Raw genomic sequence first — 528,761 nt, 5'->3', positions numbered from 1 at the left:
AAGCTGAGAGGCTTTGACGTGCAGGTGAAAGGGATTTACTCAGTGCTTAAAGGCAAAGTTGAAAAGCTTGAGTTGAGTATTGAAGAAAGAAAACAAGGACTGCAAGCTAAAGAGGAAAAGATGGCCAAAATGATGCAAAGGGAAGACTCCTGGTGGAGAGAGGTGGGAGGAAGAGAAAGCTGTAAGAGAGGAAGGCCTCAAGGCTGTTTTGCCTACCGTAGAGAACTGACAGGAGACACTAGCAGTGGTGGCAAAAGGCAGACCTCCTGGCCATCACTGGGGCTGGACCTGTGCTGGCAGAACAGGCGTTCACCCCCTCCATAGATTGGTGAGCAAGCCCGTGCTGAGGGCCTCGGATAGGCTCAGGAGCAAGCTTCATCTGCAAGGCCGGCAAGTCATGGGGAAGGGAAAGTCAGAAGCTGGATTGGGTGATGGAAAACTCGGCACTATGAGTCAGTCAGAAGTCGAAAACCAACTGCGCAGCTGAGCGTGCACTATGAGGAGATCCAGACTGGACTCGGCCTTTTCCTCAAGTCACCCGCAGCCCAACTCACACGTGGTTATGCTCACGTGAACTCCGTAGTATTAGTATGGGAATTATTATCCAGGGACTCCTTGTTACTACTCACTGAACTCCTGCTTGGGTTTTGGCTAACACAGAGTTGACACTAGGGCCTGATACAGCACCATTAGGTCAAAGCTAGGGCTACACGCAGGCAGAACATGATGGACGGGAAGGGGTAGAGGTCATTATGCAGCTGCTATCACCTGCAGCTTGCTGTGTCCTGCAGCCACAATCCTGGCGTATTGATTGTATGACAGTTTCTTCAGAATCCGCTAACTTATGGAAAAAGTGTAGATCAAACATCCAAGCTGTAAGTTATAAATACATGAGCTTACCCAAAAATCTTTTGGGGTAGATCTAAGAGCAGCCAGACTGCTGAGGCTTTTGTGCTGACAGGTGTGATACAGGGGACACCCAAAAGGTGATGGAGGAGGAACAATGAGCACTCTCACTGTCAACTAGGTAACTGTTCTGCTTATTGCTGTGTGAGTTGTGAGTTATGAATTAGAGAATTGCAAGTTTGAAACATCACAAATTACGTGATGAACCAGTGAATTGGCATGTTAGACTAGATTGTACAAAGTCTGAAGTGTCTGTTTTCTTTCCTAGTATGCTCATAAATTAAAGTTTAAATTACATTGTCCTGTAAATTTGAGCAATCCAAATGCCTCATGACACCTAATTGAAGAAGTGGGAAACAATGAGTCTAGTTAAAACTGTAGGAGAAATAAGTGGTGTTGCAGATGCAAGTATTTTGCTTATGCTACAGGAGCAGCCTGGTTGGGCATAAATGCAACGTAGGCTCTCCATTTGGTAGCTTTGATGGCTTTTTCTTTTGTGACTTTTAACAGCTTTGTTAGATTTTAGCATCTATTACCTGCTTTGCAAGGAGATCCCCTGGTGTGCTAGCAAAAGATATAATGAAACATCTTATACTTATTTTGAATCTCATTCTCCCACTGATCTCCTTTGACATTATGTATCTCTGCTACTGGGAGAAACAGGAAGAACTTCAATCTATAACATGTGAACTATAATTTCATAGATTCCTGTACTGTGTTTCCTCCAAATCACATATTTTTCAGATCTAGAAGTCATAGCTCAGCCACAGAAACTCTTCCATGCTTGTTTCTCTCCTTTAAACACCTCCCAATATTATGTCACTGCAAGTATCATCTAAAGCCAATACAGCTGTTTTAAGCATCTGTATTTTGAAAGGACACTGCTAATGAGTGAATGGCCTACCTGTGCAGGGCAAATGTTGGTCTCTTGGGACCCAGATTCATTAGGTTAAACCTGGACTCAGCTGCGGCTTGAAACAGATTCAAAACCTATCCTGTTTACAAGTTCTGTACAGTAAAGGTTGAACACTTTTTGTGCTTTTGCATGCATTGTTACATGAAATCCTCTATCTGTCCTACAACCACCACTGTGACTGCCCTTGAAAAGACTATGGATCATCTTTCTACAACAGTTTACTGATAATAAGTAGGGCATTAACATTTGAAAACCAACTAATTTTTTCATCACTATGTAGATTCATAGGGTTCTGAGGTGCTCTTTAATGTTATCTGCATGCTGCTCTTCTTCAAAGTACATCTGTCTCAGAGTCTCAGTGGTTATGCGGTGCTCTTCATGTTGTTTTATCTGACTACAAAATTCCTCTGTTTGAAAATAGCCTGCAAAATAATAGTGGAATTCTGCTGTGAACTTCAGACAACTGTACAGAAAAAACCTCACATAGTAAGGAGTAGATCTAATGAGCCGTAGCTCAATTTTAATATTCTTTAGCTATATTTGCATTAGTCAGTTTTACAGGAGCAGATCTGTAGAGTAAAGCAGCTGGTGTTGAGTACCCAATAGCTACACTATATTTTGGAGGGTTTATAGTAGACTTGTCCATCTCTGGTCTGAATGGCTATGAGCACTTCGAGAGCCTTTGATGCACTCTTCAATTCCCCCTCAGACAAAACTGAGCCGAAAAAATGTGTACTCTGAGATCTGTGACATGAACTAAAACAGTGTAAGCTGTTGTTTCATAAACATGTTCCTAGTCAGAAGATGTGAGGGATGGTCAAGATCTCAGCATCTGTGACAGCTGCATGGCAAAGATCTGCTTGGGCAATGCAATCTGAGAGCACTGAAACATTCAGTTTTTCCCTGTGTAGGTGTAATGGTACAAAAGTACTCACACCACTACTGTGGTGTGCACTCCTATAGGAGGCACAAGTAGGCTGTCCACTGTAAGCCATAGTCAAAGTGCACCTCAAGAAGTATGAATACTTAATAGTCTAGCTTTAAGGAAAAGCTTATCTAGTCTCCAGCAGGTCTGTTTTCGTATCAGCAGGAATTGCTGGTGCTCTATATAGAGTGGCACACTGATCCCATGTGATCCCCAGAAGTATTTTTATGCTAATATAGCTGTATCCATGCCTGTACCAAGATACATGCTTTGGGAACTCGTCTTCTTTTAACCAAATGCAGTGTTCTTCACTAGTGATGCACACAGGCTCCAAATGCCCTTTGCAGCTGTAAAAGTTTGCCCTGCTGTTTGCTTAAAAGTTTTTTGGGTTTATTGTCCTTTATAAAACAAACAACTTGAGCTAATTTAGGGACTGTTATAAAGATGATGTTCCAAAGCCTTTGCTGCCTAAACATTTTAATTTGTATGAAGACATTTTCCCTACTAAGTTAAGCTTTGCACAGGGTCATTATAAACCCCATTGCAACATGCTGATGAATTATTTTCTGCATTGCAACTGGTTAAGTTAGGTAGCCACAGTTTTTGCAATATAAAACAATACTTTGTGCTCCAATCAGCTAGTTCTGGAAGAGCTTTTAAGTAATAAAACCTATTCCCAAAGCTCTGTTGACCTCATCAGCATTACTGGTGCCTAAGAAAAAAAATACCTTTGCATTCAGAGACACTGAGCATCAGGGAAGTGTCATCATCAAATTGCAAACTAACTTGCATTGGTTACAACTGAAGGTGAGAGGTTTGGTGAATGGGAAAGGCCCTCATTTTGAGGAAAAGGGGGAAAAGAAGCAGATTTCAGACTGGGGTGTGTCAGAAATATAAGAAAGTAAAATCTTAAGTGTCTTATTGCTGTCTTTCTAAGGAAGCTGTGTAACATCAGGAGGTTTTTGTAAGACTTTAGTTTTTCTGGGAAATGGCATTTATTTTGTTCAGCTTTTTGTTATATGAACTTCAAAAGCCACACTGATCAAATGGACCAGATCATGACACTGCATTCATCTTTGCAGTTCTTCAGCTCCTTACTACTGCAGACAAAGATGCCAGCTGCTTCTCTTTCCATCATCATGTTTTTCACAGCTTCCTCCATCTATGGTTTGCCACTTTAGTGTGGCCCTCAGGCCACTCCAGTATTATGCAGCTGGTGCCATGTTTACCATGGAGCACAGTAGGTTGAGGGCGTCCTGTGTGATAGTGCACCTACCTACAACGCCTCACATGTTTTACAGCTATTGTTAGAGAAGCATGGCCTCAATGCTTCTTAGAAGATCTTTCTCAGTGCCTTTTTATTAGGGATCCATTTCTGACTGTCACCATATGCTAATCTATATTCCCAAACAGATCATTCCATGATCAGCCAATTTTTAAAGTTTCAGAAAACAGTTAGTTGTTGACATGTCTGTTTCTTATACCTGGCAGTTTGGCTGTTACAACCTTTAGGGCACAATGTTGAGAATCTCTACATATGATTTTCATGTATTAGACATTGATTGCCAGAGAACAAATACAACAACTAGGGAAAATAGTGAGGGAGAGGGGCAGGAGGGGCTGTATCTAGAATAACACAGATATGCCAGCAGACAAAGTGGTCATGGCGCTTTCTTTCTGACATCTGTAATTCCTGTCACCAAGTAGATCTTTTTTCCTTTACGTCACCGCTCAAAGAAACAGCGGCTAAATGTCTCTCTTCCTGGAACAGGAAAGGGACTTATGGCTTACACCCCTGCTTGTGTAACAAGAACATCTCTGTTACCTTCCGTGCTGTTCAGTCCATCCTTTCATCAAAATGCTGTAGTGAGTGCTTCAACATTACACGTTTCAACTGGGGAATGATGAAAAACTCTTTCTCTCCAGTCTTTTGAAAATCCCTGGCAAGTTATCCACCCTGGCATTATCGTTCTCCTTGGTCAAAGCTGGGGCTCCTAGTACTCAGGAGAGTTGCTAGGCAGCTGCCAGGACAAAAAGTCTGATATCAGGAATTTACTGGATTCATATTTCTGGATATTGGTGTGGGGACTAGCTTCAATGGCTCTACAGTCATTGGAGGTACCCAGATTCCTCTAGAGAGGTATTTCCCTCTCCTGGGAAGGGCTGGTTGGGATCATTGCAGCCAGAAGTGAGTAGCATGTTAGAGCAGTGTGAATTTATTCTATCACATCTTCTGTATTGAACACAGAAGGGATATTACTCAAGCTCTGAGCAAAAACTGCCAGGAGAGATCATTCTGGCTTTTAGAGCAAGAACAGCACCATAAAATTAATAAGAAGCAAAAGTAGCAGTACCAATGGTATCACATCTCAATGGGCCAATCTAGACTGAAAAGTAAGCGGGAGTTATTATTCTTCTTTTCTCTATGTAACTGCCTTTCCTTGAAAAGAAAAATTTTACATAGCTTTTCTTTACCTGGTTCTCATGATTCTTATTAGGTCTTTGTTTGGGAACTCCTGAATCAGATTGTGTAATTTCTGCTTCTGATTTTTTTCTGGGTTTTCTGCTTCTGATCTGGTTTTGCCACCATGTCAAAGAAACTGATGAGAACCTGACTTGTGCCTGCTGATCAGGGTGTCACTCCACAGTTTACTCAGTGGGTTCATTTGTCAAATAAGGTGCTGCTTGATCAGACCTTGAACAATTATGCAGTTATGAAAAGCAGCATTTAATGGTATCGGAAGAAAGAATGAACAAAGACTTCATAGAATAAAAATGAGTATGGGGATGAAAAGTGTTACATTTCACTTATCTGCTTTGGTGGCACTGCGCTCTGCGGTGTTGTGCCCACCTGTATATCTCCTACTGTCCCAAAGGTTCTGATGCTATGAACATTCGACAGAAGCACAGTTAACAGTATTTTTCCAACCTGGACTGCAAGCTTGAAAATAAAATAATACACATGGGGAAACACCAAATAATTAATAGGTAACAGTGTTTTTCCTCTTCCTTTTTATTTTCCATACTTCATTAATTTTGATGTATATTGTTGATGTCTGGCTGGGTTCCAGTAGATCTATTTACTATTGCAATCCATCCTAATAGGTTCCTGGTAAAGGACATGGGCAATGAAGTCCACTCCAGGAACAGCACTAGTCTTCCTAGTGTACACCAGAAAAGATAAATGGTAACACAAAGAGGAGCTGGTAAATTTTCTTCAGAAGTCTGGCTGTTGCTTCTCTTGTTGTCACATATATTGACTTCAGGGGATCTCCAAAAATTAACCAGAAAATCAAGGGGAATAGTGGGAATAAAATCAGAGAAACTGAACAGGAACCATAGCTCCATACTGTAGGAATTAACAAAACTCACTCCTGAAGCCAGAGAAAGGGGGAAACATTTCTGATGATCGGTCATTTGCCAAGGGGGCAATGATGCCAACCAGACAGAGCTGGAAGGTGATTCAAGATAAATAAGCTCTGCAGTTGACTTTTGGGCATCCTTGTGCAAGTCTGCTCTCTATTTTATGTCCTGGTTTTACAACAGGAAAGGGTTCATACTTCTTGCAAGCACTGATTGGAGTCAAGGACCAATGCTGAGCCACAGACTCCAGAAAGTGATCCTCAGAATGACCACTGCTGTCTTTACTTTTACAAAAACTTCACACTTGCAGGGAAACAAAAAAATGGGAAGAAATCATAAGAATAAACAAACTTTTATAGTATAGGGTAATTCTTACTCAGCTTCAAATGAAAAACCACGTGACGATCAGAAAGTTATATATTGGGGTTTTTTTCCCAAAGACTGAACATGAACTGTGGATTTTTTAAAAAAATTAGAAACATGGTATTACTACTCCAGATTGTTATAAATCCTATATGTAACACAGAAGTAGATAGAGGAATTAAAGTTATTCCACGTGTAACAGCTTCAGCAACAAATGTCCCAGATGGTTGCTTTTGGTGAGGGCTGATTTGAGGTAAGGTACAGGGCTGTTTTTTAAGATACTGAGTAAAAAGTTCTTGGCTCCTGCTGTCTTCAGTGAAAGCACATGGTCCCTCCCAGGAAGAGATGTGTCTTACCAGAACACATACAAAAGCATTGATAATGTGCCAACTTCTAAAAGAATCAATATTAGCTATGTTTCGTTGTGTTGTAAAGACGGGTTAAAGTAATACCAAAAGCAGCTGTTGTGTCGGAGTTGGACTGGCTTACATCACGTCTTGGTTTGGCTTTGTGCTCTTTATTGACTAAGAGGTTTTTTGATTGCGATGAGATCTACTTTTAATTAGCCCAGTTTGGATGCTTGTACCCTGAGTTTTTGATACTTTTAATTTGATACTAGTGCAAATACTGAACATGCCATAGCTGTGTCATCTTTGACTTAGAAATTTCTCTTGAGAAGTACATCAATTGAGAATTTTTGTGTGACAAGTGCAGTAAAACAACATCCCCATCCTCCAGCCAGGTTTTCTCGTTTTATCAGAGACCAACATTTTTTCTACTGCATCAGCCTTGAAAATGCTTTTCACCTGTTTCCTCTCTCAAATTTGTAAGTCATTTTAAGTGTATCATTACACTGAAGGCTGGTCTAGAGTCACTCAGAGTGATATGGAGCAGCACAGTAATACAATTTTTGGCACCTTAGAAGAACATCCAGTCGTGTTTTGATGCCTATCATTCAAAATTAACTCTATCTCCGTAAAAGCTTGTTTCATTCTATTGCTACAATCTTGATGGTTTTCTATTGCCTTTGAGTCAGTCACTTCAGCTGATATTGATTCTAAAGCATTACCAATTGTTTTACCTTTAAACTAACCCACTGATTTTTTAAATATTAGCACGTATACAGGCTGCTGATGTGAAAATGAATCAACTTTGTGGTAAAGTACATTATACATCCTGTAGCTTGAATGTTAGCCTGGTCCCCTGGAGGTTTGACAGGAAGGTTTGTAATACCTTTGAGGTCTGAGCCTCGGTCTGTTTGACTCAGTAGCCTTGAGTACATGACTGAGTTCCCAAACTGAGTACATTTCTGAGTTTCCCAACTCAGAAATCAGGCACTGAGATGTAAAGGTGAGAGCACCAGCAGCCCAAGGTTCAATGCTTCTCACTTGCTGTTTCTCCATCGCCAAAACTCTTTCCCTGCCTTTGTTTTATCTTAGAAAGTCTTTCAAGTCATTCCAGTTAAATGCTTGTACCATGTATCCATGGTCCATGCTTAGACCTTGGCACATCAACCAGAGTGCCCTCAGGGTCTCCACACACAAGCATTACACACATACACATGCACGCTCCTATTCAGGCATCTTTGAAGCACTCAGACGTGAAAGTGTAAAGGGCTATTCAAGAGCTACTGTTAAGAAATAATCTAATTTAGCACATGGCAATAATCAGGCTATGTGCTCATAAAAGCAGTAACAGGATCTGACCTCCTACTACAGCGTTACTTTTTTTCTGGTAACTCCAGTCTATACCATGACCTTTGCTGATCATTCTTCCTCTTTCTCTGCAGTGCACTTGCTGCAGAAGTCCCTGCCCAATCTCTCCATGTGGCCCCAAGGGTATGCTTAAACACCCCTTGCATGAGAATTATCATCTGGGATGGAACCCTTTGGGTTTGGTTCTCATTTGCTGAATTCCCTCTGCTAGTGAATGTAATATGCAGAATTCTTGCCTGTGTTTTAAAGACCTGCTTACATCTTAAAAATAACTTCTTAGAAAACAATTCTCCTTTACCTTCTCCCCTAAGCCAGACAACTCACTCATGTCTTGAGTTATATATATCTTTTTTCCTCATGCTTTCCTAATAATGGCAGTGGTATTTTTTTGGGAAAAGCTTCTTGCTTGTCAAGAATTCCTCCTCTCCTGCAGCTAATTTCCTCACTGGGATCACAATTCTCTGCAATATCTTCATTGATTTCTTCTGGAACTGTTAATAAAACTTAGTTCTTTATACATAAGGATCTGTAAATGTAAACTGTCAGGATTTTAGAAAGTGACTAGCAATTTTTGCAAGTTCAAACTGAGATGCTGCAAGAAAGCTTATTTTTCCTCTGCCTTCTGAAACTAGGTTTTGCCTTCTAAAGTGGTTCAGGTTGGATGCCCATAATGAAGCAACCAGAAAAATGGATGCCTGCTACCCAGTAACCAACTCTTGCTATGTAGCCTATGAGCCCGAGCGTGGAGCTTCATGTCCAGCACAGCACACTGGAAAAACCCACAGCTGTCTCTACCAAGGCTGTGCCTCCAGTCCCCTCTGCTGCTTACACAATTGCTGTATGAGTCTTTCCGAGGCTACCACCCCAACCTGCCCCCCCCACACACATACACCTTCTCATCCTCCCATACAAAGCCTTCAACACTTAACTTTCAGCTGGTGAACCTGCTAGCAAGGTTCCCAAACAGATGGCAAGTCTCGCGCATAAGACAAATTTCTATTTCTAGCCCCATTTTGCAGAACACAAGAGCTCTGGAAGAGACTTGCTCACAGCCTTGCAGTGAAATCATCAAGCTGCAATGAACAGACAGATGCTCGGACCTCCCCAAGCACCTTCCTCCAGTCTTAAGGCCAAGATGGGACTCACCTTCTTCACAAGAACTCTTCTGCTCTTTGAACCACTGCTGCCAAGCCACCCCAGGAGCTCAGGCCTTCAGGTGAGCCAGTGGTCATGCCTTTAAAAACCAAGTGGCCACAGACCATGAGAGATTAATATTCAGGTTGTGTCTGACTGTAAGCCATGGGTTTCATAATCCTGCATTAGACTGCAAACATGCAGCATAAAGGAATAAAGAGCGACCAGAGAGTACGAGTACGCGTGGTCCTAAGTGGAGAGCTGGTGAAGAGTAGATTTTTTTGGATTTTCTTCTGTTTTAATGTCACTGTCTGACACACTGAAAGGGTCTTACTGTGAGGAACAGTGGTCTCCTTCCCTTTCAGAAGGGGAAAGTTTGTGGACACTGTTCAGCGAAGTGGCAGCTTCATGATGTCTCCAGTGCCTGGAAAGTTGTTTTGCTTGTGAAGTTGAGCAGGTGATGGTCAGCTTTGACAGCCAGGTTGGAAACCAGTGAGAGGAGGTCCTTGCTCCAAGGTATCACTAAGAAGTGGATATCCTTAGCCTCTCTGTACAGCCCAAATGGAGTGAGAGAAAGGGAAATGCCACACCAGAGCCGGGAGAGACTGTCCTACAGAACAATTGAGACAACTTCCAATTCTTCAGGCAGAGAACATGGTAATGTCAATTTGGAAAGGAGGGTAGATTCAGAGCTGCAGGTGCAAGAATCTGTTGAGAGAGCTTAGAACTGAGCTGTTAGAGATCTCCTGGGTAGGCAAGAAACACACACTGTTGACTGCTTTGGCCGCCACAGGTGAATGGGTCTATTGGTTAGACAATCTGAGTGTGGCAACTGTTCCTCTGTGTGCAAAAGCAACACACCTGTATTATGGTGGTTTAGAAGCAGGTGTCTCGTGGGAGTGGATCCTTCACAAACGAGTTTTTCGTAGGCTGTTTTAATAAATCAAGAAAGAAAGCATATTCTGACCAGCAATTCCTTGTTATTATTTCAGCTAACTGCGAACTCTGCTACTATTTTGGCTCAGCCACCTGCTCACAAAGCTTAGTTTGTTGCTAAGTGTCAAAATACCCTAAATCAGAACTGATGTCTCAGCTAGCAACCAAGCAGCAGTAACACTAATGAGTCTGCAACATGATTTACATGCAGGATCTCAGTGCCTGCTACTATAAGAAGAGGAGCTATCGAGACTAGTAGGTCTGTATGAGCTTAGACATAAAAATCTATCACAATTGAGGTCACTTTCTGAAAAAAACCCATATTGAAACATATTCAGGGGATTTAGAACATTTTAGTATCATATATCCCCTTCCTGAATTACTGAAACTTTAAATTTATGCTATATAAGAAGCCTTAAGTGAATATTTTTCAGACATGATACAGAAATAGGTTTTGGATATTATAGGGCTTTTTGTTTTTCTGGGTTTGACTAGAAATCAGTATTTTTATGTAGGACAAATAAAAGCTCCATATAATTTTGAAGTACTTGACTCTAGAAGCATTACGGTCAGCAGGTCAGAATTTAGCTATCAGGATGTTTGGATTATGGCAGCATGCTACTTTGTTCCTACTTTCGTTGCTCTGGTTGACTCTGGGTATCCTCTAGTCAACAACAGTTAGTTGCAAAGCTCATTAACATTGCTGGAAAATGTTCATATGTGCAAGAGATGAGGCTCCAAACATCCGAATATTCATCAGCAGTGACTCAGAGACCAGAAGACATTAACTCATAACAACACAAACCGTGATACTGATGCTCCCAAACACAACTTGAAGTCTGGGATGGCTGGGGGAATTCATTACATAAAATAGCTATGGTGGGCCACAGCTGCTGACAGTTGAGCAGTGGGACCAGCAGGGAGCATGGGACATCTGCAGACCCTCACCTGGGGTTCCTTTTCCTGGTGACAGTTGATAAATGCACAGGAAACGTTGGCATTCAGTTTTGACCTTCACTCTTTGAAAGCACACAGGGAAAACTGAGGGGGAAAAAAGTGGATAATAATCTCTTTCCCTTTCTTTGCCTTGTTAAACCAGCAGGCTTGGCCCAGCAGGCTGCCAAACAGTACAGGCCTACTTTTCTTCTTCTCTCTCTGCCCCAGTGGGAACCATCAATACCTCAAACTGTGCCATGGTGGGAGACCTGCCTGGCAAGTCAGCTGCTTGGCAGCTAGGAGGTTACAGGCATTTCCAACCAAGAGGCCCAGTTCAGAGAGGCTGGCAGAGCTGCCGGAGACTGGCAGGATCAGGGCAGAAGGGTCAGAGGGTCTCAGTTTGGGAAGGAGGAATAACAGATCAGAGCAGAGGAGAGTAATTTGCAGCACCCAGAATTAGCTTACTGGTACTTTAAGCAGAGGTAAAACTAGATCTGATAGGCACACTTGATGCTTCAGTTTTAAAACTACGTCTGGTTCAGTAAAGCATGAGAGCACCTGATAATGTGTACATATGAAGTAATCACAGACATGCCAACAGATGAAGCATGTTCATTCTGGATACTCTGCACTGCAGAAACACACATAAGTACCTTTTTGGCATGATGCACAGGAAGATAGCTTTATATATAGCCATCAGTGAAATAAAGAATATTATTAATGCCAACTATCTTATCCATAAAAAACCTTACTCTAAGAACAGGAAACTAAATAAAATACATATACTGTCTTCTTTCTCCATCACCACACGATATACAATACAAAGATATTTAAAACACCTATAATTGGGTAGAGTCTAGCCTTAAAGTGTTCAGAAAGGACATAATTACAATAATCAATGCAATAAGGTGAGATGAGACCTTGTATTATTACTAGACCTACACCTTGATTCAAAACGTTCTTCCCTAAAACAGTGCCCTGAAATTTAAGGTGTTTTGCTTTCCGAGGCTATGGTTGAGAAGATATGAAGTAGCATTTCCTCCATGATTGCTCCATTTCAGATGATGAAGTCTGACCCTGTCAGACCCACTCACAGTCTCACATGTTCTGATGAGGAGCTGGAGAAGTGCATGGACTTATTCACTGGACCACCATTCCCTCATAACAAAGTCAGTGCTATCTACATCCATTAGATAGAGTTTTAAACACTACACAGAAAAACAACTGCCTAAAATTTTCATGAACTGAGGTATTGGTCCTTGAGACATAAATGGAAAGAGAATCAGAAGTGCACTAACGACAATGAGTCATGGGTTTAAAGGGATATTGCCAGGTAAATATTTCTTTTGAACCTTCCTCATTCTATTTCCAGTACAACAACTTGTCTTGTTGCACCTGTAAAAATCTGCAGGGCTAGACCCCTGCTTGGCAAACGCCAACTAAGCACCCCAAGCCACCATTCCCTGTTTCACTCTTTTAAACAGGCAGGAGAGCCTCATTGTTGCTCTCCATCAGGCCCTGACCCAGTCAGATCGGTGAGCCATAGTGAGTCACCAGTAACCTGGTGTAACAGGACAGTGTTCAAGCTCTGAGGAATGAGGGAGGTGAGGCATTCATTGCACAAACCTAAATGGTCACACCAGGACTGAGACCACAACGCTGTCTTTCACGTAAAGGATATTGCAGCACAGGTGTTCAGGTTTTCTGGCTGGGCATACCATAAATCTGGTTTCAGCGGTGGCAGAAGGGCAACCACCTATCAGGAGTTTCTCCAGAGATCAGAGAACATGTAGACATTATGGCCCATAAGGGTCCATTTTAAGGAAGGGCTTCTACACTGCAGCGTGAGGTGGCCCTGCAAACACTCTCCTCATGGCTTCAGCTTGTAGCAAAACAAGGAATACTTCAATAAGGGTCTGAGAGAGTGAATTAGATGTAAAGCTACCTAGGATTCCAGAAATGTCTGTATGAAGATATATACAGGTATTCCTGCAATTGTCTAATCAGCTACCCACCAATGATGGAGGTTGTATGAAGTAGCCAAACTGCCCGGTTTCCTGCTCACTCTTATGATGGACCATCTACATGAAAGGAACCAAACCTACATTTGGAAGTGTTGGCTGGGGAGACGTATCTTTGGATGTCTCAGTCAGTCAACAGTAAGAATCTTCTAAAGATGAGGTGATGTGAGATCCCCTAGCCCCAGAGCAATGAGAGTACCAACAAGATAGTTGCAGCTAACATTTTCTTTGTGCCCTGCAACTGCTGGAGGGACCTTCCTACCATTACAAGTGCACAGATCTTTTGAAATATCTCATGGCATCCATACAGGCCTTAATAATGAACAAATTTCATTATTTTGGAGTTCTGTGATAATTCAAGGGAAAATATTTTGTCACACCCTTTGCACAAGTCCCAGCACCACTGTATTCTTCAAAACCTTGTGTTTGTCTGTGTGAATGTCCAGCCGTGTCCAGTTCAATAAACGATTCATTGAACAGCATCACCTGTGTGCCAAGCACCACCGACATTGTGTAGCACAGAAGCCTGAGTGCTGTTGGATCATCAGTCATGATCAAGGGACCCTGAGGCACTCTAGAGCAGTCAGGCTGTAGCTGTCAGGGAAACATGAGATTTACAAGGCTGCTACTTGGGTTAAGCTGTGAAGACTCTGCTACAATTTGCACAGGTCTCCAGATGATACTTAGAAGATGACAGTAAGTAGAAAAGCACATTATCTAGGGCTGCTGGACAGGCCTTAAAATCTAGGAGGTATATGAGAGAGGAATTTGTATTCTGTTATACTGGTGCTTGGCTAGTCCTTCCCCTTACCACATTCAACCTTGACCAAGCCAAAAGCTCAGTTAAGAGCTGATACAACATACTTGGTTGAGATAGAAGGTCACATCACATTTCATTGATTGGATGATTCAAGCAGATTCTGTCCCTCTTAACATGGACTTTCATGTGTCAGGAAAATATGTCCAGATCGTGGCAAACTGCCATATGTGTCCTCCAAGATGACACTGGAGAATTTTTTGAGGGAAGCTGGTCATCACAGCTTAGAGGTACATCTCTTGCTTCAGACAATGAAGAGTCCAAAAGAGAAGTAACATCTTTTCTCATAGAGAGAGAATTTCAGTGAGAGAGGCTGGCAAATCCAGCCAGGTTGGTGGAGCAGGGACAGAATAGTCTTCCATGTGAAAAGAGAGGTGATAAAGAAAGGAAAACTATAAGAAAGGATGGAGTTGGAAATGATAGAAAGAGAAAGAGGCGTCTCAAGGGCAGGCAGTAGCGTAGGTGTTACTAGTCATGGTACAGAGTGATATAGAAGGTTATAGAGACAGAGGACTCTGCTGATGTATGCAAAGATAACATGTGCTTCTTGACCAATGTGGGGATCACAGTGATGTAGGTTTTCCGGCTCACTACTGACTTGGCACAGTTTGGGTGAAGGACCTGGATGTCCTCAGGCAGACTACTGGCCTCATCCAACCTGGCATCAAGTTTATCTCCAAGGTAGACAGCACTGAGATACCCCAAGGACACCTTGTACATGACCAGTATGGCCAAGGTGTGCAAATAAATTTCCTACACCCATCAGTGTTGTCCCACTGGGTGATGGAGTGGTGATCACCACTGGAGAGAATAGCATGCCCCACTGATGGTCCAAGCATAGATGGAGTATGTCATATCTACTGCATGCTATTGTGGCTACTCAAGACATCTTTAACAGCCACAACATGTGACTTGGGCAGTCAGTGTACAGTTCTGCAGATCTCTGCAAAATTCACCATGCCTCGAACCCAGAAGAGGGCATGAATACACACACTTACTTCCCAAAGTACAGACCACAAGAACCTCTGAAGGCAACCTTTCACATCCCGATAGCAGTGGGCCACTGCAGATGCTTCTGCAGATGCAGGGTGCTCTAGCATGTAGTAACAAAGGTATAGATTCCTCCATATTCTATCTCCAGTGGGTGACCAGTGACAGTGATCCACAGATGCCTAAGGATTGTATACGACCAGGGCAAATGTATATAATATTTTCTACTGATATCTCTCCAGGATTCAACTGCTTTTTGCCATGGCCTTTCTGAGCTTGAGGCTTCTATGTATGTTTAACAACCTCCAACAGTTATCAAATGCTTACCTCAATTTTTAATGAATTCATATAAACCATCTAAGGAGCTTCAGTTTCCTTTGGTAAAGAGTCCTCCAGGTCCAGTCACTGCTGCATTAAGAACTGCCCCTACTACTTCGTTTGACTCTGGCTACCACCTGTTTCTTTGGTGCCCCCTCACATCTCTCAGCTGCGGTCTGCATGACGGATGTGTAAATCTGTCAAGACACAGTGGGTGTCAGCCATCTAATGCCAGGCAGGCACCATCCAGATGCCGTGTCCTAATGCAGTGGTAGCAGTGGGTGTGCTGAGGGGCAGCACCCAGGCTCAGTACTAGAGGGATCTAGCATCTCTATTATCAACAGCTAGTCGATGGAGGTGATTGTCCCACTCTACTCTGCACTGGGGCAGCCTCACCTCAAGTCCTGTGTGCAGTTTTGGGGGCCACAATGTAAGAAAGATACTAAGCTATTACAGGGTGTCCAAAAGAAGGCTATAAAGATGATAAAGGGTCTTTAGGGGAAGCCAGATGAAGAGTGGCTGAGGACACTTAATCTGTTCAGCCTGGAGAAGAGGGGACTGAGGGGAGACTCATTGTAGTCTACAGCTTCCTCACAAGGGGAGGCAGAGGGGCAGGCACTGATTTTTGTTCTCTGGTGACCAGTGACAGGAACCAAGGGAATGGCATGAAGTTTTGTCAGGGGAGGTTTAGGGTGGATGTTAAGTAAACCTTCCTCACCTTAGGTGGCTGGGCACTGGAACAGGGAAAGTAGTCACAGCACCAAACCTGTTTTGAGTTCAAGAAGTGTTTGGACAACACTCTCAGGCATATGGTGTGATTCTTGGGGCTGTTCTGAGCAGGGCTAAGAATTGGACTTCGATGAACCTTATGGATTCCTTCCAACTCCAGATATTCCATGATTTTGATTCTATGATCTTTCCAGAGGTGGTGCAGCATAGGGCAGATGCCTCCTCAGCAGGTGTATCTTGTGATGTGCAGTGTGGATGCACTTGGGACAGACAGCTCGTGAGGGGTGAGGACACTGACAAAGTGGTGTCAGTGAGCAGCCCCGTGTAGAACAGTGCCAAGATGGTTATGCTGAGCCCATAGTCATTTAGTTCACTATTCCCTGCCTGTCAACAGTCATATATTATCTTTCATCCTCTATTGAAACAGCTGGTTCCTGGGCTTAGGACCTCCTTCCATGAAATGTATTTCGTTCAATGTCCAGCACTGCCATGTTGTGGTCCTTGACTTTTTGCTGGAAGATGAGTGGAGTTGCGAGGCTCGACCACTGAATGGGAATTCAGCATAGATTAAGGGTAGGGGGAAAGGGGGAAGCGTTTGAAAATGTTGATGTCACAGCCCTCCCTTCTTCTCTTTTCACTCTAGCTCTCTAAAAAAACATTAATCTAAAAATAATATAATAAAGAAGCCTTCCACATTGACTTGTGAAACAATCTTTGCTCAAGAGCTGCAAGATATCATCAGCTTGTGGAGCCTGTCAGCAGGTCAGCTCTGTGACAGAAGTTTATTAACAGGGCTGACAAGGTTGTGCCAGTCTGTCTGTGCCAGCAGCAAATCACAAGATTTCTAATTCAAAGCCTCTTATTAACAACAGTCCCTGTTCCTTGTTTTTATTTGTAGGACTGATTGAGGGCACTGTAAGTCTGTAAGTGAGCAGTCCAAGGACTTGTGTTGGAGTCTGGGGGTCAGTCTCGGAGGGGAACAGCTTTATAAGTATGTGCGCTGCCCGTGATTCCCTTCGTTTGCTGAGATAGAAGCTCTGAAAAAAGGAGCATGCGAGGTAATACACAAGAGAAGAAGGTTACCCATGAGTTACCAGTATTCTTAAGCTCTCTTGCCTATAGAGAATGGCACTCTTGGAAATACACAGCTGTCATGCAGACCTTATCAGATGAAAGGCAGTTTGCCTGGAAAAAAAATTGCTTTATTTACTGAATTCTGATGCTTTGTACCAGATGACTCATTGTCACACTTCTTTCCCCTCTTCTCACTGAACTGGAATCATGTAGCAAGTTACTTTCATCCATTGTGGCTTGCTGATAAGATGAAAGGACTAATTTTAAACTTTTAAACTAGAGTTTTCCTATCCTATCAGAGATTGGGATCATTAAATTTTTCTCTCTGGTCAGCTGGTTGGCATTTGGAGCCATTTAGTATTAGTGACCCCAGACCTAAAATTTAAATATTTTGTAGAGTTCTTTGCATTGGTTCTGGGACCCTCAAGGTGGGGGGATGAAGGTCATTTGAAGTCACCAGCTCTGTTTGTTGGATTTTAGCCAAGGACATTTGCATAAATATCCTCTTTGGGTATGGTATTTAAAAATCACTCAAATTACAGTTTTCCCCATTGTTTCCTAGAGTCTGATCTAGCTCTCTATGAAGCTGGCAAGAGAATTATTTGATTTGAATTAGAATGGGATAAAGACTCAGAATACAATGGACCAGCTATTCATTTTGCATGAAGTCGAGACTACAACTGGCTTCAATAAAGATGTGCCAATTTACAGCATGTGAGGAACTGACAATACACTGTTCCTTAACAGCTAAAAAAATGCACTAACTTTACAATCACAGGTTGATGTTACGATTTGGGTGTCAAAACATTTTGATTTGAGCCATTTGAGGCAACAGGTGGAGTGAATAATGAAAACCAAGTAAATAGTTTTCCTTAATAGAAGTTCCACCTCTATTATTCTTTCATGTAAACTGTCAAAATCCCAAATTTTTGCATATGAGACATTTTGGTGTGTGCTAAGTTGAAAGCAATGCAATCTAGTACAGACCTTCTAGTAGAGCACATCCCCCAGCTTTTAGACCAGAAGCAGCAATATAAGTATATTTGGCAGATTGTGAAAGCTAGGCAGACAAATAGACCAAGCCCTTAATTACATGTCCTGGAGAATTTCTAGATCCTGTTAAATTGCTTTATTCTATTTTTACTAAATGAGAAAAAGGTCCACATGTGGGAGGCTCAATTTGTAGAGGAATAAGAGAAGATTAAGACAGGAGCATTATTTTATTACATATATCTGTTTTCCTTATAAAAAAGTAATTAGTTAAATTAATCACTTTAATCGTACAGACTCATTATACTAGCTTTTGATCATGTTAAATAATGACACAACACTTATGAGGTAAAATTCACCTAAGAAAAGTCATCACGGTGTCCATTTGGGCTCAAAGGGGTGGCTGCAGCTGGTGCAGAGCAGGATTTTATGTGGATAGAATTAGGATAAAGAAAATTGATTTTAACCAACCATAAGGACCACACCAACCAAGAAATTATCACACTCCTTAAGGGAACAGAAGTGCAGTCACCCCCCACGGGAAGAGAATTATACTTTGTTTCTCAATGAAGCTGATTTTCAGCAAGATTCAGTAATTAAACTGCTTGCTTTAACAGTCAGGATATTTGCAGTCAAATGAATGTTTCTTCCTGCTCAATTGATAGGAAGGCACATTTGCATTCAGTGCTTGCCTAAATCACAGCCGCATCAGGCAGGTTTTTACTTAGAGACCAAAGACTGGAGATGAATCTGAGCACTCAATAGAAGCTAGAGGTCAAACCTCACCACCTGCACTAGTGCTGAACTTCAGTGCCTGTTCCTCCAATCTCCACAGTGAGCCCTACTTGTCACTAACTATTCTCATCAACTGAAGGGAAATTTTGAGATAGAAATGGCAACTCCTTCAAAGTTATGTGTTTCACAGGCAGCTTATCTGTATTAAGTTCCCGGGTAGATGGAGCTCGTTAGCCCTGTAAGGCCATCCATCTAAGAGAAGGTCACTCTAAACAAACCTACGTCCTGAGGACCTCACTGCCACCGTCCAAGCTTGCTCGGCCCCGGCAGATGAACCTTAGGATTAAAGGGTGGGCTCAGCTCAGCGCACGCTGTGTCTCACCTGAAAAAAATCCACTGCGCAGGCTCGAAGGGCAAAGACCCTTCCCAAATCTTCGTTCGCGAAGACTGGCCATACATCTGTATTAAGTTGCGCTGGTATATGTTGAAGAAAACATTTGCCTTGGGCTCTGAGCCAATTTAATTGCAGTTATTAGTGCCTGGACAAGCTGTCACAGGGAATGTGCCACTCTCACAGGGAATGAGCCACTGTCACATGAGAGTTGTGTGTCACCAGCATGTTATGAGGAGTTACACAGAATGAGGGGTTGGAGGCATTTGAGATTGCTTAGGATTCACCCTGAATTTACAGCATTTTGCTAGTGATCCAAAGGCAATTTCTGTGATGATCCTTTCCTCCAGGTTTTAGGAATTAAAAACAGAGCTGGTCATTTGCACTGGCCTCTCACCCCCCACCCCCCCCATCATCATCAAATCTGTGAGCTGTCACCCACTGGTTTCTTCTGGAATACAAAGAAGTTGGTCCCAAAGGGGACACTGAGTGCAATGCCAAACACTGTCTGGGGCTGGCTAGCAGCCCTGGCCACTACCTGCAGCACCCCAAGCTCCTGGTGCCAAACAGAGCCTCTGGTTCAAGCCCTTCCTGCACTGCACAGCAGAGCTGATCATCCCACTGCTAACCACAAAGCAGGTGTGACAAGCTGGAAGCAGAGGTGGGAGGAGAGGTGCAATAGCAAAGGCTGGGAAAAGAAGGGAATCTGAGGAGAGAGAAAGAGAAGAGGAAGGAGCCAATTATTACGGCATTTCGGTGGATTGGTAAGGAGGAGAATAACTGTGTCTGTGAAGAATTACATTTGCTCACTCCTTTCTAAATCAAGACTTGTAAACTATAGTGAAGAAAATAATTGGGGAAAACAAGATGCAGGTGCAAAGCAGGAGGTAATGCATGGCTGGTAATGAGGAAGAGGATTTTTCTTCATCACACAGAGGAAATACCAGGGTAACAAGGGAAGCAGATGCTACTTTCTGGCGGCTTGAGTGAAAGGTAATGTCAGGGAAGTCAGGAGGGGACAAGACTTGCCACTTTTTGTTTTTTTAGTCCCCACAATGGTCCTTTTTATCAGATTACAAGATTATTTGAACTGGAGAAAAGAGTGAAAATGGATGTCTTGCTGCTTATATGTGAAAGAGAGCAGGGCAGCAGCCAAGTGGAGCAACTCTAATGGATCCCAACTGGAGACAGAAACACACCAGTGGGAAGAGAAATGCCAAATGTTCTCCCACAGCTTGTGTACAAGCAAAATTCCTCCTCACCTTCTCAAGATCCCCTGAAAATTTGAAGCACTGGAAAACTATTTTCTGTAAGATAAACAAGGAGACTAGTTCCTAAATGGAAATCTTCATGGAAACAGACTATGGACAGGTGCTTAAGGGATTGTTTTCTTTAGAACTCCAAATTTACTGTAAGATTATATGAAGGAATTTTAAGTTGGATGTTACCAAAAGAAGGCTGTTCTGCAGCCCCTGAGGGAACAGAGGATTAGATATTAGCCAAGCTGCTGCTGCAAAGCACCACTGTGATGCCTGCTGGACCCATGGCTAGAAGAGCCACCAGCTCTTGACAGCGACAGCTAATTTGTAGTTGCAAATTCAGACTGATGTTGTCATGGTGGTCAAGCTGCATGAGCTTCCACACAGACTCAAGGCAGCTGCACACACAGAGGTGGCAATTACTTTTGTATGCAAGTCATCCAAAGCTTTTTTTGTGGCAAAACTTATGATGGAAAGCTTACTGTGGAGCTGCCTGTGTTCTCTCTCTGGGATACTTGTGATACTGCTGTGTTCAAGGGCAAACTCACTAATCTCCCAATCACCATAACCCACAAGGGTGATGGCTGAGACCTCAACTTTAGGAAAGAGCAGCACGCACTGGTTGGACACAAATCAGATGAATCCTCAGGCCATGGAGGACTGACATCACCTGCAGACATCAGGATTACCTGGCGAAAAGAAGAGCAATGTAATTGAAAAGGGGTGGCTGTGGAGGCATAACTCATCTTACAATGCAGTGTCTTTGCATCTAGTCTGGGCCTTAATGCATACCTGTGTCTAGCACTGTCCTCAGTGGAGCTCTTGGTGCATGGGTACACTCTTGCGAGGAAGCCAGTTCTGAAAGTAATCAAAGTTAAATCAAGTCTGATACTTGACAAGGTTAAAAAACAAAACAAAAACCACAAAACCACAAACAAACAACCCCCCACAAACCAAACCAACCAACCAAAAAAAAAAAAAAAAACAAAACGAAACAGAGGAGACAAAATGAGAAAATGCACCCACGTAAAGTGTTCTTTTAAAGACACCGTAGATCAGACAATACACTACTAGGCTTGCCAACATCAAGGCTTGACATGAGTCATAAACTTTGACTGTATGGATTGATTACATTAACAGGATGAAGCCACAATACTTCTTAGAGGAGCATTTTTTATTTCAAGGCCAACTGAAAGGTACAGTGTGGCCTTCTCCAAGAAGTAAATATCACCACCCTGACTGCATCTTCCAGCAGTCATCAAGACATTACTACAACAGGTTGGCAACACCACCTGCAGCAGCAGCAGCTAGAATATGACTCAATGATTCCTACAGTCACTCTCTCCCTCCTACATAATTTTCATTCACTGCCTTATTTCTCTTCTTCTATGTGTTGCTTTTTGTGCTTATTAGCTAATAACCAGCTAAGTCAAAGTCACCTTTTATCATATGTGATCCAAAAAACATCCTAAAAGTAATACCTGTAGCAGTGAAACATAGTTAGAAGCTTGCCAGTTCCTGAAGCAGCTGCAATGAATCTGTGTTTTTCCAGACAGGTTGCTAGGAAAAAAAACAGTGCGGAAGCCAGTAATCTTTGAGATGGGATTTGGTCTGGCTTTTTCACTTTGTATGTGGTTTGCATGTTGTCTCTTTAAACGATCAAGCAGAATGAATAGCCACTCCCATAGGTCAAGAAGGATTCCCAACTCTTCCTCTATCACAAAGTAGGACAGTGTAAGACCAACCCTACATTCACCAACAATAAAATAACATTTAAATTTTCCCCTCTAATTGGTAAGGGAGAAGAAAAAAAAGATGTTCATACAATAAAATTTACTGCCTTATATATCAAGAGCTTTAGCCGCTTGCCTCTCCCTTTTTGTGTCTTCAATAAGAAACTGAATAGTTCTTTAATGATGGCTGTTACTACAAAAACAAACCAACAATCATTTGCTATAAACTCCTGATTTAAAGCTGATTGCTTAATCTTGCAGCAGTAAACCCAAGCCTTTACATGAGATGTAAGCCTGATTCTTTCTTTAGCCCAGGACACTCCTTTATCATCAAAATATGCATCAAAGGGCAAAATTTAGCCTGGAGTAGTTCTTTTTTTATGATCTTCCACGCAAATATTACTTTTCTATCTCCTGAGGCTACCAGATATCCTGAAGAAATTAGGGACAACGATAGAGCAATTCTCAACTCAAGCGATTAAATCAGCTTGATGGAAACCCAGGATCAATTAAGAGCATTTCCTTCCTAACTCTCTGAGCTCCTGGTGGGCTCAGCTCTGGGACAGGAATGAGCCACTACCCACATCCTTAATCACAACTCCTGAGAGATGGCGTGTGTGTTGTCTGCTGCATTGTATAGGGTATGTCTCCCAGTTACAAAAGCCCAGACTAGTTTTCTCCTAAGTTTATCAGACTAATTCAAATCACACTAATTCAGATCTCACTCCAAAGAAAAAAAGAGTGCACCCATGTGTGCCATGACTTTACACTATTTTCTTCCCTTTAAGAAAAAACAGTATGTTAACAATTCAGCTGCTGCAAATTTCACTTAGTGTCTGAAATAACCAGAATGTATTTCAAAATAAATTCTTTACTTCTGCCGTAACTTTCCCCAGACCTGAAGAATAATGAACAGTTTTATGTCCCCCACCAGCTCCGTGTGTCCTCAGTGGAATTCTTCATTCCAGCTTTCCAAGTTCAGTCACTTTCTCAAGATATAATTTCAAGCTAATAAGACTAATAGTTCTGTGCCTAGCAGTCCTCCACAGTCAAGGACCTGGAACAGGATACACAGGAGAGATGTCTGTTTTGGGTTTGTTGGGGGAGCAGATTTTGCCTCTTGTGACAAGTGTCATCATAGAATTTTCTTAAGTTAGTGAAACTGCTCCAGGAATTTATTACACTGCTGACTTCTAAGTCTGTGCATCGACAGAATCTGCACCCTTATACACTTTGTGGAGCTCATTACATTAATTGTTTGACCTTTCCCATAATGAAGTGAACATTCTGCTGCTCTCACTACTGTCCTTTCTGTATGACGCTTCCAGATCTATGGTGGGAAAACAGATTCTCTTGGGCTAACAACTGGCTGACAGGTCAGGTAAAAAGGTTTCTGGTAGATGGGGTAACATCAGGCTGGCAACCATTCACTAGAGGGGTTCTGCAGCACTCCATTTAGGGCAAGTGTTCCTTAATGTTTTCATAAATAACTTGCATATATAACTTCAAAGTATAATAAGTTTGCTGATGATACTAAGCTGGGAGGAGTGTTGACTCTCTTGAAGGCAGAGAGGTCCCCTCATGAAGACCTCGACAAATTAGAGGGCTGAGCAATCACCAACCATATGAAGTTCAACAAGGGAAAGTGTCAGATTCTACATCTGGGATGGGGGCAACCCTGGATGTTTGTACAGACTGGGGAATGAGATGCTGGAAAGCAGTGCCATGGAAAGAGGACTGGGAGTCCTGGTCAATGGCAAGTGTAATATGAGTCAGCAGTGCCCTGGCAGCCAGGAGGGCTAACCTTGTCCTGGGGGGAATCAGGAAAACACTGCCAACTGGTCAAGGGAGGGGATTGTCCCACTCTGCTCTGCACTTGTGAGGCTTTACTAGTTTTGAGCACCACAATATAAGATATAAAGCTACTAGGGAGTGTCTAAAGGAGGGCAATGAAGATGGTGAAGGGCCTTGAGGGGAAGCCTTATGAGGAGTGGCTGAGGTCACTTGGACCTGTTCAGCCTGGAGAAGAGGAGACTGAGGGGAGACCTCATTGCAGTCTACAACTTACTCACAAGGAGAAGCAGAGGAGCAGGCACTGATCTCTTCTCTCTGGTGACCAGTGACAGGACCCAAGGAAACAGCATGAAGCTACTTCAGTGGAGGTTTAGGGTGGATGTTAAGAAAAGATTCTTCACCAGAGGATGGTTGGGCACTGAAACAGGCTCACCAGGGAAGTGGTCACAGCACCAACCTGACAGATTTCAAGAAGTGTTTGGACAATACTCTCAGGCACATGGTGTGACTCTTGGGGCTGGTCCTGTGCAGAGTCAGGAGTTGGACTCTGGTGATCCTTGTGAGTCCCTTCTAACTCAGGATCATAGATTCATATCATTGAATGGATTGGGTTGGAAGGGACCTTAAAGATAACACAATTTCAACCCACTTGCCATGAGCAGGGACACCTTCCACTAGACCAAGTTGCTCAAGGCCCTATCCAACATGGGCTTGAACACTTCCAGGTATGGGGCAGCCATAACTTCTCCAGGCAACTTGTTCCAGTGCCTCACCACCCTCACAATGAAAAAAATTCTTCCTAATATCTAATCTAAACCTACTCTCTTTCAGTTTGAAGTCATTCTCCCTCGTCCTGTCACCTTGTAAAAAGTCCCTCTCCAGCTCTCTTGCAGGCTCCCTTTCTGTACTGGAATAATGCTTTAAGGTCTCCCCAGAGCCCTCTCTTCTCCATGCTGAACAACTCCAACTCTCTCAGCCTGCCTGCATAGGAGAGATGTTTCAGCCCCCTGATCGTCTTCCCAGCCCTCCTCTGGTCTCACTCCAGGAGGTCCATGTCTTTATGTTGGGGGCCCCAGACCTGGATGCAGTACTTCAAGTGGGGTCTCACAAGAGTGGAGTAGAGGGGCAGAATCACCTGCTCTGGCCTGCTGTCCACACTGCTTTTGATATAGCCCAGAATGCAGTTGGCTTTCTGGCTGCAAGTATGCATTGCTGGGTCATGTCAAGCTTTTTATCCACCAACACTTCCAAGTCTATCCCCTAAGAGTTGCTCTGAATCTATTCTCCGCTCATTCTCTTTGTGCTTGGGATTGCCCCAACCCCAGTGCAGGACCTTGCTCCCTGGATATTCCATGATTAAATGATTCTATGAGCTATCAGGGGAGCTTTTAATCAAATGTAGTCTGTCGTAGGTTTCTGTGACTAGGGGGGCTACAGGGGTGGCTTCTGTTAGAAGCTGCTAGAAGCTTCCCCTGTCTGGTGAAACCAATGCCAACCAGCTTCAGGATGGACTTCCTGCAACTGGCCAAGGCCAAGCCAATTAGGCGTAATAGTAATGCCTCTGTGGTAACATATTTAAGAAGAGAAGGTATTGCACAGAAAGAATTCCAGCCAGAGAATAGTGGAGTGAGAACATGGGAACAACAAAGTAGACACCAAGGTCAGTGCAGAAGGAGGAACAGGAGATGCTCCAGGCGCCGGAGCTGAGCCCCTGCAGCCTGTGGTGAGGACTATGGTGGAGCAGCTGTGCCCCTGCAGCCCATGGAGGACTATCAGGGTGCAGGGATCCACCTGCAGCCCATGGAGAAGCCCATACTGGAGCAGGTGGATGCAAGAAGGAGGCTGTGACCCCATGGGAGGCCCAAGATGGAGCAGAGTCCTGCTGGGGACCTGCAGCCCATGGAGACAGGAGCCCACGCTGAAACAGGTTTTTCCCAGGTAGGACTTTTGGGGGACCCATGCCAGTACAGCTCATTCATGAGGGACTGCACCTCATGGAGGAGTGACTCACGGAACAGCAGTTTGTGAAGAACTGTTGCCCATGGGATGGACTCACGCTGGAGAGGTCCTCAAGGACTGTCTCCTGTGGGAGGGGACCCCATGGGAGCAAGGAAAGGACTCCTCTCCCTGAGCAGGGGCAGAAACAACAACTGACTGTAATCCCCATTCCCTATTCCCCTGCACCACTGGAGGGTAGAGGAGGGAGAACATGGAAAGAAGGAGAGGTGGGAGGAAGGTGTTTTTAAGATTACTTTAGTTCTCACTCTTTTGCTCTGACCCTGTTAGTAATAAATTCAATTAATAACCCCTCTTTGAGTTTGTTTTGCCCATGATGGTGATCAGTAAGTGAACCTCTCCCAACTCTTATCTCAAGTCATGAATCCTTCACTGTTTTTTTCTCTCCTCTGTCCAGTTGCAGAGGGGCGTGAGAGAGAGGCTGTAGTGAGTACCTGGCGTCCAGCCAGGGTCAGCCCACTTCATAGTCCAATATGGAGAGAGACACCACGTGGATGCCTGTTAATGGCAGCAGATGCCCTGTTTGGTTCCAGTCAACTCACATGTGAAAGGACATGAGGGACCTCTGACAGGTGTTGCTCAGGCAGCTGCTACCGTAAGGAAGCATAGTACAGTGAGTGAAACTGAAGATGATTCCTTAAAAAACCTGTAAAGGTTAAAAAACAATCAATAAATCATAAGTATAGTCAGAATTTTCAACCCTACCAATTTAAATAACATTGCTGTGATTGATGTGAGATTAGAACCTCTTGGCCTGAAAGTAACACTGGATTTAGCTATCTTGAAGAGAGATAGCTGAAACAACCTGGACCATCACCCAAAACAGAGGCTGCACATCGTGGCCAGTGAAAAGTCACATGGTGTGACTGGCAATGCTTTATAAAGTGAATTGTGATGAAGTACATGTCTGTGAACACAAGCAGCAAGAAAATAGGAGGAAAGGAAGAGAATGTCATAAATATTGGAAGAAAAGCACAAGAGAGAAAGGGGCATAAGTAAACAAAACCCACTATTTTAAAGTAAATTTCTGGGTGGGAAAAAAAACCCAAACAAACAACACAGAGAAGAAAACCAGAAATATTATTTCTTGATGGTGGATTCTTACTGTACAAGGGAAAACAAGACATATTCCCACAATGGATCACATGAAAGAAAGAACCAGCTCCATCTACTATTCTTCCAACAGTCTGAAACTGGGGATGAAGAAAGTAAAAGAAAGAACCAGGATAATATCCAGGGAGATCTGTTCTTTAAGCCCAGGAGCTGCAAAGCCAAGAAATACAAGGTTAAATGTAGGCCAGCTGTAGAGCTGGAGGGGTCCCCAGTGAGCAGAACATGGGCTAGGATTTGAAAAATCTGATAGCACTTCAGATTTATCTTCCACTTCACAGTACTGCATTTTAGTCTCACTGATGTGAAATAGAAATCTTTCCTACCTACCAAAACAAGCAGTAAGAGAGAAAGTTATTTAGCTCTCCGGAGATGCTGGTGTGGTTTGCTGCCAGTAAGACAACTGAACACCAAGAAGGAAAGGCCAGCTTGGTTTTCATTTTGTCTGGGATTTCTCTGCTTGAATAGAGCTGGCAAAGCTCCTACAACTTACAGCTCTTGAGCCCAAATATGTTTTCAATGCCAGACTTGAGTCACACCAAAGCTGGTGGGAGTGTGGTCACCAGAGCAGATACTGAGAGGAAACAAGCCATAAGGTGATGCTGGTGCTAATAGTGCCCAGCTGCCTGCAACCCAGCATTGTGCCTGCATCGAAAGCTTCTAGCAATAGGTATGCTAATCAATAAAATTTACAACTGAATTATTTGGAAAAGTAATAGATAAACTATATACCTTACTGCATAAAATATATAATTTAATTCTACTTTTTAACTAGGAAGTCCAGCATGAAGATTATTTTGACTGTCCAAAGGAGCTGGGCAAGTCAACTCCCCTTCTCAACCATGTCCCAGAAGCACAAAGACACATCTAATGTTCCTAACAAGATTGAGGGGAGAGAGAGTTTCCTTAGTCATCCACAGAGAGGAGACAATGACATTTCCTCTGTTGTCTCTTCACAGAGTGGGAGGGAGGGGCTGGCTGCATCTGATTTGGGGCCTCCTGACAATCATGACAAACAGCCCTTGCTGGCTGTCATCATCTCATCAGCAGCAACACTGAAACCACCAGCATCTCCCCTGTGCCTCTCATCTGGCACAGTCCCTCACTGGACACACACCACCAAGGCTCCCAGCCATTGGAGGCCACCTGTACCCCCACATTTAGCAACAGCAGCCATACAAGCACATCTAGCAACCTGTTTAACTAGCATTAAACTGCAGAAATTAGCAAGAGAAAGAAAACATATGGATTTTCTGGAAGGTTTTTGGGAGCACCACATATCTGGTACAATCAGGGCCAGAAGATTCCTAAAAAAAATGGATGACAACTTTATGAAACAGGTCTTAAGGGAGCCAACTTGAAAAGATGCCCTCCTTGATCTGCTGCTTGTCAACAGAGTGCCTCTCCTGAGTGGAGACTGGGGGTTGTCTTGGCCACGGTGACCATAAAGGGATAAAGTTTAAAATCTCTGTTGACAGGAAGAAAAGTGCCAGCAAAACCTCAACTCTGGACATGAGGAGAGCAGACTTTAGGCTGCTCAGGGAATTAGTAAGTAAGGTCCCCTGGGTGCTGCAGTCCATCAGTGCTGGCCACTTTTCAAACACCACCTCCCAAGGCACAGGCTCAGGCAATTCCCAAATGTTGGAACTCAAGCAGGTGAGGCAGAAGGTTGGCTTGGCTGAGCAGGGATCTTCTCTTGGAAATAAGGTAAAAAAGGAAGTTGTATGCCCAACGCAAGCAAGGTCAAGTGACATGGGAAGAATTCAGAGATGCTGCTTGCACTGTAGGGAGAAAATTCATGCAGCCAAAGCTCAACTGGAGTTGAAGCTGCCAGAAACGTGGGGGACAATAAAAAGAGTTTTTTCAAATACATTAATGGCAATAGGCAGTATAGAAATATCATCTCATTCCAGGATGAGGATGGTCACCTCACAAACAGGGACAGAGATAAGGCAGAGATGTTTAATGCTTTCTTTGCCTCTGTCTTCAGCACAGATGACGGACTAAGGGGATCTCAGTGCCCTGAGCTGGAGGACCATGACTGCAGGAATTATCAGTGGACCCTGAAATTGTGTGGGGTCTGCTGCTTCAGCTGGATCCCTACAAATTTATGGGGCCTGATGGAATTCATCCCAAAATTCTCAAAGAGCTGGCTGATGTAACTTCAAAACCTCTCTTGATGATTTTTGACCTGTCTTGGGAATCCAGGTGATTGGAAGCTGGAGAACATTGTCCTGATTTTCAAGAAGGGCAAGAAGGAGGACCCCAGAAACTACAGCCTGTCAGTCTTGCTTCAGTGCCTGGTAAAGTTATGGAGAAGATTTTTCTGGGAAGTACTGAAAAACAATGAAAGACAACACTGTCATCAGTCACAGCCAGCATGGCTTCATGAGAGGAAAGTCCTGCTTATCAAACCTAATTTCCTTTTATGACAAGGTAAGGTAACTAGATGATCAAGAGGCAGTTGATGTAATCTGTTAGGATTTCAGTAAAGCGTTCGATACTGTCCCTACAGGGCTCCATCATGAGCCCTGTGCTCTTCAACATCTTCATAAATTACTTGGATGCAGGGTTAGAAAGGATATAAGCACGTCTGACACAAAACTGGGAGGAGCTGTTGACTCTCTCAAAGGCAGGGAGGCCCTGCAGAGAGACCTCAACAAATCAGAGGGCTGAGCAATCACCAACCGTATAAAGTTCAACAAGGGAAAGTGCCAGATTCTGCACCTGGGATGGGGCAACCCTGGATGTACAAACAGACTGGGGAATGAGATGCTGGAGAGCAGTACCACAGAAAGGGACCTGGGGCTCCTGGTCAGTGAAAGCGTAATATGAGTGAGCAGTGCCCTGGCAGCCAGGAGGGCCAACCATGTCTGGGGAGGCATCAGGCAAAGCATCACCAGCCAGTCAAGGGAGGGGATTGTCCAGCTCTGCTCTGCACTGGGGTGGCCTCACCTTGAATATTGTGGTGGTTTTGGGTACCACAATATAAGAAAGATATTAAGCTATTGGGGGGTGTCCAAAGGAGGGCAATGAAGATGGTGAGGGGCCTTGAGGGGAAGCCGTATGAGGAGCTGCTGAGGTCACTTGGTCTGTTCAGCCTGGAGAAGAGGAGACTGAGAGGAGACTTCATTGCAGTCTACAAATTCTGTGTGAGGGGAAGCAAAGGGGTGGGCACTGATCTCTTCTCTCTGGTGACCAGTGACAGAACCTGAGGGAATGGCCTGAAGTTGTGCCAGGGAAGGTTTAGGTTGGATATTAGAAAAAGGTTCTCTACCCAGAGGGTGGTTGGGCACTGGAACAGGCTCCCCAGGGAAGTGGTCACAGCACCAACCTGCCAGAGTCCAAGCAGCTTTTGAATGATATTCTCAGGCATGTGGTGTGACTCTTGGGGATAGTTCTGTGCAGGGCTAAGAGTTGGACTCGATAATCCTTATGGGTTCCTTTCAACTTGCCATGTTCTCTGATTCTGATTTAAGCTGCTTGCCCAGTTTTCTCTAATTTTCCTAAGTTTGTCTTTTCATTCACAAATTTCTAGTATAGACAGAAGAGGGTTTCCCGTTCTGTTTTTCTTGTAAAAGCACAGCACTTTGGTAAGTAGGCAGTCTTTTTCTTTAAATAAGAGCATAGGTTGTTGCTGATGTGAAGCAGATTAAAAGCAGAGGGATGAGTTAAAACAATTGCACTGTAGAATTCTTCAAATTAAACAATGTCCTTGTCAAAATATTTATAGGAGAATAATTTTTCTGAGAAGAAAGTTAAATAATCACATTATATGCTTCCATGCCTTGAGTTTTGAGATAGGGCGTTTTAAAATAAAATAAAATAAAATAAAAAAAAAACCAAATCAAAACACCACCTTAAAATCCTGTACCAACAAGAAACCCCAGTCTCATTTTTCTAAGATTCCTTGTCAAATTAACCACAGACTTTATACACGCAAAAATTCTGCTCTGGCTAGAGAAAATATTTGAAAATTTGCAAGTAGAAAGCAGCTTTTTTTTTTCAGAAAGTCAGAAAAAGGAGGCTTAGCATGTAAAGCTAGGTGTAATCTTCACAATGGAATCACTGGAATATTCTTAACATATGAAATATTTTAGGTTTTAAACTCTACACCTTGTAGTCTCACTCTATTGGATTTATAGAGTATCAGACTGCTAGGCTTCCTATTGTTTTTCCTGATACTTTTTTTCTGCTTCAAGACCTTCTATTGGAAAATGGCAGAATCCAAACCCAGATGTAGTAGTTGAACACCTGCCTCACTTTTGAGATGAATGGTGTTTCATCCTCTAATGCACTCAGTGCCAACTGGTGTAAGACACTCTCCAGGTGCTCACACCCAACCTCCAATCTCTCAGCAGCTTCATCATGGGGACAAAAGGGCATTAGGTGTGGGAATGGGCTGGTGGGCCTGCAATAGCCTTTACCTGCTGGCATGAAGGTCTTGCTGGCAAAAGGTATGCCCAGCCACAACCACTGCTACAAGCTGTGGCAAATGATTCTGCTTTCGTTTGCACAGAGAGAAGCACAGTCCCACCCAGTTCTTCCCAACACTTTGTATTGCCTTGGGGCTTCTGGTCTTGGCTGCCTTCTTCAACCTACTCATCTGGTTAGAGAATTCCCTTTATCAGGAGGGCAGAAATACCACCTGTTACCTTACAATGTGAAAACCAGTTTCTTGTTACTTTAGTGGAAGCTTGGAGGTGGTGAAATCCATGGCCTTCTCTGCCGAGGTTGAAGCTGAGTTTTCAGAGTGTGGATGCTTAGCAGGAGAAGGAGAGGTCTGTTGAAGACTTGCCCAAGAGGTTCATAGGTATGCAAACCCAAAATATCACCATTTCCTTGAGTATCATTTCTTAGGCTGTTCAGTGTAGCCCCTCCTTTCGGTAACAGCAATTCTTGCTTGCATTTTTTCCCAATAGACAGAGTGCTTGCATGCCAGTAACTTCATTATATGTATTGTATTGCAACACAACACACCGCTTCAGTTCTTGTACAATGTTCAGCACATTCATGAATTATATCAACTCTAGAAGAGCCTGATCCTGCTCTTATTGAAGTCAATGACAGGACTTTTCCATAAAACCCGATACACACTCACTGCCTTTTTAATCACTCCTCTGAAAGCAATGAAAATATCAAGTGGCAGGAGTCAGACAAGAGGAAGGTGTTGTGCTGACTCTGCAGCAGCCAGTTCTTGAGATCAGCCCCAGCATTAAAGCGAAATGCAGCCGGAATTGACAGTGTGGTGGGATTTGTCCTCCCCTCCCATTTCCAACATAAGATCTAATTGATCTGCTGTCCACTACCTGCTACTGGGAATACATGTTCATTAAGGGTAGAACTGATCTCACTGTGATATATGGCATGTCCTGCTCTACCTAGTGCTGTGCACCTAAATTTCCCTTAACCGTTCTTCCCTCCCCTGCTCAGCCTGGTAATCTCGGCTGAAGAACTCCCCTCAAGAACAAAACAACCTGTGAATTGCAGGCAACCCAATTATGATACCAGAGCAGGAATTTGCTAGTGAATTTCCCAGATACTTTAATTAATTTTCTTTGGGTTTTTTTTAACTTTTTGGGGAAATCAGTGGGAGAGACACTGGAAAATTTGCACGCACCTCATACACTTCTAAGTAAAAGTAAACCCCTGGATATGTTCACTGTTATGTTTAACAGTTTGTGTAACAAATCACTAGCTGTTGGAACATGTAATTATATGTTAACATGCCTAATAGGGCAAAAAATAACATCGACTCAATAATTGGAGTATAGAATGCTTTACTTCCTTGTTTCCCTGTAGATTAAAGACAGCTTATGCACCTTTATCTTTCTAAGTTAAAAAAGTGAAATAAAGTGATCTTTTAAGAGCCCTTCAGCAGCTTGGCTCTTGTGTCATTCTAGTTCTTCCAACAATCAGATAGTCTCTTGAACAACATTATTTCCTGGTCAGGGGGCTATAGAGCAAGCTACAGTTTCTCACATAACCTGCTTCCTTGGGATCCTGAAACTCATACTGCACCAGCAATGCTTTTCCCTGATGACAATTCAAAGCCTAGAGAGTTTTGGTTTTTTACCCTATTTAAAAATAAATACATGTTAGTTATAGGACAAAAGTAAAAAAAATCTCCATTCTACTGTGCTGTGCAGTTCTGCTGCTTGGCATGGGCAGAGGGTTCAATGCACTGTTGCTGTGAGCAATGGGGAGGGCTGAAAAGGAAAAATCAATGCCATTTCTTGTTCAATTAAGTTCATTGTGATTCAGAACCACCTCCTCACACTGCAGAGCCTGCAAGAGATCAGTTGCTGCAATCACTACCTTTTAACAGCTTGCTTTCTCCGTCTGGACTGCACAAGGCCACTCACTGGCTGGGCATCACACTTTGCTCTGAGAAAAAGAAAAAAATGGGGGAAAAAATAACATCCCTATGGGACCCTCTGAATACATTGTCATGAATCATGGGGTCTTCAGGGGACATGTCACAGAGGGTAGTTCCCTCATGAGTCATTTTATTTAGATGTCAGAATTACACTGTCTTTTAACCTTCAGCAAAAAGTTTGCTCCCTTGCTGCCTTGACGAGAAATATCTGCAATACATATCTTGCTGTTCGGTCTTGCTCAGGTTAAGCAGTGTGTTGGTCTGTCTCAAAGACTTTTGGAAGTGAATAGAAAGATTTCTGGGGACTCTGCTGGACTACAGATAGGATCAGCCCAGGAATCATGGGTTAGTAATCACAGATATCAAGAGGTCATGACAAAGGATTTTTAGGGGCCCTTCCACCCTGTTCCCCACTTCCACTATTCTAAGATAACTGTAAAAAAAGTATGTCTTTGCAGTAGAATGGGGTAATCTGGAGAGTTCCTAATCCCAAGGCTCAGCCTGCTGAAGATACCAAGTTGTATCTTCATGGTGCAGCATGCCCCCTCAATGCCACCATGTGCACCAGCACCCCACAGGCCTGCTCAGCACCTCGAGAAAGAGGAGACCAGGATGCCTGTGAGCATGTCTCACTCTAGTGATAGGACAGACAAACTACAGCAGCCTGCCGCTTCCCAGTCTGCCTCTAATGGCTACTGCCTATTCCCCAGCTGGAGGGGGCTTGTCCAAGGCCCTTGGGTTCAGTCCCCAAATTACTAGGGTCTAGCAGATCAAACAGTTCATACAAAACCCAAAGATGAGAATGATCACGGATGGCACAGGCAAAGAACAACATGAGAAAGAGAAGTAACTCCTTAATGTTAGTAGGCCAAAGGCCTTCGATGCTCACCAAGGTGGTTTTAGATCCTGGATGCATGTAAGCTAATGGCAATGGCTGATGTGCTGTATGAAATGTCTTAGTTCACAACTATCACATCCCTTTTCAGGCTTTTTTTATTGCACTGCTAGATCATGCTCAGGAGCAAGACAAATCCTCAAGGAGGCTGCTGGCTGTTTGGTTGCTCCAAGTACTTATGAACAGCCACCGTGGAACTGCTCTTGACTTTTCCAGCTGCAATCACCTGCATGGCAGCTGACGCATAAAAGTTATATTTGAGTTAATTGTGCCAGTTGTGGCACGCACAAAACAAACGTGGCCCAAATGCGGGCTCTGAAGAAAGATGGGTTTTAATGAATGTATACTTCTCTGCTCAAGTCATGATTTTTTGAAACCAGTTCCAGTTCACATCAGGAAGAAGCTTTTCTACTCAGACTCATCGGATTTATCTCTGACCTTTGCCTGTTTTCAGTGTCATAATATGTTCTAAAGCTAATAATGGAGAAGGAGGGGGATGAAGAAGTTGCATGTCCCTCAGCATCTTTGCAAATCAGACTGCAGATGCATGTACAGATTCATCCTGCATTTCCTTGTCACAGAGTCCTTTTCACCTTTGTACACATTCTTCCTCTCATATTTCATTCTTCCTAGGCAAGCGAGATCTCGTTTGAAGTTCTTGCAATGCCCGTGTGAGTGGCAGAACATCTGTCCTGGCAATGTTCTCATCAGCCCCACAATTAATTAACATATTGGTTTCCTGCTCCCTAAATCCTCAAGTTCCCCTGAAACTTTGGTTTTCATGACTAAGGACTGATGAAGAAAAATTTGAAATGTAGAAGCAGTATCTTCCTATGACAGCTGGAAATCTGATATGGCTTGTTCTTTAAATATATATTTATGCTTTTTTTTCTAGAACAAATCATATTGACTGTTATAAAGAAAACTCAGAGTGGTATTTCAGTTATTGAAGTCCTACTGTAACTGAAGGTTAATAGCTGCTGTGGCAGTAGATACTCTATAAATCAATGGCAGAAACACGTGAATCAGAATATCACCCCACTGAGGTACATCCCATCTCACTGTGGTCAATAGAAATTGTGCTGCCAATGTCCATGGAAGCAGGAAATGTTCACAAGTCAGCAACTTTTAATACTAGTTATTGATACATATCGAGGATATAGGGTTTATGCATCCAGTTTGTGTTCTGACAACTGCACTGTTACTCTGGTATCAAAGCTTAGTTCTGAACCAAGATCCAGAACTTGGTTACTGGCATTTGCAATCAGAGAAGCCTAAATTATCATAATGCCATGGGAGTGCATTCAAGGTTATTATCGTGCACTCAGGATGACAAGTATCCTGGCCAAGGTATCTATTAAGGATGTCAGAGAGTGATCAACAGCTCTGGCATAATACATACAGCTCATCACAAGCCTTCCAATTCCTTACGGGGTGTGGATTTCACCACAATTAATCAAACACCAGAACAACCTCCACAAGGATGTGGTGGAGTCCCCAGCACTGGAGGTTTCCAAGACATGACTGGACAGAGTGCTAGATAATCTCATCTAGATTCCCTTTTCTATGTAAGGTTGGACCAGATGATCTCTGGAGCTCCCTTCCAACATGTGTTGTCCTATGGTTCTGTGTTCTATGAAAATAGTAATTCTGAATGCCAGGAAATCCACCAATACAAGCCTTTTCACAGCTGTTTTCCAAGTCTATATACTTCTCTCAAGCCTACGATGAAAACTGTACAACACTTCCCATCAAAGCTAAAAAAACCCCTAAGACTGGCCTTAGGCTTCTGCTTCTTGAAGGAAAATTTCAGTGGTAAGGATGCCAAGGACTCATACTGCTTTCTTCTGAGACTGCTTTACTGAAACCACACTAGTCTTTTGAAACATCCACAGGCACCTTAAGCAAATCATGTGTTGCAAACATAATTGTAGTGGGTGTGAACTCCATCTGGCTAGAGCAGCACAGGCTCACATACCCACCTCAGCCCACCCGGGCTCGGTAGCAATGCCAGTGCCACAATCCAGTATAAAGGGGTCATGCTCATAAGATGCAGCTTTGGGTGAACACACAGGCACCTTCCTAAAAATAAATCCCTGAGGAATGCAGTTAAATGCAAACACTACTCTTTTTATAATAGACATTGCTTTCCTTACTGGATTGGCTGGCACAAGCTGATCATGGTCAAGTGATGTCTTGGTTTTTGAAGACTGCTTTTTAAAAAAAAAAGTACTGAAGAATGAACAGAGATACTGAGTTTTTCAGATGAACCTAGAGAAGTCTGGTGTTCTGGTCTTTCCCTTTGAAAGTCCCAGAAGCTGAGTCTGAAGATTTCATTATTCTAATACTTTTCTAAGTTAATATCAGATCATTTTTTCTGTGTCAAATACCTTAGCCAGCATTTTCTTTTTTTTTTTTTAAAGATTCAGTATCAAGCAATAATGTCCCTTTTACATCCACGCAGCTACACACTTTTCTCTTTCATGATTTTGTATTTGGAACCAGAGCACCAGTTTTTATTTTAAAAATTCATTTTCACAGACATCAAATGACAATGATTTTCATGGTCAAAGTTGAAGTGCCATTTAAGCCCTAATTTCTAGACAGATGTGGGACAAATTCTGGTCTTGGATGCATAACCTTAATTTTTTCTGCTTAGCTAAAGTCAGACACATCCAGCCAGTAACAAAACCAGATGTCTAATGATCTAGACCACCCAAAAAAAGCTTTAGAGGTCTGGCTGTTATCGAAAGGTATTTCTTTAATCCTACCTGTCACATTTTCAGTGTGTTCTCATATTTTTTCTGCTTAAATATAATCTTGGAGGATCATACTTTGAATAGCTACTCATTTATCAGCTCGGTTTTATATTTGCATGTATTTTTCCGACTGGCCACCTTCCTCTGGGGAAGGTAGCAGCTGAAGACCGGGAACCACAGCACAAACAAGGAAAGCCACCTCTGCGGGACTGTAAAAAGCTGGCACTCTGTCCCTCCTTCCCGGGCGACCTCTGCGACAGGAGGGTACAGAGACACAAGTCACTGGCTCCAGTTTCCTATCAGCTTCACCAGGGCCGGGTCTCCAGCTGACGGTGAGGGAGAGAAAAAGCAAACGGTCACCTCCTGGTAGAGGCGGTGTTGCTGCAGGATGAGCTAAGAGTGAATACATTTCTCAACACCCATGGGAGGGACTTTTAAATATCACCGTGATCACTGGACCCTCCCCTCCAACCTGAGCCGATGCTTAGAATAAATCAGTCTCTGACTGACAGCACTAAAGATTTCGGTTTTATCCCAATTACTAGCCTGTAAACATGAAGGAAGAAGCCCATGGTGTGAGCTGTTTGAAGAGATATTTTGCATTATTAAAAAAAAAAAAAAGGATGAAGGGGAAAATAATTGCTGAGATGCAGACAGCTTCGCCAGGGAAAGCAGCTCTCTGTTACCTTAAGCCGGCTGCCTCTTTTGAGGTTCAGCCATGACAGTCAGCCAGCCGAAAGCTAGATGAGAAAACACATCCTCTAAACGCGGTGGGTCCCCTTGTGGTAGATGATTTCGATGGAACTGAGCTGGATTTAAATCAGCTGCCCAGCACACTGCTCTGTGCCCGCCAGCAATAGCACAGGGCTGCCTACCCGAAAATTCACCCAGCCCCTTGGGCACACGGCGCAGCCCACACCGCACTCGTCGCTATCTCTGACAGAGCTATATCTGGCCAGCAGCCGTGGGCTCTGTCCGTCTGCCTCCGCCGCGGCAGAAATCACACACAGCCACGGGACGGCACGGCTGCCAACCCTAACAAGCGGAGCATGAGGCTGCTGCCAGGATGGAGCCCTTTTTCTTAAAAGCAAGGGCAAAATCGTGCTGATGAGCAAATTTTCCTAACAGGGACTGAGCAGGACACCGGTCAGACACTCCTCTCCTTAAATACAGACAGATGTCTCTTAGAGATGGGCTGATATTCAAGTGCCTTCTAAAACCTGACTCCTTCTAATACCACGTTGGTGAAAAAATAAAGAAAAAAATAAATTAAAAAAAGGGATATTTTGATAAACAGCTGTCCCCACTTCATTCTGCTCCCCAGGTCCCAGTAGAGCTGAGAGTGCTGCTATTTGAGATGGGCTGAAACCGCTGGCTTTTGTTCAGAATCTATAGTGCAATGGGCCCCTTCCTGGGGCAGGGAAGGTGGTAGGGCTGGAGCCAGGCTTGAATTTCAGACAGAGCTGGACTGTCCCAATAGTCAAGAACATTTAGAGGAATTTGGCCAGGCCCTTTTCTGCTCTGTAATTGATGCCTCTAGCTGTGAGATGTCTTGTTGTTGCTTGGCCAGAAATCCCTCCGAAATGCCCATTCGTATGAGATTTGTGGCCAGATTGCCAGGGGCTCTAGTCATTTCAGCAGTGATGGACATATCAAAAGCCAGATATTAAACTCTTCCTGATTGTACATTGGAAACTGCCCCAAAGTTCATTTCAAAGCAGATTTGCAGAGTGTAATGTTCAACACAAGTCTCTTGGAGCCAGTCCAATCTTTAACCTGAAGTCATAGCTTGTCTGCCCTCAGAAAAAAAAAGGAGCAGACAAAATGTAGCAGATACAAATGTACAAATAATCCAATACAGTTATCAATTGGGCAGAGGATTGAAATGAGAAATTCCTCTTGCTGCAACCTCCACAACCTGGTACTCCTGCAAAGGTGCCTTGTCTGTCTTAACAGCAAATGCAGCCACAAATGGTCAAGCTGCCAAGAACTGGTAAGTCCAGCGTTTATATCTATGTACCTCAACCCACACTCCTTTCACCCTCTTCCTTTTTTATGCTGATAATGCACCAATTATGAGACATGAAAGATCTTTTGGGCTATCTAACCCATCCCTCCTGGGAAAAGGACAGGGCTCCACATTTTGATATCTGCTTCAGTCTCTCTGTTATGTTACAAAATCACCCATCACCAGAGCAGCAAAGAGCTGGGTAAAAGCGGTTTGCCTTAGCTCCAGCTTAAACTCAAAACTTTTCTTCCTTTGAAAGAGAATTTTGTGCACAGTGCAAAGCTTAGCCTTAGCCTCCTTGCCACTGCCAATATCTTCAGGAGTGCGTAAAAGACAACCCTACTCTGGGCTGCAGCTTTATGGTGAAGTGAATGGAAGGGCAAGCTGCCAGGGGACACAGCCCCACACCCTGTGCCTTGCACTTCATTCACTACCATACGCCCAGGTGCTGAGCTGGCTCTGGGAGCTGGCTGAAAATGAACCTTTTTTATTTTTTAATTCCTCAGGTTAGTATTCAGCCAGCTCTGTCCTCTAATTCATTTCTCTGTCCATAGTGGAGATCTATAAATAGGAAGGAAAGGTGGAACAAAAAGAAATAATGGGAAGGTGCAGAGGAGACAAGCCACCTTTTTTCATCTGTGGGCCCAAGCTGATGGCCAGTGTAATTACCCAACATTATCCCTGCTTTTGAGTTGGAGAAACAATGTTTGGAATTTCAGGGTGGCTTTTGAGAGGATGCACTTGCAGGCTGCCACTGCACACATTAGGTAGACCTAAAGAGGCAGTGGTATTCACCAGCACTATTTTGTGAATGGAGCTCTCAGCAAGGAAGCTTTTCCTCTTGCCCTCCAGTTTCCCTCTTTTCAGTTGCACTGTCATTTAACTCCAGCAATCCCTGTCCTTGCCTCGTGGGCCTCAGGCATTTGCAGCCTATGAGGACCATGGGGACCTAGCCTTGCAGTTGCTATCTCTCTGTCATTCAGGTCTGAGTATTGACATATGTGGTTTGTAAAAGAGAGGGACCAACCAGCAGCCCAGCTGGTCCAGGGCCCTGTAGCACTGTCGACACTGTGGGACTGCAGAGAAGGGGGGATCCAGGACTGGGAGGAGTGGAGGCCAACAGTAGTTCTCGGTCCAACCAGCCCTACATGGCTCCTGGAGATGCTACAGATGGCTGGTGAAGGTCAGTGCTGAGCCGGGGGCAAAAACTCCGCAGTGGAAGAGCCACAGGAGAAGGCTGTAGGATGGGGTTTTGTCTGATTAAGTAGTACTGGGAGAAGTAGCACTGCCAGCACCTTGAAGTCCCTCTAATGCTGATGGAGGGGATGGCCTCGAGAAGGGTCCTGTGCGGGTGCCAGGCTGACTAAGAAACCCCAGCACAAGCCTTGTCCCCGGCAGAGCTCATTGGAGCCTTGGCCAGCCCCCTACCCTTCACCCAGCCCCACACACCTCTAGCCTGTCCCCGGAGGATAGGGTGCGATGGCTGTGTGCGATCGTTCCAGCTGCAGACCAGCCCTACCACGACTCCCCAGGGCTGCCCCACGCGTGACCCCTTTCCCCACGCCACCCTCTGCGGTGCCACAGCCGGGCTGCTGCCGCCGGCATTGAGCACCGGCGGTAAGGCCGGGAGAGACGGGCCTCCCCCCTCCGCACCCCCCAGACCTCAGCCTGGGGGTGACGTCATGGTGGGGGAGGGGTGGGCAGGGGGAGGGGACCCCCGCACCTTCCTTTCCCCCTCCGAGCTGCGCAGCGCGGGGGCCGGGCCGGCCAGCCCCGACGAGGCGGCCCCGGGGGCGGAGGGGGTTCTGCCGTGCTATCCCCACCCCCGGGGGGGTGGCTCCTCCGTCTGCGTGTGCGTGTCTATGTGTGTGCCTGTGTGTGTGTGTGTGTGTGTGTGCGTGCGTGTGTCCCCCCTCCCGACCCCGCATCTCTCCCGCCCCAGGGGGACGGTCCCGGCTACCGCCCCCGTCTTCACCACACGGGGCAGGAGGAACGCGGGGAGGGGAATTTCTCGGCGATTAATGGGGCGGGGGGACACGGGGAGAGCGGGTAAATCCAGCCTGTGATGCCTATAAATGGCGTTTCTCTTCCAAGGTGCACATTTATATTTAAAAAAAAAAAAAAAAAAAAAAGAAAAAAAAGGAGGAAGGGGGGAAAAAACCCGGCCGGTGTCATCCCCCCACGTCAGGGCCGGTGGTGGGCGTGAGGCTGTACTTCCTCCGCCCCCTCCTAATGGAGCGAACCATTCCCAGCCAGCCTTCCTCGCCCTCTCCCGCTGCCTCCCTCTTCCTCTCCTTCTCCTCTTGTCTCCCCCCCTTGTCTGCAAAGTCCTCCGCTGCTCGGAACTTGTTGGCAATGTCTATTTTTCAGCTTTCCCCCACGTTCTCCAAAGTAACTATTTAAAGATCTGCAGCCGCAAATGGTTTTACTAAATGTAGGATGGGACTTAAGTTGAACGGCAGTTATATTTCTCTGATCCTTGCTGTACAGATAGGTAAGTGGACTGCCAAATTCCGTGTCAAGTTGTGCGCACCCAAGCCCGGCTGATGCATGCAGGAGCGGAATGTCGGGATAACCTGCGCGGAGGGCCGCGGTGCGGGGCGGCGGCGGCGGGACCCCCGCTCCGCGTTCTCCGCTGCCCGCGTTCTCTTCGCGGTGGCAGCCTCGCCGTTCGGCACGCTGTCAAGGCAGGGGAGTCCGCAGGAACCGATTTCTGATTCCTCTGAAATCACTTTTGTTGTTCGTTTTCCTGAATCGGTGCATGCTCACTCATACTTTGTTTTTTATTCCCCCCTACTCCTCATTTTTTTCCCTCCTGTTCTCTCCGTCCCCACGAACGGTTGTATTTGTATTTGTATCATGGTTTTCGGATATCCCCTGCATTCCTTTCCACATACAATTTGGTAACTCCTCGAGAGACAGAAAAATAAGAACCGGCATAAAATGACTTGCGAGAGATATAGGTGGAAAGTTTTTTTGCAGAAAATCAGGGGGACAAGTGAAGGGCTCCCTTTAGCACCTTGAAGCTCTTCCCATTTGCAGAGCAACCTAAAATCAAACAAAACCCGTCACTAACTTTAGGGAAAAAAAAATCCTTCGAAATGCAGGGATTAAACAAATAAAAAATATTTTAAAAAATTGCAGAGTCCCAATACCCAATCGTTAATTTTGTGCTCGGAGAAGCACTGTCAAAAACCGAACGGGTCCAAAAAATTTCTATATATGCTGTTACTTAAAATAGAACAGATTTCCTTCCATGCCGGTATGTGTTTTTGTGTGCTCGTTGCTGGTTTTGTTTAATATCTTGGGGTTTTCGATGGTTGCTTTTGTTGGTTTGCTCTCGGGTTCGTTTTACACAACATTTCTTTGCTGAAATTTTTTTGAGTTACGGACATTAAATAATATCTAAGTTAATAACTACTTTGGTCCTATACAGGAAGATTTTAAAGATTATATATGAATATGTATATATATATATTATATGTGAATATATATATGAATATCCCGAACATGATCCAAAAATGGGATTTAAGGAAAGGGGGATTAAAGCGTATCTTTTATTACCTAGACTGTGAGATGTGAAGAGCCCTTTGAAAATATTTGCAAAGGAATTCTGATACAATTAAAAAAAAAATGCTCGGCATTGCTATTTAGAGATCCTTTTGCTCGGTCACTCTCCTCTCCATAAAACCTCTGCAGCATTTTGTGGGTACCAAAGAAAGAAGAGGAGGGAAAAAAAGGGAGAAGGGGGGAAGAGAATTAAAAAGAGAGGCAAAATCCCTTGAACATTTCCTCAAGTAGAAAAGGAAAAAAAATTTGCAATGAAATGTTGACCTCTGGGAAATGTGGTTAAATGATGCAAACCCCTCCATTCGTGTTGCCATTCTATTTTAAATGAGGCTGAACTCTTCAGAAGGCCATTTTTTGTACTGTCAGAGAAAGAAGGGGGAAGGCTTTATTTGGATGTTATTCTTGATTTCAGCTCTTGCATTTTTTGTTCATTCGTTTGGAAAAGGAGGATGATTTTCTTTCTTATGTGTTTATTTGGTTCAAATGAGAAAGGATTTTATTGACGGTGAAATTTCAAAAGGCAGCTAGAGTCACTGGGAAACGCCGTTCCCGGGCTGGAGTGAGCATGAGCAGTCATTCGGAAAGTTACCCCAAAATACTGCTGCACACCGCGGGGATGGTGGCGGTGCAGTGGCTTTGCGGTGCCCTGGGAGGGGACAGCTTTGAAGCTCGTGCAGGGCTTTTCTCCTCTCTGCTCCTCCTTCAGTATTTCGAGTAACCTTCTCCCTCCCTCCTCTCCACACACACACCCCCTCCCCGAAATCAGCTTCTGGTTGTCGGTGTGGGGTTTGCAAAGGGTCGCTCGCCTTTGCCCCGACCCCGGTAGCGGCTCGTCTGAAATGGATGTTCGGTTCGTTCCCAAAACGTCTATGCACTGGGGCTTATTAAAAAAAAAAAAAGAAAAAAAAAAAAAGAAAAAAAAAAAGAACATATATTTATTTATTTATTTAAGGAAAGAGGATTGGAACTGTCCGAAATCCCTAATATTCTGAGAGGTGACCGGGCTGGGGGGATGGGAGGGAGCGGGGACTGAGTCTCAGTGGAAGGGACAGGAGGGATGGACCAGTTGCAGGATGGGGGACCGGCTTTTGGGAGGGGGCTCAGTCCGTCACGGAGGGCTCCTGCGGTCCTTCTGCATTGCACATTGCTGCACACTCTTATCTCGGAATGGGGGCGGGGGTGTGGAAGGTCGTGGCCACGGCAAGACACAAACGACCTAGTTCAAGAGAAATCTCACTGTCTTTTAACCAGACAGGAGCCTTGTCTATCCGCTTTTGCTTTTTTAAAAAAATTTATTTATGGTGTTTAGGGCGTCTTTGGACCGGGGGTATCCTGTGCGGAGGGAGCGGCGTGGGCAGACAGGGCCAGGCTGCCCCTCGGGAGCGAGGGATGCTCGGCTCGCTACTGGTCCCAAACCTGACCCTCTCCCACACCCACCCTGGCCCGGGGCAAGGCTTCGAACCCCATATTTTCAGCGCAGCCCGACACGTTCTGGGAGAAATTCGCGGCAACTTCCCCTCCCCTTTCCCGCTGTAGCTGCCGGAGCGGGATGGCGCGCGTTTTATAGGACATGGTTTTACCCTCGGGATGGTCCTCGGTTCTTCTCTATTTGTTTGCCTGGCTTTTTTTTCCTATCGTAGCCAATGTCTGGAGCCTGCTGGAGGTTTGATATGACGACTGGTGCTGGTGTGTGTGTGTGTAGGGGGAGTGGCCACCAAGTCATGTTGGCGATGAATCAAACAGCAAGAGGGGGATTTGGGTTGAAACAGACTCTTTTGGAGTCAGCCATTTAGCTTATGGCTGGTACTCGGCAAAGAAACACACACACACCCCCGTCACAGCCATGCCCTGGGGACACGGCGCTGGGGGAGACCCCCACCCCAATACCCGACGGTGTGGGCGGCAGGGCGTTCCTCCGCAAAGGAGGGGGCAGCCCCCTCCCGCCCCCGCTGGCCGCAGCGACATCCCCCAGGCCTAGGGACACCACGGCGTCCCCAGCTCCTGTCACGGGCAGGAGAGCTGTTGTGGGCCAGCCCCCTCGCCGTTCCCGGGTAGCCCAGCCTGCTGGGCTGCTGCGGGTGTGTGCGCGATGCTGTGCGCGGCACAGACCGGGACGTGGGTCCAGCGTCCCGTCCCGTCCCGTCCCGTACCCCCACGGGGCACACCCCCACATGGAGTCTTCTCACGCACTCCATAACTCATTTTTTTTCACCGTTTGCAGGCGGTTGTTCTTGTGTTGATTACTGTTGTATTGAACCGCGCGCCCTTTCCTAGAGCCATCCCCAGGGATGCCCGGGGCAGCGGGTTTGGGGGAGCAGGGCTCACCCGGGCCCAGTCCCGCACAGGCATGGCCGGGCTGACGCCCCTGCAGGTGCCTGCGTGACTTCGTGGTCCCTTTTTTGCGTGTCTCTGTCGCGGCTCTTTCTAGTGATATTTTTTAATTTTTTTTTTCCCCGCTGCACCTTGCACGGTATTTGCCCTGCGACCTGGGCGATGGGGAGCGTGTGCTTGCGCCTGCTGCTTCAAGGCATAATTTTCTAACAAAGGATCAAGTACGGTGAGAAGCAGGCAGCGCATCTTCACCTCCCCTCTTCCTCACCATTCAAATTTAAAAAAAAAAAAAAAGGGGGGGGAGAAATTTAAAAATTACTGAATTCAACACTGCTAAGCCATGGGCACCGAACCCCTCCATACTGAAAAAGCAAAGGGCGAAAAGCCCCTGGTTCACCTCCTCGATTGCCCAATGGCGACCCTGGCTCGGTCCCACCGCCCCTCTCCTGCCCCAGGTCGCGCCTTTAGCAATGCAATAGGGGGCGGGGAGGGAGAGCGGAATAAAGGGGGGGAAGAGGCGAGTGGGGGGTGGCGGGGCGGAGGGCTGGGGCGGACGGGGGGCCGGCGGTGCTGACCTGTGCCACTGCCCCCCCAGCGTACCTGGTGCAGGCGGTGAGAGCGGCGGGGCGGTGCGATGCGGTCTTTAGGGGCTTCTCGGACTGTTTGCTGCGGCTGGGCGATAACATGGCCAACTACCCGCAGGACCTGGACGACAAGAGAAATCTCCAAACGATCTGCGCGTAGGTCTTTCCTCTCTTCTTCGGGGCCGCGGGGGGAGAATGGGACTAGGGGGTCACCCTGGGCTGGGCAAGGGGGGCGAGGCTGGGTGGTGGGGGGAGTGAGGGAAGGAACAGAAGTAACGCGGGGTTTATGCTTTGGGGCTGGATTCTGTGGCCCAGGGTCCCCCCAAGCGCACTGCCATGGGGACAGGCCGGGCTTGGGGAATAGTGAAGTCTGGAGGGAATTTTTACGATGTCTTTTTTATTTTTTGCCTCCGTGATTCTGGGGTGGTTTGTTTGGGGCTTCCCCCTCCTCCCCTCCTTCGTGTATTTTTTCCTTCCCCTGCTTTGCACTGGGGTGCTGACGTTAGGTGCATGAGGAGCGTTATCCCTTTCCTTATTGCTGCCCTCGGGACACACACTCACTAGCAGGCTCCAGGGTTCGTTCCCCCGAGTGCGGAAGGCAGAGGCAGGCCTGGGGGAGGCAGCCTACTCTGGCTGGGGACAGCCGGCGCTGGGGAGGCGATTCCTCGGAAAGCAAAACGTAATTAAAAAGGGCCCAGCCATGATATGAATCACCCAGCGGCAGAGGGGTGCCGTCCCAGCGGCGCCTCTCCTCTGCCACCTCCGTGGCCGCGGGAAAGCCCATTTCCCTCCCGGTTTCGCGTCGCTCCCTGCACACAGGGCAACAGGAGGAAGAGGCAAGATAAAGGGGAATAATAATAATAATAATAACAACAATAATAATAACAATAATAAAACTACTAATAATATAGTGATGATGATGAAAACAACAACACAAATAATAAAGGGAGAAAAAGAGCTCGCCTTGCAAAATTGGCAGGAGCTCCTTCCCAATTCCTCTCCGAAGCTGGAGGAACTAGGACAGCTGTAGGAGCCCTTACATTTGGGATAATTCTCCCCAGAGCTCGGGGCAACAGTGGGACGGAAACCTAGGACAGCTGCCGGGGGCCTTGGAGCCACCAGCTTCAGTCTTGCCCGCCGCTCTGCGGGTCTGCAGGGAGGTAGAAACAGGAATTTTCGATATGTCTGGGAGGGAAACCAAAAAAAAAAAAAAAAAAATAAAAATCAACCAACCAACCAAAAAAGAAAAACCAAAAAAAAAAAGAGGCTGCAGCACAGGGCACAGAGTATTCTCCCATATCCCCGTTGCCGTTCTCCAGCAAAAACTCCTCCTGTCAAAAAAACAACGAACAAAAAAAGAGCAAAAATTCATATCTAGAAACGAGATAATGTCCTTAGAGAGAAATACGTTTAAAATTTTTTTTTCTGATTTTACTGCACAAAAATAAAAAAAAAACCGAAAGACATGAAATGGGAAGAAAAAGGAAAGGAAAGGAAAGGAAAGGAAAGGAAAGGAAAGGAAAGGAAAGGAAAGGAAAGGAAAGGAAAGGAAAGGAAAGGAAAGGAAAGGAAAGGAAAGGAAAGGAAAGGAAAGGAAAGGAAAGGAAAGGAAAGGAAAGGAAAGGAAAGGAAAGGAAAGGAAAGGAAAGGAAAGGAAAGGAAAGGAAAGGAAAGGAAAGGAAAGGAAAGGAAAGGAAAGGAAAGGAGGAAAGGAAAAAAGGAAAAAGAAAAAAAGGAAAAAAGGAAAGTGAGAAGAGACTCTGTAACATTTCTCCCTTCCTACCTAGAGATTTCTGAGTCAAACACTAACGCTGGCACTTCACTGTAAATGCTGGGCTGCGGTTTACCTTGTGTCCTACATCAGAAATAAATACCCAGAGGCAACAGCGTCCTCATATGATGTCCTTTTGCCCTGCAGTGCCAGACCAGAGGTGGTCCTGACCTGTAAAAAGTACCTATTTTCCAAGAAAGGTCCTTTTCCCGACCACGTCCCACCACCCCTTTGCCTTCACCCCGTGCCGGGATGTGTATTGAAAGAAGATGGTGAAAGATTTAATTTTCCTTTGGGAGATGCAATTACAGCAGAAATACTGCAGGAGAGGCACACTCTCAGGCTCTGGCTTCTCAGTATCTCATTATTTATTACAAATGTAGCAAACATTGGGAGTCTACAACCAGCTTAGAGTGCTCATAAATTAGAGGCTGTAGGACTACTTTGGGGGGGAAAAAAAGGAAAAGAAAGAAAATCGAGATTCAGATTTGCAGACGTCTACCTTGAAGCATGGGGGAAATAGGAGGCAGAGGGTAGATTCGGGGTGATTTTCGATAATACAAACGTGGAGAGGAAAGGTCCTTCCTCCCCCTCCTCAGGTAGGGCCATGGGACAGGTCCTGTCCTGGCGACAAAAACCGGTCCAGTTCCCGTGAAGAAGGGAATTGAAAGGAAAAGGGAAAACGTGAGGGAATTGCTGGAAAATATCCTGAGGAAAGAGAATCCCTTCTCTGTCTGTAAAGCCTTGGCCGTGCATGAGGGATCCCTCCCGCCGCCCTGCTGCGAGTCGGTGCGAGGCACCCAGGAGGGACCAAGAGAAGAAGATGCTCCTTTTCTCCTTCTCCTATTCCTTCTTCTTCTCATTCTCCTCCTCTCTTCCTGCCCCTGCAGTAAGGGCTCGCTCCCGCCCCGGGAGATCCCTCCGGAGGGTTTCTAACGCCGCATTGGGACCCTCCAGGATACCGCCTCCCGCCTGGGAAAAGCAGTGCCTTTCCCTCCCCCGCCTGCCCGCTCCCACCGGTGACGAAAAACCCTCGAGACGAGCCGGTGGGCTTCTAAGCTAGCTTCTGCCAGCCGAGGGGTCCATGTCCTCTCCCCACTTCAGTCAAAGACCCCTCCGCCAGGGACCCAGCAAAGCAAGTCTTGCACCACCCCGCTCGGGCTGGTGCCGAAGGCGGGGTTGGGGAGGGGGGAACACCCGAAACCACAGTCAGCGGCTCCTCCCCGCCGGGCGCCAGCCTCCCTTCAAGGCATGCCCCGCTCAGCTCAGCCGTCGGGAGGTGGGGGCGGCGGCTCGAGGGGGCGGCCCTCTCCCCGGGAAGGTGGGCACGTTCCTGTTCTGATGCCGGCTGCTCTCCCCTCCTGCAGGTACTGGGATGATTTCCACGCCTGCACCCTCACAGCGCTCACTGACTGCCAGGAAGGAGCGACAGACCTCTGGGAGAAACTGAGACGGGAATCCAAAAACCTCGATTTCCAAGGCAGCTTATTTGAACTGTGCGGAGGCGGCAGCGGCGCGGCACCGTCCCTCCTCCCGCCGGCCTTGCCCCTGCTCCTGGCGGCTCTGTGGGCCGCCCTAGTGACCTGGCTGCCTTTCTAGGGGGGCGAGCACACTCACACCCACACCTTCTCCATGTGCTGGATCTATAGAGGAAGTGTCCATCCGTTGCTTTGGGGACGTTGTGCTTTTCTGTGGTTGATGATGATGATGATGGTGGTGGTGGTGGCTGATGATGGTGAAACACCCATGTAGGACTGTGGAAGCGTTCTCCCTTTACTTTTTTGTGTTTTATTTGCCAAATGTTACCAAACAGGCAGCGGCGCGCAGCCCAAATCGGACCTCAGCTTTACTAACGCTTCGAATCAAAAATAGAAAAAAAAAATAAAGAAACAAACTCGAGCCCTCGTTGCGCAAAAGCAATCTCAGGAACGGCTCTGGGCCACCTACTGCTAAGGCTGTAACCGGCCGGGTACCTCCCGGCGAGCCACGGGCTCCGCTAAAAATGTGGCAGTGTGCGAGGCGAGAACAAAAACCGCAGACAGAAAAAGGCACTGGCGATAAATCCAAGGTAGATGTCCACGTGTGAAGCATATGGTGAATAATTCACAATCTCTCATCTTTCCTCCACAGTCGCTTGTTTTTTTTTGGTCATTCCACTGCAAAAAAATTTTAAAAAATAAATAAAAAAGAACATTTTTCCTCAAGGGGAAAAGAGCGAGAGAGGGAGAGAAAGAGAGGGAAACGAACAGTTAAGAAAGGAAGGAAGGAAGGAGCAAGCAAAAGAAAGACGTGTCTAAATGCCCAGAGGAGTGAAGGGATGCTGCTAACATCTCTGAGAGTTTACCTTTACTTGCTGTTCGAAGGCATCTTTCCGAATTCACTGCCTTTAATTTTTTCCTCCTCTTTGTTTTAGATGTTACACATACCAGTAAAATACCTGAATATCCAACCGTAGAGATCACAAAAAGGGGGCTTAAATGTAAACCTAAAGGAAAAAAAAAAACAAAACCACAAACAAAACAACAACAGCGAAATGATTTTGAAAAAAAAAAAAGAGCCTTGATTTTAAAAGAGATGAAATATGTAATTTAAACAAAAGTTTATTATAAAGTCAATTCAGCAAAAAAAAACCAAACAAAAAAAGATTTGCTACAAAGTATAGACAGAAGTATAAAATAAAAATTATTGTTTGAAATGAGGGTGTCGTCCTTTTTATAAAATATGCCTAGAATATCTTGGAAAGGACAGGGCTTTTAAGGCAAGGAAGTCTAAATCCTGAACTCATCCCTTGTCGAACATGGCAATTCCAGTTCAAACAAGGACAGGGTGGCTGAGTCGCTTAGTCGGAGCCTTTCTGCTTTTTTTTTTCTTTCTTTTCTTTTCTTTCTTTTTTTCCCCCTTCATTTCTCTCTTAAAAATACGCTATAAATCCTCCCAGCCTCCCACCCTGCTCCTCCTCTCGAAGCCGCGAACCGCAGCACCCTCGTTTCCCAGCCGCCCGGGACTGGCGAAGGGAGCCCCCCGCAGAGGAGGGGGCGGGTGGCGCGGCTCTCCCGCGGGCGCGGAGCCGTGCGGAGCCCCGACGGAGGGAAGGCAGCAACCACCATTAAGGAGGAGGCTGCCGAGCCGGAGCCGGGGCGCAGAGGAGCCCTTTCATAATTAATAAGGCAGCTCAGCCGAAGAAGCAAGGGGAAGGGGGGGACGGGGTATTGATTTCGCAGCAGAAGCTGCTCTAACCTCGGCTATTTATAGGCGCCCGATGCCTTTATGAAGAAATGCACATCAAAGAGTAAACACGTCCTTTTTACTTATAAAGCAAGAGCCCAGCTGGCGACCGGGGGTGGGTGGGTGGGCAAGTGGGTGATGGGGAGGTAGGGGCCACGAGTTGGTGCGAGGTGATTTATTCCAGTGGGGAGCCGCTCCCTGTGCAATAGCTCTCTTTACCAATGTGTAGGGTGGCAGGGTCTCTCCTTCACCCCCTCTCCCCTCCCTTCCCAAGGTCCACAATGTAATGTGTAAGCAATAGCAAATGTAACAGTTCATAAATCAAACAGTGGGTCGCAAGCCAATCTGCATTTCCCAAACGAATTGAATCCCAGCAACGAATGTGTTCAGGAACTGGAGCCAGGCGCCTTTACCACTGGAAGCAATGTTGATTTTTTAATGATAAAATACATTATGCGTGTGTTAGGGGGGCTTTGCAGAGCTCAGCCTCGCTTCGTCAGACATAGGTCTGCTGGAATTTCGTTTTCTTTTGGCCTCCCTCTAGACTCAGTCCCCACCACCACCAAAGTAAAAGGAAAACCCTGGAGAGCAGAGCTTTGTTTAAATGGTTTGGGTTATTTTCCCTCCCCACAGAGGATATAGACCTAAATTGATTTTTCTGTGCACATCTCTGTATTCACGAGGTCAGGCGCTGCTGTTATGGTTTCCTGTAGCACGAAATGACAGATGCCAAGGAGAGACGGAAGAGAGAGCCCTTGCTGGGGTACGGGGAGCTCCGCAGCCTGTTGGCTACGCCGGCCGGGCTCCGGGGACCCTTGCTGGCGGCAGCCCCGCTCCGCCCCGGGGTGCCCGGGCGCAGGTCCCGCCCGCTGCCGGCATTCCCGACGCCGCCCCCGCTTTCCCGGCTGCTGGACGGTGCCCGTCGGTCGGAGAAAGGTGGAAGGGAGCCTCCCAGCTTTCCCTCTCACCCCTCAGAAGAAAGCTGAAACGCCATAATAAGGGGGCGATTTCCAGCTCATTAGAGGACTCGAGTTATCTTCGCGTGAGGTTCAATTACTAATGGATAATTTCTCTGTAATTAGCACATCCCCCAATTAGCCCTCCATCGAGGAGGATAATAAACGGTGGCAAGCCGGGGAAAAACAGGGTAGGGGGTTGAGAAGGAGCCCTGTGGTCTTGCCCGGGCCCCTTCCCTCCCCTCCTGCCTCCCCCTGGACTCTCCTGTCTGGGGCCTCTAGTTGTCGGGTGCCACCGGGCCTCCCGGGCTAGCCTAGCAGCACCCCGGGATTTCCCGCACAGGCGGCAGGAAGTGGTACCAAACCCCGGTCCCGCCGGCTCAGCTCCTCCTGGGCAACCGGCAAGCGAGGCTCTCCCCGAACACTAGCAATCAACAAACTCCCCCTCACCTTCCCCCGTTCATTTTATAAGAGCCCCTCAATGCGCGAGACATTGGTTGTTCCCTTTCCTGCCCCTTTCAGGGGTTATTTCTGAAGCCCGCGAGCAATAGTCGATTTTATTTTATTTTTTTTTTTGACCCCAGGGGTGGTTGCTCTGCCTTGCCTTGTTGTGTGGCCAAGGAAACATAAGCCATCCGCCAAGTCCCAGAAAGGGACTGAGTGTACTGGATTTGCCTCCTGCCGCCTTGCACCTGTAGGGTTTGTAAGGGCTGCGGGGGAAGGCTGGGGTGTCGCTTGCCAGGCTGGTCCCACTGCCCCAGGCAGCAGCTGCTGTAGCAAGAGCTGGAAGAGGTTCAAACTTCTGAACATCCCTTCTTAACTCCTGGGCAAACGTGAGCTGGTGAACTGGAGAGGGGAAAAAATGCAACAGAAAAGCATTTAAATGTTGACAGAGACCACAGTAAAATTATCCCCTACTTAAAAAAAAAAAAAAAAAAGCACACATACACACAAAAGCATAAATGCAGATCAACAGGGGAAAAACCCATAGTCGGAACAAAAAAACCAAGCCAGTGCATTTCTAGCTGGCTGGATAATCGGGAAGCCTTGCAGCCATTGCGGCTCTGCCTGCCCTAATTCCTGTCCCCAGCTCCGACTGAGCAACCGCAGCCCCGCAGTCCCCGGAGGGCCGCGGGGAGTTGGCTCCTTCCCCGGCAGCGCTGAATGCACCCGTGCTTGGCAGGCGGCTGCTCACCTCCTGCCTCCCCCTTTTAGCAGCCTGGCTTAGCCCTGGAGGCAGGGTTGCGCCTCGCCCCTGCCTGGGCTGCCCTCCACCACGGCGAGACCGTGCCAGCACTGGGCTGAGGTGGTGGTGGTCGATTCTTTTTGCTTTATAGGGGGGGGAAAAAAGTCCTTTCCCATCTGTTCAAAGGCTGTAACAGGGAGATGGAGCAGGCCTGTGCTGGAAGAAAAAGCTTGAGCACAAATATACAGAACTGAGGAAAACCTATATATGAATGGTAGTGAAGGCAGACTGGTTGGTGCTTACAGAGGGAGCAGGGGGAGGTATGGTATAAAAGTAAGCTGCAGTACTCACTTCACAGGACTTTCTGGTGGCTATGTCTACGTTTCAGAAGCAACAGCCAGATACTGTTGGTCCCTGGCTCATGTGCACAGTCTAGAGATGAATGGATCGGTGACTCTTCCAGCCCACTTCCTCTTCAGGACCCTTTTTAAATCTGTGCGGTTGCTGTCCTGCCCAGTGAAACCCAATAGATTCTGTGAAGGGCTGACAACCTAAGGAGAAAGAGTCCAGTTCAGCCTTCCTATTCATCAGGGCTGATTCATTAATGATTAGTGCCATTAGGTGTACTACAGCAGTGCCTGAGGGCCCCAATTAAAGGAAAGCGAGCTTGTTAAATCCAGAAAGTCAGATTCTCCCTCTGTTACTCCTGCCTGATGCAGAGGTAGTCTCCAGGGTGGGCAGCAAGAATAACCCCGGCTTTCTAGGTATGCAGCCTCTGTGCCTTTCCCCCTCACTCCTCCCACTTTTCCCTCTCCTTCACCTTAGCTGCAGATCCTGCCTACAGGGTGCTGCAGAGCGAGGCTAGTGCAGGAGTTGGCTAGCAGGACTCGCAGGAGGAGGTGGCAAATCAGGTTAGTTTTCTGAGCCACTTCATTTTTCATCACGAGTGGGTTTGGGTGGGTTTTTTTGGTTTATTGGTTTTTTTGGTAGGTTTTTTTTTGGCAGGGTTGGGGGCAGGCAAAGTGATAAGGACTGCAGAGGAGTCTGTTACAAAATCAGATACGATTTTAGCTGTCTGAAAGAGTTCCTTTAGGCTACAGGCAGCTGATGATCAATGGTGCTGTCGGCAAATGTGCTTCCAGCTGGCTGCTGCCTCTCTTGAGGGACAGTTTCAACCCAAGGCTCATTGCAATTTTGATACCACAAGGGGCTTTCATTTACTTTGGGCTAAGGATCTTCTACTGCCCAGTTCCACCAGTGAGAAGAAAAGCTGGAGGTGATGTGGGAGAGTGACAACAGCACTGTTATTGGTGAGTTATTGGTTGTTCCTTTCCCCTCAGATTCCCATGGTGGGTCTGTGTAAAAGATTTCGCTCAAAGCCCCATACTCCTGAACTGTGGGTTTGCAAACAGATGGGCAGATTGTGCTAGCATAGGCTTTGCCTTTCAGGAGGTACTGAAAAAATAGGTTTAAATGCTTTAAATTATCAGAAACCCAACCTGTGGCCTGTGCCCTAGCTTTTTAGGCTTTATTGTTTGTTTTATTTTGTTTGTTTTATTTTGTTTGTTTGCTTATCTCCAAAGCTGATATAGAAGAAAGACTGAAACAGCCTCCCGAAGGTCAAGGTGAGACTGACCATCATCTGAGTACTGATATTCACCAGCAGCAATAAGTCCTTGTTCCCAGGTGCTGGAAGTCTCTTCAGCTAGAAAAACAACATTACTGCAGGGGCAAACAACTAGTCCTGACCTTTACACAGCCATTCTTTGGGAAAAAGTATTGCCTGAAGTCAATATGCATTCTGCCTAGGTAAGGATTTTATATGCTCAGTTTTACCTGAAACAGGAATGTTATTCAAATATGAACTCCAGGTTCGTGCTACCAAAATACAAAGTGCTTGCCCATGCATCATGCTTTGCACCTTCAGGTTTCTTGGCTATGATATCAATTTATTAAGGACTGTGAAAAACTTACTAAATCTCTCAAGCATCAAAGATCAAATCTACAGGGCACCTTTTTTGCTGTGAAGCAACCTCAAGAGTGGATGGGCAGCGCATCCTTCAATACCACTTTAATACCACTGGGTTTTTTTAACACTATGGAAACTACTGGATATTCAAATTGATGGAGGGAACAAAAAAACCAAACCTCAGTCAACCAAACTAAAAAAAAAAAGAGACATAAGAAAGCATAAGAAAGAAGCAACCACTTATATTGACAGGAGTTGTTTCAAACAGGTTTATCCCACCTTAAACCGTCTATTTTGCTGCAGGTACTGTCAGTAAGTTTCCTTTAGGTACGTGGTATAATTCTGCCAGATGCACCTCTTCAAGAGTCAAATCATGTGTCTAGTATAGCGTCTCTCTTTGTCAGAACTTCTAATAGTAGTATCTTAAGTACAAGAAATTTTGCAGTACATTGCCAGTTTGGTATTTACGCTTCTTTTAATGCATTGTGTTTTCACTGGATAGCGTAGGAGGTTTTTTCCATTCCTGTGCTCCCTTGGGGCACTTTCAATTTTCCAGTCCCCTGGCACAAGCTGCCTTTTGCAAAGGAACAATTCCTGTAAAGCCATTGCCTCATTTTGTTTCCCATATTCTAAGAAATCCTTAAATTATGTTGTCAAATAAAAAATCCAGAACATATTTCGTTGGCATGGAACATTGGTCACATTAGTTTTGCAACGCCTCATTGAAGGACCCAATATGTCAGAAAATTGTCCTAAGCTTTGTTTTTCATTGAGGCTTAATAGGTGCCCTTGTCCCTTTTACTAGACCTGTGATGCAAGATTTGGCTTTATTCTGTTGGTAAGACATTTCATTTGATCTCTTTCACCTTTACTTCTAGTGTCTATTGAATGGGAGTAGCACTTTGAGACATTTGATGGGTGAAAAATGCTACATGAGGAGGTAGGCATTACTAATTAGAACAATCATTTTATCTTTTAGCTTTCGTCAGAAGAAAAATGCCTGAACTGAAGTGACAACAACAAATAATAGGTAAAGGATGCTCCCCTGTGGCTTCATAGATCTGCTGTGTAACAGAAAACATTCAGCCCTGGGTGCCCAAGAGTTGTGGTTCACATCTCCCTCTGAAGAAGCCTCATCTTAAAGGATGGTGTAGCATACCACCCTAATGCAGATGCTGCTTTGCAGGTATTTCTGGCTGTGAGTTTCAGGCTGCACTCTTGGCTAGGCTGTTGAGGACAAGTTGCAATACCTGCCCTTCTTGAAGAGATCCCGGTCCATTTTCAGCCATGTCTCTCACTTCTTGCAAGCTCCTTGTTTTACTGTGCATCAAAGGTTCATTTAATTATCTTCCCTCTCTTTTCTTTAGGTGTTGGTGATTTGCACTCTCTCCACCTAAATCAGATATCTGGCACATCAATACTTAGAAGGCTTAGGAGAAGAAGAAAACATCAATATTTCACTGAACACACAAAGTTGCACAACTCCCCACAACTCCCAGTCTCCATTTTAATGTCCACCGTGATTAGTTTGTTTTGGTCTTTTTCTGTCAGATGACTGATTTCAGTTTCTCTTTGAATCCCATCTGTGTGAATAGCTTGTTTTTCTCCCTAGCAAGTGTTAACAAGGAACTGCAAGGATTTTGTTCGGGCTCACCAGTCAGGCAACCCTGAGGTGGCTGACTTCTAGGAAAAGCCACAGCAGGAACAAACGAGAGCCAGCCTACGCACCAGATACAGCTTTTGCTGGTCTTTAGTTTATGTTCCAACTCGTGCTCGTGTTAAACGAATCGCCGTTAGCAACTGCAATACAGACAAACGCAAGGAAGAACAAGCTGGACGCTTTATCACGGAGCTGCGCTTGGAAGTGATGGCCCATTGTAACACAGACTCACCCACCACAGTGGAGCTGTTCCAGCTAACGGCAATTTAGGACTTGCTGCGCTCACTTTAGCCCATGCTCTGAAGTTCCCGATCTCATCCTTTATGTGAACTAGATCATGCAAATGGGGACACCGGAGTCACAGGGAAGTTGAGTAGAGTTCCGCATGAGCACTGGCGTGAGAAGGAGCAGCAATTAGCTCTAAACTCACTCTGCCGGCCTGTCGTTTCCGAGCTCTGCCCCTGCTGCTCTGTAACTGGAAGACTTTCGCTCTAGAAGATGGGGAGAAGAACATTTTGCTCATGCTCATATTAATCAAGTCGTCTTATGAGCTACTGAATCTGTGAAATTGTATCTCCCGTGGAGTTCAGTGGTAATGACTGTCTCTGATGTGGACTCTCTGGTGCCTAATAATACAGTTTTGTTTCTGCAGTGGATGCACTCCTAGCATTTTTTCTCCTCTGTCTGCCTACTTCCACAGCCCTTGTAGGCAGTTTAAACCTTTGAAACTTCTATCCCCTGTCAAGTTTGATCAAACTCAGCTCACGAGCTCAAAAAATTATTTAGGAGGGACCAACTGGCACTTGCACAAGACAGTGTGATCTCATAAGCTTCCTTTCCTTGGGAAACTAGGCTACCAACCTAGCAACGGGGGGAAAAAAATGCCATCCTGCTAGCAAAAAGGACCTAAACACTTGGAGGAAAGAGGAGAGATGGGAGAGGAAAGCGAAGCTGTTTTGAAGGGAAAAAAATAACTGCCTTGTGGTTGCAGAGCTCTCATACACTTAAAGGGACAACCTTGGAGACACACGCTGGAGAAAATGTTCTCCAGGAGATGATAAGTTCTCTCGTGAAAATTGGTAAGGGAGAGAAATCACCTGGACTCATCTTACCACCAGGCATGCTAAATGGATATCTATATGGCAAGAATTGTCCCCAGTGGTACCTGTTTCTCTCTGTGGACTAGAGGAAGCCACAGATACAACTAGCATGCAACTCATGTGCCTGCAGTATCTAAAACAAGGTGGATCCTACCCCAAAGGGAATGGTCTTCTTACCACTCTGTCCTTCAGACCAAAGTTTTCCATGGTGCTGCTGCAGGTTTTGTTACTTCATGTACTAGGTTCGTATGTTAGAAAAGCTGTTGTATGTCTTAATAGCTGCAGATGCATGCATGGTTTTACTGGGCATTTATTAGCACTTATCCTCTTTGCACTAAAACCTTTCTTGTCCTTGTACCTTATGGAATAAAATTCTTTAAGTGAGCTTTAATGATTCTATGATTCTACTTCTTCACAAATTAGGAGCTGTTATCCTGCTTTTATTTGCTATCACATAATACTTGAGGCTGTCAAAAGTATTATAGTGCATACTCATATAAATTGATATTTAATTTCAGTAATTATAACGTCACTAATTGTATTTTTGCACCTGCAATTACTGACATTCAGCTCTTTAGATCTACTTTGTTCTTTCTAGATTTAGGCATTCCTTACTCTTTAATCTTCTCTGCCTACAGTAAATTGTATGCACAATAAAACTTGGAAATAAAAGCTCAGACCTTCCCATCAATTGCTGTGTGCCAAATGCATGGGATAGTTTAAAACTATGTGTGTACCTAGAGTGCAGGATACACTCAAAATGCCATTGCCTATTTATATGTCTTTTTTATGAGGCTTAGAGTGGGTTGTGTTATCCAAATATTGCACAGTGCTTAACTACTTGTACTGGCCTATTGCTAAAGGTTTTCCAACTTTTAGGGGGCTTTTTTTGCTTGTAGCCTTTCACTTAAAATTACTCCAGGGCTGCTCTGGTAGCCTCTTGCACCTGGTTTCTTGATACTCTTTTCCTCATGGCCTTGCACTGGTACATTTGTTATGTTGTATTCCCTGGGAAAGGGTTTGCTTCCTATACCTCAGCCATCCTCTTGTCCTCTTCTCCTCTTTCTCATTGCATTGCTGTTGAGTTATATATAATTCATAGTCTACACTGAAGTTCCCACACAGTCTCCACTTGGTGCCTTCATACCAAGAACTGCATATTAGAACAAATATTACATATAATGAGTAAATAATAGTAATTTTAGTATCGGATAAGCAATACCTAATTACAGACAAGTACAAGGCTTATCAGCCAATTAACGTGCAACATTTGCACTTAATTAAGCATAATCCAGTCAGTGCTGGTGTTGTCATCAGACAAAGATCACTGAAAGGCAATTTGAGCAGGCTTTAATGAAGGGTGTAATTTTACTAGGGGGTGGTTGTCGGTACAACTGTGATCCCTTGTTGCACTGGAGCAGACACCCAGGAGAGGATGGTCACCTGAGGCTCGTCTTGGTTGGCTACAGTTTTCCTTTTAACCTTGAACTTGATGTATGACATCAGCTACGAAACCCATGAATAAAGTATGTGCTTTGTGTCTTTCAACCTGCCTCAACTTTCTTTGTGTTAAAGCACAAAGTAAAAAAACTCATTTGGGCCATGGAATTCCTGCTCTGTCCCAGCAGAGTTTGAGGACAGTGATCTCTCTTCTTAAAGATGCCGTTGGTCTCTAGGTTATAGTCCACACGGAAACTTGTTTTGATTCAATTTCATTAATAGAAAACCTTTAGTGGGCAGTGCATCTCTATTATTATTGCCACATGTCAATATTATTGCCATCCATTATTTCACTTTAGGAGTGGCTTTTATTATTCTAGCTTTGAAAACTGTCCCCAACTGTCTTAAATTAAACCAACATAAATTTAATTTAACCTGAAGGGGATGACTAGTCCCAGACAGTTGCCATGTTTCTCTGCTGCTAGCAGTACGTGGTGCTTTGAGATTTCGCGTCCTATGACAGAGCCATGGCTGCATCCAGGATGGAGTGTCCATGTGGTAAGGAGGATTGACTTCACTAAGTTTTACTGTTTGAGCTCATCTGTAAAAGCAAGCCCTTTGACTGAGTGACCCAATTCACTGCTTGCTACAAATGTATGTACTTTATAGACCACATCATAACAGTGGGGCCTGAGCTGGGTGCCCAGGGGGTGATGAGGTACTATGACAGTGGACAGGTATCATGCAAACTGCTGCTTGTACAGTTTGTTGCATAAAGCTTTGTGTTACAGCTTCTTTGGAGCAAAGACCTAGAGGTCTGCAGAGATGCTCTCTAGAAAAAAAATAGCCTAAGACTGCAACGAAAGTTAATTTGCACTGAAGTGACTGGAGAACTCAACCTTAACAACAAGGTGAGTAACCTAAAAAAGAACCTACAGCCTTTAAATCAGTCATATCTGAACAAAAAAATTCAATCTTCTTACATCAAGACACTCTTTGCCCAAATATCCCAAGCAGTGTCTCCACAACAGGAGACAGGTAGCCATGAGAAACGTGGCTTATATCTAGTGATTTAAAAATCACCAACGAGGGCAATTCCATACCTCCTCAGCCTTTGTTGCTGCACTTTCTTCTTCACTGTTAAAGATATCTTTCTCCTAAGCTCAAACTTAATTTTCCAGCTTGAGAAATGACTATGAACAGGTTGGCTAAACGCCTTTCAGGAATGACACAGACCACGTGTGGACATCATGTGGACCTCTCCAACCCTTTTTTGCGGCTTTCTAGAATTCCAATGTGATAAATGAACAGCCTCAGGAAACACTTCCTCTTTTAAAACATTTTCTTTTTGCAGCATATGTTCTTTTGATTAAATAAACAACATTATTTGGTCATCAATCATTACCATGTTTTCTGACCAGCTTTTCTGAAGTCTCACTAGGGCAAAGACTTGCTAACAAATACATGAGGTTACTGTTGCCTCTTTCAGCTCCTGGCCTGGGCAGAAGGAAAGCCCTCTCAATTAAATCCACCATGTCCTCAACTGGTTACCCTCCTCTACCATGGCCTTTTTGCAGCACCTTTTCTCCGCAGCTTTGTAAACTATATTCCCCTCACCAACCATGACTGTAGTCAGCTGAGACCTCCAAATGTCAAATCCAGTAATAGGGGTAGTGTTTCCTAGCACCTCATCCTGGAGACCTGATGGACTCCCAGCAAAAGGAGTAGATCATAAGGCAGCGGAGCTTTAGTATTTTTACACTGTGACAAGGAAACTTTGTATCTTAGGTTACTTATGGAAGCTGCTTCAGAGGATGAAGGTGTAGGAGGAAACATAGTCAAGAGAAAAAAGCTTACCTTGAATATTTCCATTCAGTGTACAGGAAAGCTGCTTGGTGACATGCAGAGGTCTGCCCCAACTTTCTGTGTAAATAACACTTGGCTTTATCATGTGGACTTAGCAACTTTTCTGGAGGAGCTGGGGTCAAAATTGACCTGCATGTACTCTGCATTTGGCAGTGAGAAAAAACCTCCTTGGGGGCTGTGGAGCTCTGAGAGCTTTAAAAATGTATTTAAAGGTCAGACAGCAGCTTTGGCTACTCATTTTAACTTTTTTCCTCTGTCATGTTCCTAAAATGAGCTTAGACTCTGAAGGCACCTGTTAAAGAGTATAGTGTGAACAAAATCTTCTATGATCATAAAAGTGAAGTTTCAGGTCTTGTATTTTTGGAGAAATATAGCTCTGGAAGAGAAATTTAGGGGAAAAGAATACACTGACTGCAGCTGAGGCTGTTGTATTTGGTAATGGAGATGATCATGTGGAACCTGCCTGAGTAATATGGAGAATATGCCCCATGTATTATTTTCCAGGTCAGTGAAGCTCCAAATACAAAATGAAACCATCAGGAAGTTTCCTTGAGTCTATGCCACTGATGGCAACTCTGAGTGACTCTGGACTTGATTTTCGGAAGTTCCAGATCATCTCAGTTCCCGGTGTAATCAAGTGGAACTGTGGCTGCTGATCTTCAAGCTTAAGCACAGCTTGAGTTATAGACTTCAAGACTCTAATGAAATATTTTGTTCTTAACCTGCTGTGCAGATATGGGTTAGCTGTAGCTTTGGGTACCCTGTCTTAACTGCTGCAGGACTGGATTGATGGGAAGGTTGTTTCTGAAAGAAAACAAAAGTGAATGGTTATGTAGAAAAGTGTGGAAAAAGGCCATTTTTGGTGTGTTTTTGCTGTATGTCACCACTTTTACCTGTCCTCCCTGAAAGGCAGCCTTGTTGTATGCACTTTTATTGCCTGAAGTTAGTTTTTGTTCACAGACTTAGCCAGACTCCCTTAGGTAATGCTTATTCACTTGTATCACAGGCAAATTCTGACACAGCTCATCAGCAGGAGGAGGGGCTTGTCCTAAATCTCCTGTAAGATCAGCTGACGGAGCAGTGTTAGATAATGCAAGTCCCCAGGTAACATGCAGGGCTGCAGATTATTCCTCAAGAAGTTTCTCTTTATATTATCCCTGCCCTTCTCACTCCACATACCAAAACTGTTGTGCCAACCTGCCTCCAGAGGCCCCCTTCTGTGCTCTCTCTTGCATGCTCAGGTCACCAGGACAGGCTGAACCCAGGTGACAGATGCAGTGGGGTGTTGTGTGAGCTGCAGGGCAGGAGCCCTGTAACTCACACAGTTACCTTCAGCCAGCTGCCCCCTGAAATCAGCTTCGGTGCTGGATCTCGCCCCAGACTACACAGGAAAGAGAGACTCACCAGTGCTGTGGGGTAGGAGCTGGCAACATGGGCAATCCCAGATCCGTGCCCAGCTGACACAGGCCTGGGTGGGACAAGCCTTTGTGTCCCTGGCAAGCACAGAGCCCAACCTGACATTGCCTTCTGGAAGCACCTACTTTTCTCTCACCATCGACCAGGAAGTCTCTATAATCATCTCTGTAGATACCTGTGATGGCCTAGGAACAAAGTGGCCAGAGATGGCCTGCAAGCATGAATAGTTCCCACAGATGCTTTAATCTTGTCAAGAGGAGGGTGTTTTTCCAGTCCTGCATATAAATTGAGACCAGAGACCTAATTACCTCACAACTTTCCTTACAATGATACTAGTTATTTATTTTTAAGTATTTGGGGTTAGGCCAAGGGCATGAAAAAATAGAGAGGAAAGCCAAATCTTGAGCTTTTGTGGCTTTTTTTTTTTTTTCCCCAGGACTACCTTGCTGAAGGATGCCTGAGGAATGCCTAGAGCCCTTGGCTGCAGGAAGGGGGCAAGAAGAGGTGAACTACTTTGCCCATCGAGTATGAGGTTATGCAATGATAGATCCTCACAGATGACTTGTCAAGTGCCTCTGCTGAGCAGGGACAAGTACAGAATAAGGGCAGCATCACTCAATAAAATTTGCAAAACTGAAAGACGAGAAGAGAGCATTTGCAACCCACTAAATGTCCCTTCATAGCTTTTTTGCCTGACAACTTGTCCAAGCAGCAATAACATCACCTGTCACAGGTTCTTGTGGACAAGTCTCATCTAGCTCTGGGCTTTCATTTGCAGCTGGAACATTTTGTCAGATGTCTTTTAATTTACTTGGCTGCTCAACAGGCAAACACAACAGACTATATTCTTACCCATCCTTTAGCAAAGCAGATAGCTCAACTAATATTAATGTTTTAAGGTAACTGCTGCTTCCTTATTGCAAACCATGGTACAGACTTCAACATGTACAGTATTAATTGAAATTATCCATAGGAGATTTAGCAGCTTTTGCCTGAAACGCTCTCCTCTACCACTGGCAAGGGCAGCCAGGGCCCTCGGGGAGAGGTGCAAGTGAGTGTGGCTGATTCACCTACGTCACGCCTCCATGTTGTTTCTAAACATCTATTCCTGATTAATACCCTGTGTGGATGCTGTTTCTGCAAAATCAGAGTGCATTGTTCCTGCTTAATTCAGCCTTCGAGCTGCTTTTAAGAAGCAGCAATGGCACTTTATATTTGCATCTTACTTTAATCAGTGCTAACTTGCAAGTCCTGGAATACATGATCTGTTATCTTACAGGAGCAAGAGCAGTGTAATGAATATGCTGAGTGACCTAAGGGAGGATCTTCTATCCAGCTATCTCGTGGAGGGGATCTGAAATTAATTTTGCCTTGGAGATTTTTGGGAAAGAAATGGCGTTGTTTTCTTCACTTGATCAGTAAAAAAAAAAGGAAAACAAAGAAAATCAAACCAGCGTTTTGCATTGTTCTTGCAGAATAAGCTGGGGAAAATAACTTTTCACTCTCATATAGATTGCCACCTACAGATGTTGCTTACTGCAGAGGGCTCCCTGTTTTCATGGCATCCATATCAATGGCAGGAGCACTCATGGACAGCAGACATCCCTCAGATGTAGGACGAGGAATAATGTCAGGTTACCCGGGCTCTCATCAGTCACACTGAAGATGGGCAGTTACACATTCACTTAGTGAAGTAAATTGTCCTGGGCCAAATCTCTCATTTGTCCAGTGACAGACAAGCACCCAGACGAAACCAGCATTTCTGAGAAGAGAAAAGGAGCTGTTCCTTATCAAGTGTATATGTGTGTGACTTGGCACCCTGAGAATACCTATGAAAGCCAGGCTTCCTGGGCCCTTTCCCTTCTAAGTAAGCCACACTGCTTATCCTTGTACCTTCATAGCCATCAGAAAGCATCACCTAGTGTTTGTCTTACGTTTTTTTCTCCACAGAGATAGGACAGAGAAGCCAGTGATATTCCTGTGAGAGCTGTAGAGTATTTTAGAGGTGAGATCCTTTGTGCAGATGGAAAAAAACCATGGGTTGTGTGGGCTGGGGAAGGTCTGCTTTTCTTCAGAGCACAAGAGCAGGGTGAACAATACAAAACCACTGGCATTTTGCACAGTGTGTTTTGCTTTGTTCAAAAAAGGAGATGGGAAACCTCATGGTAGTCGAGATGAATTATTTTCCTCTCTTGCTACTTTTGAGCCATGAGTGTCCATTTCTATGGTTGGACTGGTTTCTGAGAGCTGATTCACATCTACACTATTTTCTGATCCATGTGGCAACTCTCCATGGCAAAGTCCATGCTCCTATACAGCTAATGTCCATATGTCCTTCTGCTATTGTGGCTGGGAGCTTCTTCCTCCTATCCCAAAAAGCCCTTGCGCTGCAGTATATTTCTCTTCTAGATATCTCTGTACTGTTGATATAGTGTGAAAACTTGAATAGAGAGTTCTATTCCTTGTGCTCAGAGTGAGACTCAGTGTCCTAACTCATTGATGAATGCACTTAAAATCATCCTGCCAGTCTGCAAGGTGAGTTTGGAAGGCCCTGTGAAGGAAAGGGCCTTGATTTGTGCTCAGTCTGCAAATCCCAAACCCTGGTGTATGAAAGGACTCTGGCCCAGAGAGCTCAGGAGCAAACCATAGGCTCAGTAATATGGGTCAAGCTACAATAAATGAGTTGATCGTTGACCTTGTCTCATTTTTCTGTTTGTGAATTACCCAAGAAAGCACTTGCTGTTTGCAAAGGGTAGGTCAACCAGTTCCAAATAAAATTTGTGCTTCTTAGCTTTGCTCTTTTTAATGCCTAGAAGGAAGAAACAGAGCCATGGGAATAATAAAACAGCATGACCACAAACACCATATAAAGCTCTAGTGAGGAATCATGGCAAAAGACATAGCAAAGGTCAGATTCTACTGCACTTTTTTATTCTAAAATGGGATTTTGTGTTTGTGTGTTTTTAAATGACCTTTGTTTTTGTAATGATCCCTCTTAAAAATAATCCCTGAGTGCACAGTTGTCCCAGAAGCTCTGCCACCATTTACTCTTGCATGCCAGAAAACCAAAGGAAGTGGGCACTGTAAAACAGGAATGGTGGGCATGATGGGAAATGGGATGGTGAGTGCAGACAGGGGTAACAACAACAGCATCACACATTGCCAGATCCTGACATCCATTTGCATACCTCATGTGTGCTGAGTGCACAGGACCTTTGGGCTGGTGACATCCAACTTTGCAGGTGTGATGTCACTACCTTGATTTACATCACAGCATTGTATAACAAACAGTTTTTCAGCTCAACAAGGAGATGGACATGCAGAGCAAAGGGTGGAAATGGATTTGGTACTGTCAGTGGTACTGTCATATGGGACATCTCAACAAGCACAGCTTTAACCACAGGGACTTTGTTTACAAATGAGCCCAGAGCTCCATCCCTAGATACTCTTTGATGGGATATGCAATCTTTTTCTTTTTCCAAATACTATTTCCTCCCACACATGCATACACACCATAGAAATGCTGACAGGACTTCTATGTCATCTACATCCACATAATTTGGGCTGCACTGTTAGAATCAACAATTCAGAGAGGGTACCACAAACTGGAAATGTTTCCCTAGCAGAACAACGAGGAAATTTATGATGTCAAAAACAACTCACTAACCTTTTTTTTAATGAAATATCCTGGATCCACATATGATATCTATAATCTAGCAAAAGTCAGCTCTCTGCCACATGTCAAAATTTAGTTTGGTTGTTCTTAGCTAGTTGGCGTGAAGTGAATTAATACTGGTTATTTAATAGTATGACGATGAAATGTGGGTTACTCCACACTTGACTCTGTGTCCTAGATAGTAACGCATGAATTTTTTAATAGGATCCACTTTCCTTATATTCAAAATCAGTCATGAGAGTGATAAATGAGGCTAATAATAAACAAACCTTGCAAAGGCCTTTGGGATCTCATAGAAACAAGGTTCAGATGGCTGCACAGTGATGGAGATTCCCCACAGCTCACGTAGAGGAATGGCTGCCAAGTGTTAGCAGTCACACAGTGGCAGTTCCCAGAGGGCATTTCTTCACAATGGCAAAACAACCTCAGCCAAGGGAAAGGTATGTAACATCCAGGTTAGGAAGTTCCATGGCTTCTCATTGTTTTATATGAATATGTTTTCTCATGAGAAGAATTACACTGCACATGCCTGATTTTCATAATTTCCCTCCCCACGACACTTCAATCATCCCTAGTTGAAGACAGACTACTGGGATTATTAGCCAGATCAGCTGCTGCAGCTACAACTATCAAATGAAATAAAGGAGGCAGAGGAGCAGTCTCCTTGTTTTTAAGGTAATTAGTGATGGAGAAGATTTATGGTCACTGTGCTTATCGACTATTTAATTTATTGAGCAAATAGCCCTGTGACAGAAACAAATGTAAGCTGAGTAGAAGTATTCCAGTGAAAGATCAGGCTGGAAAATGTCTTTCAAAGAGTAACTGGCAAATGTTCCATGGGGACACAAGACTTTATCTTGCAAACATATTGTTCATCACTTACTTTTCTAGTAGCTAATGGCATCCTGCATGTCATATAATCCTGAGTTTGATCAGGCAACCATGGGCTACTGGAGACTCTCGATAAGGTTTTAAGGCTTTAATGCATGCAAAAGACTAAACTTTCTCCTCAGAAGTGACTAGGCATCTCAGAGGGCAAAACTACAGAGTCCTAATCATTATAGATGCAGAGAAAATAAGGATCTAGGACTATTATGGATCATTAATAATTATCAAGATGTCTTATAAAATATAGGTGCAAAGACATCTCATTCCTCAGTCTACAGAGCTGCAATGCAACATCACTCTATTTCAGATTTAGGGGAGGGAATGACAGGCCACCGGCTCCAGCCCTTCAGGCTGTGGTCTGGCATGGTATGACAGATGGAAACAGAGGGCAGATGTCTCCTCTCATGGCATTTCCCATGTCCCTTCCTACCAGCCCCAAAGGCTAAGATGGAGGGAGCATCACTGGAAGCTTGCTCAGCAGCTGGTGCCTACTTGTGAGGAAAAAATGACATTTTGAAGCCAGGCATTTGGCAGGCTGGGATTTAAAAACACGAGGGGTCATTGCAGGAAGTTCACAGGCACATATACAATGTGGAAAAGATGTCACAAGATTATCGATTAGGCTAGGTCATTAGCCAAGGGTGACATGTATTTTGGTGGATGATTGCCAAGTGGAATGACCAGCTGTGTCAAATCAAATTAAACTGGCCATCAGTACACTTGTCAGCTAAAAATAAAATAAAAAAAAAAAATCAAGGAAGAAAGACTTTATTTTCTGAACTGTCAGTTCACTTCTGCGGCCCTGAAAACCTGGGCTCACCACCAAATAGATGGGGAACATACACTTAACTTGCAGCATTCAGGTCAACTCTATGAGAAAAAAAGGCATTACTCTCAATGCAAAATATCCTACCTTATTAACAGAAAAACCCCAAACCAAAACAAAAAAGCTAAGCATTATTTTAGCAAAAGAAAAATCTGTTTCTGAGGTGTTTCTAATTTTCTTTAACAAAGATGAAGAACATAGTTTTACATCTATCCTTAATTAATAAAAAACCATCTCCCACCTGCCCCTTCTTTGACTGGAGTTATTTCAACCATCTCTACCTGAAAATATCTTTTTCTGTGGGGAATGAAACTGGAGGATGAGATGTGCCAACCTAGTCCCTGTGCCCCGTGCCAGCCTAGTCCCTCAAGCCTCGTAATGTTGTTTATTGGTTTGGTTAAGAAGAGGTGCTATGGAAAGGGAAAGACTGCATAGTTTGTTTTTCTGCCTGAAAGACAGGATTTTCCTATTATCTCTTGGCCTGAGTAGCTGTGTATGGTGGTCTCTTGTCTCATGCAGTGAGGACTCCCCATCCTAATTCAGTCTGCTGAAATCACCGCCTTTTCCTTGAGTGCTACAATTAAAGCAGCTGAATGAGTTTGCATATGTCAGGCAAATTTCCTTCAGTGATATTTAAACTAATGTGGTTTATCTCACAGTTGCTGTGGATTAATGCACAGGATCAACTCCTGCTGTTCACCTTAAGCCTGGTAATAGGCATTAAGTTGTTCCCACATGATGCTTTGTCTGAACCCTCAAGCCCCAAGGAAGCAGCCCCAGCTGCTGCACTGAAGCCAGTGTGTTGCCTATCTTGTCTGATACTACCTGGTTAAGAGTGGCCAGGTTGGACACCTCTGGAAAAAAACAAACATTAGCTATGACACAGACTGCTTTTCCTACAGATCACATCCTATTCTACTGAAATTTAAATCCTGAAACTTATGATTATCTTCTTTTTAGTCTTCTTTCATTTTTCAGGATTAAATTTTCTCAGTCCAGGCATCCTTTTCCATCCTGGAAATGTCTTCCTGGTTAATATCTCTAACCAAAGGAAGATATATATATATATATGTATATGACACCACTGAGAAATGTGGGCTATCTGATCTTGGCCACCAGCTGTTTGGGTGCTTTTTGGGCACTGCTGGCTTTCCACAGGCTTTCCAGGGGTTTACTGAAGTCTCAAATTAGACCTTAGATGAAAGTAGTAAAAAAAAAAAAGGGGATCAACAGGTCTGAATGGAAACTCTGCCGACCTAGGTCACACTGAACCCCTGATATTCTCTCTGAGTGAGTACATTTATTGACTCCTTCAATTCTCTTGGCTTTGAAGGTCTATCATTTTGGTGGCCTGTGTGGGAAACTGATGTTCTGATAACACAGATCCCACCAATGGAATGAACAGGGATGAACTCACTGTCACAAATCAAATCCTTAATAGCAACCAGCTTCTTAGATCTGTAAGTATTTGCTTTAGGGCTAAAACATTTCACACTTGGTGTAAACCCACATGTAGTTAGAAAAGTTTAGGCAGTATTTCCACAAATATCCAGTGGCAGTGTTAGATTTGTGCCAGCTCTGAGGATGAAAGCCTCTCCTCTGCAGAAGAGCAGTGCAACAGCAGCATGCTTTTTAACCTAGGAGGATTTAGGGAGTGTGAGAATTACAACAGTAATTCTCTGAAACAGTGCAGAAATATACTTCTGGAAGAGTACAGTGAAACATATTTTCACATAATGTCCATGAATATTTGCTGAAATTGGATTTTGAATTGACTACCACAAAGAGTCAGATAAGACACCTAGCTCTTTGTGCCTATCTCATCCAGTCAGACAAACACAAATGTATAATTGAACTAGTGTTGGTTCATGCAGTTTGAACTACAAATATATGTAAATGCTTGCAAAGCAATCAACAGAAAAATACTGCTGGGTTAGATGGGGGAGTTTCATTTACAATAAGCTATTCATATGACAAATGATTAATTCAGAATTAGTCTACACCATCCAATCATGAAGTGTGGGGGCTTTCTACGGAGTCAAAAAAGAAGAGAAAGGGAATAATCCTCATTACACTTATGGCAAGAAGACTGTGAATGATGACGCAGTCAAAAACTTTACATGTTTCTGTACAGTAAAAACTAGTCTCACCTTTTCCCCCTGCTCTTTCACAATTTAAAATTCACTTGCTTTTAAAAGTTCAAGCCTGTCATATAGTTAATCCTCACTGAGAGCTAGTGTAGATGACATGTTTGAAAATAATTGGTCATAGGAATAAGAAAGTTATCAGTGCTGAAATTCACTGTCTTCTTTTAGAGAAAACATTCTCTAGAAGACATTCCCTACAAGACAGGAAATTCGTTTACTTATTCTACTCTTGCGAGTGGATTTAGTAAAACACAACTCAAAACAGCTCAGTTATAATTTGACTTGAAAATGAGCTTTATTTTTATTGCCAGCTTTTATTATCTACCACTATTCAAGCTTTCTACTGTCTTAGTAACACAGGATCACTGGTGAAAATCTGTGTCAATTGACCACTCTTGCTGCCACCTCAGCATTACTAGTCAAATTTCTCTAAATTAGAAGAATGATAAGATTGAATATTCAAGCACTCAAAAGTTTGAAAAGTTGAGGAAAAATTATAAACTATAACTTTATCTTAAAATACAGGTTTAATTTATGTGATGGCATGTGATATTTTCAAAAAAAGTGTTGCCCGTATATACCATTATTCAATATTTGTTTGACAGAAAATAAAATACACAGTACACATGACAAAACACCCAACAGAAGATTATTTAATTTTCTTCTCAGTGTTTCTAACACACTCTTGCTTTAGGAACTCAAGGAGCCAACTCTGACCCCAGCTGAGGGGAAGGGATGAAATCTCCGCTTTCTCCTTATGGCCTTGGTTCTTCTGTGTAAAGTTAGTGGGTCTGTGGATCTGGGTGAGGGAACTGCTGCATTCTGGGGCCTTTTTCTGTTACCTGTATAAGTTTCCTGAGAGAGAAGATGTGCAGGATGATATATATGGCACAGGAAATGAAAAATATCTGCTGGAGAGTAAAAAAGTGTTCCTAGATGTTACAGTTCTCTGGCCAGTCCTCTGTCTTTTAAGCACCATCTATATCTTGATTCAGCTCTATATGTAAGTAAATGCTTTACTCTCTCGGTGTTTTCTTCCCTTTCTACACTGCTTTTGTAATGTTGTCAAAAAAAGCAGTCAAGCTTTGGGGATATTGGGAAAACAGGGTAACACAGGCACAGATGCATCTGCTGCCACTATCCCTGTGAAGCTTTTACAGCTCAGACAATTATCACAAGTTTGGCTGTTGCCAAAGCTTCTCTATTCAAGATTTACAGTATTTCAAATGAGAAATACATCCAAAACCCCATAATATCCTCCAGGATATAGGCACACAAGGATCAAAGATCAGTGACTTATAGGTAGCCATGAAAGCAAACCTTTCCAGAGATGCTGCTATGCAGAACAGCACATAAACCCAGTTGAAACATCTGACACATATAAAAGTTTGCAGGAAAGAGTCCCAGGCGTTGATAGAAATGCTACAGCCAAATCCCTTCTCTGAACATCTATTCATAAAAGTTGGTCCCCAGCTGCATGAATCATTGCCCCAGGAAGTGAAAAATGCATTGCAGAGATTTGATCTGAGTAGGCTGTTGCTCAGTCTCTCGGTTTCATTCAGTGCTGTTAAAAATGCCCTACTGCATCCTGAAGGTAGTGGATGAAAGAAAACCTGTGCCTATCATTTCCACATTAGTTCTTTATGAGTTTGAAACACACATAGAGATTTTTCTGAGTTTATGTGTATATGGGCATAAATATATAGATCTGAGATTAGCTTGGGTGGTTAGAGTACAGTGCTAATAATGTGGGTTTGATCCCTGTAGGGCCCATTCACTTAAAAGTCAGACTGGATGATCCTTGTGGGTCCCTTTCAACTCAGAATATTCTGTGATTCTGTGATCTTTGTATGCATATTTCTACGTATACACACACATAGACCTATGTAGTATGCATTACAGACATGGGTCAAGTTTGTTATAAAAATTATAAGCAACAATTAAAGAGGGTCATGAGACACTGGAACAGATTGCCCAGAAAAGCTGTGTATGCTCCATCCCTAGGAACTGTTGAAGGCCAGGTTGGATGGGACTTTGAGCAACCTGGTCTAGCAAGGAAGGTGTCCTTGCTCACGGAAGGGGAATTGAAACTAGATGATCTTTAAGGTCCCTTCCAAACCCAACCATCCTATGACTCTATGATATGACTCTATGAACTATGGGACTCTCTATGAGTATGAGTAATGCCAAGTAAATGTCAGCAATGACAGTGCTGACACATTGATGAAAATAAAGGTTTCTGTCACTGAACTGGACTTTCAAGTATCTACCTGACTGTCTAGTTGTCTATCTAAATATACACAAATTAAATAGGTCAACAAGTTTCTTGCAAACCCTAATAGTTTTGACATGGCAAGCATGCACCAGACAAATGCCTGTCAGGATAGTTCCTGATGGAAACTATATGTTTTGTAGTCAGTGTGTGAGAACACAATGCAATGGATTAGAAAGTGTACTACGTGCATCCTGTATATGTGTATCCAATGTAAGTATTACACAAAACTTATAATGTTAGGATTCTTCTTGCTAGACAGCTAGACCTCATGGGTAATTTTTTGTCTAGCAATACAGCATGGTTCAACAGTTTTGATGCTTGCTACTCTGACATCTCTGATGGTGAGCTGAGTGTCTAGCTAGACAGGTCAGAAGAAGAGATAGACCTTAGAAAAAAAGCCAGACACAGCCCTGCTCCCTGCAGGTGGGTGTTTTTAGGCCAGTGCTCTAGTCCATATACTAGTTATTCTGCTGCTCCTTACTTCAGAGATGCAGGTTATGGAGATGGGGAGAGGGACAGAAGGATTTCACCTCCTGTTCTTTTGGGTTTGTTATCTCTGTTACTCACTGAATTCCCCTAGAGGATAGCTAATGGTGATCTTCTCCTGCAAACAAAGTATACATTGCAAGATGTATACTGCGCCTCAAAGTCCATCAGGATAGGCTTTACTCCTCAGACAACAGATCTCCTACCATGGCACCTCAGGACAGCCCTTCCAACCATTTTCACTACCTCAAGATATTTTGCCTTTCTACCAGAGCAGCCACAATATTTGTAGTTGGTGAAAGACAGTGTAAAGAGCTGCTGACACCTGCAGATGGCTACATAAGTTATGGCACAGAGCAAATTAATCAGAGAGAGATGCACAGCAGATTTTATTTTCCCATCTGTGAGATGCATATTGGGCTCCACATTTCTGTAGAAGAAAACGTTAGAACTATTCGCTGTCTCTGGAAAATTGCTGAATGACAGTGTGGGGAATAGGGTGTTTCTCATTGACAGGGCTGTCTACTAAATAAGAACTAGCTCCAGTCAGTGTTACCTGGGCTAAACAAGAGTAGACTAGTTGACTATGTATGTGTTCACATCTCCATGGTGAGATACAGCTCCCAGGCCCTGTTGCAGGGAAAAAAGAAGGGGTTCTCCACTCCAGTTGTACACTTATACCCTTCCACCTTCAGCCCAGCACTTGAGCCTCCCCAGTCCTGAGGCCGCTGTGCAGCTGAATATCTCACACCTGAGAGATGTGCAGCCATTGTGGACACCTTATGCTAACCCGGTAAAAATCAGGAGTTCCTCAAAGTAACTGTGGTGCTTCAGTTCCTTACCACTCAACTATCTTGCCAGCACGACTGCAATGTGCTCGAGCTGCTCTTCAAGGGCTTCATTTCTCAGAACTGCAGAGAAGAGAGTGCAAAGACTTTGTTGTCCCAAAGTACGTGAACTCATCTTCCGCAAGTGAGTCCTCTGAAAAGAACCAGACCATGTTACCTCAGATCCTCAGATTAAATTACCACTTTGCAGAAGCCCTGATAACTTCAGTCATCTCTTGAGAAGCAGCACGTACACATGTGAGCACACACATACACACCAGCCATTCTGCATAGGATTGTGTGTCCACATGCATATGTACATAGAGCTAGTGCATACATCTACACATTGGCACACTATGAATAGCTGCATCTACATGTCATCTCATACTTAAATGAGCAGTTTTTAGTATGCAGACGTAGGTGTGGGTAGTATGTGTGTCTCCCTCCCACGGGCATTTGTAACTATGTGTCTCTCTTTGCACGCATGCACAGCCCGTATCTGCATAAAAAGGCTAGAAGTTGGCATCAGCAGCATTCTGCTCTTCCTGAAGGAAGAGCTGATGTGTGTAATAGCTCCAACAGAAGCAGGAGTGGGCAGCTCGTCCCAGCAGCACACTGCAGTTTCCTAGGTAACTGAACTTGAAATAAGGTGATGTCTGGAGCTCGGTTTTATCAAATCAATTTGCTGAAGGTGCATACATTGGGGGGAAAAAACCCTCATGTAGGATCCTACTCACTGTAAAAGCCAACAATATACCACTTATTTATTTTGGTAGTTGAGGAGTTTGTTGCCTTTTAATGATCGGCAATGACATTTTCCCATTGAAGCCATCTGTGCGGGTAGGGATGTGTAGAAAATATGACTGTGCATGTTATGCATTATTTACACAAGGCCACAGCTATGTGCTTTGCAGACAAATGAAGAAAAGACAGATCCTTGCCCTGAGGAGGCTGTATGATGAGCACAGGTCCCATCTTGCCTGTTTCTGGTACCTCACTTTACCGATATAAGCAGCCCAAGTACAGCAGTCAGACTGACACAGGGTAAGTTTCCTCTTCTGTCGTAGAGTTCCCAAACGATGGTGGGCCACATGGTTGGGGCTGCAGAAATACTTGTGTGCTTACCTAGAGTGTCTGGGTGAATCTGAGATTTGTGGGAGGGAGAGCAATATCTGTAGGAAAACGAGACGTAGCTTCTCTGGGTATACCTCTGCCCAGAAAACTAAAATGAGATGAGGGCATGTGCCTAGAATCCAGAGCACATTTGCCTCCACTGTTGAATTACATCCATCATGATCTTGGCTTGTGCCAGGTAGCACTCAGTCAAGCAATTCTTAAGCACTGCCTGGTCATGGCATGGGTCAAACAACAAAGGAAATGATACAGAGTGTGTCACTTTAGTATGTCCTCCTACACTATCCCCCAGAAGAATTTCTCCTTGTCCTCAGTCCTCTCACACTAGTCCTCAAATCATTCTGAACTCAGCATGATCCAGTTAAAAAGCCCCTGACTAGCAGGAGCTGATTTCTGCCATTTTTTGACTAGACGAGACAGCTACACTTGTCATGGCAGGATCATGGAAGCAAACGACATGGCTATTCCTGTGGCAGCCTAAGAGTGATGGTGTTGAGCAAGAGTGGTGGAGTCTCTCACTACCTGCTTTTAGGCTGTGGGAAATGGATGTGAGGCTTCCACAAGCCTATTGGCCAAGTAAGGACAAAATAACACAGCTAAACATTGTTTACAAGCAAGTGTTCAGCCAGACTGACTTATCCACTCGAAGTCTGATGCTAAACTGTCCTGGCTCTGTGAGGGAAGGATTGCCACCATGCCCCTTAGCAAACTTGGTCCAAGACCAGAGATCCTGCCCATCTGGATTCAAGCACCCCTCTTTGTAATCCTTGTGAGGAATGAGAGGCTCTACATCATGGGTGTGGATGCAGAGGATGCTGAACACATCCCACCATTTCCTCAACCAAGGGTCTTCCACAGAAACTGCATTAAACAAAGCAGTAGTAGGCTGGAACCGCATCTGTCCAGCAATCCACTGTGTCACAAGCTGGGAACAACCTCCTTTCCATACCCAGCATGTACCTGGGGTGAACAGCATGACTTTTCCTGGGTGAACACTGGAAGAGTTTACCCTTTCCCTTGCCCTTGCCTTTTCCCTTGCCCTTGCCCTTCCTCTCCTCTCTCCCTCTCCCTCTCCCTCTCCCTCTCCCTCTCCCTCCCCTCCTTCCTCTTTCTTTCCCTCTATCTCCCTCTCCCTTTTCCCTTTCCCTTTTCCCTTTATCTTTCTCTTTTCTCTTATTTTTATTTCCCCCAAAAACTAAATTTCACAATGAGAATTGACATATCCCATCAGCTATGGTCTAAAACATCTTTGTGCAAGTGAATGTCTTGACATCGTTTGTTGCAGGACCTGGGGCATTGAGTTTCTGGCAGTGCTTCCAGTGCAGATACGCTTTACCCTTCAGGCAATAACCTACCAATATAGCTAGCCAGTAAAGAGCAGGGCAGCCCAACACTCTTTAGTGTGGTCAGTCAGCAGCCTTGCACAGAGCAATCTGTGCTCCCCTGAAAGCATCCTTTGCTTGCTGGCTGGGTGCTGAGAGCAGCAATAGACACTACATCGACTGCCTGTACAGCACAGGTAGCAAACAGCAAGAAGGTAGTGACCTGTTCCAGGAAAGACAATATGACTCGATCCCCACCTCATCCTGAGACCATTTAAGTGCTACTGAGGGAGGAGGAAAAAAACCTTGTAGCCTTGTAGAAGGTATGAGTCTGAGGTGACCATGGTCAGGTAAGGAGAGGACCTATTTTGTGAGGATGCCCCACAGAGCAGTTGTGAGGATGGCAGTTTGTCCAACAGCCTCCAACTCTCCACCCCAACCCAAGCTAGCTGCTGATCCCATGCTGCTTGTACCTGATCAGAAGGTGCCAGAGACTACTAGTCTCCAGAGGTGGCATCTCACTTCTCTGCTGGGATGGGATTGATCTGACATGGCCAGCCATGCTTCTGGAAGCTCCAGCCCAAAGGAGGCAGCTGTTCCCTTCCACCTGGGCCTGGGGAAACAGCAAAAGCACCAAAGCATCATCTTCTACAGGCTGCAAAAGCAGAAGCAGTATTCACTTAACCAGAAACTACTAACTTGGGGGTGAAGCCTGCAGACCCCAGTTTTCAGAGCTTGAGGATGTCTTGGTGCATCAAGCATAGGGCAGGACAGAGGAGACTGGTGGATGTGCAACAGGCATGTGGCCTCCCCAGTGGACACAGTTCATGCTACGGCCTGTGCCTACTAAATTTTGGTCCCATTTAGGGTTGATGCTGTAAGCCACCGCAGCCCACATGATGCTTCTGGCCTTGGGGGCACCAGACAGCTCTGGGAATGTTTGTTACTATTATTAATACAGACATGGTGTCTGTGCCCATCTGCAGCCCTTTCCTTCTCTCACCAGGGTGTTGTGAGGACATGTACCTTAAAAGACTGAGTCAAATGGGGCATCAGAGTAATGGAGATCATAACAGCACTGGTTATAACAGCAGAAGATGATGACACATCAGTGCCCATCATTCCATCATGGTTTTTTTAGTCTGATGTTTCTAATAGCCGTGACAGACCTGTGTCTAGGACAAAGGCCCCCAAGGAGGCTGGTACAGCAGGTCCAGGAATGCTTTGTGCTGTTGCTGCTGCTGCATTCAAAGGGGCACACACAGGATTTCAGTAATCTGAACATCCCTCTTTGCCTTGAATACACTCTGCATTGAGTTTCTGCCTTTTTCTTAGTGTGTTTGGCAGTGGTTTGCGGTGCAGAGCAGTGCTGCATTTTGGGCTTTGGCAGCTGCAGGACAAAGAAACCACCAGAACACCGCAAAGCATGGCCTACCCCATATCCCCTGCCCTATGTGCCCCACAACTGCCTGGCAAAGCAGTTCCCACATGCTGTCAGGCAAATTGCTGGCATGCTCTGATATGGAATTCCTGGGTGCTCTGGGGTTCTTGACCATCAAATCTGCAGGTTCTGTATCCCTACAGATATTAAGGACAGATGGCCTCAGAGCTTTCCTTAGTTTGCAGTATTCTCCGAATCTACTCAGCACCCCAGCGTGTTAGTCTTTAAAACACAGGACACTATCTGAATTTATCCTGTGGCAAAGCAGGCTGGAGCAGCTTAGCAATCTGCAGTACCCATTAGCAGAGATGCTATGTGATTTCCAAGGAGGAATCCATGTTCCAACAGCTTCTTCCAGACTAAATTTATCTCCACAATACTTGATTGTAAAACTGCAGCAATTAGCAGATGGCTTAGGATCAAATCTGAGACCTGATGTGACCGCAGTCAAATGTGAAGAAAAACTTCATCTTCCAATTTCGTCCTGTGTCATCTTAATGAAAGTGAGGATTTGGTTTTGCTTTTAACTGATGTCTAAACCAGAAAAGGAGGGATCTATTTTTATTAAGCAAGATACGTAGAAGCATTATCAGCAAAAATATTGCCTGCAGTGTAGAGATGTTACATTTCATTTCAGGCAAATGCTGTTAGGGCTGCCTGGGATGTGACAAAACATCTGACTGATTGTTCTCCAAGTGCTGCTCTGTAGCCCTTGGAAAATCAACACATTAAGTTTTCACTATAGGCAAGCAATTAGGCATAGAACCATTCAAATGAAATAAAAATCAAATCTAGAGAGAAAACTGCAGAACATTTGCTTGTCATTTTACCTCAGAAAGTTTCATTACTGCTGTGTTTGGCACCAGCAAGACCAGCCCTGAGACAGTGCATCTGGAGATGGGGTTCACAGGGGAAGGCTCACAGATTGCTGAGTGTTTGTTAATGTGGGATATTCTGTGCATCCACCTAGCCCAACCCTGTACATGTACACATCCTGTGGTACATCACAGGGTCCCCATACCCTTCCCATCTTCCTTGGGGAGCAGATGAAGATGCTTTCTCCCCAGTTAGTTCACCTGGGCTTTTCTGGTGCAGAAGCAGAGAATAGTGAGTGGTGGCAGGGGCAGACTGTGTGCACCTCCATGCAAAACCAGGTCACAGCCCAGGCACTCACCCAGAATCAGGAGTTAGAGAGAACTCAGGGGCATCCTGGTTAACCCATGGCTTTAGGGATCGAGTGAGTTAACATAATAAATGAAAACTCTATGCAAAGCCTTTAGTGATGCTCAGAGTCTCATGCCCAGAAGATAGAGTTAAGAAAACAGCATGCCCCTCTAGCCAACACACTAACATGAAATAAATCAGACTTGTTACAAGCCATACAAATAAGACAAATAAGAACGAGTAATGTATATTTAATAGAGAAGGAACAACTTACCAGGGCAGCGGTGGATTCTCCTATTCCATTCTCCATCTAAGATAAAGTTGGTCTGTTTCTCTTGAAAGATGTGCTCTAGTTCAATAACAGCTCTTGCTTTGAAGTAGGAATTCAGTTCAGTGAAGTCCTGAAGTCTGTGCTATGGGTGAAATCTTACTGAATTGCCATAACGGTCTCTTCAGTCCATAAAAAGTGGGTGGATCACTATGTTGTTCTTTCCTTTTCATCCAGTCTCATATTTCACATTTATTGCTTTTCAAGTCATTTTATGGCACTCATATGAAATATCCGAGTACCTCAAAAGCTATGAATCACTTCTGATTCAGAGTCCCTTAAGAAAATCTGCCATCCCTTTCTGTCACATGCACCCCAACTTGTACCAAAACTTTGGGTCAGAGCTAAGAAAACCTCATCCTGTGCCATCTGCTCCTGCAGCACAACCCAACCTGTATGCCTCCAAACCAACATATCTAACTTTGTGTTTCCCCTTCTAAAAAGAAATTGCATAACATAGTGGACAATGTTTCTATCCACATTTTTTTGTTGGGCAGTGTCTCCTCCTGCCTCTTTTCACAACCTGTTGGCCTGATCTGTGGCTACCCAGATGCCCATTTACCTCATATAGGAGTCAGAGAGGGGAGGTAGCTCTGCACTTTCTTTACTTATCTTATTCCTGGACCTGGACAAATTTTTAAAGGAATAAGAGAGTGAGGACTGGGCAGTTCTGTGAAACATGCAGCTCAAGGGAAGCTATTGCAAAGAAAGCAGAGAACTAGCTATGTGGAGCCATCTTCAGTAGGCTGGTGCAGAAACCATGCCATATTCACAGTCCAGGAAAGCCATTAAGTCTGAAGAAGGACCCCCTATCTTGCAAGCCTGAGGAGGATGTAAATGACACGCATGAAGGTGTGGACTGAAGTCTACTGGACTTCCACTGAAGTAAAGATGTGTTTGCCTTCATCAGATTCAGCTGCACCCTTGTGCTCCATGTTTGTTTATATCCACCTTATCAGCTGCAGCGGTGCTCTGAGAGAGTTTTTCTATTTATAGACACCAGCAGTACATCCCTTGACTGCAGGGTAATCTGAACATCCAGCTTCTCCTGCTGATGACAGTCGCTCTTCTATCTGGGCCACAGACACAGGCACTCCTGCATCCATGAGAGGGGAAAAAAGAAAAGAATTTTATTCCCAAGCCCCAGTCTCTATCGTTCTCCACAGAAGGATTGTCATAATGGTTATTTCTATGTTCCTCTCTTCTAAACTCATGTGATTATATTTGATCTGGCAAACAAACAATGATGGTTTATATGCTAAAATGCACTAGTAGCTAATACTTAGCGAAGTTAAGATGCTTAAAGTGTATGGGAATAGTTCATGTCTGAACAAAAAAAATAAATCTCCTGTAGACCAAGGAGTCTGAGCTTAAACTCCTGACATCCAACTCATGGCAATGTGGGCTGAGGTAATTCCCACCTCAGGGTGTACATCTGCACTAAACTAAAACTGTCCTTCCATTTCTTTATCCCTCTCCCTCTTCATGAGCAGTCCCTGTGAGCATTCAGCCAATCAGGTTCCATTTTAGCTCATTCTGAGGGAGAAATACACACAGTTGATGCTTCTGAAAATGTTCTTAAGGATCAAAGAAAAAAAGTCTGGAGATAATCTTACTGTATCATCTATTCCAGCTACCATATCCTCACAAAAACTATCCCAGTGCTTCACTGTCAAAAAACATTGGAAAGCTCTTTTATTTTGCCTAATATTAATGTCTCTTGCTGCAATTTGACTTCTTGTCCTACCAACTACAGAGCTGACAAATAGTTATATGAAGAACAACTGGTAAAGTTCAGGCTAAAGAAGTGGTCAATGAGATGAACAGAAAACTGGCTGAACTGCCAGGCTGAAAGGATTGTAGTCAGTGGAATAAAGTACAACTGGAGGCCACTGAGCAGCAGTGAGCCCCAGGGGCTGATGCAAGGGCCTGTACTGCTTAACATCTTCATTAATCACCTCAACACTGGGACTGAGTGTACCTTCAGCAAGTCTCCAGATGACACAAAACTTAAGGAAGCAGCTGATGCACCAGATGGTTGTGGAGCCCTTCAGAGGGACTGCAAGAGGCTGGAGGAATGGGCTGATGGGAATCTCACAAAATTCAACTAAAGGAAGAGCAAAATCCTGACCCTGGGAAGTAATGCTCCCATGCCCCAGTAGATGCCGGGGAATAACTGGATGGAAAGCAGCTTTGTAGAAAAGGACATGAGGTTTCTGGTGGACACCAAGTTGATCTTGGGTTAGCCAAGTGACTTCGTATAAAAGAATGGCAATAGCAAAAGGTCAAGGGAGGTGATCCTTCACCTCTTCTCAGACCTGGTGAGGCATATCTGGAGTGCTCTGTCCGTGCCTGGGCTTCCAGTAAAAAAGAGATATGTGCATCCTGGAGCGAGTGCAGTGATGAGCCACAAAGATGATTAAGAGATGGGAGCATCTGACATATGAGGACAGGCTGAGAGAACTGGATCTGTTCAACCTGGAGAAGGAAAAGCTCAGAAGGATCTTCTCCATGTGTATAAAAACCTGATGGGAGGAATATAGAAGACAGAGCCAGACTCTTCTCTGTCATACCCTCGTTCTTCTCAGTGACAGGACAAGAAGAAATGTGAACAGAACGAGATACATGAAATTCCATTTAAATATAGGAACAAAACCTTTCTTAGGGTGATTGAACACTGGCACAGGTTTTCCTGAGAGGTTGTGGTTTCTTTGTCTTTGGAGATATTCAAAATGCAAAAGTAATGGCCCTGAGCAACCTTCTTTAGCTGACCCTACTCATAAGAGGTTCTTAAATTAGATGATCTCCAGAGGTCCCTGACAATCTCATGAATTCTGTGGTTCTGTGACTGTATTTCCTTCCTCTCTCACAGTAGCTTCTTACAGTCTTGAAGGTGATTATCATATATCTCACTCAATTCAAGTTAGTTCAGTATTTCTTCAGAAGAGTTAGCTCATGGACTCCTGGATCTTCTTCAATCAGTCTATGCTCTGCTCAAAGTGCAGTGTCCAACACAGGATGCAGCACAGTAGCTGAACCTGAATGACAACATTGAGTTAACAGGTTACAGGGAGAATCATGTGAGAAGACAGACCTTAAAGAGAGAAAAGACCAACAAGCAGACAACAGCTGCTACCTACCCACTGAGTGCCAGCAGATACTCAGTTAAAAAATTTCTCTTCTAGGTGTTATAGATGAGATATCTTTAGAAATTTTCCAGAACTTTATGTTACACCTGTTTGGGAAAGAATATGTTTGGTTTGGCTTCTCCCCATTTATATTAAATTCTTAAATTGTTGCTTTTTAAAAAACAAGGGATTGAGCATCAGCCTTGGCTTTCCATATCCATTTTGTGCCACTCACTCCCCTGAACCCCCAGTAGGAGTTGGCAGCCTTGCCATCTCACCTGAGACCCAACTCCCCTCATGTGCCCAGCAGAGGACTAGCTTTTCAGAGGGCAGACGATGCTGGTGACCTCACCTGTGCTGTGCCTGCAAGCTTGGCAAGAGGTAGACTCTTCCCAGTACTCCAGAAGCCAGGACAGGAGTCAAGAACCAGGAGCAAGGGCAGCCAAAGCAATCAACTTCAATGTGCTGTATTATAAAATAAATGAGCATGTGCCAAAGTAGGAAAGCTCACAACAAGGGATTGTCTTGAACTGGCTTGTTTATGATTTCATTCCTCACCCTTGCTTTCTCCCTCATATCTGTTGCCAAATGCAGGTATATAGCCCATTTCAAAATAGGGTAGAAACCAAGGGAATAAAAATTCTTAAAGTCAGACAAATATGAATTCCTCTCTCATAAAGACAACCACCATCTTAGTACCCTGTCAACTGACAGCTGTCATCCTTGCAGAGCAGGCACCAGATGGGTAAAGGAGGGAAGAAGTTGTGCTTTTCCTTGGCTAATAGTTGTATTCTGAAAACCTAAGGAGGGTGTTTTGAGCTGCTTGATGGTTTCTGCCTGCTATATTACTTAAGGAAAGACAGTGAACATCACAAGAAATGCTTCAAAATGAATTTATACACTGGGAGAAGGCAAGAAAAGTGTGCTACAAGTAGAAAATAACAGTAATCGGTGACCCTCAAACACCTTAAGGTGTTTATGTGAATAAATCTGTACATTTCAGTATAGTCCCAAATTCTACTGCCCTATTTATCTCAGGGAAGGTTTTCAGACATTCTAACCTGCTTGAGCAATATCCGTACAAACCAAATAGGCCATTTCCTGAACCAAGCTGCAGCAAAGTCACTCTTTTTTGGGGGGGTGGAATTTTTGTTTATTTTTGGTTTTAGTGGTGGTGGTGTTGTGGGGCTTTTAGTTGGTTGGTATTTTGTTGTGGGTTTCCACTCCCCTTCCCCCATCCAGCTCCCACCCATGAATAGACGAAATCAGATATCTTATTGTTTGGAAATGATTTAACAATATGTTTGCAAAATTAGGAAGGGTGAAACCCTAACTGAAGTCTGATATGTCTGCTCTGATATTGCATGTATCTTTGTTTCTTTGTTTCTTGGTTGGTTTTAACTGCAATTTTTTCCTTTTATTCTGAATATAAATATCTGGATGTAGTACCAATGTGTACTTGTATAATACAAGACTGTAAGATCTAAACATAATGTGAATGTAGGAATCCACTAAAAAATGTGTCATTATTTTGAGTGAAACACAATAACAAAATCAGACTTTAAACCCTGTCCTCTTGTCCAAAATATGAAATGAAGAAGTCAATTTAAAAGCTTTTTTCCCCTCCATTCCTGATCTTGCAGGCATATTAGTGAGCAAGGAGGTATCTGCTAATCGTTCATTAGAAGGGTTCTTAGTTCTTCATCTGCCTGTTTGGAGACAGTGACAGTTGTTCAAGAGATAGTGGGGAGATAGTGGGTTGGCTGCACTCACTGCTGCGGATCTGAGGTGCTAGTGGAGACCTCTTGAGGTCTGTCCTGCAGAGCAGACCAGCAGTCATGTCAACCTCACTCTTTGACATGTAAACTGACTTAAGGACCTTTCTTCACATTCTGGTTCAAGTTTCCTTTGCACTTCACTAAGAAGAAGATCACAGGGACCAACAAGGATTATCACACTGCTATGCCTACAGCATAAGACAGGACCACCTTCTTGGCTTCTTCTCTAGGTGAAGCGATATCTGTAGAGGTGTAGATAACACCCCTAGTCGACATCCCGAGTCTTCACCTTCCCTAAGAGCACTGGTGATACTGCACCTTTTTTTTTTTTTTTATCTACTAAACATTCCCAGTTTTATTGAGATCTGAACTCTTGAGATATGATGATAAATGTTAAGTCTGTCCTCCTTGATTTCCTTCCATTCTAACAAATTGCAGGCTTGGTACTCCTGAATTAGGATATCTATTTCCAGAATAGCAACAGCGGATTTCAATCTCTAATGTATTTAATGAGAAATTATAAATTAATAGGCCTTCTTCATAGAAGATCTATGCTAAATCCGTATGGGATCCTTAAGAATTGTGCAGTCAAAATAACTGACTGTCTGTACAGCTGTAATAAACACAATTTAATCTACGAATATCAGGAGGGTCTAAAACATAAAAAAAACCCCACAAAAATTAAATGGCAAAAGGGTTCAATTTGTCCTTGGCAGACCTGGTTATGCCAAATTTAATTAAAGAGTTCTATTTGTGTCAATAAATTATCATCCAAGGTAAAATAAAAGTCATTCAATTTGTTACAAACTCAACTTTATTTAGATGCACAATTAGTGGGTTTATCCTATTGCAAAATAATTCAGCTAAGAAATCAATGTTAGCACCGAGTACAACTGAGTTTACAAATAGTCTTCTGACACTAACTGGCTACAGCTACAGACAGAATGTTTTATATAGATGGTATACTTCTCTTTCTCATACACACACAGAGACAAACAGATATCTCTGTAACCGTTTTCTGAAAGTCATTAGCTCAATGCTACTGTAATACTACTAAAACTAATAAGTGTTTTCTTACAGAAATTGATGAAGGCAGCTTCAGGAATGAGACAAATAAAAAAAATAAATAAAACATTTATAATCTTGTCTGTCTGCATTTTCTTAAAGGCTATGCCTTAGTCCTATCTTTGTTTCGTACCATTTTCCAGTAAAATATGGGTGAAATCAGATCAAGGAAACAGTACCAAGAGCAAGCCTAATGGACTCTTACAAGTAAGCTCTCTCCCATCACGTTGCTGCAGCAAGGATGGAAAACATTTCCAATGCTGCCAACTACGCCAAGATGCCCGCTAACCTGTTGGTAGAAGCCTAGTTGTGGGGGATGGGCAAGATGTGCTCATGCATATTTTATCTAGGAGGCCTTGATAAGCCCACCAAAAAGTGAATTGGAGCCTAGAAAATTGTAATTACTGGGAAAATGTCACATCACCTAACCTGAAATACCCAGTAGGTAATTAAGGCAGTAGCTGCCTAATGTGTCTGCACTGGCAAATTGGGTCACTCCTTGTTTTACCCAGCTCCACTGATTACACATCCTGTATGCCTGTTAGCTCCCTTTGGGAGTGAACATCCAGGAGGAAACTCAGGCTCCTTGAGGTAACAGCATCTCCCAGAGTCTGCAAAGAGAGGGCACTTGGAAAGCAAAAAATCTCACTGCTTCCAAAAGACACACTCCTTCAATTCTATCTCAGCAGGCTTTGCTCACCAAATCTTTCTTTTCAGAGACAGGGAATAGCATGCCCTTCCTGTTAAAAAACCAAAATGAAACAACAAACCCCCACTTCTCTAAAGGCTGGAGGAAAAGCTGTGTAACTAATATACGCATTTTGAACAGAGAAAACACCACGCATATCACAGAATCACAGAATATGCTGAGTTGGAAGGGACCCACAAGGATCACTGAGTCCAACTCTTAGCCCTGCACAGGATCAGCCCCAAGAGTTACAACATGTGCCTGAGAGTATCATCTATCATCCAAATGCTGCTTGAACTCTAGCAGGTTGGTGCTGTGACTACTTCCCTGGGGAGCCTGTTCCAGTGCTCAACCACCCTCTGGGTGGGGAACCTCCTTCTAATATCCAACCTAAACCTCCCCTAACACAACTTCAGGCCATTCCTCAGGTTCTGCCACTGCTCACTACAGAGAAGAGATCAGTGCCTGCCCATTTGCTTCCCCTCACACAGAATTTGTAGACTGCAATGAAGTCTCCCCTCAGTCTCCTCTTCTCCAGGTTGAACAGACGACGTGAACTCAGCAACTCCTCACACAATTTCCCCTCAAGGCCCTTCACCATCCTCTTTGCCCTCCTTTGGACACTCTCTAATAGCTCAATATCTTTCTTATATTGTGGTACCCAAAACTGCCACAACATTGTGTCCTCAACAGTGCAGAGCAGAGCGGGACAATCCCCTCCCTCGACCATTTGGCGATGCTTTGCCTGATGTCTCCCCAGACATAGTTGGCCCTCCTGACTGCCAGGGCACTGCTGACTCATATTACACTTGCCATTGACTAGGACCCTCAGGTAGATCCCTTTCCATGGTACTGCTTTCCAGCATCTCATTCCCCAATCCATATGTACATCCTGGGTTGCCCCATTCCAGATGGAGAATCCAGTACTTCCTTTTGTTGAAATGCATCTGGCTGGTGATTGCCCAGTCCTCTAATTTGTCAACGTCTCTCTCCAGGACCATCCTGGTTTTAAGGGAGTCAACAGCTCCTCCCAGTTTTGTGTCGTCTGCAAGTGTACTTAGTGTCCTTTCCAGTCCCATGCCCAAGTAATTTATGAAGATGTTGAAGAGCACGGGGCCCATGATGGAGCCCTGTGGAACCCAACTAGTGACAAGTAACCAGTCTAATGTTACCCCACTCAATATCACCCTCTGTGCTCGACCAATGAGCCAATTGCTCACCCACCACATGATGTGTTTATCCAGCTGTGCCTTACATTTTATCCAGAAGGATCCTGTGAGAGACAGTATCGAAAGCTTTATAGAAATCCAGCAGATTGCATCAACAGGCTTCCCTTGTCTTTCATGAATTTTTCAATACTTCCCAGAATGATCTTTTCCATAATTTTACCAGGCACTGAAGTGAAACTGAAGGCCTGTAGTTTCCAGCGTTCTCCTTCTTGCCTGTCTTGAAAATCAGGAAAACTTTTGCCAGCTTTCAATCACCTGGGACGTCTCCAGATTCCCAAGATTGCTCAAAAATCACTGAGAGAGATTGCACAATGATAACAGTCAACTATTTGAAGATTCTGGGATGAATTCCATCAGGTTCCATAGATTTGCAGGGATCCAGCTGAAGCAGAAGATTGCACACAATTTCAGGGTCCACTCGGAGTTGATAATTCCTGTAGTCATGGTCCTTGAGACTAGGGCCTCATCATCTGTGTGGAAAACAGAGGCAAAGAAAGCGTAAAACACCTATGCCTTCTCTCTGGCCCTGTTTCCAAGGTGGCCATCCCCATCTAATAATGGGGCGACAACATTTCAATACTGCCTCCTGCTAATAACATATTTGAAAAAAATCATTTCTTGCACCACGCATTCTGGAAAATTCAGTTCCAGTCGACCTTTAGCCACACAAATTTTCTCCCTGTAGCAGTAAGCAGCATATCTGGATTCTTCTCATGTCATTAGGTTAAAACTTCCTAAGACTGGAAAAGGAGGATCACACAAGGAATGATGTACTGTTCCACCACATAATAACACAGAGGAAAAGACTTCCTAGAAGTGGGAAGGTCAGGGACAACCTTGGCTTTGGACATCAGGAGACTGAGGAGTTCAGGACTAGGGGAAGAAGAAGCAAGGCAGCATGTGAAATTAGAATTGTAGAGCTGAGGAGAGCTGCTCGAGCTTCTTCAGGGATCTTCTTCCTTCTTGCCTGAAATCCTTTTTTCCCCTCACTCACTGCTCGAAGCCCACCGCCTGATTTGCTGCACACCCTGTCTCCTAAAACACTGCACCGGTGGGTCTTTCTCCAGGGGCCGAGCTCCTTGTTTCCCTTCGTCCTTCTCCTAACGCCAGGGAATGGGAAACACCCTTGTTCTTATTGTTGAGCTCTTGCTGCCCAGCCTCACTTTCGGCAACACTTTCACCCGTTTTCAGTCTGGTTCTGTCACTACTTCTTTTACTCCCCAGCTTTTCTCCAGAACAGCCAATTGACATCCACGGAATCACTACGCCCAGAACTGCCAGGAGAGCTCCACAAGTTCAGAAGTTCAAGTGGGCAGAACCTCTCTTGGACATACCCTTCCCTGCTTGGAACGTCTGATTCCACGTGAGGAGCCAGATGCTGAGCAGTCCCGAAAGCCCTCGTTTTCTAGACAAGAGCTCAACTCCAACAGATCACAGCACAGACCTAAAGCGCCTTTGACCCTGAGCGGACAGAACCCTGTTCTTCTTGTCCACACTTCTCTTCCCATGGAATGGAGAGCAGAAAAAAACCTCTCCAGGGGAGGGCCAGAACTGACAGGTTTACGGCAGAGGCGCAGAAATTGCCCTGTCCTTGCCTCCAGGATGGAGGCTATGCTTGCTCCGGGATCCTTCCATCGGGGAGCTTTCGTCGGATTGTTTGCTTTTAGGTCAATTTATATCGCTTTCAGCAATGTCAGCTTCCAGTGGTGAGAAGTCGTGACAGTAGTCCCCAGAATCGGGTGATGCCCCTTGGTAACAAGACTTTGTCTTTAAGTGGCAAATGTTTTTATTCACCTCCTGGCTTCTGCAGAAGTCTCCTGTTTTTCAAGACTCCTAGACTCCTAGACCAGTTTGTGTTGGAAGGAAGGGACCTTAAAGCTCATCTGCTTCCAACCACCCCTCTGCCACGGGCAGGGACACCTTCCGCTAGAGCAGCTTGCTCCAAGCCGCGTCCAACCTGGCCCTGAACACTTCCGGGCATGGGGCAGCCACAGCTTCTCTGGACAACCTGTGCCAGGGCCCCACCACTCTCACAGGGAAGGCTTTCTTTCCCATATGCCATCTAACCCTGCCCTCTGCCAGCGCAAAGCCATTGCCCCTTGGTCTGTCACTCCAGTCCCTTGTAAATAGTCTCTCTTAGCCAAAAGCTTCTCGGTCCTCCCTGTTGTGTTGCAAAATTTGCAAGTCGATGTTGTGCCAGGTGGCACCAGTCAAGCCCTGAGCCAGGTGCAGGACCTTGCACTTGAGGTCTGAGGTCATTGCGGCTGTTGAGCCTGGAGAAGAGGAGACTGAGTCAGATCTCATCGGGGGCTGCAGCTTCCTCCCAAGGGGCAGCGGCCATTTCTGCTCTGTGGGACCAGGGACACAGAGCCATTCCGAGGGAATGGCCGGAGCTGTGTCAGCGGAGGCTTAGGTTGGACATTAGGAAAAGGTGTTTCCCCCGGAGGGTGGTCGGGCACTGGAACAGGTTGCCCAGGGCAGTGGTCACGGCCCCAAGGCTGCCAGAGCTCAAGGAGCGTTTGGACAACGCTCTCAGGCACGTGGTGGGATGGCTGTGCTGTCCTGCACAGGGCCAGGAGTTGGACTGGGTGACCCTTGTGGGTCCCTTCCAAGGCAGGATGTTATGTGATTCGAGCTCTTTGGTTAACCCTTCCTCTCCCCATGAAGAGCTGGCAAAGCTGTTGGGGATGGGGCAGAAGAAGGGAAGCCCAGCATTGCTGCTGTCTCTATGACACAATGGGAGGCCCAACATTCCATCCCTGGAGATGCTCCAAGAGGAGCATCCAGACCTGTGTCCAGTCAACAGAAGCGACCGGCCACCGAGCCTGACTGACCATGGCCCTGTCAGCTCTGTGGCGCCGCTCTGTGAGCTGGAGATCAGCCCTAACCCGGCTCGTGCAGCTCTTCCGCTCCCCCCAAACCTCCGGCACCAAAGGTGAGGACAGACCCTGACCCCGAAAGCCCCGCGGTGCACGGTGGGGACATTCACAGCCCTTCCTCCCCTGCACCTCGCCCTCCTCCTCCTCCTCAGTCCTCTCAGCGCCTGACACCCCCAGCTCGGGATGTGACTTCCAGGGTTTGCTCTTTCTCACAGGCTCAGCCAACCTGCCTCCACCAGCCCCACTGGCAAGCAGCCCTGGTGTTGCTCTTCCATCAAACACTGCCCGGGGGGGGCCCCAGGGCAGTGGGAAGCCCCTGGCTGGGGCAGACCAAAGTGCCCCCCAGGGTCAACTGCAACCCTACGGCCATCAGGGGAGTGCAGTGGCCCCGGTCCCACCAGCGCGGCACAACCAGCGCAGCCCTGACGGCTCAGTCAATCCCTCCGGGACAGCCCTGGGCAGTGGCAGCCCCCCAGACAGGAGCACCCCCATGGATGTGGACGCCACCCCAGCACTTAACATCAGCCTGGCCAGTGACGTCCCCATGGAGGAGGACGCCCCCCGAGGCTGCGACCTCTCGCTGGCCACCGACGTCTCCATGGAGGAGGACACCGCCCGCGGCTGCGACCTCTCGCTGGCCACCGACGTCTCCATGGAGGAGGACACCCCCCGAGGCTGCGACCTCTCGCTGGCCAGCGACGTCACCATGGAGGAGGACACCCCCCGAGGCTGCGACCTCTCGCTGGCCAGTGATGTCGCCATGGAGGAGGACACCTCCCCGCCCAGGCACACCACTGCCAGCCACTCAGCCGCACTCCAGGTCCAAGCCATCAGGGACCCCGTGGTGACTCCAGCCAGCCGCACTCTGCTGCGTGGGAAGGTCCTGCCGAAGGGGACTCAGGGGCTCTTGGGTTGCTCCCCGGGGGCTGCAGGGACCAGCCGGGATCATGGCAGCAGCGTCCCCGTGCCCACGGACCGTGGGGGCACCAGTGGCACCAGCGGCACCAGCCCCCAGCACAAGATCCCCTCGCTCTGCCCGCCCAAGAAGATGCCCCAAAATGCCTGCAGTGTCCCCAAGCCTTCCAAAGCCGTCCTGAGCACGGGGCGCTGCAACGCCATCGGCACGAAGCCCCAGGACTCACAGCAGCGTGTGGGGACAGACCTGCCACCACCGCAGAGCAGCGTGTCCCCACACGACACCAAGCTGGAAAGGCGGGGGACAAAGAGGAAGGGGGGCTCTGAGCCAGGCGTGGCCAGCAAGATCAAGGCCACCGCAGCTGGGGCTGGGGCAGAAAGATTGGCTTAGGCCGCTTAAAGGGATAGATCGTTTGGGGATCTATCCCAGTTTGAGGGATAGGTCGTTTGGGGACCTATCCCAGGTTGAGGCATAGATCGTTTGGGGATCTATGCCAGTGGGAGGGATAGATCGTTTGGGGATCTATCCCAGTGGGAGGGAGGGAGGGAGGGAGGGAGGAAGGGTGTTTATGTCACGAAGATGTAGGCAAGATGCAGAGATAGATGTAGACGTAGATATAGTTAACAGTTTTCTTCTGGTTATGGAATAAAAGATTTTATTCCAACACCTGCCTGTGTCTGCATGGAATGGGGAGGGAGTGCAGGGTGGCACCAGCAAATGCCACCAAGCAGATCCACCAAGGCCCAAAGGGCACCAAGGGCATCCAAAGGGCACCCCGGGCCTGAGTCACTGCCAGAGGTGCAGGCACTCACGCAGGCTCACTCCCCTGTCCCCTTCGCCTGGGCAAGCAGCCCTTTGGCGTGGGAGCCAGGACACATGGGTCCCGTGCAGGACTCACGCAGACGGCCCCACGCCCAAAGCAGCCCTGAGCACAGCCTGGGCACCATCCTCCCGCTCTGGGGCTTTGGAAGGCTGCTCCCAGTGACCCCACCATGTCCCCAGTCGCCCCACCGCAGCCCTGGACAGGGTTCCTCCGGGCTGCCCTGGGGCTGCATTGGACGGGGTCGATAAGGGAGAGGGAAGAACGCGCTGGCAACCACATCCAGGGCCTCACAGGAGCCCAGGGAGATGACATCCGTAGATCTCTGGGAGGTGACACTCGGAATGTCTCGACCTCTGTCTTGGGGTGGATGGCGAGCCACTCAGGAGATGATGGGTCAGGATCAAAGGGCGCGCAGGCTGGGAATGGGTACACTGCTGTGGGCGTTTGCTCCAGGCCTCCTGAGCAGGAGCAAGATGTGGAGGACACCTCTACAGGCAGCTTGAAGCAGCCCCCAAGTCACAGGCCCTGGTTCTCGTGGAGAACTTCAACTACCCTGACGGCAGCTGGAGAAGCAACACAGCCAAGCACCAACAGTCCAGCAGGTTCCCGGAAAGCGCTGACGACAACTTCCTGGCCCAGGGGGCTGGAGCCTCTGACAAGCAAAAGGAATGCCGTGCTGCTCCACCTCTTACTAACACACAGCAAAGACCTTGCTGGAGATGGCAAGGTCCGGGACAACCGGGGCTGTAGAGACCATGGGACTGTGGTCGTCTGAAATTCCAGCCAGTGGGAAACACATAAATAGCCAGCAGATAGAGGAGCCGACGAAAAAAAATAAACTTTTATTGCAGTAAAAGGGAGACTTCACTGGACAAACCGCAGTGAGGTCGCTCAGCTCAGTGGAGGTCGCAGCCCCCTTTTAGCCCCTTTGCCTGGAGCACTGCTCCCTGCCCGTTTCTCCACTGCCTGAGATACTCTGGGGTTACAGGCTTCCCGACACGCCTACTCTGTGCCCCCCATTACGTCCCGATGAGGTGGCTCGGAAGGCCACTGACATTTTTCAAAATGGAGGCCGTTTCAAAAGGGAGGACGTGGCCACCTGAGACCTTCTGTGCTGCCGACTGGGCCCCCTGTCTCCGGGCAAACGGCACCTCTTGGGAACCGACAACTGAACAACCAGTGACTTCTCGCTTCTCACTGCAAACCGTGACTGCACTACAGCCTTTGCCAGAACACCTTCCTATTGTTAAGAGTGGGGCTCGGGATGGCGGGAGGAGGAAGCAAGGCAGCCTGTAAGACTAGAACCGTGGAGCTGAGGAGAGCTGCCTTGAGCCTCTTCAGGGATCTTCTTCCTTCTTGCCTGAAATCCTTTTTTCCCCTCACTCACTGCTCGAAGCCCACCGCCTGATTTGCTGCACACCCTGTCTCCTAAAACACTGCACCGGTGGGTCTTTCTCCAGGGGCCGAGCTCCTTGTTTCCCTTCGTCCTTCTCCTAACGCCAGGGAATGGGAAACACCCTTGTTCTTATTGTTGAGCTCTTGCTGCCCAGCCTCACTTTCGGCAACACTTTCACCCGTTTTCAGTCTGGTTCTGTCACTACTTCTTTTACTCCCCAGCTTTTCTCCAGAACAGCCAATTGACATCCACGGAATCACTACGCCCAGAACTGCCAGGAGAGCTCCACAAGTTCAGAAGTTCAAGTGGGCAGAACCTCTCTCGGACATACCCTTCCCTGCTTGGAACGTCTGATTCCACGTGAGGAGCCAGATGCTGAGCAGTCCCGAAAGCCCTCGTTTTCTAGACAAGAGCTCAACTCCAACAGATCACAGCACAGACCTAAAGCGCCTTTGACCCTGAGCGGACAGAACCCTGTTCTTCTTGTCCACACTTCTCTTCCCATGGAATGGAGAGCAGAAAAAAACCTCTCCAGGGGAGGGCCAGAACTGACAGGTTTACGGCAGAGGCGCAGAAATTGCCCTGTCCTTGCCTCCAGGATGGAGGCTATGCTTGCTCCGGGATCCTTCCATCGGGGAGCTTTCGTCGGATTGTTTGCTTTTAGGTCAATTTATATCGCTTTCAGCAATGTCAGCTTCCAGTGGTGAGAAGTCGTGACAGTAGTCCCCAGAATCGGGTGATGCCCCTTGGTAACAAGACTTTGTCTTTAAGTGGCAAATGTTTTTATTCACCTCCTGGCTTCTGCAGAAGTCTCCTGTTTTTCAAGACTCCTAGACTCCTAGACCAGTTTGTGTTGGAAGGAAGGGACCTTAAAGCTCATCTGCTTCCAACCACCCCTCTGCCACGGGCAGGGACACCTTCCGCTAGAGCAGCTTGCTCCAAGCCGCGTCCAACCTGGCCCTGAACACTTCCGGGCATGGGGCAGCCACAGCTTCTCTGGACAACCTGTGCCAGGGCCCCACCACTCTCACAGGGAAGGCTTTCTTTCCCATATGCCATCTAACCCTGCCCTCTGCCAGCGCAAAGCCATTGCCCCTTGGTCTGTCACTCCAGTCCCTTGTAAATAGTCTCTCTTAGCCAAAAGCTTCTCGGTCCTCCCTGTTGTGTTGCAAAATTTGCAAGTCGATGTTGTGCCAGGTGGCACCAGTCAAGCCCTGAGCCAGGTGCAGGACCTTGCACTTGAGGTCTGAGGTCATTGCGGCTGTTGAGCCTGGAGAAGAGGAGACTGAGTCAGATCTCATCGGGGGCTGCAGCTTCCTCCCAAGGGGCAGCGGCCATTTCTGCTCTGTGGGACCAGGGACACAGAGCCATTCCGAGGGAATGGCCGGAGCTGTGTCAGCGGAGGCTTAGGTTGGACATTAGGAAAAGGTGTTTCCCCCGGAGGGTGGTCGGGCACTGGAACAGGTTGCCCAGGGCAGTGGTCACGGCCCCAAGGCTGCCAGAGCTCAAGGAGCGTTTGGACAACGCTCTCAGGCACGTGGTGGGATGGCTGTGCTGTCCTGCACAGGGCCAGGAGTTGGACTGGGTGACCCTTGTGGGTCCCTTCCAAGGCAGGATGTTATGTGATTCGAGCTCTTTGGTTAACCCTTCCTCTCCCCATGAAGAGCTGGCAAAGCTGTTGGGGATGGGGCAGAAGAAGGGAAGGCCCAGCATTGCTGCTGTCTCTATGACACAATGGGAGGCCCAACATTCCATCCCTGGAGATGCTCCAAGAGGAGCATCCAGACCTGTGTCCAGTCAACAGAAGCGACCGGCCACCGAGCCTGACTGACCATGGCCCTGTCAGCTCTGTGGCGCCGCTCTGTGAGCTGGAGATCAGCCCTAACCCGGCTCGTGCAGCTCTTCCGCTCCCCCCAAACCTCCGGCACCAAAGGTGAGGACAGACCCTGACCCCGAAAGCCCCGCGGTGCACGGTGGGGACATTCACAGCCCTTCCTCCCCTGCACCTCGCCCTCCTCCTCCTCCTCAGTCCTCTCAGCGCCTGACACCCCCAGCTCGGGATGTGACTTCCAGGGTTTGCTCTTTCTCACAGGCTCAGCCAACCTGCCTCCACCAGCCCCACTGGCAAGCAGCCCTGGTGTTGCTCTTCCATCAAACACTGCCCGGGGGGGGCCCCAGGGCAGTGGGAAGCCCCTGGCTGGGGCAGACCAAAGTGCCCCCCAGGGTCAACTGCAACCCTACGGCCATCAGGGGAGTGCAGTGGCCCCGGTCCCACCAGCGCGGCACAACCAGCGCAGCCCTGACGGCTCAGTCAATCCCTCCGGGACAGCCCTGGGCAGTGGCAGCCCCCCAGACAGGAGCACCCCCATGGATGTGGACGCCACCCCAGCACTTAACATCAGCCTGGCCAGTGACGTCCCCATGGAGGAGGACGCCCCCCGAGGCTGCGACCTCTCGCTGGCCACCGACGTCCCCATGGAGGAGGACACCGCCCGCGGCTGCGACCTCTCGCTGGCCACCGACGTCTCCATGGAGGAGGACACCCCCCGAGGCTGCGACCTCTCGCTGGCCAGCGACGTCGCCATGGAGGAGGACACCCCCCGAGGCTGCGACCTCTCGCTGGCCAGTGATGTCGCCATGGAGGAGGACACCTCCCCGCCCAGGCACACCACTGCCAGCCACTCAGCCGCACTCCAGGTCCAAGCCATCAGGGACCCCGTGGTGACTCCAGCCAGCCGCACTCTGCTGCGTGGGAAGGTCCTGCCGAAGGGGACTCAGGGGCTCTTGGGTTGCTCCCCGGGGGCTGCAGGGACCAGCCGGGATCATGGCAGCAGCGTCCCCGTGCCCACGGACCGTGGGGGCACCAGTGGCACCAGCGGCACCAGCCCCCAGCACAAGATCCCCTCGCTCTGCCCGCCCAAGAAGATGCCCCAAAATGCCTGCAGTGTCCCCAAGCCTTCCAAAGCCGTCCTGAGCACGGGGCGCTGCAACGCCATCGGCACGAAGCCCCAGGACTCACAGCAGCGTGTGGGGACAGACCTGCCACCACCGCAGAGCAGCGTGTCCCCACACGACACCAAGCTGGAAAGGCGGGGGACAAAGAGGAAGGGGGGCTCTGAGCCAGGCGTGGCCAGCAAGATCAAGGCCACCGCAGCTGGGGCTGGGGCAGAAAGATTGGCTTAGGCCGCTTAAAGGGATAGATCGTTTGGGGATCTATCCCAGTTTGAGGGATAGGTCGTTTGGGGACCTATCCCAGGTTGAGGCATAGATCGTTTGGGGATCTATGCCAGTGGGAGGGATAGATCGTTTGGGGATCTATCCCAGTGGGAGGGAGGGAGGGAGGGAGGGAGGAAGGGTGTTTATGTCACGAAGATGTAGGCAAGATGCAGAGATAGATGTAGACGTAGATATAGTTAACAGTTTTCTTCTGGTTATGGAATAAAAGATTTTATTCCAACACCTGCCTGTGTCTGCATGGAATGGGGAGGGAGTGCAGGGTGGCACCAGCAAATGCCACCAAGCAGATCCACCAAGGCCCAAAGGGCACCAAGGGCATCCAAAGGGCACCCCGGGCCTGAGTCACTGCCAGAGGTGCAGGCACTCACGCAGGCTCACTCCCCTGTCCCCTTCGCCTGGGCAAGCAGCCCTTTGGCGTGGGAGCCAGGACACATGGGTCCCGTGCAGGACTCACGCAGACGGCCCCACGCCCAAAGCAGCCCTGAGCACAGCCTGGGCACCATCCTCCCGCTCTGGGGCTTTGGAAGGCTGCTCCCAGTGACCCCACCATGTCCCCAGTCGCCCCACCGCAGCCCTGGACAGGGTTCCTCCGGGCTGCCCTGGGGCTGCATTGGACGGGGTCGATAAGGGAGAGGGAAGAACGCGCTGGCAACCACATCCAGGGCCTCACAGGAGCCCAGGGAGATGACATCCGTAGATCTCTGGGAGGTGACACTCGGAATGTCTCGACCTCTGTCTTGGGGTGGATGGCGAGCCACTCAGGAGATGATGGGTCAGGATCAAAGGGCGCGCAGGCTGGGAATGGGTACACTGCTGTGGGCGTTTGCTCCAGGCCTCCTGAGCAGGAGCAAGATGTGGAGGACACCTCTACAGGCAGCTTGAAGCAGCCCCCAAGTCACAGGCCCTGGTTCTCGTGGAGAACTTCAACTACCCTGACGGCAGCTGGAGAAGCAACACAGCCAAGCACCAACAGTCCAGCAGGTTCCCGGAAAGCGCTGACGACAACTTCCTGGCCCAGGGGGCTGGAGCCTCTGACAAGCAAAAGGAATGCCGTGCTGCTCCACCTCTTACTAACACACAGCAAAGACCTTGCTGGAGATGGCAAGGTCCGGGACAACCGGGGCTGTAGAGACCATGGGACTGTGGTCGTCTGAAATTCCAGCCAGTGGGAAACACATAAATAGCCAGCAGATAGAGGAGCCGACGAAAAAAAATAAACTTTTATTGCAGTAAAAGGGAGACTTCACTGGACAAACCGCAGTGAGGTCGCTCAGCTCAGTGGAGGTCGCAGCCCCCTTTTAGCCCCTTTGCCTGGAGCACTGCTCCCTGCCCGTTTCTCCACTGCCTGAGATACTCTGGGGTTACAGGCTTCCCGACACGCCTACTCTGTGCCCCCCATTACGTCCCGATGAGGTGGCTCGGAAGGCCACTGACATTTTTCAAAATGGAGGCCGTTTCAAAAGGGAGGACGTGGCCACCTGAGACCTTCTGTGCTGCCGACTGGGCCCCCTGTCTCCGGGCAAACGGCACCTCTTGGGAACCGACAACTGAACAACCAGTGACTTCTCGCTTCTCACTGCAAACCGTGACTGCACTACAGCCTTTGCCAGAACACCTTCCTATTGTTAAGAGTGGGGCTCGGGATGGCGGGAGGAGGAAGCAAGGCAGCCTGTAAGACTAGAACCGTGGAGCTGAGGAGAGCTGCCTTGAGCCTCTTCAGGGATCTTCTTCCTTCTTGCCTGAAATCCTTTTTTCCCCTCACTCACTGCTCGAAGCCCACCGCCTGATTTGCTGCACACCCTGTCTCCTAAAACACTGCACCGGTGGGTCTTTCTCCAGGGGCCGAGCTCCTTGTTTCCCTTCGTCCTTCTCCTAACGCCAGGGAATGGGAAACACCCTTGTTCTTATTGTTGAGCTCTTGCTGCCCAGCCTCACTTTCGGCAACACTTTCACCCGTTTTCAGTCTGGTTCTGTCACTACTTCTTTTACTCCCCAGCTTTTCTCCAGAACAGCCAATTGACATCCACGGAATCACTACGCCCAGAACTGCCAGGAGAGCTCCACAAGTTCAGAAGTTCAAGTGGGCAGAACCTCTCTCGGACATACCCTTCCCTGCTTGGAACGTCTGATTCCACGTGAGGAGCCAGATGCTGAGCAGTCCCGAAAGCCCTCGTTTTCTAGACAAGAGCTCAACTCCAACAGATCACAGCACAGACCTAAAGCGCCTTTGACCCTGAGCGGACAGAACCCTGTTCTTCTTGTCCACACTTCTCTTCCCATGGAATGGAGAGCAGAAAAAAACCTCTCCAGGGGAGGGCCAGAACTGACAGGTTTACGGCAGAGGCGCAGAAATTGCCCTGTCCTTGCCTCCAGGATGGAGGCTATGCTTGCTCCGGGATCCTTCCATCGGGGAGCTTTCGTCGGATTGTTTGCTTTTAGGTCAATTTATATCGCTTTCAGCAATGTCAGCTTCCAGTGGTGAGAAGTCGTGACAGTAGTCCCCAGAATCGGGTGATGCCCCTTGGTAACAAGACTTTGTCTTTAAGTGGCAAATGTTTTTATTCACCTCCTGGCTTCTGCAGAAGTCTCCTGTTTTTCAAGACTCCTAGACTCCTAGACCAGTTTGTGTTGGAAGGAAGGGACCTTAAAGCTCATCTGCTTCCAACCACCCCTCTGCCACGGGCAGGGACACCTTCCGCTAGAGCAGCTTGCTCCAAGCCGCGTCCAACCTGGCCCTGAACACTTCCGGGCATGGGGCAGCCACAGCTTCTCTGGACAACCTGTGCCAGGGCCCCACCACTCTCACAGGGAAGGCTTTCTTTCCCATATGCCATCTAACCCTGCCCTCTGCCAGCGCAAAGCCATTGCCCCTTGGTCTGTCACTCCAGTCCCTTGTAAATAGTCTCTCTTAGCCAAAAGCTTCTCGGTCCTCCCTGTTGTGTTGCAAAATTTGCAAGTCGATGTTGTGCCAGGTGGCACCAGTCAAGCCCTGAGCCAGGTGCAGGACCTTGCACTTGAGGTCTGAGGTCATTGCGGCTGTTGAGCCTGGAGAAGAGGAGACTGAGTCAGATCTCATCGGGGGCTGCAGCTTCCTCCCAAGGGGCAGCGGCCATTTCTGCTCTGTGGGACCAGGGACACAGAGCCATTCCGAGGGAATGGCCGGAGCTGTGTCAGCGGAGGCTTAGGTTGGACATTAGGAAAAGGTGTTTCCCCCGGAGGGTGGTCGGGCACTGGAACAGGTTGCCCAGGGCAGTGGTCACGGCCCCAAGGCTGCCAGAGCTCAAGGAGCGTTTGGACAACGCTCTCAGGCACGTGGTGGGATGGCTGTGCTGTCCTGCACAGGGCCAGGAGTTGGACTGGGTGACCCTTGTGGGTCCCTTCCAAGGCAGGATGTTATGTGATTCGAGCTCTTTGGTTAACCCTTCCTCTCCCCATGAAGAGCTGGCAAAGCTGTTGGGGATGGGGCAGAAGAAGGGAAGGCCCAGCATTGCTGCTGTCTCTATGACACAATGGGAGGCCCAACATTCCATCCCTGGAGATGCTCCAAGAGGAGCATCCAGACCTGTGTCCAGTCAACAGAAGCGACCGGCCACCGAGCCTGACTGACCATGGCCCTGTCAGCTCTGTGGCGCCGCTCTGTGAGCTGGAGATCAGCCCTAACCCGGCTCGTGCAGCTCTTCCGCTCCCCCCAAACCTCCGGCACCAAAGGTGAGGACAGACCCTGACCCCGAAAGCCCCGCGGTGCACGGTGGGGACATTCACAGCCCTTCCTCCCCTGCACCTCGCCCTCCTCCTCCTCCTCAGTCCTCTCAGCGCCTGACACCCCCAGCTCGGGATGTGACTTCCAGGGTTTGCTCTTTCTCACAGGCTCAGCCAACCTGCCTCCACCAGCCCCACTGGCAAGCAGCCCTGGTGTTGCTCTTCCATCAAACACTGCCCGGGGGGGGCCCCAGGGCAGTGGGAAGCCCCTGGCTGGGGCAGACCAAAGTGCCCCCCAGGGTCAACTGCAACCCTACGGCCATCAGGGGAGTGCAGTGGCCCCGGTCCCACCAGCGCGGCACAACCAGCGCAGCCCTGACGGCTCAGTCAATCCCTCCGGGACAGCCCTGGGCAGTGGCAGCCCCCCAGACAGGAGCACCCCCATGGATGTGGACGCCACCCCAGCACTTAACATCAGCCTGGCCAGTGACGTCCCCATGGAGGAGGACGCCCCCCGAGGCTGCGACCTCTCGCTGGCCACCGACGTCCCCATGGAGGAGGACACCGCCCGCGGCTGCGACCTCTCGCTGGCCACCGACGTCTCCATGGAGGAGGACACCCCCCGAGGCTGCGACCTCTCGCTGGCCAGCGACGTCGCCATGGAGGAGGACACCCCCCGAGGCTGCGACCTCTCGCTGGCCAGTGATGTCGCCATGGAGGAGGACACCTCCCCGCCCAGGCACACCACTGCCAGCCACTCAGCCGCACTCCAGGTCCAAGCCATCAGGGACCCCGTGGTGACTCCAGCCAGCCGCACTCTGCTGCGTGGGAAGGTCCTGCCGAAGGGGACTCAGGGGCTCTTGGGTTGCTCCCCGGGGGCTGCAGGGACCAGCCGGGATCATGGCAGCAGCGTCCCCGTGCCCACGGACCGTGGGGGCACCAGTGGCACCAGCGGCACCAGCCCCCAGCACAAGATCCCCTCGCTCTGCCCGCCCAAGAAGATGCCCCAAAATGCCTGCAGTGTCCCCAAGCCTTCCAAAGCCGTCCTGAGCACGGGGCGCTGCAACGCCATCGGCACGAAGCCCCAGGACTCACAGCAGCGTGTGGGGACAGACCTGCCACCACCGCAGAGCAGCGTGTCCCCACACGACACCAAGCTGGAAAGGCGGGGGACAAAGAGGAAGGGGGGCTCTGAGCCAGGCGTGGCCAGCAAGATCAAGGCCACCGCAGCTGGGGCTGGGGCAGAAAGATTGGCTTAGGCCGCTTAAAGGGATAGATCGTTTGGGGATCTATCCCAGTTTGAGGGATAGGTCGTTTGGGGACCTATCCCAGGTTGAGGCATAGATCGTTTGGGGATCTATGCCAGTGGGAGGGATAGATCGTTTGGGGATCTATCCCAGTGGGAGGGAGGGAGGGAGGGAGGGAGGAAGGGTGTTTATGTCACGAAGATGTAGGCAAGATGCAGAGATAGATGTAGACGTAGATATAGTTAACAGTTTTCTTCTGGTTATGGAATAAAAGATTTTATTCCAACACCTGCCTGTGTCTGCATGGAATGGGGAGGGAGTGCAGGGTGGCACCAGCAAATGCCACCAAGCAGATCCACCAAGGCCCAAAGGGCACCAAGGGCATCCAAAGGGCACCCCGGGCCTGAGTCACTGCCAGAGGTGCAGGCACTCACGCAGGCTCACTCCCCTGTCCCCTTCGCCTGGGCAAGCAGCCCTTTGGCGTGGGAGCCAGGACACATGGGTCCCGTGCAGGACTCACGCAGACGGCCCCACGCCCAAAGCAGCCCTGAGCACAGCCTGGGCACCATCCTCCCGCTCTGGGGCTTTGGAAGGCTGCTCCCAGTGACCCCACCATGTCCCCAGTCGCCCCACCGCAGCCCTGGACAGGGTTCCTCCGGGCTGCCCTGGGGCTGCATTGGACGGGGTCGATAAGGGAGAGGGAAGAACGCGCTGGCAACCACATCCAGGGCCTCACAGGAGCCCAGGGAGATGACATCCGTAGATCTCTGGGAGGTGACACTCGGAATGTCTCGACCTCTGTCTTGGGGTGGATGGCGAGCCACTCAGGAGATGATGGGTCAGGATCAAAGGGCGCGCAGGCTGGGAATGGGTACACTGCTGTGGGTGTTTGCTCCAGGCCTCCTGAGCAGGAGCAAGATGTGGAGGACACCTCTACAGGCAGCTTGAAGCAGCCCCCAAGTCACAGGCCCTGGTTCTCGTGGAGAACTTCAAAGCCTTCTCGGTCCTCCCTGTTGTGTTGCAAAATTTGCAAGTCGATGTTGTGCCAGGTGGCACCAGTCAAGCCCTGAGCCAGGTGCAGGACCTTGCACTTGAGGTCTGAGGTCATTACGGCTGTTGAGCCTGGAGAAGAGGAGACTGAGTCAGATCTCATCGGGGGCTGCAGCTTCCTCCCAAGGGGCAGCGGCCATTTCTGCTCTGTGGGACCAGGGACACAGAGCCATTCTGAGGGAATGGTCGGAGCTGTGTCAGCGGAGGCTTAGGTTGGACATTAGGAAAAGGTGCTTCCCCCGGAGGGTGGTCGGGCACTGGAACAGGTTGCCCAGGGCAGTGGTCACAGCCCCAAGGCTGCCAGAGCTCAAGGAGCATTTGGACAACGCTCTCAGGCATCTTTGGTATCTTTGGTATTTCTGACATTTTTGAAGAGATGTTGTCTTTGAAAACTAAGGTAGCGTTATCCATGAAAATATTCATGATCCTGAGTATTGGTTTAAAAAGAAAAGAGTAGGAACTTACTACATCATTTCTGCTTAAAATATCTGGTTTTCTGCCCTAGAACATAAATCAACATTCAGGAAAATACAGAACATTTACTAAGGTTTACATTTAACCAAACTTTGGGTAATAGGTCGCTCCAGTCTGTTAGACCTTACACAGCTTTCTCAAATGCTGCTGGGCAGGAAAGGTCAGTGCAAGAATCCAGCAGTGGTGTGGTTGAAGTTAGAACCTTTTATCTCTTAATCTCCATAGGGAAATGTTGCTTTTATATGTAGAGAAGTTATGTGTCTCTCATATTCAGTTTCTTTTAAAATCCTTTCAAAAGGACATTGGCATCTAAGACTAGAGTCAGTCTGGAGGAGGTTTTTTGTTCACAAATGCAAGGAGTACAGATATATTTTTATTTCTCTTTAAACCCTGATTACCAGGAAGCGGAAGTGTTTCTCAAATACCTTGGTTCCAGTGCCCTGAGGTATTTAATGGAAAGAGAAAATTATGAAGGTCGTGTATTAATATTTCATTGAACACCAGTCAAAAATAGTTGCCTGGCAAATGTTTTATGCCTTCTCACCTGCACAGAATTGCCATTGCCCTCCATTAAGGACCTTATTCCAATTAGTTTCTTCCAATGAATGGGGGAAGGGAAGTATGTCGTGTGTGCAGTGCTGGAATAGGGAATGAGATTTTTGCAACCTTTCATTTAAAAAGAAATCCTCAGGGGCCTATGAATGGCAGGTTGTACTAGTGATCACTCAGAGGTGTTCAGACCTAATGGCACGATGACACCAAAGCTAACCTTTCTTCACCAACCTCCTTTGTGTCAAGGACTGACATTGCTGATTTCAGAAAGAAATTATTGCTTCTCCTCTTGCATTACTCTGTTGAGGAAAATGCTGGTTGGAAATCACTTTTTTGCTGTTTTGATTGAATGCATCAGGACTCTGGATATTTCTTCTTTCTTTAAAGGCATGCATTAGAATGCTGGGTATCTGGAGCTCACTATGGAAAATATTCTAGTTGGGTTGAACTGCCTGCCAGGAAAGACTGATGGTTTGCTTCAGTAAAGAAAATTAAACTAAAATAAGATCTGAAGCTCTGGTCACAGCCTGAGTTGAGGTGTATTTGTGTTTCTAAAGGATTTCTAAAGAAACTTCATTTAATACTAAAACCAAAAGAAAAAATTTTGTATTTGTGCTTATTTTTTTCTGATGCTGACTGAAGTCAGTACAAATGATATCTACAAAATGACAGTCAAAGATTTTTGTCTTAAAAGAAAGTTGGAAAAAATACTAGCTCTCTCCAAAACAATTGTTCTTTTTAGCCTGTTGGGCTAATTTTGCAGACATGAGAACTGCAGCTAACCACACTAAAATCAGACTGCTTGATGCTACCTCAGACACATGTTGAGTCCTTGAAACCATAAAGGTGGGCTCTTACACAGCTAGCAGTGTTCTCAAGAAGAGTCAAGAACCTATGTGAAAATCATACATTTTTCTGTATCTGAGTTGCAGGAGTTTGACCAAGGTTTGCTCCACTCAGCCCTTTTGTAACACTCTCTGCGTACCTTCCCCTGTCCTTGCAGTCTTGCTCATGTTCTTGCAACCTTTCAGTACCTTCCAGGAGTTCATCAGTTTGCAGCGACTCCATTTTCTCTGTCCATCTTGTCCACATGCACTACCAAACAGCTTTTCCTCCTGTGAGTATCCCTGGGTTGAGATCCCTGGAAAAATACTTGTTTCTGCAACAATAACTTCTAGGGTTCACCTGCACCATAAAGGGACAGAGGACAGATAGAAGCTACCTTTACATGACTCCTCAGAAGACTGGGACATAGAGAAAAGATGTGCTACAAAGAGATACATTTTCATAAGGATGTCCCCAAAATTACCACATTCTGTGTTATGAATCTTTGCAACTGGATAGTCCCTACCATCTATAAATTTTAAACAAGCAGTACTTGAGATGAGGAGTGCACACAGAGGACATTTTGCCTTAACATTGTCCCCCAAGTTTTCTACAAAATATACATGAGCAATAATACATTCAACAGGGCACAAGAGTATTAGCACAAGGGTTTGGACAAGAAATGGAAATCTTCTCTCACTTGAAACTCAAAAAACATACATAGATCAAAAAAATAAATCAGAAAAGTATGTGTATTTACCCCAGAAAGCATTAACATCAGAACTGATTGTATTATTATTTAAGAAAACACATTAGTAATTGGGTAGAAGAGAGAAAAAAGGGACAGCTCAAATATCTTCAACACTAGTAAATGAGGGAGGTAGCAAGGGATACATCCATCTAACTGTTACAAAAATAGAAATGTTGAAAGAGTCTATAAAATCTTACTTTTTATTGTTGTTCTAAGCTCATTTTCAGTAGTCTCCCCATTACCTGTTCTACACAGAGAATTATTCTGCATTTTTTATGATTTTTTTCCCATGTTAGTTTGCGTCATATATTTTTATTAAACCAATTGCCAAGTAATTTGCATCATATTACTTAATTAAAGGGAAATTGTTTTGCTGAGGAGTCTGTTGGAGGATGAATGGAATCAATCAACTTCAATCAATCAGCCTTTTCATAAAGTCATAGTCCTTGGGAAACAAAAATGCAATGCTATTATACTGCCCAGAAAATATGACACTGTGGTATATCTTAAATGTTTATGACAAGTCCACTATACTAGGTAGGAACAATCTTTTTTATAACTCAGGCAAAAATATAAAAAATTAAAGGGCCTATTTTAACAAGGGTTGGAATGCTAATAGGTGGTCATTAATTATCCACAGATGATTAAGGGAAAAATGAGGCAGAAGAAAAATTTTCCATGCCATCACTTCCACTGGGAACACCAGGATTTCAAACACTAGTAGGAGTCAAAAGAGTGTATTGGTGAAATAAAAAGATATTTTACCTATTTTCCTGCACTAACATGTCAACTTTTCCATAATTATTGCAGTACAGCAGTCATGCTGTAAAACTGATAATTATACTTCTACAGTTCTTGATATTTTACTAGTACTAGGTATAATTTGTTTCTGTGGCACCATGCCATGCTAGGCCCTTGTATATAAATGCATAGAGTGCTGCAGTCCTAATGTGCTCTAAGATACCCTGATGACAATTGCTTCCAGAAGATGTATCATGCCTAATATTGCTAATTTACAAAGTGATAGGATAGCAGTTCTAATTCTGTTTTGGACAGGAAGCTCCTAAAATCTTCACATATTTCTCCCTTGCTTCTCCAAAATTCCTGTGTCCTCCTCTCTGCCTTTCTCTATCATGTACCCTGTAACAAAATCCTTGAAAGACCATTCCTTCTTACATTCAGAAACACTAGAGGGGGGGAAGGGTGTTTCTCTGTTATGTGCTTTCAGCTTCTACTCTGCAAGCTGAAGAGAGAAAACAGTTTAGATGTCTAGTTTGGCTGTTGGAAATGAAACTCACTATAAATAGCAAAATAATATGGCTCTCTGTTCTGGAGGCAATGGAAAATGACACCACACATGGCTAAAGGAAGCCATCGTTCAAACTTTGGTGTGGGCAGGGGTTCGTGTCCACGCAAGCAACAACAATGGCTGTTGGACCTGGCACTGGGACACTGAATCAGGAACAGCCTTTTTCATCATCCTTCACACCACAGTTTTCACTCAGTGGTTTCGCTTTTCCTGTAAAACCTCCCCTGTATGTTGCTTTTCTTCTTTTTTTTTTCCTTTCTTTTTCATCTTCACCCACCTTCAAGGTATTTATTTGCTGGGGTAGTGAGAACACTTGCTTAGTGTCATAGAAAACAAGATTTTTTTTTTGTCTAATGACAAATAGCAATTGGTCTTCATCACGCAGGCAGTAAAAAGAAAGAAAGGAAAAGTGAGTGAAGCCTCAGTAGTTGCTAATATCTCATAACCATTTTTTTACTCTGATAAGTTAGCTTCAACAGCACTTGACTAAAACAGCCTGCAATCTGATATTGTAGCTTCAGCCTGGTTCTTTGAGTAAGCACTAATAGCAGAGCAAAGTAAAGGTTACACTGAAATCAGACACTCCTAAATTAATCTCAACTGTGTATTGATAGAAACAGTAATGTGAAGTTTCCAGTTTGCTTGATGACATTAACTGTTTAGGGTTTTATTTCTGAAAAGGAGACATTCCTGACTTTCTGTCGTTTGTATTTCAGTACATTTTTTTCTTTTTGATTTTGCAAACAAAAAATGGGAGGACTCAGGATTTTTCCTTGCCACAACTAAACATCTTGATTTCAGTATCTTGATCAGTTCTGGACACATTTTTTTAATGTTTATTAGTCATAAAGCAGAGGTTACGTTTATCACAATCGCTATAGGCAGTATATAAAATCCATACTAATTATATTTGCCTGCTTTCCCTGAGCAGGAAAAGAAATGAGTAAATTAGCTTCCCAGATTATCTGTTTTTCTCCTTGCATGGAACTCCACTTTTTGGCACAGGATGGGTTAAGAGAAACTCCAGGACAGTCTGTAGTGTCAGCCTGTGTAATTTTTTTTTTTTAGAGGTTTTTGAGTACTGGTACACATGCTTTGTGCTCTGGCAGGCAAGAGAATAGCAACAATAGTTTTGCAACCAGCCCAGCAAAGGGTTGCCTTTTAAAATCCTGAAGTTTCTCACCCAACTAAATGCCGGAGACAACAGTAATTTGAAATTATTAGGTCATGACCTAAAATGGCAGAAATGCTATTTCTTACGACCAGAGAATTTAGGCACAACCAATGAAAAGACCAGACTGTGAGTTTTAGAAAACAAAGAGAAGAAAATAACTTTTCTCATGGGATAAGGTTCACCCATGAATCTCATTGTTATTAGCAGCAGCAGGGTAAGTGCATTGAGACTGGGACTAGACAAACTCACATGAAAATTGGTCTGTGAGTGGCTGCAGGCATAACGAGAAGGGAATAAGACTATCATGTGCTGGTCGATGGAGTCAGCCTTGGGCACCCTGGAATGAGACACCGTGTATGCAGTATTTCATGGTGGCAATCGCTCGCCACTCTGTTGTGAGAGAGACATATACAGAATATAGAAAGCCAGGTAGATGCTGTAAATGTTGTTAGCTCTGAGTTTCTGGGTTTCCCAGCTTGGGAGAATTGCTTTGAGCTGACCCGTGCCTGTAGATTACACTCTTCAAACCAATGCCTCAGCTGGGAAGGGTAGTCACTTCCCCAATTGACTTGCCAGGTGCTGTCTGACAAGATATATAGGGTGGTGAAATGTTCTCTCTTAAACCCTTATAATGATCCTGCAGCAATGCCAGATTCCACATTTTTGATGAGTGTGGTCTTCCTGGTGATGGATGAATTCAGAGGGAAAGCAAAGGCTTTTCCCCTCTGGGGAAATATCTGACTGAGATGTTGGAACACACCATGAGACACTGAACCCAGAGCTAGTCTGCCCTAATCTAATACTGCACTGAGTCAGGGGCAGCAGCTCCTCCCTGCTCCCACAGCAAGTGTGCCTATTTTTAATGTCTCATTTTCTTTCCAACAGGTGTTTAGGCAGGGAAAAGGAGAAGAAAGAAAGGGGAGAAAAGGAGGAAAAACCCCCAGTACTGAGGGACTTTAGAGTCACTTGTCTGAAAGGGGGAAAATGTCATTGAGGATGTCAGGTCACTTGCAGGCAGAGAAACAGCATAGGGAAGCATCTATCCAATGCTTCCAGTCACAACAGGCAATGTTGAGGAGATTTTAATTTGGTTATAGGTGAGAGAGGAGGAGATGAAGACAGGAAGGACTCTTGCATCACTCAGGGAAAGAAACTGCAGCAGGAAAAATGCAGCAGAAAGTGCATTATTTGGGACTTTCCCAAATTTCACCTCCAGGCGTGGAAATTCCTTCCCCTTACTATTACTATGCCAGAATTTTTCTAAAGGGTTTGAGTTCCCCCGATCTTTTAAACTGCACAGGATAGGCAAGGCATAGATTTGGACACCTCTCTTAAGCCTGAAAAGCTGTGTGAAGAAAATTTTGAAGAGTCAGATTTTGGGACAGCTACAATAATTTCCTACTGTCAGTAAGTGCTGGGAAGATGTGTGTTAGTGGGCCAGCAGTTGTTTAGATATTAGGTCCTGTGAAACTCGCATAAAACAGGCTGTGGTGTCTCCAGCCTTGGAGATACTCAAAAGCTATCAGGACATGGTCCTGGGCAACCAGCTCCAGGTGTCCCTGTGTGGACCAGATGGCTTGCAGACATCCCTTCCCACCTCAACCATTATGTTTTTGTGAAATGTTCTGTGAGAAAACTGAGGCTCTGGGTAGAGCAGAGTGTCCAGAAGCAGTATGAGCAGGGCTGCATCCCTATAGGACAGAAGTGAAAGCCCAGAGCTATGGTTATATGGGGGCTGGAAGAAGGACACCAAAAGAGAATGGAAGCTGGAAAAGGCAACCTCTGCTGGGAAATGCTTAGTCTGTGGGAGGGCTGGGATGTTGTTTATAGGGCTTAAACTAGGGTGAGGGCCAATGTAAAGGAAAAACAAAAGCCTCCAGCCCCGCTGGACATGTGTCAGTGGGGCTGAAAGAAAATGCAAGCTAAATGAAGAAACTGAAAGCTAACTGCAGAATCTATCTCTGAGAAATATTGAGTATCTGGACAGTGGGGACCCTGTCTTAAAGGTAAGTTGGTCACTAGGATTGAGAAGTCAATGCTTAGGGTTGAGGGAGACAAGGAAAATCTCAGAGCTACCTTTGGTGCGGTGCTGGACAGGGACTGTCACAGCAACGTGAGGGTGGCAAAAATGCTCATCCACAAGGACCTTTTCATTGTTGAGAGGTTGAGTTGCCTACTTGGAGACCCAGAATAGAGTCAGCATACTGGTTGGGGGGTTGAAAGAAATGAAAAATTTACTCTGAGTGGGGCTGGAAAATTATGCTCTGAGTAAAACAGAGGGCTGATGCTAGATGCCTATTGTCATTGTGGTTTACCACTAATATTTTTGCTGTATGCACAAAGTCCTGGTCAATACAATCTTGCTTGAGATTTCTTACTGAAAATACAGAATACTCCTGCTTCTACTCTCCAGGCAAAACTCACCTTCTCAGCCACCTGCTGCTGCAGGGAGGGGTGTGTCATGGTGACGCTGGGACCATTCAATCTTCCTAGAGTCTGCATTAGGCTCTCAGCTGCTCTGTTTGATATACAGAATAAAAAGAAAACAACATAAAGGAATGAAAACACTTTAAAATATCCCCTTAGGGCAGCGGTAGAGCATTTATGCAATAATGTCTTAAGTCAGAATAAAACATTGAAATCTATATTAGGGGTGGGAACTGGAGGCTCAAACCATGTTTTTCTCTCATTTTGTACAGTGGCTGCTGTACATGTCATGTGCCTGGGGGAACACAGGTCCCTGACATGCCTAAACAGGTAGGTCTCAGCATCAAGGGACTGAAACATCAGTGCCCTGCAGGTGAAAGATAATTTTGAAGAGATTTTACAGATTTATAGGCCAAAATTTTAAAGTGTGAATCCCTCTATTAAGAACCCGAATTTAAATTGGGTGCTGCTATACCCTGCAAATGCTTGCACACAAAAGTAGCTTTAGGCTCAGCAAACTCAGCAGGAGTGCCCTGGAGGGCCTGTGACCAGATGATTCACAGAATATTCTGAGTTGGAAGGGACCACAAAGATTATCAAGTCCAGCTTTTAAGTGAATGGCCCATACAGGGATCAAACTCACAACCTTGGAGGTATTAGCACCATGCTCTAACCAGCTGAGCTCATCTCAGACTCTTGCAGCAGCGATGTGGTGGCACCAGATGTTCCTGGCCTTCAGATGTTTGTTATCACTCCAAGGACTCTCTGATGCTGTGCAACAGTGGCTGTGGCATGGGAGATTGTAGGTCTGGGTGTTTTCTTGTAATGCAGATCGTTTCAGTGACCGGGTTTCCAGTCTGGCTGGAGAGAAGTGCTGGGACACTGGGAACTGCAGGACACACACCAGCAGGAAGGAAATATCCTGAACTGCTTTTCCTGCCAGGAAAATCTATCATGTCACTACCACCTGAGCTCTCACCAATTCCATTGCAGGCTTTTGTGCCTTACCTTACCTTCTTCTGCTCTTTGGATGCCATCCAGCAACAAGGGACATTACAGTGACTTATTCTGGAATTTAATCCTAATGACTCCTAAACCACCCAGATGGGTCAAATCCACATGTAGTATTAATATTTAGTACAGATTAGCTCGATACTTGTCACACCGACTGAGCTATAATGTACTGTCAGGTACCTGTACCTCACTAACCCTTGGAATGGAAACAAGAGTGATGACTAGGCAGAGAACTGCATTTCTGTGGGAGAAGCTATATCTTTACTGCTCCACCCTGTACTGCAGAGGGGCTGCATTTGTCTATCCCTGCTCCCAGCCACAACAGTGATATACTGTTCTTATCTCAGCTAACAACACTCAGCTGGGAAGCTCCTTCTTATCTGAGATGACCTTTGTCAAAGTTGGCTCCAGATTAGGATTTTCCTAAGTGTTTAAATCACAGGAGAGCAAATATCTGAGTAGTGTTTAATAGAACCAGCAGTCCTTTGTGGGCTGTTTCCGAGTCTCACCCTCTCCCTTATATTTCCTCCATATCCCTTGCATTGGATCCAGAGACTCTGCAATTGCATGAGGGAAAACACCACTGGAAAATTAATCTTGCCAAGGGCACAGGGGGGTGTTTGCAATCACTCCATCTCATTACTGGTTGTATCATGGTTCAATCAATGCAAGGAAGCTGATAGAAAAGCAGCAGTGAGCCAAGGGGGAAGGAGAAGAACACAGCTGTCCCTTCCACAGCAGTTAGCAACTTGGTCAGATTAGGTATGCCACCAGAGATCCTAATTCACCTAAAAGTTTCTGCTATTCCTCCACATCCACTGAAGTTTTGTGCACCTGGTCTTCAAAGGAGAAGGGACAGTTGGCCTGTGCTAGCAGGACAGCCAAGACTGGGGAGACTTCTTGGCCTCCCAGATGTGAAGAAAATGTGTGGCTGAGATTCTCTCTGATGGGTTGGGGGTTGAATGCACTGGGCTGGAACCAGGGCTCCCACCAGGGCTAAGCCTGGAGCTGCTGGTTAAGTTGCACCAGTGAGGGGAGATAAGGAGCACAGAGACCAAGTGGGTTTCCCCAGAATTGCTCCAGGGATACAGCATAGCCCTGGGTCATCCACCTTTTCAATTTATCTGGGGCCAAGCAACAGGAAGGGAATACATGTAAAGTGGATTATCTGAAATGGTGAGGCCATTCCATGCAGAATATCCCATCAAAAGCAGCTTCAGGAGAATATAAGGCAATTTAATTTTCCACTGCGCTACTAGAGTGTTAACCTCTAAGTTAATACTTAGAGTACATTTGAGGTACAAAAGTACATCTGAGGTGACAAAATAGGAAGTTTCTTGAGAGACAGAACTTTCTCAGAGCCCTAAAGACAGAATCAAAATGACTGACATTTTCTCATACTCTCTATCATGCATTTGACAAAAGCAGCATAATGCAATCCCCTTTACTTGGTATCAGGAGAGAAGGAATAGCCTGTATAATAAGAAGATAAAGAAAAATTGAAGGATTTGCAAGGGACATTGGTGGATCCTGAAAACCAGAAGGTGTTCATTATCAGTGCATCACGGTGCTCTTGAGACACGTGCCTTCGAAGGGGGCCCATTATGAACGCTGTTGGGAATGATGAAATTCAGAGCTCTAACTCACCTGATTTAAAAATACCTTTGCAAGGGTTTGGGGAGGTCATGTGTTTTACTGCATTTTCATTTGCACGAAGAGACCAATGAAGCTACAAATCAACAGTTGCACAGTTGATTAAGTAATGTCGAGTAGTTGTGTGTCCTGATATGCTTAGCTGGTGTTTGTAGCTGCCTCAGCCATCACAGCTCCAAAGTCACAGAAAATTCACATCTCCTCTACTTGACTGTGTGAATTCACCTGAAGGAACATTGCAATGACTGCAAAAGTCTCTTTCAGGCATGAGCAGATGCTCTCACTCTGTCTTTGTGGATGGATCATGTTATCTAAAGATACTTCTTGCAAGCCAATTTTGTCCCTTGTATGATACTGCCTGAACGAAACTGTGAGAACCCCTATTCCAACATGAATTAGCCACCTGCTTGCTTTCCAAGGAAAATTCTAACATACCTTATCACTAACTACTTCATACTATCCTAAATTAAATGAAATAAAAATAAAATTATTCATCCAGGCTGCACACTTGTACAGATGAACCAAAAATATCAGATTAAGAAATTTTCCCTACAGGAACAAAGTTATTTTCATTTGATGTCTAAGGAAATCCTATTGGACTCAGTTCCTAAACCTGTCCTAACTGAGGTCAGTGGGGACTTTTCTGTGTCATTTAAAGAGCCTTTAATTACTCTTCCATTCCATAGGACTTCCCTGAAAGCATAAGGAGGTTAATTATTTCCTCACTAGTATCTGCTTCTTCTTATTATTAATTATTTAGCGATTAATTATAAGGCATTGCTTCTCAGGGATGTGTGTGAGCTATAATAGGCACTGATATAGACAGCCTCTCCCCTGAGGAGTTTCCAATCTTTTTTTTTATTTGTATGACCAACAAGATGTAGATTCATTTACACAATAGCTTGACCAAAACAAATGGAAAAGACAGACATCTGTCTAAGGCTGAGGGACCAGAGGTTTATGAGATGGGTAACATAAGTGCTTTTTACCTCCAAGTGGCATGCTCACACCTCAGAGACCAGGAGCAACTACAAATATTCATCCTCAGATAGCTGTTCTCTGAGAAATACACACCTGGCACTTGTTCACAAAGTCTGCCTCCCTAGGTGGCTGCCCTAAGGGGAATGCCCATACAGTACAAGGGGGATTGAACATAGGGATAAAAAACCAGCCATCTACAGACTGAGACCAAAAGATGCTAGTGGGAAAAATTGCTGTCCATCCAACATCCCTGCTACCGTTCTGGATGTGAGCTCTGGCTGCTGAAAAGCTGTTAAAAATATACCTCGTTCTGAGGAGATATAACAGGAATAGTGCCCAACTATTCCTCAGCTCCTGCCAGTCTGTGCTGCAGTCACATGGGGATCTACCGAGCACGTGGCTCTGCTCCACCGCCTACAAACGCCTCTCCAGTGCCTCCACCCTGATAAATGCAGAGGGTAAGTAGTGTTCCCGCTATCAGGCCACACCCTGAGTTACAGGGAAGAGGCATCCCAAGGGCTGTTCTTCTGCTTCTCAAACTGGGGGGAGTTCAGATGTATCAGAGCAAGACAGTATGCAGCAGGCTGTCAGACTTGACACTAGCTAGGGATTTCACTGTTTAAATCCTAACTTCAGATTCAATCTGTGCAGCAACAGGCTGAGAATGAAGCAGCAGGCAGTTTTCTCCAGTATTTCCAAAGTCCAGGTACCCAGCTGTTACACCCACTTGCTGGTCTTCCCTACTTTTTCTTCTGTGCAGCAGACAAGCAATTGAAAACAGCATCACAGCTTAAAAGCTTCTGTGTAAAAACAAATCTGCTCTTCTACACAATTAGGAATTCGCTAAATCAAAGTCACACCATCATGAGTCTGGTGCCCTTTTAGAGGGTCTAGAGATAGTGCTCCCTGGTTCAGCGCCTCTGTGAAGCAGACTTTTCCTTGGCATCACGATGTATGCTAAGCAGCAAGCAGCCTTCTGTGCAAACGCGAGGCTGCCCTACTTTCTGCAAATGACTGCCCCTCAACCATCCTCACCAGACAGTCTGATTATCTCTCTCATATTGCAACACAGATGTTCAAAACTTGTCGTCTGCACCAAGAAAACCAGCCAAGTATTCCAGCTGTATAATAGCTTTTTATTGTTGATTGAAGAGTCTCAGTACAAATTACTTTCCGCTATATCCCTGGAAATCACACAAACATCACACAAGGCAGAGAGTGATGCATTTAGAACCACCTCTGCAAAGTGCCACAGCAATGTTTTAACAAGGGTTGTGCTACTCCAAATGCTTAGCAGCTCCCATTTGCCAGAGCTCCTTCTCCTGAGAACATACATGAGAGATGCTGTTGAGGCATCATTGCCAGGCACATTTTTGGATTTCAAGGATCCTGCTCTGCTGTTTGGGAATCCATGACAAAAGACAAGTTATCTTGTGATGACTTGAGGCCTTTAATTCTAAAATCAGCAATGCTGAGTACAAAGAGATCGGTGGGAAAACAGAAAAACCTGGAAAAACAACAATGGAAGAAATTAATGTCTTTGTGAGAGGTAGGGGTTGATTAGTTCCTTCCAGGATAAGAAGCAGGGGACACTAAGCAAAGCTGGTAGGTTCAAAACAAACACATGGGAATAGTTTTCACCATGTACATAAAGAGGCTGTGGAAGTCCTTAACACAGGATGCTGTGCATATTAATATTTATATGCCTCAGAAAGAACTGGATGGCTACTTGGAAGCAAAATCTGTTGGGGACTGTTAAATACACAGATAATACATCTGACCTAGGAAATCTCTGACCTGCAATTTTTTGCAGCCTGGGGTTGCACCCCTGTATGTTTTTCCTGTTCATCCACTATTTTCACATTATCCTCTGTTGGCCACTGTCAGGAATGGGATATCCTAAAAGGTAATAGTTGTAATAGTTTTTGTTCTTAATGTGGATAAATCTAGTGAACATTAAAAAAAAAAAAAAAAAAAAAAAACCCAAAACCAAACAAACACACACCCCCAAAAAACCCCCATGAAACAAAACAAGACAAACAAAACAAACAAATAAACCAACAAACCCCACCAAAAAAAACAAACCAAGCAAAAAACCACTCTCAGTTCATTGAAGTCTACAGTACTTACAATGATGATAGGATCCAAAGTGCATTTCTTCTTACAAATTATAGATACCAAGAAATAAAGTACAGTTGCTGGGGCTGGCTCTGATGCTGTTTGCTGAACTCCTGGCAGATCACATTACCAACAATGTGATTATGTCCATCACCAGGGACTGAAGAGTTTGCTTTGCAGTTCTGCTCTGTGAAAGGGATACCTGTGGAAATACAGGAGTTTGCCCAGAAACATCAGCAGTGCAACTGCTCCCAACTTTTCTCAAAAATCCCCTTGGGATCTGAGCACTTCCTAGGAATATGCCAGACGGCTGCTTGGGCACATCAAAGATATTTTGCTAATGATGTTTTATATAGTTCACAAGGATTGTGCAAAATGTGTTGCTGCCCAATTTTTTTGTTGGCAGGCCAAGCTGGGATGGAGGAAACCAAGATCTGTTCCACTTCTCTCTTCTTCAGTAGCTTTACCACCACTAAAAGCTGAAGGCTTATTTCTCTGGCCAGGTTGAGACAAGAGTATGCACTGTTACCCGGTGTACTAACGATTAAGACCTTGTGTGTCCTACCACCTAGCCTATTTGAGCAAGCCAAACCTCATATTTTTACTGCAAAATTTTAGACTTATTTTCCAAGGAAACTAGGTTTGCTGCTAAGCTGTTGTCAGGTTGTAAGAGTAGGAAAGATTCAGAAAACCTGAAGTTCCTATATAATTAATAGATAAAAGTCATTGAGTAATGAAAACAAGCATTATTGATCACCTCACTGTGGGAATAACTGCAGTGCCAATACAGCCCATTCTAGACAGCGGAGTTCTATCTCTAGACAGGTCCTTAGGAAACTACATCTCTTTGCTTCTGCTGCTTATGGACATACTTTTTAAGACCTAAAGATAGTGCACTTCACCACCTGCAATCCAAAGGATTGCAGGCCTTGATTAATATTCCCCACTGTTTGTATGATGAAATGAGAAAGTAGCAGCAAGGCTAAATCAGGAAACAAGTGCAGAGAGGGGTTCTCACTGCTGTAAAGAAGGCAGAAAACGATTTTGCCCTGAAAAGCATAATAACATCTTAAGTGAAATACTGGAGGGGCATCTTATAAGAAAGGAGTCTGACAGAGTGGGACTGACTGAAAAAGCCCATTTCACCAGGGCAGAGTAGGACAACTGGGATAAGACAATTAACGATTAACTGTACTATTTCCATTGAAAGTCTAGAGTAACCTGAGTTACACGTGGTGTTGCTGAGACATGTACATGTTGTATATGACCTTGTCTACTTTTTGACAGTTTATCTGGGGCATGACATGCACCAGAGACTCTGATGCTTTGGCTCTGATATGGATCATGACATAAGACCTCCTCTCTAGCCCTCTGTCAGTGCTTACCTCTGCAAGTCCTGCATGTCTGCCTTTCCAGCCTGCGGGTCCCCATTCAGCTGCAAGCTGGCACACATAGTTGCCTGGTCACTTGTGGATGACAGAAGAAATGGGGCTTTCATCACCTACAGTGCTATTTCTTACCCCTCTCTCTGTGGAATGGATGTCTGGCAAAATAAAAAGAGGTCATCAGTCATGTGAAGCCTGCAAGAAGAAAATTGCTTGAGAATGCCAACATTTAGCTCATGGATTTGCACCTTCTCAGGCAGGAGGACTCACTGTAACCACCCTGGGGAGGTATGGCTTCTTGGTGGCACACATCAATGCAGCAGTGTTATCCTCCCCCAGCTGCAAACAAAGAGGTATCCCTCTTCTGTTCCTATAGGATGCTTGGTACAAGTATGGCATAATCTTTATTCCCCATTTCTGTGGCTTCAGTCAAAATCAGTCCTCTCAGATTTTCTAATGTCCATGCCCTAAAATAAATTCTGGTTTATCTGCAGTTTAAAAAAAAACAACCAAAAAACCAAAGGTAATTCAACTAATAGGTTTGGTGTTACATGCTTCATTCCTGAGAGACTCAGAATTTTTTCACCAATAAAATTTCTTCTTCCTCAGGCCAGTAGTACTGGGATAAAGACTCAACAAAACCGTTCAGCAATCACACACCAGCTATAATATCCTCTCCATTCAAAAGGTACAGTCTTCCCCTTGTTTTAACTCCCTCATGGATATAAAAGATAAACTTCCCCATGATGAAATTAGACACATGCTGGCTGCACCATGGTTAGTTTTATACTGGATTAACCCTTTGAACAGGGATGGTCAAATTCTAATTACGTTGGTGGAAGACCTAGAATATCCTGAGTTGGAAGGGAGCCACAAGGATCATCGAAATCCAACTCCTAGCATGCACAGGACCACCCTAGGAGTCCCACCATATGCCTGAGAGCATTGTCCAAATGCTTCTTGAATTCTGGCAGGCTTGCTGCCATGACCACTTCCTGAGGAGCCTGTTCCAGTGCCCAACCACCCTCTGGGGAAAGAACCTTCTCCTAATATCCAACCTAAACCTCCCCTGGCTCAGCTTCGTGCCATGAACTAAAGTCTTTCACCCTGTATACTTCAATGCAGCCAAATTTGAGCACCTTTACCTCCTCATTTATGCAGTGTGGTGCAATCCTGAGACTACTTCACTAGCATCCTTTGGAGCCAGCCACAGCCTCAAGCCTCAATTGATGACTTGCCTCTCAGGTGAGCTAGTTTGGACTTGGCTGCCATAAACAACAATTTTTAATTCCTGAGGTACCTGAAAGTGTTTTTCCCCTCACTTTGCTGACTCTGGGGGTTTTGTTGACTGTGCAAGAAGTCCCTAGCAATTCTAGGGACACCATGTATTTATGGCTGGATGTCTCAATGATTAAGTCGTCCAGGTGTGAGAGAGGAAAATGAAGCTGAAACTTAAAAGAATTCCTGGGCAGACACAACAGATGGATGGAAGGAGAAAAGAGTACATCCAGGGCCATTTACCCGAGGGAACAGAATTGATAATCAGGGCTGAATTAATGGAAAAAATACTCTGTACGTCAGCCAGTTGAGTTTTTGAAAAGGTGTTGCTGTCAGAGGAAAACAGAGGACTTCAGGTGCAGGTGAACCTATTTGCACAGAATTCATGAGTCCTAAAGCGCAGTCAAGCTTAAAAGGGGTGTCATGAAGCCACTAGAGAGTCTTCTCAAACAAAAATCCATCTTTCTGCTTTCCCCGGGTCCATGGGTTTCTGGGCACACATTTATTACCTTTCACTGACAAATATTTTCTCCCAAACTCCTGTCACATTTGTAATTGCAATCCTCTCCTGATTTCAGTGTTTAGTCCACATCCCCTGTCTGCTTCATGAAAAACTTTATTTACATGGTCCCTGGAAGTACCTCTTTTATGATCAAATCAGACCCTTTGCACAGAAGCTGGTGTGCAGCTACCTCTGTGTAGCTGCATTTGTAGTCCCAGGCTTTGACTGGTTGGCATAAAGTCATTTGTAAAAGGACAATAACAAGCATGATGAATTCTAATGCTCTGTGTGTCATGGTACTTAGGTATCTCATAGATAAGTCCATCACCAATATTTCACAAAGCTGCAGCAACTCAACTCTCTTTAAAAAAAAATAACCTCACAAAACCAACACTTTATCATAATATTCGTGGACAGGTACAAAAAAAATCAATGGCTGAGGATCTACATCTATCACACCTCGCAGAAAACCCTCTGCTAATGTTGGGTCAAGGGAAGCTGCTCTAATTGCCTGGTTTCCTATGTCAGCTCGTATTCACCTGACACCACTCACTGGCATTAAAATAGATTTTCAGCCCCTTGCTTCATGCATCATATAAAGCACAGAAAATAAATCAGCTCTTTTAGAGATAGTGTTCATGACAATGAAGCTGCTGCCACAGAGAGGTTCCCTCATTAGCTGTGTCTCTTGCACTCATTGCATTTCAAATCCTTCAGGGATCATCAAAATCCCTGAAGGACCAAGGCACCCTGAGAGTTACACAGGACCTGGTAACACACCCCGATATCACTGACACCCCGATATTCATTCATTCATTCCATTTCAGCCCAGGAGAGTAGCATGTCCTACTTCTGAAGTATTGAGGTTTTGAACTGTCGTAACTTTGCCAACATGTGTTCACCACAGGAAAGTCATTGAGCAACACAGAAACCCAACACTTAAACAAAGCTTCTATAATCATTGTTACAACTAAAGCTTAATAGTAAGGTAATCATGGAACAGATCCTCCTAGAAGCTATGCTAAGGCACTTGGAGGACAGGGAGGTGATTTGAGACAGCCAGCACAGCTTCACCAAGGGCAAATCCTGCCTCACCAACCTCATGGCTTTCTGTGATGGGGTGACTACATCAATGGACAAAGGAAAGCCTACAGATGTCATTTATCTGGATTTCTGTAAAGCCTTGGACACAGTCCCCCACAACATCCTTCTCTCTAAATTGGAGAGAGATGGATTCGATGGATGGACTGTTAGGATGATAAGAAATTAGTAAGACAGCTGCATCCAGAGGGGAGTGCTTAGCAGCTCAGAGTCCCAATGGACATCAGTAACAAATTTTGTCCCTCAGGGGTCCATACTGGGACCAGTGTTATCACTGACACAGACAGTGGAATTGAGTGCACCCTCAGCAAGTTTGCAAATGACACCAAGCAGAGTGGTGTGGTTGACACATGTGAGGATGCCATCCAGAGGGATCTGAACAAGCTTGAGAAGTGGGTGCGTGGGAATCTTATGCAGTTTAACGAGACCAAGTGCAAGGTGCTGCACCTGATTCAGGGCAACCCCCTGTATCAACACAGGATGGAGGATGAACAGGTGGAGAGCAGTTCTGCCGAGGAGTTGGGGGTGCTGGTGGATGAGGGGCTGGACATGACCCAGCAATGTGCACTTGCAGCCCAGAAAGCCAAACATATCCTGGGCTGCATCAAAAGCAGTGTGGCCAGCATGTCTAGGGAGGGGATTCTGCACCTCTACTCTGCACTGATGAGACCCCACCTGAAATGCTGCATCCAGGTCTGGAGTCCTCAGCACAGGAAGGCCATGGACCTGTTGGAGCGAGTCCAGAGGAGCAGCTTGAAGTCCACTTGCAGATCAGGGACTTCTTGAACCTGAGGCAAAGCCTTTGTATGCAATAACTCTCAATGGATATATCTTCTATGAGCATGTTTCATGATCTCTTGATCCTACAGAAATTTCCAGCACCTCTGCCTGGGGCAAGGATTTCCCACAGCTTGATTATGTGTGGTTTTTTTAGTCTGCCATGTGCTAGCTTATGTGAACTGTCTGCAGGATTAAGGAAGGAGTGAGGAACTGTCTGAAGTGGTTGCAACTCTCCACTCCATTCAGGCTCCAACAAGCTTCCACCTCCTTTCAGTCTCAGAGGTTGAAGACCATCAGTCTATTTATTTGCTCCTGTTGAGGAAGCTGGTTCATATCTCTGATCATCCTTGTCACTTGTTCTCAGGGTCTGGAGCCAGGACATGTCCTCTGGGAAGGAAAATGAGCTAGGACACAATCTGGATAAAGGGCTGCTTCACAAACTGTCAGAGAATAGCTCACATTAGAGGCAAAACCAGAACAAAGACCATGGCAAACACAGCCTTCATCCTCCGAGATGGACGCCGGGGAAAAATCCACATCTGAATTTGAAAGGAAGTGCTGGAGACTGATGGAGGAGAATTAAAAAGTGCATTAGGACTCTCAAACATGTCACCACAAGTGCTCCATTGACAAGTGCTGTCATGCTCAGCTCAAACAATGCTTCAGGGAAGCCAGGGCAACACTTCTGAGCGCAGGCATGAGAGCCCTGTTGAGATCCCTCTGTTTAATACATTACAATGAACAGTTAATGACAGAGCACTCGCAATAAATGGCAATACCCACTTCACTGTGAAGCGTCCCACAGAGCAGAGGGAATCCATTGTCTGCCCGACAATCTCACCTGGCTCCCTGCTTTGTTCGTCCTGCGGGGAGAGACACCTCGTGCTGCAGAAGGTGCTGCTGGAAGACAGCACTCATTTCAATAGTCACGTAAAGGAAATTCCTCATGAAATATCTCATGTGCCTATTGAAAAGCAGCAAGGCTCTAACCTCAGGTGGTTTCAATCCTGCAATCTGAAAACTAATTTTAACCAAAAAAGATTTTTTTTTTTCCTCACAGAAAATCTACTTCTGTCTCGAGGCTCTGTCTGCTTAATAAATAGCTCTTTACAGAAAATGCTTAATATCTCAGCACATACTCTGGGTAAAGACTGTTTTAGCAGTGGATTGAGGGTATAATGTAGTAGCAGCACCAAAATCTGCTGCCCCACAATACAGTTGGTCTGGCTAATCTGTGCCTGATAGATACACAATTAAGCAGGAGCAACTATTACTAGTGCATACAAAAGGGAGAAGGGATTGAAATTCCAAAACTTCCTCAACTGATAAGATATCCACAAAAATATGTGTCCAGAGCTAATGGTATCTCAAGTCATTAAAGTCCCTTGCCATTTTTTAAGCCCCTTGGTGCTGCAGCTCACAGCTCCACCGTTGGTGAATCACAAGATCATTTCTTGCCCACTTTTGTGTTAAGTCTTCCAGGTTATTTAAATCACCATCAGACACATCTCACAAATCTTTGTGCTGGTGTATTAAGAGCACTCATAGCCTTCTAATGGACTGCAGCTGCTGGTTTAAGGTCTAGCTAGCTACAAGCAGCTGCTGGTATGGGGGGGCTACAGCCCTTAGCACACCCACGTCTGCAATGTAATAGCCCAAAGGTCTTGGCTTTTCCAGCTGATTTGCTAGTAATTACAGGTGTGTCACGTGATACTCCTCCAGCCACAGGACACTGAATAGGTCATTCTCACTCATTTTACCTCATCTGCATCTGACAGTCAAGAGTGATAGGTAGGTAAGGCTTTGGCTGTCTTGGCAGAACCCTAACCAGGAGAAAAACTGGCAGCAGCAGTACAAAGCTATGAGCAGCTTTAGGGGCAACATCATCCACCACAGAGATCTGCCTTTTCTTCTCTTTCTTTTTTTGCTGCTCAGCCTTGATTTCACTTCTGTCACTATGAATTTTCCTAGGCAGGAAAACTCCTCCACAGCTTCTCTTTGTCTTGTAGCAGTGTGTCAACTAATTATAAGTGCAGAGAGCTGAACCGAGTCCTTGTTCAGCTGGGCCTTGAGTTAGAGAGTTGCCTAGAATTGCCTGGAGTCAATCCTGAAGCTGCTGTAGTGAAACTTTGAAGGATGGCACCACAGGGCTTTGTAAGTGTCCCTGAGTTATGTGATGCTCCTTGCCCATGAATCAGAGGATCATAAAGGACATTGCTCCAAAGTACCCAGATGATGACTTGTAGCCTCTCTCACTTAGCAGGCTATGCTCCAGGTGTCAGGGCCTCCCATCACTCATCCAGGCATCCTTGTCCCAGCAAATGTGAATTGGCCCAGCCTGACTGCTGAGTATCAAATTAAGTTCATGCTCTTTAAGAAAAGCCTGATGTCACTCATCTAAATGTTTGTTTAGCAATGCAGAGTCCTCTCAGCTTAGCAAGTGTTTCTCCCTCTGTAATGTGCATCCAGACCCACACGCACACATTCCACCTGGCAGCTGTGGGGAGCAGCAAAAGTGCAAGAGGGCCAAGGATTAGCCGAGGGAAAAACAAACTGGCTTTCCTTCCCTCCTTCCCTGATGGTCAAAGTCACCTTATGTATTGTAACTTTACAATATTTTCTGATAGAGGGGTACAGTGTTCTCTGCCATATCGGGTCTGGTTGTCATTTGTAGAGCCAAACTAAATCCTGTGCCTTGGCTCCATCCTCACTTTGCATTCAAAGGTCAGGACTCACCTGCTTCTGGAAGAAGGAAAGAAGTGAATTTCCAGAGGCAGAACTGCAGCCTTAGCTTTATACCTGCTCCCACAGGAGTTGATATAAAATTATTCCAGGTTTGCTGAAAGAGGGCACAGAGTGTCTGGTTAGCTTGGGGCTGTGGAGGGAGGGTGTCACAGCTGCACTGCTCATTTAGAAGCAGGGGAGACCAGCACCTCTGCCCTCCTCCCACCCACTGGCACTGCCTGCATATTGATCAGATTTGCAATCAAGTGGATGTAAACTGCTGGTGTAAATCCCCCTTCAGCCTAGTGAGAATAAATCCTTCTCTCCTCCCCTCCTCTTTCACAGCCAGGAATGATATTAAGACTGTGGGACCAAGGATTTCCAGATTTCAAACATTAGAGTATTTTAGTTGCATTTCAGGGTAACTCAGAACAGAGCAAATGAAACATTGCAGGCAGAGAAAATAGCTGCTCTGAAAAACATCTATAATTTTCAGGGATTCCTTTTATTGTTGACTGCAAATATTTCTGCCCTTGACTAACTGCTCTCTGTTCCTCCATGTGTCTTAGCAGTCCCTGCAGCAAACAAACAGAATAGCACTAGAAAGAATAAACAGCCAAAGCATGGACATAAAATCCCCCAGCTATTGAAGGGGGCTTTTCCTCCCACTGGTTTAGTACAAACTGGGCTCCTGCTGCAGGCTCGGGCAGGGCTGGCCACCTGCATGGGCTGAATTGCAACAAGGACATGGAATTTGGGGGAGAAATGCCACCAATGCAGTTTAGGGCTTCCCACTCCAGAATTCCTCCCTTGTGGCTTTCACGCCTCTGAGGGAAGCCCCTGCTCAGTCTGACTGATGATATTCATTATTTATGGAGTGACGCAAACATGCCTAGTGAAAGGATTTTTTTTTTTTCCCTAGCACCTTAGGGGCTGTCAGAAGCAGAAACAACCAGAAACTAATCCCCCTTCTGGTTTCCCTCCCTCCTCCTACTCACTGGGCAGGTGCAGGCACAGCTCCTTCACTTGCTAAGCCTCATATCCTGCTTTTCCTAGTGCTGTTCGGACGTTGCTTTCTCAAGCTTGGTGACAGGCTTCTCACTTCAACAGGATAAAATGTCCATAAATACCAGTCTGTGCTCTTTCTAAATGTTTGTATTATAGACATTTGACATTTATTTTAGACTGACCCCAAGGTTTGGTGCAAATCTTTGTAGCACAGTAGCTTTCAAATCCATCCTCTTTGAGACAACAAGGATGGCTTTTGACACAGGTTGGCTCATGGGTTAATCCTTGTGTAGATGGGGTAATTTATACTGTAGCTGGCAGCAGCTGGATAAAGCAAATCCAGAGGGCCAGGCAAGGCTTACCTCATCTGGCTGATGCATCTTAGGAACACAGTTTGTCTTTTCCACACAAAGTTGTACAAATCTGCTAATGATGCCTTCCATCCCAAAGAAGACAAAGTTTACGTGGCCACCAGAATACTCCTGCCAACACCCTGACGACCCTAGGTATGTGACAATTAATGAACTAAAGTTTACACACACATGCACACACACATGTGCACACTCTCAAGACTGCCAATCAATAACCATTTAGAAGAGAAAAAGGGGACATTGCAGCTCAGCCTCTTGCCACTATGGGCCCATAGACATCACCAAATACTCAGAGGTGTGGGTAGTACCCTCTAGTTAGCAACAGGAATTATTTGTGGCACAATTTCCTTTACCCTAAAATTAGCCCTGTGACTAATGATTTTCACGCAGCACTCAAGGTCCTCCCCATCCTCTGTTCCAAATGACATGGATCTGAATGCTGGTGCTGGGTTTCTCTGAAGTCCATCCATGACCTTTACCAACAGTCATCCTTCTGCAATGCACCTGAATGCTACGGGGGATGCCCTGCCATCCCCACATGCCAGGGCAGCTTTAATATATCTGACCTGTCTCTGGCAGACATTGTATTTGAGGAATATTATCATATTTCCCATGCCCACAGCTACTTCTTGCCTTTTCCACATCAAACATAGTTATCAAAACCTTATCTGTCAAGTTTCTGAAACTGTTACACCAATAGGACCTGCTCTTCTTTCCCATACCTGACAGGCTTGTCCTTCCTCATGCTGTTTGTAAGTGAGTGAGTGTAGTTTGAGCTATTTATTGGATGCCTCTAGCCTTGGAGCCAAGGAGAGGAAAGCTCACATCCATATTGGTCCTCTGGGGCAGCTCTCATCACAGTGAAAACAGAGCCCTTGCTGTCCCTGCCGGCTTCCCACAGCCATTCATCGCCTGGATTACGTTACTCTGTTGTTTATTGCTCACAGTGTTCACATCATTCTCACAGTGCTGTGCTTTGGTTTGTGGGGTTTTTTTGGTGGTTTTTGTTTGTTTGTTTGTTTGTTTTGGTTATTTTTGTTGGTTTTGTTGGTTTGTTTGTTTTGTTTGTTTGTTTTTTAAAAAAAGGAGTACAGGCTACTAAATGGCACAGAGGATTCCCAGCTCCTGTTTTGAGCCACATCTAGGCAGGTGATTTCTGCAAGCAGAAATGAATGGCAATCAGAAATCAGGATAGCAATAAGGTATCCAAGCAAAGAGGAGCTGAGAGCTCTGAACTGCAAGGAAGGGAAAACAGGAATGTTTGCAGTAATAAATAACAAATTAATTTCTCTCCATATTCTGCAACATCAACATGAAGAAAATCAGGCAAAATTCTTTCTCTATAAGCCAATGTTTAACACAGTGCACAGTCTATTGAATTCTATTCATATAAAACATGTTTATAGATGCATGAGTGAATGCACACATATGTGCATGTACATACACCCACACATAAGAAATTATGTCCTTCCTGGCACCTCCTATTAGGTGGTGATACAGAAATCCTATTGCGATAACTTGCTGTTTGACTTGCTGTTCATCCAGTCACATTTGCACACAACTAGATGAACAGGGCCTACTTCTGGCTTGTTTCATCATGTAAGAGTGGGAAATGTGTAACAGAAAATATGGCATCTAGCTACTTGCTAGAGAGCACTTGCACTGCAAGTTTCCAGTCATTTTCCCTTCCTACCTTTGCCACGCCTTCCCTCCTAGAAGAGCTGAGTATCAGGAGTTTGTTGCACGCTGTGGAAGAAGGTCCTGAAGCTGAAGCTAAGAGATTTGGCTTGTGTTCTTCCCTCTGCTACTGATAACCTGTATCACCTTAGGCCAGGCATTTAATGGATCTGAAGCATTCTTTGCCCACCTGGAAAGGAGCTACAGTAAGATCATCTGTAGAGCCCTTTGATAACAATTGATGAAATGTGCTGCAAATCCTAAATTAAGAAGCTAAAAATATACGAAATGTCTGACTGACCCAGGGCAATGGTCAACCCAGAGGACAGCTCTGCCTGTTGCAGCAACAGTAGCAAATGCTGCCTAGTGAGAGCCAGCTCGTCAGTCTGTGGCCCATTATCCCCATTCCTCACTAGCATCTACAATCATCAGACCAGATGGGTTGGAGTACACTCCTCTGCGTATTCCATTTATTTATAGATACATTGTTCACAAATGTCTGCCACATGAAGAATTGTCAGAGTTGTTTTAACGGGACACCTTGACAGGGACCTGAGACATGTTTCAGCCAATATCCTTCTTCCTTGTCATGGTCTATACCTTGCTTTCCTCATGTGCACTGCACCAGGTAGAGGTGAGGGCAGGAAAAACCCTTGTCTGTGCTGATGAAAAGTGGAAATCTCAAAGAGGGTCATGGGTTTAAGAAACCAAGTAAGTAGTAATTAAAAATAAGTGGGCAGAGGTAGTACAGTCCCCTGCCCCATCTGGAAATGCAGCGGTGGATTTAGTATGCCAATATTGACTTTTTAATTAATCACTGCTTCTAAAATGCTTTGTGGGTGAAAGCCTAACACAGTCAAAATTATTAATAATAATACTTCTAGTAGCATTTCGCTTTTTATAATTACATTATTATGCATTAATATTATATAAGAATATTAATAATTACAATAGTATGCCCCTTAATATGGAAAGGGGCATCTTTAACTCCTTCTAGAATAAAAAGACCAGTACTGCTTATTAAAGACTTTGCCTATATTTTAGCCAATAGTCACTTTATAATTTTACTATTAAATTAATTGCCTAGTCACAGGCTAGGACAGTCTTAATTAAGAATAACAACAGAAAAAGAAATACAATGCACTCCAGTAAATAGAACCAGCCCCCTCTTTCTTCCCCCCTCCCCCAAATGGTGCAAAATACATAGGGGACCCTGTTGTCATAGTAACTGGCATTACAGCTTGCTTTCGATAATTAATGGAGGGCTTTGCTATTACAGTATTCTTGAAATTTCACTTTCCCCTGTGCTGCACTGCAGAATGCAGTATCATTTCCCCATTCATAAATATTTCATTACCACAGTCTGCTGTGTTTCATCATCACTGATAACACTCAGCCTAATCCACCCATTGCTGAATTCATGTCGCCCTGTCGGTAGAGCAACTTTCATTTCCTCCTTCCACTTCTGCAGTCTTCATTTTTCTTATTCAGTGTTCTCCTGCTGCAAAACTGTCATTGTAGGCTAAGTACAGAGACATTTATTTTTCTTACTCTGAAAAATAAACGAGTGGTAAAAGCTGTGCCCAAGTAAATAGCATGCAGGCACACGCACGCGCAATGTTTGTATCACAGATATAATTTGTATGTATCACTAAAGGGAGATATTTAGGTCAGCAATGGAGAGCAGAATTGTAATGTGGTACTGTAGCAGGAAACTCAGAGTCTGATTCAGCAAAATACAGGGGTGCCTTTAGACACAGGCATTGTCCCTCTGATGACAGCTGTAAGGAACAGAAGTGATGTTCTCATCCACAGGACCCGTTGGGGCTTAATATGTTTGGTAATTGACATACCAGCAGAAAATACCCAAAGCCAGTGGAGCAAACAGCTGTGGTGATACAAATGGCAAGAAGGAAGCAATAGAAAAATAGTTTAATTTTTTGCCTTAGTATCAAAACTCTCAAACAAATAAACTCCGACATGCTTATATACATCGTTTTTACTCATATCTGTGCACAGAGCGCTTGAGTTTCCTTGTTGAGCTTCACATGACTTATTTTTCTTCTCTTTTTAAATACTTTTCTCTTTTATGTTGCTGTCCCTTTGAAACAAGCTGGTAGTGAAAGACTGAGAGACCTGAAAGAGTGCTAGCCTCTGTTGCCAATTGCAAGGTGTCTCTCCTGCAACTTATCTCCTGTGATAGACTTGCCTTAAATCACCTTTCCAGAGGAGACTAGGGAGGCCAAAGGGAAGGTAAATGCCATGTGTAACCTGTTAGACAGACCACTGCACAAAATCTGGCTTGTTTCCTAATAAGTATCACAGATAGGATGTAGTTTTCCTCTGGGAGGGGTTAAATCCTGGATAAGGAATCATGGTGTAAATGAGCATTAGTGGAGACCATGGCATGCAACTCTTGACAGACACTATATAAATGTATAAATGTATATATAAATGTATGAGGAAAATTTGTTTCATCCATTCTGCATGTGGCAGAAATAGCTAGGTAAAAAATTGCACAGCCGATGCAATAAATAGCAGTTATTTGCCTATGCCATGCAATCTGCAAGACCTGCTAGGATGTCATTTATGTTGACACATTTAAAGAGAGAAGCTCTGCAAATCCATTTTCTTCCAAGCATCATTAAAAAAACCCTACATTTTTTCATGTATTTCCAATTCAGACTTGGCAGTTTCATGTAGTGAGAAGGGAACACTGGAAGAGGATTGAGGTATTCTTGGGTATTATGTAGCCCTTTGCAAAATCAAATCAAATTTAAAAAAAAAAGAAAAAGAAAAATCAAATCTGATTTTCAAAATTCTATTTCTTACCAGGAACCACAAAAATCTTCTCTTCTGACCATCAACCAGGAATATACAGAATAGGGGAATCCACAGCAGGCCAGGGATTTTTTTGCTCTCTGCATGGGACATGACTGATGAACAAACTTAATTACTAAATGAGCTGACGGAGTCTTTAACTCTAGCATGCTGCAGTGGAGAGTCTCACTGAGTTGGACAAACACCAGTCAAAGCCAAGAGGGCCTGTGCCAATACTTAGAAGGGAAGTTTAGAGTATCAGTTAAATACAGGACAAAGACCCAACTTACCTTCAGTCTGCTGTGTGAATCTCCAAGTGTATGTTAAGCGATCATCCCTGGAAAGGGAGAGTGTGAGCACATTTACCTGGGCTCAAGCTTTTGCTCATGTAATCCAGGCAGATGACACCGACCTTTTCTGAGCACATGATGGCCTCATATCCCCAGAGACACCCAAAGCTCAGCCCTTCTGAGCTGAGTGTCAGTGCTTTCGCCAGCAGCCTGGGGGAATGGCACAAGTTTAAACTCAGCTGGAAGCCACCTGTCTTCATCCTGCTGCGTAAAACTGCTGTGCAGCCTGTACAACCAAAAGGAATCACCTTGTGGGGCATCCTACTCCTGAGCAAGAGCAGTCAGCTGGTGATTTTCAACAATGGTTCTTGCAGGCTGGACATGAGGGGTGGGAAACCCTCCAGCTTGCAAAGCATTTCAGGAGTGAAATGCTCAGTGAAGCTGCAGCCAGGTTCCCTAACAATCCCAAAGGTAAAGGGGTGCTGTCTGAAAGCCATTCCTGCGAGGAAAGGTGAGCCCTGGTTCCCCATGCAATCACCCTGCTGCCTCCCTTGGCATTACTGGCATACAAATAGTTGTGTTTGGCCTTCATCCATCCAAGAGCTGACAACATGTAGCTCTTCAACTCCACAGTTCACAGGGGCTTTTTTCCTTGTTTTGTTCAGGTTTAGAAAAAGAAAAAAGGAGACAGATGAGTTATATGCAAGATATATCTCCCTGCTCTGAGAATTTGTTGGTGGTGACATGTGAAGAGAAATTACTCTTGACAATAAAGGCTATGATATCTTTTCCCTACTATTTCGGACAGAAAGATGTGCTTGAGCGCGTGGGTGTAAGAGAGAAAGCAGGAGAGTAAGTGCCTCTGTGGGCTTATATGCAATTGACATTTTATCTTGTTTTTCTTGTAAGTTTCCCCATGCTTTCCCTAACTTTTAAAGAGGCTTCATAGGCCCCATCTTCTTCCTCTCATCTTCAGAAATTCAGTCATATTTTCACCAGCAAGTGTGGCCCACAAGGCACTTTTCATCATTTGCTTTATAAAATCTATGCTCCCTACCCTGCAACCATGTCCATTTGTATGATGCTTCATCAGCAGGAAAGTTCTTGCCAGTTTTTCCTTCAAACTCTAAATTAGAAGCAGCAGAGAGCAAGGAAGTTCATGTCACTTAACATGTCACCCTCTAACCCCTTGGTCCTTTCCCCATTTCCAAAGTGACCTTTCTGACACCTTCTAGTTTGCCTTGAAACTGTTTTTAGTGTTTGCCTCCCACCAGCTCTCTCTCTGCCAGCAGATCATTCAGTGCACTCTTCCAGGCAACATCTTGGTCACACAGCTGCAGGCCACCAAGGAAAAGTCTTCATGTGCTCATCAGGATGTGGTACCAAATGACTGCTTCATCCCCACAGCTGTTGTTGCTGTCTGGAGAACCTGCTCCTGGCGACCAACTGCAGATGAGCTGAAAACCAGCAGAAATCACACAAGAATGGGGCCCATGTGCAAGATGCGGACCTGGCACCATGGGACAGGGAAGTCATACCTGATGGCATGGCAAAAACACCCAGCTGCAGCAAACTGCTGGGATGTGGAGGTTTCTCAGAGCCCCTCCAGCACTGAGCATGCATTGTGCTAGGCACATGGACTCTAGGCAGTGGGATTCCCACTTTATCATGCTAGGAGTGTTTATCACAAAAGGGCCATGACAAAAGATAATCACACACCACCTTCCCCGAGAGGAGCGGCTAAATTACCTGGACTCTTCAACAGTCAGTCTTTAGGCAGCAATTCATCATGTTTAGCTGGTTCTAGCATGAAGTTTCCTTGGTTACTGCTGCATGTTTCAGCAGGCCTTTGGCAGCCAAGGCACCGCTGTTCTCAGTCCTTTGTTTGGTGTCGAGGAACCTGATTGTGGCTCTGCACGGCCAAGTTGGCTCTCCCCTTACTGCCTGTTTGTAACGCCCTGGCTGAATAAAGATGAGAAAACCTTTAATGCACACAACACAGCAGATATCAGGGTACTGCCCCACTCACCTTGCCAAGCTTAGAGAAACATGGGCAATGTGAATGGATCCCTCTGGAATGATATCAGCTCTCTCTAGTCCTCTCCTAAAGGACTTCCTCCCATTGTGGCAGGTGCTTGCAGCAAAACTCACCGTGAGTGTTTGGGACCAGGTTCCCACAGGGCTTGGCAACAACAGAGTCCACTGCAGGGTACAGACAAATGCCTTTCTCCATCTGAAGAGCCTGAACAATGAGGGCATCCTTCCCTGGTGTCTGCTCTAGGCTCTGGTATGACTGGTGCCTCTGGGGCTGGCTGAAGGAAGAGTCCCTGTGCTAGGAATGTAGCTGACCCAGGGATTAAAGCAACACATGGCAGCAGCATGTATGTAATGATGGGTAGAAAGCGGGTCAGGAAATGGTATTCACCAGCTTTTGACACCAAGCCCTTGCAGATGGGCTTGAGAGATGCAGATTCCTCTCCCACCCACCCTATCACCAAAAAACCAAGGGAAAGCTACCCTGCAGTTCTCTCTCCATTGTGGTTTTCCATCTTTTGGCCCGTATTTGTTCATTGTAGGTGAGCTGGAGAAGAGGAAATCCCAGAGTTCAGCAATGTCTCCTGAAGCCCAGATGCAGAGAACCAGAGATATTTCAAAGTGCAGCCTTTATGCTGTAAGTTATCCTTAACAGAATATATCACTCTCCTCTTTCCTTGCTGCTCTAAGCTGTTCTGTTGCCATGGTGACCAGGGAAGTTCAGGAACGGTTTCGGAGTAGCCCTTCTCACTGTACCACATCAGATACTGTGGATGGTCCCTGTACACCTGGGATGTGCCGCAATGTAAACACAAACATCATCTCGTTAAAGATCCACGCTAATAAAGCGGACTGTGCAGTGTTACCTCTAGAAGTCTCAAAACATGTAGCAGAGGAAAACTGGCATCACCATTCCCATTTTACAGACTGGCAAACTGAGGGGATGTGACTTCTTCCATGTCCCCCTGGTCAGTGCCACTGCGGGAAATAAAAAACAGAGCTTCCAACTCCCTTTTCAGTCAAGCACACAATTTATTTTGGTACTTAAACCTTTCTGGCCAGTCAAGATCTGTCCTGTGCCTGGATTTTGGAATTACATCCCTCCTTTACCTAATAGGAATTTAGTATTTAAGTGGGAAGCAATGTTCTCGGACTCATTCATGCCATGGTTTTGCTGCTTGATCCCAGATGAGGTCACTTTTCATCCTTTTCCAGCCTCCTCATACCAGCACCCAACAAGCAAACAGAGGGAAGGGATCTACCACCTCTTGCCAGAGACCATCCTTTTCCTACAGCAAGACAGTATATCCAGACTGAGTGTTGTATCAGGTAACAGCATCTGATGAACCACCCACAGCTTGAGAGATTTTCTCTTATGTTATTAAGAAAAGTAGGATTGGTAAGATGCCTAAATGAAAAAGGAATATAATTCACATTCATAAAAAAAAGAAATCTAGAAATGTACATCCTACTAAAAGGATGTACGTTTTTATTTATCTAAATACTAATCTACAGTCTATGTCTTGGGACTAGTTGAAAGTTATTAGTCAGAAGAGTTACACATAAGAAAGTCCAGAAAAAAAAAATTGAGCCATTTCAGAGGAACCTTGCAATTTTGGCAGCTCACATGATGGACGAATTTTGTCAGCTGCCATAACACTATGAACCTGAAAGCTCTGTGAAACCCAGATCATGAAGGTTTACAGTGGCTTTCAAGCTAACTTCTCACCAATATATAAAGAACATAAAGAAGTAGCAATTCTTCTAAAATCTCCAAATGCCTTATCAATTTAAATAAATTTTAAAAAAGACTGCCATATCACTTGGTTTTATATAAATATTCTTTTGGCTCTGATATTTTGGAAGCAGGACAGTGGCAGGATTTTGTCTCAGGTCTGAATTCATGGGCTTTTTCTGGTGAATAAAGTAGAACTCTAGCTCAAACCAACTCCTATGAATAATATAAAAATTCAAAGGAAAATTTTGACTGATTTTTGCGTGACTAGCTAAGACCCAATAGGACTAAATCTGTAGTGACTATTGAATAAAAATCTTGAGTATTGGTAAATCTGTCTGAAAACTAGAGGTAGTCAAACCATACAGTACCTCAGCTACTCAGTTGTCAATGGCACTTTATACAGGAATATTTTCCACCTTCATTAACGAACGGATAGCATTTGGTTAATTGTGCAACTAAAAAATATTACATTCGACATAGTCTTGTAGATAGTAAAAATGAGAACAAACAATTTTAATGCCATATGAGTCAATCCCACTGTGAGCATGTGGCTCCAGAAGGATGACAAGTTCAACACTCAAGTTCTCACCTCGCTCATTTCCTTCCTCTTTCAACTGTGTCTCTTCAAGGCTGTTGTCTAAGAAAGTCTAATTTCATGGGTGATAAACAATACAGAACATCTGTATTTGACCACTTTCTCTTTCTTTTAGACTTGTGACTGTTATTTAAAAAAAAATGATAACCAACACATTTTACCAGTTAATAATATATATAATAACATATATCCAGCTTTTCCAAACTGCCTGTTCTGGTTCCATACAGAGACCTTACTTATTTCATATTTTCATACTTTTCTCTTCCAGTAGGGCTCCTAGGGCTCCCTTGTTGTGTTTGCTAAAAGAAAGGAGAGTGCCTTTGTCCTCCAGGAATTCAGAGTCTGGAAGTCAGGACTCACAAAGGGGAGATAAAAACTACACGAGACAGCCCTTGCATATAGCAGCCACACTTGGGCATCAGGCCCAGGTATTATGACAAAAGCAAGATATTATGACATGAAACAAACTATTATGGCCAACAGTCCAGAAAATTCGGCATCTGCAAGAAACCTTTCTTGAAAAACCTGCAAGAGGCAAGAGTCTGAGGGTGACGTGGGAACCAGTGATGTCATGACCAGCAAGAGTGATATCGTGCCCATCCTTGATGCCAGTCCAATGTGTCTCAGCTCATGCTAGTTCAGCAGACTTCTACCTGTCCATCCAGAAGCAACCAAGGAAGCCAGGTCACTATTGCCATATCTTGCTGCTTTAAAAGCAAAGACACGGAAAAGGGCAGTTGCAAAAGAAACTGCTGCCTAGATAATTCATCAATTAATGAAATCCTGTCAAACCATGACAATTCTTTTATAGTTTCAATTACAGAAGTTATACTCCATCTTAAAGTGTTGCCTGGTGTTGCTGTTCACCATTAAAACAGGTTGTTTCAGTGCAGTGGTTGCTGCATTTCAGTGTCAGCTACACCAATACCCCATTACATCAGTCACATGTGCAGAGCCCCAGTATGAAATGTGTTCTTGGATACTTCGCCACTACCAGGACTCTGTAAAAATAAATCATTACTATAATCATTAGCAATTTAACTTTTTGCTTTCTCATTTGCAATATTATTTTCAAATAGTGCCATTGGCCTAAGGAACTCCCAGTCTGGCACTTTCCATAGCTACTGAAAAAACTACAGTTATTTTCTTAGTTCTTGTTGTTAAATCGTTTTGCTCAGTTTTATCTTCCTCTTACCCTCCAAGCTCAAAACCAGTCAAAACTCATTACACAGAATATCATATCATAGGAGCCAGAAACGGAAAGGACCTATTAAATCACCACTTTGTCCTCCTGCCAATTTACACTTGCTGTCTAGATTACCTTTCCTAATGCTTTGTCCAGTTTGGCTTTAAAGAAGACAAAGCAGCTGGGCTCCTGCCCTTTCCCTTGGGAAACTGTTTCACAGCAAAATACATCTCATTGTCAGGAAATTTTACCTTACATTCAGCCTGACTGTCACACTATTAGCCCTTGTTATATCCCTGCGTGTCACACTAAAAATTCTTCTCTCACGCTCGGGAGAGTGGGAGGGTGTTCGTGCTCATCAGAGCGCTACATGTCTCACAAACCACACATTTGTTAGTCATTCCTGAGCTAAGCTCTGCATCATCTTATATTTGAACTCATCTACCTGTACTTCCACCTCTCCTGATCAACTTTGTGACTCTCCTCCAAAGATTTTTCAGATTTGTCAGTCCTTCTCTGGTTACTGAGGGCCTGGTGTTGATTGTACCAGTTATTTTGGGATGTGGGACACCAGGCGAAGCTAGATGGCAGGTTCAAACCAATCCAAAGCACACTCTCTTTTTAACACAGCTTAGTTAAACTGAGCTTCTTGCCACGGGATGTGAACGACAGAAGTTTGCATGGGTACAAAGAGAAACAGAATTGGTTAATGCAAGAAAAATAATGCATTAAGAGCTCCTGCATACATAATCTTACATGTAAGAGCCTGCACTACCAATTTATCCTTATCATATTGAGACAAGAAGGACAAAATTCTATTTCATAACTTGATGAAATGCTTATCAGACTTTCACAAGAGGAAGTGTGTTTCAGTCACCACCACATGAGTCTTAGCTCTCATGGCACCCTATAAAGATGCACCTGAGTTAAGCTGCCCCGATGCAAGCACTGGGTTCAGTACAGGGAAGGACCAGAGGAAGTAGAAGCTCTGCTGTTCTCTGCACTGTCATGTCTGGAGTGATGCCCTGCAGGACTAAGCCTTACCACTAAGCATTTCATCCCCCTCTTTACAGCAGATCCAAGGTGCCCAAGAGCTCCTGATGGGGAAAATTAAATCTTCTGGCAGACTAGGCACACTAAAGCCCCAAGTAGAAACTGCATAGCTCCTGACGTAATTTCAGAACACCCACCAGACTGAGATCCTTGCAGAAGACACATACACAGAGGACCAAGGTCCTGTGAATGTGTTGCCAGTTGCTCCCTTAGCCTCGCTCAATAAGTGCTTTGAAAAGCAGAGGGTGGGGAGGAGTGAGGAAAATTAGATGCCTTGCCTCAGTTTCCTTCTTTCATCCTTTGTCTCTCAGTCACCGTAACACTTCCAGTTTGATTTTGCAATTCAGGTGAAGAAAGCCTTCAGTGTAATTTATTAAATGCCACTGCAGTGCAGAGAAACAGAGTAGGGAAGTGGGGCCTAATCTTGTCCAATACTGCAAGGATCAGGAAAAGCACCAAGGTCCTCTTTTCCTTCATTCCTGAGGGCCCACACAACCTACAGAATAGGACTCTGGATCAGGGGGGACTCTGGGACACCTGGATTCAGGACTTAATCTGTGGCATAAGGCAAACACCTCAGCCTCTCCACTCATCAGTTCATTTGTCTGATAAAGGTGTATCATTTGATCTTCATTGGAAGAATGTTTCAAGATCCTTAAGATCTTGTGGGAAAGCTCAGGGTTATTTTCACCATTAAGACAAAAATCTCACAATTATGATCAATCTTGTGCCTATTTAGGTCTGCCACTAAGAGGAAGAGTTTCATAATAAGCTTATTATTACCCATTTACAGGCTGTGCTTTTCCAGAGAGCTTTCTGGTTGGGGTCCCACACATCATGCTCTGGATTTACTAAAATTAACTTGAAGGCCATGTAGGAAAGGCCACTGGGATCATCATGACCTATGATAGACCTCGCAATCTTTGAGGATTGCACATAACCCTTTAACTTTAGTTTTTCCATATCAGGAAGACTGCAAGGAGGCTCTTAGTTTGGCTCAATGTCAGCCTGGACTGTAGAAGTGGTTTCCAGGTGGAGATGGCCATGCATGATGCCATCTGCATCTACATCAGACAAATTGCCTCTTCCCTAGCAGTATGTAACAGTTGCTATGTGAATGCAGGGCCAGCTGTCCATGTGGATCATCTCACGTCTACTCACCAGTGGGAGGTGCACTGCTCTTCCTGTTAATCATGTCTCCATTAAAACATCAGTGCTAAGAGAAGCACTCCTCCAGCTGATTTCCTTCAGCCCAGAAAACGTGGCAGCAATCAATAGACCCTGTAAGTTAAGAGCCCTTTTCCCATTTGTTGTCCCATCCTATTCAGAACCTTTTCCTCTTGGCAGGTAATAAGGTACCTTTCAAGGATGTAACTGATAAATCTTACAGTGGCTCTCCTGAAAGACACTAAAACCAAGGTCAGAATTTCTCCTCCCTGTCCCTACCATGTGTTGTCATCCTTGGCCTTTGTAGTGGTTTGGATTTTGTTTTCCCCCAGAGGCTAAGAAAAGTGGTAGACCCCAAGGGGTGGAAACCCCTGGAAGTTTTGAAGTTCTGTCCAATAGGCGCTCCTGCAAAAATGTAAACATATCACAACTAGACCGGAAGAGAAGGGTTGTAGTTTTTGGTAAGGAGAAATAGCCATGTTGTAGAGCCATGAGGAAGGGGCTCTGAGCCCCTCGGGGCCTTTGGCCCCCCCCAGCCCCGGGCTGGGGGAGCTGCAGGGACCTGAAACAGCATAAAGCTGGGCTAGGTGCCTGTAGTTATGCCGGGAGATGTTTTCTCTCCATCGTGGGCAGGAGTAGCGGCAGACGCAGCGTCCGGAGACTCTGGCTAAGAGCCAGGACAGATAAGAACTGAACCGGAGAAGCAGCAGAAGCTAGCAGCAGAGCTACAGAGTTCTTGGGGGTAAGAACTGATTCCAGACCACCCAAAACTCTCTTAAGACCCTTCTTGGAGAAGAGGGACATGGAGTCCTATTTTGGAGAGCAGTTTTGGACATGCAGCACCAGAGAGAGAGAGGAGCTGAGAAGCTCGGTCGTCCTGAGAGCTGAGCCAGGACGGTGTGGGAGGTTGGCCTTGGGAGCCCTCCCTTGCTGCAAGCTGCAAAGAAGCTCGCAGCCTGAGACAGGGCACAGAGGCCCTGCAAGGAGCTTGAATCTCCTGGAGATACCAGACTGTCATGAAGACCCCCTGCGTCTTTGTGATATGACCGTGGTGAAACAACCTTGTCTGGGGTTACGAAGCCCACGGAAGACCCCTTTGCCTGCATCAAGGGGCCGAGGGAGCTTGGATACCTCCCTCGTGAGTGCTGGCAGAGATCCAGCAACAGCTGCATGCATGAGAGAGAGATAGACTGCTACTCTGAAGAAGCTGCTGCCCTGAGAGACTGGAAGGGATCTGTCCTTCTTTCCCTCCTGGACTTTTATTTGGAGGGGAGAAGAGATCTGATCCATTGTAAATACTATATGTCATGGTAGAGATAGTTGTAATTGTGTGTATAATGTATTATGATATTTATTTGTACAGTCATTGTAATATAATCCCTTTCCCCCATTCTGAGTCTGGTGTGTTTTGTCTGGAAAAACCCATCTCACATTGGGTTGAGATGTGGGAGGGGGCTTAGACTAGGGAATTAGGATTTTGGGGCTATCTCAAACCATGACAGCCTTAAATTGGATCTCCTTCCAGGTGTCACGGGCAGCCTGCTCTACTATCTAGGCAGAAATGTGTTCACAGACACACTGGTTCCTGCTCAGCTTGACAAACGCTTGCCTATGCACAGGAGCCCTCCAGAAGTCTGTGTTGCTCCTGCAGAACAAGCTCTGAGCTGCAATGACATGGAAATGTTACCACTGCCTGCTCTCTAGTAAAGATCAAAACTTACTTCTGTGCCTAATTTTTAAGAGGCTAGATTTTTGTCATTACGGCAGGACTTTTAAGTAATTCAAATTTCTTTTATAAAGTTGGCCTTTCTATTAAGTCACCTTTCTTCTCTCAAGGTGGAAAAAGACCTGCATTGTTACCAGCAGCAGGTGTTGCAGAGGAGCCTAAAACAAATGCCAGAAAGTCTTTCAGGCTGGAAAAAACATCTCAAGTGAGATAGGGAGTTGGCTGCCCAAAATTTGATGGCTCTTTGAAGGGAAAGTGCTCAGAAGACTGTTGGCTCTATGACAGCAGGAGGCACCAGAAAGTATTGAATTTTTCTTGGAAAAAGGTGATTTCTGTGTATCAGAGCAAAGCAGCAGGAAAGAAAAGTCTCTAATCAGACAGAATATAGGGAATAACAACTGTGCTTTTGTATCCACAGCACAGAAGCAAGACTCACATCAACCACTCCAACCAATTTCATATGTGTGTTACATACAAATAACATAATTTGGTAAGGTGCTGAAAATCTCCTTACCAATGCTGGGCTGCCCTCCTTGACATAAGGGAAGACCAGGAATATCAGAAAATCATATAATTCTTAACCAAATTCAAACTTTTAAGTTTCTGGCAAGTGGAAAGGAATGAAAAGTGATGCAGACTATAACACCCCAGCTTGTAAACACACACAGAAGGCTGCTGTTATTAGTTATCTAAAATACATTTGTAAACATTTTCTGGAAGTACATGCAAGGGACCATGCTGGACATCAGGTTATTACCAATATGCTGTCTCCCCTGTCTGAAATTTCAGTTAGGATACACTTATTTATGCTGACAGCCTTCATTGCAACCCTGCTATTTCCCTCTCTCCTCTTCTTAAGGAAGCAAGGGTGTGTGCAACAGTGATGAGTGCTCACACTCCTACTGTTAGTGACCGTCGCTGACTTTTGAATCCAAACACATCCACCCTGGACTTCAAGTGGAGAGTCTCTGAGGCAAGACGTTCTGGCAGACTTTGGGAAAAACAGCGGTTGAGAGGAGACACCCAAGCATTAAGGCATCTGCACAGGGATCATCAATCTGGTTTTCTTGGCCCCTTGGCCAGCCAGCATGAAAGCCTTCCAAGCAAGCTTCTGACAAGGCACTGAGTGGGGCATTTTGGTGGAAAGAGGAGAAGAGCTCAAGCCTGGGGTCATGGGAGGGACATTAACTAGAATTTAGAAGATTTCAGACCAAAGGAAGTGCATCAGGGGAGGGCCCAAGAAGGTAGGCTTATGTGTACTGGCTCCATCAGCGTTGCTGTGTAAGGCGTAACGTGTGGTCAGAGTCCCCAGTGCCCAGGCAAGGGCTTCCTGATGGACACTGGGCAGCGATCTCTGGAAAGCTGTTCGGTGATCCCAGATGACACCATTCCTCCTGAAATCACCACCAAGATGCTGAACACCCAACAAAAGGGGCCTTGGTGTGGGTACAAGATTAGACTGTTGACTTGAGTTAAGCCTTTATCAATCCCTGCCCTCATGATGTGGAAGACACAAACCAACCTCCAGACCCACACTTCCAGTCCCACATGTTTTATTCAATTCCTATACTGAGATCTGTCAATAACGATCCTGTAAATGATTATGAGTTTCTCTGACACCAGTGAGTAAAGATTTGGCATGAGAATCAATAATTTCTTAAATTAATTATCAGTTACAACAATAACTGATGACCAAAAAGCCTGCTATTTACTATATGCCTATGCAAAGGTAGGCAGCCAAAATCACATCTGTGCCTCTCTGTGGCATGGTGGTAGGGAGGATAATTCAGAGCTTTGAGTCGAGGATGACAGAGCCTTGCTTCTCAGCTACCCTGTGGTTTCTCCCTAAACCTGCTCCCCTGTCCCAGAATGACACTGGTGTCACCACAGCCACTGAGTGCCAGGTTACAAAATGTTTCAAGTAACTAAACATTTGGGACTTTCAAACCTGCACAGACATTGACAAAATCCCACAAGCAGTTAATTGTACCTGTTGGGGGTCTAATAATTTTTTAATCCTGACCCTTGGTATCCATGTGCCTCACATCTGTAGATGGAGATGGGAATACCTATTTACATGCACACAGTGATTCTGCAGACAAATGGCTGCACAAGCACCGCATCACGAGATGCATCTAATTGATGCTTAGCTGCAGCAAATACCAACACAGCGCTTCTAGCTGTATCATACAGTGATATGAGGGAAGCTGCAGACACTAAAATAAAAAGAGAACAATCTTCTGCCCATTTAAGTGGCAGCTGCTCTGGATGACTGCAGTGCTGCCCAGCAAATTACTCAGCAGACAGAGGCACAATTCCCTGGACCGCATGTTAATCACCTGCATCCAGAGGCTGAGCACAGAGAGACCCTGCAGTAATGCGGTGTGGGAGCACAGGCTGTAGGCTGTGGTATAATAAATCTCCCTGCCTGCAGCCTGACTCTGTTTCCTCACCAAAGTTACACCAAATTTCAAAGCAAGAACTGTACGAGAAGGTAAGAAAAATGGAAATGGGAAAACCAGGTCATGTCAGTAGTCCAAGTATAATAGGTAGACTAAAATAGACTCTACTTAGTTAACAGTGAACATAAATAGAATAACAGAGGCCATATGAGAAAGGCACAAAAGCACAAAAACTGCCAAACATTTGAGTGCGTCAGATGTTAATGATGATCAAAGCTTATACAACAGATTCTGGAGAAGTCAGTGCCTTTACCCAGTTCTGTGTTGAACTGCACTAACATTTAAAAGCAGGTAGTAAGTACCAAAGACTGGTTTCTTGTCCCCTACAAATTTGTTCGAGGTCCTCACAAGACTGCCTCACCAAAACATAGCACTGTTTTGGTGGCCCTTCAGAGGCAATGCTCACAAATCTTAAAATTCGATCAGGATGAGTGTAATTAGTCAATATGGCCTGTTCTACACAGAAAGCAAATCTGTTTTACGGAAACAGTCTTCTCTGAGCAAAGATGCACAGCAGGCAGCAGCTGAAGAGAGCTCTGAGCTTCAAAAATATGGCTGCTTATTTCAGAGCTGAAGTACAAACTCATTTCCTCTCCCAGATGGTAACTATCTCTCTGATGGAGATAGTTCAGTGATACCAACTAGCAGGCCTCAAATACCCAGCACAACCATTTTATGTGCTCACACTGAATTTGACAGAATGTCCTTGTGTCTATGTTGTTTGGGGGGGTGGAGGCAAGACAGTATGCTTTCTGAGCTTGCTTTAACTAATGAGCACCAGCCAATCTTCAGTCAACCCACAGTGAAGACAAAGTTTTTTAGTTTTACCCAAATATGAACTCAATAAGATGGTCATAATTCTGCTTTTCAGGGCAAGACTCCCTCTGTTTACTTCAATGAACCACCAAAGAGTACTCCCATACCTGTGCGTTTACCTGGGACAGTTGAAATGCACTGTAGACAAAAATTACCAAACACACAAAAAACCCACAATTTATTTTTCCTCCATTTTTTTTAAAAAAAGCTACTCGCTACATGAAAGTATTCAAGGGCTGAGACCAATTTGTTCATACTTGGGAACTCAATACAGGTGCACAGAGTAAGCAGATAGTAAATTCAGTGCTGTAGTATGGCTACCAGCTGCAGAAGGGACAGCAGTAACATCCTCAATGGAAGGGAAACGATGGCCACCAGTGATTTACTAACATAGTTTGGATTCTCGGTACAAAACTGATTTCAGATTTGTGCAACTGTTTGATTGTGCCTGGCAATACTATGGCAGAGGTCACTGCAGTCTCAAGGGTAAAGACACAGAGCTATTTACTGCCTATCTAGATCACAACACATTTCCATTGCAGCACCTTTAACAAGAATATCAAAATCAGGTAAGACTTAAGTGCACCATAAATCTGCTGCCAGTTCACTGGGAAGATCCCAAACTGCATGTTAAAGCTAAATCTTTAGTCTTTGAGGAATCATGGTTAGCTTGAAAACCAATGGCAACTACAAACAAAACCAGCGCCCAGAACATTTAAACCATACATACTGTTCAGTCACACAAATCCCCAGCTAGTATTCCTGGGGATGTGTAGCTTCTTTTGCTACAATTGACTTTTTTCTCTTTTATTAAAGGATGCTGATATAAAACCCAGAGGCACACGAAAATAAACACAGGCAGCTGATAAAAACAAGCAGCAGTGCATTGTGCCTGTCACTACACTAGTCAGTCAGCATGCACAGTAATTACTCGAATGCTGCTCCCCTTAATATTCCCATATGGTATGGTTTCACTTTGATATTGAGGAACTCATCCACCTTTTTTAGACTTGTAGCCCATCCAACGTTGAGGAACGTTCATGAAACAGATTTTAGGGTAGCAGAGACTAGCAAGGGATCTTATCTTGTTAGTTACATTGTTCTTGGTCTTCAAGGTAGTTCACCTACCTTTGTGCTAAATATGTCCTGAGAAAAGCCAAGTGACAGCAGAGGGTTGCCTTTTCTTTGACAAGGGTTGGTCAGTGACTGTACCAAGGACTTCCTCAGTCAAGTTCTCCACACTCCCACCAAGGATCAGTCTAGTCTCCAAGACGCTGTTAGCATCCTATGTCACTGATCAGCGGTAAAATAAATAACGGCTATTACAACCTTAAGACTCTTATGGGCTCTCTGTTGGTATCCACAAGGGATCATATGGTTTGATAGTTTACTACTATCCATAGCGAATTTCCCCAGTAAAATTAAGGTCAGGTTTTAAAGGGAAAAACATATTTTCCAAAGGACAGCAGTATGAATGCAACTCTGATGCCTTTTGATCTGAGGTCTGCTTTGCTAGTTGTGGTGTATCTTTGTCAGAACAATAGGTCTTTAGAGTAGATTAATCCAAGAATATATGTGACAAAGTTTTACCTAAGTGTTTATATTATGCTCACAGCCAGCCCTTATGATTTTACAGGCGTTCATGTGATTGAATTGTGCTTGCTCCTGAAGAAGCTGTTTGGTTTTTAAAATGGAATAGTTCACATTTTTGTCTGAAAGTTGCTGCTATGAAAACACCTACTCTGGAAGATGATTCCATGGTGTTAGGTCAGCTTCAGGGAAAGCTTTGCATTTCCCCCTTATCCTATTAGCCCGTGAGATTAATCTTTCAGGTTCCAAAGAATAACATTACTCGACCAAGACCTGGCTGTTGCAGGGAGCCCATGCTCAATGGAGTGCAGGCACATAGAATCATAGAATTGTTTAGGTTGGAAAAGAGATATCAAATCAAACACAGTGGATGTTAGTGACTGGAGACTGGCTGATCGAAGAAAATCCAAATTGCCTTGCAAAGCCATACATGGGAGCCAGTGGCTGCAGTGACAAAGACTCATTGTCCAGTTTTCTCCTTGCTTTCCCCAGATTTTTATGCTCTCAAAACTAGTTGATCAGAATGAAAGAAGAACGGAAGGATTTAGGGAGCAGAAAAGGGAAACTTCAATAAATAATAAATAATAAATTAAAAGGGAAATCTTGTCGTCTACTTCACCCCAGATAATGTCTTGTTTTCCCAAGAGACTTAGTTCTTTCATACAGCAGGCAGGTTATGGTACTTTCTCCATAAGCAATTCCATCAGTTAAGATCCACATAATCTGCTGCCCCATGTGGCAGCATTGATTAGGCCCTGTCTTGGAACAATTACTGCTCAGTGCAATTCAGGGAAGTGTTCTTCCTCTTCAGTGGTCCTCACTGAGAATCCTGAAAAGGCAAAGGATGAAGGAGACAGAGAAACATCAAATGGGCTAGGCTTTATTTAAGGACCTTAGTAGATGATGGTTTAAAAATAACCAAGTAGGTTTTTCTGATGCCTAAATGGAACCCATTCTTTTTGCCTTGTAGAAAGTCTAGCATATTGTTTTCATAATCAAGTTATTTGGATAACAAAACAACGATTTAGATTAGGATTTGTTTACACAGCTAAATATGTTGAGTAATGAAATTAAAATAAGCTCTGTGCTTCTGTCACATCTGCAATAGTGACTGGCTTCTTATGGTTGAGTACAAGCCTGCTGCACAGATGTTTCTTGATAAGGTATAAATCTGTGTTAGATGTTGTTTATTGCAGCATTTTTATTGCCTTCTTCCCTGAAGGAGGGAATGTTGCCTGCACAAGGCAACCAGATGTGACCTGCAAGACTGTATGAAATACCATTACAAGCAAAAACAGGTCCCATATTCCATATCAGCATCTGCAATGGCTCATCAAGTATTTATCAGATCATTTGAACACTTCTACAGGCCCTAGCATCATATCATCACCAGAATTTACTTATTATAACCTGCAATGAAAAAGGTAAGCATCCTGTAAAGCGACTGGTGCCTCAAATAGCAGGAGATCCCATTTTAGTTTGGTTTCCTGCCTTAAAGGTCAAATTCCTGAGCAGACACTGCTGCTAGAAAGTAAGATACTGTGATAGATCAAGGCAGCTGCTTTTCAGGGCATTGCAGGGAAGAATTTCTCTTTTCTGCCGTCCTGCCCCAGGTGATATCAATCCTTTGATGGTGACAGGGGAAGAGACTTGTCTTGTACTGGTGCCTATGTGAGAAGTACGACAAGGGAGTTTCTTCCCTGGGGAAGGTGGCACAGCTTGGAGCAACTCACTGAGTGGCTCTGCTCCTGTGGGAGCAAGAGGATCTAACAGGAAAAACTTGCCAATGACCCCAGCATTTGAAGACAGCCAAGTCTGGCCCCGGAGCCACAGTGGGTCCTTCTCTGTAGCTGATGAAAGTAACATCCATGGGCTCTGAAAGTAAAGAGAGCCAAACTTTTCAAGATGTACTTCTTGGAAAGTTTCTTGAAGGAAAATCTGACATTTCTTATTTAAAAAAAAAGAGGGGGGAGCAGGCAGCAGAATGGGTTATTCTTCCCTGAGATAATCTATGTCTCTGATTTGCTTCACTTGTTACACAGACAGAAGATCCTGTCAACACAGAAATAATGCCAAGTATTTACGGTTTAATGGAACCCAGGGACCAATTAACAACATAGAAAACCACCGGGCAGTGTATTTCTTATCGTAACAGGAGGGAAATCTTACATTACTGCTGTTCCCCCATTTCTTAAAATAAAGCACCAGCACTTCGTCAATGATTTCTCAGTAGTAATGTTTATTACCCGCTAGTTTTACCACTGCTCATTTATCAATCGCTTTCCATGTTCTACATTCAGTCACAAAACCCCTCTCTTGCAAACTAAAACCCCGAAAAGAGAAGAAAAAAAAGAAAGGAAGGAAAGAAAAAAAGCAACTGTCATTAGGGCTTCAGACCAGCAGTGCTAGAACCTGCCCTCAACCCCAAGTTCTCGAACTGCTGACTCTTCAATAGCTTGATGGATGCGATGCACCTCGTCCTGCGTCAAAGTCCTCTCCGGGTGGCGGTAAACGATCCGGTAGCAATGGCTGACCTTCTTCGTCCTACAAAACGCAGACCAAAAGAGGACTCATAAATACATGTGCCTCCAAATGCAAATACATGAGGCCAAACACTTACCCTCTGGATCATTTTTATTTGTGGTCTAATTTTGTTCCTGTTGCTTGAAAATCACCTTAATGCTAAAATACACAGTCCAGAGACGTGGGACTGACCTGAATTTTAATTTTTGCAGAGGCCTTTGCTGAAGTCCACCTTACACCTCAACTTATATTGTGGTGGGGTAGCTTCTTACCAGAGTAAACAATCCCATGAGGAGGGCTGTGCTAACTAACACCGCTGAACCGCTGCTGACACCACAGCTCTCTCGTTTCGGTGCTAATGGGGCTATTTGAGTGAGCACTGGGCATGTATACCCCATTCAGATCAGTGGGGCTGGTGGTGATGGGCATAAGGAAAACACCGTGCAACCTCTGTGCACTGGAGAGCAATGTTATCAGCTGATGTGGGGCATCTCACAGCCTTACCATCCAGGCCTCAGCCTGGGGAAGGAGACTGAACAAACAGCTGCAAAACAGAGTAAAACATTTATTTGTCATTTCTTTGCCCTCACTGTAAATTAGAAACAGGAATAAAATGCATCTGAAGTATTGTGATGACCAAGTATTCATTTGTGGGAGAAGGACAGAGATGGAGGATGAAGGCAGTCATCGCTCCCAAAGTGGAGCAGCAAACGGCAGTGCAAAATTTCTTACCCTGCACTATGGAAAGAAAAAGACAAAGGAGAACACAGAAAAGGAATAGAGAAGAGGGAATGATGGGGGCAAAAAGCATTTAAAAGTTGCTGGTTAGGCAGAGACAAGTTAATGAAAACCCAGGACAAACTAGTAAGTTGAGTAAGAGTGAAAAAAATCTTGCTCTCCATCAAAAGCAGGCTGGAGTACCTAGCTCTTGCAAGGGCACCTCTGTAATTGGAGTGCTTGTGTTACTGAATTTAAATGGCAGTTCTGGCATACTTTTTAGTGTGAAATGGAGCCCACACAGCTTCTTCTTTCAAAGGTAAACACTCCAGTGAAAGAGAGAAAATCTGAAGGGAAAAATAATAGGAGACCAGAGATCAAGTATCAGGCAGAAGGAGCTCCCAGACTGGCAGAACTCTGCATTTAATGGCACACAAAGGCATTCAGCAAGCTTTAGGTCATCTCTCTCCTGAAACTCTTTCATGTTAGAATCCATGTTTATTATGACTATTTGATTAGAACTAAGATTGTGTTTATAGACAAAGATAATTCTCAGGATATTAATTTCAACCTCAAATCCTACTAAAAACAGGCACAGATAGTTTTTACCTCACAATAGCTATTTAATACAATTAGTTTTTACCTCAGAATAGCTATTTGATACCAACTCTCTTCCACCTGACATGGGTGGGAAGCTTGCCCTGCTCCCACTGGCAGTTTACAACAAAAAAGATAACTTCAAATTAAAGCATTTCTTCTTTTTTTGTGTGCTCTGAAGATAAAGCAAGTTAAATCTGGCTGGTATTGGAAAGGGCAAACTGCATTTCATAAAGTGTTAAGCTGACTGCACTTAACTGCTAAAAGCCAGCCAAGAGCTTTCCCTGTGTGCAGGTTAAATGCTGTGGAAAAGTGATCTTTGAGAAAAGAGGGGGAGGTTTAACTGCTGGGAAGGTGTTGCTCTGCTCTGCTCCACCTCTGCAAAGCAGTCAAGAGGACAGACTGGGGGGAAGCAAGTAAATGGAATAACAGGGGACTGGCAAGATGCTACACTGTCAGTAAGAAATTTGAATAAGACAGAGGGATAATGAATCGGGGCTCAACAGAAACAATTTTCAAAACCAGGCTGGCAAACATCACTACAGCTGGTAGTATTTCAGTTTTTAAAGGTGCTACAGTAATACACCTGATCAAAAACATTTGCAAATTGCTTCAGATGAAAATCTATTTAGAAGGTGTACAGTCACAGGTTTGATCCTGAAGTCTTGTAAATATTGGGAATACATCCCATGATGGAATAGTCATTACCACCATTTAATGTGATGTAAACACAAGTTTGCTTAACATAGGTGTAAACTGATATAGGGGTATCTGCAACACTGTTTCTTCACTGATCATGGCTAACTGAAGGTGACAATTACTCCTGACTCACGTGTTTCTGTATCCCCCCTCCCTCCATCCCAGTGAGCCATTCCTTCACGAAGCAAATGAAATATGTCAGAATAGGACAATAGTTTCTTGTGGGATTGCATTAAATGTAATTAATCTTAATTCAATTATAGGCAAAAAATGAAGTTGCAACAACACACGGCTGGCTACACATAAGCTTGCATGAATGCAACATTGGATGCTACATTTTTCTCCCACCTTTAACTTGGTTGTTTTGCATCTTTGTTACTAATTAGAAAGAAAGAGTATAATGGTTCAATGCTATTTCAATAAAAGGCACACTGAAAATTTCAAAACCTTAAGCATTGTTTTCAGAGTACTAATACTAACCTTTCAAGGGAGATGGGGAAGAATACTTCTTAGCTCTTCCCTCCCCTAATACTTCCCCCCCTCCCACTCCCAAATAAAATACTAAGACACTGTGATTAATCCCTGCCATAAGCTGCAACTGAAAAAAATTATTGTCAGCAAATACTACCTTTGCTCATTCCCTTTCTTGCTTTTCTTTTGTTCTGCAGAGCTACAGACTGTTTGCCTACCTTAAAGATGGCTCTGCTAATGCATAATGAACTCTCTGCTGCATGTCATGCTGCAGCCTGACAGTACGGAAGCAGTAGCTCTCTACTCTGAGAAACAAAATTTTGAGGCCAAAACCTAGAACAGCAGCATCACTGGGCAAAAAAAAAAAAAAAAAAGAAAAGAAAAAAAAAATTTAGAAGATTAGCAGTGAGCACATTGGGCTTTATTTACCTAAACTGCACCGCCAGACAAGTCCACGCGGTTTGCAGTCACGTGGACTCCTCTCCATTAGGCTTCAGCTGATCTTAGTGTCACAAGTCTCCTCTGCACCAGCCTGCAGCTTTCAGGTAATGAAACACAGGGAGTACAGTGAAGCACTGCTCAAAGGGAAAAGGAAGTCAGGGATTTATTCTGACGCCACAGGAGGAAACAAGATACGGACCATGAACAAACACCGGAGTGAAACAATGCCTAATGCTCTTTCATATGATTTTTCGAGGAAACAGCTTTGCCTCACATTTTTCAGGATTGTCACGCAGCTGCCTCCATGTGCTAGGGAGCTGATCCCTGCCAGGTCAGATTCATGGCATGGGGTCAACCTGAAGGTCAATGTATATGTTTGGATATTTCAGCTTGATATCTATGCATACCAAGAAATGATGGGGCCTTAGTCTGCCACTAGTCTAATAAAACAAACATGAAAGCAACATGACACTGGCACCAGGGCTAGAATGAAAGGGTGTGTTAGGCAACAAAAATTAATACACGTGTGTTAGCTTTCCCTTCATGGAAAACCACAGAAGGATGCTTTAAATGTTACTTGTCTAGAAAGCTGATCCCAGAAGCTACCAGCAGCAAAGCACTTAAATATCCTGACAGGGGAACCTGTCTCAGTCATTACATAAGACTAATCCCTGGGTCATTTGGTAAACAAAATGTTGCACAAAGAATAAATTCTTGGCATTGGTGTTTTTCTCTTCTACATGCAATACTGTAACAAGAATGAAAACTTCTCCATCCTGTACTGGCAGAGGGAGATAAAACGGACAGCAGTGAGTGGGGAAAATCCCTACTATTTAACTGTGTTTTATTCTCCATCGGCAGAGACTTCTGCAGGGAGGTTACCCCTGCTCTTATGTGGTGAGAACTACACACTTTTCTAGAAAGCTGGATTGACTCTGAGGAACAGAAAACTAGAGATGACAATCACCCACAGCATGAAGGAGCAAAAAAGAGTACCATCTCTTTCATATGCTGAGCAGTTCACTAAGCAGTAGTATTCACCACCATACCTATTATTCCACCTTTTCCTACGGAATACTATTTAAAATGAAAGATCTACGCACATGGTAGCACAAATATTTGAGATTGTTTTCTCTCTGTTTAGTGAGTCATGTTAATGAGGTTCTTTGAGGGTCTCCCAATTCCTGCCATGGCAGTTTGTATCCTATATCTCCCCCAAAAAGATTAATCAAGTAATTCCCTTACATAAACCTTCACACAGTACTCAGTGGCTGCTACACCCTTCACAGAGATCAACATCATGCTCTGAGCATGGAATGACCTCAACAAAGAGAAAGGCTTGTTTTATTTGCACCAGTGCCCTGAAAGCGGTGATGATGGGAAGAAACAAAAATACTGTTTCATGTTAGTAGCATTCCAGTAGAAAAAGCCACGTGGAGAGCACAGCTGTGGTTTTGCTTTGTGGCTCCAGCAGTTCCAGAATGGTTCACGGTTTAAGTGGAAACGGGGAGGAATATTAAACTGCAAGAAGATATAATTAATTACCTGTTCCTTTTTGTTTCACGTTTTCAAACCACATCCATCTCCTATGATAGTAGACACAACTGCTAAATATCCTACTATAAATCTTAAATCAACAAGTGGCACTCTTTGCTAAGAAGTACATCATGGAAAATGGCAAAAGGCTTGTGCTATATACCTTATGTCAGTGGCAAATAATTCAATTACCATGGTGATATGCACATAGAATATAGCAGCAATTCTCTGAACAAAGGTCTTTCCTAAATATGCATTCTCATCAGTCCTTTCAAATGCTAATACTTCATCTCTCTGGAAGAGCATATTGTACACACAGCATATTCTTAAAAAGGGACATGTTTTGTTTAAGGTGATTTTGATGCCAGTGAAAGGCATCACCTCCAGAAGAAAGAATTGTTTTAAACCCACAGAAAGTAGGGAATGGTCATTCCTCTTGCACACCTCTTCCAGCTGATATCTGACAGAAGGATGGTTCAAAGATAGTTTAGGTCAACATAAACATGTTGAGACTGTCAACATTGACTACTGTGGATTTTTTTGGTGGTCACTTTGAAAGAGATGCATGTTCACTGACATATGGTTGGACTGAAACACTGTTCTTCTATTTCACAAAACTAAGACAGCAGTGGACTTTTTGCTCTTTTCTAACTGGACTTGGTGGAATCTGTATCTGAATACCAAACCCTGAACCTGCTTGACCTTTTCATTCTTTCTTTACTATTAATTCCATCTTAAGCTTCTCTCCTCATGTAGGAAAAAAAGTCAAAATTCTGTTAATAGCCAGATTACCGAGAGAGATAAAGAGCACGGTATGGGATATAATGACAAAGAACATAAATAACACCTTCTAGTTAAGATAATGAAAGGTGGATGAAAAATGAAAGCACTTGGAAACTTTTCAGTTTCTCAGTCACTGAGACACTGTTAGATAGCCATATGTAGGACCTAAGCCATTGTCCAGTATTCAAAACACATTGGATTGGTTAGAAACCTTTGGTCATGACTTTCTTTTTCTGTCTAAATCTATCATCTAATCAATTAATTTCTTGCATGCAGGAAGAGATACAAATAGATAAATACTGAAAAAAATTATTTCATAGGCAACACCTGAAAGTCACCTGGCTGTAAGATGTACTCACTAAATGTTTAGTGAAACAGTTCAAGCAATTACTTGTGCTTTGGCCCAGCACTTTGGCCTCTAACGACCTTTTCTCATTCCAACAGATCACCTTGGTTTGCTGACACAGGCCAGCAAAAGAACTAATGTGAGCAGTGTAAGGTCCTTTCTGCTAAACTTTTGTAAACAGACTCAGTCACACAAGAAACTCAGAGAGTATTTTCCTTGTGCATTGTTACAGTAGAGTCAGTAACCAGACAAGGACACAGTCAACGCATCTCAGATTCAAGCACTTCCTATTAAAAAGCTCTTAAGCCTCACAGCACCAACAGTAATGGAATCCATTACGTGCAGGCAACAATGAAATATCACTCGGGTGAAGAAGAAAAGTACCATTCTCCATTATACTAAAAGAAAATCCAGAGTACCCACAGGATCATAAGCTAATTGTGATACAGACTTTTGCTGCCACCGAAGGGCAGAAAAAACTGCTAAGTCTTGGAATTTGGAATTGTGTTTTTTCTTTTCATTTTAAAGACAATGACTCATTGATTCCTTGAAGAAAGCAATGATCAGTGGTTGTAAAGCAGGTATGAAAACAGTTCTCAAGGGGATGGATTTCACCATCAGTGATGACTGATTGTCCTCCAATCTCTGTCTCTTTGGGAAAATCATCTATCAAACACAGGTGACAGAAATTTCCATCATATCTGATCCATGCCAATATGGAGGAATCCATTTCTTGTGGATTGAAAGCTGGATGCGACTGAGAGTTACCCTTCTTGTAAGATGAACTTTATGCATTCAGTTCACACTGGGTCTCCTCCATTTTTAGGGGCTTACCAGTCCATCGAGTGAGTCGGTTGCAAATCCTGCTCTAAATCCAGGAAGAATCAAGAATAGGCTAGAGGCTGAATACCTTCAAGACTTTCCTTGTTGTCAGCATAGTAACCCCAGAGCACTCATCATGCCAGATAAATTCAACCCCATGCATGGAATGATCTCTCAACTTCCCAAGGCTGAGCCCTTCAGCCATGAAAGAAAGCCATGGAGTGGGCACGCACGCAAAGACCAGAACATGTGCAAACCTGTGAGACTTGGAATGGGGACAAAACCCTACATTTTCTTCAGGGTTATCACTGTGACAGGATACTGCACAGGTGGAATAAAGACAGAGAAAAGCAAACTTTCTGATACAAACACACATATACAAAATCCAGTGACATAACTTCTACCCATTGCGGTGTTAAATAAGAGAAGGTTTTGCTTGGTAAAATACTTGAGACACTTAATTTTATGTACTAAACATAGAAAAATAATTGGATGCTGAAAGTGAGAGAGAAAAATAGATAGTCTCAGCATCAGACAGGACAGAATACCTATTTTGTGTACAGCACAGAGTTTTTTATTTTGCTTCACTTTCCCTAGGTTTGACTGAAAAGGTTCCATGCCAAAGGCTTTTCAAAGTCTAATCTTGTTTTCACCAAAACAAAATGAAGGGGTAATACTTTTTGTTATTTGTTGTTAAAAAAATTGACCACTAGAGACTTAAACATTCTCTAACTGAGCAAACAAATGAACAAAATAACTCAATTTGATACTGTGTCTCATGAGAACTGGCATCTAAGCTCCTTGACTTTCTCCTTCTGTGTTTAGTTCAGAAACCATGGCAGGACTACATTTCCCATGAGAGATCAAGGCAAAAAATTCCTATGATGGATCACGTCCTCTCTCTGGAAAAGAAACCTGGCTGACATAGCCAATACTGACATACTGAGGAGAACAGAAGCAAGCATTACCTGGAAGTCCTGGTAGAACTGGCAGCTGAAGCATTTTGGCTACCAGCCAGAAAATTCTTAAAGAAAAATTCACATTTTAAGTGAGTAAAACAACAACAAATCAAAATATTTTCTGTCATTGCTGGCTTCCCAGTTTTTCCACATTTTTCTTGACCTCCAAAATCCCTCGTAATTTAGTGGTAGAAGAAGGTATCTTTGGCAGCAACAGGCTCTGTGGTTCTGGCAGAACTTCATGACTAAGGTACCTCATTCACAATCCCTTGTGCCCTTCCAGGGCAACTGGCTAGTACTGGATTGGATGAGGGACACAACCTGTCTCTGTTTTGAGAACCCTGGAAGACACACTGTTTGCAGAGTTCACTTCTTGTGCAAAGACATTATATTCATCTCCCTCTGAGCTACAGTGTGCAGGTAAGAGGATGGAAAAAACTTCTTTCAAACAGTGATATTAATGATTCCATTACTGGTCATTAGGTGCAACAGTATCACTCAAAATTTTCCAACCATTGGCAACTGAAATGCCACCTGTACTTATGAGTGACAACCCATCTCAATAATCTGAACAAATCCAACAAGAGAGGTGAATTTGGACCCTTTCAAATGCTATCTACAATATTTATAATAAAAATGTTAAGTGTGATACCTTTTCAGTTCTTCTGAGTGAAAGATCAAAGACAAGAAGTATAAATATTTAGCAGGTTTTTCCACCAACTAGATGTTAATACTAAGGGCTACAAAAAGTATTACTAAAAATAACATTGCTGTCAAATTAAAACATATTTAATAATCGAGTAAAAAGGGAATTTCTATGAGAATTTAAACCAACTCATTCTCCTAAGAAATGAAGATGGATGGGAGTGACAGCTGGTTCAGATGTATCTCCACTGAGTACTAGAAAAAATAAAAGTCTACAAAGTTAGATAGCAGACAAGTGCATGGGAAGGTCTGAATGCTGTTTTAGGCACATTCATCACTGAGATTAGTGGTTTTGTCCACACCAGTCCTCGGAGCTAGATGTTTAAGTTCCCTCTACCCTTGTTAAGAGTTGAAGTAAAGAGGAACATGGCTCTGGACTCAGACCAAGAACCTAAATTACTTTTCCAAGGTCAAATAGCAAACTGATGTAGAGAGGGAACTTAGATAAGTGCAGGCACAAACTCTCTGAGTTACCCTTCTTTCAGGTTACTGTTCCCACAAACTCACACTTTCTTTTCTGCAAGTTGTATAGTAGTTCTGGAAACAAAACAGGCTGTGGCAGGAGACAGCAACTCATCCCATACAGAATGGACCAGGCAGGAAGAGTGGAGAGCCAACATCAGGATAACCAAAAACGCTCTTGTTAAGTGGCAAACTAAACCCAAGAGAAAACAGAAGAAAACAGGATGGTGAGAAGAAGAAGGGAGAAGGAAGAGACTAGAGGGACTCAAATAGAAAGCAGAAGTTAAGAGAAATCACTTACTCACTTTTTTTTTTGAGGAAAATCAATACATTAAAAGCACCTGGCCCCCTGGCCATCCTGCAGCACTGGAAGGCAACTTAAAAGCATTTGTAGCTGTGTGTGTGCAAATATAGGGGGTTTCTCAATGGGGCTGCTGACAGTACATGTCAAAGCTGGTGAAAATTCTGCAGCCACTTGTGCAATTAAGTGTTGTTCGCTATTTCCTTCTAGTCCATATGATACTTTTCCTCTCAGAAATGTCAGGTTTTATGAGCCTTAATCTGGCTAACTGGATTTGTTTTGGAGATGCAGAAATTTCCCACTTTCCCTCCCTGAGGATAGAGTGGTTCCACACAGACAGTCACAAGAAACCTGTTCCAATCGTTTTTCTGACAGCTGCTGCCTTGGGAAGACAACTCAGAAAAAGTTCTCAAAGTAAGGATAACTACTGGCCAAGAGATTAAACTACTGTTAACACACAGGAAAACTGCCTAGCTGTTAAACATTTCTCTCAGTGGATCCCATTTATACAGGTCATACATTTGGACCATGATGACGGACAGAGAGTCCAGATCTTGTGGGCGAGGCTTGCCTGGTTATTTTGAACATAATGATGGGGAAAATGTCCCAGCACTATTGAAACTAGCCAAAAGATGACAACATATGCCAATGACGTGCACTCGCCAGAACTTTTACAGCTGTCAAAATGAACATTAGTTTGGAAAACTCTACCTGCCACGTTTGGCACATTGCACCCTTAATATTATGGTTACTCTTCATGAAAATAAAAATGTGAATGTAATCAGAAGTATGCATAGTGAACACCTCTTACAGTAAGATAATAAGAACATCATGCAATAAAACATCATGTGGACATGAAGACTAAAAAGTCAGGGCACAAAATGAGATGTGTGATTCCATGAATATAGTGAAATTATTGGTCTGACACTCAAGAAAGGAAAGAAAGCCATTGAGACATTACACTAGGAAGATCAAAATACCATTTTTTGCTATGACTTTACTGAAAAAGGCCAAGTGATCCTCCCACTAGCAAGAATTAATATCAGGAAAGAAGGAATGAGATTTCAGTACAGAACGGGGAATACACAGGGAGCACCAGAGTAAACCAAATGTTCTCAAATTGTCCAAGACATGAACTTTGCCCTAAGATATTTTAGGAATGAGTAGAACAAATCTCAGAGCTGTTCTCAGTTGTCTTTGAGAGCTTGTAGAGGACAAAGTAAGGTAAAAAGTGTTTGGAAAAGGTCAGAGTGCTTTTTTTGAAAACGTGAAAAAAAACCCTAGGAAGCCATAGAAACTACAGACCATTTTTCCTTTACTTTAATTTCCCAGAAAGACTGGTGCAGGTAATAAAATGACTTGTAAGCATACAACAGAAACAAAAAGTAAAAAAAATAGAAAACATGGATGTATTGAGCAAATCTAGTCAAAACAACCTAATTTCCATCTATAACAGGCAACAGGCTAATAAATCAATAATCAATAAATGAAACAATAAATTGCAGGAAGTAGCAAACACTGGGGGAGCAGGTGTTTGTGGGGGTGTGTGTATGTGCATATGGCACATATCTTCACAGTCAGCTAAACCAGATAAGAAAAAATGGTCTAAGATCAACATGCCACAAAACAAGGATCCATTGGCAGCTCCAAGCAGTTTCAGATAAAGCTGAAAAATCTTAGGAAAATAATTTAAACCTTATAATAAAAAAAAAAAAAGAAGAAGAAGAAAAATACTAAATCCAATTCATAAAATTAGGTAGTAAAAACCTGTCTCCCTAAATGATTAATGTTGGAGGGAACTGCATAATGTAGATGAGAAAATTGGTGATCAATACTGGTGATTACTACAAAAAGGTGATATTGCAAATGGCTGTAGTAGTTGTCAATAATGTGTTGTTTCTGGGAGGATTTATCCACAGTTCAGCTAAATCTGAAGGATCGTTCTTGTAGGGTTCTTCAACCTATCTCCTGGAGATGCAATATTTTCACTAATGGAATAGGTGATGCAGCAGAAGTGTTTGTTAACTGGTATATTACATTAACCATAACTGAAGACAAGATTGGAATAATCCTGACAAACTGAAAAAGCTGAATAATTCTGACAACCAGACCAAGTGAAAGCTGCTGTATTTAGCCAAGAACAACAATCTGCATGCACAGAGGATGGGGAACAACTAGACATACAGCAACACTACACAAAGCATCTAAGGACCACACAGAATCATGAGCTGAAGGTGAACCTGTGATGTCGCTGTGCTGCTTTAACCTAAGCAAGCACCACTCTGGGATGAACTGTTGGAATGCAGATGGAATTACATCCTTCTGCCCTACTTGACCCTGCTATGCTGGCTCAGCTGAAGTACCCTCTTCACACCTCAAGAAAGATGTGAGGCAACTGGAGATCACTGGGGAGCAATGAGAACAAGCAGATGTCTAGGTAACACAGATTATAAGAAAAGACTGAGAGAACATAAGATTGCTCAGCCTAAAGAACAGAAAGCATGAAAACATGCTTCAAAGACATAAAATGCTGCTGCACAGTTAGGTAATAATCTGTTCATCAACATTCACAAGCAGCAAGAGTTGAAAGTAATGAGCTCATATTGCAGAAATGTTCAGCCTGAAAATTCACTTGGAAAGGCAGTGAGGTCCCCCTTGCTGGAAATCTTTAAGGACTGGTTATACAAGTGTCTGTCAGCAATGCTATAAGTAGAGCTGATCCTGTTTTGGAGTAGGAGGATGAACTAGGTGGCAGTACTCTTCAACTCTTTAGCATAACATAATGTAACGGTCTTTAAAATGCAGAAAGGTACTTGAGTAGCAGAGATAGCTCAGTGTAGCTGCAACTTATCACACATCATGTATTTCTTTATCCCCTGAAAGTGATGTAACCTCTTTAGACCAGCAACCCTTTCATTAGCCTTATAGACAAATGTTGAAATACAGCAGATAGGAAAGCTAAGTGCTGCTCAGCTATCTTTCACTGCCTACATCAATAAAAAAACCCCAACCAAACAAAAAACCCAGAAAATTCCACTATATAAGACAGCATCCCAAAGGGAAAATGTCACTCAACTGCTTGTCCCATTTGCCTCAGGGCTGAGAGGTGTCTTAGGAAAGCTCTAAGGAACAACCACAGAAGATGCTGCATATTCTTGATAGGCTGAACTGCATTTTTCTCTTCTGAGCTTTCCTGAGTTTATACCAAGAGGTTAACACTTCGCTTTCAGCTTTCCAAGTTCACATTCAACTCCAGGCTAACTGAAAATAAGGGCAAAGTCCTCCTTCTAACAAAAAAATGTTGCAAACAAGCCAGTTGAAATTCTGCACCCCAAGGGAATTTGGGGAAGTCCCGGGACTAGGAGACATCTGAGATGCCAATCCTTAAATGAAGATGTGGCTGGTTGGCCCCAACTGGAGGGACTGTGGCCTTCTGACATCGAAGCTAATTAACTTTATGCCCTGTTGCATACTTACTGTACCTGTTCCTTATCTATACAATGGCAGTACAGAATTAAGAAGCCACCACAATAACCTCATGTACTTGCATAAGAGTATGTGTATATAAGGGTATGTAAGTGTATATGTTCATTCACAGCCATCACTGCAAGGGCTAGTTTTTTATTAACCTTTGCAAGTTTGCTTGGATTGATAAGATCACCAGTTTTTGGGACATCTTGATGTTTACTAAATAATTTTCAGGGATTAAATGTTGATCTCATACAAGTTCCACTGCATACGTGTTCCTCTGTTCTTACACGAAATGTGAAGTTGCCAAGGAACAAATAAACTATTTATGACTTATCCCATACAGTAACAAAGAATGGCTTAATGGGGGCACATACTACTTTGAAAGTACTGTAGCCTGTTGTTCCCTGAACTGGAGACTCTCTTAGCCAAGTTTAAGATATATACTCTCCTTTATCCTCAAAAAAAAAATCAAATTCTTGACATGACTGCCTGAATCACAGCAGAAAGACTCACACATGCCACAGGTTCCTGCACCACAGTCCCACAAACATGCTTACTTGTAGGTAATTCAGTGTAGATCGCAACTATTAATCCAGATTGCTGACTGAAATGAACTAAAGTTATTCTTACATTACTGACTTTAGAGTTATAGAAGAGGTGACTGGTATTTATTGTACATAAGATGTAGCAATTTGGTGGCATAACCTTAAACACCATGTTCTCTGCTTGTAGATCTTTATTTGAACTACTGTAACAGACAAGGAAGGAGATGTTCCTTCTGAGATTATAGGTAGCTACAAGGAAGGAGATGTTCCTTCTGAGATTATAGGTAGCTAGGTCTTGACACTTGACAAGTGTCACAAGGAGGTCATACCACCAAGATCGGCAGAGGTTGTTCTCTACTTTGCCAAGTCTGACGCACCAGGATGGCTGGTGTTCTAACATTATGTTTCAAAACATAAACAGTACCAAAGAATATGAAAAACCCACTGCTGAGAGGGTTGCAATGCTATTCACGCTCCATGCTAATTTCATGCCTGTTAATTCTCAGTCTCAGGACAGCATCCACCATCTCTCTCCACTGCACTCATATGGACAAACTCTCTCCCCAGCCAGTGATGCCATCTCTCTGCAGAGATGGCTGAACCAACACGGGTGCGGTGTGTGTGGATTCAATGAGAGAACATACCTCCTTAAAATGGAAGAGATGACAGAGGATACGCTGTAGCCCTTAAAGAGGAAGAAGATGGAAACATTTACAAGCACTTCTGAGCTGGATGAAAGCTTTCTGACATTGCTGGCACATCTGCACTGGCACAAGCTTAGTCTCTTGTATCTCAACAGATCTCAGTTCTGTATATCCCACAATACATCACAGAAACTCCACAGGGAAGCATGGAAAGGATGTGGATCAGGCTCAGCATTCACCTACAAAGCCCGTGGTTAGATCCATACTGTGTTGAATGAATCTTTCAGTTTCGTTATTATTTTTGGTTTTGTTTTTTAAAGGTTGAGCCTGTACCTATTTTCCACAAATACTGGGTGAGCATTTCAGTAGCACCTGGGTGAACCAATAAAACTGAGCAGCAGTGCTGTTTGCACAAACCCTTCTCCAGTCTGGTCTCCAGGTGCTTCTCACAGCTCCTCAGATTTGCCCTACTGCACTAAACCAGCACATCTGCCTGACTGGCTGCATGTGTGATGAACCACACTAGCAAGCTGATGTGGTTGAAAATGACTAAATTCCCAATCTGGGTCAGTGAGTGGCCACACCAGCCACTGTGCCAGCACAGTGCAGGGGTGAGAATAGCACAAAGCAACACCTACGCTGCCAGGAAAAACACATGTGGAAACGGGCTAAAATCACAAGCTGGTAATTCACTGAATCCATGTAAGCACTGAAGCACATCCTCCTTTTTTCCCCCCAAGTTCATGTAAAACCATGTTACACATCCAAACAAGACAGATATAAGGGAGAGGGAAAAAAACCTGTCTGGCTGTCCCCAAAAGTTGCTGAGTTCAAGCTCCTGACCTATTCCCACTGAAGGCAACGGGATGTCATCTCTTTCTGCCAACTGAGGATTCAGCTGACGTTTTACAAAACAAGAGGGACAGGTCCCTGGGTAGCAATGTTTTTGAAGCTGATCAGCAGAAGCAGCCAGTTAGATCCTCTTCTTAAAAATGATGATACACCAGTTTAGTTAGGAAATGAATGAATGTGTTCAGGACAGCACGAGAAGAGGTAAGCGAAAACAGTGATGACAGCTGAACTCTGCAACACTTTTGCCATTAGATAAGCCTGAGGTCAGCAGCCTGAGCAGACCTTAGGTGTTTAGGGTTCTTCGCAGGGCCTCTGTACTAGCACAAATTTCATTCCATGCAAGTGAAGTTGTCCCTTCTCACAAACATAATACGGATCCTGGGAAGGGAGGCCCATGTTTGTAAGCTCACTGTTTCAACAATGCTTAAGAAGTTACTGCCAATAAAGATTAATCTGTCCAAAATTATTGCCTTTAACTACTCCCCTGTATTGTGGGACATCAGCCCAAGCTGATTGATGGCTTTTGGACATTAAAAAGCAAGGCTGGATAGAAGTAGGGTGTGGGAATCAAGAGATAGAAATAATGGTGAATCACTCATTTGCTGAAAGAAGGCATGGTTGCCTTTAATGAATAGTTACATGGAGGATGTGAGATAATATAAGTGGGACTGTTATGAAACTTGACTATGAGATACTTTGAGTAATGATCTATAAAGCTGCTAACTGGATTCAGTAAGTTGTTGAGTCATTGCCATATAAGACTGGGCTGCTTGGAATGGCATACAAAATCCATATGGCTAAAGGCATCAAGTGGTTTGCTTTTGGTTAGAGAAAATGAAAATGAGCATACCTGCACATAGATTTTCAAGAATAAAAAAATTAATATTGAAAAAAATTAGCCACAATTATATACTATCCATACTAACAATACTATGTCATTTATATTTTAATTAAAGCTGTCCTGAGATTGAGAATTAGCAGGCATGAAATTAGCATGGATTTTTCATGGTCTGAGAAAAAAATACAGTATGTTCTCTGCACTAAAGTATCTGTTATGACATCAGCTCAAACTAAAATGAGGACTGGGCAGAAGGATGCTGCGTACTACATATAAATCACTGATCTTTCACCTTTTAGAATATTTTCACATTCAAACTGAGATGCTAAATGTGCTTAGCGCTTAACAAAAAAAACAAAAAAAAGAGAAGAACTTAACACCACTGTGGATGTAATTCATTCTGGAGTAACTACTCAAGCAAAAAACAGGGCTGAGCTAGTCAGACAACTCTATTATCTTTCAGCCGAAGAAAGTGTGATTAGTGGAGGAAATGTCACATTTACACTTAAGAATGGTTTAAAAGGCAACTTGTATCTTTTGGCACAACTCAGGCATTTAAAAAATACTGTAAGAGAAAGAGGTAGATATAGCACAGATATAGCACGTTTTTTTATAATTTCTCATCCTTGTATTAAGCCACCGAGTTTAGCTTGAATATTCAGTATCTCTGCAGTTGGCATTTCCCAGGCAGCAGGGCTGAATTGCTCTCCACTGGTCCTCAGGGATGCAGCACCGGGACTCTTGGAGATGAAGGATCCCTGCACAGTACCTGCCTCGTGTAGCATCAGCTTGTGGTGCAGCACAGAGTAGCAGGACACAGACCAAGGGGAAACTGCATCTTCTTCACTCCCTCTGCTGTGAAAGGGGAGAGGTGGGTCTCTGCAGCTACTCTATAGTATGTGGGAAGGGGACAAAAGCAGTCAAACTGGATGGAGGAGGAACATTTGTTAACAAATACACTTTGCCAGAGAATTTTTCTCAAAGGTCACATTGACAGCATTGCATATAAAATGAGCATCTCTTCTAAAGATGTTTGTGCTCACTCACCACTAAAAGAATCAAAGTGTTACTCCCAACTGCAACGCTCCCTTGAGCAGTGCAACATTCATGACCACTACATGGATGCTCTGCAGCCCTTAGGTTTTGTGGTTGGGTTTTGTTTGGTTGGTTTGGTTTTTTCCTTTAAATGGCAACTACTCTCAGTCTTCTTTTTCTGGCTTTTCACTCTTTTTTTCTCTTCTACTTTTAATTTTTGACATGGCATTTGCTGGCATTGAGCTGCGAAGCTTGTACTTGGAGCCAGCTAAAGTTACTGGGGAAAATCAAAGGAAACAAGCTGTAAAACTAACCAAAAACTACTTTCAGCACAGAAGTACCAGCTTCATGGTCACCCCCACTTGTAACCCCCTGGATACAGCCTCTGATAAATGGAGGACCTTCCACCATTACAGATCTCAAATAGAATACCACAAAAGATCAATTGATCTAGACGAACTTGATCCATCCATACTGAAATTCTGATGGCAAATGATCACAGCAGTTAAATTTGGATTATGACATACCCCCCCCCGCCTGCATTCACAGGGCTACAGACATCCCAGGTGAAGTGTTGAGTGGCTTGCAAAGGTTACCACTATAAAAATGAATGAAATGGAATAAAATTGTAGAGACCTGTTTTCATCAAGAAATGAACCAAACCCATACTTTGCTGAAAATTTACCCTCTCTTGTGCTACAAACATGCCTATGTGCACATAGTAACCATGATGTTCCCTGGCTTTGCCATTTCTATTCAGGACAAGCATGTCTGTCTTCTCTCTGCTTTCTCAAATGAGCAGAAACTAAGCACACTTGGTTTTAAGAGGTAGAAAGCACCACGGAAAGCAGGTTCAAGGAAGCAAAGCACTGACAGAAGGAACCAGCTGGTCTTTTGCTAGTAACCAAGATGAGTATCTCAAGAATTACAGACAAAGCAAAAATGAAATTTAAGTGTACTCACATGCTGTGATGCTTGAGCTACAGAGAATTACTGAGTTACCATTCACCATCTGAACTGCTGAACATGTTCATGTTTCTATCCATACCAGCAATAAAATAAAATACCTTAGCTTGAGCTGCTCCAGTAAAAAATATTTAATAAATAATATTTCAGACTATGCAGATCAGCAGAGAGTTGGCAATTCATTCAGCTACAAAATGAGATCAATTCCAATTACAAGCTCATACCTTATTTATAGCAGCCTGGTCTGCCTAAACTAACATATTCATCTCTGATAAACATCAGACATCTCTGACCATGGCAGGATATCAGCTGAGAAGGACAGTGAGTGACAAGGACTTGCTGAATGTCATTCAATGAATCATTTAACCTCTCTGCATGTGAAGAGAAATGCAGGCACCTCACTCAGCCTTCCTAAGAACCTCAATTCAAGAGAAACACCCATGCAAATAAAGAGCTCTGAAACCCTTGAAGAATGAAATACAAGCATTTGACATACCTTGATTTCATGTGTGGGACCATCTCTGTGAATACATGTAGTCCTGCTGCAGGACTGCTCAATTCTTATGTGAGACAATGTGGCTTCTCCAAGGTAATCTGGCAGTGTCGAGTGGCAACACAGGCTATGACAAAACTTCTACTATGAACCTTGGAAAATAAGGAGGGTAAAACTTTGTGCATAAATGCTTTACAATATATTTATTGAAGTAATATATTGTGTGTTTAAATTTTCTCTTCATCGGATATTTCAACGCAGGAAAAAGCAGCCTATTATGAAAAATCTGAGCAGAATGAATGGGTGGTTTATTAGACTTGAGAGCAATGACTAGTAGTTGATCTGTCACCCTCAAGCTTAAGAGACAAAAAAAAGTCTGTTTCCCCTCACCCATCATGGTGTAGAGTGGAATAGGTCTGAATATAAATATGATTAGTCTAAACTGCAGTCTTTGATGTAGCAATGCCTCCAAAGGTTACCTGCAAAACTGAAAGGCAGCAACCAACTATTTTTGCATGAAAAGGGTAGTCTCCAAGAGAAGATAAAGGGCATCCATGTGACTTCTCTGCTAGACATCCTCCAAAGCCATGGATTATTCTCTTCCCACAGCAAATACCACACACAGCCTCTTCATCTTGAAAGAGCATGCAACAAGGTCTGCAAGAGCAGCAGCCCTTGCTCTGCTTGGTCCTGTGGTAGCAACAGCCCTGCTTTGTGGCCACACCTGTTTGTGCAGCGAAATGACACCCACTCAGCTGAAGCACAACCCTCTCCCCCTGCTTTTTTTTTGAAGGACAAGTTCTCAGCTAGATCAGTCCCCTGATTTGGATGCCAAAACACAGGGGATGGCATGAGTGAAGGAGTGAAGACTGGGAATAGTTAATCAGAACATAAGCTTTTGCCACAATCTAAGATCATGGTTCCAGGACCAAACCCAGAGAATCTGCCAACTCAGCTCCTACTTGCTTTGGGCTCTCATAAGCAATTGCCAACAGAAGATGTGATGTCTTCAGTGGAGATACCACCTAGGATCAAAGCTTGAACATCTTAACCTGACCTTTCTTAAGTTTGATTGAAAATAACCTTCATATCCCTACAACTTCAGTGTGAGTTATGGCAATGTAGATGATACTGCTTGCCTGTATGAGAACTGAGAGAACACTGAAATGGGTTCACCTTGCAATACCTTATGTTTATAAGCAATTTTTTTTTCTGCTCCTCATAGTGCAGAGACTCATGGGAGAGTAAGTAGAAGCTTGTGGGATTTGGGATGTTTTTCTGGCTGGAGGCATAAGAGAATCTGATTCATTTGTATTTCCTTTCAGAAATGCAACTGCCATCAAACAATCACAAAACAGTGCCATGATTAAACAACTGATTACAGGCAAGCATGGGGATGCCCACACACAGTAAATCTGCTCTGCTGCTTCCTGGGAAAGTTTGCTGCCCGTGCCCGGTTCTGTACGGCTGTGTTAGACTGCTCCCTGTCCTCAAACTAGCTCATGCACAGTCTTTCTAAAGGCAAGCCCTGTATTTAGATCTTTCATTTGCATTTACATTTTTAAAGAGACAACTGTGATTTTCCAAATTATTAAATAACAGGGCCCAAATAACACAAGTAAATATAGGAATTGAATTTGGGAAAACCCACTACGTATCTTGGTTTAACTTTCACACTGGTAGATCTTTATACTGAAAAGCAAAGTAAGTGTAACTTCAAAGATGGAAATACAGTTCTAACTGATATGGGTTATTTCATACATATATACTGTATAATAGAACTCTATATTGTTGTATTTAATAGAACAGTGCTCAAGTAGAATTCAGAAAGAAAAAAAACCCAAGTACTTCCATTACTTTTGTGTTAGTTGAAAATTGCCAATAATTTTTGTTGCAAAAACATTTTCCTTCCACTTTCAACATTCCTCTGAGACAGGAACAAAAATAGTTTAACTGTGAAAATGATCCATTTTACAGGCATCAAACTATTTTTAAATCCTACTCAGTCTGCTCCTCTATGCCTAGATCACCAGTAATTTATTTATGAAATTTTCTGAGGAAGGGAAATTGGAAAGGAAAGGTAGATGGGAAGCAAAAAAAAGCCCTAAACACACACACACACACACATACATATATATTCTAGAGGAGAAGTTACTAGGTGCCCAATTCTGACCTCTGACACAAAACAAGTACCACCTTACTTCTAGCATGGTTCTGTTAAAGTCAACGAGATGCCCAGTACCACCATGATAAGCAGAACCAACACCTATATACTGAACATGCACAATATGGAGGAAGCAGCAGACCCAGCAAAGTGTCATATCCCTCTATCCTATGACATTAATCACTGTACAGTCACAGAGGATTATCAGATTATATGCACACTTGTCAAATATGAGTGTTGCAGGATTTGTTAAGAATTCCTGCCTGCAAAAGGTGTTTCCTGAACTGCAGAATGAAAATATTCTGTTACTGCAATACAAGTCCAACCGCATGTTTAGAGCAGGAATTGTTGATGTCAATTCAACAAAGCAGCAGATTTTCATTACATGGAGCACAGAAGAAGGAAATGCTTACAGATATGTCTCTCGAAAATCTCCTTACAGGAAGGTGTCTGTGTGCACATAGAGGAAGGGCCTATTTTTGGGAAAAAGGGCCTGAAGGTTTCATGTATCTGTTTTGATGAACTGCCCTGGAGATTTTCTGTACTGGTTTTCCAGAAAAGGAAGCTGTACAAAGCGCTGTTCTGCAAAGGCTGCTACCTCTACTGGAAAAAGATGAGCACTGAATGCACATTTTAATGTCACATAGGACACAGTTTAGATTATTGCAGCAAAAAAGGCAGAGAGACAGGCATTTCAAAGCCTGTGCTCTCCTTTACAAAGGCAAAAACCAAACAAAAAAATTGAATTGAAATTCCTGAAATGCGAATTTTGTCTTTTCTGTTGGAACCTAACAGAAAGAGGTGTGAAAGCACAAAATCAAAGCAAACAGACCTGTTGAAAAATGACAGGGAGAAGAAAAGTGCTCACATGACAATTTAGCCAGCTCTCCAACTCCAAGAGGCTTAAATCATCTTCCTGTGAAACTGTCAAAATCCAAGTCCAGGATTTGAGGTCTGGCCTTTGGGTAATGCCAAGCCCAGAGTCCTGCACCCACATGGTTTCTAGAGGATCTTGATATCAAAATGTGAGAAAAAGCAACTTCCAGTCATGCCATCTCCACATGAAATTCATTGAAGCCATAGTCACCCCTGTCCCCTCCACCACAGGCAGTGGGTTACAGTGCTGGCAGTAAGTGCCCTTTCACAAGTTTTTGTGTCCCTCCTGCAACTAGGTCTCTAACAGGCTGCTGACAGTGCCCTCTCTCTTTGTGGAGACTGTATCTTATTCTTTTAGAAGACCACCAGGAAGACTTTTCCACAGTTTGTTGTGGAGGCAGAGGGGAAATGGACAGTTAATGTGGGAATACCACTTGCAATTTGCATGGGCTTAGTGCGTGTGCATCAGGATAAAAAGTCTAGACAAAAACTTGCAGAGGTTGCTTCCTGCACTTCAGCTCGTTCACTTAAGCCCATCGATGTAAGAACGTATTTTATATGGATGTCCAACACTTGCAGGCTTTTCTTATCCCAAAGCCATTTTATTAGCTCTAATGATATAACCTTCCTACTTAGCTATGCCAGGAAGCACATGGACTACGAAATTGACTTTCACTGCTGGTTTGGATTCCTCTGTTAATTCATATGGGTTTTAATTCCATGTCCTTTAGGCCTATAATAAATATCACCCTTGATAAGCCAGAGCAAGAATTAAGCTAATATTGAAAGAATTTGTCAGACTACTTATTTATTGTTTTAATTTTATGATTGTCTTGATGTAAATCCTATCAGACATTGGCTATGTCTAAACAGAAATCACTAAATCACCCAGTGTACTAATTCAATGGCAAAGCAGAAAAAGTAGTACACTAAGTATTTTACAAATGAAGTTATTAAATGATTCATTACTCACTGGTTTTGAAATGCATTCTGTTGAGTAACAAATAAAACTAATAACCTACCCGATAAAGCAATATATATTTTTCAGGACATTTACTGTGTCATATGTTGGACCTCCCTTCTGCACAATGGAAGCATTCCTTTCTTAGCACTTAGATTAAGCTTATCTAACACATTCTATGCTGCAATGTCTTTGTTAATATTTAGCTGAAGAAATATAACTGTATTTGTATTCAGGAAGAATTCATTTTATGCGAGTGTGGAATTTTCTTTCATTGTGGGCACTGCATAAGAATCTGATCTGCAACTTGCAATTGTCGTTATCTCCCTCTAGATTCATTAGGAGCTGAATGGACGTATCAGCTCACAGGATCAGCCCCAGAGCTGGACTTGAAAAACTGTTAATTAATTGTTAATATTTCCTTTGTAAAACAAAAATACCACTCACGTAGGGGGATTTTTTTTTTTCCAAAGATGCAGTTGTGCCAATTCAAGTGGATTTATTGAATTCAATTACAGATGATACTTCTGATTAGCCAGTTTACTATCCTATGAACCCAAAAAGGGGCAAAGGGCTAAGGAAGGAAAACAGATAAGGCTGCAACTTGCATTTTAAATGCTCAGCAGCTGTAGCTATTGATACTAAAAATATCCTTTTGATGAGGTCAGCATTTATGAAAACTCTGTAGTCACATTTATACACTAATCAAAGCTAAACTGCATTGGTGACATCTAATCTCTGGGGTAAGAGTCTTTTCAACACTTTTATGACACTGTAAAAAAACCCCATGTTAATGCATATAGGAAAGACAGAAAAATAAAAAAAATCAAGAAAAAAATAAAGGAAAATTAAAAAATTAAAGAAACACCCTTCAAAATACCAGAGCTATTTTCTTAAGTCTCTTTTTGCTACCTAAAACAGAAACAATGCTCAATCCCTGTCCCAGATGGAACAAGGGAACTCCCCAACAGGAGACTCACTTTTCATCTTTAATGAAGAAAAAAGAAAAAAAAAAAGGAGAGAGAAAAAAGTCACCTAGAAACTTTATCTTTGTAATCAAACAAGTAAAACTATTCTGTGATCTATTAATGCCTCTGTCCCCCTGGAGACAGGATAAAAGTTATTGAAGATGTTTCAAAACTTCTCTTTCAGTGTTGCACTGAGGATCATGCGCTCCAACTTCATTGGCAGTCCGTTCAGGAAAAAAAAGGAAAGCTCATCCGATCATGTCCCTGATAGCATACTGTTCTCTGAAGGAAGGGACAGCACAGGATTCCAGTCTAAAAATACAGATCCTTTACAGATAATACTGGGACACATGCTTTCAAAAATGGACTTAATTATGGGAGGATCCTTTCACTGGGAAGCACCCTGCAGTCAAGATATTTTTTAGGGCTCTGGGACAGAACATGCCAGGGGTTAAAAGGCATGGGCAATCTCTGCTGAATTAATGGCCTTCACAGAGGCCAGTGATGGCAGAAGCAAACAGCATTTCTTGGTGCAGCTGTCCCTACAGGTCTCACTAACACCACAGTAATGTCAGAGAATAGGAGGTAACACTGAAAAGGAGACAGTTGCAGCAGTAATGCTGGGAACTCACCCTTTAAAACACTCTCGAGGTTGCTCTACTTTGCACTAGCTCTCTGTCTGAACAACCCCAGCTGCCGATGTGTCATTTGCTCAAGACCCCAACCATCTCAGTGGCCTTTTGTAGGACTTGCTTTGTCAATTTCTTCCTTGTCAAAAATCAAAGCATTTGACTGAGTCTACCTTCCTGTGAAAAGGTATTTTAAGGCTGGAAAAAACCAAAATTCTATTCATTTCCATGCAGCAGATGCTTCTGTATGTGAAAACTCTACTTGCCCTTTATGAGGGATTCCATTCTTTCCTGCTGCAGTGGGGTGCCTTTAGGCTGTGACTCTAAATCAGAATAATGTGGAAACTGCAATCGTGTTTCCTTCAATTTGTATCCTTGCACTGTCCACTGTTTTCACATCACATTAATCTTTGGTTCCATATCACCTTAACTATGCAACAAAATGCCAGCACTTCAATTTGCTATTTCTGCAACTGCTATTCAACCAACAGCTTTTAATTTGTTATAAAAATAAGTTCTTCCTAAACAACCTCAACCTAGCTAGTGATTCTGGTAATGGTATTGACTTACTGCAAAGTTACCCAGAGAAAAATCTAGCTCTCTCAGTTAACTTCCAAACAAAAATTGTGTATTTCTTTGATCTGGAGGTAGTCATCTGCAAGTGAGTTTAAAAATAAGTGTTTTGCTAAGCCACAGAAAATAATCCTCAAATAGCAAGAGGTGAAATATGGGGACTGAGACTTAACTTATAGTAACAGAGGGATTAATGTTCTAGGTTGAATCAAGAGTCCCTCTTGTCCTTTCAAGGATCAAGTACTGGTTCATCAAGAAAGCTGTCCCAAGCACAATAAAAAATATTTCCCTGATAGCAAGCCAATGGAGGAAGATTTTTCTCCTCCATTAATGACTGACCTTATATACCAAAGCAGAAAGATTTCATTCGTACATTAGTCTAATCTTCTTACAAACCCAGTGGAGCTCTTTTGCGCAAGAGATTCTTGTGTCAGTGATTATTTATGGACTTCTGTCATAAAAGATTTTCTTTTAACTATTTTGAATGTGGTGCCTTCTAATTGCATTGGATGTTTGTGTTATATCTCCAAATCACTAAGTACAGGAATGCATCCAGCCTTCCCTGCACTATTCATTACTTTTACATTCTGCTATCATGTCACCTGTTATTTGTTTCCTTCCCAATCTAAGCAGTTCTAAAACATTTAATTAATCCTTATGTCTCATGCATTTTCAGATTTCTGACAACTTCTGCTGCCTGGATATTTTTTTTCCTGATGTTTGTCAAGATATAAGGATCAACTGTGAACACACCTTCTCACTAGGGGGACAGGACCACAATTTATAAAATAGCATCATAATATTTGCAGCCTCATACAAATGTGTTTCACTTCATTTCCTTTAATGAGAAGAAACAATCAAACAGACAGCAAATAAAATCAAAGTGCAGGGCATACGACTTCATCTTCAGCAGAGAAATAGTTCTCCTTAAGGACTGGCAGTGAGTTGAAAAGACTACTCCTACACCAGAAGAACTACCTACACATACAAGCACTTGCAGTGTTATGTAGCATCCTTCTTCATGTCAGTCATAAATGACAGCAATCCTTACCTCCTAGGCCATCAACAACAATTTATTCCTAAAGTATATTTAAAATTCATCAACATCTGCAAGAACTACAAAATATTCCTTTTCTGCTAGGCATTTCTCCCTCTTAAGCCGTGTTCCCCAAGAGACTTTATTGCTGTCATTGCTCTTCTTCTCCGCAATGAGTTTAGTTCATTCTAAAATAAGGCTTAAGGGCTTGTAGGTTGCACAGGAGCTGAATTTCACAAGGGATTATATATTTCTGTTGTCAGCACAGTCACTTTATTCAGTCTGAGGTTTCTTCAAAAATCCTGGCATCTTGCTGCAATTTACAGTTTTGTATTGCTCCTACTTCCTTCCTCTTCAAACACATTTAAGCTTTATTACCCCTCCCAGAGCTACTGTTTGCAGGTATCTTTCTGATAGATGGCACATCCACACTACAGAGAGCAGAGTGGTGCAGAGGTGTCTGAGCTCACATTATTAGACCTAGATTTGGAGCAGAACCAATCCAGCTGCAACAGGACAGTGCCTGGCGCAGGACAATTCACTCTACTTCTTCACAGGTAGATCGACCTGCACATGCAGAGTCTTCAGTGGCGAGGCTATTTCCAGAACAAGGTGACTCATTAAATCCTGGCTGAGGTACCTAAAAGGCTCAGAAGCTGATTGATGTGGATCTCCCAGGAGCAAATCAGTTAGGTATTCTGAAATATCCAAGGCATTCTTAGTGTCTCCCATCTGCTTTGATGGCTTACAAAATTTCAGCGGCATTTTGTATTTTCATCAGTCTTACTAACACACATATTCAGATGCTCCCTCTTCAAAGCCCCTATCACACCCTCTGCAGTCAGCAGAATTTACAGGTGAAATGTCAATCTTCTTGAAGTCAATAGTGACCTGCTGCTGCCTTCTCTGGGGCCCACATTCCATCCCATGGGTCAGGAAACTGCTCAGACTCATGATTCTACTAGCACTCACAGCTCTCTCCCCAGAGACTAATGGGGGAAAAGAAGACACGAGTATGAAGGAGATTTGAAAATTAAGGCATCCAGGAGACCTCCAGACCCTTGTGACAGGCTGATACCAGAGGTGAAATTGCAAACAAACAGGCTGCTCCTGCAGCCCCGTGCCCTTGGCAGCATGGCTAGCTGCAGCCAGGTTGCCTTGGAGGAACAAACCAGCTCTTCATACTCTTGCCCAGCGTCCTCAGAGTCTGTAAGAAGCAAGAGGGAGTCACAGGGAGGGCTGATGCTCATTAATGCAGAGGCTATGGTTTCTATTGGCCTCGCAGAAATTTTATCCAGGAAGTTTTTATTGCTATTTGTAGTAGCTAACATTGTTCATCTTATTCTGTAAGAGCAAGACAGATGGTGCTTTTGAAGACAGTACATGCTGCCTCTTCTTCTTAAGTGTTCTTTTCAGGTAAATTTTAAAAATAGACTGGCACCTGCAGGTCAAACTCTGCAGTTCCTTCAAAATCCAGAAAACCTACAGCGTGCCACACACACAGCTAGTGTAATTCCCCAGGCTGGCACTTAGTCATCAGTCAAAGCCACTCTCATAGCACAGAAGTAAATTTCTTTTCCCTCCATTGCTCTCTAATGTTATTGAAATAAAAATAGGTGGAACTGTAATTTTTCACATCTGATGTTGAGTCCTTGTCTAAGCACTAAACTTTGGCTTCTTTCAGAAAAAGTGTCTTCTATAAAACTACACTACTTTTGTGCGGGGGCTTTCTTCGTAATTCAAGCAAAAGTTAGCAGCTGTTACAGCCCACTGCACACACACTGACCTACCTCATGCTGCCCACCACAATGAAAGGTTCATTCACATCCTGTATTTCCTTTATGAAATAGCCTCAAATTCTTTTGCCAACAGCATCAATAATCTTGAACAGGTCATTCTTTCTTCGACAGTCATATATTTTAGCTTAAGTACCCACACTTCAAAACTTTCACAGCGCCGGGGAGACACAAGTGGACACAAACAGCTCCAACCTCTCTGATCCTTCCAGTATTACCTGTTCTGCAAGGCATCCAAGTTTCATGGAACATGACAGGTTTGTTGGGAAAAATATATATAATGGGGCATGATTTTGGACTTACTGAAAACATGTACATTTCCAGAAAGCCCTTTGAGAGCTTCACGAACATCAGTTCTGCTTTCAAGGAGCCTGAGGTCACGATGCACTAGAACATACAAGTGCCTACATCCAGCTGACTTCAGAAGCAGGAATACTATCGCTGACCTAAGCTGATGGTAAAGTCACTTTGGAAACTTCTACTCAATGTCTCAAACATAATTATTCCTTCACAACATTACTTGCTTCCAAGCAAGGAAAATACACAATTCAGCTACCCTCACCGAAGTTGTTTAAAACCAGTACATCAAATAGAAAAATCCCCTTGCCTAGATGCTATTATTAATGCAACAGCTTGATGAATTCTGCAGTGAAAAAAAAAAGTTTTTGCAACTTTTTCATAAATTTAAATAACTTTATGAGAAAATGCAGTGTGTATAATCATATGGGAATCATAAAAACAAATTCATAAATAAAGCTTTGGCTTATAAATAAATTACATTTAAATCAACAAATAATATTTAGGGATCATAAATAAATAGATAAATAAATAAAATGCTAATACTCAAGTTTCAGCTGAAATTTGCTCTAAGTTTTTTTGGGTTTCCTTCTCTTTGCACAAGACCCAGGAGATGGGGACCAATGCCAGTGGGAAGAAGTTTTACCTGACTCCCCACTATCCGAAAACACCAAAAACAGTGCAATAAAAACTGGCAATATTAATGTTTTGCCTTGCAGGCACATTTACAATACTACAAGGATATTAAGAAATCATATCACTTTTTCCTAACTGATGACACTTAACATTCTGTCTCAAAAGTGCATTACTCTATAGTTCTTGAGTTTCCCTCATAGCCAATGATTTTTCCTCTTCATTGTTGCCAGTTCAACCTGTGAATTTAATTTGTACTAGCTACCATACTGACATGCTTCATTTTAATGTTACAGGTATGTGTAAAGAGTTACTGGTTGGAGGCAATTCATCATACAAGCATATGAAAGCATTCAGTGGAAAGCTACAGGCATCCAGGAGAGAAACACAGCCAGATAGTGTCTTTTCCTCTGTGTGACTTGAGGGATCACAATTCATCCAGTATCTATGCGAAGGACATTTTAAAAGATGATGTTTAAAACAGACAGACCAATATTCTGACACAGCAGCTCCCATGGTAAGATAAAGCACCACCTCTGTATGTTGTAGAAAACCAAACCACCCCTGCCTTGTATGCAGTTAATTTTGTTTATTAATTTTAACATCTGCTGTCTGTTCTTTTTCTCAGGGATGCATCAAGCTAGTCTAGCTTGGTCCTTGTGATTAGGTCTGTGACCTCCTAGTAATTAGGTTTCTGCTTCTCATACTGTAGACCTCCCTACACCTCAGTTTCTATCTGAACTGGCTGCCTACAGCTGCAAGCTGATTTCTGCGTCAGGAGGCTGCCATGGCAGAGACCTCTAGAGGTGGTAACACCCTGGCTTGCTAAGTAAAATCTTACCGTAAGTTACTTCAAGTGCACCTCTTTGGCTCAACTCTTTGCTCATTTGCTCATTGACAGGAGTGTTTTAATTAATATGTGAAGGGAAAAAAAAAGAGCAAGGCCAAAGCTGTGTGCATTGAAAACACTAACTGCAGTTTCCAGGCTGGGAAATCTGGCACTTTCAAGGCTTCTGATACCATATGTTGCAAATGCTAAAGAAACAAAGATCATTAATTACGTTGAGCCCTTGGTAGCCAGGCCCTTAACACTCCATGGGTCTGCAATTATCCAGCTTCATATTTTTCTATCACCAATAGGATAGCAGATGGACCAGCTCATTCTGGGGGCTATCTCTAAGCATATGAAGGACAAGGGATAGTCAGCATCAATTCACAAAAGGGAAATCATGCTTAACCAACCTGGTTGCCTTCTATGATAGGACAGCTGGCTGGATAGGTAAGGGGAGAGCAGAGGATGTTGTCTACCTGAACTTCAGCAAGGCTTTTGACAGTCTCTCACAGTATCCTCATAGACAAACTCAGGAGTGTGGGCTGGATGAAGGAGGTGAGTTGAGAACTGGCTGAATGGTAGGTCTCAGAGGGTTGTGATCAGTGACACAGAACTAGTTTGAGTCCTGTAACTACTAGTGTCCCCCCAAGGGGATATTGGGCCCAGTATTGTTTAACTTGGATCAATGACTTGGATGAAGGAATAGAGAGCCTCCTCAGCAAGTTCACTTACCTTAACCATTCTGTGATTTTGTGATTCTGTGACTACATAAAGTCCAGTCTGTTGCCATTGTGCATTTTATTACCTAAAGCTAGAATTTCCCCATCTTTCCTCCTCTCTACCCCATTCTCTCCATATGACCTCTGTCCATTTTGACATTTGTACAGTTTATCTCCCAATGAAGACCCGCTCATGAACATCATCTGTGAAAGTTATCACAACCCTGCTTATCTCCACAGCCTGGACAAGAGAACCAAAATCTCCCTATGCAGAGTTCTCGATGGAGGGAGGGATCACCCTTCAACTGAGCCGACATCCTAAGACTGATCCACATGCAAGCAGATGCTCAGTAAAAGCTGCACAGAATGAATACATGATGGTGGATGGTGTTATATCAAGTCTTGGTCCACGTGGGGCTGATACACAGAGTCTGAGCCTGGCATTTTCCCATGGGAACACGGGGAGAACACTCAAATCCCTGAGAATGAATAGCTCAACAAATGAGTTATTAAGAATTTAACTACACAAGTCCCAAGAGAAAACCACTGAAGCCTATTAAAATGAATTTGAAATTCCTTCTTTATATGGAAAATACACTAAGTGCCAATGTTGCAGGACCTCCCTGGATTTGGAGAATGTTTTTGGGTCACTGGGAAGTTTCTATTGCAGGACGCCTGAGACAGCACTACTGAAAAAATCTATTCTGCCTTCAGGGGAAAGTGCCAGACTTGAAGCAACACCCCCTGAAGTAATCCACCAATTACTTCAGCCAAGTTCTTCTATGTTTAAACTGAGTTTACTAACATCAAAATCTAGCCCATAATAAACCAGTAAAGCAGCTTAGAAGCCAGATCAACTTCTCTGATTCTGGAATCAGTGCCTGCTTGGCCAGGCCAATCCACTTGGGGTTACTGCTGCACGAAGGGTAAAGACCTTTCCCAAATCTTCGTTCGCGAAGACTGGCCATACATACATACTGCTGCGTGTCAGCTTTGGAAGCTAACAGACATTTGGGGGCTGAAAAAGTTGATGATGCCAAGTGCACGGCGTACTGTCTGGTCCCTGGCATGCTGCTTGGCATGTAGGCAACCGCAGATGTACACAAAAGTCTAGCCCACGCCTTCAAAGACAGCTTTTCTGCAGAAATATAATGAACACACCTACACTATACATGTCGCTTCTCTCCAACCAGTGTTTTCAGGGAGAATGCATCATTTACATACAGGCACTGTACTTATTTTTCCAACCTCTACTTTTTTGTTCAACTCAAGATGGTTCTGCTTGAAAATGGTTTGATTACAGGAACACCTAATTACGTTCTGCCACTACACTGAAGAACAAGACGAGAGCAGTCTGTGTAGTAGACTTCATGCCCCCTGTGTCACTGTTAATGCCTTTCTCTCTTGAACAACCTACTTCTGGGACTCAAGGATCATCTGAGGGTTTGCTTTGCCTTTGGAGTGGCTCAGACTACAATGGATGTCTGTATCTTACAACAGCTTCCAGAACAAGACACAAAGGTCTCCTGACAAAGTTCTTCATCCATTTTAAAGAAAAAAAATTGAAGAGTGCAGTGTCTTGAAGTATATTTTTCAGGAACAACGTGCAGACATTTCCAGCAAGTGCTCTTAATGGAAGCTTCTTTGCCAAGTACTGCCTCCTTCCCTACCTGTGGTTTTGAGAAAACACATTTGTTCACTATAGGAAAAGGCAGAGCAGAACTTTCAGTCCTGTACACTCAATCACTGTATCCCCTGGTAAACGAACTAGAAGGGCTTTTTCCTCCCCCATAGGATCTACACATGTAAACACTTCGTACTGAGGTTATACCTACCAGTCCAGATTGTAAGATGCAGTGAAATTCAAATCAAAATCAATAAAATTGGTAGCATTAGACCCAGCAAGTCAAAACCAAGGGTCAAAGAGATTTAAGTGCAGCAGAATCACTTTTTAAAAAGCATGGGAAGAACAAGACAGAGGAAGGGACAGAGGGGTTAAAATTGTGAGATGATCAGAATACAGGAAGCAGAAAAAACTGAAACTCCCAGGCCCATTCCTGAGCAGAATTTAAAAGGGCCTGTGCTACTAAACAAAAGATAGGCTATTTATTTATTTACCCAACTCATATTGATTTGGAAAACTAGCAAGAGTATTGCAAAATAAAAACAGCATTAGGAAAGCCTACATTTGATTAGCTTGTGTTGCCATAATTTGCAGAAGTGCATTGACATTATGTGTGATGTGACTCAATAAACAGAATTAATATAACATGGCTACCACTCAACATTTCCATAACATTTTATGTCTTCACACCACTTTGCAATATAAACTTAATAAATTAATCTTCATAAGGTAGGCAAATCTGATTAGCCTTATTTTACAGATGAGTTAACTGAAGTTTGGCAGAAGTGATGTCACCCAAAGTAGCACAAAGAGTTGAGGGGAAAGAGTAGCAATTAGCAGACCAGTTTGGGGCCACAGAGACCCTGCCATTCCTTCTGACCAATTACTGTGCAGGACTCCCTCATTGCTACTGCGGTATAAAAATTAGAGATCTGCTCATTTGTCTGATAGCACTTCCACGTTCCCTCAAAGCATTATTAATAAACATAAACAGAATCTGACTGAGGGACCTGGTTTCTGCTGTACAAATCCACACCAGACCCTGTAACCCTCTAGCTTAGTCTGCAACTTCCTCCTCCTAGACAGAGGAAGCAGTCTCCTGAAATCCTCCAGCCAGCAGAAATCTAAGCAGTTTGAAAGACATATAAAAAGCAATAGTTCCCAGAGAAGAAGCAATCCATCTCCTGCAGACCTTCCTCCCATGAAAAATCACTGTGGGCCATCTCTTTCACTGGAGGCATGCACTTACTTCTCACTGCTTGACGCTCCTACTGCAAAGCCGGTTTGAAACAAGGGCAGCTGCTTTGCCAGTCTTTCACCCAACTGCTGCAGAGTCACTGCTTTCTGAATTCATGAAGGTATTCAGTTTTCCCTGAAAGATTTATTTTGCCATTGGCATTTATTTTGACTGAATATCATGTCACATCAGTTCAATGGAAAGGAGAAGAGAGGATTCCTCTTGACAATGACATTTTCTATCATGCTATAATAGCTACTGAGGAGAAGCCACATCCAAAGGGGAAAAGGGGGTCTTTCTTACAGGCATTCAAAACACCTGAATCAGTAGTGACGTAGAATGATTTACTCCAACCTAAATATACATTTCCAGATTTGTACCTTTTCCTACAGGTACTAAAATTCTCTACAAGCCTTCAGGATATAAAAATGTCAACCACTATTATTTGAGTCCAAAAGTGCGACAGAAGTGTCACTCAGAAAGCAGAAGTAAAAAACCTGCAAAGAATAGGGTTTGTGAATAAGCATGACAGACAAATACAATCTGGGTGCACCTCACAAAACTGGTTTGCCTGCTGGCTGGTGGGTAGTCAAGTAAGCACATAACTATCCACAGTACCATCATTCAGAAGAGCAAACAAGAAATAACAATATGGTCCTTAATTTTGGTTTTCTGCCCTTTTCTCTCCTCCTAAAATTTAGTGCATTCTGTTATAGCAACACTTCTTCCAACTGTTGTATTTGAGACAGGGAAAATGTGTTGCACACTAGTGCGTCAAAGGTGACTTCTAAGAGCACAAGGACACTAAAACATTTGTTTTGCCTAGATTTTCCTCTACTCGTGTCCCAGGTTACCTAGTTTTGTGACATTTCAATGGTAGTCACATAGGACTGAGGCTTTACCTATGCCCCAAGGGAAAAAATGGAAAGAAGTAAACCAAAAATTTTCTTTCATTTGAAAGACCCCTGCTTTTAGTAGAGCAGGTGATTTCCTGGAGAGCTGAAAGAGCTTTCGGACAGAGGAATGGAGTTTTTGTACATGCAACAGGGATAAAATACTGCTCTAAAACCTAAATTTACTTCCACCTGATCTCTCCTCTCTTTCGATTTGGCTACTGACATTGGTACAAAGCAGTATCTGATATTTGACAAGGATCACATATTTGGTCATGGACTCTCCCTGGAACGATCCTAAATGGAGAAAAATGTTACTCGAGATAAGCCAGTGGAATGCTGCAATTGTTGATACACTTCATACATACACCCAGACAAACATACATTAGCCTATAGCAGACAACCACCACTGTCACCTTTTGAACACGTCAAAATCTAAAGTAGGAGCTTAGGGGTAGTCTGAAATCATCGTATATAACATGTATTATAAAATTCCCTTCTAGTATCTCCAATATGAAAAGTCAGAACTGAAAAGTTGCATCATGGATAGAGGGGAATACGGACAGATCAGGCCATTTACTGCACGCTTGAAGCAAAGGTCACTGCGAAAAAGAATTTACTTCATCACAGCCCAAAGTGAACAAGTATAAACATCTGAGACTAGCCAAGCAATGGAAAAAAGAACAGATTGGATCAACTACCCCCATGGGAAAGACCTTACCTCAAAATATCTCGTTTGCTGGAAGTGCTCTGATCTGGAGAGAGAAAGTGCTCCACTCAGACGTAGGAGACCAGACCACACTCACACGACAGACTGCTGGGAAGAACTTATCCACTGACCTTAGGTCAATTGTCTCCATAGAGAAGCAAAGACAGCCTCTCAGTGTAGAGCTGGTATTCAGCTACATGAGTTAGTGTCAGTGAGGATTAGGGAGGCCCTTTGCTTGTCCACTGCAGGCGTTTTTTTAAATTTCATGAAGAGATTGGACCAATTCAGAGAACCAGGAACTGGTCTTTCGGTGACACCTTTAGGTGTCAAGCCAGTCAAGTTATTCTTTTACCTTTCTGCAAACTTGGAAACTCCTCCTTTTTTTTTTTTCTTTTCAGGGCACAGTAGAGTTTGGTACATGTTAATCTCTTGGACAGATCTTTTGCTTTTCTATAGTCCCCCACAACATCCAGGGGCCTTGTTTATCTATTTGCTTTGATTCTTCTCTGACCCTGGAAGCCAACAGCAGTTCCCAGATGATCAGCTGAGATGCATGACTGCCCATCAAAATGCTGGGAGAAGTGGTTTGCTTTTTCTATATGATGAAACACAAAAAAGTATAAAGATTTGAAGTTTCCCTGTTAAGATAATCTTTTTTGAGGAGCTTACGGCATTAAGGACATGCTCACTCAAAAAGCATTTCAAATGTCTATTCACAACCTTCACCAACTGTTTACATATTCTAAATCAATTTATGACTTAAAGCTATAGCCAGCAAAAATGGCTTGAGTGAACTGAAAACGTCTCAAAACAGCCTGCTCTTTCCTTCAGCCATTACACATGGGTAGATTGGAGAGGTGCTGCCAGATGACTTAAAAAGAAAACAAACTCAAACCAGTGCTTAGTGCTTTCTTGAATCATTTAATGTAGACCTTACCTGACATGAAATGTGCTTTATATCTTTGAAGTGCCAGTGCAAACTAAGTAATTAATCCTCACAAGATGGGACAGGTCAGTAATATCATACTGAGATAGACAGGTTAACATTAAAAATCAGAGCTACTTCAGTGCCTCAAATGGCATCCTAGGCCCTTCTGATTATGTCTTAAAGACTTCAAAATCAAATGCTCTCATTTGGCATGCAATAAAATTATTTGATTTTGTGCTTTAAAAGAGCTCTAAAAATTTCTGAGTGGACTTTGAAAGGGAAATGAGTGCTTTCTTCTTTTTGTACATTCGTTCTGTTAATGAAAAGTATGGAATTCTTGACATCTGTCTTGCTACTTTGTTTTCAGATTATGTTCTAGACAACTTGACCCACAACACTTTTGGTACTTAGCAGTCTTGAAGAGTGGGCCACTTATATCTGAAGGCTGTTTACAGTTTACTGGAAATAAGAAATATGCACCAGGCAATTATGGCCTGAACATTTCTCCTTTTAACTCACAACGGGTTTTTTTTCTCACTCGCTTCAGGCAAAGTGTTAAAGTGCTGCTCTGCTCCTGCCACCAACTCTAAAGTTACACTGCAGGATTTCAGGTTTGATTCCATCGTTTATTAATTTTTCAGTCTTCAAAGAAAGGCATTTTGCTAAATGCCAGGCTCCTCCTGGTGCCTCTTCAACATTTCTGCTACCTTTTCGTGTAACCTTCCCAACAAGCCTGGAACTAGAGGATGGTACCGCTGACAGTGCACAACAAACAGACTCCAGCTCATCTTCCCACAGCTGTGCCACCTCTGCAGCAATCACCACATTTAAGCGAAATTCACTGCAACTGGCAGCCAGGAGGGCCAACTGTGTCCTGGGGGGCATCAGGCAAAGCATTGCCAGCCGATCAAAGGAGGTGATTGTCCCACTCTCCTCTGTACTGGTACAACCTCACCTTGAATATTGTGGCAGTTTGGGACACAATATAAAAAAGACATCAAGCTATTAGAGAGTGTCCAAATGAGGGCCATGAGGATGGTGAAGTGTCTGGAAGGGAAGGAGTGGCTGAGGTCACTTGGTCTGTTCTGCCTGGAGAAGAGGAGACTGAGGGGAGAGCTCATTGTGGTCTTCAACATCCTCACAGGGGGAAGCAGAGGGGCAAGTACCGATCTCTTCACTCTCATGACTGGTAACAGGACCCAAGGGGGTGGCATGAAGCTGAGTCAGGGGAGGTTTAGGTTGGATATCGGGAAAAGGTTTTTCACTCAGAGGGTGGTTGGGCACTGGAACAGGCTCCTCAGGGTAGTGGTCACAGCACCAAGCCTGTCTGAGTTCAAGCAGCATTTGGACAACACTCTCAGGCACATGGTGTGATTCTTGGAGTGTCCTGTGCAGGGCCAGGAGTTGGACTCAATGACCCTGATGTGTTGCTTCCAACTCAGCATAATCTATGATTTGGTGGTTCTAACTCTGGGCTCATTGACTACACGTAACACAGTAATGCCTGAAGAGCAACCAAGAGCAAGACCCCATTTTGGATAGAAGTTGCTAAAAAAGAAAAATGTGCTTGAAAAGGTTTTCTGAAGACCAAGTATCTGAAAAGTAGACAAATACTAAAACTTCTTAAAACATTCTGAGGCAGAGTGAAGCTGAGGTGAGGAGAGCAGAGTAAAGAGCCAGGAGCTAGTAAGTTCAGTGAAAGATCATCCAGGCAAAGATGTAGGAAATATTCTGAACTCCTCAAGGGCTCTGCTTTAGCATCTTCTGCATCCATTCCTGCAGAGAGTCTGGATAGATCATATCAGTCTACATTTTCTGTGGAATTTACTGCTTTAGAATTTTATGCTTTCTCTTGCAGTGCAGTATGCACTTGGCCACTTTTGCAGCTCTTTCCCCTGGCCCAGCTTGGTACTGAGCTGTCTGAAAACAGTACTTTCCTCACCAGTGGATTGGCCCACCTCACTACAACCTCCTTTCAGGTAATTGTAGAAAGCAATAAGGTTCCCCTTGAGGCTAAACAACCTCAGCTCCCTCAGTTGCTTCTCATAAGATGAGATGCAGACCCTTCACTAGCTCTGTTGCCCTTCTCTGGACTCCCTCTAGCACCTCAATTTCTATTTTGAAGTGAGAGGCCCAAAACCGAAGACAGGACTGAAGGTGTGGCCTCACCAGTGCCAAGTAGAGGAGGACAAACACTTCCCTGGTCCTGCTGTCCACACTATTGCTGATAAAGGCTAGGATGCCATTGGCCTTCTTGGCCACCTGGGCACACTCAGGCTCATGTTCAGCCAGCTGTTGACCAGCAGCTTTAGGTCCTTTACTGCCAGGCAGCTTTCCAGCCATTCTTCCCCCAGCCTTTAGGGCTGCCCGGCGTTGTTGTGAACCAAGGGCAGGAGCTGCCACTTGGCATTGTTGCATTTCATATTGTTGGCCTTGGCCCATCAATCCAGCCTGGCCAGATCCCTCTGCAGAGCCTTCCTACCCTCCAGCAGATCAATGCTCCTGCCCAACTTGCTGTCATAAAAACAACCAGAAAGGTTTATGTGCATCCACATATGTAGACTAAAGCGCATTATCCTCTTTGGCCTCCATCCTCTCACATGCACTATTTGCTCTGGGATTTACTGAATCTCTGCTTTCCATATATTGGTGAAAGCAGAGCTATCATTTTGAATCTCTGATACAACTCTTAGTGAAGTTATTCCTAAAGTAACATTCACCATTTTCAAACTACATTTACATTAACTGAGTACACAAACACGTTCATTTGCTTAGTGCTTGTCATTTCCATCCATTTCAAGTATCTGTTCTTAGGAAACCTCACAAACAGACCTACCATCCTACCTCATAGACTGATTCAATTCTATTTTAAATTCCTGTTACAGGAAAACATTTTTGCAAACTGGTACCAGTAACCATTAAACAGTTCTTATATAATCAGTCTCCTCATATCATTGCCCTCTCTGACCCCATCAGTAGTAGACCAAGCAATGTAAAATCCTAATGAGAATGAAGCAAGAGGTGAGAGAAAAGTAAAGATACTGATAGCTCTCTGTGGGGATCCTACTACATATAGGTACAGTGTTACATTGGGAATATTAATGCCATATAGGTGTTTTTATATATAAATGCTAAAAAATAAAAAATGGGGTTGAAAAACCAGAGAACATCAGATAATTTATTCTGAATGTGAATAATTTTATGCTCCACAGAAATCTGAAGTTATAAATTCTATACATAGACTGAAACTGTGACTTCAAAGAATTGCTACAAATTCTGTCTCTGACAGCACACTTGGTTTCCAAATCTGGGTAATGCCAGTGTGTGGTTCATTCTTCAATAGATAATGAAAAGAGTGGGTTTTTATCAGCAAAAGCTACATCATCCTACAGTGCTGGAGCTAGACACATGCTGCTAGCTCAAGACAGGGTATTGACAGGAAACTGCTGTGACAGATTTGTTTCCCCAAGCACATATGACAACAAGGTGATGATCTCAAGCACTGCCTGATGCAGGGGAGTAAGGAAAACAAGAGAAGAAAAAACACCAACCCAAGAACAAGTCCAAAGAATTGAGAATCGTCCACAGGCTCCACTAGCATTTCTGTTTTAGGCATGATTGTATTTGGTTTGCTTTTGGTGGTTGTTTTTTTTGTTTGGTTTTTTTTGGGTTTTTTTGTGTGTATGTGTGTGTGTGTGTGTTTTGTTTTGTGGTTTTTTGTTTGTTTGTTTGTTTGTTTGTTTTGTTTTTTTGTTTTTTTTTAAATTTGCTTTCATTCCTCAAAAGGCTTTGGTCACGTTTAATGCAGCTTCTCCCATTACTGTTCTGAAATGCTGGCTTATAGTTTTTTCTGATGATCCTCTCAACTGTAGATCAGGGAAATTGTCCCTACCACTTTCCAGTTTCTGATGGTGGGTTTCCCCCTTCCACTCAGCCGAGATCTTCCTCCTCATCTTTACCCTACTTAAAAAGTTTCAGACAGAGGGCTCAGAGCTAGAGGGATGCTATTCTCCCACAGAAAATAAAAACCAACTCCACTAAATATGCCAAATAAGTCAGAACCAAGAGACACAAACAAGTACAGACCTTTTGTCCATTAAACAAGATCATCACCCATGAGATCAATTATCTGGGCTGCAGAAATGCCCAAACTGGGCCATAGAAGCAGACACAGTCATTAGCAATTTGCTCTGTCCAAGAGCTGAGGAGGCAGATGGTACAGTTGAAGTCGAGCAATCCCAAGAAGAAGTGGGGCCACAAGTAACTGTGCCACAGATGGATAGACATCAGAGCTGGCCCCACGTCAGCCGTTCAGGCCCAGATGGATTTATTCACTCAGAAACAACACTGCTGAATGCAACTTCCCTGCTTCCAGGGCCAGCTCATCTGTCCCAGTCAATGCTAGGTGTTAACGAGCCCTTGCAGACCTTAGCTGTCTCTGCTCTGCACAGCAGTCCCTCACAAATCTTGGCATCAGTCCCTGTCACTCCCAGGGTGATCAGAAATTCTCTACCGTTTGAGGTGCTTTCTGCCTCCAGAGCCACAAGTCACAGACAGCTGGTTATATACTCAGTTCTTTGCATTGCTCCTACCCCTAAACAGCTTGACCGGGGAATAGAAATACTGCTAGCCACAGGGAAGGTTACCATCCCTCTTATAACCCTTTATTCAAGGTTTTTTCAATATTTTTAAAACATAATTAAAAAAAAATGTATACACAGCAATATAACTTTGAAAAACAGTCAAAACATGATGACAAGCACACTTACTCTGCTCTATGCTTTGAAAGCACCAGATTGACAAACATGCTTGTACTGTGTCTTCAGCAAACTAGCAACTGGGAGGAATGCACATATTCAAGAAGAGAGCCTAAACCCTACCGTTCTTAACCTTTTTTGAAAGTGTCCTGTAGAAGAGGTTCAAGGGTGAAATCAGCCCAGCTGTCTGGGCAGGTGAAATGCCATCTGTGCCATGAAAGTAAGCCTTTTGTGCCTGGGGCTAATAGCTTGAGGTAGTTAGCAATGGTTGTGCAGAGCAAGAGAGTTTACTGCCTAGAAATGTTGGGCTTATCCTAACATGGAGCCTGTCTTCCCTCCTTATCCACATGATTTATATTCCACCTTGGAGAAGGGAGGTCTTGTTCCTTCCTGAAAAATAACTATGTGTTTCTACACCTTTGGCAGACTCATGTTAATCATGCAGTTTAGCGTTTTCTTATGGTAACATATGAAAAATAATTACATGTCCTCAGACCAGGTGAAAATAAAAGGAATTAATGGGCATTATCTGCCCCCTGGGTTTTGTATTTACTTTCACAGCTCTGCCCAAACAAAACACTGAATCGCTCAGAATCATGCACATGAAAGCTAAATAACTTTACTGTTCATAAACACAAAAAGGTGCCAGTACTGTCTACAAAAGTAGGTAAATGCAGAAATACATGACACACCAATTATTTATTTGTTCTAATTTGACTATTCCAGGATTCTTACTAGTTGTCTTCCAAGTTCAGCTTCACTGTGGTTTAGTCACAAAGATTTCAAGTACAGAAGTATCAAGAGGCCTCATATTGGAAATGCTTGGGTTAACTGAAAACAAAGCTTGCCATCCTCTGGAGAAAATATATCACTCTTTTCTTTGTCTTCAGACCTAGAGGCTCAGATGAAAGCCTGTCTTCTCTTGCTTAAAATATTAGAATACACATTAAACTAAAAGAAAAACATTTTGAAAATGAAAGTAAATTAAAATTACCCAGGGACAGATCTGTTTTACACTCCGGCAATTTTCTCGAGGTTTTACTTTTAATGTTTATTGTTTAACTTCATAAAATTGAATAACTAGTGTAATAGCACCTCAAATGCCTGAGAGAAACAGCCCATTAAAATATGAAGCATCTTGTTAATAAAATACACTAATCAGAATGCACCACAATTCCCAATAAGCTCGTGTAGTTTTAAGGCTAGTAAACATTTTGAATGATCATCAGCAAACTCACGTTTTCTTCAATGGCTTGTTACATCAGTTCTTTCAAAAAACATCTTGACAACATAGTCAAGCAAAAAGGAAAAAGAGAACACTTCAAATATCGTCGAATTGTTTCATAAACTTCAGGGGGGTTGTAGAGTAAAGATGCAAGAAAATCCAGGCTGTTAACACCACAGTTTTCCTCCTCTCATTGACGCTAGCTTCTGCTATGCCAGCCTGGGAGGCACAGACAGAAGAGTTTCACCAATCACAAGGCAAAATGGAAGAAATGCACAGTTCTTTAAAAGAGAAAACAAGCATCTCAGTTTTCAGTAATATTATCCTCCAGCTGCCATTGAATCTTTTGAGGGAAAAAAAAAGAGCAAATACACTAAAAAAAGCATTTTTTACCCTCCAGACCTTATGTGCAGCACCAATGAGAAGAGAAAAATTTCTTACCTGTACCACATCTATGAAGGACCAAAAAGACCTGCTGTTAGTTTCATTAGTTAGACGCTGCTAGTTTCTTTTAGGTTAGCAGCTTCATCGGTCTGCCATCACAGATTAATCCAGCAAACTTTGTCTCCAATGAAAACACACTACCAAACATTTTATTTTTGTTGCTATACAGCGAGTCTGCTAAAGATGAGGAATTGACCACAATTCCCATTTTCAGGACACCACATCTTCACAGTTTTTGCTTCCTCACAGGTTTCCAAGGAGCAATATTGCATAGGGTACCAGCAGAGCACAGAAAAATAAATCACATGTACTCAATGCAAGTTTAAGATACTAGAGCCAGAGAAGGAGAAATCTATCCTTTTCAGTTGACTGAAGATATAGGCTGAAATATCTCTAACCTCATGGCCCAGAAGTGAAGGATTTCATCACAGGATTGTCAAAACTAATTATCAGTTTCCCTGCATGTCTTTGGTTTGGATGTCAAAACTGACATGTTTTTAAAGGTCTTAATTGTCAGAGGTCTGCTGCTCTTCAGCCTTCTGGGGAAAAAAGAAATCAGTCTTTTTAGTGTCAGCAGCATTTAACAAGTTAAGTTACGAGTTGTTTCCCAAGGTCTTTCAAAAACATGAGTCCTACTCATTATTGATCTCCCTGTAGAAAGTTATTTCTTCTATTTCTTTCTGGCTTATTTTATATAGAGACTGCTACAATTGCTTTTATCATTCCCCCTGGAGTCATTTCAGGTAAACTCACTTTACTGGATATACTTGCTTAAATACAGCTTGCATTTGAAGGTCCTCTTTGAACATGGGTGCTGGACAGAGAAACTCAGGATGAAAAGAGCAAAGTTTTGGGTTCAGAATAAGTTGTCTTAGTTACGAGGTAACTTTTTCTGAAAATGACAATCTTCCACACATTGTGGAATCTATAGTTAATATATCTCTCTCTAATTTTTTCTAAAACATGCTATTTCTCCATCTAAAAGTCACTTTTCAGCACAAAGATCTTGACTTGGAATCTGATCTTCAAATTAAGACGTGTTTTATTTAAAAAACTCACGCATAAAAGCGTTAATAGCCAGTAAGCTTCCCCACAGAAAACTAGGTAACTTCTGAAGAATAATCTCCAACTTGGTATAGTTTTTCTATAATCCATTTGGGTAGGAATCATTTTGTAATCCATAATATTTGTTTAAGCATTTAGGATTGTAGTGGGTTTCTGTGGCTGGGTTTTGGTAGCAGGGGGGGCTACAGGGGTGGCTTCTCTTAGAAGCTGCTAGAAGCTTCCCCTGGAGCCAATGTCAGCCAAAGCTGAACCAACTAGGAGCAATAGTAACGCCTCTGTGATAACATATTTAAGAACAGAAGGTTGTTGCACAGAAAGAATTCCAGCCAGGGCAGAGTGGAGTGAGAACATGGGAACAACAGAGTAGACATCAAGGTCAGTGCAGAAGGAGGGGCAGGAAGTGCTCCAGGTGCCAGCGCTGAGCCCCTGCAGCCCGTGGTGCAGACCATGGTGGAGCAGCTGTGCCCCTGCAGCCCATGGAGCACCATCGGGGAGCAGACACCCACCTCCAGCCCATGGAGAATTCCACGCTGGAGCAGGTGGATGCATGAAGGAGGCTGTGACCCTGTGGGAGGCCCAAGATGGAGTAGGGTCCTGCTGGAGACCTGCAGCCCGTGGGGAGGGAAGCCCACGCTGGAGCAGGTTTTTCCTGGGTAGGGCTTGTGGCCCCTGTGGGGGACCCACATCGGTACAGCTCATTCATGAAGCACTGCACCCCATGCAGGAGTGACCCACAGGACAGCAGTTTGGAAAGAACTGCTGCCTGAGGGATGGATTCATGCTGGAGAGGTCCATCAAGGACTGTCTCCTGTGGGAGGGACCCCACAGGAGCAGGGGAAGGACTCCTCTCACTGAGAAGCAGCAGAAACAACAACTGACTGCAAACCCCATTCCCCATCCTCCTGCACTGCTGGAGGGGAGGAGGGAGAACATGGAAGGAAGGAGGGGTGAGGGGAAAGTGTTTTTATGATTATTTTATTTCTCACTCTTTGGCTCTTATCCTGTTAGTAATAAATATAAGTACTGTTCCCACTTTGAGTCTGTTTTACCTGTGAAGGTGATCAGTAACTGACCTCTCCCAGCTCTTACCTCTACTCATGAATCCTTAGCTGTTTTTTTTTTTTCTCTCCTCTGTCCAGTTGCAGAGGAAGAGTGAGAGAGCGGCTGTAGTGGGTACCTGGTATCCAGCCAGGGTCAACCCACTACAAGGATAATCATTTTAGCTCCATTTCTGAAGAAGTATTAAGTGTTAAAATGAATAACATGTTTTAGGGACATATCGTCTCCCCTCTAGGATTTACCCTGAAATTAGCCAGGGTGTTTGAACTTTCCAAGTTGTTGTGGTTTAACCCCAGCCAGCAACTAAGCCCCACACAGCCACTATCGCACTCTCCCCTGATGGGATGGTGGAAAGAACTAGAAGGGTAAAAGGTAGAAAACTCATAGGTTGAGATAAAGACAGTTTAATAGGGAAACTAAAAGCTACGTGCACGAGCAAAGCAAACCAAGGAATTCATTCACCCCTCCCTATCAGCAGACATCTCTGTATTATCAACACTATTTTCAGCACAAATCCAAAACATAGCCCCATACCAGCTGCTATGAAGAAAATTAACTCTATCCCAGCCAAAACCAGCACACAAGTCAATGTAAATCCACTTCAGTGTACGATATTAAAATGATGATTTAAGGACACTTCAACGGATGACTGAAAGCTGATTAATCTAAATTTTGTTTCATGTCTTTTTTCTTTGTGCACTGAAAGTCATCCCAGCTTCCTCCAGTTGCTGCTATATGAGTGTTTTTCAGGAACATATTTCTCTAGCTAAATTTTGCAATTAAAAAGAACAGAATTACACAGGTATAGGCTACTGCAAGTTTTCTCTTCTAGGTATACTTGCAGCTTGCAACCAGTACATTCTAAGACAGATTTACAAGTAATATCCTACTCTCTATCCATCTCTGTGGCCCTCTCACCAACTGGAGCCAACCTCCTGGAGCCATATGCATGCTCCAGCCGTTTGAGAGAGAAGTTCAGTATAGCACAGCTCCATCCTGGACATTGCCTACATTGCCAGTTATGCTTCCTCATCAGAAAAGCTTTTCCCATTAGGTCAGGAGGCTTTAGAGCACTATCCATCTTACACACAGTTGCTCAGAATGGTATATTTCATAAGCCTTAAGTCCAAACCCACCATCCTGGGGTCCTTGTCTGATCTCCAATCCCGACACAGACAACAGAATTTCACCCAACGGGAACCTGCTTTGAAACCAATGACTTAATGAGTTATAGCAAAACATTATCTTTCAGATAATAATCAAATTTGGGTAACAGGTATTATCCCTCTGCTAAGCTTATTTTAAAGCACCTATTTGCCCTTTCCCTTTTCCTTTTCCAGTTGGTTGATACAAGATGCAGGAATTTCACTGATTTGCCATTGCCTATAAGAATAGGGGGCTTTTAAGAATAGTGGGCCATACAAGATCTGTTTTTTTCTAATCTAATTAACACAGGAAGAAAACCTGAAGTCCTCCTTTGGCTTTGGATTCTCTTTTCTTACAGGGAGGTATGCTTCCCCAGTACTTCATGGATTCTGTGCAAGAAAAAGAAGCAAACTTGAGTAGTGTTTTTTTCTGCCTCTGTTACATTTTCAGAAGCCTTTGCTGTTCCAGGTGCCATCCAGAATCCCGAGTTGTAAAGCTAAGTGTGTAAAGGGTAATTTTAGCATGTGTCCTCTATTCACTAACTGATCACATAACAAGTGGCATATTTCTGAGAGGCCACGAGAGCTCCCTGAGCTGCAGGGCTGAGTGTTCACACACAGCTACACCATGCATAATGCCAGCAAACATCATGTCATTTGTCCAATTGTTACAGGTACTGGAGCAGAATATTAAAAAGGAAGTCAAGGAATCACCTGCTTTTGTTTGCAATTTACACAGACACATATGTACACAAAAATAGAGTATACAAGCCAACAGTCAATAAACTAAGTACAACATATAGCAATGCTAAATGTAGAGCAGGCCATGTGAGTCAAGTTATTATAATTGAAAATGTTTCCATCCTCAAAAGGATCTGAAAGAAACAGAATGTAGTAAGACTTTACTAATGGGATAAGTTCCCTCAATACAGAAGGCTTTTTTTTTCCTGTTCCAGATTCTTTCTTTATTAGTGCTGAGGCGTCCAAGCACTTGGTCAGCTGTACCACATTTTTGGTTGCATGTTTTTTTTTCCCAAAGTACCACACCTCCAACTACCAATAAGCTGCCTGACTAGATGTGCATTGTCAGTCCATCTTTATTCCCTCGTTCCGTGCTCCAATTCTTCTGCAAAGGTTACCTAAGCAGTAGAAAACATATAAGCAGGACACTGTCTGCAGTTCAAAATAATCATTGTCTAATTCCTGCAATGCCAAGACAGTAGAGTAACATAATACTCACTAGTAAAGGAAAACTGCACTCTATACTGCCCTTGTAGCACAGAGTAATAGCAATGTTGGTGCTTTTCCTGGCAGGACTGCATGGCAGGAGCAGACGCAGGAGCACATCAAAGCACTTATCACCTAGAAGAGAATTTTGACAGAATAGGCCAGAACAACCAAACTACTGCTATTGAGAAGATTAATGCAAATTGACATCACCCATATTTATTCATCTCACTATCTGCAAAACACACATAGTTAAAATGTATGCACAGTCCTTACTGAATATATATATAGCACGTGGAATTTACAACTCTGGTCCACTTTACAAGATGATTGTGAAAAAATATTTAAAATGTATTTAAAAAACAAATTATTATTTTAGCAGCAGGATTTTGTATGGCGCCTCAAAAAAAGTCTTTTTTGACAAACTACTTTATTCCTCCACAGCAAATTACTTCAGCTTTATTTCAGTAGAGGCTATTCCACAAATGCAAAGAGTAAATGAATCCCAAAAGCATTACAAAACTTCCGCTGTAAAAATGTAAATGGATTATCCCTCCATTAATATCTCAGTAAACAGCAACACTTTAGAAGCAATCACTCTTCTGTTGCTCACAACATAAAAGCCAAATGATATTTTCTTCATAAATCATCTGGCTATTACAAGATTAGTGTAAAAAGGGGTTGGGTGTAAGACAATAAAGTCTTTAGATCATCTTGGAAGCAGGTTTACAAACGGCATATTGGTATTTTCATCTCTTCTGTGCTGGAAGTGATATTCAACATTTGTTCACATGACTGTTCTAGAATAGAGCAGACTTTTGCACTAGATTTTAAGTGCTGCCATCAGCTTATGTCTACTTCATTCTCATATAGTAACAACTGAAAATACAAAATAACTTTTAACAGTCTTTTATTACAGCTGTCCTGTTGCATCTTTATGGAAGTATTGGGACTCCTGCTAGAGTGGGACCAAGATTCAAGTTCAGTAAAGAGAGAATGAAGAATAGTAGTGTTTTAAAACAGATTTGTGACTCTGAGGCCAGCACCAAAACAAATTTCTTTATAGAAGCATCAGTTCCAGCAAACAAGTTTCTCAACACAAACACCCCACAGTGGACAGGCAGATGTTTACTTCTAGGATTACAACAAACTATATGCCCCTCTAATGTTAATTTTTTTCTACCCACAGTGAAATGAGAAGGGCAATTTCTCTTTTTCCTATATAGAAGGTCCAGATAACTTCTGATCACCCACTTTCCATTTCAGTAGTATTCTTCCATGCCTGTACCCAAAATTAAGACAAATATTTTGTGTTTACTTTCAATTGCATTAACCATCTAATTTGTACGTACTGTGCTGCCTTCTCTCTTTATTCTGAGGTAATGCACTGGACTTCATATCCATGTTACATTGCTAGCCTCAAAATTCATCTCCCTCATAACACAGGCATTACTTTCCATAAATTGTGGCTGACATGAGGATGTTTAAGCATGCATCATTTAACTTGCATTTGTGTATGTACAAACAGCCAATTAATACACAGAGACACAAGCATGCAGAAGCCTCTCTCTCCACTGGGACCTGTCACCTTTCTTCGTTTTTCTAGATTTTCACAATCCTCAGCTTTACCTTCCCTTGCACCAATTAAAAGAGGTAGAGTATTTCAGGATCTAACTACTTGGAGAGAAGCCATAATGCTTGTTAATTACATCAGTATCCAGCCGAGGTCTGTGCACACTCGTTTTTACAGAAGTATCGACACAATCACCTCGATTCCAGTACCACAGATACAGGTCCTCTGCTGTAATTACTGCAAAGTGACTCTGAGTCACTCTGTCGAGGGATGAGGGACCAGTACTGGCCCTTGGCCACTTGGGCACCCATCCAGTCATGGCCTCACTGTGCCTGGATGCAGTCTCCCAACATATGTTAGAGCACCATGGATACTGCTTTGAGTTGCACCAGCAGGCAAGAATCAGCAGAAATAGGGAAACCCATGCTATGCTCTCTCCCATTAGTCATCCTATTAACACAGGCCACAGAAAGAGGAAAGTGTACCAGATGTGATGACAGAGGCTCTGTGTTATCAGGGAAGTTGCATATGAGTAATATAATGGAGCAACCTCCCAGGGGCTGACAATGTCATAATGTTTGTTATTTGATTCTTGTATATCCCTAGTGTCACATTTAAAATACTAACACTTTAAGCTTCCAATCTCCCTTGTTTATAATTTCTTTATAGCAAGAAAAGCATGGGTTTGCCCACCACTAAGCAACATCTCGCCATGTAATATAGAACTGCTGATCAAATCTATTTACTAGGTCAAGAAAGCTAAGTTACTTCTGCTACAAATGCAGCACCAATCAGCCATATAACATTATATTTATATTTTCATCCACTTTTATGCATTGGTCAAAAAAGTGTTTGTAAAGTTCTGAGTAGAATTCTTGTGCTGATAGTGATGCTCAAAAAGAGGAAGAAAGCACATATCTTGATTTTAGATCACAGGTTGTGCAGAACAGCGAGTAAGAAATTGTCTCTCCCTTTAGAGTATAAAGTAAGGAAATTTGGTATGTAAGTCATTGAGAGAGAAGTTACAATGCCATTTTTACAGTCACTGTTTTCTGATTCACTTTAATTGGACAACTGCAATTCTCTTTATACCTTATGATCTTTCTGAGCAAGGTTCTGTATTTGGAAGTCTATTCTCCTTGGACATTTATGTTTCAGATTCCTGAAGCACTGCAAACTTTTCCTAGATTACTCTTTTTACTAATATTTCTAGACTATCTTCTCAAAGCCAAGCCCTTATAGAGAGGCATTCTGATGCTCTTACTCATGTGGATTATTTCTTTACCCATCAATGGTCTAGTGTGTCCATTCAGTGGGGAAAGTTAAGTCTGAACTTCAGTTGCCCCTGTTACTTCAACTGACCACCACATATTTGCATGCCAAGATCCACATGATGCAGCTACAAGTATTTCCATTTTGAGCACTAATTTTAATGGTGCAGGTTCAAAACAGGTAAATGGTTTGAAAATTTGAGTGCTTCCTTACTGATAAAGAAAATTGCACCTCTTCATCCCCACACAGCTCTCGGCCAGCATTGGATCTGAACTGGTTATCTCAAAATGAATGGTTCTGTGCAAGTTCACCAACTGATTGGTGTGTTTCTTGCAAGCCAGCTGGAATATGTAATTTTTAAAGAGATCTTTTGGTTAATAAGTTTCCCTTGTTACTGAAGACTACATGTACAGACTAAATCAGATTAAGTGCTTCTAAAGAATGAAGCAATTTAGCTAAATTAGTTTCTCATATTCAGAAATGAAATTCCAGCTAGAATATGTCTGTATGTCCTAAAATGTTTCCTGTAAACCTATGCACTAAATCACCTAATGCATGGTAATAATAAGGCTTATCATGTACAGGTCATTCTGCCACGCAGGCCTAGGCAGGCATCCAGATATTACTAGCTACATACCCTTGAGCTGCTTTATTTATAGATTTCTGAAATTAGGGAAACTTAAGAATCTTGAACACTATGAATAAACTACTCATGAATGCAGCCTATACATACGATTTTTGCAGGACTGGACACAAAGGTGATAACTGTGCATAGACATTTAGACCTGCTTAATAGAACGCCTGGGGGTACCCCCAAGGACTACCCATGAGAGTAAAAGTACCACATGCAGAAGATTGTGGACTGGAGCCACTGCATAGATTTGTACTGTGTGAGCCTACTGCTTTCACATATACCAAGTTTTATGCTAGCAGAGCTCTGCTTCATTCAGGCATTTCTCCTCACCCCCTTGGGGCTCAGACTTGGCAGCTGGGAAGGAGACTCCGCAGCCCCTGGCAAAGGCTTCACTGCAGCTCCCCTCAGAGTCCTGCAGACACTAGCTGCCAAGTAAGTGCTGCATATATAAATCTCAGCTAGCTTGGAAGTAGGAAAGTCAAGTTTCAGTAAGACCAAAACATAACAGCCAATGATACTGTCGCATGTCTTGGTTTTGTGTTGTTTGGGGTTTTTTTCCCAAATCCTATGTTATTTAAAATTTTTAATTGGTGATTTGGTAAAGAAAACAGATTGAAATTACCTGATGAGGCATTTCCAAGTTGAAGCAGATATAAAAGGAAAAGTGTATTGTATAGTTTGTCAAAGGAAAGTGCGCATAATTCTTACTAGATTGTCTACTGAAATTTTTATTAAGAAACTCCTGAAACTAACTGGTATAATTTCTAAATGGAAGTTTAAATTTGCCATAATGAAAGAGTGGTGAAGTTTGAAATAACAAAGAAAGGAGTGCATTTAACACTTGCTGAAGGAAGTTAATCAGTTGTGTAATAATAATCTTTACTTTTGCAGAATTGGTAAGCATGTGGTAGGATTAATCAAATTTTGATTACATCTTTATCAGCAGATTCCCCCTAAGTCTTGAGAAACATGTTTGCACCTCAAGGGGAAAAAAAAAGGCTGAACTCAGAACCTTCATATTCAGTTATTTTTAAGGAACACAAGTCAGAAAAAAGCAAGCCAAGATTTTAGAAAACTGAGTCTGTACTTTCACACTTGGAATTTTAAAGTTGTCAAGACTCTCAAAAAACACATGCTAAGTTTGGAGGGCCATGGTAAAAGAGCTCTGGAGGAAAAAAAAATCTGTTGATAAAACTGGCTGGCAAATCATGCCATGTAGGAAATCTCCTATGAAAGTGGAGATTAAACTTTCAGAGTAAAGAAACAAACTTCTTTGAACATGCCTTGATTTAGTCTAATGCCTACCATTGTCTACAGAACAAAGGAAAGTGAAATTTTGAGGTCAGAATCTCACTAGTGCCTCATGGATGTGCAGCAGGGAGCAGAAGCTTGTTTTAGTGCATACTGGTATAAATGAAAAGAATAGCAAGGCAAGTGGAAGCTGAAGGAACACCAAGACTTCTGACTTCTGCCCTTTTTTTAATTAACTATACATGAAATCTGCAACTGAGGCACAGCAAGATGGTTTTGAAAATCATACAGTACTATGGATTTAAACAGGTTGTCAAGACTGAGCCTTTCTGCCTGAGAAACTATGATCTGTCTTAGGCCATGAACTGGGAAATACCTGTCCAAAAAAAATACAGGCAACAGACACTGATGCTACCAGCAACATCGAAAAAAGTCCTAGAGGATGGCAGAAGACTATGAGGTGTATAGACATTTTTCCTTCTCTCCTGGAACAGGGAGACATCATTGCATAGGAAACATGGGAAATAAATCTACTGCCACCATCTCCCTAAAAAAGAGAGGCTTTGCAGGTAGAACACAGAACTAGCAGTCCCATCCCAGGAAGTCTGCACTGCCAACTGTCCCCAGCAGTGCACGTCCTGCAGTAAAACAGTTTTCAAATTTGTAGTCTGATTTGGACACAGTTGCAATAGATTAACATTAAAATGACTCACTGCAGCCCTATTCTTAAAAAAATGAAAGACAGAACCAAAGTCCCATTCAAAGTAATAACAGTAATCACAGTATCACACCTGGGATACTAATTTGCCCCTGAATTGATAAATAAAATGATTACGTTTTAATTTGGCAGTAATCTTTATTAAATACCACCATTTACAATTAAAAGCAACATTGCAACTGAAGAGAAAAAGAGCTTTGAAGTAAGATCTGGAGATAAAGTGTTATTCAAAGGCTGTAAGGGGAAAAAAGCCATAAGAAGGAATTTTTGATAGCTGGAGAGCCTGAGTAAACAAATCCACTGTCAGAATGAGGAAGGGAAAGCCAAGATAAGAAAGAAAAGTGCGAGCTGGTAGTGGAGTAGGGGCACACTGGGTAAGCAAGACAGAGAGAAAAATGCATAAAGAATTTTTAAGAGAATTTTATTCATCCTGTACAAGTTAGGTGTGCTTGTTAGAAACTTACTAAAACAGGGTGATACATAATTGAAAATACTATATTTCAATAGTTTGATAGGTTGCTGCACAGGCAGTATAGCCATTAATTATTTGAGCCCTTTCAATCAAAGATTTTATGCATGAAATAACGGAGTTTACACGGTTCACAGAAACATATCTAGGCAGACATAGAATACAAAAGAGCACCAGAGAAACCTCAGCATTGTGAGTGAGCCACCAATTAACATGTCATCACTTTAAAGGTACTGTAAAAGCTTCCTTGTTCTCCATGCCACTAAAGGATTTTGCACAGTGCTTCTGCAGTAGTTCACTCAAATATCTTGCAAGATCAAGACCTTTGCCAATAAAGTATATCCATAAAAGTACTAAGTCAATAATCACTCTTCTTAGTAGAGCAGTGAGTATATTTTCATCTTATGCTAGCTAAACTGCCTACATAACCAAACTACACTGCCTACATGACCAAACGTCCATTCCATCATGTGGAGGGATGCTAAATAAAATTGAGAACTTGACAAAAATGCAATAGCTTTTCCTAGGTTTGAGATTCGAATTCAGTAATAGAGTTTGGTATTGTTAGAAGCCTGAAAGGATAGAACTCAACCAAAATCCAAGCTGCAATCCAGAAAAGCTGGAGACTTCTGCGCTAGAGAGCACAACGGTTTGTGTCCCTTCCTCACATAGTAATACAGATGGCTTCAAACACATACATTCCTTTTATGTAGCAATCTACTATATGAAAATTTATGGGCCATTCTAAAGTACATTTTGATCTTCTATCAAGATCATTCATCTCAATAGGAAAAAGAATTTTTTTATATTGAGAACAAGCATTTACTGGAATAACTTCACCAGGGGCATGGTAGAGGCTCCATCACTGTAGGTTTCCAAGATGTGATTGGACAGCATGCTAGATAGCCTCATCTAGGCTCTCTTTCCCACAGAATGTTGGACCCAACCTGGGCTGCTCTATGATTTTTAGCAAAATAGGGAATTTGCAAAGTTAGAATGATAAGAGATATTTTTGCAAAGGTAAAGTGTCACAATTGGCTTGAGAAAGACATATGGGATGATCAACACAACCTGCTACAGGACTTTGAGAAGGAAACGTGCTATTTCTGCCTCTTGTTGAGCTCTCCATTTGAAACAGTTGTTATTCTCATTTAATACACTATGAGGATTAGAATAATGCTGATAGTTATCTCTCTCACAGGATGTTACGAAGACTGATTTGTTCATGTACATTATTTTAAAAATGCAATACAGAAGAATAATGTTATACATTATTAGCACTGGTAGAATAGTAATATAGTTTTATATTAACTCAGCATTTCACAAACAGCTAGTAAATTGCTACTCAAAAGGTCTCTTCTCTTTCTAGCGTTCCTCCCAGATTTCTTCCAACTCCCAAGTTGGTTATTGAGCAAGTTGTAATGTAATTTTAAAAGACTAACAGACTTCCCTTGAGGAAGAAAAATCTGAAGACAAAACATCACAAGCCAGTTGTCCCATTAAAACACTTCTATGCAGACATACTTAGAAAAGCTGAAATAAAATGACAGTAGAGACAATGGTGTTGCATGTACATTCTCAACAGTGCTTAAAATGACCAAGAAATGGGATCCTATATAAGTGACCGGCTTTACGAGACTGTCTCCTGACTGAATTTAAAAATACGTTGCTAATGAAAATCTACAAAATAGCAACAATTATTTTTTTCTTACATGTTAACATATTTTTCAAGTAGAAAACATAAGAAATTATGTGCCATTAAAATTATCACTGTGATAGGTAATTACCTGAGCATCATAACCAATAGATTCCTCTGTGTCATCAATAGAAATAGAAGAGAAAATCAAACCTACCATCTAGCCATAATTTAATGTTTCATGATTAAATTTATTGAGCCTTTTTTCACACTTGATTGATACACTTTGATTTCACAATTAAAGACAGTTAAATTATTTGAAATGCTAAGCCATTTCCTCCACAGAAGTAAACTGGTATTGTCACCCTGTTTATTGTCACCCTGTTCAGAATGGTAGAGGATTTGTGTTATGGATTTCCTGATCCACCTGCATCCTTCTAGTCCTTGAATAAAACTCCAGCCTTAGGGAGAAATGCTTAAACACATGTGCCTTTGGCCCTCATTTTTAAGGCAGCTGGGCTCCCGTTTCATTTTCATCATCACCACCTCCTCCATCTATAGCGAAACTAGGACACAGATGACCCCATGTCCAAATGAAACAAACTCTACCAAGAAAGGACAGTCTTGTGGTCAAATATTTTATTTACATCTCATTAAACTAATGGGCATTTCAATTCCCATTCAGTTCTTCTCAGTTTTTAAGGTGCTGCACTGTGCTGGTAACACTAATGGTCCAGTTCAGTGTGCTAAGCTAGCCAGCAGTGCCACTGCTCTCCCATGCCTGGTCCCATAGCTTTGAAACACCACAGAAGTGTTGTCTTTAGGCACAAAAGCTCCAGATTATGCTCTCTGTAATGATGGACTCATCTGACTGATTGAAAATGTTGACCACAGAGAAAATTCCGCAGGTAATTTGACACAGATATCAGCACCAAAGGCAAATAAATTAATATAGAAATAAACTGGGTAGTGACAGAGAATGCAAGGAAGATGGGGGCTGGATTAGATTAACTGAGGTTCAGATCAGATATTTTGGAAAGATATTTTCACCATAAGGACAGTCAAACAGTGGGGCAGGTTGCCCAGAGAGGCTGCACGATCTCCATCCTCAGAGGTTTCCAGGAGCAAACTGGATAAAACCTTGAGCAACCCAGTCTGAAATCATGTCAACTGTGCTTTTACTGGAAGGTTGGACAACATAATCAAAATCAGGAACAGGTCTGTAGCCTCAGGGCATGGTAAGGGCTGGAAAATGAATCAGGCAAGGGCACAAGCATGTGCCTTTTTGCAGCAACAGATTTTCTGGAAACAGGGATTTTATGAAGGTTTGAAGGCGTACAAAGAGAAGAATCTCGCATAAACAGTTTGAATAGTTTAAACAACTTACTTTAATGGCAGTACTAGGCAATACAGTTTTAAGCACTAAGAAATAATATCAAATTCTTTAGAATTTTATTAGGTACAAAAATAATTGAGTTATAGAAAAGTATCAATGTTCAAAGATAATCACTTTAAAGAGTCCAAAATTTAATATAAAATGTAATACAGAAGTTTACTATACAATTTAAATTCATGGCATATAAATCTGGGGGTTTTTTGCTGCATAAGTTCTACCTGAAAAAATTATTTTGTCTAGACAGTTTTAGAGGAATTGCACAGAAAGAACTCCTTCAGCCATGTTTTCTCCCAGTTCCATGACTGGCTAACTTTTACTCACACAAGTGTCCACCAAAATTTCTGGGCATCAGAGGTGGCTCTTTAGTTTTCTATGCAATAGTGCTACACTGGAAGTTATTAATAAGCATCATCATATGTAGACTGTGGTTAAGGTGATGTCAGAAACTGATTTCTTTCAGATTGAAAGCATCAAGCAGTGGAACACTCATCTGTGAAGTGGTGGGTAAAACAGTAAGAAGATACTGTCCATATCGAAGCACAAAGCAAAGCCAAGCCATAGACTAAGGGTCTTCCTTTGGGTTAATTCAAGTGGGATGGAGTGGTTGCAGATCTTTGGAGCCTGTATAAGAAAAGTTATCAGAAAAGCAGTAGCTTTTGAGAAATCATTGGGAATAAGGAGCTGAGTGACCACACGGACAACAGTTAGGGGAACACAGTTCCCACTGGGAAGAGGTCCAGAAATCACAAGCAAAGAAACTGCCTTTGTCTCCATCCCTCCTGTGCTCACAGACACAGAACTGCAGATCATTACAGGGAAAAACAGTATGGCACAGATCTTGGGGCACCTTTCCAAGAGAAGCAACTCAACATGGTCCCCGAAGTCCCCCTTTTTCATACCAAGAAAAGGCAATACAAAAAGTGACCCAATTCTTACCAATTCTAAAAGGTTTATCTTATAAATTCTGAAAGCTTTGGGTTTACACAATGTTCAAAGAAGCCAGTAAGCCTCTTCCTGGAGTTTTTTCTCTAATGCCAGTACCAATATTCCCAGTTCCTCAGAAATGTTGGGATATGAAAGGAGAAGAAGGAATTTTGTCAGATAAAGCAGGAGGGAAAAAGACACTGATTCACTAATTTTATTATGCTCAAAAAATGCACAAGTCCATTTGGAGGTTTAGAAAGGAACTGCAATGGAAAATGATTCTTAAAAAACCAAAACACCCCCCCCCAAAACACTGCAAAACCAGAAAGGATTTCCAGTTATGTTTAAAATGCAATCTACACCACTTCATCTTTTTTTCATAGGTGCTACTACATCACTGAGCAACAGGAGTGCAATGGGGAGCTAAGTGTCGGGGAGAAGGGGACAGTGTAGGGATAACTACTCACTGTTACGACAGCTATTGATCCTGAGAACACAGGCATGACAGCTGTATATAGTATTTTTTGGGCAATGCAGTTCATCCATCATTTACTCCTCCATCTAATCTCCAAACATACTGCCATTACCCAATTCCCATCAAGCTGTGCTAAATGAGTCTTTCCGCAGAAGCTTACAGGGCATGACCTGCTCCTCCTCTGCTGGCACCACAGACACATAGCCCTGACAGCTTCCTACAGACATCTTTAGCATCCTTTCAAACCAAATTCTTTCTGTTTCCTTTAGAATTGCAGGACAGGCAGACAACAGGTCAGTGGGGAGATGCTAATTGCAAATTAGCTGTGCTGCAGGTCTTCCCCACCTCACTTTCATCTCATCAGTACCTTCTCATCCCTTGCTTTCCTGGTTTGCAGTAGACTGTGTCTTGACTGAATTTACAAAGACGCTTGGAACCATTACTGGCGTGACAGACAAACAGCAACCATATTTTTGGCTTGAAAAAGCAATTTCAAGTCCCTGTGTCCTAGGCGTTTCTCAATTAGAGGAGCATGAAGTGTATTTAAACACCACTTTTACAGCAGCAGGTTTTAACACAATCAGGTTTCAGGAGACCTGTTTTTTAAATATCAAACAACAATATGAGAATTCAGGGGGAAAAGGGCAGTAGCCCACAGCAAAAATGCCCAGACTGCAAAGCCCTGGGAAAAAACAATTTCAAGTTACTGAATTACACCACAGAAGACATGAATGGTTGTTTTGAAACAGACTAAAGATCTGCAACAGAAAATATCACACCATCACACCACACCCAGACACACAGTTAAACAGTCTTGAGAACTGAATACCTTAAGTTAAAAACCAAACCAATGTGCATGTGTGTTAGGGTGAGCCTGTAGTACTCTCCCGAGCTCCAATTCCATTTTCAACACACCCCATTCCTGAGACGCATGTTGCTTCTATGTGTTTTTCACGTCTCAGTATATTTCTGTGTATTAACTCCAGTCTCCCCAGATTAACTTTTGGCATCTTTGTCACCCTCCTGCAAAGGGTTCCTGCTTGCTATGAAGCTGGTTCCTAGTAGTTTCATTTAAGGCACGCTTCCCTTCTGTACTAAAAGCCATGAAACCATTCTTCTCTACCCATCCTGTCCAGCCCACCCACGATTTTCTAAATCTCTCTCATACTTATCTACCAAATTGTCTCTACCAGAATTGTTTTTCTCAGTCATTCTCTTGCTCTGACTATTTCTGTCAATTTTCTCTGAATTTCCTGCATATCCACGTTGAAATGGAAATCCTAGACTGTGTGCACCTATCAGCCTACACATAAAAGGAGTATAAAAGCCCACAGCTTCATTTCCCTTCCCACATGCCATCCAAGGACAGGTAAAGCATCAGTAGAATGGTGGAGCCACAGCCTCCTATTTTTGACCCTGAATATCAGCTTTCCAAAGATGAGAGTGGAAGCAACACAAGACTTAGGGCAAATTTATGTCAAGAGTAGCACAGAGTAAACATTTCCTCTGATCGATCTCAAGATGGCCCAGCGGGGATCTGGGGCTGCCCTCCAGCCCTAACCTGACCCAAGGCACCAGAACTGACATGCACACTTTGCAAATGCATCTCTCTTCCAAGGGCAGGGTTGTAGATCCATCTCCCTGACTATGCATCCAGATCCATCTATAGATCTGACACCGTGTTTATTTATTTCAGATGAGAATTCCAATTATAGCACCAAATTATTCTGAGGGGGTAACAACAAAGATGCTGCTTTTGGTCCAACATGGATTTATTTCAAAGCAATTTCCAACATGCTGCTCAGCAGCAGAAGTTGTAGAATTGTACACCACAAGGCGGGCTGCCAAAACTGAGCTGTGCTGCAGCTGAGCAGGCAAAAGTTCAACATAAACAAAAAAACCCTGAAAATGAAAACTGGGGAGAGAGGGACAGAAGGGGGTTAGGCAGACAAACAGGTAAATGCCAGTGCTGAGAAAGAAGACCCTAAACCCCACAAAAACATTCTCAGTAAGGAGGGAATACACCCTCATTTTAAAACACAGCACAAAGAAGCATCCCAAAAATGGGCTTATCCCAGCACTGCTAGGAAGAGAGCCAGCAGAAGATTTCAGATTTAGCCGCAGCTCAGATGAGCTTCTTTGCATGCTCAAAATACATTTTTAGAAGGTAGGAGCTCAACCATCAGTGTGGCTGAAACTGAAGCCCCCTAGAAAGCAGAAGCAGAATTAATACCGTATTTTCTAACTCTTATTAAAAGAACAGCATTTAGCTCACAGGGCTAATTACCTTAAAATTATGAGGAATTATTTAGTCACCTTTGCAACTTTGGCCTCTCAGGTCTTTGTGCTACTCACTGGCAAAAGCAACAGAACTGTAATTTCAGGGAGACTTTGGAATTATGAAATCATATGATCCACACTCATAAAGGGGCAAACTCATGCGGAACAGGTTGGGCTTTGCAGACAATTTACTGGGGTTATTTACTTTGACAACATCTGCTGTGTTGATACTGTAGTCAAATCTAACAAAAAAGTGTTTGCCAGAGACTGCTTCTTGATAGGTCCTGTAGATACAACCTAGGAAGTAGCACTGGAAGATCAGCTGCTGAAAACCCTACCGGAAAAATATGGAGAGACAGACTCTTCAGGCTGACCTGTGGTGGTCACAAAGAACTGAACTCTCTCCAACGCTCCCAGGCCAGTAGGTTAACTGCTTTGGTATGCTAAGGGACATTTTTACTGATCTGTTATCATCACTATTTACTATTTTGTGGTGTTAAAACATTGCACCTCAGCAGAAGTTCAATAGAATTTCAGGGAAAAGGCACCTGAATAGGCACTACTGCAATTGAGGAGCCAGGCTGAGCTCAGGGAGCACTGGAATGAAAGGTCTCAGGTTGTCTTAAGGAGGTGGCAGGAATTTCTCTTAAAAAGTGTCAGATTAACATATTTTATTATGGCTTTGCTATCAGTTCCATATATGATTTAGAAAGTGCTTTTCAGCCTGTTGCCAAGAGATCACTTTAATGATCAGAGGGAAAAAACCACATGCTTACACACAGAATCAAAGCATGAAAGGAAAAAAAAAAAAAACCACAATGGAGCAATTAAAGTACAGTCCAAACTTTTTGTTGACAACAAATGAAAAAAAAATATCCCACTTGAGGCAACCCTACCCAAGATGAATGGTGGCCTTTTCTTTTCATCCTATCTCTTGATCCCAACATCTAGTCAAGCCTTTGACTAAGAACAGACTAGAAACACTGGTAAAAAAAGATAGTGTAAATAACCAAATTACAAAACTTACTGTCAAAAAATAGATAGAAATAAAATCCAGCAACATAATACGGAGTTCACTGCAGGAAAGCCCGTCACACCATCGCACAAAAGATCAAGAATTTTGCTCAGCACAAACATAGTAAACAAAAGCTGGAATATTCCCAATGGAATAAGAAAAACAAAACACTTTAAATATTATAATAGCATAAAAGCCAGCATTAAAGTCAACATCATGAATACAGGCTCCCTCTGACCTCCACATCTAAAAACATAAAGGGTCCTTGAGTCAGACAGCAAAAATTATTAGTCAAGAAAGACAACTGAATTAGGAGTGACTGACAACATCAGGGCTGTTTATCTGACAGATGACAATAGGACTAAATAAATATACAGAATATGGTGGAAGTTAATTAGGAAGTATTTTTTACTTGCCCTTCTAATACAAAGTCAAACAGAACCAAATCACATTTCAAATTTATACTTTAAAAAGAATAGGTGGATAACCTTTAGGACTCAATGGCACAAAATACTAGGGATGACAAGAACCAAGAGGATTAAACTGCAATTGGATACATATACAAATAATCCGCACAGTTACAGTAATAAGTAGTAACTAACAGATGGAGATTAGAGAAACATTCTGTAATGAAGATATCATTTCCCAACAGTTTAGGGAATGATTTCATATACCACCCTCTGTAGCATCCTAGTCTTGCTACTGCTGGCTACATGACACCCAGCTAGGGGGACACCCCTTGGATTACTCCAGCACTCCCTGGGTTTCCAGGACTGTTCTGCTACCAGAACTGCTCAGTGGCAGCAGGTATAAGGTACATGACAGATTTTCCGTCTGAAAGTATATGTGCATCCTTTCAGGCATGCTTGGGCTGTTATCAAGCAGCCTTGATTAGAGAAGTCAAACTTCTGCAGTTAAGGCAAACTTTTTGTAATCTCACTTAGCTCACTAAATCACAGAATATTCTGAGTTGGAAGGGACCCCACAAGGATCATCAAGTCCAGCTCCTAAGTGAATGGCCCATACAGGGATCGAACCCACTATCTCATCATTATAAGCACCAGGTTCTAACCAACTGAGCTAGTCTCAGTTCACTTACGGCCCTTAATAATGCTTAAGCAAACCAGTCTTCACTGTTTAGTCATCTGAGAGTTTATTTTCCATTCTGCCATTACATCTCTTAATGTCATGTAAAAGTTATTAATCTTGGGATTTTTTTTTGCAATCCAGGAACAAACTGCAGAAAAGAACAAAGGCCAAGAACAGTACACCTTGATTGCATCTTTGTCAACTATATGAGCAAACTCATAGAGCCTCTTCCAAAGCAAATATATTCCTTTTAAAGACAGGGTCTCCAAAAGGTAGTAAGATTCTTTGTAAAGGGAGCATCCTGTATCCTTCAGTAATGGAAACCCTGATAGCCCTGTCAGCATCCTCGAGTGAGTGTCAATGGCAAACAGTAAACCAAACAACAAGGAACCTATTTCCTAGCCAGAAAAACCAGGCATGATTGCAATACAAAGTGAAAGTTCAGCTTGGTAAAGTCAAAGTCAGCAATGGCTAGTTCCTCCGCCCTCCCTTCCTTCCTAGCTGCACGCTTGCAAGAGTTGACATTGTCACATCTAGTGGAAAAAAATCCCACATTCTTAGTTACAGCCTTAGCTGCTCTTTCATGTCCTATACTTCATTTGTCTGGTGCTGCAGTACGAGAAAATTTGATAATAAATCTATACTTTTACTTGTCCTTAACAAAGTTGGGGATGATTGATGTTTCAGTCAGAGGTGAGCAGCTTACACAATGCATAAAAATGTGGCTAAGCAGTGTGCAAGTGTATTGCTATGACATCTAGGTGCCTTCTGTAGTTCCAAAATACCAGAAAACTGGAAGGACTTTGGAATGCAACTGTAACGCAAATCTCATTATTAACTACCACTTTACTCTACTGAGCAAATATCAGCACGTCCCTCCTGAATAACAAGAGGATTTCTAACAACAGTCATCGTATTTCTTAATCGAGAACTGAATTCACTGGCAATAAGTCCCGGTTCCCGGAAGAAAAATTACTCTGTGCTCTCTGTAGACAGACTGGCTTCTAACGAGCAAGGGAACCACAAACGGCCTGATCCTAACCCCACATAAGCCAATGGGATGGTTTCTACTGACTTCAGTGGGCTCTGGATGGAGCTCTGAGGTCCTAATTTTGCATTCGTCACATTTCATTGAAAGCTGCAGGGAGTTTCACTGTCACTCAAAAAAGAACATTTTTTCAACAACTAATATTATCCCTTTCTCCAATGTGGAAAATTCCCTATTACAAGGAGGAAAAAGAATAATAAATTATTGAGAATTTCAGATTGTATTTTCAACAAAAAGAACTCTTTAGGATGACACTCAGGAGAAATATCTTGTGCCAACCCCGATTGTGAACAAAGTGCAGTTAAGTGCTCCAAATGTATTATTGCCTTTTCCACTATAACTTACAGGTGGCTTGTTGATAGTGTATTTTTATTTTCAAGTCTACTTATTCTAGTAATTGTATTTTCCAGAACCAAAATGGTCTCTCCATTTGCAAGTGGTGGAATGTGTTGGAACAAACCACTACACTTGAATAGTAATTTACCGTGGATAATAGGTCACATGGGAATTTTAATTTACAATCTATAATATACTGTTTAAAAGACATAACATTTTCCTTGATATGGTATTTTTCTTTCTACTGTTGTGTTTTGCAAGACATTACTTCAGTGTATGCCTGACCTACTCATCAAGTACATTCTTTAATCACCTTAATAAATTACCTGTAAGCTTTGAGTTAAGTACACAATTCTTCAATTAAAACTAATAGCCATGATTGCAGCATCTCTGTGGTGCTGCTGCACTCTGTTGACTGTACATTATGCAAACAAAACTGGGGTCAACAAACAAGTGTTCTTCAGAACTGAGCACAGCATTTCCTCCATTTGATAGTCTGACCAGTCACAGGTTTTATCTCTTGCCCATCAAACTTGCTACAGCTTTGGCTAATTGGTTATCACAGAATATGTGCATATATGTTATTTTCTTGTAGGTGTTCTTTTTATTCATAATTACAATGAAAAGGAGCTCCCACAGTACCCAGTGATTTCAGTGAAAGTTGCTAACACTCAGAAACCCAGAAATAAAGACTCATTTTATAAAGTCAAACCCAGTATTAACTGCATTAGCAGACACTAAGAAAAATGTCTGCCTAAGTGACATAACTCACAGTAAAACATTTGGCTTTGTGTAACTGGGCCTAGCCATTTAGTTCAAGAAAAACTTGAATCCACTGCACCATCCCAGTTGATTTTCACTTGTTCAATACACACCCCATCTACCCAACACAACTGAAAGTAATGTTCTCACCTAGACTGTTAAATTTCCATTATGGCTTGTCAGACATGTCACTTAATACTACAGCCTCCTATGTCTCTCTGGTCCACAGAATGAGAGTGGTAATATCTCAGCTCAGAATCCTGAAACCTTCATATATCAAGGTAATAAAAAAAACCCACAAGAACTACATTAAATCAGTCTTCATTTATCTCCTTTCCGGTGTTCATTCACAAAGAATGAACAGTCATTCATTTCCTTACTATTCATCTGCCCCACATGTGTACTAATAGGCATGAAAATACTAAACATAAATCTTTTCTCTATCCTCAGACTGATTTTTAAAAGGCACCCTTCCCTTGCATTTCTGTGTGATGCCTGATAAATAATAGATCAGTTGCATGGTGTTAGTGTTAATATTAATGTTACCAGGCAGCATTTGAGAGAAGCAGGGCAGAAACCTGAATTCTGGAAGAATTTGGTATGGCAGCAGTCACCATCCAGATGCAAGTTTTGCAGTTCAGGTCTACCTCTATAGTATACAGATCTTACTGGGTGTGCAGTCCCATTAATTTCTATCCAATTTACCCAGAGATGAGGATGTTTAGCATTTGATAGAACTTGGCCACAATTTTTTAAAATTACTTATTTAAAATTAACTGGTAGGTTAAAATAAAATATCCATCAAACACAAAAAACAATGAAAGACAGTGTGATCTGCTTCAGGAACACTGACATTTATTTGTTCTGAAATTAAAGAAAATCTTGTCTCCTCAGCCTAAATGTTGACATTTTCCAGTATGGAGATAAGTAACCTCTGAGCTACTTAATGCTTTCACTCAGTTTAAGAAATACTTCCTAGCTATAGGGTTTTTGTCCCTACAAAAATATATTCTGGATCCATAAAATATAAAAAGCAGGATTAATTATTTAGTGCAAATCCATCACTTTTCTAGGCAGCAGTACTAGGAAGCATATAAAGACTTTTTCCTCCTATCTCCCATCTTGGCCACTTTACAGAATGTATGTTTGGCTGAACCTAGCCTAAGAATTAGGGGCTGGGCCACCATGTTATCCCCCTCAATACACTTCTGAGAGAGTCTTGTGAGTGCAATATGTGCAGGCACACACACACGCAATTCTCAACACACAAAGGACAGCCAGATCCTTCATCATCCCAAGAAATGCGTGGTATGACTACCTTGATACAGTGGCTGCTGTCTGTGGCTAGGAAGATTCTTGTAAGATATAAGCAAACAGAACCATCTTTACTTTCCCATGCAGATTTCTAGTCAAGAATTCAAGAGAAACTCAGGATCCGCTACAGATATGTTGCTTCTTCACACTGCTAGGACAGTACAGAAAACAAGCATACCATACTGTCACACTAAAGTTCATTTAAAAACTGATTTAGGAGGAGTGGAACAAAAGTTACATGAAGGATATATCTATTGTATTAAAGAAAAACTAACTTCAGGTACAGATTTGACACCTAGCCAAAACGCATTTCCGTCCCCCACCCATATTCCTTTGCAGGGATTCCTAGCCTGCAGCACAGGCATCCATCACTGGAGGTCTTGACAGGACTGGTTCATCTTGACTTCCTAGCCTGCTCAGGAAGTTGCCAGCTACAGTGTTACTGTGGGAGAATGGAAGAGGTAGGAGTAGAGATCAAGAAAGGAGAGGAAGAGTATGGCATCCCACCCCCAGGTGGAAAGCAGAGCCAAGCAATCAGCATCCCAGGCAGCATCAGGCAGAGTCAGAGCAAAGGCAGCATAGGCAGAGGAAACTATTTCAGTGAGTAGAAAGAGAGGAACAATATTCACCTCTAACAAAGGTGATTACAAAAGCTTTCACTCTCTCTCTGACATAGTCACAGCCATTGATTGCAATGTTTCTCAAACTCTAATATGCTCACAGTTACGTACTATGAAAAACAGTTCTGCACAGAAGCAGTCTCAACCTCTGGTCTACAAGGTTAGCAATTCACTAGGATTTCTCTGAATTCAGAAGCACTCACAAGCCTATTGCTATCGCTCGTGCATCCTGTGGTAGCTGACTCCTTTAGCCATTTTTCACCATCCCACTGCTTGTCAATAAATCACCCTGCTAATTCCTGTGATGCCTCCTGTGAAGTGCTCTGGGAATTGTGGCAAAGATTTCTGGGCCGCATCTGAGAACTGGTGGTGAATGGCTGACTTCAGGTTGACATGATGAAGAAAGGTTAAGCTCTTCAGCCGAGCAGCCTCTTAGAAATGATTCATTGTGACTCCAGCTATCCCTTTTCTATAGAGCAAGTCTATCCTCCGCGTCTGCCTGAACACATAAGGGAGTTGACACTTGTCTTCTCTGTGGCTCACGTACTTAAGTTTTCGTCTCTCCGCATTACTTGTGAAGGGTGATTACATTTCCTATGGAATATCACTAGTGATACATCACACTTTCAGGGCTGTGCTTCCCCCCACCCTCTAATGGGACCTGTGGTTACTTTATCTTTTTCCTTTCCTGAATACCAACCCTCCCACAAGCCTGTGTGTTAGCCACCAGGCTCCCACCAAAGAAGAATAACAGGACTCCTACTGAAGCTCGTTAACAGTAAATTATTTTCAGTTAGTAAAGACAATTCTCTTGGTGAAGTCTCTGAAGAGCCAAGAAAAGTAAAGCAGAACGTTGTCTGCCCCACAACTGATTTGAATATAGTGGTTTGAAGGAACCCTTAGACTTCAATAGCAACCCATTAAGAACAGTTATTTGCATGGTGCCTGTCTGAACACCGAGGACAGGAAAGAAGGTGGAGTCTGTCTTTCCCCATCTGTTGATTATTCTTTTTTTTCAACCAGATGGTCTTCAAATAAACACTGGCATCAGGGGTCTGAACTGGCAATCACGAGCTGTGTAAAAAGACATGTCACAGAACTCACTTGATTTTTGTATAAGGCAAGATTTTTTAATTTTTTTTTTTTTTTTTTTTTTTTTTTTGCAGAACAGTTCAAGTGCTAGCTTTTTCTACAGGAAAGACTTCTCTGTCCCACTTGTCACTCCTCTCATAGTTTTTCATTTGGGAGACTCTCAGAGCAATCCAAAGGAATCTGAATCCCCACTGGAATTCAAAAACTGCAGGCCAGGCATTTAAATACTTTTGAAAAGGGTGCCTAACAAAGATATGCAGACAGATCGCAAGTCTGCACATGTAGAGATAATAAACATAGCACTACCTCCATATCAAACAATACTTTCTGGCTTGTGCTATAGAAGAACATGCTCATTTTTTCTATCTGACTTCATCCAGTAGGTGCTATAAAGAAGCTGGAACAGAGGTGTTTGAAATTCAAAATTTCTAAAATATTTGAAGGAGTCTTTTTTAAAAAAATACATGTGCATATTTACTCAATTGTTCTCTATATTCATTACAACCTGGAATGTTTTTGCTGGGGAGGAAAAGGAGGAATTAAAAGCTTTTCAGTTCAGTTTCCTGAAAAAAAATAAGACCTACCAGATGGCTACGTGGGGCTTCATGAATGTCCTTGTTACTGTGCAGGATATCTGGGAAAGCTAAACTCTGACAGTCTGAGTCCTGGCTGGGGACAGCAGAGCATCATGACTGCTAGAAAGTGGGAAGTGAAGACATGTTGAAGCCACGTAGCAATCAGCATGGCAGTGTTACCTCATAGTTACTGACATAGAGCGCAAGCCCAGGCTCCTTTAAACCTCTAGGCAGCTGGGATGAAAACCTCACCAACTCAGGTGGTAGATTATCTGGGCTCTGGTGGGACACGAGCAGAACCCATATGTCTTCATAAAGCATCTCCCTCTGAGTAGCCCAGTGTTTACTCTAAATTAATTTGGCCAGAAAGTCCCTGACCACCAGAAGTTGCTATGAGAATGGAGTTGCTATTTCAACACAGTTGCTGTTCAAAGGAAAAAAAGGCAGGGAAGAGGAAGAACCTGAAGAGTAGTTGGGGCCACTCCAACTGCGAATCAAGCAAACCAAGTGCTGGGTCCTGCACTTAAGCCAAAACAACCCCCTGCAGCACTACAGGCTGGGGACAGAGTGGCTGGAGAGCAACCAGGCGGAGAGGGACCTGGTGGTTCTAAACAACAGGAGGCTGAACATGAGCCAGCAGTGTGCCCAGGTGGCCAAGAACACCAGTGGCATCCTGGCCTGTATCAGGAATAGTGTGGCCAACAGGATCAGGGCAGTGATTCTGCCCCTGTACTCAGAACTAGTTAGGCCACACCTTGACTATTATGTCCAGTTCTGGGCTCCTCAGTTTAGGAAGAACACTGAGGTCCTGAAGACTGTCCAAAGAAAGGCAATGAGGCTGGTGAAGGGACTGGAGCACAGGGCCTATGAGGAAGGCTGAGGGAGCAGGGGTTGTTTAGCCTGGAAAAGAGGAGGCTCAAGGGAGACCTTATCGCTTTCTACAACTACATGAAAAGAGGTTGGAGCGAGGTGGGGGATCAGTCTCTTCTCCCAGGAAACCAGCAGTAGGACAAGAGGGCACAATCTTAAGCTGTGCCCGGAGAGGTTTAGGTTAGACATTAGAAAGAAATTCTTTACAGAGAGAGTGATCAGACATTGAAATGGTCTGCCCAGGGAGGTGGTGGATTCACGGTCCCTGGAGGTATTTAAGAAGAGACCGGATGTGGCACTTAGTGCCATGGTCTAGTTGACAGGGTTGGACTCAATGATCTCAGAGATCTTTTCCAACCCGGTTGATTCTGTGATTCTGTGTGAAACACCACTGGCCATTGGGTTGGTCTAGGGCACAGGGGAATGCCTGACATGTCCACACCAGGAGTGCAAACTCCATTACATGTATGTTTTCTAAGCTGATGCCCACAAGGTAAAAGAATCATAGAATCATCACTGAATGGTTTGGGTTGGAAGGGACCTTAAAGATATAGTTCCAGGACCCCAGACCTGGATGCAGCACTACAGGTGGAGTCTCATGAGAGCAGAGCAGAAGGGTAGAATGCTTCCTTGACCTGCTGCCCATGCTGTTTTTCATGCGGCCCAGGGTGCAGTTGGCTTTCTGGGCTGCAAGCGCACACTGGTGCATCATGTGGAGCTTCTCACCGAACAACATCCCAAATCCTTCTCTGCAGGGCTGCCATTCTCTGCCCAACCTGTATTTGTGCTTGGCATTGCCATGACACATGTGGAAGACCTTGCAATCAGCACGACTGTAGCAGGAAGGACAGAAAAGGTTCTTATTCTCAAGAGAAAACAGGTGGCACTGATCCTGGTTGGGACAAGAAAGAGAAAAGAGAAGATGGACTGGGGGTACATCCATAGTGCTTTAGCCAGCCACTATAGAGTTATACTCTACTGCGACAGCTGAAGAAAGGCTCAAAAGTGAATGAGTATCCTCTGAGAGAGCCTCCCATGAATAGTTAATCTATTTCAAAAATATTAGTCTTACATTCATGTGACCAAAAGAGAGGGAAAAAAATCCAGAGCTGGAGAACATAGTTCATTAATTGAAAACTGATCCTCTGCTAGCTACTGTCAAAAGCAGCTTCTGGGTTGTTTTTTTCTGCAGAGAAGCTGCTGCTGGGACTTTGCCAGTTCAGCAGTTAAAAGTAATCTCAAAGAATCCCTCAGCAAATTGTAAAGTGCTCAGGCTGAAGAAAAACACAGTGTTCAGGGACTGAACTGATTGTTTTAATTTGCGTAATACTAGTAGAAAGAAGCACTTAAGAATTATTCTGCTTAATTCACCTGTTCCAGAAGCAAGGCAAAACCAAGCCAGCTTTAGTAAATGCACCAGACCTAAAAGTATTTGATTTTATCTCCATCTAGATAAGGAAAAGTCCAAAATCTGGCAATAAAAATGAAATTATGTTATTACACTGTATTTTCTATATACTAACAAGGAGCTAGGGGTGTGCATTGACACAACACAGCAGTCAACAGGATCTGACTCTTTGCTGTCAGATCTGTTCCTTTTACTGCTTGGAAAAGAAGAGACACAGGTCATCTGAGTACTCCCAAAGTCTCTAAAGATGGTGCCACAGTGCACCTACCTTCCTTCTTCACAGCAGCCAATGCATTTCCTTGCACTTCATTTAACAGACTGTGACAAATGTGCAGATCTCACCCCAGACGTGTGCAAGTAATTGACTCAAAGGCAAGAATAAATCCTTTCTTACCTATTCCCCACTTATATTTTTAACAGCATAGCCGTCAAAATGCAGCAAATCAATTTTTCCCCCCTTACTGTCTCCACATTGCTTTTTCAGAGTATTTTTAGTTGTTCTGATTAAAAATTTACCTCTTAAGTACCACTGAGGACACAGTGCATATCTTGATTACAGTTTTGTATAACTTTTTCAGCCTACCTACATATCTTTTTTGCAAAAGAAAATGTGGAGCCATATTCCTCCTTCCTTCCCTTATCTTTCTAACAAAAGAGAAATTTTAGTATCAAACTTTAAAAAATTAGGTCTCAGACCAGTAGGAAAACAACCTCACTGCAAAATGCAGAAAATACTTTTTCAGAATGAGGATGTGAGGCCATCACACCTAATGGGATTACAGAAGGTACCTTACAGAAGAGAGACATGGCATGCTAAGCTGGAAAAAACATTTTTAGGGCTCACCCAAAGCAAAGATAAGCAGCCTTGGCACTTCTGGATTCTCTTTGTGGTGCTGCGTTGTAGGGGACAGGTATCACCCCTGGACTCTCTCTGTCCTCTTCATCAGGGACAACTTGGGTTACCAATGTCTTCTGCCACTTCTACCACATATTCTACCATGTGTGACTAGCCAGTATTTCCTCTATTACTTTGGCCAGGTGTGTACCAAAATGTAAGACACTGCCCTCCCTGGGATTCTTTGCATGGCAGCAGTTTTGATTTGCTTATTCATAGTGGCCGGAGACCTTTTTACTTTTTGACTGCCATTCAGTTAGCCTTTCTTTTTCCCTGTGAAACCTGTTTCCTTTCCAAAATTGGAGAAGTCTTGACCACTGAAAAGAGATTACTTTCTGATATTGATTAGACAGCTTAGACCAGCTGAGTAGTAGAAGGCCCAAACTTAAAGATATGGAGCATAAAATAGCTATTGCAAAAAGTAAGGAAAAAACCCCTCACTTTCTTTTCTTCCTTTAGTAACAATACAGTCCAAAACACTCTCTTTGTTTTTGCAAATGTTTGTTCACTAAAATGTTCCAAAGGGAAAAATGTCAGCTACAAATCCTCACTCATCATGTATTTGCACAGCAATGCTTAAAGGTCCTTAAAGATCTCCAAGGATTTGAAGGAAATAATTCAGTGAGGTAGCAGAAACAGAGCCATTGCCTTTCAGTGTCTGGTGACATGGCTCATGCAGCATAGGACAACTTCAGGCAAGTCACAGTGAACTGATTTCACAGACCATGCACAGAAAAATATGTTCCCCCAACCAAATGTATGAAAGTCTATTTGAAGCTAATACACCAAGGTAGGATAGCTGAAATCCACAAGATGGACTGTGGAAAATGTTTTGCTCACTGAAAGGAATACTTCTCTATTCTGCCTACCTTCTGCCTTGCTCCTGTTCTTGCCAAAACCACCACAGTTTCACTCAGGTTCCTTGGCACTTCAGCAAAGTCACACTTTTTTTTTCATATATGCCAGGTGATTCTTTATATACCTGAACAACAGGTGTGTTACAGTCATGTTTTGCATTATTCATCTTGAATGAAGTTACACTCTGACTGTGCTAACAGGAGAAGCTTGAAGCAACATTTAGATTCCCAGAATATCCTAAAAATTGAGTGATATTTTCCCAACCACATTCTGTCTGTGATGACCATTTATGCTACAGGCAATGGGAAGGTATCAACAGCTGACAAAATTACCCTCTGACCATTTCAGTGTCATGTACTAATTGCTCCCTCCCTCAAATATATGTTCTGAAGACAATAGCCATATTTCACACAGGTGACACATCTCTCTTGTTCAAGGATCCCCTATTCCCAGATTTCCCAGTATAACTGCAGACCTAAAGCCCCCGAGCAGCTGCTGTTTGACAGCTGAGACCAACAGGCCATCCTTTCATGCGATACCTTGTGCAGACACACATCTATAATGTGGGGATTGCAGACACCTGAGAAGTCCATGTTCTCCTTTTAGTTTGACACTTGTGATTCATAAAGAGCATTTGGGATAGGCAGATCTGTTTGGAATTGCTGAGATGAAAGAAAAGGGAAGAAGTTCTTGTGGATCAGGGGACTCCTGCTGAGAATCCCAACAGTTAATCTTTGACCCAGAACCACTTTACACAAAAGCTGTCTACCTCAACCTAGTTGCTAAAACTTGGTTCTCAGCTTGGAACAGAGCACATAGATCTCTTCGCTCTGTGAGGTCCACCTGTAGCACTGGTGAACAGGAATTTCCAGGAACTACAACATTCCATAGAGCTAAATACAGAAACGTCAGTGTGTTCTAACTACTGCTGGGATATTATTTTCTAATAGGGAATGCTTATCTTTCCACCTCAAAGTAACATTTGACTGCAATATGAAATAACTTTCTGCTTGACAGATTTTACGATTGATCTAGTCCCACTATCCTGGCATCCATTACAACTAGTTTCCACTGTAAGGAAAAGAAAATAAAATTTTTGCAGACAAAAGTAAACAAGGAAGTTTATTTTCTGGAAAGCCTTCTTCACACATTACACATTACTCAGTTTACTTCAATGCTGTGGTTTTGGTTTGGGTTTTTTTGTTAAGTTTACCTAAAATGCATTTATGCTGGAACGGTTCTTAATTACCTTGGCAGAGTAACTTGGCATTCTTCTAAATTTGTGCTTTTTAGCAATGAGACTCCTTCCTGCAGTATCTTTTAATTATCTGTGCCCGAAAGTTGTCTCAACATCATCACCTTACAAAGTGGATAATCAAGACTTACTTTGATTTACTTGATTTCAGGCATCTCTTCCTTGTTAAAACAATTACTTGTCTCATGCTTTTTTTCCCTCCCCTTTCCTTTTCCCTGTAGAGGAATACATTCTTACTGCTAATACACACCGTAATTGCAATGTACTGGAGCATGGATATCAGTCTGAAGCCCTGTGAAACCTTGAAAGGTTTCTGAACCAAAGAGAAGGCAACTAAGCAGTATCACACAAACAGCCTCTATAAAAGATCTTAATTTAAAGACCCCTTTCTGTGTTATAAATTAGTTTTATTTGTATAACATTTTCTGGTTTCCAATCTTTATAGTCCTATAACTAAGAAAGGTAGTTTAAGAAGGAAAGTAAGACTACCAAATGTCTTAATTCCTCATGAAACTGGAATTTTTAAAGGATGAAAAAAAAATCTTAATTTTAAATTCTAGAAGTGATTAACTACAAACATGAACTTATTAAGCTGCTTGTAACTAACATGCAAAACAACAGCACTGCAGGTTTTCCTATCCTAGGCACTTTTCTCCCATCGTCCACAGCTGATTCACTACAAATTCAATGCAATCGTTACAAGTACCTCAATCTGTAGTATACAGATCCATAGCAACACTGAGGATCTCTTATGTTAATTTCTGTGCCCAGAAGCTTTTCTGCAACACTAAATTAAAGAAGCCACTGTATCATTCCTATAACAAGACGATTATCTTAGAATTAAGACTAAGTAGAAAACTCTTTTCAAAGAGTTAGTCTTCCAAAGCCTTTAGAGATCAGACAAAATTACTTATATGGCCTACATCATCAATTCTCAGAAGTTACATATCTGCACACATCCTGTTCTAAGGAGAAAGGGCAAAGTAACCATTATGTTACACTCTCTATTTATGATTCTATTTTTAATGTGGTAGATAATCTCCTTGGAATCACTGATTTTTAATGGGGCATTTTGAAAGATTTATTTTATTGCCGTTGCAGTTGAACAAACTAAGAGGGCTACAACATCACTTACCAATAATCCGTTAGTGTCACATCCCAAATTCTTCAGACATGAAGGTGAGAAGTTTTTCCTCCTTATAGTGTCAAAACATATCTGGATGTCTGCTGAGTGAGGGCTTAACGGTTTTAGAGAACAATACTAGTAAAGTCCTAAATCTGTGTGATAATTCTCAGTGAGCAGTCGTCTTTCTCATCTATTTGCAGAAGTCACAGAGGGTATCAGAGGTTCATTCTTTGCAGAGAAACATCTGTCATCCCTGGTATATGTTCCAGATGTGTCAAAGCGTATCAAAGGAGAAAACACACATAGTAGAAAAACAGAGGAGTGAATCCTGGCCATATCTCACCACTCTACTAGTATGGCACACTATTCCAAGTAAGGAAGAGAAGAATAACCTATGAGTTGAGCCATAACTGATGCAGTGTTGCTGGTAGGCCCTCACAGTGTATCTGGATTTCTCTCGTAAGCTGCAAGAGTAATCACAGAATAATACTGCCTCTGTTTCAGAGAGCAGGGAATGAGATTTCTCCAAACCTTCAGCCTTAGAAGAGCTGCTTACACTAAACGTAGGATCTTCCCCTAAGAGATGATATAACAACAAAGATAACTGCTTGCTTGGTAGCACTGGGAAGCATGTAGACAAAAAGCAGCAACAAGTCATGTCATGTCATTCAGCATGAATGAGTGGACAGGCTAGTTCCACAAATGGGTTCAAAATCCCAATTTTTACTAAAAATGTTGATTGTACTCTATCATCATGATAGAAAATAAACAAATATATTTTCAGCAGGATCTGTGTGAGCAGCTTTCAACGTCTATGTACTTGTTCTGATACGATGGTGCACTCCAAGTGACAATATGAAGTTATCCATACCTGCAACAAACTTGCTTTTAGATTTCCCTGAAGGATACAGTCTTGTTGTTCTTTACAATTAATAGTACTTACTATCTTATCCTAACCTATATTCCTCTGCTGCACCCGCCATTTCTGTGAGCGTGAGAACCATGCAGAAATTAACGACTCAAAGCTTTCAGATGACCATTCCATTCGCATTTCGCTTTCTTCACGCAGCAGAAACATATAACACCACACAAAAAGGGTAAAAAGGAAAAAAACAAAAAAAACCAAAAATCCACCGAACCACCATGAAAACTAGGCATAGAACAATCTGTTCATCTGGTCTGCATCACACATCAAATTCAATAGAACAACAGGGTCAAATGCCTGGATGAAGAAGAAAATAAAAAAACCTATAGGTTTTTGGAGCACAACATGAAGCATTTTTCTGTCATCTTCAAAAAACACTGCAGTTAGGTTTATTATCTGCCTTTCTACAGCACCAAAAAAAAAGTCTCAAAGAAGATAAATTATTTTAAACCTCAATTTTAGAAAATTGGGTAGTTAGCAGTTTATCTATCTCTTTATTTGGAAACAGCAAATTGAAAAACAGCACATATGTAATAACTGTTACTTGTCAGTTTTTGAGACAACTGTTAGTATTAGTTAGACAAGTACCCTGTGCACTCCATGGTCATATCAGTGCTGCTATATCCATAAGGTGTTTTGAAACCTGAGAGATTGTTCAACAGTGTATAAATAAGTATCAGAAAAAAAGGAATGAAGTCTTTTTTTTTTCTCCCTGTTGAACACCAACAATAGTATTCTGCAACAAACCATTATTGGCTCTGACATCTATAGTAAAGGTCTACTAGTGTATCAGGATGAGAAGAAGAAAGGAAGAGAACAAGACAAAACCAGTCAATCAGTGAAGAGCAGGACTAGAATATCAGACATGGTATGGACAGGAGCGTCATGCACTGCCAGATGTATTGAGGAAGGTAGTTGTTCACTCTTGCTGTGACTAACTGAGCACAAGATATTAGGATGGTCTGAATACCAGAAGCTCAGTACCAGTACAAAACCGAAACACAGGTAATTTTTTTTTTAAGTAAGCATAATTATTCTTTTGTTGTGAAAAGGTTTTGGAACTAAAAAATGAAATATGCAAACACTGTAAGAATCAAGAATTTCTTGGTATACAGAAATAAAATATTCATAAAATCGTAGAATCATAGAATATGGTGAGTTGGAAGGAACCTATCAGGATCATCAAGTCCAATTCCTGGCCCTGCACAGGACGCCCCAAGAATCACTTATATTCTGACCACAGGAAAGAGGTATTAAAAGTTTTACTTACGTTGGATGGGCAAATTCATCCACTAGGACAACCTTTTCTATCAAGTCTCCACCAACGGTTCGAACCAAATCATAGAAATCATTCTCAGAGTATGTCTCAGAAGGCAGCCAAAAGGAGATGTCATTGATCAAAGGCGGATATCTGCTGAGTGGCTAAAAAAAAAAAATTAAAAAACATACTGTTATACGTGGCTGGACTTGGTAAGTATACCTACAATTGCTCTGAATCTGTATAACACACAGAGTACACATTTTAGAGGCTTTCTGAAATGCTTTTTGGAGTGCAAACTGACCTCATAAACAACTGAGATGCAAGATCTTATACTAGGAAATATCTTTTAAAGACCCCCTCATAACTACTTTGATTTATTCATTCAGAAGAAAAAACTTGTTTTGTTTGCTAAAAACAGCATTTATAAGCCTGAATACACTTTTGGTCAGAGTTGTTTCAAAGGATGAGATCATTTTAGGGTGATTATTCACTGGATAGAATTGCAATTTGCTAAAGCATTTTTCAGACTTTTTACAGAGTCAAAAATTCTTATCACATTCATGTTTAAAATTTACATGTATTTTATATGATTCTTATATGACACAACATGTTGATTATTTATACTGTCCAATTTCTAAGAAAGTCTTATCAATAGGTGCCTTGTTATTTAAAGCTTATAAAAAGAAACACACTTTGCCTTAAAAAGAGGGATCAGTCTACTTCCCATTAGTATAGTCATCCAAACATCTACAACAAGAAAGGTATTGCTGTTAGCATAATTATTCATTCCACAAGTACCACAACAGGATTTTAAACATAAAGGGGCATCTTTGCTGCAGATATAAAGACCTGATCTTGTGGGAAGACAGTGTTTTGCAAAAACAGGAAGAGAAACAAAATCAGGTAATTATTAATTTTCCAGTTTTGATGAAAATTCCTTGGACTCAGTGGGTTACAGATCTCACCTTTAGTGAAATGTTTCTCCTTTGGAAGAACAGAAAATGGTAATGCTCTCCTTTCATGACCTCTAGGTCATACAGTGTCTTAGTTTTGTCTTCCATTAATATCCTGCAGTTGAAAAAAGTACTTTTGCACAAGATTGTTCAGGTCTGCAAGAAGAATCATCTTCTTTTTTTTTTTTTTTTTAATTTCACTTATATGTATTTGACATCCCATATGGACACTCTGGTCTATACAGTATATTATCTCACTCAAAAATGTATTCCATGCCTGGGAATGTTTTATGATGGAGCAGTGGAAACTTAAGCAAGTACCTGCTAAAGCAATAAACCTGTTAATAAGGCAAGTTTACAGCATGGTGATTTACTCAAATACTGTTCCGTAGAGTGTAAATGAGTCAATAAATATCTGATAAGGAACAGAGTGCAAGTTTTAAATTAATAACCCCTCCAGTGAATAAAACTGTGAATCACAAATGATTATCCAACTTGTTAAAGGAATAAAGTTGTCAAATGAATTCATATCCTGTACACCAAATTAAAAAAAAAACCAATATCGGCACAATTGTCTCTGCTATATAAAAGTCACAGCTGCAAATGCTGGAGATGTTCCTCAGTCAACAAGCTGGTACATGTGTTAGCATAAATAAAGTTATAATCCTGCAGTAGCTCCCTATATTCCCACTTCAGCCCCATCTACAACTATACTTATCACTGCTCTATTTCAGGAACCTATTGAACATACCTCAAAGCTTGTGGGGACTAATCCAAAACTCACTGAACTCCCAGCTTCAAGACATTTAATTATTCAACCAGAAAATGTGGTTCATGAGCCTAAGCATGACTTGGTACCTACTTCCACTCACAAAGGTATAAGGACACTAAAGAAAAATAATTACATGTTCAAGTAATTCAGTAATGCCCTAAACCCCAAAAGGAATAGAGCACCCAAAAGTCATAGTGAATATTTGCTATTGATTTTAAAAGAATCAGGATTATGTCAGGCACATGAAGATAGCACTCTTTTTCCCACTTAAAATGAGATGTACACAAGGACCCAATGTGGTCAGATCTTGCAAATGTAACTGGCACAGTTTGACTTACATTATCGGTGTCATCAAATTCCATGTGAGCGAAGTTGCTCAAAGATGTAATAAATTGTTGAGTCTGGCTTTTGTGGATTATCAACTGTATAGGAAAACTGCTTCTTCGACTCAATCCATGCTGTCACTAGCCTAGGTATGCTTGTGTGTACTACAAAGACTAGAAGGACAAATGCTTGAAACATAACACAAGCAAAACTTTTCTATTATTAGGTACTAACCTTTTCTCAGAGCCTTATAATGCAGAAAAATCTTCTATGGTAAAAGGCAAAGCAATTATTCTGTATTATACTGTCCCTTCACCATCTGGCTGCAGTCAATATCATTGCAGTGAGTATTATATCAACGCTAAAGTTAGTACAAGGATAAAATCCCTAGTTCTAAATGTATTGATCTGTTTGTTGTAGAGCTACATGAGCTACATAATAGTTTTTTAGCTACACCTAAAGTGCAAATAGGCTAGTAAAAAGAGTCTCCAATTGGCAAGTCAAAATGAAGCTCCTAAGTTTGTATCCAGGCACCCCAGCAAACACACACTGTGGTCTAACTGATCCCTTGGCCATTCTTTGATCCTTTCTAAACTCTCTTGCTCTTTAGCAACAGACTGGTCTAAAGCCCATTAATCCTTTTCCAAGATCAAGGCAAATGCCAGCCCTGGGGACCATTTCCTTATGAATTTACAGACACTTTAAAGGCTCCCCTTGAGAAGAATGTCTTCTTCTCACTAAAGCTTCTACTCTGCTATCAACACCAGCCACTACTTCCAGCTACATCCTCTTCATGGCTTAGAAGTTCTCCAGCACAATGCTGGGAGAAGCTAACAGGACACCACTTGGCTCTGTTCACCAGTTTGTGTGTTGGCCAAATTCTAGCATGCTATCCAAGCCTGGAAGCCCTGCTGTTCCTCCTTCTACTCCCTGACCATCCACCCCCCTTAGGTTTTTGGGGAACTGAAAAGAGGCTTAGGAAAAGGTAGAACTGATCACACCCACAGAGTCTTGCTGCGAGGCACTGGCCAGGAGTGGTAGAGAGCACTGCCAACGCACAGACGGCTCTGAACCACTCCTTTTGGTTCTATCAGAGCTCTGCCACCACAGTGCTACTTTGAATGTTCTATTTACTTTCCATTTCAAACACTGCAGTGTACTATCTTCGACATTTTTCAACAGCATTGAACAGTGCTTTCCCAGTAATTACACTATCCACAGGACTCCATTGAGCCCATGTTGTAGGAAATATTGCAAATAATGACATCACATTTTTAAATCATTCAGGGTGAAAGCATTTAGGAGTGCTGAATTACTATCATTTTTTAAAATTATAAAATAGTAGCTTATGATGATCCATCCTCAAGGATACATGTTTACTAGTCATTAGTCACACTTCCTTCTCTGGTTAATAAATAAGCCTTGTACTTACTAAAACTGCAAGCCTTTCCCTCTAGGGATGCTAATTTTAGTAAAGAAATGAGTAGTTGGACACCAGTGATATACTCTGTTCTGCCAGCCAGCCTTGTGTATGCCTAAATGTACCTAAGGAGTGTACCACTGAAACACAGGGCTGTGACTCCTCTATATGGGTTTGTGATAGTTGAAAGCATTCCTTATCCCTTACTCTCTGCTCTGCCTTTCTGTTCGAGATTCCTGCCCCTGCAGTAGCTGATAAAAAACCCACGTGCCTGTTTCTCCACCACTGCAGTTCACGGCCTGCCACAGGCCAGCTGAAAATTGCCCCTCTCAGTGGTTTATGCTAATACATGCTGGATGTATTGCAGCAGCTTGAGACATTGGGGGACAGCTGTCTTAAGCTGCAACAAGATCCACTAGAACCCATTTGTCAGCACAAAACAGGAAAAATACTCGGGCTCTGTGTACATTGCCACATCAGGGCGCTACTCTGGACACTTTGGCAGAAGGAATCAAGGTCAAGTGGTCACCACAAGAGCAGTCTCTGTTCATCTGCGCTCAGCAAAGGAGCATCAGCTAGGCTGGATCCAGATACCTCACAGCTGCACAGGAGAGAAAATACAACATGTGGTAGAACCCCCTAGTCTGGAGGAAAACCAGCAGGGGATAGTGCACAGGCAGTGCCAGCAAATAACCTGCAAAAGACCATGAAGTGTCTTTTGCCCAAAATATAGGATGAACACCAGCCTTTTCCATAAATATTTGGCATTAGGAAAAAACCCCACACTTTTCCCCAGATGCAGTAACCATGAGTGCAATATGGAGAGGGGACAGGAGAAGTTTTGTGCAGTGGACTCTCACTCAGTTCCTTCCCTGCTGCTGGCTGCAGATGGGGGAACACAACAAACAAATGACAAACACAGCAGAGGAAAAAGCTGTACTTGTATTTTGACAGCGGCAACACAAATGCAAGGTTAATGACAACACGTACCAAAAACTGGGTTAGCAACTCCACAGCAGGCAAGTTATTAAAAAGCCAGCCATGCTTTACTGCCATAACCAGTCTAAGTCAGAAAAATATGAGACTTAGCAGCCTTGTGGCTGTCAGGCTTTAACAGTCTTGCATTGCCCATGCTTTGGAGAAATATCTACATAAACAATACAATTTTAATGCAACATCACATTCACATCAAAATGAAAGCTACAGTACCGTAATACACCTTTCTTAATATATTCCATGGTGAAACTACATTAATACAGCGTTATCATAGGAAATTTAAACACGTAACAGGCATGAAATTCAAATTTGCAAATTTACAACTGTAACTTATCCCCCTTGCACATAATGAAGTTTCCTGTATTAGTGTGTAAGCTTTTAGATTTACACTTCCGTATTTATGACCAGCGTAGACAAATTACAGTTGCTGCAGGGAACGTAATTTTGAATTTCTTGGCTGCCATGGCTTAAAATTCACAGTCACAATGTTCCTTCCCTATTATAAGTTTTCTACCCCTCCCTTCATCAAATGAATTTTTTTCTCAGTATATATAGTAAGTTCTATATATTCATACATGTATACACACACACATACACATTTTTATGTGTAAACATGCACACATCTTCAAAGAAGGAAGTGGAGAAATTTCAAAAGAGAACTTCCATAAAGTCTGATAAGCAAGTATAAAAATATGTTCTGAGATTAAGTTCTTAAAACCAAAGCAAATGGACTAGTCTGGGATTGATGCACTGCTCTGTCCTTCTGTGGAGAATGGCAGAAACACTTCAGCTTCCAGTGATGCTCTGAGCTTCTCAGGAAATGAACACAGAAGTATAATCAGCCCTTTTTGGAGAGCAGGATCAGTAAAGCATTGTTTTCATACCTGCTTCACTGTTCATCTAGCACTTGGTGTTTGCCATCATGGGAGACAGCATTCTTGAGCTGGATGGTTAGGCGTAGCATAACAGGTCTTTTCTCTTTAAGAAAATTGCTTTTTTCATGGCATTCTGGTAATGACAATATTACCAAACCTCCTTTCTTTAAGTGCTTTTTCATCTTAAAACAAGTATGAAGGACAGCATAAAGGTGTTGAACCAGTTTTCCCCCTAGAGTTATAATGGTAACCCCCCAGGGGGTGGTGTCCCTTAGGGTTGAGCCAATGAGCGCTTCTGCAAAATATAAACACATCACCCAGACCGGAAAAGAAGGGTGGTGGTAGTTGTTGTTGGAGAAGAGGTGGCCATGTTCTGAGGCCACGAGGAGAAGGGGTCCGGAGCCCCACTGGGGGCTGGGCCCCCCCAGCCCCTGGCTGGGGGGCTACAGGGACTTGGAACAGTGTTAGACTGGGCTAAGTATCTGTAGCTAGAAAGGTGAAGGAGTTTTCTCCACTGTGAGAGGGCAGACAGAGCAGTGGCAGAAACAGCACTGACCAGAGAGACTGTGGCAGAAAGCCAAGAGATAAGGAACAAGCATGCAGCAACGCAGAGAGAACTCCTGCAAGGAGAGAAAAAGAGCTGGCACAGAGCAGAACTAATCTCTCTGGACAGAGTTGTGGGGTAAGAACTGAAAACCAAAACCCTCAAACTCCTTTGAGATCCCTCCTAAAGTGGAGGGGGTGGACTCCTACTGGATGGAAGTCCTAAAATGCAGCATGCACTGCAGAGAGAGGAGCTGAGAAGCTCAGGCATCCTGGAGCTGGACCGGGATGGCCAGAATGGAATGTGGAGGAGGGCTTCACCCCTCCCTGTTGCTGCTAAGCTAGCAGCCTGAGATCAGAGCACGGGAGCTCTGCAAGGGAGTTTGAATCCCCTGAGGATAAGGACCCTCACGAAGGCTTCTGCACTTCATTGATATGATGTGGTGAAGTGACCTTTGTCCCAGTGAGCACAGCCAACGGAGGAGAAAGACCCTTTACCTGGAGTCGAAGGGCCGAGAGGGACTTGGAGGCCTCCCTCGTGTGTAATGATAAAAGATCAGCCACAGCTGCTGCATGGGAGAGAGAGAGAGACTGCTGCCCTAGAGAGACTGCTGCTCTGAGAGTGGAAAGGATCTCTTCCTGGACTTTTATTTGGAGGGAGAAGAGATTTGATCCATTGTAAATACTGTTTTATCATAGAAGAGATAAGATTGTATATGATGTATTGTAATATTTATTTGTACAGTCATTGTAATATAATCCCTTTCCCCCATATTGAGTCTCGTGTTTTTGTCTGGAAAACCCATCTCACACTGGGTTGAGATGTGGGAGGGGGGGCTTGGACTCGGGAATTGGATTTTGGGGCTCTCAAACCATTACAACTACTGAAGAGAACTGGGTGTACATCAACTTAGATATAACTTCTCTTAGGTTTGGCAGCAGTATTACGCAAGTCTTCTACGGGCTTCACAGCTGGGGGAAAGGAAAGGATTGCCTAAACATTCCCACAGCCATCCCATTTTCCCCTCTTTTTACTTTCTAAGTAGCCTGGTTTCTTTCCATTCCTAAAGGTTATAACTTGTCATGGTTGACATAAATGTTTGATTTCTAAGCTGTATTTAGGAGTCCTGGTCCTGACACTGCTCGTTTGAGTTGAGAACTGAAGAAAAAGCTGCCACTAGCCACGAGAAGCATTTGCCTACAGACACTGAAGCTGACTGGACTTGCCAACACACACTCACAGGTCAAATCAATCAAATAATATCCCAGTTTCCACTTCAACTAGTGCAGTTCACAGCCCTTCATAAGGGTGAAAAAGGGGGAGCGATGTCAGACTCCACTCTAGAGATCAATACCTTGAAGAAAATCATATGTTTGGCAGAAAGACCAACCTGTTTGTCAGCAGCAGCAGCCTGCACAATTAAAACAGCACTGAGTTACAAGTTACTGCTGTTCCTCATCTTGGCAAAGAACTCCCTTTGGCTTTACCTCCTTCAGTCATGAGGAAAAACAATCATGAAATTGAAGAAAAACGATCATGAAATTATGGAAAAACAGGAAGTACCCTGTAGAAAATATAAGAATGAAAACAATGTTTTCAAGAAACACGGTAAATTAAACTGTTGTCAAAGGTGAAATATTTATTTCCTGGTAATAGGGAGGCACAGAGAAGGCAGAGTTACTGAAGGCCTTCTTTGCATCAGTCTTTACTAACAAGACCAGTCCTCAGAGATCTTTGACCCAGAAGACCAGGTTAAAGGAATCTTGAAAGGAAGACTTTCCCTTGGTCAAGGAGGATTGGGTTAGAGAATACCTAGACAAACTGGACATCCTCATGTCATTTGCTTCCTTCAAAAAGGGTAAGAAAGAGGACCCAGGGAACTACCAGCCAGTCAGCCTCACATTGATCCCTGAAAAGCTGATGGAGCACCACACTCTGGAGGCAATCTCTATCTGTATGGAGGACAAGAAGGTCATCAGGACTAGTCAGTATGCTTTCACTGCAGTTAAGTCATGTTTGACCAACCTGATTTCTATCTACAACGAAACAACTACCAGGATGAATGAGGGGAGAGAAATGGATATTGTCTATCTTAAATTTAGCAAGGCTTTTGATACTGTCTCTCATGACATCCTCATAGGCAAACCCAGGAAGTGTGAACTGGATGAGTGGACAGTGAGGTGGATTGAGAACTGGCTCAACAGCAGATCCCAGAAGGTCATAATTAGTAGCACAGAGTCTAGTTGGAGGTCTGTCACTAATGGTGTCCCTCAAGGTTCAATCTTGGGCCCAGTATTGTTTAACTTATCCATCAATGACTTACTTGAGGAAATAGACTTCACCTCAGCAAGTTCACTGATGACACAAAGATGGGACAAGCAGCCAATACTCCAGAGTGCTGTGCAGCCCTTCAGAGGGACCTTGAGAGGTGGAAGAGATGGGCAGAGAGGAACCATCTGAAATTCAACAAAAGCAAATGCAGGGTCCTGTACCTGGGTAAGAATAACCCCTTGTACCAGGACAGGCTGGGGACTGACCCGCTGCAAAGCAGCTCTGCGAAGAAGGACCTGGGGGTCCTGGTGGACAACAAGCTGGCCCTGAGCCAGTGTGTTCTTGTGGACAAGAAGGCCAGTGGTATCCTAGGGTGGATTAGGAAGAACATAGCTAGCAGAGAGGTGGTCCTGCCCCTCTACCCCGCCCTAATGAGGCCACATCTGGAGTGCTGTGTCCAGTTCTGGGTTCCTTAGTACAAGAGAGACAAGGAGCTCCTAGAGCAGGCCCAGTATCAGGCTACAAAGATAATCTGGGGACTGGAGCATCTGTTTTATAAGGAAAGGCTGAGAGAGTTGGGCCTGTTCAGTCTCAAGAAGAGACGACTGAGAGGGAACCTCATCCATGTATAGAAGTACATGAAGGAGGAGGCCTCAAGAGGACGGAACCAGGGTCTTCTTGGTGGTGCCAAGCAATAACACAAGAGGAAACAGGCAGAAACCAATGCATAGGAAGTTCCACCTGAATATGAGGAAGAACTTCTTTACTGTGGGAGTGACTATGCACTGTAACAGGTTTTGGAATTTCCATCACTGGAGATATTCAAGAACAATCTAGATACAATCCCGTGCAATGTGTTTTAGGATGACCCTGCTTGACCAGGAAGGTTGGACCAAATGACCCACTGTGGTTCCTTCCAACCTAACCCTTCTATGACTTTACACCCAGGTTGAGCAGGCAGGTGCTGTGGGGCACAGACTTGACTTTCTAGCTAAGTCTCAGCACTCAGTGTGAGATGACACAGCTGTTGCCTAGCCAAATCTGTGGATCAGGTTCCTCTCTGCTGTGCAGTGCATGCCACCTTGTAAGCTCTGTCCCCTTCCCACATAAGCTACACCCTATGGGGTCTTGTTGAAGATAAGATTTTCTCTCTTGAGCCACATTCCAGGTTCCCTCAAGGTCCACAATAAGAAAGAGTTTAGTTGCTTATATTCTGCCCAAGTAGTCACCAGGCAGTTCTGCACATTATCTCATTTAGTCACCTTTTCCACTGCTAACCAAGCACCTTTGATCAGGAAAGCCCCCCAAAGTCTCGTCACAAATGCACACACATGCACAGGAACAAGTACAACCTTTCTTGCATACTAAAAGTTACAGCTTATTACAGAAGAGCCTGCTCAACAACGGAAAGTCAACACCTACTATGACATTGAAAAAAATAAGATGGGTAACAGCCAATAAAGGGATTAAACTTCTTTCATAAGCTGTTCCACCTTTTCCAAGCACCAGGAAGAATGGACAGAGGACTGGTACTGCAGCAGACTCAGTGAGTAGAAAGCTTGCCTTTACACACGTTCCTCCAAAAGTAATGCTAGTTACTAAGCCTCTGTGGTCCCAGCAAAAGGGACACTGCATTCTTACATACAATATTATTTTAAAATGCAACAACTTTATTTTAAAGTCAAGCTCGTTTAAATTTGTCATGAAAAATGTTTCAAGTTTAAAGTCACAATACACTTCTCTAAATGCAAATATGTATTTTAAACTGACTTGTGGTTAAAACCCTAAGAAACAATGCATGGCTTTTGAGAAGCTTTCCAGAAAGGATCACTTCTATTGCCATTGAAAAGGTTATTTTTATATGATTAGTACGGAATTGAAAAAAAATCAGGAAGGACATAAAAAAAGAAAGGATTGACCTAATCCTATTAAAAGCAGGGATGTTGCAGTGTACACAGCAGAGAGATTTCCAGACACCCATTCACTTGGGCTTTTGGATATGCCTTGCCTCTTGTGATCTGATTATAAAAACCATCAAAAGATAAATACAAATTATTCCTAAATACCAGTGATGGACTCCACACTCTGTATTTAATATGGAAAAAATATTTTCTCATTTCCCTAGAACAGAATAGGACTCACAGGGAGAATCACCAAAAGTGATGTCTCTCTACTACTCACCCATTTCAGCTTCTTACAACCCCCTTTTGAAAGTATCAGGGTGAAGAAGAGATTAGCCTGACATTTTCCCATAGTAGTTCAATGTCTACTGTGGAGAAATATGCTTTTTTCTCATGCTTCTTTCCCAACCTCCCAATTGACGGCCTACTGAGCTAGTTGGTTTCACGGTGCTAATTAATCTTCTCCCATTTCAATCACAGATATATCACTGCAGAACAACTAAAAACCAGGAAATGCTTTTTCTGTTATCTCTTTTCCATTCGAGCAATTGCTGCCACAGAACTGATGTGACACAAAGTGCAACAGATGGGACAATCCCTATTATGCTGTGGTGTCATCTCTAGAAAATGAGCAAGCCTATGTCCTGGGGAAGGAATCCAGTGAGTTGGAATCACCAAAATGGTAAAGTGGATTCTCACACCAAACCTAATAATTAAGACTTTTGACTGCCTTTTGTACAGGCTGTCTATATTCTGTCTGTCCTTCCTACCAAAATATCCCACCCCACGGGCAAAATCACTCTATTAGTTTTTTTGTAGCAGTGGCAAAAAGGACAGAGAAGACACAGACGTCAGAAAACAAACCATCAACAAATAAAGACTGTATGCATCAGTCCTACACCCCTCTAATAGGTATCTACCATGTCTGCAAGGAACAGGTAATAAACTGGTGTAAGTCAGCAGAAACCCAATTTCTCAGCGGACACTAAGAATTTCCTCTTCAGCAGTGCTGAGCATCTGCAATTCCTGCAGAAAGCATTGGTTGCTGCAGGCATTCAGTGTTTGCTACGCTCAGAAGTCAGGTTCCCTCCTTTCAAGTGGTTTGGTTTGTATGGGTTTTTTTCATTATGCTTAATAATAACACTGAGATAAATAGCTCAATGAGGTAAAATATGGCACCCATCAACAATTCATATAAAAGAGTTATAACTAAATAAAGAAGGCAAGTATTTGGAAAGAGACTGCAGCAATATGAAGATGTATTTCTTCCAAATACATAGTATAACAATGGAAACAAAGTGCACCCAATATTTTATTTCAGCTTAGATGAAAAACCTCATATAAAGCACTGTTGATTGTATTTCCTATTCTGCTCATTATATTCACCATTTCAGAGAGTTATTGTTTAAATTGCAGAAACTCTAGAACACTTGAATATGACTTACACCAAAATAAGCTGGCATCACAAATCTTACAGGCACATGCGACACCTGAAAAAGTCCTTCTTCCCACTTAACAAGCTGTACTTCTTTTTTTCTCTCTCCTTTCTAAAAAGCATAGAGATTTCCAAAACAACAGCAGTGATATATGGGCAGATATAACTTCAGATATAATGCTCTGGACACTGTCATGCTACAAAGGTATGTCCTAATTTTTCTACACTTCTAGATTCATGAGCTAATCTGTACCATCTGGAAAATACTATTGTAAATACTGCATCTAAAAATCTATGTTTCTAGGAAATTAAAAGATCCCAATTGCCATGTATAGCAATTTACCTGAGGAGGTTACTAGTGCTTTTGAAATATTCTTATGATTTCCATTGCCAGTGAAATAGCTCTGTTTCCTTCTTGACTTTGGAAAACTGCCCAAGTGGCATTGGAAAAGGCTGCCCAGGGAAGTGGTGGAATCACTGCCAGCACTATCCCTGGAAGTGTTCAAAAGGTGCGTGAATGTGGCATTTGGGGACATGGCCTAGTGGTGAACATGGTGGTGCTAAGATAATGGTGATCTTGATGATCTTAGAGGTCTTTTCCAACCTTAAAGATGCTATGATTCTATGACTCTGGGCAAAATCCAGTATTTTAGTTTCCAGAGTAGCCAACTTCATTTTTTTCCCCACTTAATACTGAATTCACACAAAAGTTCAAAATCAATAATAAAACACCAAGGTAGTGTAACAAGCTAAAACCAATATCTAACTTTAAAGAACAGTAAGTAAGCTAGAGAGAAACAGAAATATAAGATTCTCCTTACTTGTCCAATACTCAGAAGAGGGAGAAAAGCCTTCAATTTTTCCTCCCAGACAGACCCTGAGAGTTCCTAAAGCTATATACTCTTGTTAAAGAGTAACAACACTTAGAAACAAAAAACTACAAAGAAGCCATTAGCTGAGAACAGACCAAGCACAAATAGCACAAAAAGTACACTAAGCATTTCAGTATGCAATGACAAAACATAAAGAACATTTAAATCCCTACAAGCAGAATCCTGGTGCAGAACAGGTATTTCTTTAACGCCTTTCCTTATTTTACAAGAATCAGAAAATGGGTTCACTATTGCTGATTTAAGAGAACAGGTTACATGAGGGAACAATTATGCAAATTGGATTTAACACATGTGCAGGAGCAGGAGGATACAAGCAATCCTCAAAAGAGGGGCCTTTTCCCCATGATTAATTTTTATAAGATTGCAAAACGAAACCCTCTGCAGCATATGCACCCCAAAGCACTACTTGTCACATTTTGTTTTAGGCTGTCATTGCTATGGTTCATGTGTCTCTCACACTAACAAGATGACAGAAATTGAGGACGGGTATGATAAGAATAATACGGTTCTCCCCAACTGTGCCTTCTGTCGTTTGGCTATTCTCTGTAGCCTAATTCATATTCCGATCAGAGAAGTGGTAGCTGAAAATCAGGGGTTTTTTATTAACACATGTACTTCAAAAGGTGCTCCTGTTCACGCATACACACACACACAGATTGTTCTCCCCAGCCCTCATTTCCCAGGGACACTCCACAGCTGAGCTGCAATATCTAATCATACTGCAGAAGATGACTGTAGGGGTTTAGGCATGATTTTAAAGATCACTTTATCAAAAGCTCTTTGAAAGGTATATCTTTTGCGTGTAGAACATTGGCACAAACGTTAAAAGAGCTAACAAGTAAACCATGTATGACAAACCCTATCTTTTTATCCAACACTGGAAAAAAGAATTAGAGCTTGTTTCCTACCGGGTTTGACATCTCTTTTGTTTGCTTGGTTTTCCCCTTTGTATTTCTGTGGTTGTGTGTGCATACCAACACATACCTGTACCTTTGAAGACATATACTTGCATAGTGTGTGCTTAGGCACGTCTTAAACAGAAGTTTATTCTTACATCAAATGTGCAACATATACTCACAAAGATGTATTAAACCCTGCTAAAGGCATGCGGATATTCAGACTGTGATAATTACCTAGAACTGCCAGCCAGAAACCAGGGTCCCAGTAGGCAGATGGAGCACAGAACAGTAACTCCTGTCCTGAAGAACTTTCCACCCTAGGGTAGTTTGGAGAAGACATGCCGAGGCAGGAGGTATAAGACAACTACAACTGGAAACAGCATGGAAAACAGAAATATTGAGTAGGGAAAATTGAGTCAGTTCTCAGGTCAAGGCTAAAGGCTAAAGTCAAAATTGTTGTTGTGCCATCCTCCTAATCAGAATTCTGTTATTCACAGTGTAATTAAACCAATATTGAAAAAATATTGGCAAGTGTGTAAGGGTTACCCACCTTACCAGCTACATACTTTTGTAGACAATATGACTGAAAGCTCTGAACATCTGTGGATTCCTGTCAAAACCACCAGCAGCTGGTTCTAGCTTCACATAACCAATACAAAACCTATCGTTATTTTAGATTTCCAGGTTTACTCCTTCACCTAATACTAATTTAATGTGGGTTTCAGCATATTTATCACTGCTTGATATTGCTCCATGGCTTATTTAAGCACTATGTATCACCATTATACTTCAACATTTGGGATGCAACAAAGATTGGTTGATATATTCAGCAATGGAATTACTCCTTTCTGAGCTATTTGTTTTCAAGAGCCTCAACCAGTCAAATTGCAAATATATGAGGCTTAGAGATCAGAGCAAACCACAGTAATACATGCTTTTTGAAGCTTATTGCAGTTTTTGCTAAGTAATCATTTAGATAGTATCAGGTGTACTTTGACTGGGTTGCATTGGCTTTTGCCTACAAAAAAAAAAAGACATCAGCAGTAAAATGATTCTACTGACAGGAACTGTACAGTGCAGCAGCATTCATAACTGGAAATTCATCTACATCATGTTGAAGTGAGCTCAAAATGCAGTCAAGGCTACAGTAGCTTCTTTTTCTTTACAAAACAAATTGGAAGGAAGTCTCTAGTGGTCTGCTCTCAATTGCTGGGAATGTCCTTCACTCATATTGATGACACACCTGGGTATACCACATTCTCTCCATATTCACCCCTCAACCTTTACACTGCCTCCAAAAACAAAAGTGCTGTCTCTTCAATTGTGCTGAGGGCATGAAGCAACACTGAGAAGTGGATTAGGGCACTGATATGGCTTTTAGGAACTGCAGAGGAAAAAGGGTTCCCTGAGTCACCTCACAGTGTAGCCACAAAAGCAGCTTCTGTGGTACCTTTTGAACACCAAAGCAAAACAGTATATGGGAACATGGGTAGATGGGAAAGAAAAAAAATTATGCTTCTCATCCTGTGAGAGCCAAGGCTATGGGAACAACTGGTAGAGAGCAGTCACAAAACCACAAAAACCCTTCAAACAAAGAAAAGTTTCAACTGCTGTCTCTGGATCTGCAGTCAAAAGAGGACATCTTCCAGGTGGACACACTGGTATTTCACATCGCTAGCTTTCAAAAACCTCCATGGCATTTGCTTGGTTTGTTAGTAAAGCCCTGGACGTCCCACATAACGGAAAATTTGAGGAAATACATAATTACATCTAGGTTTTAAAATTACTTGCCTTGTCATAAAAATTCTTCTGCTGACTAAAGTGTGTGTTAGCATAGACAACTGAAAGTAAGGATGAAATATTTTTGCTCTTTGTACATACATTTACATATACACATATAACTCCACCCACTCTAAACAAATTCCAACTGGGACGGTTGGCACAGAGCAGAAACAAAGCAGAAAACGAAGCAGAAAGCTCCTAACATCCAGAAAGAACGGCTCAAACCAGTTATTTTGCTTAAAGTCACCACCACCGAGACCAAATCTACTATTGGGATAAGTTAACAGAGGTGAACAAGAGAGTTTTCAAATATTCTAAGACTGTGAAAACAACATAGAAATACTTTCTGTATTTTCAAGGAACATAGGTGAAAGAGAGGAAGACTGCAGCATTTGCTAACAAACATCATAGGCTTCTCTGTACATCTGACTATTACCAAGGTGGCTGCTAAATGTATGCTATGGATTTACCCTTTGGTACTACAGCAGACAACAGATAGAGATAGTACATAAAATAAATATCACTAACTAATCTAAGCACAAAGGGCTATTGACTTTTTTTTATTTATTCATTTTATTTACTTAGAAAAGTACAAGCAGAAAGGAATTAAACTATTGCTGATTTGTTCAGATTCAATGGGAGGCTATCAGTGAAATTAGATTGTAGTGGGTGGGTGGAGGGACGGAAACAGACTATGCAGGAAAACCTGCATCACTGGTATTAGCTCAAAGGGCAGCACCTAGTTTGTCGGAAACTGCATCCCTTCTCAGTAGCTGTTTTTACTGAGAGTAATATGTTCTCAGGAACATGGTGTGACTCATGGGGTGGTCCTGTGCTGGGCCAGGAGTTGGACTTTGATGATTCATGTAGGTCCCTTCCAGCTCAGGATATTCTGTGATTCTGTGAATATCATCTCAGCGCAGCCTTACTCATGGGTCTGGGTTCTGACACACTAAATGTTTCGCAAATTCAGAACCAAAATTTGAAGTCCCCCACTCTCATCTCGAAACTGATGATAATACTTTAAAGTACAAAACTGCTTTGATGGCTTGTGGTCATAATTTTTGTGGTCACTCATACTTTTTGATCATTCAAAAGGAGATCAATAGTAGATGTGTACACTACAAAACTCAGGAAGATTTTCTGATTATCTAGAAAAAGACTTCTGCATCAGTCCCAACAGGTTTTTTTTCCTCAAATCTACTCTCCTTTTCTGTGACTTTCCCCCCTTTTCTCCCCACCCCCCACAACTTGCTTAAACTTAACTTTAAACCAGAATTTTTCATATTGCCCCAATGCCCAAAGTACAGCACTTTTCTCTTCTACCTTCCTCTCACTTTGTCTTATATCAGTGGTTTGTTTTTCCTTGTATTTAGTCTCATGTGTCTGTCTATCCTGTCTCCGAACCCCTATTTTCTTCTTTCCTGACTGTGTTTTCAGCCAATTTTCTTTAGTTGAGAATGGGAACTTAAGGCCTGTTTACTCTCTAGATGTTTGCTTGTTGACTTTCTTTACCCAAGTGTTGATCAATAAAACTGGCTTAGAACTAAGATGTTGCAACCAAAGTTTGTGGTTTTGTCAGACTAAACTCTTCTTTCATTTTGAAAGTTTCTACTGTTTCAGCCCTGCAAGGTGCTGATCACTCTCAGCTGGATCCCAGAAAGTAAGGAGATCTCTGACCTGAAACTATTTAGGCATTTAGGTTATATTTGATGGAGCACAGGAACTATCCCATTGATTTAAACAGGACTACTTGCAAGTTTAAAGCTCAGCATGTGCTTCAGTACTTTGCCTGACTGGGGCCAGAGGGCTCAGGTTCCCAGAGCTTCAATACTAGCACTACCTACAAATGACACAAGATAGAACATCCTGATGAGAAGATGATCAAGTGATTTTTAATCCAATTGTGCAGCTTTGCAGCATCTCTGCAATGAAGAAGGTGCTTTTGCTTGCTTTCCATGCATATCCAACACTAAAAAGAGAGTTTCATGATGTTCTGTAGAGCATAAAAAACCTGAGATGATATACAGCACTGTGAGGTTTTATTGACATTCATTTAAGATGATCTACGTAAGTCACTCTTAGAATTTCAACCTTCACAAAGTCATACTAATAAAATGTTTATGCTACACCATCATCTATCTACTCTCTGTTGTACCTCCACATGCATACACACACATTATATATCTTCAATTACGGTAAAACTAATTAGACAATAAATCACAGTCAGGCTATACCTCGTTTGTTCAGATATCCAAGTTAAATTTACATACTAATGGTTGTGTATTTGCCTTTAATAGATGCACTATTAGAAAGTAAACATAATAAATGAATAACCATTTTAGCATTGAGTTACCTAATCTTGATGAAAAATATCTGAAAATGTAGCAACCAGTGAATCTATTTACTTTTTATTGGGAAATAAATCTAATCACAGTATAAGGAGATAAATATAAATTATATGGAATAGTATACTAATGATGGATCAGACAGACCCACCCTGTGCAGTGAACGTAATAAGATCAAACTGGTTGAAATGGATGGCATAGACATCAGATGCTCTCCTTCTCAAGCATGGAATAAAGGATATACACTAAGATGGTTTAATTTGCAAAAGTTTCCTCTTGGATCTGACAGTCCATTTTATTTTCAGCATCTTCTAAAATTTCAGGACAAGCTCTATGTCTTCCAGCAATAATTAGGCACGTGCACAGGAAAGATGCACAGGGATGATGACTGTCTCAGAGAACTGAAAAGTGCACAGTAAGGTAGAAAAGCTGGACTGTCTAATGGTGTGAATGAGGGCTCACGTATACAGCAAATTGTGCAAACTGGGCTACTGGATAAATCCTTTGTCATTAGAATAGGACTTTAATTCCTATGGCACACTGAGCAAGGAGCAAGGAATGCCCAGCCTTTGCTATCATGCACAGGAGAAAGAGGAGCCCACTTTGACTTCCTTTCTGGTATAATGAATTGCTTCTTTCCACACAACTACATCTTTCTGATGTCTGATTTTTTTCATCTCTGCTAACCTCGACTGTTCACTTTTCAAAGCAGAGACACTCTCCTAGATTAGGGCCACATACACCATTCTGGCTGCAGCTGCACAGAAGGTGAGCAGTGTCAATTCAAGTTGTTTGTAAATTTTCCTCACTCCACTGCCAAAAATTACTAGCCCCTCAGGTCTCCCAGTAGAGCTGCTCCAGAAGCTTTAGTTATTCTGACACCATTAGAACGATCCTGGTTAGACAGTCTATTATTTTGAGTATGAAGGAACTGAGTTTGGAGAGACAAAATGTGCCAGCAGATATAAGGAAGGAGCATCCCCTGAAGACAATGAAGCGGGGAGGGGGGGTAAAAAGCGGGTGGTGCTAAGCTCACTGCAGATATTGCACAAATGAGGAAAAGAAGACGATAGCAACTCCCATAATCTTAGAGGGGGAGTCTGTAGTTTTGCTAGGAATCTGATCCAGACTCCCTCCGTACCACTGCTTCCCTCACAACAGCCATAAACGTGACTCTGCTTGACCTCAGGCCAGACCACAAGGCTCATCTGCAACAGAAGTAAGTAACTTTAAAACAACAGCAGCCACAGACACCAGCATCAAATGGAAGTGACTTTGTGAGGAGAGAACACAATTGACATGACGTGCTGCTTGCTTACTATGGCAGCAAAATGATGGAGGTTCCAGGAACCATCCTGCCACCAGAGACCGTTCATCTTAATCAACACCTCTGGGCACTCCACACTCCATCTGAACTATGGGTGCCTCCCTTCTCTAAATAGCATTTCATTTCTGTACTTTTTCTTGGGAGTTGTCAGCCCACGGACACATCTATTTTTTGTAAGAATGCTGGCTCAGGATGAACCGGAAAGTGATTACATGGAACAATGCTCAGAGCCCTGACAAACACAGATGTAGCACAGTGTACTAGATTGGAACCAAGCCATTTGTTTTATTACATTATGCCTTGCAGGTTCTTAGTCCTTCCTGCCCTGTCCATCCTCAGCCTTTCATTTCACAGCCTGAGCAGAAGCCCTGTACAAGTGATTGAAGGCAAGTTACCAGCCTCTGATCCCCCACACTGCTGTGACTTGTGTCAAATTACAGCTAGAGCAATTTGCTAATCCAAATCCATGCAATAATCTGATCTGTGGGGAGAAGCCCTCTAAGACCACTGTGCTGAGTGGCCACATTGGTACAAGCACTGTCAGCTTTTCCCAGCAGCTTTTTGACCTACTGAAGCCTGCATACATATACTGAGCAACTGATGACACAGGGAAAAGCCTGACACATTCAGGCTGTTAAAGGACACAAAATATGTACTTTTAAGTCCCAAGAAAATACTCCAATTAAATTCAGGTTTTGAGCGAGTATATTTAGCCCAGCTAAAGGTTACTGCTATGCAGTGTGGACTTCATGTATTTGAAGAATGTTTTAGTGAACAGAAAGAAAAGTATTTATGTTGGTGGATCATATTCATATTATAAGAAAGGGTGGAGACAGTACCCAAAGGTTGAGAGGTCTATCTTGGTTAAGTGCATAAAGGATGGACATTTATCCAGACCTTCTGAGGCTACAGGATTAAATTTGTGTCATGAAAGGCTCTCAAAGTACCTGGTCTGTCTTCGTTCAGCTTAGTGAGGCTGAAAAGTACTGCATGGCTTTGCATGCAGAAAATCTGACACTTTTCAAATATCCATTGAGATTTCTTACAACATCAACGCTGGCAGACAGGCTAAAAGTTTTCTTTCAAATATGATATGAATAAACCATGTGATTAATTAATTATGACTCTTTAGAAAGTAGACAGGTGCAGAAGATCTGCTAACTTGGTTTTACAGCATACCTGAAAAATAACATAGAGTAGAAGAAAAAACTTGAGATCTCACCGTAGCACCACAGAGTATTTAATTGTATTTTCATTTGAAGGGTTAGTAACCCTTTAAAAAACAGTGCCAGTATGTACCAGAAGTATGTACAGTATTGAGCTTGAAAAAGCTCAGAGTAAGATACCAGATGAAAGCTGGACACAGACTTCCTTTTACACAAAAACCCAAGCTTGCCTCTAGTTTCTTATATTCAGATATGGCATTGAAAAATGTATGCTAAGAATTGCAGAGTATTACTCTACCAAAACTGAAAATGAAACATCCAAGTCAGGTGTGTGCATGTGTGTATAAAAGGGAAAGGGGGGAAATAAAATAAAAAATAATTTTTTTAAAAAATAAAAAGTCCATAAGAAGTTGTTGATACCAGAGCAAAAATCTGTTTCTAAAACACTGGCCATATCCTTTTCTTTAGAAGAGAGAAGGAAAATATTGAAAATAATTCATTTTTCCATCTCTGCTGCCCCACTCACATACCCCTCATTCTCCCAATCTGTATATTTTTCATTGTCCTATTTCTTGGGATACAACAGCTGCCAACACACTAACGAGATAAAGCAGTAGGTAATGGCCTGGCAATATTACTCTAGTCTTTCCCTTTGGTTCAACTTAGAGCACACTGGTAGCTGACAATTTCTCTCCCTTGAAGTCCCCCACCTATTGCACCATACCTCCTGGTTCATGTTATTACTTCAAAATGTGTTTCAGCCAGCAAGCCTCAACTTCATGAGTCCCTACAACATCAGTTCTGGGTTGTAGAACTTTTCTCCTTTTTCCAAGCTGAGCCAATGGCAGCTGAAACCAACACTGTTCAGCAACAAGAAATGCTCAAAGACCCACAAAGACCTTGTCACCACTCTTCTATCGATGACATAGATACCCAGAAAAACTATACAAACCCACTTGCTCCTGGTGACTCCTGCTCAGCTAACGCTACCAAACAGAATCAATTAAAAAAAAAAATATTTGCCTTTTAGCTCCCTAGAAAACATGTCCTTTCCTCTGAGCCTATCCACAGTAAGCTGTGCCACTGGTATCTTCAGATTGACTTACTACACCTGACTTATCTGAAGCTGAACATGAAGATTATATGCAACTTAGAGAAATCAGACAAGCAACCCGCTCTCAGAGATCAGATCACAATCTATAAATCAAGCCACAACCTCAGGAGCAACGCCAGTGAGAAAGACAGGACCTGAAAAGGAGATTTGAACATTCCTTATTGAAAAGAACAAACATTCTGTAAGAGGTTAAGGAAACCTGCAAGAAGATCTATGTTTAGGGATAGTGGCAAAAAACTGTCTTCTTTCTGTAAGTGATAATAAACTACAAGCTGAATACCCTAATGCCAGCTATCACCAAAGAAAATAAAAAAAAAACCCAACCAAAACCAACCAATCAAAAAAAATTCCCAAACTCTTACCCAAACCAAAAAACTGCAACCAAAAAAACCGAAACCCACCCACCAAACCTATCTCAAACACTATTTTGACTATACCAGAGAAGATGTGTGGGAATTGCCATGAATTAAAAAAAGGATGCTGCTATTGATTCAATGTAGAGACTCGTCAAACATCACCTAAGTGCTACACTGTTGATTTCCCCTTTTATATTTTCAGTTCTTAAAAAAATATAATCAAGTTGTTTACAAAGAAAGCAAGTAAAATGGTAAAAGGTAGCAGCAAAAAGTATTTTGCTGCTTTAGCACTTCAGACTTCACCAAGCATCTACAAAGCTACATCAGCTCAACTCTCCCAAAGACCAGTTGATGACACCTGACTTGAACCTTCCCACGCTGATGCTGAAGAGTATTATGAAAGTAGCAATTCCACTCAATACAGTTATGCCTGATTGCTTTGTAAGTACAGAAAAGTAAGATGAAGTTGTTAACTACAAAATCACCTCAGTAGAGGAGTTACAAAACAAATACAAGCTAAGCCTGCACTCTCCCCACCAGTCGCCTGGAGAAAAGAGCTGACATCTTGAAAATGGCGAGACACGTTCACAAAGCATTTTGCCAAAGTTTAACATTGCAAACTCACATTGACTTCAATGAATGTATAGTGAAAACAATGGGAAAAAACTGCAAATGATCTTTGAATGCTCTTCATCAGACACATATTTATAATGAAACAGAATTCTTGAGACACAATTCAAGAACATAACCAAATCAGACATAGGTCTTAATCAATCCTTATTCTGGATATATTTAGAAGTTAAATATGTGCTTAAGCATTACTCATACCAAGGATGTTCACTGGGTATCAGCAGGAACTTACAATATTATCTGGTTGAAAAAAATGTTATCATCAAAAGCTGGATTTTATTGCAGTGTATCAGAGAACTGTGATAGCTGTAAAGCTGTTGCTTTAAAACCTAATCAGTTAATGGCACAGACTTTCAATTATGTGATATTCTCTAGGGATACACATACTTCTAACTGACAATAAATTATTATCATATATTTGTTATTTTACCTGGAACTTTATTTTTTGCCAAATGTGAGGCCCAATAAATTGTTTCAAGAAGCGTTCATCTTCACTCCAGAACAGTCGGATGTCAGGGATATCATACAGGATCATGGCCAGCCTCTCCAAACCCAAGCCAAATGCCCAGCCAATTTTATCCTGAGCACCAGCTGCAATACACAAATAAACAAGATAAAAATTCAAGAGCTTAAGTTCACAACATGGAAAATTACTGATAAAATGTTCATCTAAGAGGAAAAAAAAAAAGGGGAAGTGACAAGACAGAAAATCCTACAACTGCCAAATGAAATATCTAAGGCTACAGGACAGATTCTACTTCCATCAAAACTGCAGCAAGATTGAGCACATCACTATGCCCAAGAACGAAAAGCTGTAATAAAGCAAAGCCACAGCCATGGTGGTTTGTATCCAAAGTTTCAGCCAGGCTTGAGAAATGCTACATAATGCTATACACCACTTCCGTTTACTATCATTAGAGCTGAGCATTTCCACACTTGACTGAGTTGTGTTTAAAAAGAGACACATGAATTCCCTGTTCAGAATATTTTCCTTGGTCTGACAGACCAAGTCAAGCCTATGCAGCACTAACATCATTACCAGCATTTCAAAGGATCATAATTGCCTCTTTTGAGGTTTCTGGAAGAAACAGAGCAATGGGATGTGAGGCACTGTCGCATTAACATTACACCTCCAACCAGGGAACTTCTGAGCTGCTGCTCCTGGGAAAAGCCACTGCTCTCACATACACAATTCTCTTTTATGCAGCACCAAATATGAAAAGATGAGCATATTTAATAAAGAAGAACTGTACAGATATTAATGATGCAACATTTCTTTCAGGAAAGTAAATATTCATACCTTCCTTCATTTACAGTGCAGGAGCACTGAGTCATTAAACAGGGATTTTTTCAACACCAGGAACTAACTCTATGTTTAGCCATCATCCTACTGATTTTGAAATAAGCTGGGAGCCCAGAAGCCCTGGCAAAGGCTCAGAGCTTTTAAAAACTTAAACAAATGCCTAAATAAATACACTTATGCTGAAAGGATGTGTGCATGTGTGAAAGAACTGACTCACCATCAGCACTGGCAGTGTGTTCCAGAGTCATCTTGCAGCTGTGCATCTAGACCAGGGCTACACCAGTCCCTCCCTGCCCAGTATTAATTTAAGCTTATTTTTTTGAAACTTTAAGCTTGGCAGCTTCCCCACCATCATGGAAGATGCTGGAAGCAGAAGTCTCCTTTCTGACCCCTGTCTCTGCTATCAGAAAGGAGACAGCTCCTGTTATTTGGGCACGGCTGACATCCTTATGTATGCTGTCATGTTCAATGTTGAGACTAAACAAGCCCAAGTCCTGTTTAAATAGAGGCAGGCATAACAAGCTTGGGAAGAAAGACACACTCATCACTTCAATTCTATTAATTCACTTGAATCTGCCTATTTTTCTGGAAAAACAGGTCCTCAGCAGAACCTCTCTGAGCCTCACCTGCAGCCTCAGCAGTATTGCAATGCCACAGGAATTTAGTTAACTTTTTAAGAATACTACACAGAAGAGTCTAGGTATTTTGCCTTGTCCCTTCTTGTGTGCTCATAAAGCAAGATTTTGCACTTTCTGACCTTTGAAAGCAGACAGTTTGTCAACTGAATTGTGGAAGTCCTAAGAAACAGAGGACCAGGTGTGAACCCAAAAGGTACCTTGTGGCAGAGCTGCTCCAAACAATATGCTTATATCAACCAATAGACTTTGAGCTATTACATGAAGAACTGCAAAGATTGCCACTGTTGATTGAGTTATTTTTAGAGAAGAAATAGTGATGCCACAGAATGTATTGAAATTTTTGTTTGGGCAGGATTTTGAGTTTTGATTTTAAGCGTAAACCATAAAATGTTTCTTTTCCATGCTGAAAGTACTATTTCTCTCCATATACCGTATATTACAGTAACTACATTTTTATGGCTATGAAAAAGGGAAGATAATTCATTGCAATCTTGTTGATTCCTCAGATTTCCAGCTTGCCTTTCCTAGATCATCAGCTCCCGCCTCAGTGACAAAACTATTCATTTCAGAAGTGCCAGACTTTCACATAATATGGGCATTTCTGTAGGCTGATTAACACAATCTATCCCCTTCTCCAGAGGTAAAGTAGAGCACCTGTAGCAATATCCATGAGGGTTCTCAATGGTCACTGCTTAATTTCAACAGAAGCATTAAACCTGAACCTAAAGATGCCAGATTAAGCATCAGTGTTAATTAATTCACTGACGCTCATTTAAGTATACATGATGGGGGTGATGCTCCTCCTTCCCCACATTACTGGTAATTACTGGTAATCATACTGTATTATTACTGGTAGATCAGATAGGGAAAAAAAAGAATGTGACAGAATATAAGCAGAACAATATTCTGATTAGTAGAGCTTTACACTTAAGACTTGTGTTTTTTTAATACTTTGATATAAGAATGGTTTTCACTGTAATGCTTTTTTCCCCTCACAATATATACCTAATTGATTTGTTATGTACTTGAATTCTGCAGTGAATGTTTTGATTTTATATTGGCAATTTCTTTTTTTTTTTTTTAAGAAGGACTGGCATACATCACAGGTCTTTGTACCAGACAAAAAAATTCTATCTGCTAGCAGCTCTGAGCATTGTCATCTGAGCTATGAATAAACACCTAGTCACCAAACTTGTCTTTTGGATGATCCTTGTACAGTTATCAGCCCTCAGACCACAAACTTCTCAAGTGTCCGCAGTGAAAGCTGTGTCAGTGAAGAATTCCCTATACTCAGACAGAAGGAGGGAAAAAAAAGAAAAGAAAAAGGAAAATTCAGATTATTAAAATTCCTCCTCAAATCAGCATTAGCACATCTCCACTGCACTACGAATCTTCAGTTATTTTGCCTCTGACCTCTTCTCCAACTTGCTACTCGTAAAGCTCCAAGTTAATGTAACATTGACTTAAAGCATCTGAAGAATGCTTAGGGGGCTCAACAAGACTAAAGCATGCTTGTAAACATATTCTTGACTGGAAATGACCATGTGGCTTAGAAATTAAACATGTAGGTAATCATCCTGTTGAGTGAGAGAGCAACCCAAAGCTTTTCCCAGCACAAATACATGTTTAAATACACTGAATTTTGGCAAGTATTATGCAAAGAAATCAAGTGAATGTGAATGTGAGTCAACATGATAGAAGGAATGAACACAGAATAGCTTTAAATGTGGCAAAACGAGGCTGATGTTCTGATGTTCTGGCCAAAGCAGCAGATTCCAGGAATCTGGTGGGGCAATCATAGAATGACTGCTTGAAATAACACAGTCGAACAGATAAAGCCCTCCTTACATACGAGCTTTCCCCAACTGGCCCTCAAAGGTTTGTACGCTTCCAGGCTCCTGCTGCCACACGTGAAAAATCTGACTACCCACCAGAAGAAAATGGCTGGAAGCTTTGCTTGTCAGGTAGCCAAAGATGGAACAAGAAAGAATGAATTGGTTTGAGAGGTTTCCCACAGTAGGGGCTGAGAGAGACCAAATCTGACCTCAGAAGGGCTGCATCATCACAGCCATGTGTCACAGAGGAGCTCAAGAGTCCTCATCTTCCTTGGTAAGTCATATCTATTTGTCCTGGTCTTAAGCTTCGAGCCTAGGTGAATCAGTTTACATGTAAATGTAGACCAATTCAGCTGTTCTCCAAAAAGAAACATTAAATGCAAGTTAAATTTGATCAGTCAGGATGGGAATCTTCCTAATTATTCACTAAGGCATATATAATGACCTGCCAGAATCTATGGATTATATCACCCAGAATCCTCAGAAACACCCACAGACAGAAACACTTCTCAAGGAGTGTGAGGCAGGACATTCTGCCCTGTACGACAATTTTAAGACATATTTTGCAACGTAGTATTGGGAACAGGTTGACAAAGCCCTTTTGGTTTACATTCCAGTCACACTTATTTTAATATCTATACTGGCTTTTATTTAAGAGTCTTCGCTACTTCTGTAAAACTGCCAATAAAGAAATCTTTCTTCCAATAGAGCCTAAATTGGGTCTTCAAATTGTTATACTCAGCAGTTACTGCAAAGTGAAAGAAATTAAATTTTGATCTTGGATTGAGGCAAAGTCAGGAGCACACAACAGCCTGCATACAAGGTGTTCTTCATAAAATGCACAAAAATTATTATACCCAAAGTGTGAGTAGCTGAAATCTGGGATGAGTTCCAGAAGCAAAGACCTGAATTTGATCTCCTTCTTTCAGTCCAAACTATGGCTGTTAATGGAGAAAATCCTGGAACTAAAATGGTGGGAAGAGGGGTGAACAGATTCTCAAGGACACATAGACTACACATCATGTTTTACAAAACAAATCAGAGCTTTAAACTGCATAGAAAGTAAATTATAGATATAATGAACATGTGACTTGACACAAAACATCAGAAATTCTGGCAACAAATACCTATGCCCACATTCGAGCTCTATGTGATTAATGGACAGCTTACGAACAAGGCTTTGAAAAACAGCTTCTGTAAAATAAATATTTACTTACTGCTAGAGACTAGGAATGTGCATTCTACATGAGTGCCACAGCAATGAGGCAAACCATGTTTACTCATTCTAAAAATAAGCCATTTTAAATTATTTTCTACTTCATAACTCCTGTATTGTTGGGAGTCAAAGGTTTTACATAAAAAAAAGTAATACTAAGGCATCAGTCTAATAGAGAGGAGCTTCTGAAAGTGCAAAGTTAGATGGCTGGGGTGTTAAGCAACTGAGGCCAAAAAGCTTATCAGAGTTTCCTCTGATCTCCTCTCCTCATTGAAAGCAAAATTCAAAACTGTCATATTGTTCTCTTGCAACTCTGTTAAATTGATGCATTCAGGCTCCTGTGCACAATTCAGTTTAAATTACATTCTAAAATGAGGACTTGGCTTTCAGACTATGCATACTAAGAAAGTCACTCCTCAAGAACTCAAGTAAAGAAGTAAACATTCAATTATGCCTATTCTGTGGAAAGAGAACTTATCTTTCTAAATCTCCTATGCGGAATAATTTTCTAACAATAATCGTCACTTTGAGACTACAGCTATGTCTCCTGGGTCAGACTGATCTGTTCTGTTCTCTCCATTTGAAAACTAAGCAAAAGAATTTTAAAGGCTTTGAATAAGTTTTTAATAACTATGTTTATTTTTGTTCTATAACCAAAAGAACTGCCTACATACTAAAGGAATAGCCTGTTTAAAAAATTTCTACCCAGGGAAGCCAGCCACTGGATTCTACCTTCTTCCACTATATAATTAACATTCATTCTACCATTTTACCAGTATTTCACCAGGCCAAACAGCTGGGAGGAAAACATTTCTGATAGGGGAAATGGCTGACCAGAGCAGAAGAGGACAGGAAAACTAGATTAGCAAGAAGAGGAAAGAGTGAACCAAAACAATAGCAAGGAAGAACTTCCCCTATTTTCTCCCACCTCAAACTGATACTTTTAGTTTCCAATTCTTTTTATCTTTCTGCTTCTGAAGCTATGAATTTCCCAGTCCTCCTTCTTCCATCTCCTTTCCATCTTTCTACCTTTGCCTGAGGCCATCTTGCCCATTCCCACAAGCACTCCTAAATATTCAAACACAACAAAATCAGTGACAAAACCACCATTAAACAGAATCTTACTTAAACCCTTGGATATTTTTTCAGAGTTCATAACCATACACAGCAATACCATTTACCATTCAACCTTTCAAATTATGTAAGATAAAGTATCCACTTAACTCCCAAGAGCAATACAAGACATCAATCATTAACTATAAACACTTTTATGGTATATGGTCTTCCTTTTCTCTGTACTTCAGTCCACATAGCTGTTACAATGGCTTGTTTAGTTTTCAAGGTCTTTTCCTTTATCCCTGTCTCAAGACTGGACAATCTCCACAGATGACAGTGCAATTTGCTGTCCTAATATATGTCAGAGCAAAAAATTAATTGACTCCTGGGGTCTATTAACCCTAGCTCTGCCTGCAGGCTCCAGTATTGCTCTTTTTGTTCTGTGTATGTAAAAGCAAACTCCAATTCCTCTCTTAATGTTTTGTTCATTCAGGCAAAGTTGGATTTTGAGGTTTTGAGTCTTTTAAAATCTTTTAATACTGTTAAATCTCCCTAGAAACTGGAGCCATGTAGATTTGAAAAAAAATAACAGCTATAAAGAAATACATGAGGGGCTGCTACTTGGCAGAAAGACTACATCCACAGTATAATTCGGGAATTCAATTATGAATCTCATTTTTTCAGAGGTATAAGTACAGCTGGACAAATTCACTTCATATATATTTATTGCCCCCAGATGCAACTTTCCTGGCAAAATTTCACCAAAGTTGACTGTTTAGTGTCTTACAAAACTATCTTTCCCTCCAGAACAACTGACAGAGCAAGGCTCAAGAATGCAAAGATCATCACAACGTGATACAGTCTTCAAGAGATTAAGACATCCTCGAAAGATACAGAGGCAGCAGTTTATCTATCGTAGCACAGGATGCTCTTAGCATCTGTTTGATATTCCTCTTCAAGAATCAGAACAGCCAGAACACCTGTAAATATATCAAAAGGTTAAAAAACACGTTCAGTTGATAGCAGCATGCTCTCACAGTTAATCTGAAAGCCTGACACTGCACAATAAATTCAACTTCTACAGGCAGGTACTGACACCACATTTTGTGTTTCTACAGCACCTACCATAAAGAAGCCTTGGGCTTATGACTGGAGTTCCTTGGCTCTACAATATATAAAAATAATAGACAGATAAAATTTATTATTTAACTCTTCTGCCACAAGCTCATTCTAGGGAAGAAAGTCATGAAAAGCCTTATGATCATGTAGGCATCACTTGCCTTATAACTGGGGTTGGGATAATAGTCCTTCCTTTCCTAGTATGGTTTAGGTAAGACACATAATAAATGTAAAGCATTGAATTTCAAAATCTCTCTGTCAATAGCTCTTCAGCATTCTGATGGTAAAGCTGTAAGAAGATTTCATAGTGAAGTGCAGCATATATACGCTATGAACTCCAATAGAATCCCACTACAGTGTTTTGTAACAGTTCTGACAAGGTCCCAGGTACATACAATTTATTTATTTTTAAAAAATCACAACCTAAATGCATTCTCATATAGCATGGGCTGGAAAATTTTTTCATAAGCATTACCCTCAATTTTCCTTTCTTCTTACTAGAGGAACTACTCCATCAGCCCTGTGCTACAATAACTCAAAGGACATTTCTTACTTTTGCTCAGGAAGGGCTCTTCTTCAAAATATGACTGTCTTTACAACCCATACCTACGTATTGATCTCCCATCTGATAAAAAATTAAACCATTGCATGTTCTTGGACAAAATCTTTTCCACCAATAGGTCTTATGCTATTAAAGACATGGATAAAATTTAAATATATATTTATAGACACTACCAAACAGGATCTGCAGATAATGTCACAAAGCGACCCTCTCACATTTCTCTTATTGCTCCTAAATATAGTGTTTCCAGTTGGCATTTGTCTACCTGGACACCAGCAAATACCTTTATCTGCATCTATAACACAGCTACAGATGCTCAACTACAAAAATGTAGTCTGCTGGTACATTTTGTACACAAGGCATGCATAAAATGGGAATTATATAGCTGTAGCACTAACAGACACCTCAAGAGACTCAGTTCTGTGCCTCAGGAAAAGACATAGTGAGCCATGACCTGCTCTTCTGTCTGGGCCTAAAATCTCCTCCATTTCCACTCCCATGCTCATGTTCCAAGGAACACTAAGATGAGAAAAACCTGAACTTACATATCAGTTTCTTTAGCTTGTAGTGCACTGCTTGACTTCTGTGTGGCCACAACCCTTTGAACTGCATCACCAAGGAAAGAACTTGAGTTGTGCCTAATCCTACACCTGCTCAGTGGCACTGCTATGTCTAGAGCTCTTCTGGGACAGGAACTGAAGGGTTTTACTTTAGGCAAAAGAGTTCTCACTCCTACTCCATTCATGTTTTGAAGTCAAACCTGCTCTTTTACAACTTGATGGCTATTAATGCATTCTTGAATTTGGGGAGGCTTCTGCAAGAAAATACTGAGAAGCATAATTCTGGGGGATACTGTTGGCTACTTCACTGCTACACATTGTTAAGAATCTGGTCTAAAACAGATCCTTCAGTTGTACTGTAAATGTGGAGAAAATATCACAAATAATTATTCACACTATAATAAGAAATGTACAGACAAACACTTACTTTTAGACATGTAAATCAGATTAGATGAATTTGACCCTATGCATCCATTTCAACTTGAAGTTTTATCATGAAACAAACATCACTGTATAATTACAAGAAAGATAACAAAATTCTTTCATCTCAGAGCAATCACCTCATGCTAATCTCTTTAGGATTTCTTTCTCTGATTTCTTTTAATTAATTTCCTCATTTCTAGCAATTTTTTTCATGATTTTGGAACTCATATGACACAAATACAATGGAAATTATGTTTCGAGTACTCTCGTCCTTATTTCCCTCCTGCTGCCTATAGCCACTTCTTAAAAAAATTTATATGTAATTTATTTCAAGTCATCTTATTCATCTGTAATACTACAGGACCATCATACCTAACACAGACAGGTCTCCGTGCTCTTTTTACTTATGAGTAGAACATTTAAGTTAATAATTATTTTTCTGAAATACAACCATTCCTTAAGAAGTGACATAAATTGTATTACAATTTGGCATGAAGTGCTTGATTGAGTTTCACACAATGCAGTACTACCAGCTTCTACACTGTTGAGTTGGAAGAAATGTAATATTGTGAAGTCCCATCTAAACTACATAAGAAAAACTTAGGAAAACACACAGGGAAAGGTTTTGCTTGAAGTCCTTGAAATAATTTGCTGAAGCACCTTAGCTGTACATTTTGTAGAAGCTTCTTGCTTCTACATGGCTTCTTCTCTTGCCATGCAGCTGACAAGGCATGTAAAAGATGATGAAAATAGATACACAAGCAATAAAAAACACAAATGAAGCAGATTATGCTCTGCAGTTCTTTCTAGCAAAACAGCATGACTACAACAACCCTACAGCACAAGTCCTGCAGCAAGAAGTTGGTTCTGCCGGTACGAAGAACATCTACAGCACACCTACAACGGCCGACCTCTCCCCTACACAGGTTGTGTGTTCTATTACACCAGGTGTTACATTCAGTTACTGATACACTGAGGACATCCAGCTGGTGATATACACATATATACACATTAGTATCCCACAGACAATCTCTCCATGTATTGCTGGAGCTACAGCTTTAGAGTAGAAATAGACCACTAACAGCCAGAAATGAAGGGAACGTTCACTCCAAAAGGATGGGCTGCAGGATAGCCCTGTAACTACTCTCTGCCTAGGTATATATACTGTATATAGCAGTTCACACCACTGCACAGAGATCAACAGCACAAAACAACAGCTTTATTTACCTTTGAAGGAGGACAGATTTTCCTTAGAAAAGATTCCAAGAAGGTAAAGACTGCCACATAAAGCACACAATCATCCACAGCTGCTTGAAAAAATCTCCATATTTCTCCCGCTATATTCATATAAATTCTCAATTATATCTAATATTTTGTATATGTAATAGAAGTATATACAGACAGAATTACTCTAAAAAACTTGTAATTGTATTACACAGATGACTCATAAGAATGTGATGATATACAACAGAATACTTCCATTTTTCAGTTTTCAATTTAAAACAACCAGAAAATGGGCCACAAAAGTGAGCCTTAACACAGAAGTTGGCGTTTCAATGACACATTCAGACATTCTGAAATGCTAGAATTAAGATTGCCTGAGGAACACTAAGATGCTTTCATCTTAGCAATACATTATGATGCTGTCTTCAATGAGACAAACAAGTATTAATCTTTCCATGAAACTTTGCTCTGTTCAGCACACAGAAGAGACAATGGTTAATGATCCCTGCTTGCATTCGTTGCATTGCTGAACATGTACCCCAAGTGCCTTTTGCACTGAGCAATATTCAAGCAGAGCTCTGAAGACACATTCTTTCTTTTATGAGCTTCCCAGTGAAGTATTCAGTTCTGTAATATGTTAATGCTTGCAAAATATTAAAGACTTTTTTTTCTTATTCTTCTTCTGCATGTCTTTGTGATTTGAGGAAGTATTACTGCCTCCTGTATTGCAGCTGGAACTTGGGCACAGAGACTTAAGATCAAAAGCATCTATTAATTTTGCTCCAAATCTGAAATACTTGGGGCCTGTTGTTGCTGAGCACCAAGCATGACAAGGGGTTTAATATGTTCAAAGAACAACTCCCTACTACTACAGCTACAGCTGTGAGCACTCAACACTTCTGCAAATAAGACCCCATGGTCTCAAGTCAGGCACTGGGACAACAAAGAGCTCACAGTGAGCGGCCACATACAAAAAGTTTGAGTTCAGAGATGCTGCTACACTCAACTTTTTTGGTCAGGAAGGAAGAGAAGGCAGAGCAGTATTCAAGTGCACAGACTGTTCTTGCCTGCTGTCATTAAAGGCAGCCATTTCCTGCTTTCCAACTACTGCCTTAGTGAGGCAGACACCTGTATGAGTGGAACCCTACACCTCACAGTTCAAATTCATCCACAGACGAATGATCATCCTGGAAACTTAGTGAGGCAGACACCTGTATGAGTGGAACCCTACACCTCACAGTTCAAATTCATCCACAGACGAATGATCATCCTGGAAACTGAATCGCATAGTGGTCCTTCACAGGAGAAGAAGTAAACTTAGCTATGTCCTTTGCTTCCTAAACCTTCCTAGTGCTCCTCCACCCAACAGGGGTTCCTCCCAGGATGAAGGTTTCTCTTTCTGTCTTGCTAGGACACAGCACGAAGGTTTAATGAGAGTGAGCCTCCTGTGTCCTGGGAAGGTGCTGACGGATGCCTACAGCCCTGGACTGAATTGCAGAGAGCCTGACTCAGCCATGCCCACCTCACGGTGAGCACTGGACGAGTTCAGCTGACAGCAAACTCATGGTACCAGAGAGCTTGCACTAACTGCAAGTTTTTGGAGGAAGCCAGAGCTAAACAAACCCCTTTGGATGAAGGTGTCTGACCCTCTTCACCCAAGTAGTGCTCTATCACAGGCCCAACCTCTGAGAAAGGGAGTACTATTTACTGAACACAGACACATCTTGTATGCCTTTTTCTTCCTCTCCCAAAACAACAGTCTCCTTCAATGAGCAGTCAAACTTGCAAATAAGGTGGGCTAAAGATGTAATTAGACTTGACTAGAAGTTGACTCAAAACTAGAGTACTATATAATCTGATGCCCACTGAAGACAACAGGAATAAAACCAAAATACACAGACCTCGGTAAAAAATGGAAAAGTTCCTTCCTCACCAAAAGTCACCTCATTCCATGCACAGGGCAGAGGCACAGAAGACAGACCACTGCCTTGTTGGGGAAAGAGAGATGTGCTCAAGTGTGTCTGTGTTTCCTCGGCGGGAAAGATCCAGCCCTCACTCAGTGAGTTTTGTATCTTCCTCATGGACTATATGAATGGAAATATTCTGATAAACATACAACCTAAATGAAAGGATACTGCTTTGATTATATTGCATTTTAATTTAATGCTAAAATACTTAAATGAATTACCAGAGACTATTCATCTGCTTTTCTTTCCAGATCAGTGAATATATTCAGAAAAATAATTTGTCTTGCTCAGTTGAAGAACTGCAATTTAAACACCCCATTAAAGAGATTCTCTTCTCAAAAAAAGTTTTTATTTGTCTAACTAATATTCCTTTTTCATAGTTAGTAATGAATCTCTTGCTATGCACTGAACCTAATTTTGGAAAGGTAGAGCTGCTGACACCTAAAGAAATTAATGATAAAAGAAATATTAGACCCCCTAATTCTATAATTCCTATGTAATGACAATTAATGAAATACTACTTTCCACTGGGAATTTTTTAAAGTGCTAGATAATGGGCTGCTGTGCTTTTAAGATTTATTCTCATTATGAAATTGTGTCTTTTATAGCTATCAGAAATATAGTTAAAAAAGAATCTTCCTACAAAATAAACCTACAGATAGTTTTTAAAAATATCTTGTTTCTTTACAGTTTGAAAATTGACAGCAATTGCTATAGAAACTCATAACTGGTCTGGTAGTTTTTGCCCTGCACTCACGTAGAGAAGTCCATCTTGAATATCAGTCCCACTTGTCAATAGAGGAGAATCTGAAATAAATTAACATTTAGTTTTACAGGACAGATACTAATTGGGTTGTTATTTTGTCACTGTGTAAATTTTCAATGACCTTTCCAAAAAAGAAATAACAAGTCAATAGAAACTGTTTCTTCTTGACTTTCTCCACCCCCATTTTATTTTTTTTTTTTTTAACAGCCATCTGGACTTTCTTAATCCCTTTCCAGATACACACAGCCTCATTTTTATATTTTTTTCTTTTTTAATGTAGAAAGAAAATGCAAGGTGGTTTTGTTCTTTTTTTACTTTGCATTTTACTTTAATGCAGGTTTCCTAAGTTTTTATCTCAACTACCATATTCCACCATGGAAATGTGGTGGGATGACTCACATAACTGGAGTGCTACCATGGGCGGCTACAGGCTCTTCAGAAGGGACAGGTAGGGTAGGAGAGGTGGAGGGGTAGCTCTCTATATGTTAGAGAGTCTCTTGACTCTGTAGAAGTTGAATTCAGTAACAATAAGGTTGAGTGCCTGTGGATCAGAATCAGGGGGAAGGCCAAGAAGGCTGATATCCTGGTGGGATTCTGTTACAGACCACCCAATCAGGATGATGAGGGTGATGAATTACTCTACAAGCAGCTGGCCGATGTCTCAAAATCGCCAGCCCTTGTTCTCGTGGGTGACTTTAACCTGCTGGATGTCTGCTGGGAACGCAACACAGTGGAGAAGAGGCAGTCTAGGAGATTCCTAGAGTGTATAGAGGATAATTTCCTGCTCCAGCTGGTAAATGAGCCTACCAGGGATGGAGCCCCACTAGACCTCCTGTTCACAAACAGAGAGGGGTTGGTGGGAGATGTGGTGGTCGGTGGATGTCTGGGACACAGTGATCATGAAATAATAGAGTTTTCAATACTCAGGGATGCAAGGAGGGCCGTCAATAAAACCTCTATGTTGGACTTCTGGAGGGCAGATTGGTTCAGAAGATTGGTTCAGAATGTACTCTGGGAAACAGCCCTTGAAAACAAAGGGGTCCAGGAAGGATGGACGTACTTCAAGAAGCAAGTTCTGAAAGCACAGGAGCAGGCTGTCCCACTGTGCTGAAAGGCGAGCAGGTGGGGAAGACGACCGGCCTGGCTGAACAGGGAGATTTTGAAAGAAATTAGGGTAAAGAAGAGAGCCTACCGATTATGGAAAAAAGGGCTGGCTACTCAGGAAGAGTTTAGGAATATAGTTAGGTCATGTGGAAAGAAAATTAGAGGGATGAAGGCACAACTTGAACTGAATCTCACCACCTCTGTGAAGGATAACAAAAAGTCCTTCTACAGATACATCAATAGCAAAAGGAGGGGCAAGGAAAACCTCCATTCTTTACTGGATATGGGTAGGAATATAGTTATCAAAGATGAGGAAAAGGCTGAGGTATTTAACACCTTCGTTGTCTCAGTCTTCAACAGTAAGACAGGTTGTCCTGAGGACAGCTGGCTTCTGGAGCTTGTAGAAAGAGACAAGAATCTGAAGAGCCCCCCTGTAATCCAGAAGGAAGCACTTAGTGACCTACTGAGCTGCTTGGATCCCCACAAGTCTATGGGACCAGATGGGATCCATCCTAGGGTGATGAGGGAGCTGGCAGAAGAGCTCGCCAAGCCACTCTCCATCATCTACCAACAGTCCTGGCTCACTGAGGAGGTCCCAGATGATTGGAAGTTGGCGAATGTCATGCCAATCCACAAAAAGGGCCGGAAGGAACACCCGGGAAACTACAGGCCTGTCAGCCTGACCTCAGTGCCTGGCAAGGTTATGAAGCAGATCATCCTCAGTGCAATCACACAGCAACTACAGGATGGACAAGGGATCAGACCCAGCCAGCATGGGTTTAGGAGGGGCAGGTCCTGTCTGACCAACCTGATCTCCTTTTATGATCAGGTGACCCGCCTGGTGGATGAGGGGAAGGCTGTGGATGTGTCTACCTGGACTTCAGCAAGGCCTTTGACACCATCTCCCACAGCATTCTCCTGAAAAAGCTGGCAGCCCACGGCTTGGACAGGGGCACTCTCCGCTGGGTTAGGAACTTGCTGGAGGGCTGAGCCCAGAGAGTGGTGGGGAACGGTGCTGCATCCAGTTGGCGGCCGGTCACTAGTTGTGTCCCCCAGGGATCAGTGTTGGGCCTAATTCTGTTTAATATCTTTACTGATGATTTAGATGAGGGGATTGAGTCCATCATCAGCAAATTTGCAGATGACACCAAGCTGGGGGGGAGTGTCGATCAGCTGGAAGGCAGGAGGGCTCTGCAGAGGGACCTGGATAGGTTGGAGAGTTGGGCTGATTCCAATGGGATGAGGTTCAACAAGGCCAAGTGCCGGGTCCTGCACTTTGGCCACAACAACCCCATGCAGCGCTACAGGCTGGGGACAGAGAGAGCAGCCAGACAGAGAGAGACCTGGGAGTTTGGATTGACAGGAAACTGAACATGAGCCAGCAGTGTGCCCAGGTGGCCAACAAGGCCAATGGCATCCTGGCCTGGATCAGGAACAGTGTGGCCAACAGGTCCAAGGAAGTGATTCTTCCCCTGTACTCAGTGCTGGTGAGGCTAGACCTTGAGTACTGTGTCCAGTTCTGGGCCCCTCAGTTCAGGAAGGATATTGAGGTGCTGGAGCAGGTCCAGAGAAGAGCAACAAGGCTGGTAAAGGGACTCAAGCACAAGTCCTATGAGGAGAGGCTGAGGGAGTTGGGGCTGTTCAGCCCGGAGAAGAGGAGGTTCAGGGGAGACCTCATTGCTCTCTACAACTCCCTGAAAGGAGGTTGTAGCCGGGGGGGGTTGGTCTCTTTTCCGAGGCAACCATCAGCAAGACAAGAGGGCACGGTCTCAAGTTGTGCCAGGGGAGGTTTAGGTCAGATATCAGAAAGAATTTCTTTTCAGAGAGGGTGGTCAGACACTGGAATGGGCTACCCAGGGAAGTAGTGGATTCTCCGTCCCTGGAGATTTTTAAAAAGAGACTGGATGTGGCACTTAGTGCCATGGTCTAGTAACCACAGCGGTAGGGGATCAAGGGTTGGACTTGATGATCTCGGAGGTCCCTTCCAACCCAGCTGATTCTATGATTCTATATTTACATCAAATAACATCAGGTTTTCCAGCACAAAGTCACCTTACTTTGACTGCATTCCTCACTCTGTCCCTCTCTCAGGAAATGGAAAAAGAAAAACAACAAAATGAAAACACAGAGGGGCCACTTTTCAACAACTGGTGCACATTTGTGCATCTTGTAAAGAAGTATCTCAGCACATAATCAGTTTGTCTATATATACCCACTGAACTTACTGAATAACAGTATTTGCAAATATGAGTTATATCAGCATAGCTGTGGACAAAGATTAAATCAGCCCAAATCCTATTACTTGCTCTGTACTCTACCACCATATGCTTGGAACCCTTCCCTCTGGTGGGCAAGGGATCTTGCTAATATCAAAAGCAATGGAAACCTACAGTTATTTTAAAAGGTGGCATGACCAGCTCTAGGAATACTTTGCCTCTCTCCTGAAAGCAAGATTGAACATAATGCACAGAGTACGGGAAGCAAACAGGAGAAATTAAAAATGTCTAAATAAAATAAAAGTCTAAGAGTAGTGCAGAGCCGCGACCTCATCAGAATTACAGACATGATGGGACAGCTCACTTTACTGGAGTCATCGATAGGTACAGGCTCTTTTGGGTGGGATTTAAAACATGACTGAACAGGGCTCAGGAGGTCCCCTCAGACCTGCAGGATTCTGTGATCATGGTTTTGTGTGTGTGTGTGCTTGTAATTCTTATATTAAAATCACTCTTGATCTTTCCTAAGGTGAAATTTTCAGCTAGGAGAAAGCCCAAAACACTAATCTCAACAGAAAACTTCATATATATTACATAGGATTTCGGAGGGCTTAAAAAATAAATGGAGTCTGGAAAGCTGTATAACATTGCCAAAAAATGGAGGTAAAACATGGCAGTGTGGTATTCTTTCTCAATAGATTAGATTTTAAATTAACATATTAGTAGCTGAGGTCATTTACATGCAAACTCTCTGTCAATTCTTTCTGTAGTGAATGGTTAAGCACGCAATTTTAGTTTTTATATGGCAACATTTTAAGTAGCATCTTTGGCTTATCTTCTTCATGAAACCACAGTCAGAAGTATCACTTGTCATTTAAGGAGCATTTAATCATTTGCTGATTCTATGATTCTATGATTCAAAGCAAAGTGGACAAACCAGTTAGTATTTAACTCAGCTATTGGGATTATGACAACATTTCACAGAAGAGAAAGAGAAGGGCTGCAAAATCTCCTTTAAGAAAAACTGTCTGATTTTGGGTGCCCATTTCTGGGCTTCTGGGGATTGTGAGATCTAACAAATTCCTGCCATACAGTTTATGCAAACTGTCTATTAATCTACAATACACTCAAAGAACTCTTAGTCTTGCAACCCGTTACCCAATATGGTCTTTTTTTTTCTAATGAAAATAAAACTCCACACATGTACTCAGACAACCCTTTAAGAATATTGCAGTACAATCCTTTCAGTCAAGGAAATAAAAACGTGAGAGGTTCCCACAAGTTACTAAAAACACCAGATGTCCAATTACACATGACACTAAATTTTGCATAGGATTAGCTAACATGGTGAACTGCTGAGCTTCACATCCTATAAAATCTATGCAGTCCCTACAAATAATGTTAAACGGTATTTTTTGCCTTCTTTCTTTAGTTCTTCAGAAATAATCATTTAGATTTTACTTTAACATTTTGGAAAGCAGAAAACTTTGCCAAGAATACAATACTTCCTATCATAATCCTGACATAAATCACTCAAATAAAATAGATCCTGATGAAAACAAACAAAAACTCCACATCCTCTCAGTTGTTCAGCAACCACTGCCTTGACTTTGACACTACAATTTCATTAGTGTTTTAATTCTGAAATTCTCACATCACTGACATGAGCTAGATTCCTGCTACCAAAATATAAGTATAAAGGATATGTCCTAACATAAACTAAAAAAGTAAAATAGAGATCTTGGGAAGATGGTTTACCAAAAAAAAAAAAAAAAAAAGACTAAGCAATGCATGCTTTTTGTGGTTAAATTTCCTTGACATCTCTGTTGTTATTACAGTCTGTGAGAAGAAAAAAAAAAATCCTGCAAAGGTACCCAAATACTAATTAGCAATACCATGTTTAACTCTGTATTCATTACTTGGAAGCTAGTCACTTCTGTACCATGCAGAGAGTTTGGATTGAAGTTAATATAAGAAATAGCAGGAATTATCAAATCAACACACAGGTACATAAAACCCCCTAGACCAAAGGGGATTACATGCTGCAACTCCTCCATTACTAGTAAGGGATTGGAAAATTGATAATGCAAACCAGAAAACTCCCTAGAAGGCAACCTCACCATCTGGCTCATCTCAAACCCAAAGGGAATTAAACAATAAAAGATAATTTTTCAGTAGTGATGCAGCAGTGCAGAGTGGAGGACAGGAACCAGGCACAGATGAGAGACTAATGTTTATGAAGCACTTTTATAGCACGGTTCTTCATGTCTTCTTGCAAACATCAAGCCCTAGGGAAGTGCTACAATTAACCTTGTCTTAGAAATCATGAAACTTGAAGCATACTAGTCACTTCTTCAGAGAAACCAAATCATTAACTAAGTGAACAACACAGTTAAGAATTATTCATTTCTAGAATTGATGTCTGAATCATGAAAATACACTTCAACAGAAGTTTCTGTACTGCGCTCCAACTTTGTGAAGCTTTTGAACTTCCAAACGTATTAAATTCTACACAGCGATGTGGTGTTAGCAGAATCTTCATTATACAGTTTCTACTCATACGGTTTGTGAGGAATTTGTTATGACAAACTGAAAACAAGTAAGAATCCAGGGTATGCATTTAAAATTCTTGATTAGTCCATTTTATCAGGAGACACCGAGACTATAAACTTCCTTACTGTATACCTCAAGATCAGACATATATTAAAAAGCTTCTTGTCTAATAAGGGACAATGAGCATCATCAAGCTTTACCTTATCAGTGAATTACTAAGCATTCCTGGCTAGAAAGAAAGATACACAATATTTGGTTATCACATTTGCCTACTCTAGGGTTTCCCCAGGTGTTTCTCTGATACAAATACTACTGACTGTGAGATAGAACAGTGAGATGGAGCACTCCTCATCTGAAGCACAGAAGTTGCTAACCTACCTTTCATCATCTCTTTCTCATCAACATACTATCAAAATATGCATACCTCTAAGAACGTAAACCACAAAATCCTATGAAATCATTACACAGTTGCACAGGCATGACTGGGTACTAAAATACTATAAACTCAACAGAATGATCACAATTTCATTTTACTTGTCAATGTCTAGGATGTATTGTGTACCAGTTGTACATCATTATAAGAAGTTTTTAGCTTCTGAGCGCTGTTTTCATCATGATGGTCTGCTTTCCTGAACAATGCCATAAAATGTTATCAGCCATTAAAATACAACCAGATTAATTGAGGTTTCTTTACACAATTACCACAAGAAGTTTGCACATATGCTAGTATACATTTGCATATATGTTAGTATAAGCTTCCTTTCTATAAAATGTATGTAGTGCCCTCAAGTCAGGCAAAATGGGATACGCTCTAAGGCATAGTGATACTTCAATGAATGAATGTAAATCCTTCCTACTTTATGTTGTCACAATAGAAACAGAAGCTCTTCCACCAAACTCCAAGAAAGAATCACCAGCAGCAGCAGATTTCGGTATGTATTCATTTTGAGCTCTCAAAAATCAAATTAAATAAATAGAGCTTGCCCATCCAGAAATGTATTCAGCTATTAAAATTAATATGTGTTTTTCATAGGTAAAAAAAAAAAGCTATAGAAAAGTGCAAATCGTCCTTTTGGATTTAAAATAAATCCTCTACACATCTATGCAACCTAGAAATAAAATTAGCAGTCTTACAGATTCATGTAAAAAGATCTACTCTGGAACAGGCTTGCAGTTTATGTGCAGTCAATTGGCCAGACCTGGAACTTGCAATGAGGGGTAGAACAAAAGATCACCAAGCACAAGAGCACAAGATGGAAAGCAGAAGGTGAGGTAAAAAAGGGAAAAAACCACCACCCCATATTTGCACAGACTTGACTGCATAACAAGCTCAGCTGGTGTGAATTAGTATAAAAGCTCCTCCAACACCAGTGAAGCTGTGCCAATTCAGACCAGATGAGATCTAAGCTGTCATTAGCCAAATGGCAAAAAAAACCCACCAAAAAACCACACTCAGGCCAGTTCTTATTTATTCCAATTTCTATGCACATGCACACAAAAAAATATCCTGGGCTTCACCACTGCTGTTCCTAGCTTCCTGCAGCATAAGTAGGAGAAGAATCAGAAAGATTGTGTTTCCACAGCTTTACACATAAACATACACTGACTGCACAACTGCTTGAGCTATTAGATACCATCCTGTAACAATACTTCAGATCAGATGAAATTCACCTTATTTCAGATTCATAAAAAAAACTCCAGAAAGTCAGGTCAGACAAAGCAGGAGGATTCTTGCCAAGCTGTAATTTTTATTAGAAGTCCTGTTGCTGCCTTTGGAAAACTTCACCCTTATAGAAATTAAAAAAAAAATAATCAAAGTTTGTAAGCACATAGAGCAAAAAAAGAAGACCAGAAACAGGCCAGTGCCAATCCCTTTCCTAGCATGAGGAAATGAAAGAAAGTTTGGACTAGCATCTGTGCTTTGTCACTCTCAAACTTCTCAACAGGGGATCCAGCCATGACACAGGCACAGCTGGCATTAACCTAATCACAGCACAGAGGGAAAGCTGAACTCGGTAAAATTGCTAGTCATACCTTGTTTTAGCTTTAGTCAAAATTTTACAATACGTTCAGACAATCTTTTCAGATGAATGAAATAGCCCTTTGCTGTCCCTGCTTTGCTGACAGAGAAGCTGCAAGGCTGTGTACGCGGCACACAAAGGCTAAAGGTACACAGGCCACTTCTTGAACAAGCAAATTCAGCTGTCAATTCTGGTCTACCTGGGTCAAGAGGAAGCTCCAGAAAGGACAATTTATCCCATTTCTTTCTTGCTGAGGTAAACCAGCCAGCTCTGCTACAGCTAGTCTGTGGCCAACATATCTTGAGGATTTACTCATCTGCCAAGAGCATAGAACACACCGGCCTCTTCCAGTGACCCAAACCCTGGTACGCTATTCCCCAATCTTCTGCTCCTACTACTAATCTCAGCATAAACTAATCACTACGTCAGCTTCATTAGACCAGCTTATATTGGCAAACCTGCCAGCTGTTATCACAGGATCACAATTGTGTACTGATCCTCACAAATTCTTGACCTCAAAATTTACAGTCACACAGACATGTTATGATAGGGGAATTGCAGTGTTGATCTCTTCTCCCTTTGAATACACATAGTTCAAGCAAGAAGGGAAGGTGAATTGGCACAACTGCACTTCAAGCAACCCCACAAATAATTACGAAGGTGTACTGTTCTCTGCTCTTAAACTGCCCTGTATTATCTGACCACAAAGACTCCTAGAAAAACCAAAAGACTACCAGAGTAAAATTTAGACAAAACTTCCAAGAGACTACATGCAAAACACTCCCACTCCTCCCAGCCACCACTCAAAAGTACAAATTCCGTGTTTCACGTGCATTGTAAAGTTACTTTGCTTGTCCACATGTGACAAAAAGGAACACAGTACCAGGATGTGATTAGAGGCAAAGGAGTATTACATTGCAGGAAGACTGCTGATATTATCAAGTCTTATACTCTTTGACTGAGCCAAGAAGCATATACCTGGGTCCTCAATGTCACTTTGGGGCTCTTCTATGTATTTGTCATAGTTGATACATTTGCTTTAACACTTCTATAAATTTGATTTAATAAAAAAAAGTAAGACAGGTGAAAATGATCAGTAAAGATTTAAAAGTATCCCAAAAGCTTACAGTGGTCTCTTAAGGTAGCATAAGCATAGGTTTCACTGGTGAAATAAAGGCACAAGGCCATCACTCAGGTTGTTAAATGGTGCTTGTCAAAAAAAAGCCAGGTCTGATTATTTCAACAACAGCAGCCAAATCCATCTGGTGCTCAGTGACCATCCAGAAAGCACTTACAAGCTTCAGAGGACTGAGTTACTATGGCACATCCTCAAGTTATATACACAAAATCATTACTAATCAATTTTTATTTTGTAAGAAGTTTTCTTTGGCCTTCTAACCTTAAAGCTCAGCTGAGTGACAACCAGGGTTTGCTGATGAATTCAGAGGAAAATGGTGCTGGGGGGTACTTGTGAAGCCAACAGTAAACACTTTGCACCCAGAGCTATCTTGGTTCTAATTTTGTGAGATTTGATTTTACTGTTCAATAAAGTGTCTTCCAACAGCTGTGCTTTTGGGGGAGCACAGACACAATAAAAAGCAGCTGCACATCACAGTGGTTATGGTTTCATATGCCTGATGGTTTCAAAATTCAGCAAATGTTTACTTTGGGGCATTAGCTCAGCTTCAGTCCTGCAACTAGAAGTGCCCAGCAACTGTGCATCAATGAAACTGATGATGCTCTGAGAAAGGTAACTGCAGAGACCTTGCAGAAGTAGGACCATAATGATTTACTTATCACATACTACAGCAGAACTGATGGCAGTGGAATATAGAAATATCAAAGCACCAAAGGAAAGAATTCTCTGAAGCACCTCTTAAGATCACTTAGTTGAATGGTCCTGGTTCAAGCATGGCCACCTAGAGCTGGTTGCCCAGAGCTGGGTCCAACTGGGTTTTGAGTATCTCCTCCAATGGAGTGACACAGGTCAATAAGCTGAATTGACTAGGACACCTTGTCTTCCTTTTCATTTTTTTCCTTCCTTTTCTTCTTTTTTTCTTTTTTAAGTAACAGTGAATAAGCCAAAAAAAGTCAAAACCTTGAAAAAGACTGCATTTTATATTCTCATTGAAAACCATAAGCCTCACAGAGCAATTCTTGTCTTCTGAACATGAGTTGGGAAGGTACCTCCGCACTAGCTGCTACTCTGGATCACAGCAACCACAATGCACAAGTGATATGAAGATAACGTGGCAATGTGAAGAAACAGAAAGTTGATTTCCACAAGTAAGGTACAAACACTGTTGGACCTATTCAAGGATATTCAGCTGTTTGGGATTCCAGATGGACAAGACAAAGTGATTAGTCCTTTTCATTGATCCTGTCTGATATCTTAAGATTTTCATCTCTAAGAAAAGATCCTTTAAGCAATAAAATGGTCTGTAACATCTTCACTATTTAGGAACGTAGAAAAACATTCTGATAGGAGGGTAATAAAAAAAGTTCATCTTTATGAAAGATCTCAATAGCAGCCAAAAGCAAAGCATTACTCTACATGACTGTCAACTGCTCTTCCATATCAACACAAAAGAAGAGAAGAGAATATTTTTAATCTATCCTTTCTCGCAAAATACACACAAGCTAATGTTTCAAAAGAATAAACAACATCTGTTTTGGATGGGGTAGATGGAGAAAAAATCATGAGTAAACCTGCAGATAACCTAAGTGCGCAGATTTATAAGAAACCATGATAAATGTGTGTCGATTATTTGCTTCATACATGTGGAATGCATTTCCTCATTTATACAACAGGATGGTGTGGGGTTTTTTCCATACAAAGAAAGACCCTCCACTGAGACTCATAAAAGCAGTAATATTTTAGGAAGATACTATTACACTAAGAATAGTAGAGATTGTCTTGCATTTTCCTGTTCACAGCTTTATAATTAACAAAGTAAAAATGTAGGCTGTTATGTTTCATGGAAGTTTCCCCAGAGGGATCAAATAATCTACAGCAGCAACAGCTTTCTATAATTCTGAATATAATTACAAGAGTGAATTTCTTTTTATGGTGTAAACAGTCACCATAAACAGTCACAGTTAAGCAGATGGGTCTTAGTGGTTGCCACTTGCATTTCTAAGGGCACCTGCACAAAAATCAGGTTGTTCTCTGTCACATCTTAGGACACTTACTAAAGTATTACTGTTAATAATACTGGGGTTCCTCAGGGCTCCATCTTAGGCCCAGCTCTCTCCAACATCTTCATTAACAACCTGGACCTAGGACTCACAGGAATACTAAGTTTCCCGACCACACTAAATTTGGAGGAGCTGTCAACTCCCTTGAGGGCAGAGAGGCCCTGCAGAGACACCTTGACGAATTAGAGAGATGGGCAATCACCAACCACACGAAGTTTAACAAGGGAAAGTTCTGGACTCTGCACTTGGGACAGGGCAACCCTGGCTGTATGTACAGACTGGGGACATGACTCTGGAAAGCAGCCTCATGGAAAGGGACCTGGGGGTCCTGGTTGATGACAAGTTGAATATGAGTGAGCAGTGCCCTGGTAGCCAGGAGGGCCAACTGTGTCCTGGGGGGCATCAGGCAAAGCATTGCCAGCAGGTCAAAGGAGGGGATTGTCCTGTTCTGCTCTGCACTGGTACAATCTCACCTTGAATATTGTGGCAGTTTTGGGCACTGTAATATAAGAAAGATATTAAGCTATTAGAGAGTGTCCAAAGTAGGGCAATGAAGATGGTGACAGGTCTCGAGGGGAAGCCGTACAAGGAGTGCCTGAGATCATTTGCTCTGTTCAGCCTGGAGAAGAGGAGACTGAGGGGAGACATCATTGTGATCTTCAACATACTCATGAGGGGAAGCAGAGGGGCAAGTACCGCTCTCTTCACTCTCATGACCAGTAACAGGACCCAAGGGAATGGCAGGCAGCTGAGTCAGGGGAGGTTTAAGCTGGGTATCAGGAAAAGGTTCCTAACCCAGAAAAGGTTCTTAACAGGCTCCCCAGGGAAGTGGTCATAGCACCAAGCCTGACAGAGTTCAAGAAGTGTTTGGACAACATTCTCAGGCATATAGTGTGACCCTTGGTGATGGACCTGTGCAGGGCCAGGAGTTGGACTCAATGATCCTGACAGGTCCCTTCCAACTCAGCATATTCTATGATTCTATGATTAATTCATGCCATATTAACAAATGCATTTCTATAGTAGGAGCAATGTATATCGACATTATAATGCTGAATCTGGAATCAGTATTTTTGAATTTAAGGGATGTTAATCAGAACAACAATGACCAAATAAACCACTACCCAGAGACATGGCTTTTCCAAAATTTGATCCTTTTTACCATAAAAAAGTCAAATAAGATCTCTGCTATGCTCAGTGGAGTTGACAGGGTGATCACATATACACAACAATGCATATTTACATATTTACAGAGAGAGAGAGAGACGTGTACATACCACACAGACACTATTTTTCTGAACTAATATTTTTTGAGTTATAAAGAAAAAGCTTTTTCAGCCCAAAAGGCTGATAAGAACTAAGCATGCTGATGAAACACAACTACCACTTGAGGGCAAGGCTTAGGAGAGATACCTTAGAAAACAACAGCACAGTACAACAGCTGAAAGGAGCAGCCTGAAGAATAATGCCAAGGAAGGAGAGAGAATACTCATCTCCTGGTGGTCTAAAAAACCACTTAACATCAGCCCTTGCCCCAGGCCTTCAAAGCATTAATTGAGGCTACTACAAAGCAAGAGAGCAGTGCCAGCATTTCTCTCTCAGTGCTGCAGGGGCATATGTTCCTACAACACACAGGACCAACATCAAAGACGCCCAACATCTGCTATGATTGCAGACACCACAGAAGCTTCTCTCAGCCTGTAGCTCTTCAACAAGATTAAATTTTCTATCTTAGCCACGCACAGCTGAAAAGTTCTTTTACCACTACAACTCCCTTGCACATAGAAAAATCTTCCTACACAAATAAGGTTCTACACCCTGAATATCCTTCCACCACGAAATCGTGTCACCTACCCTTCTGCTGACTCCTGCATTTTCTCTCTCAGGATCTAACTCACCTAAACCCAAACTGTTGTCTGGAGAGTGGTGGTGACTGTTAGCTGTACATGTTGGAAGCACAAACATTAGATAACTGTGCATTAACATTCCTCCTTTTGCTTGATCCCCCTACTCTTTGACAACCAGGTACAATGATGAAATTAGGGATGAATAGTTAACTTACTTCTTTCTGATGATGTAACATGACACCTATCAAGACCTCCCAGATTTTCAAACATATTTTGTTCTGCTTAAGAATATACTTACAGGGAAAAAAAACCCAAAAGGCATTGAAGGTAAGCAATCATCAGATTTGTCCTTCCTTCATTTGTCTGGGAATATCTGTGAGCAAAACCTTTTACTATGGTGTAACATTCTTGCATCATGTGTGAATGTTTGACTGCATGCAGTTATGCTTCTGAAGCAGCATGAATAAAGAACACAAGAGGAGAACAAGCATTCAGCAAACACCTAAGGAGACCATCACATCAAATTCTGATTCATCTGGGAAGGAACTATGCTACACAGAAAAGTATTATTATGTGATTTGTCTTAATTAAATATGCACTTAATTAATATGCACTTAAAGTGTCTGTGCTCCTTTCTTGACAGTAGCTGTGCACATAATACAGAGACTAGAACCAATGTGCCCCACTTGCAAATTTCAGTAAATTTTGGTCTTTTTGTTAACCTGTTACTCACAATTACAATTATGGGTTTGAAGCATATTTACCATGTAATAAAAGCACCAGCTGAACAGCATCCAGAATCAGTGGTCATTCATATATTCAGTCATCCAACAATTTGAGCATGTTCAGCAAAATACATGAAAGTGAAAATGTATTTAATAAGAATATACACGACAATTTTTCTTCATAAAAAATGTCTAAGTGGAGGATTGAAATCTTTCTGAAAACCTCAGAGCTTTTTTTTTTTTGCCCCTACGACTGTAATGTATCTAATTTATTATACACACTTTGGCTAATATTTACATGAAAAATGGAAAAAATGCTATCTTGGTAGGATTCAAGAAAAAATTCTGCTATTCCAGCATCCTATAAAACTATCATACAACACCAATACTGTCAAAAAACAGTGTCAAATTTTCAAAGCATCTCTTTTTTTTTGATTGGTTAGTACTATTGAATTTTACAGAAAAAGGTTAGCCAGGTCAGATTTCAAAGATGACCAGCTCTTAAGATAATCTGAAACTTCAAGCAGCAGAGAACAAGAGACTGTTAAAAAGTGTAGCCTGCAAAATAAAATCCTTTGTTGAGAATACAAAGGCTTTTTTCAATAGGAAAAAATACAAAAGCATATATTCTTTTAATATACATTTTGCCTCTTAGCCTTACTCCACCAAACTGCTCTTCAGCACCAAGAGCACAGCCAATAATTTGTTTTAGAATCCAACTTCCCTGATACCATTTTGCTTTTGAACTTCTAAAAAGGGTTTAAATTCCCATTTAGTCTAGTCCCTCTTCATGCAGTCTGTTCCATTTTTGGAACCTAATTACTAAAAATAGCCTTAATTAGCATTATATAACACCGGGGTGGAAAAAAACCAATTAAAAATTCAAGAGAAACAGCTCTTTAAATTTTGGGCATTGACTGAGAAACAGTACAGCTGATCCATCAGTGATGTCTGAAGCAAACTGCCTGATGAGAAATACTAATTTCAGAATCAATCAGAAACTGTTTTAGTAATTATGCATAATCATAAGCATGTAACTAAAAACCAATACTGAATACTAAGGTATGGCCAGCTATGGAATAGGAAGATAAGGGGGAAAAAAAGAATTAACCAATTAGCATCAAGATATAACAGTTCTTTCTCTCCCACCAAACAGCCATGCTGTGTTGCCTTCTCTAAGAGTAGAGACCAATGTATCCAAAGCATTTTCATGCCATCTTAATTGACATTGCCTAAATGCTGAATTTCTAGCCCTGACAAAGTGCTGATTAAATTACTTGTCGACTGGATGGAAACAATGAGACCTGTCACACCTGAAGGTCCATATTTGCTTGCACCTCCTCTGACATCTATGTACTAGTACCTACAACAGGTCTGCCTAAGTATTCCTCAGTACATAACGAAGAAACATCTTCCTGGCACCAGAAACTATAACTTTAGAGCAAAAGAACTGCTAGTCCTCAGTATTTAGTCTATTCGTTGTAACTTATGACTGTCATTTTTACTTATGTAAATAAAACTGTGCTCAATTGATTGGTTACTTTGAACAACTATCCCTTATCCCTATTAAAATTTTAACCCTTAGTAGTTGCTACAAGTTAATTACCACAGTGTGGGCCAACACTCCACCCAGTTCCTTCTTTCAAGGATGGTGGAGATATAAGTCATCCTTCATTTTGCTTGTCCTTTTTTTCCTCCCTGATATTATCAGCTTTTCTCCTGCTAGTATCACTATATCTTGCACAATTGAGGATGGTGGTCAAACATCTTCCAGTCAACTCATTTCCAAGCCTGAAACTAAGACAATGCAATTTGAGCAACTCAGAGTGCAGAAAAAGTCAGAGTTCAAATAAGTCATAAAGAGTACCTCTGTGAGCAGACAGACCACACCACACATGTAATACTTGGGGATCCATTCTTATTTCAGATATTCCTGAGTGAAAAGTATTAGATATCTTCTACTACCCGATATCATCTCCTTCACAGAATGGCTGCAGTGGGAAGAGACCTCTGGAGACTGTCAAATCCTTCCTGCTCAAATCACAGTAAACTAGAACAGGTTACTCAGTCATACAATTGGGCTTTTAATATGTCCAAGGAAAAAGAGGTCCTGATTATTGTTTACTGGTGGAGTTTTTTCTCCACAAACGTGGCATCATGTATTAATATCCCAGCAGTGTGGCTGAAGACATGCCCACCATGAAATCTGCACAGCTTGAGCTCATCAAGGAAACACCCCAACAGCATGATAACCCACTCTGAAAAATAAGCTGGTTGGAGCTGCTACTTCATCAAATCATGTAGAAACCAGGAGAGATAAAAATACAAGGATCAATAAAGAGAATAATTTGTGCTTGCTAGGTAAACATAGAAACCCTGGAATAGGAAGAAGCAGAACTGTAAATAGGTGAGATAATAAAACAAACTCAGTTCTGTCTGACAACTCCATTTTTTGGTGTTAGAACAAGATTTCTCCTATATTCCTAAAGTTGAGGGTTTGTTCTGGCAAGTGTTCTAACTGACGGAATACTGCTCCAGAAAACTATGCCTTGTTCTGGTTATAGTCAACAATTTACACCTTTACTGAAGGAACTATGGAAAACAAATGGGAGATCAAAGAAAATCTTTAACGTCTTTTATGATTGTCTTTGGAGTTTCAGAGCATGACTCCCTTAATTCCCTACTAATTTTGGAAATCTCTTAAAGTAATGATTTTGCTGATGGCAGCATGTATGAAACTATATTAAGCTTGAAAATACATCTCTGACGAATGAAAGGAGACCCTGAAGTGCTAATTCCTTCACCATTCTTTTCTGCTCATTTACCATTCCTCAAGAAGCTGACTGAACAGCAGCTAGGAAAAACTGAGTTGTATCACTTTGCAATTCACATTCAGGAAGAGTTTCTGGGACAACAGCTTGCTTTATATGTTCTGATTATTTTACTAACACAAAACTTTTAAAAATTAAGTATCGCCATTAGAACTCAGTTTCTTTTTTCATCATTTCCTGAATTTAGTTACGATACATCAATACTGTATGTGGGTTCTCTTCAGTCTGGGAGTTCCTTTGCAACTCCAGTTCTTTGCCAGTACAAAGGTAACTTATTTTGCCTATGGTAATGCTTTATGAAACACACCATCTGGTAAACCAAAACTTGCACCTATCACTTGGTCTCATTGTTACACTCCGGAGTTCTGGGATACAAAAAGACAAAGACGTGTTTACAAAAATTACAAAAATGGGAGTGAAGAGCACAGTGTCAGTCCCAAACTCTGTTTTACTCATCACCTTCTTTTTCCCAAGAAGCTAAAAGAACCCTGATTGTTAAATCCTCCTAACAACATATTCCTTCCCCTTTTTTACTAAAAGAGCCCAGAATGACAATTTTGAATGCAGGACTCACATTAAAACACATTTTGAAGCATGTACACACAGTTTCATGTACACAGCTAAGGTTTTACTCCTTCACAGCTTTTATTCTGGGGATTGAGCTTTGTTTCAAGAAGCAAAGGATCTAGGATGAATAGATCCTAGATCTAGAAACACTTCAGCAGGGTAAGGACTAAGTTTTTATAAATCTGTAATTCTGACACAAGGATCTACAGCTTTCAGAGGTTTAAAAAGTGATGTTTAACTCTTGTGGCAGTCTTAAGATATGGTTTAGAAGCAGAACCAAAGAAAACTAACCCACACCTAACATTTTTAAGCATCTTTTTTAAATTGACATCATGACAAATAGTGATGTCTTTGACTACAACTAGCATTGCTTCTGGACAGGGTGAAATCACAGTAAGGAGCTGGAAGCAGCTGCCTGACCCAGGCTTGTAAGCTTCAGTTGATTAGTTTCCTCCAAAAACTAAAAATTCAAAAGAAAAGTTTTTGATACCAAGCTGCGTTAGTGAGCAAATTCTGAAACATTTGACATATATTAAAAATGAACAATGTAGGAGCTATATGAAATTTAGTATTAAATACACACTCAGCTTTATAGGTTTCGAAATAAGGAACTAGCAGTGCCACAGAATCTTCTGTACTCGACTGAAGTTTTGAAAATAGTGGAGCTGGCTAAATCACACACCTGGCAAACAGAGAAGGGAGTAAAGAGCAACACACAGAAACACACAGAGCTTTGAGGCTACTCCAGATCACATCATAGACAGTACTTCTACGCAGTGGCTGAAACAACAGCCTCTTGCTTTTTCCAAAGGCCTGTCACTGGAATGTTTTCCCAAGAAAAGGGACTTTGAGCACACATGTGTGGCAGTGCAAGTTAGTTGCTTGAGGCAACCCTCAAAAAAATGTTAAATGGCTCTCAAGGGAGCCCAGACATTGTATTTCCTGCTGCTCCAGCACTCAGATCATATAAAGTAAATATCACATATGTTTTGCTAAAACTGTTCAAGAAAATCCAGATACTGCAGGTGGCTCTGATTGTCTTTGTTAGGGCAATGGCCTGGTTGAAAGAGATGTCCTATATGGGACTGCAGACCCATCTTCCCAAGCACTCTATAAACAAACTCTAATACTCCAAGGAGGCTACAGCCTAAACAGATGAGAGGAATGAAGTATTCTTAATCCCAGTTTTCAGATGAAGAATTGAGTCATAAAGTGATATAACACATGCTCCACAAGGGTGGTCAGGCCCTTTCTATGTGCTACTTCACAGTCCACAAAGGACTGTTTATCTCCTGGTACTCCATCAGCCTCTGCTTTTTCAAAGTGCCTAGGAAGCAAACTTTCCTCCCTCTACAGGAGTAAAATGGCACCTGCAGCTCCAGGAAACCAACTCCCATTACACAGAGAGCATCACAACACTCAAATACCTCAGGACAACTTGCCCTAAATGACCTAGACAGACTCACATAAAAAGTCACTCACAGATCCAAGACTTCCTGACTCTTTCCCTACAAGACTGCTACGTTTTTTGTGCTATTTCATGAGTAATGTTTTTCATTCCTGTGAAAGTTCACCTATTCTCACTCTTGTGTACAAGCTAAAAATTATCTAATAAGTTGAGAGGAGACAGAGGATATAGAAGATGCTATCACTTAGATGAGCTACAAATCAAAGTAGTGTTTGTGTCCTTTAAAGATAGTGCATTTCAAAAAAGGTCAGTATAGTACAAAGAAAATGTCACTTTTGCAGCATTACCTTCTGCTTTATACTTTTGCCATTCTGCATTTGTCCCACACCATTGACATATCCTGATAAGAAGCTTCGACATTGACAAAACATAGCCACAATCAGCAATTCAAGAAAAAAACCCAAACAAACAAAAACCAAAACCAAATCAAAACAAAAAAAGACCATAACAAAACAACAACAACAACAACAAAAAAAAAACCTTTTTACTTAGAGTTTTAAGATCTGAAAGGTTTATACAAACAACATCTTTGCTTATCTCTGTACCTTTGATGATTTGTCTGCATGGAAGTGTTGGAAAAAAACTTAAAATAAGTATTTCAAAAACAAGACAAACAAAAAAGTTAAACATTCAATGATTTACATTCAGCTTGTTGCTTTGGGTCTGCTTCTGCTCAGGATTAAAATCCATAAATTTCAGGAGAATTACTCTTGATTTCCAAGCGTGCAAATCGAAAAGCTGCATCCAAGATTATCTTTGATCCCTCTGTTACTAAATATGACTATCATCTTCATCAAGAGCATAAGAATTTCTGGATCCCATTCTGATAGTAGTTTTAACTGCTTACAGTCCCATTAAAAAAATCACAAAGATAGCAAATTTGCTTTTTGAAAACCAAGCTACATAGTTAGGCAGATTATTTCTAAATTGGAGTCAACTTCAGCCAGAAAGTTGGGGAAACGGAAAGAAGAAAATTGATTCCAAATGCAGCAATGTCAAATAAATTATTGGGTGGACAGACCTCTAACTACTACATTTAAATGTTCAAATTCTCTGTTCTTGGGAAATGCACAATGTAGTGACAAAAAGAGTTTTCTGATTTTTTTTTTAAGAACATATAATTTCTCAGATGCCAAACTGAGACAGATTGGTACATTATACTGAGCATTTAAGAGATATTAAGGGAATTGAAAGAATTTTCAATGATGCTGGTGACATTCATTTTCAATGTTAATAACCTATTTACTACGATAGCAGCTTAATAAGCTTTTAACTGTCAGAAGAGAAATTACACTGCAATATGGCATTATTATTAACATTATGGAGAAAAAACCCCACACTTCCTTGCCCTCATCATTCAAATATTTTTATTCTTTATTTCAGGGAGATAATTAGGAGATATTTTCTCTCCTCTTTCTACATACACAGGAAAATTTCAATCCCATTTGTTAGGATCTAAAAATCTACGTGAGCATTGCAGTAGGTGCAACCTGCCTGTTATTTTCACAAACCTACAACCCAGAGTAGCCTTTTCTGTCTGTTTTTCACTCTACACAAACCCACAAATACTAAATACCATTGTTACGGAACATAAAGGAAGCTCAACAAGTCTACCCCTCTCTACTGGAATTTGACAGTTCAATTATTGCCAAGCAAAAAGTCACCTATCTTGGAAATCCTGATCCGTGTAACATGCCCGTATCCAGTCACCACTTTTCTTGTGTGACTCACTCTTACTGTTTTACAAATCTTGTTGCAAAACATGAAAGTACAAGTAGCATCTCTGTAGGACACTACAACCATCTACAGATAGAATGCTCCATTACACTTCAGGCAGCCTATCATCTCCACCAGATGTCTAAAATTTCTCTGCCATGAAGAGAAACCACTGTACAGAAACTACCACATAAACTGCTTAATTTATTGGAAAGAATTCCTTTCTTGGTGTGATCAAAAATAACATCTAACCCTACTTGTTTCATAGGTGCAACTCAGCACACATACCACGCAGGGAATGCTAGAAGCACGTATACCAAATGTTTCCTTAAACTGAAAAAGAAACATCTTTCCTTGTCCTGGAAGTGCAATCACTTAATTTCACAAAGACTTCCAGCAAGTATTTCAGGAGGGAACTAACACGGATTCATTCAAACTGACATTTCAGTAGCCATGTTTTAAAATTAAAAACACCAGTCCAGACAACTTTAAAATGTTTGAGCATTAGACATCTGTATATCCTACCAACATGTACATTATACTACTTTAATATTAGCTTAGAGTGATACTAGCTTCTAATTTTTTTCCCTTAAGTTTTAGAGCATACTACTATAATAACTAAGGACATGAAGAAAGTTCCCTATCCGGTAAAGCTTGCTGTTTTCTAATTGTTCTGCATCAGAGATTTTTTCTGAGCATATTTTAAATATATCAGTAGTATTAATAAAAGGTACTTGGCTGACAAACTCCCTTTGCCAAGACCCCCTGCATGTTGCAGAGACAGGCATGATGACAGCTTCTAGCATCATTCTGGTTTCAGGGTGGTATTTCTACAAGAAAAACCTTGATTTGGTTTTGGTCTCCCTGAGGAAAACACGAAGGGTATCATTCAGTGCCAAATGTTCCCAGGGGACTGGTGATATACCCAGTCTGCAAATACAAGTACATTTCACACCAGTCACTAAGCAGCAACCAAACAGTGATTTTTGGTCACTACCAAGCTGGGCCAGATACAGACTCGTGACCTGAAGGTGAAAGGCTATGAACCCAATTACTAATCCCCTGAGCCACTGACTCCCCATGCTCCTTATTTGTCACAACCCTGATATTTATCAGAAAATTGAGAGGAATCTGTACAACAAACAGGAAAGGTGTTGGGTATTTCCAATTCAATTTTTAATTACAGAAAATATCTGGCAACGTTTCAAGTCCTTTTTGGGCCATAACAAACTGTTACTCCTCTAGTGCTTGAATTCACACTGAGGAAAGAAAACAAACACAGTAAAGTTTGTGACTTTTGATTACACAGAAAATGAAAAAGACAAATGCTACAGCACAGATGACTGGACACTATAGCCTTGCACCTTGCACAGTCAGGTACATTGCACTCGATCCAAAGTAGTAACGGAAACTCTCCAGGGCATCAGAACGTGCTTGACAGTTCTTCACATCCTTCACTCCTACTGCCTATCCTTGTCTAACCAGGAGTCAGGTTTTCTCAGTTTCCCAATGGAAGAAGGTCTATGGCATATTCTAGAGTAATCTGCATTACTCTGCCAAGTCACAGGTCTATAAAACTCTGCAAACTACCATTGAGGATATCAAAACAGGCACGCAGCTGAACTGTGATTTAAATCCTTTCTAACTGCAATACAATTGTTCCAACGATCTATGAAGAGGTATGCTGTATTCCCCAAACAAGACAGTTAAACTACCACAAAGCCATTACTAGAGATGCTGAAACATGGACAGGCTTAGGAAAATGAAACATTACATTTTTAGGACTAAATCTACAGAAAGACTTTGCTCAAAGGTTGAAAGAACTTCTCTGTTGCTTCATGGTGAGTCAGCATCAGTTTCAGGCCTTTTAACCCAGGAGGTCTTGATCCTCTGTGGCTCCTGGGTTCTGGGAAGACCCTAGGAGCTCCTTGGGGAAGCACTCACCAACCCAACCTCCATTTCATTTCCCTACTGTTCACAAAAAGTAGATGCCAAAGCTATCTTCTTGAGAAGACATGAGCACTGCCTGCACATTGCCAGTACCCCAAAGGAGGTAAGTGATGCATTAATTCTCTTGTTTCCCCACCCACTCACTCAGTGAGCATATATGACTCAAGTAAGGCTGAAGAGAAGGATCTTGCTATGCTTCTCAGAACAAGCAAGCTGAGCAAGGTATCAAGATGAGCCACCCTGGAAGTACATCAGGAGTTCCAATTATTTTTTTATGGAGCTCTCTTTTCTGGCACTGGAAACCTTCCCCTGGTACCATGGGAAACAAATTCTGGTTCACAGTAGCAATGAAAGATAAAGAGGAAAAAAATAGGCAGCAAAAATGGAAGGCTATGAAAGTTGTGGCACTAACAGGGAATGAGGAAATTATCATAGCACCTGAGATGAAATGAACTAGCTGTAATGTGAAAGGACAGACATAAAAAGATACTATAAAGGAAGCTAGCACAGGAGGAGGCATTGAGGCAAATGAATGGATGGGATCGTTCAATGGATGTCTAATTGGATTGTTAACCTCATATTACAGAGATGGGATATGTTATATAAGACCCTAAACATAAACTGTTTAAAACTTTCAGACAGAAAGAGACCTAGTAGAGAGCCATGCCACAGTTTCAGGCGCTCTGGGTAAAAAAAGAAAAAAATATTTCACCACTAAACAAATTACATAAGCACAAGGTTGCAAAAAGAAAAAAGCATGAACACAAATTGGTTTAGCTGTACAAGATTTATCAAGTTAAAATAAAGTATGTTTTCAGGCTACATTCATTCGAGCTTCAATTATATCAAGAAAGGCACTAAAATAATCAAATTATGGAGCCCCAAAAGCATTTAATAATCACAAAAATGAAGCAGATGCACTAATAAAATTAACATTAATAAACTAGGTCAACACTGAGAAAAGAAAAGAGTGATGGAGGAGGAAGAGAGCTCCACCGAGATGGTCCTCCAGGGTGCCAGCTTTGGCACAGCATTCCCTGCACAGTGATGTAGTAACGACTACAGATGATGCAGCTCTTTGACCTCTTTAACACAGACATTGCTCACACTGCCTCCGAAGAATCTCTGCCTGCTGCAGCTAGCATCCAAATGGTTCCTTAATATAGAAACCTGTGAGGAAATGCTCCCTCTATCAGTAGTTTATCAACCCTCAGATTAGGAAAGAGGGCCTTTAAGCCTCACAGGCTTATCTGCAGGGCAGCAAGTATGAAGAGGCGAGCAGGCATCCCATGACCCATGGCTCAGAAGGTAATTTCAGCTTTCCTCACTATGAGTATAAACACCACCTGCTCACCTTGCCTAACATGATTAAAGAGAGAATAAACTTGAACCCAGCTGTGTCACCCCTACTCTGCTGCCCTTTCCCAAAGCCAGGTAACATTTTGTGTGAAAACCACTCCACAAAAATCAAAGGAACAAAAGTTAGTCCTCAAGACTTTGGCTCCTGATGTTTTGACACACAAAACACAATGGACAATAAGCACTGAAGAGTGATGATGAGTGGTAGACGAACCAGCAAACGCAGTGGAGAGCCAGAACTGCTCTGTTCCATCTCAGAATCTGACCCATTCCTGTTATAAAACAGATGCATAAATGATTACAGTGATTATTCAGAGGAGCAAGATTATGCAAGAGCTAAGAACTGCTGTTATAATACAGATACACAAATGAGTATAAAGGGGCCTAGGGATTTAACATTTCTCTTCAGTTTTCTTAGGAGGATAAAGAAAGAATGAGAAAGAGGGAGCTGGATAAATGCAGTCAGAGGGAATTATTTAGGCAGTAAAGACAGAACTCCTGTCTTTCTGCCAGGTACTCCCCTTGCTCACATAGGGAAAGCTCCAGCACAGCAGCAAAACCGCAGAGGTAGAGGCACAAAGGCAAGGAACTTAACTGTTCATTAAAACTGAGGATTGGAAAGAGCTGACAAGCAGTATAGTGCCGCAGAAGATGATTCTTCTCAACTGTCTGGCACAGAAAAACTGGGAACAACTGCCATTAGGAAAAAAGGAGAGGAAAAAAAATCAAGGACAGAGAAGCAAAGTCACAGGCCAATTCTGAAGAGCAGGGCATGGTAGCAGAGATGGCCAAAAGCTGTACATATAATTGTGGTGAATTTGGAAGCTTTCTTAAAAGACCGTTTAACTGTTACTAAAAATACTAACATTAAAAGCACTACTTTTACAACCCCCTCCTCAAATAAAGGTTAACATAAGATTGCAAAGACTCTAAGATATCTTTGGATGCAAAAGCAGAGCGTTTAGTGATGTACAGAGAAGATAAACCACTAGCAAAAACTTTGGCAAGTAATTCTAGAAACCAGGCTGGCTGCAGGCAGGTCTGCCATGTCATAATATTATGAGCCAGTAGAGAGAGAAAAAGTCAGGACAATCATGCAATAACTTGAAAAAAAAAATTTTAAAAAAAGAGTCAATAACATTTCACTGTAATTAGTTTCAAGGCTGTTTATCAGAAAGTGCACAAATGCAAACCTTTAGCCTCAAGAGTGAGAGCAAGCTTCCCAAGGGCACAGGGGCCATTCCCATTCCATCACCCTCATCCTGTGCTCAGACCACCCTCAACTACCCCCCCAACCCCCATGGAGTGTGAAAGAAGCCCATACACATCTCCTCGCTGTGAGCCTCTGGGCAGGGAGCTGCACTGGAGAGACCAGGAGGCCTGAGTCACCTCAGCCTCTGGACCTGGGTGTCACTTCTGCTCTGTGGCTAGGGCAGGAGGTCACTGCCCCTCAGTCACTCATCCCTGCCTTCTCCCAGAAGGTGCCTCAAGCACAGGGTGCCTCCTGCTCTTCCCCTGGGTCTGCCAGCACAAATTCTGTGGGTGACTGGTCATTAGCCAAGCGCCACCAGCTTGGTCCCATTAACAAAATACACTCCTATTGCCTCACACATCCCAGGCAGGCCAGGGACCAGCTTGAAAGAAAGGAAAAACCTGTCAGGGAAAGAAAACAAACTGCTGGAGTCAGGGACCTTTTCAGGTAGCAGAACTTGGCCTCGCAGAAGGATGTGTCAGTGAAGCCTCCAGCTGAAAACCCTCAGGGCATGAAGCACTTCGGTCCTGTGCCAAGGTGGCATGTGGGGCCCTGCTCTCACATGGGTCTTTTACCAACAGAAGAAAATCCCTGTCCTTTCTCTCTTTTCATTAAGAGTATCAACAGTTTTTAGGATAAAGAAATCACTAAGACATTACCCAAAGATTACACAGTATTCACTGGAATTACAGCACTTTCCCTCAAAGGGATATGAACTTATTCAGGCAACATAACAGAAGATCAGAAAGATATATTTTAATCCTCACCCAATATTTTCACTGCTGCTCCTCTTGAAAGCACATATTCCTTGCCTCTTACTGACTGCATGATCTGTATGCCATTATTATAAATCCACGTTTTCAGCTCATTTTTCCCTAGTTTGATGATTTTAAATCATGCTTAGAATAGCGCATGTTTAATATTATACAGTATGAAAAGTCAAATTAAGACACTTGCAGACAACTTTGGTAAATTAGAAAAAATAGCTTTCTTGTTCTAAGAAAATTGCCAAAATCCCCCAGTACTTCCTATCTGGAATCTTCCTTGTCCCCCGTAGTCTGAGCCTTCAGCCAAGCTGACTACTGCTGTCACAGAAACCTTCCTCTGTAGAAATTTTCTCTATTAAAGGAAAAGCTCACAGATAAATTAAGAATCAAAGGCAATAGATTTAACAGAAACTCTTACAGTACTGCTTTCACCCAAGCTTTTGAAGATTTCCTTCCCATTCCTCAACTTGCCCAAACACCTAAAAGGTTTGAAAGATTAATGTGACCAAAGACTTTTTCTAACTGATGTTGAATGCCAGAAGCAAAGCCTGAGGTGAAATACAGATATATGGAATGACTAGTTTGAACAGGCTTTATTATGGCCAGTTTGTTATATCTCCATTTATTGCTCATATCTTTCTTTTCTCATATCTTTTTCTTTTCCTCATAATGAAAGCTTAAATGCCTTGCCTCCAAAAACTACCAAAGATGCACTACCAGCACATACAAATATGCCTGTAAGCCACTAAAAACTACTTTTCTGGATTTTTTTTAGAGGATGGCATACTCTCTTTAGTAGATAATTTATATCTCTTTTTATACTGCAAGGTCTTCAGAGAATCTGATTGTCACTTGAGACTGTGGTAAGGCCCTAGCAAGGAGTAGGTGCCACCATAAATTTATTAATGTGTCATTATGCATCACTGCCATTATTTATTGTCCTAGCTGCTACAAGTTCAAATAACATCTTGTGTGTGGGACAATGCATTTCATTCAATTAAAAATCAATAAATCTTCTTTTATTAAGTTTTCAGCTGCCAGCAGCATCAATGGATTTTAGAACATCCGCTCCTTTTAAAAGGACATCTCAAGGATGAACCTAGAAAGGATACACCAATTTTCCTTCCTATGAAAACTCTGAAGATTAGCTTCACACATTTCTTTGCCAGGAGAAAACAAACAAACAACCAACATTTTCCCCACCTCCCTCTTGTTAAATTCAGCTTTTACAAATGTTTTTGGTCCATGCTGGAGCAAACAGATTCACAATGCAGTATCCTTGCAGATGACCCAAACGAATAGGTGATCAACCACCCCCCCCAACCTAACAAAATACAGAGATCATTTAACCCAAAGAGAGGAAGAGTGACAAGTGGCTCACATGAAAGTGTACATGATCTCTGGGTATTTTTCACTAATATTATCATATTAATACAAAAAATGCTTGTTTTCATGTTCCTTAAGAGTCTAAAAGCTTTAAACTCCTACCAGTTTGGAATCTGGGGGATTTTAAATTACATATGTCAGTGAAAACAAAAGCCTCAAATAGATTTTTTAAAACTGAGGTAAAAAGCAAAACTAAACATTATTTTCAATGTGCTGTTGCAGTGAGCAGGGGAAGACCCTCGGGCAATTCCTGTATATAGAATTCTATGGCGTAGTCAATGGAAAAGCCTATTAGAACATGGGATAACACTGCTATATTTTATAAGTAAGGACAGTTCAGTCATATCAATCAAACAAGTATGTGGCAAAGGCAAAACCTGAACACTACTTATATATCAATTAACTGATACGCAAATAGCAACTCCTGTTGCACTTCTTTTTTATTAAAGCTACTTTTCTTTTCCATCTTTAAAGATGTTAAGTCAGCTCTTTTGCTTCATTCACATCTTATGAAGGGCTCAGCTGCCAAGCTACAGTTTCTCTAATGCCTGCACCTCATCTCTTTCATCTAGGAACTTCAACCCCCAGGCAGATGGATGTGAATCTTCTTAAAGTCATTTATACATAACACACCTGAAGTCTTAAAGCTTCCCTTTCTTGTTCAAGTTTAACAGAATTCTCCCTTTTGCTGCCCAGTTTTTTTGGTTGCCTTTTTTTTTTTTTTTTACATTGAAGTACCCAATGCTTTGTATAATGTTACAGTACTCTGGGTCAGATCACAGTATTTTACAGCAGCTCCTTGAGATTGTTCCAGTAAGAGTGAAGAACACAGGAGTGAAAAAGAAGCCCTGCCCTCATATACAGTCATACAGGATGGACAGGACTTCAAGATGTCATGTAATACGACCATATGAGTTCTTACATACTACTGCTTCTCTTGGGCTGCTTCTCTAAACAATGGTATAAAATCTGTCCTTCAATTCATAATATAGTGAGTTTTTAAAAGCTTTTTTTCTCCAGGATGTTTTAGAAAAAACATTCAGGAAATGTGATATTTCACTCCTCAGTATGGCTTACAATGAAAATAAATCAAAACATTTCATGTCAAGAAGTGATTAAAAATTCCAGAAATAACTGTGTTATCACAAAAATTTTCTCAGAAATCAACCAGGTTCTTTTAGAGGTTACAATTTTGAATAAAAAAAAACTTTTTCAGCTCAAACTAGCATTTTAATGAGAAAATCCATCAGTAGACTTAAACCTTGCCCTGTCAACTAGTGTTTACACCTAGTGGAAGCCATGTATGTTTGGATGCATTGCTGTTTCTGCTTTTGTCTAGTAGCAGCAAAGCCCCTTGGGGGCCACTTATTCTCCTGTCTATGAGCCTTCCAGCATCATTACCTTTGTCAATCCAAAAATCAAAGCAGAGCCTGGCTGTCAAGCAATCAAGAGCACGTGCACACAGACACAGACTAATCGATATAGTTCTGACTGTAATCCCTTTATGAACAAAAGTAAAATATTAATTTACTCAAAAACTCAGGCCACAGAATATTCTCCCTCATGATCTGAACTTTTTGCTCTTACATCTGCCTGGCCTACTTAGGATGAACAACTATTTGCAGTTGATAGCTCAGTGAATTATCACAGGGCAAGTAAAGTTGTAACAGCTACCAGAATATGATGTTAAAAAGGATGAGAGACATAGCAGACAGACCTTAATCTTCAAAGTGGTTTTACATGGGAACAAACAAAAGCATCCAGGCCACTCATGACTTGTCAGCTAATGATGCAATCACTTCTTGTTCTAATATTGCACTGTAGTACAAGCCAATCATTTGTTCTGTGAGTCTTCTAACAGAACTGCATAAACAACAATACCCCTCCTCCAAACATGACATTTTTATTTCATGCTTTACATGAATTAATTGTAATTCAAATTCAAAAGCTTTCTGCATGCACAGTTGGAAGCTTGTCCTGTCTCCTAGAGAAGCGTGTGCTCTAGCAACCAAACACTACTATGCTAAGTTGTCAGTTAAGCTAGGAAGGAAATTCCACATAAATTGTTTTCAAGGCACTGTCTTTATTTTAAGCAAGCAAGAAGTATTTATGCAGTGAGTCCTTAGCTACAGACAAGCCTTCTTATGAAGGAAAAACTCACTCCAACATAAAGCTTCATTTATTTCTAGATATGAAAAAAAAGAGAAAAAAATGCATAATGGAAAGAATGTCTTCCATCTGATGCTGCTATTAGGCCATATGATTCAGGGGCTGTAGTGTGACATTACCATTAAACTGAGCCAAAAGTTTATTTCAATATGTTCTACCTGTCTCTACCCTAAATGCCAACAAAGCTGGAGGGGAAGCCAAAGTTGGCTGCTCGTGTGGGAGGTAAATCTGCTACACCAGCAGGGGGAAAGCTGAGCTGGGGCTGATAGAGGAGGTTCTTGTGCCTGCTGGGGGAGCCTGAAGGGTGGGGGTAGAGAGGGGAATTGCAGAAGTATAGGCTTGATTTCTCTTTTTGATATTGCAAGCACAAATCAGGACTGAAGAAAACAATCATGATGAGAAGAGAGGGCTGCAACCTATTTCCCCTTCATGTTATGAGAACAGATAACAGCACCTAATGGTAGTAATGGCGATGAGATACTCATCCCCTTCTTGTCTCCCCCTGCTCCCAGTGAATCTGTCCATCAGTATCAAGGAACTCAGTTTTAGAACTGTTTGCTAACCCATTACAGCCAACCTGCAACAAGCAGACAGGTCTGAAAAAGATATAAACTACCTGCTCACTTAAATTAAAAGCGAAATCTTTTAATTTAGATAATACTTGGCAAAATATTGTGTTAACTGTCAGACAGAAGAAACACCAGACATTGTCCTTACTATTCTGAATCAATTTACTTCAGAGGATATTTCCCAAGAATAAGTACTCAAAAAAAAAGTTACCAATTTAATCTCCTGTTTAATGTTGCAACTGTTTTCATCCTTAGCCTGTAAGGCATGGAGTAAATGGGAGCATAACTGAGAAAGTGTAGCTGGACAAAGCATCCAGAGTTTGCATAAACTGGATAACTGGAGAGGACCAAACTGCAAGACAATAATGATGAAATGGAAGCTCTCAGAGAAAAGAAAAAAAACTTATTAAGATTTTAGAAGTCAATTAACTGTCAACTGAAAGTTACCCACTCTCAACAAAAATCACAAGCAATTTAACTGACTAATTACCTTGCATATTTCCAGCAAATTGACTTTAAACACCTTTGTTGTGGGATTATTTTTAAAACACTAACATATTACACACACAGAACTTGTGTTCCCTGACAATTTGATCATTAAAGGTGCCAAAATCAGATAGGAGCCTTCTTGAAGGCTATTAATCTGATGGCAAAATTACTTTTCTCTTTCTTAAACAAAAAACAATAGAAATTTTTAAAACATAACATGATTTTCAGCAGATGAAAACAGTCTCAGTTTTGGTCCCTTCTGGGATATATTTTTCCTTTGTAGAGAAGAAAGTAAGCTAGTAATTACAACATGCAGCTCTAAGACCAATTAACAATCTGCAGCATGCCCCACTTCTTTTATCCTCCACTGGTAACGCTACAGGCAGCATTAGCTGTCTAATAAATAGGTGAGTGCTGCTTAACACTTTGCAAGGTTTCAGCATTTCTCTTCACCCCTGGCATCAATTCGCTCCTTCCCTTGGCTATTAGCAGATCAGTCTGGCAGTATGCAGATGCTATTCTGTTGTGTGCTCCAAGACACACACTGCCTTTAGGCTCCCCTGGGCTATGAAAGGCAGGTGGCACATTCATGTTCTGAAAAGACAGATTCAATAATGACCTCACAAAGGTCTTCAAGACATATTTTTGTCCTAGTTAATCAGCCAGACAAAGAATTTACTTCTGCTTAGGAAAGGTGGATGTTTGTAAGCCAGCTAGGAGTGGGAAAGGGCAAATGTTAAAAGTACTTTTAATATACTTCCATTTCCTGTGAGCTAAATAGTTCTATGCACAGCACAATGTGCTGTGAGGAAATACTGTAAGTGCACAAGCTCTGTGTATCAGGTTGTACAGGGACCAAGTACACAAGCATTGATCCTACCCAAATCCCTGAACTGGATTAGCAACTGTAATTCTGTTGGTTGTCTTGCACCTTGCACAAAGCAAGGGTCTAGTGGAGGGCCACAAAGATGACTAAGGGAGTGGAGCATCCCTCTTGTGAAGAGAGAGATTGCAGGAGCGGGGCCTGTTTAGTCTGGAGAAGAGAAAACTCATGATGAGGGGATCTCATCAGTGCACATAAATATCTCAAAGAGGATGGTGTCAGACTCCATTCGGTGGTGCCCAGTGACAGGACAAGGAGCAATGGCCATAAACTAAAACACAAGAAGTTCCACCTCAACGTGAGGAAGAACTTCTTTACATTGAGGGTGGCAGAGCACTGGAACAGGGGGGTCATGGAGTCTCCCTCTCTGGAGACATTCCAAACCCACCTGAACACATTCCTCTGTCGCTTGCTCCAGGTGACCCTGCCTTGGCAGGGGTTTGGACTAGATGATCTCCAGGGGTCCCTTCCAAGTAACAATTCTGTAACTCTGTAATTTGTTATGCTTCAAATATACACACCAAGCACCTTTTTCAAGGCTGTGGTGCTTGGTGATTTTTTTAAAGCCAAGGTGAGGAGTAATTATGGAGGTGTACAGCTGGTAGAGAAGCACGCAGGTGAATTACCTAGTTCTCACTGGTACCACACGATACTGCTGTTACCAGGAAAGTCTGTAAAGGCAGATCTGTTTCTTCCAAGATTCCTGCTGGGCAATATATGAACAAGCACAATACAAACACTTTCTTTGCCTGTAATAAAGAATTCATACCCACACAAAATGGACTAGCTTGTTGTGGTGTGACAGAAAGACAAAGAGGGAGTCTGTCAAATAGCATATCACTCGAAAATCTGCATCCTACTTATCAATGTCTTCAGAAAGTTGTAGCATATGTAGCTTGAGAATCAAAAGTATATACTGATTTTTATATTATATGTTCCTTGAAAGTTTAATAATAGCAGTTTTTCTATAACAAACCCACATATGAATTAAGCAAGGCTTTTCAGTCAAATACATTAGTCGGTTATGCACATTAACGTAAGTAAAAGCAAAGAGATAGCTTGCAATAAATCATTTCTCTTTCCTCTCTACTTCTTTAGTCATCCAATTCCATATATGCATTTTAAGAAAGGCTAGTACTAACGCCCACAGTCTATATTTGGATGTTATCTGTAGAAAACATGTTTGGCATTTCAGAAAAATTGGAAGAGTCTGTTCGTGCATGTACTCAAATATATAAACATACACAGACACACATAAATAAACACATATTTACATTGTTTTTATATATTGTCTGCTGGTTTACAACTGTTTCAGAGGAATAAAAAACAATAACTTTGTTCTAAATTTACCTTAGCAGAATCATTATTGAAAAAAAGATAAGATTTTGGTTGTTCTGTCTAGAATCTGCTCTCTTTCTCTATTGGCTAAAGAAAAGAGAATTTTATGAAAGTCACCAGCTGAGAACCTGGTCCTTTACATTGACTTGCTATATCCTGAATGTATCATGAGTGTACCATGAAACCATTGAGTAAAATATGATACTCTGCCTTTTTCATTCACCTCATCTCCACCCTTGTAGATCATACTCTACGCTTGTACATACAGTAGTGCCCACAGATCATGAAATCTGTCCAAGGGATGATCTAAACTCTTACGAATGGAACTATAAAATAAAGACCATATGGAATTATTCTGCACTACCCCAAGGAATAGCAGTATCATCCTTTAGTCTTTGCTTCACATTGCAAAAAATTGCTTTAATTACCACCAACTTGTTGACCAAAAGAAGCTAAGAAAACAACCTTCTCCAAAAAGAGAAACCTCGAGGTGGCAGATCAAGGGAGGTGATTCTGCCACTCTACTCTGCTCTGGTGAGACACCTGGAGTGTTGCACCCAGCTTTGGGTTCCCCAGCACAGGAAGGACACGGACCTGTTGGAGGGAGTCCAGAGAAGGGCCACAAAGACGATTAGAGGGAAGGAGCTCCTCTCCTATAAGAAAAGGCTAAGAGAATTGGGATTGTTCAGCCTGGAGCAGAGAAGGCTTTGAAGTAACCTAATTTCAGCTTTCCAGTAACTGAAGGGAGCCTAAAAGATAGATGGAGAGAGACTTTTTACAAGCTTTGTAGTGACAGGACAAGGAGGAAGAGATTCAAACTAAAAGAGGGTGGGTTTAGATTAGATATTCGGAAGAACTTGTTTTCTGTGAGGGTGGTGAGGCACTGGAACAGGTTGCCCAGAGAAGCTGTGGATACCCCATCACCTAGAACACTAGATGAGGTTGGATTGGGCTTTGAGTAACCTGCTCTAGTGGAAGGTGTACCTGCCCTCAGCAGGCAGAGGTTGGAACTGGATGATCTTTAAGGTCCCTTCCAACCCAACCATTCTGAGGTTTTATGTCTCCTACTTCTTACTGAGCTCAAATTCTTCTCAAATCAATAATAATATTCCAGCAATCCGAAATGCAGAAATAAAGAACTTACTAGCAAAGGTACTGCCAAATGCTAATATGTCTTACCAGCTTCCAGACTGGAGTTGGCTTGCAACTATCAGGGAGTGTGCTGCCAAAGATAACACACCAAATATGGGCAGCCATATATGGGTCAACAAATACACTGCCATCCATTGTTCTTCATAGGATGGCCAAGCTAGAGGTATGTTAATAATGCAAAAGAGCCTTTTGAATTTGCATGAATCTATTGCATAAAAAAACTAAGCACCAACAAAAGCATGGTATTTTCTCCACACATTCAATCCAGGGCTTATTCTTGTCACTTCGCCTTCACTTGTCCTCCCAAGAAGAATATCTAACATTTGGGTGGGGACCCAAGTAGCGTTTTGTAGCCAAAACTCAAAAAGAAAAAATTAAAAAAGGAAAATTTAGGCTCAGTTAGGAGGGAAGGGGGGAAAGCAGAATATGAATGCTCTATCAACAGTTTTAATTCCAAAGTTTTGGCGACTTTTTTCCCATGCACTGCTTCCTCTTGTGCTGACTCAGAAGGATGCTTGGATTATTATGCTCTTTTTGACTACTGAAGTAGTTTAAGTAGTTCTCACAGTCACACTGAGATATTTTGGCACTTAGGACATTGCACTGTTCCCATCCAGTTCCATGTATGTGAAGGGAAATGAAAAACACATATTGAGGTGGGGGAGAGACAATGAAAAAAAAAAGAATTATTCCTCTTTGTACACCGTGGCTTGAATTGAGGAAATATCCTCATTGGAAAGATCCGAAGAATCTCCTCAGTGGTTCAGGTTTGGGTATCAAGGAGTTCACCACATCACCCTCAAGTTCTGTGTACTCAGAACATTTACTCTCCTGTTGGCAGCCCTCTTACCTCATCTCCATTCCAAGCTCATCTCTTCTGCCAGTGAGCAAACATGTTTTTGATTCATACATTGATCCATGCAATCAGCACGTGCACACACTCTACGATGCTCCTTGACCCCAACATCCACACACACAAAATGCTTAACAACGCTCTCGTTCACAGGTTTGACACAGATCACGAGCACTGCCACATGTGAAGCATCTACTTGGAACTTTAAAAGCGCCAGTAGCACTTACTGATTTTGAAACTGCACAGTGCAGCTCAACTCCTGCTAACCAAACTTAAGTCAAGTCACTCTTGCTCTATTTATAATGCAGGCACAGCAAATCAGTCCAATGAATCTTAATTAAATTTAAATAAATGTTGATTGGTGTAAAACATAGTGTGCATTTGGCCAATGCATCACCCAGTGTAAAAAGCCCCAAGCAATAATGTTTTAATGCATCATACCTCTGTGATTTGAAGTCTCAGAATAAATGAAATAAAGTTTGCTTAAAAAATGCACGTCAAATCACTTCATACTTTCTTCCTACCAATGTACTCAACTACTGGTGTTATGTTCATAGAGTCTACATAAACAGTCTCCTAATCACTTGATAAATTGCTTAATAAAGAAATAACTTCCATAGTTGTCACTTAGTTACGTAATCAGCAAGTATTTGCTATCCATCAAACAGCAGCAGCAAATTCAACTGCAAAACACCAGACTGTACCAGGGGAACGGGGGAGCAGGGAAAAGATAATAGAAGAAATTAAATTAATATTGTTAGTATTTCATGTCACCTGTGCAGACAGTATTTTGATATTGATGGCGTCAATTCTATTCCTGCTGGCCAACAGAGCTAGCAATCCTCTGCTACAAGTTTATAATACTTTCAGCTCCTCTTCTCAGATGCCAGAAGATCTAAGTAGATCAGAACCTAAAACTGATCTCGCCAAATGACAAAAGAAATTTTTTAAAAAAGAAACCACCACAAAAAACTCCCAAATAAACCATTTTCCTATTGCTTTGGACATTTTGAGAATCAAACTATTGCTAGATCAGACCTAATATCCACTGCTTGCTATGCATCTTTCCATCATCATTATTTCGGGAGACATGGATTTAAACCCTCCCCATTCAAAATATTTTTGGTTGTTATTTCCTCAGAGATTTTAACAAAGGTAATAAAAAAAAAGACAAAAAAAGTAATTTCAACCACATCCAGATATGGACCCCAGATGCATAAAGGTATGAAGTGGGAGAAATGACTGAAAGCCATAATGAAAGAAGCAGCTCTGACTCAAATCTCAAATTTGGCTGTATTTTGGCTATGATATTCAATACTACTGCTGAGGGTGAAACTGAGATTCTAACTAGAACTTATTGCAAAATTTTCTGGTGTGCGTGAGGTACTAGAGCCAATTTCTTTTGACCTTCACTTAGGACTTTTCTATCAGTGAACAGGACATCCATTCTACCCACATTGCAGAGTGCTACCTTCACATGAAAATAAACACAAAAAGCAAAATTCACATCCTCTAGCTTTAGGTACCTACCCCTTTTGAAACAACCTTTTAAAAGCTACATTGTCAACAGAAAGACAAAGTTCCTTTGGGAACTAAATTACATATCAAGGTCACTGATATTTTTATTGCCCACTGCCTTCATAGGACTTGCTCATTTCTTTGTGGTTAAGCCCACAGGTCAGAGTAGGAGTAGAGATGGTGTTCACTAGCAACCACAGGACAAGAACTATCACTCTAAAAGAAGATGGTCCAGCTAAATTTCATTTTGTGTTTTCAAACTACTGATACATAAATAGAGGATTCTTGACAGTTTAAACCAGCCTTTAAGTCATTTTGTTTAAGAACACAGTTATGTATCTTGCATATTTTCAATAGGATTCTAAAAGCCAGGAAAGGTCTGACACTTAAAATAGCAATCTGAATGCTTAAAGTAACATTAAGCATTGCAGACCACAGTATTAATATGCTGCAGTAAAGCTGAACCTTTACAGCATGCCTAGATACATCTCTTAAGTCAACTTGAGTTCAAAGTTAAGATGTCTTCTTTAGAGATTACAGAATAAAAACAAGAAAGGAAGGATGGGGAGAGGTGACAGATGAGAGCACTCTGCAGCAGTTACAGGTAAAATTAAGCTGTGGCTAGTCCAAGCCACTAAATGGCACTTGCCACTTTGTGAACAAGAGACCTGTAAGGGAGCAGGCATAGCAACAGCGTAGCAAGCAAACTACCTTTACTGTTCTAGAAAGGGCACACAGTTGGCTAATTTGAGTAGATTGTCACAAGGATACACACTGTTTCTTCTTCAAGACTTCAGTGGCATCCGGCAAACATTAGAACTTCCTTTCCTTTAAAAGTCTTAATCTTCAAAGAATTTTATGCCAGATCTTCTATACCTGCCCTCTTCAGTTCCTGTACCAGCCCTTCTTCCATTTCCAGTCTGGAAAGTAACATAACATTGAAACACTACAAAAGGGTTGCTTTGGGTGCCACAAAATAAAATCATAAGCACAATGAGAACCACCAATGAATGTGTACCAAATTTTACCCAATAGCAACATAAATGCACAAGCATTATTTGTGTGTCTGCATGTCTGGCTGGCTGGACAGACAGGCAGGACTAGATCTACCCAGTGAGAATACTGGGTGAACAAATATTTATTGAGAATTACTCAGCTGTGATACAGAAGGGGATTCATGGCATGGTGCATCTGGACTCTGCTCATTTTTTATGAGATAATTGCACCATGGACTACCTCAAACATGGCATGACTGAAGGATTTGCCTTTTAAATTTAAGAACATGGAACGGACAGGAATTAAATCCGTCATGCCTCTGTGTAGCACACAATGGAGGAAGAATATAAATAAACAGGCAACCAGAATGGTGCTATACGAACAGGATTAATCCAAGTGTGATTAATTCAGTGTCAGATTAAAATTGATAGTGCCAGCTGTATTGGACCCATTCTGCCACATTATTCTCGCCTGTCATGGTTTTTCTTTTTTTTTTTTTTGTCCATCTTCTTTCCATCTCCTTGGTGGATAAACCTGCTGGAGAGTTAATTGTCACATACATGGATTTAATCACATTGTCCACAGCGTTTGGGGGCCTTGCCTTCAGCGATCCATGACTAATTGTTGTGGTAATTTTTCAATCATTAACAGCACCGCATATGCTGTGGACAAATCCCACGACACCCACTAAAGCCCCGGCGGCAAGCGGCGCACACGCCTCCATCAAAGCCCCGTCCCCCGTCCCCCGCCCTCCCTGCCCATCAGCCGGCTGCATCCCGCCCTCGGGGACGAGCTCGGGAGCTGGTACTGCTGCCTTTAAGGAAACAGTGCTGCCAAAGGGGTAGGGGGGAGGGTGGAGAGCGAGGGAGGAAATTAGGAGTCCACCTGGGACGGCTGGCGGGGCTCTCGCTCTCCGCCCGGCGCCCCCAGCTGCCGCCCCGCTCCCCCCAAAGTCGCCGCGGGTGCGCCGGTGGGACGGGACCGGCCCCGGGGGAGCCCTGCGGCGGATGGAGGCATCGCTCTAAGCACCTCGTCAACTCTGCCGAACCCATTCGCCTTCACCGACTCCGGTAACTACATGCGTTTCATAAGGCACAAAAGGGCGAGCCAAAAGCTGCCCTCCTGCTTCAAAGGCAAGTGACAACCAGAAACTAACAAATCGCTGCACCAGCAGCCCTGCAGCAGCAGGAAGGATCAGTGCCACGGCGCTTTGGAGGCAGTCGTGAGGATTATACAAAGTGCCACTGCCTGTCCAAGCTACGTGAACCAAGTGACCTCAGCTCAGCTGGCAAAGAGCTCGTCTGGGGAATGAGGGGCCGGCATTCCCAGTCACCTTCTGACTTCTTGTTCCCGAAGCAATTTATTCACGGACTGAAGTATACGACACCCTCCAATGGTGTACGCCTGGGTCCTTGCAAAAACAGTATTGGGTTTGCAGCTTTGAATGGACCGACTGGATAATGTCATGTTCTCACCCTCCCTCACCACCCCTTTTCCTAACATAACATATTAAGCTGGTTTATGCTCCTGGGATGTCACACTTATAGATGATGCATATCAGCATCCTCCAAGAAGGCTTGAATGGGGGAAGGAAAAAACCAGATGAGATTCTGCAGCATCTCTGCCTTGAAGAGACCACTTTAAAAGCGTGGAATTTCAGCAAATCATCCAGGTGGCTTTAGAAAATGCTGATAGATCATTTAATTATTGAAAGCTTTGGTAGCAGCAATAGTGACTATCAAAATGTAAATGCAGGCAAAGAAAAAAAAAAGAAAGAAAAAAGAAAAAAAAAACCACTAAAAAAACCAAGAACTAAGAGCAAAAACAAGACAGGATTAAACAAAAGCAGGAGCCCCCCTGGTCCCTCTGAGTGGGGGAGGGAGAATCGCCAGCTACACAGGGGAGTAAACAACAGCATCCTAGACTTAGCTTCTGATTCAAGCCATAAGGAAGCAAAGGGAGGGAAAATCCTGTCCTTCCCCCAAGTTTCTGACAGTCACACCACCAGCACTCTTATGCAACCGTTACATAAGTTGCGACAGGACCAGCGCCTTCCCTGCTCCCTGCCCAGGCACAAGGCAAGCAGGGCATCCGCCGCCTCCCCAGACACTGCATGGGCAGGTCACACTCTCCTCTGCTCACCCCTGGACTGCAGATGCAGTGTGATACACACATACATAATAATACTTTGCACTTTTCATTATTTTTGACATCTTTCTCCCACCATCCATGAGTTGCTTTCTGCGAGAGCGGGGAAACACTTAGTGGCACACAACTGAAATAATATTTCTTGCCTTTTTCCCCCCCCCCTCCCTATCCCAGAGAATACCGTTCTCTCAAAGCCAAAAGAATGGGTGACAGCACATAAATAGTTTCATAATTGATTTCTGCATGTAGCAGTCTCCTTGCTACTACCATGCTGCATTGAGTTGGTGTCATGGACAGAAGAACCTTATGAAGTTTACGGAACTGCCTATAGCCCACCACAGATGACAAAAGATCCCAGCAATGGCAGATGGCATGTGAATCACTGCAAAGGCAATTAGCAGCTAGCTGCCGGATTTTGACGTGCTAGGGAGGACAGAGGGGGTTTTCTCTGCTCCGAGCAGCTCTCACCAGAGGGGATGGAAATAGGCATTAGTCTCACTTTGCCCCCACAGAGTCTTTGCAACCAGTGTTGCTGGCTTTGAGGCTGCTGTATTGGCAGGTACCTATAAGCACCCAGTGCAGAAAGATTTGCAGCAACAATAAAAATGCTGCCTTTTTACCTTGCTGAGCTTAAGTCACAGCTGCTGCAAGCAGAGAGTGTTTTAAGCAGAGTAAAAAAACAAACAAACAACAACAAAAACAAAAAAAAAAAAAAAGAAAGAAAAAGAAAAAAAAACACTTATGCAGCAAAGGATCACAGCTGCCAAGACAAGTGCTGTGAAAACATTACGGTGCTGTAAGCAGTGATTGAAAATGCATCAAAAACATCGAATTCTTCTAAACAACAATGACAAATAGATTCTGGAACTGTTCAAGTTGGATACCTCTCAAAATGAGTTTGTACGGCAGACAACAGTTCTAAATTTTGATCAGAGAGCTAAAGCAGAATCCTTCAGCATGAGCCTTGTCAGCATATATCTTTATCTTCAAGGCAGTAAAAAGAATAATATAAAAATGTACTAGTAAAATAATGCCCAGTAAAGGTCTCCTCTGTGTGGCTGCAGTGCAGACCTTGGATCACACTGGTAAAGCAGGGACATTCTGAGCAGTCTGATGGACAGCACTGTGACCAGTAATACTCAGAAGGCTATTACCTTATTTAGGAAGACCAAGATGAAAACTTGCATCAGTTTTTCTTACACTTTCTAGTTTGTTTGCTCATTACTTGCCAGGTCAGTGCTAGTTTTTGTGAGCTCTGCAGTGGGGATTCTTTTGTACTCTTTATTTGCTCAGTGCATGCTCAAGAACAGCAATCCCTTTTGGGGGGCTCCTTGCACTGATTAATAGCATTAACTACAAAACCTCACAGCCTCACAGCACAAGTGCTCTGCCTCTGGAAGCACAGCATCTAAGTAACTCTTTTTGCTGGAGGAAAAGCCCTACCAGCTATCATCCATGCCTGTACTAAGCAAGATTGCCCACTTAAGAAAGGGCAGCATACCACCTTGTATTTTTCCATCCCAAACTGAGCATGCTGGTAGGTATTCAGAAGAGGCTGGATGATGCTACCTTTCAGAGGGACAAGATGCTGTCAATACGCCTTGCTTCCATATCAGACAGCTCTTCTTATGACCTGCTCAGTTTTGCATTTCCCAGGAGTCAGAGGCTGTGCCTCTCTCCAAAGTCTATGCTTCCAGCGTTGCACCAGGCCTATGGCACACCATTTTAGCACCTGCTTACAAGCCACCACTGGCATCCATGCCATGGGTTGGCTACTCTTCACTAAAATCCAAGTATGGCCACTCTAGTTCTACCAGCTAGAGGTTTGCTGACTAGACTTGCTGACTTCACAAGCTACTTTGCACTTGCTGACTGACTTCCATCAGTAGGTATGACAGCATTTTGCAACTCCTAATCGAGACTGAAACAACAGTGAAAAGTCAATAAATTATTATCTCCATTTCATACACAAGCAAATTGAAAACAACTTGGAATGCAACAGAGATGTTAAGTTCAAGCAAATGCTACTGAATAGTTTTAATATTGATATCATTCCTTCCATGCAGTTAACTATGCAAGTTTTGTGCAGAAGACAAACACCAAATCAAATAAACCAATTTTTAGCTGTAAGCATGCCTGTGCTCTAATCTTACGCAGTGCAGAAAAAGTGCTACATACTTTATGTACATGACTACTGACCACCAGGACAGAGACTAACAGGATATCCCTATACGAAATTGGATACCATTCTGCAGATGGGGCACCAAGACTACAAACATATTTAGAATGTGCGAGAACTGATTTGAAAAGCTAGTAATTTTATCATATATAGGAATCTCCTACAACAGGATCAGATCTAAGTATCTGGCAGTTTTGGTATTTTGCCAGCTACAGAGACCAGAAGCTGTAATTATGCAATAATGTGACTACAGGTTATGTTTCAGCAGCTATAACCCAAGCAAGTCAGTGATCATCTTGACATGCAAGGACTGATAATCTCATATCAATTTTAATTCTCGCCTTGTTTGACAACATCTAATCATATTAACTATAATGTAACATGCAGAATTTGAGTACCCCTGAATTCCAGATAAATTGTTAACATGTAATTTTGGGGGGTTTTCCAAACTTTTTCTAATACATCAGTCCAAGTGCACCAAGCTAATCATATGTTACAAGAAAGGAAAACAACTCTTGCAAAAATAAAATTTGTGGATATTAAAAAAAATCTTATGACTCTCAGGGAGTTCTCATGTAACACTGGAACATACTTTACTCAAAGTTTCTGTTAATTCCTCCAGCTCAGAGCTTCTCAGGTAAAAAGAAAAGCAAAAGAAAAGCCCAGCACTAGCAAACATTCTGAGCCAGAGATCAATGTTTAGAATTAATTAAAATCTTCAGAAAAGGACACTTAAATGAAAAAGCAGAGAAAAAGAAACACATGATGTGAAGAGTTACCTTCCCAGTGGAAGGTGTCAAGGTAGCAGTACTGTTGCCCTTACTGATGGCAAACAACCAAGAGGGTCAGTTTCTTTCTGAGTGGATGGTAAGGTGACATGGGACAACGCACTACATTGAGTTGTGTCACACTTTCCTCCTCTGTAAAACATGCCTAATAATATAGCTTTTATAAAAACTATTAAGGCATGTTGTTGAAAATTGCTACCTAGCAGCACCATTTTTATTATTATCCAAGAGAGGGTATCTAAGCAGGATAACACACTTTGGTCACATTTCTATCACCAAGAACAGCCAAAGTCAGTGTTCCTCTCCATTATGTTTTCTTCGCATGTCTTAAAAAGCAAATAAAGTCCCAACAAAACAAACCAACCACCACCAAAAAAAACCAGTGAATTCATCAAAGAAAGGTTTAAACGGATGCATTTCAGCAGCTGAAGAAGACACACTGCTAGTATACCTATATATTAATACTTTCTCAAAGCTATGATACCTACAGGTGTTCCAAGTCTGGATTGGTACCAAAGCATCATGTCGTGAAGGTATTTGCATGATGGCCAACAATAAGTGAGGAGTTTTCAGTAAGGTAGGACTCCTCTGCAGGAAGACTGAAGTCTAATAAGGCTAAGGTAGAGTGGAAGACAAATGCAAGGTCTTGGGAAAACATACCTCCTTCAAGCCATCAGACTTTACAGCTTCAGCTTAAGGTTTTTCAGTTGACATGTCCTCAAAAGAACAAAACCAAACCCCTCTAAGTTTCATTTAGAAAAAAACACCCAAACAAAAATAAATTTAAAAAAATACTGTGATTCCTTAGACCTTTTCTCTGTTCCAGTTACAGCTGCTACCATGTCTCAAACTTCAGCTATCAAGAAACAGCTACTGCATCTTTTTTATTCCCTCTTTTCGCCAGTGGTCAAGTCCTCATACTGATTCCTAGTACAGCATTTTATTCGAATCCCACCCTTAGCCTCACAATGACTCCTCATCATGCTTTTCCTCTCCCAGAGGAAGGCTTCAGCTTCCATTTCACACCTCTGCAGACATGGCAAGCATGTCTGTACATCAGATTATCCAAACTAAAAGTGTCATTTTACAAGAACAGGCTGGGAGTTGAGCAAGAAAATCAAAGTCAGTGGACCAGGTTGCAGGCCATCAACAGAGGCCTTTAATCACCTGTCAAACACCTTTCCTGTTCAAGGCATAAGCCCAGAACCAGGAGTAAAGCAATGCCTGGGACAAATCCTAGCCCTCCAAATTCAGTGTCTTGTACGAGACTTCCACAGGTAATGGAGAAGAGAGCTGATGAGCTCATGCAGGCATCTCCCCTGCTGTCTTCCTTGACACAGTTTCCTCAGCTGTGGTTTGAAAATCATCTTGGGGTTGTCCTTCAGCCGCCAGCATACTTGCTTCAATTACTCTCTTCTGCTACGAAGCCTTTTGGGTGTCTCCAGGGAGCCTGGGAAGGCCCTTCCAGCTCTGTATTGCACAGATGTGTGGAACACATAAAAGAAATTACAGATTCAGTGTCCCTTAGTTCACCTTCCTTAAACTCCACCTGTGAATTGTGCCTTCACAGAGCTTTTCCCTAACTTAAGGTGTATGCATTTTTCTTTAAGCCTCATGAGAACAGAGATAATGAAAGGGAGATGGGAGTAAAGCAGCAAAAAGGTCATTGTAGGGGAACTCTAGCTTTTCAAATTTGAGACTTTCAAGGAAAGAGTTTCTGATTTTCTCTTCCTGCAGAGTATCATAAGGCAGCAAGAAGGTCACTGTAGGGGAACAGTAGCTTTTTCAAAATTGAGCCTTTCAAGGAAAGAATTCATGATTTTCTCTTACTGCTGAGTATCACACTGCAGGTGTCATGGAAAGAAGACAAGATGCTGTCAGTGAAGTAAAGGAGGTGCCTTTTTTTTTTATGATTGCAACTTTGTTTCTACCTCTAAGAATTATTTTATTAATTTAGTCTACAAAACCAATGCCATCATGATCTCAAGCTCTGGGTATGCTTGTTGCAAGTGGCTGCTGTACCTTCTCTTCCTCTGATAAACCCAATGGTCGATATAATGAAGAACACCGGAAGGGGAGAGGTCTCTGATGGTTATTGATCCATGAAGAAGAGGTAAAAATGTGAGATCATTCTTTGTCCAACATCAGAACGCCAACACAGGTCTACAGGAAATGATCGGTTGCACTACTTCTGGAACTGCTCCTAAACTTGGCGAAAGATAACCTGAATTTCCACCTATCTCATCTTCTAATTGCACTCTCCTTTGTTTTCTTTTTTAACACCAGTTGCTTAAAAGCATCTGGTAGAAACTCCAGGGCAACACCAGAGTTTATGAAAGGTGTGTAATGTAGCAATAATTAAAAAAAAAAAACAAAAACAAGCAGTCACCAGTCATGTGTATGTAAACATTGTGTCCACTGATGATCTTGCACACTCCTCTACTCTTCCTCTCCTGTTTTTAAGACTTAATGTTTCTGTGACAGCCACACAAAGATGACAAATACAGAACTATTGATGGGACACCACAAAAATCACTCTATTTTCTATTCACTGACCTACAGTCATATCATATTGCCGGCTTCTTTCTCTCCACCCCAGGATATACAAGAAATTATCTTTCTACTATGATCCTTTTGTACTAACTAACTGTACAGAAACAGCACAAATTACACTTCTTTTGAGCTAGAAACCAGTCCACTCAGCATCACATGCTACCAGAACAAAAGAGCAGCTTGCTCCTAGTCCCACTAGGACAGCAGCTCATAGGGTCACTTTTAAGAAACCCAGATACTCACCCGTGCATCGCTCTCATCACCTGGTTTGTACTATAAAACCACATACATGGTACAGAACAATTTAGGAAATCTACAGAGGATAATACAACAATTTTCTAATGTTTGCTTACAGTTCCTCCAATCAGCCATATGCAGAACATGGGCAGTCTGCTCAACTTCACTAGTCATCTGTGAAAGCTGAGAGCAAGGTAGGCACAGTAACTTTTGTTTAAACTACTGTACGATTAAGTGAATCCTCAGATGGCTTAAGTGAGCTCTAGCTTCCTGTTCTGGAGTGGCTCTAATAAATTCTCACTTTCTTTGTTCCTATTGCTCATGCACCTACGATGTGCAAGACCTGCAACCTTGAGTTATTAAATCTTCTCTGAACTTTAGGCTGCGAGGAACTAAACAAATAAATAAATAACCACAAGAGAGGCACAGGACAATCTTGCAAGCAGAGCACCCTAGAGAAAATAAACTCTCCCGTGTAAGGTAAGCTGCCACCTCTTACTAAATAAATAAAAATAGCAGCAGCAAGTGTAAATACAGTTAGAATACAGTTTTCCTTTCTAGGATCACCAGCTTTTATTCAGTAAGACTAGAAACCAACTTAGCACTCGTAAAAGTGACTAATTCTGCTCCTTCCTTGATTGTGATATGATGGGTTCTAATAGAGTAGCAGAGATATCATGGCAATTGTAGCTTCTGCTGTGAGTCACACAGCAGTACTATATTAAGAATATATTTCTCCGAGATGAAAAAAAGGAGTCCAAGTCAGGAGTTTATCTTTGACTGTCACTTTTGAAACATGCTAAGCAAGTCTGAATTAATATGAGAAAAGGATTCTCCTCACTGTACTTTTTCTTTTGGAATAATTCATTACCTAAACACTTTTCAAGCAGTACAGTCAAAGTCCTAGCTGAAGTCTCTTGACTTAAGTGGATCCTACTAACTTTTCGTCTGTTACAATCCCCACTACTATTTTATGTCAATCACTGTTCTAAAAGAAACTCAGTAAATCCACTTTAATTATTTTTTTAGCAGAAAAAGCTCTGAATTACTGTGCCAGTGACAATCTTTGTCATTAGCCTAAAGAAGACTGGTACATTTGAATGAGCAATTCAAACTTCAGGGCTGGAAAACATATTTTTTTGTTACTTTTTCATGTGTCCCCACAATTTTAAGATAAATAGGAAAAAAAAGTTATTGCAGGGTGAGGAGTTCAACAGCTCTAAAACTGTATTCACCAGCTTATGGGTTTTTATGCATTTGTTGTTTTTTTCTTGATAAAGCCAACATTTTGACTCAGGGAATATAGAACTTGCCTAGTTTTCAAATATTCAACTAAAGTTTTTAAATTATCCCAATGTCCTCAGAAGCAAGGAAACAAACAAGTACTTTCCCCCCTCCACTTGGCCAAAAAGAAAATAGGCATAAGATGACTTCCTTACTTCTTAAATTCCATTTGTTGTTACATACAAAAGTTTCCTGGGACTCTGCCACGGTACTTAGGATCGAACTTATTATTGATGCTCACTGCATAGTCATCAGAATATATAATTTATAGCATCCATTCTGTTCAAGAAAAAGGAGACATTGCTTTAATATCTATTAGTAAACTGTCACTGTTATTTACATGGGGAAAAGTGCTAATAAAGGCTGGCATTTTTCCCTAGCAGCAAATCCTGCACAAAACTAGCTGGTACGTTGCCTGGAATGGGCTGTCTCCTCTCCATAGCTGTGCTGCAGCTGCCTTCCAGCAGCATGGAGGCGCCAAACCTGATCTAGGTTCTTTCCTTCCTTCTGGAAAAATGTTTATCCTTCACAGCATTATCACCTCCTTCTGAACACCTTTTTATTCATGTGTTGTAGGTTTTATCCTCTCTACTTCTTGTAGACGGTGCCTGTTTATGAATGCTAAACAGGAAAAGTAAATCTGGGTATCTGAAGATGAAGCCCAAGCAAAATTGAAAGTAAGTTACTCTTAGTAATACAAGCCAAAATGGCACCAGCAGGGCTGAGCTATATACTTTTACAAAACTAGAATTTATAATAACATGAAAGGTTATTCTGTTAACAGGTGGTAATTGACAGAGAAGTGGTGGCCCAGCTCTGGCTCTTGAGCTGTTCTGTGTTTGCTTACATGCAATTCAAACAACAGTCTCCAGACAAGGCTCGCTTGCGTGGTCAGCAATGGATCAGTCTGCACTGGCACACGGACAGCTGGGCAATCCAATCTTCTCAGTCTCCAGCTGAAATGAGCCACGAGAGGCTGGTGCCACTGGCTCAGCCTGGGCTGCTGCCACAATCACGCTGTCAATACTAGAAAACTGCCGCTCTCCCTCAGCTATGCAACATGCTCAGGTTTTCCCTTCCCCACGCCTTGCCCTCTAAAGACACATGCCTCATGACTCATCTGGACACACTCTGATAAATGGCATGGAGTTTGGGAGGCTTACCATCCATATGCTACCACTGGTTTGTTATTTTCTTAATACAATGGCAGAGCAGAGAGGGGGAAGAGCTGCTCGTTCAGCCTCCAGTAGGAGACCTGTGTTCACCCATTCCTCTCACCAACTATGAACCTCAAAGACAAGAAATGAGGCACAACAAAAAAACCATAACGCCCCTCTCCAGAAATGAAAAATCAAGTTTGTATTTGCAACCTAGTGAAAAGAAAACACTTCCCAAGATGCTTGATCTAATCTCAGATGAACTGAAACTGTCTCAGCTGATCTCTGTGTAGCAGAGTCAGGAACAGTTAGAGGCATGCCTGTAAAATCTCTTCTCCAGCCTCAGTTGGGTAGTCCTGATAAATGTCCTGGGAACAGCAAAAATGAATATTGCAACGCAACAAAAATACCCACAGGGTATCCTAGCCTGATGAGGAATTATATTAGGCTCATTGAACCAACTCCTGGCTGATTAAAAACATTCAGCATTCACCACATAACAGTGTAGTAATTCAATAGTATTATTTAGCTGTATTTTCATTTGCATAAATAAAGCCAAGGAAAACACCTTCTCTGTGCTATAAATTGTTGCTCTTCAAGGTTTTTGAGAGTAGCACTTTCTTTTACTTGGGAGCTGCTTAATAAACTACATTCATCATTATTTAGCCTTCTCTTGTGTGTGGTGCTCTAGTCCTCCTGCTGGATCCCAAGGAGACAAATCATAGTGAATTACTAAACCTTTAATTTACTTTTGATTAAAAAAACTTAAGGGAAGGAGAAGCAATACATACACGTGGGCAAACTGCTTCAAAGGCAACAGAAACTTTGGAATATGCAACTGTGTATCTCTTTTTTTCTTTTCTAGATTCCGAATGGACTTAAATCAGCCTCACATATGCTAGGGGGAGCTTTCACTCACTCAATGGAAAGACCTACCAGTCAGTCAAATAACCACTCTCACTGGTTTCAAGGTTTGTGTTAGACTGAGTTAACCCTGCTTCACATACATTTTTATGCGGGAGAAAATGAAGCATGAAGACAAAGTAGTTTTCTACATTATGAAGACAAGGAACTTATATAACAACTAAAAATGTAGTCTTGCACCATGAAAGGGAAATTACCCTCTAAATCTACTGACATTACTACTCTTAACACTAAGCTGGAAAAATCGTATGGAGCTACAAACTCAAATGGCCATCCAAGTTCTATAACTACTACTTACTTCCAAGATTCAATCCTTTACTTATTCTCCTGCAAGACACTCCTGTAAATAAATAACACATTTACCAGAAATAGGTATAATAGACTTGTCATTAAATGCAATACTGTATTTGTTCAATATATACAAACACTACAGACTGGAAGCAAACTTATATTAATTCTTTTGAAAAACCCCAACTTTAACACAGATAATGAATCTGTCAAAGGTAATAAAATCAGAGAAAGCAACATTTCAAAAATTTTATAGGTTCCTCCTGGATGAAAAACTTGATGAAAAAACAGTTTTAAAAATAGATCTGTAAATGAAAGAGAAGACAACAAGCAAATTATCTTGATAAGAAAAAGGGAAGGGCAAAGGAAAAGTTTAATTTTATAACACAACACACACATGAGACCTGGTGGTGTAGCCATAGGTAACAGAACAAGTGAATCAAATAACAAATGAAACAGTGCACCCTTTGATTGATGGGAGTATCACCACTGTATAACTCATTTCTGTGTTTTGGCTTACTTATCAAGGCAAGACTAAGACTTCCTCGCAGTCACTTCAAAAGAAACCAAAATAAAATCAAACCCAAAAGGCAATCTCCATCCAAATGCAGGAAATAAACTCTCTCCAATTTCTTCTTTGAATGGGTAGAAAGGAGTTAGAAGAAATAGCTTTTCTATATAAGAGTCATTCCAATTTTAAAATACATGCTCCTTAGAAACTTGAACCTCCAAAGTCCTAAGAGTCCAGATTTAATCCTGCCAAAATTTAAAACACAAACTACAGCCCAGCTCTTGTGTACGTACGTAGCAGTCTTGTATCTATTCCCTTTGCAGTACTGGGATACCTAGCAAACCAGCACTTAGATTTGCAATCATGAAGAAGGGTAGCGCTAATTGTTAGTCTAAGAAAGTGGCTGTCTCCTGCTATGGATGATTCCTTTACAGTCACGAGATGTGGCAGTCAACTAAGAACAGCTAAATAACCCTCCACACCCCTTAATTTACAAGCTAAGAACAGCTAATTGCCGCTCCACACCCCTCAACTTAGGCGAGTGGGCCTTAACTCTTTTGCTTAAGTGTTTTGCTGATAGCCACCCAGGTGACCACAACCACAGCTCCTCTCCTTCAGACATGCTGAATCACCACAGATTTTTAGTGAAAATCAGGTTATCTGCCATATTACTTATTCACTTTTAAACTGAGCAGCATTGTCTTGGGTAAACACATCTCTGGATGTGCCATGGACATACATTTGTGAGTATCTGTATGAAATGCTGCAGAACACAGATAAAAATTCAATCATATCTTTTTATAAAAGCCCATAACTCCACACCAGCTCCATGTCTGACTAAGTAAAGAAAAATTTCAGTGGCTGCCAGCTCAACAGAAGGTTTCTCAACTTAGCCAGATGTGGCAATCAGTTTTTCTGATTTACACTGTGTGTGTGTGTGTGTCTGTGTAGAAAACCACACAACAAAACTAAAACAAGCCAAATACGTCTCGCTCTGTACTTAACTGGTCATTGATTTGTTTTATTTGTCTCACTCTGTATTGGTTTTTATACATACACACACATCTGCATTTATGTGCAGATGTAAATCACTAGGATGGATAGAGACAAAGGTGACCCAGGAGCTCAGCTACAAAGCTTGCATTCAACTCCAGTTTCTTCAACAGGCTTCTGAGATCCTTGGGAAGTCAGTAAAACAGGGATGCTTCTTAATTTCCCTTTAATTTTGTTTCATCTGAGACATTTTATCTTTGTGAGATACTCCCTTAACCTTCAGGTACCTGCCTAAACTAGGAGACTCTGCTCCCCCTGCAGCCAGACATAGAAAGAAGTTGTCCAGAAGATGGACCTACAGAGCCCCATACATTCAAAACACAGACTTTCTCTCTCTCTTGAGTATATAAGGACTGTAGGAAAGCCAACTTTAACTAAGGCAGCTAAACTCTTTGTCTGCAGTGTGCATGTGCATGTCATGTGCATGCGTGTCAGCTTTCCGTGCGCTTCAGTTCCAGCCCATAAACGAGGAATGATGACACTTCCCTAGCTCATAATGGTCTCAGGAAAATAAGCACAGGAAAGGTTGGGAGATTCAAGGTACTTTGGTAGTGTGGTTGCATAGAAGACACACAGTGACCTAAAATGACCCCTGAGAGGTTTTGTATGGGGAGCTGTGAAGCTTACACAGCAGAGCTAAATCGCTTTGAAGGTTCGTGTGGGAAGAAGGAGTCAATCCAACAGCTTTACCTCATGTTCTTGGGAGGCCCCGGGTGCCCAATACACCAATACCTCTGTAACTTTAATTTCACCTTGAAGAGTTTGAGGAATGTATTTTAAATGCATTATATTTACCCTTATACACTATATCCATACAGACACACACAGCGTTAACTATTTCAAGGTCCCCGCAGAGAGCTGTTAGCAGAGACAGAACATGGGCCGGCATACTACTGAAGCCACATGCACCATCTGCTCAAACATTTTAATGTAATTTACCAGGCAAGAGCTGAGCAGGAAAAAAAAAAATAGATGAAAGATATTACATTATTACATTTCCCCTTCTCCAAAACACCCCCTGCTGCTTGATATATGAACCTAACTCACCTATAACTAATATTTGATTTAAGAAGATATTCATAAATTTAAAAAAAAAAAGTTCTGTGCCTGCAAAGTAACATTGACATAATTTTTCAGTTAACTACTAACCTGCTGCCCACGGAGAAATATCCAAATTCATAATCCTTTTGCCAAAACCAAGAAGGAGTGGACAAGTTAAGAACTTAAAAATTGTTACGCCCCTCAGAGAGCAATTGATGTCCTTCAATAAATGAGTAAAGAAATCAGACAGCAATTTTGATGATCTTCAATAAATCAGTAAAGAAAGATTTATTTACTGCAGCATTGAAGTCAAACAAGTTCTACATGTTAAGACTTCTATTTGGCTGAAGGTGGCAGCCCTGGGCCAAGCACTATTCAAATTTTGGAAATAAGTCCTGCATCTGATATGTTAAAGGTGATTCCAAAGACTTATACTTCAAGAATCAGATTTCATGACAAATAAGCTTCAACCTTTTAAAACAAAAGCAGTGATTTTCAGAAGTTATGACAAACTCCTTTTGTTGTGTTCAACAGTATTCATGAAGATGTTTAGACAAGGTTAGCAACTTTTTCTTCATCAGAAGTATTCACAAAATTAACAAGAGACTAGGAAAACTATCTTTGCTATAAATTCAGGATATTACACACAATTGGGAAACCAGGACTACCCAGCAACTTTTAAAACTGTAACTGTGTGTAAGCTGTTGACAAGTAGCTCTCTCGATAGCCTCACTGAAAGCCCAGTGCCTGCTCATTTCCTTGCTAATGCCATGCCATCTCCTACTATTCAAGCTGGAAAGCTGACATTTCCTCTTCCAAACCCCTACACCATTCCCTACTCCTTTCAAACTGACAAGGAAAAATTTTAAATGTGTTATATTTATAAAATAAAATTGTTTTTTAAGACTGTAAATATCAGTGTTTCTTTCTGATGTGGAAGGTAGAAAAATCTACATACAGCAGGAAAGTTTTACCAATTCCTCTTACCAATTCCTCCTTCCTTGCCTAAATACCACAACCTTCATGATTCAGAATTTTAGGAAATGAGACCTCAACCTGAGCTGCCACCCAGAGCTGAATGGCTGGCTGTGTGCCAGGATGTTTCAACCACCAGCCAGTGACTAAAAACAACCATCTACAGCAGTCATCATACCAAAACCTCCTCTCTCTTTCGACTCAAGGCTCATTAAAGGTCAACAAGGAAAATTAATATTAAGAATTAACAGAAAAGGAAAAAAGAAGCCTAAAGAAGATGCGGGCAGGAGTGATCATGACTATCAGAACATATGGATAGGCTCCCACATAGGGAGGGACTGTCTGACCAGCACCCTTTGGCTGCGAAAGAAGTCAGTGACAACTGAGATCTAAACAAATACTGAGTGGCTTAAACAAAGTAAAAGGAAACATATTCACTGACTCTTCTTGCATGAGAGAAGAGCTCTAACTGTAACTCTAAGTTGCTGGTCAGAACAAAACCAAAGTAATTCCTCATGCAAGTTATGCAATTTCTTGCTACAAGACACTGCATAGAGTAAAGGTTCACTGGGATTTGAAAAACATTTTGACAAAGAAATGGAAGAATATTCCACAATGACTACTGAAAACAAACATACCATTTTCAGCTCAGGAAACAGGTAGCTGAAGGAGCATATCAGGGAAGGATTAGCATAACCATGCCTGTTCTACTCATCTTTATGCACTGGTTTGGAACATCATCGTGACAGATGGATGCCCTGGATGTTGGATGGATCTGGTGTGCCACCCTTACATTATTTTATGGTATACTTCAGGAGTTAAAAACATCACGAGAAGTTTTACCAAAAAGTTAAGGAATTCTCTTTTTTTTGTTTTGTTTAGTTTGGTTGGTTGCGGGTTTTTTGCGGGAGAGGGAGTGTTTGTTTGCGCTTTGGCTTAGTTTGGTTTTAAATGATCTGGTTTTTAGTCTCATGGTTTTGAGGTAAACTTTAGTTCAGTTTTCTTGCTTCCATCCCCAGCTACCATATTCCGCAATGCTGAGCATTGAGAACATTGCCATTGATTTTCATCAGCAAAGGATCACACCCTAACTGCTTTCAATTTCACAGTTACTAAGCAACACTATGTGATCACAGCCTCTGAGTAAGCAACATCCTGTATTCAAAGGTTTGAACCTTAGAACTCCATACAGACTTGGAACTTCAGCACCTATCGATGAACATCAGCTTTGCAAATCTTGGATAACAAACTCTTGAAGTACAGAAATAAATACCTTGCGTGCTGTTAATTGAAATTAGCTCTACTGAACCACAAAATTTCCTTGTATCCTCATCATGGTCCTAAAACTAAGAGTACTTCCTACAATACTGCAAAGTTTCTGTATTAATGAGAATAAAAATAACTTTTCCTACATCACAATTTATACATAGCACTCCTATTAAAATTATGTGTTCAGGTATAGTTTAGGACAAAAAACAAAGCACACAAAAATGGGAAGTTAAACAGTGCAATAAGCTAGATTTTATACTCAGTGAAAATTGATTATCAAAATTATCTTCTGTGTTCACTTTATACCGAATACGTACTCTAGTTTAGCACCATCAGACTTAGGGGAACATGTAACATCATTCCTGACAAGTCAGTGCACCTTTGCAGTAGTTCATATTTTTTCAACAATTATATAAAAACACTGTCATAAGATATATGTTTTTCTTTTAAAATAGCAACTTTCACTGTTAAAAAATAGTAAATAACACCATATTCTCAATTTTATTTGTTGTAGGAGGCTTTCCTGAATGCAAAGAACTGTTAAAAAACAATCAATAAGTGGATTGGCTTTAATGGAAACGGTACTTGCAGCCTTTAGTATTTGCTCATCTACACACCAAGACAACAGAAACCTTGTTTGCTGTTAACATGGAAAATCTGAATGGTCCAGAAGACTGAATCATTCCCACTGCCCAGTGAATGACAAGAATGAGGCTGGTTGTACCTCCCCTGGCAAATCTTGATCTGCGTTAACATTTTAATAATGCGAAATTTCAAGGGTGAGAAAGTGCTATTGAAGTCCCCACACAATAAAGTTACCAAAAAAACCTGCTGTAGAAACTACTTGTGTTTCATGTACATCTATTCACATACACACACACAAATGTAAACAGTCATTGCTTTGAGGCCACAGCTTGGCTCTTCTTTCATCTATTAAAAGAACCTAAACTTAAGAATTTAGCAACATAAAAGCTTTTCAAGAAGAAAGCCTGGACACTGGTCTGTTACATCTGATGGAAATAATATTACACAGCAGTCTTTCACTTCTAAGGCTCATTAGAAGCTGTATATTATATTTACCACACCATGAAAATAATAACCTGAGAAAGAACATTAGCATAAATCATTAATTCATTGGAGAGAAACTCTGGAAGAGGATATCTTTTTAAAAGGAAAATGATCACATTAGAATACATGTAAACTTTGAGGAAAACAAGCTGTGCCAAGTAACTGGTGCCAAAATTAAGTAATTCATAGTTATCATACTTGGATTTCAACAGGAAGAATTTAGACCATATGAAAATACAACAATAGCTTAACAAACCAATGGCAAAAAATTCAACTGAGTATTAACTTGGCTATCTGAAAGCATACTTGCTTTCAAATGATATTCCAAGAGTCTTCTGTACATAATAAATAGTACTGGAAGATATTGAATGACAAAGGTCTGAACACACGCAGTCTGTCCTACACTAACGAAGAATTACCTATTCTCAGCAAATGAAAAAGCAAGCATGCAAAATTTTCCACTTAGACATAAAAAAATCCACCAATTTCTCCTCTCCTTCTTCCATACTTATAAATTTTAGAAAGCAAAATTGTCAGGTGAAATTTCTGTGTAATAATTTCAATTAAAATAAATGATGTGCTCTTAATGCAGTTTGCAACTTCATAAATAAACTAAATCAAGGAGAAGGGAAACAAAACAAAGGCAAAAATCTACCTACCATTTACCCAGTGACCAAATAGCAATATGAAAAATAGCACATTCCTCTTTCTATACTTTAGAGACACAGGAGCACTTTGATATTCCAAATAATAGGCGATGTTATTTGCTAATGATACTTTAAAATCATAACTATGAATGCACTTGACACCTCTTGGAAAAGAAAAACAAACCTCACACTCTAATTTGCAGGTTCTCTTTTAAAGCTGACATCTGTCTGTCTCCTTACTGTACAAAATAAAAGGCAAGCTTTCTGTTTGCAGGCTCCAGATCACTTGCTCAGTTGTTACTCAAATCACAGCATGCGTTCCACCTGAGGGATATGTCTGTGCTCACCAGGGTAGAAGGGGACGTTTCAGACTGTGAAGCTGATTGCTCTGGAAATGTTTGCTAACAGAGATGTCAATGAAGTAAAGGAGTTTCAGTACCTGAGTTAACAAGCTGTTGCTCCATGACCCCGCAGCCCAGGACCTCCATCCATTCTCCTTGGAAGTTGATCTCCATCTCAAAGGAAGGGTGAGTAAACGGAAAGTAGCAATCTACCCATCTGACTTGTAGTCCTGTAGCAGTGTTTAAATAAATAAATAAATATTAAAGGGTGTATGCTTAAAAGGCCATCCCTCCAACCATCTGTAAAACTTGCCCTTCAACTAATGATATCAATTACAGCAATCCAGAGAAAATAAATAGCAAACAAACTAATTTACAACAGTCATGCAAGGCGATAAATCTTAAAACCTGTGGAAAAAAATGACCATGTCTTTTCTAATATGAAAAATGCTTTGTGCAATTCAAGCACCCTTTGAAACCAAATCAATCATTTGTCAAACTCTAGCAACCACCTGGCATGGAACAAAAGTGAGTCAAGATCATGGGAAAGTCAGTAATTCTGTTGTTATTCTTTGCACCAAGAAATTACTAACTGCTTCTTACAGGAAAATGCTAGCTAAGTCTTTAATTTTTACTTAGTATTTCGTGGATTGTCTAGGTAAGTAATTTTTTTTCATCAGAACCTAATTAAAATACAGAGCTGTTCTCTCTGTATAGGTTTAAATATGAAAGTTAAAAATAGATATTAATATACTCAAATAGAAGTATATATGCACAGAGTTGTACATTATTAAGGTATGCAACACACACAGAGCATTCTGGACCCAGCAGATAAGTCTAAGAGAAAAGCATCTCTGGGTAACTCCCCATCCTCCTCCCCACCTCAGCATCTCTGCAAATGCCACTGTGCAGTGAGGAAATTCCCGGCATCTCAGAGCAGAAGAGCCAGAAGAGAACAAGGTCTACACTGCTGCCAAAAGCAGAGTTCTTGTCAAGGCCCTCATTATATTTGATGAGCCTTAGTTCTTCTAATGATTTACAGAGGCTTTGTTTCACTAAATAATTTTTTCTAGCTATTAGGTGTCAGGAAAGAAGTCTCAGAAACATGAACTACAAAAACACAAAACAGAACTGAAGTGCAAAATCTGTAAGCTAATGCCTTAACCCCAAGCCCATCTTCCCTTCAGTTAAGCCAAATACTAATCAGTATTAGGATCATTAAGAACCAGGCAAGTACAGTTTTGAAAATAAGGGGCACAGCAAGAGTTGTTTGAGTGACAGTACCTGTTAATATTCCTGGTTTGATTTTCAGGCTTTTTTTGCATCATTTCATAAAAGGAATGTGAAACATCAAATTGCATGATTTATACTGAAAGTTTTTCAAATAAAAATATTTTACGTAGCCTCAAGGATTAGATTTTCTTTGACTACTTTTGAAACATCAAATGTGGCTACAGAAACTGAAAAAACAAGCTACAACAAAAGTACATGCATGACCAAAATATAAAATACTGAATTGTTACAGGGAACTTTTCTAGATGTTATGAACTTTCAAATGGTGAGGGAGGTTTAAAGATAAATACACTGGTACTGCTAGGTTTTCTTTTCTTTCTTAAAAATTAACCTAAGGAAATTATATGAAAGATAAAAAAGCTTTTTGATAATTTTACAACACAGAACTCTGAAAACTGGAAGTATTTGCAATCATACCAATCACCATTGTACTGTGATTTTAGCAATCATTTTATTGTTTTTTTTCCTGCATAACAATTAAAAAATACATAGATCAAAAGAGTTACGTGTATATAACAGTATGGTATGCAGAAAACATTTTTTTTATTTCCTGATCTTGGCATTTTTAATTCTAGGGCTGTACAATCCTGTATACACTGTAAAGCCATACACATATAAAATATTTTCATTTAGCTTGCAAAATTTGGAACTGTAGCAAGGACACTGAATATTCAAGTAGTTTTGTGTTCAATAACAACATTCAGATAATGGTTTCTTTTTAATCCTCTTATTACTTTGAAATGAAGAACTGGGAAAAAAAGGGATTTCTCAGCTGTTTGTTCTTAATTAAAATAAATTTTAAGAGATAAAAAAAGAATTTAAAGCTCTTTTTTTATTTTTGCATTTTAATGCTTATTAGTACTTAAGAGGCTTTTGTTTTAAATGCAAATAAGCAAGCAAACAAAAATCTGAATAAACCAAAACAAATTCACAATGAAGAAACAACTCACCTTCATTCTGTTCTCTAAATTAACAGTTAATCCCATATACCACAATAATTTTATTCATACAGTCTCATGGCCAATTGGGAATACCTTTGTAGTTTATACTCAAGTGTTCTTTCAGACTTTTGGCTCTAGAAGACTTTACTGAAATGCTGAGGGTGCTCAGCCTTCAGCAAGATTAAGCCTTCTAACTGCATTTCTATAGACTGTCACAGAATAAATGGGTACATTTATTATTTAGATACGAAATATTGTCTTGGTGCTCAATATATTCCCAAGGAATAAAGGCCATTGCTCATACTCAGCAAATTAGACCGCTAAGGACTTAAGGATTATGAAGATTAGGCTTTCTGTAGTACTGTATAATTTACCTGATTAGGCCTAATTTATTTCTTCGTATACAGCCTATGACATGCTGGCAAAAACTGATCTTTTTCAAGAAATTTTAGAAGGCCAAGAGATGTGTGACACAGAATACAATGCTGAATCTAACCAGAGACTGACCACTAGAAACAAGCTCAGCAACTTCTCCAGTTCGAAGAAATTACTTGTGTTACCAGAGGACACCCGCTCGTTTCAGAGCCTAAAAGGGTTCATGGGAGTCCTTCCAGTAGGCACATGTCCATTAGTAACTGTGGTGGGTTGACCCTGGCTGGATGCCAGGTGCCCACCAAAGCTACTTTACCACTCCCCTCCTCAGCTGGACAGGGGAGAGAAAACACAACAAAAGGCTCCTGGCTTGAGATAAGGGCAGGGAGAGACCACTCACTGCTCAGTCACGGGCAAACCAGACTCGACTTGGGGAAATTAGTTTATTACAATCAAATCAGAGTAGGATAATGGGAAATAAAAACTAAATCTTAAAAACACCTTCCCCCCACCTCTCCTTTCTTTCAGGCTCAATTTCACTCCTGAATTCTCTACCTCGTCCCTGCCAGCAGTGGGAACAGGGAATGGAGGCTGCAGTCAGTTCGTCACTCCTTTTCTCTGCTGCTCTTTCCCTGCTCCAGCTGGGGTCACTCCCACAGAACAGTCCTTCATGAATTGCACCAGTGCAGATCCCTTCCACAGGGTGCAGTCCCTCAGGAACAGGCTGATCCAGCATGGGTCTCTCACAGGGTCACAAGTCCTGCCAGCAAACCTGCTCCAGCATGGGCTCCTCTCTCCACAGGGCCACAGGTCCTTCCAGGAGTCTGCTCCATCATGGTCTTCCCACAGGGTCACAAGTCTTCTCTGGGCATCCACCTGCTCCAGTATGGTGTTCTCCAGGGCCTGCAGGTGGATCTCTCCCCCATGGGCCTCCATGGGCTGCAGGGGCACAGCTGCCTTACCATGGTCTGCTCCACAGGCTGCAGGGAAATCTCTGCTCTGGTGCCTGGAGCACCTCCTGCCCCTCCTTCTTCACTGACCTTGGTGTCCGCAGGGCTGTTTCTTGCACATGTTCGCATTCCTCTCTCTGGCTGCATTTGTGCAGGGTTTTTTCCCCCTCTTTTAAAATGTGTTATCCCCAGAGGCACTACCACCGTTGGTGACTGGCTCAGCCTTGGTCAGCGGTGGGTCTGTCCTGGAGATGGCTGGCATTGGCTCTGTTGTACACGGGGGAAAATTCTGGCAGCTTCTCACAGAAGCCACCCCTGTAGCTGCCCTGCTACCAAAACCTTGCCATGCAAACCCAACACAGCAACTTACATGTCACACCTCCAATAAGTATGGAAATAGTGAATATTTATTGTTATTTCTGAATACTGAATCAAGGTAATGAACTGGTCATAGCCTGCACCGAAAAGTAATGGTGTTATCAGATATTAAGCTAAACAAGTGCTAGCCTAATTGAGTCTCGTAATGAAAAAGGCTTGACCAAAGGCACTGAAAAAGAAAGAAAAGAGAAAAGAACAAACCAAACACATTAAAGCAGCCTATTGCTACACTACAGCACAGAAGCAACAAAGCCTGAGACCCAGATGGTCTTCACTGACCAGAAATTCTCTTTGTTCCTGTGAGGATTATTTTTAGAGATGAGGTTATGGGAGAAAAAGGAGAGGGGCACAGGGTGGGCGCTGGGAAGCACAGAAGGTATCGAACTGCGGCCTCTTGAGGTGAGTGTCAATTTGTAAGTACTCTGCACCTCGTTGTTGCAGATAATTCATCACACTTGCAGCAGACAGGAGCTGGCTGCCCATAAACCTACATTAGCTCACATTTTTCAGAAGTTATTTGCCAGATCATTATGTCCTCAATAAATGATTTTTTTTTCTTTCTTTTTAGACTCCTTACACCTACAGATCTCCATGTACTCAAAGGAGGTATCAGTACAACAGAGTTAAAAAGAAGAAAGAGCAGAACAACATGTTTGATTTAAAAGACATCCAGTGGCTGTTCAGTGAAAACCAGCAGCAGCAAAGCCATCAGTCAAAGCACAGCATCACCCACTCTTCTGCCTCCCCTTACCAGTGCCTAGAAACTGGGTAGATAAATATGAGACAGCAGTGAATTTTGAGCCATTTCATGTAGAGGAACAAATCACAGAAGTAACACACAATCATTCTTTTCTATTTGCTATAGTAAGATTACTTCTGAATCTCTCAGGTTCCAGAAAGCTTTTGACAAACTATGGAAGGGTTACAGAAAGAACTGTAGTTGAGAAGGACTAACTATAGAGAAACCTACGACAGTTTATCTTGGAAAGCCTTATTACAAGGTAACTTAAATGAGATATAACAGAATTCCTACACTGATAATCTGTATGGGGAGATGGAGGTGTAAGTTAAATTACTGGATTTCAAGTGTGCACCTTACCTACAGGTAATAGAGGAAAACTAAGAATGTGATATCTAGGTGTAGTATTTGAAATAGCTTCCTGATATCATAATCTCATGAAAAAAAACTGAAGATAATTACTTGTAGAATGCAAAATCAGACATGGCATACCACTAGAAAATCTCATAAATAGAACTGTCTTACACTGTGAAGTATTTAAGACAGTTCCTTGCACGATCCAGATCTTTCCCCCTCCATCTAATATCTAAGTAATTCCTTTGGTGTCAAAGCCAGAAAGAAATAAAAAGACAAACTTTTGGAATAAGTGTAGGTAAAGAGTCAGGTAAAGCAAAACTGTCTCATTAAATATTATGAAAACTAACCTAGAACAATGCAGAGGAAAAAACATTGGGAAAAAAAAAAGGTCAGGTCAGTGATCTGACCTTTCTGCAGAGATCCTGCAGGGATCCTCAATCTGTCATCAATCTGACCTGGTAAATTCCCAGAGAAGTACTGCAGAAGCACAACTATCCAATTCCAGGACTTCAGGGCACAAGCTAGTTTATGCAAAATTAACTTGCACAGCAAACTTAATCTACAATCCAAACAATCTGCCTATGAGTAACCGTTGACTGTGTGATAATGTAACATTTCAATAGCTCACTGCAGTGATGGTCATGCTGTCCTGCTAGAAAAGATGTGCAACTTCACTACAATATTCTGCTGACAGCACAGGTTGTAAAGAATACAACTGATGTGAAGTATAAAAGGAATGAAATTTTTGCTTTTAACAGAACACGAGGTCCTACGGAATGCCCACACAAAGGAAAAATACAGAAATTTCCCAAGAGCAATAGACACAGTAAAACACATTTTAAAATTAAGTTAAAATTTACGGGTGTTGAGACAAAAAAAAATTATCAAAAGTATTGTGTAAAGAGTAAAACGGAAGCCAAAAGATGACAGTAGTCAAAAGAGAAATTTATTTATGTGTGTCCCAAGACACTTGCAGTGCACCGATCTCATACACCTAATGCCTAACAAGAAGTTTGCTCTCTGAATACTATATTCAAGTATTTCCATGAAATGTGGGGGGCAAATATATATATATATATATATACATATAATTTCATTTTAATCACTAACTATATCTTGTCTTTGCATTTCAGGAAAAATATAGCTGGTATAAAAATGGAAAATCCCTACAGTAAGAAGGTGGCATCTACTTTTAGTCTGTATGTTTAAAATAATTTATGAATATATTTTTAATGTCTTTCTAGCTACTGTGTGGACTGCAGAACTGCCAGCATGTTGAAGCTTAAAATGCAGCCTCTGTCAACAGTTAGAGAAGGATGAAACTGCAGCCTGAGATATCACTAATAACTCCTAGAAGTTGTCCACTTTAAACAACATCCCCAGCATCTGAGGTTGATCTAAAAATATCATTCTTACTATTACTCACTTTGATCCTAATCTTGTATGTTTCAAAAGACCACTGTTCAGTAAAATACACCCACAAGAAACTCTGAACTGAAGAACTTAAAAATTTTTGTTCTGGTGGAATAGAATAAAGCCAGAAAAATATTCAAGAAATCATATATAGGACTTGGTACCATTATCAATCCACTCTTGGAAATACTGCTCTAAGTGCAGTAAGCATCTTAAAAGACCTTTGAAAGTAGGCAGGATACATTCTAATACCATCCAGTATTTCCTCAACAGAAAAATGAATCAGCTCAGAATAGCAGTCTCCTTGCCAATGAAATAGCATTAATGTAGCAATTTTGACTCAGGCCATTTATAAATTCTGTTCCTGAAACTGAAAGCAGGTATTTCTGAGGAGAGAATATTTCATTCATATACATATTCATTACCTTTCCTCATCCCACTGTAAGTAGCAAAAGACAAGTATTTTTCAGCTTGGCATGAACTTAGCAAACACCGTCTCCCCTCAGCTGCAAGGTTTAATTCATTTGCACATGGGAAACGCTCAAGGTGCCTCGTGTGTGTACACAGCAAAGCAGCATGTGCACATACGTACCCCTTCCCTGGTCCTGTCCATCTCCATGCTGCTGGTGAGAAGTGAAAATTACCCTGCACCCTCCCCAGCAGCACTCAAGCTCTCACGCACCCCTAGATGTGATGGTGCACCCATTCCCTGTCCCTCCAGGGACACGGGAGGCTCATGAAGACAAAGCAAAGCGGGTCCTGCACAGTTTTGCACTGGAGCTAGAGTTGCCTCTCCTCGCAGGTCCCACACTGACAGGTCCGCCACTTTTACTCTAACACCCTGCTTCTGCCCCACGAGTGTTTGTAGTTGAGTCTGGCATGTGTCCCCACCTGTATTCACGCCCACTGCATTACCCTGACATGCTGCATACCAGAACATTTTCACAAAAACCTGATGATTCAACACAGCGTTGTGTGCACCGGTATTTAGGAAAACCAAGAAAGGAGTGTGTGGCCTCTCGAAAATAACAATTTTTTTTTTAAAAATTCTGTATTCCAACTGTCAACATCACCCCTAAGCCTCCTGTTTGTATTTATACAGCAAAATGTGTCTCCACAGCCCAAGCAACTATAGCCACCTGGAGCAGTCCAGGAGAACCTACCATCACCAAAGATGTGAGTCATGAGCTTTGTGAGCACTTGCTTCAGGTTGAACGCCACCAGCCTCACTGCCTCCATGGTGTGACACTCTTGCTTGTGGGCAGTGCGATGGCCTTGCTCGAACAACTGTAAACCTTCGCCATCTTTAATGTTGGAGAACAACTACAACAGAACAACAAAAATACCGGTGTTTTGCATCAATGCCTTTCTAAATGAAAACAGAAAATGAAATTTCACTGATTCAAGTGGAAATCTTACCTGCTAAGTCTGCACCAGGAAAAAGAAACATAAAGACTGTGATTTTATACAAATTCTGTTCACTAAATGCAGAGATAAATCATTGTAAGAACAGAAATATTCAAACAATTAGATTTGTTTTATTTCTGTATACTGTATCTTCAAATAATATGATTAGCTACAGGAAAATATTAATTTATGAAAGAACAATCTCTCTTTTTCTGATTATGTTACTGTGAAAGCTATCATGCAGAACAAAGTCCTCTGTACCATATAAGTAAACCATATCTCACAGCTTCAACTTTTTTAGTAACTGAACGATATAAAAGAAATACCAAAACCTCCAACACTTTTTAAAAGCTATAATCAAATTAACATTAAAAAAAAACCAAACACAAAGCCATAAAAAAACCAACTAACCAAAAACCAACAAAAAAACCCTAAACCAAACAAACAAAAATCCACCTAAATTAAAAAAAAAAAAAAAAAATCACTGGCGGTTTAATGAGACCTTAAGATGCTTACACTTGATTCATCTTGGGAACAGTTTACTCATTTAATAACTACCATTTTCCTGCATATTCCCACACACAGCATCCTTTTTGTGTACAGGAATTTTATCTATGGGGCATTTAAGGATTCGTGTTCTTGAGCTGGGGTTTCCAGATAAATTACAAAGCACATGGACAGCTCTTTTGGGATGTGACAGACTTGTTCTTTATTCAGAGGCTGCTCCCCACCACATCTGCTGCAAATTGAAGATTTCTGTTTCCTGCATATCCCCGCAAGTTTCTGGCCAGGTGAACCCAGACAGATACAAACCAGCAAATCTACATCCTCTCAGAGAGACCAATAAAACACTAATTAAACAGCATCATTGGAGGTTCTGTGTCCTGGGGAGACAAGCAGGCAGTTTTATACTCTAAACAGTATTTTTGTTGGAAATCCTTACAGTTGTACAAAAAAAAATATCTGTTAAAGTCTGGAGAATAGGGAGAGCCAATTGTGAAAGTGTTTCTAGTGCCCTTTCCTACCTCTCCTCCTCCAGCTTCCCACAGTCAATCAAGCACACACAGAGGGAAAAAACATGCACCGACATTTTCTTCCCATTAGGCTTCCCAGCATAACTAGCTCTTACTCAGGAGCTGCCACGAACAGTGTGCAACCTTAACAATTCACAGATGCCTACAGAAGTTGTTTTAATTGCAGTTTGATGCTTTCCGTGCACTAAATGCTCTAAACAGAAAGTTCAAGTGAACCTCTGGTAGCCTACAAATGCTGGATATAATTAAGACAATTTTCTAGCATTTTTCATATAAACACAAAGCATGCCTGAAAAGTCTGAGTTTAGACAGCATGCAAACTAGCAGCAAAATGAATTGAAGGAATAGAAAAAAAATCCAGTGGCATTTAATTTTTTATTGCTAGTCACAAGGAGACTTTGCTGGCAACTTGAAAAAGCACCTCTCCACTTAATCTCCTTAGTGTGCTGCAGAAAACACCAAATAAAAAAGGAAAAGGATAAATACCAAATAAAACGATTCTCCATCAGTCAAAAATGCCTTTACTAACCAAAAGGCAACAGCTTGACAAAACTAGGCATTACACTTTTAAATAACAGATTCTTTATTCAAGTGCACCTGAAAGACTAAACCCCCTTCTTCCTACTGGCATTATTTCTGCCCTGGATGGAACAAGCAGATGACACCCACCCTATAACTAATTTGCTCTCAGCAGGACAGATTGGTCATCCAGCATGTGGTTTTGAAAGCCAGGGGGAATTCACAGAGGCCAGCATTAGCCCAAGGAGGATAATTGTCTTAGGCTCACCAGGTGGCGAATGGAGAGACACAGGCTTCCTCACAGAGAAACACAGTGACTAAATTAGGTTCCTGCTCTGAACTACCCTATACAAGTAGCTATTTTCCTTTCTATTGACTGCCTGACTCAGTAAGCCAGAAACTTCCTTCAGGCAACAGAGATGTTTGCCCTTTTAACCAGAACATGCTCTATTTACACATTAGAAGGTACAGTCGCTATTTTCCCTATCAGCAGTATTTTAGGACACAAAATTCTTTTCTTCATTTTCCCCTTCATTCCTTCCTTCAGCTTAAAACTGGCTCCCTAGACCACTGCAAGAAACAGTCTGGACACTAGCCTTTAAAATACGGCATATGTATCAACAATACATAGAAATACTTTTCCTTACCACTGTATTACTCCTGAAACGTGGATGTTGTAATTACTGTCTTAAGCAAGATTTTATTTTAGTAGTTTATATCAGATGTGGAAATAAAACTTGTGCAAGAGCCATTAAACATATTTAGCCATACTCCAGCCCTCTAAACTGCCTGAGTCTTCATCCGGCCAAACTAGTCACATGCACCATCTCCTTTCCCAAGCCAGGGTAAGTGTCCACGTGGCAGTGTACTGAGCCAGGCTGGGAGATGGGTCTGGTTAAGCAGTAACCCAGGAGAAGGGAAGAAACTGAGGGCATGAAAATGGTCAAGTTCAGCTCAATAATCAAATATCAGCATACCAGTGACACTAAGAGACTTTCTGGCACATGGAACAGGGCTGGGCCACTTCAGGCACAGGTGTGATTCTACTCCAGTTCAGACAGGCTGTGAAAACACAGCTATTGGGAAGTCCCCAAAAAACAGTCAGTGGCAACAAAACAGCCCCCTTTACAGGCAGGCACCAAGATGCACTTTGGTATTCTCCATAGAGGCTCCATCAGCTCCTGTCAACTCCAGCACAGCTGTGGATGGGGTTACACTGAGAAAAAAAAGATCCCTTACAGTTGTATTTATTCCCGGTTTTCTATTCTCACTTTTCATCCAATAGGAACCGCTTTAACTTATACACTAATTTCACTATTACAATGATTGAACTGTGCTAAGTAGATCTCTTGGATTAGAAACACTTCAACATTTCTATAAAGCCAGGAAAGTCAAAGCTTGAATAAAATGAAGAATCACCCATGGTTGCTCCTTTTTGATGTCAATTTTTCTCAAGCACATATCTGAGCAAATGGAAAAAAAAATATGTAACAAACTGGCATAAAACACTGACACATTCAAGACATCACATTTTCATGTACATTTATTCCTTCAGTGCATACTAAATTAAAATGCACTATTTTATTGTATTGAATAAGGTCAGTCACTACTACTACCAGAAAAGAAATTTCCTGTAGCCATAAATCGAACACCTATGTGTCTGTCTAGTGTAAGAACAAGAGGCTTTTTCTTTTAGTGAAAGTGTGCAAAACACTGAATATTGTGTCACCATGCAGACGTTAAAAAAATTATTAATTACCAGGATTTAACAGCATATCTAATTATGCTGCATTACAAAGGAGCAGGAAGAAAGGAATTGAAGTGACCTAACCATGCGGCATGAGATTTACTCACAATTTAGTTCATAATAAGAATAAAATCATATTTGATAACATGTAATGACAAGAAGATGCAGGGTTTTAATTGGACAAATACAAATGGAGCTATGCTCCCTCAAAAGCACATTCTCGTATTTCTCAGCCTGGCACAAAGGGCAGAAGTCACACAGGCGATTTAAATCAAGATCCCAATGTCGCCTCAGTCACTTGACAGATTTTTTGGTCTCACATTCCTTCATTATCCATACATTCAGGATTCAATCCAAGATCAAGTGTGTCTTTATAGGACGGCATTCTGTCTTTCCACAATGCAGTTGTGTATTCCTCCTGCCAGTCATGCATTGATTAAGATAATGAATAAATCATGCTCACAGACAAAGCAGCATTTAAGATTATCTCTACATGAAGATCTGCATGTGGCAACACTTGACCTTGCCACACCAAATACATTTTGTCTCACTGGCCCTGATAAATGTCCCTAAAAATGAACCAACAGCTGCACTCTGAATCTACTTACTAAGAGTAAGCCATTTCCATAACATTTTAAAAGTGCTGTGGAACTCAAAACTCAATAATGGATCATGAATGATGAAGATGATGCCACTCACAGACACCTCAAAGAGAAAACCTAATGTCAGTCTCAGTCAGCCTCCGAGATGTAAACCTGCACCCCAAGCCAGGCAGTTTTAGGTACCAAAAAAAAACCCCAACCCACTGTCTTCATGACAGAAGGCTCTTTATTGCATATCAAGAAGAATTGGTTTGGGGAGAAAAAGGCAAAAATCACTTGAAGCCACAAGCTTGCAGGTGCTCACCTTAACTTCTACATCCTTCCATTTTCAGTCCTCCAATTACAGCAAAGAAATTATTTCTATTGTTTGGTTGTTTGTTTTGTCTAATGAAAATGTTTCTGGAAGCAAAGGGAAAACAATTGAGATGTCTCTGAACCACAAAGAAAAAGTAACAGTGCTACCTGTTATAATGAGACATATATTATCAGACTCAGACTTCTGCTACTGTGGTAAGTGTGTGTAGAGTCCTTCCCAAATCTTTGTTTGGGAAGCCTAGCCACGATGATGATTTCCCAAATACACTTGTAGATATTTTGCTCTTTTTTTTCCCCTACACAATTAAAATATCACATTGAATAGACTTAACTGCTTTATTCTGAACAGTATTGTTGGATTTATTTTTTTTTAGCTGGATGACACAAAGTAAGACAAAGTTTGAAAAAATATTTTACATAAAGTCTTTGCAATAAAAGATGCACCAGTGGTTTTCGAACTTTCTAGACCATGGACCACTGTGAAAATCTCACAGATCTTCTGATGTCCTTCACTGTCAAATTTTCAACTAAAAATAAAGAATGCAATTTGGGTCCTCAGACCAGTGAAGATCTATTTATTATGGCATGATTTATATACCACAACTGGGAAAATACTGAATACTGCAATATGCACAACTAAGATAGACAACTGCAAAAGTGAAGTCAGTTCCACCTGAATTAGACAGGCCTTCTATTCCTACCACTCAGCCAAACTGCAGGAACAGATTCACCTCAGAATATTCTAGCAAAGTAATGCTGCTGCTCTTTTTCTTATCAAGGTGCCTCTTCTCCTGGACACCCTTCACTGCTCCTTGAGAGAAAGAGAGGCATCTCTAAGGCTCCTTGGGACTGATGCTTTGCTCACAACCCTATCCATGAGCGGCAGAGGGCTAAGAAGAGTACCTTTCCTTGGCCACTTAAACCTTCTAAAATATTTGTTCCTCAGTGCTCAGCTAATCATTGCTATTATGACTCCCAGTTACATACACAAGTATTCTCAAACATACTGTAAAAGTTCCAAATCACTACATATAATAGGCTGATCTCTGGAACACTGTAAGTTGATTTAAATTCCTTTACATGTGAGCATTAAAAAAGTGACTGAAGACAAGAAGGAGCTTTCCTTTGATACAGTGTCAGAGCAGAAGCACAGTGTCTAAAGTTGCAGTAGCATACAGAATTTTGGAGAAGTCAAACCTAAAGACACTTGTTTTGCAAGTGAAAACCTAGGATAGCACTTGATTTAACAAGAAACCAAAAACAAACAAAAAACTCCTGTAGATTATTGGTCCATCAAGTGTTCATGCCTATCCCAAAGCATAAGGAAAAGGACAAAAGCAACTTTTTTTTTCTTTCTAACAATACAAAAGTATTATTGTCAAGGTATACAAACATGGGAAGATGAGGAAAGGAGTATGTATTTAGATGACAACCAGAAAAATCTCCCTTTCTATTACCTCGATTAAGACTCTTTACATTTCAGGATATGAACACTAGAAGTTACTCTTCTTTTTTTTTTTTTCATTTATATAGAATGCTTTGGAGGAGTAGTCCTTTGTAACTGGAATATTTACCATTTTTACATTGTATCCAAAAAAAAAGTTGTCGTTTCCACCATAAACATTTCAGTGGAGAATAAAGATCTATCCCTACTACTTCTAGCACAAACAAACATTTCTTCATCTAAACAATCTGGTATTGGCCTCCATTGGAACAAGGTTACTGAATTAGAGGAGCAATTCCTATGTTTTAGCATCTGTTCCCCTTAAAATTTATGTATAATTCAGTACAGACTATAAAACACCGTATGAAGTCTCCTTCCGATGTGTAAACATTTTTTTATATCAACTGAAAGCTGTTCATTGACTGCCATTGGGTTTATATTGGCTCCCTCTTCTGGTTGACATGCACAAAGTGCAATTTATTGAGATTTTTTTTCTCTTTTCCATAAATTATAGAACTGCATCAAAGACAACAGCATAGCAGAGAAATAATTTCTTTTGTAATCCACCCAGGAAAGTTAGCCAGTTCAAATCTGACTACAGCAGTATCAAAATTGTCAATCCAAAACACTAAAAAAAGGGAAAAAACCATATTGCATAGAAAGGAAAAAAAATCTAAACAACCATTAGAAGAAAAACAGGCATGCTGGAGGAGGAGAATAAAAAAGAAAGACTGTTTGGGGGTACTGTTTAAGAAAAACGGTTTATTTTATGTTCAGATCTGAAGCAGATCTAGGAAGCTATTTTTGGCTCTGGTTTTAAGTATTTATATTAGTTCATTTCTAACTGTTTTATATATTACATTCAGGTAATAATTACCTAAAATATTTTTAAATACATTGAAAACATGTCTAAATAGATTTTCAAATGTTCTTTTATAGTAGTCCAAGGACACTTTTTAAAAGTTTATGAGAAATTTAAGCTTGAATTATTCTAACTTTTAGCAATGAGTTAGTTTGGAAGATGTAATTTCTTTAGTACTTTAATATCTGCACTCAAACAAAGCCACAGAAAAGCATCAGTTACCTGCCCATCTTTAAATTATAGATTAACTTTCTCTTTAAAAAATAATCAACCAACCATCATGAAAAACTGTATAGCCAAAGAAACAAATAGCTCACAAATATCTCAGAATAAACACTGTAAATTTGCCAAACTCTGATTTGTTTTTCCAGCTCTTACTTCCACTGTGTTGACTTTACCTTTGATATGAAGAAGATTATACTGAATACAGGGCAAGAGTTTTAACCTAGTCTTGACTACAGCGTGTAAAATTACTCTATTGGCCATAAGATGAAATGTACCCAGGTCTTGTAGCTAAGAGCTAACAGTTTTTCCCTCAGTTCCAAAGATTCTGATCCTTGGTACTGTGGAAATTTCCTCCTCCCGGAGATTGCAGCCTGGTTATGAATGAAAAGTCTGAAGCAAGGGTAACAGGCCTTGACATTCACACCTTTCTGCTCAGTGGGTTGCAATTTAAACATGAGTACAAATAAATTATTATTAGAATATTTCTCTCATGTAGTATTACCTCTATTTAGTCTTTGTTCCGCTCAGGCAGTTCCTCCTGGAATTATTTAAATGTGGATTATTTTGAACAGGCAACCAGAATATAAAACACAGGAACAGTCCCCAGTGAAATTTCAGAATTACACATTCAGTTTTTTCCACGAGGCTCTTGTGATTATGACTGTAAAAAGTGTTACATATGTCAAGGTTCTATCAACATTTAAACATGAACTGAAGCAAAAAAGAATGCTTCAGATCATGCTCAGGTTTAGAATTTCTGCATGTTGCCCAATAAACAAGACTTTACACATTGTACACCACACCGCTATTCTTTCTTTATCAATATAGAAAGTCCAATGGACTTTCATTCTTTAGAGAGACAGATACATTTTCCAGCACGTAGCTAATTTCAAATCCATCAGCTATTAATGTTCTCCAATATTTCAATCATTTTCTTGGTGAAAGAAAGAAGATAAAAAGAAACAAGCAATTTCCAGTGCAATGAATTAGATTGTTAAACATTGTATTTTTCTAGATAGAATATGACACTGAATATTTCTGTTACTCTGTTCCCAGTTATTAAAATCCTACTATTCCTATTATTAAATTTGTAGAATAGAAAGAAATAGTCTGTCATTAAGATTAAAATTTCTTAAGGGGTATATTCATTAACAAGGATTTCAATAATTAGATCAATCATACCTAAATTTGCAGAAATTTCATCCTGCAAGAATGTTGATGTTATAATTTTGTGGCAGATAAAACCTTTACATCTGAATGCCTGAATTTCTGCTCAAGTTAAAAAAAAAAAAAAGTCATGAACAAAAAACATTAAGAAATGGTATTTTCTTAATATAGTATTATACATTTTTTCCATATACTCTGATTGTATTCTTTAAGTAGGCCTATGGGAAAAGAACAGCAAATAAAGAAGACCAGATAAGTCTGTAAGATTTCCATTTCCTGGTTACCAAAGAAGCAGTTGCAGGCTGGATTCCACACCACACAGAACACCTGCAGAGGTAGGAATGTGTTTGTACTGGAGGAAGCAGTGGCCACATGAGGTGGGAAACACCAGTGCAGGCAGTGCAAACACTTTCCATCACAGAGAAAAGCAGTGCTCTATGATTACCCTGGTTTTCCCTCAGGCATCCAAACCCATCAGGCTTCCCTGCCAAGCTTCTGTCACCCATTGGCAACCACATTAAGAACGGTCTACATCTCAGTATTATTAGAATAAGCTAGTTTTAGTTATAGAAATGTGAATTTGGCAGTATTGCTACAAGCGTACACAAATTATACAAATCAATTACTATTTGGAAAACAAACCGGCTTATATTTACCACTGATCAATGATGCAGCAGAGTACTTAATGACACCCAGGCATTTGCAGAACATGCAAGCTGTGCAAACAAAATATAGAAACTTAAGAATCTTGGACATCTACCTAGAGCTCTTTAGCTGATGCTTCTGGACTCTAATGAGTTTACTGTGTATGCATCACACACACATAACGATTGGCTACAACAGAATCCTTCAATGCAGCTTTAGGATGAGCTGAAAAATGGAAAATTACCTTAAAAAATGACATTCATTTACAGTCAGTGCTATTAAAAGAAGAAAAAAGACAACAATAAAAACTGCACGTTGGATGTAGCTGTAACAACTCACATCCATGAGTCCTTCAAGTATAATTTGACAGGTTTTTGGTAAAGTGATCTCACCAGAAGAGAGTTGTGACAGAAATAGAATTGAATTGTGCAGATCATTAACTGAACAAGTTGTTTCCTTTCAGGTTATGGTTTTTTAGCTTTTGATAATATTGTCTTTTCATTTCTTCATATTTTTCTGGGGAAGTCTAATTTTCAAATTCAACATTTTCTGTCTATATTTTTCTCAAAGTATTACTGCATGATCCATCTTTATCAATGTACAGCATAACACGTGTTGCTGTAACACACTTTCATGCATGAACTTTGCTCACAGCAAACACAAGGCCACGCAACTTATCCAAAGTCTCTGTCACCCCAACTAGAGAATTCTTACCTCATGACAGGAGAAGAGCCGAACTCCTTCCATCTGATGGAAGACTGGGTAGTGGGTGCTATCAATTGTATCTCGGCGGTAGACATCTCCCACTGCCAGAAAGGCATCTAGGCCAGAGCGTATCAAGTCCCACTGATGAGCTGATGTATGTGCTCTTAGCATGTGGTCACGATTCAAGTAATAGTTATCCTCTTTCCTTCTGCTGGCATGGTTTTGAGGGATAAGTAAACTATCAAAATTCTGCTGTACTGTAACCACTGGAGAAAGACCATCATAAACAGAAAAGAGCGGAGTCCCACGGCGTCCTACATAGTGTTTGTAGAAGTGGTCCTTCACCTGCTCCTTGATTAGCCACAGTGGGTGATGTTTTCTGTTGTGCAAGTTCTTCCCCACCTTGGAAAGAATCTTTTCTGTGACATTGCTGTAGTCATCCTGAGGATAAGTTTTACCAAGCAGTTCCACAGTATTTGAGCATGGTGCACTGGCAGCAAATCCTGAAGGTACAGACTTGGATGAAGAATGCCTTGAATGGGTGGGAATTCCTCTTACCTTTACTTTTGGTGATAAAGCTGTCTTAGAATATTTAGCTACTCTCATGAACTTCCACAGCATTGCCATTGTGAACTTTTTTATAATCTAGAGAAGTAAAAAAAGAATTAAAAAAATTTGAGTTAGGAACAGCAACCTTGCTGTAGGAATTGCTAGTATCTCAGGTATACATGAATCCAAATGTCTGCTAGATTAGTATGACCAAGTTTCTGTTATAAACCACTATTTTGACTTCAGAGGAGGGAAAATACCCTTTGTGATCAAATTTCAGCTAGGATATCTTATTCAATTATCGGCTTCCGCATCAGTATTAATGACTCCAGAACTATCCTTAACCCTGTTCTAGAAAATATTCTTTACAGCTGAATAAACATCAGACCTTCTTTCAAACAGTATTTTTCATCCAGTTAAAATATGAGGTAATAACAAAACATTACTTCCAAGAAACTCAAATTTAACAGTGGCCTTTGACAGGCAGAACTTGCTTATAATAAAACCCAAAGCATTAACTTCTTGTATCATCTCCCCCCATTAGCAGAAGCTACAGAACACGTTTCAGATCACCCTGAAGTATGTGGCACACACTGTGCAATCACCATAATTCTTACTAAACACCAAACGAAACCAGTTTAACCTTTCAAACTACTGAACCACTTTGAAAATAAAAAAAAAAAAAAGATGGTTAGACCACAAGCCATTTATTTATATATAAACAGAACATTAAGTTCACATATGAATATTGCACAAGATTCACAATAAAGGTCCCATATAGTCAGAACCAGTGTTAGCATTTTGGGGCAAGCACAAAATCCCTTTTTCCACATGTTCCCAGGAAGGCTATTTTCACAGCTTCCACTGCTGTACTGGGCAGACAAGGTTGTCAGATATCAGGAAGGTAAATGAGGCGATGAGATTCTTAAAGTTGTCTGGACTGAAGTACTCATTTCCTATCAAAGGGCCATCTTTACACATCCTCCCTGTTTACAAACAGGCTTTGTGTTTCATGCATACACAGCTGCATTACTCTGCAGTGTTCAAAGAGAGACTTACAAAACCAAGAAGTTTTGAGGATGATGAACCTTTCGGTCACTCCAAATACATAAGCCCATTTTGAAATGCAAAATTTCTTGAAAATCTATAGTTGAGCTTCAGAAATCTTAGTATAAATTCCAGTAAAATAATTAAAGCATTACAATTTGCTTATTACAGAATGGGAAAACAGAGGTATTAGAAGTTAAATCACTGGGTAAAGACATCTGCTCCAAACAAACTGGCTTGTATTTCCCTATGAACCAAGACATAGAGGGCCACAGGTTTCCTGGGTGAAAGAGTTTTCCGTGAAAGTCATCTTAAAAAACTGGGGGAAGACAAGACATTAACAACGAATACAGCACACTTTTCAAGAGATGCCTTTCCATCTTTATGCTAGGATTACAGTCTGGCTTACTTTCCACAGGAACATAAGAGAAACAAAGAGAAATAAAGAACAAGCAAGCTAAGATTATTTTTCATATTGTCATGCTTTAAAATATGTATGCGAATAGAATAAACACATAGCAGAATATAGAGTCACAAAAAACCAAATCTGTAAAAGACAATGGGTATGTTCACATTTGGCCTCCTTTCTTCTGTCTTATGCCTAGATGTTCTCTATGGGTCTGTTTCATAAGGTAATTGTATCTCAATCAATTAAAATAAAGGCAAGTCAGGTAGACAGAAATTAAATTTGGCAGGCAGCATAATATTTGGTTTAATCCTTTTTCTGGTCAAATACCTTCAGAAGTAAAGAGCAGCTGCAACTTTTATCTAGTTTTGAAACCTTTAAGAAGGACTGCCTTTGGCAGGGGAGGCAGTTAAGAGTTTACAAAACTATTTCACCAAATTAGTTATTGACCACTACTGAGAAAGTTCACCCATAAATGAATTCACACACACAGAAATCCCTCTGACACAGGCTAAACAAGGGACAGTCTTACATTCTGAGGAGAGGTTCCATTTTTCCAAAACATACGTTCTCCTTCATGGAAAGAAAATTCTCATTTTTAAACAGCTGCTTGAAATATCCAGTTCTAGTCAGATAATGAATTCAGCTTCCCTTAAGTAAATATCACCATCTGCCCATACATTTATTTTTCTAAAAAATTCAATTCAAAACTTACACATAACTGTAATGTACAAAAAACTCTTGTGACTTTATTGTAATTCTCGTGATGTTTGCTGGTTTCCTAAGTGTCATTCCTCTGAGAATCAGACAACCACATGAGAAGTTGAACTTTCACAAAAAGAGTTCTCATGATTATAAATCTATGGAAAGAGAAATTAGAACGTGATCCATAAGTGTTGGGGAGGGGGGATTTTTATTTGTTTGTCTGTTTATTTTAAGACTCATTATTTATCAGGGAGACTCTAATGTATACATCTCTAAGGGCCTATCTGATATTTCAGTATTTGTAATGAGCAATATTTTGGTATCAGTTCCTGATAGTTCAGAAACACTAATTTTTCTGACCAAGTGAAATATACTCCTCACAAACCTGTACGGCAGAAAAACCTACAGAAGTTGTATCAGAGTTTTCATCCTAACATTATGCTTGTGCTTTAGATAGTTAAATGGCATTATTACCTGTATTATTATTCTAATCTGAAGCAAAATCTACTGTGAGCAGTAAGGAAAAAAAGTTACAGTTATCCAGTGTTTTCTGATGAGTTATCCAATGTCCAAGTACTGCTAACAACAGCAAACATACACTAAAGGAGCCACTGACATGCTATCATAGAGAGCACCAGCAACACTGAAGTCCTTCACCAACACTGCTGCTTCCCTCTCTCACCACAGACCCACGTATTCTTTTACCAGGACCTTTACAGAAAGACGGTATTGGACTTAGTCCAACTCCGTTGGTCATAACTTACATTTGGGGAGAGAAGCCACAGAGAAGAAAGAAAATAAAACATGTTTACACTCTGTGCACCATACGCAAAATATTCAAATCAAAATAATGTTTACCAAGGTGGAGACCAACACTGGAAAATAAAGACATCTTTTTACCTTTCTCGTACCAATACATACCCAGTGTTAAGAACACATTAATTACTTATGTTCACTTAATAACAAATAGACAGTTATTTATGTCTATTTATTTCTGTCTACAGTTACCTAAACATCTACAAAAAACCAGTTTAAATTTATAATTTTCTTTCTTTATTTCCACCATGCTTATTATTTGGCAGTGAAAGAAAACTGGTTTCTGTGCACACTGACAAAACCTGAATCCCACAGAAAGGACTGTCAGCCAGCTAACAAGCACAGCAAGCCAAACAGCAGTTGCAGGTTCTATAGCTGAAAACAAGTACATAAACAGGAAATAAACATTGAACAACCACCACTGGCATCTACAATCCAAGGATGGTAAAGCACTCCACCAGCATTACCAGTGGGTCATGCATTCTGGGCCTGACAGTGGCTCCAACTCGCAGCTGGGAGCTAATGCAGGGCTTTGGAAGCAGGCTGCCCTGCCAGCAGCTCCTGGTGGGGCTTCTCAAAGCACTGCAGGTGGACGTGCAAGCACCAGGCCCATGATCTCCTATTACACAGATACTTACACAGACACTGCCACCAACACATTCCAGGGTCCCTCAGCAGCTCATCTGAAGCTCCATGGGCCTCAAGTCCCTCAATCTCCATACCGAGATGCGCAATACAAGTGCAGGAACTCAGAGCTTTGAGAGGGATGATATCATACATTATGTTGTGGCAATACATTTGGAACTATGCCTGCACATGAGTATAAGCTTTAGAGCAGCTTCAAGGCAGACCAGAGGGCAGGAGGTAGCACCCAAGCCATCCAGGGATGAAGAAATCAGAACAACTCTGTCCATGCTGTGCATAGACCAAGCACAGATGTGACCACACTTGCCAATGTCAGTCCTCTACCACAGACCCTGTGACATATCTACAGCAGTTTCACTTGATGGACAAGGCTCCTTCATCCTCCACAGAAAACCAACCACCCCCATGCAGCGGCTCAGTAGACAGTACACATGCTGAAGCACACCACAGTCAACAACTTAACAACAGGGAAATGGCACACAGAGTACATCAGACAAAAAATATCATGATTTTGGAGCACATGCAAAAGGCAGTTTGATGTGATAAGGGATCATACTGCTGTAGTGTTACGGCATGTCCTTTCATGTTTAAATCCAGGTTTCCATGTCACAGTGCAGCAAGGATTAAGACAGCATTATCACAGCTGCAGTGGTATTTGTCACAATTCCCCTCTACTCAACTAAAGTTTAGGAAAGAATCACAGACTTGGTGAAATTGTCTTGAAAAAGGAGGACAAAAGAGAGGTAGTTTAGCAGCTCACAGTGAAAAGAATAAGGGCTGTGCACCAGCGTTGTTTTATTCACTCAACTCTCACAGAGAAGTGGAAGAGAAAGAACGCTCCTGTTTGAGCAAACTAGAGCCACAGTGAACCAAATGGGGCTGCTTTCATGGCCATTTGCTAGGTATTACTGTCCGTGAGCCAAGGGCAGCCTCACTCTTGCTGACTGCTTTTCTCTATGCCCTGTGCTTTTTACAGCTTATGGCTGCAGAAACACAGATGGGCTACTGCATACATAAACTGAAGTACATGACGGGTTTGAAACCAAAATTCTATGAAGATGAGAGTCTGTCTCCTATCCAAGAATAGCTAATTAATGCAAGACTCTGAAGTGCCATGGAAAATGTTAGAAAAGTTGGGCTGCCACCATTTTGTGATGTGACAGCTTTTATCTACCGTATGTGTGGGGAGGGGAGTTCAACCAACATAGCATATGTTAAAACAAAAACTATAAACATATGTTAGGCTGCTAAAATTGGACATTTACCAGTCTGCTTAGCAATTTAGCTAAGCATTGAATTTTAGTTTTGAAAACTATGCAGGCTTACAGCAGCAAATATCATTGTATTGCCATGACCATATCTATATAGCATAGGATATAACATAAATTATTTGGCATGCAATGCTAATAACAAGCTCAGATTTTTTTTCTTGCTCATTTTAAAATGCTGATATACTGTTGCACACTAGAACAGACTTTCAATGTTACCAAGCATGCTGAATTTATGTAACACACACAGACCTCTGAAATAGTCTCACAGTTAACTTAGAATGGATGCATTGGAGAATCTGACCTTCCCAGGGCAGAACATTATTAGATGCCCCTGATGACGATTGAACAACCAACTGAATAAAATGCTGCAAGCACTACCAAGCATTGGCAAGATAACACAGCCTTCAACTATTTGGCTCTTAATTTTTTCATATACTTGGAGCTCATCTAGTTAATAATCTGTCGGCAAGTTCCATGAAACATAGAGAATAACTTATTTTTTTTATTTTGTTATTTCTCTTAACTGAAGCAAAAATGTTTCATAAGTTGGCTGGCTGACTGCACTGTAATGGTGATACATTAATCATGATGTCACCTTCGGCAACATTTTGCAGCTTGCAATATCAAGAAAGAAAACTAAAAAACCCTTTCTGGGATAAGGCATGACCCTGCTTTCTCTCAGTGCTACATAAAAGAACTTCTTAAATATGAAATAAAAGGTATTAGCAACCATGCTCCTTTTACACTAATCCAGAAGATGCCTATTGCCTGAATAAAAGCCAGCATTTCATGGCCTGTCTTACATACATGAGTACCTGAAGGCAAGCACAGAAAATGTGGTCCATACTTCTGAGGCCCACCTTCAAACACCTTTACCATTCTTTAGGACTGCAAGATTGGCTAAGTCAGTCACAGTGAGCAGCAAGTCTTTGAAGAAAGGAACACATGTCTAGGCAAGCACCAGTTTTTAAAACTTTTTGAATCATCCCTTGATTCCACTCACCATTCAGTTTCAGGTTGGATATTGCAAATGATGACAAATGTCATCCCACTGCAACAAGTTTCAGTTCCCCATGCGGTCTCCCAAAGGCTCTAGTTTCCCTGATAAACAGTGTCACTCCAGGATTGTTCAGATTTATTCATAAGTTTCCCACTTACTAAAAGGATAATGCTTCCAGATATATGATTCAAGACAAGAAAAATGCATTTCAGTAGCCAAAACACTTGCAAACTCTGTAGCTGTGCTGCCAAGCTGGTATTAGACTGTTTCAAAGACTGCCATAATCAGGTTTCAAGACAACCTGCAGTGAATGTGGTTTAAGCAGTTCAGAAGTAGAATACCCACACACTGGAATTTGTGATCAGCAAGCTAATCAGGTACATCAAATTGCTAGTCAGACAGTATACAATTTTTCAAAAGAGAAAAGTATACAGCATAATTGACAATAGAAGTTAACAAATTCAGATGTCTGGGGGGATGGAAAGACACCAAACTCCCTAACATGCAAAATTCAGAAGTTTAAGGTGAATCGTCTAACCATACTGTTTTCAGTTAGACTGAAAAAAACCAGATGAATAAAAGTAAATCAAGCAAATTCAGAGGAAATTCAATGATTTCATTATCATTGAAAAAATATTATATATACGCATGACAGTAGATTAAATTAAGGAAAATCACCCCTGCTCAGAAACAATATCTGTTTTTCTCTCATTTATACATCAATTATTTCTTGATTTATTTTTGCACAAATTAAAACAGACTGTCATTTACTGAAGAAATGGCAATAAGGCCCTTTAGTGATAGCTTTCAATAGTGTGCCATCTATAAGTAAGGCACACAATACTACTGAAAATAAAGCAGATGTGAACCTGAGCTCCTGCTGACATACCTGTGCTCTCCCCTTTCTCCACAAGGACACAAAACAGCTAATAGTCGATTCCATATTTTAAGGGAAAATCCTCATTACCCCAACACATTTTGAATATATTACATTAGAAATTACAGACTGTGAAAAGGCAATGCACAAATCATCCTTAAATATTCTCAAATGTGTCTCCTGCTTTTAAATATATCCATTTCTCATGGAACGCAATCTGAAAAAAACACTACCTTTGGCTGCTGAGGGAATATTCTTTTTCCAATACCTTGAAAATGTTGCCAAACAGCTTTCTGCGTTAGAAGACATATTGTAAATAACTGTCAGATGAAAGGGACAGAGACTTTCAAATACCTATAAAATCCTCACTGTAGTCAAGATTTGACCACTATCTCTTCTGTCTTCTTTTTATCTTCAATATCTGCAACTCAATTATCTGTATTTTTCTACAGAGGCATATTCCAACAAGAATTTTACTCCTACAGAATTTCATCATAAATTTGTTTAGAAATTAAATAGTAGCTGTATTTATGTGTAGTGGTGTACTTTCTTAGTTCTCATGGATTAACTACACTATTTGGGCATAACTGAACAACAGAGACCTTATCCTGCCTTAACAAGAGGAGAGAGCAATAACTTTTATGAAGTCAGTTATTAAATACCAAGAATTGGATCTGTAGACTTGGTAACAGTGCAAAGGATAGCCACGGAAGTTTAAGTAATTAATTTTAAGCCTTAATAATTTCTATTATGGTAATGCAAAAATACTACACCATAAAACAAAAACTCCACAGACTGGGGGGCCATATATGTGGTGCACACTGCATCCCTTAAACAGCAGAACCTCCTGAACCTCAGCCCTGCTTCTCACATAGAGAAAGTCACCTCTGGGTGTGTTACCACGTGTTGGTGATCTCTGTGGGGTGAAGCAGCACACTGCAATACACTGCAGAAGAGTATAAAGCTACAAGTATATGCTTTAGTTCTACAATTGCAGGCAGAATGGCTCAACCACTCAAGCACAGCCACCAGAAGGGCTGGATCCTTCCCAGCAATGGCAACAGCAGCCCAGCCCTTTGGAGGTGCCTGTGGCAGATAAAGAAGATATCCTTCAACTCAGAAGGCGTCATTCACCAATCAAATAATGATTGCCTGCCTCGTCCAGGGAAATGGTAGAAAGAAACTCAGCAACATCTTACACACCCAGATACAATGCACATGCTACCCAATGGGCTACATTTAAACTTCAGCTGCAAAATATTCAACATGCCCAACAACTCAAGTTTCTGATGCCTCAGAAACAAACCCAGTCCACTCAATAGTAAGAAAACAGAATGATTTAGACACGCCATGCCAGAGGAGGCAGCTAACATGAATCACTCAGTTCATCCCCAAACGAGAAAAAGTCTTCAGCTTTACCTGCTGTTTCCCTGTAGTAATGATTCTCCTCCCAGTCTTCAGGAGAACTAGGGAAATCCATGACTTACCACAGATCTCCAGATGCCCTCCTTAGTAATACCTTAGCCAACACACTGTAGTTTAAAAGAATAATTTAAGTATTATTATGAAATAAAAAATATAATTAATATTTTAGATCAGGGAGTTATTTCATAGTTGTAATATGTATGCAATCAATATTTAAATTGAACAATGCTTTTTTATGATGTTTCAACCCTAAATAGCAGCAGGAGTATTGTAAGTTTTCTGTCACATCAATTTTCTGTCACATCAACCTTTAAAGAGATCAGTTTCACAAATTTGCTATGATCTTGAGCCAAAATATCACCAGAGTTCCACACCTCAGACCTAGCTGTGATGTGAACTTGATCTCAACTCAAACTCTGACTCAGCTTGACTATCATTCCTTGGTGTGTCTCTGTTATAGAAATAATGAAAGTGTGAACAGATAGAGCCTTTATCAGGACTATGCATTTTTCAACAGCATATTTCAACAAAAAAAGAAAGACAGAAACAAATATCTCTACGGATTTTACTTCAGAATCAATAAGTCTCACAGATTTCAGTAGGGATAAAGAATAGAATATGCAGATGCTTGCAGTGGAAACTCCACTGCAGTCCAAGACCTCCTAGTTAGAAAATGTATGGTCATGTGTGTACAAATAAGTCATCCCTAGTTTGAACCGCATCTTCATTTATCTGTTACGGGCTCTGACAAAGCATTTAAGGAAAAGATTAGAAGGCTTCTAAGGAAGGCACTACATTTACCTGCCTGGGGCATACCACTTCTCTGAGGTTGGTAGGAACAGATCTGAAATATTAATGACTAAGCCATTTGTCAAGAAAATTATGCAATAAACCTTGGCAGCCACACAAAGAGGCTAATAATAAGATGCCAAGCTAGGGCAATACAAACTAAGCACTTAAAAGAGAAAAGGGGAAGGAAAAAAAATCACTTTCATTTGCTTGTCCATACTCATAAGCTTTGGAAGAAAACAATAAGTTAATGAATGGGAATATTTAAATATAAAAATTCATTGGATTCAGAATTATTAATAACAGATACTAACTTCTGAAAGGGACTGTGAGCTGCTCTAAGTCTAGAATTCATGTTTTCAAATCTTGATTCATTCAAGACATTTATTCTAGTGATGTTCTTTGCAAATAAATTGTTTACCATGTAATATGGGAGCTAAAAGGTAGCAACACAGAAGCCACTTAATTATTGAAAATTCACATAAACAAATGAAAAAAAAAAACCAATTCCAATAAATCAAATAAACCAAAACCAACAAAGAGAAAGATACACAAGACCAAACACATGCACTCTTCTTGAGGTTTCCTCACAAATCACAGTGAAGAAAAACAAAGACAAAATTTGACCACTCTGTCAAATCAGATGTTAAAATCTATACTCCCTAAACAGACTAAAAATCTAAATCAGTTCTCTGAGTTTCCAAGTATCATTTCTTCATAACAGGAACTTGCAAAACAAAAGGATTAAAAAACTTTCCATCAGACTCCATGTTTTATATTTATTCATAAATTTTCATATGATTTTAATATAAGTATGTTTTAGGGCCAGGCATACTATAATTTTATATAGCATTCTTTATATAATAAATTTGAAGGGTTAGTTTTTAAAGGGACATCACTAATTTTTACTGCAAGCAAATGTGAAAAGCATGCAAAGCATCATCGTATATTAAAAACTAATCTAAAATTTTTGTTAAAAAGAAGACGGTCCTATTAGCAAATAAAGCAAAGTAATAATGTATGATGGTTTACCAAAACATAGCCATAGTCACTTTGCCAAATGTTATATATGTCCAACAATGTGATCTGTGGATTCAATCACCACTGACACCAATTGGACACACTGACATATATCCAGAACAGTGTTATGCAGAAGCATTTAAGACTTTCATTAAGCAGCACTCTGCTCTTCCAAACCATATCTCTACATTGGATTTCAAAGTGCTTTTCAGTCATTAACCAATTAAGCTCTACAATACCCTCATGGGAAAAGCATTGCATTATTTATATCCATTAGTCCGGCAGCTCCCAAGTCAAAAGCACTGTACTTGAATACGTTGGTGTGGGTTTTTTCCAAATTGTTTTGATTACATTGCCATTTTTCTCCATGTTCAGAATTTTTTTGTTGTTTGCAATATCATTTTATCAACATTTTAGCATGTATAATGGCTACTGTGAATAGAATCAAAACGTTCTGAAAGCAACTTGCCAAAACTGCTTTTTAGGAACCAAGCTGAATAGTTCAGAAATACTGAGTTATTACCACTGAAACAACCTTCTCCCTGAATGTGCAGAACTTTAAGGCTCAAACCTACATTCCTTGAGGAAGAATTACAGAGTCATTGCTCTGTCTGTATTGCAGCTCAAACTTCAATGACATTGTAATTACAATTACGTACTTAGCATGACCAGGAAAGACCAACTGGAGAGGCAGAAGACATTTAGGGAAGATGGAAAGGTATATAAATGAAGCATTATTAAGGCAAACAGGGATATGAGAGAAGAAAGCAACAAACTGGGTGAAGCGGCATGGGACAGACTATTGCTACTGGACCTGGCCTATAGCAGGGTTGGCCTGCAATCCAACATGGCATTCACAAATTGTCTTCTTCTAAATAGGATTTCACCTCTGCTCACCACATTTACCAGAACCAAAGACAGCATTTACTTCAGTGAGGAAATTATATCACAGAATAACAGAATAGTTAGGGTTGGAAGGGACCTCTGGAGATCCCCTAGTCCAACACGTCTGCCAAGGTAGGATGACCTAGAGCAGGTTATACAAGAATGCATTCAGGTGGGTTTGGAATGCCTCCAGACAGGGAGACTCCACAACCTTCCTGGGCAGCCTCTTCCTGTGCTCTGCCATCCTCAATGTAAAGTTCTTCCTCATGTTGAGGTGGAACTTCTTGTGTTTTAGTTTATGGTCATTACTCCTCGTTCTGTCGCTGGGCACCACCGAAAAGAGTCCAGCAACATCCCCTCGGCACCAACTTTTGAGATATTTACATGCACTGATGAGATCCCCTCTCAGTCTTCTCTTCTCCAGACTAATCAGGCCCAGCTCCTGCAGTCTCTTCTCATAAGAGAGATGCTCCAGACTCCTCATCATTTTTGTGGCCCTTCACTGGACCCTCTCCAGTAGCTCCTTGTTGCTCTTGTACTGAGGAGCCCAGAACTGGACACAGCACTCCAGATGTGTCCTCACTAGGGCCAAGTAAAGGGGCAGCATTACCTCCCTCGACCTGCTGGCCACGCTCTTCCTGAAGCACCCCAGGAGACCACTGGCCCTCCTGGCTGCAAGAGCACACTGCTGGCTCATGGTCAACTTGTCATCCACCAAACTCTGTTAGGTGCCTCTTTTGAGAAAGTTTCACATTGCATCTAACCGTGCTGCTGCTCTTGCCTCAGATTATGCAGAGTGAATCATGTCAGCCTGCCAGTCCAGCCAGAGAAAAGAGTATTACATGGTGGGTTGTCTCTCCTGTATCAGTATTTAGAACTAAGAGTCATCTGAGATTCAAACAAACACAATACATAATGAGATCTAAAGCAGACAATAAAGATAAGAGTTTTTAAATCATATTTACCAGTGAAAACCTAGACAAAAGCCACAGAATGCCATCAGCCTTATGATTTGGCTTTGCTGGGGCCAAAGCACCTGGTGCCAGCCTGGCACAGCAGTAAGCATTTGCTGAAGAGTTTTGCAGAACCAAGGTCCAAGAGCTCAGCGGAGCTCAAAAAAAGCTCATGACAACTTGGAAGAAAAGGAAAAAGAAAGCAAATCTAACCAATGTCATGAAACAGCAAAGATGTCTCCTACACCATGTGTTGCTACCACTGTAGCAGTCGTTGATGAAAGGCAGACTAGAGATGAAATATGAAGATACAGCACCTAGAAAGGAAAATTGTCATGCCTGGTGCCACCAGCATAGGCAATCAGAAAGAACTGTGAGGTCAGTAGTGACAGATACCACATAATAGTGCTAAATAATCCTACATTATAATCTCTACCATTACCAGCAGGCACATAGAAAGCAAATTGACAGTCTAATTTAAAAGCATTATAATATGCTTTGAAACCAAATCATTATTGAACAGAGATGCAGGTCTCAAATGTGCAATAAGGTAGGAGATAGTGACTTGCTGACGCCAGAATCAACTACGCAGGACCTGGAAGGTCACAATGAGTTAGTTTAAGATTAAAGGCATGGCCACAATCCCCCTCCCTTGCAGACATAAAAACTAAGAGACTACTCCTATAATGAGCTACAGGTAAGGGCAGTCAGGTCTTACTCAGCAAAGGAAAACATAACCAGCATGTATACAACATCTAACTCAGACAGCCACAGATTCATGACGTGTACTAACATTTTTTCACTACGAACCTTTTATATTAAATTCCTGGAGTTCCAGGGACCACTGCCCAGACCTATTCAATAAAAATGATGATTTAGACTTGTTTTATTATCTGTACCTGCTAGTTCACCAGTTCAATTTCCCAAGTATAAGCTATCATGTAACCAACATAGGGATTGACTGGTTATATTTTGAGGGGTTTTTTCCCTGTAGTTATTACCTTATTGGGTCTTTAAAAAATATTAATTTTATTTTCATGCTGCTACTCTATGTATACTCAAAGAACCAAAAAAATTACAGGAAATTTGTCCAGCTTGTTATTTGATACAACCAAATCTAGTCTAGCATAGCACATCATCTCATTTTCTAAGCAACATTAAAATATGAATACTGGACTTTACTTTTGAGGCTGAGTAGATAAAATCATATTCATCATGTCTGATGAACCTGACTTTCTACAAATCTACTGAATGCCCAAATGTGAACTCCCAATTTAGTCAAAAACAAGTAATCAAAATGGTAAAGATTTCAATGCATAATTGTAAACATTTAACTTCTGTGCCTCTAAAATAAACCTGCATGTTGTAATTTTATATTTGTAAATTACAACTAAACATTTCCAGTTGTTTACATACCCTCACGACCCTCCAACCACACCAAGATGAGCGCTCAGCTGGATGATGTTGCAGGACTCTGCTCTGTTCCAACCACATGACAGCCCAGACATTTCTTAAACTGTTTTGGGGTCTGTTCTTAGCTAAAGCCAGACTGAACACCAAATACTGTTTAAAAAAAAATTACTCACATGAAGCTAAAACATTATTTCAGTGAATAACATAAGGGCTGAAAAACATTCTTAAATTATCAGGTCCTTTATCATTCAGTCTAAATTATTTGACATCGTTTTTTTGTTATTTGGGTTTTGGGACAGGGAAAGGGGTATTGGTGTATGTTGTTTGGGACTTCTTAAAAACAATTATTTTCTGTCAACCCACCACAAAACCCTGAATGCCCAACTGCTGCCTTTGACATTTACTTAGACATGGTAGAACAACTGAACTTTGCTGAGAAATATTTCCATAAAATCTATCAGGTAACTAAGCCAAGGATGAAAAGTCTCAGGATGAAGGTTTTTTTAATTCTGAAAGTTAAAGCTGCTATCCTGGACCTTTATGGCATTTAATTTTCTGCCATTCCAATGCACTCACTGGCATCTGGGCTGAAAACTCTCTTTTTCCAGTTTTTCTCTCTGTCATCTGCTGGGAGACAGAGTAGAATAATTAGATTGACTCAAACAGTTGCTGATTGCTTTCAGTGTGTAGTTCACTCCTTGACACCACAGAGTTGATAAATAAGGATCAACAGACTGGATAGGAATGTTTAAATTTTCTGCAAAGTTGAAGAGCAATGCCACAAAAAATGAACTTTGTTTTTTTAAGGCATGTTATTTGGAAAAAAAAAATTGAGTGAGTTTACTGCAACTTTACCAAAGAGATGTGAAGACTTGAATTTAAGCTGAATGAAACTGAAGTCTGTCTTTTCAATTCCTATTTACTTATTACTATAGAGCTACCAAGAAACACAGCTCAAAGGAAAGGAAAACAACCATGGCATGATGTTAACATTTCAACATCAGTTAAAGAAGAATTACATCCAGTGAAGACCTTCAATCATAGAGTATTGCGAAATCGTGTATAAAATACATCATTACAGTCAGCACCTCTGTTCATAATTACAGCAGAAGATCCAATACTGGTTACAGGGAGACAGAAAATATAAAAAATAATAACAAATTACAACCTCTTGCTTCCAGGCTGATGCTGTTTAATTAAGATAGAAGTAGGGGAAATGTAGTTTCCTGCATTATCATTGCTGTCATAGACCTGTTGTGGGCATTCAGTCTTCTTTAGCACTACATGAATTTAAAATAAAATAACTATAAAGCACTAAATTAGACATTTTTCCCTTAAATTCTTCTCACAACAAAGTAGAAAACTAGGGAAAGGTCTTTTACTGTCTTACACTTTCAAATTACTTCTCTGTTATTATGTTAAATTTGATACCACGTAAAGTAAAGTGGGTAAAGCAAAATGTTTCATCAGAAAAAGAAGAGCTAAATTTCACTGGTCTTTTAACCTGAGGCACTTTCTGTTGCCCTTTTTCTAAGTTTGCTGTAAATTGGGAAAATAAATGATAAAAAAGTATCTTTTGGTATGTCTGAAGATGACATATTCACACTTCAAGCTGAAATTCACCACTTTTCAGAAGGGTGGCACCCAACTCATTGCCAGGTAAGCCTTATAAAGATAACTAAAAAATCATGTACAGTTCTGATGCCTGAATCCTGCACTAGATGTGCCTCACACAGCAGGAATTTGCACCTTAAGGCCTGAACTCAAATCTGAGAACTTTAGAACACAGCCTTCTGACATGCCAGGTAAGCTCAAAGATATTTTGTGTAAATAACATTACATCTTCATATGAATGTCTTGCATTCAATTGTTGAAATAATTATTCCATCCTAATGGTATCCAAACTTTCTTCAGCTTAAGTTCCACGAGCATCAAATTTAGAGCAGTCAGTACAACTGCCATGCTGACTTCCACCATTTCACTCAAAAATCACAACTTTATCATGAGCAACCTGTGGGCAATTAGTGTAAATATCAGCAGACTTGGATTCATCTTAATCAGTGTTTGTTTCAATTCCACAGGCAAACAAGACATCACCAGTAAAAGACTACAGTAAGAATACTGATGACTTTATATCCAGCTATAGTCATGCTGCTGTGTTTGGCTGTCTCTCTCCACACACACACAAAAAAAACAAACCCACATTGAATTCTGTGTATTTTTCAGTATGTCACATAATGCTTCATGACATACAATTTAGCCCCTGCCGTATTTCTTTCTATAGATATAAATGTCAAATAAATCATACATATATATTCCATGAAACAAAGTATTCACCAGTGAAAAAGTGAAAGGTTAAGTTCTGAAACGAAAGACTATTTTTTGATATTTGAAAGGATACTTTCATATTTGCCTCTTCTCTAGCAACTGTGCCCTGCATTGTTACAAGCACACAGTAATTAATTACAGGAGTCCAAAACATAAGCCCGACTATCAAAGCTACTAAAACAGCCTCAGAATATCCTGCTGTCATCATCCAACTATTGGCAGCTACAAGTGTGCAAACAAGCACCTCCACCTTTTATTTTCTATGCTATGAGATCATTTCTCAACAATCAAGTCCTGCTTTGCACATACAAATAACTAGTCCTACTTCTGTCTTATGCACCAGCAGATCATTCAAAATTTCAACCTTTATTCTATCCCACTGAGAAATAGTGGGGAAAAGACAGCCCATGCCTGAAACCACAAGATTCCTAATTTCTCTTTTTCCAGATTGTATTATCAAAGGAAAGGCAGATGACTCCCTCACATATGCTTTCTAATAAGCAGGTATTTTCTACATGAAATTTCTAGTGAATGAAGGCAAAATTTGTTCATTCTATGACCCCAAAAAATTGTTACTATCTCACTATCAAAACCAAGAAGGTGTACTGAGTGGGTTTTTGCGAGGATCTAATTGGTCTATTTTCAGGGATTGTTTTCATTAGCAGCCTACATAACTGGGCAGAGGACACTGGGCTTAAATCTGCCAGTCAAGAGCCAACACTGCAGGTATGCTGATAACAGGGCTGCAACTCGAAATTATTCTGTCAGACTAGAGAATTGGTCAGAAAAATAACAGAAGGATTCGTCAGCAGTAAGTGCAAGTTTCCTTATTTTGGCAGTCAGTTGCACACCTGCAGCACAGCAAATATGCTGCTAGACAGCAGCTTCTTCAGAGGAGAATCGAGGGTTGTAAAAAACCATGAGCTCAACATAAGTTCAAAATGTGATTTAAAAAAAAAACCAAAAAGCCATCATACAGGAGTATAAACAGGAATATATACTACATAAAACAGGAAGCACTCCTGTCCTATTGTTTAACAGGAAGGAACAAATGAGTCAAAATTTTGGCATAACATTTATAAAAAATGTGAAGCAATTTGAAGAGAGAAATTACCACAAGTCTCAAAGAAGGAATTATGTAGAAAGGCGGAATATACTAGGACCATTCAGCCTAAAGAAGAAACAAATTAATGGCCCATCCATCATCATCAAATCTCACAGAAAGTTGACTTCTCTATGGAATAAAATTGCCTCTACTGTACCCTGGCTAGGACATATAGCAATTCAAAATCAAAACCAAAGTTATAAAAAATTGTATTTCAGTTATAAGGAGAAGTCTTTCTACAAATTCCGTGACATATTGTAAGAAAGGGCTTATGCAGACCCCATTGTAGTTTTATTATTTCATGCAGATTTCTAAACAGCTGTGCTAAAAAAAAAACAGGTGTAAAATTCAGCCTGCTATGGGGGCTAAAGCACAGACTAGTCAGTATCTTACAGTCTTTCCAATCTTGTTTTGGTTTGTTATAATTCCTATGATCATTGTCACAAATTTTCTAATGAAACACATAATAGGGGCTTATTCCTTAGAGGTCTAGCCAAGTCTTTCTTTTAGTAGCAGCTTTAATGGTGCTTATTGGCTTTATGCCAGTTATATCGCTGAAAGCTTAGCAGGTGATGTATTTGCTTACAGGCACTGTCATATTTTATCCATCTCAGCATCTATTTAGTAAGCGCTTTAACATTCTAGATTATGGCAGTTGCTATATAAAACACAGCATTATTTTCCATATTTTATTCCCCTCATTGGCATTCCCACTCTTGGATTAACTGGCAGAAGTACAAATATTCACAGCAATTTTAAAAAACAAAGTTTGAGTGCTCACTGACAGTTAGCTGTGTACTATCAGTAAACAAAACACAACACAACAATGTTCCTTTTCTACTACAACAAAATTTCTCAGTAATTTTTTGTATAGCAAGAAATATGATGGTAGACAAACTGCAGTGGTTGTTCAAACAGACACCACCTGCTAGTTGTGTGTTGGAACAATGCTACCTGATTTACTTAAAGTGTATCATGGTTGTATTTCAGTTAGTCCATTCATCTTGTTTCATGGCATAGGATAGGCAGAAAAATTCATTTGGATTAGGATTTTCCCTTCATAATTTCATCCTACTCATGTTTAAGATTTCTAGGTGATCTAGGTAAAAACTCCCACTGAAATTAGGGAATGACACCAGAAACATCTATGGAAACATACTGAGCTGACAAGATACTATTTTTACTCCATTCTTCAAACTGCACTTGTACGTATTGTGATTTTTTTAATTTATTTTTTTTTTAGTATTCCTTCATACAGAAGTCACCATTTCTATCACTTGGGCACTTGGGTTCTTGAGTAACTTCTACTACTTTCTGTTCGATCTCTCTTTTTAGAGAATAAGGGGACTGAAACTGAATACAGTACTCAAGATTCAATATTTCAACTGATATTACTGAAACACACAATAGCTTTGGGAAGGTCATCTCCTCCTCATATCCCAATGTTTTTCTTTACTTACATTTCATCTTGGCTACACTCCTGACAACAGTGAGATTAAACATTAAGCACAACATGAACCTGTATGATGCCTGTGACTTTCTTGTTTGAAGGACTTGAAAATAAAAGTTTTTACTTTTGTCCATTACTATAAAATACGAACAGCAAGGGCTCCTAACTAGTTATATCTGATGCTCACACCCCAGTGATTCAGAAATGATGCTTCACTGTCAATACTGTTTTATTTCAGGGTAAAAGAAGGTGGTAATACAGGTGAATACTGGCAGAAGCAGAGGAAAAAAGAAGTTGTTTTTCTTCTATCTATTCTGTGGCATTTAGCAAAAACTTTTTTTTTAACAATATGTCACTTGAGTAACAGCTGCCTCCTAGTGAAAAATGCTCACAACCATGGAAAAGTCATGTAAGATGTCAGATACACAGTATGTGCCAATGCATTTAATGTTTTTATGCGTTTAAAGTACATACAGAGTCATCTGAAGATGAATTTTAAGTAGGACAACTAAAAAAACCTAAAAATGCAATTCCTAAAGTGGAAAGCTTCTTACTGCATTGCACATCACAGAGTGGTCTCAGTGCTGGGAGAGTGGTTCTCCCAGCAAAGAGAACGTTTCAGGGTGCACTTCTACATAATCACAGAATCTGCTACACTGGGAGCAAAAATACTAATATAGCATCTCGCCAATAAGGGTAGAGAAGGTGAAGGCAAGATAAAGAACAGGATAGTGGATTTGTTTCCCTGAAAAAGGTTGTTTCAAGTAGACCCACGCTGTCACAAAAGAAAGATGGAGGGCTGTTTGAATAAGTCTGCAAAGGGCATCTTAGAGCCGTAATTACAGAAAGAACAGGACAGCAGGAAAACTAAGTTTAATTGTGAAAGCAAACAGCCTGACCCTCTTACAAAGCAGCTTGAAATCAACTTTTTTTAGTCTTTGTTTTCTTCAATAAACAAACCAGATACAGAAGGAATTTTAAAACACCAATCATGCAAAATCCCATGAGTTATTTAATACATTTTGCAGGACAGAGAGCTCCAAGACAGACTTGATGATCAAATATATATATGTTAACACACGAAACCACTCCTTAAAAGAAGCCAGCTAAGTGGAAACTAAAAATGAGGTCATCACCCCATCAAAAGCATTTCCAGTATGCCTTCCAGCATGCTTTTGTTCCTTCTCCTCGTAGTCTTACCATTGATCTTTCCATCAGAAACACAAATATAAGATGAAGGGAATCCATCACAGAAATGTTCAGAATAGAAGACAACCCCTTTCTATCCTTCCCTCTATCAGTTCTATGAATTAGAATAGTATCTTTTTAAATTCCATGTACCAGTGATAGAAAAGCAGTCACTTGGTAAGCAAATTGCTTCTTTACTGCTAAAGCAGATTCCTCAGGTCACATTCTTCTTCCTTACACCATTCCATCATTCTGAGGTTCTAATACATCCATCTTCATCAGGTAGGTTCCCAACACGCTCAGGCAAGAAGTGCAATAAAACAAGGCAGGCAAACAAAAAAATCTCTCCCTAAAAAAGCTTTCATTTGAGGTCATTCTTCTCAGTGGCAAGTCTACTCCAGCCAGAAAAATGCATCCTGTGTTGCTGTGTTCAGCTCTGGGGTCTTCAACACAAGAAAGACATGGACCTGTTGAGCCAAGTCCAGAGTAGGGTCACAGAAATGATCCAAGGGCTAGAGTACCTCTCCTAAAAAAAGACAGGCTGAGACAGTTGGGACTGTTCAGCCTGGAGAAGAGAAGGCTCTGAGTACCGAAAGGGGGCCTGCAAGAAAGCTGGAGAGGGATTTTTCACAAGGGCACGTAGTGATAGGAGGACAAGGGGTAACGGCTTTAAACTGAAAAGGGGTAGGCTTAAATTAGATATTAGGAAGAAATCTTTTACTGTGAGGGTGGTGAGGCACTAGAACAGGCTGCTCAAAGAACTAGTTAATCTTTAAGGTCTCTTCCAACCTAAACCATTGTGTGACTCTATGCTCTGCTTCCAGTAAATTAAAGACTCAAATATAGGTCTCCAAAGGGGGTGTTTTCTGAGTAGCCCTGAACACAAAACATAGATTTAACTTGGGACGACAAAAGAACAACCAAACAAATAACCAACCAAACAGAAATAACCAAAAAAACCCCAAACCAAAGAAAAAAGCAGAACACAGAAATCACTGACAGTCAACGTATTAGCAGTAAGGTGTAACCCAGTCCCACCAGACAGCAGACCAGAAAACACTGTGGATACACTGTGTAGAAAAAAGAGATGCAACAAATTCCTTGTAAAGAAAGAACAGGGCATTGAGCATGGTATGCTAACCACAGCCTTAGCACAATGGAGATGTACTGTCTCCAGAGATCTGACAGCCCAATGAAGCTCTCCACCTAATGTAACAAGTAAAAATCACATCTCTCTTTCTCCCTGCCCTTACAGACCTCGTGGCAGTTTTGTAGTCCTGAGGCACAGTCTCATCAGGCCTCACTTCCACTTCTGTCCCTAAACAGAGCTTACTCACAGGTAAGCAACATCTAGTCAGTCAAAGGAAACACTGAACAGAAATCAGGGTATAATCAGGTTGGATGAGTAGATTCTGGACCATAAATCCTGCTTTGATTAACCCCTACAGTTTTATACTTTTTAAACTTTACTAATGCTCAACTAGCTAAAATGACACCAAATAAGTCATCCAAGAAACCTACTACAATGCTTAGACAAAGAGAAAATACAATAACTGACAACGCTCTTCATATTTTTAAACTAATTTCCCACTCAAATATCGATCTAAAGGGCATATGTGACTTCTTTAGGTAAATTCCAGTGAGATCTGCTACGTACTTTATGTAACATGAGTTTCTGAAAGTCCTGTTTATCCATATTTCTGGAACTTCTTTATTCTACAATGTAGGCTATGACTCTTGGAAACCAATTAAACCTATAATACTTCCAAATCCTCCTAGATATTCAAACTACTTCAAATAAATTTCATCCCACACAGGCATAAATAAATTAATCACATTATGTAAATATCTTGACCAGACAGCCACTCCTCCTTTTTTGTTTTTTTTAATAACTGTAGAAGGCCTTCCTCTTACAGAATTATTCTGACTTTAGGAGCAAGACAGGCAACATAATATTATAATCACGATCCTGTTTTAAATCATGAATCATGGGATTTTAAAATTCCCATATTTTTCATATGGGAAAAGGTGGATTATCAGCTTTCATCCACTGCAGAGCACACGTTTTTTATTTCCTGTAAAGTTTCAAGGCACTAAATCTTGGGTGCACTTTGTTTAGGTACTGAATTTTACTGCAAGTAATTCTTACAGGCTTCTTATATGTGTATTGAAATATCTTCCTTTCTTGACTATATACAGCAATGAAATAACTAAAGAGTAGATTTACAGATGAAGGAAATGAAAACTACCTACAATAAAAATGTAAAACCTTCTAAACTGTTAATAAATAAACTTCTTTTCTGTAAAACATTTTTGGTGTACTGTATATCAAACTCAATGGAGAGTGTATAGCATAAAAATTTTACTGATACGATCTTAAGATTACTACTTGTGACTCACAAGCAACAACAGTTGTTATACAAACTACCGTTGAGAAGTGATGGTAAAACTTTTATACTTTATGACACAGGCCATCACTATTCTGTTGACTAGAATTCTAATTACATATGTAATGCTGAGACATTTGTTCACAGGTCACACAGGGTCTCAAGTCTTCCTGAATTTCCATTTGATAATCAACCATTCCCCTCTTCCCCTGCCAAGTCTGTCTTGGCATCAGCTTAGACTCTGCCTGCTTTTCACTCTTCCCATTAAAATTATAAACTCACTCATCTCTGCTCAGCATCTCAATGCACAAGGCATTCACTTGTGCTTCCAGAGGTTACCAACACTGGGTAAAAATGAAGCTAACCATGTAGTCAAGTAAAATGAGGCTTTGAGCAGTACAATTTGTAAACTTTACGAAACTCCAAAGAACTTAAGACTTACCCCAAAGTCCTGTCATCTCAGTCTTTCGACTGTATTTTAATTACTGGACTTTCAACTAGACTTTTGCTTGATTCTACTGGAATACGAGCTCAAAGACAAACCTGAAGCTAGCCAAGTGCTGTATGATCCATAACACTTCATCAAGTCCTTTTCTGGAGCTGTAGGCACGTGCATAACCCAGTGAAAATTGTTAATCATTCCCATCCTCAAATGCCATGTTGCACAACAACTTAAACCACACGATTTGCTGCAAAGAAAGAGTTTCTTGTCAATAGCAAAGGGTGAGGGGGGAGGAACAAAATTTTAACCTGAAATAGATTTTCTTAAAATTTTAAGTATAACTAAAACTCAATTTCCTCTGCACATTAGGATGATACCAACGTGCAAAATAATTGTCCCTACTCAACATCCCTAAAACAGAGCTTGCAGAAAATGGGAAAAGTTGTCTTCACCTGCCATGGAATATCAATTCATGACTACAGCAACCTAAAGTGAAACAGACTTTTAACAGATCTCCTAATCCATCTCCCCTTTCAAAGGCAGACTCTGCGGAGCAATGGATACTCCTGGATGAAACCTGACACTCTGTGTAATGATTCTAATGTTGCATAGGGGTTTCCTCTTTAAAAAGAAGAAATTGTCTTCCTACCATTTTTTTGCCTTAAGTGACATATAGATTTTTGTTTCTCTCTGCCCAGTGAATTCATGTAAAAACTGCATAACAATTTAATAGTTTAAAGTTTGACGAAAAGCCTTCTTTTGCCAATTCTTTAAATAAATTTTGGTACAATAAGGACAAGAGGAAGGAAAGAAATGAAGGGGATCAGTCTTTGACAAAACAATCACACTCATCTTCTCCTCTTGCATCTTCTCATTTATTTGTGTAAAAGAACTGTGCAGAGCAGCCACATTGACTTAAGCAGCACTACGGAGACTGAAGAGATCTGGCCCCCAAAAGACCTACTGACAGATGATGAAGCAGCAGTAGTACTGCAGAATAATAACAATTTACATTAAAAGCTAACTACTTGTTCAGTAAAAATGTTCATTTCCTCTTTCACTCACTTGTTGAAAAGAGCCAGAGCAGAGTTTAGAACAGTCTGTCTCCATCTGAACAGCATCTGTTCATTTAATCAGCTGAGTTCTTGCATGTCAGATTTAGCTGCACCAGTACCATTAGTATTGAACATGTCCATACAAACCAATTCTGTTTTAAAGCATATCTATTAAAAGCTTAACAAAAGTACTCAGGAAAGCCAAAGGCTTTCTGCTTGTAGAGGAGGTAAAATAAACAGGTCCCACATAATGTTGTGAGCCACGTGTCCAGATATTTCTAAGAATCACTTCCCAAAGTAAGTCCTCATTCCCTTCAGGATCATTCAAATGCATGCAGGCATGAAATTGTGTGCATCATGTGTGTAGGAACGTACCAGTTTGCAGAGTCATTGAGAAGTAATATCAAAAGGATAATCATGCTACTGTTTTGGGGAATAATGGGGTTTTTTTCTGACAAAAGAAAAAAAACTTTGACAAAAATCTCCATTAAAAAAAAATTATACACTTCACAGGCTTAGGTAAAGGGTGTGCCTTAGGACAATTTGGAAGCTTCCCTTCTCTAACAACTAATTCTTTACTGGATGTTTTGTTCAATTCTGAGTAAAAGCACTAAATAACAAAGGTGGAAGATAATTTTTTTCTTTTAACGTTGAAGTCGAAATGTTCAGACTACACATTAGAAAACAGTATTTTCAAATTCCAGCAAGCTACTTCAAAGCAGACAAGAAATACTGCCAAGGTAACAAAAAAGTTCTACCTGCACATATGCAACAGTTTTGCGAACAGCTGGAAGATGCTGTGGGCACTACCACCAGTGCCAAAAAAAGAACCAAAAAAAAGGCTGGCAATCCCTGCGATTTAAGGTATCCCTGATGAACCAGACTCCCTAAACATAAGCATGCAATATATATGCTGCTTTAGCAAACACTGTTGGATACCACTATTAAATTGATTTAAAGGTTACAGGACTCCCATAACAAAACCCAAACAGCACAGATTTTGCCTCTTCAAATACCTTAATTTTAATTGCCTTAAAGTCATCAAAGTAAAGAAATCAGATTTTTTGGTTTGCAAGATAAGTAAGTTTGCAGCTATCTCTCAGAAACCACTTTAATATGGCAGCTGTCAGTATTTCTGTCAACTATTACATATTATATTAACCTTTCAGACACTGCATATTCTGAGGTAGATTTACAGAGTCATACAGTCACACTTTATTCTATTATTCTTTATTTACCCCTAAGCATCCTAGGCTTAATTCATCATCAAAATAAGGCAGTAAAACAGTACTGAAAGTAATCATGTTGCAACAGTCACAGCAACCATTTGTTTCAGTCACTATTGATTCCTCCTGACAGCTTGATCATCTTGAGGTTTGACTGCACGCAATGTGTCCCAGGAAACAGATCTACTGCACTGGTCTGAATTTCACATGCCATGAAGTCTGAGGTAGCCTGTGTTTTCTCCTGATGTAATGGAAAAAGATGATCCTGAAGCCTTTTTGCTACCATCTGTCCAGGCAGGGTGGGAAATGAGCCCCTCAGGCCTGAAACAAGAGACCTGCTGGCCCAGGCATCGGACACCCAAATAATATAAAGGTGTCTCCTTACTTGAGAACAGCAGACAAGGATAAATTTAAATAAAAATTTGTCTGAATCTGTCTGAGGCATGCTAAGACATTTATGTTCCTCCCTTCAATTACAGCAAACTATTATTACTGGAATGGAGGAAGCCCAAATCAAAGCCTGAGTTGAAGCCTGAACTATAATCTAAGCTCTGCACATACATACATACACAGTCCTCCTCTCATACAACCCACAAGAAAGGAGAAAAACTCAAAAACAAATAGTCCATGGAAAGTTTCTTCATATTTTTTCTTCTGTCAAAATTAGTAAGATCAGAAAAAAAATGTTATATACTCAATACTTACATCCATCAATAAAACAAAGAAGTAAAAAGAACAAAGCTGGGTAACACTATCTTCTTGTATGGTAAAACAAGCACCTGCTAACATCTGGGAATACTTAATTACTGTAATGAACCATAGATAAAAATAATTCTAAAAACCATGGAAAATAATGTAAACACCTTTTAGCCACTTCATAAATCATATTTCATGCATTAACTTTTCCAGAAGAAAATCATAATGGTCTTGTCAGACCAAAAACACCTGCACCTTTCCTTCTCAAGATGATGCCCATTAATTATAAAAACTAGAACACGATATCCAGAAATATTCTGCTTCATTTAACAAAGATACAGCCTTTGTTTAGTCTATTCCACTAGTTTTAAAAGTGGAATATGTTTTGGGGAAAAAGTGCATAATGTTTAGTTTCTGTATTTCTAATTGAATTCAAATTTCCATGTAAATGCAACTGTACATGTCCCAAATCAAAATCAACCATTAGTTGGTAAGCAGGGAATGTATCAATTATTATTTTATAAAATAAGAACATGCAAATATTAAGAAACCAGTTATATTTGTGTTAAGCTGTATAACTGCTTAAACATGCAAAAAATCAATGCTTACTGTAGCATAAAGGACTAACACTATTTACCAAACAATTTATTTCACTTTTTGCCAGTTGGTAAGAACAAAGCATTTTCAAGGAAAACAACATATAATGTGCAAAACCTTCTCTACTCCTTTAAAGAATCCACTTTTAATTATTATTTAAATCAATTCAGCTTGACTGATGTCCTGGTTTGCTCCCACCAAACTTCAAGCTCTCCCTCCCACAACCAGAATGAAGCTTCAGACTAATGGGTATTAGGGAGCTGCTAGCTCGCATAAATGATTTCTTGTGTGCATCAAAGGAAGGCCTCTACAAGTGTCCTCCCTAACAATCTCCAAGCGATGCTCTCAGGAAAACTGATTACTCTCTAAAGATGGTAGTCTGGAATAGAGTTCCCACTCTCAATTAACCTGGGCTGGTTTCAGCTAATGAAGTGGAAGTGAGGAAAAAAATTAACAAAATACATTATACTACTTTTAGCATATGACCTTATTTATATTTGGTACAAATTTAACCTGCTTCAAAATCTAAAATGAAGATTTGATCAACATATAATAAAGTTAAAATCAGTGAACAGTATTATTTTATCTGCAGTGTCTAAATTAAAAGTGTTATTAAAAAAATAACGAGCAGGTTACATAAAGAAAAAGCAACTGCAGTCTAAAGGTCTTCCCTATATAAGTTTAGCAGAAAACAGAGATGGGAGAAAACATGTCAGTCCTATCTTCAGGAAGGTCAAGAAGGAGGATCTGGGGAACTACAAGCCAGTCAGGCTCACCTGATCCTTGGGGAAGCGTTGGAGTAATTAATCCTTCCAAAATATGTGGAGTTGATTAGGAGTCTTCAGCAGGATTTGTGAAGGGGAAGCCATGTCTAATACACCTGGCTAGCCTTCTACAAAGAGATTGTTGGCTTGGTAGGTGAAAGGAGAGCAGTGGGCATGTTGGTCCTGACTTTAGTAGGGCTTTTGGCAGCGTCTCCTGTGACATCTCCAACAACAAACTGACAAAGTACAGACTAGATAAGTGAACAGTGAGGTGGAATGAGCACTGGCTGAAGTGTCAGCCTCAGAAGACTGTTATCAGCTGCAAACAGTCCATCTGGAGGCTGGTCACTGGCAGTGTACCCCAGGGGTCAATATGAGGTCCAATACTGTTTTAACATGTCCATTCATGCCCTAGACCTAGACAGAAGACACAAAACTGGGAAGCATTGCTGATAAACCAGATGAACATGCTGCCAGTCAGAGGGATCACTACAGACTGGAAAAATGGGCTTACAGGAACCTCATCAAGTTCAATGCAGAGCAGAATCCTGCTCCTGGGGAGTAACAGCCTCTAGCACTGGTGTATGCTGGGGCCTAGCAGGGAAGTGATTTTGTAGAAAAGGACCTGATGGTCCAGATGGATAACAAGCTGACTGTGAGCCATTCACATGTGACAAAAGGCCAACAGCAACCTGGGCAGCACTAGGAAGATCACTGCCAGCAGGGCAGGGAGGTGATCCTTCCCCTCTGCTCAGTACTAGTAAGGCCACACCTAGAGTGCTCTGTCCAGCTCTGGGCTTCCCAGTGAAGCCCAAGGAAGGGTCACAGAGATGAAGGGACTGCAGCATCACTGCACCGTCCTACAAAAATACTGGAATAATGATGTAATAATCAGGTTTCCATCTCTTTTGGTTGACACTATTTCCTCTAATACATACCTAACATTAAGCCTTTGTAACAATACCATATTTGATTTACTCCACAGAAAACAAAGCAACACATCCCAGCACACAAAAATGATTAAAAAGGTAATGCCTTTTGCTTTTCATCCAGCAGAATGTTTTAAACTACCTTGATATTTTCAAGAGGAAGGATGACTAATCAATTCTTTCAGTATTTTTAAAAATAACATAAGATTTCTGTTTTCAAATAAAACATAGAAAAAAGGAAAAAAACCCACCCAAACAAACAGTAACACGCTGACTTCCAGTCTTACATATGACAAGCCAAAAATACTCTTGCAATGGCACTCTGTTTCTTCTAGCAGGTATGTGGGGGTGATGGGTTGTTTAGCTTTTCCAAACAGAGCAGCTGCAACTACTTTCAAATCAAAGAAATCCCAACACTCTCTGGTGTAAAGACTACATTTATTTCACTTTACCAGAAAGTAGAGATAGTGGCTCTTAGCTGTGCTAAGAAAAGGAAACTGCAGAGCTCTAAAACAGTGTCCTGCTGTTGAGTAACACAGGCATGCAACCCAAAGAAAAGCCAAGGCAAAACTTACATAATCCCTGCCAGAAATGGGTTCCCTAGAAATACTCTGCTGTATGCTCATAACTTCTTATGAAATAACAGGCTACAGTATCTATGCAATGTTTTAAGCAAAGGATAACAGAACATTTTCTTCATGACTGTATTTGATTTCATCATCTAAGTATTTAAATCTACACTGGCTCAAACACCACCTACAATTATGCCAACACTTTGTCCAAAATAACTTTTTTTTTTTTTTTTAAAAAACCAAACCCACACCACATATCCATCCTAACTCCTGGAGTCAGGAGAAACTCAATGCGCTGGGATCCCTCATCACCATCTAGAGGGTGTTATCAAACAGTGCAGCGAGGTGTGAAGAGGAAGGGACAGAGACAACACCATTTGCAAATGAAAGTCTTCCCTTGCTCCTCTCAGAATCCATAGAATAATATTAAACAATTTCTGGCTTACATTCTTGCTAACCCACTCCATGAGCCTTATATATTTATTACACATCTTCAACGTCCTATTTAACTCTGGTTTTCATTTTTGTATCCCCCAGAGCATTTTGCGAATATTAAACAAAAATAGGATTAAGTTTTACACTGTTCTCTCATGTCATTATTTCTTTTCAACTTTTTAATCCAATTGAGTTATGCTCCATATTCTGTTTTCTTCTCTCCCAGTACAACAAACTCATACACAGCCATAGGCATAAGCGAGCACACTCTCCTACATAATAACATCCTTCTGTTTATAAACACCTTACCTTCTTTGGCCACAGCCTTTCCTTATGTATTTACAATCAGTGTTGCCCACTCCCCTAATCTTCCTGTAATCTCTAGTACTCCACCTGTAAGTCATTCTGTGACCTGACACCAACCCAGCCAAGCATTTATACTTTTCAATGTCTCTGTAATACTTTAACCCAAATGTCTCCTTAACGGCTTCAGCAGATCAGAGCAGAACACTCAGTGTCCGGAAGAACCAAAGTTTTCCTTCTGTCAACTGGGGAGAAGATTTCTTTTCACTTGGGGCACCTGCTCTGAATCATTTCCTGGAGAAGCTTCTTTCTCACTTACAATATATTAAGAGAAAAGAAAAAAACAAAACAAAACAAAACAAACAAACATACAAAAAAACCAGAACAAAACCACGGGGCTGTTCCTAACCCATCATCCTATAGCATGCAAATTTTTAATCCTTCTGGGCTTTTTGCCTCGAATTAAACTGTTATGCATACTACATGCACAATCAACCAGACTAAGTATTATTTTGGTACATCTATTTTCCAGTGTCACGATACTTATATCTATTTATTCCAGTATCTTTCATGCAGGTGCTGGTTAACTATTGTTCTTGTCTTTATCTGGGAGTCTATCAAAACCCCATAAGTAATTATTAATTTCATTCCCAAAGTATTAAGAAAACAGAATGATTTTCCTGCTTAAATACTACCTATATGTAATGAACAGGTTACCATTTCTTCACTCTCACAAAGCAGGAAAAATAGCTGTAATGCTTTAATCCTTCAGGTTAATTGAAAATCTTACAAGCCTTTATCTACCCACCATAAAGTTTAATAGAAATTTCTCCCATCATAATTCACAAGTTTAAGTGGCTATGCATGTGACTCCTCAACTCATACTGATTACTTCAAAGAGTCTATAAACTTTTAGAAGGAACAGTGATAACACACTGTCATAAAATGGAATAATAGTAGAGATTAAAAAAGACAGAAAAGAAAGAAAATCAGCTGATTTTTTTGTTGTTGATTTGTTTGATTACTTGGGGAAGTAGCAGTACTTCTTGGTGATACTTGGCGGAGAAAAAAAAATTCATATTTTCTTCATCAGAGGTATTTTTTCTTGTCACCCCTAAAAAACTCCAAAATGCTTAGAAAACACACATGTAAAAGTAAGTTTGTCTCTTCCTGGTATTTGAGACTATTTTCGTGATGTACAGATAGGAAAACTGCTCAGCTCTAAAGGCCCTCTTCAGAATTCTGAGTAAAAAAATAAAGCAGAGGTCTCCATCTATGCCTGTCCTTTACTTATCACATTTTTATAGAGCATCTCTAAAGTACTTGGTATTTTACTTAACGTCTCCAGCTTCTGGAATGGGCGATGAGAGCAGAAAAGGAGCTTTCATTTTAGAAACATACATTCCTTAAGACATATTTTACATTTAGAAATGTAAATTTGTAATTTTCCAAGCCCAGAACAACAATGGTGGATGGCAAATGCAACCACCAACATAAAGATGTTGTTTTAAATACATAGAAAAATAAATCATGGTTTGAGAATATCAGTGTTATCACTTAATTAGCTTTACTACACATGAATTAAAGAGCAAGTACTGACAATAGGAAGCACAATTAAATTCTGTTTATGTTTCTTGAAAATGAAGCATATATGGTTTGAAATCTTGATTTGAATATATGAAAGCACTCTGATCCCTTTCAACATCTGTGAGGAACGAAGGCAAGAAAAGCCCAAAGCACACATACTGTGGCAATGGACATATCTGGAAAAGAAAAGCATTAGTTTGGGTTAAGTTGGGTTAGAAAACAGGTTAGAAGTAGAATTTTTTCCCAGTCTATCAACAGGCCTTGATTTGGGATAGATCCTATCCAGGAGCTGGTAACAAGTTTGCTGCAGTTGATAATCATTCAGGTCTGTGCCATTTACACACATGTGTGTACATGTGCATACACACACACTCACAGATTTTATATATATATATATATGTATTTGATTACAAGCTGTTGCTCATCTATGCTTTTCTCTAGTTGACTGAGGAACACTACTAGCCAATCTGTCTTTAAAAATACCTGGAAACACATGTGATACAATTTCCATTAACCAAAGTATTTACGCGTAGACTGAACACATCTCTGAAAGTTATGCCCTGTCCTAGCCAGAAGTTATTGGAAAGAATAGATTAACTCCCTCTGATCATCCCACTCACAGTGTCAATCTAGATAATATAAAGCTCCCTCCTACTTTCCCATCAGTAACAGTTAACTTTGGTACCTTATATTAAAAACAACAAGGAGGAGAAAAACATATTTTAAGGACCTACAGAACTGAAGGTTCATGTGCATTTTTCTCTACTTGCTACCTCATCTTTAGATGACCTTCATTAAGGTGAATTCCCAAGCAGGGTGAAGTTCTAAAATATTTAGTAGCCATCCATTTATCTGATTATTTATTTATTTATTATTTTCATCTTTCTTTTTCAAAAAGACACAAGTCTTATTCAAAGATCTCCTATGCCAGCATGCCATCCCCTCTCCACCACGATAAAGGTCTTCATTAGATGATAGTATCAGTACCTCAGTCCTTTATGAGAGAAAAAGACAGAACACTGACCTGTGGGTCAGATGCTTCATGTAGCTGCCTGATTTATCTGACAATGTGATTGAGCCCAGTTGCTTAAAAAGCACCAAGTAGGAGATCAGAAGTAAATAAGAACACTATACAAAAATAAAAATGTGCAACATCAGCAAGGGAAATCTACAACTGACAATCTCTCAAATTTTCCTCAATTTGATGAGCTCATTTACCTCAAATAAGGCAAATGAGCAAGTTTCATCACAAAAACTGTAAAAAGTGTGTACTCACAAAGCATCTGCGTCAACACCTCCACTTTGATCATATTGTTTTATTAGCCTCTTCAACCACTTCTATTTCTGCCTGTTAAATAAATGAATGTAGGAATCTCTCCGTGTTATTAGTTACATAAGTTAGCCTTGATTCAAGGCATTAGATAATGGCCCATTTGTACTGTGACTTAAGGATGCACCTGTTGATCATTGTTTGATCATTGCTCTGGGGGTCTCTACTTTGGATTTCCTTCCAAAAGATGGCCTTTTTATGCCCACTAGGTAGGTTTCTCTAAAGGTTCAAGTTGCAATAGAGAATTAATTGCAAGAAATTAAGTAGGAAGAGAAACACATCTGGTCCTCATTTGTCTCATTAATTTAGAATTTTTTTGCACTAAAATCACATTCTTTACCGATACATTCTGAGGCTTGAATGTGCCTCAGTTCAGAGGTTAGTGGAGAGCCACAAAAAGTGATTCCAAACCATTCTAAATCAGCAATATACCTTAAACTTGAGGTGGGGGACTTACACTGAAATAAAAACAATATGGACTCCAGTGAAGAAAACTTACCTAAGCTCTCCCTCAAGCACTTCTGACTGACACAGATAGAATACATATCACTATCCACTGGTCCAGATCATCAATACCAAAACCCAGATATCTAGGATGACCTCCCTTTGTAAAGAAATTCTTCCTGAAAATATTATTTTTTTTGGACTGACATTTAGGGTTGGGGGAGATCACTGAGGTCAAACTAAATTCAACTATGTTGACACAATTCTCCATCACAAATGACAAACTACTGCTATCATCACTTCAGTCTGTTTACTGTAGTTTAAAGTTCAATATTACAGAAATGCAAAATCATCAAATAGAATAACTGTGCAGAGAAAAAGAACAGTTACTAACACTTGAACAAAAGCCATGAACAAAATACGTCATTCACCAGAGGCAAACTGGGATGCAGAAAAGCTGCAAGAACACAGTAATACCCTGTGAAAATGCAAATGTATGTTAATATCTATATATTTCACTCTTGCTTAGCCAATAGCATTATCACTGTAGATTACATCAGTCCTCAGGGTTCTCAAGTCATTGTTGATTAAGCAGATTACAATGAACTATGATTAGAATAAATCCCAGCATAGATATTACACTAACACTCAGAAAAAAAACCAAACTATAAAACCTCACACCAACAAAAAAAAAAAACCAAAAAACAAAAAACAAAACAACAAAAAAAACCACAAACAAAAAAACCCCAAACTAACAACAACCAAAAAAAAAAAACCAAAAAAAACCAACCAAAAAAAAAAGACCACCAAACCCTGATCTATAAAACTTTGCTCTTTGCCTCCTCAAATCTATCATCTGTCATTTATCTTTGTTTTTCCTATATCAGTGACAATAGCTATTTATTAAAACAAGAGAGCAAGAATAGATATAAGGATAGGTAATGAAAAAATAATGTAGTAACCATAATGAAAAAAATGCGCTGTTCAGATATCTCCTTAATTAAATGAGTAGTGGCAAGAGAAACTCTTTCAACAGCTACATATAACAAAATACAGTACAGGGTAGGAGGAACCATACAACTAATAGTGAGAGGGAAAAAAAGAGTAGGGGCAAGCCAAGAGAAAGTTCTGGTAGTATTCACTATGAAATTCAATATTCAGCATAAAATTCAGCTGAAGCAAGAGGTACAAAAAGATATGGAGACAGTACAATGTCTGGAAGGGAAAGGAGGAGGATATTCTAGATGTCTGCAAAGAAAAATATTTTAGTTTTCTAGCAAAAATTTTCAAGAAAGTGGCACTGGAACTGAAATTCAAACTACATAGTTATTATGGTACTGCCACTAGGCAGTAAGATCAGTTACATCAGTGCTATCTAACCTTAAGAGCAACATGACACAATAATCTTAATAACTAACAAGTAACAAATAGATAACTCTGAGTTCAAGATAATCAGATTTCTCAGCTTTTCTTATATCTGTGGCCACACATAATATGTGCTTAAACATTTAAGGTTTACGTATGTTTGCCTATACTGACCTGCCTTCCAGTATTACCTATACCAGTTTAATAACATATTAGAGAACAAAATTTGTGACTACAAATGGAAACCTGGGAACAAGGTCCAATAGTGCAGCTGAGCTCTCTTGGAAGCTGTTCACGAGCACCACTTATGAGTTCATCTCTGTGGCTCCCATCAGAGTAGTTTTACACACACCAAACAACAGCTCCTAACTCCATGAGAAGTTCCACTGATTTCAATAGGACCCACCAGCGACTAAGACTCAATTCCGCAGAAAGACAGGTGGAAAAGAGTGTCTTTGTTGCAAATCCTGATTACATGTTCAACAAAAGACAGCAGAGAATTCATGTTCTACATGTACCACGTTGCCCTCCAGGGTCTCTCAGGGGCAAAGCCCAAGGGACTTCCCACTCCCTACCCACACCAAAGCAGCTTTGCCTACCAGAGCAGAAGTAGGATGAGGTTGCAAGGAAGAAGGAAAGAAGACTAGGAAAGCACAGGGAAACAGAGCCAGGAAACTGTGGTCTGGCCTTTCAGCCAGGGAAGTTGTTTCATCTGGCATCAAGTATATGCTTTTTGTTGATCCATTCTCAAATCCAAGCAGGTGATACACTTTAAACTAATGTGCAGTAAAAGTGCATATATTCAAAAGACTTCCTAAGAAAGGGGAGTGCATTTCTCATAATGAAAATACCCAAGAGGAGACTTCAACCTGAATATTGAGCAGGTGGGGAAAAGAAGCTACTGACCTACTTCAGAGATGCATGCTCATGATAGCAGTGGGTTAGTCCTACACAGGAAGTCTAAACACAGTCTAGACAACCTCACACACTCACAGCAAAAGGTTTTCTATTTTAGAAGCATGTTCCCTACCCCATCTCTTCAGAGAAGAAATAAATTCTTGATTAACCTTTTTTAAATGTAGTTTTATAGAGGTAAAGCTTGTGCTTTAACCACTTCTATGTGACAAATTCATGTTCTTCTGCTCTCTTGAGATAACAAATGAAACAGAGATGAATTCTCTACTGTTCTTCATTCTTTTACTATTTCAACAACAAAAAAAAGCAACCAGAAGAGAACCCCTATATTAATCACTGAAGTGGTAAATCAGTCCACTAAGGACAAGCATAATTCAGCATTGCATGGATTACTTCATAAGGACAGGCCAGGGAAAATAAAACTTGCAAGCTGGCTAGAGAGAAAATGACAAAAGGAAGATATCCTTGAGTCCAATACTCACCAAACATACAAAGACTTTGCATCAGCCCCTATTGGAGATCCCTTGATGACTTTAGAACAGAGAAGAACCAAAAAAACCCCAAAAAACACAGAAGCAAAAGAATCCAGCAGATGGCTCTAAATGACGAAAACAGAGACAGGTGACTAACTAGTCTGAGAGAAATAAAAATAAAATGGGAGCAGGGCCACAGTGTTATCATTTTTGTAGAGCCACCTGGAGAGGTAGTAGGCTTATCAATGAATGCCAAAAATGAGTAGTACCCATCTGCTCACCCTAATAAATAACCCTTACTAGAAAAAATATAAAGGGATATAATTCCCTCAGCACTACTCACATGTTTTCAGCAGACTTGTTTCTTTAAAATATTTATTTGGGTCTTATGTGGCTTAAAAACTACATGCCATGAACACAATAATGTTTTAAGATGACCCTTGGAAGCATGGGGCAAGTCAGTAGCTGTAAGAATTCATGAAAACAGAAAGCTCCAATAACTTCCTTTCAAATAAGAAAAAGCACTGCAATTATCACTGCTTTCAAAATGTCTTTAGAAAGACATCTCTGACCAAATGAATGGACTGATGACCAAACCCTACATGAGAGGGGCAGTTCAAAATTTGAAAAGTTAGTACTCCTCTGGAGATAACAGCAGTGGAGAGTACCTCCATTCAAAAAGAAGAATAAGAACCATGGTACAAACTCAGTTTACCTCCTCTCCTGACCTCCCCAAATGGCAATGACTAACCATCCTGCTAATTTTAAGTGTGGATTGAGAAAGGAGGTCAGAGCTGGCAGGAGGTGAAATGAGGAATGCTTCGGTCTCTCAAAGTACCACTACAAAAAGAAATGGCATGGAAGAGAAGACTAAGGCAGACAGATGGATTTGCCTTCATGAGTGTGAAAGCAAAATGCCTGCTCTTTAGCCCTAACCTTTAACAGCTCCAACCATTGCTTATGCAACGAATGAAGGCACAAGAGTATGGAACAGCAATTTGAACTTGCTAAAACTGAGATACTTTCAAGCTGGACTTTTGATTCAGTGGTGTATTTATTTTTCATAGACACATACGTAGCAGGAAAATACTCTGTCCTGTTTAACATCAGCAATTCTACCACCTCAATATAAGCAACTGAATTACAAAAAACTGTCCAGATTCACACAAGGTTACCCAGAACAAGACAGGCCTGTCTACAATCCACCTTTGCAAATACGAAGTTGTCATACTACTTGTGCATAAACATTTTTATACTAAATTTTGGCTTTCATATGGCAAAAATATGACAGAATTAAACTTAAAATATGCATATGTAAACATGTATGAAGAGGAAGGAGAACACAGTTAAAAGCCCTTTTGAAGAGATACAAATCACAAAATGTGAGCAAACACGTATCCACACAGGCCACAGTTCTGTAAACGTCTGTACACACAGGGCCAGAGCTCTGTCATAGTTACTACAACAGAATTTTAAAAACTCTCAAACAGCAGTTTACCAAAATGAAGCAAACAGATACTGCACTGAGTGCAACACACAGAAGCTATGCACCACTGAATTCTTTTTTCTCTGTTTAATTCAATACTCAGGAAACCAATGTCTTCAAAATTAAAGTTATTTTGATTGTGTACGTTCTTTTAAACGTGGTTATCTTCAAAATTTTGTATTGCAACAAAAGCTGCAAAAATCTGACCTACTGCTCCTGGGTTAGAATTGAGACCCTTGGCTCCTATAGTCTCAAACACCAGTTGCAAAACTCAGCTCTCCCAGCTGAAGCACAGAAGACAAGACTATAGTATAGCTATGCACATTATTTCCACTGCTTTGTATTCCCTGCCTGAAGCATGAACCCACAGTGAAGTAATAAAAACCAGCTAACATGACTTGGTTCACCAGTAAACTGGCCCACATTTTTTGAAATAATATGGGTTTAGAGTGGAACCTCTCAGATATAATACAAACAGAAGGTTCTGTTTAAATCCAAATGAACAAAGCCTTCCACCAAAGAAAATAAACTTTCGAGGTCAAGTTACAGGACTTTACCCCTAGCATTTTCCACATGGCATCCCCTTTCTAGTCCAACAAAAACAACTGTTCTGGTCTTTTTAAATAAATAATTTTATGAAACACTTGAAGCAAAGCCTCCATCACCTTAAACTTGAACATCCTGAAGTTTTCACTTCTATTATAAAAATGAACCAGGATAAAATTTAAACCTTCTATAATGTTAATCATCCAATGCTAGTGGCAAAACATTCCTTTTACTCCCTCCTTTAGTTGACTGCATCTTATTTTTAAAACATCTGCATTTCAACATGATATGAGTAAGGTACATTGCCATGGTAGATAGATCTTACCTATGCTACAAGAATGAACAGAGGCAGCTAGTGCCAACAGACAGATAATTTTTAAAAGGCTTTGGATATGGCTTTGCACCCACTGTTGAAGGTTTCTCCTGATACCTTTGAGAATGGTACAAAACAAAAATTATTTAAAGATACAACACAAATTCTCATTTTATCAGGCATTAAATTGCCCTCATTATGAAAAGAAAAAAGCACACCCATAAGTGGTATCACTGATCTACGGCTACACGGCCCACTGAGACTGTTCCAAATCCTTTTCATAATTGTCTTGTGGGAACAGGATTCATCCCACCTAAGCAGATATATTCCTAAATTTTAACCTTTGAAAACATTTCAGTTTGCTAAAAGCCTGCTTAAAATAAAAATGAAACAAAATGCATAATGAGGTTTCATATTTTCTTTAAAAATCAGATGTGCATGCCAGCAATAAAACTCAATTCAATTTTCCAGGTCATAATTGTATACTGCATTTTACTTTCCTAATCTGTCTTGCATTCACATTTGATTAAATACAGCTAGTTAGTAAGAATTAGTCTACCCCGACCTGAAAATATTTCAGCATTGTAGAATTTGAGCTCAAAAAATCTTCCTAGGAACAAACATTTTGATTTGTCTCAGTGGAAACAGGTTCAGGTTTTGATCTCTTATGATTCCTCTTCGAGATGAAATTTTACCACATGTGCAACCAAAAATTGTTACAGCCTTGACCAATAGATCTTTTTTTCTCGAATGTATCTAGAATTATTTGGCATCTGCTCTTCACAATGCAAAAGCAGAGGTTTTCTTCTCTTGCCTTTCCACCCACGTTACCAGACTGAATAAGGGTCAGTGCCAGACTCACTGAAAACAAAACTTGATAAGGAGCCCACCGCTAACAATTACACTTCTGGAAACCATAATTTATAGAAGTACAACCAGCAAAGGTATCCAGTCCAATTTAAATGTCTGAATGAGAGCCTGAAGGGCCTGATGGGAAAAGGTCTTACTTCCATATAAACGGAGCGATCAATGGGTAATCAATGACACAATAAGTATAAAATCTCAGTGTCATGTACCACTGAATCTTTTTAATAACTCATTTTGGCTAATGACAAACACAGGTATCTAGGGAAAATGGCTTTAAAAGTATGATATTTACCTGCTCTAAAAGATTCCTTTCTATGGAAGTGGATATATGAAACGGAATTATGTTAGCCATAGTGGAAGAACAAACTAAACACATGAAATCTTTGCTGATGCTGGCACTGGGTTATTTCAGCTCCCACTCAGGAACCTCAGAGTTTTTCTAGGACAACAGTCCTAATGCTGGCAAAGTCCAACCAGCCTGCTATGAGACAGGTGAACTTTGTTCTTTGTCCTACTATACCAGAAAACAACTTGTGTCTGCTCAATCAGGGGTGTTTTGTTTTTGATTGTAAGCTGTCTGTGTATCTATTCTAACAGTACGAATCTAATTATTTGGCCTTATTGTAGCGCACTGGCAGAGTTTTCCTTAGAGAATTCTGCTGGTTTTCCTGGCTGGCTTGGAAAATTAAGAAACTTCTGTGAGCAAAGAAACAAATGCACAAAACAAACCAGATGCTCTTGGTGCACAGTAGATGAAAGCTTTCAGCTACCTAGACATTCTTAATTATTTTCAGCAAACAAGTCATCTGGGTAAAGTTGCTTGTTGCAGTAAAGATTTTGCAGTCCTCTACTGAGTTAATCTCATCTTGAAGCACTCAGCATTTCATTGACAAAATAAATAGCACATTTTTTTCTTGCAACTACTAAAAAGAGAGTATAAGTGAAGTCAAAATCTTTTTCTGTAGTGTCTAGAGAAGGCAAGAAAAGGAGGTTTTCAGGTCTTTCATGCCACTTGTAAGACATGAGCAATGGCAGGGGGATGTCTTTTTGCAATGGTCAGCCCAGAGCCTTTAGCCCTGAATATTCAAGAATCAGCTTTTTAAAAGTACTTGTATTATTTATTACCTTATGTAAGAAAAGATTATGATGACTAGAAGACATAAAGATCATCTGCATTACACAGCGGTCTTACAATGGTGTAAATTCATTCCCCAGGCTGTGGTATATTTGTATCTAGGATTTTAGGGTTCAGGATCAACAGAGAACTCTGTTGTTTCTACAGAAAGGATGCTTCACATCTCACTGTGTTTATGCTCTAGCCTCTTATGAGGGTAAAAGCCTAGTTCAAATACAAATCACAGATTATAAATACCAAAAGGTGATAGATATGTCATCAGAAGGGAACCCCTATTATCAACCATCAGTAGGAAATATAACCACAGCTTTCTAAGAATTTTGCATTCACATCTGGTGATGAGATCTTTATATAATATCATCAGTGACACTCTGAATGGGTACAGTTTGACAAGTGCAAATCTTTAGTACCACATGATACTATATTTTAAGTGATGTATAAGACACAATTTCACAATGTAAATATACTACCTAATACATACCTTGCAGACCAGCATCTTGAAGGAAAGCCTCTAAAAATTGTTGGTTTACTTTCTATACATTACCTCATATTTCAAGAAATAGAAAAGCATTCTTTTTAAAATCAAATTATTTTGAATATTCCCAGCAACAGAATAAGGTCACCTAAATCCAAATTCTGGATTGACCATGCCTACCTGAGGCATGATCTCCAAAAGACAGGTGGTTTGGCTGCAATGGGTGTGTGTGTATGTTTTCTGTAGGTGTGTACATGGGGAATGTGGACTGCAAAAATACATCCTCCTTTGTTAAACCACTTCAAGTTGCATAGAGGATTTTTCCATGTACTATAGTGCTCAAGCAATCAAATCTGCATCAGATGGCCCACTGTACTAATTGCTGAAGCATAGACTGAGATACTCTCACAGCTCCAAAACATTTTAACAGAAGCAATGGGAAAGGGATACAGAAAATAAAGTGAGAGTTGCATTTCTCCATCACATTTTGGAATTGCAGTCATTTCCCCTGGAATGGGAAAAGTAATTAACTAATTATAAACTACTAAATTAACTAATAATAAACTACTGCTGTGAATGTGACTTCCTTTCACTGGTGACAGGTACTACAAAGGAGCAGCTTTCTCAGTACAAATGGAAGATTAGAGAAATTAAGTTTTAAATGCTCTTCCAAAACTGCAGGGCTGAACAGATGAGCAGTACAAGGAAAAGAGTTTGTGCTGAACCTTGCTCTCAAGATGCACGAGCCTTTTCTTTGGGTTCAGTAATTGCACCTTAGTCCACCCCAGAAAGAAGAGCAAGCTGTAGGATAACATGATCCTGATACAAAGAACCCAATCGTTTAACAACTGGAATTCTCCTCCACATCCCAGATGCTCACAACACGCACATCCTTGTCTAAAATCTCAGCTACAAGTCCTCCACAGAATTAATGTATCAGTTAAGGTGAAGGCCTATCTCCCACTTTCTAAATTCTCATGACAAATACAATCTACTGAGGAGCAAAACTGCCCACAAGGAAAACAATGCCTAATGACAGTAAGAGATGGACAGTCCCAGAGCTGGGCTTAGGGATGATAGGACTTTTAAAAGATACCTCCAGGACCAGTCTCCTGTAGAAATGAATACAAACTTCATTTCTTTATTTCACAGAACTGCAGGATCATAAACTTCCTTAGGTTCAAGGAGAGAACTGGAGGTGATCTAGTTCAACACCTTGTTCAAAGCAGGTCACTCAGGGACTTGTCTTGCTGGTTCGAATGACTCCAGCAACAGAGTTTCCACAACTTCTCTGGGCAACCTAACTATAGCTAATTTGGATTTAGTGCTCTCCCCGCCATGAGTTCCTCAAACAGAGAGACCCACACAACACGTTTGATTGCTAACACACAGAAGAAAACCTATAGTTCAGCTAATATCCTCTTTGATGTTTTCAAAATGGGAAAATGGGCAGAGACTATACATGCAAAACTTGGGAAAGACTCAAAGGTTCACAAATATCTCAACAAGTCACACAAAGAGAAATCTTACACTTAAACATCGACTTTTCGGGTCTTAGAAACCCCACTTACTACCCACCTGACCTGTAGTACACAATGCACAACAAATGCCCTACCTTTTCTTTTCTTTCTAGTTATGAACACAAGATATTAATGGACTTTGCAAGTCTGTAAGATGAGGAAAATAGAATTCTCCTGCACAGCTGCTTACCCACAGCAGTGAAAAAAAAAAAAAAAAACAAAACATGCTGGAAGATTTCTGTGATCTCTATAGTGAGGCAAACAAACAGATTTAAAATACATAAATAAATAAGTAAATAATAATTGATTTCTTGGACTTTTTTCTGCAAAATTATTTTTCTCAGTTATGGATTTATATTCCAAACATCTAGAATATTTCTACTTCAGAATTTATTTGTGAAAGGAGGTTGTTATATTACAAAATGAGGACAGTTTTCACTTAAAAATAATTCATTTCAGATCTAATACATCACCAACGGAGACATTCATTTAAGCAGAAGAGTTGATAAGTTTATGACAAGCTATTGTGTACTTTTCCAGATGATGGCAACACACTGACAGCTTTAAAAAAGTAGATGTGTTACTGTAAGGTTTATTGTCTAAGCAGCAGCAGCCTTCTCCTTCTGCAGCAATCTACAGCTTTTATCTACAGTTGATTATAACTTGTTAAGTTCCAACATTTGCTAATCATCTCAGAGACTCTGAAAAATAGCATTATCTGTTTCAAGCCCTCTCCTGTAGATACGCTATTCTTCTAAAACTCTGAAAGACAACACATGCCAATTCTTTCTCCTAAAGCATCCGTTCTTGGTTCTTTTAAAGTATTTCAGACAGCACTATTCTATTTTCCTCTTCAGTAAGTTGTGCCAGCCAATGGAACACAATTCATCCTCAGGCTAAGGAGTTTACAGTAAGCTTTCTTTTTGTAAGCAGCAGAACCAGTAAAACTTTATTTCCTCTGTGTTTGGAGGTAAAGCTTGTTTGCAGATTCAGTGGTAAGGGACAAATTCATCCTGCTACCTCCAATTTAGCTGAGGAATTAACAGGATCTCTCTTCTTCATTAGGCCCTTTTTTCTCACACATCACCTGTAACTTGCTGTCTCTGGTGATTCAGATATTCCTTGTGAAATATAATTGAAGTGGAAAAAAGAGAGCTTACAGCAGATGCACAAATACCATCTTGGAGTCATTATTTCCTTAGGAATCTATGCTTAAAAACTGAAATTTTTAAGAATGAGTATTAAACTCAACCCAATAGAGTCTTCAAAAACTGATGGCAAAACACAGCACCCAGCAACAGCTTAAGTGAAAGGAACACTCAGGTTCTCAAAAATCATACAACATTATAGTCTGTTTTAGCAATGACCTTCGTCAGTGAAAATAACCTGCCATTCTGGGGGCAGATTACATTTACATACATCTATTTCACTTCTTTCATATCATCATCCAGGATACTCACTGCGTTCACCGGGCTGCAACACTTTTAAGTGTGAACAGATTGATTAACAACTAGAAATCTGAAACAAGCTGCCACTGCATTTCACTGTAGATGAACAGGGATTGCTGGAGAGACTTTGTAGAGTCAAACCATACATACAGAGAGGGGCTGTGCAACACAAACTGCACATTTCAGTGTGGGTGATCCTGGGTAGAAGACTGAGAGTCATTGCTTTTTAAAGGTCTGCTTTTTCAGAGGTATTGGAGCTACGACAGCAATGATGATAGTTTTTTGAAACAGTAAAAACACATAGAAGCAATAAGCCACTTCAAAGTTGATGAACTGAAATATTCAAACACAAGAAACCAAATCCCAATTTCTAATCATTAAAGGTCAGACAACTATTCTCTAATTATATCCTAGAAATTCTTGTGGCAGTCGTCGAATACCAGGTTTGTGACAGAGCAAGAGAAGTTTTCCCAACTTGTACAATAACACCATGATCTTTTACCTATGCTGTCTCAAGATATATAACAAGCAAGATAGGATATCTTGCTTCACAATACATTAATATATTAAACGATATTTTTCTGCTTTTATTTCTGTTTGAAACCACATTTTCATACGCCTGTTTCTCAGATGTGTGCCTTACAAATATTGTTCTCCTAAAAGGATTTACTAATTTTTAGATTGAAAAAGGCAAGTGAGAAAAATCATTTGCTTACCTACATCCCTTCTCAACTGCAAACGCAGAAGTAGCAATACAAAGTCATCGATCAGCAGTTAGGTACAAACAAAAAAAATACTTAGATCACCACTTGATTCATTTTCTGTGGTCTAGATCACTCCCTAAAGCATATAAATATCCTTGTAATACATATGCCCTAAAATCATTGTAGATGATATGCAGTCACCCATCAGCATGGCCTAAGCATATGCCACGCTTACTCAAGAAGGTAATTTCTGCCTCAGAAGGAGCATATGTTCTGTGCTGTGTTGTAGTCACTATGAAACTTATCTTCTTGTAAAGCAGTAGAGAAAATACCACCTAAACCCTTAGAATCTTGTTGGTATAGTATTTATTGCTGCTTCGGTAGGTCTTACACGCTCCTGAGGAAAAAAAAGTTGAGGCTCTTTTTAATATTTTTTGACACAGACCTAAGTTTTTTAGGTTAGCTTTCATTGACAGGCATATAACCGACACCTTAGAGAATCCCTATTTATTGTGCTAAAATTGGGTGCAAACCATCCAAAGCATAAGTAAACCCAAGTGACATATTTATGTCTGCTAAAATGAGAAAGGTTTATAAGCTACCACCCCACTTTCTCCCTTGATTTTTATACCTACTTTTCCTATTTATGCTACTAAAACATAAGAAGCCTAGTGCCTTTCATAAACCTTTAGACAGTAAATCATTCAGACTCAAAACAGGGTCTGCCAATATTTGCAAAACAAACAAGACACATCTACACTGCAACCTCTGCATCCAGTGTCAACACCCCCAGCCAGCTCCCACCACCCTCCCTTGCTCCCTTACCCCAAACAATACTTTAACCTCATTAATTGCCACAGGTAAGGCATTGGGGCAGCTCACCTAATAAGGTACAATAAAGCAAGGAATAACATGATAGAAATCTGATTCAGGGTAAAAACATTTCAAATGCTTCAGAGCCTTGTCTACAAACTTGCCCTTATGGAGAGAGGTTTCCTTTGGTTGCCCCCCAAACTCACATAAATGTAAAGGCACATCCCAACATGAAGCTACATTGCTTTACATAATTTAAACTAAACTAAACTAAACTAACAGCATTAATACCTTCAATGTGATTCATGATGAAAATATACTCTATTGGATAACTAAACATTTGACATTAAAGAATCTCCTTTTTGCTCTGAGGTGAAGTCAGTCTATCAAGAGTTAAATATATTAGAAGGTTAAACATAAGGGTAGGGGTTTTTTTAATGTATCTAAAAATCAGACATACAATAAAGTTACAGTCTGCTCATTTTTCCAGCATAATGACATAGAAATACACCTGTTTTATGTGTAACGTAAGATAATCAGATTTGATGTTATAATTAGAAAGAAAAAGAGGTTTAGCATAAAATGTCTAACTTTAAGGTGGAGGTCTACCTCTAGGAAAGCAAACTGTGGGTACTTCTGCACTTCCCATATCATAGACATACAAATATATTGGTTTATGCAATTACCATCTCAGTAGGCAAGAAACTAGAAAAGCCAACATACCAGCATTTCCTGAGCTTGCTACTAATTAAATCATATGCATACAGGTTCAATCCAAGGATGATCAAAGGTAATGAAAAAAATTCCAATTTAATGCAATGAACCATGGATCAGTTCCAGACAGCTAGCTGCTACTCCATCCTCTTTTGTCTTCATCAAAAAGCACTCCAGCAGTGTGAAAGTGAAGAGGACTCCATATGAGTCTACAGATTTTGAATTTCCCCTCAGATCTAAATTTTAAATTAATAATTTGACAGTTAACTACATTACATACAATAAAGTAACTTTTTCCATAAAGGTGTATTAGAGGCTACTCCAGGTTTTGAAGGAAAACAGACTACTATTATTATTGTTACATCAATAGCTTTAAAAGATTCTAACTATTTCTTTCCTACACAGGTTTACCTTCATTATAAATTTATTTATGTGTCACATTGCTCACCCCTGCAACAACATATTGCCATATCTGAGCATGGAAATATACTGGAATACTTCCAATATACTGGAAATAGGGCATAAATTTATAAGGCTTTTGAAGATTAACAGAAAGATAAACTGGTGTCATCTAAAGTCAAAAGAAATAAAGAATGAGTGCATTTCTTGTTGGAAAAGGCTTTTTTTTTTATTCAAATCCATGGCATCCAAGTTCAAAAAGTTTTGTAGATATAACCAAAGAGGTCTGCTCTTAGCACCTCCTTCTACTTCATGTTAGAGAAACATACTAAAAACAATGGAAAGGGAATGATATTACTACAGCTTTTATTACCCCACCTTAGGCCTCCTTTGCTGTAGCTGCTCCGAAGCCCTGGACAGCTATGCCTTCATGACCAGGGAGTCAGAGTTGCAGGATTTTACTCCCATGCAATGGAAAAACATCCCTCATGGAGCCCTAAAATCCTAAATTGGAATGTGAAATGATTCCCCAGTCTGCTTGATTCCTTCTCACTCAACCCGTGTCAGAGAATAAAGAGACAGATGTCAGAAAATGGTGATTGAAATCCCTACTATCTTTCTCCTTCACTTTGCCAGCAGAGCCACTTTCAGGCATCCAATTAAAAACAATACTAGCAGGGCTTTTTTACTGGGTCCAGACATGTAAGAAATGGTTCTAGACTCAGCTCTTGACTGAGTACAGGCACAGCTGCAGGATAACATGGATTATTATAGTTTAAAATGCTGTGAGTAAAAAGTGAATCCTATAAATTTACTGCTCTTGAAAGAAGAAAAGAGACTTTCTTCTCCTTTAAAACACTACTGTCAGCTCACTCTCCATAGGAGCCCACTACCTCTGAAATGTGCAAATGGGACCTTCAACTTTTACTAAGAAGTAAATTCTATTTACTCCAACACTTTTTTTAGATAATGCAAAAAACTCTATTTTTTTTTTTATGATTGCCTATCTCTGGAGCTCTTTCCTATTGACTGAGTGAAACAGAAATCAACAACCTGGTTTTCTTTTTATTCTTCCATTTTTTGCTAGTGATTTAGGCTGTTGTGTTCCCTTACAGCTAATGAGGTCTAGAAGCAGAAGACCCCTTGATCTCTCAAGACCTATTAACCCAAAGTCTGAGGCTAGAATTGCAAATATATACTATGTTACAGCAAACAAAATCTGTCTAGAAACTCTGTACATTCCATCCCCAATCACATGGGTTTCAAAGAAAAATAAAGCATGAAAAAAAAATAAAACAAAAGTATAGGGAAAAGCAGCTAGCCTACACAGAGTGTTGTATTGACTTGCATGTTGTAAAAGCAAAAAAAAACAAACAAACAACTCACCACATCAGTTTCTAAATGACACAGTTCATTCCAATCCATTTAACCTACACAAAATGCTGGACCTACATGAACAGCAAAATTTGCAAACAATACAGACAGCTCTGCCAGCAAGTCTCACACAATCACAGTATGTGTCTCAATACAGTTGGTCTCACAGCAATACAAATTTCAGAAGGTAAAACAAAAATGAAGTAAGATTGCACTGCTAAACATTTTCAGTTTGGTTTCCTTTACTGTGCTCTTTTTAGCAAACTTATTTACTATAATTACATATTTTTTTAAACACTTTGCTGTTATTTCCTTGATTCCAGCACTAAAATTTACCACAAGTGAATGGGTACTGCATTTCTTCTTCTAAATCCCACATGACATTTCAAGCCTGTGTGCTGCCTCCTTAGTCTGCTGAGCTGCAAGAGGAAAGACTTAACTCTGCTTTTTTAAGGACAAGCATACACAAGAAGACACGCAAGAATTAACTACCTAGGCAACCTCCATTAACAAGCTTAAAAAATTTACTTTGCATATTCTACAGTTATGAATGCATATGGGTCACCAAAAGACAGAAAACCTGATGTGTGAATATTCTACTTATATTATGAAACAGTTTCTCTAACTGTAGCTAAATAAATGCATTAATTATGTTTAAAGCCTAAGGATAAAAAAAAGTAGTCTTTTTCCATAAAAATACTTCAACTGCAACAACTGACACTGAATTATAAACAATGGTGCTGATAAATATTGATGATAAATTTTATTATTAAAAATGTTCAATTTAAAGTTCTGCCTATTCAAATAAATACAAGTCAAATTTCAAAAAGCATTTGCTTAATCCTGGTCTAATTTCCTGATACAACTGTTCTCCAGTTCTGGTAAATTTTACAGCCAGGATTAATTCATAAGTATTCAGGCAGACCTACCTTGTAATACTCTATTTGATTACATCTGAACACAACTGCCTTTATAACCTTGAGGAGGTGCTGACATCTCCTATAACTTGTTAAACTAGTTCCAAAATATTCTGTAGCAAGCAAAGCAAGGCAAGCATGACTTAAAATACAAATTTAAATTGTGTCTCCATCCAGTCCTGCTACCATCAGATTAAAAAAAAAAAAAGTTTGAGTGTTACACTAAAAAGAACAAGACTAGTATCACTAGCTTCTTTCTTTGCCATTAATCCTAGAAAATAGGATATATTTCAGTTCATGACTCACAACATCCTAGGATAATGGGCTCCCAAGCAGCTTAATGTTTTAACATCTTTAATATTACTGGGTAACACCTTCTATAAGGTTTTCTAATATTCATATACTTAGACATATAATGTCGATATACCAAACAAAGCCCAGCACAAAGAACAAAAGAAAACCTTTGTTTGAAAAGCCTTGAGAAAGCCATGTCTTTTATTTATATCAGAGAACCTTTCTGTGACACCAGACACCTGCAAGTCGCACTTCCCTCCAAAGCAAGCCTCAGTGAAAGAAAACCTAAGACAGAGCTTGGGATACCTCTCAGACACAGAAGTGTTTCTCCATCCAGTCTTTAGATAACAAAGGCAACATCCCCTCATCTTGCATTTTAAGCCAAGATACACACAGTGACCAGGTGAAAGAAGCCATATAAGTCAGGGAAGAAGAGAAAATAACAACATGAAAGAATCAAATCTTTATTATTAATGAAGAATAAGGTCACATATGATAAAACAATCTTCACTTAACTCCACGTCCATTACATACTGAGAGAATAAAAATTAAAACATAATAATTGTTATTATTTTTTCTTTAAAACCATCTGTAGAATTGCAATTTACCACATGCTGAAAGATCATATTCCATACAGGCCCAGCAGGCTCTGCCACTCAGGGTTTGGAGTGAGAGTAGTCAGGGGACACTGGGGTCAAACGAACTCCTAATATCACGTGAGAAAATAGGATTTGGTAGAACCTGTAATATCTCTTAAATTAAGTTTATTTTAAAAAGAATAATTTAAATAACAACAGTTACTAGAATAAACACGGTGTTACCGCATACTTAGTTCAAATCTATCTGGCAGAGTTTCTGTTTTTAGAATGAATACTATATTAACAATACAACCTACCACAAGAAAACAGTGAAAAAATGGCACTATTAGAATAAGATATGTTGTGAGTGAAAGTGGGGGGTGGAATAAAAACCACAACCTGTGCATGGATGGAGAGGGACAGAAGGAAAAAACAGAAAAAGTTAACCTTTAATCTCTCTATCTGTTCAGAACAACATTCTTTCATAAAACTTGATGAAGTCAGTGTGCCAACATAAAAAAAGCAAGCAGCTTTCCTAAGTTCATCAAACCTATATAGAGTCAATATTTAGTTATATCTTCAATATTTATTAATTTTACATGTACAATACCATATCTGTCCATTTTACAATATTATCTTACCACTGGAAGAGCTGGTGTAATGCACTATGCAATTTTCACAGTGAGAGTAATTAGTATAATAAAATCAAAGTTAAAACAAATGTTGGGAAAAAAGCTACATTAAAATCTAAAATAGATAAGAAAGCAATGAAAAAAGTTATGTTAATAGTCTTAAAAGTAAGAATACTCTTAACAAAGGTCTTGAACGGTTTCTTCAAAGTGAAACCAATTCTGAAATCATACACACACAAAAAAATTAAATGAAGCACCATTAAATCTCTGTGAAGACCCAATATTTACTCTGTTTATCTGTTTTTCTCCATTTTAGATGGAGCACACATACTTCGCCAGGAATCATTTTCAAAAAAAGGAAGAAGTTAAATAACAATGAAAAGCACCTGCATAAAAATGAATTAAAAGAAACAATGTATGTACAGTGCCAGGAAAAAACAAAAACAAAAACCAAAACCAAATAACTAAAGAAACAGAAAAACCCCACAACCTGATCCTGGGCAAAACCAACACTAGGCTACAAAGTATACCTGAAAAAGCTAACCACAGAAATAGTAGAACAGGGAGATACTTAATTCAGGTCTCCAGACAGAGACCTGGGCTCTCAAAAATATTCCCAGAACAGTATTTGGTATTTTAAACTATTTCTTCCCCCTTTCCCACCTTTCAGCAGAATGTAAACCCAATCCTATTGGAAAGTTGACAGCTCCACTTCATAGGCCTGCATCCCCATCTAAACTGCCACACATTCTCATTTTGAGGTAACACACAAAACTTTATGAAGAGTCACAAACACACATTGCCTTTAAATTATTCTGCCATGGGGCCAGGGACGTAACAGACTGGAAGGCTGAAAGATTTGTAAAAACACAACTATTGCCTCTCCCAAGAGCTCCCTGAGCTCCCTCACCATTCACCAGAGCATCCTATGCTGAATTCTGACCTGCATCAATTATAACTGGTTTGGAAGTAGGGAGAACCTAATTCTGCCACCTCCTCACACGCTGAACAGTAACTTATTGTCTAGGTGGTTCGGCAGATTTCAAAGGGATTATATTCAAAGATATGGAAATACTCTGATATAAGGATGATAGAATTTGTCCTTCTGAATTTCTTCTTTGGAAGATTATCATCTTCTACCTATTTATCTATTGTTATTATTGTTATCTACCTATCTTTATGTCTCAAGTCTCAAAAGTTTCTTTGTTTTTGTATTAGGACTAAAGAAATGCATCAATTCTATACGGAAAGCAACTTTAGATAGCCAGCACACCTGTCTTTAGCAGCTGGTGAAGATGAAGAAATATTTTTAATTATTAAATAAATTAAAATTCAATTATTAATTAAAATGGAGAAGGACTGAAAACTTGTTACTAACTAAAAAGGCTGGCACTGTTTGTGGCAAAGAGATTCAGAAAGCTAAATTTATTTTAAATTATTTACCTGCAAGCAGAGATAATCTTTCCTCAGCTCTGTTAGCTTTAGTCAGTCCTTTGTTTCTTCTCTTCAGGGACTGTCTGAAAGAAAAATTTTGACACAGTCATCCCAAATACAAAAACCAGAAACAGAAATAAAATAAAAAGGAAGTTCTATCTAGAAGTGTGAAGGCATGTAAGGAAATACTGACAATTCAGTTGATCTTACAAATGCATCAGAAACGTCATATATATAGGAATATGTCCCTAATGCACTGTCACACGTGGCCAGAGCTCTGAGGACATAAAACTGATAGTGACACAAGATGAAAGATAAAAATGTCAAAGATCATGCAAAAGTAAGTATTTTAAACTCTACTACAATTCCTAATATGGCTACATTGTTTTCCTCATTTCAACTAAAACATTGCTCCGTAGTTTTCTTTCCTCCCCAGAAAAAATTTGTTTCAGCTTCCTATTCAAACTGTTGGTTTTTTAGCTGGACTAAAAGTCCAAGTTACCAGAACAAAAAGTCATACAGATGCACAGCATTATATAAAATGAAAATGTGTTACAAGTGGAAAATCATTCCCCCTCCCCATGTCCCACAGTCAGAAAACTAAATAGATAGCCTACTTACAATACACTTAATCCTTGATGATTTACACATCCATTGTAAAGCAAAATTTTGCTTAATTTTTCTTTCCCTAAAAAAATTAAAAATATTAGTTTCTTCCACATGTCCCGTTATCAGAGGTCATACCTTTCCCCAACGGCACCTTTTCAACACATTATACAAGAACTTTCTACTTCTACCTTACCTTGGAGAACATGTTTTCTTAGATCAGCTCCACACTACTTTATAGCCATATGATACTTCCACACCTACTGATACTTTGATCCAAGAATTGCTTCTAGCAAATAATCATACAAAAAGTATTTATAAGAAAATGCTTAGTGAAGTGGATTTTCAGGGAAGGACTTAAGCAACAGTCCATGACCTGAGTAGAGCTAGCTCCTGGTATCGCCTGAGAAGAAAACCCATGCCCATAATCCACAGAGCAGAAGAACTGGGATGCACCCAAGCAGCAGGATGTCTTTGATTTCATATATCTGAGACATGGGACTGGGTAATCAGAAAAAAAAACTCACAGCACTGTGCTAGCTGTGCACCAATCCCCAGCACTGAACCACGGAGAATCTGGAATGAAGGGCATAACCTTTACCACCACAACATGACTGCGTGCATGCTTATATACTTACACACATTTTTGTGCATATTCACATGCACATTTACATATGACAAAAAATAAACTCAAGAGAAGAAGGAACTTTGCTCAAGCAAAATACCTTGCATGCAATCGTGATTGGCAGTACCATTTGTATCCAACCTGCCAAACCAGAAATCACAAGTCAGGAAAAAAGATACAGGGCTGGCTACAAAGAGACTCTCAGTTGCTCTTAAACAAAATATCAGTCCTTGTTTTACAGCTAAATACGCTCCCTAAGTTAAAAATTTCAACATCCTCTAAAAGAGGGCAGAAAAAGTACCAAAATAACTACATAAGGTGGCCTGGCTGGATGACAGCTCTTGAGAAATACGACAATAGTGTAAATCACAGAGGAGGGAGAGGAATTAAACAGCCTGACTCAAAGGGGCATAAATTAAAAAATTGGATGAACTCAGGGAAGAGGGTGACATAGGCTGAGCAACCGAAAACATTTCTGAACAGCAATACCATATAAAGTAGAATATATTTTCCCACAGAAAGGGAAGTTATTTAAGGCTAAATTTGATAAAACACTGGAAAGCATTTCTGAACTGATGAGGCCATAGATGGGAACACCTAATTAATTCTGTCCTTTATGCTTCTCATGATTAGATTTCTGAGTAAGATTGCAGTATAACAAACAACCACATAGCAAAAACATGCTAATATCTTATGGGGTTTTCATTATAAAAAATACCTTGGCTTTCATCAGCATTAAGGTTCGAAGTGTCATTCACATTTGATGCAACTATTACACACTGAACTATTTAAGCACTATTGGTAATTTTAATCCTCTATTATTTATTCTCTTGCCTATTACTGTTACACAAAATTATTCTTTTAATTCTGGAGTTTCACAGCATTTTTATTTCAAGCATTTCAAAGTACTTTACCAACATATGTCCACTAACAATATCTTTTAAAATCAATATGGTATATATCAGCAATGCATATCATCAATCCAGAAGTTCTTCTGGGATTGCTGAACTGTTTCATATCAGCTGCTTAATTATCAGCCAACACAATGCCCATGAAGTCCTCTGCTGTTGCACACTGCCACAAGAAATTAGAAAGTTAAAACTGTGGCCAACAAGGAAAACAAAATTTGGTGTTTCTTTCAGTTCAGTGCCTGCAGCACAGGAGATCATGAACCAGTAAAGGTTTAGGATCAGTGGTAAAACAGGTATTCCCTTAGAAGACCAAGTATTACAACAGAAAATGCACTACTGGTCGGAATTTGGTTTTTGTATTATTACTGTTCTTACAATCTTACTTTAAAAAATACATGACATTCTGCAATTCAGTTGGAAGGAGATGGGGAAAACTCACAAAAACTGAGATAAGAATTTTATTATGGTTTTTCCTTCCCTTTGACCTTCTAGGCAAAATTTTTCAAAATGCACGAAGAATTTAGGAGTACAGCTGAATTTGAAACATGGAAGTTTCTCCTCCTGAATAAAAATATTCCTTTCTTTAGGGCAACCAATTAAATATAAATATTTTAATAGTAGAGTGAGTCAAGGCCTCCTGTTAATAGTGTGGAAATCTTATTAATTATAGGGAATGGTTAAATTATAGTTTGCTACACTTGACACTAAGATCCTGAAATTCTTGTGATTTACAGTCCTTCTTTTAACGGTCCTACTCTGCTGTATAGGATCTCCCTGTGCACAACACTGTCAATCAGGAACTAAGAGCAGAGAAGAAGAGAGACATCATACCACAGCAGCAGGGTAAAGTTAGCAATGTTGTCATAAACTGAAAAACAATAATTAAAAGAGATGATGATAATATCACAACAATCAATTATCATTCTGACCCCCAAAGAAAAATAACAAAAACCAACAGCAGTGTACCAGGAAAACACATGCTCTCTGAAAGTGTTCAGTGCCATGTCATAAAGCTGAAATAGTGCACTACAAGGAACTATTCGGCAACATACGACAAGACATCAAATATGCTCCAGAGAATAGAACAGCTGTTTCTTTTCACACCAGTCCACAGTCTCTGCAGGTATTTAATTCAAATTCCTCCTTTACTTTTAGCAGCTACATACTTAGAATATTAGTAAATATTCCAGGTACGGATACTATTTTGTCCTTCTCAAAGTGCTTATTTATCCCAAGAGATGCAGAAAGGCAAGGCACATGCCACCTTCCTTCCTCAGATCAAATGGTGAAGACAAAGACTTCTGCACAAATGAACACCCACAAACTCCTTTAGACAATAACTATATGTATCACTGCAAGTACGAAAAAATATCTCCATAAAATATAATAATTAATCAGAACTAAATTTTAAACAAGAGAGGTTTGGGGGCGGGGGGGATGGGGGAAAATCCACCCATGTACTGACTGGTTCTGGCTTGATGACTGCATTAAATTCAGGTGTGGTTTTCCCCTAGGAATGAGGAGGTAGTTAATTAAGTGGCTATTAGTGCTTCCCCATAGGCACAGGACACAACAATGTGTCATTTGAGCTCTGTCTGTCCTTCAAATTCTCTGCAGGCTTGCAGTGATGCTCATATACAAAGGCCAGCAGAAACACGTGTACTCCAGTCACAGCAGAGGCAATGTCCACTTCCTGCAGAATGACAGGACTTCTGAGACCATAATCCACTGCTTCCAAGGAAATGCAATAATAAAATACATAAGAAAATATCAATTTTTCCAGATAAAAGTGTCAGTCCAACTGCACAAAGATTACAAGTTTCTGCTAAAAATTGTTCTTCCCTCCTTGAGTGTATTATAGGTTACACTACGAAAAGGAGACAAGAGGAAAGACTTCTCTCCTTTGATAGGTTTACTTTGAATTTGATAATGCATTGCCTGATCTTATTGCTTATTCTAAACATATGGGGTTTCCAGGCTTCTTTAAGAGAAAAACATGGTTACCTAAAAAAAAAAAAAAATTAAAAAAATGAAACTCACAGAAACTGTCAGGGAGATTCAGGAACAGGATTAGCATCAGAGGCTATTTCAAAATAATTTATAATTGCTTTTCAACTATTAAATCAATACTGTTCATGTAAACAAAATTTGTTTAATGCTTTCATCCTAATTACTCTCTCACCTTTTAGAGCTGAAGATTGTAACAAGAAAACTTTATTTCCAACAATAACTGAAGGTTCTTGCAAAATTCCATGGAACAACTGCCACGCTCATCCACAGAATGATGTCACATAACTTTGTTAAACTCTCAAACCTAAGTTTTGCTTATCCCAGCGTTGTAGTTGCTTACGTTTTTCTAGAAAAATGCAACATTTCCTCTTAACATTTCTAGTCTGGGCTTTGATAAAGAGAATATCCAAGACATTTTCTATGTATGGAAAAACCTCCATCTCCAGAAGCCTAAATGGGCTGCTCTACATACCTGTAGAGATGAATTTGACATAATTCCATGTGTGTCTTTATTTACACTCTACACAGAACTATTTTAGTTCTTTGCAACAAACTGTAAATTGTATTAGATGCACAACTGACACAAATAATAATACCCAAAGCGCATATACAACAAAACAAGTTTAATTAGTAGCAGCAATTGAAACACTTTTGCCAGAGACATGTAGAATATCCACATGATAGATATTTATACATCTACTATATAAAAAGCATACTGTGGAGAAAGTAGGAACTGTCATGATTATAAATAAATTTTATTATTAATAACATTAAAATATCAGTATTAAATATACCTGCAGCACCATACCTGTAAGGTACAAAGTTATTCTGCAGTGGTAAAACTTTCTGCAAAGGAGGATGCTAGATATGTGCTGTTTCCAGCAACAAAAGGATCAGGATGCCTCTGGTATAAACAGTAAAAGAAGTTCTTAAGCAGAAAAAGAGGCCCACCCTCACAGCAGAGAGGAAAGACCAAAAATTAGCAAATAAACAGGTAGAATCTACTTTTTAAATGGCTTCGGTCTGTTGTTCTGTGGACTGTAAGATACAGAGGCACTTGTACACGGATTCCTTACTGTATCCTACCCTCTCCAAGGCCAGTTTCAGCACACATGGGACCTGTGTGTTAAATTTACCCAAAGTTCAACACAGTTATTCATTTTCTGAAAACCTGTACAAATGGAGAACCTTAGAGGAGGGCACTGATAAAACCCATGTGGTCATTTCTCAGGGCGGTGAAAAAAGCAAGAAAAGGAGTTACGAAATAGAGATTTCCCATTGAAATAAAAGCATTGAAAGCACTGAAATAAAAAGAGGCAGGAAATCCTTGCTAACCTCTGTCAGAGGCTCTCACTACTTAAACAGCAATTGAACTATAACTATACAGGTCAAGCTAGTTTAAATAGGAGATTTCATTTTAAAACGGGATATTGAGAGAAGAACAACTCACATGACACAGTAACACACTCGAGTCTAGTACACTGGCACTGATGAACACTGACTGCAAATGTCTGCAGTGATTTCACAGTATCACAGAATATTTAGGGTTGGAAGGGACATCTGGAGATCTCCTAGCCCAGCCCCTCTGCCAACGCAGAGTCACCTAGAGCAGGTTACATGGGGGGGAGGTGTCCAGGAAGGTTTGGAATGTCTCCAGACAGGGAGACTCCACAACCTCCCTGGGCAGCCTGTTCCAGTGCTCTGCCACCCTCAGTGTAAAGCTCTTCCTCATGCTGAGGTGGAACTTCTTGAGTTTATGTCCACTGCTCCTTGTCCTGTCTCTGGGCACCACTGAAAAGAGCCTGGCACCCTCCTCTTGGCACCCGCCTTTGAGATATTTAGATGCATTGATGAGATCCCCTCTCAGTCTTCTCCAGACTAAACAGGCACCGCTTCTGCAGTCTCTCCTCATAAGAGAGATAGATGATCGAGACCCCTCATCATCTTTGAGGCCCTCCACTGGACCCTCTCCAGTACAGGAACATTGACTGCAAACGTCTACAGCGATTTCGATGCAATCCCCTGGCACACATCACTTGTTGCTAGCTTCCAGCCCCGGACCACATCTCACCGCGTGTGACACACCAACAAGCGCGGAGTGGGCACCGCCACGCTGCTGTCACCGACCAGCGTCTCTGAGCGCTGCTTTCGCTTTCCCTGCCGCTCGGGCCTCCCTGCCCGTCTCGGGCCTTTCACAGGGGCACGGCCGAGCCCGACAGGAACCTCGGGGCAGGTCGCGCCTTGTGCCCCCCGCCGGAGCTGCCGGGCAGGCCCGACACGGCAGGACCCGGCCTCCCGGGCCCCCCAGGCCCCCGAGCCCGCCGCCCCGGGGGCTGCCCCGCCCGGGGACGCGCCTTGCCTTCTCCTCTCCCCGCCCCGCCCGGGCCTTGCATCGGGCCTGGGCCGAGCCGCCACTCACTCACCGCCGGCCCTGCGGCCCCGCTCCCGCCGCGGCTGCGCCCGCCCGACGCGGGAGGCGGGAGGGCGGGGAAAAGGGGCCCCGCCGTGGCGGGAGGAGCCGCCCCGGTGCCGGCAACATGGCAGCGTCCAGCCGTGCCCAGGTGCTGCGGCTGTACCGCGCCCTGCTGCGGGAGAGCCAGCGCTTCAGCGGCTACAACTACAGGTGCGGGGAAGGGCTCTGGGGGGGACGGTGGCACCGGGTCTCTTTGCCGAGGCGTGGGGGTCCCGGCGGCGCTTGGGGCAGGGCCGCGGGCGCGGGGCAGTGCGGAACACGGGGAGCCTCGGGGGGAGCCGAGCCTGCCCTGGAGGCGGGAGCGACAGCGGGACGTGCACCGTCCTGGGCCTGGCTCGGAGCGCGGGGAATGGGCAGCCTTTGGTCCCTGTGCCAGACCCAGGGCTGCCTCGAAAGCACCAGGTTATGGGCCATGCCTGCTGTAAGAGGAAGGGACAGGACAGAGACTGTCCTGACCTGGAGTACTGTATCCAGTTCTGGGCTCCTCAGTACAAGAACAACAAGGACCTCCTGGGTCCAGCAAAGGGCCGCAAAGATGTTTAGGGGTCTGGAGCATCTCTCTGATGAGGAGAGACTGAGGGAGCTGGGCCTGTTTAGTCTGGAGAAGAGACGACTGAGAGGGGATCTCATCAATGCATCTAAATACTTCAAAGGGAGGTGTCAAGAGGATGGTGCCAGACTCTTTTTGGTGGTGCCCAGAGACAGGACAAGGAGTAATGACCATGAACTAAAACACATGAAGTTCTACCTCAATATGAGGAAGAGCTTCTTTACATTGAAGGTGGCAGAGCACTGGAACAGGCTGCCCAGAGAGGTCTCTCTCTCTGGAGACATTCCTAATCCACTTGGGCTCTGCTCTAGGTGACCCTTCCTTGGCAGTGGGGTTGGACTAGGTGATCTCCAGAGGTCCCTTCCAACCCTAAATAATCTGTGAACTTGACAAAGTTCGTGTCTAGTCTGGCTGCTGTGTCTCTCCTGGAAGGGAAGAGCCGGAGCCAGGTTACAGCCAAACCCTGCCACCATGTGCTTTGTCCAGGCTCAGGGTGCTGTGTGCAAGGGGAGCAGGGTTCACTCATCCTGCCACAGGATGCTACACTGCCTGCCTGCCTTCTCTGGTTATCAGTGAAAGACACGCACTGTTTTTTGGCAAAGGTTAAGCATAAGCCTGGTGAATGTTAGATAATCTGCTGTGTGTACAGGGGGTGCTACCCACCAGCACTGCAAAATTGCGTTGTCCACTGGTAGTTTATTCACTTTTCCACTTAACTGGACCACAGGCAGAGACATGTGAGCTACTTTTGCAGTGAATCATCTCCAGCTGGGAAGAATTGGGAACAAAAGCCTCTGAACTTGCGTAACCGTGGTGCACTCTGTGCTCTTCAAGGCACAAGTATTCCACAAACCTCATGAGAAGAAAGACTGTGGGGCTGAAATTGAACTAGCGCTAATAAACCTTCATTGCCAACTCCACACAGCAGTTCAATCGTGTTCCCTTGCTATCAAGGCCGCCTTCTGCTTTTCACTGTCCTGAGTATCCCAGGTTGCCCTGGTTCTGGCTAACAAAGAAAGGATTGTATGTAATGAAGATGGCTTGAGGCCCATGAGATGTGCAGTTGGTGAAGCTCTTGTTTGGGTCACGGCATGCTTTCTGCAATGGGTTTGTGCTGGAGGGTGAACAGTGAGGAAGCTGAATCTGCAGCAATCAGTGGAAGCAAGCCAGCACCACCTCACTGGTTGTACCAGTAAGTGGTGGCACTAGCCTCACAGACAGTATATGGACCCCTCCCTCTGCTCAGCCCCTTGCTGCTGGAGCACAGGGGAAGTTGTTGTAATCGCTTGCCTATAAACCATACTCAGAGCCCAGGCCCCTACCTCAGATCCCCCAAAAAATGAAGTATGTACCTGGTTCACTGGCAAATTTTAAAGGATAGAAAACTAAGATATATGTTTACCTTGCATGTCTGATTTTTGACACCATATCAAAGTGCAAGTTGTCTCTTTCTGTAAGGGAAAGATCTCCGTTTTTGATGGGTCTGTCCTCAGACACTGTAAATTCAGCAACCATATTAAATCTTGTGGTGTATACACATTTGTGAGCACTAAAAGCAATAGCATTTTCTAGCAAGAAATGATCAGCAGCTGTTATGTTTAGAGATCTGCTGGGATGACAACAACAATTCTGCCTCTGTGTTCATGCCACACCCACAGGTAAAATAGGTGCCCCTTAGCTTCTTCTATGCCAAGATAAGCAGTCCTGCCATGTCCTCAGGGCTGCTGTAACATGATATGGCAGTACACTGGAGTTAAACTAAGGACTTCCTAAAGAACCAACTTGTAGCAAAGTAGGAAGTATTAAAGATTAATATTATTGATTTGTGATTTCGGTTAGAGAATGTCAGAATACTTTGTTATTGCAAACAGTGCATATTTGTAAGCATACGTCTGGAGTATGATCAGCTGTTTATTGTCACCTTATTTGCTTACTGTGCTTTTTCTCCTAATTTTGTTGCCCTGGTTTAACCTGGCTGGCAGCTAAACACCACACAGCTGCTCGCTCACTCCCCGCTTCCCAGTGGGATGGAGGAGAGAATGGGGGGGGAGCGGGAGGGAAAGTAAAATTTGTGGGTTGAGATGAAGACATTTAATAGGACAAAAGAATTAATGGATAATAATAATAGAATCAGAATATACAAAACAAGTGATGCACATACAGTTGCTTACCATTTGCCAACCAATGCCCAGCCAGTTCCCAAGCATCAGCCCCCAGCCAGCTTTCTCCCTAGTTCATATACTGAGCATGATACCGTATTGTATGAAATATCTTTTGGGCCAGTTTGGATCATCCTGGCTGTATTTCCTCGCAGGTTCTTGTGCCCCTGCCTACTTGCTGGTGGGTTGGTGTGAGAAGCTGAAAATTTCTTGACTTAATGTAAACCCTGCTTACCAACAGCTGAGACATCAGTGTGTTATCAACATCACTCTCATCCTAAATCCAAACCACAGCACTGTGCCAGCTACCAGGAAGAAAATTATCTCTATCCCAGACAAACCAGGACAGGTGTACATATAGATTGTGGTGGAAAATTCAATATTTTTTGTTTATGACTTTCCTGGCAAATATATTCTGTATGTCATCTAGTAGTGCTGGATTTTCTTCTACCATCTGGAAGAACTTGACCAGTAACTTTGAAGAATAGCATTCATGTCTTAGAGTAACTGAGGTCACCACTGTCAATCTTCAGAATAACACAGGAGCATCTCCAGAGTCCTGAAGTAAATGTCACAGAGTATTTAGAGGCCCAGATGTATAGGCCAGGTTTTAACATCAGGGAGAGAGAATTTAGTAGACTGTAAGTAATTTCATGTCTGCCCTTCTGCCTTATTACCCATGCAGACAGTCTGAGGAAGGGAGAGTGACTTGTACTGGGGGAAAATCAATATGCAGAGAGGCAAGATGTTAGGTTTTGAGTCAAAAAGATGGTTTGTAATGAGTGTACTATTCTGCATGGTTGACAAAATTAGAACTTCTGATGGTTTATGATGTGTTGGATTACAATCTCAACTAAATAGATTTAAGAGGTATTTCTAAATATCATTTGTGATTTAAATAATGGCATTATGTTATGTCTGGTTTTGGTACAGAAAACATCTGGTTGTGAATGAAGATAATCCGAACTTAAAAGTTTCTTGTTTGTTTAATGTGACTGAAGCTCAGTGGTCTTAATACATGGGAATCTAGTGGAAGGGAGTTCTCTTCAGAAGGGCAGCGCAGGGCTGGAGCAGATCTCCCTTGAGGGAGTTTGTCATCTCCATTCTTGAAGGTTTCTGTGACAGGTTTAACCAAACAGCACCATGGCTGACCTGACCTTGTTACATGTAGGCCTACTTCAAGTGTGATGTTAGCCTGGATAAGTTCCAGAGATTCTAGCTAAGCAACATTACTATGATTTTCACATCCCTAGCCTTCCTTGGCCTGTAAAGATAATAACAGTGAGTAATAAGTTCAGGGTAGCATCATATGGCATGCTTCCAGCTCATTTCCTTTCTATTTCTTTAATTTCTTGTAGTTATGAGCAGTGTCAGAAGCTTTAAGTCTCTCTGTTGGAATTTTTCTGCAAGTAATTTTTTTATGGTTTTTTTAAGGTCTTTTCTTGATTTATTGTAAATTTATTTCAGTTATCCATTATGTTCTCTGTTAATTGGTGGATGTTGTATTTTTATTTATAGATACATTTTTTCCTCGTCTCTGTAAATTGCATTTTAATGGAATTGATTTTTCTATTAGAATGTGCAATATTATTTGATTAATAAAACTACCCAGTATATAGAAGAATCAGGGAAAAAAATTGTCAAAACAGATTTTGCATTGGAAACAAGTTAATTGAATGCATGCAGTTTCATCTGAGGCATGTCCTTCAAGATTTTGAAACTAGTACATCTGATTTTTGCAAATCTCTGCTAACCTAACAACAAAACCGAACAAAATAATTTGCACTGGTTTTTCAGTGCCAGTTGCTCTTCCTGCTTTGACCAGCATGGTTGTTGATCTGATCTTAGGGAGTCACAGAACACAGAGCCATAGAACAGTCTCAATATTGCTAGCTGTTGTTCTCAGGGGGGACTTCAGCTTATGGGATATCTACTGGGAATATAATACAGCAAGAAGGGAAGCAGTCTAGGAGGCGTCTGGAGTGTGTGCAAGATAAATTCCTAAAACAGCTGATGAGGGAACCAATTAGGGAAGATGCCCCGCTGGACCTGTTTTTTGCCAACTGTTGGGTGATGTAACTGTTGGAGGACACCTTGCACAAAGGGATTGTGAAACTACAGAGTTTTCAATTCTCAGAGAAGTAAGGTGGAGGGGGATCAGGAGAACTGCCACCTGGACTTCCAGAGGGTAGACTTTGGCCTGTTTAGGAGACCAAGTGAGTCGCTTGAGAGGCAGTCCTGAAGGACAAAGGTGTCCAGGAAGGCTAGACATTCTTCAAGAAGGAAATATTCAAGGCGCAGAACCCGGCTGTCCTCATGTGCTGAAAGATGAGCCAGCAGGGAAGAAGGCCAGCCTGGCTGAACAGAGAGCTTTGGCTGGAACTCAAAGGGGAAAAAAAGAAAAAAAAAAGGCAGAGTTTTTGACCTTTAGAAGAAAGGGCAGGCCACTCAGGAGGACTGCAAGGATAGCATGAGGATATGCAGAGAGAAAAACAGAAGAGCCAAAGCCCAGCCAGAACTTAATCTGGCTACTGCCATAAAAGAAAATAAAAAATGTTTCTATAAATACATCAGCAACAAAAGGAGGGCTAAGGGTAATCTCCATCCTTCATTGGATGCAGGGGGAAACATGGGGACACAGGATAAGGAAAAGGCAGAGGTACTTAATGCCTTCCTTGCCTCAGTCTTAATAGTAAGACCATTTGTTCTCTAGGTCTCCAGCCCCTTGAGCTGGAAGACAGGAACAGGGAGCAGAATGAAGCCCTCATAATCCAAGGGGAAATGGTTGGCGACCAGCTACAGCACTTAGACAGGCATGTGGGGCTAGGTGGGATCCACAGAGGTATAATGAGGGAGCTGGCAGAAGAGCTCACTGGGCCACTTTCCATCTTCTATCATCAGTCCTGGCTAACCAGGGAGGTCCCGGGAAACTGCAGGTTAGTCAATGTGGTGCTCATCTACAGAAAAGATCAGAAGGAGGATCCAGGGATCTATAGGCCCGTCAGCCTGACCTCAGTGCCGTGGAAGGCCATGAAGCCAAATATCTTTAGTGCCATCACACAGCATGTGCAGGACAACGATGGGATCAGACCATGCCAGTGTGGGTTTGCAAAAGGCAGGTCCTGCCTGAGCAACCCAGTCTTCTTCTATGAGTGGGTGACTCTGTCCTGGTTTCAGCTGGGCTAGAGTTAATTTTCTTCCTAGTATCTGATAAAGTGCTGTGTTTTGGATTCAGTATGAGAATAATGTTGCTAACACACTGACGTTTGATTGTTGCTAAGTAGTGCTTCACCTAGGTCAAGGACTTTTCAGTGTGTTGTGCTCTGCCAGTGAGGAGGTGCACAAGAAGCTGGGAGAGGGAACATGGTCAGGACAGCAGACGCCCAAACTGTCCAAATGGATATTCCTTACCTTAGAATGTCATGCTCGGTATATAAACTGGGCAGAGATGGCTGGAAGGGACCGACTGCTGCTTGGGGGCAGGCTGAGCGTCGGTCAACAGGTGAAGAGCAATTGTATTGTGCATCACTTGTTTCTATTGGGTTTTATTTCTCTCTTCCTTTTATCTTTTTTTTGTTTTGTTTGTTTTTATTATTGTTATTAGTACTATATTTTACTGTTTTCTCATTCTCCTCCCCATCTGCCTGGGGGCAGTGAGGGGGAATGAGAGAGCAGGTGGACTGCTGTGTTACTTAGTGTCCAGCTGCGGCTGAACCACGACAGACCTGCTTAGTGGATGAGGAAGAGGCTGTGGATGTTGTCTACCTAGAGACCATTTCTCATAACATTCTCCCGGAGAAACTGGCTGCTCATGGCTTGAACAGTGTACTTGTTGCTGGATAAAAATCTGGTTTCATGTTCAGGCCCAGAGAGTGGTTGTGAATGGAGCTACATCTGATTGGTGGGTGGTCACAAGTGGTGTTCCCCAGGGCTCAGTATTAGGGCCAGTCCTATTTTATATCTTTACCCATGATCTGGACAAGGGGATTGAGTGCAGCCTTGGCCAGTTTGCAGGTGACACCAAGATGGGCAGGAGTGTTGATCTGCTGAATGGTAGGAAGGCTCTACAGATGGATTTAGACAGGCTGGATCAATGGGCTGAGCCAATTGTATGAGGTTCAACACAGCTGAGTGCCAGGTCCTGCCTTTGGGTCACAAAAACCCCTTGCAGTGCTACAGGCTGGGGGAAGAGTGGCTGGAAAGCTGCCCAACAGAAAGGGACTAGCAGCTGAACAGGAGCCAGCAGTGTGACCAGGTGGCCAAGAAGGCCAAAGGCATCCCTGGCCTGTGTCAGAAATAGTGTGTCCAGCAGGACTAGGGAAGCAATTGTCCCCCTATACTCAGCACTGGTGGGACCACACCTTGAGTGCGATGTTCAGTTCTGGGCTCCTCACCAGAAGAAAAACACTGAGGTGCTCAGCCATGTCCGGAGAAGGACAACAGAGATGGTGAAGGGTCTAGAGCACAAGTCTGATGAGGAGGACTTTTTCATTCCTCAGGGAAAGGGGTCTGCTATGCACTGATCAAGTAGGTCGACTTGGCAGACTGCAAGGGTATTCTGCTCGTGGGCTTTGGGCTGAGGGGTTTAATGCTCTTGATTTCAGAAAAGGACTCTGGCCACACCATATCATAGAATCATAGAATTAGCCAGATTGGGAGGGCCTCTGAGATCATCAAGTCCAACCCTTGGTCCACTACCACCACGGTTACTAGACCATGGCACTAAGTGCCACATCCAGTCTCATCTTAAAAACCTCCAGGGATGGAGAACCCACCACTTCCCATGAGCCCATACGGAGGAGGGAAGCTGCTCAAAAGGTGCCATCTCCTGCTGCTGTTACAGTAGGAAAGATGATGTCCAGGAGTAAGTTATTACTGCCATAGCAAGTCAGGCTATCCATTTCTGTGTGGCACCTGTCTCAATGGTTCCTCAAACCAGGGAAGGAGCAGGTTACGGGAATATACACACCAGTTCAGAACTTTCATGAGAGCACCTGGATTTTTGCACAAATATAGGTTGAGTTGACTTGTACTTGCATAATGTCCTGTTTTTCAAGAGGGCATATAGTTTTAAGATTCTGCTAGCAACTCTTTTGACAACATAATTCACACCAAGTTAAATTTTTCCAGAACACTCTTTTTTCAAAAATGTGTTTCTTTCTCTTCCTTCCAACATACCTTATTTTGTCACTTTAATTGAAAAATCTCACTTTGTTTTTAGTCCTTGGTCTACAGAATCCTGTCACTGTCTTTTTTTTCACTTTTGTCACTCAGGTATTTTAACAGTCTTGTTAAAAATTTTGCATGTGACAGGTATCGAAGCTGAATAAGCCTTTTTCTTGCTGGATCTCCTAATGAAGTTTGTGACTGACAAGATGTGCCAGCAGATTGTTTATGTTTCTCTGTGTTAGGGACAAAAAAAAGACTAAATGGTGATTAAAAAGAAAAAAATTCCAAACAATAATGAAAAAGGGAGGCATGCCATGTTATAGAAAGTACTGGGTTCTGTCCAAAGTGGTAGTTTGTAGCTGAGATAAGAAATGCAGGAAAAAAATAAAATTGTCAGTTCTGTCCAGCAGAGATGTCTGACTTCTTTGTAGGAATAAGATGACAGAATTTCAGCTTTACAGTATGTGTTTTTCCTTGGCTGTGCAAAGAAGGCAGATAACTTATTTTTGTTCTCTCTCTTTGTAATTGCTGTCTGCGTTCTGAGTGATGATAAACTTTAGGAGTCTTTGAGTTAATTTCTCATATGATGAGTATGTGGCTCCCTCTGTAATGTACTTCAAAAGTATGAAAAAGTCAGGGCTGCAAGCAGCTGTGATATTCCAGAGCCCGGGGTGCAGGGTGGTTTCCATCCTATGCTATTGCAGACACTTGTTTTCACCTGGCAGCGGCATGGCCCAAAGTCACAAGTAAACAGGCACTACATGTTTGCAGATCATTTTGTAGAGCACTCACAGGTTTGTGGTTGGCCTTACTGATGTCTCTTTCCTTGGGGAAATTTTAGCTATTGTTTCAGTGACCACATATTATTTTGCCATTAGATTATTTTAGGCTCTTTTGTGTATATTATATTGCCTTATTTTGTCAGAATCATGTATGCTTGAATAGAGATGTCAGTATTCTAAGAGCTCTGGATGCTGCTCAGTGTTCTGATTAGGATGAGAACTGTGAAAAGGACTGAGATGATGACACTGAATTGTAGTAAAACGTGGAAATATCTAGAGGAAAATCTAGAGGTATAAGAGCATGATTTTGGATTGGGGTGTGACAGTATTGAAGTATTTCCATTTGACTTCAGTATTGTGTATATATATAACATATTTTTGAATGACAACTAAACTATTCTATTCCAGAAATGTCAAAACATAACCATTAGATACCATCAGAACGTATTTCTTTGAAAAGGAATTTTAAACTAAATGGAAACAGTTTGGCTAAATATTTTGATTTCTTTATAGTAACATTTCCCAACTGAAAATCATTACTTCTAAGTTCCATTGATCATGTTCATTTGCAGTTGCTGTCTTGGATTTAAAGGTTCAACAGTGATTGTCATTTTCCAAATACATTCATTTTACCCTTGTAAAATTATGCTCTTCCTAAGCAATAAATGATATCTATGCATTGGATTTGGTGTAATTTTCTTGACTTCCTTTTTTTTTTTTTCTTTTGACAGAGGAGGATTTTGAATAGTAATAATTTGAAGGAAGAGTTTGGAGCACATATGTGGCATACAGAGATCTGGAAAAACTGAAATTTTATATTTGTAAGACAGATGAGTGGGGACTTCCTCAAAAGACTGATTTGCTGGTTTAGTTGTTTTGTTATTTTAGGAAAGGCACCAAATTGACTAAATCTGCTGTGGCCGCTTATTATTCTTTCTATAGCACAGTAGAAGAGGGACATATTTCTTCTTACATAACATTTATTTACCAGTGGTATTTGTTTGAGAACTAATGATAATAATAGAAAAATTACTGCCTCTGGTACTGATTCATGCCCGTGGACATATGCATATGATTTCTGGTTGATGAAAAACACTCTGTAATGGAAATATAGTTCCAAAGTATTAAAATGCTGTCCTCCTCCTTTCCTTATTCTTGGATGTGGATTTAACACTTACTTCCTCACCACATCCATGTGTTGCAGCCCATAATGAAAAGATGCTGACCTTGTAACATCGAGTTGGTTCAAGGCACAGTAGACACAAGTTATTATTTAAAGTATTCTTTACAAGAACAGCGTTCTGGATTAAAAAAAGAAAAAAGTAATTTTGTAAGAAAAAGAAACTGCTGTAGATCAGGCAATGTTCAGAACCACTTGCTGCAGCAAAGCTCAGCAAGGATGGTCTCGAAACTGCCTCTTTGATAAAGCTCTTCCCGTGTGGTTTTGGGTTTGCTAACCAACAAAGTATAATCCTGGATTATACATGGTTGTCTCCTTTTTCAAAAAAAGTGGGCGTGAAAGGAAACTTTCTTGGTTGTTTTCTTGCATGTGTGAATACTTGAGCCAGCTGCTCCATGACTGTTTTGCACAGAACTCGGTACAGAGGATGTCCTTGCTGAGGAATATTCTTGGTGATTCTTCTTGATATAGTTCTTTCTCAAGAGTGAAGATGCCACAAATCATCCAGACAGTATGATGGCATTTTTTTCAACTTTCTATTCGATTCTATTCTACTGAATTTTTTTCCTTTTTACCTGATCTCTGTATAGAGTTCTAACATTCTTCTCAGGATGCAATGCATTTAATATGATAATAGTGAAAGAATTCAGTTGAGTTCAGCTGCTTTCTTCCTTAACAGAAAGTGTGTGAAATAGAATATTTAAAGTATTCTTCAGGAAAATTTGGAGGTCCTGTGCTGGGAATGGCTAAATGCCAGGCTTGGATGGTATTCAGAAACTCAGGACTCAGTTTAATACTTGGGACTAGACTTTCTTCAGCATCATGTTTGTTACAAAGTTTTGAGGAAAGCTGCTGCTTAGATACATTTTCTTTTTTTTTTTTTTTGTAACTTATTAAATAAATAGCAATTGGTTATATCTCATTACATCTTCTAAAGAAAAGAAGCCTATGCACAAAGTAAATACCATGTGTGTGTATGCATATTTGAATGTATTGGTGGCAAGAGGTCAGGAATTCACTTCTGCTCAATCCCAGTAATCCTTCTGCAAAATCTCTATTTAAAGCAAGCTGTGAATCCATTGTGGAAACTGGAGGAAGTATGACAGGTGTGTTAGTCTTATTAGAGAAAATCTCCATTGACAGGTCTTGATGGTCCTTTCTTGTCTGGCGTATCCTGGTCTGGAACCATTAAAGACCTGTTTTTACATCATTAGCTTGTTTAAGAGTAAGATTCTCTTATTTTAGCTGCTAGAGAAAGTGTGTATGATTTAAATTAATTAAAAATACTTCCCTGACACTGTAATTCATTCTAATACATTGTTAATAATCACTAATCCTTTGTGGTATTGAAGCTTATGTAATTAAACTTAATTCTGTGACTTTAAGTGCCTATGAAAATAATTTATTGTATCCTATGAGGTCAATATTTAGAGAGTTGTCTCCATCTTTCTCTTACACAGCATGTGATTTCTTCTAACTAGTATTTGCTTGCAGGATACATGGTATTTTTGCTTGGTAGTATTTATTTAGTGGCATCATGTATTTCCCCAACAAACATCCATGTTATCACAATACTCAGTTACAGTCACATACAGATATAAACATGTTTATTGTTTGCATAAGCAGGAGAAGTGTGGGCATGGGTTTCCTGAGAGCCTTGGTGTCAGAGAAACTCAATTTATCTTGTCACAGTTATGCATTGCGTGAATGTTAAATTTCTGCAGACTGTGTTAGAATGGCAATGAAAGAGCCAAATGTGGCCAGGGTGGGTGGTTGGGGGGGGGGGGTAGGGGGGTGGTACAGAGCCCTCATTTATTTGCATTGTTAGTCACAGTTAAGAATAGGGGAGTGGAAAGGGCCAGGTACAAGCCATCACATTTTGTGAAGTTTTGTATTGAATCACTAATGGAATTCTTTGTGAAACAATAATTCATTCACTCATCCAAATGTATTCAGTGTTTTTATTTATTTGAATAACATTAGACTGCCTCCTTCTCAGGAAAATGTTTTGAAGTCAATGTAGCTCAAATGAAATGTGTAAGATGGCCCTTGAAGTTTATAGCTTGAATTATGTTTGTGATGCCAAATAGAGCTGTATTGTGTTGCCTTGAAACTAAGCTGCTACTAAGTTTCAGAAAACATCTTTGACCCATCTAAAATATCACAGCATTTTTCTAGTCAAGTTAATTAGCAAATAGGTTTTCAAATTAATGGTCTTCACATGTAAACTAGTTTTGAAGGGAGGAACATTGATGGATTAAGTAGTTTTATTACAGGCCAAAGTAAATTATGTGTCTCGCTCGTAATGGTTTTTTCCCTGATCTAACTAATTTATAGTATGAAAATAAATGTTCAAGCGTTTTGTTTACAAAACAGTAATAAACAATGCATTTCATGTAGACCTTTAAATAGGTTTCCCGATTTCCAGAGTTATTGAGCATATTTTTTACTAAATTTAATTTATTATTTTCAGTTCATAATTTATACCCCAGATTGCTGCCTATTATTTGCAGAGTTTGCACAGAAATATGAGTATTTATCAAACCGGTGATGTCATCCTCACAATCACCTCCGAAAGCAAGGGCAACATAGGATGAATATAGTCCTATTAGCTACAGTAGTGCAGGGCTGGGCAAAAAAGTATGCTATATGTATATCTACAGAACTTCTTGTTCTGTGCACTACTGGCAGTGCTTACAAACCTGTATGGATTTTGAGGCTTGATTGTGGGCTTTTATTTCCCAACAATTTGTTGGAACCCTTGAAGGAAAAATTTTTTATCAGTGCAAGTTATTGTTACCATTAGCTGGGGACCTGGTGCTTCTGCAACTTCTGTGGGTAATTTGTTCCTAGATTGGAAACCTTTTCTGCTACCCAGGGGAATGGAAGGTCATGTCACATGTCAAAGGAAAGATAATCTGCTCATAAAATGTTATACTGGAAACATTGTTATGAAAAATAGACCACTCCTGATACCTCTTTTCCTCTCCTATTATCTCGTGAGGTAACCTTAGACAGTACTCATCTGAGTTACTGAGTTTTAAGCCCGATGTTAATTCTACATTTAGAGTAAATGTTATCTGAGAAGAACTTCTTGCAGCCAGCAATCATGTGCTTATGGGGGGGAAAAGGAGCTGGTGTTTGCTGTATGTTTTCTTTTTCCTTCCTTGCAGATAGAGGACAAAAAGTGCTACCATCACTCATGCGAGTGAATATTTTCCTGTGACTTTTAATTAGCTATTAAGTACTGTCTGGGTTTTTTTGGAGTACACTTTTGGCTTGAAATGCAGAACCTTTTTTGATATATAGTTGTACCGCTCTGAACTGTCTTATTAAATAAAATGTATATAGATATAGATACAGAAATAGAATAAGGTGAGGGTTTTTTTCCTTCTTACTTTAAGACTCTAAGAGAGAGTGTAAGAGATTGACTGGAAGATTCCTTAACAATTACTGACTCTAACCTATCTTCACCTTTAAATTTTAACATCTATACTTAACGTACTTAGGCTTGACTAGATTAAAAGACATTTGTCAATGTTTCTCTTCTTGAAGTAGGAAAGTTGATCCCTCTCTTTGTCTTCCTGAGTATTTTTGATCTCCAGTTCTGTTACAGTGATTAAACTGTTTCAATGCACAGAAGATCTGTCAGTAGGTTTATTGAATGACTTCTGTTCACTGGACTTGAGTGTTAAGTTTAATCTCATTTTTCTGTCTCAAAGCATATATTGTCTGATCAGATCAAAGTATTGCATTGTATGCTGGGATCTACAGTTTGGAAAGTTAGGGTGTATGCACCACAATTTTAGAGGTGGAGGCCATACATAGCCTAAAAGAAACTTTTTGACTGGTAGATGTTCTTTGCTTCATATTTGGCAGATAATCATCCATCCTACATTTTTTTTTATTGTCACTGTAGGAGAAATAGTAGGAAAATGGGTGTAACCCTTTTTTTTCTTTTTCTTTCTTTCTTTTATGTGAAGTAGCTTTCAAGAGTGTTGTATTACTTCACTCAGGTTTTAGTATTATACTTTGATTACTATGTTACTTCTGGACTTCAGAAAAATATGTACAATGTATAGGTCCTGAGAAACAAAATTTATTTTATTGGAGCTAGTGGAGATCTTGGATATGTCTTAGCTGATCATCATTACACCCCAAAGATATAGAGCTGTGGACATACTGTTCCATGACTAGCCTGCGCAGGGTCTGGCTTTTTCCAATGCTTGCTTGTGCTGCAAGCACTTGGGAAGTACAAGGAGTGGAGAGGTGGGCAGTGCAGAAAGTATGGTAGTTCTGGCACACAGAGGTTCTGTGTTATTTATGATGATGAAAATCAACTATGCCTGCCTCAGAACTGCAGATCTGTCTCTCTGACGTGGTGAATCAGTTGCTCAGCTTTACCGAGCAGAGTATTCTTTTCCCTTCACACCTTGCCTCTGTTCACCCATGGATCCTCCTTCTCTTTCATCTTATGAGAAGCTGCATCTGATTTCCTGTGGGGATGAAGAGACACCCAGAGTTTGTATCCATTGCATTTCTGGTTACTGTTCCACTCTTGATTAAGGATGGAGTTTTCAGCCCCTCTTTTTTTCACGCTAGTGTAATCACCGGTAAGGATTGTGAAGACTTCCATATCCTGTAACTAATTAAATAGAAAAAAATACAGAAAGAAATATCTAGTCCTCTTGACTCTCTCTGCCTTAGGTAGTGTTCACAGTGTACAAAGTAACCTGCATTCCTTTTTTTCTGAGCCTTGAAACATTACATGCATTGTCCAAATGCTTGTATTTACAATCCCAAATGTCTAAAAATAATATTCAGTACCCTGTTATATGCACAAAGTAGGATGGTGATTTTGTTATGAATTCCAAATTGATTTTTTTTAGGCTCTAGATTTGACTAATAGGCTTTGCATATATTAGAATTTTCTATGCTGCTAAGTATTACAAAGTATTACATTGTAATTTCAAGTATCCATCATTGTTGTCAAAACTGATGTTGCAGATTTGCTAAACTAAACATGCAGTGCTTTGCTATAAATGAGGGAAGGTCATTGAGCCATATGGTGATAGGATATCCAGTGGAGGATGTTTGTCATTACTGACTGAGTTATAAGGAACAAAGATTTTTTGATCAGCTATAAAGCTGATAGAAATGGATGAGAGAATTCATTCATTCATTCATTCATGGCTAGGCTTCGCGAACGAAGATTTGGGAAGGCACTATCCACTTTTGCTACAGGCACGCTGGTGGCTTATGAGGCCAATACGTGACAGACATATCCGATTGCAAAAGGCGCAGCAGAAAGACTCCTTAGATGGTGTATTTTGCAAGATACGGTTCTTTCTGCGTTGCCTTTTTTCCTCGAGAGTGATCCTGCGTGTGTTCTCGAAGGAGACAGCTGCATTATAGATGGTGTGTCTCCAGGCCTCCCGATTTGAGGCCAGAGTAGACCAGTTATGGTGATCAATATGGCCAAGGCTGAGATGTTGTTTCAGGGAGTCCTTGTATCTTTTCTTCGGGGCTCCTCTCTTGCGGCAGCCAGTGGCAAGTTCACCATAGAGCAGGATCTTAGGAAGGCGGTGGTCCTTCATCCTTGAGACGTGCCCTGCCCATCGCAGCTGCGTTCTCAGTAGCATGGCCTCAATACTAGTGACAGCTGCTTGCTCTAGTACAGATGTATTGGTCACATAATCTGACCAGCGGATGTTAAGGATTGTACGGAGGCAGCGCTGATGGAAGCGTTCTAGGAGACGCAGGTGGTGCCGGTAGATGACCCATGATTCGGAACCATATAGGAGAGTAGACAACACTATGGCTTTGTAAACACTGATCTTTGTGCTTTTCTTCAAGTGTTTATTACGCCATACTCTTTTGTGGAGTTTTCCAAAGGCACTATATGCCTTAGCTAACCTGTTGTCTATCTCTCCGTCGATCTTACCATCTGAGGAGATGAGGCTACCAAGGTAGTTAAACTGCTGGACTGATTTGAGCTCTGATTGGCCAATGGTGATGTGGGGATGATGGAAGACTTCCAGAGGTGCAGGTTGATGGAGGACCTCTGTCTTCTTTAAGCTGACTTCCAGCCCAAAGAGCTCAGCAGCATCTGCAAAGCAGGATGTTAAACGCTGCAGAGCTGCTTCTGTGTGGGCAACAAGGGCGGCGTCATCAGCATAAAGCAGCTCCCGGACAAGATGGTTTAAGGTCTTGGTGTGGGCCTTCAGTCGCCTTAGATTGAATAGACTTCCATCAGTACGGTATCGAATGTAGATGCCGTCCTGATCGTCGAGGTCTGCTGTGGCCCTTTGGAGCATCATGCTAAAGAAGACGGTGAATAGGGTAGGTGCGAGAACGCAACCTTGTTTCACACCATTCTTAATTAAAAAGGGCTCAGAAAGTGTGTTGCCATATCTGACTTGGCCGTGCTGATCCTCATGGAGTGAGATGATCATTTTAAGGAACTTGGGGGGGTGAGAGAATAAATATTGGATAATAACTTCAATGTTCTAAATCCTGTAACTTTCAGTATGTTGTATATAAGCAGACTGAACACGTGGTATGTTATTTCATTTGGATTGTTTAATAAATTGTATTTCTGGTTTATTGTTGTCTTGGTCATGAGGTGACTGAATCCTATCTAATTTCAATGCAATTTCTTTTACTAGATTCATTTTGGACTTACGATGCTTAAATCCCTCTATCTCAAAAAGCACAAGTTTATTTGAGCAAAAACCAAGAGGCAAAATTAATCATCTTTATTACTAGAATCTAAGGATCACTTTTACAAAATAAAACTTTGTTAGGGATCTGTTCAGTATGCTCAAAAGTACTAGTCTGTCAAGATGATGAACAATGCTTCACCTCAGGTGACCTTCAGAGAACTGTTTAAGTCTTTCATAAGTCAAAATATCTCATTTATTCTAAAACTCTATGCTAACAACACATTTCTGATACTCAATCCCTTTTCTCTTCTAAGGAACTAGCTTTATGATTTCCATATTAAAATAATAATATAGGTATTGTAGATGTTTTCTATATCTGAATCTTTACTTTCAGAAATAATACTGTTCTTCAGAAATGTTGTATCAAAATCTCATCGTCATCCTGACCAACCACACTGCAGTCCAAGAAGGTAGAATATCCCAAGGCTTTATGCCTTGCTGTTTAATTAAAAGTAAGCACTACTGCTTCATCAAAGGCAAATCATTTCCCACTGTCAAGTGGGAAATGCTTGCCTCCAGCAAGGCTGCTTAGCACCCAGTGGGTTTCTAAATGAACAGTAACAATCACCAAGGGGTGCACTATGTTTAGCCCCCTTCAGGGTACCCAAGTCACAAGCTAAACTGTCTCTCTTCTTAGAATGGAAGGGGAACCTCCAGCCATGCTGAAGAGTGAAATGTTGGCCACAGCACTGATTTTTCCAGGAAAATATGGTGGAATTTGTAATGATAACACACAGCAGGCCAGGCCTTTTTAAGAACTGTTCAGAAACACTAGCACAGCAAATGGAGTGGTGTATATCTGTCTCAAAAGAAAGAAGAGAGAAATCAGCTTGGTCAGGGTTTGAACTTGTAGTTTCATGGCATTCCCCACCTGGTAACTGGACTGTTAAGCTCCCCCAGTGTCCTGGTGAGCAGTTGGCAGGGACTTGGCAGTGAAAGCTCAGCAGAGAGCTATTACTCATTTCAGACCATCAGGATACTTTTCATCTGTAGGAAATTCTGGTTCTAGTTCCTGCAGCACATCCTTACCTGGTCCCTCGTTAACTGAACAACTTGTTCAATTGGGTCCTTTACTGGTAATCCTCTTTTTTAACCTCTCCTGCAATATAACATTACAGTTGCAACTCCAATTAGGATTAAAAGAATGCTTTCATTTGAACATCTTTACTTTTTCTTTTAACCTTGACCTTCCAAAAAACATTCCCTTCTGCAAAGATTCGTTACACTTAGAATCAAGCCAATAACTGTTTTTATTTTTAGAAGTATAGCAACAAAAATATATGTTTCAATGAATGGCAAACATAATCATAGTTAACTGTGAATAGCACTGATAGTATTCTGGGACCATGAAGAAGGAAGTGTTTGGTAACTGAGCTGTGTGCCCTGGCAGCAAGGAAGGCCAAGAGCAGCCTGGGATGTATCAAGAGTTGCTCAGCGAGCAGATTGATGGGAGCGATTGTCCCTCTCTAGTCAGTGCCTGGTAGATCATATCTGTAGTACTGTGTCCACTCTTCCCTTCCTCAGCCCTCCATACAGGAAAGGCATGGACAAGCTGAAGCCAGCTGAGAAGAAACCACCAGAGTGGCTGAAGCACTGGGAAAAAAGGCTGAGGGAGCTGTCTGGCTCATCCTGGAGAAGAAAAAACATTGAGGGAACCTAAAAGCAACCAGTAGATCAAAGTATCCAGAGGTGCCTGACAGGAGAAAAAGTAACAGCAGATGTAAAGTACAGGAAGAGGGGCTTTTCAGACTGGCTCTAAGGAAAAGCTTTTTCCTCATAAGGACAGCCAAACAATTGAGCATGTTTCCCAGCTAGGTGACCTGGTCAACATCCTGTTTTTAAAGACATGGCTGGACAAAGCTGTGAGTAATATAATCTGATGCCATCACTGACCCTCCTTTCAGCAGAGGATTTGGGAGGAGAGACCTTCGAAACTGTTTTCCAACATGAATGACTGTTGATCGTGTGGTCATCCATGATCTCTGCTTTGAAATGGGTACAGGCACAAACTGATGAAAAGATATAGTCAGAAAAATAAGTTCTTTCATAAAACAGCCACAAGTCTTTCTCTCTAAAAATCTGGGGAGGCATTTTTGGTTTTTGATTGATTAAAGAAAATGAAAGGGATCTCACGGAAAAGGTTGAAGTTTTTATTAGATGGTTTGAGCTCTGGGATGCAAAGTAGCAATATTTGCTTTAGAAATAAGCTACAAAACCTTGTATCTGATCATACAGCGTGTATCATATGCACTGGGTCACAGTCACCAGCTCTCAAATATGGTTTCTAATGTTCATCAATCTTTATTCCTCTTCTCTGTTCTTTGAGAGTAATCATAGACTCACAGAATCAGCTGGGTTGGAAGGGACTTCTGAGATCATCAAGTCCAACCCTTGATCCACTACCGCCGTGGTTGCTAGACCATGGCACTAAGTGCCATATCCAGTCTCATCTTAAAAACCTCCAGGGATGGAGAATCCACCACTTCCCTGGGCAGCCCATTCCAATGCCTCATTACCCTTTCTGTAAAGAATTTCTTTCTAATATCTAACCTAAATCTCCCCTGGCAGAGCTTAAGACATGCCCTCTCATCTTGCTGATAGTTGCCTGGGAAAAGAGACCAACCCCCACCTGCATACAACCTCCTTTCAGAGAGTTGTAGAGAGCAATGAGGTCTCCCCTGAGCCTCCTCTTCTCCAGGCTGAACAACCCCAGCTCCCTCAGCCTCTCCTCATAGGACTTGTGCTCGAGTCCCTTCACCAGCCTTGTTGCTCTTCTCTGGACCTGCTCCAGCACCTCAATATCCTTCCTGAACTGAGGGGCCCAGAACTGGACACAGTACTCCAGGTGTGGCCTCACCAGTGCTGAGTCCAGGGGAAGAATCACTTCCCTGGACCTGTTGGCCACACTGTTCCTGATCCAGGCCAGGATGCCATCGGCCTTCTTGGCCACCTGGGCACACTGCTAGCTCATGTTCAGCTTCCTGTCAATCCAAACTCCCAGGTCCCTCTCTGCCTGGCTGCTCTCCAACCACTCTGTCCCCAGCCTGTAGCACTGCATGGGGTTGTTGTGGCCAAAGTGGAGGAGCTGGCACTTGGCCTTGTTGAACCTTATAAATCCTCTCTCATAAAGTATCTCTAGTGCTGTTGTATTCCAAACATATGCCTCAGCAATTTCTTTAAACTTGTATTTTGTGTATTAGCAGAGAAACCAAGTAATGGCTTGTAGGTTTCTTTCTGTAGGCTTTTTGTGAAGACTGTCCAGTGACTCTGCTTCATTAGAAAATTTGAGGAAATAATGCTGAGTTAACCAACTATATAATTTTACTTTTTCTTTACTCTTCTTTCCTCCTGTCCCAGCATCCAGCCACCACCCTCACTCCACCAAGCAAATCCTGTTTCCAGGAATAAGCTTTGCTTTGATTTTTAGAAAACAGGCAGGTGGTGGTGGTGTTGTGCTATCTCTTGAGGTGGCAGTTCTGAAAATCTGTCTAGTGATGAAGTTTGAGGAACACCTTGATGATAAAACATTGCATCCACATCCCTCTGTTGGTCTTGTGTTTAATTAGACAAATTGAAACTACTTCCCTACGAAGTACTTACCTCCTAGTCTCAAACACACATCTGTTGTCAAATGTTCCTTTGTTTAGTATTAAATAGTAATTATGTGCAGCTTTTGCTTCACCTTTATTGGTGTCTTTCAATGAGACCTTTATAGAGGAAAAAAAAGTTGTAAATACGTACATATATATGAGTACACCTGCATATATTTATATAGATAATCATTCCCTCTGAAGCAAGTCTGTATATGGAGACATACATCTTCACTAATGCTAATAAAACTTTAAAGTAAGCTAAAACGATTTTTCTGCATATAGTTTTTTATTGTAAAAATTTTCTATTTTAAATGACATGTAATTCTGAAAATGTCATGTCAGTCACATGGCTGGGCTTCGCGAACGAAGATTTGTGAAGGCACTATCCACATTTGTTACAGGCACGCTGGTGGCTTATGAGGCCAATATGTGACAGACATATCCGATTGCAGAAAGCACAACAGAAAGACTCCTTAGGTGGTGTATTCTGCAAGACACGATTCTTCCTGCGTTGTCTTTTCTCCTCGAGAGTGATCCTGCGTGCGTTCTCAAGGGAGACAGCTGCGTTATAGATGGTGTGTCTCCAGGCCTCCCGATTGGAGGCCAGAGTAGACCAGTTATGGTGATCAATATGGCCAAGGCTGAGATGTTGTTTCAGGGAGTCTTTGTATCTTTTCTTCGGGGCTCCTCTCATGCGGCAGCCAATTCTGAAAATATCATAAGGCAAATCTCATCTGGTGCACATTTTGCTGGTAATAATGGAAAATTCTGAAAATTCATGTTGTTTCTACCTTAAGTTAATAGATGTTAATTGGAAGGCAGCAGTCATAAGAAAATATAATTTAGTGAGAGAAAGCTGACCTTTTTATAAAAAGGATCCCTCACTTGATATAATGGTACTGTATTCTAAATCAGTATCCCACTTTTGTACATTGTGTCCTTAAATAAAAGCATCATATAATTCATTCCGGAATTATTAACCCTAGTGGGCTTCCTAGAGGTTGGCTACTGATCACTTGCCTTAATTTGTTGAATACAACTCAAACTAATAAGGAAAAGTGCATTTTACTCTAGACCTTTTTTGAACGTTGTGAATATTCTAACCTGCTGGGCTCTTCCCTTGTACTCTGCTTTGCTTGCACAGTATATGTACCCCAATCCTCCTATCTTTGCATGTGCACTCAATGGCTGACAACTTATAACAGCCATTGTTTTTGCTGTATGTTGCCTATAACTGTGGTGTGATCTATTAATACACTGTGCTTGTTGACAATCACAAAGACAAGAGATGTCAACATGTTTGTAAATGTGTCTTGGAAAGATGACTTAAGCCTTTAACATGTTGTGATACTGGTAAATGCAAAGTGGTTCTGAGAAAGACATTGTTTGGCCAGTTTTATTTTGAAAGCTTGGTGCTATGTACTTAAAAAGCAAGTGTGTTTGCTTGATGTTTCACCTTCTTTTCTTACACTCTGGCTTAGCAAAGCACAAAGATTTTTAATTTTTTTTGGCCACGTGTGACATAAGTAAACATTTTGAAATAAAAATATCTAAATCCCCGAGCAGATACTATTTTCTGAAGTACCTCAGTTGCAATTTCATTTTCCATTAATAGTTGTTAGTTCAGACTTTGCTTCTTACAGGCTTCATTTTTTTGAGGACACGTTAGGTTTTTGCTTGTGCTTCAGAGAAGAAAAAAGAGGAACTCTTTCAAGGTAGAGTATTAGGACAAATACTGTTTTCTCTGTGTTTTTTACTGTTATGTAGAGCCATTGTTGTCTCTTAACATTAGCAGGTAGTGCCCGTTGCCTGTGAGTCTGCGGTAATGTTTTGGCCCTGGTGTTGTTCGCACATTAACCCCCAACTACTCTTTCTATTTTCTGCTGATGTCCATCTGTTACCTTGTGTAGCCACCCACCTGTGGTGGCTTTGGTCTGAAGCCGTTGCACCAAGTCTATTACTCATTGAGTACATTCTTTTGATTTAATTGGGAACTAATTGTGTGACAGATGCATGTAAGTTGGGATCACAAGAAGTGTTTTGAGTGTGCACAGTAAGAGAGTGCTGAGTGAATATATTCAACTGTACACTCTTGCTTGGGCCCCACTGTCACTAGCTTGCTGGAAAGTCTTTGCAGAAGATAAAATCAAAGGTGTTCTCTTATTGAAATTTCAGTGCACGTGGATGACAAAAGCAAAATGCCTTATTGCATCTTTCAGCCATTATTCAATATCTATTTTCAAAGAATAGTGAGAAAAACAGTGCATTCTGAAATGTAGTTCGAGTTTTCATTTACATTATGTTTCTTAATGAATACTACTGCATTAAGAATTAGATCTTTCCCAAAGGTCTATAGGAGCTCTTTGAGTGTATGTATCCAAAATTGCTTTCCCATTCTGTTTCTCTGGAGAGTTTACTTGGTACCTTCTCGCTGAAGAGTCCCCTTTGTTTACATGACTTGCTTGGCCTTTCTGAAAGGGATCAATTGCAAACTATATCCATCAAAATTAGTACTGCTGTATTCCCTCCTCCTCAGTGCTGATACTCATCCAATCCCATGCAAAGTATATGAAGCTCACTAATCTGGAAACAAAAAAACCAAAACAACAAAAAATGAAGTTAATTCTTATAGTACGTAGGCCTTCTGTCAGGTTACCAAGTTGATCTGGCTCACTTGGGGCCAAATCAGACTGACTGCTCATCTAAAGGAGGCAGAGGGAGGGTTTGTGCCTACCAGGGAGCATGGCAAAATTGCAGCAGCTCCTCTTCACTCACACTGGCTTAAACTTGTTGCAGTACTGTATGACCTCTGTTCCTTAGTGCCCCCTTGGATAAATAATCATCCATATAGTACAGCCACTTGTTCAGTTGCCAATCTGCCTTTCGTCTGCCTCTCTGTCTTCAGGTAGTGCTTCTTTTAGGTTACTCTTGTGAAGTTTCATAAAGATAACCGCTGTCACTGGCATTTCAAGCTGTGCCTTCAAATGGTACGTTTGGTTTTAGTATTTATGCTTCTTGAACTGAAAATACACTCCATTAGAGTAGCTGGTCACCTGAACACTCTGTTCATCAACCAGCAGATCTTTGGAGTAGTGCTCTTTAAAAAAAAAACCCAACAGATACATGTCTTAATGAACAAGTTCTTTTCATAGCATGTGTATCTTTACTATATGTTGCTTACATACACTACTGTACTTTCAGAAGAGCTCCGTTTTTTCATGGACTTGAAGCAATATCGCAGTTCTTACGGTAGTTCTTGCTTTTAGTGCCTACTCAGTTCAGAAACTCTTGAAGTGGAGAGAGTGCTGAGGTTTGGATTTGATACTGCTCACAGCTGTTGTTGCATATAAAAAGTTGTTATTTAAAAGAAAAAACACTCACAAAAAAACCCTCTACTCCAAACCTGCCAGTTTGTTTATATCTTAACACTTTTTACATAATTTTAAAGAATTTGAGTGTTGGTAAAATGTTCCCCTGGCACGTCTCAGTAGGGAGGAAAGTATGTTTTACAGTCATTATAGTATTGGGTTTGAGCTTTGAATTGAGCTCATCCTTATTTTAAGTGATATATTGAATCTCAATGTAAGCTTGGTAAAGAGTAGTGTCAGGATATAGAGCTAGTCTTTAAAGTGTGTTTAGAGAATAGTGGGGATACATTGATTTAGCTGTAGAATTAAGATTGTGTTAAAGACTATGTAAAATGACTTCCTTTGGGTGTTAATATTCATAAAAGTTTAAAGAAATCATAAAAGGTAAAAACAGTGCAACTTTATGATTATAGATAAAAATTGATCTGTTTTCTAAGTATGTATCTCTTCTTTCTCAACAATTGTTGGATGTAGTGAGAGGAAGAGAGACAAGATGTAACAATTAATGCATCATATGTACAGAACAAAAAAAAACCCACCAGCTGTAGGCATTATACTGAACAAGAATTTGCTTTTGTCCCATCTATCTTTTTTATGTAGATAGCATTTACTCGTTTGTATTGCATATTGAAAGACTTGTACCCACTAATGGATACTTGGTGGTGGTGTTGTTTTTACTTTTAAGCTAAATATGTTTATGTTAGTCTTTGTATCTCTTGGAAACATGTCCTTTCAGAAAATATATGTTTCTGCACAGTTTAACCTACATATGTATATGGGGTGATTTGAAATCAATCCATTATCAAGCAACAGAATTATACTACATCCTAATGATTTGAGGTTGTTTCTTTTCTAGAAGAAATAATCACCTTCCCCTTCAAATCTTGCTGGGACAGCAGCTGCAGATGAGAATGAGCTTCCATATTTAATACATTCTATTAACTTCAGACATACAAACACACACACACTCACTCCTGCACCCCCGTGTCACATTATAGGTGAACAGGCCCTAATTAAAAGCACGCGCCATCTGCCAGTGTGCGGCAGCAGAGTGGCACTCCATAACCATCCTGATTCCTGTGATTGAAATGTATTATTTATGAGCTCAAAGAGAAAATACACTGCTTGGCTGGTGAAAGCTGCATTAGGAGCTGGATAGCACCATCTAATGGAACAGAGTGCCACTGGCTATTCATCTTCCCTCTTCTTCCTCTCCCTTCTTCAGTCTCTTCCTGCAATAATTTTATTTTTCAATGTTGTCTTTGCATTTTTTGATAGAGTTTTAGCCAATTTTGTCTCTCAAGTTTCACTGTTATAGAAGATTGAAAAGGGTTGTTGAAATATTAAACTATTTATGGTATTTGCAGCAGCCTTTTGTTTCCTTCCAGTGCCACATGTAGGGTTTTACTTTCTGGAGTAAAAGTGATATTGATGTGATGTGGTGGTACAGAATTGGGACACTATAGAGGTAGCTGAGCAGGTTTAGTTTACTGCCATTTCTCCTGCCCCTCCCAAAGACCCATGTAAAGAAAGTATCTACCTCTAAGTCTGAAAATTTTATTTTAATATGGAAATGGGCCCCATTTTGTATTGAGCAGTATTCTGCAGGCTGCAGTTGGAAAGAAGAGGCAGTTGGAAAAGGCTACAGCTTTGAATCTGCCTCTCTGAAAGCAGAGATCATAGCATCTTCCTGCTTGCAGAATAATGTCCTGTTATTGCTTCTAAGTGGGGAAATGGATGAGGAGATGTTGGAATGAGGGGTGAAATATACCTTGGCAGGAGAGGAAAAGGATGACAGGGAAGGAGTCCTTTTCGTTATGGCTGGTCCATCAGTCTGCCTTTGTTTGCTGCTAGTTTACAACATCAGACCTAGTAAAAATATATAATGTATTTAGTGACTAGCTCAATGACCTTTAAAATATGCAGATTAAGAATAGTCATGCTGATTCAAAATAATCTGGGGAATGACTTTCTGGTCCTTAGGCTTTTGTTATGTTCTTGAGCTTTGCAGTATTCATGCCAGGCATCCAACAGTATTGTTGCAGCACTAAGGATGGATTGATATGTGAAATATTAAATGTTTCTACAACAGCTTCCAGTAAACCCACTTTTTTTTTAATTAAAGAATCTGGACACTGTTTCAATTCTGGCAAGACAAGACCCTGAATAAAAAGATATAGGAATAAAATGGGGCAAAATATGTATGTGTATGTGTGTGTATGCATTTTTTTCTTTACATTAGCTTGTTTTAAGGAATGTTGAAATTTCGTAAATTGTGGCACACCTGTTAATACACATCTTCCTGTTTGTGTTTAGAACATATGCCATCAGAAGGATAAGAGATGCCTTCAGAGAAAACAAGAATATAAAGGATTCTGAAAAAATAGAAGAACTAGTGAATAAAGCCAAAGCAAACCTAGAGGTTATTCGTCGGCAGGTATGTTTATTTCTCTCATTTTATCTAAGAGTTGTACCCTCCTCAGTTAACTATCTTATGCCACTGGAGATGGAAAAAATAGATCCTTGCTCAAAACATCCATAGATGAATGTTGATTTTTGTATGTCCGAGTTTGAAATCATGGGAAACATCTGTTTGTACACGATGGTTGCAATAGGGGGATTTAGGGTTGTTGGTTCCATTAACTGGAACAGGCCTTGCTGTCAAAAGTTTATATACTCTTGTTACCTTCTCTGCTGTTTGTTTTGCTGTCTCTTCACTCTGCTTCTCTATTCTGCCCTAATTTTCCTTTGAATCTGTTTCCTCTAGGTTATGTGTATTAGATTCCTTTCTTCAGCCTTTCCTCCTCACATCATAGGTTTAGAAGGGTGACTGTGACACTCACTTCAAATAGTCTTGCCTTCTTCCATGTCTCTTTTTTCCTATGTCCTGATACAGTGTTAGAACGAAAAAATCCTAAAGTGAATTAAGTAAATTCTGGGTAAATGGGTCCATACAGCATGATACATTTTTCTTTGGAATATTTAAATCGCTGGTAGTATTTTTCTTGTCTGAGTACCATTTATAACATCTCATTTAGACACAAATTAGACTTCATTGAACTTTAGATACTTTTTAACTTCTCATGCATACCCACTGTCTGTCTATAGTGACCACTGGAAATTAGAAGGAAGCAAGTTTCTACATCTGAACTCTCTAAGGGCACTTGCAATGCTTAAGCAGTTCCTCCTTGCAAAATCTTCACTTGCTGACACCAGTCAGAGCTCAGTAGTACTTTTATTAAACATCAAATGAATATGTGCACCTGTTCCTCCATGGTTTGTTTTAACATGTGTCTTTAAACAACCCACAGGTCAGTTAGATGGATTATTTCAGTAGGAAGCTGGGCCCTTTGATTTGACAATTAAGTATGAATACTTAGGTGCAACTTAAATTGTTTCTTTGGCGTGTCTTCTTCCAGGAACAGGTGTTGTTTTGTGCTACCATAGTTTTGCTATCTTTTTTTAACCTAAACACTGCTATTTTTGTATTTTAAGTGTTTCTCGAAGAAACAATTCAGACTGGATTGCTACAATGCAATTGCGTTTAAATATTATGGTGTTTTTTCTCGTATCTGTAGGTGATGATAATTAGTCTTTTCAGCTCTTATTTTTGAGGTTTTGTCTTGGAGAGCCTTGACATCCTTGATACATCTCCAGGGAAGTACTAGAGGCTGGAGAATAAAATGAAGGAAGGGGTGTCACAGGAGAAGAGTCGGGTATCACTTGTACAAATCTGACCTAGTAGTTAGTCTCTTGCGTTCTAATCAGTAAATTTATGTATGTAAAATACTTAATTATGACAAACAGATTGGCAGTCAATGCTCCACTACATACTACCCTTTAAGTTAGTATGGGATACAAAAATTACTGCTTAAGCTTGCTATATGTATCTTAAATGTTCATCATCATCATCATGGCTGGGCTTCGCGAACGAAGATTTGGGAAGGCTTTATCCACATTTGTTACAGGCACGTTGGTGACTTATGAGGCCAATACGTGACAGACATATCCGGTTGCAAAAGGCACAACAGAAAGACTCCTTAGATGAAGTATTCAGCAAGACACGGTTCTTCCTGCGTTGCCTTTTCTCCTCGAGAGAGATCCTGCGTGTGTTCTCAAAGGCTTCCGCTGCGTTATAGATGCTGTGTCTCCAAGCCTCCCGATTTGAGGCCAGAGTGGACCAATTATGGTGATCAATATGGCCAAGGCTGAGATGTTGTTTCAGGGAGTCCTTGTATCTTTTCTTCGGGGCTCCTCTCTTGCGGCGGCCAGTGGCAAGTTCACCATAGAGCAAGATCTTAGGGAGGCGGTGGTCCTTCATCCTTGAGACGTACCCTGCCCATCGCAGCTGTGTTCTCATCAGCATGGCCTCTACACTTGTGACTGCTGCTTGCTCAAGAACAGATGTATTGGTCACATAATCTGACCAGTGGATGTTTAAGATTGTACGGAGGCAGCGCTGATGGAAGCGTTCTAGGAGACGCAGGTGGTGGCGGTAGATGACCCATGATTCGGAACCATACAAGAGAGTAGACAACACTATGGCTTTGTAAACACTGATCTTGGTGCTTTTCTTCAAGTGTTTATTACGCCATACTCTTTTGTGGAGTTTTCCGAAAGCACTGTATGCCTTTGCCAACCTGTTGTCTATCTCCCTGTCAATCTTGCCATCCGAGGAGATGAGGCTACCTAGGTAATTAAACTGCTGGACTGATTTGAGCTCTGATTCGCCAATGGTGATATGGGGATGATGGAAGACTTCCTGAGGTGCAGGTTGATGGAGAACTTCTGTCTTCTTTAGGCTGACTTCCAGCCCAAAGAGCTCAGCAGCATCTGCAAAGCAGGATGTTAAACGTTGCAGGGCTGCTTCTGTGTGGGCAACAAGGGCGGCATCATCAGCATAAAGCAGCTCCCGGACAAGATGGTTTAGGGTCTTGGTGTGGGCCTTCAGACGCCTTAGATTGAACAGGCTTCCATCAGTACGATATCGAATGTAGATACCGTCCTGATCATCGAGGTCTGCTGTGGCCCTTTGGAGCATCATGCTAAAGAAGATGGTGAATAGGGTAGGAGCGAGAACGCAGCCTTGTTTCACACCATTCTTAATTAAAAAGGGCTCAGAAAGTGTGTTGCCATATCTGACTTGGCCGTGCTGATCCTCATGAAGTGAGATGATCATTTTAAGGAACTTGGGGGGACAACCTAAACGTTCCAAAATCTGCCATAGACCTTTTCTGCTCACAGTATCAAAAGCCTTGGTGAGGTCGACAAAGGTTACATAAAGACCTTTGCTCTGTTCCCTGCATTTCTCTTGCAGTTGTCTGAGAACAAATACCATGTCTGTGGTGCTTCTGTTGGCTCTGAAACCACACTGACTTTCAGGTAGGATCCCTTCAGCTATAGTGGGTATTAGTCTGTTCAAGAGTATTCTTGCCAGGATTTTGCCAGCAATGGAGAGCAGAGTAATACCACGGTAGTTTGAGCAGTCAGATTTAATACCTTTCTTCTTATACAAAGTGATGATGACAGCATCACGAAGGTCTGAAGGTAGTTCACCGAGCTCCCAGCAGCGCACCACAAACTCGTGAAATTTGGTGTGGAGTGCAAGGCCCCCATGTTTCCAGACTTCAGGTGGAATTCCATCAACCCCAGCTGCCTTGCCGATTTTTACCTGCTGTATGGCCTTGAGGGTTTCTTCTAAAGTGGGGGCTGTATCCAATTCATACTTTACTGGTTGTTGTGTGATGGACTGAATTGCTGAGTCTTGGACCACACGGTTGGTACTGAAAAGAGTTTGAAAGTGTTCAGACCATCGATTCAGAATGGAGGTTTTATCTGTTAGAAGCGTTTGGCCATCAGCACTGAGTAGAGGGCTTTGTACCTGGTATGTGGGCCCGTATGCTGTCTTCAAGGCTTCATAGAAACCTTTGTGATCACCCATATCTGCGCATAATTGAGTTTTTACAGCTAGATCGATCCACCACTTGTTCTGGATGTCACGGAGTTTCTGTTGGAGCTTGCTGCATGCGAGACGAAAGGCTGTTTTTCTTGCGTGACAGGATGGCAGTGCAAGGTGTGCTTGGTGGGCGGTTCAGTTACCAACCTGTTGATGTCTGGTGTCAGGTAAGGTATCTCTCAGCCTCGGTACCTCGTGGGCTACTGCATGGGGTACCTCGCCTTGAGAAGCATCCCTGCTCAAGGGACAGTGGCTATGGAGGGACCTCGTGGCTGCAGATATTTATAGTGTAAAGTCTGTGATGTGGAGTCAGATTTTCTGCTGTGTTAATGCACTTAACCCGTCTCCAGGTTTTTGAGTGTGGTGCTGAGTTCTCACCAATAGCATCATACAATAGGATTAACTTCATTTATGCCTTCTTGCTGTGCCTCTGCCTGGACCCAGGTTCAGTTGTTGAAGTATCTCTTAAATCAAATCTTAAATGTCAAACTTGTAGAAATTTTCCAGACAAAGTATAAGCGTTCAGTTTTGGAAGGGTTTATCTTACATATTTCCAGGAGTAACAGACAGTAACACACAGAGTAACATAATACACAATGGAACTTTTTAACAAAAAATAATCTGATAAAAGAAAATTATTTTATCAAGATAATTTTTTTACACAAATCCCTATAAGACTTGATGTTTGGGTAATAAAGATTTTTTTGCTGTAAAAAATTGAGAACTTTTGTGCTTTGCAGAACTTCTGTTATGTTTCAGTGTCACTCACTTTCAGCTGTAAAGCAAGAGATAAATATTGTAAAAACAGCAACTGTCTTTAAAGCCAGTTTTTCATTGGGACTATTAAAAACCTTAGCATCTAAATTCATAGTAATATTTACTTGCTCTTAAATTTCATCATACTCTGTGGAAAAAAATTCATTCTTCCTCCCCGTTTAATTGAAGATCTAAGTAATGAAGTCATTATTAAGACTTTATATTTAAAACTAACCAAACATAATATAAAGTGTTTTTATTTTTAAATGCAGAAGTACTGAAGCAAACATGAGATGTAGCATACAGTTTTTTGCTAAGTTTGGGGTTTATTATGATGTAGATCATCTTGGTATTGCCGACTTTTTCATAGTATGTCGGTAGAAATTAAATAATATCCCTCTTTGTTGACAATTTATTGTTACTCTAAAATCAAATTTATATTCACTTTACATTCTAATTTATGGTTTAGTCATCAAAGTGACCATTGAAGTGTGAGGTTCATAAATAACTATTTGAATCAGCCTAGTGGAAAATGTGAAATAGTGACAGATTACTGTCATTTTGTTCGTGTCAGTCACTGTACGATTTGCTTCAGTGTTATAAAAGTAGCTTTATAATGCTGAAAAGCATGGAGGAACATTAATCTCTGCCTTGATCCTCCTCTGCTTACTATTGGTTTCAATTTTAAAAATAGTCTGTCTACAGGAAGGAACAACTCTAATTCTTTTTCAACACTATAAAGATTTTGCATGTGTGCGTTTACTGTGTAAACAACACAATTTGCGGTGTCTTTCCTGTAAAGAAAGGTGTTGAGAGAAATGCGTTGTCACAAGTAAGTTTGAACCAGAAAGTTTTAAAAAGTTCTGAGGCAAACTCTTGAGGTCCTTTGAGGATTTTCATAACAGCCATTCCCCATGGAATTAGTCATGCTAATATGACTTCATTTGTGAGTTTCCATTACTATTTGGAGTATATTATCAGTAGGAGAATTTGCACTGAAATGTACTGCTGCTGCTGAAATTTAAGATTTATACAAGCCACTTTGAAGATAGGCTAATACTGAGTGTTTTGAAGTAGTTTTCTTTGTGGCATGCTGTCTCTCAAGTTTTGAAATGAAAATATAAAAGTGAAATTCAAAATATATATTAGACCTGTGTGCTCTGATTAAAGCCATGTTTTATTTTATAGATCTCATTCTTACATATTCCTCCATAGTACTTTCTCCTCAGTTTTATATTGTAACTACCAGCCGTCTTCTTGGTAGTTTTGCTTTGTATTTTGTTTTTCCTGGCAGCTCTGAAGGCTTTATTATCGATTTTACTGGTTTTGACATCACACAACTACAGTACTCTTCAGCAGTTTTGATATTTCACAGCTTTCATTTCTCTTTTTAAATAATCCAAACTGATTAGAATCATGGTTTGTACAAACCTTGAGCAAGGAGACAAGAAATGTACTGTGAGCAGTTAGACAGGACACGTGGATGTGCTTCCTTTACAGCTATCTGGTCATTGGTGCTTTTTTAAGGGAAGAGATGAACTTTTCTTTTGAATTTGTTTTTCTTCAGGCTTGACCTCTCTTACTGTTCCCTTCAGATGTGTAGAAGAATGAAGGAATGTGGTTTTGAAGCATGATAACTCTATTAGAAAGGTTCCACTGATAATGATAACTGTTGAGTACTTCCAGCATTTTTCACATTTGCAGCATGTTGTAAGGTGCATTCTAATCCTTGAAATATTCATTGACTGTAGTAACTTTAGCTTCATTTCTTTTAATAAAATGCTTCATGAGTATGCCTTGATAAAAGCCAATGTCATACTTAGTGGGAGATTTTGGTCTTGTATTCCTATGTTTCTTTGTATTCAAAATTATTAGTATGGTCTTGTTTTGAAATTTGTGCAAAATAACAGTTCTTTTGGATTTATTTTTTTTAGCAAGCCGAATTGTCAGTGCAGCCAAGTACTGTGCCTTCTTGAGGTGTTCATTAGCAGTATCTTATCTTGGCAATGTCGTAAATTTGAGTAACAACTGAATAGAAGTGGAAATTATACTGAATGAATGTACAGATATAGCACTCATATTATTATGAACTGGAGATAATATAGCCATGGCATAAGGAAATTTTCTGTTAATCAAAATAGCATAAGTATTAAAGCATGTTTAATAAATATTAGCAAGACAAGCAATTTCAATTATAGTCACTCTAGAAAACAAAAGCTAGAGGTACTATCTTAGTTTACTGCACCTGCTTTGGATTGATTGCTCATCCTTTGAGCAGCAAATATTCCCATTGTTTTCCGTAGTTCAGTTCTAGTAATCCTGTGATTTGTTTTCAGCAATAGCAGGTAAATTAGTAAATGTCAAGGTGTATGTATTTATGGACTGAAAGCATTTTGTTGAGTATTGGGAGTCTGGTACCAATTTACACAGTTGTGAGCAACACTGGAATTGACTGTCTCTTATGAAACTTTAGGAAATATTCTGTATATCTGAACATAGTTGTGTTTATACTGCAGAGCACTGTAGGCTAGATGCCCTTTGCAGGAGAAGGTTCATTATCAAAAATCTAGTTTCAGGCTACAAGTCGTTTTTCTGTCTAATTTTTATGAATATGTAAGAAAGTTGCAAAAAAAAAATGTGTTTCATTATGTTGGCAGCAGTTTTGAAACCAAGAGAAAAGAATAGCTGGAAAAGCTTCTTGAGCACAGGGGCCAGCACCCACACTACTGTTCAGGAATGTGTATGGTATTGGCAAGTCATGTTTTCCTGCTGGCAGACAATTACATTGGAGCTCTAATATGATTTCCTCTTATCAGGCTTGTGACTGCAAGGAAGTTTTAAAATCACAGATTAATTTACTGTTTTTCTTGAGAATCTCCCTGAATTTTATCTTCTTTTCTTTTCAGCTTCACAATGGCAAATAGCCATTTTTCTACAAAAAATTGTAGACTTACAGTTCTTCAATAAGAGGAACATCCTTGGAAGTTTGTTGGGTTTTTTACTTGTGTAATATATTTGTATTTATTACAGTTGGACCTCATGTTCCAACCAGGATAGAGCCAACAGTATGCACAGAGAACTTTTGTTACATCTCAAGCCATTTAGCTTGTTGAAGCAAGTGTAGACACAGTAAAGTTTTCAAATGCCTCATTCACAGTAGGAAAGCAGGAAGTGAGTGGCATAATCAAAACATGGACAAAGATCCTACTGAAAGTTTTATCAAATCAGTACCCAGCATCAGTGCACTATCTGTACACTTCTAAATCCTTGGAATTGCATCTAGAATTTAGCAAATGGTTGGCACGAGCCTCTTGCACTTCTCTTCCTCCTAGCCTGGTAGTCAGTTTTTAATTGCTTTAGCAGATCATGAATTCTCACTTGATTGGTTCCTTACTTGCATTTAGCGAAATTATACTGGAAGCTTAAGGCAAAGCCACAAACCAGATTTAAATCAGCTGACTTACAGTTTAGAAGCCATTGGGGGGATTTTTCTGTGTTTGTTGGTTTGTTTGTTTTTTAAATTTCAAAGATCTTTAGGGTGATATTTTTAGATATTTTCTTTCCCTTAAGGTCATTTAAATGCTCAAGTTACACTTATATTGCATGCAGTTTGAAAACTTCTTTATAACAGTAACCTTCCAGGAAGAATATGATTAAGACAGCAGTGGAAATCCTGAACATATATTAAATTTCAGTGCTCTTTGCTTGGAAAGAGACCGAGATGCAGGTAGAGGAATGTATAACATAACATACCTGTCTTTCAGTAAACAAGAGAAAGCTTGAAATTGAAATTGGGAGGCAGTAAATTCAGAGCTATACTGGATTTATATTCCCATAGGAGAGTAAATGCATTTTATATACAGTAAATATCCATGTGGTTTTGGGGATTGAAAGGGAGGAGGAACAAAGAAATAGGTGTTGTAGGAGTGACTTTGAGAAAGGGTTGGTAAATTTAAGCAGATACCCAGGTAAATCAGAACTTGTCCCTTTCCAAGACTTGTTATCAGCACAGTCTACTTTGTCTAGCTTTTTCAGATACCTTTTTCATCTTGGCCTGTAAGCTAGCTTTGGAGATTTGGAATACTGTAACAGATGCCAAAAGCTCAGAGCTGTCATATCAGCTTAATTTCTGGCATCTGAGGGTGAAGGAAGTGTAATAGACATTTTATTCGTCTTCAGGTGGCATGGCTCTCCAGGTTACACCTGTGTGAGTCCCCAGAGCAGTGTTACTCCTTAGGCTTTCATTTAACTGTCCTGATGGAGAACAAGATTGTGTTTTCACAAGTGATTCGCTGCCGTTTGCTTTGCTGACTAAACTACAAGTGGCAGGTTCTGTCTGCAGTATTAAATACCAAAATAGACCCTGCATTCAAAGTAACCTTTAGGTCACCAGCAGAGGCAACTCGAGGATAGAATAAAGCTTTGTCTTTCTGATCTAAGAGCTCAGGGTAAAACACAGCATTTGAGGTATGCAGTTACCTTTCCTAAAAAAAAAAAATAAAAAAATAAAGACTGTTGAGTGTTGGCAGCTGCTTTTAAAATACTCTAATTACATGTCATAAAGAACTGTCATTATTTTTGTTACATGTATTAAATGGCTACTCCAGTGAGGTTGGGGCCTTATCATAAATAGTAACAGTAGTTATATAATGCATCCAGAGATCTGGGCATCTGATGTTATGCACAGAGGAGGGCTGTCTGAAGGACAAGAGAAGGACTCACTTTCTCATGAGCAATTTGGAATGGCAGTATGTCACATCCAATCAAACAAATGTTAGGTATAAACTTCCACATAGAAAAGAGTGAGTTTTATCAGCCTGGCTGGTCAGTAGCTCCTTGAAATAGTTAGCAGCACTAACCATTCTGTGCTCAAGAAAGCTTCAGAAGCAAAGGCGGCTCACATTTTCAGGCAGAAGTGTTCATCTGCCACTCCTTCCTTGTGCTTCCAGTTCTCCTGGGCTCAGCCCAGTGTGTAAATGAATATGGTTCTTAGGGGTGGCTGTTGCAATAAAACTTCGAGGGGGACCTCTTCCAAATGAGGTAACAGCAAGTGCTTGTGTTTCTTAGTACAAATAAAACATAGTGTCAAGAGAGGGAAAGCAGAAATAAGTGTTGAAGTTTTGATCACAGGTCAAATTACTTCTGCTGTGTTACTAATCTGACCATGTGATCTTGCTTTGATGCCTGTCAGTCTGGTTTGTAGTGGTGCCCATTGAGGGAGGGTTTGAAGATTGAGTTTCTTGCATTAAATTATATTAACCTTTGAGTAACTTTCTGTCTTTCTTGCTGTATGTGGTCTACTGCAGAGCAGAACATTTGTGGAGCATCTCTTTATTACTGAATAGGAAAAGGAAAAGTATGGCAATTTTCTGTGTTATTTATGAAACATATAACCTAGTAACAGCCTTATATGTGTAATGTGACTTATGGTTACATCAGATCATTGATCTTTCAACGAACATCCCTTTTCAGGGGTAAACCCGTTTTATGTACAGCTAGACCTTCAGGAAATTAAAGAGATTGCTGTTTGGAGGACTTGTGAAAAGAGTGAGAAAGAAAAGTCCTGTTGTTACACTAGTGATCTCTTGATCTCCCACCATTTGTTGATTGCTTTTTAATCTGTTGTTGTTTTCTTTTTTCCTTGCTCAGAAAACTTTCCTTCCTGGTTTTGTACTGCTTATGAAAAGGAGACAGCGTTCAGTTCAGTGGTGCAGCAGCAACTGAGCCGGCACGCTTCCCTCCAGGAGGAGCTTTGGCACATTTGTCTGGTGCCTCTGATCCCCAGGACTGTGTTTTGCTGCCCTTGAATTGCAGTCTGTAGTTCAGGATGACGATGTTGATGTTGACACCCTCACTATACAACAAGTCACCTAGTCCTGTAGCTGTGGTACAGTGGGGTTTTTTAATGACATTTTCTGTCCGTCCGTTTCCCCCCCTCCCATGCTCATTCATCAGTATCTCAGTATATTACAGTTACATTTTCTCCCTTCACAGCTAACAACGGGAAGAGAAGGCACTTTAGCTCCTCCTTAAGCTACTTGAATTCTTTTCTGACCTTTCAGATGCTTCTCAGCACATTGAAAATGTGCTGTAAAATCATCCCCTGCCACTCTAAATCAGGTGCCTTTCTTTTGTTTGTTTCTTTCACGGATAGTTTGTCAAGTCTAAAGAATTTATTCTCTTGTTCATTCTCAGCATAAAGGCAGCCTGCAAAGAGCTCCTGTTTGTCCTATTTGCTTCAAGAGTCTGGTTTCACGCGTGCTTTTTATTTCCCCATCTTATTATCTTCATGCTTCTTCTGTTGGTTCAGTCACTAAAACTCTTCCATTATTCCAGTTGCAAAGGTGATGCTTTTTTTCTTATTTTGAAAATGCTTGTCAAAATGAAAACTGTTTATAAAATCCACTAATGTTAACTGTCATTTAATAAAAATCTGAAAAAAAAAAAAAATAGAAAAGGAAGCTTTCTTCCCTGTCCTCTGTGTCTGGTGTGCCTGCATATATTGTAATCTTCTGGGGATCCACTGAATACTCCTGAGTTTATCATAGCACCAAACATGATCTCTCTCACTAAGACCATTTAAATGAATTTGCAGCCGGATAGATTCACAGTGATCTGGTTTTATTTTGACAATAAACTTATGTGTGGCCTTCACATAAAAGCTCTTTCAAACAAAGAAGCTTTATCACTGATGTGTTATGTTTCAGTATTACCTTTTTTGCAGTAATTCAGATTCTGTCTATTGTCTCTGTAGTAAGATGCTTGTGTTGAGGAAAATGTCTTTGATCCATCAAGTTGTTATGAAGGCCAAGATTTAGGGAAGAAAGTTGCTAGACTCCAGTATCAGCATGTCTCATCCAGCCCTTGGAAGTTTAAGCAGGGAAAGCTGTTTTCTAGACAAGACTGTAGAGAGAAAGTTTAATTAGTGTTTACGCAGTCTCCTTGGCACTTGGTGCATTGCTGCTGTCTTTAGCTCTGTGCTTTCTGAGGTGAGCCTGGGGTTTTTTTGTCCATTAAAGGCTATAGCTGCAGTGCCCTTCATCTTGGTGACAGGCATTATGCCAGTACATTCATTCTGAAAGCAACTAAAAAGCAGAAGAAAAAAGAAGCCTAAACTCTTCCAGTCACATTTAAATTTGACTTATTCTTGTTGTTGTTTTCTCTGGGTTACATCAGATATATGTTTCCCCTCTTCTAGGTATGGGCTGCCTGAACATCCTTCCTAGGCTATTTTCTTTGCAGGGAGTAAACCAGAGTTTCAAGTTCACCTTTATAATTTGGTCACCCATAGAAAGTACATAAATGCGTAGTTTGAAACAAAGATCTGCTGTTTATGCTGTAGAAATAATATCCTGTCCCTCACCAGAGCAGTTATGAATATTGCAATATAGTGGCTAAATAATACATTCATAGTTTTTCTCCTGTGAGCATAATTCACTGCTGAGCAGTTGCTTTGGTAATTTTTAACCATATTTTTGTCCAAACGTGTGGTTAATGAGAGCATTATATGACTTAATCACTTAGCTTTTCACATTAATGCAGACCTTGTTTGTAATTTTGTTGATTTTGTTGTTGACCCAATGCTTTGGTTCTGTGTTCAAATTATCTTAATTTTATTTGAAAGTACTTTTTGTCTCTCAGAAGTCTAATTTCTATACACATTTGTCAGTAGTGAATACTTACTGGGAGTGATTGCTGTCTAGCTGCTTGTGCCAGTATACCTCTGGGAGGTTAATCAATCTTGTGCTTTTTAATTGACATCAATAATGTGTTTACATTTATCAATATTTCTTAATTGTCAAGTTATAACAGTGGAACATCAATAATAAATCATGCCAATGGTTAACTTCATACATTAGATTTTTAAGAGTTTCCTTAAGCAGTTTGACATGTTGTAAATTGCTTTTAAAATGATGTATCTATGCTCGTGGGGGAAGAGGAGAAAAAATTGGTATGCTAAGTTGTGCTGTAGAATAACACTGAAGAACTAGCCCATTGACAGTAACATACCTTTGCCACATGTATGGTATGCTTTATGGGGAAAAAAAGGAAGTAAGTCTTTTCAAACTGCTTGTTTTATTGCTAATAATTCTGTGAGTATGACAGTACTCATACATTTGTTGTGTCATCCCCAGGGACTTGTCAAAGCTGGGACTTTTTCTGTTCTCTCAGCTGTACAGGCAAGGCAGAGGGCAGAGAAAATTACTCGTGCTACTGCTCCTTTACAGAAGTAGCCCGATTTAGCTGTGCATTTCACCAGTGTCTTTAAGATACTGAGGTGGAAATTAAGGAACTTTGTTGAACTTTAACCATGTATTTAAAGACTTGGGCTCCTAGGGAACGAAATTATTTGCCCAGGTTTGCAAAATATGCTTAGAGCAGGAATTAAGGTACGATATTCCTAGTCTTACAACACTATCCCTTTATCATCTAACTCAATCTGTTCGCTATTCCCTTTACACCTAAGCAGCAGTATTCTGGAGGAGGAAATCTACCTAGACAGAAAGCCGGCAGGATGCTGATCACATTGTATCAGTCTTACCATGTTTTATGGGCTACATAGAAGACAATACTAAACTAAAAACCCTGCCTAATTAATAGTGAAGAAAGACTTAGTAGTTAATGCTGTTATTTTCTACGTAAGTGAGAGCCAGTGTGAACGCCAGGATAGGAAAAAATAGAAGTAGGGAAGCAGCTGTTTGTATTTTTTGCAACTTCACTTGTCTTTTTAACTGAGATCCTTAAATTGAACTGCAGATTTTCAAGTAAACATATATATATATACAAAAATTCAGATAAAAGTCCTTATTAACATTGTTAAACTCAAATATGATACAAAATTAATTATTTTAATGTCTTACTCTGTAGAGCCTAATTTTACAATGCTACTTGTAAGTGGAAATGTTGGCTAAAGTAGTCATTATCTGAAATGTGTTGAATTAAATAATATTTTACATAGATAAAAATACAGCATTTGTATTACATATACACCATTTGTTTAAGGTGAAAATGAGATTAGAAAAATAAATGCTTATATTGGGAAAGAGCAGGTGAGGAAGACCAATAGAATGAATGTGACTGACCTCTTTAATCAGTTGAAACAGTAGGAAAAGAATATCAACCTGAGGATAACAAATCCTCTTTATCAAGAGGTGAGTAAAAAATTCACCAGGCTCTCAGTCCTAGAAAACAAAAGGACTGATTTAAACATTCAAATATTGATGTAATTAGCAAAATTCCCTGTCATTTGAGCAATTCAAAATCAGATATGTCTGTGTTCCCATTCCTCTTGCCTTTCTTGTTCTCTATCCCAGCTCCATACTAACATAATACTCTATCTTAGTATTCTAAAGTACTTAAAGTTCTTAATTAAAATTAATTAAAGTACTTAAAGTTATTAACTTAAAGTTATTAATAGATTGATAGTTATTATTTCACTTTTTTGAACTTGTTTAATAGGAAAAATGGCTGGCAAAGAGATGAGTTAAACACTAGTATGCAAAATCTGATGGCATCCTACCTGGTGTCATTACCGAAATTTCTATTCCTGCAATTCCTATCCTCTTCTTACTAACTGAAATCATATGTTGCTCAAGTCCTAAAAAAAAGTCAAACCCAGAGATTTTGTCAGTGTACAAAACTAAGATGTCTGTACTCTAGCATCAAGGCTAGCTTTTATATGAAAAGATTAAGTATTAAATATTTCCAGTTTAATCTAGCAGCCATTTTGTTGACTTCTTGCAAATGTCATAAGTAAGAAATTAAGCCTCTCCTTCCCTTTTTGAATGAGACAAGACTGATAAGAAACAGCTATCTAATGAAGAAAATTACAGTAGTTATCAAATCAAATTGCATTAAAGCAAGTGCGTGCAATCAATCTCTTTTGATGGGTAATACTGTGCAGGTCCTGAGCTAGAGGTCATTCACATCCAAGTCTAGAAGGGTAAGCTCAGGTCAGCGTATGACTGTGTGAACACAAGTCTTTAAGAAGTGGTGACCTTTCAGTGGCATTCAAATTGTATTTGCGCTTTTGGTTTCAAATCTGCTAAGGTACCTGAGGTGTATATGAAACTAAATTTAGTTTGGCTGTGTGGTGGGTTGACCCTGAGTGGACACCAGGTGTGCACCAAAGCTGCTCTATCTCCTCAGCTGGACAGTGGAGAGAAAATACAGTGAAAGGCTTGTGGGTTGAGATAAGGTCAGGGAGAGGTCACTCACCAAATTACCCTCAAAGGAAAACAGGGCTCATCTTGGGGACATTAGTTTAATTTATTACCAACCAAATCAGAGAAGGGTAATGAGAAACAAACCCAAATCTTAAGAACACCTTCTTTCCACTCCTCTCTTCTTCCCAGGCTTAAATTTACTCCGAATTTTCTCTATTTCCTCCCCTGCAAATGGCGCAGAGGACAGGAAATGCAGGCTGCATTTGGTTCATCACACCTGGTCTCTGTTGCTCCCTCCTCTTCAGGGGGCACTCCTCACATTCTTCCCTTGCTCCAGCATGGGGTCCCTCCCTTGGGAGACAGTTTTTCATGCACTTATCCAGTGTGAGTCATTCCCAGGGGCTGCAGTCCTTCAGGGTCACAAGTCCTGCCAGCAAACATGCTCCAGCGTGGGCTCCTCTCCGTAGCTCCACAGTCCTGCCAGGAGCCTACTTCAGCGCCTCCTATGGGGTTACAGCCTCCTTTGAGCATTCCCCTTCTCCACCAATGAGTCCTCCACGGGCTGCAGGTAGATCTCCGCTCCCCCATGGACCTCCATGGGCTGCAGGGGAACATTCTGCCTCACCATGGTCTGCACCACAGGATGCATGGGTATCTCTACTCTGGCACCTGAAGCACCTCTTCCCCCTCCTAGTTCAGTTGTCAGGTTTTCTAGTACTTTGGAGGAAGACTGAAATTGCTGCTACCAGCTCATCAGATGGGATGTATTTTCAAACGTAAGTGGGCCTGGTACAGGAAACTTTTGTTTCAACCTTCTTCCTTTCCTGAGACATCCTGCGTTGAGTGAATCCTGGGGCTACTGAAAAAGTAAGGGGTGCAATGAATATCCATAATGTATAATCTCATAGGCTGAGAAGAGAGGATGACTTTTGTTCAGAGAGTACCTTGAGGAGATTTAAAACAAGCATCCAAACTTGTGTTCACACATTTATGCTGACTAATATGGGCACTTGAGAGCTCAAGGTACTCTGGAAGTCATTAGAATGTAAGCTGCAAAATTACATAAGCATTCAAGAACATGAACTTTTTCCTTCTAATACAGTTTCATATTTGAAAAAAATGAATACTGTATTAAAGTAGAACTTGTGGTCTTTTTCGTCTTTTAGTAAAGTACCAGCCATCTATGTTTCTATTCCTTTCCTAAATCTTCAGCTAAAAGAAGAGTAACTTCAAGTAGCTATGCTGCAAATCTGTAGGGAATACTTCCTTCAGGGAAGCTGAAGGGCACTGTGGAGCTACACAGTGCACTGTATATTCTTCACAGGTGCTTAGCATGTGCATCTCCTGTTGTAAAGCTGAAAGCTTTGTGTAGGGGAATGATGGGGCTTCAGAAGTGCCCAGTAACCATTGCCACCATTGTGTTCGCTGACATGCAAACAAGGAGCCTTTCATAGAATCACAGAATGGTTTGGGTTGGAAGGGACTTCAAAGATCATCTGGTTCCAACCCCTCTGCCATGAGCTGGGACACCTTCCACTAGACCATGTTTGTAGCAATCAAGAGTTGAGAATTTGTTTTCTAGAAACACTACACAGCTTTTCTGTGCAAGTCAGTAGTCAGTTCATACCTGACTGCCCTATCAGAATGACAGTTGATCTGGAAAGAGTGGCAGATAATTCAGGCAAGATCAGGTCACATGTTTTGTATATCCACCTAAAGTGGAAAAATCCATCTGCACAGCTCATTAATTTCATGAGTACCACTTGATTTTTGTTTTCGTTTTCAACTTTTTTTAAAAAGTAAGATTGGAGTTCTTTATTTGACTTGCTAGCTAAGGCTTTTTAAAATGTAAATAGCAGTCTTGTACCTCTAATACAGATTGCTGTGAAGCTGAGAGAAGGAGAGTCTGACCTACTCTTACAAAAGAAAATAAAACTGAGAAAGGGCGGAACATAGGACCAGAGACATCCAAGGTTTCCCACCATATAGTAATGGATATGACCTTTAATATGGAGGCCTTTGGATCAAATTTAGGTTGGCATTAAAATTTTCTAATAAATTCCCCGCTGAATCTCAGAGTTTTTTTCCTCAGATTTAATTCAATAAGATCATAATAAAGCAAGTGCTGTCTGTGCTATTGTAATTGCTCTCAGCAGGCTCATAATGTTATTGCAGAAAAGTGCGAGCTACTGTGCTTTTATTCCTTTCTTCAAGCACTCTCCTTCCTACATGCTTGCTCCCCTTGCTCTCAGGTCTACCCTAAGTAGGAAGTGAAGCTGTTTTAAATGCCATTTCCTTCTCGTTTTAACATGTTTTTAAAGTAATGCTTTCCTGAGTCTCTTCAACAAAGGGAATAAAAACATAGCCTGTCTTATTGCAGAATAATTGGAGACTTGTATTTCCTTTCCTTGCTTTTCATCCGACCGTGCATTAAATTCAGTCTTTTCAGTTCTTAAAAACTGGTATTCCTTAACATGCAATGCTCCTTTTAACACTCATTAACAGGCAAAGTTCATTTTAGCTTAGTGCTTCTAGGGTTGTGGAATAGATGCACAGCTAAAGGAGTTCTCTTAGGCACTTGGGGAGAAACACTGAATGCCCACTGTCCTGTGTTTTGTAATAAAAATGACAAGTTGCAGCTCATCACAGTGAGGTGTATATATTTGGGGTCCTGCATTTGTAGGTTAATACAACGTCTTTTGCAACCTGACTTTCAGAACAATGTTGCTAATGTGACAGTTCTTGTATGAATGCAAATTTATGCCTAGCATGCTACTGATAGATGTGTTACTAAGGTATTGGATGTAGATCGGTACAGTAAATAATGCCCAGCAGAGTGCTGTGATCACGGTTCTGTGTGTAATTCTGTGTGACTTTGACAGACTCAGTCAGTGCAGTTTCAGTATCAGCCCTGCATGAGCTACACTAGCTGTACTGTAAGTTTCTGGACGCAACATCCTCCTTTTTGCGATCAGACCCGCTGTCTGAAATGTCAGCTTTCTGTTTGTAGTGGTGGAGCTGTGTACATCATGGCCGTTTCTTTCTTAGCAAATGAAGAGGTGGCTTAAAACTTTGTAACTGGATCACATGATGAGTATTTTGGGGCCATGATGGACCAGTCTTTTAAGTGTGGGGCTAGATAGGTTCTTCTTGACTGTGAATATAAAGTAATAGTTAATGTTTCTCTACCTCGGCATAACTGATAGCTCAGGCCTTGGCAATTTCAGAGGACCAACCTGGACATAGCTGAATGCTCCTGTCTGGTATTTGGTTTCCTACACTCTAACTAGGTTCAGACTTACCCATCTCCACCCTCTTGGTCCATTATCTTCTTGCACCATTTTTCAGGATGCAGAATGTCTACCTAAAGTGTCATGCACAGACATGTGTGCCTATCTCCAGATAGGCAGGCACTTACATGCAGGCATTTACAATTCTGTGCCCGTGGCATTCATTGCTGCCAAATAAGCCAGTCTCTGTACAGAAGAAAATTACTGGCATGGATATTCCACTGCTTATGAGCAGGGTCAGCTAACATATGTCCTCTTGCCCACATGTGACTGATTGGAAATGAGGAGCAACAAAAGATGTTTTGCAAAGGCAATTCCAGTTCTAAAAAACCTCCCCTGGCACAGCTTAAGACTTACTGGCTTAAGACTGTGCCCTCTTGTCCTACTGCTGGTTGCCTGGGAGAAGAGATCAACCCCCTGCCTCACTCCAACCTCCTTTCAGGTAATTGTAGAAAGCAATAAGGTCTCCCCTGAACCTGCTCTTTTCCAGGCTAAAACAACCCCAGCTCCCTCAGCCGCTCCTCATAGGGCCTGTGCTCCAGTCCCTTCACCAGCCTCGTTACCCTTCTTTGGACACTTTCCAGAACCTCAGTGTCCTTCCTAAACTGAGGGGCCCAGAACTGGACACAGTACTCAAGGTGCTGCCTAACTAGTGCCAAGTACAGGGGCAGAATCACTGCCCTGGTCCTGCTGGCCACGCTATTCCTGATACAGACCAGGATGCCACTGGCGTTCTTGGCCACCTGGGCACACAGCTTCCTGTTTATCACACTTAGGATGATCTCTTCCATAACCTTGCTGGGCACTGAGGTCAGGCTGACAGGCCTGTAGTTTCCCAGGTCTTCCTTCTGGCCCTTCTTGTGGATGGGCATTACATTAGCCGGCTTCCAATCATCTGAGACCTCCCTGGTGAGCAAGGACTGGTGATAAATGATAGAGGGCGGCTTGGTGAGCTCTTCTGCCAGTTCCCTCATCATCCCTAATACTCCTTAGCCTCTCTACTTCTTCTTTAAGCTCTGACACTAAACAGAGCAAATCATTCACCTGATTGCACCGTACTCAGGCATCTCCCACACTGTCCTCTGGTACTAGCGCCAGGCTCAGACACTCCCAACAGCCAGTGACCTGAACAGCTGCATCCTTCTTGGGGTGTTTTTTCTGGGTTAGAACGTTCCTGCTGGCAGCAGCAGCAATGGCTTTTGATTGTTTGGAAACCATTGCTGGATCTAGTTGAGTTGGAGAGAGGAAAAAAAAAAAAGAAAAACAACAACCAAACAAATTCATGTACACCTACCACGCAACCCCAGCAGCAAGAGCCATGAGAGTGGCTGTGAGCCAGGAGAGTGGCTGTGAAATGATATTACTGACCTGAAACATTTCAAAAATCTTGATTCTGAAGCCTGCTGTAGTTTGAGCTTGCAGTTTCTGAGTTAGGTTGACACTGCCCTGAATCATTGTTGAGACATAATCAGATTGGTGCTTTGTAAATGAAGTGTTTATGTGTGAGTTCCTGCTATAACTGGTATTTAGACTGTGCTTTGAAAAGATCAGAGTCTACATCACATGATAGTAGGATCTGGAATTTGTTTTTCAAACTTGACTTTTAGTCATAGAGACATGAAGTCTTCCAAATTCCAGGTTTGATTTAGAATAGTTTGTGTATTAACTGTGGAAACATGAGTGAATAGTCAGATAGCCCTTTGGGGTTTTTTTCAACTAAACTAGGAATCTGGCTTGAGTTATTTAGATAAAAACTCCTGTGATTCAGATAGACTTTCCCATAGTTTTCCTGTAGATCTCAGCTGTGAAGTAATGGTTTCTTTGAAGGATTTTGGTAAAGCAGCAAAAATGAAACCTAGCTTCCTTGCCGACTCTTGGCAATCTACATGTATGAATTGACGTTGCCCAGGGCCTTCTGAAGTGCTCTATCAATTGTAATAGCATTTATGAATCAGTCTGCTTTCAGATGTCAAACAGCATATATTTAACACTTATTAGCCTAGATATAACATTTTAAAATCCTGCCACTCTTGCAAAAAATTTCAATTCTGCATACCAATTTTACCCTAGCTATTACAATCATCCATCAAACTGTACAATGTGGGATGCAGGATGTCCCAGCATGGAATATAGATTCAATGGTTAAGAAAACTCACTGCAGTCAAACTCTGGGTTTTTTTGGATTACAGAGACAGAATTTTAGCAGTTTTTAAAATTTCTAGGCAGAATGTCCTGCATTGTGGTAAGTAATAGAAAGTTTCATCTCTCTTCCTTGAACAGAAAGTGGGAGGTGAGGAGGTCTGACTATGGTATTAGAAAGACTTGGCATTTTGATCTGAATTTTAACTGTGATATTATTACATTTATTTATAAATGTTCTACTCTTTACTACTCTCAGTCTCTGAAGTGGGTTCACAATGAACCCATCAGGTCAGAACACTTTTGTAATAGAAACCGTTAAATACTTCCCAGTCCCATCTAAAATTTTTCAAAGAACTGAGAACTTGATCTCCTGATTTAATACAAAGAATCTTTCCGTGACATTTCCTTGGAATGGTAATAGGGGAATTTCAGATTCGTATTTGTTTTCTTTTATATAGTATTGGATAAACAGGGCAGTTAGTAGAAGTCACATTGAGGGGGGACAATGTAAATTCTGTGTTACTGAGATCCATTTAAGCAGTATCTCTTCTGGAAATATTCCTATATTGAAAGAATCAATTGCACATATTTCTGATTAGGAAATGCTAGGAGTTTGGACAGGTACAGCAAGCATCATATGATCTACTGGACTTTTACCTTTGGTTTCGTGCACTGATTGTTAATCCTGGGATCAGTCGGAGGGGGAAAAGCAAACAAAGTTGTAAACATTTCACATACTTTTTGTGTACTCAGTCTTCATAATGAAGAAGACTGCATGCAGAGGTTTTTCCTGGAGTTGCTCCTGCTATTCTGCTCGTATCTTAAACAGCTCTGGGTAGTGTGCCCTTATTTAGGTACTGTGCTGTGCACTCCTTCCTTTTGGCTGCTCTATATATGTATGTGCTCATCCGCCTCCAGATAATTTTAAACCCTGATCTTAAACCTTACTATCCTTCAATTCGTGTTTTAAAAGGAGAATAATTAAAAAAAAAAACAACGGAAGAGCAACTTACGGCAAAAGAAGATTTCTGTAAGAGGCAGGTCTGAAATAGGAAACCACATCTGCTCTGCTCCAGCTGGCTATTCTGCCTGTCTGTGTCTCCAGGTCACATTTGTATTGGTTTTGGATTAAGTAAGGTAACAACATGGTTCAAGTGCCTAGAAACCCAAGAAGAGGAGAAGGAGCTGATGACATTTCTTGCATTAATGTTCCTGCTCTTTATTATCCCATTCAGGAGACTGTGACTCAAATGGTGCTGCAATGCTGTTTCCAATATCCCACTGAGATAAAAATCACACCCTTAGTAAAAATCTGTGCTGTACTATATTGATATACCAGGCCACTTTTAGAAACATGTTTTTTGCCAAAATTTTCCTATTGGGTTTTAGCCGAGATTCAGATTTTGGAGGTATTAACCTCTTTGAAAATTCAATATCTTTTTTTTCTGGTTGTGAAAGCAACAGGGAATTTTGGGATGACAGGAACGGACATATCGCTTTTCAAAGATTTGTTTGGATTGTGATACTGTATATTTAGAATTAAGCATTTTGCTGCTATTGTAGTAAGTACAAAAATGCACTACACTTGTGGTTTCTACAAATATTTTGTCTGTTCTTGTTAGCAGACTGTCCTCCTGTGCTGTAGGTATCAACACAGTTATTTTGACTTGTTTCTACCATTTGTTACTGAGCTAAAATGCAAGAAGCTTACAGTTACGTATCAGAAGATAAGGCTACCAAGATAGGCAGCAAACCAATTCCAGCTGTATGTGACAGTGAAAGATACCAAAGGTACAAAGCAGTGACTCTGCACAATTCAGGGCGCTGCTCAGCCCACCTTGACGGTGTTTCTGCAGGGGACTGCACTCCTGATGTGGTCCCATACCTGCTCTCTCCAGGACCTCTCTGGAGGGAAGGGGGAGCAAGTTGTTACTCCACAATTGGAGCCAGTGAGTGTCTCTGTATCCCAGGGCTTGCACATGGGGTGTTGAAGTCCTGTATTATAGACAAGTGGGAAGGATGAAGAGGGTGTCAGTAAAACATTGTATTTTGCAGATAGACTGCACTTTCTTGACTCCCTACCTGATGAACTTCTGGTTCCCACTGGAGCCACATCAGAGGAATGAAGGATATTCCCCCTCATGACAGCTCCACCTTGCAGCCTCCTTGGAGGGTCCAAAATATGTAATAGTCCTACAGTGTTTAGTGATTTCATGATACAATTTTTTGTAGGGTTATTGTGGAAGATTCAGGTGTTCTTTTCCGTATAAAACATGTAGTAGGGGGTTTAGTGGTTGTTATTGGTTTTAGTATTTGATGGGTTTGGTATCTTTAGAGATTATTAGTGCTAGTATATGATTGTTTTAACCTTTAACTAAACTCATGTTTTCTTTTTATCAGAAGTCTTTTGGAAAACAATGGCTAAGGCATGTAATGCATTCTTCTCCCCAGAATTTTCAAAGGCATTTTAAGAGAGTTATGTGTTTGCTGCATAGCCCTTACTCATGGGAATATATTTCTTTCAAAGCTATCTTTGGGCACTTAACTATAAGGCAACAAACAGGTGCTGTTGTAAAATGCTCCTTAATAAACAATTTGAGGGTTTTTTACCCATGGTACAAATAGTTGTTGGCGTAGTCTTTTCATCCAAAAGATTGAAACCACATGTAAGGACCATGCTTCTGTGACACAACTTTAAATTAATTATAGATATTTTTGCAGTACCCTATATGAAACGGTAGTCACCATTTAGTGAAAAAGAGGAGGCATGGAGAGCAATGCCACAGCTAAAGAACGAATGTGAAGGACATGACACTGGAAAAAAAGGTCTCTCCTGAGATGAAAGAAAACATTTAAGTAGTATTAATGGAATTTGGCAAGAGTAAAATAGTGTAATCCCTTTGCCCTATAACAGTGGGAAAGGTGTGTATATTTATGCTTGTTCTATTTTTGAATACCTAGGAAACTTGCAAAGACTGTGAGGTAATGAAAGAACAGAATTTTTGAAAAATCACGTTTTAATTCTGGTTCTGCCACAAACTTCAGTCGTGTAGAATGTGATTTATGCATTTTATCTTAGCCTGTTTGCTTGGATTCTCCCTTCTTAAAGCAGGTAATCCTTCACTTATATATACAAAAGTTGGTTTACAACTCGCTTAATATGAAAACGCTTTTTGGTGTTGGGTGCTGTGAGTATATTTTTCTTTCAGGAAATACCTTTTAGATTTTCAGCTTTCCTTTAGAGAGCTTACAGTGGTTTGGATTTAAAGTTCATGTGAGTTTTGAATTTGTTCTCAAGGATCCCAAAGTTTATTTTAGTTCCTATGTAATCTGTGAAGAAATTCAAGTTTACTTTTTTCTTCCTCAGTTTTGAATTCTAATTCCATTGAGCATCTGGGAATGGAAACCTTAATAAGCAGTAGACATCGAGCAAATTATTGTTAAAACTTGTGAGCATTGGTAATGAATTTCTTGATTATCGTTGAAAAGCACCAAATACAGAAACATTTTGGCCAGACATTACAGAGACACAGTGGAAGTTTTCTGGTTGTTTAAAACTGAGTAACATTTTATTCTTAATTCTGTTGTGAGTTTGTGTAGAATTGACTATAAACCTAAAGTTCAGCCTTTGTTATTTCACTGGCACGTATCTTTGCAAAAATGAACTTCAAACTGGAGTCAAGAAATGTTAACTGGAATACTATGTAATGTCAGAGGAAAATATATTGCTGTAGTCTGTCCCCAATAACCAACAGTTTTGCATCATAGAGGTTGGTTTGTTTGAATTGGAGATACTGTGAATAAGAAGGAAATGAAATCATTGTAAGCCATACTCTTAGAAGAATCAGTGGTATCAAATTACCACTGCATAGACAGTGTCAGGCTAGAAAGGTTACTCATTTGCCTATTGATCTCACATGTAAAGCTGGTTTTCAGTTGACCTTAGTCAGAAGGGGGCTGAATTTTGCCTCCATATAATGTTCTGTACCTGAGGTTTCTGTACTCCATATCAAAGGATGCTGTACACTTGGGCATTAGGTATCTGTCTAGCCTGATTATTGAGTACAAGTAAAGTATGCCTCTGCAGAAAATTGAACATACTTTTTTCCCAGCAATTCAGCTTTCATTGCACTAAGAGGATCTCAGAGTGCTTGCTGTTATTTTGTATATCAATATTTCAGCATATCTCTTTGTATTGTGTGTATGTAAAGGGCAAGTAATTTTTATTTTTGTAATCAAAGTTTGATGTATAAATTATATTGACGGCACACTGCAATTTCAGTTTTTCAGAATTTGGTAAGTTTTTCTAGGTTTGTGTGCTTTTGGTAGAGTTGGGTTGTTTGATTTTGGTTTTGTTTTTTTTTTTTTGTCATGCCCTTTATAAGTCACATTTTCATTAATTTTATTTATCATGCTGTGTCAAGACACCTGTGGGACTGATGCATTCTCAAAATACAGGTGTTTGTTTGTTTTTACTATTTGAGCTTGATTGAACACTAAAACAGTGTTCTAAAGCTGCAGTATATTTTCTGTAGTTTTACAAACAATTATTTTGGTTATTGACAGTAATTTTTTGTGTCTGGCTGTGAAATTCCTCCAACTTTGTTATACTCTTTCCTGCCCCTGAACATGGTTTAAATAGATTTAGAAAGAGATGTATCTATTGGAGGTATCTTTATTTATCAGCAGAGAAAGCACAATTAGGAAAAACACTCAGGAAAATTAGTGAATCTCTTTTAAAGGAATATAGAAATGGTATGTGGAGTGGCAGAAACACCTGTGAAATATTGACAGAAAGTGACAGAAACACTTTCTGTTTCATTGGAAGGAAAGCCTAAATGATTGGCTTAACAGAAAAAATTAATATAGTTGTTTTTTCTTTTAGAGAAGCAAAAACCATTTGTAATTTTTTTTTAGGCTACATGACATTCTTCGTTGTCAAAAGACTGACTCTTTGCTCCCCTATGACATGCTGATATTTAGCATACTAGTGAGACTCTGAATTCTTATAGACCCAATTATGGAAAGTCAGGTAAGTGGCATTTTTCTTTATTATATTGCACAGCTTTTAAGTTGTACACAGTTGGTATACAGATACACTCTAAAACTTAAGGTAGGAGACATGCGCAATATAATAATATTAAAAAGCCACTTACCTGTTTGTGCAGCCAATTCCATGGCACAGTACTCACTGTATGGTGGGCATGAAGATCCCTGTACAGTGCACACAGCTGGCTAAGTGTTGACCACTGTGTTTGGAAGTGTTTGACCACTGCTGTTCAAACTTGGGTTTTCTTAAGGTTGAAGGCCACGAAGGGCAGGTGACATAGACTGGAAATCACTGCAAAGCTGCTCTGATTTGCTAGCGCTCATGCCATTTTCTACTGCCATATTAACAAGCATCAGCAGTGACTCATTGAGTTTACAGAGCTAAAAACTACTCTTAACGGTAGTGTCTTGAACTTTATTATTGGTTTTGTTCTTTCGCTTGTGCACAGGAACTGATTACAAAGAAACTTTACAAAAATGATTACAATGAACTAAGGATAACACTATTGTCTAGCTACACAAAGCTTGGGAACTTGAGCAGGAATAATGTTGCATACTTTTATTGTTGTATAAACAATTTCCAAATGCCAGTATTGTTTAAAAAAGCAAATCTATATCTGTAAATTATGCAGAGCAGAAAAACAATATTTGATTTGGTCATGGTATATACTCATCAAACCTGTAATTTCCATTGTTCTTTCTTAAAAGTAATGATGTAACTATTCTTTGGTACATGTACTACAAATTATTTTTCATGTAGAAAATGACATCTAAGTACTACTTAGATATGACATGACATGACATGACAGGAGAGATTTCTATCCAAATCAGCTTTCAGATTTTAAGCCTATTTGTTTTAGCCTTATTTCTTAAGACCAATGTATTTTAAATCACTTTTACAACAAAAGATGTTTTAATTTGTGGGTCTCCACTGTATTGCCTATTGGATCTAGGAAGAATCTTGCTCATACTTCGTGGGAGAAAATAGTGCTTTGGGAATAGATAAACACTGGAATTTCAATCAACATCATGAATTTTTCTGAAAACTTTTGCAGGGTAAGAATGGACATTTGACTAAAACAACTGTTAGTCTTAACTGTTGTAGCATCACCACTTGCCATAAGAAATGAAAAATAAAGTTGTGGACGTAAAAGAGCGGTAGATCCATAAGGTTACACCTGAAGCAAAAGTTGTAATTGCTAAATTGTTTCTACCAAATTCTGCTTCTTCTTCCCCCCCCCCCCCATGGAAGTAGAAGTTCAGGTGTACTTTTGAACTTCAGTTTGTGGAAAACTGTGCGCGTTTCATCCTCGTTGCAGAGACAGCTTTGACAAGACAAGAAAAGTGTTTTAATATCACCTTCAATGCCACCCTTGCCTGTCATAATGAGAAAGATGCCTGTTTGGTGACTGCTTTTTCCAAGCTCAAGCCAGCTGCCTCCAGCTAGGCCTTTCTTTGGGAAGATCAATCACCAGATTGCATATATATCTCTTGGGAAATTCAATGTGTGTGAGCAGTAAGCACAAACACCAGTAGAAATTCCCTATTTCGAATTTTTCACTGACTTTGAAAGATTTCCTAGTCATCCTAGTAATATTTAACAACCATAAATAAAGAGCACTTTTTATAACTAAAATAAACAGCAAAGCATTTTTATTAATTATCAGGTATGAAAACAAATCTCTTTTCTCGTATCTAAGATTGGTCCTCCAGATAAGGTTATAGGTATATTATCCTGATAATGTAGGTAATTTATGATACAGCCAGAGGTGTAATTGTTCTGTGAATAAAGAGAAGCTTTTAGCTTCCAGGGATAAAAAGTATTTTTCATGAATATTAAGTAAACTTTAATGATTGAAGAAAAGAGCAAAGTAGAGGACAGTCGTTTATATTCTGTCTAAACTGACCTACAGCTACATTAATGTTTATAACAGATTTAGAGCATAGAAAAAATAACAGTAAGGATTTCCTCCTCTTTTTCCATACCCTTTCCACCACTTTTTAAACATACATAGAATTAAAAGGGTGAAGGTTATCTGCTTATTTACTGTAATTTACAGGAGACATTAAAGAAAAATGGAAAGTAACTGTAATCAGTGCTGTGTGAGAAGTAGCAATAGATGGCAATTGAATGGTTTGAGGCTATTAATTGTAATGAGATTATACTAGTTGAGATACCTCTGATACCAGCTGCTTGAAATATTAGTTATTTCAAAGACAAAATGGATTATAAATTATTGGCAAATCTGTACTGACGTGATTAAACCCACTTGTAAACTGTCTAATGTGGGTACTATTTCAAGTTGTAACTCAGTCATTTGTATACTGGAAGCAGAGTTAAGAGGTAAATTTAGGGGTTACATGGGAATATGTGGAGTAACTAAGTTACTTGTGAGACTGGGAATTTCCTGTGCTTTCTGCGTTTTTAATGAATTTTTGTTCAGCCTTAAAGTTTTCCTAGACCACCACTAGTCTTTTCATCTGACTCGAGGATACTCTGGAGGAGAAGGAAGCTGCTGCTCTAAGGCAAACTTACTAACTTTCTTAACCACATGGGGGAGATAAAAAACAGCAGATCTATGCAGCCTTCACACAGGTAACAGATACAGTAATGGCATCCTTGAATTTCCACTCTGGGGTCTGCCACTGCTAGACAGTACTGGTCTCAGTTACACAATATTTTTTTCCAATGGAGAAAATATGTTGCACTGCATGGGTCTTCGTGGTAATACCACTCCTAGTCATTCTTCTTATCATTAATCAAATGTTGCTTATTGAAGCAGATACAAAATTACTTAGTGGTTTGGTATGGATTTATTGAATTTTAAGGAATGATAAATTGAAACAGTAGAAGTGGAGGAATAGTTCAGTAGGTTAAAAAAATTCCTATTAACTTCTTCATATAGCTACTGAATTTCACCACATTTGCACACTCTCTCATGCACATATAAACACTTAAGGATTCCAGTCTCCTGCACAAAATAATTAAACAAAGCTGAAAGGCCTAACAGTGTGTACATCCAAAGCAGTGAAGGGGATAAAAAGCAAGAGGACATCTTTTTCCATTTATTTTCTCCCATCACTGTTGTTTCATTCCAAGCTTGAGGCTTTCTCCTTGATGTGTTGTAGGTGGCATGTGGATATTTGTAGAAGGATGTTAGCAGAGTAACGGGCATTTTGGATAGCTATTTTTTACTCTTCATTTTTTTACATAAAGGTTTGGTTGGGTCATTACAAACCTTGGCATTCTAGATATTCTGTTATATGCACTATTAAAAGTGCAATCATCCATGGGAAATATTCTCCAAAAATGTTCTGTTGGTAACTCTAATAGTAAACAGATGTAGTTTATACAAAGTAATATGGGTATCACAGTTCCTCTCAAGTGCCTTGGGCTGGAGCTAGATTTCAGGGGCAGGAGGGCTCCTGTTTTCATTCTGCGTTGATTTTTTTGTCCTGTGATCTTTCAGTTTCTGTTCCTTTTCGACCATTTCTTCTAGCTGAGGAACAATTCTCTCTTTCTCATTCCCGCTGAGTATCTGACGTTTGGTCTCTGCTCAATTGCTGCAGCAGCTTGCTCCATTTTTTTTTTCATTTTGCTTCATTGTCAGTGCTCAAAATGTGTTCCTCTTTTGGCATTGTAACTTTTGGCCTCCAGTGGCTTCTTCCCTTTCTCCATGGGACCCGGCATGATTGTAAAAGGCAGGGTCATCTGGCTGCTCTCTGGGAATATCCCAAGCATGCACAGGACACGCCGGTTCCTTGTCCAGAGATCACAGGCATCAAACCACTTCACAGAGCTGTCTGTGGGGGATGCCATATTTAGCAGATTCTGTATGCCTGGAAACTCCAAGATCCCCCTTCCCCATAAGCTACTTCCTCAGGTTGCCCACTGCAAATGCATGTAGGGCAAGTTATTGAAAAAAGAAAGATTATTTGTCAGCCTTTGGTGTTTATAGAGATGTGATATCCATAAAAAAATTCATAGCCCACCCTCATTCTTGTGTTCATTAGAGAACCTGTGCCTTACATTTCCTTCATCATGAAATGAGTCATCTCTTAAAGGACTAAACTTTCCAGTTATTTCAGGTAGTTCTCTCAACTAAGAAGTTAAATGTTAGCTCTATGAAGTGTTATTTATACACGCTTTTAAAAACAAAGAGATTAGGTAGGTAGAGGTAATTGTAATAATTTTACATCTCTTAATCCAAAAAGACGAGTATTACACATTTCACATAATGTGTGAATACTATTTTCAGACTACTATTTTGAGAGTTGATTTGCTTCACAATACAACTGTAATGAAATTAACAGAATACTGTGCCCATACAGTTTGCTCTGAGGTTAGTTTTGGGTTTGTTTTCAAACTTTATAAATACCCATATAAATGCACTTGTCAGGTATTTTTGCATTTTTAAAAATGCTCCATTACCCCCAACCCAGGAGGTGAAAAAATAAGAACTACTTGGTACAGACTTAACATCCTCAGCCTTGTTTTGACTTCTAATTCCTTGAGTGTTTTTGCTTTCTTCTCTGCTTATTTAGATCTTCAGTTTTCCACTCAGATGTTTTCTGGCTTTTAATATTGTCTGAGAATCAAGCAAAAAATACCATACTGCTAATTCTAATTACAGTAGGTACTAGAACTGGTAAGGTAACCCTTTATCATTTACTGTCATTCTGTTCCAAGTGTCAGGCAGGCATTTCCCATCTCTACTGTGCAGGAGTTCAGCTGCCTTGTACTGTGTAGGGGAAGTAGTCCATTCAGCAGAAATAATTAGAGACTATAGACTATTAAATGTAGAATATTTAATGTCCTGAATCCTCTATAGCTCTAGATAACTGTAGCAGAGCTGCTTATGATGGGAATTAAAAAAAGAACAAAATTATCATACTCTACTTTCAATATCAGTTGTACTCTCATGCCTTCCTCCAGAGGATGCATATGGCTGTTGCCTCTTTCTTTTGCCAGAGGGACTTACAGCATTTTATGTCACTTTTACTTGTTCCATCACAGAAAACTCTGACTGCATCCTCATTCCAGAATCTTTTAAGCTGATGAGGGAGCATCAGTCATCATTCATACCTTTACAATGTGGTGTTGAAGTGGAAGCACAATATCCCTGGAAGTTGCAGTGTTTTACCAGTGTTCAGCTCAGGAAGGGATGTCAGAATTTCATCCCTTCTTTTTTAACCTTGTTCACATTTTCCTTAATGCAATACAAAAATCCCTCTCACTCATTAGGCTCATTTATAAAGTGTGTAGTATAGATGACATTTCATTTAGGGAAGGACATGTTGGAGCATTATGGTTGATTCAAGTGAGTAATTACACTACATATGACTTGAATGTCTTTTCTTGTGGGTGAAGGAAGAGCTTTTGGCTTATTAATGTCTTGTCTTTTAAATTAAAGCAAAAGTTAATTCCCAAAGCCATAACAAGAATTATAACACAGGTTTTGCTGCTACCCTGCTATATGTCTCACATGGCCACCTACCCCTGTTTAACGTGGGTGTAACAGGCTGTCTCACTGCAGGTGAAGAGTTCTGAATCAGCAGCAGTTGTGCAGGCACTTTGTGCTTGCTCAAGACTCAGTAATGTAAGGTGTGGTTGTAAATACAGCCCAGCAGGGAAGGGCAAAGCTGGCTGAGAATTTTGGTCTTAAAGTAAAGCTCCTTTCCCTGTAGCACAGTTTGTCATTTAGGAAGCAGTTAAAGGCTAAACTGGGAATGAAAAGTCGTATTCCAGAATAAACATGTAGAGGGCAAAGTGAAGAAAAGTGTATGTCATTCTTACCATGTGAGGAAAGTAATCACAGACAAGCATTTGTTTTCTAAAAATGGGTTTGAAGGGTGCCTCCTCCACATTAGGCAGTTCCCCAAATGATCATTTTTAATCTATTTTTGCATGTCTGCAAAGAAGCAGACATATCTTTAACATATATAACTGTTCGTTTCATTACACAAAGTTAACTACCTCTTCAGAAAGCTTTGACGTAGAATAAGGAAGATAGCACAGGTTATATACAGTTCTTTATGTGAATTCTGACAAGTGCTTGCTGACCTTGTGATGATGTATGCGTAAGAGAAGTTTGTTGTCTTTATTATCTGCTGTGCAATGACTGTCACATAGGTCATGTCCACACAGGCAGGTATTCCTATTGATGCCCAGGCTGTTGGATCACTTTCTGGATGGCAGATGCTTTAAAGAATGGGAAGAACTGTGTGTTCCTTCACCAACCTCTTGCGGTTACCTGGCATCCGTCAAAACCGTTGCCAACACTGAGCTATTAGCTGATGATCACACAAGTTTTTAATAGGTGTGCAAGCCACCTATAGTTATTATACCACAGGTATTGATGTTGCATTACCTACTGCTACCCTTATAAAAGTAGGGTCACTTTCTCCACAAAAATATTTGTGTCTTTTGCAGTTGGTTATTGTTTGTGTGTGCATTTGGTCTTGTACTGAAAGAACTGTTGTGTTTCACTTCATGGGTTGGTAGGTCTGCATCTACTGTGTTTAGATCTTAGTTTTGCTCTACATGTGGTAACAGTGACCTTCTGCTATATAGAGTGTGCCTAGAAGTAAACAGCAGTTTTCAATGAAACCTTCCAATCTAGCCCATTCTCTTTATTATTATGAACAACATTTTGAATGCATCATAGCCCAGTTAATACGTACATGTTTTAAGGCAGCTTTACTTTCTGCAATAGAGTTGTAGTAACCCTTGATATCTGAGAAAACACCTATACTGGAGCTATAATGTGAAGCAAAATATGCTTCTAGATTTGAATGGGAACAAATTCAGAGATCTGGTGTGGCATTATAAGTTGCAATGAGACATGATTGTTTCCAATTGTAAACTGATGGAGAATTCTTCACAGTAATGTCCATGATGTTGGCATAGCAGTACTGCTGTGGCAGTGAACTGTGGTTTTTATGAACCATACTGTTACATCAAGGGGATCATTACAGCAGAGCTATCCAACCAAAACACCCTGAAAAAATGAAACTGCTTGTTTAACAGCACACTGCCAATCAGTGCTGTATTACTACTTCATGGTTTTAATCTGGAAAGGCATCTCTGAGGACTGAGGAATTAGGCAGAGCAGTACAGTGAGAGAAAGATTCAATCTAATAGTTGCTGGACAATGTAGGTAATGTAGAATCCCACCTGATGCACTTGTTCTGTTTTCTGCATGATGACAAATTATTTTGAAATCACTGTTATGTAAAGCAAGAAACCAATAAAGTTTAATTTGATGGGATTGTAGCTGTACTAACTGGGACAGTATTCAGTAATTATCTATACTTTTTTAAAAAATCCTGAAGCATGGCAATCTCTTTTCTTAAAAAGACATGCCAGTGTATAAAAATGCTTTTCTTTTTTTTTTGATAATGTATGTTTACTGCTAAAACAAAGTTCACTCAAAGAGCAATTAGTTTATAAGAACTCGAGTTACTCTTGATTATCTTTATATGAGATTACTTTGTATTAGTTGATCTTACGTTGATGTTAGCAAAAATATTAGATTGAAAATTAGAATTCAAAGAAGAGGTACCACCTGTAAGTATGGTGCTACACTTTGCTCACGATGGTGAAGTAATTCAGTCACTACAAAATTATTTAATAAAGTGTAAGTTTATGATTGCCCTTTGACTCATATTCACTTTCTATGTTTTTTTAGGTGACTTTTGGCTTCCTTTTAAATTAAACAAGAAAAAAAGGCTGGACAGGATGGATATTTAGTTTTCCAAATACATAGGTGAACAACAGGAGTAATTAATATACCTGTTGCAGTGGATTTATTTTTCTTTAATCTCCTGAAAGCATGTTAATGAAGCTTGCCCTTTGTGCCTCCCTTGGTTCTTTGTTGTCTAAAGTTTTCATCAGTGCCTGCAGGTCTGGGATCACTCACTATTTAATCTTTTGGGGGAACCTATGGTATGTTCAAGCTACTGTAATAGCGTCTTCATGCTGATTTGTAAGGTGATGAATTGAACATACATAAGAAGAAAAATCGAGGAAGTCTTTAAAATCTTCCTTATGCAGATATTTGGATATTATCACAATCCTGTAATTTTCTCCTGCAAACCATTTTGAAGGAGTTGGCCACTTGAACTATCTGGTGTATACAGTTACCAGGCATTATGAATAGCAGAAATCTGTATTCGTATCTTGTTTTGCAAGCAGAGCTTCCCTGGATGTTAGCAGGGAACAAGGGGTCTCAATACAAAGACAACATGGCAGAAAATTCTGTGTAGAATGCAGAAAAATTTTGGGGAAGTATCCTGCTGTATTTCATTCTCGCTATAATTAAATGGTCTTTCAGAGCAATGATTAATGTAGAATCCAGAGGTCCACTGTGGGAACTGTTTCTTTCACATTTATACAAAAGTGATTGATTGGAACTAAATTGTATTTATAAGACAAAAGGTCTAAAAATACAAAATGTGCTGTAAACCCTGGGTAATTCAGCATATAAATGTCAAGTCATCTTCTGTGGCTTTGGTTTTGCATTTTTAACATTGTTGTAACATGTTGGCATTATGTATTTTATTCTGTAGGGGGGAAAAAAAGAAAAGAGGTGCTTTCTGTTTTTGTGAATTATATACTGCTAGAATCAGAAATTTCTCCTGAACCTGACTTTTCATAACAGGTTAGAATAGCAGTCTCTCTGATCTCTTGGGGCTTCTAATTATGAGCTAGTATTTGAGGCAATACAGAATTTAGAAATGCAGCCCATCAGCAGTTTGCTGGATTCTAGTTTCTGTGTGCAGAATATTAAAGAAGTATGAGTGAAGATTACTAAAATGCATTGAGGCACCCTGCAGCTATCTATTGCTGCCACAAAAATATTACAAGTATTCTGTAGAAAATAAGGGGCTATCATCCTATTAAAATGAAATAAAATTTGTCTTAAAATTCATAAACAAAATCTAATTATGAATGCGAATATATGAAATTAAAGGAAGGAAGTAGTAGGATGCAGTTTTTTAGTGCATCCTTTTTAGTGATTTTGCCATACAGAAAGTACAAACGGAGAGGCAGCATTAGAAGATGCAAGACAGAGTCTCCCCTGGCTCTCCTTTGTTCTCCCACACTTCTCCAAGGCTCTTACATGTTCTGTTGAGACAGACTGGTGTGTGTGCCTGCTTCATGGAGGAAGTTCATTTTGGAAATGAGACATTAAAAGGAAGTAGTTCACAGCTGATGCTTCTGGAGAGGAAGAAGCTCTGCTAATAGGAGAAATGATGAAAGGAAGAGAAGACTTAAGGGCACAAGGGTAAAGGATGAATTAAATGGATAGAATGAAGCAGGGTGGGAAAGAAAAATAGTTGTTGCTGCATTCCCACAATTTTTTAAGATTTTCAGTTTCCTGGTATTATTTATGTGGGTTTGACCACCATTGTGTAGAAACAATAAACAGAGAGATGCAAGTCTTTACCGATTAGTGTCTGCCTAAGAAATAATCTGCTTTTTAATTATGTCTCTATTTCTTCTGGGCAGCTGTCCTGAATCTGTCAGCTTTTACCACCTCTTTTGTAAATTATATGCCCTGATGTCAGGTAAAAAATTTTAACTTGTTTTATAGGTGATGATTTAATATAGATCCAAAATCACACCAATGTTACAGAGACAGTTTTCAACCTGTGGTAGTTGCACCTATTCTGCCCATCTTACCATAGTACAAGACGTTAAATCAGAGCAAGTTCTTTAAGAAACACTTTTGTGTTTCTGCTTGAATATGTATGTTGATCTGGTACAGAAGTAAAACAAAAAAGAAAGACTCCACCAGGATTTTCTGTGCTTTCCCCTGGTGTAATTAAGGTCTTGTGTTGATTTCACAGCTCTGCATATTGCTGTTGGTCAATGGCAATAATTCTCTTAGAAACCAAGGGAAATTGGTCTTTTTTTTTTACTTTTTAGAAATTAAATTGTTTGGCTGAAGTGTCCAATTAGCACCAGTCCAATTACAAGATACCCTGTGAAGGAAAGCAGGAAGCAGCACATCTTGCTTCCTAAGTAGAAACTTCATTTTATTTTTTAATCAGTGCTATTAAGGAAGACTTCCTTGGGAGCAGGCTTCACTGAGTGTTTGTTCATTATCAGCTCAAGGTGAAGCCAAGGGAAGCTTTTCTTATTTCATACCAGAATTGATTTTTTAAAAAAATAAATAACAAGTGCATGCACAGGGGGTTGGTGCATGTATTAAAAAGTGGAGTTGCCACTGGTAACACAGCTGATTTCCTTTGTTGGAAAAGTCATTGTTCATTACTTACCTGAAGCGAAAGGTTAATGGCCTGTAGTGATCTGAAGAAACCCCTACAAAAATTCACAGCAAGGATCTAATGTTGTTGTACAATAGTGCTTTCCAGATGCTTTTTCTCAGGTAAGACAGACACAGAACATAGCTGTTGCTGTTCTAATATATTTGATGAAAAGCGGTGCCCAGTATACTAGAAAATGAAAAGGCCCCTGCTACTTTCAAACAGACAGCTGTCACTAAGGGCACAAATTTTGCTGTCTTTATTGGTGTTTGCAATACATGCTGACTATACTTTCTGCAGAAGTGCTGAACTTCCTTTCCTTAAAAAGCATCTTTGGTGTAGTAGAAGTAACTTATTTTGTAGTGTGGCTGTTGCTTTAATTGCTTTCTCAATAGCTCAAAACTGTTACTTTGGCACACTTCTTTGTTCTTACAGTTTGAACACAATTAAAAATGAGATCTTGTTTAGTGTGTTTGATACTGAGGAATTGCGAAGAATTTTGCTGTCTCTTGAGCACAAACTTGAACACTTCAGGGAGATCAATTAGGCACCTCACTGAGACATGCCTGTGATGTAGGATTAAGCCAAGTCACTCAACAGCTCAGGGAAGAAAACACAGCAAATGTGTCTCAAACGAAAGAAGGATTTAATGGGTATAGACTGCAACCATCAGTCTGTCATTGAAGAAAAGCCTTAGATGGCACTGCCTCTGGAAATGAGGGTGTAAGTAATTGGTGTGGTACTTGGGAAAGAGGATCAGGCTGGCTAGGGAGCAGTTTTTTCCAGGCAGGTACCAGAGTGTTGGTGGATAGCCTGGCCACTTTCCCAGTCACTTCACCAAAAAGCTGTACAGATTTTGGTGTCAGCAGGAGCAGAGAGGGCAAGAGAAAATGCAGGAAGGGGCATGACCGCTTTTTGAGTGACAGTGATAGCCAGTAACAGGATAAAATGTGCATCATATGACAGCTGCTGATTTTTAAAAGCTGTGGAATATCATCCCCCATCTTCTAAAAGATGCAATTAGAGCTTAATCAAAGGTCTACAAAGAGCATCTTTCAGCAGTAGTGCTGGTATAAGCAGGTCCTCCCTGGAGAAACATGAGGTTGGTTTCCCAGTGAAGGCATCTAGGCAGAGGGTCAATTGCTTACAAGGGGCAAGTGGCAGAGGGGGAACCCACAGTGCAGTGCACTGCTACAGAAACACCAAATCGGGCAAGTGGGGACATCTTCAGGGCCATGACTTCTTAGACTACAAAGATAGCAATGAGCAAGTGATCCCCAGTGCTTCTGAATAAGAATTCTGCCTGGACTAACTTGAAATAAGTGAAGCTACATGTTAAATCATTAGAACTTTTCTTGCAGCACTCAGATTTTCCTCTCATGGTGACTACTCTCATCTGGGCCATAGTTTGAGAGCAGTTAACATTGTGTGTTAAATATGTATCAGCAGCTTCAATTTATTTAGTGCCAGGTGCTGCCAAAATGTCTTTTTTGTCAATGATATAGCATACGTATTGGAATACTGTGTGAAATTACTTTTTAATCTGCCCCTACAAGCCAATAGCTGTTACCGTAGATCACAGTCCACTGAGCCTAAAATTATTGCTTTAGTCTAACTTTTCCATATCAAGGAAAAACGTCTAGAAGGCACAGACCTTTACCTTGATTTCCTTGAGTAATATTTGATGAACTTAAAATTTTGAACATGTCACATAAGAGACATACATGTTTTCCTGCCACAATTGAAAATTTTTGAACCCAGTTGTCTCCATCCTTTTTTGCAGATGCCTTCTTCCCCAGTCTTCTTCCTTCCCCAGCATCCTCATTTCACTTACTGTAAATTGTTCCTTTCTTCCTGTTTGGTAGTTTTAGCTTAGTTACAGAACACACTCTACAAATGTTTAAGCTTTGTTGCCGTACAGAATGAGAGGTGGGGCTGGACAGAGCTTTGAGAGCATAGACAAAGGATTGCAGCTGAGCCAGGTTTGGTAATACAGAACCTTCTGGTGAAAGTTGCTTACCTCGGCTGAGGTGCAGCAGCCAGCTATGAGTATATCCCCATCCTGCAATAGTGCAAATAAAAATTACTGGTACCTAAGTAAGCTTACTTAATTTTGCATCATATGCAGTCAGTTGCTCACCTCAGCTGGAAGGTTTGAACTTCTTCTGCCACTCTGATGCATACTTAAAGTTGTCACATGTTGTGCTAGAAATGCTCCTTGGAAGTGGGTGTGTGAAAAAAAACACCTTGCAAATTAGCTTTGGGAAAAGTCCTCAATGACAAAGGTTATGTGGTTAAACTCATTGCCCTAAGGCAGGAAAAAAACCCACACTTCTTATCCAGGGAATTGTGAGGAAAACTTCAGGCTTACTCAGCACCATTGCAATTCACAAATACATCTCTACCAAAGCGAAGAAAAGCACCGTTTCTGTGTGATAGTTGCATTGTACAGAATTGCCCTTCAGCGGTTTGTGATGTATGTATTAGTTCTGGTTTTAGCTGCCATGCTTTAAAGGAAGAGCATAAAATGGAATAACAAGTCACTTTATTTTCCATACGTAACTCTTCTCCTTCTACGTAATCCTTTTCTACTTCAGTGAATAATCTGTCATTCCCATTGCTGCTACCTGTGAGTTAGCCTTCTTTTGACTTGACAGTTTGCAGCAGCCTTTCTCTAATGATGTATGCTAATAAATTTGGGTGCAGTACCTCAGATAACACTTTTTATCTGCATAAAGCTGTTTGCTTTCTAATTTTTTCCTAATTTGTTTCGCACGCTATTCATTTTGCTCAACTGATGAGGAATTCAGGGGAGGGAGGGAAAATAGTGGTATATTGGTAAGTTAAATGAGAACTGTTAGGAGTTTACATATTAATAGAGAATAATAAATTTCAACCACAGGGTTCCAAAAAGAAACCTCTACAAGATTTTGTGAATCTTTCTGAAATCATTGTTGGTTGAGCCGTTGTTTTTCATTCTTGCAGGTTGTATTTTGTGCCCCTGCTTTTTTGTCCTATTAAAATAGTCTCTACTGTGAATAGATTAAATATTGTACATTTCCTATTTGTTTTGGAAGGTTTTGTGGCATTTCTGTGTCTGTGCTTCAGGCTGTAGTTTGGTTAATATGTTTTCAGTGTCAAAAGGAGTAGCTTCTCCTTTTTTGTGATGCTGTCTCAATTTGTGAAGCCAAAACAGTGATCTAGATCAACAAAGCTGATCCAGCTGAAAAGTAACATGTTTTTCAGTTTTAGAACATAAGAGGCTAATTCAATCACTAATTTATTTGTTTGTGTTTGTTGCAAAGTCACCTTCTCACCTTATAGCCATGAATGTATACATTGTAATAATCAAGGAGTGATTACAAATAATGGTTACAAAAGGAACTGCTGGAGTTGGTACAGGCAGCACCACCAAATAGGTGTGGGCTCAAACATCACTACCCCTAAAAGATACAGTCTGTCTCGGGAGCTGAAAAAGTTGAAGCAATGCCCACATTAATGTATTGAGCAGATCTGTAGAAACATACCAGGAAAGCAAAATGCTTTGTGTCAAGAACCTGATGTCTGCCTTGCATATGCTTTACGCTTTCGTTTTTACTGTGGACTAACTTCTGCCTAGTCTTGATGGCTTAATGCTCAGTTAACTGCTGGAGCACACTCGGCATAGTCTGGAGATCTCTCAGGTGGTTTAGTTGGAGCAGAATGCAGCCCGTGCACTCCAAGATGCTGGGCCACGATGTGAAACAAAGCATGGAGAATGAAGAAATTCACTTTACAAGTGCACTCTGTGTACAGAGTAAAACCTCAGTGTAGGTGCTTAACTTGTGCATAATGACAAAAGTGAGTGGTCAAACCACGAATTAGCAATGGCCTTCCCAGTCCTATCGTCACGTTACAACTTCTAGGCAAGCTTCCTTCTGAATTCCCTTTATTAAGGTTAAGAGAAACCTTAAATTAGAATAGGAGCATGGCTTAATAATTAGCAGGCTATACCTATATACACAATTGAATTGTGTTTCTGCCAGTGGGAGAGTTCAGCAGTTGTTAGCCATGACACTGGTGATATGTTTTAATTGGTGTATTGATACAAAGAAACACGTGGCGATGTAAAGTACAAGGACTTACATTATAGTTTTGGTAAACCTGAGCTGAAAGAAAAAGCAGCACAGATGGCTGAAAATAGCAGTAAAATACTTCATTTCATGTCTGCAGAAATCATTGGACAGCGGTTGAAGGGTTGTTATTACTGCATCAGATTCACTTGGAGAGTTATGTTTCTGTAATGTCCACTGAAACAATGGTTCTTCTGTTTTTAAGTGGAGCCCTTGCCAAGTGCAGACGTGTTTCTCTGCAGACATGAAATGGATCTGTGAACAGTAAAGAAGATGCAGATTCTCTCAGTGGCTTTTGTTTTACTTCTGCCAACTCAGCACAGTAAGCAAACACTAGCATGTCTGTTGTTTGTGGTCCACCATTGCCAAAATTCAGCCTTGTAAGTCTTATGAAGTTATGACAGAAGTAGCATGTTGGTTTCATGCTGACGGTAAACAGAGATGACAATTTTTATATGGTAAATCAGAAGATGAAAATATGACCTACTTATCATGACACATTGCAACACACAGCCAGCTTAAATGCAACATTTCATAATAAGTGATCCTTTGAAACTTTTTTGCAGAATTTAGACTATGCAATGCTTCGATGAAGACTAGTTTTAGAGCACAGTATGTAGGGTTGGCTAGTATATCATCATGGGTGCTGAATGCTTCTTACATTACTGCAAGAAACAAAACAAAAATTTCTCCACTTTTTTTGGCTGCAGAGTTAAAAAGCATGGTTTAAATGCAGTGTGATGAAGTTCCACAGCACCTATCGGCCCTGCAATCACATCTTCTCTGGAATCCTTTACAAGCATCACTGGATTATTACAGGGTCATTTATTGATCTTTATTCTCCATGAAGAACCACAGTCTTATTGATTCATCTACCGTTTACAGGACTCTATCTTGCTCTTAAAACCTTTTTTATTGGTACAATTTGGTAGTTTCTGTTTGGTTTATAGGTGCATTTCCTTATTCTTCAGTGGCAGAGAGGTAAATCTGAAACTTTCCATGTGAGTTCAGTCTCTCCAATCAAAATTTCTCTATACAGGGATATTTTTGAGCTTGCTGAGGCAACCAGTTTGTCTTGAGCCAAAATAGCCTCTGTGTTTCTAGAAAACCTGAGATAGAACAGTTTGAATTATCTCTTTTTAGAATTATTTTATATCTCAAATTTAATCAAAAAACCATACAACCAATTAAAAAAAATATTCCACAAACAAAGTTTTATACCACCTTAAGTACACGGGAATTTTGCAAATGGATTCAGCAAAAACAACATTTAACTTCCACCATTTCCTCTGCTAAGTCTGTAGAGCAAGACTCTTCCTGAAAAGTACATCCTTTATAATAACAAATGTACTGATCCATGAATTCAGGGTTTAGTAGGGCTAAACCACTACTGTTAACTGTTCTCATTTGTCCTGTAAAATGTCTCCCCATGTACTTCTCCCACTAAGCTGTACTGCTGTTATTTTTGCCCATGATGAGCACACTGGAAGCTTGGCCATGCAGCCACAGCTCCATTTATATATTATATCTGGCAGATTTCAGTGCCAGGGGCTGTGATGAGACCTTGGTAGCTGGAAACAAACTGAGCTAATGCTGTGCCTTGTACCTCCCAGGACAGAAATGCCATGGTTTTGCTCAATTTCAATGAATGCATTGTGTGCTCCTTGTTTTATGACGAGCATGCTAAGAGAAAGAAAAATAAGAGCTCCTGAAAAGATTTGTATGTTAGTGTCTCTGTATAGACCTTGTGTAAAATATGTCCTGGGCTTCAGTCATCGTCTTACTTGGATTGGCTGTGAATTTCAGTCTCTTTCTAACCGATGCAAATGTGAGTAGGCAGTTTTCTCAAGCAGTTTCAGGAGTTTCAGAGTGGTGTTTATGGTATTAAAGACAAATTGCACCTGAAACTCAATTTTTTAATTTTTGCGTTGCTCCAAAGGACATTTGTATATTGATTCTTCGGAATTCTAAATAAGCAATGTATAGATAGATGAATATCTGAATTTCAAAATTATTATGCCTGAAATCTATATTGTCTTTTTGATTTACTGTCATGTATCTCAGCAGGTGGCCAACTTATAATATTTTTAGATGTTTAGAAAAGCATTGTGACCAGTTTGGCCTGGGTGCCTTACACACACACTTTGGAAAGCATAACGTATCACTGTTGAGAAATGCACTTTCTTTAAACAAGACAGTTTTAGAGTTACTCATTCTTCAGAAATGTGTATGTTCATCCTCTGGCATGAAGTAATTTTTTACTACAGTTATGTTGCCCTTGCAAAAAAAAAATATATATATATTCGAATCATCCTGGTGTTTTAAATTCATATTTGTTAACCAGTAAAAACTTCAAACAAGACTTAACTTTTTTCTCCATAGTTATAACAACTGTGTTGCATTTGCAAATCAGTGGCTTTAAATCTTTTTGAAGAGCAGATCCATGAGAGATGCTTCAATATTTTGTTTCAGTTTTGTGCAACATTGAAGCTGATGCTTTACAGGTACAGTGGCAATCTGTATCTGCAACATTGTTGTTCTGGGAGTGTCAAATTCTAGCAGATTCCTTGTATTATTGTTCAGCAATTCTTTTTACTTTGATTTGTTGTGGATAAGGGATTTACATTGTAAGCGAAGAGCTTAAAATGTTACTTGTGTTTTTTATATTGTTTCAATTGTCAATTTGCCAATACCTTCCTGTCCACTGTCCTCTCCTCAGTATCTGCTTTTCAGTGTTCACAAGTGACTGTTTTAAACATTGGTCCACTTGTAAATAAATAGTTTATAATTTCATTTTACTAGCAGTGTCTACACTTTATAGTTGTTAAAAGTCAGAAAAACACAGTGTGTAGCCAATTCCCACTGTAAACACTCTAGACTAAGCTATGGAGGAGCAGAGGTGGAGAACCCATTCCTTTGAACTGCATAGCACTTGCAAGCAGTCCAGGCATGACTCGTGTTATACAACTAGCAGCACATTTTACCAAAACTAGGGATGCTGGATGGGTCAGTAAACCCCCAGGACTTGTGAAGGTTCTTCAGGAATGCAGTTGAATTCCCAGCACTGTCTGTCTTTCTCTGTTCATTCCAGTATGCAGCGTGTGCATCTACCAGCTCTTTAACTGGAGTTTTTTAGGACTGAGGACACTGACTTCCATGCCTGTACCAAATATCCAGCTTTCTGAAGCTGCTTGGATTCTAGCAAACTGTGTGTCTTTGTCATAGCTGGAGAGATGTGTAAGCAAAAATACAAGCAGTCAGTAATAGTTGATAACATCCTGCTTTCAGGTAATCTGTTGATTCTCTGTACTTCTTTCAATAATGTGTTTTTCCCTTTTTCTATACATACACTTCTAACTTTTCATAGTTCACAAGTGGATATTCGCATAATTAAGGGGGAGATTTCAAGTGGATACTTACAAAATATTTCAAGTAGACACAGAAATGGTAAACAACCAACCTATTTTTTTCTCCCTTCACCCTAGAAAATTGCTTCTGAAAAGTGAAGTAATTAGTATTGTCTTGTGGTCCAGACACAATATTACAGGTCCCACACTATTTATTTTTGGTAATGGTAAAGATATTATGTCAGTACATTTTTCTACTCCCATTGTTCCAGTTTCATCTTTCCAAATATCTTGTGCTAGCTTACAGCTGTCAATACAGTCTAATGTGAATGTCTGTTCTGCGTATTCTACATCTGATTCAGCCTGTAGCTACTCCCAATTTTCCAATGCTCACCTGATCGATTCCCAGCTATTATTCAGTTTCTGATTTCTGCTGTGAATCACAAAAATGGACAAGATATTTCTGTGCTTTATTTACAGAAGTTTACAGAAGTTGGCTGGCATTTCTCATGTGATCCTTTCAAGGACAAGAATGAAATTCACAGCACTTCTACCAAGATGAGTTTCCACCGAGAATGTGGATCAGAGCTCACTAAATAGCAATCCACATAAATAAGCTTTCTGTCTTTGTAAGAACCAGGCTTTAACCATAAAGACAGTAATAGCTGTTTTGCTATTAATTTAGTGTATTATACAAAGGGTTAGCACCAAAAATCATACAAATTGGCCTCCAAAAGGTAGACATGTTTTATACTGTCTTCCATCATTCACGCTAATACATGTTGCTTCTGGATTTGCACATGGTAGAAATCCTTCTATTTCATCTATGTATCTCTCAAGTATGGGTGAAATTCGATTGTCAGTAAGCTAAAGCAACAGCAGTCATTATGAATTCAGTTCATTTCAGAAAGGTATTTCTTGCTTAAATAAATGCCATTGACCATTACATTCAACTGTCTTACAAAACTGAATGATAGTTATTCTTGGTTCAGTCATAAAAAAAGTTCCCTATTCCTTCCACTTAACAGAACAGGGTCAGCCACAGAGTTAGAGAAGAACAGGATATGATCTTGATGGATTTGAAAGAATCATAACTTAGGCAAGAACAATTTTTTTTTCTAAGCTGACTCAGTATTCCTAAGTAGTGGGACCTGGAAATGAAATGGTATTATTATATAAGGTGTCCTACATAAGACCACAACAGGTCCTCTTCCACACTAATATTTCTATTATTTAGAGGCTACAGTGGTAGGTAGACATATTCTGATTTTTGATGGCGTAGGTAGAAAGGTGTAGTCATTTAGGCACAATATTAGGTATATCAGAGAGAAGAGTACAGACAGAATCACAACTTATGTCCTAATATGCTCTTTATTTTCTCATAAGTAAATACATTATAATGTTTCTAAATCCTGCTGCTAATTTTACTGTAGAGCAGTGGAATATAGTACAGTATGCATCCAAACAAGTTTGAAATCAAGCATGCTAATTTTAGTCAGTGATGGCTCAAAAGGTCAAATCTTAGTAATAATGTAGAGAAGAGCACCCACTCACCACCACCTCCTCTTCTCCCACATGAAAACCTGTTTTAGATGAGGTTCTGTTGTGCTATTTAATATACAGAGTTGAGTTCATGATTTGAATATGTACGGAATTAGAATTTGTTTTCATGGATTGCAAATGTTTTTAATAAATATTCCAGGCTTGATAATCCTGGAGAGTGTTTTTACCATATACTTTATGTTGGGGAGTTGCCTAGCAAGGTCAATGAAATGAAAATATTTGCTCTGGCATGGAAGCAAGTTCTAAAAGAGCTTAGACAATATTTCTGCTGCAGAAAATGTCGAATTAGACCTGCCCAAGTTCTCCTCTAACTTGAGAATTTGATTTTTATAGAATAAAATAAAGTTGTTTGGTTGTTCCTTGCTTCTCCTTCCATGCTGAATTCTTTTATCAGATATGCTGCATGGTTCTGTGTTTTACTGCTTTGTTATCTGTTGGTGGAGGTTTCTTTACTTATTTCAAGGCTACTTTATGCTATCTCAGAAAATACAGCAGGAAAACAATCTACAGAATTTGAGGTACGTGTTAAAAGTCATCTGTTGAACGTAACCTGGTTTAAGTTGCTCAATTCATTAACAAATGCAAGAAGTAGATTGGTGATTCTACTTTGCATCTTAGTTTATGTGGGCAGAAAAGAACCTCTACAGATATTTGCCCTTTCTGCAGCCATGGTCTCATGACCATCGAGGAAGGTCAGTAAAGGTGAGGGGACCTAATGGAGTCAGAACCCCTGCATGTCTTTTACGAAGGAGAAGAAGATGAGTGTATTTATCAATGTGATGTTATTCTCAATGTATTTGTCATGAAATACTAGTATTTTACAGGGTGAATTTTGTTTAGTTTTGCATAATAAAATGCTGCTAGATTTCAGGGCACCAACATTTATCATGCATTTGACACACAATGTGGAAGATAGAAGTTAATATATTAAGTTATGCTTTGCTGAAGAGAGAGAGATTGGATATCGTTCATTGCACAGAGGTGGAGTGAGTGGACGTGTTCCCAGTCATGAATGAGCTGTAAAAACTAAAGTACTTTGTCAGGAAGGGAGGACGTGGACAAAGGCTGGAAACCTGTCTGCTATATTGTAAGGAAAGGAAAAGGTGAGATGAAGGAGGAAGAGAGGGATATCTTTGATGTAGCTTACCTCAGTGGAGATACTTGTATTTTCTCTTTAATTTCCACACCCCTATCTTTAATAAATGTTTGCATGTTGTCAGTTTTGAATTTTATGAATTAGTAACTTCTGTCCACTTTATTGTAATTTGAATTCATGCTGGATAATAGCAAAGCATAAAGTGAATCTGTAGACTGGGAGCATAGAACACTTCAGACATCCTTGTCCTCCAACATATTTTTCATGATGCATGAAAATTAACAACAGGGAATCCATTTGAGCTGCTTGAGCCATGCAGTGAGTTGGCAGCCACTGCAAAAAAAATAAAAACTAGCTGTGGCAGCTAGTTTCTTCTAGCTAGTTCTTCTACCGCCTGTTGGTTACACTCCTGACATGGACGGAAGACTGTGGGAAAAGTAACACTGTAAAAGTGTATTCACGTTTTTTGTCTCTCATAACCTGAGAGACTTCTGTAAGGTTCTATCAATACATTATAATTGAGAGAAATTGATTATGCTTTTTATAACAAATAACGGCAGTAGTTCCACTTGGTTCACAGTTGTGTTTTTGAACCATCAGTCTCACACCTAAGAACCTGAGCTTCTTGCAAGAAAATCTAGTCATTAGATATCTACTTGCTCACCTGGAATAATACCATATGGAACAATACATGCTTGGAGAGACCAGAGCTTTCTAGTAAAAAATACAGTAATTTCCATATTTCCTTTCCACCATATGTCATCCTTTCATAGCTTCAATTTGTTGAAATTGGTTAGGTACATAGTCTCCTCATACATGCACAGCCTCTGGCATTATTCATCCACAACGTCAGCTACAAGTACTGGAAGTTTTCAAAATCTGGGAAGTCTTAGCCAACAGTGTAGATGTGTAACTCAGCAGCCATGCTTAAAGTATTGAGGCACATCTGGAGAGGTTAGTTTTGTTTTGCATGCTTTAACTTCTTTCTTGGTAAGAAGAGGAGATCTGACAGGACTGCGTGCCTGGTAGGTCCACATCTATGCTGTTTCCTTCCTGTAGGCACCACCAGTCAATTTTTGCATGATACTTGCTTTTGCAACTGCCTTTTTATTCACCTTATTGCAGTCCTGGTTGTAACTACAAGAGAACATTTCTAGGTTGCTCTGCAGCTGCAAGAAAATACTGTTTAGGAAGCTTCTTGCTAGCATTCTTAAAAGGTCCCTAAGTATACCCATCTTAAAACATTCAGTAACAGGACAATGACAATGGAGTGACCTTATGAGATCACTGCCTTCGATCGTTCAGTCATAAATCATCACCCATATTAGAAATTATCAGCCTCTGCCTTGTTCTTTTGCTGACTTTGGATCAGGAACTTATGTCAACAGAAAAAAATAAGAACAAAAGTTATAATTTGTAATGAATATTTAAAAAAAAAAAATAGAAACATTTCACCTTCGTTTGTGCACTGCTGGGTCCTCTGATTCATTTTTCTAAAATTTCATCAGTTTACCTTTTGTATCCTGACTCAGAGGCAGCAGCATGGATCTTATTGACAGAAGCTAAAAGTAGCTTGTGAGTGGTGATGACATTCTTCTCAATGCCAAGTGGACCTGATGGCTGAAAAATCATTTTTTGTTCACATGCAAATATGCAGATTTTCTACCACAAAGTTTAACCAGATGTGTGTTAAAAAATTTGGTATCATTGCATTACATCACAGCAAACTTGTGAAATGAACTGATCTGCTTGGCAAAATGTTTTGAATTACCTATGACAAAATGTACTGTCATAGAACTGCACATATTTTTTCCAAATTACTGATTTAAGAAAGAAGTTTGAAGTGTTGAAAACACTATGCAATATTTAGTACAAAACACTAAAAAAGTCAGAATTGGAAGCTTTAGTAACAGGTAAAAGTCAGTTCCCAGTCCATTTCAGTTGTTGCAATTGCACAGATTATAACCTGAAAACTGCTTTCTCTATAGGGATCTATGTACCTAATTATTTTTAAGTAGATAATATTTTATTTCTATTTGCATTATTTGCTGCCTTATTAATTAAGTCTATGCATCTATCTGTCCTGTGTATTAATTTCTCTGTAAATTCTACTAATTAAGGAATGTAAGTCAAGGTTTTTCTTGTAAGTAGCTAAAGATTAGTACAAGCAGCATGCTGCATTTAGGAGTTTTATTAGGAGCCTTAGGGACTATTGCCAGGTCCTAGGTGAACTTTGAAGGTGTCATTCACATACAGAAGGACATTCTGTTTTAGATCTGGTTTTCATCAGTAATCTCAATAAAATTAACGAAAAGAAAACAAAAATACACCCAAAGCTGAAACAGAAGGAAAACTTTTAAAATGTTGAAAGCCTGAGTTGCTTGCTTGCAACCCAGCACTATCCACCGTCTGTTGGAAGCCCAAGGGGGGCCTGTACCTAGTTATGTACCTAGTCTAGCTCAGAGCAATCACCCAGAAACTCCCCAAATCACCTGCCCTGTGGCTGCCATTCTTACGGTTGTCTGTTGTTCACAACAGGGAGAGATACCATTTGTCAGCTCTTGACTGATGCTGGCAGTTCATACATCTCTTCATTAAATGTCTTTTAGGGCAGGTCTACTCAGGGTTGTGCTTATAGTGGCAGTGTATCCAGTTTACTTTTGCACTGGATGTAGAATAGCTGTTCTGGCATAGATGAGACTAAAGGGGCATGGCCAGCCATAAGAAAACTTCCTTTGGCCATCTCTTGTATGTATACGATCATGGGAGGGTTTTAATATCTTCTGTAGCCAGCCCTACTGCTTGGTTTTGACTGTGTTTGTGATGCATTTTGCTAGAGAAGCAAAGGAGTCACAATCCAGCATCTTGGTTGTTACAAGTGGGAAGGAAATGTGCCAGTGTACGTCCTGCCTGAGGTGCCATTTGAGAGTCCTGGCTGTGTTGCAGTGTGTATATGACTCATAACAAGCCTTATGGACCTGTCAATGCACTTGAAGCACCATCTGATAACCCTTATTTAGCCTTGGGAAGCAGCTCTGCACATGGAGCAGCTCTGCACAGACTCCCTCTCAGCAGCACTGCCCAGGCCCGAGGGCTGCTTCTCTCTGGGTGTGGGAAGAGGGCATCCTCGGGCACCCAACACTCAGAACCAGCTGAACATCAGCAGTGCCAAAAATCTCTTCAAAAAGAAGAGAGAAGAAAAAAAAAAAGATTTTCCAAGTAGATGTTTAGACCATAATTTATCAAATGGGCTGCACTCCATAGGTCTCACTGCCTTCCACATCCTGGGATGCTTGAGAATTAAGGTACTTGCTTTGATGCTGAAATAGGAACTAAAGCCTCTTTTACACACATGTTTCTGGTAATGCTGATGCCACTGCTTGCTGTTGTCCTGTTGGCCTTTTTTGTTGTTGCTGTTACACAGGCTGTTGGTTTATAATCTCTTCAACAGCTGACATAGTGTTTTACCATTTAATCATTCTGCCACCGTCCTTGCAGACCTCAGTGTTTCCATAAGGCAGCAACTGTCAAATATTAGCCAGGACTTAGTTATTTGCTTTAGTTCTTTACATAAGAACTGACTTACAGCTGAGACATGCTTTTTATCTTTTCTGAAAGATACATTTGCTTTCAAGGAAGAATGGATTAAAATGTGTTCTTTTTACATAAAACCATTTGCTCCTTCCTTTTCTATGAGTGCTGACCCAGTGATGTAGGTTGGTCCTTTAAAGAAATGAGGAAAAGCAGTAGTGTTGGAGGTGTGTCCTATTTTTTTACTAAAACCTATGAAGTGACAAGAGTCTTCCTCTAAGTGGTCATTCTGGGCACTTAATGAGAATGTTTAGTCTTTTATTATAGAAGGCTGGTAACATTTTATTTCAAAAACGCTTGTGCAAATGCAGAATTTAAAAGAAGTGAAGGTTTTGTAGCTTAAATAGTTACAGCTTTATCTTGGGAACTACTGGCAGTGCTGTGGCACTTTAAAACAGAAGGTAACATTGACAAGCTTGTCCCTTCAGACTTAAGAGTCTATCTGTTAATGTTATGAAGATAGGAGTTCTTTTTGCTATTTTAAACATATGTCCGTTGACTGTAGCTATGCTATGGTTTCCAAGATAAAAAAGATGCTCAGATTTTCCTATTAATACAAAAGAGAAGGAGAAATTTTGTTTTTATGAGATAGAAATCTGGAAAAAATTGTTGACAGGAATTTTTTTGTATGCACTAACTTCCTGTCATTCTTTTTAAAAACTAAATTTGGACCATGTGGCTTTTCTCCTTGGTAGGAAAAGCCTGTCAGCTAGACCTCTGGCACCATTTGCTTTGTGCTATGACTCTATTATACTTTGTGGAGAAAATTTTGAACCAGACAGTATGTTGTGGCAACAGTACAATCATCCTCTCAAGGAGCACTTGGTGACTTGCTTGGCAAGACAGCATTCAATAAATGATTGCCTCAGCAGGATTCAAACTAAAATTATTTAAAATGTTATCTACTGCAAGTCAATTTAGATGCAAGAGGACATTTTCCCCTTGTTACAATTTTATTACCATATCAGTTTAATTTTTTATTATTCAGGACTAGGTTTATCAGCTCATATTTCTTAAGCTTGTAGGACTGAACATTGTAAAATCAATATTTCTGCTAATTAAGGTGGGTTTTGGGAGTGGATAATCAAACAGTGTAGTGAATCATTAAAAACTTACATGCTAATATTGACTAGCATTATTGGCATAAGGAGACCAAATCTCTATGCCAGGGACTTTTTTCTTTCTTATATTTTTAAAGTGGAAGCAAAACATATTCAGTAAAAACTGATGTTCTCAGCATTTAATAGTGTAGAGATGGCCCTTTATGGATATGAAAGCAGCGTATTAAAATTCTGGGCACTCATACATAGCATTTTCTTTCCCATCACTGAACTTAGCAGTAATTGGTGTCTGATTTCATCCAGTCTTATTGTGTTTGGAAATAGATAGAAAGCTCCTGCCTTTTCTGAACACAGTGTATCATTTCTAATTTATTGCCAGTTTTTGCCAGTACCTTTTCACCCTCCAAACAATGGTTTCTCCTTGACTGGCATTGACTAATGTTGGGTTTGATTTGTTTACATTAGCTGTGGCCTATTGGTGTTTGCTTCTGCCCTTCTCAGTGGGTGTTACTGAACAGACATGTAAGTGATGACTTGCCATTACATTAGGAAGTAGCTTCTCTTCCCTGAGTTCCCTCACTATGAAAGTAGTGGCTGCAGGTGGGACACTGGATGATGTTGAACACCATCATTTTATTCTGTGGCATTTGACTGCCTTTTGCCTTAGAAACACATACTCGAGAACCTCTGGTCTGCTGTCAGATCCAGAGTGACCTGACTACACTTTCCTCCGGGGTTGGATTCTTGCATAAACAAACTGCACAAGATCCTTTTTGTAGGAGTGGTACTTCTTTGACAGGGTTACTTCATGGCTGTATCATGTGCAGGGGCTGCACCTCTTTTTTTAAGGAAAATAGAGTAAGGCAAAGACTGAAAATAACATTCATTCACTTTTCAGATATAAAAACATAAAGTAGAAAACTCATTAATCTGACATGAGCCAAGTCACACATCGCATCTGCTCACACTGTTTTTCCCCGTGCTTTTTTAACTAATCGTGACTTAAGGAGTTATTCTGTCATTCTTCATAACCTTCCTAATGGAAGGAAACTTGGAATAACTGTGGAACTAAGGCATCAGAGTTTAGCTGGGGATGGTCCTAAGGAGAAATTATGTCAAATATCATCTGAGCCACAGAAAATTATGTGTTATCACTGTATTTCCTGAGAAAGTTTCTCCCTCAAATGCTTAATACATTATTATTGCCTAATCAGAAGTTCAAACAAAAAGCTTTTTTTCATGAAAGCACAGTATTTATCATTCTTGTTTCTAAGATTAACTTCTTCAGTTTGCATTGGAAGCTTTGTAGCACTTGCGTAATTGACTCAGGCAGGCTGTAGTAATTAGGGCAAGTTTTAGTCCGTCTCTTACAATATCCTTTAACAATTCAACATTTCCCTCTGTGACTGAAAAAAATTGAATTTATGTCTCTTTACATCATCTGGGACGAAGTAACACAGTGAGATACAAGCTCCTGGGGCGAGTGCTTCCAGTCTATATATGTTAGAAGGTTTGTATCTAAACTAGTAAGAGATGGGCAGATATTTGCCACCCCATGGGACAAGCTACATTGTGACTTTGCAGGGAAGAAGTGACTTCAGTTTGCAACCATTGTGTTATGTGGCTTTTGTCCTGGCATTCATCAAAAGGTAATTTAAGCTGGTACTGGAAGTGTGGGCCAGTAAAGAAGGGTAGGTGATGAGGTATGTAGCCACTGTAAGGAGGAACACCAGGGAATTGGCAGTGACTCTGAATACACCTTCCCTTATTTTGTGGTAGCTCGCTGGTCTGTCCTGTCTGAACTTTAAATGACATTTTGTGGACCCGTGAATTTTGGAAATCTCCTTTCTATGTTGTTGGGTCTCATGGCTTGATGATTGTGGTTCTCTCATCACTTAAAAGATCTTGCGTAAGCTTACCCTGTAGTTGAAACATTTACAGTTTTCCTCTCCTGAACTGATTCTCTAGTGATTAAACAGAGAGGCTTGCACACAAGCTGTAGCCTTTCCTCCAGAAAAGCCATTAATTTGGTAGGGGGCTGAGAGGTATCTGTAGGAACTTGTGAGAACTTAATGGTTTTACTCTGCTTTAAAAGTGAGGTGGCAGCTTCACAAGTTACTACCAGCACAAATGCAGACAAAATAAGCCTGCTAGTTTTAGAAGAATGGTTTAAATGTCACTTTTAAGAACTTTGCTATAACTCATTGTGCAGTTAAAGACTAAGTTTTTGGAGGGAAGGATTTATATACTCAAAAATCAAGATTAGAAAATTTTAACTCATTAGTTATATTTCATTTTGCATTCTTGCAGTTTAAAGAAATTCCTAATTGGCTAGCTCTACCTCTTTGTATTTTTTCCTTGCTGGTATATTTTAATGTAACTATTGGATTGTGAGCTTGCAACAAAGTGAGAAGTATTAGTCTATAAATGCTGATGAGTACAGCAGATCCTGTGCACCAGTTTGTAAGATGTTTTAAATTTTTTTTTAAGAAACTTAATTCTCACATAGTTGAGAACTTTTACTTGTGAGCAGTAGACATTATTGTACCTCACAAAGATTTGCTGTAGGCAGTGTCGGAGTGTCTGGAAAAATCTGTCAAACTGCTCTCAGAAACAGCAAGAAGTTGTCAATTAACCCTGGAATTGTACAGCAAATTAGAAAGTGTAGTATCTTGAGGATAATGCATTTTCCGTCAATCTGCTTTTTTTAGTGACTGCACAGAGAACCCCAGTGATTTAGCCCAATGTTTAGGACTGAGAAGTACTGTCATATAATTAACTCTTTAATTTACCCAGGGGTTCTTATTAGTCTTATTAATCTTATTTATTTATCTGCCCAAGTGACTAGTGTAAAGAACATCAGGTCAGGCGGGCAGGAAAGTCTAGAGAAGCTGGCCATCTGTTTCTCCTTCTGGACAGATGTTGTCAGTGGGGAGCCTCCAACCTGGGGGAATGGTAAGACTGAGCTCACTGCCTGGTCCAGATGCTCCATGGTTTTATGTGTCTATGGTTTAGAAAGTTCCTCTTTCACAAATAGTTACCAGTCCTGTAAGCAGCACTTCAGAGACTATGTTAGCATGAAGTCTACCACAAATCTTCCTTATGTCTGTGCAAGCAAGAGCAATTGGTTTTGGTTTGGCTTTTTTTCTGACTATAACTTTGGTCTGTAAGAGCAATGAAAGCCTGTGGCACAACCTCAGTTATCACCATTTCTTTAGTATCTGAGAAAATCCCCATTGACTGGTGCTTGGTTAAACAGTGGCCTCAGCTCTGGTGAATCAGCACCAAGCCCATTTTAAAAAAATTTTAAATAATTTGTACCAATTGTTTATAACTTTTATTTTGGAACAATAGCCATCTTCAAAAACTCTCGTCTTTGGGGTTAGCAATAATTACCATTCTCTAAAACAAACAAATACTAGATGCAGCAAAATTTGTTAATGTGTGCCTGGCCACTGCACTGGGAGCCACTGAATGCATTGGGAAAATACCACCTGGCATGATCAGAGTACAAATCCTTTTCCATGTATGTTCCAGCTCTGATTCTCTTGAAGCACTGACTGCATGAGAAGAATCAACATTTATGAGTATGCCAAAGGACAGAAAGTTCAAGCACTTGGATGGGTTTGGAAGGAAATCAGATTCTGAGGATTCAGCTACAAAGGGCAGAATGGGCAAATCTTGCCACAAAAAGTGTCTTGTCTTGGATCAGGCAGCTTTCCTCGTCAAGCATTCTCATGATAGCAAAGGGTAACTGATGAACACAAGAAAATAACCAAATTTCTTTTTTCACTGGCACGTAAGTGGTGTCCCCTGTAAATCACAGTTCGATGCAGGCAAGAGAGGCCTGTAACAATTTTAAGTTGCATATGAATTTCCCAGAAGGTAGAATTACGGGGCGAGACAGTGTCATCTTCTTCCTGGTTCTGTGTCAGTCCCCAGCACCAACGCTCACAGGATACAAGACAAAATACACAGCATAACTAAGATGGTGAAGGATGATTGCCTTTGCCCGTGAGCCACCACACTCTGGAGTTCACCATGCAAGGTCATGCTGTCTTTATTCCAAGGGTCCACTCCAATACAATAGACTTTCTGACCCCGAATGTGGTCACTAGACACAGCTGGGCACTCTGAAAGACTCTGCCTTAATAATAGTAAGAACAATCAGTCAGGTCGCCTTTTCTACTTCTACTGTCAGATCAGTTGCAGGGGTCAAGGTGCTCCCAGCCTGTTCAGAAATGGTGCCACCTATTAGTCCCGCTTTGTCTGCTCCTGACCACATGGATATTAGCTTGTTGAGTATTTCCTAGTGGATAATCAGGAAGTTATCTCTTCCTGATATCTGGATATTTGTACACAAAGGAATTAATGTTTCCATGTGGAAGATACCACTCAAAAGTTCTCCCAAAAAAAAAAAGTAATTCTGAGGAAAATAAAAATAGTGACATATTTTTGGGGCTGGTTTTAATGTTTTACAAGGTCTAAGCAAAATGATCAGCCACCAAGCTTGAGAGTTCAAAAGAAATACAAAGTGCACATTTATATGGTCAAACTCATTGGCACAGCACACTGGGGAAGGCCAGCAGGTAGATGAGCTCAAACGAGGATCAGACTAATTAATCAAGTCTGTTAAAATGGTATTTTGGCTGTAGTCACATGGCCCTGAAGTTACCAAAAAGTGATGGTCACTGGAAGCAGAGGAGACATTTCAGCAGAAGGACGTATGCATGTGTGTCATATTCATGCTCCCTTTCCCTGAGGAACTGCTCGTGACCCGTGGTGGGAACAACATACCAGAAAGGATGAATCATTGAACTGATCAGATTGATCAGTGCTTATGTTCTCCCTATGCCATTCTATTCTCTTGAAATGCTTTGGGGTTTGTGACGCTTGTCATCTACCTCTACGGATGGGATCACTTAAAAAAAAGCTATGATAAGAGAAAGGAAACTGTTTTCCCTATTTTCCTGGCTGCTTCTGTCCAACCTGACCACCTCTATTTGACAAAGGAGGCATCCATTTTTAATATTTCAACATTCACAGTAATGCTGAAACTTCATAGGGGATGGAAGAAACATTTTTCTTGTATTCTTTTGTGGTTTTAAAAGCTATTTATAACTAAAAGAAGGGAGATTCAACATACAAAGCCCAGCTTTATTCAAGTGAGTATGATGTTTTTGTAGATATTAAATTTGAAAAAATATTTGATCTATTAGTTTGTGGATGAAGTTTAAGTTGCTTCTTTGTTTCTTAATCCAAGTATTAGGCTATCCACTAATTGAGACCTGAAGATGAAATTTTCCATAGGAAAACTAAACTGTTTAAGTTTGCTTTAGAAGAAATTACATAGAAAAAATAGGAATATATGCAACTGGACACTTACAGAGCACTATTGAAGTTAATAAACATTCTTAAGGTAGGCAGACTCAATTACACTATACTGAAAGGGTTTTTTTATGATACAAGGATTTTTAGAAATTCCTTACCAATTGAATACCATAGTGAAACTAGACCTTTTCTAAAAGATTAATGTCATGAGCAGTATTGATATATAAACCTCATAGAATACCTGGGACTGGAAGAGGCCTCTAGAAGTCTCTGCTCCAAACCCCTCCTCAGAGATGGTCAAAATAAAGTATGGTTCTGAGTTCGTATGGTTTAAGCACTACAGAGAACTGTTGTCTTACACAAGAAACTGGTGGGTTGCTACAGTCTTTTCATCTCTAGCTGTGAGGGCATATCAGCAGTTTAACTGAAAGAAAGTGGGAATATTTCATTTTTAAGGGATGTCTATTCCACAGTAGTTTCTGTATGGCAGGGAATAATATCATCTGCACTGGTTGTAAGATCTTGTATATGATTGCTTTTTAGTAAATAGTTTTCAACTAATCACATCTTTTCTGGTATACACTTGATGACCATGGCTCATGGCACATTAGTCATCAAATAAGGACCATCTTTTAAGGCTGAGATTTGTAAATCTAGCATATAGAGCTAATTGGATTTGGGAATCAGAGCAGACAAGATTTGTGTCAGGGCTAATATGACAGTGGAGTTACATCGTGGTTTTGTTTATTCAGTTTTGCATTTGTAGCATTGAGCAGGAGTAAAATATTGCATTGGTATAAGCAGTAAGTGGTTAAACACAATAGTTAGGCTTGCATGTTTTTTAAGTGGAATTTTCTGGAATATCTTTTGAAGTGCCACAATGCCATCTACTGGCTCACTTTTCTGTGTTTTTTTCCCAGAGGGGGTTTTCTTTTGTACACAGGCTTATATGTAAGGTTTATACAGCATTTTTGAATAGAAAAATAAACAAGCTGGCATAGAATGAGCAAAATAGTTTTTGAATGCATATGTATGTTAAAGGACATAATACATTATATACATTAAATAATCATTTTGAATCTCTTGCCCGTTAGTCTTGCTCTCCTTTTCTTAAAAGTAACTCTGAGATGATTAACACTGAAAGATAAAGGATCAATCTCTGTTTTCCATTTATGTCCCTCATAGTAGCTTGTGTGCAAGTAGCTTCAATGTTTTCTGTTTACTGTCAGTCAGTTTCCCTTTTGGGTCTGATGTTTTTATACAGATAAATGGAAAGAAAATGAAAAAATATGTAAGCTGTCAAGCCACAGAAACAGGAAAGCATTGTATTAGAAATTATTTTTGACAGGATTCTTCACTGAAAAATTCCTAGATTCAATTTATTCCCCATAATTGCCTCCTCTCCCCCCCCACCACGTGGAATGTGTGTTTAAACAGTCTTTTCAAGATTCATCAACAAGATTCCAATAACCAAAAATTCCATGGACTTTCTAACAACTATTATGGAGAGGCATGTATTAGAAAATATTGTTCTCAATATTAGACTGTTCAAACTGTAAATGAGCAGTGGGCAGTTAAAAGTAGTTTTATTGTTTCTTGTTTTAAATCAATCTGACTAATATTGTCTATAGGAGAAGCCCCTCTGTCTTCTATTTGCTGCCAACAGAAACAAATGGACAAATACCAAAATAATTAAAAAAAAAAAAAACCACACATAAAAAAACCAGGAATTATAGATACAGATTAACACTGTTATTTGCAGTTTCATTGATGGCTTTTTCCTGAAGGTATCTGGAGAGTCTCCTCATTAATTGGTCATTTTGTCTATCTTTGTAAAATATTCTTTATTTATTGCTTTTAATTTATTTTTCCCCCTCTTGTTCAAGTTTTCCTAACAAAATTTTTTCATAATCCTGCCTTTCTTCAGTCTAGTTAGGATAAAAAGAAACATTGGTAATGGCTTGTAGCACTTTGGATTGTTTTTTTAATAGATTTTTAACTCGCTGAAGTACAGCTCCAGAGTCATTATTCAAAACAACAGAGGTAGAAAAAAATTTCCAGCAGTTTCATAGATGCCCTATAATGAAGGTAAATTCAAGCATCTGTGCCCTCCCTGCCCTTTTGCCCTTTATCTCACTGACATTCAGAAGGTCAAGTGGATCTTGCCAAGCCCAGTTTTTATCTGGTAGGAGCTGTAACTTGCTGACAGCAGCACATCCATATGTGTGCTAGTGGAAGAGTCCGAGTGCTTTTGACCAGCTCCTATGGAAAGGAAGGTGTCTGTGTTAAAGTTCATGCTTGTTTGAGGCAGTGGGTGATTACACTGCAGTTGGTGGGCTGTATGCTGGGAGCAGTGAAGCTGAAATGACTGTACTTGGCACCCGTGTTGCCTGTTGTCATATAAATGATCCGTGTCAGGGAGGTTGCACAGGGGACCAGAACTTGTTAGCAGCTCGGGCTTCCCAGTCCTTGCTAAAACAGCCACCCACAAGCCTTGTGGTAGCTCTGCTAAGGGGAAAGCCCTCAGAGGTGCATCCATCACTGTGTTGCTTGGTTCTGGCCAGGGTGTTTTGCTTGAGGAATGCTCTGCTCCATCCTGTGCGGAGGAACAGACATTGCTTCCTGCCTGTATTTGGTATAAGTGCTGACCTCCCACTTCTAATTGTTACCTGCACTGGGAAATACTAGGGAAAGCCTCCATTTAGTGTAGCATTAAATAAGGGAGGACTGGCAAAATGGGAAGAGCAAAGAGGATTATTTTATAAAACATCTTTTTGTTAAAATATCTCTTTTTTTTTTCCTTCTGCGAACTGTCCTGTTCTATTGCAAAAAGCAAAGAACTAATTAAGCCAGTTGCTGAAAGTGTTTTGCCACCCACACTACTGAAAAGAACTCTTTGTACAGAATTAGCTCTTACCAGCTGTGCTAAACCCAGTAGTTTATCTTTGCCAAAAAAAAAGAAAAAAATGCTGCTTTAGTTTAGTCCAATTAAACAAGTTAATGTAAGCTATACCCTATATCCATACAAACACAGATATCTCCTGCTCAAAAGCTGGAGGGTTTGCAAATAATTATTTTCTCCCTCATTAATTCTTCTTAGTGTTTGTTAAAAAGGCTGGGCTGAAGAGCACTGGGAAGTTAACTCATTTGTGTATGGAACCGAGTGAGCGTGAGCTGCCTGGCTCAAGTGCAGTTTAGTGGCAGGACACTGGCCTAAACTTGGGCAGGTTTGAGCACAAAGGCTTGGATTCGGCTTGGTGAGGTGCTGAGAGGCAGGGGTAGCAATTCCTGCCCCGGGGGAGAGGCTGTAGGAAGACAGAAGTCTACCTGCTGTCACCTGGATTATCTTCAAGAGGGACAGAATGGTTCACTGTGTTTGCAGTTGTGGCTCCACGAGGTTGCTTAATAAAGTAGATCAAAGTCGTGTTTTTTGACTGGTGTGTTGGTTTGGAAACTGATCTGAACCAGAGAAGTGATCTCAGGGTGTCCATGGTACAGTGGATGGCAAATGACAACTCACAGTCACAAACTTTGACTGAAATTCAACAAATCCATCTTCAGTCCTAAAACATCAACATCCTTTCTTCTCATCAGCTCCCTACTCAGGTTTTTAAAGAATGTAGACAGTCCAGGCAATGCTCTTTTTTTGTACGTCTTTCCGTGGAACTCTTCCAAAAGAGAGGGGAAAACGAAAAATGCTGTTTGAAGCTTGGGAGATACTAAACCAAGAATGATGGCTGAGCAAGAAAAAAGAAATCCTTGGATATCATCCATCAGAGAAAGTAAGATAAACAAGGAGATTGTGATTTTGTCAGGAACAGATTGTAGTTTAGTAATCTGTAAGAATTTTGCCAAGAAAAAGGAAGTCTTTTTAATGCAGACATATAAAATATTATTGCTGTCCTGCTACACTTATAGATCTCAACACTGCAGTAGGGACTCAAAGTTTAAGTATTTAGCTAGATGGCATGCTCCTTTCTGCATGAAGATGCAGATTGAATCAAAAACATCCAAAACAAAATTTATATTTGTAAATACAGCTACATTTTCTAAAGATAAATTCAGTTTGTTATTTCTGCTCTTTGAGATTTAATTTTGTAACTTGAATGGGCACAGAGAAATGCTCAGCCTGTAATCACATCTGAGGTGTGTGAAAGGTAACATCGGTGCAAAGAAAGAGACATATTGGAACCTTAAAGTAAGTTGTTCCTCATATAAAGTTAAGTCTAATCCTTGGTTATAGTCTTCTTGGAAGACAAGGAAAAATTAAGTTTGTCTGTCTCTTATGTCTTGGAAAATTGTATAAGTTACAGACTTGACTGTTTTCCCCCAAAACACGAAAGGCCTTGTTACTTTAAAATGGTAATAAGGTAAGGCACCTGTCAGTTTTACAAAATGCAATGTACCTGGTGCCATCCTGTAACCAGCACTAGGAATTTTGATAAGAAGAGTTTGGAGTCTTGAAGCAGGCATATCACCACCAAATAATTAAACTATAGCTAACATCCATTCGAATCCAAAATTCAGCAGCTCGCTATGTCTTTCACTTCCCAAAATATAGCTTCAGTAGCAGATAAAGAGGCATTTTTTTAAAAACATCCTTGCGGCTAAAAGGACATTAACAAAACAGAAAATTTAAATTGCTAGGTTAAACAGTATTACAGTTCTGAGTCACCTGAACTTTTCCCCTTTATGTTTGGTGTTTTGGATAAAATCAGTATAAATAAAAAAACCAAATCCAAGTTTATTTAGTTAAATACTGTATTGCCTTACCAGATGTACACATATATGTTCTGCTTGAAAGGAAGAATATTTGATGCATCTTTCTATAGTAAGTGATTGTGCCAACCTGCCTTAATTGATGCAGTTTTCCTACTAATTACAGTTAATTATTTTGTTTAAGAGAGTAATCTAAGATCTAAACCCTGAAAGTAAGGCAGGAACTCACACTGGCATTAATGAAGTACCTCTCTGTACTTCTGCTACTTATATATACTTACTATAAAATACTGGGCAGGATGCTGCATGAAGCAGTATCTCAGCTCCCACTGGAGAGTCCTCAAGCATAATACATGTTGTGTACTCATTATCCATTTGTCTCATGGAGTTATTACTGCAGGTGTTCGTGCAGTCACATGCTTTGGTATTGCAGGTGCTGTGAAAGCTTATTGCTCTTAAAAATCAAAGTGAAAGTGTAGCAAATGCACGTGGGTGACTCTGTGCTATGTAAGATACTACAGGTATGAACTTTGAATGGAGGTGAGTGCAAGCCCAGCTGGGATCAGAATAGCTCCTGGGATCAGAACAGCTACTGGCTTCAAAGGCAGCAGGTGACCAAACCAAAAGCATTTTCTAGAGCCATCTGCATTGCCCTGTGCAGAAAACGCTGTGGCGTTTTCTTCACTGAAGAATCATTGGCTTTAGCTGTTCTCACCACTCTGGGCTTGCACACTCTTGGACTACTTTTATGTGAGCTCTGACATATTCTCTGGCATGTTTCTTCTATACAGACCCTCAGATGTATCTTCCCAGAACTGCATCCAGCCAGTCCTGCTTTTCAGTCCTTAGTATCTTGGTAGCTGCTGTCCCAAGATGTCTTAGCTCCTGAAGTTCAGCCTTTCCCAATGCGTGTACTTTGAGGTCTTGCACTTACTTTATGTACCGTTCACTTAAAAATATGGTGAAGATAAAGCATGCAAGCTTTTCAAGGCTTTAGACAATTATCAGTTAGACAGGGAAATCTCAGTTAAAAACACAGAAAGTCCACGTGGTATTCACTAAGTTCCAGTGGTTTGGGACAAAATCAGAAATTTCACAGAAATTTTCTGGAACTGGGAGGGAGGATAAATGTAGAAGGTGATGTGCTGTATTAAAAAAAAAAAGGCAGGGGGAACAGGTGGATAAGTAATTTTCTGAAAGATATTAACCTACAAACATGCCATAACAGCTTTTTGTAACTGTTTTGCAGCTCTTCCCAGAAGCCAAGTTCCCCAGTTTACATGAAAAATAAGGCTACATTACAGTACATTACATTTCTGGCTTCTGACTTCAGACACAAAGGTTGTAAAAGGTTAAATTATGATGTTTGTTATAATGTTGTGGCCACTCATTTTAGTTCTGCAGTAGTAGTTCACAGTGTGAAAGCCTGTTAATGCTAAAGAATTGCTTGATCACACTACTCAGTAAGTATATTTATTATCTGCTTATACCTGTTTATAATGACTTCATTTTCTTCAGTGTTTCATTGCAAAATTCTCTTATAATTAGTGATCCAAGAAGACACTGAAGAGTGACATTTTCCTTTTATAATGACAGTTTAGTTTTTGTATGTATTGTGGAGTTAATGTATCTGCAATACACAAACATTACAGTATTTTCGTGGACATAGTGCAGAATGTGTGTTTTGTGACACTGGCTGTTGTATTATACTACTGACAAAAGTAAGGCAGGCACTCGCACTGGCATTGATGAATTCTGCTTATGTAGTTGCTACAAAACATAGGGTCCTCTGTGAATGGTTTGGGCATTTACATACCAAATGTCTCAGCATTACTAGAGTACCTGTTATACCACACTCAGCACAATGTTATCCAGTTCTTTGTCTCTGTATTTTCAAGTACTAATGTTTTATATTCCTTTCCTTGTCACACTCAGAATCTTAACTGAGTGATTTTTCTCTTCTGCATGCTGTGTTGAGAAGAGATCAGCCTATATTGTTTTTCCCCTTTACCCAGATGGGACTGACTCTTTAGAAGACCTGCTTCTTCCCTGTTTGGCTTTCTGAAGAGTTTGAGCTGCTCCGTGAAGGCAGAGGCTTTCTTTGCAAATGAGAGAGAAAAGGCAAGATACCAAAATAATATTAGGAGGTAACAAGTAGGGAGATAGGAGAGGTAGGAGCCTGGAGATTGCCAGGATGGTGAAAGTATGCAAAGATCACACCCAGTCAGAGTATTACATCTGCAGATCTGCTTCTTCCTTGGGTGTGTATTGTATCAAACCTTCACCTGGCTGTTTAAGCCCAAAATCAGTCACTGCTTACTTTCCTGTGACCCGCTGTCTGACATCTTTGTAAGGTGACCTTTGCAGCAGCAGAGGAATGATTCTTCCCCTATGCAGCAGGCTACAGCCCATGCCATCTGCTGGTGGGCCCTGTGTGCTTTTAAGGTGGCATTTTCCTTGTCACGCTCCTTTTTATCTGTAGGCTGAGTGGATTGCAGGAAATGACAGAAGTGAAACAGCGTGACTTTACTGAAGGACCACATGATCTGGTCCACTTGGCTTTCATAGAATCATAGAACAACCCAGATTGGAAGGGACTTGAAAGATCCCTGATGTTTTCCTTTCCCTATTGAGGACCCTTACTTGTTATTTCAAGGTATATCAAGTGTGTAGCTTTTCGTAGCAGAGGCCATGTCTGTCATGCCTGTGTTGTCTGTAAGGACAGTAGCACGTTTGTGTAATTTAAAAAAAAATGGATTCTCTTAACTGAGAAATAATAAGCATTTAAAAAGAAGATTCCCTTGCTATTTTAGATCACCATATACGAATACACATGAATATATATGCTTACAGAAATTTACGTGTTAATAGTTTTTGGAATAGATATGATTCTCTGTTCTTTTCACTGAAGAGTATCTCTTCAAGGAGGCCCATGGAATAAATTAATAAGAGTGCTAAATAAATGTGTCATCCTGCTTCTGATAGGCTGAATAAAGGTGTACTGAGATAAAGTGCATATGGTTCTAACAAAACTACATAATTTATCATTATTAAGAGAAATAACCTTCAGATAAATTCTTGCCTATTAGCTGGTTTACTTTACTTCACTACCTAGTGAAAGCCAGAAAAATGGTAGCTACAAATTAATTTTTCCTGCCTTTTCAAAAGCTTCATGTAGCAGTGGTTGTAGAAGATGTTATGGCGCAATGAAACAAAAAAGCCAGCATTTGCAAAACATAGGCAGAAGTAAAATACACAATAGTTCTAATTTCTCAGCTCTGTGCTTTCCTTTACTTCCTTTCCCATTCTGTGTAAATAAATGGAATCAATTAAAATAAGGGAAATATCTCCAAAATCAGTTTTTTCCACATTGATTCTAGCTCCGAAGAACTGGAATAACCTATGTGTTTAAGAAGCCAAATGCAGTTTTTCAACATTCTCTCCTGAGTAAAGAGAAAAAAGGCTGCTGCTGCAGCATTTAATACCAACACAAAGATTTGGCAAAAAACTGAAGTTATTGTTAAGTTTTTGGTTCTGTTTGAGTTTTTTAATTACTATGTACCACACTGGTGTGTTTACTATTGCAATATAAGATCATTGCAAAAATTGCTGTCCGTATTGATAAAAACAAACAAAGAAAAAAAGCATTAATCTGACCTCAGTTAATATGAAAAATATTTATGATGAAGTGTGCTGTGTTATAGCATGTCCGGTTTTGCGCATGAGGAAAAAAAGATAATCCTTCTTAAAAACAATAACAACTGCACTTACCTTTGCAACAGGATTGCAAATTGGTTTGCCTCATCCAACACAAAACATAGTAGATAAACAACTTATAACACTGTTGCCAGCTCTTAAAAGTAATCATTATTGTCCTACATTTCTGTTCTTGTCAGCATTCACTTAAGATGCATTTTATAGTCATAGTGCAAGAAAATGTGAATGGGCAACTTCTTTATATAGTGTTAGAGGCCCAGATTGGCAGCAGTATATGTGATATGACTGCGGTGTCATCGGGGAGTTTTCTTCCTAGTTAAGATTCAGCAGTGTGCCTGTGAGATACACCTGTTAACTTTTCAGGTGCAACAGGAAAAAACAATCTGATTTAGTGTATTTGTGTGTGTGTGTGTGTGGTACAAATATATTAATGAACAGGACTTTTTCCTTTTTCTCCATAATAAAGAACTATGAAAATATGTGATCCCTGGCTGTTATAAGGTAACCATTTCTTGCCTGCACATTTGTAACAAAAGAGAGGGGATGGCTATGTTTACTATCTAGAGATTGTGGGTTTTTAATATATTTTTATATATTTATGCTTGTGCATATAACAATCTATATACATATATATTAGATACGTAAACATGTTTAATATGTAAAACTATCTGTAGTGCATCAGTTTTATTTCTTTAAGAAAAAGAGGAAAGCATTGTTACTTCTCCAGTGATGACCCTCTCATGAAATCAATTTTGAAATAACTGAGAGCTAAAGGAATTGTAGTATTACAGTGTTTTCACACTGTTATGCTGTGGTGGCACTTTTATGTGTTTAGGCCTTGTCTTTACTGCTAAGTTGATTCCACATAGGGTGAGAGTGTTGCACCCTCTCCTGTTAGCCTGCTCCTACTTTTGTCTGCCATCAAAAAATAAACAGTAACATTAAAAAAAAACAGGGCTTGGTTTGCTTTTGAGGGCAGAAAACTGTTCCCTAGAGATTACATCAGCAACTATATTTTAATGAGGGGATAGTTATTGAATAAACAAAGACAGTTTGCTAATTTTGTTACTTGCGTTACAAATGGGATGAGGCATAGAAGGGACAGAGGAGGGAAACTCTTCTGTACGACTGTTATATCAACATAGCTTAGAAAGCGATGGTAAAATACTGTTACAAGGGTCTGTAGCCATATTGCATTGATTTACATAAGAACATACCCTGATTGCAGTTAGAAAGATGATGTTTCTGTGTGCTGGAGTCTCAATCAAGATATGTCACCCCCTGTGCAAGGGGCTAAGATTCCTTCAGAGGCTGAGACCTATATTGTTGTCTTTCCTTCTCACATGTCCATCCTGCTAAGAGCTATTACAAGCCAGATTTCTTGGAATTTTGACTTTGCATTTGTTTGCTGAAGCTGTGGACATTCTTATTCTGCTCCACCCACGTGGGTGTACACTTGGGCTGTACTTTGCCTTTGAGGCATTGCCTTTCCTCAGGTCTGCTGCCTGGCTACTTACCTGAGTAATTTTAGGGCATTCACACTGAAATTTGTCAGTGAGTCCTCACCCAAGCAGGTAGCTAGTAGTTCAGAGATTGTCAGGTTTGGCAGGAAGATGAGTGTTCAGTGAAAATGAGAAAAAGTATCTTCATCAGGGCTCAGCAGGATTTGTTAGAGATCGCAGGCTGTATACCATGTAATTACAATTCTGTAAAGTACAGGGAAAAAGAGATGCCTGGACACCTTTATACTGAAGAGCCAACACAACTAAGGAGGGGAAAATGTGGTGATTATTGACGTAGACATCCATTTGGAATTTATACAGAGCTGTCAAGGAAAGATGCCATCATAAATGAGTGAGGCAAATTAGAATAATTTTTTTAAAACCTGTTCAACTTACTTTTAGCCCGGCAAAAATAGAAGCAGTCACTTCTACCTCAGCTCAGAGCTGCAAAGTAAAATGTCTGTATGGATAAAAAAACCCAAAACATGCCACATGCCTTCAAAAGTTGCAGAAGATCTTCCAGTAATATTTTGCAAGTAGTACCAATAGGTCTGCAAGATCTACTCCACTGATACTTTGTTATCTTGGAGAAATCCTCTCCTACTTGCTTTTTTCCCCAATAGCAAAGAAAGATTTCATGAAGTGACTTATTCCTGTGATTGCTGCTTTCCCGCAACAAAGTAAAAGCACTGTTTCCATATGAACACACAAACAGCTAATAACCATGGAATGGTTGGTTACAGGATGGGTCAGTAACTATTCAGTCATTTCTTTTTCATGATTTGTATATCACATTTGCTGATAAATCCCATTCTGAAGCCCTAAGCCTTATCCCGGATTCAGGCAGAAGGCAATAATAAGTTTTTCAGTTCACAAGAAACAGCTGATACCATGTAGACTTGTACTAAATCTTTGAATAAGGACAAATTGTCAGGTTTTGAGGGTTGGATTTGTAAGATTAAAAAGCACATAGTTTTGCAGGCAAATTTAAACATCATTTAACTTGCAAAGAGCTGAAAAGCAACTTTTATATTTCTATTTATTGTCTTCTCCTGATGGCAAAGTGGTTCTTTATTGCACATTCTTTCCTGCAGAATACAATTGCAATGTGTTACTTAAAAGAGGTAAACAAAATTTTGAGGAACAAAGTTGCTGAACAAATGGCAGAGCCTTTTTCCCCAAGAGCTTCCTGTGATTAATGAAAATACCCTGACACTGACCTATGCACTGGCTTCCAGCCACCTACCAGAAGAGTAAATGGCATGTGGTGTACAAGCTACAAACATGCATGATGAGAAAAGAACACAATAGGTAGCCACTTAAGTCTCTAATCTGGGAGAAGGATCCACATGGACGTTTGCTGCTGAAGGGCTTTCTTTAGACCTGGTGTCTGTGAGGACACTGTAAGAAGGCTGTTTTTGTTTGGAGGGTTAATGAGTGTCTGTGTAGATACCGGTGCAATCCTTCTGCTGAGGCAGTGGATGTTTATAGATGCGAATTTTTCAGCAGCTATAAATGGAAGGTCTGTTTGTTTTGTCTAAACCACATGGGAAAGGCTGGATCATAACGTTAGAAATTCAAGGCTAATGGCTTAAAAAAAAAATCCTTACGTTTCAAAGTTCAGCTTAAAATGCCATGGCATAGCTTCTGGAAGGGAGGCACCAGAGCAGGCAAGCTGCAGCAGCCCAGCAAAGGCTGACAGCACAGCACTGGTGGCTCTGCACTCTCTGAAATGCCTGCACGCCTGTGGTTTACTAAGGAAGCAGCTCACACATAAATCTGTGTTTTTATTGCGTTTGAGTCAAGAGGTGCAGCAGTAGATAATGTCACCTGTTGGCACAGGGTCAGCAAACAGCGGCTCGTACCTTTCTTCTACAAAGCCGTCTGCCCCAGCTGAATATGATTGACTGAGAAGTCACGTACTCAGTCTCATCTATCTCCCCAGTTGGGGGAGAAAAAAAAATGCAATTCAGGTTTCAGCATTTTTGTAATCCCTCTGAGCCTCCCATTAAATTTGCTCTACTGTGTGGGAAAGGATTAAAGATTCTTTGGGCTCCAAAACACAGTATACAAAAATTAAGTACTACAGCATGGTTTGTGGTAAGGCAGCAACTAAAGTGTATAGCGTGACACATAACCCAGAGCAGTGAGTTCTCTTTGACAAGTAACACTTGTTGACAGCTTAAAATTTGTGTTGGTAACACATGCCACAGTTGCGTATGGCCTTTGTTTTAAATATTCCATATGCAACATACTTCATAAGTAATTTCAAAAATAATCAGAGTTGTTCATATGCCGTTAGTAACTCAGAGTGCCAAAAGAAGGGAGTATTTTTTGGCAAGGAAAACTTCTGTTCCTTTGGAGCAGCTCATAAATGCTCCCTCGTAATAAATATTTCAAGACTAAAATCAATGCGTTACAAGTTTCAGACAAGGCTGTTTATCAAGATGAAATAGTTCATTTCCTAAAAGGCAATATTATTCACATTCTATATGAGTGTGGGCATAGATGAGAAATTTCTATTTAAGAGTAGCCAGGATTTTTTCCCCACAAAAATGGTAAATGGAAACTGCCAAAAAAAATTCCTTCCCTAATTTTTTACTACTTTGAGAGCCTGACTTGCTGTCAGACTTAATTTGAATAGTATTAAATTCTACTAAATATATTGTGCTTAGTGTAATTAAGCATCTAGCTTTTTTTGTCCTAATCCCATAATTAAATATATGAATTTTTTGTGAAAAGGACACAGAGCTCCTGTGTACCCAGGCCTTAGGGAGAAAGCAGGGGCAAGAAAGGGCATAATAGATATTAAAAATTAGACTCCAGAATTCATGTTTTTAAAAATAAATGTTGCCTTCTCCTGCTTTCATTACCCTACTTGCATGAAACATCTTCCTTCCACATCTCAGCTGCTAAGCGAAGAGCTGTGTGTGACGACTGCTAACTGCACACGCGACTACAATTTGCTAATGTTATGAGGCAGACTAGAAAGTACTAAAGAACAAGAGGAATCAAGGCATCAATGCTTCATTTTTGTCATTTTTCATTTCCTTGTTGCACTAGAAAGCGCAAATACAGAAGGTCTGAATACCATCTCATGAACAAGAGGTAGTTCCAGTGTGTGTAAAATGCTACTGCTGAACTAACAACTGTTTAACTGTTTTCACCATTTCTAAGGCAAATTAAATTAGGGTTCCAAAGGAACTGAAAAATAATACCACGCCACACAATTTATATCTAGGCTCTCCACCCAAAAAGCATAAAAAAAAACCTGCTGACTATATCCATATTTTGATTTTTCGTTATATTCTTCTTTTCATTTTTCTAAACACAGAACCTGCTTGCTTTTCCTCTGTAATAACTTCTAATGTTAATTTTTAATATAAGACTTTGAACAGTATTCCTCAATGTCATTAGTTCAAGATTTTATATATGCAGGTATTTTATGTATAGGTTATTTTTCTTAAGGTCTAGACAACAGTATTATTTACAAAAAGAAATGCTAGTAGAAATTAAAATGTAATTATGAAAAAGCTTAATATATGGGCTACTCTGTTCCTAGGGGGTTTTTTTCATCTCTCTTGTGAAGCCTAAATTATAACCTGGTTGCTTTCCAGTTTCGGCTTTCTGATATTTTGGTTTGATTTCAGGTTACTATTGGCCAACTGTACTCCACGCAGAAATTGGTTATTGAGAGTCCAGGAAACACATAGCTATGAGAAGCCTCTGATCCTGAAGCAACACTGGACCATCTTCAGCATCCTACAGTGCCACATACAGAAGCATAAATTCACTGCACACATCTGAGCTTTTCTGTTCAGCAGAAGAAATGCCTGAGAGACTCAGTTTTTGGCAACCAAAGTACTATTTTCTAGTGGTTCACACGTTCTAAGATATATGGCTGTGATTTAAAATAGCATGTAAGATAGTCTTGAAATGTGTTTGCTTGTATGTTCCATGTGATGGAATAGTTCCTGCCCTACTTTGACAATAAAACTTCATTAAACTACCTGTAACCAGATACGTTATTCTGCTGCTGACCTCGTCTCTCAATGACCATGAAAAATGTGTTAGATTTAAAACCCCTCAAGATTTAAAATCCCTCACCTAGTTACTAAGTTCTTATTGATCTAGTTGCATTTCAAAGTATATAGCATCTGAATTAAATTACTAAGTACATATTTTATTTTAAATATTAAAACCAGAGATGAACAGAATTTTTGTCTCCTGGACCTTGATTCTTACAAATATCACAGGCTGAATTCTGTGGTTTCTTTGAAGAGCATCCCTTGACATTTCAGGAGGTGACATAAAAATTTCACTAGTTCTTTCTTTAGTTTCCAAGAATTAATAACTAGTCTTGTCCTACTTTTAACAATTAACAGATCAGACTAGCAGAATGTAATGCAGACTTGCATTAATGAGGCTTGGAAGCTTTAAAATGTATTTTCACCACAGAGTCCTTTAACTTGTTGAGGTGCAGCTACTAGCAGAAAGCACCACATCACTTTATCTGAGGTTCCCTTTTTCTCAAAGCTCCTGAATTTTGCAAAAGGAAAATAACCTAACTATAACAGTAACTCAAGTGCTGTAAGTCATGAATTGGCAACAAGCTTTGCCTAGCAAAAGTACTCAGTAGAACACTCAGTATCGCATTTTATTGTTTATTATTAAATCTGTAGAATGCCCAGCACTTTTAAGACCGTACATTAAAACAAAAGCAAGCAAAATTTCTGATCAGCTTGTGCTCAAGTCATTGATGTGCTTAAGTTTGTTTTCTATGAGAAATGTGCAGAAAAATTAAGCATTGCAAAGCTATTTTAATGACATGCAGAAAAAAGTTTCCTTCTATTTTAGTGGATTGTTGTGGGTTTTTTAACAGAAACTCAAAACTAGTTCCATGACACTGTGGCCTTTAAACCCCCCTCCTCTTATTTTTCTTGCTTTACAAAATTCATCTTTGTTTAGAACTTACTTTTTTTTTGTGTTCTTCATGTTCTGTGTTAACATTATTAAAGCAAAGTATCTAATTGTAGTGTATAATTTAGAACAAACTCCCATTCCTCACTGGAATGGGAAAAATTGTGTATTTTACAATTTTGTACAGTTAGATTGAAATGTATACTGATGCATTTCATGGACAATACAGTGTACAGAATAAAATACTATGTGTACCTAAGACTACAAATGTAGCCTCCATTCGCACTTTCAGATAAGAGGCAAATACATTAACAATTCTCCTTTTATTAGATATATAAGTATTGCAATGCAAATTGCTTTTAATGAACATTTTACTCAAATTGAATTAATTCTAATAGGTAAAATGCATTATATTCTGCATTTTAAATCTCCGTATTCGCAAGTGGATAATTAAGTGCACTTAATGGTGAAAGTGCAGGGGAAGAAAGGTTTGATTGCTATTTAAGTTTCCACTGAGCTCACAGAAATGTAGTAACATCTTATAGTCTTAGATGACACAGGCTTGGAAAGACTGCCAGTTTTATACTGTAAGAAATTTGGTCCCTAAAACAGTACATGCAAAATCCTTGCTTAAAACAGCTTAATTACTGGAACAAGCACTGCATACCATTTCAAGATATGAGAATGTATGCTCGGAAGCAAAATAAATATCTTTATAAATAATGTAGCCCTAACTTATAAAGAGGTACAACTCCATTGATAACATAATCTAGGTTTTCACCACGTTTACGAAAAAGTAAGCATTTGGTTTTAAATAGAGGCCTTTTCAATACATAATCAGTTCTTCCAAAATACCAGTACCTTTCCAGTGAATTTCTTTATCAAGAATATAGCTGTAGATGGTACATGGTCTCATATAGGCATGCAGCCATGGGAATATGAAATGTCTTATTCTTTCCCTCAGAAGTATGAAGGAGATTACTTCTCCATTAATCAGGCTCTCTAATTTCTCCCCTTCCCCAGTCAGTACTGCAGAAGTTAAGACAGCTCACTTTCTCAGACAAGGAGGAAAAATTAGTTCTTATTTGAAATTAACAATCAGCTTATCATACATTATTTATGCATTACTTATTATTAGAAGCAACGCAATAATGCTTTTGCTGCTACAGTCCAAAAATCTGCATAACGCTATCTAACGTGTTAACTGAAGTGCAAAGCTAGCAAAGGTATTGGCATTTACTACTCAAACCCAACAGTCATTTTAGATGATTGTTCCCTGTTTTGGACAGACCTGTGTGTTTCCTTTCCTTGTAACATACATTTAAGTGCATGCTCAACTAGTGTTAGTTATGTGCATACCAGTTGTACATGATTGGAAGATACCTATAAATATTATTTTTTCCTTGCCTGATGTCTATTTTAAGGAATTTTGTCGTAACATGCCCAGTTCTGTATAAAAAGATAGCTTGCCAAATGCTTTATCATTGAAATCCTACAAACTGGATGGAAAATATTTGCTAACCGCATCTGGCTTAGCAAGTCCAGCACAGAAATAATTGTTGTAGGCTGGGATGTCCTTAGTGTTATGTTTGTGTCCACTTGCCCTGTTCTTAGGCTTGGCTTGGCATGTGCTCATTGTCACTGATGGAGACAGCGAACTGGAGAGCTGGCACTGTGGTCCAGCCTCGGAGTTGCTGTGCTCTTACAGCTGCACCTTCTGTGCTTCACCAGTTCCGTTTACGTTGCAATACTCATTAAATCTCTCTTGGCACGCTGTCAGAAGCTTTGTTGGATTTTGTCAAAGCAGTGTAAACAACAGGAATAGTTAAAACACAAAGGAATGGTCCCATGACTTATGTACAATGTCCACTATTATAAAAAGTATACATTTTTTCCTTAGACTAGAAGGGAGCTCAATAGATATCTTTACTAAAGCTGCAGTGTCTTAGCAAAACAAGTTTGCTTTTGTATTATATTAAAAATGTTTGTCTTTTCCTGATCTTGACATTTTAGCAAACTATTGACCTCAGCAGTATAAGCCAAAATTTGAATGTTTGCATATACTCAAGTTTGTCGTTACTTTTACAGTATAAACTTGGAAATGGCACTCTGAAAGAAAAAAAAGTAATCATTTGATTAATATTAGCAACTGTTCAAAGGATAGGCATTTCTGTTGTGTGTTACAGCTTCTCAAGAAATTTTACTCAAATAGAAAGCACAGTTTCAAAATACCCAGATATACCAGAGGTACAGCTGTCCAGGAGGAGAGCAACCCAAGGGAGAAGCATGTGAACACTTTACATACAATGCTGAAACAGCCTAAGAAGGATTTTAATTTACTACTCACTCTTCTCAAATGGTATTTCTGTATAAAAAACATCACCGAGTTTCCAGGTCTTAAAAGCATGACTTTTACCCTCTAACATCAGCAGGTGGAATAATTTTATGGAGAAGCACCAGGCCCTCAACTTACTTCCTTTAATGCAACATAAACGCATCTCTCCAGACACCCAGCACAGGCCATACGTACGCGTAAACAGAGCCATGAAAGAGCTGTGCACCTACTGTTTTCCTGAGTTTTCCATAATGATCTACAGTGAAACCCCGGCATTATTCAAGTCAGGACTATACTGATCGCTTTGTTCCACCATTCGTAACACAGGCAAATTATTTCATACTCTTAGGAATATTTTGTTTGACGACCTTTTTGAAAAAAAAGAAGTAAGGTGGGCAGCTCTTTAACCGAGTGTTTACATTCCTACTTTTTTCAGTATTTTAGAATATAAAAATAGTGCACGAGCCTTTAATGTGGAAGCAGGGGAAAAAAAAAAACAGATAGAGAAGCCAGTAATGCTTCCCAAACTGTATATTTTCTACAAGTGTAAAAGGAAAAAATATGGAACTCTCAAACCTGTTTCACAAACATATGCACCTTCAAAAGGATTCCGCAGCTTACAGAGGAAATTAAATATGTTTTGCAAGAGATGCTTCTTTCTAAACTACTTACCTTTTTTACTGTTAAACCCAGTATCTGCTGAACCTTTGCAAGAGGGGGAAATGATGGTAAGTAGTGCATTCAAATAACTACTCTTCTGTGTTCAGAGAAAAAAACTATGGAGACCTGTGAAGAATGTGCAGGCTTTCTATTGAAAGAGTACACTCCATAAATATTTATAACAGTCTTTGGCAATATGCTAATCCAAGGCAAGTAATTTTCCCTCTCTTAAAAAGAATCATGAAAAAACAATTAAGGTGATTTAATTACTGCCATGCATAGACAGCAGATTTTGAACTCTTGACAGATGAACATTCATCACAGTGCCATGTTATCCTAACCCCATAACACAAGACTCTGAACAGAATAGACAATTAAGCCTAGATCATTTCCCCTACCTTCCTGCAGTACTTTGGGCTGGATCCAAATCCCAGAGAAGCCAATGGGACTAGAAGCCAGACTTTCCAAGTACTGACTGAAAGCCCCAACTTTAAATAAAACAGAAGTAGTTTTCACACAAGTTTGCAGATCTTCATGACACCAAAGTAAATTTAGCTTCACAGTCCTTTTCTGAATCATTTAAATCTGAATTTAAATGCAATTGTACATGGCAAAAAAATTGCTTAAGGAAGATTTAACTTTGATGTCCTTCACATTTACTCCTATAGAGTTTCAACTGTATTAAGTTTTTTTGGTTTATATATACCTATAAAACCATTTGGCAGCTATTTCTCCCCTAAGCCCTTAATTCATGGCAAGGGGACAGAAGTATGCTTAAAATGAAAATCTTTGGAGATGGAGTTTTTCCAAAAGGGCAATAAATCTCTATCATTTCTTATTAAAGTTAGGGGAAGGACCATGTTTATGAACACATCCTCCAAAAGTTATGCTTCGAATCTTTATAAAATACATTAACAGTAATGCAACCTAACAAGAAGAGTGCTTCACTTAACAGTTTACTCCACTGGCCTTCTGATTTTATAGAATTAGAACTACTTCATTTTGAATATATTTCTTTGAGAATAATGTTGCAATTATGCCATGTATCTCAACCTATGACCATGAGCAGCAGCCCCATGTTTTGCTGGTGCGGGCTTGCAATCCTTCAGTATGCACATGGTCCGGTTTGGATTTTTACACTGCTGCTCAGTGTAATCTTTGGTAAAGCCTTGCATTTCCATAGCCTTCAGTAACCGTAGCTATGAAAATAACTGTGTGTAGGCTGTCTCTGAAACCTTCTTTGGAAACCTAAGCTTCTATAAAGTCTTAAAAGCACAAAAATGTACTGTCTATTAAAACAGAGTATGCTTATTTCTCGTCTGAGAAGGGTTCCCCCCCTTCTTTCACAAAAAGTAATTACTTATAACAAATAAAAGCACTTTACCTGTTATCAAAGCACAGAAATCTTGTGCTTTAATTAACATGATTCACAGGACTTTGGATTGGCACCAATTTTTGGAAGCACTCAAAAGATTTTACTGTTTAGCCCCATAAGTACTTTCTTGCATTTCAAATTTCAAATCACATGTCTGAAGAGCACACAGCAGTGTTACATGTTCTGGATGTTGGATGTTTCACACCCATTGCCCATAGTTTACAGCGTACCAGAGAACATTTTTAGCCCTCTATCAATAAGCACAGCTAGCTGGGATTCTTCAAGGTACCAGCTTTGCACCTCTGCCCAGATAGAACCACTAGCATATGGCTACTCCTTTAAATTCTTTTTAAGGAGAGATCCCTCCCCTCCTTTTTTTGGCGTTGTTTCCTTCTTCTCCGAAGCAATTAATAAACAAAGCACAGAACAAGGAATGGGCTCCTGGAATCCAAAGTAAATGAAGGATCAAACTTGACACTGTTAGCCCCACACATCAGCTTAAAAGCACGCTGTGTCATTGACTCAACAATCTGAAGAAAGGCTAATTCATACCAGATTATCCCATGTAACATCCTGTAATCCTGTAACGCATGATAGATTTAAAACAAAGTTGTATGGGATGTAGTAGAGTTTGCTATTCTCCCTTAAAACCTTTCATGGTTTTGGTGAGAGTTTACATGTAAGTTGGAAAACAATCATACGACCTTCTGTTTGCCTGCACAGAGCTTTTCCTCTGTGCGTTGTCAAAGCAACTGGTACAGTCTAACAACAGGATGGTTTCTGAAGGAATTAAAACACCTCCTTGTCTCTGGCTGTATTCTCATATTGTGGTTTATGTGCAGGTTTTTTAGGGAGGAGGGAGGACAGGCTCCATTTCAGAAGCAGTGCGCATGTTAGCAAAACTGCAGGACCTTTAGTCTGAAGCCTCCTCTGCTTCAAGTCTTACCCACAATAGACTCCCTGCTAGTTCTGGGTCTGTTCCAGCTATCTCAAAAGGCAGGTTATCTATAGACTTGAAAATATTTTCAAGTATGGGCAATTTTATAAACAAGCTATTTTTTCTAATGTTCTCATAATGGCCTTTAAGATGTTTACATATTCAGAGGAAATGAAGACTTGAGAAATCTCTGTTTTAAAAAAGGAAAATAATATTCCAAAGTCTTACTGAAGAACATACATCCATGTCAGGACATTTTCTGCATTCTGGCAATGTCTTTTCTTTCATTAAAAAAATTAACCCGTATTTTGAGATACTGTATTGAAAGAAAACAAGTGAGTCAAAGCTGCAGAGGAGCCAGAACAAAACTCAACTGAAACCCACTTCTTTTCCACCCATGCTCATGAAGCTTCCTCACATCACAGCTCTGCACAAGATGCCTGTCACAAGTGGCTGTCATAGACTTCCAGGGCGATTTGCCTCATGGCTGTGGCAGGACAGCACTCATTTTCAGCTACAGCCTTAAACATTGCTTACAGACAGAAAATGTCCCTGGTCAGAGTGGGGCACACCAACAACGTGATCCCCTTGGCACCATACACATTAGGGCCAGGGGCACAACCAGGTTGCAAAACCAAGAAGTATCCTGTTACGTTTTGCTATATGGAAAAAAAAAAAAAAAAAAGATGTGTAATGGTGAGCTTTTTAACTTTTTTTAAAACTTTTTTTATTCTTACAAATCCATTTGCATTGGCACTTTTTGCTTAATTTCAGGACTTGGGACACCAGCAATAGTCAACCTCTAGGCTTGCAGTGCAACAGTGAAGATTGTAAAATCATTTCAAGTGTCCAGCGCTATAAAGTCCAGCTGTGTGCACAACAAAGTCCTTTCCCAGCAACATACAAATACAGAAAAATATGTAGCAAAATAAGCTGAATAAATTATAAATACTTGAGAAACGTGGTGCAAAATGTAACATAAGGAGAGCTGAACTAAGGCACTTGTTTTCATTTGTTACTGAGGACACCCTCTCTGTTATCGCATTGTCACTCCTCAGTGAGAAGGTCATCCAAATCAGCATCTGCTCCCCAAATCTGAAAATACAGAACCGTGTATGAGACGAACACCATCTTGTACTTCACAGTGCATGACTCAAAGGTGTTACCAAAGTTCTCCTGATAAATGCAGCATCAGCAAATATTTAAACTCCTCCTTCGTCCCGGTTTTAGACTTGTCAGTTGTGTGAAAAGAAGTCACCAGTCTATTTTAAGCAAAAGCATCTTTGCAGAAGTCCCTGTTGGCTGCTATTAGCCAGACAGGATCTACATGCAAGCCTGGGGAGCGGGGAGCAGTATCAAAGTGTGCTGAATGACAAAAACCAGAGCAGCCCTCTCCAGCCCCAGATCCAGCCCCAAAACAGACTGCCTGGAAAGGTGGGCCGGGCACGCAAGCCTGTCACGAGTTTGACAGGTGCTCACAACAGTGAATCGTATTTTTACAGAGTCCATTGAACTAAAAAAAAAAAAGAAAAGAAAAAAAAGAAAAACCACACCATTGGTGTTGCAGTACTATGTCTTTGAAATGGATGTGAGCACGAGAAAGCTGGGATCCTAAGTTAAATTGTAGCGAACACGCCACCAAGTTTTCACACGAGCGCTCTTCTGCATCTCTGACTAATCGGGTAAGTGGAGTCAAGCCCAAATCAAGACCTCAAAAATTCACTTCAAGAGGGGAAAAGCAAAGCCCACGCTACTCATTCTCCTTGTTCCCTCAAAAAAAAAAAAAAGGAAAAAAGAAAAAAGAACGATTCCACAAGCCACAGCAATGCGAGCCTACGCACATCCACGTTTCGCTGGCAAAACCGAAGTGCCTGCTTAAAAACCACCAGACTTGGGGCAGTCTCCGGGACGGTGGCCTCGGCGCGCTGGCTGTCTCCCTCCCGAAACGGGCCTCACTCCGGGAGCAGGGCTGCGGCCGCCTCCCCCTGCCCGGCCGGGTCCTCTCGGCTCCCCTCGCCCGGCCGGCGTCAGTATCGGGGGGCGGCGGGGGTCGGCGGGGCGGCGGCGGGCGGTGCGGGGCCGCCCCCGGGGCAGCCGCAGCACCGCAGGGTGTAGTTGCGACCGCCGTTGTTGTCCCAGAACTCGCCCTGCGCGCTGCGGTAGCGGATGGCGAAGTGGAGGGCAGAGCCCTCCCGCAGGCTCGGCGGGACGCACAGGGTGAAGCCGTAGCGCTCGGCCGGCGGGTCGGGGGGCAGGGGGGCGGCCGGGACGTCCACGAAGGAGAGCCACTCGTTGAAGGTGTAGCGCACCGTCACCTCCTTGAGGCCGGGGCCGCCCAGCACTTGCACCGTGCCCCGCACGTCGGTGGGCGCCGCAGGCCGCCCCAGCCGCTCCAGGCAGACGCGCTGCCGCCGCAGCCGCTCGGCGCTGGGCTCCCCGCCGTCGGGGAAGTCGGGCACCAGAAGCAGGGCGGGCGGCGGGGGGTCCCCGCCGGGCGGCGGCGGATCCCGCTCGTCGCCGGGCGGGCTCTGCAGGTGGGACAGCGCGGCGGGCGGCACCTGCGGCTCCTCGGCGTCGCTGAAGTGCTTGACGCTGGCGAGGCTCAGCCCCAGCGAGTCGGCGAACTGCACCCGCTTCTTGCACTTGCCGCAACAGTCTTCGCCCGCCGCCGCCTCCCCCTCCTCTTCTTCCTCCTCCCCCTCCTCCTGGCGCTCGTCGGGCCCGGGGGACGGCGGCCGCCCGCAGCGCCGCAGCTCCAGCAGCACCAGCCGCTCCCCCGCCGCGTCCCGCTTGGCGTCGCGGGGCACCGTCGGGGCCGCGCCGCGGGGCCGCCGCTCCTCCGCTGCCAGCTCCTGCCGCGGGCGTGCAGGGCTCGCCATGGCGGGGCGCCCCGCTGGGCCCGTCCCGGCCGCCCCTGTGCCGGCAGGCGGACGGGCCGGCACCGCTTTATCCGGCGCCCCCGCCGCAGGCCCCGGGCGGGGGGCGCGCCCCCCCCGCCGGGCCCGGAGCCTCCCCGCGGGGCCGGGGCTGGGGCTGGGGCGGCTGCGGGCGGGGGCGGGACCTCCCTGGACGGGCAACGCGGAAACAGCCGCGACGGGCGGCCCCGCACGTCCTCTCGCCCGCCGGGGGCCGCCGTTACCAGGGCGCGGAGGAGCGAGCAGAGAGCAACGCTGCCCCGTGCCCTGCGGGGGCTGCGGGAGGCAGCGGGAGCGGGGAGAGGAGCCTCGCGGGGCCCGCCGGGGTCCACCCGCCCCGCCCCGCACTGTCGGGCCGGGGGAGAACGCGGGGCCGTGGGCTGCTGGAGCGGGCTTGGTTATTGCTCTAATTTATTATTATTATTATTATTATTATTATTATTATTATTATTATTATTGTCATCATCGTCGTCGTAATTTAGGCTTCCACCCGTCGGAGATTCACCGAAGAAAGAGCCTGGAGGGTCAGGATTAAGCAGGAGTCCCCCAGCCCCGTGCTGGCATCACCGAGGAGCTCCAGCCGTGCCCGCGGCGCAGGGGAGGGAGGCGGCGGGAGCTGAGCGGCCCCTCGGTACCGGGGCTGAGCCGCCGCCCTGCCGCCGGCCTGGGCGTCAGTAGCGCGGGGTCCTGCCCGTGAGCCGCTGGGAGTTTGTGAGACTCATGGCTTAGACCCCTGGCTTTTGTGTTTAGTTTGGTTTCCACCCATCCTAACTGCAGCGAAAAAGCTTTGAAACCAGAGCTCGAGGACAAAACCCCAAAGGTAAAACAAACTCCGAAGGCATTAACTTTTTAAAGTATGATACATTTTTTAAGCCGATCTCTTTATTTTTTACCCACATTCGGTACTAACAGTACCCGTGGAAAATCGAGTCCAAAGGCTAAGGAGGCACACACGTGTGCACGCATGCCCTCTTAAAAGGTCAGACTATCGTTAAAGTTTCCAATTAAAAAATCAAGGAGGAAAATCAAAATACGGGCATTACCTTTTAATCGAATAAAGAGAAGTAGAAACCCTCAGTTTTATTTTCTAGGCATGGTGCATAGTAAACAGCATTCCCATAACAAAATACTTTTATATTAGTACGGTGAGATCCATATCTGAGAAGTTTCCAAACATGGTTCTATACTTTGTGTGTGCCACAGTATTGTCTGGGGGTGATTTGCATGGATGATTGCAAAAATACTACAGTATTAAACTCCCCTCCATTCTTTTTCTCATGGAAAAGACACTAAAAAGCATATGCAAATAACACGGTGCTTTCTGAAGCAGTATATTCCCACTATGGATGTAGCAAGGAGGGGGTTTTTGTTTGTTTTGCATAGTTTGTTTTATTTTTAGCATCAATCTGGTTTCCAAAAAGCAGTCTCCCAGTGTGAGTGAATACAGTGCAGTTCAACTGAGTGTGCAGTCTGGGTCTCACAGAGGAATGAATATCAAAGCAGCAGAAACACCACCAAACAGTTTTCTTAGCAGATACTGCTGTGAGGATGTTCTTACTACACCTTGACAGAAGAGCTGAACAGCGAAATTTTACTTAGAGGTGCCAGATAATCTGATCACTCGATATTTGTTTGTAGTTTGGTTTGGAGCATTGTAAGAAGAGGAACGAAGGACAAACATTCTGGCTGGCACCCGCTGTGCTAATAGAAAACATGATAAACACCACTTTGCCATTAACTGCTCGTCACCAGCACTCTGCTGCGAGCTGCCCCCCTTCATAGGAGCATTTCTTTGCCTAGTCCTCTCCAAGTGAGCTGGTGTGCCACTATTTCAGCTCTATGAACTAACCAGTCTCAAATTAATGGTACTTAAACCCCAGAGCATGGTCCTGAGTTACTCATCTGAGGTCTGTGATGCAACACAAGAAAGAGGAACACGATTGTCTTCTTCCTGCTGACAGGGAAGGTGCTGGTGTCAGCTGCTTTCGCCATCACTCCCGACCTACCAGTGGCTGTAACAGAGCAGGGGATGAAAACTTTGGGCCACTCTCCTGTTAACATTCACTGTGATGAAAACAGGTTGCAACGCAGGCGCTTTCTCACCTGTCCCTGGAAGTGAGACCTCATGACTCACCTATCTGAGGCTTGTGACACCTCAAAATTAACAAGCTGGAAGGAAAAATAAATGCATAGATGATGTTTAGATTGGGGTGCTTAGTACTTACAGTATGTTCTAGATCCTTTTCATAAAATACAACACTACTACTTTATTTTCTTGAAGTGTTATCTGTTTTATGGTGAGGAAAACAGAAATGAAGAAACCAGTCCTTACTTCCTCATGTGGAAGCTTTCCCAGCTTGCCAAATCATTAACAAATGTTTTAAGCAGCAAAGGGAAAAAAATGTGCCGTTTGCTCATAAGGCAAAACCATGTGGACTACTAGAAATTACAGAATAATGTGAAAGGTTAAAGCAAAATAAGGGACAGGAAAAAGCGAAACCAACTGTAAATATTGATAAGAGTTAAGTCATAGGGTAGCAATTAATACACATTTCTTATATGTTCCATAACTCTGGGAGACAGGCCTCGAAAAAGAACCACCATTCACAGAAATAAAGCAAAAGCAGTTAAGGCAACATGAATGCATATTGCAGGAAAATAATTAAAATCAGGCAATTAAAGGCATACAAAGATGGATTTTTAGTTGGAATCGATTGCTACCGTTTTGAAAGGGGTAATTTAAAATCAGGTAAACCTGTAGAACAGGTGTTCAACTATGCAACAAACCATGCCAGAGGACATTAGTTAAGGAGTTATTAGTTAAGGAGATAAGTTACGTACTTCGAAATGGCTTCTCTTAAAAGAACAGGGCAACCAGGATCTCAGGCTTCTAATTTACCACATTTGTTACTAAAGAAGATATTGAGACAAAAGCAGAGAGATTTCTTAGTAATAGAGAGAGAGAGCATATTTGCAGTCAGGAGGCATTTTGCATTCCCTGAGCTTGGACCAGATGTGTTTAGGGTCATAAACTACACACAACTAGGATCAACACAGCACCACCTTTCATTTCGCCCCATCTTGTTTCCCAACTGCCCACCTTGATCCCATCCTGCATTCAACACACACATCTTGTAGGAGTATTTGCATCCTCAGAAGAAAACTGAAAATGAAATTTTAAAAAAGAATGCAAAAATCACTGGTAAGCAATCCATGGTATTGTTTTTCTCACTATGATTGCATGGGAAGGTATTTCTCATTAGATTGGAGATTTTGGTTTGGAGCTCTATTTGCTATGCAGATTAATAAATTGATCTAGCTGCTTAGATCAATAGTTGTCATCATTTGAAAACAAAATGAACATTAAAATATTTGTTTGCAGACACCCAGAGTCAATTAACTGGAGAGGATTCTGTGGATTCCATTCAACCACATAATGTAATACTGAAGCCCATTCAAGTACTGTTCATCATTTCTTTTAATGCACCTTTAATATTAGCTTCAACCTTCAAATCCAAAACTAGTAAAATTCCCAGTTAGTCCAAGGGGAAAGTATTCTACTTTTGGATGTACCTAGTTCAAATATGCGACATCTCTCCAATTTCCCGCTTAAGTCTTTTGTAGGACAATCCCCCATGAAGGAATATAAACTTATAAGAAAATGTGAATGAGTCATAACTCCTAAGCACTATAAAACAATTTACAGGGATTTAGAAATATGCAGGGATTATCACAGTTCACACGCAAAATTAATACCATCTTTTCCCAAATGCTAGCAGCATTCGTACTTGCTTCACTTTGAAAATTATGTAGTTCTTCATCCCAGTTTTAACAGTCATGTTCCTTTTACAAAAATGTCAGCAAGGATATTAATAGCCTCCTCAATTATTTTTAACAAAAAGTAAAATGCTCCCTATCCCATCAGAAATTTTAACTTCTCTGTGTTTCTAATAAGGATGGGATTTCAGTTTACTGCATTTATGAGGATGGTCAACACTGAATGAAAATCTCAGTGGGTCCATACAACTAGAATAGAAATTATTCAGAAGTTAGATTATTAGACCTAATTTCTTCTTTATGCAGGAAAACCAAGCAGCGGTACTTCAAAAAGGCATGCATTAGATCTGTAATGGGAAAAGTACTGAAATGGAAACAAGTAAATGGAAGTGATTACTTTAGTTTCCAGATCTTACATACCAAGATTTAAACGTAATTTATTCAGGATGCTCAGCAAGCACAAACCTTTAGAGCTTTGAGTTGCTCAGACAATCACTTTTAGAGATCTCTGCTGTATATTTTTTCTTGTGTCTCAGCAGACTTTCATCTGATGTTTCTTATGGGATGTAGAGATTCCTTTAAATACAGGAAAATATAATTACTCCATTTTCCTGAACTACAGCAATGGCTGTGTTTCCTATAATGACGTTGAATATCCTTTTCAATTACAAATACTGAGTATTTGGTGATAAGGCAAGGAATGTCCCTTCATTTGGGTGAAATGCTAACCTCCTGGAAGATGGAGTTTTGTAATTGATTTCAGTGGGTCAAAGATTTCCCTGCCTCTGATACAAAATTAAGGCCATTCTTCATGAAAAGTAAATATATAGTAATGGTACAAAGGATTCTAAATTCAGAGTAGAGTTGGCATTAACTGTGACATAACCATGTTGCACAAAATCTTCTATCCACTATGATTTCTGAAGTGTTGCTTGGATCTTGTGGCTCTTAAAGGTGTCAAGATTTAGTTTAATACCTTTGATACTTATAGATATTATCTAAACTTTTTATATTCATGTGGTACACTGAAAATCCTAAGGCATTTGTCAGTCAGTAAACTATATGCTGATAAAAAACCCTCCCGTATACAAGCTGTCATCCTGCCTTCCTTATAGACTTACCGTTGCATTTCAACAATTTACCCCAAATAAACATTCTTTGAAAAGGAGAAGTTCGGATTATCAGTGAGAAAAAATGGCTTCAACTTCCAAAATGTATTGACAGTATAGGAGCTGAAAAGGGTTTTGTTTTAGGGGTTTTGTTTGTTTTAATGTGGATCTCCAGAAAGTTGCAGAACCGCATCTCTTTCAAAAGTTTCTGATGAACACTAGGATCCAGGTTCTCACATGTAAAACCTCTGTGTTTATGAGGGGTTTTGTTTGGGTTTGTTTTTGTTTGTTTGGGGTTTTGTGTGGGGTTTTTGTTGTTGTTGTCTTTGTTTTGCAATCTAGGAAAAATATAATTTGCATCAAAATCTTGCCCTACATTATGCTAGTATTGCTTTGGATTTCTGTGAGAAAGAAGCTCCATCTTACCCAGAGTATGTTGGTATGAAGGGCATTCTACCCCCAAAACTATTGCTAGGCTATTAAAATAGTTAAGTTTTTCTTGCCGCCTCTCTTAAATTGCTGGATTTTGCTCCTGCTCTGCCACTTTGCAGTCTGCTTTCAGAAAACCAAAACCAATGTCTTCTTAAAACTCTGTAAAGAAACTTACTCAGACAGAAGATATGTTTACCTCTTGTCTAAGGACACTCCAAAATTCCAAATGCTTGATACACCCTCCAAAATATACTCCTAGAAACTACATAAAACATGACAAAACAACACATCTCTAGACCACCTCTTTGAATTGTTAGCACATGAATATTACATGCCTGAGACATTAGATTTCCCCCTCTCCTTTCTTCCTCCTCTAAGGCATTAGATTTTTTTACCCATTGGAAATGAGACATGAAAATGGAAAACAACATGAACTTGTACCCACATAAATTCTGTTTTGTATTTCTGTGTTTGTCTTTGTTACAAGCAACAAGGTGTGTAACTCACTCAAAATCAATAGTGGCACGAACTCATTTGGTCTCTCCTACGACAACAGAATTTGCCAGCTGGTCAGAAGGACCTTCATGACGTTGGCTGGCAAAACCTTCCTGGTCTTTAGAGTTGCGTTTGACGTGGCATAATGAAATGCTAGCCTGACCTCATCAGCTTAGATACCTCCCTGTCCTTTGGGAAAACAGAGTTGTGCAATATAGCCTGTTTTAATAACTGCTGGCAAATGCAGACCAACCTTTTCAGTCCAGCAATCGCAGACAGGTAAGTTGTACGTCATTCCAATTTTTTTTCACTTGGCTTAAAACAGAGGAGTAATCTTGCTGTAAAAATTCTACATTAAAAATTGTATGCTTGAATGTGTATTTTTTTAAAACTGTCAGAAAAGGAGTAAATTCAACCCTGACTCTCTGCATTTCCCAAGGACAGCCTCAGTTACAATCTGTCCTCAATTGCTCAGCTATAATAATAGATAGTAAAACAGGTATCTGATAGAATATATCCTGTAAGAGAGACAGTCATTTATATCGATTCTCATGACTTATGAACATCATAACTTCAGTTGATGTAAATATATACCAGTGACTAGGTATCTGTAACAAAATACAATACTGCTAAAGCACAAAAAAGAGACTTCAGAGTTGAATTTCAGTGAACAAAATAGATTTTGTAGTGGGCTGAATAAAGAGAGATTTGCTTTTCTAAAGAATGTTAATAGTTGTTACAGTAGGAAAGAAAAAAGAGCAGAAATGCTGCTTTAGTATTAGTGTCCTACTCTAAAAAGTAAGCCTGTACTTGAAAACTCTCAAGTACATGAACAAGAAACAAGACTGCATGACACAGCCTAATGCTGCAAAAGTAAAGGACTGGCACAATAGCTGTGATTAACAGTATACAAACAGAAGTCACTGAAATAGCTATCTATGAAGGCAGGGATGCTTTGTCCTGCATCACCAGAAGTAAAAATAAAAAGTGTTTTTTATTTCATTGACTATAAATACAGCTAAAATCCCACAGTCCCATAGGTTCAGCACCTTCATCAGGAAAGGCAGAAAAGAAGCTCCATCTGGTGGCATGGTTGATTGTAATTGCTTTTCAATTTCATCTAATTGTAAATACATTCCTCTTCAGCAGCAACATGAAAAACTGAAGTAATGTGTAAAGGATCACCTGTTGTGCAAGTGGAACCAGCATTGTCTAACACTTTAAGATCGGAAAACACTCTAAAATCAGGACCTTTTTCTATTTGAGGCAAATCAGTTGAAGCCTTTCAATACAAGGCACACGTGATCCTGTCAGGGTACTAATCTGGGACAGAAAAAGATCATCAGAAATGAAAGGGTGCATTAGCACACTTCAAGCCGTGATCTGCTGCAGCCTGGGGTGGGGAGAAGAGAAGGCAGAAATCACTGGTTAAAGGATGAAGGAGGGGGAGATGTGTAAATGTGAAGTCAAGGTTGCTGCTGAACCTGTCACATAACAGTTCATGGAACATTTACAGAGGTATTAAAAAGAATATTGCTGTGTGTCATAATAAGGAAATAAACCATTCTTCAGTTAGTTATTTTTTATAATAAATTAACTTTTCTTCAATGACCAGATGGCAATTTTGTTGAAAAGATGTCTTGAAAAAAAAATCTTGAACCGTTCTAGCTGCAACAGATTTGCAACATCTTAGTATGAAAACAAAGTAGATGCTTGAATCAATTTCTTATGTAGTAAAGTGACTAAATTTTAGGAAGGTGTTTTCTTCTTCCCTGCCTCCACTATATTCTTACCACCTAAGCTGTGAAAACTGTAGACATGGACAAAAGCAATGAAGGAACCTGGATGCACAGAACAGCTTAGCAAAAATAAAAGATCAGGTTGACCAACACCTATACTGGCTATTTGCAAAGACTTGCTGAACAAAATGCTGGTGGTCAGGTAAAATAATTTGACCTAAGCTTACGAATAATTTTAGCAAGTATTTAATTGCGAATATCTGTGTACATGCAACATCTGAGTAATTTCAGCAAAGTCACTGCTTTGCAGGGTTGGGAGACACATTACCCCAAGCTGATGTTATAAAGTGTTATAAGCATTGTAAAATATAAAACTAATTGGGTAAATGATACTAGGTGTAGCCACTGAAATTCTATGCCTCGTTTCATGTACAAACTCATGTCTGCTACTGCTCCTTCAAGAAGCCACAGCAATTTCTCTCAAGACAGTATCCTAGCCCACATCTGTGCTAAACCCCAGCAATCTTAAACACAGATATACATAAACCTTGTCCTGCAAACTCAGTAAAAAAAAATACACTTTGTGTACTCTTTTGTAGTGCCCACATTTTAAAGGGCAGTATGCTGCATTTCATCAAATCAATGCATCATTACTTTTTTTTAGAGTAGACCAGAGCTTAGTATTAATTACTCAATTAAAAAAAAAAAAATCCATCTTAAAAGAATGATGGGAATACAGATTCAAGCACCAATACACTAAAAATTGCCCTAAGTCACATTGCTTTTATAACCTTAATGCAGCCCTTTTTTATTTTTTTTGAGCGTATCATTTAGGTTACAGCCTTTAATTATGCATTTTAGGCCATTTTTCTCTCAGGACTGTCTCATTAAGCACACAAGATAGACAGCTGCTCAATAGTGTTATCACTGCTTTTCTCTACAGAGCTCAAAATGTAGCTGTGGGCCTTACTTACTGAACAGTATTCCAGTCCTGCTCTGGAGATGTGATTGGATTTCCTCACAGGATCTCCAGTTGTGGTCACAGTATCTTCAAGTGCCTCCAAAATAGTAGACTACTATGAGATGAAGTATTCCTGATTTTACCATTAGAGAGCTGAGCTGTGGAAAGGCCAAGGTAAAAAGTGTCCATTTATTCTAAGTGCTCATTTTGGAAGTGTGCAACTTGACTGTTGAACTTGCTTATGAGTATAGAATATTTTTCATGGACTCAGAGCATCACTCCTTTTGATTTCAGCTAGAGCTCTAAGTGCTCAATACCTCTGAAATCTGACTGCTTGAGTTATTGGGATAGAAAGTTAGCAACATGCAGCAGGTAGCCAAGTTATTTTAAGCAATTTGCATAGCACTGCTAGATGCTTAATGTCAGGAGCAGCAATAAAATTTAGTCCCTTTAGGCCAGAAAATCACTTGCCTCCATGGTAGGACCATCCTTTGCCTTCTTGCATTCTTTGTAATTTGAAGCAAATGAAGTCTAAGTTCTCCAGCCATGTTTGTAGTCTGTGATCATGGCATTAAAATCTTATCAAAGAATGTTATCATGACTCATATCATCATGAATTGGAATTGCAAGCTTAATAAAGTGCTTTTAAACTCTTTCTTCCTAGTACTGGCTTGGCACAATTCAGGGCAGTTCCTTTTGCAAGCCACCTGCAGATAATACATAGTTCACATGTTTATATTTAAGAATAAGTTTAGCTAAATATGTTGCCTTTGCTGGTATCTGGATACTAATCTGCTGTAACTACTTCTGTCTCCATTTTCATATCCAACTAAAACAAAAGGACAAATCCCACGTCTTCTATTTCTTTTTGCTCCCAAACTGAGGAGACATTTAAAGGCTGCTACTTCCACGATTTAGTGCATCATTTCTAATGTCTCTGTAATATGATAGACTGTGAATGCAACTTAATGGTGCCAAAACTGAGTTGTTTATCTTTTTACTCGGTGAAGCAGAAGGACTCAACTCATTTCAGTTTGAAAATACTTCAAGAAGCCACTCCTTGCAAGGAATTCAAAAACAATTCACTTGAAAGAAGACACTTTGTTTCCAAAATAAAGATGTTCTTGAAGAAGAAGTGGTGCCGTTCACACCCTGCTCTGTCTCCTTGCATTTAATTTCACTTATTTTTATATGCTGTTTTCAACTTATCCCACCAAGTGAAGAAGAAATGGCATTTCTTACTTCTCCCACAAGAAGGATGTGTTCATTCCCCAAAAGAAGTTCCTGCCTTTTCACTCCAAAGGTTTACCTTGGCTGAATGCAGAGGATTTTTATTTAACTGTGAAGCCTGTGTCACTTTCAAATTTGCAGATTAATGAGTCTATGTAAAATTCTATGTCTCTTTCCTGCCGTGTGTTCAGGGGGTGTCTTATCACTATGGTTTACAACTGAATCCATGTAATCATCATTTCTTGATTCATATGACAGAACAGGAAGACCCGTAAAGTAGTAGCATTCAACTACAAGATGCAAATCACTTTCTTTATTTTTCACATTTAAGTGCAGTGGATAAAAGCAGTGAGATGGTGACCTTTCAGTATGTTCTGCAGAGAGCTCTAATCCTCCAGGCAACCAGTGAAGTCTAAAATATGTTTATACTCTTATCTGTGCTTCCGTGTTTCATATATTCTTATGTGTTTATAGTCATATACATGTGTGTATTTACATTAATCCGATAGTTACCTGTCACACAGTCTTTTCAATACTTCCTGAACCAAACTTGCTTCCTCTGATCCTGTTAGCCAGTTAAACATTAGCTGCTGTCAAGCATTGTAGGAGGGTGGGGGCAGGGATAATTTTTTTAGTGTATTTCTAGACTAAAACTTTGAATCTTGCTCAAATGAATGAAATGTACAATTCTAATTTTAAACTTGTGTCCTTCACTTTTGATAATGCCACACCGGTCCCTAAACATTTAGATCCTGCTGAAAGTACTACTCTTATCTGGGATCATGCTTTTTTTTTGGGGGGGGGGGGTTAATCCTGGGTTATTTTACATTACTACACAGTTTTTGTTCCTTGATTTTGTAAATAATATTGAAGAGACAAATTGAGAATCCAAGCACTCCAGTAGCTGCTTTTTGATGACCTGTGTGGAGGCAGGGTGGCTGAGACAAGGTCTCCATCCAGCCATGGGGAAACAGGCTTCTAGCTGGCTCAGAGAACAGCCTCCTCTCTCTGTGGCTTTCTGCCTCTGCTGGCAGCTTCTCTTTGCTTGAATCCAGCAACCACATGACTCAGAGGCTGCATGGTAAAAGGATGATTGAAATTTTACCCCTATAAACTTGCAGGGCCACACTTTTCTGTCCATCCTTGGTGGAAACACCTACAGCCAGCCCCACACAAGGCTGCAGAAGTATGAAGTGCAGCATGGGAACTTTTATGGTTTGGAGGTGCCAGAGAAACAGTTTACTGGGGGGAAAATGCCAGTGACAATCAAAATACTTATTAGCAATATGCATTAACATACAAAGGACTGCACAATAACAGGTACAGGAAATATTACTGATTTACTGGTGCAAATCCTCTCCCTGAAGCAGTCTGGAAGCTGGATTTGTGACAGGAAAAAAGTACTCTGCACTGGTCTTAAGAGAAAATACATTCTACTTCTAAATTTACACACTTTTTAAAAATTATTTTTAAGGTGTGTACAGGAAGGACTGCTTAGTTTTATTTTCTCTTTGCTTTGCATTCTGAATCTTCATGACAGCATATTAAAGTAACAGCGTGATCTGCTGCAGTCCGAGGAGCAGCACTAGTGTTTCTAGAAATTAAATGCTCTATCAAGATAATTTGTGCAGGGACAACTAATATCCTTTAGCACACCAATTCATATAACTGGAAAAATTATGTACAGATTGAGAACAAAACTGCTAGGACAAGTTTAACACCATCATGTTAATTGGTTAGTCAATTTGAGGAGAAATAGTGCCTCTTACATGTAATGCCAGGAGAAGAGACCTTAGCAATGGAAAAGGCAGCAGTTTTTCACCATCTTTTAATGGGACAAGGAGAAGGACACATATTTATTGCCTGTGGAAGGTCGAGGTGGGTGTGGAAGTGCTCCCGAGGATGTTTCGCAGAAGATGAAGGGGGAACCAGAGGAACATGGCCACAGATTGTTACCTTCTGCAGGAAGGAAGTGTGAATAGAGAACAGAGTGCATATGCCTTATATTAGCCATAATGTGAATGCCAGTTGATTTGTTTAGGAGGAGACAGAAAGTACATGATAATTCCCCCGTACCGTGCAGGTTCCTGACAAAAATCTGATCCTTAGGAGGCAAGTGAAGACCCTGCTGGAATATAGATGAAATACACTTCTGTTCCCTAGAACCTTACTGAAGGAATTATTCCTCACATTTCTTCTCCCACTGTAATACTACAAAACCAAGTGAGTATAGGTTTCCCAGGTTACAGTGGCTTTAACTCTAAAGGAAACAGATCAGGTGGTTGGTTGTTTGGGTTTTTTTAATTGCATTTTAAACCAAATCCAACCACTTTGTCCATGGTTAGCTTTCAATATTCTTCCTGGCTTGAACAACTGATTTCTGGAGTAGCTTGGCAGAGCTTTGTCTGTAATCCCCTTGAAGAACAAGTCTGAATGGGATTTTTTTTATAGTCCATTACTGCTCTGACTATATGGACTGAAGTGTGTAAAAAAGAGGGTATAAAACTAGCTGTCCACATATTCCACTTTCCTCAACAAAAAAACCCCAGTTGATACTGATAAAGTAAATTGCTGGATTTCAGTCTTATGCACTTTATTAATTTCAGACACGGCACCAGAGATATCTGTTTGGTTTTGTTTTGCAAAGCACTAATTACAATAGCCAAGGTTAAAAGATTTAGACAACTTCTTTGTTTTCTGCAGTCAACACAATCTAAGAAAGAAAAAACAGTGACTGAAAAGAAAAATACTTTGATTCATCTTAAAGGCACAAACCAATTTCAAAATACTGTGATAATTTGTTTAGATTTGATTTTACAAAACTCTTAGTCTCTTAATAATGTTGTTTTTAAAATCAGAAAATCCAGAAGAAAGATTGGACTAAGATAGATCTTCCATAGTGAAAAAAAAATATATGCAAGAAGCAGCTGGACTTCACAACTAGAGATATTGTACATAATATGAAGATCAGACTTTTCTTTCCAAACTCTGTCATTTGATACAAAAACAGAATTGAATTTCACCAGTTTCAGGAAACATCTGAGATCCTTCTCTTTTCCAAGCTATTACAACAAGTTGCCTCAAGGCAATCCTTTCCTCTTTACTACAGCCTGTTCAAGCAAGCAGAAACTGAATTGCTGTAGAACTGCATTACCCTGTCACAGGTTTGAAATTCTTGGGAAAATTGTGATAGCTTTAAATCTTAAATTATGTAGAGCTTAAAAGGTTTGAGTTTTTTTACAATATATAGAAATCCCATACCAAATTACTCATAAAACTGTAACAACCACTATAAAAATGTCAGCATTAACCAATAATTAGCATACACACACACACATATATATAATTTAAAGATAGGGAAATTCTGTATCTTGCAGCACAGACTACTGTACTGCTAAGTGGGGTTTTTTTAATGTAGTTCAGTATCTTCAGGGAGTTCTCTAAAACACACATACTCTATAATAGAACAGCCAACATATATGAGTAAGAGTGGGTTAAGATTAATTGCCTGACATATGAACTAACAGTGATGTGAATCCTTCCATGCTTCACTGAGCTGCAGTGAACTACACTTCTGCCAGAATCCATAAAATACTGACTTAATATGCAACCATGAATCTTGATTCTCTTGACCCTTCCCCAACGTCTCATTTCTTTTCCCATCCTTTTGCATCTCTAGCAGAAAGCATAGATTTTATTAGCATAGAGAAGCTCACAAAAAATCCAAACAACAGAACCCCCACAAAACAATTAAAAGCAAACCAAAAGAAAAACAAAACCCATATACACACAAAAAAACCTCCCCACCTCCACATGAGTATGAGTACAGCTGAATTTCCTGCCTGGCTCCCTGGGCTTATTGATCAGAGGCTTGAACTTTTCACCCCTGTAGTAGAACAGGCTTTCTGATCATCACAGTGTGATGCTGATCTGCGTGCAGAGGCTTCTGCTTGCGGGTATGGTAATAACTGACATTAATCCTGTAGTGCTTTTCCCATTAATGTTTGCATGCTTTAAATTAGAAGGTTACCGTGATTACATAGCCTTTTTTCAATTCATAATAATCCAATCAATCCAATTTATACAGGCAATGTGAGTGCAGAATTCAGCCCTCCTCCACAGGCATTAATAAGCCAGTGACTTCGTGACGTGTGGTTTCATCTCAGCCTCACGCAGTGGAGGATACAAGCCACCAAGTTTCGAGCAGCAGCATCCTGATGTCACTCCAGCCCACAAGCACTCGGAAAGCACATGCCCTGAAACAAGTGGGTCTGAATCAGCCTAACAAGCATTCCCCCTTCCATCAGGCAATCATGGCTCTGTAACACAGACCTTGCAAGGACTGGCCTTAGCACACTGCAAACTGTTCATAGCTACTAAGCCAGCAACATGGAGCAGACTCAAACATAGACAGAGTACCAGGAAACTGCAGTCTGTGCTAGAAGCGGAGCCTGGGCCTACTGGCTGCTGAAGTTGGAACTGTAACATAAATTCACCAGCCTGGAACATCTAGAAAACCAAATTGCTACCTGCTTACCTCAGCCAAACAGGCAATACCCGACCAGGCAGTGAGCAAGAGAGCCCCAGTTACGGTATCAAACCACCAAGATATGTAGGTGTCATAGTACAGTAATGAATGAGTAAAGTCATAGCATAGTTGATGGTTCATATCTGTGTAACACTGCAGTTGTTGGAACAAATGACCTTACTATAACCTATATTTTCTTCACTAAACAAAGTTCCTATACTAATATACATTAAAGAAACTTTCCCCCTTGGTATCTCTTGAGAGAAATAATCACTCACGTACACCTGAGCATTAACACTGAGTGTCTCATCTTGAAATAGCAGGTCAAAATCTCCATAGGGCAAGCCTGGGATCTCTAGAACAACTGTCGTAAAACTGACATCGAAACCAAGAGTCAGGTTTGCCAGTTCGATGGACTTTTGGTGAACAGACTTGAGTAGTGTTTAAGGTAAGGTTACATACAGCCTCATACAGTGTACAGAAACAGCAACTACCAAGAAAGTTGCTTGGTACCACTTTAAATCAGGAGCCATGAAGGTAGGGGATCGGGAGAAGAAATACTGCAGAAAGGCAGAAATTTTTGTGCATTCTTTGTATAAAATATACAATGTGCAGAAGGGGCAGTGAGACAACACATGGGAGGCGGGGCCCTATCTCATGGCCCTTGTGCAATATTTGCTTAACTAAGCAGACTTTAGGAAACCTGAGGCCCTTTCAACACTGCCCCTCAATACCTGCAGAGCAACTTGTGAGTCATAGAATGGTTTAATTGCAAGGAACCTCAAAGATGATACAGTTCCAACCCTCCTGCCGTCGGCAGGGACACCTTTCACTACACCAGGTTACTCAGAGCTCCATCCACCCCGGCTCTGAACACCTCTAGGGATGGGGCATCCCCAGCTTTTCTGAGCAACCTGTTCCAATGCCTCAACAGTCTCACAGCAAAGAATTTTTTCTTTATATCTAATGTAAACCTGCTGTCTTTCAGTTCGAAGCCGTTCCCCCTTGTCCTGTCACTGCACGCCCCCGTAAGCTGTTCCCCTCCATTTCCCGTGAGCTCCCTCAGGCGCTGACACGCACACGCTTTAACCATCGCTCGCTACCGCAGCTGCACATGCAGCCGTGCGGGTGTCGCTGCCCGACCGGTGCCGGGGCTGTTCGGGCCCCGCGGGGACCGAGAGCCCCGATCGCCCACACGCGCAGAGAGGGCACGGGCAGCGCGCCCGCAGCCCGCGGACTCCACGGCGGAAGCAGCTGCGCCGCCGCAGCCGGCGGACGTGACCTCACGGCACGGCCCCTTCCCCGCCCTCCTGCAGGCGCCCGGCGGCTCCCGGTCGGCAGGGGAGGAGGAGGGGGAGGAAGAAGGAGCGGCAGGATTTGGGAAGATGCCGGCTCAGCTCGCGCGGGCCCCGCGGCACCTGCTGGTGTGCGAGAAGGGCCACGCGCGGCACCCGCGCTCGCGGCACGCGGCGCACGTGCGGGACCACGCCTACAGCTGCCGCGTGAGTGGCGCGGGATGGCGCGAGCCCGGCGGGGCGGGGCGGGGCGGTCCTGAGCATCCTGAGGGAGGGAGCAGGGGAGAGGAGCTGCCAGACGCTCCCGGGCCGCCTCGGCGGGGCTGAGGGATCCCCTCTCCCCTCTGGAGGTTCTGCCGGCCAGCCGCTCCCAGGGGCGCGTCGCTGGTGCTTCACTCGCACCAGGCTGCGTGTTCTGGAGGGTCCCTCCGTCCGTGCCAGAAGTGGCCCACGTGCCTCTTTTTTGGGGGGGGAAGGGGAGAAATTAGCCCCCGCTGGGCCTGTGGTCTCACGCAGCGCCTCAAAGAGTGAAAGACGGCGCTGGCACGAGGAATCGCAGAATCAGTTAGGTTGGAAAAGATCTCTAAGGTCATCGAGTCCAACCTATAGAAGGAGGAGAAGAGGATGAGCCAGTGGAAGAAGTAATAGCGCTTTGTCAGCACTACCCAGCAAGTCCCATGGGGAGCGGCACCCACAGATTCCCAGTCCAAGCAGGGAGGGGCTGAGGGGCTCCCTCAGCAGAGAGGGAGGCCTTGGCTGAAGCCTGGCTGCAGATGGCAACCTGAAAGCCCTTTTGCATTTTGTCCTTCCTTCTGCCAAAGTGTCATGTGATGCAATGGTCAACTGCTCCATTGTTTTGGACACCTCAATGTTGGGAAGTCCAGTTTTGGCAGCTTGCTCTTGTGTCTTTGACTGTTGTAAGTTCCAGTCAGACCCTCTTGCGGTTTCAAAGAGTCACAGAATCAGTTAGGTTGGAAAAGACCTCTCAGATCATCAGAGTCCTTTATTGTATGTGTTTATGGCCTAACACCACCATGTCAACTAGACCACTGCACTCACTCCAGTCTTTCCTTAAATGCCTCAGGTGATGGTGACTTTGTGACCTCCCTGGGTGGCCCATTCCAATGTCTAATAACCCTTTCTGTGAAAAAATTCCTCCTAAAATTCCTTAGTAATATTTCTTAGCAGCTAATTAGAAAGCTTTCTACTGGTGTGGCAGGCAGCCCATCTGTCAGAAGCCCTGCTTCTCTTCCACATCCATGCCAAGGGAGATATGTACCTGTTCTCGAAGAGCTTTGGGAAAGAAGTTTATTGAGGGATGGAGGGAGGAGCAAGGGGACAGACCTTTATGCTGCTTGGGAAGCTTCATATTTGCCCATGTATTAATCTTATTTTCTCTGATCTGCTGGACTGAAGGGTTCTTTTGAGTATGGAACATGTACCAGAAAGGTTTTAAGCCAAAAGTAAATTAAAGATAGGCAATTGGACCAAAGGACTGAATACTGAGTTTAGTAAGAAAAGCTGGGTGCTGATCCCTGTTGAAAATCAGTTTCCTGTGTTAAATTAGAAGGCTGCTACGAAGGTGTAGCCTTACTGTATGTCTCGTGACTTTTATTTGAAAATTGTAAGCCTGTCTTCAAGTATTGTTCTGGTGGTGTGTTTTCTCTTCTGGCCTCTAAAGTATTCTACAGAGGAGAACGTATTGATTCAAAACTAATTCTGCTTTGGTCTTTGCTTTTCCACTAAGATTACATAAATGCTTAGCCTACCTATTTAGTTACAACTGCTTCAACAAATGGGGCAGCAAGGGCTGAAGGAAGTGTTCCAGTGTGACATTAAGCCAAATGTATAATGACGTGAAACGAGATCTTCTGTTAACTCATGCTGTGTACAGTCATGTCTTTACATAACACATAAAATACTGTTGTATAGCATATAAAATGCAAGAAAAAACCCCAAATAATGTATTTGGTGTACCTTGAGACTTTACGCAAATGGATAAATTTTGAAGACAATCACTTCATATTACCTTTTTCCTGATTTTGGTATAATATACTGATGTCTGAAAAGTTGAGGGTTTGTGGGTTTTTTATTCCTTGTTTTTTATTTGTTTAGATTTTTTTCCAGAACAGATTTTTACATAGGATTTACATTACAAATATGTTCCTAATAGGTATCTTTTTTGATCCCGGAATGTGCCCTGCTACCTGAAGTGCTGAAAAGCACAATTGCAGATATTGGAGAGTACTACCTGGTGAGGAATTTATCCATTCATGAATTGGTCACTCATGAATTCATTGATGCTTTCGTGAAAAAAGGTAAGGAGGAAATCAGAACATGACAGATGCAGTAATAGTGTATTTTTTTCATAGCACAGTAAAATCCATTTATTTTTTTTATTCTGAAAAATATTTTAAAGGAAGGGAAGAAAAAGTACTAAGCAAATTCTGCATGAATTTCTTTATTTGCTTTTTTCTGCTTTGTGGTGTGTCAGCATTTGTTTACACCCACTGGGTCCAAAACTCCTATGAGTGTTGCTTATTAATTTCTCCCTATTCTGTCTTATTTCTGCAAGCCAGGTATCAAGAGGGCTTCCATGTATCCTCACACCTGTTTCTTCCACAACTTATCTTTATGCAGATTCCTGTAGAAATCGGCTCCCTTCTCCCATTCTCATTCCTTCATACTTCAACGAAGAGCTGTGTTACACAGCAGGCAAGAGAAAAAATATGCTCCCTTATATTTTTTTTGTTTTTTGCTAATGGAGCTGCAGCAGCTCATCCTTACACAGTAGGAGTAAAGCGGATATGAAGAAAGATACAGCCTCTGCCCAGCCAACTTGCTGTTGTATACTCCGACTACACTGTTTTCATCTTGCAGGGCTCACTTCTTTGGCTTATGATACCTATTGTAACCTTCAGCTGATAGCCAGGGAGAAACAAAAAAACTTTACAGGGAAAAGAGAGGAGAACAGAGAACATGCAGATGAAACAGGAGAACAAGAGATCCATTACTTGCTAAATGCAGGACTCTTTTCTTACTTCCTTTAATCTCATTAATGTTCTTTTATGCCAGCAGTTTTCTGGAAGCAATATGACATTTGTGTGCAGAGTTCCCAGAATCTGACACTTCTATTTTAAAAACAAAAACTATTTAGTTAGATAATGCTACAAAATATATTTAGTAATGTGTCTTCCCTCTTGTCTTTGTGTGATCTGATAATAGGAATGTGTCTGGAAAAAAATTGGGTTTTCTGTACATTGGGCGGGGAGAGTCACAGGTGAAACAAAAGGAAGTGTTTTCATATCGGTGCATATTGTTAATGTTATCCATATTATTGGTCCTTTAAAATGTTGCCAGTCCAAGGCTTATAAAAATAATAACAATGCTGTTTTGCTTGAGAAGGTGGAAGAAAGTTACTTGATGAAAACACAAGGGTTTAGAGCGATTCAAATGGTATTTGGCATGTTTGGTTATCTTGGGGTGAATTGCTTATATTGTCATGTCTGTCTTTAAAAACTGTGTAATCTCATGGTTCTCTGCTTTGCTGTTGAAGGTTCATGCTACGCCCTTACCTATAATACAAAAATCGATCAAGATAATACTGCAGCTCTGCTACCAAATGGTATGGGGGTCTGTTTTGTTTTTGGTAATATGTATCAATTGTGGTCTGCTGGGTTTTTTCTTTTTATTTGGGATGATGTAAACTGAAAAATAAGGCTTACTGTACTTGCTAACTTTATTAGAAATAAGTTTGAATTGGAAAAATATTAATTTTAATTTTGTTCTTCATTCATGTGGTTAAATTATTTAATATAAAGGAAATTTAAAAGCAGCTTTGCTTATGTATAGTCAAATTGTCAATGCTTCAGTCATAATTGAATTGCTACAGAGGATTATTTTTGTGAAAACATTGCATTCCAACTTCTTGTTTCCTACTGATCTTTAAGACAGAATTTGTACCAAACCAGAAAGTTACCAGCACTGCTTAGGAGCACTTTTAAAATATTAGGTGTTTATTCTTGTGAGACCCCACCTTGGGTACTTCATCCAGCTGTGGGGTTCCCAGCACAGGAAAGATATGGACCTGCTGGAGTGAGTGCAGAAGAGGGCCATGAAGATGATCTCGCAGAGGACAGGATGAGAGAATTGGGTTTGTTCACCCTGGGGAGAGGGAAGGCTCTGGAGAGACCTTAGAGAACCTTCCAGTACCTAAAGGGAGCCTGCAAGAGAGCCAGAGAGGAAATTTTTAGAAGGGCATGTAGAGAGAGGACAAGGGAGAATGGCTTCAAACTGAGAGTAGGTTTAGATTAGATATTAGGAAGAAACTCTTTACTGCGAGGGTGGTGAGACACTGAAATGGGTTGCCAAGAGAAGTTGTGGCTGCCCCATCCCTGGAAGCATTCAAGGTCAGGCTGGATGTGTCTTTGAGAAACCTGGTCTAGTGGAAGGTGTCCCTGCCCATGGCAGGCACTTGGAACTGGATGATCTTTAAGGTGCCTTCCAACCCAAATCATTCTGCGATGATTCTGTGATTCCTTAAGAATTATGTAACCCATTAAAAGTCTGTTTCAGTTGTATCACATTTTATGACAAAACATGATAAAACATCACACATCTCAGGTAGAATTTTACATGCAGAGAAAATGAAGCTATTTTGGGCTTCAAATGCATTGTCTTATTTCTGTTTAACAGTATATCAGATATTATAGAAATACAAGTTGGTCTGTCAGCCCTCTAACCCAAGTCGCTGTAATATGACAGGTGCCCATGAGGGCATAAGTAATTCAGATTCTTCAGAAGAATTCTTTTATGTGTCTTTTAACCCAGTCCTAGCAAAATGGATACTTGATAGTGGTGTTGAGTTTGTTTGATACAGTTATTACAAGGTATGCACAATTGAGAGAGACAGTGTTACAGTTCCTGGTGATGTCACTACGTGAACTCTTCAGCGACAACCTGATTTGTTTGTATCCTGTGCTATACTCTTACTTGTACAGTAGAACCCAAAGACTGTAGCAGAGGGCTGTTGTGTGAAATTCTGTTCCAAGCAGCAGCTGCCAGATTTGGTTTATGAACATAGGAGTGGACTTGTTCCAGCACTTAGTTGCTCATCACTAACAGGTATAATTTATTCAATGTGAGTAGTCCTGCTGCAGGTTGAAGAACTACTTTCATTTATTTAGTTGAGCAGTGCATGTACGTTTACTAAATCTGGCCCTTGTGTAATGTAGAGCTCAGCTATTGACACAGCAGGTGCTAGGGAACAAGTGGAGGAAAGATTGAGGCAATGAACTAAGTAGTACAGTAAAAAAGCAAGGACTATCTCAGGAATAATATTACACTTTCCTTATTCTACTTGGTAAGACCTCTTTGATAAAAAACAGTAATTGAGTTATAACTTTTTTTTAAAGATTAATCTGGTAATCCATTTAACTGGAACTAAGGAATCCACATTACATTAGTAATGCCACTGATCCAAAGCTAACATCGTAAAAGGTATATAGTTCTCTGAAGACTTCAAAGAAAACCAAGTAGAAGATTATTAAAGTTTGTTTCGTTTATAGGAAAACTAATTCTGTCAGTGGATAAGGATACTTATGAGGAACTTGGACTGCAAGGTCGCCCTTCTCGGTACTCTGGCAAAAAAGCAATGAGATATAGTAAGTATTGTTTATATTAACAGTGCTTATTTCAGAAGCACCTTATTAGGGTGTTGAACCAGCAATGTTGAAACTTCCCTTTTATTGAAATTAGTTATTGTCTAGGTCATCTTTTTCCAGGTGCAAATACAAGGAATGTCTGAAAAGAAAAATTACTTTTTTCCCAAATAATAAAGCAGCTATAAGGACACAAATATGTGACCTTTTCAGTACTCTATAAAATTTTTAATTTCAGAGTTTTTATTGTATTGTTTATACTGGAGCGATGTAGGACTGAAGAATTTTCATATACTGTGCATAGTATCCATTCCTTCTGATTTCAGTAGAAAAATACTAAACTGATTAAGGTAGAGCTTAAAATTTGTGCACTGTACAAAATAAAAATCAGCGAAGAGCCTCACCCAAGACTGCTTGCTTGAAAGGGAGGATTGTATTATGTTTGATACATTTAAAATGGTAATCTCCATATACCGAGTACTTGGAAAATGTAATTTTTTAACAACTGCAGGGGAGACATCTTGAGTGTGATTTTTGTTAAATAAAAATAAATAACCAACAGGAACACTATGCCATCTCAAACGCTTTGGAACTTGCAGTACTTGATAGGTAGTTACATGAAAACTTTAGAAGGGGAAACTGGTTATGTCTAGTAAGTATTTTGGCAAAATGGGACGTGGTTTTATCATTCAGTTTGTGAAGTAAAATGTATAATGAAATTTCTGTTTGAAAAATATATGTAAATTAGCCATGGACCAATTCGCCTAATAAAAAACAACCTGCTGAAAAAGTGTCATTGCTGTCTACATGGCTTTTATTGTTAGAAACTCTAGCTTTTTTTTTTTTTACTGCTAATAGCTTTCATAATTACGAAGATATTTTTAAGGCCTTCTGTCAGTGCCATTTCAAAGGGAATCTGTCCCTCCAGTCACTAGAAGGCAGTTCCAGATTATATCAAAACAAGGACAGCAGGAGTTGAATATTTATGTACATAATGGGGAGTCATATTTGCATAATCAAATACTTTGTAAAGATGTATTTGATAGTCTTTGGTTTCTTTGTGTTCTTCTAGTTCTTAATTAATTTAATAATAAAATTTGTTTTAGTTGAGTACCAGTTGCTTTTGTACATTTTCTGCAGTTATCACTATTGACTTGACCGATGCTGGCTTTCACCCTGAGAGCAAGAAACATAACAGAGTGCTCTGGGCCTTGAAAGAAAAGAAACCTTTAGAATTTGACTTCCTACTGGCTTGGTATAATACAGGTAATAAGAACTAAATGTAAAACTAGGATGTAACTGACATGAAGTCCAAATATTTTTAGTTTACTGTTCTTTTCTAGTGATTGTCCATATGCATTTTTAGTGGAAGGAAAAGTTAGATTAAAATGTGTTTGGGTGGGATTTTTTGTTTGTTTTGTTTATTTGTTGTAGGGAGGGTGTTATTTACTACACACAGAACATTTCAGTTCAGGAACACAACAGTAATTCATAGGAGATATATTAGTTACTTCATTTCCTTTTCTTTACGTTGCCCAGGCTTTCTGGCAAAATTTTCCTATTTGATGGTGCTACCTCTTCTTTAGAAATGTCTGACATACATAATCATTATTAATACACATTTTTTGAGGTTTTTTATTAGTCCACGTAAGTTACGTATCTGGTCACATACTTGAGATGGGGAACTTTGATTTCATTGTGAGTTATAGGACATTACAGAGTCCCTATTTCTGTGCTATGTGCACTGAAACACGCAGTCTGCTGCTTTATCACTTTATTCTCAAGCACTTGTTTGAGGTTGGAGCCGAGTAAGAGATTGTTACAAGAAATTATACTATTTCAAATCATCTTCTAGTATTTGTTTATCTACTGTTTTCTAATTACATTGTTTTTTCTTCTGGGACTTAAGTATTGTTCTTCCTCTGAGGGTCATTTTTCAGAGTTCTCAGTTGTTTGTATTGCCTCAGAACAGGCTGTATGTAGGGATATATAGCATTTGCATAGAATTGATGAAAACTGCAGGTGTCTGTACCGTCAAAAATGTTTTTCTTCATCATAGATGTATAGCTTTTAGTGCTGTTCTGCTTTGAGTCTCCACACTAGTAAGAACGGATATCAGAAATGTCCCTGAGAATGCTTTCCCATCTCCTCTTTGCATTTTTCCTGGCTCTTCAAGTCTGAGAGTTAACTTACCTGAGAAATGAAAGCTGCTTACAAGCTCCTTTAGGAGTGTCCCATGTTTCACTTTAGTCCTTCATGTTTCGCCTCCCCCTTTTTAAGAACTATTCATATGACAATGATCCTTCCTTGTTTGTCATACAGAAATTGTTTAAAGGTTTGCAATTCATGTCCTTGTAGTCTTCAAGAAAGAGTCATAGTGAAAGTGGTTGCAACCGTAAATGGTGACATAAATCCAACTAAAGGTGGCATATCTTCATGCTTGGATTTATTGACCTTGGGCAGAGATATGTCTCTTGTGTTTGTTGCTGCCCGTGTTAACAGTGTTCAGGAAGAACAGCATTTCTTTTCCTCACTTTCTTACATCTCCGAAACAAGTCAGGTCAATCATTTCATGAGTATGGAGTTAAATCTCAATGCCTTTCTGTGCAAGAATCTTGCACTCATAATGCATGAAAGACTATTAGTTCCTTAGTACTGACAAAAATAAAACTTTTATAGATTTTGATTAATAGACATGAGACATGGTGTAGATTCTGCTGGAAGGGTAAAAGAGGGCTGTATTTTGTCAAGAGAATCGTGTCCTCTGTGAACATTCTGTTTTCAGCCTTTCTGCTGATAACTGGTGTTTCTTGCTATGGCCAGCACTGCAGGATTTTTTGTTTTCATACCCTTTTTTCCCACATAGTGGTGTCAGCACCAGGAGGAACAGAAAAAGGGAATATGGAGCGTCTCATGTCTTTGATGACAGAGGCAAAACAATCTTTTCTCTTTTCTATTGCTGTAATTTCTGTGGCAGTTTTACATGTTTATTGGATGAAATTCACTGGCCTCCAAACTGCTTTGGCGATGTGCCTGGTTGTCATTGACATGGAATGTTATGCTGTAGGCTAGAGGAGTTGTTCAGTTGGGGTCTTGACTGTAGTCTTTGAAATTTCCTGAAGTTAGGGCTATAGCTGAGGCTCCGACATACAGCAGACATTTAAAATGTATGATTTTTTTATATTTTACAGAGAATTCCAGGGTGATATTTTATGTTCTTTGAACCTGTTAGTCTAACAATTTCCAATAGGAAGTATAGGCTGAAGGAAGATCATCTGCTCTGGCACACTTCAGACTTAAATATATCTATATAAAAACAAGAATTTGGTGGCTGCCTGTCTTTGTCACTGTGCTCTTTGGTACTTGGAAAGCCTTTTTTTGAAGGATGACTAAAAAGGATCAGCTTAATCTTCCTTTTTCTATTCCCCCAAATGATTCTCCTTGATGATATAAATATGGCTGAGGGAGTTTAAGCAGTTTTTATGTTTTGACAGCAAGTCTTAGATATTGTATTCTGCAGTTAACTATCCTGTTCTTGAATTTCTTCTGTTCATACGTGCCTTTTCTGTGGTATTCAAATGTTGTTCTCCTAGAGACCCATTGTTACTTTATGAAAATAGCCACACGTATTTGAAATGGAATTTGAAATTTAGGAGAATTGATTCCATGTCAATTACCTTACTGCAACAAAATCAAGGTGGTTAATATCTCTGAATTTACAATATGTCTGCTTAGGTTAGTTTTTTAGTTTAGGTTAGGATTTTAGAATTTTACTTGCTAGTTTGGATTCTTACTAGTACTTTCCCACAAGTCCGTCAAGGTACATTTAACTTTTACAACCATACTGCATTTGAAGACTAGGATGGTTGTTTGGGTTTTTTTATTCTTCTAGTAAAGATTTGTGACACGGTCTGATTTCTCTACCTTCTCCCCTTTCTTCTGTCTTCAGTCTCTGTGCCCCAGACTATCTTAGAATTCCTCTTCGCATCACTGATAAATCTGTTCTTAAACCTGTAGTCAGTCAGCTGCTCGCTTTTGCATTATTCAGGGAAAACAGTGTTCTGGGATGATGTTCCTGCTCTGTTGCATGTGTTCCTTTTCAGGAACATCCTTGAGTTCCTCTTTCTAACGGGTTAATTTTATTACTTACCCAGTTGATTCTGTTTGGATTTTCTGTTGGAAAATTTATACTTGTTAGTTAAATAGTGAATTTACTGAGCTATGCTGAGTTGCTGAATCTTCCACTAATATTTATGTCAGAGAAGATAAGGAAGCTGAGGATTCTATGACTTTGGGCAAGATAACAGCATGAAAGCAGTTTTACACAGCATTTTTTTGTATATATACACAAAGGTTTCATGTATTCAGTGCTTGTTTTGTTTCATAGTTTCATAACAGCTGTTTATGGTACTGTGTTGTTAAGGTGCAGAGGGATCAACACTGATGTCATACTTCTCAAAAAACCAAATACAGGCCCTGAAGCCAAAAATAACATTCAGCACATTAAGGGACTTGCAGTGTCCAGTGTTACAAAGTAATGACCTACAAGGAAAACCGGAGGAGTCCTGCAGTACAGAGGAACTCTTTGAATGGCTGGGTGCTGTCTTGAATCAAGTTAGCTTGTAAGTATCGGAATTTCTTTGATCTTTAAATACATTTTAAGTAAGGAAAGGCACAATTTATTTTGAGAAATAGTTGAATAATAATTAAGGCACATTTCTGTAAGTAGAAAGGCTGTTATGCTGATAAATGTTTGTTGTAAGTCTTGAATGACTTATCTATGTTTTTAGGGGTGCCCTGTTTTGGGCTGGAATAGAGTTAGTTTTCCTCACAGTAACTGGTGTGGTGCTGTGTTTTGGAATTGTGACCAAGAGTGTTGATAACACAGGGATGTTTTAGCTATTGCTGAGCAGGGCTTGCACAGTGTCAAGGCTTTTTCTGTTTCTCGTACAGCCCTACCAGTGAGGAGGCTGAGGGTGGGCAGAGGGCTGGGAGAGAGCACAGCCACGACAGCAGACCCCAGCTGACCAGAGGGATATCCCACACCATATGGTGACATGCTCGGCAATAAAAGCTGGGGGGAGGAAGAGTGGGAAGTGTTCAGAGTTCCAGCATGTGCCTTCCCGAGTCAGGGTTAGACACAATGAAGCCCCACTTTCCTGGAGATGGCTACATATCGTGTCTGCTGATGGGAAGGAGTAAACTGATTCCTTAGCATGCTTTGCTTTCACGTGCAACTTTTCCTTTACTTATTAAATTGTCTTTATCTCAACCCATGCATTTTCTCCCTTTTACCCTTTCAGTTCTCTCCCCCATTGCTCTAGGGGGAAGTGAGTGAGCAAGCAGCTGTGTGGCGTTGGGGTGCTTTGCCGGGGTTAACGCACAGGACCATGAGATCTTTTGTATAAATTGCTTGGTCTTTAGTTGCTTTGGCATTAATTTAAGTGATATACAGAGACTACTTGTTTGATACTAGTTTTGATTACTAAGACTTCCTATAAAATATTTAAAGTATATTTATTTTAATTGCTTTGTTGTTTGGTTTTTTTCCAGAGACAACAATTCGTCTAGCTTCTTATCAACCTACTGCTGTCCTGAGCCCAACACAGTGGTGGAAAAAGCTCTCTTGTGCACAATCACAGGTTTTATAATTCCTGAGAAGATAATTCAGTTATTGGAGCAGCTGTGGTAAGGGCTAACAGGAGCACATTACTAAAACATTTGTACTTTAACGCTTTTTATTTTTGAACTCACTTTTAAATAATTTTCAGTAGGGCTATTGGAGATAAATAGTGAAATATATAAAATGAAGACTTTCTTTTTAATTAGGAAGTGAGCTTTTTATGCTGAACATCAGTATAAAAAAGTAATAAACAATTTTGGATACTTCAAGTTTGAAAGTGCTTGCCCTGTATTCTAGTCATGACTTTGTTTTTCATCTGAATTTCTAGGAAACTGTGGCTGTACTGAGCTACTACATTTTTAAAATTTCCCGTCTGTGAAAATCAGATGCCCTCAAATATGGCTGATTTAGTATTTTTAACTAGGGATAGAAAATATAATTGAAATCCCTTTATGAAACCAAAAAGAGTATCACAAGGTACTTCAAGGTTATTACACCACTACAATAGATTATAGTGAGTTTTTTTAATCAAGTGCTGTAATGTAGGACACTGGATAATGATGAATGGGGTTGCTGCAGTTCTAATTCAGTATCAAAGTACCTTATATTAGTATGTCATGAATGTGTGTGGAATCTGTTGTATTCTATACTAGTGCTACTGGCAGTAAATTTTGGAAGCTCCCTTGCTCCATGTGTGAGACAATGCTTGAAGTGCCTGGTGGCTATTGATTGTAGCACTGACTTGTGACAATAATGCTGTTGCTTTAGCTGGAATATGATCATTATTCTTTGAGCAATTTCCAAATCTTATGCAGAAAGCCTCCCTAGGCAAGGGTTGGAACACAAATTTCCTTGGCTTTTATTCTCTACTTAAGAGCAGTGGATAATGTCTGGCTCTGATTATTTATAATCTATTTCCTTTCTAGTGGTGAAAGTATTTGTATCAAGCATAGCCTGACCATGTTTCTTCCTCTGATGTCTTTTTTTCTCTGATAGCAATTGTTCTCACTGAATGTTCTATTTTCTGAAAAGCAGTGCATGCTGTACGAAATTCAGAACTGGTACTTCACAGCTTGGAACTTTTTCTAATTGCTATAACTTGCAGGTTTGCCATGTCTAAAAGTATGGTAGGAATAACGAAGAGTCAATCTTACTTATTTCCTCATTTTTTCCTTCATTTCCTGATAGAATAGTTTCTTTTGAGCTTTTTATTGTGTACTAAAGAGAGGTTTTTAACTGTTAATAAATTTTCACTAAAACGTGTCTTTGATTGTTTTACTTTATACTGTATATTTGAATGTGCTGTCTATTCCATTATAATTATTGATTATCTTGTCTTCTTGCTTACAGTTGCTATTTTGGTGAACCAAAACTGGCTTACTGGCTGACCTTAACTGTGCATGGCTTTGCAGACAGCCCTGTTTCCTGGAGAGAAAGTGAACATGGTTTCCACAAAGGAGGAGAGAACTTGTACAACTTTGTAATTTTTAGGAATCTGGACTACTGGCTTCAGATGGCTGTAGGAGCTCATGATGATTGTCCTCCATAAAGCTACATCTACAGAAGCAGTTTTCTAATAATCCCATGTTACTGATAGAAACCTAATAAAATATTTTTTATCAAAGTAGTTATGTAACAGATTAAGTACTAAGAGTCTTTATATGTTTTTGTTATTTGTAGCCAATGGAAGGAATGGATTTTTGTTTCTTTACCATCATACAGTGCCTTCTCAAAAATTTCCCAATTCTAGCTCTAAGAAAAAGTCGAGTTTTTGAGAGATTAAGTTCTCAGAAATTGTCTGCAGGTGGTCCTTTTATTCAGGAGCAAATCTGGAGTTTGAAAGTTAGTTTTACAGATTGACAGCTAAAATATTTGAAAGGAAAGCTCATTTTGGGATTTACTGTTTTATTTCTTCATATTTAAAAGATCCATAAAACCTTCATATTCCTGTTTAAGATATTTCAGCCTACATGCTAGCAAATAAAAAAGAAAGGGAGATATGTTCTCCATAATTTGCTTGGGGGGAGGAGAATAAAGGTGAGGAAAAAGTGTGTGACAGTGGAAGGAGCACCCATTAAACATGGAAAAAGTAACCTGCTGTGGCTTTGCAGATCACAGTTTGTTATCAGAAGTATATTTTTGTCAGTGACGCAAAAGGCTGCTGCTTGCTTTCTTAATTGACCTCCACAGACACGCTCACACTCCCCACCCCCACCCAATCTCTACTTGAAAAAGTAGCAACTCTTGTAGCTGAGATCTCACTGTGATGTTATTGCAGACACCTTTCTGGGAAGAAAGCTGTGGACGTGCCCTAACACAATGCAATTGATGCGGAACAGGTTTCATTATCAATAAGCAGTGATGCTGAGAGCATAGACAGCTGCAAAGAATCCAGGTTACTCCTGTTGAAATCCATGAAAATTGGGCAGTGGTTCGGGAAGGTGGGATTTGGTTTTTGTTTTAGGGAGTGGGTACCTATCATTAAAGTACCAATTCAGTGCTAAAACTGATGTTCACTTGATGGAGTGAGAGGTTGGTCCTGGAACTTTGGGCGCAGCTATAGTGGAACCATCAAGCAGAAAGACCATGGGAATCAAATGAGCTCTGTATTTTTGTTTTATCTGTTTATTGTCTCTTTTCAGTGTGGAGAATCATGCTGGATGATTGACTTGGTGGTATTTGTCACACACCTCCACTAAACATAATCCCTTTTGCTCAAGTTCTGTAACGTTTCACAAACACAACTCTAATGAATCAGCAAACAGTTTTCTAAATCATTACATTGTTTCTCAAAATCATCCTGCCATGCGATGTTTCTACTTAGTTATCAGGAGCAGAAGTTCCACCTTGTCATATGGACAGACACAGACTCACACAATCACAAATTGAACGTCTGGGTTTGACCCATTCTTGGATTGACACATGACTAGTAAATACTTAACATGGCTGACTCAAGCATTATGTTTCATTACTCTACATCACTGCAAATTACTTCAGTTGTTAGCTAAACTCTACTTTTGAAAGTGTCTGTTGAGACATTATGAACTTTCACAAAAGAAACTGGTTACCAGAAGCATCTTCCTTTATCCTCTCAATCAGAAGGTCAGGTTTTTACTTGAGCTTTCCTGGAAGTTACATTTGCAGCAAAAATTCTAATACAAACAGTTAAAAATCTTACATTTTTATGAAAAGCTGGATGAAGTTTATAGCTTCATAGCTACAGACTGTAGGTCCAGTGAATGTGCTCATCTTTCTGTCAGGTTCTAGTAGAACTTTTTCCTCAACAATGTCTATGCATGTGCAAAAACAAGTGTAATGTATACTACTTGGGAAAAAAAAATGCCATCCAGAAGTAAGAATCTTTTATACGTGGGTTTGCTTCCCATAGCAATCCGAGCAGTGATACAGCAGCTGTGGGACTTGGCTCTAAAATGGCAGCAGTAGGACCAGGTGAGGTGATTTTTCTAATGAGTAGTGGATACAGAGCACCTTGGGCTCATTGGTGGACTAGGTGCTGCAGAAGTGCTGGTGGGTACACTATGATAGCCTCACTGAGACCATTCTGGAAGGCAGGCTGAGAAGTAGGCATTTCAGCTCCATCAGTCCTCAACGTGAGAGTATTAAGGTTAATCTTTTATGGGTGTTTAGGGAAATCTCATTAGATTGGTCAGTAGTTCCCTTTGCCTCCTGTCTAAATAGGCAATGGACTGCAAACATTTCTCAAAGCTCAATGTTGTAGGCAGGCTTGTTTGACTATGCTGCTTCCTACAATCCATAGTTGTCTTGTGGTGGCTTCAAATGGCTTTTCCAGCTAAGGAAGGGATTAAAATACTGTCTCTGAATCCTGTAACTTGAGGTGTTGAGTTGGTTTCTACTTTTCCCTTGTTTTCTTTCAACCTGTTCAAAATACAGTTGAAAAACCTTGTGCTTTTAATAGTAACTGCAGTTGGTCTACTCTTAGACCCTGTGAGGTAATACTGCATTAACTAGGCCCATCTTTCCTAGGAAGGTCCAATGGTGAACTCGCCTCTTATGAGACAGGCTTTTCTGGGCTTGCTGGGCTTCACAGTTGCATAGAAGAGAAACTATGGGGTGGAATTGACTTCTTTCTTATCACCTGCAAACAATGGTGAACCTGAGGAAAGATTTTTTTTTTCCTGGGATGAGGGACAGCAGCCCATTCCTTACCATCTGTAAGGTCAGATGGAGTACTGTGTCTTCCCAGAAGACTCCTAAGCATGGAGGAGACCCTTGCTAAGAAAAGGAGCAGGAAGGCATAGCTCACATGTTTGGGGAACAGGTTAGGAGAGAAGACCTGGGACTGGGCCAGGTGGGCAGTAATTCAAGGAAGAATGGACAGGGAACGTGAGTTGGAGATAAAAGTTTTTGCCTGAGAACGAAAGATGGTTGCTGGTGGTGTTCTTGCATTTTGTACCTGCCTGTGAAGGAGGACAGGAAAATGCAAAAGGTTCCTGAGAGCTGCAAAAGTAATGGGGAGCAGCTGTGCACCAGCTGCTTCTGAGATGAAAGGAGACTGAATGCTTACTAAGAAATTTTGCCTCTGGGGAGTGTTTCATGTAGCATGGGGAAGGAGAGCCAAATATCTGAAAGCAGAGACAAGCCTTGGGCAAGCTGGTTGCATGAGGAGTAGAGGTTTTTGTTGTCCTGGTGTGTGGACAGACAGTGATAAGCCAGTCCTTGAGAGGTAGGGAACTGCTCTGCTTTAACCTCAGCCCTTTTACTGAGCTGTGCATTCCTGCCTCTCTGCTGGTGGATGGAAAGGGAATTTTGTTGATAAGTTAGTAGGGGGTAGCAGAACCACCTGGAAATGGGCCACAAGGATCACGTGCTTTTCCAGCCACACTATTTGAGTAAGTGGTGCATTCGAAAACTGGGGGGGGGTGGAACAAATAGAGAACAAACTTTCATGTTGACAAAGGGGAGATAAAAGCTGAGGTAGTTGGATAGCATGTGTTATGCAAAATCACTCTAAATACAACATATTTGCCTTCTTGGTTTGCAAATGCTCACTGAATCAGAAATCTGCCTGGAGAAATAAAGTATGTATCCCATAATGGCAGGAGTGGGAGACTAATGGTTATGATAGTATTTTGTGTGAGGAAGGGAATACTAGCATGGGGGACTCTGAGAAAGCTAGGGGTAAGGATGTGAACAAGAAATTCCATTATCGGATTCCAGAGATGCTGTGGTTGCAGAGGGAAAAAAGCAAGACTTGGTACAGGTGGGGTTTGGGGAATGTAGGAGACACAAGAATGTGGCTTAATGAAGGAGAAGCATTAAGCCCTGTTTCGGCTGAATCAAGCTGTCATTTACTGGGACATATCCATTTTGAAGAGGCTAGTCAATACGTAAAGTTGGCTGTCTGGAAAAAAAGCCAACAAAGAAACAGATTCATATGTCATTGGCCTGGGGATTGCATAGAAATCATGGGAGTGAGGAAGGTTGCTCAAAGATGGGCCATAATGTTTTTGTTAGAAGTCATTTATGTTCTTTTATTATCCCTTGCTACAGGCTGCTTCTCTTTGGTTTATCTGTAAGGTTTCTGAGAGTGTTATAAAAATGTCAAAAGTTTAACACTGTCTTGACATAGGTCGGATTATTTGCTGTTAATTGCAATTAGCAGTTGGGCTGCTCAAGCAGTGCTGCAGAGCCAGGGTGGAGTTTTGCTTGTAGAGAGAGTGCCCCAGCTACAGATGCTGAAAAATAATGGTAAGGCAGACAAAAGATAAAAAGGAAAATGAGAGCTTAGGGGGATGTTTCTCTTCTTCCTCTCACGGGAGGTGAGTAGCAAATCAATGGCCGATCTAGGATTAAAATGAAGGCTCTAACTACTAGATTATAGTTCCTCTGATGCTGTTAATTAAAGATTAATGCATGCAATTGACTCTGTTTTCATGTGCTAGCTAAACTGGAACATGCTTGAACTGTTTCTCTTAATCATTTTTTTCACAGAGTAGAGAGATTAAAGAGCAAAACTGGATACTAATTAAATTAATGGGCTATTAAATAACCACCTTCTGAATAGTAGCAAGAATTTTAGAAATATCTACTATAGACTAAGACAACTTCGAGTGGCCTCTGTTTCACCCTTGGAGGTAGCTTCCAGCACTGCTTAAAAATACTTGTTCTAATGCAGGTGTATACAGTAGCAAAAAGGGGGAGCTAAAGTGACTTGAACAGCTTTCAGCTTTCCAGGATGCAAGGTGCAGGGTGCCTTGGCTATGGCAAGTTTCTTTTCGTTAACTTTATTAGAACAATTTATTGGACTTTAGTTATTAGAATATGGATGTGTTTTGCTTGGGTAATTGAATAATGTGCTAAGCAGTGGTATATGCTGTTCTGCCATCCACACTGTAAAATATAGATAACCATTGTTATTAATATTGTTGCTGTTAATGCCTAACCCAGATGTCTAGGTTCAATAGATACTAACAACCTTTCTGCATCATATGTCAGAGAATGTAAAGGACTAAGTCTTATTAGGTGATTACTATTTAATCACAGTGCATTTACTGATTTATCTTGAAGACAAGTATTTCTAATCTTTGTCACCATTGAAGTTTGCACCCTTCTTCAGTGCTGCCAGAAGGAGTATGTGTTTTTAAAAGGCCATATCTTAAGGCTCTGCAGGAAGCTAGTGCTATTACACGGCAATTTTCAAAAGTTTTTGTAGTTTGGCATAGGATAAAAGCCTTACTGAACAAAGCACTAAACTGCCATTTGGACAACAGCGATTCCAGTTTATGAAGAGACGTTTCTTCTTTGTTATTGAAGCAAATTGAGAGTTTGAATGGTCAGCTTTTGCAGGGCAGGCACAAAACCAAGCTGTGATACATTGGTATCAATTGTGCCTGTTTTTCTGTTAGATCCTAAATCCAACTTTGGAGCTCCTGGTGTCAGAACAAGATGTTGTAGCCCCACAAAATTATTTAAATGTGCTAAAATATTTTTATAAGCTTTGTGATAGTTGGGCATAATTTGTTTTCCCATAATTGGCTTACATGCCATATCTCATACTTGTGACTGATTTGACAGAAAGGTAGTTGTGTGCTCCAGAGGTCACTGACATTTGCACTGCTGTACAGGACGACACGACTTGCATCTCTCATTTTAAATACTGTGGAATCACAGTCTGAGACATGTGGAAACTCTGTACTTGTTCTGATCTTAAATGATCAGTAGGAATATCGGGCATTTAGCAATTCAGAATATGGGTTTGTGAGTCCCGTGAATTAAGTCTTAAAAATTACATAAGTACCCTCAGATTAGATCTGTAAAAAGCAGCCGTACCTACATAGTTCTGAAGACTTGTGGAAGACTTTTGAAGACCTGTAAAAGCAGACTATTGTGGTGCTTATTTGTTAATTCCCCAATGGTATTAACAACCTTCAGGTTGGATACCAGTCCCCCAAAGTTCATTTACTCTTGTGCTCAGAATAGAGATGCAGAAAAGCAGGGATGCTGAGTAGTGAGCTACCTACACTTGCTGGTAGACAGTGTGAATGACTACAGTGCTCCTTTGGATTCTAGTGCAGCCTGCTCTCATGGAAGTGGAGGTTTGCTGGAGGTTTTTTGGTGAGTTCTTCTTTTTGCTTTTTTTTTGTTTGTTTGTTCATTTTTACTTTTCCATTTTTTGTGGGACGGGACATGGGGGCAGAGAAAAAGGCAAGAGTGCCTGAAGAGCTGTGATTAGGACATCAGGGTTTTACTTGTAACCCTGGTAATAAATTGCTGGGTGACCTTCTACAAATAGCTTGGCAGTTCTGTGCTGCTCCGACACTTTCCCATTCAATGTAACAGACTTAGAGATGCTACTTGTTTTGTAGAGCACTTTGAGAGAGCCATAGGTTACCATTTAGTGTTCGCAGCATTCACTTCAGAACCTAGAATCAGTGCTTGCCACATCCAATTTCCTCTGAAGACTGCTCATCAGAGAGGGGTGGTTTCAGCCAGGGCTTCAGGGCAATGCAAGTCCTATCTTTCCTCTACCTGCCTGGAGGGTGATGTGAGTGAAGGAAGTGGTGTGGGGTTTACTCTGCTTAAGGAAAAACTGTAATGTGCTGGAAAAACATGACTGCATTTAGTCAGCAGCACTGTAGAGAACAGAAGGATGAAGGGTAACTAAGGGTAACATGAAGCATTAGGGATATTTATAAAAATGTGAAATGGCTTTTCTTGTTAAAAGAATGGTTGTGCATCATTAAAGGCATCAAAAGCAAAGTGGGAACATGCCTTGTGAATCAGGAGGAAGAGCAATCCTTAGCAGTTGCTAATCTATTTATGTTCCAGTCATGCTCAGAGTGTGGCTTTGAGGTCTGAAGCTCTTGTAATTGCCTGGAATATATCACTCTGCAGCTAGATTCATTGCTCTGTTCTCCCTGAGAGGAAGGCTGGGATCTTTAGCTGTAGGACTTCACTTACAGTCCAGCAGAGAGACATGGCTAAATTCCCATGCATTGTTTTGCTGAAACACTATTAATTATGGCTTCCGTTATAAGCATGTCAGTTCTATGTGATCTAGGCAAAAATTGATGCATTTGGTGGGAAACTGCCAGACCTTTGTTTTGGGGATTAGACATGAGTTTTAGGAGCCAAGTTTTGATCCCTGTTGATAGAAGTCCCTTAAACTTTGCAGAATCAGTAGGATGCTTTTTCGGTTCCCTGATTTCTCAGAGGGTCAGAGGCTTAATTTTTTCTTTCCTTTTTCTCAACTTCTTGCTGCCAGGCTTTTTTGGATATTCCCCAAGCAGTGCTCAAAACATTTAGACATTAAGCCTCTCACTAAATTAGAAGGAACTCAAAACTCCATGCCTTGCAACGAAGAGGGGCAAGATTCAGCAGGGACTGAACACGTTTTCAGGAAGCGATATAAGATGTGGCTTCGAAAGGGCTTCCAGCCCAACCTCACCTGTGTTACTTTGCATGGGAACCTCTCTCCTTTGTGCCTTCCGTTGAAGAGAAATGAGTGTGTTTTCAAATAATGAAGAATTCCTGTAGCTTTCTTTCAAGTCCCTAAGGTATTGTCGACTGTGGGAACCTCTCTATACAGCTCCTATGGAAGCAGGAGCTTGGAGCAAAGCCATGATGCTTCCATGTAAGAAAACACGCAAGCTCTAGGCAAAACTCTTCACTGGTGTTGGTAGACTGGGTGGAAAAAACAATTTTTATTCTATAGATTTGTTTATTTCGTGAATGATAATCTATGCTGACTTTTTCTTTCTGGGGACTGAGAGTGGAGTTGCTGCTGAGTTTCAACTAAATGTGAGACTTCTTTTGATCCAGAGGGTGTTCTCTCTCCTTCTTCTTTAATGCATGTCTTGATCAAGTGAACTATATGCTGAGGACCTCTAGGGTGGGAAACTGTGAAGAAAATGTCTTTCTCCATGACTGTCAGAAGGTAGGCCTGCCCTATCCAGGGCTGCTCTGCCACTTCATCATCTGGGACAGCTTGCTCTTTCTTGTCTTACTCCAGTATGCATTGGTGAGTTGGTTCAGAAAGTTCAAGTCCTCCTGGATTTACTGGCATCTGTTTCTAGAATCACTCACAGTGTTGAAATTGAGAAGTCAGCCAGGGAAATGAGCTTTGCTGCAGGATAGGGCCCACTCAGTGTCCTGCTTGCCCAGCTCTGCCCTTGGCTAGCAATTGCCACAGCCTGTGTAGATGAGCAAGCAGAATTTTCTTTCAGGGAAGAACTGCAGAGTTCATGCCCTCTCTTCTGGAAGAGCAGTCTGACAACCATCAACAGAAAGCCCTCAGCACTGAGAACTCACTCTCTCAAATGGTATGCATCTAAGATGGTGCTTGTTGGGATTTTTTATCTTCCGTCAGTCATTTCAGGACTACCTGCCATTTTCTCAAAGACACAAAAAATGTGATCTGGAAACAAAGTTAAAAGGATGAAAACTGCAGTGGTAACTTATGATGGATGTTTGACTGAAGCTTTTTCAAGAGAATAGAAATTGCTTCATGAACCAGATTTGTCCAGAATGTCGTATGTGCTTGTCCCTGTAAATTGTGAGGGCGTGGTAGAAGCACCTCAGGTTCTTAAAGTGTGTTAACTCATACAACTACCAATCTAAAATGGCTGTGGTGCCCCTCTTCTTACTTCTGAATTTGATTTCAACAAAAAAACCCCAAAGCATATAAAGAGAAAAACAAATTTAGACATTGGTCTCGGATTGAGACTAAACGTGAAAAATTTTGCCTTGGATCTTTTAGATAGTAATACAGAAAAAGATACATAATTTTCAGACTTAAGGCTCTGATGTATTTCTCTCTAATCTCATCCTCAAACAATCTGAGAGTCTTGTGGGCAGAAAAGAACAGAATGTTAGATGATTGACTTTGGTGTGCATAGAGAACTCCCGGGTTCTTTCATAGTGTCCTGAATTTGGTAAAAACTTGTCTTTTTCTTCTTAATGAACAAATAGCTTACAATGCCAAATACCTCTGAGCATGTTTAAGTTTATTCCGTTCACAATCAACAAAAATGAGCTTTTCTCTGTTCTAAGAGAAAAATCTATAAATACAAGAATCTGTGCAAAAATCAAGAAGCCGATCAATGTTGTAAGAAACCCTCTTGGTTTCTTGCCTTTGTGCAACTATAATGAGAAAAAAATCATCTTGATAGTTGCCTATGAAAGACATTTAAATGTTTTTGTTCATCTGCAAGGAAGTAGCTTGTAAAGGGCTTATAAGTAAGTACCATTGTGGATAGCATCACCTGGTGACAGTGGCCACTAGAGCTGTATCCTCTCATCAGCTCTGTGTGATGCTGAGTTAGGGCATATTTTTCTGGAGTTAGATTTTTTCAAAGAATCTTGTTTCTATTTAGAAGTAAAAATAAGTATCAGCTTCTTGTGGACTTCAATTTCTCTTGACTTCACTGGTTTTTTGTTGGTTTTTTTTTGAGTCCCACAGATGTTTCACTGCATTTGTAATTGGAAATCACTACAGTCAGTTTTATTGCAGAGGGGATAAACTTGATTCCTGTCATCTAAAACCTTCCCGCATGAACTTCCTGGATGTTCTCAGTGAAGGATTCACTATGGGTAGTAGCACATTTAGAGGGAAACGGTGCAACTTCTGAGCACTTCACTCAATTTCTGACCAGTTCTTATACTGAACGTGAAATGCCATAGCCTGCCAGGAGCATCATGTCAAGCGCTGTACTGCTTCCAGTGCTTCCTTGTAAAAAAAAAAAAAAAAAAGAGAAATAGTTGTGGAGAAGAGCAACAAAGTTGCATGAAAGATTTTGCTGTTACTAAAATAGCGAGGCTGGGGAAGAGGGAAAAGCACTGTGGGGTGTTTCACCCAAGCCAATGCTTTTACACTCTCTTGGCCCTTGTTAAACAAGGGTCAGAACTTTTTCCCTGCCTCATGGTACTGTGGTTAGACACGCAGCCTATTGAGCTGTGCCCCTGTAGCTGCTCTGAGGGTACTGCTGCTGGCAGGATAATGCCCTCTTTACCAGGTTTTGGAAGTATTGGGGAATTACTGAAGGGATCTGTCACTCCGTGTTTTTCCTTCTTCTCTCCCAATAGCATCTGGCTTGCCTCAGTGATGGAAAACGTCGGTACATGGGAAAATCCTGAAACAGACTGTCAAGAACAGTAACAGTTTGAGATAGTGAAAACCTGTTTCCAGACATTGTAAAGAGCCAGGAGAAGCCTTCTGGGAAGGGAATTGAAGCTGACCAAAGAGAAGTCTGGACTATTGCATTAATTAGCCTGTCATGAGGTTTTTGAAAGCAAAGATGGAGCTCTATTAGTATGTTGGCTTCATGGCAAGTGAGAGCTGGCTGGAGCCTGTTCATCTGCATGTATTTTTGGGATGAATTAGAGCTTTAAAGCCTGTGGGTTTTGTTGAAAAATGAGATTTTGAAAGAAGCAAGTTGGCTGCTAGGATTCAGAATCACAACAAAGCCAAAATAAACTTCATATTTCTTAACCCCCATGTAACCATGAGGTCCAGATTATCCTAGATGATATGCAAGTGCACAGGGACCCAGCATTGTGAGCTGCAAGGTTTTAGCAAGAAGGGTCAAAGTAAAATAAACCAAAGTTTTCCATTATGTAAATACATGGCAGGTATGAAAAAGTGAGTTA

The 528,761-nt window shown here is 41.0% G+C and overlaps 8 protein-coding genes and 3 long non-coding RNA genes across 31 annotated transcripts; 8 read left to right on the top strand and 3 right to left on the bottom strand.

Annotated features, from left to right (window-relative positions):
* Positions 1-41,410: 41,410 nt before the first annotated feature.
* NRN1 (neuritin 1) lies at positions 41,411-50,163 on the top strand. Its single transcript, XM_032702629.1, has 3 exons — positions 41,411-41,706; positions 45,709-45,853; positions 48,836-50,163. The coding sequence occupies exons 1-3, from the start codon at positions 41,652-41,654 to the stop codon at positions 49,065-49,067; spliced, it is 432 nt and encodes a 143-aa protein (XP_032558520.1). The 5' UTR covers positions 41,411-41,651; the 3' UTR covers positions 49,068-50,163.
* Positions 50,164-50,849: 686 nt separating this feature from the next.
* Positions 50,850-57,949, top strand: LOC116794187. The gene is made up of 3 exons (XR_004359718.1): positions 50,850-54,644; positions 55,784-55,834; positions 56,172-57,949. It is a non-coding gene; the product is annotated as an uncharacterized LOC116794187 (long non-coding RNA).
* Positions 57,950-89,401: 31,452 nt separating this feature from the next.
* Positions 89,402-91,189, top strand: LOC116790112. 3 transcript variants are annotated; one of them, XM_032694818.1, is made up of 4 exons: positions 89,407-89,623; positions 89,783-90,267; positions 90,322-90,548; positions 90,762-91,184. In XM_032694818.1, the coding sequence occupies exons 1-4, from the start codon at positions 89,524-89,526 to the stop codon at positions 90,871-90,873; spliced, it is 924 nt and encodes a 307-aa protein (XP_032550709.1). In that variant the 5' UTR covers positions 89,407-89,523; the 3' UTR covers positions 90,874-91,184. The 3 variants fall into 3 exon arrangements, with proteins under 3 accessions (XP_032550690.1, XP_032550698.1, XP_032550709.1); XM_032694799.1 differs by having other exon boundaries at positions 89,402-89,623; positions 90,322-91,189; XM_032694807.1 differs by having other exon boundaries at positions 89,403-89,623; positions 89,783-90,213; positions 90,322-91,188.
* Positions 91,190-94,390: 3,201 nt separating this feature from the next.
* LOC116789953 lies at positions 94,391-96,201 on the top strand. Of its 3 annotated transcripts, XM_032694339.1 has the most exons (4): positions 94,396-94,635; positions 94,795-95,279; positions 95,334-95,560; positions 95,774-96,196. In XM_032694339.1, the coding sequence occupies exons 1-4, from the start codon at positions 94,536-94,538 to the stop codon at positions 95,883-95,885; spliced, it is 924 nt and encodes a 307-aa protein (XP_032550230.1). In that variant the 5' UTR covers positions 94,396-94,535; the 3' UTR covers positions 95,886-96,196. The 3 variants fall into 3 exon arrangements, with proteins under 3 accessions (XP_032550210.1, XP_032550220.1, XP_032550230.1); XM_032694319.1 differs by having other exon boundaries at positions 94,391-94,635; positions 95,334-96,201; XM_032694329.1 differs by having other exon boundaries at positions 94,392-94,635; positions 94,795-95,225; positions 95,334-96,200.
* A 3,201-nt stretch (positions 96,202-99,402) lies between these two features.
* On the top strand, positions 99,403-101,213 carry LOC116789984. Of its 3 annotated transcripts, XM_032694403.1 has the most exons (4): positions 99,408-99,647; positions 99,807-100,291; positions 100,346-100,572; positions 100,786-101,208. In XM_032694403.1, the coding sequence occupies exons 1-4, from the start codon at positions 99,548-99,550 to the stop codon at positions 100,895-100,897; spliced, it is 924 nt and encodes a 307-aa protein (XP_032550294.1). In that variant the 5' UTR covers positions 99,408-99,547; the 3' UTR covers positions 100,898-101,208. The 3 variants fall into 3 exon arrangements, with proteins under 3 accessions (XP_032550278.1, XP_032550286.1, XP_032550294.1); XM_032694387.1 differs by having other exon boundaries at positions 99,403-99,647; positions 100,346-101,213; XM_032694395.1 differs by having other exon boundaries at positions 99,404-99,647; positions 99,807-100,237; positions 100,346-101,212.
* Positions 101,214-145,733: 44,520 nt separating this feature from the next.
* FARS2 (phenylalanyl-tRNA synthetase 2, mitochondrial) lies at positions 145,734-385,428 on the bottom strand. 7 transcript variants are annotated; one of them, XM_032712432.1, is made up of 10 exons: positions 383,778-384,564; positions 379,439-379,505; positions 378,827-378,900; positions 374,975-375,036; positions 327,786-328,421; positions 318,268-318,427; positions 310,760-310,891; positions 243,033-243,193; positions 220,606-220,757; positions 145,734-146,060 (listed from the first exon to the last, which is right to left on the bottom strand). In XM_032712432.1, the coding sequence occupies exons 4-10, from the start codon at positions 375,011-375,013 to the stop codon at positions 145,922-145,924; spliced, it is 1,419 nt and encodes a 472-aa protein (XP_032568323.1). In that variant the 5' UTR covers positions 375,014-375,036; positions 378,827-378,900; positions 379,439-379,505; positions 383,778-384,564; the 3' UTR covers positions 145,734-145,921. The 7 variants fall into 7 exon arrangements, with proteins under 7 accessions (XP_032568323.1, XP_032568315.1, XP_032568348.1 ...); XM_032712424.1 differs by lacking the exon at positions 383,778-384,564 and having other exon boundaries at positions 379,439-379,763; XM_032712457.1 differs by lacking the exons at positions 374,975-375,036; positions 379,439-379,505; positions 383,778-384,564 and adding an exon at positions 385,393-385,428.
* Positions 336,538-374,145, bottom strand: LOC116799440. Its single transcript, XR_004361059.1, has 3 exons — positions 373,967-374,145; positions 340,975-341,018; positions 336,538-336,624 (listed from the first exon to the last, which is right to left on the bottom strand). It is a non-coding gene; the product is annotated as an uncharacterized LOC116799440 (long non-coding RNA).
* On the top strand, positions 385,285-480,664 carry LYRM4 (LYR motif containing 4). 5 transcript variants are annotated; one of them, XR_004361052.1, is made up of 5 exons: positions 385,440-385,592; positions 411,285-411,405; positions 436,196-436,310; positions 437,281-437,383; positions 480,292-480,372. XR_004361052.1 is itself a non-coding variant. In XM_032712563.1 (3 exons), the coding sequence occupies exons 1-3, from the start codon at positions 385,507-385,509 to the stop codon at positions 412,077-412,079; spliced, it is 210 nt and encodes a 69-aa protein (XP_032568454.1). In that variant the 5' UTR covers positions 385,440-385,506; the 3' UTR covers positions 412,080-412,267. The 5 variants fall into 5 exon arrangements, 3 of the variants coding, with proteins under 3 accessions (XP_032568439.1, XP_032568454.1, XP_032568434.1); XR_004361051.1 differs by lacking the exon at positions 437,281-437,383 and having other exon boundaries at positions 480,292-480,664; XM_032712563.1 differs by lacking the exons at positions 436,196-436,310; positions 437,281-437,383; positions 480,292-480,372 and adding an exon at positions 412,077-412,267.
* An 896-nt stretch (positions 480,665-481,560) lies between these two features.
* Positions 481,561-489,872, bottom strand: PPP1R3G (protein phosphatase 1 regulatory subunit 3G). The gene has a single exon (XM_032712531.1). It carries the CDS (start codon positions 489,745-489,747, stop codon positions 488,896-488,898), a length of 852 nt encoding a protein of 283 aa, XP_032568422.1. The 5' UTR covers positions 489,748-489,872; the 3' UTR covers positions 481,561-488,895.
* Positions 489,873-495,593: 5,721 nt separating this feature from the next.
* Positions 495,594-500,226, top strand: LOC116799433. 2 transcript variants are annotated; one of them, XR_004361055.1, is made up of 2 exons: positions 495,594-498,470; positions 499,307-500,226. It is a non-coding gene; the product is annotated as an uncharacterized LOC116799433 (long non-coding RNA). The 2 variants fall into 2 exon arrangements; XR_004361054.1 differs by having other exon boundaries at positions 495,599-498,470; positions 499,310-500,226.
* Positions 500,227-505,345: 5,119 nt separating this feature from the next.
* RPP40 (ribonuclease P/MRP subunit p40) lies at positions 505,346-518,279 on the top strand. Of its 4 annotated transcripts, none has more exons than XM_032712486.1 (8): positions 505,346-505,556; positions 507,523-507,667; positions 508,906-508,974; positions 510,917-511,012; positions 512,150-512,275; positions 515,433-515,631; positions 516,563-516,697; positions 517,983-518,279. In XM_032712486.1, exons 1-8 carry the CDS (start codon positions 505,440-505,442, stop codon positions 518,179-518,181), a joined length of 1,086 nt encoding a protein of 361 aa, XP_032568377.1. In that variant the 5' UTR covers positions 505,346-505,439; the 3' UTR covers positions 518,182-518,279. The 4 variants fall into 4 exon arrangements, with proteins under 4 accessions (XP_032568377.1, XP_032568398.1, XP_032568388.1 ...); XM_032712497.1 differs by lacking the exon at positions 505,346-505,556 and adding an exon at positions 506,043-506,266; XM_032712516.1 differs by lacking the exon at positions 505,346-505,556 and adding an exon at positions 506,410-506,433.
* Positions 518,280-528,761: the final 10,482 nt, after the last annotated feature.

The sequence above is a fragment of the Chiroxiphia lanceolata genome, chromosome 1 (genome assembly GCF_009829145.1).
Source record: "Chiroxiphia lanceolata isolate bChiLan1 chromosome 1, bChiLan1.pri, whole genome shotgun sequence".
Taxonomy (NCBI): domain Eukaryota; kingdom Metazoa; phylum Chordata; class Aves; order Passeriformes; family Pipridae; genus Chiroxiphia; species Chiroxiphia lanceolata.
This window is presented reverse-complemented; position numbering and strand designations above follow the sequence as displayed.

Excerpts from the sequence above, each read along its gene's own strand:
- FARS2 (XM_032712432.1), bottom strand. The coding sequence starts at position 375,013 with ATGGATTGGAATGAACTGTGTCATTTAGAAACTGATGTG. Across the intron at positions 243,194-310,759 it reads GCAACAGCTTGTTAACTCAG|CTGGTGCTCAGGATAAAATT; the intron begins GTACTGAAACTC and ends TGTGTATTGCAG. Across the intron at positions 146,061-220,605 it reads GATGAATTTGCCCATCCAAC|GACGAAGAAGGTCAGCCATT; the intron begins GTAAGTAAAACT and ends TGCGTTTTGTAG.
- LOC116789984 (XM_032694387.1), top strand. The coding sequence starts at position 99,548 with ATGGCCCTGTCAGCTCTGTGGCGCCGCTCTGTGAGCTGGAGATCAGCC. Across the intron at positions 99,648-99,806 it reads CCAAACCTCCGGCACCAAAG|GCTCAGCCAACCTGCCTCCA; the intron begins GTGAGGACAGAC and ends TCTTTCTCACAG. Across the intron at positions 100,292-100,345 it reads ACCTCTCGCTGGCCAGCGAC|GTCGCCATGGAGGAGGACAC; the intron begins GTCGCCATGGAG and ends CTGGCCAGTGAT.
- PPP1R3G (XM_032712531.1), bottom strand. The coding sequence starts at position 489,747 with ATGGCGAGCCCTGCACGCCCGCGGCAGGAGCTGGCAGCGGAGGAGCGG.
- LYRM4 (XM_032712543.1), top strand. The coding sequence starts at position 385,507 with ATGGCAGCGTCCAGCCGTGCCCAGGTGCTGCGGCTGTACCGCGCCCTG. Across the intron at positions 385,593-411,284 it reads TTCAGCGGCTACAACTACAG|AACATATGCCATCAGAAGGA; the intron begins GTGCGGGGAAGG and ends GTTTGTGTTTAG. Across the intron at positions 411,406-480,291 it reads TAGAGGTTATTCGTCGGCAG|GTTACTATTGGCCAACTGTA; the intron begins GTATGTTTATTT and ends GTTTGATTTCAG.
- LOC116789953 (XM_032694319.1), top strand. The coding sequence starts at position 94,536 with ATGGCCCTGTCAGCTCTGTGGCGCCGCTCTGTGAGCTGGAGATCAGCC. Across the intron at positions 94,636-94,794 it reads CCAAACCTCCGGCACCAAAG|GCTCAGCCAACCTGCCTCCA; the intron begins GTGAGGACAGAC and ends TCTTTCTCACAG. Across the intron at positions 95,280-95,333 it reads ACCTCTCGCTGGCCAGCGAC|GTCGCCATGGAGGAGGACAC; the intron begins GTCGCCATGGAG and ends CTGGCCAGTGAT.
- NRN1 (XM_032702629.1), top strand. The coding sequence starts at position 41,652 with ATGGGACTTAAGTTGAACGGCAGTTATATTTCTCTGATCCTTGCTGTA. Across the intron at positions 41,707-45,708 it reads GATCCTTGCTGTACAGATAG|CGTACCTGGTGCAGGCGGTG; the intron begins GTAAGTGGACTG and ends CTGCCCCCCCAG. Across the intron at positions 45,854-48,835 it reads AATCTCCAAACGATCTGCGC|GTACTGGGATGATTTCCACG; the intron begins GTAGGTCTTTCC and ends CCCCTCCTGCAG.
- LOC116790112 (XM_032694799.1), top strand. The coding sequence starts at position 89,524 with ATGGCCCTGTCAGCTCTGTGGCGCCGCTCTGTGAGCTGGAGATCAGCC. Across the intron at positions 89,624-89,782 it reads CCAAACCTCCGGCACCAAAG|GCTCAGCCAACCTGCCTCCA; the intron begins GTGAGGACAGAC and ends TCTTTCTCACAG. Across the intron at positions 90,268-90,321 it reads ACCTCTCGCTGGCCAGCGAC|GTCGCCATGGAGGAGGACAC; the intron begins GTCACCATGGAG and ends CTGGCCAGTGAT.
- RPP40 (XM_032712486.1), top strand. The coding sequence starts at position 505,440 with ATGCCGGCTCAGCTCGCGCGGGCCCCGCGGCACCTGCTGGTGTGCGAG. Across the intron at positions 507,668-508,905 it reads TGATGCTTTCGTGAAAAAAG|GTTCATGCTACGCCCTTACC; the intron begins GTAAGGAGGAAA and ends TTGCTGTTGAAG. Across the intron at positions 511,013-512,149 it reads CAAAAAAGCAATGAGATATA|TTATCACTATTGACTTGACC; the intron begins GTAAGTATTGTT and ends CATTTTCTGCAG.